At 40.6% G+C, this 576,716-nt stretch overlaps 6 protein-coding genes, 2 long non-coding RNA genes, 1 other non-coding gene and 1 pseudogene across 61 annotated transcripts; 5 read left to right on the forward strand and 5 right to left on the reverse strand.

The window, feature by feature from the left end:
* The first annotated feature begins 526 nt into the window (after positions 1–526).
* On the forward strand, positions 527–75,189 carry PDGFRL (platelet derived growth factor receptor like). Of its 2 annotated transcripts, none has more exons than XM_033226304.1 (6): positions 527–692; positions 20,746–21,043; positions 52,658–52,809; positions 59,602–59,895; positions 66,029–66,168; positions 74,672–75,189. In XM_033226304.1, exons 1-6 carry the CDS (start codon positions 638–640, stop codon positions 74,858–74,860), a joined length of 1,128 nt encoding a protein of 375 aa, XP_033082195.1. In that variant the 5' UTR covers positions 527–637; the 3' UTR covers positions 74,861–75,189. The 2 variants fall into 2 exon arrangements, with proteins under 2 accessions (XP_033082195.1, XP_033082203.1); XM_033226312.1 differs by lacking the exon at positions 527–692 and adding an exon at positions 1,081–1,173 and having other exon boundaries at positions 74,672–75,163.
* Positions 75,190–75,887: 698 nt separating this feature from the next.
* Positions 75,888–235,759, reverse strand: MTUS1 (microtubule associated scaffold protein 1). Of its 8 annotated transcripts, none has more exons than XM_033226238.1 (15): positions 235,641–235,759; positions 188,606–190,850; positions 178,047–178,242; positions 156,909–157,070; positions 148,463–148,597; positions 145,904–145,942; positions 116,534–116,748; positions 106,549–106,615; positions 87,831–88,033; positions 86,549–86,654; positions 85,425–85,498; positions 85,182–85,277; positions 81,834–81,950; positions 79,002–79,099; positions 75,888–78,182 (listed from the first exon to the last, which is right to left on the reverse strand). In XM_033226238.1, exons 2-15 carry the CDS (start codon positions 190,694–190,696, stop codon positions 77,969–77,971), a joined length of 3,813 nt encoding a protein of 1,270 aa, XP_033082129.1. In that variant the 5' UTR covers positions 190,697–190,850; positions 235,641–235,759; the 3' UTR covers positions 75,888–77,968. The 8 variants fall into 8 exon arrangements, with proteins under 8 accessions (XP_033082129.1, XP_033082121.1, XP_033082135.1 ...); XM_033226230.1 differs by lacking the exon at positions 235,641–235,759 and adding an exon at positions 235,240–235,403; XM_033226244.1 differs by lacking the exon at positions 235,641–235,759 and adding an exon at positions 195,337–195,361.
* LOC117095985 lies at positions 112,276–112,382 on the forward strand. The gene has a single exon (XR_004442282.1). It is a non-coding gene; the product is annotated as a U6 spliceosomal RNA (small nuclear RNA).
* A 24-nt stretch (positions 235,760–235,783) lies between the features above and the next one.
* Positions 235,784–244,389, forward strand: LOC117092565. The gene is made up of 3 exons (XR_004440844.1): positions 235,784–235,922; positions 243,115–243,241; positions 243,835–244,389. It is a non-coding gene; the product is annotated as an uncharacterized LOC117092565 (long non-coding RNA).
* Positions 244,390–304,099: 59,710 nt separating this feature from the next.
* FGL1 (fibrinogen like 1) lies at positions 304,100–336,059 on the reverse strand. Its single transcript, XM_033226715.1, has 8 exons — positions 335,953–336,059; positions 325,317–325,396; positions 322,623–322,803; positions 314,194–314,353; positions 313,851–313,948; positions 308,632–308,720; positions 308,263–308,450; positions 304,100–304,461 (listed from the first exon to the last, which is right to left on the reverse strand). Exons 1-8 carry the CDS (start codon positions 336,044–336,046, stop codon positions 304,302–304,304), a joined length of 1,050 nt encoding a protein of 349 aa, XP_033082606.1. The 5' UTR covers positions 336,047–336,059; the 3' UTR covers positions 304,100–304,301.
* On the forward strand, positions 326,649–348,711 carry LOC117092714. The gene is made up of 3 exons (XR_004440885.1): positions 326,649–327,176; positions 347,151–347,223; positions 348,425–348,711. It is a non-coding gene; the product is annotated as an uncharacterized LOC117092714 (long non-coding RNA).
* A 15,509-nt stretch (positions 348,712–364,220) lies between these two features.
* PCM1 (pericentriolar material 1) lies at positions 364,221–472,877 on the forward strand. 45 transcript variants are annotated; one of them, XM_033226375.1, is made up of 45 exons: positions 364,225–364,628; positions 366,139–366,209; positions 375,796–375,944; positions 376,223–376,404; positions 376,664–376,781; positions 378,205–378,450; positions 380,127–380,396; positions 381,076–381,246; positions 381,432–381,548; positions 388,573–388,750; positions 388,913–389,002; positions 391,983–392,089; positions 393,977–394,193; positions 396,450–396,633; positions 397,566–397,739; positions 398,238–398,395; positions 398,516–398,754; positions 401,022–401,173; positions 401,323–401,452; positions 402,576–402,716; positions 403,635–403,825; positions 405,115–405,315; positions 406,537–406,756; positions 406,866–407,011; positions 407,516–407,706; positions 410,173–410,344; positions 412,997–413,355; positions 421,390–421,554; positions 424,020–424,076; positions 426,396–426,568; positions 426,910–427,038; positions 430,764–430,884; positions 432,419–432,577; positions 434,298–434,434; positions 449,953–450,099; positions 453,339–453,536; positions 454,402–454,461; positions 455,012–455,141; positions 455,435–455,595; positions 457,988–458,060; positions 458,602–458,858; positions 462,288–462,392; positions 469,338–469,430; positions 469,521–469,635; positions 470,598–472,877. In XM_033226375.1, the coding sequence occupies exons 5-45, from the start codon at positions 376,686–376,688 to the stop codon at positions 470,621–470,623; spliced, it is 6,456 nt and encodes a 2,151-aa protein (XP_033082266.1). In that variant the 5' UTR covers positions 364,225–364,628; positions 366,139–366,209; positions 375,796–375,944; positions 376,223–376,404; positions 376,664–376,685; the 3' UTR covers positions 470,624–472,877. The 45 variants fall into 45 exon arrangements, 43 of the variants coding, with proteins under 43 accessions (XP_033082528.1, XP_033082593.1, XP_033082586.1 ...); XM_033226365.1 differs by lacking the exon at positions 376,223–376,404; XM_033226381.1 differs by lacking the exons at positions 364,225–364,628; positions 376,223–376,404 and adding an exon at positions 364,635–364,837.
* Positions 472,878–492,891: 20,014 nt separating this feature from the next.
* Positions 492,892–493,299, reverse strand: LOC117092717 (SRA stem-loop-interacting RNA-binding protein, mitochondrial-like). Its single transcript, XM_033226740.1, has one exon. The coding sequence runs from the start codon at positions 493,264–493,266 to the stop codon at positions 492,937–492,939; it is 330 nt and encodes a 109-aa protein (XP_033082631.1). The 5' UTR covers positions 493,267–493,299; the 3' UTR covers positions 492,892–492,936.
* A 7,386-nt stretch (positions 493,300–500,685) lies between these two features.
* ASAH1 (N-acylsphingosine amidohydrolase 1) lies at positions 500,686–529,722 on the reverse strand. The gene is made up of 14 exons (XM_033226750.1): positions 529,332–529,722; positions 520,579–520,625; positions 516,335–516,425; positions 514,823–514,909; positions 512,320–512,398; positions 509,572–509,646; positions 508,297–508,342; positions 507,396–507,540; positions 506,804–506,858; positions 506,258–506,339; positions 504,488–504,619; positions 504,258–504,381; positions 503,119–503,175; positions 500,686–501,917 (listed from the first exon to the last, which is right to left on the reverse strand). Exons 1-14 carry the CDS (start codon positions 529,407–529,409, stop codon positions 501,828–501,830), a joined length of 1,188 nt encoding a protein of 395 aa, XP_033082641.1. The 5' UTR covers positions 529,410–529,722; the 3' UTR covers positions 500,686–501,827.
* A 4,642-nt stretch (positions 529,723–534,364) lies between these two features.
* On the reverse strand, positions 534,365–535,616 carry LOC117092727 (annotated as a pseudogene).
* Positions 535,617–576,716: the final 41,100 nt, after the last annotated feature.

Genomic DNA, 576,716 nt, shown 5'->3' on the forward strand with positions numbered 1-576,716 from the left:
AGCCCAAGTTGTCTGCGCAGTCTCATTTTCCACGTTATTCCTGTAATGATTCCGTCCTCCCACCCCCACCAGCAGTTACGGGGCTGGATGCAGAGCCCAACTCTGGCCACAGAGGAGCAGCAAGAACCCAGGGCAACGGTCCTGTGAGTGGAATGCACGTGGGAGAGAGAAACGGAATGAACAGAAATACTAAGGAAGCACTTTTTACAGAGGACTCAGGCTGTGCCTGAGGAGGTGGGGCGAGGGCCGGTGACATTTGGACACTCGTGGTTAAACGTGATCCTGTCAGCACCCGCTGGTCCTTCTTGAACTTGATAACCTCGGTGAAGACGCCCAGCGTTGGAGAAATTCAAGGGATGGCTGTTGTAATTCACATTTCGCCCTTAGCCTTTCCTCTTCGCGCTGGGAAGAAGCGCTGAGCACCGCGGCTCCGCCAGGGGGCAGGAGAAGTCACATTACACAGGGAATTTTTAAAACAAAATTTCCCAACTTTTCCCCCCAAACTGTGTTCCTCCACAAGAAACCGAATCCTCCCGCTGCAGCGTCCCAGGAGCCCGCCCCTCGCTCGCCGCCTACCCTGCGCCCCGGCCCCGCTCAGCCGCCGCGCTCCTACGCGCAGAGGTCCGAGGTTCGCGAGATGAAGGTCTGGCTGCTGCTTGGTCTACTGCTGGTGCACGAAGCGCTGGAGAATGGTAAGTGACTCTGGGCGCGGGGCCGCCTGGCTTGTGCCCTGAATGTACCCGGGACCCGAAGCCCCCGCCGCCCTGCTGCCAGCTCTTGCTCTAACGTTCGGCCTTCGGTGGCTCAGTCCCCGCGCGACTGCCTGCCCGGTGCACCTGCCGCCTTCTAGTGGGGTCGCCTTTCCTCCCACTCTTTCCCTTCCCGGAGAGCCCTCTAGGGGAGATGGCAGCTACCCCGACCCTTAGGAGCCCACCAGGACCTCTCCAAGCCCCCCCACCTCCGGGCGAATCAAGCATCCCTAGCCAACGCCTTGGTCCAGCCCCCAGTGTCAACGTGTCGGTCTGGGAGGTGGCGCGGGAGCCTCGGATCGCTTCCACTTCCCAGCGGCGTGGCCGAGACCTCTGCTGCTGAGAGCGGGTGCCACCTAAGCACGGCAGTCGCTGATTCCGTTGTAGAGTTCCGGGTGACCTCCCCCACCCCTCGCAGTCCTGGGTGAGTTTCGTCTACCACTTTGGGACTGAATCCTGCAAGATCTGCCTAGATCTTCGAACAAAAATGTCAGTGTTTGAAACTTCAACACGAATCAAAACCCCATGGCTTGTTATATTTATTTAATTGGATGGGAAAGGGTGAAGAAAACGCTTTTTTTTTTTTTTTTTGGTACAGCGTATGAGACCGTGACCGCTGCGCGTTTTTGAATCTGTACCTGCCCTGGGTCCACCCTGTCGTGCACACTCGTGACCACAGGGTCAGGTGTCGTTTTTCTGTGTGTCTGGGTGTGTGTTACTGTGGTGTGGATTATACATTATTGTTAGCATTTAACAATATGTTTTGTTTGTAACAAAATGTTTTGTTTGTTCTATTCACTCCGTGGGTGTTATTTGTACAGTACGTGTTTCATCTGGGTACATCCTGGTATCCTCAAGCCTCTCTTGGAATTGCTGGGCTACAGCACAATTTTTGCTTAGATTTAGTGGAAAAGTAGCTTTTGCTGTTATGCAACTTCATGCTGGAGCCAGCTCAACCTGGGTCGTTTTTCTCCACTCCTTCATCCTGATGAATTCCTTTCTTTTCTAGGAAACTACAACATTTGCCAAGAAAATACTGCATTGTAGTTTCCAAAATCCAAGATAGTTGCGGGACTTGAAGTTGAGAATGAGGATCCTTCAGCCTGGAGCCTTGCTTAATAAAACATAGGCAGAGCTTCTATTGGAGAGTAACACTTAATTCTGCCCAGAGAGAAGTTGGCATGAGTTCAGTTTGTAAAATGCAATATTAAAATGCTCCTGGCAGGCCCTTGTATGCCACTGCTGAAAAAGCAGAAATGTAATTTGTAGTATCATTTTTTGAATAGGACAGGAGATGGCCAGGCAAAATATTTTCAAATCAGCCATTCCTTTGTTTATACCCAACTCGCCGGTCTTAGAGGCTCAGGAAGTGGCTTCCATTCTGCCTCCTGGATCTCGCCCAGCCCATGTGAGTTTATTACAAACATCTGCCTAAATAAATTACCATTTCTTTAAGTGTAATCCATACAAACGATAAGCATTTATGAGACCATTGGAGAAAGGAGAATACAGACTGTAAGAAATCGTTCATAAATTTTAGGTGATAATAGCACTGAGATTTTGTTTATAAAAGTACATACATCTGACCGGCACAGTGCCTCATGCCTGTAATCCCAGCACTTTGGGAGGCTGAGGCAGGTGGATCACAAGGTCAGGAGTTCAAGACCAGGCTGGCCAAGATGGTGAAACCTCGTCTCTACTAAAAAGACAAAAATTAGCTGGGTGTGGTGGTGGGTGTGTGTAGTCCCAGCTGCTTGGGAGGTTGAGGCAGAGAACTGCTTGAACCCGGGAGGCAGAGGTTGCAGTGAGTTGAGATCGTACCACTGCACTCCAGCCAGGCAACAGAGTGAGACTCCATCTCAAAAAAATGAAAATAAAAATGAAAGTACACATATCTATAATGTATGGACCATTTATGGATGCAATAATGAACACATAGTGCCTCATTAAGTTATGTAACCGTTTGGCTAAACGTAATAAGAATGGTTTTTGGTTTTTAGTTGTGTTGTTAGTTGTGGCCAGGAGCTACTAAGGAGAGTGGATTACACAGGAGGCCCTTCCAGTACTGGTTTCTGATTGGCAGGTTGGGAATATCCTGCCTTCAGGGCCATCCCAAAGCACAAACTACAGACACAAGGCCCACGACTCAACTGTGTCACTGCCTTTTAGCTTTTCTGATCACATCTAAAAGATAGTTGTTGTTGTTGTTGTTACTATTATTATTATTATTATTTTTATTATTTGAGATGGAGTCTTGCTCTGTCACCCAGGCCGGGGTGCTGTGGCACAATCTCAGCTCACTGTAACTTCCACTTCCCAGATCATGCAATTCTCATGCCTCAGCCTCCGGAGTAGCTGGGACTACAGACATGCGCCACCATGCCCAGCTAATTTTTCTATGTTTAGTGGACACAGTGTTTCGCCATGTTGGCCAGGCTGGTCTCAAATTCCTGATGTCAAGTGATCCACCCACCTTGGCCTCCCAAAGTGCTGGGATTACAGGTGTGAGCCACCACACCTAGCCAAAGACAGCCTTCTAAGAGAAAAAGGCTTCCCTACAAGTGTGTATGGGGGCGAACATCTGGCCTGACCCAGTGGAGTTTGCTGTTCCCAATTACAAAATTCTTTATATTTTTGGAAGTCATGTTCTTTCTCCTCATGAAGAGGGGTAGCTGGAAGGGCATGTAATATTCCGTGGCATAAAACTGAGGGATGAAAACAGGTAATAATCCTGGCCGGGCGCGGTGGCTCAAGCCTGTAATCCCAGCACTTTGGGAGGCCGAGACGGGTGGATCACGAGGTCAGGAGATCGAGACCATCCTGGCTAACACGGTGAAACCCCGTCTCTACTAAAAAAAAATACAAAAAATTAGCCAGGCAATGTGGCGGGCGTCTGTAGTCCCAGCTACTCGGGAGGCTGAGGCGAGAGAATGGCATAAACCCGGGAGGCGGAGCTTGCAGTGAGCTGAGATCCGGCCACTGCACTCCAGCCTGGGCGACAGCGAGACTCCGTCTCAAAAAAAAAAAAAAAAAAAAAAAGAAAACAGGTAATAATCCAAGATTCCACCTTGAGACGTCAATCATAGCACCTGATTTTCAGCATTTATATGGAATACATGCCACAGAGTTTATTAATAGGCTGCTTCTATTTTCACATTAAAAAGTATAACATCACAAGTATTTCCTGACTTTTGATTACCTACATATTTTTATTGAATGTCAGGAGCAAACACTGAAGTGTTAATATTGATTTGTCACTGCTGTTTTGTTGAACAACATGAGAACCTTGATCCATGCTAATCTGATCGTCAGTAATCTGGGTTTATTTTGTATCTGGTGAAAGGGGTTTCTTTCTGGGAGGACTAAAGACATTCATTATGGTCTGAGGGCAATATAGCCAGATCTCTAAGAAGGTAAGGATAGAGACACAATGAGGATGATTCTCTAACCAGGAGCCTTTGACACTTTCATGTCTTCATTTATTCTTGAGAAAAAAACAGAGTAAAAATTAGTACAGAAATATTTTAATGAAAAAAGAATTCCAAAGTTCCTTATTGTTTATGAATGCAAATAATGAATGCTTTGAAGCATTCAGGATCTTGGCCGGCATGTTTGACATACAAAAAACAATTTCTGATCCTTAAAACTCAGAAAAGTTTGAGGGCATAAGAGAGATGCAGTGGTCAGAGGATTGATGGTTTACAAACCTAGACAAGGTTCTAAAACCCTTTCTTTGTGGTGCTCATAATCCAATGGAGAGGAAAGCTAAAGAAGATACAATTTAAGGAAGTGGTAAGTGGCATCGAGAATCATTAATCAGGGTCTATTAGGTTCCTAGGGCTGCCATAACAAAGTACCATGGAATAGGAGGTTTAAAACCACAGAAGTTTGTTTGCTCATGGTCCAGAGGCTTGAAGTCCAAAGTCAGTGTCAGCAGGGCCACACAGCTTCTAAGAGGCTGGGAAGAATCCTTCCGTGCCTCCACTAGCTTCTGGTTGTGGTCAGCAATCCCTTGGCATTTTTTGGCTTGCAGCTGCATCACTCCAGTCTCTGCCTCTGTTGCCATGTGACCATCTTCTCCCTGTGTCTGTCTGTACATGGCATATTCGTGTGTGTGTGTGTGTGTCTGTCTGTCTCCTAAGAATGTCAGTTCTATTGGAGGAGAGCCTACCCTAATGACCTCATGCTAACTTGATTGCATTTGCAAAGACTCCATTCCCGAATGAGGTTATATTCAGATACCTGGGAGTTAGGACTTTAGCATATCTTTTTAGGGGACACAATTCAACCAGTAAGACAGGGTGAGACATGGAGAGGACTGAGGCTGGGTGTGAGGACGCTGTTTGGATGGATAGCCATAAGCCTGCCTGAAGCAAGGAAGCAAACCCCGGAGGTGGCTGAAAACAAAGCTGTGCGCTCCAGGGGTGCTACAAGTGCAACAGCTTCAAGATGGGCTTGTACCGGTTGCCAGTGTGGCTGTGGCTGTGATATGTGGGACAGGAAACGGCCAAGCCTTGTAGGGCGTGGGAAGATTTAGGGCTTGCTTCTAGATGAGATGAAAATCACTGGCGGCTTCTGAATGGAGAAGTACCTGTAATTCGATTTATGTTTTCAAAGGCAGGTGCTATGGTTTGTATGTGGCTTGTCCCCACCACATCTTATGTTGAATTTTGATCCCCCATGTGGTGGTGGGGGGAGGTAGGGCCTCGTGGGAGGTGTTTGGGCCTTGGGGGTAGTTCTTTCATGAATAGATGAATGCCTTCCCTTGGGGATGTGTGCATTCTCTATTATTACCAGCAAGAACTGCTTGTTAAAGAGATTCTGGTCCCTCCTCCTCCCACCCCACCAGGTTACCTCTGCACTGCTGGTTATCCTTGCCCTCTGCCCTGAGTGGAAGCAGCCTGAGGCCTTCATCTGAAGCAGACGTTGGTTCCATGCTTCTTGTACAGCCTGTAGAACGATGAGCCAAATAAACCTCTTTTCTTTATAAACTACCTAGCCCTAGGTATTCCTCTATAGTAATGCAAAATGAACTAATGCAGAAAATTGGTACCAAGGAGTGGGATGTTGCTTAAAGATACCTGAAAGTGTGGAAGCAGATTTGGAACTTGGTACTGGGCAGAGAACTGGAAGAGTTTGGAAGGCTCAGAAGAAAATAGGAAGAGGAGGGAAAGTTTGGAATTTCTTAGAGATTGGTTATATGGTTGTGATTAAACTGTTGATAGAAATATAGACAGTAAAGTTCATGCTGACGAGGTCTCAAATGGAAACAGATAACTTATTGGGAACTGGAGGAAAGTCACCCATGTTAGGCCTTAGCAAAGAACTTGGCTGCATTGTGTCCATGCCCTAGGGATTTGTGGAAGGCCAGACTTAAGAGCGATGTCCTGGGATATCCAAAAGAAGAAATATCTAAGCAGCAAAGTGCTCTAGTAGTGGTAGGTGTGGCTGGTTTTAAAAGCTTAGTATCGGCCCGGCGTGGTGGCTCACGTCTATAATACCAGCACTTTGGGAGGCTGAGGCAGGTGGATCACGAGGTCAGGAGATCCAGACCAGCCTGGCCAACATGGTGAAACCCTGTCTCTACTAAAATACAAAAAATTAGCCAGGTGTGGTGGTGTGCGCCTTTAGTCCCAGCTACTTGGGAGGCTGAGGCAGGGGAATTGCTTGAACTCGGGAGGCAGAGCTTGCAGTGAGCTGAGATTATGCCATTGCACTCCAGCCTGGTGACAGAGTTAGACTCCGTCTCAAAAAAAAAAAACCAAAAAGGTTAGGCTCAAGATCAATTGCAGCAGCAAAGGAATGACCTAAAGGTAGAATTTATTATTGAAAGGGAAGCAGAGAGTAAAAGTTTGGAAAATCTGAAGGCTGGCCATGTGGCAGAGAATGAAAGAGCATTTTTGGGAGAAGAATCCAGGGGTACAGCTGAGAGACTGTTTGCTAAAGTAATTAGCATGACTAAAAGAGAATCATGTGCTAGTAGTCAAGAAAATAAGAGAAAGGCCTTGAAGCCATTTTGGAAATCTTTAAGGAGCCCCTTGCATCACAGGCCCAGAGACTCGGGAGAATAGAGTGGTTTTGGGGGGCAGCCCCTGCTGCCCTCCTGCCCTGCACCGCCTCAGGATGCTCCTACCCCTATCCAGGTGCACCAGCCCTAGCTTTGACTTAAAAGGCCCCAGGTGTGGCTCCAGATGCTGCTCCAGAGGGCACAAGCCTTGGAGGCTTCCACATGTCAAGTCTGCATGTGCCCAGAATGCAAGAGTGATGGAGGCTTAGCTTCCACCTAGATTTCAGAGGGTGTATCAGAAAGCCTGAGTGTGTGGGCAGAAGCCTGCTACAGGGGCAGAGCTACCATAGAAAGTCCCCCCACGGGGCACTGCCTAGGGGAGCCATGGTGACGGGGCTGATGTGGGGATCCCAGAATTAGAGAGCCACTAGCAGTATGCACCCTCAGCTTGGAAAAGACACAGACATTCGACTCCAACCTATCAGATCAGCCATGTGGGCTTCACACAGCAAAGTTATAGGGGTGGGGACGGCCAAGGCTTGTTTTTGATTTTCCAGGCTCATAGCTGTAAGGAACTTGCGTCAAGTCTCAGATGAAACTTTGGACTTTTGAGTTGATGCTGGAACAAGTTAAGATTTGGGGGACTGTTGGGAAGGGATGCTTGTGGTTTGCAGTCTTTGAAAGACATGGGTTTTGGGGGGCCAGAGGTGCAATGCTATGGTTTGGCTATTTGACCTCCTCAAACCTCATGTTGAAATTTGATCCGCAGTGTTAGGGGTGGGGCCTAATGGGAGGTGTTTGAGTCATGGGGGCGGATCCCTGATGAATAGCTTGTTGCCCTCCCCGAGGTAATAGAACTAATAGCATGAGTTCTTGCTCCATTAATTCACGTAACAGCTGGTTAAAAGGAGGCTGGCACCTCCCCCTCTCTCTCTTGCTTCTTCTCTCTCCATGTGATCTCTGCATACACCCATTCTCCTTCACCTCTGCCACCAGTGGAAGCAGCCTGAGGCCCTCGCCAGATGCCCTGTCTTGAATCTTCTGGCCAGCAGAACTGTGAGCTCCCTAAACCTCTTTCCTGCATAAATGATTCAGCCTCAACTATCCCTTTATAGCAACACAGATGGCTGAAGGAGTGATACAGTGGAGGCCAGGGGCTGCTTAGGAGACAGTATAAATGTCTGAACGGTACATGGCTTGGCCCAGGGTGGTGTCAGTGGATGGAAGGAAAAGAGGCTGGGTTCAGGGTATATTTCAAGATGAAGTCAAAAGAATTTGTTGCTGGATTGGAGAGGAAAATTTTTAAAAAGTGAGACTTGGAGGTTTTTGTCCTGAGCAATTGTCATTTGCTGATAAAGGGAGCGTGAGGGAAGCATTGAGAGGTCAGACATGCTAACTTTGAGATGCTACATTTTGGACATGCTAACTTTGACATGTCTACTCGTCTTTCAAGTGACCGTGCTGAATAAGCAACAGGATATTGAGATCTGGAGTGTAGAGGCGGGGTCAGGATGGGAGCTAGGGCAACTTTCAGCATATAAATGCTGCAAGGGTCACGGAACTGTGTGAGGTCACTTAGAGAGTGAAAGGTAGTTAGAGAGGAGTGACCAGGCAGGTAAGGAAAATGAGGAAGAGCTGCCAGAGACTGGAGAGTTGTCGGTGACACAGGAGGAAAACCAAGGCAGCAGAGGGTCCTGCGAGCCATGTGAATCGAGTTGTTCAAGAAGAGCGTCATCAGCTGTGTTCTAACAGGTGTTCTGGAAAATACTTCAAATTGAGGTCTTTTTCCTGGCATTGAAGGATCTCATTCTCAGAAAGTGCTATTTGTTTTTTAAATGATACTTTAAACAGTGGTAGTGTTACCAGAAAGGGGTCCTGATGCAGACCGCAGGAAAGAGTTCTTAGATCCCGTGCAAGAAAGAATTCGGAGAGTCCCTAAAGTGAAAGCCAATTTATTAAGAAAGTAAAGGAATAAAAGAATAGCTTCTCCCTAGGCAGAGCAGCGGCATGGTCTGCTTAGCTGCTTATACTTACTGTTACTTCTGGATTATATGCTAAACAAGGGGTGGATTATTCATGAGTTTTCAGGAAAGGGATGGGAAATTCCTAGAACTGAGGGTTCCTCTCTTTTTTAGACCATATAGGGTAACTTCATGATGTTGCCATGGCTTTTGTAAACTGTCATGGCGCTGGTGGGAGTGTCTTCTAGCATGCTAATGCATTATAATTAGCATATAAGGATCAGTGAGGATGACTACAGGTCATGTTCGTCGCCATCTTGGTTTTGGTGGGATTTGGCCAGCTTCTTTACCGCAACCTGTTTTACCAGCAATGTGTCTGTGACCTGTGAGCGAACCCTCTATCTCATCCTGTGACAAATGCCTTAACCTCCTGGGAATGTCGCCCAGTGGTTCTCAGCCTTATTTTACCCAGCCCCTATTCAAGATTGGAGTCTCTCTGGTTCAAATCTCTGACAGTAGGAGGGTGTTTTGGAGTGGGGTTCTCGAAAGGAAGGGCTCACTACATCTTGCTACATTTTCCTCTCCGTAGGGTCGCTTTCCCACCTTCTCAGTTTTGTTGCTGGAAAAGTATGTGTGTTCCTGCAGGGTATTTCATGAAAAGTAGAAAAATGAGGGTGGTGTCTCTTGGTTTATGTAACTAATTGGGGAGCAACTGAGCGGCTCAGAAAAATTTATGGTGTGGTTACTGGGGTGCTACTCGTAGGGATGGTGTTTCCCCTTTACTGCCCATCAGGGAGGAGAAAACCAAACAGCTTTACGCTTTGATGTTAATGACTATGCTTAACAAGAAATCTCATCCAAGCTGCAGTTAATGATTCTTCTGATTAATTTATTTTCTCCTCCAACACTGTTCTATTAGAGAGGCTAACAGGTCACTTTTGATGAGTAAGATTTGATTGTGGTTCTCAGTTGATGCTGAATAATCATGGTCCTTTGTCCTGCTTCCTTCTTGCTTTGTAACATTTGTTTATTTATTTTGGATATAAGGGTTTTTGGGGTTTTGTTTGTTTTGTTGTTTTTTTGAGACAGAGTCTCACTCTCTTGCCCAGGCTGGAGTGCAGTGGCAGTGGCGTGATCTCAGCTCACTGCAACCTCCATCTCCCAGGATCAAGCAATTCTCATGCCTCAGCCTCCTGAGTAGCTGTGACTACAGGCATGTACCACCATGCCTGGCTAATTTTTTTGTATTTTTTGGAAGAGATGGGGTTTCACCATGTTGGCCAGCCTGGTCTTGAACTCCTGGCCTCAAGTGATCCACCCTCCTTGGCCTCCCAAAGTGCTGGGATGATAGGCATGAGTCACCTTACCAGGCTGGAGATGAGGTTTTGATCAGCATCTCCTCAATGGGGGGATCCAATGTGTGCCTTGGACAAGTATCTCCAGCTCTTCCCGGAAGAGGAGGCTCTTACCCCAGCATGAAGTTCTGTGTGGCTTGGAGCTGCATGTCACATCAAACAAAGAATCTCATGGTGCACGAGACTTGTGCAAATAAAGTGAAAAAGCAACAATATGCTCATCTCTATGTGGGTGGAGAGGCAATAGCACGAGCCAGAGAAAGTTCTAGACTTGGAGTCAGAGGGTCTGGTTTTTCACTACCTTCTTGATGACCTGGAGTGAACTACTTGGCATCTATACATTAAAAAGAATAATATCTGCTTAGCCTCCACCACAAGTTTGTCATAGAGATCTCATGTGACAACCACAGAAAAACAAATAGCACTTAGCTAGCAATCACTCACTATGGGCCGGATGCTAATTTTGCCATTTTTGACATATTGACTCATTTAACTCCCACAGTAACTGTTATGGTTATTATGAGGTAGTTGTTACCATATCATTCTCAATTTACAGATGAGAAAACGGAAACAGAAGAGGGTAAGTAGCTTCTCAGGGTCACACAGCGAGTAAGTGGCAGGCCTGGACCTGAAGTTAGTAATGCTATTTAATCGTTCTTGAATTTTGCCACCTGTTTCTCTATAAAATATACAATGTAATAGTCTCAAAAATGCAATGGTAATGGACTTTGACTTTTATTTATCTACAGGATGAATTCTTATTTTTTTAGGTCTTTGAAAAATAACCATTTGACACAGTTAGGCTGAAGAGTCATATCTTTTAAAAAGTTAGACATGGGATTTGGGAGTCACTCAATTGCAGGACTGTCTGGGTACCTGTGGGGCCACTAGGCTGGCTCCTTTAAGTTAGCATCATTACTCTCAAACCACAGGCCAATTCTGTGGTCAGGCAGCTGGACCAACTATACAGTTAGATCAGCTGGTGGGCTATTTGGTCAGAAGGTCAAATTATTTTGCATAGATAATAGCAAATATTTGGATACATAATCTCCATAATCAGGTAATCTGATGTTCCTGAGTAACATAGATAACAAGGTATTACAGCTTAGAAGTCAGACAAGTAGCTCTGTTTGTCTAAATTCCATAGGATTTACATATGGTTATTGTCATTTCTGATAGCTTGAATTCCTGTTCCATGATACACAGAACACCAAATTAGACATTAATCCAGAGTTTTCTTATCTCACAGGCATTAAAATATTTACAGGGCACAGATTACTTGGACATTGTAGTGGTAGGCTTTCTTTTCTTTTCTTTTTTTTTTTTTTTTTTTGTATTAAAATTTTTTTTTTTTTTTTTTTATACTTTAAGTTCTAGGTACATGTGCATGACGTTTATATCATGTATAACTCCCCAATGCAATCCCTCCCTCCTCCCCCCTCCCCATGATAGGCCCCAGTGTGTGATGTTCCCCTTCCCGAGTCCAAGTGATCTCATTGTTCATTTCCCACCTATGAGTGAGAACATGCGTGTTTGGTTTTCTCTTCTTGTGATAGTTTGCTAAGAATGATGGTTTCCAGCTGCATCCATGTCCCTACAAAGGCGCAAACTCATCCTTTTTGATGGCTGCATAGTATTCCATGGTGTATATGTGCCACTTTTCTTAATCCAGTCTGTCACAGATGGACATTTGGGTTGATTCCAAGTCTTTGCTATTGTGAATAGTGCCGCAATAAACATACGTGTGCATGTGTCTTTGTAGTAGAGTAATTTATAATCCTTTGGGTATATACCCAGTAGTGGGATGGCTGGGTCATATGGTACATCTAGTTCTAGATCCTTGAGGAATCGCCATACTGTTTTCCATAATGGTTGAACTAGTTTACAATCCACCAACAGTGTAAAAGTGTTCCTATTTCTCCACATCCTCTCCAACACCTGTTGTTTCCTGACTTCTTAATGATTGCCATTCTAACTGGTGTGAGATGGTATCTCATTGTGGTTTTGATTTGCATTTCTCTGATGGCCAGTGATGATGAGCATTTTTTCATGTGTCTGTTGGCTGTATGGATGTCTTCTTTTGAGAAATGTCTGTTCATATCCTTTCCCCACTTTTTGATGGGGTTGTTTGTTTTTTCTTGTAGATTTGTTTGAGTTTTGGTAGATTCTGGATATTAGCCCTTTGTCAGATGAGTAGTTTGCAAAAATTTTCCATTCTGTAGGTTGCCTGTTCACTCTGATGGTAGTTTCTTTAGCTGTGCAAAAGCTCTTTAGTTTAATTAGATCCCATGGTCAATTTTTGCTTTTGCTGCCGTTGCTTTTGGTGTTTTAGACATGAAGTCCTTGCCCATGCCTATGTCCTGAATGGTACTACCTAGATTTTCTTCTAGGGTTTTTATGGTATTAGGTCTACATTTTAGTCTCTAATCCATCTTGAATTAATCTTTGTATAAGGGGTAAGGAAGGATCCAGTTTCAGCTTTCTACTTATGGCTAGCCAATTTTCCCAGCACCATTTATTAAATAAGGAATCCTTTCCCCATTTCTTGTTTCTCAGGTTTGTCAAAGATCAGATGGCTGTAGACGTGTGGTATTATTTCTGAGGACTCTGTTCTGTTCCATTGGTCTATATCTCTGTTGTGGTACCAGTACCATGCTGTTTTGGTTACTGTAGCCTTGTAGTATAGTTTGAAGTCAGGTAGCGTGACGCCTCCAGCTTTGTCCTTTTGACTTAGGATTGTCTTGGCAATGCGGGCTCTTTTTTTGTTCCATATGAACTTTAAAGCCGTTTTTTCCAATTCTGTGAAGAAAGTCATTGGTAGCTTGATGGGGATGGCACTGAATCTATAAATCACCTTGGGCAGTATGGCCATTTTCACGATATTGATTCTTCCTATCCATGAGCATGGTATGTTCTTCCATTTTTTGTCCTCTTTGATTTCACTGAGCAGTGTTTTGTAGTTCTCCTTGAAGAGGTCCTTGACATCCCTTGTAAGCTGGATTCCTAGGTATTGATTCTCTTTGAAGCAATTGTGAATGGAAGTTCATTCCTGATTTGGCTCTCTGCTTGTCTGTTACTGGTGTATAAGATGCTTGTGATTTTTGCACATTAATTTGTATCCTGAGACTTTGCTGAAGTTGCTTATCAGCTTAAGGAGATTTTGGGCTGAGACAATGGGGTTTTCTAAATATACAATCATGTCATCTGCAAACAGGGACAATTTGACTTCTTCTTTTCCTAACTGGATACCCTTGATTCTTTCTCTTGCCTGATTGCCCTAGCCAGAACTTCCAACACTATGTTGAATAGTAGTGGTGAGAGAGGGCATCCCTGTTTTGTGCCAGTTTTCAAAGGGAATTTTTCCAGTTTTTGCCCATTCAGTATGATATTAGCTGTGGTTTGTCATAAATAGCTCTTATTATTTTGAGGTACTTCCATCAATACCAATTTATTGAGCGTTTTTAGCATAAAGGGCTGTTGAATTTTGTCAAAAGCCTTTTCTGCATCTATTGAGATAATCATGTGGTTCTTGTCTTTGGTTCTGTTTATATGCTGGATTACGTTTATTGATTTGCGAATGTTGAACCAGCCTTGCATCCCAGGGATGAAGCCCACTTGATCATGGTGATAAGCTTTTTTGTGCTGCTGAATCCGGTTTGCCAGTATTTTATTGAGGATTTTTGCATCGATGTTCATCAGGATATTGGTCTAAAATTCTCTTCTTTTTGTTGTGTCTCTGCCAGGCTTTGGTATCAGGATGATGTTGGCCTCATAAAAGAGTTAGGGAGGATTCCCTCTTTTTCTATTGATTGAATAGTTTCAGAAGGAATGGTACCAGCTCCTCCTTGTACCTCTGGTAGAATTCAGCTGTGAATCCATCTGGTCCTGGACTTTTTTTGGTGGGTAGGCTATTAATTGTTGCCTCAATTTCAGAGCCTGCTATTGGTCTATTCAGGGATTCAACTTCTTCCTGGTTTAGTCTGGGAGAGTGTAAGTGTCCAGGAAATTATCCATTTCTTCTAGATTTTCGTTGATTTGCGTAGAGGCATTTATAGTATTCTCTGATGGTTGTTTGTATTTCTGTGGGGTCGTGGTGATATCCCCTTTATCATTTTTTATGCGTCTATTTGATTCCTCTCTCTTTTCTTCTTTATTAGTCTAGCTAGCGGTCTGTCAATTTTGTGATCTTTTCAAAAAACCAACTCCTGGATTCATTGATTTTTTGGAGGTTTTTTGTGTCTCTATCTCCTTCAGTTCTGCTCTGATCTTAGTTATTTCTTGCCTTCTGCTAGCTTTTGAATGTGTTTGCTCTTGCCTCTCTAGTTCTTTTAATTGTGATGTTAGAGTGTCAATTTTAGATCTCTCCTGCTTTCTCTTGTGGGCATTTAGTGCTATAAATTTCCCTCTACACACTGCTTTAATGTGTCCCAGAGATTCTGGTATGTTGTATCTTTGTTCTCATTGGTTTCAAAGAACATCTTTATTTCTGCTTTCATTTCGTTATGTACCCAGTAGTCATTCAGGAGCAGGTTGTTCAGTTTCCATGTAGTTGAGCGGTTTGATTGAGTTTCTTAGTCCTGAGTTCTAGTTTGATTGCACTGTGGTCTGAGAGACAGTTTGTTATAATTTCTGTTCTTGTACATTTGCTGAGGAGTGCTTTACTTCCATTATGTGGTCAATTTTGGAATAAGTGCGATGTGGTGCTGAGAAGAATGTAATTCTGTTGATTTGGGGTGGAGAGTTCTATAGATGTCTATTAGGTCCGCTTGGTGCAGAGATGAGTTCATTCCTGGATATCCTTGTTAACTTTCTGTCTCGTTGATCTGTCTAATGTTGACAGTGGAGTGTGAAGTCTCCCATTATTATTGTATGGGAGTCTAAGTCTCTTTGTAGGTCTCTAAGGACTTGCTTTATGAATCTGGGTGCTCCTGTATTGGGTGCATATATATTTAGGAGAGTTAGCTCTTCCTGTTGAATTGATCCCTTTACCATGATGTAATGGCCTTCTTTGTCTCTTTGATCTTTGATGGTTTAAAGTCTGTTTTATCAGAGACTAGGATTGCAACCCCTGCTTTTTTTTGTTCTCCATTTGCTTGGTAGATCTTCCTCCATCCCTTTATTTTGAGCCTATGTATGTCTCTGCATGTGAGATGGGTCTCCTGAATACAGCAGACTGATGGGTCTTGACTCTTGATCCAGTTTGCCAGTCTGTGTCTTTTAATTGGAGCATTTAGTCCATTGACATTTAAGGTTAATATTGTTATGTGTGAACTTGATCCTGTCATTATGATATTAACTGGTTATTTTGCTCGTTAGTTGATGCAGTTTCTTCCTAGCCTCGATGGTCTTTACATTTTGGCATGTTTTTGCAATGGCTGGTACCGGTTGTTCCTTTCCATGTTTAGGGCTTCCTTCAGGGTCTCTTGTAAGGCAGGCCTGGTGGTGACAAAATCTCTAAGCATTTGCTTATCTGTAAAGGATTTTATTTCTCCTTCACTGATGAAGCTTAGTTTGGCTGGATATGAAATTCTGGGTTGAAAATTCTTTTCTTTAAGAACGTTGAATATTGGCCCCCACTCTCTTCTGGCTTGTAGAGTTTCTGCCGAGAGGTCTGCTGTTTCTGATGGGCTTCCCTTTGTGGGTAACCCGACCTTTCTCTCTGGCTGCCCTTAAGATTTTTTCCTTCATTTCAACTTTGGTGAATCTGGCAATTATGTGTCTTGGAGTTGCTCTTCTGGAGGATCTTTGTGGCGTTCTCTGTATTTCCTGAATTTGAATGTTGGCCTGCCCTACTAGGTTGGGGAAGTTCTCCTGGATGATATCCTGAAGAGTGTTTTCCAACTTGGTTCCATTTTCCCCCCTCACTTTCAGGCACCCCAATCAGACGTAGATTTGGTCTTTTTACATAATCCCATACTTCTTGCAGGCTTTGTTCATTTCTTTTTCTTCTTTTTTCTTTTGGTTTCTCTCTCGCTTCATTTCATTCATTTGATCCTCAATCGCTGATACTCTTTCTTCAGTTGATCGAGTCGGTTACTGAAGCTTGTGCATTTGTCACGTATTTCTCGTGTCATGGTTTTCATCTCTGTCATTTCGTTTATGATCTTCTCTGCATTAATTAATCTAGCTGTCAATTCTTCCACTTTTTTTTCAAGATTTTTAGTTTCTTTGCACTGGTACGTAATTCCTCCTTAGCTCTGAAGGTTTGATGGACTGAAGCCTTCTTCTCTCATCTCGTCAAAGTCATTCTCTGACCAGCTTTGATCCGTTGCTGGCGATGGCTGCGCTCCTTTGCAGGGGGAGATGCGCTCTTATTTTTTGAATTTCCAGCTTTTCTGCCCTGCTCTTCCCCCATCTTGTGGTTTTATCTGTCTCTGGACTTTGATGATGGTGACGTACGGATGGGGTTTTGGTATAGGTGTCCTTCCTGTTTGATAGTTTTCCGTCTGACAGTCAGAAGGACTGTCTGTTGGTCTGTTGGAGATTGCTTGAGGTCCACTCCAGACCCTGTTTGCCTGGGTATCAGCAGAGGTTCCGAAGATAGAATATTGCTGAACAGCGAGTGTACCTGTCTGATTCTTTCTTTGGAAGTTTCCTCTCAGGGGTGACTCCACCCTGTGAGGTGTGGGGTGTCAGACTGCCCCTAGTGGGGATGTCTCCCAGCTGGGCTACTCAGGGGTCAGGGACCCACCTGAGCAGCAGTCTGTCCGTTCTCGGATCTCAACCTCCGCGTTAGGAGATCCACGGCTCTCCCCAAAGCTGTCAGACAGAGTCGTTGGCGTCTGCACCGCCCCCGCTCTTTCCCCTAATGGACTGCAGCTGTGCGCTGTCCGCAGAGGTGAGTCTACAGACAGGCAGGCTTCCTTGAGCTGCTGTGAGCTCCACCCAGTTCAGCTTCCCAGCGGTTTGTTTACCTACTTAAGCCTCAGCAATGGCGGGCGCCCTCCCCCAGCCTCGCTGCTGCCTTGCGGATAGATCGCTGCAGACGGCTGTGTTAGCAGTGAGGGAGGCTCCGTGGGCGTGGGACCCTCCCGGCCAGGTGTGGGATATATTCTCCTGGTGTGCCTGTTTCCTTAAAGCGCAGTATTGGGGTGGGAGTTTACCCGATTTTCCAGGTGTTGTGTGTCTCAGTTCCCTGGCTAGGAAAAAGGTTCCTTTCCCCCTTGCGCTTTCAGGTGAGGCGATGCCTCGCCCTGCTTCAGCTCACGCTGGTCAGGCTGCAGCAGCTGACCAGCACCAATTGTCCGGCACTCCCTAGCGAGATGACCCCAGTACCTCAGTTGAAAACGCAGAAATCACCGGTCTTCTGTGTCGCTCGCGCTGGGAGTTGGAGACTGGAGCTGCTCCTATTCGGCCATCTTGCTCCGCCTCCCAGTAGTTCTCTTTTTCTTTTTTGAGACAGAGTCTTGCTCTGTCAACCACACTGGAGTGCAGTGGCGCAATCATAGCTCACTATAAACTCAGACTCATGGGCTCAAGTGATCCTCCTGCCTCAGCCTCCAGGCATGTGTTACCACACTCAGCTTTTTTTTTTTTTTTTTCCCCCCTTAATTTTGTAGCAATGTACCATGTTGCCCAGGCTGGTCTTGAACTCCTGGCCTCAAACAAACCTCCCAACTTGCAACTTGGCCTCCCAAAGTGGTGGGATTACATGTGTGAGCCACCATGCCTGGCCTATTATTTTCTATCTTAAGAAGAAAACTATAATTTCTACCTTATTGCAGAGCTGAGGCTTGTGCTTCACAATTGATGTTGCTGCATCAGTGTACTTTTGTTGATCTGACACATTCCCAACCATTGCAGTGCTTTTCCTTCTAGGAGGCTGGGAGCGTGTGCATGGGAGCCATTGTCTACCCCCACCTATCATTAAAACCAGGAGTGATAAACCACGTGTCCAGGGTGAGCAAAGTAATGGGCAAACAGCAGATTCAGCAGCAGGTGTTGGGGGTTCCGCCTTGGAGACTAGGGTTCAAGGTCACAGCTGTACTCCCTGGAAGGATAGAGGATGCTCAGTAAGGCCTGTAACCAAGAGGAACCTTAGTAGGGGAAGGAAGGGAAATAAGAGAGTCAGGCCTAAGAGAAGAAACAGGTCACAGCTGGACATGAAGTCACAGAAAATAGGGCAGGGCTCAGGGGTTGAGGTATAGAAGCCCAAAGAGTGAGGCTTGGATGTTGACACTGAGCCAAGAGATCCCAAGGGCAGGATAGGTTCTAGAGTCAGGGCCAGACTGAACTAAGAGGGGAGGCCCCATGGCTCCCGCTTCAAAGGGCAACACACAGAGGAAACCAAATTCATCATTACACAGTTAAGTCCAAATCAATTGCGTTTTTTATTATACTTTTCTCCTAATCTACCACATGTTCTACAAATGCCCTGTCATTCTCTCAATTGGCCAAGGGCTGTGTGGTTATTCAAAATATGTAAAGAATGTTTATCTCCATGTAGTGAAATGAGCTCTTTGGAATGGGAATCGGAGGCCTGACTTCTGCTCCACATTCTGCCACTAAGCAGCTGAGTGACTCTACAGTTTATTCAACTTTTCAGGGAGGGCCTCCTTTAGTTTTTAAATCTACAACCTGAGGACTTGACCTAAATGATCTCTAAGGATCTCGTAAGTTTGAAAATTTTGTAATTCTGTGGGTATCTATCGAGGTGGCCTTTGAGCTTGTGCGGACAGGTGGTCAAACTGAAACTCTACAGTACCTTTTTCTTTCCTTTTTTTTTTTTTGAGACAGGATCTCACTGTCATCCAGGCTGGAGTGTGGTGGCATGATCTCGGCTCACTGCAACCTCCGCCTCCCAGGTTCAAGCAGTTCTCGTGCCTCAGCCTCCCTAGCAGCTGTGACTACAGTAATGCACCACCACGCCTGGCTAATTTTGTATTTTTAGTAGAGACAGAGTTTTGCCGTGTTGCCCAGGCTGGTCTCAAACTCCTGACCTCAAGGGATCCACCTGCCTTAGCCTCCCAAAGTGCTGGGATTACAGGAGTGAGCCACCATGCCCAGTCCTGAAAACTTTTAGATAACTCTAGAGAAGATAAATTTGTAATCCTTCCCTCCTCATATGTCAACATTGTTTTCACTGCAGCCTCTGCCACCCCACACCTGGCCTACAGTCCTCTTTTCTTTCTTGTTGCGTGGACACAACTGTGTGACTACAAGAGGCTTAGCTGAGATTTGAGGAGTCTGGTGGCCCACCACAGGCAGAACAGTGAGGGGACTCTTCCCTGGGTGCAGTCAGTAAGGGTGCGTTATTTATAGACAAGGCAGAAACAACCATAAAAGCAACTTAAAGTCAGTTAGCTTCTTATTACCCCTATTTGCCAGCAACTCTCAACGATGTTGGTGATAAAATACTCCTTCCCCAAAGATATTTTGTTGGTGAAATTCTAAATCATTGCTACAGTTACAGTTGAGTTTTGATCATTTATATATAGATGTCAGATTAGTATACATTTAATATTTACTCTTTAATAATAAACATTTTATTCTATCTAGACATTGCCAGCCCCTGACAAATGTAATCTCCACTTTACCGTTTGTTTTGAGAGAAAGTTCATCATGGTTCAAAATCTTGGCACGGCAGAGTGGCTCACACCTATAATTACAGCACTTCGGGAGGTCTAGGTGGGAGGGTTGCTTGAGGCCAGGAGTTCGATACCAGCCTGGGCAATATAGCAAGACCCCAACTCTAAAAAAAAAAAAAAATTGTTCAGCGTGATCTCACATACCTGTAGGCCTAGCTAGTCAGGAGGCTGAGGCAGGAGAATCACTTGAGCCCAGAAGTTCAAGGCTGCAGTGAGCTAGGATCATGCCGTTGCATTCCAGCCTGGGTGATAGAGTGAGATTCTCTTTCTAACAGTAAACACAAAATATTGTGCATGCAATTTCAGTTTATGCCCCCAGTCTCTGTGGAACTACATATTTCTGTGTTTAAACAGTAGAATCAAAATGAACAGTGACAACATAGAGACTGCAAAGTAAAGAAACAGCCTTGAATGGCTTCAGTTCAGCTGTTTTGTGTGACCACTTGGAGACTGTGCAACAGTGTGAACTACAGGCAATACTATTTTTGTTTTCTTAGGGCAAATTTTAGCTCATACATGAACTATTTTGCTGAATTTGAATATCTTTGGAGCTGAAATATTTTCCTTTTTAATGATTGTTTTAAAATTATAGAATCAAAAAATGATTGTTACATTACTTTTACTGAAAACAATATTGAGATATGAGGAGGGGAGGATTAAAAAGTTATCTTCTCTAGAGTTATCTAAAAGTTAACAGGGCTGGGCATGGTGGCTCCCTCCTGTGATCCCAGCACTTTGGGAAGCCAAGGCAGGCGGATCACCTGAGGTCAGGAGTTTGAGACCAGCCTGGCCAACATGGTGAGACCCTGTCTCCATGTCTCTACTAAAAATACAAAAATGAGTTGGGGGCAGCGGCGGGCACCTGCAATCTAAGCTACTCAGGACGCTGAGGCAAGAGAATCACTTGAACCTGGGAGGCGGAGGTTGCCGTGAGCTGAGATCATGCCACTGTACTCCGGCCTAGGCAACAGAGTGAGAATCTGTCTCAAAAAAAAAAAAAAGAAGAAGAAGAAGAAAAAGTTATCAGCCTCAAATATTCTGAGGATGCCGTTACTATAGCGTTTTCTCTCTCATTGGTTTGTGCAGTTACTGGCCAACACCTTCCCAAGAACAAGCGTCCAAAGGAACCAGGGGAGAATAGAATCAAACCTACCAACAAGAAGGTGAAGCCCAAAGTTCCTAAAATAAAGGACAGGGACTCAGCCGATTCAACACCAAAGACGCAGTCTATCATGATGCAGGTGCTGGATAAAGGTCGCTTCCAGAAACCCGCTGCTACCCTGAGTCTGCTGGCGGGGCAAAGTGTAGAGCTTCGATGTAAGGGGAGTAGAATTGGATGGAGCTACCCTGCATATCTTGACACCTTTAAGGACTCTCGCATCAGGTAAGCATTTTTTTTTTAACTGTGTAGGGTTGAGTATTTGTAATTGTAATAGTTCACAAAATTCCTTCTTAACTGTTATTACACATTGTTTCTGACATCTTCCATTTTACCCTAATAGATCATAAAAATAGAAACTCAAAGAGCGAAAGTCACAGATTTTATTTCTTTACCCAGTTAATAAAAACAACTGCAAATCCTACCAACATTTGTTGAAAGAGTGAAATTTTATAGGAAACCGTGTGACAAAACCATATGACAATTCTATTTGAAAATGTATGGTGAGTGAAATTTTGTAGGAAACCAAAATTTTATAGAAAACTATTATGCGTACAGATGGATGTTTAAAAATTCGTATTGTGTGGCCGGGTGCAGTGGCTCATGCCTGTAATCCCAGCCCTTTGGGAGGCCAAAGTAGGCAGATCACTTGAGGCCAGGAGTTGGAGACTAGCCTGGCCAACATGGTGAAACTCCCTCTCTACAAGAAATAGGAATTAGCCAGATGTGGTAGCATGTGCCTATAATCCCAGCTACTCAGGAGGCTGGGGCAGGAGAGTCGCTTGAACCCCAGAGGTGGAGATTATAGCGAACCACGGTCACACTACCGCACTCCGTCTCAAAAAAAATATAAAAAACATACTGTGAAAATTAATGGACTCAATATTTTATGTTGTTTCTTAAATAATCGTAATGAAAACTAAAATGACCTGACAGGAGATTCCTGTGAGCAACTTGACCAGATATCAACTTCAACTACTTTTCAACTGCTTATGATTATTATTATTGTTATTATATATTTGTTTTTTTTTAGACAGTCTCGCTCTGTCACCCAGGTTGGAGTACAGTGGTGCGATCTCGGTTCACTGCAAGCTCCGCCTCCTGGGTTCACGCCATTGTCCTGCCTCAGCCTCCCGAGCAGCTGGGACTACAGGCACCTGCCACCATGCCCAGCTAAGTTTTTGCATTTTTAGTAGAGATGGGGTTTCACCATCTTAGCCAGGATGGTCTTGATCTCCTGACCTCGTGATCTTCCCGCCTCGGCCTCCCAAAGTGCTGGGATTACAGGTGTGAGCCACTGCGCCTGGTTGCTTCTGATTATTTTTACGTTCATAAATCTATGACTGTTACATTCAGAGGCCTCAACTGGTAAGAAGGCCAGTGATTTCTCATGTTTAAATGAGTACCCTCAGAAGGCTGGGCTTTCTAGACCAGGAAGAGTGGTTATGGTGGTGATGGCGGCAAGTGTGAGAAGCAAGAAAGAAACACATACTTTCCACGGTGCTGGGAGGAACCTGAGCATGGGCTGTGAGTCAGGGTGTGTATGGGGTTAGAGTCCTGTGCACCTTGGCGAAGTCTCCTAAACTCTGCCAGGTCTGTTTCCTTATGTGTAGAATGAGGGCAGGGGATGGCATGATTTCTAAGATTCTTTCTGACCCTATTTCTGTATATGATGGAGAAATAGTATCGATTTACAATGGAGAAATACCAGACGTTGTTTGAGATGACAAGAGTGGGAGAAAGAAAGGCTGCGGGCAGGCTGGGCACGGTGGCTCATGCCTGTAATCCCAGCGCTTTGGGAGGCCAGGGCGGGCAGATTGTCATGATGTCAAGAGATCGATACCATCCTGGCCAACATTGTGAAACCCTGTCTCCACTAAAAATATAAAAATAAACTGGGCATGGTGCATGCCTCTAGTCCCAGCTATTTGGGAGGCTGAGGCAGGAGAATCGCTTGAACCCGGGAGGCAGAGGTTGCAGTGAGCTGAGATTGCATGACTGCACTCCAGCCTGGCAACATAGCAATACTCCATCTCAAAAAAAAAGAAAGACTGCAGAGGGCAGGTATCTCAGACTCTGTATGTTCATAACAGATTCGTATTTCCACACAAACTGTGTTTTTGCAGAAATTCATCTCCCTCAAGGACATGATTATCCACTTGGTTACCCAACCAGAAGACTGGGAGGCATCCGTGCCTCCTCCCTCTCTCCCACACTCTCCACATCCAATCAGTCGCCAAGTTAAGCCAGTTCAGCCTTCATTTTAACGTTTCAAAATTCTATGAGTTTGGTGTAAATGTAATAGCAGTTCTTGCCATGAAACATAATGATAGCAAACCACTATTGCTTTTGCAATATTGAGTCATAATATATGACTCAATTCCCTCTTCATAGCAATTGAGCCTTCTTCCAGGAATGGGAATCTGTCCATTTGCTTTCCTGGAGTCACTGTCCCCTGTCTGAGCTGCTGCTCTCTGCCATCTCTGATACTGCAGTGACCACACCCGGGCTAGGGCTTCTCACTGCAGCTGGAGCAACACTTAAAAGTCAGAGCCACACAGTGTGTGGCTCCCCTGCTAACCACTCAGTGTGTGCCCTTAGGGATAAAGTCCAACATCCTCACATGGCAGTGAGGCCGTCCCTGTCCTCTGGCGTCTCTCTGGAGTCACCTCTAATCTCAATGGGTCACTCTGCTCTCGCTGCCCTGGGCTCCTGTAAGATTCTCAAAAGCACCAGGCTCCTGGGGCCTTCAAGTTTGCTGCTTTCATAGCCAGGAACACTCTTGGGCCCCTCAGCACCCGGCTAACCTTAGGCATCCCTTTCTCTGGGAAACCCGTGGCAGGCCTCCCCAGCTCTGTGTTCCCACAGCACTTGCTGTTGCATCTTCCCAGCTCTCTTCACACTTGAAAAACTACTTCCAACACCTTTGTTTTTCACTGAGAGTTAGCTGAGTGGTTGGCGTTTAAGTTTCCCTACTTAATGCTTGACTGACAAGCCTCCCTGATACATTTGTCCTTCTTACATACACACACACTCCCCTACACACACAACTTGTAGAATAAACAAAATACATGTATAAGTTATATTAAAGTGTCTACTTATCTCTCTTATCTTCTTATATTAAGACATCTTTCACATTTTTATTCTGACTCTACCTTCTAGCATCGTGGATAAAACAGGATAGAGTCCTTCTTAAGGCTGAGTGGGCTGCATGGGGAGTGGAGATGGAGAAAGTGAATCCATTCTTCCTGTTTCTCTTTCTACACTTGAAGTGCATGTGTAGAAGAGAGAACATAGGGATATTCTGCTTGGAAGAAATCTGGAAAGGCTTACCACTATATATGTTTATGTGCGGTAAAAAACACATAACACAGATTTACCCTCTTAATGATTTTGAAGGGCAGGCATGATGGCTCACACCTGTAATCCCAGCACTTTGGAAGGCCAAGGTGGGCAGATCGCTTGAGCCCAGGAGTTCAAGACTAGCTTGGGAAATATGGCGAAACCATCTCTACTAAAATTACGGAAAAAAAAAAAAATTAATCTGGCTTTGGAGTGCGTTCCTGTAGTCCCAGCTACTTGAGAGGCTAAGGGGGTGGGATCATCTGAGCCCAGGAAGTCAATGCTGCAGTGAGCCACGATCATACCACTGCAATCCAGCCTGGGCAACATGAGTGAGACTGTTTCAGAAAAAACAAGAAAGAAAAAATAATTTTGAAGTGTACAGTATTGTTAACTGTAGGCACATTGTTGTATAATAGACCTCTAGACCGTTTTCATCTTGCATGGCTGAAACTCTGTGCCCACTGAACTCCTCTTCTCCTAGCAGTCTTTCCTGGGAATCACCTTGCTACTGGCTGTTTCTGAGTTTGACAACTCTAGGTACCCCATATAAATGGAACATGCAGCATATTTTTTTGTTGTTGTTGCTGACTTATTTCCCACAGCATGATGTGCTGAAAGTTCTTTGATGTTGCAGCATATGATATGGTTTCCTTTCTGTTTAAGGCTGAGTAATATTATATTGTATATACATACCACATTTTATGTTTGAGATGGAGTCTTGCTCTGTCACCCAGGCTGGAGTGCAGTGGGACGATCTCGGCTCACTACAGCTTCTGCCTCCCAGGTTCAAGTGATTCTCCTGCCTCAGCCTCCCAACTAGCTGGGATTACAGGCACACAACACCACACTTAGCTAACTTTTGTATCTTTAGTAGAGACAGGGTTTCACTAAGATGGCCAGGCTGGTCTCGAATTCCTGACCTCGGCCTCCCATAAGTGCTGGGATTACAAGCGTGAGCCACCATGCCAGGCCTATACTACATTTGTTTTGTTTCTTTTGTTTTGAGTTGGAGTCTTGCTGTTTCACCCAGGCTGGAGTGCAGTGGTACAATCTCAGCTCACTGCAATCTCTGCCTCCCAGGTTCAAGCGACTCTTCTGCCTCAGCTTCCAGAGTAGCTGGGATTACAGGCACGCACCGCCATGCCTGGCTAATTTTTGTATTTTTAGTAGAGATGAGGTTTCACCATGTTGATCAGGGTGGTCACAAACTCCTGACCTCAGGCAATCTGCGCACCTTGGCCTCCCCTAGCGCTGGGATTACAGGTGTGAGCCACTGTGCGTGGCCTAGACTACATTTTTATAATCCATCATCCAGCGATAGGCATTTAGGCTCCTTCCACCTTCTGGCTATTGTGAATGCCGCAGTGAACATGGATGTGCATATATTTCTTTGAGATTCTGCTTTTAAATCTTTTGGATGTATACCCAGAAGTGGAATTTACTACATACATTTTTTTTTTTTTTCCGATGGACATCCTGATGTTGGTTTTACTGTTTCTGTTTTGAATACACAGGCCGGGTCAGGAGCAGTGAGATTTGCCAGCACTCAGGGCTCTAAGGGTCTTGGGCCGGTTCTGGATGGAGGGAGAGCCCCACATGCCCCGAGCAAGGCCCCCCATTAAGGGACTGCAGCCACCTCCAGGGGCTCCTCCCTCCACCCACCTTCTCCCACATGCCAGAGGGAGCCTTCTCACCCTCCCTCCCTGCCCACCATCCCCTCAGCCATCAGCCTGGCATTGAAAGCCTTTCCAAGTTCCACCTTACTTTTCCCACTCCCAAAGGTGCCCAGGCTCTGGGAAGGCCTAGCTCATATCCCTGATGGTGGCACATTCTCTGGAGGACCCTCCTGTTCTTGGTTACAGGCCGTGCCCCACCTAGGGAGCCGTCCCATTTTGGATCCTGTAGGATCTCTAAAACCCAGCTCTGGCCCCAACTTTCTGTCTGGCCTGGAGGTTTCCCAGCCTCCTGAGAGCTCTCCTGGGCCTTGGTCTGGGCAGAACCTGGGCCTAAACAAACAAGAGCCAGGGCAGCCAGGGTCTCTGCGTGTCTGGGCCCAGGGCTTGCCCTCAGAACTCAACTGTCCAACAGGAGAGGAGGGTGCCTCTACCTTCCCTACTGCCTGCCCCTTTTTCAGGATCTCTAGCCCTGTGGTGGGGTGGGGGTGCTGGGTGCCCCAGGTAGAGCTGAAGTCGTGGGGCTCTTAAGGAGTTGGTGTCCACCTGGAGTCTGTCCAGTGAGGTTAGGTCAACAGGTGTGTTGTCTGTCCTTCAAGGCTGAGCCACCTCCCAACAGCCCGTACAACCCGAGAGGCCTTTTGAGGGAGGGGCAGGCAGGCCCAGTGGGTGGTCAGTCCGAGGTGAACCCACCCACCATGGCCAGTGTTCCTCAGGCTGAGCCTCCAGTGGGTGAAACCTGGGAGTCCTCATCTTTCCTGGCAGATGGGACCATTGACAAGAGGAGGTGGGTGGGGCCTCCACAGACTCTGCCCTGTGGTGTCACACAGCTGGCAGCCAATGGGAAGCACCCAGCCAGGAAACCCCGGAGCTACCCTTGCTGGGCACCCTCGCTGGGTACCCTCGCTGGGGGACCTGGGCCATCCCAGTTTGTGCGAAGTGGCCGGAGGCAGTTAGGAGCCCACGTTCAGTCCAAGGCTGTCCACTGAGCCCTGTGTGACTGTGACCGGGCTGAGGTGTCCATGTCCTCTTTGGACCTCAGTTCCTGTAAAATGGCCCGTTGGCCAGATTGGCCGCCGGGCTACTCACAGGTGCACGGGCTGCATGTAACTCCGTGGGAAGAAGCCAGCGCACCCGTAGGACCGGCCCCGCCTCCAGCACCACATACATTTTAAATGACCTTATTCACTAAAGTTGAATTCATACACTTTTTATAAAAAAACAGAATTGACATAATATAAATTATTCTGAACATTTAGTCTTTGACTTACACAAAGCATCTTAAGCTTAGAGGATTCCATGCTTGAAATTTTAGTATTTTCTAACAGCATTTTCAAATATATCTAAATTATATATTAAAATACATTTGAAAACATTTTAAAGACTTAGAGTAAGCACTAACCTGAAGAGAGATATTTAGCATCTGAAGAAACAAATTTTGACTTTTTAACATTAAATACTGTTCATCCGAAGCACAGCAAGAGCCTTAGAAGAAAGTAATGACTGATGTGGGCTTCAAAAAACTTACGAAACATGAAAAAATGTGAAAAACATCTAGTCATAGTTATATCAACCAACGATAAAAAAAACCACGATTTATTTCACACCAGAGATTCAAGAAACGGACTCTTGACATCGTTCCCAGAACGTGGTGCCTTTGGATGGCGAAGTATTCGTTGTGTGTTTTCTTTTTTCCATAGAATGAGTTCTTTCCAGGGCTGTGACAGTGTTGAGTTTGGAAGCTCCCCAGGTGCTCATCCAACAAAGCCTTGTAGTTTTTTGTTTTTTTGGTTTTTTTTGGCAAAGTCTTACTCCGTCACCTAGGTTGGAGTGTAGTGGCACTATCTCAGCTCACTGCAACTTCCACCTTCCGTATTGAAGCAATTCTAGTGCCCCAACCTCCTGGGTAGCTGATACTATGGGCATCAGCTGCCACACCTGGCTAATTTTTGTATTTTTAGTAGACACGGGCTTTCACTATGTTGGCCAGGCTGGTCTCTGCCTCTTGGCCTCAGGTGATCCGTCCACCTTGGTCTCTCAAAGTCCTGAGATGACAGGCATGAGCCACCTCACCCAGCCAAGTCTTGTAGTTTTAACCAATATTGGTGGCTTTCTGGAAGCGTGACCACATTTATCTGAATATAACCTGCTGACTACTTCATCTTTTGCTACTAAATCGTGAAATGTTCTTCACACTCACCTACAAAAGCAGGTCAACAGAGAGAGCAATTAATGACGAAGAAAAAGGTCTAACAAACTTTGGAGTTCTAGGAAGTAAAATGCCCAAGTAGAGAAAAATGCAATGTACATTTGTTTTTCCCAAAGTGCTGGGAATGTCATAGTTGGTTATTTAAGACTTTAATGAGTTAATGTATCTGGCTTTATTCATCAATGATTTTGGTAAATGATTAAAACACAATATAAAGAAAGGAACATTCATGGCACTCAAATATAATTTGGCATCTCTCTAGGATTGGAGGATGCAGAAATCCATCTCTTCTTACCGATTATTCATGGTGGTGTTTTAGCAAGGATGCTGCGTCAGTTTCTTTGGCCTGTAAAACAAGATGGTCTCTAAGGACCCACTCAACTAAGAATTTGGGATTTGGGAAAATAAGTGTTTAAAGCAATATTGCAGTAAGTTAATGTGTTCTAACCTGCAGTAGTTTCATATGGATTTTTATGTAGATCTGCTTATGATGTTGATGACAATATGGTATTCCATCAATGTAACATTGCATTGTAATCTTAGGGAGTTCCCAGCTTGTGGCTTTTAATTTTTACTATCATAAATAGTGCAGTTATAAACATTATTATATAAATAACTTTCTCTCATGGTTCATATGTGTAACACAGAGAAAGCATTCAATTTACTCAATAAGGATAAATGTGTTATTCTATATGTTTCCTTCAATGAGAATAAAGACAAAGAATGTTATCGAACAGAGAAGCCAGAGGCTGAGGCACAGCTAGATTTGAATTATCCCTTTATCACTAACCAGCAAAGTGGTCTGTGATCAGTAATTTCCCTAGAACCCAGCTTCCTGATCTGGAATATGAATATATTATTGCCGATCTGTTTGTTTCATTGATTACTTCTTTATAATCTGGGGTCTGTGTCCTTCTTCCCTCCTGAAAGAATAAACCCCTTGAGGCAAATAGCACATCTGTGGTTTAGCATCAGATTCCTAGCACCTAGAACAATGTCTGACACATACCAGAGCTCAGGAAGTATGTTTTGGCTTTCCCAGGGGTTTGGGGCACATGTCAGAAGTCAGTTCCTAGTCATTCATTCATTCAACATTTAAAGATAATTACTGAGTACTGATGTGTACACTGCATGTATTGGGCGGTGGGTCTGCTAGGCAAACAACAAAGTATTAATATATTTCATATCTATGGTGCTGTGTCACCTGGATCCATCCCCATTGTCTCAGAGCCTGATATGGTTTGCCTGTTTCCCCTCCAAAATCTCATCTTGAATTGTAGCTCCTGTAATTCCCACATGTTGTGGGAGGGAGCCTGTGGGAGATAATGGAATCATGAGGGCAGTTCCGCCATGCTGTTCTCATGGTAGTGAATAAGTTCCACGAGATCACATGGTTTTCTAAGGGGAAACCCCTTTCTCTTGGTGCTTATTCTCTCTCTTGCCTGCTGCCATGTAATACATCCCTTGTTCTTCCGCCAGGATTGTGAGGCCTCCCCAGCCATGTGGAACTGTGAGTCCATTAAACCTCTTTCCTTTATACATTACCCAGTTTCAGGTATGTGTTTATTAGCAATGTGAGAACAGACTAATACAGAACCTGTTGTTACTTGACCTCACAGAGCCATTAGTCCATTGACTCTCCCTTCTCCCTCTTGATCCACATTGCCACTTTATGTCTTTACTTCTCTCTCTCTTTTTAAAAATGTTATTTTTCCATAAGTTACTGAGGTACAGGTGGTATTTGGTTACATAAGTTCTTTAGTGGTGATTGGTGAGATCCTGGTGTACCCGTCATCACCTGAGCGGTATGCACTGCACCATATTTATTATCTTTTTTTTTTTTTTGGGTCGGAGTCTCGCTCTGTCACCCAGGCTGGAGAGCAGTGGCGCAATCTCAGCTCACTGCAAGCTCCGCCTCCCGGGTTCACGCCATTCTCCTGCCTCAGCCTCCCGAGTAGCTGGGACTACAGGTGCCCGCCGCCACGCCCGGCTAATTTTTTGCATTTTTAGTAAAGACAGGATTTCACTGTGTTAGCCAGGATGGTGTTGATCTCCCGACCTCGTGATCCACCCGCCTCAGCCTCCCAAAGTGCTGGGATTACAGGCGTGAGCCACCGTGCCCGGCCCATATTTGTTACCTTTTATCCCTCGGCACCCCCCAAACTCTTCCCCCCAAGTCCCCAAAGTCCATTGTATCATTCTTAGGACTTTGCATCCTCATAGCTTAATTCCATATATCGGTGAGAACATACGATGTTTGGTTTTCTATTCCTGAGTTACTTCACTTAGAATAATAGTCTCCAATTCTGGGTTCTGTCATTTCTACTGAACTCTTGAACATGTCCTAAGTTCCTTTGCTCTCTGTTCTTCCTTCGTATCCACTTGGAAACTTCTGACCCTAGATGACCCTGTTCATCTCCTTTCTCTTGTCTGCACATGGACCCTGAGCACTGCTGGAAGGAGCCATACAGCTGGCCACATGGCCATGGCTGCCAGTAGATGTGGCCACCTCAATTCTGCCTGGCAAAACTGAATACATTTCTCTAGAAAGGTCACTTTTTCTTTCTTCTTAAACCTCTGATCTCTCTCTCTCTCTCTCTTTCTCTCTCTCTCTCTCTCTCTCTCACTTTCAGCTAATGAAGTCATCCCCTAATTTATTGAGAAATTGGAGCTCCAATCGCCTTAACTTTATCTTATCACATGTCCTCCTTCCCTGCTCTACCAGTGACAGGGGAAGAAGGGTGAGGATTTTCCCTCCTAACGCCAAAGCACTATCTGTGCCCTGGATCTCATCTCTACCTACTTTCTCAGGAACCTCAACACGTCACTTATTGCCTCTTCATTCTGGGTCGTCAACATCTCCTTGAAAAGGATTTATGGGTCCTTTTCATCAATAGTCACCAAATTAAGAAATTCTGCCTTGACCCCCATGCACCCTCCAGCCATCTTCCTGTCTCATAACCTTCACAGCCAGTTCCCTGGGAGGAGTCTCTGTTCCCATTGTATTCACTTTTTTTCTTTTTCCTGTTCACTCTTCAATAACTCTACCTGACTCCTGGCCCCATTACTCCACATCCATTTTATCACCAAGGTCAATAAGGGCACTAAATCCAGAGTTCCCTTTTCCATGCCTTGAGATTTCCTGCACCAACTCCGTTTAGCCGAGTGAAGCATCTGTCTTGGCTTCCACAGTCCTGTGTCCTTCTGGTTTTCTCTCTGTCTCACAGCCCTTCCAGAATCTCTTCACCAGCTCTGCATCCTCCACTCTTCCAGACATTGAATGTTGGTTCTGTACACTCCTCTCTACATGCTGGCAAATGCCCTCAATTTGTCATGTATTACGTTAAATGTTTCTTCTGAGCTTCAGACTGAGCTATCCAGCTGCCGGCTCACAATATCTGTTTGGATCTTTCATGAGCTTTTATTTAAATTGAACCGTCTATCCCAGCAACAGGGGAGGCCAGGATGGGAGAATCGCTTGAGGCCAGGAATTTAAGACCAGCCTGGGCAACATAGCAAGACCCCCATCTCTAAAAAATTTGTTTTAAATTACAGGTGTGGTGATACATGCCTGTAGCTGCAGCTACTCAGGATGCTGAGGTGAGAAGATCACTTGAGCCCAGGGATTTGAGGCGTAGTGAACTATGATCCATGACTGCACTCCAGCCTGGGCAACAGAGCAAGACCCCATCTCTAGAAAAAAAAAAAACCTTTAAAAACGAGCCAGGGATAGTGGTGCACACCTGTCGTCCCAGCTACTTGGGAGGCTGACATGGTAAGATAGTTTGGGCCCAGGAGCTTGAGACTGCTGTGAGCTATGATTGTGCCACTGCTCTCCAGCCTGGGAGACAGAGCGAGGCCCATCTCTAAGGAAATAATAAACAAACTCAGCTCATGATCTTTCTCCACACCTGGTCATCCTTCTGTGTCCTTCAGTTCAGAGAATGGCACTAATTCCATCCAGTTGCTCTTGACCAGAGGCCCGGGAGTCACTCTGAATACCACTTTCCTTATTCACTCCCGTATCCAAACAGTGATGCTACTATCTAAGTAGTTCTTGGATTTTCCCACTTCTTCGTATCACAGCAGCATTGACTCTAGTCTCTAACCATAGAGGGTGTCTGTTTATTCCCTGATGTTTTCCACGCACCCAGCACAGTCTCCAGCAGGCTGTAGGTCCTCCATGTGTGTTTCCATGAATGAGTGGTGCTGGGGGCACTGAGCCTGGAGGGGATCTAAAGTCAGGCCCCTGAGATCATGTGACCTGAGACTCTGGGAACAAGCTCAAAGAACCTTTGACCTGAAAGGGACCTTCTGATTGTTCAGCTTACACCCCTGTTTTTTTCCCTCTTTCCAACTTTTAGGTTGAGCGTGTATATGTGCAGGTTTGTTACGTGGGTAAATTGCATGTCACGAGGGCTTGATACACAGATCATTTCATTACCCAGGTAACACGCTTAGTACCTGATAGGTAGTTTTCTCAGTCCTGACCCTCTTCCCACCCTCCACCTTCAAGTGGGTCCCTGTGTCTCTTGTTTCCATCTTTGTGTCCAGGTGTACTCAGTGTTTAGCTCCCCCTTAAAAGTGAGAGCATGTGGTACTTGGTTTCCGGTTCCTGTGTTGGTTTACTTAGGATAATGGCCTCCAACTGCATCCATGTTGCTGCAAAGGACATGATTTCCTTCTTTTTTATTGTGTGGTATTCCATGGTGTGTATGTACCACATTTTCTTTATCCAGTCTACTATTGATGGGCATCTAGGTTGATTCCATGTCTTTGCTATTATGACTAGTACTGCAATGAACATATGAATTCTTGTGCCTTTGTGGTAGAACAATCTATATTCCTTTGGATATATACTCAGTAATGGGATTGCTGGCCCATGTGGTAGCTCTAAGTTCTTTGAGACATCTCCAAACTGCTTTGCACAGTGGCTGAACGAATCCACATTCCCACCTGCAGTGTGTAAACTTTCCCTTTCCTCCACGACGTTGATGGCATCTGTTATTTTTGGCTTTGGTTAATAGCCATGCTGACTAGTGTGAGAGTATATCTCATTGTGGTTCTGGTTTGGATTTCTTTAATAATTAGTCATGTTGGGATTTTTCATATGCATATTGGCCATGTGTATGTCTTCAAGAAAGCCTCACTTTTTGACAGATAAGGGAACTGAGAGTCATAGAGGAGAGGTGGCTGGTCCAGAGGGACAAGCTGGCAAGTGGCTGCATGGGTCCCAGAACTTGGGTGCCCTAGTTCCCCAGGCAGAATGGCTGCCCTACTCCAGAGCTCTGTGGTATGTCTGTCGGGATAAATTTAGATCACAGTACACTCTCGGTCTGATGGAGGTAGCTTCAGGCAAGACAGATTAATCATCGACTTTTTTTTAAGTTATAGACTAAACTAATCTGATTTCTAAAGATTCAAAACAGAAATGAAAAGCATATACTTACCCAGAAGGAGGCATCGATTTTTCTTGCTGAAATACCTTTGCGTGGAAAGTGGTTGAAATTCCACATTGATTTAGGATAACTCTTTGGATGCCAGAGCGTGAAAATCTGACACTGGGCTATTTGGAAAGGAGAACTATGTCGGAAGAGCGTAACTGAGGGATGCTCTTGGAGGTCTGGTCTCCTACACTGCGATACTTGTTTCCTTTGCCTTGCAAAACCCTGTCATGAGAAGGTCCACTAGATGGCAGGTTTCAGCTGTGCTACAACTGTCTTCCTAGCACCAGTAAATGAAGAAACATTCCAAAAGAGAACTGAGTGCATACAATACCTGCACACTTAAACCTATGGTCCTTTCAGCCTTTTAGGCTACGCAGTGGTCACAGTTTCAAGTTGTGTTTTAAACAGTGTAGAATTCATTTTACCAAGAAATTTTATTTTATCTATTTTTGGAGACAGAGTCTTCTTTCTTGCCCAGCCTGGAGTGCAGAAGCGTGATCTCAGCTCACTGCAACCTCTGCCTCCTGGGTTCGGGCAACTCTCATGCCTCAGCCTCTCAAGTAGCTGGGATTACAAGCGTGTGCCACCACGGCTGGCTAATTTTTTGTATTTTTAGTAGAGATGGGGTTTTGCCATGTTGGCCAGGCTTGTCTTGAACTCCTGACCTCAAGTGATCCACCCACCACCTGGGCCTCCCTGAGTGCTGGGATTACAAGCATAAGCCACCGCACCCGGCCCAACAAACACATTTTTTAAAAAGAGAGTAGACATTGGTAAGTGCATGTACCCACACAGGGACACATTCATTCGTGCCCCTGTGCCCTGCTGTGTCTTTCCGGAACAGTGGCCCCCTTGAACAGTGTAGTTGGTCCCTTCGAGGCTAATGAAAACATGCTGATGACTGTATTTTCCGGTGCTGAAATTGATTCAGCTTTTACTTCGACTCAGTCCATCCCAGATCCCATAAACATCTCCTGTCTTTGAGATCGGAAACAGCAAAGGTACTGTTCCTGACAACAGTAATTATCACTGGTCGGACGCTCTGTTTCTTGACTCCTCTGCCCTGTTCCTTTCTGCCAACAGTTTTTTTATAAGCATCTACTATGTGTATGGTCCCTGCTAGGCAGATGCTGGAGATAAGATGGCGAGCAAATAAATATAATCTCTATATCCCATAGATCTTTTAATCTCATGGAAGATAAATAAGCAATTTTAATAAAATATTAAAATCTGTTAGCAAGTGCCTTGTTAACAGAAGTGTGGTGTGAAGGAGGAGGAAACTCAAGCTCATACCTGAAAGTTGAGAGTTCCCTGGGTAAGGAAAGGTGTGGAAGAATATAAGGAAATTCCAGAAACAGAGAAGTGTTTGAAGGAAGTACCTAGAAGTGGGAAAGAGTGTAGAACTTGGAGCATGAAGGGCAGGTGGGTAAGACGGGGCGGTCAGAGGCAAGGGAATGGGAAGGCGGTTAGGAGAAGAGATGATGATGGGAGGTGAGGCAGACCTTAGAGGGCCTTGTTAACCACATAAAGAAATTTAGAGTAAAATTTAGGGCAATTTTGAGTCGAGGATTTAAAGCCTTTCTAAATATGTATACACAGAAAATGCATGGCTGAGCATGGTGGCTCACGCCTGTAATTCCAGCACTTTGGGAGATTGAGGCGGGTGGATCACTTGAGCTCAGGAGTTTGAGACCAGCCTGGGCAACATGGCAAGACCCCATCTCTACAAAAAAAAAAAAAAAAAAAAAAATAGCAGAGCATGGTGGCGTGTGCCTATAGTCCCAGCTACCTGGGAGGCTGAGGTGGGAGGATTGCTTGAGCCTGGGAAGTGGAGGCTGCAGTGAGCTGAGATCATGCCGCTGCACTCCAGCTTGGGCAACAGAGTGAAACTCTGTCTCAGAAAGAATGAAAGAAGAGAGAGAGAGAGAGAGAGAGAGAAAGGAAAAGGAGGAGGAGGGAGACAGAAAATGCAGAGTAATATAAACCATAGTGTGAGGGTTAGCACTCCTCATTGCCTTCAGAAGAAAGACAGTGTCTTTTTCTGTGTCAATTGTCTTCATTCTTCCTCCCCGTGCCCCATGCCTATTCCGCTCAAACTGGGGTCTGTAGATGTGTTCTTGGACGTCATGTTTCTTTGCAATTTTTTTTAAATATTTGCTTTCATTTTGTTGATAATATGAAAAAATTCATACAGGAATATTCTGGATTATCTGAATAACCCCTGCTGGGAGATCAACATGACCCACTTCCGTCTTCTCTGCACACATTTTGTTTCTTGAATCTCATCATAACACATTTCCAGGTTGTAGAGCCAGAGAATGATTGACACCGCGCTGATTCAGGGAAGAAAATGAGAAGAAACTGAGAATAGGTGGGTCTGGACGAAGGCTTAAATATAATCAGTCGATGCTGGTAGGAACAAGGAGATGTTGGAGATTTCAGCTATGTTGTCAGCCACATCACAGCAGTAAAAACAAGATAGGCTGATACGGTAATAAGCCCTGGTCCTGCTCCCTAGGAAATATGAGTCCAGGCATTGTCTCTCAGGATGTTTCTCTGGTATCTGGTCGGATGTTAGCATTTTTTCAGTCAAGAACTGGGAGTTGGGAGGAGTGCGTGGGGCACAGGAGATCTCTTTGATGGCTGGCTCCTCTGAAAACAATAAATAGCTTTTAGAGAGAAGGGAGGGCATCAGGCTTTTCATTTGGCCACGGCTGGCAACAGCTTACTCCACCCACAGACAACACAAAGGGAGGGTGGGCCGATGGAGCAGAGAGTGGGCTCTCGGCCAGGCTCATCATGTCATCCAGCATCTGGAGGGAGAGTCTGGGAGACATTTTAAAAGAAAAAGAGAAAGATCTGAAGTGGTTATCAACAGAAGAACCCCACCGTTGAGAAGGAATCTGCACAGACTTTGGTAAACGTTACGGACAGTACTCTGGTGTTATACTGAGGAAGGTTTTTTTTTTTTTTTCAAATAATTTATATTTTTGGAAAATACAGAGAACATACAATTTACCTTATTAACTATTTTTAAGTAGACAGTTCAGTACACTTAAGTGCATTCATATCGTTATGCAGGTGTCTTTTATATTCGAACTCACTTTCCTCCAAAGCTCGTTTTATTTTCTGAGCAGAACAAATGAAGGTGAGGAGGCTCTCACTTTGCCTTCGTTCTTATCTGGAGCATGGATCCAATTGGGGTCTAATTTGCAGTGGCCAGTCAAAAGGAAATGCCACCCCCAAGCTCTAATACTTGTCCTCAAATGGTCTTGCACCCCAGAAATGACAAATACATAACTTAACCAATGCTGAAGGTACAGCATTCTCTTTCCAGACTCACTGGCACCAGCTCCAGGCCCTCCCCTATTTCCCCAGAGATTGGTGGGTGGAGGCAGCAGGATACAAGACTTCCCCCAGTGTACTCAGTGTTCTGACAGTGTTCAGGTTGCAGAAAAACACAGCTATGTTCCGTTCAGGACATGGGTGGGGGGCAGGTAATAATAGAACTAGGCTCATTGTGCTGTTCTCAGGATAGAATGAGGTCATGCATGTGGAGCTCTTGGCACACATAGTAAGCCATCTCAATATCGGTGAGTTATTTCTGTTCACCGTACTGTACCCAAAGGAGGTAACTCATAAGAAAACAGCCAGTTTTTCAGATTTTTTCTTTTCTTTTTTTTGAGACGGAGTCTTCCTCTGTCACCCAGGCTGGAGTGCAGTGGCGCAATCTGGGCTCACTGCAACCTCCACCTCCTGGGTTCAAGCAATTCTCCTGCCTCGGGCTCCTGAGTAGCTGGGATTACAGGTACATGCTACCATGCCCTGCTAATTTTTGTATTTTTAGTGGAAACCGGGTTTTGCCATGTTGGCCAGGCTGGTCTCAAACTCCTGACCTCAAGTGATTCACCTGCCTCAGCCTGGGACTTTCGTTTTAAGAAATGTTTTAGATGTGTGTCTCAATCCCCTACAGATTTTTGTGTCCATAGCATTGTGGAGGGCTCACTGATGCTCATACTAATGGTCTCAAGGTTCTCTGGATCACCCATTGCTCATCGACCTCGTCATTTGGGTGGGGGAAATTGCTTGATGCACATTCTATAGTTTTGGGGAAAACGTCTTCTGTTAACTCTTACTTAAAAATAATGTTTCTTCCTACACTGAATATGTATGTAAAACCAAAAAAAAGTTTCATTCAACAACGCCTTTCATTTCTAGAGCATCTCTGTTAAGTCTACGATTGATTATCCCAGATGTATTTCACAGCATTAAAATACAGTAAGAAAATGACAATACAGTCAAGTTAGTGCATCAAACCAAAGACACTGCAGGAATATCACAAACTATGTTAGATGATCATTTTGGAGCATCTTGTAAGATGGAGCATTGCTGATAGTACCAGTGATTGCATGTGTTTTATGAGTGAAACCTTGCTTTAAAAAATACATGTACGTGTGGATGATGTCTGGGATCTAATGCTCAAAAGTGAACATTGGTGTGTTAGTAGCATCATTTACCAAGTACTTGAACATGTAAAATAAATAAAACAGTTTTGAAAGGTATGTCAAAGGATGGAGCAAGAAAAGAGGAATAAAGGATAGATGTAAAATGGGAAATTGTATGTCCGCTAGTCAATAATTGTGTGGAATGGCACATTATAAAAAAGCAAAATGAAGATGTCAGAGGTGTTCCTGCAGTGTCCGGGCTTGGCTCCCTTGGCAGCTCCATCCCACCCACACAGCTGGCTGCAGGTGGGCAGCTGCTAAGTTGCTGCCCTGGGAAGTCAGCCCAGAACCTTCTCGTGTCACTTCCCATCCTGCATTCCCAATTTGTCCACTCTGTCTTGGGGCCTCTCCTGCCTCGCTTGAAGCCTTCCTGCTCAAAGACTTTGCTTGGATTGCGTTTGGGAGTTCATCCTGATTTGCCCCTAGTCTCTGCCTTTCAGGTCACATCCTACTGTCCAAAGCACTACTCTGTTCCCATCCCACTGCCTAGAACCCAGGTGAGATCTGGTGTCTCACATACATTGGAGCAGAGGTCAGAAAGCACCAGCTCACCCTTCCCTGTAACAGCGCTGTTCTTTGTGAACTTGACTTCATAGCTGGGAAAAGGTAGGGGGTTGGGGGCCCTGTGAGTCAACCAACATTGATAGAAGTGAATCAATGTTAAACGTGCCCTCATGTATTTATTTACCCAGGTGGCTCATGCAGTGGCGCAATACATCACATCCCCTGGTAGGCATCCTGGGGAAAGAGGCAGAGGGAGGAACTGTCCCCTACAAGAGGCAGAGGGGTGACCAGAGCGAGTGTGTTACAGCCTTCAGTTGGTGCACTGAGGAGAGAGCACGCTGAATGCATTATCGTTTGCTTAATGTGTATATAAAGACAGTCTACTAAGTCAGAATGGCGTATGAGGGGGAAAAGAAATCAGAAATAGTCCCAATGACAAGCAGCTTAAGAACTAGTGAGATAAAAGACAAACCATATATAAGGACAGAGCAACAGAAGACAGCGCGTGGTCAAGTGTGAGTGTAGAGCGGCTGATGGGAAGGAGAGAAGGCAGCCTTGAGCAGGCATTGGTGAGGCAAATGGAATCACTGAGTGAGTGATGACCTAATTGTAGGAGACCAGGCCTTGAAGATAAGATGGAGACTTGTGCAAAGCAGAGCTAAGGAGGGGCCAGGCACAGCAGCTCACGCCTATCATCCCAGCACCTTGGCAGGCCGAGGCAGGAGGATCACTTGAGCCCAGGAGTTTGAGACCAGCCTGAGCAAAATAGTGAGACCCCATCTCTTAAAACAAAACCAAAAAATTGTAGCTGGATATAGTGGTACACATCTGTGGTTCTGGCTACTTGGGAGGCTGGGGTGGGTGGTTGAGGCTGCAGTGAGCCATGGTCACACCGCTGCACTCCAGCCTAGGTGACAGAGCACGACTCTGTCTCAAATAGTGGTAATAAGAGCTGACGGGGCACAGTGGCTCACGCCTGTAATGCTACCCCTTTGGGTTTGGGTGGCCGAGGCTGGTGGATCATCTGAGATTGGGAGTTCAAGACCAGCCTGGTCCATATGGTGAAACCCCGTCTCTACTAAAAATACAAAAATTAGCCAGGTGTGGTGGCAGGCACCTGTAGTCCCAGCTACTCTGGAGGCGGAGGTTGCAGTGAGCCGAGATCACACCACTGCACTCCAACCTGGGGGACAGAGCGAGACTCCACCTCAAAAAAAAAAAAAAAATTACCTGGGTGTGGTGGCACGCACCTGTAATCCCAGCTACTCAGGAGGCTGAGGCAGGAGAATCGCTTGAACCTGGACAGTGGAGGTTGCAGTGAGCAGAGATCACGCCACTGCACTCCAGCCTGGGTGACAGAGGGAGAGACTGTACAAAAAAAAAAAAAAAAAAAACAGCCAAAGAGAACAACATCAAACCTTCCGAAGACTGTGATTTGCAGCCAGCTTGGAGAACCACTGATGTGGCTTGGACCCTACATTTTACAAGGTGACTAGATTAAAGCCACAGAGGGGTAAGAGACTTCCTCATGTTACACAGCTTTTAGTAAAGTAAACTGAAAGCAAGCCGTATTCCCAACATCTCTAGTCTCTACACCAAGAAAACTGTTTATTTAGGTTTCTGATGTTATTCAGAAGATTTACCATCAGTATGGCGTTATTATGAGCGATCACCTTAAAAATGTTGGCAGGAGGGAGATTTGGTGGATTTTCCTGCAGTGAATTCATTGTGCTGGGTGCAAATGGGTCCAGGCCCCACGGCTGTTGTATTCACTATTCTGACTTGGCCATAATACACTCACTGTGCCTGCATGCCTGTCCATTGGTAATTCACAGCTTGTTCTCCTAGTAAGGGTGGCAGAGGCTTGCTCCATTGTCCTCTGTCCTCACTCATCTTCCAGGGCCTATTCTTCCCGAATACATGGCTGTGAGCATTCAGCTAAGCAGAGCTAGGGCATCTTTTTCTCATGTTACACAGAGAGAAATGCTGATGAGCTTCTGCTACATGGTAAGATTAGAATTGCCAGATTTATAGTAAGGGTTGGGCATCCCTAATCCAAAAATCCAGAATCCGAAATGCTACAAAATCTGAAACTTTTTGAGCACTGTGACATTCAAAGGAAATGCTCATTGGAGCATTTTAGATTTCAGATTTTCAAATTAGGGATGCTTAACTAGTAAGTAGTATGCAGATACTCCAAAATCTGAAAAAACTCTGAAATCCAAACCCCTCTGGTTCCAAGCATTTTGGATAAGGGATTCGCAACCTGTAATGTGAGTCACCATATCAGAATGATCACAAAGTTTCAAAGATGACCTTGTTGTCAGAATTACAAGAGAAGGGCCAGGCACGGTGGCTCACGCCTGTAATCTGAGCACTTTGGGAGGCTGAGGTGGCAGGATCCCTCGAGATCGGGAATTCAAGACCAGCCTGGCCAATATGGTGAAACTCCGTCACTACTAAACACACCAAAATTAGCCGGGCGTGGTGGTGCATGCCTGTAGTCCCAGCTACTTAGGAGGGGCTGAGGCAGGCGAGTCCCTTGAACCCAGGAGGCAGAAGTTTCAGTGAGCCAAGATCACGCCACCACACTCCAGCCTGGGGGACAGTGAGACTCTGTCTCAACAAAAATTACACAGGCAGGATGATTTCATTGTTATTTCTATGCGTTTCTCTACGTGGTGAGTGCCTATCTGGAAAGTTATCATCTGCGAATTTCCTCCAAGTCAGTATTTCATTAGGATTTACTTATGTATTTTAAACAATCAACTCATGTTTCTTTTCCGGTGCTTAGTGGGAAGCATGCCAGAGTCTCTTTTCTCAGGAGTCCCCAGGGATTTCATTCCTAGCTCTGCCTCTAGCTGGCCTTGTAATGTTGGATGAGTCACTTCATCTCTGTAAAGTGAGATATCCAACCAGATGATCTTTAAGGTCCTTCCCAGTTCCGAAATTACTCTTGGCACTTGTACTTAACTCACATTGGATAAAAAGGGGGCAAAAAGTAAGGACTCTTAGATAAGTTATTCACCCTGCTTTCACTCAGTGAATTCTATTGTGTTCTGTGCACTGTCACCTTAAATTGTAGTTCAAGGTCACACAGCCAGTAAGTGGTGGAGGCAGGATTTGAACCAAGGAAAGCCGTCTCCTGAGTGCATGCTGTTAATGGCTGTTTCATAAAGGCCACTGGACATGGTTGGCCTCCTTGGGAATAGCACCCTGAAGAGTAAGCATGTTTTGGTCAGATAGAAGAAGAGAGCCCTTCAGAGGGAAAGAGATGGGTGGTGGGCTCAGAGGTGGAAATGAGCCGATGTGTCTGGGTTTGGTGAGGAGCCAGATGGCTAAAGACACAAGGTTACTCGGCTTAAGGACTGGGAGAGCAAAGGAGCTGGAATACCAGGCAGAGGTGGTTACGTGCAATTCTGTGTGCAGTGGGAGAAGCTGATATTTAGAAGGGGAGGTAATGATACAACGGTTTCCAGGAAACTATATCTCATACTTGATGAAAGGCATCTGAGGGGCATGGAGGAGACATTTCTCCAGAAAGACTGATTTTTCAGCTGACAGAGTAGACATGAGAGCGTCAGTGGTGATAGCAGCCTGGGTCACAGGTGGAGTTGCAGCTCTGTGAAAAGAACTAGAGATGCCGAGAGTGGCAACCAAGAAAGAAGGAAGGCTTGGTAAGATCCGGGAGCCTGGGTTAAACTCCGGGGAGGTGGCACAGCCTTGGCAGGTCCACACAGGCAGGGGAGCAGAATGGTTAAGGAAGAGCCATGCTGCACTCCAAATGATGTGTTATACTCCAATCGACAGTGTTTCCCTTAATCAGAACAAAATAATACACACTAGTTTTAGGCCTCTAAAGGAATTTCCTCTTGGAAATTCACATTTTAAAAAGGCAAAGTGTTGTAAAACTAACCTCCAGGTATTTAAATACACACGAGCCATTGTGCTTATGCATTTATGCAGCCTCTGTTTTGTACTTTATAAGTAGTTTTACTTGTTTTGCTTTTATTATAGTTTTTCTTTTCTTTTCCCTCTTCCCTCTCATCTCCTCTGTCTTCTTTTTCTGAGACAGGGTCTCGCTCTGTCACCCAGGCTGGAGTGCGGTGGCATGATCTCGGCTCACTGCATCCTCTGCCTCCCTCATTCAAGCGATTCTACTGCCTCAGCCTTCTAACTAGCTGGGATTACAAGCACCTGCCACCATACCTGGGTAATTTTTGTATTTTTAGTAGATACATAGTTTCACCATGTTGGCCAGGCTGATCTCGAACTCCTGACCTCAGGTAATCCACCTACCTTGGTCTCTCAAAGTGCTGAGATTACAGATGTGAGCCATTGTGCCCGGCCCAGTTTTTCTTTTCTCGTTATAAAATAATACATACTCATTTGATTTAGAAACTTAAAAGCTACATATAAGCAAAAAGAAGAAAGATCACTGAAAATCCCAAGATACATGGTTAATACAGTAGTGTGGAATCTTCTCGTTTTGTTTTTAGTATAAAAAAGGTACCAAACTATACAAACTCCTTTTTTTTTTTTTTTTTTTTTTTAAGACGGAGTCTCACTCTGCCGCTCAGGCTGGAGTGCAGTGGTGTGATCTCCACTCACTGCAAGCTCTGCCTCCTGGGTTAGTGCCATTCTCCTGCCTCAGCCTCCTGAGTAGCTGGTACAGGCGCCTGCCACCACACCTGGCTAACTTTTTTTTTGTATTTTTTTAGTAGAGATGGGGTTTCACCGTGTTAACCAGGATGGTCTCAATCTCCTGACCTCATGATCCACCTACCTCGGCCTGCCAAAGTGCGGGGATTACAGGTGTGAGCCCCCATGCCCAGCCACAAACTCTTTAATGACTAACTTTCCCCCCAATCTATTGTGAATATTTTTTATGAGTAAAAAAGGTATCAAAATATACAAACTCTTTTATGATTAACTTTTCCCCTAATCTACTGTGACGATGTTTATGTGTAAAATTATCAAAATATTCAAACTCTGTCATGATTAACTTTTTGCGTAATCTACCGTGAATATTTTTTGTGAGTTATGGCTGTAATACTGTAGTAGGTTTAGCTAAATCTCTTGGGTCTCTCCGTCTCTTAGATCATGCCCCATTTTTTACGATCACTGTCATTGCTGCCGCTAACATCTAGGTAGCAATGATTTGTTCCTCTGGGTGGATTTGTTGGGCCTATTTTAAGGCCTTTATTCCAGGTGGTGTGAGGGTATTTTCCGCTGGGTGGTTTGCTGGTGTGTCAGCTATGGTTATGTTTTATGGTGTCAAAGGGATATCCACTTCTCATCTTCTCAGAGTCCAGGGAATATCTGAAGGACGCAGAGGAGCTTTGCCTTTGTAAATGACCTGGATGTGCTAGACAGAGGATCAAAAAGAATGATGACCCCAGCAGGTGGCAGAGGAGAAATGAAAAGGGAAGGGGGATTTTGCAGCGTGGCAGGCAGAATCCAGGCAGTGCCAAGGAAAGGACTTGCAGGGGTGAGAGTGACGCTGGCAGGGCTGGAGGGACGTCGCGTGTGCAATCTCCTGTGAAGTGCTGGAGAAGTGCTTAGGGTGACTTCTTTTTCAATAATCTAGAGGAGGCCAGGCACAGTGGCTCATGCCTGTAATACCAGCACTTTGGGAGGCCGAGGCAGGTGGATTGCTTGAGCCCAGGAGTTCAAGACCAGCCTGGGCAACGTAGGGAGTACAGAAATGTGCAAAATTAGCCAGGCATGGTAGTGTGCACCTGTAGTGCAAGCTACTCAGAAGGCTGAGGTGGGAGGATGGCTTGAACGCCACGGAGGTCGTACCCCTGCACTCCAGCCTGGTACCAGAGTGAGACCGCATCTCAAAAAAGAAAAACTACTTTAAAAATAATAATAAAATAATAATACAGAGGAATCTGGCATAAGTCATTGTAGTAGAGAGACGTGAGCCACATTTCACAGCGTAACCGGTTGTTGAGATGGACATATTGTATCACATTGCAAGGATTTTGAATAGTTCCTCGGACAGTAGGCACACATGGAGATAGATGATGGATAGATGGCAGATGGACAACAGACAGATTGACAGATGATAGATAAATTGGTAGATGATATCAGTAGATGATAGGCTGATACATGATAGATTGATTGATAATAGATAGATTGATAGATGATAGAGGAATAGAGCTATTCCAGCCTAATTTCTGGTACAAGAACATCTGATACAAGATAGATGATAGAGGGATAGATCTATTCCAGCCTAATTTCTGATACAGGGGCTTCATGAGGATCAAATAAGTCAAAATGGGTAAGGGGCTTACAGCATTGCTTAGCACATGTTAAACACTGCTTAAGTTTCAGTTATTATTATTATTTGTTTCATCATTGCCATCTTGTGGAATTGAGAAAAAGTCGTGTCTCTTGGGTATCGCCAGTTATGAAGTCGATGCTTAATAACTGATGGGTGTCCCGTTCTTGTTTCCTTTAATTAATTACCAGATGGTTTAGTGTTGACTGTATTCACGCTGAAGTCCTTTAGATTGAATATTTGTTTCCCTGAGATCGTCATGCATATTTCTTCTTTCTTTTTTAAAGAGACATAAACAGTGACAGTTTCAATATGTTTTACCCAGCTGTCTGTTTCCCAGGATCTGTACTCTGTTCATATGGCACATTTCCTGCATATCACGCAGCCATTCTTCTGTGACACATTCTGAGACAGAGACTTAGAGGAAACACAGGCCCTATATAAACACTTGAAACACAGACAGGCAAATACCGATGAGTCTTTATCGCTCTTGATTCTTGGCACAGTTCCTTGCGTGTGGTAGACGCCTAACAATTTTTCAAATGAATGTAGAATAAGGAGAATATTTATTTTGTATTTTGTAAACTTGTTTAGAGACAAGGTCTCCCTCTGTTGCCCAGGCTGGAGTGCAGTGGCACAATCCTAGCACACTGCAGCCTCCAGTTCCTAGGCTCACGTGATCTTCTCACCTCAGCCTCCCAAGTAGCTGGGACTACAGGCAGGCATCGTGACATCCAGCGAATTTTAAAATTTTTGTAGAGATGGGGGTCTCCCTGTTTCCAACAAAGGCAGCACAGAGCGTCCAAAGCAGAAAATCTTTGTGTAGCTAGCCGAGGCGCTCTGGGAAAGTTGTGTAAACTGAGCTTCAGATTCTTCTCTGGTGGCTCCAACACTTCCTGTGTAGCCTTGGGAAAGTTACTTAACCTCTCCAGCCTGTTTGTTTACCTGCCATGTGGGGTTAATAATAGCACCTATCACTCAGGGCTTCATGAGGATCATATGAGTCAAAATGGGTAAAGGGCTTACAGCATTGCTTAGCACATATTAAACACTGCTTAAGTTTCAGTTATTATTCTTAGTTTCATCATTGCCATCTCATGGGATTGAGAAAAAGTCGTGTCTCTTGGGTATCGCCAGTTATGAAGTAGATGCTTAATAACTGATGGGTGTCTCATTCTTGTTTCTTTAAATTAATTACCAGATGGTTTAGTGTTGACTTAACAGAAAACAGTGTACCATTTCTACTATGGGATTTAAAATTCTGAGCACAATGAACTGGATCTGTCATGTTTTTGTTTGTGATGTGGGAGTGTGTGTGTGTGCATGGCTATATGTAGCAGATTTTATAAGCTGTTTAGAGGCCCCATCACTCTGTCAAAATTGCTTCACTTCATTTCTGTGGGATGAAAATCCATGCCCTCTTCATTTATAAGCGTTTGGAGCCTGAGACTGTGTGACACTAGATTAGATGCTCTGCCACTCAATAGCCGAGTAACTTGGACAAGTTGCTTCTCTGTTTCGGTGCCCTCATCAGTAAAAGGGGAAAAATAGTACCTCCAAGTTACTGTGGCTGTGAGAACCAGGGGGACCACAATGACAGTTTCTAAAATGTATTGAGTCTGGGTGTGGCAGCTCATGCCTGTAATCCCAGCACTTTGGGAGGCTGTGGTGGGAGATTGCTTGAGGCCAGGAATTTAAGACTCGCCTGGGCAACACAGCAAGACCCTGTCTCTACAAAAAAATCTAAAAAATTAGCCGGATGTGGTCACATGCCTGTAGTCCCAGCTACTCAGGAGGCCAAGGTGGAAGGATCCCTTAAGCCCAGGAGTTTGAGGCTGTAGTGAGCTATGGTTGCACCACTGTACTCAAAGCCTGGGCAACAGAGCAAGACCCTGTCTCAAATAAATAAATAAATAAATAAGAAAGAAAGAAAGAGAAAGAGAGAAAGAGAGAGAAAAAGAAAGAAAGAAAAGAAAAGGAAAGGAAAGGAAAGGAAAGAAAGATGTATTGAGCACTTCTCTGTGGCAGGTGCAGTTCTAAGTCCTGAACTTCTTTACAGAGCTCGGCAGCATGCCTGCACTCAATAAGCATTAGATCTCATTGTTGTTACTGCAAGTCTAAAGAGTAGGTGAAGCCAGATTGTGGAAGACGAGCTGTAGCTAAGGACTCTGAAGGTCATGGTGGAGCCAGGATTTGAATCTGGCCTGCAGGGTTCCAAAGTCCATGATTTTATTTTATTATTGTGATTATTTTTTATTTATTTATTTTTGAGACAGAGCCTTGCTCTGTCACCAGGCCGGAGTGCACAGGCACAATCTCAGCTCACGGCAACCTCCACCTCCCGGGTTCAAGTGATTGTCCTGCCTCAGCCTCCCCAGTAGCCATGACTATAGGCGTGCACCACCGCGCCCAGCTAATTTTTGTATTTTCAGTAGAGAAGAGGTTTCACCATGTTGGCCAGGATGGTCTCGATCTCTTGACCTCATGATGCAGCCGCCTTGGCCTCCCAAAGTGCTGGGATTACAGGCGTGAGCTACCGCACCCGGCCCAAGTCCGTGATTGTATGCCTTTGACCATGGTCTTCAGCCAACTTGTCCAGAAAAACATCTCTTTGTTCTCCACAAACCTGCCTTTTTTTCTTCTCTCTGGAGATCTCCTTCCCTTGGAATGTATGCCCTTGATTTGTGCATATTGACATCCTTCCTTTCTACCAAGACCCTTTAGGCCTAGAGGGTCTTGCTGGTTACTCTCCTTGGAGTTCTCATGACATGTTGTATAGGAGAACTCGAGAGCAGGGACCTCTCTAGACATCATTGCATCCCTCCTGTCCTCTCTAGGACCTCCCATTTATTTTGTACTCATTAAGTATGTGTGTGTATAAGACCAATGAATCATTATCTTGTAACACAGGGCTCACCCTCTGCCCTTGGCTTGCAGAGTCTTGGCGGGGGTGGACAGTTAATGAACCCCACTTCTATTACCTGGCCACTGCCCCAGGTAAGATGCACCGGTCCCTATAGGTGAGGGCTGTCAGCTCCCTCCTCTACACCATCTCATGACTTAGACCACCCCCAGGAGAGAGCAGCCTGGGCCAAATGCAGGAAGCTTCAGGCCTCCACTGATGAGAGCAAGACTCTGTGTGTGTCAAGGCTGGGAGAGCGTGTTAGAAGACATGCACACATGTATACATACACAGGGTCTTAAAATTTGAACACATTCACTTTGAAACATGGACTTGGCCGTCACTGAGATCTCTGTGGGTCAGGGCTAGAACTCCTAGTTTGGAAAGAAAAGGCCAGAGGCAAGCTGATGTGTTGGCGTGTTCAGAGCTGCTTCCTGTTCATCTGAATTCTGCTGCTTCTCTTAGAACACTTTTTCCTGGTACTTGGTCGTGACACCTTCTTTTTGCTCCACTTAAACTCCCCATTCTCCACTTCCTCCATCCCTGGGGGTGGTGTTCAGTGGTTACACAGAAAGGAAGGGTCTTTGAAGAAGCGTCTCTATACAGTGGCTCTGAAGGGCTCAAGGAATCCTTGTCTGCCTTTCATGACGTGGACTCAGCCTCCAGAGGCCTTCGGTCACTTCCAAGCCCTTGCATAGCCTGCTGCCTGGACGATGAGATACCATTGGTAGAAATGGACATTCTAAATCCAGGCATTTAAACTGTAATCCTACTAAATAATTTGTTTCCTGTTTTATATTGTTTGCTTAGAAGAGGGGGTGGAAAAATGCAGAACTGTTTTCCAGTGCATTTCCTTCCTTCCACCCCCAAACCTACTAAAGATACAGCATGCTTCTTTGCACGCTGATGGTAAGGTTATTCCCAAGTGTTAATTTTTTACGTGCCTAATTACTTTCCCAGTAGGAATGGCATCTAATACTTTCTAACACTACAATGCTAGCAAATGCTGGGCCCAGAGAAGATGCGCGGTGAATTTATTGATTGCCTGCTGATTTTGTACCCTGATTCTGAGCTCTACAGGAATGTGGCCAGATACTGTCTACATGGGGAGACTACCGCCTCCATTTTCCCTTCCCTTTTCTATTTTTCGAATGTGCTGAAATCCAGCTTCATCCTTAAAACTAAAACTAGCATTGATTTTTTTAACTTATTTATTTACTTATTATTATTATTATTTTTTTTTGTTTTGTTTTGTTTTGTTTTTGAGACGGAGTCTCACTCTATCGCCCAGGCTGGAGTGCAGTGGCCGGATCTCAGCTCACTGCAAGCTCCGCCTTCCGGGTTTACACCATTCTCCTGCCTCAGCCTCCCGAGTAGCTGGGACTACAGGCGCCCGCCACCTCGCCCAGCTAGTTTTTTGTATTTTTTAGTAGAGACGGGGTTTCACCGTGTTAGCCAGGATGGTCTCGATCTCCTGACCTCGTGATCCGCCCGTCTCGGCCTCCCAAAGTGCTGGGATTACAGGCTTGAGCCACCGCGCCCGGCCTACTTATTATTTTTTTAAGACAGGGTTTTGCTCTGTCGTTTAGGCTGGAGTACAGTGGTGGGATCATAGCTCACTGCAGCCTCAACCTCTTGGACTCAAGAGATCCTCCCACATCAGCCTCCTGAGTAGCTAGGACTAAATGCACACTACCATGCCTGGCTAATGTTTAATTTTTTGTAGATATGGGGTTTTGCTATGTTGCCCAGGCTGGTCGTGAACCCCTGAGCTCAAACGATCCTCCTACCTCAGCCTGTCAAAGTATTGGGATTATAGGCATGAACCACTGCACATGACCCTTTTGTTTTTTTTTTGCTGTGCTAACTATCCCCAATGCTGCATGTGTACTATTTGTCATGGCTATAGTAATATTCATGATTACTACTCATCTGTAATTAAGCTATAATTGGGATAATACAATGAACCAGGCATTGCATGAAGGGCTTTGTATGTATTTTCTTATCTAATGAGTGGCATTCAGAACATACTTAATTGACTTAAGGAAGACTTGCTCACAAGTGGTTCACAAGCTGTGGGTTTCAGGGAAGCCATTTCTGCTGTCTCAGACTCAGTTTCCCCCTCTGCAAAATAGGGAGCTGGATGCCTGCCTCTCCAGGTTCTTTCCTTTTTCATCACTGGTTTAACTCAATTCACTTGTGTTTAGGGAGTCCTTACTGTGTACTCGGCACAGATTTGTTGCTTAGAGAATATAAAACAAGTACAGTTCATTCCCTGCGTCAAAGCTTGTACCATCTAGTGTAATGACAGGAAGCCAGGGGTATCCGAGGGGTAGAGAACAAGGAAGTCAATTATGTCAGGCAAAAGTGGGGAGATTCCTGAGAGTTGATTCTAATTAGAAGCTTCCTGAAGGAGGAGAGATTTCCGTTCAGGGTAAAGGAGGCAGTTGATGGCGTGGGAGTACAGAAGCACCTCTTGGCAGAACTGGTGGACAAAACAAGCTATGCAGCAGTGAACCAGAACAGGGCTGCATTCAGGACCAGCTCACCTGACATTTTGCCCTATGCTAAATGTAAACTGGTCACCGTATCGATACCGCTGCAAGATAAACTGGAGAATCTCAACTACATCATAAAAGTATGTGGATCTCAGAAGAGTGAAGCATTTGGATATTTGAGATGAGTCCCCAGATTAAAACTGCTTATTTTCGCGCCTGCATATGCCGGGTCTCTCAGTCTCAGGGGAACCTCCAGTGTAAGGATGATAAATCTGATACATCTGGATTTCTGCCACAATATAATAGAATTAATTACCGTTGAAATTGACTAATGCTTGTGTTTAATAATAAATATATATGCCCTTCTTCATTTCAGGAAGAAACTGAAGGGGGTTGCAAATATATTTGCGATGCAACAAGATACAAAATACAAGAGATAAGGAAGAGAAATAAAAGAAGAAATAATAGAGTAAGGTCAGAGGAAAAGTCCAAATGCCCAAAGGCTTTAAATACTTTATTAGAAGTGGGCTGCATGCATACTTTGGGCTCAGGATCTTATCAGGCAATGCATTTTTTTCCTAAAAGAAAGTTTTTGGTTTTAACATGGTAATGTAGCGTGTCTAAGATTCCAAGAGTTAATGCGGAGACTTACGTTTATTGATGAAAGGGATTTTCGGTATTGGATAACGCTGTGTGCTTTCATTCATGTTGACTGCTTAGAAACGAATTCATGAGACACAGACTGAAAGCAAAACACCAGCCCAAGGCTTTCTGGCTGAGCTTCTGAGGCTGCGTAGCTATGGCACCCAGGATTTTACTTAAGGAAACTGCAGGTCTGAGGACAATTATGTTCTCCAAGAAGAGGAATTCTCTTTGATGTTTATTATTTCCTTTGAGGAGAGGCTTTTCTCTCTGCTTCCCCACACATCCATTTATCAGAAACATACTCTTTATTTTTTAGAGACAGGGTCTTGCTCTGTCACCCAGGCTGGAGTGCAGTGGTATGATCATGACTCGCTGGAATCTGAAATTCTTGTGCTCAAGCCATCTTCCTGCCTTAGCATACCAAGTGGCTAGGACTACAGAAGTCAGCCATCATGCCAGGCTCATTGTTTAATTTTTGTAAAAATGGGGTCTTGCTATGTTGCCCAGGTTGGTTTCAAACTCCTGGCCTCAAGTTATCCTTCCATCTTGGCCGTGAACCACTGCCAAACACATTTTTTTTTTTTTTGTGGTGACACATTGGTTTATTAAAATATGTAGCAATGTATGGTGAAAATAATATTCATATTTTATTTTCTTAAAACAGAATATTGCAGTTTTTAGTGATAGATTTTGGTTTTTAGGGTTGTTTTAGGTTTCAGAGAAATGGAGAAAAAGATACAGGTGCCCATTTACCTCCTCCCCTCCTGCACGCAGTTTTCCCATTATTAATTTCTTACATTAATGTGGTACATTTTTGACAACTGATGTACCAATATTGATACGTCATCATTAGCTAGTCCATAGTTTAAGTTAGGGTTCACATCTTGTATTTGCTCATTCTTTGAGTTTTGGCAAGTGTATAATATTGCATTTTCATGATTCACATTCCTTTTTTTTTCCCTTATACTTTAAGTTCTAGGGTACATGTGCATAACGTGCAGGTTTGTTACATATGTATACTTGTGCCATGTTGGGGTGCTGCACCCATCAACTCGTCAGCACCCATCAATTCATCATTTATATCATGTATAACTCCCAATGCAATCCCTCCCCCCTCCCGCCCCATGATAGGCCCCGGTGTGTGATGTTCCCCTTCCCGAGTCCAAGTGATCTCATTGTTCAGTTCCCACCTATGAGTGAGAACATGCGGTGTTTGGTTTTCTCTTCTTGTGAGAGTTTGCTAAGAATGATGGTTTCCAGCTGCATCCATGTCCCTACAAAGGACGCAAACTCATCCTTTTTTACGGCTGCATAGTATTCCATGGTGTATATGTGCCACATTTTCTTAATCCAGTCTGTCACAGATGGACATTTGGGTTGATTCCAAGTCTTTGCTATTGTGAATCATGATTCACATTTCTATGTATTTTATCACTGCATGAAATCTGAAAAAAAGTAGTAAAATCCAGAAATATGGTTATGAGTAAAATTTTTTGAATTGTTGCAAAAAATATTTACCTCATTGTATTATACTGAAAACAGCCGAACAATCCATCATGTTGCTCAGATTGCTATAGAATGAACTTTAAAATGTAAAAATGTCATTTTTTTCCTGATTTCTTTTTTTTCAGTTTTTTTCATTATTATTTTTTATTATTATACTTTAAATTCTAGGGGTGTTTGACAAGCCAGACACATTCTTTGTGACAATGGAGAAAGATTGGGGCAAGCCTGCCCAGAGAATAGTGGAGCCAAGTGTGACAGCTGGAGGGCCTCAGCCCAGGTCTGACCTCCTTTGAGTTCATGTCTCTTTTATTCCTAGTGTCAAGCAGAATGAGCGCTACGGCCAGTTGACTCTGGTCAACTCCACCTCGGCGGACACGGGTGAATTCAGCTGCTGGGGGCAGCTCTGCAGCGGCTATATCTGCAGGAAGGATGAGGCCAAAACGGGCTCCACCTACATCTTTTTTACAGGTAAAATACTTGGTGCATTCATGGAACTCTTCCAACTTCTGGACTTGGCTGAGAGCTGAAGGTTTCCCTACTGCATGCTGAATAGCAAATAATGACAATCAGAGCACTTCCTGTTTGCCAGGCCCTGGGCTAAATGCTTTACATCAGATATTTCACGTAAGTCTTACTATAACCCTTCAGGGCAAATACTAATATTATTTCTTTCTTTTCTTTTCTTTTTTTTTTTTTCAGATGGGAAAGTTGAGGTTTAGAGTGATTAAATAAGTCCTTAAGGTCACACAGCAAGTAAGTGGTGGTAACAGGATTTCAACACAAACCGTTTGGTTCCAGGGTCTGTCCCTGCACTTGCCAATACAGTGAACACTAGACACGTGTGGCTACTTAAATTTAAATGAAAATTAATCAAAATGAAATAAAATTAACAATTTCTCAGTGCACTTGCCAGGTTTCAAGTGCTCAACTGTGGCACGTAGCTAATGGCTATTGTACTAGACAGCACAGAGAGAGAACATTCCCTTTATCACAGAAAGTTCTATTGGACAGTGCTGCTGTTGACTTTCATCACTGTGTTCTCAGAACCTCTGACCATCTCCTCTCTGGAAACTCCATAGGATGCTTTGCTAAAGACCTCCTCCCATTTGTCATTTTTATTATTTTATTTTTTGATTTTTCTGTAGAAATGAGGTCTCACTGTGTTGCCCAGGCTGGTCTCAAACTCCTGAGCTCAAGCTATCCTCCTGCTTTGGTCTTCCAAAGTGCTGTAGTTACAGGCATGAGCCACAGTGCTCAGCCCCATTTGTTCTTGGGAGTACTATGAGCTGGGATTTCAGAGGCAAGATTCCCAAAGATTGTGGCTCTTGTGTCTCCAGTCCCTGTCCCTAAGCCTCAGTGGACTGCCTGAAAATGTTCAGGTCAGAGTGGAGAACTCTTCTCTGCAGTGCAAAGTATGTTTCTGGAAGGTGGAGCTTGCATTTTGAGAAACAGGTGTGCAGAACAACTGCTCAGCCTCTTTCTTCTGTAATGTTCTCTAAATTCTGAAGTTCAGGGGATGAAGTTCTCCAACAAGGTTCAGAGGTCAGTAACAGCTTTCAGGAATCTTACAAATCCACCCCAGTCCTATTGTTATCCAAGACATTTCAGGTGAAACCAGAATCTTTCTTAGTGCCTGGCCAGGGACTTTCATGAGATTTCTCTATGCCCTGAATCCATCTACCTTTCAGACCTAGACCTAAATAGACCTAGACGTAGACATAGACCTATGACCCAAATGATGTTATGATCTGACCAGTAAAGAATGTTTTAGTACAATCTTATGTGTTTGTCCTTTCCTGCCCAAATAGCTCCCCTCTGGCAAGAAGATGTATTAGTAGGGTGTGCTGCAGTTCTGGAAGCACATGTGTCTCATTTTGAAGGAGACTTTTTACTCCTTAGTTCAGCTAGATCCAAGTTCTTGTCTCATGCCAGGAAAACTTAGGCACACAGACACTTAAAAGAGTGAGTGGAGTAGAATTTAGTATGCGAAAAGGAAAGCTCTCAGCAAAAAGAGGAGTCCTGAAAGCTGGTTGCAGGTTGCCCTCTACACGGTTGAATACAAGGGCTTCTATGTTCCCCTGGTAGGACTGGGTTCCCTGTTTGTAAAAGGCATGAATTCCTGGCGGCTCCACCCCATCCTTTCAGTGCACATGCAGGTCCTTAATCTGAGTCACTCCACGTTGATTTATTTCCCTTACTGCATGTGTGTTAAGGGATGGAATTTTTCACTAGGGGCATGTTTAGGCAAGACTCCTGAGCACAATGACCTTCGTAGGTCAGAGTTTCTCTAAGGACCCTCCCATATCTGCTTAGGAGAGTTCTCTGCCTCCTGCCTCTGTCAATTTCATTTCCACAACATCCCTGGGAAATAAGCAAAAGCTATTTTATTATCTCCAAAATACCAGAAGGACTAAGGCTCATGCTGAGCCTCAATGTTCTAGGACTTGTAGTGGCACAATAAGGAGTGAAACCTGTTTTTCTGACCCAGGATCCAGTGTTTTTGCTGCCTTGAACCTTTTCTAGGACGAGGTGAAGGATGGACTGATAGCCAGATTCTAGCTAGCATAACTGGTGTTGTCAGGAGAATTGCTAATAATTGTTCATAGGCACTCTCTTTAGATCTTCATTTTGGAACTCACTACACAAGACTGTCTGTGTGTCCTTTGTATCATACCATGCTGTGAAGCAACCGTGGAAAAGGCAACTAATTAAGATGAATAAAAGTCTGTTATTCCAGACAACGACTGATTTCTCATTTCAAGTTGCAGAAGGAAGATTCTTTGCCATAATTAGTACTGTTGTGTCTTCCCAAAGTATCAGTCAAGGTTTTGAACTGAAGGCTTAGCTTGGGCATAATGTTCTATTAATGTTATGGGGTCTTGGGCAGCCATGATGGCTCACACCTGTAATCCCAGCACTTTGGGAGGCCGAGGTGGGTGGATCACTTGAGGTCAGGAGTTTGAGACCAGCCTGGTCAACATGGAGAAATCCCATCTCTACAAAAATACAAAAATTAGCTGGGCGTGGTAGCGCACACCTGTAGTCCCAGCTACTCAGGAGGCTGAGGCAGGAGAATCACCTGAATCTGGGAGGCAGTGGTTGCAGTTAGCCAAGATTGTGCCACTGCACTTCTAACATGGACGACAGAGCAAGACTTTGTCTCAAAAAAAAGCAAAATTATGAAAAAAAATTATGGGCTCACCTTGAGTTTTGGAGGCAGATTCTTTTTTTTTTTTTTTTTTTTTTTTTTTAATTTACTGAACTCCTTTTGGGAACCAAAGAAAGGCTAAAATATATTTATTACAACTATCAAGAAACTTTGATCAAAAAGGGAGGTGATCTAATGAGTTTTTTTTTTCTTATTTCTCTTTTTCTTTTTTCTTATTTCTCAATACTAAGGTAGGAGTCCAGTTGGATTTTCACTGTAGGATTTATGAATTTGTCTTTTCAAGCATGGGTAGGTTTGAAAAATCAAGATGGGCGGTTACAGAAGCTGAGGTTCCCACTGCTGGCTCAGGATTCTTTCAGGACATATGTTGCCTGGCTACCCATGTGGAGAAATGTCTGTCATTCATTATGTTTGTATGTTTCCTAGAGTTTGATTGAAAACACTGGAGCTTCTTTTGGGGGACTGACTGTTGTTAGTGTGCAATCTGTGATAAACAATTGCCATATATATTTCCTCTTTCATCTTTATCCAGGAGGCTCTTGGAAGGTTTTTCTCCCTTCTCTCTCACTTTTTCTTGGAGTATAACATATGTAAAGAAAAACATTCAAATTCTCAGTGTACAGCTCAATAAATTATCCTCAACCAAACAGGCACATGTAACTCCCACCCAGGTCAAGGATGAGAACATTACCAGCAGCAAGGCTTTCTCATAGTGAAAGGCTGGGGCTCTCATTTTTATATGTAGGAAAACCACATTAGTAAGCACTTTCCTGGCTGAGCACAGTGGCTCATGTTTGTAATCCCCCAGCACTTTGGGAAGCTGAGGGAGGTGGATCACTTGAGGTCAGGAGTTCAAGACCAGCTTGATCCACATGGCGAAACCCTATATCGACTGAAAATACAAAAATTAGCTGGGTATGGTGGCACTCGCCTGTAGTTTCAGCTACTCAGGAGGCTGAGGCACAAGAATCGCTTATACCCAGGAGGCAGTGAGCCAAAGTTGCAGTGAGCCGAGATTGCACCACTACACTCCAGCCTGGGTGATGGAGTGAGACTGTCTCAAAAAAAAGACTCTTCTAAATATTGAATTTGTTATAATTTGGATTTAGTGTATAGCTTGTTAACTTCACTTTCTTCTTTTTTTTTTTTTTGTGAGACTCTGTCTCGGCTCACTGCAACCTCCGACTCTCCTGGTTCAAGCGATACTCCTGCCTCAGCCTCCCAAGTAACTGGGATTACAGGCACGTGCCACCACGCCCAGCTAATTTTGGTATTTTTAGTAGAGACGGAGTTTCACCATGTTGTCCAGGAGGGTCTTAATCTCCTGACCTCATGATCCGCCCACCTCGTCCTCCCAAAGTGCTGGGATTACAAGTGTGAGCCACCACACCTGGCCAATTTTTTTTTTTTTAATGTAAAATCCCAGGTGCTTAATTTTCTTTAAGTAATACATTTGTCATCTAGATTAGTGAACATAATACATTTGCAGGGGACATGTGATCTATAATTATTAAAATTAACTTCAACATTTGTGGTTGTTGATGGAAGCTACAAATTGCAAATATATTTTTTAAAGCAACTGGTGTGGTCACTTATTTCAAAGTATGTATTATAGTATAATGAGTAAGGCTGGGCACATTGGCTCACCCCTGTAATTTCAGCACTTTGGGAGGCCAAGGCAGGAGGATTGCTTGAGTCCAGCAGTTTGAGACCAGCCTGGGCAACAGAGTGAGACCCTGACCCTACAGAAACCAAACAATAAAAAATTAGGCATGGTGGCACATGCCTGTAGTCCCAGCTACTTAAGAGGCTGAGGTGGGAGGATCACTTGAGCCCTGGATGTTGAAACTGCAGTAAGTCATGATCGTGCCACTGCACTCCAGCCTGGGCAACAGAGTGAGACCCTGTCTCAAAAAAAAAAAAAAAAAAAGGATGATATTTTCATGTTCTTAAATTCACCTGGTTCACTTATTCAACTAACGACTTTGCTTATTGATTCAGATTATTCTACACACTCTTAAAACAAAAGTTGCCTCTAAATCTTGCAATCATGCAATCCTAAAGTGTTACTGCTAAGAAAACATCTTTAATATTATCCACTCCAGATTCTTCTCTTGACAAATGTGGACCCTGAAGCATGAGGAAATTAAGTAATGCCTCCGAGGCCATGTAGATGGGTTATGTGAACACATGAACATTGGGCACAACTTTGACACGGGTGCTCCTTACCTAAACCTGAAAGCCAATTTCTCATAAAGTAGCACAGATCTCCCAGCCTGATGGAAACCCATGTAAAACATGGAGACTCTCTGAGCCATGATATGCTCTTCCCTCGTCTTAGAGCCAAGAGGAAGGATCTCCATGTTAGTGAACTTGGTACTTATAGCCCAAGAACTCTTGGCTCATGAACCATTTGGTGATGTGTCCAGGAATTTTGCCCCCAACCTAAAACGCCATCTAACTGTGACACAAAGAAGGCAAGTTGGGGAGAAAGGCAAGAAGAATTATTTATTTCAGGAACATTGTGGGGAAAACACAAGAAAGGATGTAATACGTATTAGGGTATCACTAGCTCCAAAGATTTCCCTTTGCAATGACTATAATATTCCCTCACAGAATGATCCAGAAACACAAAGGATTTAATGTACCATTCCAAAAAAGAAAAGCTACCAGCACCAACAAAAATACCCCCAAAAGCCCCGTCCAGAGTTTCTTGCCTGTCCTAAGGACAGAGTCGGTCAGTCAGTCCTCATGTCTCCCATATCGGTAAGATAAAAATGCCATCATCTGAGCTTAAAGAACCAGGCAGAGTAACTTCAGAGGAAATGGGGGGATGTAAGAGGCTGACTGAAGATTCCCAGCCAGGTGCTGGCCAAGCCGAGAGCAGACCTGAGACTGATGGGTTCCTCCTTCAAGCCGACAACATTCCCCTCCGCTGACTTTGGCAGGCACCAGGTCCTCTGGGCTGTGTGAGGACAGGCTGAGGACACTGTCACTGTGCTGCGGCTCCCAGGGGAGCTCTGATGTGCTGGGAAATGCTTCCTGGCTGGCAGTTACTGACCATGGCTGTGGGGTTGGTTTTTCCACACACAAGCAGCAGCTGGCTTCAAGGTTTTACAATTGCTAAGGGTTTAAAACTTACAATCATAAAAATCACATTAATAAGTGCTTTCCTAAATACTGAGTTTGCTGTAATTTGGATGTAGTTTACAGCTTATTAACTTGATTTTTTCTGGAAATCTAAAATCCAATGTGCTTCGTCTTCTTTAAGAAATATGTGTGTCATCTACATGAGTGGATATAAATACATTTGCAGGGGACATATGTAATCTGTAATTATGAAAATGAACTTTAACACACTTTTTGGTTGATGGAAGCTACTGATTGCAATTTTTTTTTTTTTTTTGAGATACAGTCTTGCTCTGTTGCCCAGGCTGGAGTCCAGTGGTATGATCTTGGCTCACTGCAACCTCTGCCACCTGCTGGGCTCAAGCAATTCTCATACCTCAGCCTCCCATATAGCTGGGACTACAGGCACACGCCACCACACTCAGCTTATTTTTATTTTTATTTTTTTTGTATTTCTAGTAGAGATGGGGTTTCACCATGTTGCCCAGGCTGGTCTCGAACTCCTGAGCTCAGACGATCCACCCGCCTCAGCCTCCCAAAGTGCTAGGATTACAGGCATGAGCCACCATGCCTGGCCAGATTGCAAATGTATTTTTAAAGCAACTAGTGTCGTCACTTACTTCAAAGTATGTATTAAAGTATAAGAAGTAAGCCTGGGCCTGTTAAACCTTGACTTGTTAAAGGTTAATTTATTAAATCTTAACTTAAATCTTGTTCCTTGCTGCTTGATGGCTGTGATCCGTGGGCCTCATTTGGGCTTGAACTGATACCTTTTCTGTTTTCTTTAAGGAGACGGGAAGGAAAATCATTCTTCCAAAAAATTAAAAGCATTAAAATAAAAAAAGAAACCCCAGCTTTTGCTACTCCTAAGGATTTAGTATTTGGAGTATGTTGCCAGAATCCTTAAAGGTGCTTTTACTTTGCTACTCTGGAGTGAATAAGCCTGTGTCTTCCCTTTGCAGAGAAAGGAGAACTCTTTGTGCCTTCTCCCAGCTACTTCGATGTTGTCTACTTGAACCCGGACAGACAGGCTGTGGTTCCTTGTCGGGTGACCGTGCTGTCGGCCAAAGTCACGCTCCACAGGGAATTCCCAGCCAAGGAGATCCCAGCCAATGGAACGGACATTGTTTATGACATGAAGCGGGGCTTTGTGTATCTGCAACCTCATTCTGAGCACCAGGGTGTGGTTTACTGCAGGGCGGAGGCCGGGGGCAGATCTCAGATCTCCATCAAGTACCAGCTGCTCTACGTAGCAGGTAAGCCTGGCTACCCCTGCCTAGATTCTAGTCACTCCGCTGGTCAGTTTCAGGTACTGCTGTTCCCTGCCTACAGATGGAATAAGGAAGCACCATGGGTGCCTTTTGTTTCATTGTTGTTGGGTTTTGTTTTTGTTTTTGTTTTCTCCTTTTTTCCTGAAACAGTGTCCCTTTTTGCTGCCCAGGTTGGAATGCCGTGGCACAACCATTTTCTCACTGCAGCGTTAAAGCCCTGGGCTCAAACGGTCCTCCCTCGTTAGCCTCCTAAGTAGCTGGAACCACAGGCATGCGCCACCATGCCCTGCTAATTTTTTTTTTGTCTCATACAGAAGAGGTCTCCCTGCCTTGCCTGGGCTGGTCTCGAACTCCTGAGCTTAAACAATCCTTCAATCTCAGCTTCCCAGAGTGCCGAGGTTACAGGTGTGAGCCACCATGCTCGGTCCACTTACGCTGTTCTTAAAGGCTTCCCTTCTGCCCTACTACTTATAGGATGTTCTCCTTCCTTGCTATGACTCTGACCGAAAACCCCTCTTCCCCCTTCCAGCCAAATCCTTCCATCATTCACTCTGGTGCTGCCTCTCTGTTTGATGAGCAGGTCTTCTAAGTCCCCAAACTCCTTTAGAACATCCTCCCAGCCTCTTGGTCTTAACCCGAATCTGCTGTCTCCTAACGACACCATTCACTCCCACCTCAAGGCTGGCATCCTTCTTGTCCCCATTCCCACCTCCCAACCCTCATTCTCTGCCCTTCTGTTGGGAACCTCTGCTCTTCGGGGGCTCCACCAGCATTCTCATTTCCTTTCCTGTCACTCCCCTGCATGCATCGAACATTTTGGCACTTGGTTCATGGCCCTGCTTGTCACTCCATTTTTAGGGTGACTTTGATATCAACTTGGAACCCACTGGTCAGGTTCATGGACCCCTCATCTGCTCCACCTTGGATATTCCCACCATCTTCACAATGTGAACATGTCAACCACAACTGCTGTGACAGCAACCACCGGGGCCGACCCCAGCTCTAGTGACACAGGCTTGTACTTTCCCAGGATTCTGTGTTTAATGACTCCCTCAACCGCAATCCTCACCTGCATCCCCTGTTCCCCAGGGCTTTTTGCCTTCCCCACCCACGAGGCTTAGATCCTGGCTCCAACCACATCTCTACTCGCTACCCATGTCCTGCATGCCCTCATCTCTGTACTCCCCTCTCCTGTCCAGGAAAGAACCATCCTGGATGAACACAGCTAACCTTCTCCTCGTACCTATACCCAGAGTTAAGAGCTGTTGGGACACTCCCATGGGTGGGTACAGGGCATGGCCACGAATCCCCCAGCTCTTGTCCATCCTGCCTGGCATCCTCTGCGTTTTGTTCCATGTTTCTTCTGCTTTCCCCAATGTGCACAGAACACTTGGAGTCCTCAAATTCCCACCTCACTCTCTTCCAACTGGCCTTACTCCCTTTCTCTTGACAGATCTGAAACATGATCAGTCTCCCAATTGAAACTGGAACTACTTCTTTTAATGTGGCCATTTTAGTGAGGAGTTTCATTTCAGGGCGTTTATACATGAAATATGTTTTTCCCTGGTAACTGCCAGCCATTCCACTGTGTTGAATTCCCCTTTTCCTGAGGGTAGGGAGATCTGTTAGTCGTGTCGAGTTTCCCTTTGACATCCAGGAGGCTCGCTGGGTGAGTAAGACAGCCTCATTCTGGTTTCTAAGGCCGTTTGTTTAAAATCTTCAGTCCCAACAATTGATCCAAGCCTGCTTTCTGCTCTTCCTTCCACATGCAGGCTCCATGGTGAGTCCAACAGCTCTGAGTCAGAGGCCACAGTCCCCTCTGCTCCCCTCCCCTCCCTGCTGGGACACCAGGTTAGGGGAAGTAAGAGGCAGAGGTCAAAGCCCAGGAGCTGGCTGCCCCTGGTAATAAATGCTGACCTGGCTTGCTGTCTGTCAGCCTGATGGGAACAGATAGTGACTCAGTGCTTTGTCACAGGTGATAGGGACTCGCCTGTCACAAGCCCCTTTGGTGTCCTAGGCCCTGTCCCATGCAGCCTCGCCTCCTCCTGGACCCTCAGCTGGAGGCTGCCTCTGCTTGTATGAACTTCTTTGCTGTTAGGTGCAGCATGACTGAGAGAGCCTGGAGTCCTGACGTCTCTGTGTCCATCTGATCACCTGACTCCAGAGCAGGTGGCCACCAGAACATACTGTGGAGACACAGTCTGGGCCCTCTTTCCTTCTGGAAGTCCCCTACCCTGCCATCTTGTCCAGGGCTCTTTTGCCCCGGGCTGATGGCATAGGGGCAGGCTAGGAGCAGTTCTGTTGCAGAACACCACAGCACCCCCCACCTTCCTTGACAAGCAGTTCTCTGAGGCCCCTCCCTCACCTTTCTGGAGTGAAGCCCCCCCTTGCCAGCTTTGCAAGGGAGGAGGGGAAACAGTTTCTCTTTAGGCACTGTAGTCTCTCACAGATGACTTTAGTCTCTCGGAGAACTCGCACCTTGACCAGGGGCAAGTGGTGTGTGTGCGCAGGGTCCGTCCCCTGCAGTGGAGCGTCTCAGGCAGCCCTGTCGGGGGATCAGTAGCCCCGAGAGTGAGCTGCTCTCTGAAGTTAAAATTTGGGCTCTGTCATGCCTCGTGTTCTCAGCCATGGTGCTTATTCAGCAGGCCATGCCCCTCACGCCCTGTTATTAAATCCCTCTCACGGCCCTGCTTCACCTCCCCGCGTGCTGCGCTGAGCCCACCGCTCTTCCCCGCTAGAACCAAGTCCCTGAATGAAAGAGCTCTCCATGTCCCATCTCCACTTCCTTTCCTCCCACACACTCCTCTGCCCACTCCCATCTGGCCTTCTCCCTTGACTTCCACCGAAATGGCTGTTGCTAAGGTTCTCGGGGACCCCCCCGCCGTTAAAATCTGTCCCCCTTCCCACTGGATTCCACCTCCCCTGCATGGAATGGCCTCTGCCCTGGCCCCATTTTTCCCAGCTTCCCCCACCTCCCCTACAGCTTTCTCACTCTTCTTGGTCAGCTCTTAGCAGTCTATCAACTTTGAAATGCTGGTGCTCCCCCAGTCACCCTTCTTTCCCACTCCTTGTTCTCTCCCTGGGCCTGCTTCACATGTGTACACTGGTAACTCCCAAGTGGGTGGAAGTGGCCAGATCTGGAAGCACCAGATCCACGTGTCTGCCGTCCACCTTGAGCGTGCACTGAGATGCTTCGGGACCCTCCATCCTCTGTGTGCTATCCCTGGACTCAGCGCCATCCTCCCTGGACTGGTTCTTGCTCCTCCTCTGCTTTGGTGACGGCACTACCGTCGTCCAGGGGACAGGCCTGTGGCTGGAAGTCAAGCTCATCTCCCTTCTCCTCCCAATCCTTTGTACTTTTTTCATTAAATCACTTTCAAATCTTACTGTTTCTCTCCATCCTCACTGCAAAAAAGGGATCAAGCTAGCATTGTCTCTGCCCTGGTCTTACATAAATACCTTCTCATCCATCTCCCCTATGTCCACCTTTTCTTTCTCCACTCTATCTTCCACACTGTAGTTGATTTTTTTTTTTTTTTTTTTAAGACAAAATCTTGCTCTGTTGCCCAGACTGGAGTGCAGTGGTGTGATCTCGGCTCACTGCAACCTCCACCACCTGGGCTCAAGTGATTCTCCTGTCTCACCCTCAGTATCTGGGATTACAGGCATGTGCCAGCATGTCCAGCTAATTTTGTGTTTTTAGTTGAGATGGGGTTTCACCATGTTGGCCAGGCTGGTCTCGAACTCCTGACCTCAGGTGATCTGCCCACCTCGGCCTCCCAAAGTGGTGAGATTATAGGAGTGAGCCACTGCGCCTGGCCCCTGATTTTAATTAAACCATTCAGTAGGTTCCCACTTCTCCCAGAACCAAAGTCCAAATCCTCTGTGTGGCCTGAATGGCCTCGCATGGACTCACCTCTGTCCTCCTCCCCATCCAGGTCTCACTCCTCCCTCCCTTCCTCTCCCCAGCCCTCCTCACTCCGCCACCACCTCTCACCCAGGGCCATACCCATGAGCATTCCCAGCCTGCTGGTGCCTCCCTGCTTCTCCTGTTCATGTCTTTGAAGCTCAGTCTCGAGATTTTAGTTCAAATAGTACTTCCTCAAGGAAGCCCTTCCTGGCTCTCAGACTGTTCTATTCTGGCCTTTTGGAGTACACTGGGCGTCTGCTTCATAGCTTTTAACACAGCATTTTAAATTAACCACACAATGACTCACTCAGTGTCTGGCCCCTCCGCTAGAATACAGGTTCCAGGGGCTCAGAGATCAGGTCCATCTCCCTCCCTGGTCTAGGCCCACCTGCTGGCACACAACCTTGCTCAAGGCTACCATCAAAATTGCTCGTTGACACACCTGTAATCCCAGCACGATGGGAGGCCAGGGCATGAGGATTGCTTGAGGCTATGAGTTGGAGATCAGCCTGGGCAACATAGACCAAAAATATTGAAAAATTAGCCAGGTGTGGTGGCTCATACCTGTAATCCTACCTACTCAGAAGGCTAAGATGGGAGGATGGCTTGAGCTTTCCTCCAGGATGCAGGAGTTCGAGGCTGCAGAGAGCTAAGGTTGCACCACTGTTGGCAGGTTCCTGTACTCCCAGCTACTTGGGAGGTTGAGGCAGGAGAATGGTGTGAACCCGGGAGGCAGAGCTTGCAGTGAGCCCGGGAGGCAGAGCTTGCAGTGAGCCGAGATCACGCCACTGCATTCCAGCCTGGGTGACAGACCCCATTTCTTTCTTTCTTTTTTTTTTTTTTTAATTATTATTATACTTTAAGTTCTAGGGTTCACGTGCACAACGTGCAGGTTTGTTACATATGTATACATGTGATATGTCGGTGTGTTGCACCCATTAACTCGTCATTTACATTAGGTACGTCTCCTAATGCTATCCCTCCCCACCACCCACCCCACAACAGGCCCTGGTGTGTGATGTTCCCCACCCTGTGTCCAAGTGTTCTCATTGTTCACTTCCCACCTATGAGTGAGAACATGCGGTGTTTGGTTTTCTGTCCTTGCGGTAGTTTGCTGAGAATGATGGTTTCCAGCTTCATCCACGTCCCTACAAAGGACATGAACTCATCCTTTTTTATGACTGCATAGTATCCCATGGTGTATATGTGCCACATTTTCTTTAACCAGTCTGTCATTGGTGGACATATGGGTTGGTTCCAAGTCTTTGCTATTGTGAATAGTGCCACAATAAACATATGTGTGCATGTGTCTTTATAGTAGCATGATTTATAATCCTTTCAGTATATACCCAGTAATGGGATGGCTGGGTCAAATAGTATTTCAGTTCTAGATCCTTGAGGAATCGCCACACTGTCTTCTACAGTGGTTGAACTAGTTTACAGTCCCACCAACAGTGTAAAAGTGTTCCTATTTCTCCACATCCTCTCCAGCACCTGTTGTTTCCTGACTTTTGAATGATCGCCATTCTAAATGGTGTCAGATGGTATCTCATTGTGGTTTTGATTTGCATTTCTCTGATGGCCAGTGATGATGAGCATTTTTCCATGGGTCTGTTGGCTGCATAAATGTCTTCTTCTGGGAAGTGCAGAGACACCATTTCTAAATAAAGAGACAGCTTGTTGAGTGAATTCCCCATAAATGAAGAAACTTGTTTCTGAAACGTGATGAGGCAAAGGCACTGCAAACCCAGGTAGCAGTTGTGCTCAAACATCTTACACATCTGTATATTTAGATTTTCTCCTCCTCTTGTGCGGATAGTCACACACTTATCTGCTCCCTGCCACCCCCGTGGACGCCACCACCCAGTACTTCCTACCTGCTTCTTCCCTAAGGACTTGTTCCCCCTCACCTCTTTATTCTCTTCACATGACCCCTGATGGACCTCTGAGCCTCCTCACCTAATCACAGGTTTGGAGGGTGTCCTGGGAGTCATGGTGCCAATCCCATTCCAGAGCACCAAGGTCAACAGGTAAAGGTGGCTTCAAAGGAAGCCCCAAGTGGTGGGCTCACACCGTCTTGGTGCTGGTCGGGAAGCTGTGAGAAAGGCAGAAAAGTCCATCTGTCTCCATAGAAAAGAATGCATGTGTAGGCTTGGTTTTGAGGTTACGCTCAGGGTCTCACTCTCCCTGTCTCCTGCTTGCTTCTAGTTCCCAGTGGCCCTCCCTCAACAACCATCTTGGCCTCTTCAAACAAAGTGAAAAGTGGGGACGACGTCAGTGTGCTCTGCACTGTCCTGGGGGAGCCCGACGTGGAGGTGGAGTTCACGTGGATCTTCCCAGGGCAGAAGGTAAGTGCCATACCTGCATCTCAGCACCTGCATCTCAGCACTGCATCTCAGCCAGCCATTTTAATTCACAGCTTTGTCCCCACCCAGTGCTACATGCCATAGCTTAAGAAGTGCAAGAAACGTGGGACTTGGTTGGGGGCCAAGGCTTGTTTGTTTTCTTTGAAGATGTTTCAGTATGTTTAAAAATGTTTTTTTTAAGGATAGGAAATGAAAGATTTGAGTTTCATTAGTCAATCTGCTCCATGTACCCTCTTCATATGCAGGGTTTTTTTTTTTTTTTTAACCCTTAACTAAGAAGGGACAGTAATGCTCATTGCAGTGCCGTTCACAGTACCGAAGACATGGAATCAACCTAAATGCCCTTCAGTGGTAGACTGGATAAAGAAAACGTAGTACATATTCACCACAGAATACTATGCAGCCATGAAAAAGAATGAGATCATGTCCTTTGCAGGAACACAAATGGAGCTGGAGGCCATTATCCTTAGCAAACTAACACAGAGACAGAAAAACAAATACCGCATGTTCTCTTATAAGTGGGAGCTAAATGATGAGAATACATGGACAAGAAGGGAACAACGCACACTGGGGCTTACCTGGGGGTAAAGGGTGGGAGGAGAGAGAGGATCAGGCAAAATAACTAAGGGGTACTAGGCTGAATATTAATACCTGGGTGAGGAAATGATCTTTCATTTCATGACATGAGTTTACCTCTATAACAGACTTGCACATATACCCTTGAACCTAAATAAAAGTTTTTTAAAAAATAAAAGGACACTGGGAGGAAAGGGAAATGAAGGATCTCAGCCTTTTCTCCTGCCCCCACCTCAATTTTCAGTCCCATCTTCTGGGTCAACTAGAATCTAACCTCCTTCTGGGGTCCTTCAGAGTGTTCTCTTTGTTTTTAATATGTTTTGTCATTTTTTAAATTTCAGTAGGTTTTTGAGAACAGTAGGTGTTGGGTTACATGAATAAGTTCTTTAGATGATTTCTGAGATTTTGGTGTATCCATCACCTGAGCAGTGTACACTATACCCAGTGTATAGGCTTTCATCTCTCAGCCCCCTTCCCACCCTTTCCCCTGAGTCCCCAAAGTTAATTGTGTCATTCTTATGTCTTTGCATCCTCATAGCTTAGCTTACATTTAACAGTGAGGACATACCAAATTTGGTTTTCCATTTGTGAGTTACTTCAATTAGAATGATGATCTCCAATTACATCCAGGTTCCTGCAAATGCCATTATTTCATTCTTTTTTATGGCACAGTAGTATTCCATGGTATATATACTACATTTTCTTTATCCACTCATTGATTGATGGGCATTTGAGCTGATTCCATTTTTTGCACTTGTGAATTGTACTGCTATAAACGTGTGTACAAGTATCTTTTTCATATAATGACTTCTTTTCCTCTGGGTAGGTACCCAGTAATGAGATTGCTGGATCAAATGGTAGTTCTACTTTTAGTTCTTTAAGGAATCTCCACAGTTTTCCATAGTGGTTGTACTAGTTTACATTCCCATCAGCAGTGTAAAAGTGTTCCCTTTTCGCCACATCCATGCCAACATCTGCTGTTTTTTGATTTTTAAATTATGGCCATTCTTGCAGGAGTAAGGTGGTATCACATTGTAGTTTTGATTTGCATTTCCTTAATCATTAGTGATGTTGAGCAGTTTTTCATATGTTTGTTGGACTTTGGTATGTCTTTTGAGAATTGTCTATTTACGTCCTTAGCCCAATTTTTGATGGGATTGTTATTTTCTTGCTGATTTGTTTGAGTTCCTTGTAGATTCTGGGTGTTAGTCCTTTGTCAGATGTATTCGATTGCAAAAATTTTATCCCACTCCATGGGTTGTCTGTTTATTCTGCTGATTGTTTATGTTGCTATGCAGAAGCTTTTTAGTTTAATTAAGCCCCATCTGTCTTTGCTTTTGTTGTGTTTGCTTTTTGGTTCTTGGTCATGAACTCTTTGCCTAAGCTAATGTCTAGAAAGGTTTTCCCAATGTTATCTTTAGAATTTTTATGGTTTCAGGTCTTAGATTTAAGTATTTGATCCATCTTGAGTTGATTTTTGTATAAGGTGAAAGATAAGGATTCAGTTTTATTCATCTACATTTGGCTTGCCAATTATCCCAGCACCATTTGTTGAATAGGGTGTCCTTTCCCCATTTTATGTTTTCGTCTGCTTTGTCAAAGATCATTTGTAAGTATTTGGGTTTATTTCTGGGTTCTCTATTCTGTTCCACTGGTCTATGTGCTATTTTTATACCAGTATCATGCTGTTTGGGTGACTATGGCCTTATAGTATAGTTTGAAGTCAGGTAATGTGATGCCTCTAGATTTGTTCTTTTCGCTTAGTCTTGTTTTGGCTATGCGGGCTCTTTTTTGGTTCTGTATGAATTTTAGGATTGTTTTTTCTAGTTCTGTGAAGAATGGTGGTGGTATTTTGGTGGGAATTGCATTGAATTTGTAGATTGCTTTTGGCAGTATGGTCATTTTCACAATATTGATTCTACCCATCCATGAGCAGGCGATGTGTTTCCACTTGTGTCATCCATGATTTCTTTCAGCAGTGTTTTGTAGTTTTCCTTGTAGAGGTCTTTCACCTCCTTGGTTAGGTGTATTCCTGAGGTTTTTTTTTTTTTTTTTTTGCAGCTATTATAGAAGGGGTTGAGTTATAGATTTGATTCTAAGCTTGGTCGTTGTTGGTGGATAGCAGAGCTACCAATTTGTTTACATTAATTTTGTATCCTGAAACTTTGCTAAATTCATTTATCAGTTCTAGCAGCTTTTTGGAGGAGTCTTTAGGGTTTTCTAGGTATATGATTATATCATCAGCAAACAGTGACAGTTTGACTTCTCTTTATCGATTTGGATGCCTTTATTTCTTTTTCTTGTCTGATTGCTCTGGCTAGGACTTCTAGTACTATGTTAAATAAAAGTGGGCATCCTTGTCTTGCTGCAGTTCTCAGGGGAAATGATTTCAACTTTTCTCCATTCAGTATAGATGGTTTTCATTACCTTAAGGTATGTCCCTTCTATGCCAATTTTGCTGAGGGTTTTAATCATAAAGGGATGCTGGATTTTGTGAAATGCTTTTTCCATGTCTGTTGAGATGATCATGTGATTTTTGTTTTTAATTATCTGTGGTGTATCCCATTAATGAGTTGTGTATGTTAAACTACTCCAGTATGAAACCCATTTGATCATGGTGGACTATCTTTTTGATATGCTGTTGGATTTGGTTAGCTAGTTATTTTGTTATGGATTTTTGCATCTATATTCATCAAACATGTTGGTCTCTAGTTTTCTCTTTTTTGTTATGTCCTTTCCTGGTTTTGGTATTAGGGTGATACTGGTTTCAGAGCATGATTTAGGGAGGATTCCTTCTTTTTCTATCTTGTGAAATAGTGTTGATAGAATTGATACCAGTTCTTTGAATGTCTGATAGAATTCATTTGTGAATCCATCTGGTCCTGGGCTTATTTTTGTTGGCAATTTTTTAAATTGCCATTTCAATCTCACTGCTTGTTATTGATCTGTTCAGAGTTTCTGTTTCTTCCTGGTTTAATCTAGGAGGGTTTTATAATTCCAGGAATTTATCCATTTCCTCTAAGTTTTCTAGCTTGAGTGTGCAAAGGTGTTCATAGTAGGCTTGAATGATCTTTTGTATTTCTGTGGTATTGGTTGTAATATCTCCTGTTTCATTTCTAATTGAGCTTATTTGGATTTTCTTGGTTAATTTCATTAGTTAGTTTTATTTAGCTTTTCAAAGAACCATTTTTTTGTTTCTGTTATCTTCTGTATTTTTTTTGTTTGTTTGAATTTCATTCAGTTCTGCTCTGATTTTATCTCTTTTCTTCTGCTATGTTTGGGTTTGGTTTGTTGTGGTTTTTCCAGTCCTTGAGGTGTGACCTTAGATTGTCTATTTGTGCTCTTTCAGACTTTTTGATGTAGTCATTTAATGCTATTAACTTTCCTCCTAGCACTGCCTTTGCTGTATACCAGAGGTTTTGATGGGTTGTGCTACTGTTTTCATTCAGTTCAGATAATTTTTTAACTTACATTGTGATTTCATTCTTGACCCAGTGATCATTCAGGAGCAGGTTATTTAATTTCCATGTGTTTGTATGTTTTGAGGGTTCCTTTTGGAATAGAATTCCAATTTTATTCCACTGTGGTCTGAGAGAGTACTTGGTATAATTTAAGTTTTCTTAAATTTATCGAGACTTGTTTTGAGGCTTATGATATGGTGTGTCTTGGAGAATGTTCCATGTGCTGATGAATAGATGATATATATTTTGGAGATGTTGGGTCGAATGTTCTGTGAAAAGCCCTTAAGTCCATTTATTCTAGGTTATACTTTAAATCCATTGTTTCTTTGTTGATGTTCCGTCTTGATTACCTATCTATTGCTGACAGTGGAGTATTGAAGTTCCCCACTATTATTGTGTTGCAGTCTATCTCATTTCTTAGGTTTAATAGTAATTGTTTTATAAATTTGGGAGCTCTGGTGTTATGTGCATATATATATGTGTGTGTGTGTGTGTGTGTGTGTGTATACATGTGTGTGTATATATGTATGTGTGTGTATATGTATATACATATATATATGATTGTGGTATTTTCCTGTTGGACAAGTCCTTTTATCATTACATAATGTCCCTTTTTGTGTTTTTTAACTTCTGTTTTTTTAAAGTTTGTTCTGTCTGATATAAGAACAGCTACTCCTCTATAAGACAGGCCTTCACCTGTAATCCCAGCTGCTTGGGAGGCTGAGGCACAAGAATCGCTTGAACCTGGGAGGTGTGGAGGTTGCAGTGAGCTGAGATTGTGCCATTGCACTACAGCCTGGGCAGCGGAGTGAGACTCTGTCTCAAAACGACAAAACAAACAAAAAGAATAGCTATTCCTGCTCACCTTGGTGTCCCTTTTAATGGAATACCTTTTTCCACCCCTTTACCATAGATTTATATGAGTCCTATTTGTTAGGTGAGTCTCTTCAAAACAGCAGATACTTGGTTGGTGACTTCTTATCCATTCTGCCATTCTCTATCTTGTAAGTGGAGCATTTAGGCCATTTACATTCAACATTAGTATTGAGATGTAAGGTACTATTGTATTCGTTGTGCTATTTGTTGCCTGAATATGTTGGTTTTATTTATTTATTTATTTATTGTGCTTTTGTTTTATAGGTCCTGTGAGATTTATGCTTTAAGAAGGTTCTCTTTTGGTGTATTTCAAGGGTTTGTTTCAATATTTAGAGCTCCTTTTGCATTTCCTGTAGTGCCAGGTTTGTAGTGGTGAATTCTCTCAGTATTTGTTTGTCTGAAAAAGACTGTATCTCTCCTTGATTTATGAAGCTTAGTTTCACACTGGACACAAAATTCTTGGCTGATAATTCTTTTTTTTAACGAGGCTGAAGGTAGGGCCTCAACTTCTTCTAGCTTGTAGGGTTTCTGCTGAGGAATCTGCTGTTAATCTGGTAGGTTTTCCTTTATAGGTTACCTGGTGCTTTCGCCTCACAGCTCTGAAGATTCTTTCCTTTGTGTTGACTTTAGATAACCTGATGACTATGTGCCTAGGATGATCTTTTTGTGATGAATTTCCCAGGTGTTCTTTGAGCTTCTTGTATTCAGATGTCTAGCTCTCTAGCAAGACTGGGGAAGTTTCCTTTGTTTATTCCCTCAAATACGTCTTCCAAACTTTTAGATTTCTCTTCTTCAGAAACACCAATTATTCTTAGGTTTGGTTGTTTAATACAATCCCAAGCTTCTTGGAGGCTTTGTTCATTCTTTTAAATTCTTTTTTCTTTGTCTTTGTTTGATTGGGTTAATTCAAAAAATCTGATGTTCGAGTTCTGAAATTCTTTCTTCTGCTTGTTCACTTCTATTGCTAAGACTTTCCGGTGTATTTTGCATTTCTCTAAGTGTGTCTTTCATTTCCAGAAATTTGTTTTTGCTATCTATTTCACTGAAGATTTTTCCCGTCATACCCTGTGTCTTTTTTGATTTAATTAAATTGGAGTTCACTTTTCTCTGATGCCTCCTTGGCTAGCTTAGTAACTGACCTTCTGAATTCTTTTTCTGGCAATTCAGGGATTTCTTTTTGGTTTGGATCAGTTGCTGGTGAGCTAGTGTGATCTTCTGGGGTATTAAAGAAACTTGTTTTGAAATATTACCAGAATTGTTTTACTGGTTCCTTCTCATTTGGTAGACTATGGTAGAGGGAAGATCTGGGGCTCAAGGGCTGCTGCCCATGGGGTGCTCTTGATGTAGTGCTCTCCCTGTTGCCCTGTGTGGCTTCCTGAGAGCCAAACTGCAGTGATTGTTATTTCTCTTCTGTATCTAGTCACCCAGCAGAGTTACTGGGCTCTGGGCTGGTACTGGGTGGTGCCTGCACAGAGTCCTATGATGTCTCAGGTCTCTCAGCCATGGATACCAGCACCTGCTCTGATGGAGGTGGCAGGCAAGTGAAATGGATGAACTCTGTGAGGGTCCTTAGTTGTAGTTTTGTTTATTGCACTAGTTTTGTGTTGGTTGGTCTCCTGCCAGGAGGTGGCACTTTAAAGAGAGCATTAGCTGTGGTAGTATAGGGAGGATCGGTGGTGGGCAGGACCCTAGAGCTTCCAAGAGATTATGTCCTTTGTCTTCGGCTACCAGGGTGGGTAGAAAAAGACCATTAGGTGGCGGCGGGGTAGGCGTGTCTGAGCTCAGACACTCTCCTTGGGCGGGTCTTGCTACATAGCTGCTGTTGGGAACGGGGGTGTGGTTCTCAGGCCAATGGACTTATGTTCCCCAGGGGATTAGGACTGCTCTGCTGTGTGGTGGAGGTCGCCAGCGAAGTGGGACAAAGCCAGCAGTTACAGGCCTCCCCCAGCTCCTATGTAGCCCAAAGGGCTGGTCTCACTCCCTCTGTCTCCGCCAACAGCACAGAGTTTGTTTCTAGGCAGTGGATGAGCAGGGTTGAGAACCTGCCCCAGGCTACCAGCCTCCCGGCTAAGAAAGCAAACAGGGCTTTCAGGTTCCACACCTGCTACCTGCCACAGTTTCTGTGCTATGTCTGCACTACTGCTTCAGTCCCTCACCTGAGTTCTGTCCAGGAAACTTTGTGTTTGGTCAAAATTGTTAGAAAGTTCAGCTAGAAGTTTCCTTCTCCCTGTGGTCTCTTCCCAGTTTCTCTGGTAGCCAGTTTCTCTGGTAGCCGGTTTCTCTGGTAGCCGGTTTCTCTGGTAGCCGGTTTCTCTGGTAGCCGGTTTCTCTGGTAGCCAGTTTCTCCGGTAGTCCTCTTCAAGGACCTCTATGAGACAAAGTCAGAAATGCTGGGGACTGAGACAGCTCACAGGGCTCTTCCTGCTGCTTCTTTCTACTGCTGTGTTTCACTTGGCTAGAGTGTTCTCTATACAAGCTGTGCCCATGGCAAGCTGCTCTAAGCAGACATCCACCAAGTGAGCATAGAAATAGACCATGCCGAAAAGGTGCTGTGAGGCCAGAGGTAATTGTAAAGTAGACTTCTCATAAAAGCAATTGCAGCATATTTAGCCCTTGTGCCTGTTTGGCTTGCTAAAATAACAGCTCTGCCACCAGCACGGAATAATCCCTCCGTTGCCAGAAGAGATTTGGCCTCCACAAGACACATTCAGTAGCTGACATCCTTCTGGCCTATGGGCTGTGATTGGTAGAAAATAACTGTCCCTGGGAATGGTGTTTTACCAGCCTCCTGGTACCAGGTACTTGATTATCAAAAGTGTTGGTCATACTTACAGGACATAGGTGGTTTTCAATAGAGGTGTTTTTTCTGGTTTGTTTTTCTTTTTTTCCCCCGCTCCTACATTGCTATTTGGTATTTTATGAGAAAAGGTATTCACTGAGTAATACTATGTTCTTCTCACCGGAGTTGGCTGAATGTCTCAAAAGTGACCATCTCACTTTCAAGAAATAGGGGTCATGTCATCTAGTACATTATCTTACCCATCCTTGGTACAATTTTTCTCCCACTGGAGTCCTAAGGGCACATTGACCTAATCATAGTTCTCCCTCTCGCAAATCTGAGCAATTGGGAGCTCCTAGTCATTTATACAGCGGGTGCTTTTTCAGGCTACTGACTTTCTCTTCTGTAGATAAGAACCACTTAGGAAAAGAAAATGGGCAATGTGAAGAACGAGGCCTGTGGAAAATTTTGTCCTTGCTTGTGCTTAATGCCAGTTCCACTTTCTTGGAGTTCTAAAAGCATACATTTTAGATTAAGTAAAAACGTATAGAAGAAAAGGGCAGAAAGACAGCGCCAAACAGCGTAATGAAATTCAAGGCTCTGTTTGGAAAAAATGCAGCCTAAAATGATTCCAGCGTAGAAGCGTCCACAGCGTATGAGCTATGCATACTAAAGTCTTTTATAAGCATGTGCTTTGCTCTTTGAAAGGAACACTCAACAGTGTTGGGTGAGTAGGAGCTGTTTACAGCAGCTTGTCCCTCGTGCTTCAGTCTGTGTGGGTGTCGTTAAACAGGATGAAAGGCCTGTGACGATCCAAGACACTTGGAGGCTGATCCACAGAGGACGGGGACACACCACGAGACTCTCCCAGAGCGTCATTACCGTGGAAGACTTTGAGACCATTGATGCAGGATATTACATTTGCACTGCTCAGAATCTTCAAGGACAGACCACAGTAGCTACCACTGTTGAGTTTTCCTGACTTGGAAAAGGAAGTGTAATGAACTTATAGACAGCCCATTTGTGTACACAGTCAGCTTTGGGGTTGTTTTTATTAGTGCTTTGCCAGAGGCTAATGTCAAGCACCAAACGCCAACCCCAGCATCTTGTGTGTCCGATCCAGACATCCAAACTAAAAGGAAGTCATCCAGTCTATTCACAGAAGTGTTAACTTTTCTAACAGAAAGCATGTATTTTGACTGCTTACCTACATACGTGTTCCTAGTTTTTATACATGTGTAAACAATTTTATATAATCATTTCTATTAAATGAGCAAGTTTTTATAAAGAATACAAAGTGGGATAAGTGTTTGTTAAGTTGGCTTAAAGTATATCCAAAAAGACGTGGTGGTGGTGATACGTGGGTCAGTACCAAGTATTCTCTTTTTATCACCACCACAATATATTAGAATTTTAAAATGTTCTAGATACAGTTCAACTACTTATCCACAAGCAACAACTCCAGATTCAAATGCTTAGAAATGTCATTTTGTCTTAGTAGCAACTTTAAAGCAAATGTGAGTTAATTTATGAAGGTATTGGAAAAAATCATGTATGCTTCATCTTTTTAAACTGCTGCACTCAAAGGTACTAATTCTAGATTAGTCTATTCAATAAGTACAGCATGTTTTTAGAAGTTTAGCTTTCAATATGAAATAGATGCATAGATTGAGAACATTCAACTTTTAGACTTTTTTTCACCATATTCAAAAATATTTACCAAGTTTGTCCAATTTTCTTACATAGCAGAAATTGTTAAAATCAGCCAAAATTTATTTCTCAAACAAACACAGATAGCTTTTAATTTAGAAAAGAAGAGCTTAGCCCTAACTAACTCCTCTAGCTCTGTGAGCCAAGTTTCAACCCATGACCAATTATGTGGTTGCAGTGGAAATTCCTGGGAAATAAACTAAGAGGAGATACGATCTTTACTGTGCTGTCAAAGGGCTGTAAGTCTGAAGAATGTAAAACTGAAGAATTTGAAGAATGAAGTAGGTCAGAGAATGCAATTCTTGAGTATTCCAGCATTATTTATTTGATCAAAGTAAAATACACTTTCCATCACTACAAACTGAGCACAACTACAGTTGTCTACACATCCATATTTTTGACGTGCTCACATTTTGCATTCTACATGAAACATTTGGTTTAAACAAAATCTTAGAAGTTCTCTATTTTGTTTCCTATCTTCTCTCCTGTTCTCTGCCATCCTCGGAAGACGTTTTGTATTAACTGCTATGAGATTTATTTCCCCGTCACATAATATGGAGGATGGCAGGGAACAACACAAGATTTACCATGTGTAGGGGATGAATGGCAAACCCAACTTTGGCTAATGTCACTGAGAACTTGGAAGCGTGAGCAGAAATATCCCAGAAAGTGGCAGTGACCCTACATTTCCTTTTATCAGAAGCAAACATGGAAGGTTACATACATGATAAACTATTGGAAGTTAAAGACTTAAGACACACAGTCACTAATTTAAAAGAACATGCAACATGGTATCAACTTGCTATGTAGTGTACAAGTAAATGAACCAAATATCCACCTCTAGTATCCTGGATCTCTTCTTCCTACAGCGGTTATTTGTACAGCCACTGAAGGTTGATTAGTAAATACTGACATCACAATGTTGACACATGCAGGGAGTGGGAGATAAAGCAACAGTTCTTCCTTCCACCTTTTCCAAAGTCTCACGATTAGGGGAGGTAATAAGTGTTGGAAAGAAACTGAAATGCAACTTGGAGGAGAGTTGGACAAGCCACATTTTCCACTCGTCAGCGGGCCACTGTGCTACTAAAGACAGAGGGACTCCTCAAAGGGTACCTGAAAAATGAGCGTGATCCTCCCAGACTGTTTTCTTCTATCAAATACTGCATCATCGGTAAGCACAGAATCCTACCTTTCTTAATTATACTAGCCCAATGACTTCCTTTTTCTCATTCTTTATTCTAAGATTTCCCAAAATCTGTAGTATCACATCCAGGCTTTAGTTTATTTGGAAAGTGGTTTCAGCACCTGGAAGATGAGCTGGCTCTGGGGCTCTGGAAAATCATATTCCTTGATCCTTATCCCAGAGAAATGGACGCAGGAGGTAGAAGGTTTGCTTTTGTGGCTCTGGATGGTGGAGAAAGGTAAAAGGAAAAAGAAAATAATGGGAGAGAAGAAGACAGGTTAAATCTGCAAGGATAGATTAAGGTAAACATAAGGCGGAAAAACCCATTGGTACTGCCCTTTTTCTTTTTACAGTTTTTTTTTTTAATAGAAAAATCAGGATTCTACATTTACACACAGCCTGAGAAAATGAATAACAGGATAGTGCTTGTTAAGCTCACATGGGTAAGTAAAAAATCTACAGAAAAATCTAGTTTCAACTGACATGGCTGAACACTGAAAAACTGCCAAGAAGTTACCCCCAGAAGATACAGAGAATGTACAGACAGGGACAAGTCAAAGCTTTTCCTGTTCACCCTCTCCCTACCCTGTTACAGGGCTGCGCAGAGTTGGTGGCAGATGATCGTAATTCAAGCAACTATTGCTTTTTCTTCTATGGCTTTGGCTGAAATGTATATGCTGATTATTTGATTAGTACATATCCAGATATATTCAGATTTTGACATTTAATACACAGCCAAGGAGGCTGCATCAGACACATGACACTGTGACACCCATTTCATTCACACCCCCCCACCCCCACAGTCAGACTAAAAACTCACAAGAAGGTGTCTGTGGTGAAGAACATTACAAAGGTTATAAATCTTTATCTTAATAGGCCCCTGAGAGTTTTTCCCCCTATGCTTAGGTGAAAAAGGCAATGAACAAGACGCTCTCGTTCTTTAAGTGCTTTGTGCAACAACGTCCGTGTCGATGCCGAAATCTTTTTTTGGAGGAATCTTTTGGATGGAGGCAAAAGTCTTCCTCCAGAGTTCCAGTCTCAGAAGCTGCTGATTCCGGCGGTGGTGACGCTCCAGTTATCCTACGGTGATCACACGTGTGCTGCTATACCTCTGTGCCCACGTTCCTCATTGGGGTCAGTCCTGCAGACCTGTATCAAAACGCTTTCAGAGAGTCTGTGGACTCTGGGGAGGCATCATCTGGGCGAAATGCTGGGGCTGGGGAAAGAGCCCGAATTCCTTGGCGACTGGAAAGGGATGGCAGAGGACGTGGGGGATCTCTTGGGGCTACACAGGTCCCCATTGTGCAGCTTCCACAGAAGCTCCTCATTTTCCATGGAGAGTCGCTTGTTGACTTTTGACTCCTTCTCTAGAGATTCTTGCAGAACAGCCTGCTCTGTGGAAAGTTGCCTTGGAGAAAAAAAAAGCCAGAAACCATGTACATCTATGTAAAAAAATAACTTGAAAAACTTTTCTTAGCATTTGAAATTTTGGAGTCCAAAATTATTCCTTTGGGATAAAACAGAATCCTGCACAAGGTCACAGGTATTTGGCTGGCTAAGAAACACAAATACTGGCTGGACTTTGTGGCTCATGCCTGTAATCCCGGCACCTTGGGAGGCCAAGGTGGGTGGATAACTTGAGGCCAGGAGTTCGAGACCAACTTGGGCAACATGGCAACACTGTGTCTCTATTAAAAATACAAAAATTAGCCAAGCATGGTGACATGTGCCCGTAGTCCCAGCTACTCAGGAGGCTGAAATGGGAGGATTGCTTGAGCCCAGGAGGCGGAGGCTGCAGGAAGCTAAGTTCCCACCACTGTACTGCAGCCTGGGCAACAGAGTGAGACCTCATCTCAACTTTTTGGGCAATTTCATAGTAGGCTGAGTGCCACTTTTGCAAATATTCAATATGTTTTATGACTGTCTTATGCTGGGGGCTGTTTTCTATTTGGTTTTGTATTGCTGCTCTTTGTCTGAAAGCATTCTCAGAGGCAGCCAGAGGCCGTGGGAGCAGGCTTGCTGGCCTGGGTCTCAGTGTATAGTCCAGGTCACTTTGGTAAAAGCATGAACTATTACCATCACATTTTCCAGAAAGAAATCAATGCCCCTTCAACCATCTGCTTCCATCATATTTCCAGGAGGTGCAGGGGTAGAGCGTGTCCAGAAAGCACACTGGATGTGCAAGGGAGGGGGGAGCTCAGGAGAAACGTCATTGTTTACTTTTTACCTTGAAATTTCCATGTGCTTGTCCATCCGAGCTTTTAATTCTTCATTCTCCTGCTGGAATCGCTTCAATTTGTCAACCAGTGCTGTGTTGTTGTCCACCTTGGCATACACAAGAATTCCCACATTTATACAATATTAAAAACACACCTCATTTCTTAAGACACCTCATGACATAAGCACACTTTGGAGATTTAATTAAGGAAAATACAACACGGTATTAAAATATTTACACACTAACATACCGAAAAAGATTTTCAAACAGCAAAACAGAGCAGCTGGGTCTTCTTAAAACGTGTGCCAGGCCACTTCAATACTGATACAAGTGGGGAACAGATTTGTTCCAGGCTACATTGTTTTGGCATTCTCTAAGAATTGGTGCCTCTTTCTGTTTCAATGTGAAATAAACCCTGCAGCCAGACTGCCCACACTTATCAAAGCTTATATATCTTCTTATGAAGTGAATTTTGCAGAAGGAAAAAAAAAAAAAAGATTCCCACGTCTGATGAAAACTCATAGGCCAACAATTCGCAGTCCCTGGCAGTGTTTACTATGGACTTGAACTCAGTTTCATCGTAATTCTTCAGCATTTGCCTCTGAGTGGCCACACAAAGCTGGAATTGGACAGAGCTCTCAGAGCGTCCCATCAAAGAAGTAACACTCTGAGTCTCCTCAGGTCAGCTGAAGAGAGGTCTGTTCTGCTGGCCTGTGCAGGCTGAACTTGCAAGGCAAACAGACTGATCAGCTGAGAGATGATAAGATGCCTGCGGACATTCAGTCACTTAACATGATGAAGACCGGCCTCCATCCCCCACTCACTGTCTAAAGGTAAGGTTTTAGGAAGAGGCGATATTATAGGTCCATCAGAATGAAGTCTAAGCCCCTTGTCCTTGTAGCAGGACTAATGCACTTTGAGTATGGTGCTTAGTTTGGAGCCCGGTTGTTCTTAAGACATCCTATTATCCAGAAGCAGCGCACCACAAGCCGTTCAGGTGAAATAACTTTCCAGAAAATGAGCCTAAACACTGAGTAATTAGGAAGAAATCCCAGATAAAACAATGTGGAAAACCCTGGAATTCGAGACTGGGAGGTACTGTCCTTTATCATCTCATCCTAGGGAAACTAGTCCTGATCATGGCACAGAGCTGATGATGGGCAGTGCTAGTTTCATGGGAAAGTCATCTTAGAAAACTTCCTGTGCTTCTCTCTTAATTTCATCAGAGGCCTGTCATTTACAAATATGAAGGGAACGGTGGGTTTCCCTGTCATTGTGTCAACCCATTCTTCCACACATACACAATGCAAGGCTGACAGATACTATCAGGATACCTCTGGGGCATGGCAAGAAACAAATACTAGATCAACACAAATTAAATGTGTCGTTAAGTTTACAGCATAGTCTGTTCTATTGCGCATGATGTTTTGAAAGTTTTGATGCATGAATGGCGTATGGTGTCACTATTAACAGGATTATCTGAGTCACCTCTGACTACCATTGAGAAGATACCAGACTCGCTGGAACAGACGACCTTTGGCAGGAACTGGTATGTATACTACTAGGTTGGGCCCATTAATAACCATGAGTTCCTTTCCTTCCTTTACAAAAATTTCCTGGTAATTCAGAGTGCTTGTATATCCACACAGAGGCTTGGCTGTTACCTCCCTCAACAGAAATCATAGTATCCAGGAGAAAACCAACCCCTAAACCAACACAAACCAAACAGTAGAGAGGTTCCCCGTGCCCCCTACTGTCCAGGGCTGGTTTGGGTTTGAATGAGGCACTTGAAGCCTGAGTCACTCATCATGTGGGGAGAAGAGGCCAGCAGCACGCAGCAGCTGCACGGTCAACAGCAAAGGCACTGCGAGGGTTGGGATCACTTAACCTGCCTTGCCAAGCTCTGCCAGCTTGGTTCAAGTCCTGGCTGGCAGCAGCTCTGTTTCAGAAGACTGATACTGAACACTGAACATGCCATGCGCACACACGGTTCTGGACAGACTCCTCATAAGCTAACATCATTCTCTGTCCTAGAGACTGCAAACTGAATGTTATTCATAGTTTTGGTAACACTTGCTACTTGTTCAAATGGATTCATCTTATTACAGCACTTTTTTTTTTTTTTTTTAGACTGTCTTGCTATGTCACCCAGGCTGGAATGCACTGGCGCCATCTCACCTCAGTGCAGCCGCCACCTCCCCAGTAGCTGGGATTACAGGCACCCACCACCACACCCTGCTCATTTTTATATTTTTAGTAGAGACAGGGTTTCACCATGTTGGCCAGGCTGGTCTCGAACTCCTCACCTCAAGTGACCCGCCTGCCTCAACTTCCCTAAACTGTGGGATTACGGGAATGAGCCACTGCGCCCAGCCCGTAATTCTTTCATCACATGCTAATTCACAAGAAGCAAGATGAAGAATTTTGATCGTATTGCTTCACTGGGATTGATTTCTATTAAACATATCCAACTGCTTTGGACCTAAGAAACCTGTCCAGGGTGGGTGGTATATTAAAGTACTGATTTTACATAGATATTTAAACACTTTTCTTATGCAGGTGAGGATTCAACATACCACTGAAATGTAAGCCTGATTTGTTTGTTGTAGTTTTTCCAAGGACTGGGTGCTGTTTTACACGTTCCTTGAAAAAGAAAACATTCTAGGAGGCAGCCATGAATAAATATTGAACAAACTTGGCAAAGAAAATGTAAAGTTTATCTTTCGTATAATTTCTAAATATCTTCAGGAGCAGTTACCTCCATAGTTCTAAAACGCAGGGCTCAATTTCACAGATATTACCCTATTTGTAAGATCCTCATTCATTCTGAAGGAAACATACCAGTTTCTCCATTTTCATTAACTTGATGTCCTGTTGATGCAGTTTCTCATTCTTGATCTCTAACACAGCTTTCAGGCTTTCTAACTCCTGTTCCAGGTACATGATCTGAGGATTTTTCTGGAAAGGACACAGCAAGATACTGCTCTTATTCCACACACTCACATAGTTCAAATTCTTAAAGAATCTTTGATTAGATTTAGACATTAGACAAGCAGTAAGAGACAGATGTTCATCATCTTAGAGGAATTTCAAAGAAAGAGGTGAAAAAGAAGAGCACCTTAAGTCAAAGACTGGTCCTAATACTGAAAACAAACATTTCACTCATTTATCAGTAGGTTAATATGCAAAAACGTGAGGTGCATCAAACATGTTATTGTAATCAAGAGAAAAACTATTGCTTACATACAAAACAATCTTGGCTGGCGATGAGGCTATCTATAAGACAGTTACTGGCATTTGCCAGGAGAAAAGGGAACAACAGTTATCTCCTACCAAACAAACTATCAGGAAAGAAAAAGCAGTGCATTATACCACTCTCTGGAAAGCAACAGAGATAACCACATCCTGAGTCTATGGATTTTTGTTATGATGGAGCTACGCTGACCAGGCCATACTTCTAGGGCAGACATAATACTATCATTTTATATTGCGACACCCCAGTACCTACACGGCATGGAGTACGTAGCCTACTAAAATTTCTCTCCAAAAATTACAAAAGTTTGCCAGGCATAGTGGCATGCGCCTACAGTCTCAGCTACTCAGGAGGCTGAGGCAGGAGGATCAACTGAGCCGGGAGGTCAAGGCTGCAGTGAACTGTGAATGCACCACTGCATTCCAGCCTGGTGGCAGAACAAGACCCTGTCTCAAAAACACAAAACTCTCCAAAATAAACGCTACATCATGGGAGGCGTCCTTTGAGAGCACACCATTTATGTGGATTCCTCACCACCGCCCACCCACTCCTTGCTTTATTCGTGGAAATTCAACTAAACAATCCAGAATGTATGCTACAGAAGAACAGCTAAAGTCCACTGATCAGATATGTTTAATGAAGGAACATCTTAGATTAAGAGTCAGTGGTGTGGATCATCAAGCTTATCTGCCGGGGCAGTGGTTTCTGCTCTGGACAAATCCTTAGGGAGAATCCAGGAAGGGGCCTTCGGGGATTACTTAATCCAAATCCCTTACTTCACACAGAAAGAGGAAACATGTTGCATGGGTTAAGCGACCTACTCAGGCAAGATCAGGAAAGCTTCCAGAGCTGGAAAGGGTCAGGGCAGGGACTAATACTCAGATCTTCACGTCTAGGTTCCTTAGATAGTTCCCTGAGGCTGGGAGAGGTATGCGTGTCTAGGTGTGGGGGTGGGATGAGGAGAGGCTGGTTAATGCATACAAACATACAGTGAGACAGAGGAATAGGTTCTGTGTTCAGTAACACAGCACGGTGACTATAGTTAATATACTGTGTATTTCAAAATAGCTACAAGAGAAGACAGGAAATGTTCCAAACAAAGAAATGATACAGATGATGGACCCTCAACACCCTGACTTGGGCATTACACAGTCTATGACTGTCTCAGCACATCACATGTACCCTGTAAATACATACAAATACTAAGTATCAATTTTAAAATTTCATATATTTTATACAGTGTTATCCTTGTACATAGGATTTTTTTTTTTAACCTTGAAAATAGTGAATCCTACCTCATTTTTGTTAGAGGGAAAAGGCATAACTTACCGTCAGTTTTAAAATTAGAGCGTTTACAAGACTTGTACCCTCTGCATTTTCTCCTCCTCGTCTGCCAGCCCGTCCCTTTCTCCTGGACTACAGTCAGACGCACTCTCTTTTGCCGCAGCCTCAGCATGCTTACGTGGCAGAAGCAGTTGGATGCTTCTGTGTTCCTCAGTCTGACTCTGCCTTAGCTTTTCAAAAGCAGCTGCAGTAGAAGAATCCCCTTTGTGTACCGGAGGCTCTTTCAAACCTGTTTCCTGAGCCATCAGTAAGGTTTACACCCGGCATATCCCTGCATATATATAAGCCTAGATTTTGTCTGAAATCACTGACTCTTCCTAAGAATCTTCTAGAATAAATAGCTTTGAAGTTTCTTCGAATATAAGCTCATCTAATATTATCAAATAGCTAGAGGGTCTCCCAATGAGATTATTAGCAGAAGGTCTCCCTGAGAGATCCGCATATGCACTTCCAGAGCTGGCCAGAGATTTAAGTGGAGAAAAGCTTGCTTCAGCAGTCCCAGAGCATAAACATGGAATGAAAATGGTGGTACTAAAGGCAGAAGCAGCCAGGAAAAAAATTTTTTTTCAAAAAGACAAAAAAAGGTTGGAGGAAGGCAGGGGAGAAAGGACAAATGTGCCAACAGAAATTTCAGCTTCCAAGAGATTTGTACTTTTCAGAAGTGACATTTATCCATATGATGAAATATTATTCATCCATAAAAAGAAATGAAATACTGAGATAGGCTAAACCACGGATGAACCTTGGAAACTTTCTACTAAGTAAAAGATGCTAGTCTTAAAGGACCACATGTTGTACAATCAACCTTTTGTATTAATTCCTTAGAATAAGTAAATCCGTAGAGATAGAAAGTAGACTGGGGATAGCCTGGTGCTGGGGAATTTGAGGGAAATGGGGAGTGACTGCTAATAGGTCCAGGGTTCCTTTTGGGGGTGATAAAAATGTTCTAGAATGAAGTACCGGTGACCGATGGACAACTTTATGAATATGCTAAAAGCCACTGAATTTTACATTTTAAAAGAGTGAACTTTTCCTGGCCAATGTGGTGAAACCCCGTTTCTACTGAAAATACAAAAATTAGCTGGGCATGGTGACGTGTGCTTGTAATCCCAGTTACTCGGGAGGGTGAGGCAGGAGAATCGCTTGAACTAGGGAGTCGGAGGTTGCAGTGAGCCAAGATTGTGCCACTGTACTCCAGCTTGGGTGACAGAGTGAGACTCCATCTCAAAAAAAAAAAAAAAGAGTGAACTTTGTAGTTTGTAAATTACATCTCAATACAGTGATTTTTTCTTAAAAAAATAAGGTGTTGACATAAAACCCTAATCCTAATTGGCAGTTTCCTTCCTTTTCTACAGGTATTAGCTTAGACCACCAGAAACATCCTGGACTTCATGTGTATGTCAGATTTTAGGATGGTAAAACAAGACACCAGTAAGCAAAGAAGCTCTTTTACACACCTTAGAAAGCACATTGCCAGACATGAAAAGGATTCCAAACCTGTGTTATTTCTCTGGCTGCTGAGTACTTAAATGACTCTAAAAGGCAATTAAGAAGAAAAATTCCATCCTGATAAAGGAGCACACACAACTTACTAAATTTGCTTTCTCTCTTGCTATTCTTTTTTGTTCTTCTGATTTCAGTTTTTCATTTAAAGCATCATTTTCACTCTTCAGATCACTGATTTGCTTCTAAAACACAAAACAATGAAATGTGGAACATAAGTTAATAAGAAGACCCCAGAAACTCAGCATATATACACAGAAACATTAAAACCAAACAAAATCAAAAATGATCATTTTTTTGTGGGGGATGCTGGGATATTGGCATTCACCCACCTCTAGCGATTCCTGCTTCTCAGAAAGTAAATCTTCAAGTGATTTCTTTTCTATTTCATGGCCTTTCTTAATTTCTGGGAAGATAAGAGGATATTTTTGAGACAGTAACATTCTATAAGATCAATGTACTCTACAACGGTGAAGGCACATAGATGCAGGGGTTGACAAGGAAGCCATATGATGTTACTTTCCATCTATGGTATGCTTTTATGTAAACTGGCCATCTGTTCTCAAAATAGGCTTGAGAGGTGGGTAGACATTCCCATTTTATGACTGAGAGCACTGAGGCCCACCAAGGCCCACAGAGGCCATGCAACCTTAGGAAAACACTGAGTGCCATTTCAGGGCAGGCTCTCATAAATGCCACTCCAGACTCCTGGTCTGGAAACCCTGTGCTCTCCTGAATTTCCTCTTCATGACCTAAACGTTAAGTCTATAATTACACTCATTTCTAGCAGGAAGGAAGAAAAACAATGTTTCCTAAAAGTGTGCCCAGAGCCAGTCACTTTTACACATTATCATCTCTGCCTGACTTTGGGCAACTCTTATTTCTCTGGTGAGAAAGTTCTTGCTGAAGGTCACACAGCCGGTTCCCAGCACACGTCCATGCTGCCCTGTAAGATGTAACTGGTTTAGTAGAAAGACTGAGCGACACTGCCGATTCTGTTCTGAAAGCAGTGGCTTACACCCTTCCACTGAATGAAAGATGAAAAATAGAAAAGACTCGTTTTCTATTCAGTAAGTGACATTGACATTTCACAGCTCTGCTGCTGTGCGGGAGCACTTGGGGTGGATCCTTTACTGTGGATTACAAGATAGAAACTTTTACTTTCAACTTCCCAGGAACCTAAGCCGGCAACCACCATCCCCAAAATGGCCTTTACAATCTTCCGAAGCCCATTCTATTTAACACCAGGCTGGCATTTGTAACTATTATTTGCATCCTTAGTGGGAAAAGGCATCTGTTAACAATGAACAATGCAAAAAGGAACCAAGAACACCCCACCCTGAACACCACAGGGCATTTGCTGAAGCAGAAAGTTAAGAATCATTTCCATCTTAAAACATATCACGTGGTTCCTTCAGATTTTATTCTGTTTAAAGAGGAAAAAAAGCATCCTTGCCTGAAAGGGAGGCTTCATAGGCCTTCTTGAGCAATTCAACTTTCTCCGAGTGGCTAGCTTCAATTTCCAACTTAGAGGTTTCATGAGCAGCATTTAAGCTGTCAAACTATAAGAAACAAACAAAACCGTGGTTTAACAGTAAAACCAAATGTCCTAAGTGGAATAAGCAAAGCGACCACATTAAGAGACTTCACAGCTTCACAGGTAAGCTTGGGCTCTAGTTTAAAGGCTCCCCCAACACATACAAAGGCCGGGGCAGTGGTTCACACTGGTAACCTCAGCACTCAGGAGGCAGGGGGGAGGATCACTTGAGTCCAGCAGTTCAAGTCCAGCCTGGGCAACGTCACAAGACTCTGTCTCTAGACACACGCAAAGAACGCATAAAGAGCAACCCAACTGGGGTTCACCACTCAACTCTCCTCTGTCTCCTTCCCTACCCTCAGGAACGCAGACACAGAGGCTCTCCAGAGTGATGGATGAAAATGGCTGCATCAGCCACAAGGAATGACCAGGAATGAGGATATGTTTGACAGTGACAGGGCCACATGCTCTGCACCTGTCATTTGACCACTCAGGCCCTGGCACGTACCTGGCCTGGAGTAGGCACTCTGCAGATAATTACTAAATGAAAAACTGAGTTAAAAAGGGAGCTATGAAATTAGAAAGGTTTGATATTCTATTCAGCGAAAAAAAATAGGGTATTTAAACAAATGCCACTTAAAAAAATGCAAAACAATAGTTTGGCAGCACAACACCAGGATGTTTATAAGGGATTATTTCTGGGTAGAAAGAAAGGGTTGTTTTCCAATTTTATCTTTTCCTCCTCCTTTTCTTCCCTTCTTTCACTTAACATACATACATTGCTTTGGTCATAGGAAAACTATTCAATTAAAAAGACATTGTTTCTGAGGCGGGTGGATCATCTGAGGTTGGGAGCATGAGCCTGGCCAACATGGTGAAACCCTGTCTCTACTAAAAATACAAAAATTAGCTGGGCATGGTGGTGGGTGCCTACAGTCCCAGCTACTCAGGAGGCTGAGGCAGGAGAATCACTGGAACCCAGGAGGCGCGGTGGGTGCAGTGAGCCAAGATCAAGCCACTGTACTCCAGTCTCTAGCCTAGGCAACAGAGTGAGACTTGGTCTTAAATAAACAACAGCAACATACTTTTTCTACCTATTAGACTAAAAAACAAAGAGAAGCTCATCAAGGATGTGAATAGCAATCAGGATTCAAGTAAGCAGCAGAGGCCTCAGACAAGCTCTGGCTGCAAAAGCACCGACCTGCTCTTGCAGTTGCATTTTGTACTTCTCTGCTTCTTCAATATAAGTGTCCCGAAGCTTTTCATACTCCCTGGTATAAAATTCCTTAAGCCGATTCTCTCGTTCTGTTTTTTCAGCCTGGTGCTGCTGGACAAATGCTTCATACGCTGTTTGTAACTCATTCCTGGCTTTTTCTAATTTCTCACAGGTGGATGAAGCAGTGACTGGAAACAGATGAGAAAGAAGAAGGAAGAGGTCATTTTATTTGTGAAACGTCCTAGATCCATTGCAGTCACACACAGCTGTGATGACACCTGAAGCATAAACCCACGACGTCTCGGGTCTCTGGTGACCGTATGTTCAGACGTAATAGTATGGAACTGAATTGTAAAAAGGAACACGAGGGCAGGGCATGGTAGCTCACACCTGTAATCCCAGCACTTTGGGAGGCCCAGGTGCGGGAATCACCTGAGGTCAGGAGTTCAAGACCAGCCTGGTCAACATGGCAAACCCTGTCCCTCTTAAAAATACAAAAATTAGCCAGCATGGTAGCAGGTGCCTGTAATCCCAGCTATTTGGGAGAGTGATGCAGAACTGCTTGAACGAGGGAGGCGGAGGGTGTAGTGAGCCAAGATCATGCCACTGCACTACAGCCTGGGTGACAGACTGACACTCCATCTGGAAACCGCTCCCCGTACCCAACCAACACACACACACTCAAAAAAGTGACTCCCAAGGAGTAAGAGAAGTACTTCAGAAGAGCCAGGTTTCCAAGGGAAGATCCCCTCTCATGTGGTAACCAGTCAATGCAGTGGTCAAGAAAAGAGCCTCGGCCAGGCCGAGACATTTCTTAGGACAAGCGACTCCTCCGTCTCCCAGCCAGCCAGTGTGGCAGAAGCTCATACAAGAGCAAGACAGACCAGGGATAACAAACTAGTGGACCTTAAGCTTGTGCTTAATTTGAGCTGATTATAATTTGTTATTTCAAAACTAATTAAAATGAAATATTAGTCTCTATTAAACACAAATCACCAGAGCGCAAATATCTTAGGAAATAAAAACACATCTTAAAAGTACCCACATAGGCCAGGCATGGTGGTTTATGCCTATAATTCAAGTATTTTAAGAAGCTGATGCAGGAGAATCATTTGCGCCCAGGATTTCATGACCAGCCCGGACAACACAGGGAAACCCCATCTCTTAAAATTAAAAAAAAAAAAGTATCCAGGCATGATGGTGTGAGCCTGTAGTCCCTGCTACCGAGGAGGCTGAGGTGGGAGGATCACTTGAGCTCAGGAGGTTGAGGCTGCACTGAGCCATGACTGCACAACTGTTGGGCAACAGAGTGAGACCCTATCTCAAAAAAAAAAAAAAAAAATTATAAAATGAAAGGTTAAAAAAACTTTATAAATATATATATATATATATAATATATATATATATATATAAAAATATAAGTGAGAGAGACACACACACACACACACACACACAGAGAGAGAGAGAGAGAGAGAGAGAGAGACAGACAGACAGACAGACAGAGACGGAGTCTTGCTCTAACACCCAGGCTGGAGTGTAATGGCACGATCTTGGCTCACTGCAACCTCCGACTCCCGGGTTCAAGTGATTCTCCTGCCTCAGCCTCCTGAGTACCTGGGATTACAGGTGCATGCCGCCACGCCCGGCTAATTTTTGTATTTTTAGTAGACATGTGGTTTCACCATGCTGGTCAGGCTCGTCTCGAACTCCTGACCTCGTGATCCGCCTGCCTTGGCCTCCCGGTTAATATATTTTAAAAGGGCAAAGTAATCTGATAAACATAATAGAAAATTACAGCATCTTATCTCTTCCCTACAACTACCAAAAATAGAATGACTAACAATATAATACATGGCAGAACACACCAAAAGATATATGTACACACATTACAATAAATCCCAGCAAATCATGAATTCCTTAGGAAGTCTGACTTTGGACATTCCCAGTCTTCCGTCATCGAGACGTAAACACAGGCAGACAGGGTACTACTGTAATTGTCAGGGGTACACATGCTGTCCACACCCCCAGAGTGCCCGTGGATTAATACAACAGGGTTGCTGGCAAATCTGTTAAATTAACCCTCACCTCTCTTTTGGAAAGGAATAACATATCAGGAGTTGTTGAAGGAAGATTATTTTAGGGCAGAGAAAAGGACAATTTAGATCAATAATTATTTGACCTAAGGAATATGAAAATGGCAGGTTCTTAGGAAAATTTCCTACAATGGTGTCGACTTGTTATCTCAGGAACCTGCCATGTGGTGGTAGAAATACCCAAGTCACTTGGCCCAAATCAGTATTCTTTCAGAGGAAAAGGAGGCTACATTGAAATTATGGCAGGGATAGTGTCTGCTAAAGAGAACCCTTAAAAATTAAATAAATCCACAAATGTTTATTGAAGGGCAAAGAAGGAACATTAAAAAAAAAATCCCTAAAACAAAAACTATTTCTCGGTGCCTGGCACAGAATGGGGCTCCTTATCTTGTTTAACCCTCACAGAGGACCTTGGGCAATATATAAATAAGGAATCTGCCACAGAGAGGCTAAATCATCTCCCCAGGCACAGAGCTGGCAAGTGTGAGAGGACGGGTTTTGGTGAGCAGTCTGAATTCTGATTCTGTCTGCACCCAAAGCCTGTGTCCCTTCTTTCCCACCAACCTGTCTCTTGTGCCAGGGCTGGAATGGCGCAAGACGGGGCCTCTGCTGGAAGAGACACAGACAGAGAAGTGGCGGGACCAGGCCAGACCTTAAGGCCCAGGGAGTGGCACTCAGGACAGTTTACATCCAGTCAGGGTGGACCAAAGGTTTGGTCAGATTTTAAAAACAATTAAAATAAAAACAAAAAATAAAAACTGTGATGAGGGCTGGGCACAGTGGCTCACGCCTGTAATCCCAGCACTTTGGAAGGTCAAGGCGGACAGATCATGAGGTCAAAAAATCGAGAAGGAGGCCAACATGGTGAAACCCCGTCTCTACTAAAAGTACAAAAATTAGCTGGGCATGGTGACGCGTGCTTGTAATCCCAGCTACTTGGGAGGGTGAGGCAAGAGAATCGCTTGAACCTGGGAGGCAGAGGTTCCAGTGAGCCAAGATCACGCCACTGCACTCCAGCCTGGCGACAGAGAGAAACGTCATCTCAAAAACAAAAACACACAAACAAAAAACTGTGATGAAGTTGACATCAAATTAACAGTTATTTTTAAGTGTATAATTCAGTGGCATTAAATACCCTTACATTGTTGTGTAAGCTTTGCCATGATCCATTCTCCAGAACGTTACCCCCCCAAGCTGAAACTCCATACCAATTAAACAGTAACAACCCATCCCCTCCCCTTCCCCAAGGCCCTGGCAGCGACCATTTTACTTTCTTTCTCTATGAATCTGGCCACTCAGTACCTCATATACCTGGACTCATATAGTACTTGTCCTGTTGTGACTGTTTATTTCATTTAGCATATGTCCTCAAGGCTCATCCAAGCTGTGGGATGTGTCACAATTTCCTTCCTTTTGAAGGCTCAGTAGTATTCCATTGTTGGTCAGGTGCAGTGGCTCATGCCTGTAATCCCAGCACTTTGGGAGGCCAAGGCAAGCAGATCGCTTGAGTTCAGGAGTTCGAGACCAGCCTGGCCAACATGGCGAAACCCCATCTCTACTAAAATACAAAAATTAGCCCGGCATGATGGTGCATGTCTATAGTCCCAGCTACTTGGGAGGCTGAGGCAGGAGAATTGCTTGAACCCAAGAAGTGGAGGTTGCAGTGAGCCAAGATGACACCACTGCACTCCGGCCTGGGCGACAGAGCAAGACTCTGTGTCAAATAATAATAATAATGATAATATTCCATTGTACGTACTGATGACATCTGTGCATCCACTGACCATTCACGGACACTTGGGTTGCCTCCACCTTTGGCTATTGTGAGTAATGCTGCTATGAACACCAGGGGACAAATACATGCCTGAGTCCCTGCTTTCAATTCTTTGGTGTACATACCCAGAAAGAACTGCTGACTCATATGGCAATTCTATTATTAATTATTTGAAGGACTACAGTACTCTTTTCCATAGTGGTTGAACCATTCTACATTCCCATCAGCAGTACCACACACAAGGGTTCCAATTTCTTCACATCTTCACCAGAACGTATTTTAGTTTTTCAAATATATATAACAGCCATCCTAATGAGTACATCACTGTGGTTATGATTTGGTCAGTAGATTTTCAAATTGAGCCATGTGATAGAAGTAAAATTCTGGCATCAAGGGTGAAAATCCTATCCCAGTATGACCAATGGTGGGAGACGGAATGGTGAGCCTTGGTGACTAAGAAACTCACAAAGCAGAAAAGATAGAACCCATAAAGACAGACGGAGGCCAGATTACAGGAGCCATCACATGGAACTCAAGCCTTTAGGACTGAACATTAAACGTTTTTTTTTCCTTTAAAAGAATTTAGTAAAAGATAGTGACAGTCTTGATTGCTGGAAGTATTTTTTTTTTTCTTTAAAAGAATTTAGTAAAAGATAGTGATGGTCCTGACTGTTGGAAGTTTTTTTCTTTTTTTCATTTAAAAGAATTCAGTCAAAGATAGTGATGGTCTTGACTGCTGGAGAACATTCTCTTTACATTCACTTTTCCTTCTATTACACTAGTAACCACAGAAGAAAAAATGACTCAAGACGTCCAGTGTTAGTCAAACGAGTAAACACAGCATTACCTTCTGCCAAGTAACTTTCTGACTCTGAAGGCTCCTCGTGTGAATCTCATACTAGAACTTTCTATGAAAACCTACAACTCTGCAAGCCACTGGTGAAGGCATCAAGTAGCTTTCTAGTCAGAGAAATTCTAGTTTCATGCAGCCTTTTCACTTGCTTCTCTTAAAATTTCAGATATTTCCAAAGTTAGAAAATGAAAAGTAAGAACATGATCTGAACCCATCTGGAAGCTCATATCTGGGACAGAAACATCGAAGTGAACTCAGGGACTCAGCAATAAACAAGAGACTGCCTTCAAGCCATGGGCTAGAAGAGCTTTGACGCAGACGTTAACAGCAGGCTGCCCTGGCTGATTTTAACGCATCTGTTTATAATAAAAATACTGTTGGTCTGAATACGTAATTATGGCACATCAGCCTTTAAAACCAAATAGGATACACAAAAGTCCTTTCCCATTAGCCATGGGACAGGGCTGTTCCTTTGTTTACCAAAAAAAAGAAAAAAAAAGGGCAGCTCTGAAGTTTTGTTGGCCACCATAAATAAGGTGAAGGGAGGACACATGGGAAGAAACGGTAAGGAGAAAGGGAGAAAATGGGTCACATGGGGGAATGGGAGGTTCACTGCTGTTATTGCAACAGTCCAAAGCGGCAGGCCCAGCCCCAGACGGTGACATCAGCCTGCAGCTGTGCACAGACCTTTGCTCTGTTTACTGGCCCGGTGTGCTGCTAGGGAACAGCTGGGCTGCAGTCATCGCTCACACACTAATGGCTTTAGTTTGAAAAACCTGGCCTGGGCTCCGAAGGAAACATTTATTTGGCATAAAGAACTCATGAATAACTTTTTAAAGGATGCACATGTAAACACTGTATTAAGGGTTCTCAGAGCGCTCCTCGACAGCTGTGACATAATGTGTGTGTGGCGGTGGGGGGCGTGCATAACCCTGATTTGAGGCCATGGACTTTCCTGTGCACTGACTACAGCTTACGGGAGATTTATCGTGCCACCTGTGTGTGCTCTCGCCCCTATCCTCAGTCTAGTCTCTTCTTGCTTATTCTCCAGAATTACACTCACTTTCAATTAATCAGACGTCTGCCCAACAAAGCCAAAACCAAACATTAAATAGTTCTGAATTTGCATCAAGCAAGCATGAAACTTTCCCCCAGTGATACATGCGACTGTTTGAAAGTAGGTATTACACAAACACAAAGGTAAAGTCGTCCTTTTGCCCCCTTTTTTTGTGAGACGGAGTCTTGCACTGTTGCCTGGGCTAGAGTGCAGTGGTGCGATCTCGGCTCACTGCAACCTCCTCCTCCTGGGTTCACGCGATTCTCGTGCCTCAGCCTCCCGAGTAGCTGGGACTACAGGTGCCCGCCACCACACTTGGCTAATTTTTTGATTTTTTAGTAGAGACAGGGTTTCACTATGTTGGGCAGACTGGTCTCAAACTCCTGACCTTGTGATCCGTCCACCTCAGCCTCCCAAAGTGCTGGAATTACAGGCGTGAGATACTGCGCCCAGCCTCTGTTGTTTTAATCATTCCATTAGTTGATTTTTTTTTTTAAAGCAGGTATATGATTAAGAACACCAACAAACCACTGCTTGTAGGAGAACTGTTGGGCAACTTTTGTATACACGTTTGTAAACCATGAAAGCTATCTCCAGCAATCTAGCTTAAAAGAGGAAATACAGTTCTCAGGATTTAAGGAAAAAGAAAAGAAAAAGAGAAAGGAAGAAAGGAGAAGGGGGGAAGTGGGGAAGGGAGGAAAGGGGAAGAAGGAAAGGAAGGCAGACTCATGTACAAAATCATCTCTAAAGTATAAGGCCATATTGAGATTAGAAGTCAGTATTTTCACTCTATAATGAACCACCCGAGAAGAATTCTAGACCAGTGGCCCTCCCTGACAGTTTAAACCATGGATAGCTGAGCAAGAAAAAAAAAAAAATCATAACAAGTGAAATGCTAAGTTTTGCTTTTCAAATAATTATCAGGATGATATGTGGAAAATGCCCAGCGCCACAGTCAAACATCATCTCTGGAAAACAGAGCTGGAGTCCTCCCAGGTCCGTCAGCATTGAGCCCTGCAGAGCAGGAGTGGAGCCATTACTTAATTAGTCCTCATGGCTTTTTCTCAGAGGGGAAGGTCAGACTTGTATTATTTCCATCTCACAGAGACTCATTTCCCTTTGTTAATTGATAAATGTACTGTTCACAGAGAAAAGCATTACACAGCCATGGCCCGACATTGTTAATATTCTTTTGAAATGATACAGCGCTTTCCTAGTTTTTATATCTGAGTAGCACGCTTCACTATGAGACGACCAAAAAGATTTTAATGCTGAAGAACATAAATAAATGTCCTAGTAGAATAGAGCCAAAATTACTTGGGTTCAAATCTCAGTCACACCCCTTAGCTGCTACATCACTCGAGCAAATTACTTAAACTTTCTAAGCCTACTTTTTTTTTTTCTTTTTGAGATGGAGTCTTCCTCTATCACCCAGGCTGGAGGGTAGTGGCGCAATCTCAGCTCACTGCAACCTCCGCCTCCCTGGTTTAAGCGATTCTCTTGCCTCAGCCTCTTGAATAGCTGGGATTACAGGCATGCACCACCATACCTGGCTAATTTGTATATTTTTAGTAGATACAGGGTTTCACTATGTTGGCCAGGCTGCTCTAGAATTGCTGACCTCAAATGATCCGCCTGCTTCGGCCTCCCAAAGTGCTGGGATTACAAGCATGAGCCACCGTACCTGGCCTAAGCCTACATTTCTTCATTTTTAAAATGGAGATAATATTAGTCCCTTCTCTATAGGATGAAATAGCACAGGTGAAGCACTCACCCCACTGCCTGACCAGAGTAACTCTGCAGATAAATTGTATAACTGTTATGGCTTGCAAGAGTCTTCCTGGTAGACAGGCTTGGGGTTCCGTAACAGAAACATAACAGTTAACAAGCAGCATTGCTGGCCTAGTATTCAAATTTGATGCATAAGCACGCACATACATAGGTATTACGGTGGAGTACACACTCACTTCAAGTCTTCACCTTCCACTATTATTGTTCTTGACATTATATGCAATAGAATTTTCCTAATTTGGAGGAGGTTTTATGTAAATCAGACCTAAAATATAAAAAGAAAAGTGCCAGGCAAATCTTCATAGTGCCACGTAAGAGATTATGATAGAAAGAAGAGACGAACAGGAAAAAGAGATGATTCCATTCCCAAATTGCATACATGCACCTTTCCTGGACGCTCTGGCCAGGCTGCTGTGGGCGGCAACTCTCCCCCACCCCACCTCGAAATCCCCACCTCTGCACCAGCTAGGATGAAGAAGAGCAGTCTGCCTCCAGCTCTGCCTGCAGCGGGCCCCTCACTCTCTCTTGGCTGCCTGGGAAACCGGCCTCCTCCTCTCAGTGCTGGGCTCCTTGACTTCTTTCTTTAACAGCACATACCCAATACACTTCTCAGGCTAAACTCTCACTTCTCTTGTGCCCCACCCCCAGAACCAGGAAGGGACACTACCTTCTACTACCTTTAATGTCATAACATTCTACGAGGAGAAATCCGATCACCACACACGTCCATGGCAAGTGACTATGCTGGTGACTCCCTTAAGCCAGGGTCTAATCTGTTTTGAAACTGGAGGTAGTAATATCACTGAACAGGTAACCAAGAAGTTGTTTTTAAACATCACATTGATGCTTTGTGGACAGGCAGTGGCAGAATGAAGAAGAAAAAGGTGGGACCTAGACTATTCCACAAATAGGCATGTCCGGTTTCCTGGGTCTCCGTGTCCTGATATGGAAGGTAGGAACTAATACTACCTGTTCGGCCAACCCTATAGACTGGTGAGAGTGAAGTGAAACAGAGTTACTATTACCCTTCGTAGAAAGTCTTCCCAGCCTGTGGAATACTCCGCTACTCACACAGTGCCCGGGTTTGCCTCTCTCAAGATACTTTGTCAAATGACCATGAAATTTTGCAGACAAGTAGATGACAAGCTTCTTTATCTGAATTTCAAAATTATCTTCAAATGGCTTTCTGATTGCTCTTGGGCATTAAATCAACGAATCAATAAGAGCTCATTTCAAAGTCTTCCATAAATCATAAATTATTAGGAACTTACTTTTTACAGAAAACCTGCACTATCAAATCAATCCTCCCATAAATGCCACTTCACCTTTAAAACTCAGTTCACCCTTTACAAGGTGGTCTCATATTTGTTTCATGTAATGTAACAATGCTCTGAATGAATAAAATAGGTATTACCATACATCCCATTTTACTAAAGAAGAATGGAAATGGCAGAGCTGGATCTACAACTCCAGCCTCTTTTTTGTTGTTGTTGTGGTTGTGTTTTGAATAGATACGGGGTTTCACCATGTTGGCAAGGCTGCTCTCAAACTCCTGGCCTCAAGCGATCTGCTCACCTCAGCCTCCCAAAGTGCTGGGATTACAGGCTTGAGCCACCGTGCCCAGCCTGAGAACTCCAGCCTCTTTGAGAGCCTAAGCACAGAACACCAAACAGGATCTTTTTCCCAGCCTGAGATGGAGTAGAGAGAAGTTAATTCACACGTACCATGGATGCCTCGGGGTAGCAGGGCTTAATTCTCTTGTGGAAGCACTGTAGAAAAGACTCCAAGATAAGGCAGGTAAAAAAAAATGACCTTTTTCTCGCTCTATTGGTTAGTGCTGACAAAGTGTGACTCTCAGGTGGGAAGAGAATTCCACTCAGCCAGCCTGTCTTCCATCTCCATCGTGGCGCCTAGGTACCAACTGGGCCTCCCCTAAGCTTCTAGCCTCTCCCTGCCAATGTTCCTCCTCCCACCCTTGAAGAGAAGCCTGCAAAGGCCTTGCTGTTTTTCAGCTCATTCACTGGCCAACATGCTGCAGAACAGATGCTCTCTTTTTTTTTTTTTTTTTTTTTTAATCACAATGGCAAACACTCCATGTACAAACGAAAACATTTAGGAATAAAAGTGGGCTGGAGGCGAGAGCACAGCTGAATAACGGACCATCTGTTCTAAGATTCAGGCCTGAGAGAAGTGAGGCAGACTTTAAAGGAATCCTATTTCCATCAAGAGTTTCAATGTAAAAAAAAAAAAAAAAAAAAAAGGGCAATTTCAAGTCAGGTACTGTTCTGCCTCTCCTCCTCCCTGACGGATCACTTTTTAGGGCGCAAGGGCCAAAAAGGCTGCTATAAGCCCTTGGCATGTGTAACATTTGAAAGCTTATTTGTAAGAATGTACTCAATTCAGTTGGAGTTACTTCATATTATCCTTACTATGCTTATTTGATATATATATATATATATCAAATATATATGTATCAAATATACATATATATACTTTTTTTTACATAAAAGAAACAATATTCTAGACAGCTAGAGCAGTGTCAAAGGGTAGTCCTGGGGCACCTACATGAGAACCACCTGGATGATCATTAGAAGTGCAGACTCCTCCTCAATTTCCATTAAGGGAGACGTTCTGCTTTATTTTTCTTTGTAGGTAGCCAAGGCTGTACTCAGATATTGCTAATGGGGAAGAAACACTGGTCTCCTGTTAACCTGAGGACACTAGGGCCAGAGGTCAGGAAGAGGGATCACTTTCCCCATCAACACATCTTTCTAAACGTGCTGCCTCTCCTTCTAAAATTGTGAAGCACCTGTTACTATTCCTTAAAGCCCAAAGCGGGGTTAGTAGGATGATGGATATAGGAGATATTGGCATTAAAAAAAAAAAAAAAAAGTGCAGATTCCTGGAGTTCATCCCCAGCCAACGGAGTCAGAAGCAACGGGCATGAGAACTGAGGATCTGCATTTCAACCAGGTCCATTTTCGTACACAGTAAAGTTTGGGAACCACTATTCTACATGATAAGGTATTAAATTAGGAAAATCACAAGTTGAGAGACTGGAGTTAGGACAAGTAATAGGACAAGGAGGAACACTCAGTGGGTTTCAAAGACAGGTACCATCGGTAAAACTGCGTATCTGCAGGTGAGAAAACATGGCCTTTTACTTATGAAGACAGCCAACCAAAGTGCAAATTGAGGGCAGATGTGGATAGGAAGAGAATGAGCTAAGTTTGAGGTGCCTATCAACTCAGTCTTCAAACAAGTCAAGGAGATAAACAGCCCTGTTCTTGTGTACAGTTGGTTTTCAGTATACTAATAGATTTTTCATTAGAGCCTACTTCAAGAAAAATCACTTCTGGAATTTTACAACTCAAAAGTGACTTACCTGTGAAGAGTTTCAAAATTATTTTAAATACATAGCCTTGTTAAACCAAAATTGTAGATAAAAACGGAACAGTGAATGAATCAACACATTCCATATGGTATGAGGCAGTCCGAAGTTCACAGACACGGGATAAGTGCTGATTAGACAATGTGTATACTGCTTTTGGCAATATACTGTTTTTTGCAAGTTATTCTCCTCAGTAAGATATATTTTAACAATATTTCTTAAACTCTTGATTAGAAGAAAATTATTCCAAAAGTAGCTATCAATGCAAACTAGTGTTTATTTCATATAATTTCCCAATCTTTCAAATCATTTCATCAGACGTTCCCTGTGGTGACTACCAGAAGATTGGTGGTCTAGCCATCTTGGGTTCTGAGGCAAGCTCTGTGCTTTCTAGCTTCCCTTGGGAAGTTACTTAACCTCTGGGCCTCTATTTATTTATTTTTTTAAATACAATGCAGATGAACAGAGCTGAACATTGTTTATTAGGGATGAGTAGGCATCAAATACACAACGCTGTAATACCTAGCTCATAATTTTCACGCATAAAAAATCAACTGGTCTTTTTATACTATTATGGGAAGGCCAGGCATTTTTAGAGAATTAAGGATTAAAATCTTGTTGCACAAAATAGAAATAATCAGGACTAATGTATAAAAAGGTGAGAGTTACCTGTTAATTCCGACAGCTCAAAAATAATTTTGAAATATGAAATAACTCTTTCTTCATTAATTTAGATCAAGCTTGTCCAACTCACAGGCTGCATGTGGCCCAAGACAGCTTTGAATGCGGCTCAACACAAATTTGTAAACGTTCTTAAAACATGATGAGATTTGTGATTTTTCTTTTAGTCATCAGCTATTGCCAGTGTTAGTGTATTTTATGTGTGGCACTAGACAATTCTTCCAATGTGCCCCAGGGAAGCAAAAAGATTGGACACCCCTGATTATTAGATGCAAAGTCTGATTCCAAGGAGTAACATTAATAAAAAGCAAAAAGAACCCAAAAGATCATAATCATGGTCATCTATTGCACCAGTTTTGATTCAACATGACTCTAGAAAGAAGCTTATCCTAGAGGCAAAATGTCTGCTGCAGACATAGACCATTTTAAATTTAACTGTAATCTATTTCAAAGGCTGACACTTTCAAAATGCTCTGATTAACTGGGATGGTCGGACATAATCTACAATGCATCCAAGAGAATTATAGCTCTCCTTTATGACCATGCATTCCTACAGGACAATAATTTTTTCTTTGCAAGATGTGGACTGTATTTTTTAATTATTCTGACTGCTTTATTTAAACTTTTACTTGACGTTGAGGGGTACAGGTGCAGGTTTGTGATACAGGTGAACTTGAGTCACAGGAGTTTGTTGTACAGATTATTTCATCACCCAGGTACTAAGCCCAGTACCTGATAGTTATTTTTTCTGCTGCTCTCCCTCCTCCCGCCCTCCACCCTCAAGGAGGCCCCAGTGTCTGCTGTTCCCCTCTGTGTCCATATATGTTTGTCACAGAAATGTTAAACAGTTTATAGAAAAACATTTGTGCATTTAAAAAACACTGAGTACTAGCATATTTTAAGAAGAAAACTACCGTTCCCTAGCTACCATCCTTGGTAATAAAATCATTCATTCGTTGAAGTCTAAGCACCTGGTAAGCGCCAACCAAAAGGTGGGAGAGCTATAAAAATAAGGAGCTACTGGCCCTGCCCTTGAAGAGTTCCTAATTCCAGATGGCAAGAAGAGGTCTATAAACAAATCACTGTAAGAAACAAAATCTTAAATGTGTACAAGGTGCCTTGAAAGGCACATGAGAAGGCACAATTAACTTGCTTGAAAGATGTGGGCGAAATTCAACAGAAGATATTTTAGCTAAGATTTAAAAACTGAGTAAATGAGAAGGAGTTTGAGGGGCCCACGACGGGAGGCGAGTGGAAAGAGGAGAGTGCACTCCAGGGAGAGAGGATACCGTGCAAAATATGTGGACAAGAGGTGCTAATGAACCCACGGCTGGGGCCTAGGAGGCGAAAGGAGGCGTGAATAAAGGGGAAAGAGTGCCTAGACATGAATTTGGACTGGAAGATTTCAATCAGTCAAAACACAATGGTGTGCTTAGTATGTCTGGGTTTTTTTCCCCAAGGCCAAACTGGAGTCTTTTGTGTTTGTTAAAAATGTCCAGTAGAGGCCAGGCGCGGTAGCTCAAGCCTGTAATCCCAACACTTTGGGAGGCCAAGGCAGGTGGACCACCTGAGGTCAGGAGAGTTCGAGACCAGTCTGGCCAACATGGTGAAACCTCGTCTCTACTAAAAACACAAAAATTTGCTGGGAGTGGTGGTGCACACTCGTAATCCCAGCTACTCGGGAGGCTGAGCAGGACAATCACTTGAATCCAGGAGGTGGACGTTGCAGTGACCCAGGATGTAGCCACTGCATTCCATCCTGGGTGACAGGGTAAAAACTCCTTCCAAAAAAAAAAAAAAAACTCAAAACACAAAATGTCCAGTAGAGACACATGTCAGCTTTACTCTAGGTATAATTAATCCTGGCCGCAAGTGGAGTGCAGATCACAGGCCAGGAGGCAAGGTGGCCTGTGGGGTAGCTGTTGCAGTATCTTCCAGGTGAAAAATTGTGGGACTTAAAGCAGCAGCAGCCAGAATACTGAGCAGGGATGGATCCAAGTGGCATTCAGGACACAGACTGACATGCACATGGAGGATGGGGGAACAGGAGTATGATTTCAGTTGTTAGCTTGGGTGGTAAGTGAATCATATCACCATCATCAAAGCTGAGGAACCGGGGTGAATGAGGAGACGCTGCATGGCGGTCAGGAAGGAAGGGGCTGGGTCATCAGGAAGGTCTGATTATACTGGACTGGCTCACCTGGGGGCAGCACCTCAATGAGACACATCTGCAGCTTGGGAAGGAGAGGACCAGAAAAATAAATCTGGGTCATTCTTGTATAGGTAGTAGTGGAAACCATGGGAATGGATGAGAAAACACCTGGCAAAGAAATCCCTGCTATATACTATGACACTATTTAATGAGTAAGTGAACTTATGGGACACTTGATAGACTTTCCCCCAGCCCATTAAAGGTGATCACAATGCAGACCGTGAGGCAATGTGGAAAAGTGCTTGACCTGTCCAGTCAAAAAGATCACAGCAGACATCTGACCAGGTACAACGGCTCACATCTGTAACCCCAGCACTTTGGGAGGCTGAGGCGGGTGGATCACTTGAATCAAGCATTCGAGACCAGCCTGGCCAATATGGTGAAATCCTGTCTCTACTAAAAATACAAAAATTAGCCCAGCATGGTGATGTGCAACTGTAATCCCAGCTATTCGGGAGGATGAGGCAGGAAAATTGCGTGAATCCAGGAGATGGAGGATGCAGTGAGCCGAGACAGTGCCACTGCACTCCAGCCTGGGCAACAGAGCAAGACCCTGTCTTAAAAAAAAAAAAAAAAAAAGATCAGAGTAGGCATTTAACATACACAAATCTCAAAAGTATTATGAAATAAGCCAGAGACAAAAAACAGCATACTGTATCTTTCCATTTAAATGAGAATCTACTTCAGACAAAACCTTTGATGATAAAGGTTAAATCAGTGTTTGCTTCTCGGGGGAGGGGTGTTCCACTGTGAAATGGCATGAGGCAATTTTCTGGATTGACAGAAACAGTCTATGCTTGATAAGGATGTAGGTTTTAGGAGTATATGTCTGTCAAAACTGATGGAATAATTAGCATTCCATTGTATGAAAATTATACCTTAATTTAGAAAATCATAGTATGAAGTTGTATATATTCATATAAACTAAGAAAAGGGAATATGCAAATAAAGTTACGTCAGGGCAGTGGAGCTACGGGCTGTTTTCTTTTCACTTAAAAATTTTAATTTTCATACACTGTTCTAAAAAAAAAAAGAAAAAATTTTAAAACATCAAATGCCTAAAAATATTTATCAATTACCCAGGAAAACAGAAAGCATATTCTATTATTTTTCCATAGGAAACAGAAAAGAATCTCTACAATTATGGACTTTATACCTGGAGGTAAACACAAGAGACAGTAAAGATATCAACGTAGAGTATCAAACCATCACTGGACCAAGGGGACACTTTTAAGAGTTTCTGCAGAAGCAAAGTACCAGTGCTTCCATGAGGGGAGGGTGGCTCACACAGTGGAAACACGTAGGCTGCTTTGGGTGCTGGCATAGTTAGAGCGAGAGGACAATGGCAAAGTCAGCGGATGCCGGGGACAGCGGGAGGCCGCTAGATTCGGAAAGTGGAAAGCACAGACTCTACCTGGGTTTAGTGCTCCTGAGTTTATCAGTTGTCCTCTTTCTTTGCAGTTCTTAATAGTTTGGGTACCTTGTCTCAACTTTCATAGAGAAGGTGAAGAAACATTACCCAATGGGAGAATGACACTAACTCCCATCGCCCCACCCCCATTATTTTGGAGGGGAAAAGTGGGTGCTTTGATGACGGCGATAGTGACTGCTCTCTTTTCTTGAGTTACTGTGATGGCCCAGGCACTACGCCACTGCTTTATATGCATTACTATTTTATTCAAGCCCCACAATAACCCAGCAAAATATACACTGATTTCATCTCACCAGTGAAAAAAACCATACTCAAAGAAGTTAGGTAACATCCAACTAGGAGCGGATGGACAAAAACTTAGGCTTTGACTCCACACACCAAACTCTACTGGATCAGGACAATATTCTGATGAGGTCTCATTTCCACTTGAGTCTGAAGAGCCTGTCGTTTGGGATTTCTGGTAATACTGAGTCTAATGACTATTCCTTTCTGTGGCATAGATGATGCCCTCACAAAACGGCCCCCGTGGTTAATGACTACACAGCTGTCAAGCTGCATACATCCTAATACCTATTATTTACTAGCAGTTAACACTTGGTGCTAGATGCTTCACAATGCATTACCTCATGTAATCCTCACAACCACCCTTGGGGCAGACGATCGGCACCGCCATTTTCACCGAGGATGAAATTGGGACAGAAGAGATACAAAGTGACTTGTCCTAAGTCCCTCAGTTACCACAGATGTGGCCCTGGACACTGTGATAGCATGAGCCTAACCACTTGACTGCCTTCCAATTCAAAACTGGGTTCCCAACTTTGCTATGGAAACCCGTCTCAACTCACACTGAAACTAACAATCCACTGGTAGCTTTGAGAGTGTTCTTTCTGGACCGCTTCATCACAAGTGTTTACAGCTTTCGCTTCCCTCCACTTACAGAACCAAAACCCTTCTCCAAGCAGAGAAGGGTTACCATCAGATGTATACCTGCTGTAACAGCAGCAATGACGCATTCCCTAAGAGGCCAGCACTGGGTGACTGAGGATCTGGACAGGCCACCCACTGTACCAACGCTCTGGAGGCAGCAGAAGCAGCGCACCAGGGCAGCCTCCTTATCACGGATACAAAGGTGACAGTGGGCACAGGCCGTTATGGCTATTTCCTGTCAGGCTACCTGACTCACTGGAGGTGCTGAACCCCTGGGCCCCAACTGCAGTTGATTAATTGTTCTGTCCACTAAAATGTAAAAACAGCATCCTTCATTCAAGCAGAGTGAATGGGCACAGTGTTCCATTCTCATTGCTGCCTTGTCTTGGGAGAGAGGCTGAAACGTGAACCTCTAGGTAGGCTCACCTCCACTTCCACTGGGTTATAATGAACTCTGAAACACACACACAAAAAGGCCTCTTTCCTGATCTTCTAACTCTCTGTTAATTACATTATTTAAGGCATGGACAAAAGCAAATTGGGTTGGTCATTTAGGTAATCATAAGGGTGACTGTCAAGTAACATGGCAGAAAGCCTGCAAAGTCTGAGAGCTGGGCTGTCTCTCAGCTGGGGTTTCCTTGAACTGCTTCACCACAACTCTCAAGTCTTTGGGATTCTGAAGTTTCCATCTGTCTTAAAATTACTTTTCCATAAAGAGGCCTTCATTTGCACAGCCTAAAATAAAGTCAGGACTGATGTCTTGGCTAGGTATTAAGAATCTGGATGGTTAGTCAGGGATTTGGCCTCACCTCCCACTAGAAGGGGAAAAGGGAACAGGAATGCAGAAAAGTCTTTTACAGAGTCTTGCTCTGTTGGCCAGGCTGGAGTGCAGTGGCACAATGACAGCTCACTACAGCCTCGAAGTCCTGGGCTCAAGCAGTCTTCCCACCTCAGACTCCTGAGTAACTGGGACAACAGGCACACACCACCACGCTTGGCTGATTTTTAAATTATTTTTTGTAGAGTCAGGGTCTTGCTATATTGCTCAAGCTAGTCTCAAACTACTGGCCTCAAGTGATCCTCCCACCTCAGCTTCCCAAAGCGCTGGGATTACAAGTGTCAGCTACCACACCCAGCCCAGAGAAAGTCCTGACCCCACACTCGCTGCCCTTTGATTTTTGCTCTGGTGAAGGTGGGAGAATTAAGTGTTCAAATCCAGCAAATCAGGTTGGCAGTGCGGTCTTGTCCAAAAGAAAAATGGGCAGTTTCTCCTAGAATTGGGTGAGCACAATTTGCTTCTCTAGTTGTTACCTTGCATTATTCATACAACATACCTGGGCATATTTTGGTGGAGACTGTAACACACACAGAAAACAGCAAAGGGCAAGGAAATCAGTCCTACAATGATCAGCTCGAGATCTGGCTGAAGCTGAAGCAGGAAGCTGATTCTCTAGGCTGAGGAGCCCAGGGCAGACAGAGGAACCCCAAAGCGGTCAGTTCACTCCAAGATAGGAGTTGACATAGAAAAGGCAGTGTCGGCTGGGCACGGTGGCTCACACCTGTAATCCCAGTACTTTGGGAGGCCGAGGTCAGGAGATCGAGACCATCCTGGCCAACATGGCAAAACCCCATCTCTACTAAAAATACAAAAATGAGCTGGGCATGGTGGTGTGAGCCTGTAGTCCCAGCTACTTGGGAGGCTGAGGCAAAAGAATCGCTTGAATCCGGGAGGCAGAGGTTGCAGTGAGCCGAGATCGCACCACTGCACTCCAGTCTGGCGACGGAGCAAGACTCCGTCTCAAAAAAAAAAAAAAGAAAGAAAAAGAAAAGAGAAAAGCAAAGCAAAGGCAGTGTCGTGTCTGTTCCATGAACCCTAAGGACTTCCAGGAAAGACTGGAACTAAAATAAGAGTGGAACCTGGAAACTGCAGGGCTGGGTGGTGGGTGCTGGGACATGGGGCTTCCTGTGGAGCGGAGAGGTGGTTCACCATCAGCCCCTCCAAATAGTAAGATTAACAGAATGTACCTTTTTCAGCCAGGTTGCCCTAATGGACGGTATCCTTTCAACTTCATACTTACTACTCACAAACTAACCCTTGGAAGCACAGGATTTCCTGTTTATCAAGAGGGGAAACTTTCACTACTGTCATATGAAAAGTGGTTCAGAAAAAAAAATTGACAACATTATTTAACAGGAATTCACACAATGACAAAAATAATTGTCCCTCTCTTCAGCAAGAGAAATGTTTTGCTCATCAGAAGTTCTGCTAGGCTTAGTCAGATCAGGGCCAGGAATTCTGTGAACTGAAGGTCAAGCTGCCAAGATTCAAAAGAAATGTCGATAGTTAAGTGTTCGCCCAGAAACCAGACAGGGAGTGCCAACAGCTCCCAGCATGCAACTCCAGCCACAGTGCAGACAGGACAACCACATTTTCCAGTGTTCCCCTTGTCCCATAAAATTTAACAACAACAACAACAACGAAAAGCTCTTACCTAGCTCTCCCCGGAGGTTAACAAGTTCTTGAGATAGGGTTTTGTGTTGTTTCAGCGCTTCCTCCCGCTGCGGAAAACACACATCAAGTTACTCATGTTTTCAAGAGGGTCCCTTTCAGTAAGGTACACATTTGTTATCACTAGGAAAATGAGACGCACTATGGGGAAGCCAAGATATGAATCATTTAGACTAACAATTTGTGTTGTGAAAAGAAACACAGTCGTCCCTTAGTTGTTAAGGAAATTCGTAATTCAAAAATCTGTATTTTTGCAGGTCCCAGTGAAACTCTGGTTTGAGGCAGTGTATGTCCCATTTAGAAATATTTACTTTGAGCCAGTGCTTCACTGCTGATCCATAGAACCTTTCGGCTAATGCATACTGTACTTAACACGTAATGCGTTCCCCTCCTCCAAGGGCAATAAACATCTAATCAGTTTAAGATAAATATTTAATGTTCTAAACACAGGCACATATATGCACTTTGTCCTATAGTTGCAAATAAAAAAGTTTCGTTACAATGCCAATCCTTCTAAAAGAAAGATAAAAAGTTTGTTAGAAAGCTGCAGCAGAAAGATAATCCTCTAAAGACAAAATTAATTTTTTTCAGCTACATCCTATTTTCTAAGGATTATGATAGTTTGGATCAGTGATAATTCTAAATCGATGTGAGAGAAACAAACCAAAGAAAACCAGATGGCTGTTTTTAGTATTAGAGAAGCTATTATCAACCTTCAGCTAAAGAATCGTTTTCAAGTTACCAGCAACTCACGGCAATCACACATACACACATAGTTATACAAACACAGTAATTACATACAGTTCCTTAAAAGGTAGATTCCCTAGCACCAGGGAGTAACTAAAAACAAAAATGAAGAATTTCAAAGCTCACTGAAAAATGCCCTCACGAGGATCACCCAAGACGGAGCTCCCACCGCATCCTGATCACAGCGTTGCAGAGATCATAAGACCCGGCCTTTGCAGGCAAGAGTTGCTTGTCATTCCAAGCATTTTCCCCGAATTCCAGACAGCCTCTGCAGTACTCCTGACATTCTTCCAGAAAAGCACTATAAACAAATACTAATTACCCTTGGTGCTGCACATGGAGAATAGAGGCACATTTTGCTGCTCGGGCAGCCCATTTTCCAGCTTCTGTCTCCAAGTCCCCCCACCCCTCGCACTGTCCAAGAAGCATACAGGTGGCCGCGCCACCCACCAGTCGGGTCTGTCTACATTCAAAGCTCTGGCAGGAGGCGTGCCATTGGCCCTCGGGCGTCTTACTTCATGTCCTGCAGGTTACCGTGCGCCTCGGATTCCTCACTCACAGAAGCTGATACTGCAGCTTCTGCCTTTGGCACAGGCAGCCTGCGATTACTTAAAGCCACAGCCTTTCATTTATGAAAAACGAGAGGCAGGCATTAGACTGATCGATTGCCATTTAGTTAAATATCAGCTGCAACGGGGGAAAGAAAAACTGACCCCCTCTGCATGGATAATGGAGTTATTTTTAGACTTGTGAGCCTTTTTCCTCCCCCTCTCTAATTGGGGTCATTAGATGATCACACTTACTAATAGAAAAGGGAAACTTGTTCTTTAAAACGCATATACTAAATGAGGTTATGAACTAGGTGAAGAGCAAGGAAAGGGGCGTGCTGTCGTTTAGAATTTTAAATGGCATTATGAAATGAGCGGTGTTTCAAAATAAGTCCGAAGTGCTGACTGCAGAGTTGGAGATCCCATATATTTTTAACTTTTACTTCGTTCTCACCTCTCAGTAATAGCTCAGGACATCAAGTCTAAACGCCAGCACTGAAACGTGGTCAGCAGGGACTGGGATTTAAGAGACACTTTTCACTGAGTACCTTCTGGCCTCAATGGTATTCTAAATATTTGTTTTTTTAAAATATGGTATTAAGTTGTTCTGAAACCACCAATGAGTCTGAGTTTTTTAAATTAACAAGTAATTGGTTTTCTAATGCAGAAATTTAAGTGAGGAAAATCAGCCTGCATAATAATGGAAGAAAAACATAAAAATATGAATCATATATACTTCTCCTCATGTCAGAAATTTAAGACTTAATTTTGTTTAGTAATTTACTTCAAGTAAATACCAGGAAGCTTTGCCACTCAAGTAACAGGAAAAACAAGACAGCTTTACTAAATCCCCACAAGAAATCCTGAAACTCATTTGGTGAACTTGCTTAAAATTCACTTTTCAGTACTAGCCAAGTTGCTAATAAGGAAGAGATGGCAAGAAAATTAAATCATTTTCCAAATTTACGGAAACTATGGGACGATGAAAAAAATTAAAAATTACAGTTAGTGTAATTTCAAAGACTAATTTTGTGAAAACATTATGTTCTGTTGCAAAAATACACCCGGTGATTTTTTACTTATTAAAGGGAGTTTTGGGAAAGTGAGTTTCACCAAGCACGTCGACATTTCCCCAAACTTCAACTCCACTGCACTCCACGGTCCTGTCCTTAATGCCTCAGCAACTACTGACATCTTCCAGCCTCTGTCAGGCACAGTGACAGCAACAGGAAAACCTTGAGGTCATCTTTCACTCTCTAAATGGGTGGTGCAAAAGTCAGTCAGTTCTTCCCTTGTAATGTGTCTTGAATCCATTACACTTTTTCTTTTAGTGCTTTCTCCACACTAGTCCTGATCCTAGCCCATTCCTGGTCTATCGGAAGTATCCCTTCACCTTTCAGAGGGCTGGTAGATTATTAGTCCATATTCTTTGTATATATAAACTCCCTTGCTCACAACAAGCCTCGTTGAGTGCACTCGAAACAAATAAAAAAACTACTTCACCATAGTTCCGTGGACTTGAAGCATCCAGCCTCCCTTTAGCCTCCCAGCCTCTCTCCTATGCAAGTCACACGGACCACACATATCTCGCCTCCACATGCTTGTCAACACCACCTTCTCTAGAATGCAGGACTTTCTTTACTGACTCATTATATAAACCTTCTAGGAATGGTAAATATCATAGACAATATCCCCCTCCCCCAAATCAACAGAAAGACCATTTACCCTTCTAAATCGGTTGGTAACTTATTACTTCAAACTAATCTAGCATTTTTCATAGCAGATGCTGTGAAAATATAAAAGAAATTTAAGACATGGTCCCTGCCTTCAAGAAGCACGGGGCCTACCTAGAACTAGAATATCCAGACTCAGTTCTTTTGGTCATTGATCAAGGCAGATGACCTCATCAGATGGGAAGCAGGAATGAAGAAAACGAAGGGCTTTATATACAATCCATAGATGAAATGCTGACCCCCGTGCCCATACTGTAACAGACACATACTACGTGTTAGTTTCTGCCTGACTCTCCCTGATAGCTTGGCCTTTACATGTACTTACCCTTTACTTGTAGATGATAAAATGCATTATATGTCCCTTAGATACTGATTTACTGTTTCTTTTTACTCAGCTGCTCCTAGATCATTGTTTCTGTCTTAGAGAATAAACTGTTAACCATCCAGGTAACAGGTTGATTCAATTCTCTTTGTATTGTAACATGTAGAATTTCACACAATGTGAAAAAAAGAGAAAAGTGGAAATCTGGGTATAAAGATGCCTTTATGCTCATGCATTAAATATATGAAATGTTCCAAGAAAAAAAAATGGATTCACCGTAATTGAATTAGGAGTCCCTGGGACACAGGCACTTAGTCTCTGGCTGTGGTCCCATCGGTGTGCCTGCATTTTTGCTAGCCACTGGGTAGCATCAACAGCCCCCAGGATCTTGCAGAGAAAAGCCACATCAGACGGTTCAGAGGAGTGCTGCATCTGACCTCCTCCCATCACCCACACCGCGAATTTGCTCAATGCATCTACGTTTTTTTGTTCCGAGACAACTTTACTGCTAGTGTCATTCAAAATTCAACTTCGTTTAGGTGCTACTTTAGGTAAAATTCCACTTGCAAAAAAAGAAGATTTAGAGGCATTTTGAAGAATGAGAGGTTTGGGGAGGGTGACCAGTTCAAGTTTACCTAGAAACCCACCCAACAGACCCTTTCATGAAGAAGCTTAATTATTACCATCACTACTGTTGTTCACTTCGGCTGTCTGTGCAGAATACTGTCTAAGCAAGCATAAATCAAGAATTAGAAAAAAAATTAAAGTAACATTAGTGTGTCTTTTGAGGAACAGAGAGTGTGACATTAGTTCTCCCATTTCATGAGACACCAGAATGTCTGATATGTAATGAAATATGTCTGCTACTACAGTGGGAAACTTAGAGTTATTAGGTAGACTTGCAACAAAAGCGTGATAGTTGCAAGATTCTCTTAATCAACCATTTTTACCCATAATCTAAGGCTCTAATGCCATTTAGAAAAGATTAGCAATAACAAAATATATATATACACACACACACACAATACCTATATATTATACATATATAAAAATACAGACATACAACGTACAGGTATATCACATATGCAAAATGCATACACATTATATATGTATACAATGTGTATCTATATGGATTTTATATATATGTATATGTGTGTGTGTCTGTGTATAAACACAGTATATACACTTCTGTAATGGGAATGGGAACTAAAAGGTTAACGCAGTTTTTAAAATTGTTTAACTTTGCCCAAGATTTTTGTTCTCTATTTTTATTTATATATATATATATATATATGTGTGTATATATATATATATACGTATATATATATATACACGTATATATATATATACACACGTATATATATATATATATATTTTTTTTTTTTTTTTTTGAGACAGGGTCTCACTCTTTCACCCAGGCTGGAGTGCAATGGCGCCATCTTCGCTCACTGCAACCTCCGCCTCTTGGGTTAAGTGATTCTTGTGCCTCAGCCTCTCAAGTAGCTGGGACTACAGGCATGTGACACCGTGCCTGGCTAATTTTTGTATTTCTTTTTTTTTTTTTTTTTTGAGATGGAGTCTCGCTCTGTCGCCCAGGCTGGAGTGCAGTGGCGCAATCTCGGCTCACTGCAAGCTCCGCCTCCCGGGTTTACGCCATTCTCCTGCCTCAGCCTCCCGAGTAGCTGGGACTACAGGTGCCCGCCATCTCGCCCGGCTAGTTTTTTGTATTTTTTAGTAGAGACAGGGTTTCACCGTGTAGGCCAGGACGGTCTCGATCTCCTGACCTCGTGATCCACCCGTCTCGGCCTCCCAAAGTGCTGGGATTACAGGCTTGAGCCACCGCGCCCGGCCTAATTTTTGTATTTCTTGGTTTCACCATGTTGGCCAGGCTGGTCTCAAACTCCGGACCTCAGGTGATATGCCCACCTCAACCTCCCAAAGTGTTGGCATTACGGGTGTGAGCCACCATGCCTAGCCTCCAACTGTTTTATAATAGTACTCAGTACACGTTACACAATCAGTAAATATTTGCTGATTATAAAATAAAGAGAACAAAGAACATTTACATAAGACTTTATGCTCATCCTACATCTGGAATTCTATCCTCTCTGTTCACATGTTCACTCACCTACACACTGTGTTGTTTATTAAAGCTGCTGGGATGCTTTCATAATAAAGAACTAGAGGCAGATCCTGCCCTCAGTAAATTTCCTATCTTAAAAAGCAAAAACAAGCATTAAACCAGTATCTCTAATATAATGCAGAGAATGAAAGAGAAGCATATATGCTCCTGGAATCCAGAGGTAGACAGAACGCAGATCTAGAAGGCCAGGAAATCATTCACTAAAGAGTGGGTTCTGGTGCTTGCTTCGGCAGCACATATACTAAAATTGGAACGATACAGAGAAGACTAGCATGGCCCCTGCGCAAGGATGACACGCAAATTCGTGAAGCGTTCCATTAAAAAAAAAAAAAAAAAGAGTGGGTTCTGGACTGGACATGGTGGCTCATGCCTGTAATCCCAGCAGGCATTTGGGAGGCCGAGGCAGGTGGATCACTTGAGGTGAGGAGTTTAAGACCAGCCTCGCCAACATGGTGAAACCTCATCTCTACTAAAACCACAAAAATTATCCGGGTATGGGTGTGGGCATCTGTAATCCCAACTACTTAGGAGGCTGAGTCAGGAGAACTGCTTGAACCCAGGTGGTGGGGGTTGCAGTGAGCTGAGATTGCACCACGGCACTCCAGCCTGCTGGGTGACAGAGCAAGCCACTGTCTTCAAAAAAAAAAAAAAAAGCAGGTTCTGGAGCTATATTCAGTGCAGTCACCATTCCTTGGGTTTCAGGACCTAAATTTAGGTATAAGGTGAAATTCACACACAGTACGAGTGTCTGGGAAAGTCACTAGGAGCTTGCCATGTTGTGGACAATGCATCTCTCTGTAGATCCAACCCGGTGAATTTTTTTCCCTCTAGTGTTGGATCTACTCTCTCTGTAACTGAGCACCTGATAAAGGCCTCAGCTTGTGTTTAGAGGCCAGGTTGTATGAGGGAAAAGTGTCTTTAAACACTAAGATTGTGGAGAGTACAGAATGCTCACGCCACAAGAGGTGTTCAGGGACTGAGAAGACACCTGAAGGAAGGGTAGACTCCTGACTTGAATCTCAAATTGACTCCTACGCCTTCTTCGTTCACTGGGTGTGGGGGGCATACAAAGTGGACTTGTGTTCTTCATTTAATTTGCTTTTTTTTTTTTTTTTTAAGATGGAATCTCCCTCTGTCGCCCAGGCTGGGGTGCAGTGGTGTGATCTTGGCTCAATGCAACCTCCACCTCTCAAAGTAAAGCGATTCTTCTACCTCAACCTCCTGAATAGCTGGGATTACAGGCACATACCACCATGCACAGCTAATTTTTGTAGTTTTAGTAGAGATGGGGTTTCACCATATTGGTCAGGCTGGTCTTGAACTTCTGACCTCAGGTGATCCACTTGCCTTGGCCTCCCAAAGTGCTGGGATTATAGGCGTGAGCCACTGCGCCTGGCCTGCATTTTTCTTATTTTAGTTGTTTGTATACTGATCTATGTAAATTAAATGCAAGTGGTGATGTGATGCTGCTGTAAAACCGATCTGAACATGTAGGTACTGGGGGCAAGGACAGCAGCCCAGTAACAAAATGTGAACAAAGGATGAAGTACAGGAAATTTATAGGACATTTTTAGTTGATAGCGTCCTAGACCTAGGTTTATGTCCTGGTTCTCCTCTTGCTAGCTATCTGATAGCAGGTAAATTACTTAATTCTATTTCTCAATTTTCTTATTTATAAATTCCAACTCACGTCTTTGGTGAGGATTTAAATAAGGTAAGAAAGAGTATCTGACACTTAGTAAATATTAGGTTGGTGCAAAAGTAATTGCAGCTTTTGGCACAATGGCAAAACCTCAATTACTTTTGCACCAACCTAGTATTCAATAAATCCTTCTTGCTTCTCCTCCATCTCTTTATGTATGGCTACAGCATCTGGGCATGAGAATAACATTAAAAGGGGCAGTTGTTACCAAATGATAAAAAGCCTTATAATCCCAGTTAAAAACCAGAGTCTCCCCAAAACAAAATAACAATGTGAGTTATGTAATTATAAATTTCCTAGTAGCCACATTGAAAAAAGTTGAAAAAGATGAAGCTAATTTTAATATTTTATTTAACTCAAATATATACAAAATAATATTTCAATATATTCAATACAAAAATTGTTAATAAGATAGTCTACATCCTTTGTTTTCATGCTAAGTTTTTGGAATCCAAGTGTATTTTACACTTACCACACATCTCAATTCAATGGATTACATTTCGAATGCTCAGTCTCATATGGCTAGTGGCTACCACACTGGACAGATGAGCTATAGATAAGGGAGAACCACTGGAAGATTTAATCAGCAGCATGGGATGCTTTCGTAAGACGAAGCTGTCAGCAGTGCTTGGGATGGATTATAGGGGAGAAACAGTGCAAGCCTAATGACTGGTTAAAAAGTTGCTATCACAGGTTGGGCGTGGTGACTCACGCCTGTAATCCCAGAACTTTGGGAGGCCGAGGTGAGCGGATCACCTGAGGTCAGGAGTTCAAGACCAGCCTGGCCCACATGGCGAAACCCCGTCTCTACTAAAAAAAATACAAAAACTAGCTAGGCATGGTGGCGGGTGCCTGTAATCCCAGCTATTCAGGAGACTGAGGAAGGAGAATCGCTTGAACCCGGGAAGCAGAGGTTGCAGTGAGCCCAGATCACGCCATTGCATTCCAGCCTGGGCCAAAGAGTGAGACTCCATACCAACAAAAAACAAAAACAAAAAAACAAACTTGTTATCATAATCTAGTGGACAGCTATCCAGGGTCTGGGCAAGGAGGGCATGAGTGGGGATCGCAAAGACACAGAAACGGGAGAAACACTGTGGAATGAGAGTTCACAGGACTTGACTGACATCATGAGGAGGATAAAGGAGAGAAAATAGTTGAGGATGGGAGCTATTAGGCTGGATACAGTAAAATAATTGGTTTACTTCTAAATATAAAAACTAATTGTTCCCCACATTTGATAGTATACAGTTTTTAGTTAGCTTACTTGGTTATATAAACACACTCTTGAGTTCCTTTCTTACAAATGAAAGAGAAACAAAAATACCATATACTATTACCATAACTAAAAAACTAGGTAGTCCCCATCTTCCCCTCAAAAAAAAAAAAAAACACAGCATCTGGAGAAAGCTGTAAAATACTCATCAAGAATTCACCGAGGCCGGTTGTGGCGGCACATGTCTGTAATCCCAGGACTTTGGGAGGCTGAGGCGGGCGTATCATGAGGTCAGGAGATCAAGATCACCCTGGCTAACAGAGCGAAACCCTGTCTCTACCAAAAATACAAAAAATAAGCTGGGCATGGTGGTGGGCGCCTGTAGTCCCAGCTACTCAGGAGGCTGAGGCAGGAGAATGGCGTGAACCCGGGAGGTGGAGCTTGTAAGTGAGCTGAGATCGCGCCACTGCACTCCAGCCTGGGGGACAGAGCAAGACTCCATCTCAAAAAAAAAAAAGAATTCATTGAAACTGTCTACTAGTTAGCTTCTCCAAGGCACAGACCAAGTCTCATCCACTTCTCTCTCTCCCTGCTTCCTTAACAGGCAGCCATGTCACAGGGGCCTCTGTATGAAACCAGGACAGATTTGTTGATCTGAACGAAACTACAGAACAGCCAAACTGAACAGTTTTCTTTTTGCTTTTAATTTTTATTTTTTCCCTATGTTGCTTAGGCTGGTCTTGAACTCCTGGCCCCAAGCGATCCTTCCTCCTCGTCTTCCCAAAATGCTGGGATTCCAGGCATGAGCCACAGTACTTGGCCAGTTTTTGTGTTTGTTTTTTTCTTTTCCTTTGTGTTATCATGTACATCCATCTTTAAAACTGTGATTAAAAACTACGGAGCTCAAGTTATATTCTCTGATCAGTTTCGCCCTGAAATAATTACAGCTTTTATTGCTATGTCAGTAACATGTTGATATAAACTTGGTTTTCTCAATGAATTTTAGCCAGTTCATGAAGTAACATCCCTGAAGAATATTAGGGAAGAGTAACAACACGGCAAATCTGCTTTGCTTTTGCTGCACCACAGGGACTATTTAGGAATAAACGGAACTTTCAGAAAGAATTCCCAGATATGATTCTGGGGATTCTTTCTGAAAAGTGCTCTTTAATCCATAAATATAACAAACCTCATTTTTCAAAGCATTAAACTGAAAAGCTACACATAGACAAACAGAAAAATTAAGTGAAAAAAATGCTAATGCTAGTTTAGGTCTAGAGGCACACAGTGGTGTAACAGGCAATTATGTTCTTGCTGTTGCCATTCTAACCAACAGACTCTAGGGGTAAAAAAAGGAAGCGAGAAAATGTTTCCATGCCATATTTCTAGAGACCGACTCAGGTTATCTGGTGAACTGACAAAAATGTAATGCGATGAATTACACCTGATCTTTCCCATCATTTACCTAGATATTCCCAAGGCGAGCACGTGAGCAAGTCCTCCCCGTGCTCCCACGACCTCAAGGAAAAAGGCTCTTTCTAGGATGCACATCCTTACCTCAGACAGCAGGTGCTGAATCACAACTGTCAATGCCTCAAACTTGGTATTACCACAGGCAAGAAGCTGCTTGAGCTGCAGGATAAATCCACTTTGGTTTTCACATTTTGTTTTATATTGCGCCAATTCACGTTTTTTCTCAGAGGGCAGTGCATCAGGAGCCGTCTGTGTCTGGATACATAAGCTTCGGGGATTCTTCTGCCTGCTCTTTTCAACTGCAAAAGGAATTAACATAGATACAAAGACAGGTGAGGTTAATTTTTAAAATCACCACCACATGGGTTCAAAAACAACCAGATAAGCCATGGAAACACATTTATGTTCCCATAAGGAATGCATACGGATGAGCGCTGGAATGAATTGGAGATCTAGATGGTTGGAATTCACAAACACAGTGGCCGCCAGTTATGACTTTAAAAGATTTATGCGGAACAGAGAATTAGGAACACGACATAAATAGATTTGGCAACCCAGAAACACAAAAACTGTGTGCAAAATGATTCTGTTCTCCTAGTTTCCCATTTTCCAGTGAAACTGGTAGAGAAACCTTGGCTGACGAGAAGCCTGACTTTTCTGATCTCATATGACGAAAGAAACACACAAATCACTGGACATTTAATTAAATGCCTTTCTCTCCTCCCATACTTTTTCTACAAATCTCTCATCTTTTCCCTGATGATGGCCTAGTCATTACACAGATTTATATTGCAGATGAGTCATTTCCTAATCTCTAATAAATCATAACATACATTGAAAACACTCAGATTTTGCCTCTTTAAGTTCACTGCTACGAGTACTATACTCTTGACTATACTATTCCATTTTCTGCCAAACACAAGCTTCGTTGGTCTTTTTGCCCAAGGAGTGATAATAGCTCCCACAGTTTTTTTTTTAAAGCACATGCTAACACTCCAAATCCAACCCAAATGCCACGCTAAGTGATTATTCCCTTCCTGTGCTATAGTGCCCTGGGAATTACCCTGTTTTAAATAAAAAACTGTTCAGTCTTGGAACCATTTCAAATGTGTCAGTCATTTTGAATATCAAACAGAATTGGAAAAACAAGAAATGAATTGCTTAGCTTCTTGAAATAAACAAGCCAAGTAATCCAAACAAATGTAAATGTGGAAAAAAAGACACAAGAAACTAAAAAAAAAAAAGTTTCCTTATTCTAAGTCTTTCATTACGGCATCCACATTCTGTGGTAACAAATCTAAGACAAAGAAATGTAGTAATTATTTTCTCTAATTTTTTGAGAAGAGGCAAACTATTACAGTGATTGCTTAAAGAAAAACAAAGAAACATTAGTACTCATGTTCTAAGAACAAATGGCTAAATATATTGAATAAACTAAGTTAAAAACGGGAAAAAAGGCTCTTATTTTCTATGGCTGCATTACATGGTTAAATAACTCATATTTGTATTAATACTTGATAATTCTCCGTTCTAAAATGACTAAAATATCCATTGTTTCACTGTGTGTCTGTAATACTTGATGAGGAGAAGTATTCATCCATTACTTTTTATTATTAGCAATTAATAGTAGCTTATGAATAACTGTCACTTCCATAGATGCAGAAAATAGCCAAGTTAATATATTACAGTCCTGAAGGGCGAACAAATTACTAGTCACTTATTGATGAAAAAAGAATCTAAATATTTGACCATGAGATCAGTATTCTTTATGTCATTTCCCAAATGTTTTTAGAAATTGTCGGCCGGGCGCGGTGGCTCAAGCCTGTAATCCCAGCACTTTGGGAGGCCGAGACGGGCGGATCACGAGGTCAGGAGATCGAGACCATCCTGGCTAACACGGTGAAACCCCGTCTCTACTAAAAAATACAAAAAATTAGCCGGGCGAGGTGGCGAGCGCCTGTAGTCCCAGCTACTCGGGAGGCTGAGGCAGGAGAATGGCGTGAACCCGGGAGGCGGAGCTTGCAGTAAGCTGAGATCTGGCCACAGTACTCCAGCCTGGGCGGCAGAGCGAGACTCCGTCTCAAAAAAAAAAAAAAAAAAAAAAAAAAAAGAAATTGTCACATAACAGGTAATAGTAATCCCACAGTGTTTCACTGATCACAGAGTGTTCTCACTCTGCCTCTCTTTTCATCCCCCCAATGACCCCAGGGGGGACGATGGGGCTCCCAAGTGTGAATGGTCTTCCCTGGGTGTAAACAACTCCTATGGGAATCCAGATTCAAAGTCAGAACCCAGGCCTCTCATGCCAAGCCTCTGCTGTTCCCACACATTTTGGAAAGGGGATTAGGTGGTGATGTAATACATGACATATACAAAAATAAATATGCAACAAATGTAATAATATCTTGCTGTAATACATATAAGCCCATTATCTATCTGATAACTCATTTTCATAAACCCACATATAAACATCTATGTGTAATATAATTTTATAAACATTTTTAGATCCTTTACTATCTAGAATTTACTGCAACAAATATAGACACAAGTTCATTCTCCTGATATCATTTGTATATGTCCTACTAAAACTTACTTAAAAATTCATTTATTGTTAACTGCTTTATCATTTCCTGAGTCCTGAATAACATTTGGCTCTTTCTAGAATTTCTATGCTAATGAATGTTATTTTAAACACAATTTCAGAGCTTTAAAACTGTCAGTTTAAAATTACTTACAAAATCTGAGAGGTAAAACTTTTATATTAATATTTTGGAGAAACATTCAAGATTCTTTTTTTTTTTTTTTTTTTGAGACAGAGTCTCGCTCTGTCGCCCGGGCTGGAGTGCAGTGGCCGGATCTCAGCTCATTGCAAGCTCCGCCTCCCGGGTTTACCGCCATTCTCCTGCCTCAGCCTCCCGAGTAGCTGGGACTACAGGCGCCCGCCACCTCGCCCGGCTAGTTTTTTGTATTTTTTAGTAGAGACGGGGTTTCAGTGTTAGCCAGGATGGTCTCGATCTCCTGACCTCGTGATCCGCCCGCCTCGGCCTCCCCAAAGGATTCTTACTTTTTAATTATAAATCTGTAACAAAAATATCACAGAATACATGTAATTATACTAACAATGTTTACTTTTGAAGAGAAGGTAATAGGAATCAGACAGCTACAAAGTATCCTGAAGTATTTTTTATACTTTTTAACCATGGGATAAATATACTACCTCTTCAAAAGTTAAATATAAGAAGTAAACAAAATTACTTTTAAAAGACAAAGTGAAATTGAGGACATACATTTTTTATGTAATACTTAGCTATCAAGGAAATAGTCTATGTAGAATTTTTCCTTGGGGAAATTACACAGGAATCTAAACGTTACACAGGGTTTGTTAGTGATTACTCAGAATAGCTTTATGATTAAGGAGGAAAGAACACATTATGTATTCGTCTAAGAGTACGTGTCTTCAAATTTTAAAATGAGAGCCAATGAGCAAATAGACTGTCGTCTCTGTGGAGCTGGAAATGCGTGCTGTGCACTCAATCTTCCGCTCCATATACTGTGCTCCCTAAGGATGAAGTGTGACCACATGGCAGCCGATGACCCAGTTTCCACTTGCTTCCCACTCTCTCCCCACTCCTGGCTCAGCTGCAGATCAGAGATGACGCAAGAATCTCCAACGATGCTCAAAGCCCCAAGGCTCATCAACAGGTACTTCACAGTACTGAAAAGGGAGGGGTTTCCCTTAAATCCTGCAGGATTCATTACTTACGTGAAATTAGCATAATATCAGCCAAACTTTGCCCTTACCCTCGTTTATCAGCATGTTACTCTTTTGATAATGAAGCTTTTATACAAAAGTATAAATTATTTTGTTTATTGTACCTATCAACAGAACATGCTCTGATTTCAAAGGATCCATTTAATCAGAAATCTTAAAATTAAATGTTAACTTCTACATCGATTCAGATTCCTCTCAACAAGATACTTACCACCATCAGCTGTGATCCAGCCTTACTGGGACTCATTCTAATGAAATGGCGACCTCCATCAGGAAAGCAAAGGCCAGAACCAAAGACATTGGCTCATTTGGAAAACAGCTGGATAACACTGTTGGCTATCTTTGTTCTTTCTACTCAGAAACCTCAATTTAATAAAATTTAAAACTAGTGCAATGAAGTCATGTATCATCTTCTTAAAGAAAATGGTTGGCGAAAGAGGAAGATGCCCATTTCTCAGGCTCAAGTCACTTAGGCAAATAGTCCCCTATATCCCAAGACCAAAAGCAATTTTGAGAAAAAAACCTACCCATTCAGACACGGACTAACCATCACCACATACTAGCAGCTCAGGACACATCCGTTCTAGACCAAACAAGCCACACATTTCCACAACCTGCTGGCTTTTCATATTATTAAAATCCAGTTAGAGAGGAGACCTACTGAGGGACATTGCCTTGGGTTCCATGAAACACAAACTAAACACAGAATTTGGAAACGGATGTTGTCTACTTTTGTGTATACTCATTGACCTACTCACTCACTCATGAAATACATTTATTAAATTCTACCATGAGGGCGCTGCTGTGGTGGGTGTGCACCTGCCCTGGTGCTCTGGGGGACGGGAGAAGTATCACGTAAGAGGGTGGTATTGCTCAGAGAGCCACAAAGACAGCAAAGATCTCTGTTGACTCATGTTTCCCTAGTGCTCACCTCTTCAACTCCAAATCTCAACCTATCTGCATAAAGGTGACAGTCACTGACTGGATGGTATGTACTTTCCACAACATATTGCATTAAAAACCGAGGTTTGTTTGTGGGGTTGACAAAACATAGGTTATAAACTCAGAGGTTAGTGAGGGGTCTCTTCATCCCTGCTAGCAGCATGGACAGACAGAAAACTCCCTTCCTTCTGCCTAATCTAATCATACACATCTAAAAGTCCTCAAAGGGACACCTACACACAAGTTCTTTCAGTCAGGGTTTCCCCAGCATCTGGTGGCAGGTGCTTATCCCGCCTACACAATCTTCCATACAGGTTTTTAAAGTTATCATTCATGTCAACTATTAGTTTACGTTTGTATGAAGTTTTCCAGTGTTCCTTTCATTAGCTGTTTACTCTAAAAGAGTTAACAGTAATCATTCGGGAGACATATAATATTTTTCTATTTCTAGGTAGATATGGCATTTACTGAAAATGGAAAATTTTAAGCTCAGCAAAGCACAGTGTTTAGACATTTAAAATTACCCAAGCCAGGCCGGGTGTGGTGGCTCATGCCTGTAATCCCAGCACTTTGGGAGGCCGAGGTGGGCGGTTCACGAGGTCAGGAGATCGAGACCATCCTGGCTAACATGGTGAAACCCTGTCTCTACTAAAAATACAAAAAATTAGCTGGGCGTGGTGGCGGGCGCCTGTAGTCCCAGCTACTGGGGAGGCTGAGGGAGGAGAATGGTGTGAACCCGGGAGGCGGAGCTTGCAGTGAGCTGGGATCGTGCCACTGCACTCTAGCCTGGGTGACAGAGCAAGACTCCATCTCAAAAAAAAAAAAAAACTACCCAAGCCAATTATTTTTGGGGTGTAGGAGGACTTAGGATGCCTCAGCATTTAAACTTTTCATGGCCGGGCGCGGTGGCTCAAACCTGTAATCCCAGCACTTCGGGAGGCCGAGACGGGCGGATCACGAGGTCAGGAGATCGAGACCATCCTGGCTAACATGGTGAAACCCCGTCTCTACTAAAAAATACAGAAAAACTAGCCGGGCGAGGTGGCAGGTGCCTGTAGTCCCAGCTACTCGGGAGGCTGAGGCAGGAGAATGGCGTAAACCTGAGAGGCAGAGCTTGCAGTGAGCTGAGATCCGGCCACTGCACTCCAGCCCCGGCGACAGAGCTAAATTCCGTCTCAAAAAAATAAATAAATAAATAAATAAATAAATAAACTTTTCATTACTATATTAGTAGAATTTGTTGCAACAGCACATATTATATGAAAAAGGGTTCTATTTCTTCACGTTAAAAGCAAATTAGAGAACAGAAAGCATAGTCATATAAAAAATTCCTGTTTGGGTTAATTATGCTTATAAAATGTTTCCTGAAGCAACAGTCCAAACTTGCCCTTAACTATTTTTCACATAGTTGGTAGGAAAAAAGCAAATTTCTCATACTCTTATGGACCTAAAATGGACTACTAACTCAAAGAAGAGTTAATACAAACTCACCACATTCAGAAGTACTTTTAAGAAGGCACTGCCTCCCTCCTAGAGCAACCAAAAAAGCATGACACTGGTCTAAAAATAGACACATAGATCAATGGAAGAGAACAGAGAACCCAGATATAAAGCCACATGCTTACAGCTAATTGATCTTTGACAAAGTCAGCAAAAATACATACAACGGAGAAAGGACATCCTATTCAAAAAATGGTGCTGGGAAAATGAGAAGAGAGAAACTGGAGCCCTGTCTCTTATCACGTGCAAAAATGAACTCAAGGCAGATTGAAGACTTACAATGTAAGACCTGAAACAATAAAAATTCCTGGGCGGGGACAGGGACTAGAAAAAACACTGGCCAAGGCAAAGAATTCATCGCTAAGATCTCCAAAGCAAATGCAACAAAAACAAAAATAGACAAATGGGACTTAAACTAAAAAGCTTCTGCATAGTAAAAGAAACAGTCAACAGAGGAAACAGACAACTTACAGAATGGGAGAAAATATTTGCAAACTATGCATTTGACAAATATCTAACATTCAGAATTTATAAGGGACCCCAACAACTCAACAAGAAAAAATACAACCCCTATAAAAAAATGGGCAAAGGATATGTACAGACATTTCTCAAAAGACAGAGAAGCGGCCAACATATGCAAAAGTAGAACATATGAAAAAATGTTCAACATCACTAATCATCAGAGAAATGCAAATTAAAACCACCATGAGCTACCATCTCATATCAGCCAGAATGGCTATTACTAAAAAGTCAAAAAAACATAGATGTTGGCAAGGACGTGGAGAGAAGGCAATGCTTATACACTGTTGGTGGAAATGTGAATTAGTACAATCTCTATGGAAAACAGGATGGAGATTCCTCAAAGAACTAAAAATAGAACTACCATTCAACCCAGCAATCCCACTACCGGGTATCTTCCCAAAGAAAAAGAAAAAAACAGACTATCTTACAACAGAAACGAAAATTAAAATAGCCACTTAAATACTAGAAATATTTGTAATATAGGCAATAAATAAAAACAGAACATCATTCTCAAAATACTAAGCAGTTAAGGACAAGCAATTTGGAAGAGAGGTGCCTAGGACTCAGGGCACCAGGGAGAAAAAAGGCAAATCTCTCACCCCCCAAAAAAAAGCTCTATTAGTCTTAATTTTCCACAGAGCCACATAATTGCTGATGTTTATAAAAAGGACCCTCGGGTACTAAAATAACCCAAAGTATTGCCTTAAACACAGAAATATGATATTAAATATTAGATATCTTTAACTCACATCTGTTGTGTTTCTACCTAAGAATATGCATACATTATTAATAAAATATTATTCTTAGTGCTGAAAGATGTTTTAAAGCTCATAAAAAGTATATTACTTCATTTATAGGGTAATTCTCTATTAATTAACCAGAATAAATTGTTCTAACGAAACAACTATTTACTATATACAGCTTGCCATGTTCCTCCAATGTCTCTTGATGAAAAATACTGCTGTCCTTCCCATTGTGAATGCAACTCCAAACCATAATTTATTATTTCCTTTCCATTTGTGTGTGAAAGTGGATACTACGTTAAAACATAATTTAGTGTAATAAAACTCTAATTATCTGAAACTCGTCAGATTAGGACATACTGTCTCTCTCAATATTTCACTCTTAAAAACTTACCAAAATCTTACCTATTGTGAACAAAACTTGCCATTTAACACTTTATTGTCTTCTTCAACAGAAAGCTGTAACTAAAAAGGGGAGATTTTCATGTCACGGCAAAGCTACAGCTCTAAAACTGCCACGGCTACAGAAGCTTGGAATCCATCCACAACAGAACGATTTCAGCATCATACTATAAGTAATAACCAGTTTTTAGCTAACGCTTGTCTATGCGGCAAGAGTCCAGCAAAATCCTTCATGACTGCTTTCAAGGAGGCTGAAAGGAAGAATCTGGATTCACAGTAAGATAACTAAGGGGCAGTGAAAGGCTACATCTCGCATTCTTCTTCATCTTGGTCCTTTTGATTTCTTCTGCATTCTACAAAAGCCTAAATTTTATCTTGTCACACGCAAATTCTAACATATGTGGTTTTTTTTAATGGAAGCCTTTTAATATGGCCTCACTGACGTCTACATTTTGTGGTAAGAAAAACACAAGAGAAACTGAAGTTTATTTACTGTCACCTTAACGGTACATGAATAAATGCCCTCCTAATCCATAATACATCCATAAATGCAGCAATAACATATTAAGCATACATAAGCCACACTTAAAGTTGAGCACATTCCTTCCCAATGTATTTTATAACTGAAAATTCATTCAAGAGATCAAAAATCAAATATTAAGACTTACATCCAAACAATAAAACAACTTGAAAGTTTAACTGGAATCACTACAAATAGGTAATCAATGCCCCTCCAAAATGCACAGAATAAACAGCAAGGCCTGCTGCAAGATCCAACTTGTTAAATAATATACTCCCCTCATTTATAATCAGCCAACATCCGCTTGAGAAATACCTGTTCTGCCTTCTCCGTGGCAGATACTGCAACAGGGCTCTTAACATTTTAAAACTATCTGTGGGACAGAGACTAGAGAAGTCACAGGCTCTATTTCCCAGCCTCCCTTTCAGGTAGATACAGTCATGTGACTGAGACTCGGCCAATGAGACGGAAGCTGAAGCGAACTGGCACCACTCCTTCCTCATTTCTTTTTCTTCCTTTCTGGAGCAGGCACTGTGAGATCATGAGGCAACAATCACGAAGACAGGGCTAAGAAGACAGCTGAGATGAGGATCCACTCAGTGGTAGAGCCACTGAAAAACCTCAAAGCTGCTTTTCTTCAGGGGAGCCAAGTTGCTTCTTAGTGAAGCTATTAATTCCATCTAAAAGGAGTCGAAAGTGAATACCAAATGCGAGAACATAATTTGATGAATTTCATTGTCAACAAACGCATTCACATTCTGCCTGCCTCTTACTGAACACCTGTTCAAAACGGTTCTCTTCATGAACACAAAGAAGGGGAACAGACACGGGGTCTACGTGAGGGTGCAGGGTAGCAGGAGGGACAGGAGCAGAAAAAAATAACTCGGGTCCTGGCCTCAATACCTGGGGGATGAAATCATCTGTACAATAAACTATTTATTGTACAATAATCTGTACAACAAACTCTGTGACATGAGTTTACCTGTGTAACAAACCTTTACATGTATCCCTGAACCTAAAAGTCCAAAATATAATAAAATAGCAAAAGTAAATGGAAGTATTTTGTCCTGATACTAACTCTGCCATTCCTCGCTATGTATGTACACGTGTTCCTCCTCCTCTGTGCTGCAGTCATCACGTTTAATGTCACCAGCTCAGCAGAAAGAATTCTGTCCTTAGTGTACTGAATTGCCTTCACTGGAGTCAAGAAGGAAATTAACCTGTGAGGTTCAAATGATGCTCTTCATAGTAATTAACACAAGAATTTCCAGCTCCATAGAAAAACGGAATGCTAAGTGGCAGGGAATAAATTCTTAGCAAAGTCTTTTCCTTCCCCTGCCTCATTATAAAACTAGAACTAGTATGCTGAGGTAAAATTCTGAAAGAGACAGAGTTTAATACTTTGGTAACAAAAACTATTGCTGACCTTTCCCCACGTCAGTGAAGTCATCACTGGACTTCTCAGATTTTCATCTGCGCCTGATGTCCTGCAACATCATGCACTGTTCCTGACAAATTCCCTCCTCTCCCCTATTTACAGAGGAAAGATAATGTCGATCCAACAGCACGCTTTGCCAGTGGTGCACACCACCCAGTAATAATATATCAGAGTGCCCAGGTGCCAGTTCGCTTCAGCTTCCGTCTCGTTGGCCGAGTCTCAGTCACATGACTGTATCTACCTAGAAGGGAGGCTGGGAAATAGAGCCTGTGACTTCTCTAGTCTCTGTCCCACAGATAGGTATAAAATGTTGAGTCCTATTGCAGTGCCCTCTACATAGGATCAGTGAGAACGCTTATTCTGGCTGGATCTCTATAATGGCCAGCCCCCGTCCCACCACATTCTATGCTCAGAAATATTACAACTCTTTTGTTTCCTTGAAGGAGCCCTTCCTCAAAACCCTCCAGGCTTTTACATGCTTTTTTCTCTGTCTGAAACACTTGGTTTCTTGGTTAATTCTCCACTTCCTGAGAACTCAACTTAAAAGGCACTTCTACTGGAGGACCTGGATTAAAGGTACCTCCACCTGCTAAGAGCTGCCTGGGCACCGGTCCACACCCTGTATTATTACCTGGTGCTCTGTCTCCTTCTGTTAAACAGTGGGCTATGTGAAGGCAGGGTCCATCTGACTTACTCCCAGCCATACTTTCAGCACCTATCATCATGCCTGGTACACAGTACACATCTAATGGGTACTTCCTTATGAAATGAATGCATTAATCTGCAATGTGAAAGACAGTTTAGAAGCAAGGGAAAGGCTGGAGGCACAGACCAAACAGAAAGCTTTTCAGAAAGCCCAGTCAACATCTTAGCCTGGATTATACAAAACTGTTCATATTTGGCCACTTTTTACTTATTAGAAGAGTAATTTTGTGTGTGTGGTTTTTTAAATAGAGACAGGGTCTCGCTAACTCTCCAGGGCGGGTCTCAAACTCCTAGCCTTAAGTGATCCTCTTCCCTTGGCTTCCCAAAGTGCTGGGATTACAGGTGTGAGCCACTGGCACCAGCCAAGAAGAGCAATTTCAATGCTTCAACATAATAGTGCCTGAACTAGGGTAATGGCAGGGGGTAAAAACAAATAGAGATTTCAAATGATGGAGTCTTAAGAGTTTGGCAACCAACTGATCGTGGATAAATCAGGACAAGTAATGAATCAAAGGTGGGGTATGGCCAGGCGCGGTGGCTCATGCCTGTAATCCCAGCACTTTGGGAGGCTGAGGCAGGCGAATTACCTGAGGTCAGGAGTTCCAGACCAGTTGGCCAACGTGGTGAAACCCCATCTCTATTAAAAATACAAAAAAGTTAGCCGGGCGTGGTGGTGGGCACCTGTAATCCCAGCTACTCGGGAGGCTGAGGCAGGAGAATTGTTTGAACCTGGGAGGTGGAGGTTGCAGCAAGCTGAGATAGCACCAGTGCACTCCAGCCTAGGCGACAGAGCGAGACTCCATCTAAAACAAACAAACAAAAAACAACAACAGAAAACAAAGGTGGGTTCTGATGAGCAGACACATGGTGTCATGAAAAGAAACAGATAATTCAGGAGTATTAACTGAATTTAGGAGGTAAAAATAAGGAGACAATTCATTTAGATAAGATGAATTTGCAAGCACAGTAATACACCGAGGGTTTTCAAATCTTCAGTCAGAAAATTCACAGATTCTGAGGCTAAGGGGAACCTGGAAGTCATCTCATGTGATTCCCTTATTTTGTAGCCCTGTGAGGTTAGGTGCACCGGGCTATTCACTTGGTCACTAGTAGAATCAAGGCTATAATCCAGGCCTCTTGGAATCCAGGTCAACACCACTGCACAGAGGTTGCAACCAACACCACTTCCTTCACTAAGGATACAAACCCAAGGTACCGCTGACAGTCCGTTCAGATAAGAGTCACTGTGACGGTGTCAATACCCACTTGACGGACGATTCCTCAGACATTAAAATGACATAATACGGGTAAGCCCACAAAAGACTGATATTGGGAGTAAGCAGAATTATATTCCTTACAGGATTTTAAAAAGCCTCCAACACACAAAACACTTTCTCCATCCCTGCTATTCCTTGGATCTAACAAAATTACAGCAAAATTTGCAGCCAGAAAATATGTATGCCAAAAATTCTAAATAGAGGTCCTAGGTTTTAGTCCTACGTCTGCCACTTACTGCGCGCCTTTGGGCAAGCGAATTCAGCTCTCTGGGCCTGAGACTTCCTGGTATAAGATAGATTGATCACCTCTATGTGAACTCTAGCTCCAAAAATTATGATTGCAAATCAACAAAAAATAGTTTACTTAAGTTTAGAAAATAAAATGTGCCCAATACATCACTATTAACCAAACGCTGGTAATAGAAGCCTTGTGTATTTTGCTTAAGCTGTCTTGGAAAGCTACCTGCTTCACAACAACACTACAAACAACTCAGAATGTCTACTACCAGAGCACTGGTTAAGTAAATCATGACTTATCCAACAATGGAATGTTACAGAACTATTTTTTTTTAAATGAGGCAGATAAAAATGTGATCACATGCAAGTCTAAAATACATTAGCTTTAAAAAGGTATAGAATATATAGTATGCTTTTATTTCTGTATAACAAAAAAAGAATATAAAAGACCTATGTAGATTTACACGCAACTGGAAACATGCAAGAACGCTATACAAGCAGCCTGACAGTGGCTGTCTCCACGGAGCGCAGGCAGGGACCCTGGGTAAAAGAGAGGCTTGCCTAGGACTGCACAACCTTCCACACTGTTTGATTTTATTTTTAAGTTGGAGTGTGGATTATAGTATTTAAAAAAAAAAAAAAAAACTTGTTAAAATTAAAAGCGATGTGGAGCTACTTTCGATCAGACAAATTATTGCAAATATAGGGAATATAGGGTACCCTTTGCTTTTTTTTCCCCCCACCTATTAATTTTTTCAGTTGAAAGGGCTGTAGCGGCCCTGGGCTGGGAGAGGAGGGCCACTGTTGACCACCTCCTCGCTGCCTCCCCCATTTACCTTCAGCTGTCAGCTCAGACTGAAAGGGAGAGGCTGGCAAACTCAAATGACAGGTCAAGGGGAGTTATGAAACACGAGAGAGAGGTGCTGGAAAAAATCAGAATTCTCCCACAGAGAAGGGAGATGCCTCTGGGAAAACTAAAAACAGTCAGCTGAAAAAAAATCCCCAGGGGCAGAGATGAGCCAAGTGCCAAACAAGATACACGAGGGGTCACATGCACATGAAGCAGAAAAAAAAAAAATCTATTTACATCCTCATCAAACAATCCTGCAACACCTAACACCAACCAGCCCAAAACAAATGTAACAGCACCCCAGCTAACATATTTTACAGAAGAAAACTGATTTAATTCACTGTCGTTGTAAAAATCATCTAGAACAAAAGTAGCAATGTAGGCCAAGCCAATCCCCTAAAAGTGAGCAGACAGGTCACCATGTGCCTAAAATATATACTAAATTTATTTTCATCTTAGGCACAGAGAATGAAAAGCAGATACAAACATAAACCTCAGGGGAAGTATTTTGAGACTGCACACGTTTTTACTATGAAGACCGAAAAACGAGATTTGCGATTCACTTACTACTTCTCCATAACCATTAGGATGTTTTCTGTCAGAATGGCTTAGAATACGGAAATCTTTTAGCATATTACAATTAACTGTCTCATCTGACTGAGAAACTATCCAATGAAAAACGATGGAAACCTCATTTACACAGGGGAAAAAGAAATATTCTTCTAAATTTACCTATGTCCTATTTCCCAACCGTTGGAAGTAAAATATAATTTAACAGGTGCTGATTTTCACACATTTGGCTGGTGACAGAGAAAAGAGCTAGGGAACACCAAGGCAACAATTCTGTCTTCCATCAACACAAACAACACAATCTGCTGCTAAAAGTAAAAGTATTATGCACTTGTGCTGAAGCAACAGAAAACAATTTTTAAATTAAACCTCATCTCTCATTAGAGAGAGCTTGGTTTCTCCAATTACCTGTCTCCTTGGAAAGACCTCAGATAAACATCTGCAAATTAATGAAGACGCCCCCCACGCAACACTAAGCAGAGATGTACGCAAGACAGACCTGTGTGGAAAACAACAGTGCTTCTCCTAAATCCTGAAGGAAGTCGAAGGTTTCGAAGCAGTCCTTTGGCTGTCAGTCGTACGTGAATGGTGGATAAGGAGAATTTGGGAGACAACAACATGTCTTCGGAGCAGGTGGCGAGATTTACAGAAGAGGCGATTTCCATGGACTGTCACATACTGTCTTTTTAAACTCAATACTCTTCAAGGCCAAGAAATACAGTGAGAGGAAACATGCCTACACAGCAAATGTCATTCCACCAGAGAGGCAAAGAAGAAAAAAAATCCCCCAGGGCTAGCCAAGTGTTTCTGGCTTCCGTTTTCACTTCCAGATGTTGCCAAAACGATGCTCTTCCCCTGAATAAAATCTCCTTCCTGCAGGTCCAGAAGCCGCCTCTGAACCAAATCACACTGTGCATGCTTGCGGAGTTGTTATGGTTTTCATCCGAGATGGTAAAGGGGAGGAGAAAGTGGGTGGTCTCGGGAGCTTTAGAGAACCAATAATGTCACAGATCCTGTAACCACTTGAAAGATCACTAGGGGAAATTAACTACTTCCAATGCCTGGTGTTTATTTCATAATTAGAAAAAAAATAAGATTTCCTGAAAGTACACTGTGTACTGATTTTAACATTTTTCACTCCTTATATTTGCACTAATAACAGGAGCATTTTTTTTTCTCTAGATATTTTTCATGTAAACCTATATTTAAGCCTGGTATTTAGGAAAAGTTTTTTTTTTTTTTTTTTTTAAGACTTCAGGCAATAAATGTTCCCAACTACAATATTTAAGAAAATTTCTATTCTAATATATTAATGACAGATTGTCAAAAGGTTAAAGTTCAACTTTAATTCCCACATGCTGAGGACCTCACAAATAGTCAACAATGAAAGATTAATACAGTTTCTCTACCAGAGATAATATCAGAGTTCCAGAGGAATAGTCCATCAGATTGGCATATTCTAAAGACTACATTTATTGTGTGAGTAATTTAGAACATCAGGTGGTCTCTTACAGCACTCTTTAAAGACTAGGAGTGTGAGGAGGGCACAGTTATCAGTATCTTTTGCCAGTTATCTACTAATTTTTATTTCAGCAGAGTGGCTTGTAAAAGCATGTTGAAACACGATGGCAAAAACCAAAAGAACTTGTAAAACAAAGCTATGGATCTGAGAATTAACAACAATATGCCCACTTAAGCTAATTCCAATAAACCACAAATAGCCTCAGCTCTTAACATTTTTAAAAATGTTATAAAGTACAACAAAACAATGTTTTAAAAATGTCCTATGTCGGTTTCCAAGATTTCCTAGAAAATAAGACTCAGAAATAAATGCAGAATTGTTACCATAAATAACACTAGTAAGTGCTATTAAAACTGGCAGGAAGCAGTTCTTTTAGAAATTCTATAGAGTAGGTTATGAAGCGGGGAGGAGAGAGGGAGGAAGGGAAAATTTAAGTAAGTCCTCTTCCCTCAGATCCCCTCCCTCTTTACTCAAGCCCCCAACTTGCCATTTTAGAGGCTGTCAGCAAGAGAGACAGACCCAATAACTCGTCCAGGGCTCCTGTGAGAAAGATACACCTAGTTCATACACTGATGGAAAACCTGCTAAATACATTGCACCATGGCAACGGAAGCCAAATGATCAAGGAATTAAAAGGCAAGCTGCTTTTAGGGGTTGCCTTTTACTTCATCCCAGTTTATTATTAAAAAACCTAAACACCTTTTCCTTCCAGATTCTACATACTAAAAATATACCAGAACCTTTTCCTCTACCCCCAAAACCTTGTAAAAACTAAGAAATCAATCAGCATTAAAAACAAATAGAAGAATGGAGTCAAATTTTGATATGATTAAAAAAAGATATGCCACCACTCCATATAGTAGGAGGTGGTTTTTCTTTATTTTGGTTGTGTCTGTTGTTTATTCAGTAATAGTAAATTCTAAATTATCTGGAGTTTCACTCTTGTTGCCCAGGCTGGAGTGCAATGGCACGGTCTCTGCTCACTGCAACCTCCACGTGCCGGGTTCAAGCAATTATCCAGCCTCAGTCTCCCAAGTAGCTGGGATTACAGGCGCCCACCACCATGCCTGGCTAATTTTTGTATTTTTAGTAGAGACGGGGTTTCACCATGTTGGCCAGGCTGGTCTTGAACTCCTGACCTCAGGTGATCCACACACCTCGGCCTCCCAAGTGCTGGGATTACAGGCGTGAGCCGCTGCGCCCGGCCTTAAATTATCCTTGTTAAAAGGAAAGTTCTTTAGACTCCCTAAAAGAAGAAATTAGCAATCTAATCACCAATTAATCAGATTCATTAACATTTTTACTTGAATTACATTAAGCTATAACCACACATATTAAAAATAAACGTTGTTAATGATATCTCTGAGCAGAGTAAGAAGCTGCAGGAATAAACTAAAACAGTGCCAGTGAGGAGGAAAAGCCAAAAGTCATTCGTTTGTCCAGTGAAATAGACACACAAACATAGCAAGGTGTATTAGATACATGACAGAACTGCACAAACTAGGTTTCGATTCTTTCCCAAACATCATCTGCCTCCTGGTGGCCATGCAGCACAAGTGCACCAAAGCAAGGGAGCTGCCTTGGCAATCCCTAAACACAAATGGCCATCCCTTACAATCTACTGCTCTAAGCACTCCCTCACACACTTTATGTTTGCTCATTTAAATAACCTGATAAGCAATTACTTTCAGATCACAACTATTTTTATACTATATATGCCTCTGGGGGGAGCCAAGATAAAAAAAAAAAAAAACTGGTTCAAAAAAATTCTTTATTTGATCGTCTGTTACCACTTAGGTACTCTGTATTTTCTGAAATTGAATGAATGTGAGAGAATTACCTAAAAAAAGTGTCTTTGTTATTTTTTAAAGTCTTAATTTAAGAGGAAAAGATAGGCATCACTTGAGGACGACAGAGGAAAAAATAAGGAAATTTTAGTGCCTAAGGTAGAACAGTTTGTAGTTGGTAAAACGTTAGTTATGAGTCTTTATGAACCGGGTGTGGTGCCTGTAATCTCAGCACTTTGCGAGGCCAAGGTGGGTGGGATCACCTGAGGTCAGGAGTTCAAGACCACCCTGGCCACCATGGTGAAACCCCGTCTCTACTAAAAATACAAAAAATTAGCTGGGCATGGTGACAGGTAAGAACCGCTTGAATCCAGGAGACGGAGGTTGCAATGAGCAGAGATTGCACTACTGCAACCCAGGCTGGGCAACAAGAGCGAAACTCCTCCACACACACACACACACACACACACACACACACACACAAAAGATGAGTCTCTATGAAGCAGAGCCTGTGTTAGGATGTCAGTGGAAAACAAAACCATGATTTAAAATTTTATGCAATGTAGAATCTCAACTTCAAACAAAAAGGATAAAGTATATTGGAGCAAACATGCCAAAATGTCAGCAATGCTCTGGGAGGTGGAAGAGGCAGGATTTCTATTTTTCTTTATTATATGTGTATTTTCTTTTTTTTATCAAAAATCCTGGAGCCAGAAAAAAATTAAGAAGTGTTAGGATAATTTTACAGAAAGCCTACAAAATGACCCGAGTTTTCATAATGACACAAAGAAAAACAAATGATGTGTAAAGTCTATACTAAGGCTTAAATAACAAAAGATGATGACACAAAATGTTTGGTAAGTCAGTATGTTGTAATATCACAGTATATTCAAACAAATAGAAATTCCACTGAAATCTGCATAGAAATGTGGTTTTTTAAATCAGGGATTTAGAAAACAATGTCATGATTCTAGACAAGATTCTAGCATAATTTGTATAGTGTGCTTAGATGCTAAAAAATGCACTCAATTTGTCTGTTATTTTTAATTATCATAAAGAATGAGGAAGATTAAAACTTAAACCAAGTGGCTTGTTCAGAGAGTCAAGCATCTCTATCCAACCAATCTCCTTTAGCCTAATATGGAAAATCAATCTTAACATTTATTTCCTTACTTTCCCTAGCACAGCATTAATTACAACATTTTCTTCATTTTACTCTTCATAGTCTTTAATGTATTAAGTTCAATTCTCTATTCCAGTTGTATAAACTTCAACTTAAGGCCCAATTTTTCCACACTATCCTCTTCCTCGGTACGAAGATATATTGTAATTATCAAAAAATTAACACAAAGCAATTAGAAAAACAATCAACTTCCAACCACTTATCAACTTCCATTGATAAGCTCTCAAAGAACAGTGACATTGCCTTTTATTTTGCAATATGCAAAATAAGACTTTAAATTAAAAGCAGTAATGCTTTGAATTCATGTACAATGTTTGTTTTTAAAAAACAAAAACCGTATGTTCATTGTAGTTTTTTTTTTTTTTTTTTGAGACGGAGTCTCGCTCTGTCCCCCAGGCTGGAGTGCAGTGGCGCTATCTCGGCTCACTGCAAGCTCTGCTTCCCGGGTTCACGCTATTCTCCTGCCTCAGCCTCCCGAGTCGCTGGGACTACAGGTACCTGCCACCATGCCCAGTTAATTCTTTTTTTTTTTTTGTATTTTTAGTAGAGACGGGGTTTCACCGTGTTAGCCAGGATGGTCTCAATCTCCTGACCTCGTGATATGCCCACCTTGGCGTCCCACAATGCTGGGATTATAGGCGTGAGCCACTGCACTCGGCAAGAATTTTTTTTTAAATTTAAATTACTTCCACATCAGACTGCTCTGCAATTTGTTTTTAAACTTACTATAAGCCCAATAAACTTATTAAACTTAAAAATTTCACACTTTAAACTTAAAAATTTTAAACTTTAAAAATTTCAAACTTTAAAAAGGGATTAAATAAGCCTTTATATTGTTATTTTAATGGCTTCAAAAATGTCTTTAAAACGTCAAAGAACTTAATTCCTATAAGGTATATAGGTTGTTTCCAATTTTCCCGCATTGTAAATAATTCTGAAAAGCAGTAAATAAGGAAATAAATTATTTTCCTAGACCCAATTCTGAAAAACAGAATTCCTGGGTAGAAGGTGTTTGCTCTCTGCTACAGCCGCTGTAATTCACACTTCAGGAGCTGTACATGTGAGTGCTGTTTCTTACTCTTTGCCAGTACCAGGTACTACCATTAAGAAATAAGCAAGAACTGAGAGCACGTTATTTTAACTCATATTTGGTAAACATGTTTCATATATTCCTTAGTTATTCATACGTTTCTTCTTTTCTGTCCATCCACTTATTTTTCCCTTTCTTTTTGTTCAGGTTTTTAAAATTGTGGCAAGAACACTTAATATGAAATCTACCTTCACAACAAAATTTTAAGGGAACAATACAATATTGTTAACTACAGGCACAATGCTGTAACAAACATCTTGAAAACTTTTTTGCCCTTGCATAATAAACCTTGTACCATTGAACAGCAAGTTCCCATTCCCCAGCAACCACCATTCTACTCTGTTTCTGACTTTGACTATGTTAGATGCCTCCTATAAGTAGAATCATACAGTATTTGCCCCATGACTGGCTTATTTCACTTAGCATAGTGTCCTCCAGCTTTATCTGTATCACTGCATATGGCAGGACTTCCTTCTTTTTAGTGGCTGCATTATACTCCATTGCACATATATGCCATATTTGCTTTACCCTATGGACATTTAGGTTGTTCCCACATCCTGGCTATCATAATGTGGCAATGTCCACTGTTGCGGGAAGTCAGGGACTCTGAATGGAGGGGCCAGCTGGAGCCGCAGCAGAGGAAACATAAACTGTGAAGATTTCATGGACATTTACCACTTCCCTAATAATACTCTTATAATTTCTTATACCTGTCTTAATCTCTGAATCCTGTTATCTTTGTAAGCTGAGGATGTACGTCACCTCAGGACCCTGTGATGATTGTGTTAACTGAACAAATTGATTATAAAACATGTGTATTTGAACAATATGAAATCAGTGCACCTTGAAAACAAACACAGTAACAGCAATTTTAGGGAACAAGGGAAGACAACCATAAGGTCTGTCTGCCTGCGGGGTCGGGCAGAACAGAGCCATATTTGTCTTCTTGCAGGGAGCCTATAAACAGACATGCAAGGAGGAGAGAGATTGCTAAATTCTTTTTCTAGCAAGGAGTATAATATTAAGACCCTAGGAAAAGAATTGCATTCCTGGGGGGAGGTCTACAAACGGCTGCTCCGGGAGGTGTCCTATGCGGTTGAGATAAGGACTGAGTAATGCCCTGGTCTCCTGCAGTACCCTCACGCTTACTAGGGTGGGGAAAAAACTCTGCCCTGGTAAATTTGTGGTCAGACAGGTTCTCTGCTCTGGAACCCCGTTTTCTGTTAAGTTGTTTATCAAGACAATACGTGCACCGCTGAACACAGACCCTTATCAGGAGTTTCTGATTTTGCTCTGGTCCTGTTTTCTCAGAAGCATGTGATCTCTGCTCTGCTTTCTGCCCTTTGAAGCACGTGATCTTTGTGATCTACTCCCTGTTCATTACCCCCTCCCCTTTTGAAATCCCTAATAAAAACTTGCTAGTTTTGCAGTTCAGGTGGGCATCACGGACTTACCGATATGTGATGTTACCCCCAGTGGCCCAGCTGTAAAATTCCTCTCTTTGCACTCTTTCTCTTTATTTCTCAGACCAGCTGCCACTTCGGGAAAATAGAAATATAGGAGGCAAGTTCCCCCAATAGACCATGGGAATGCAAGTATCTCTTCAACATCCTGATTTCAAGTATTTTGGTAAATAACCCCTTATCAGATGTATGGTTTGCAAATGTTTTCCCTTATCTCATAAGCTGCCTTTTCATGCTATTAAATGACTGCTTCGCTCTGCAGATTTTTATTTTGATGTACTCCCGCCTGCCTATTTTTGCTTTTATTACCTGGGCTTTTGATGTCATACCAAGAAAAATGTCACGAAGTTTTGTCCCATGTGTTCTTTGAGGTGTTTTACAGTTTCAGATCTTATATTTAAGTCTTTAATCCATCTCGAGTTAATTTTTGTGTATTGTGTGAGATAACGGTCCGATTTCATTATTTTGCTTGTGGATGACCAGTTTTCGCAGTACCATTTACAAAGAGACTATCCTTTCCCTATTGTGTATTCTTGGCATGTTTGTTGAAGATTAGCTGACCATATATGCATGGATTTATTTCTGGACTATTTTATTTCATCAGTCTATGTTTCTATCTTTGTGCCAGTTCCATACTGTTTTAATTACTGTGTGTTGTAATATACTTTGAAATCAGGAACTATGATGCCTCCAGCTTTGTTCTTTGTCAAGATTGTTTTGGCTATTTGCAGTCCTTTGTCAAGATTGTTTTGGCTATTTGCAGTCCTTTGTCAAGATTGTTTTGGCTATTTGCAGTCCTTTGTCATTCTATATGAATTTTGGAATTGCTTTTCTATTTCTGTAAAAAAAAAAAAAAATGACACTGGGATTTTGATAGGGGTTGCATTGAATCTGTAGATCTCTTTGGGTGGTATGTCCATTAGCTTCTATTATAGAGTTGTCTTTATCTTGCTGATTTGACAGAGCTCTACATAGACTATGTGCTAACATTATCTCAGTTTGTTCTTTGCTTATAAATACTGTTTCTACGGTTTTTATTGTCATTTTTTAATTTTTTTGAGACAGAGTCTCACTCTGTCATCCAGGCTGGAGTGCCATGGTGCAATCTCAGCTCACTGCAACCTCTGCCTCCTGGGTTCAACGATTCTTCTGCCTCAGCCTTCTGAGTGCTGGGACTACAAGTGCGTGCTACCACACGCAGCTAATTTTTTGTATTTTTGGTAGAGATGGGGTGTCACTACGTTGCCCAGGCTGGTCTTGAACTCCTGGCCTCAAACAATTCACTTGTCTTTGCCGCCTAAAGTGTTGGGATTACAAGCATGAGCCACTACATGCAGCCTGTTTCTAAGGTTTTCTAAAGTTTTTGTTGTTCTAGTTATTAATCGTTTCTATTATACCAGTGTTCCTAGAAAGATCTTTTCTACTTAAGTCTATGTTCTTAGTGTTTTAATTACTTTGTGTATATAAAACTAATTTATCTGGAATGCTTTGTATATATACGAAAAAGAGCTAGCTCCTGCTAAAAAGGTAGCCACTGTCTCAAGAAGATTTACTAAAGGATCCACTTCTCCCAACCCCAACTGGAAACAGCAAATGTATCCCATATCAAAAGAGCAACTGCTTTTTAAGTATAAGGGGAGAGTTACGATCATCATAAAACAACAGTGAAAAATAGCCTTCTCTCTGCTCTCACCAGAAGAAACCCTGGCAGCCTTGGCATCACCTCATCAGCAGGCTTGCAGCTTGCAACCACTTCCCAGCACTTGGCCAAAGAAGGCAAGAAAGCCGCCCTGTTCTCCTCTGCTCTCTTTACTAAGTAACTGTGGAAGGAACAGTGCATTTTCTACCTTCCAAGGCAGACACCCTGGCACCTGAGACTGATGATCTTGTGTAAAACAAGCAGGGTCCCGGATAAATACAGCTCTGGTATCCCAATGGCTTTAGTGTGTGGTAGAACCAAAGTAATAATAGTATGCTGTGGTATGTGTGACATCTTCCTTATCAACAGTAAGCCCAGATTTTTTTTAGAGTCAATGTCAACTAGAATCCTGCGGCATCATAACCTTTAAATAAATTGCAACGGTTAGACCCCAAGAGGTTGGTTCTTGACTTTAAGTAGTCTCTCCTGCTTGCTTTACAGATTTAAAATAATTCAACTTCCTGGAAAAGAACTCTAAAAATAAGCCACTAGAATTATAAAAACAATGTAAGATCATCATCGTTACCGTTCCCAGCAGCTGAATTAACTATTATTTGAGAACCTTTTATAAAACAATTCTATGATGTCAAACTATTCCCTTTCTGGGAATCATTCCCCCAATATTCCCATGTTTCCAAATGAGAAATTTGAGACTTGGAGAGGCTTAGCAACTAGCCCAAGGTCAGGACACAAATAGAAAGTGGCAGGACCAAGGTTTAAACCAATATCCTGTGCCTTAAAAGTTCGTTCTCCTCCTGCTCTTCCACGTTGTCTTATGAAATAATGGAATTTCTTTAATTGATAAAGGTCAAGCTAAAACAATGACATAACATTTTAAACTATTGTTAGTCAAAAAAATTTAAAAATAATATCCAATGCTGACCAAGGTATGATGAAGCCAGCTGTCTTTTATGTCAACCATGGTATAAACTGACATGAAGCTTTTGGAAAACAATTCGGCTATTTGAGTGAAGTGACTGTAAACAGGTACATATTTTGATTTCCTGATACTACTTTTAAGAATCTATCACAAGAAATTTCCCCCAAAGTTGAAAGTGCTAATTGTACAGATGTTCATCATAGAATCATGTATGAATGTGATACAGAAGCACCAAAAATATTCAAAAGTAGTTAAATGTTACTGTATCTGCTAAATGTAAAAGTGATTACTGTATGTTACATGACAAAGCAGGATATAAACTTATCTAAATTTCATTTAAAATCACAAATTTAAAAAAGCTAAAGGGTGATTTCTAAACTACATGCTAAACTTTTTGAAATGTGGCAAACTGCTATAATTAAAAGTGACTGTGTTACTAGAACTAAGGAATATGAAGTTGGACAACTCAACTGTAATCTCAACCACTACCTACTGCTTTAAAATAAAAATATCTCAAAGCCATAGTACAACAATTAAAAATTTAACACTCAGAGGAACATGTCTATGTGTGGAGGCAATGTCTTCTGTATCAGCTAAAATATGACTAATTTCCAGCAGAATATGAAAAAAGTCAAGGTGATTTGCAGTCACAGAATATCACAGTGGGGAGAAATCTAGAAATCTGCCCTTTCAGTTACACAGAAAACTATTATCAAAGAGGTTCAATGATCCACCCAAAGTCATTGACTGTCTGGACAACATTTTTCAGCATCAGAGTTGTCTTCCAAAGTGAACACATTTTGCTGTGGTCCTCTATCCACAAAGTAACTTCTCCTCACTAGGCTCCTCATAATACCAGGTTAGTCTTAAGTGATGATAATAACTAACCATCAAGAAGAAGAACCTGGGAAAGTCACGCTTACGATTTTGGGAAAATACACAGGCCTACCACACAAACTAGATTAAGTGCAATGTTGACCCCTTAGAATATATTCTATATACTCTACAGAGTCATATATAGATTAAATGTAACAGGAATAATTAGAATTAGTATTATTCGATTTATTACATTCCTAAAATCTCATGTGACTTCATTACAGAGATTGACAAAAGCTGATCCTAAAATTCATACAGAAAATCAAGGGACCCAGAATAGCCATAACGATCTTGAAATAAAAGAAAAACGTTGAATGACTCACATCCTGATTTCAAAACTTACTAATCAAGACAGTGTAGTACTGGCAAAGGTAGACGTATACACGCAAAGAACACAATTTAGAAACCAGAAGTAAACTCTCACATTCTTAACCAATTATTTTTAACAAAGGTGCCAAGGCATTTCGATGGGGGAAAGAATCATGTTTTCAACACCTGGATGTCCATGTGTGAAAAACAGTTAGACTTTCTACCTCATACCATATAAAAATATAACTCAAAATGAATCAGAAACCTAAATGTAACAGCTAGAACAGCAAAAAAAAATCTTAAAATTTACAGGCATAAATCTTCACAACCTTGGATGAGGCAACTGTTTCTGAGATACAATACCAAAAGCAGAAGCAACAAAAGAAAAAAACTGATAAAACTGGACCTTGTCAAAATTTAAAACATTTGTGTTTCCAAGGACACTATCAAGAAAGTGAAAATACAGCCCAAGAACTGGGAGAAAATATTTGCAAATGATAACTCTGACAAGGGTCTAATATCAGACTATATAAGAACTCCTACAATTCAATTAAAAAATCCAGTTTAAAATTGGCAAATGATTTGAATAGACACTTCTCCAAAGAAGATATACAAATGGCCAACCAGCATGCAAAACGACACTCAATGTCACTGGTTGTCAGAATGCAAATTGAAACAAGGTATCACTTCATACCCAGTAGGAGAGCTATAACAAAAAAGACAGACAAAGCCAAGTGTTGACAAGGATGTGGAAAAATGGGATTCTTCCTACACTCCTGGTGAGGATATAAAATTGTCCAGCCACTTTGGAAAACAGCCTGCAGGTTTCTTAAACTGTTAAACACAGAGCTACCATTTGAGCCAGTTTTCTGATTATGGTTAACTAAATTTTAAACAAAACCATTCCACAGAATATTAGCTATCTTTTTCCCCCAGATATTAGGATGTACCAGAAACTTAAAAGGAAATAAAAGCCTAAATGTGCACAATATAGAGTTTCTTCTGCATTTTTAGATAAAGGCTTTAGTAGCCATATATATTCACACTGAGCATCCTGGGGATCTTTAGAACTTAGATCATTCTGCATGGCTGTCTTCCTGGCTTTAAGAGCCTACAAAAGGTTAAGAATTCTGTGATAATTCCCCCACACTTCCCTGCTTATTACGCTGAGGAAACTGACACCTGATGGGGCATCAAGGCTATCTGTTATTCATGATGTAATGTTATCCATCCTATTTTCTTTACACAAGAGGCTCAGAAATTTATACCTCCTGCCCAGGTTTCCTTCACATCACAGCCTTCAATCCCGGACCTCTCTTCTAGGACAAGACAGCCCTCCTTCCTAGAACTTAGTGCATTTGTGATTCATGTTTATTTGAGCAGGTTGTTTGTTTGTTTGTTTGTTTCTACTATCCTGTTAGCTCCCCAGAAACAAAGCCCCTGCTCATTTTTCGCTCAGGACTGCATCCTTAACACCTGACACTCACAATGTATAAAGAAACTAGAGTCAACATTCTGTAACAGTACAGGCATACCTGGGAGATACAGATGACCCCATAAGACACATGTCATAATAAGGCAAATCACAAAAATTGTCTGGTTTCTCACTGCATGTAAAACTTATATTTACACTACACTATAGTCTGCTAAGTGTGCAACAGCATTATGTCTAAAAAACAATATACCTTAATTTAAAAATATTTCATTGCTAAAAAAAATGCTGATGATCATCTGAGCCTTCAGTGAGCAGGAATTCTTCTGCTGGTGGAAGGTCTTGCCTCAGCGCTGACGGCTGCTGACTGACTGACTAGGGTGGTGGTTGCTGAAGGTTTGGATGGCTGTGACAATTTAAAGTAAGACAGCAAAGAAGTCTGCAACATCAGCTGACTCTTTCATGAAAGATTTCTCTGTAGCATGTGATGCTGTTTCATAGCATTTTACCTACAGCAGAACGTCTTTCAAAATTGGAGTCAATCCTCTCAAACCCATCACTGCTTTAAGTTGATGGAATATTCTGACTCCTTTGTCATTTCAACACTGTTCACAGCATCTTCACCAGGAGCAGATTCCATCTCAACAAGACACTTTATTTGCTCATTTATAAGAAGCAACTCCTCATTCTGCTCAAATTTTACCAGAGATCAACAGCAATGCAGTCACAGCTGTAGGCTTCACTTCTCATTCTAGTTCTCATCCTATTTCTACCACATCTGCAGTGACTTCCTCCACTAAAGCACTGAACCCCTCAAAGTCATCCATGAGGGTCAGGTCAACTTCTTTCAAACTCCTATTCAGCTGGTGCTTCGAGCTCCTTCCATGAATCACGAATGTTCTTAATGGCATCTAGAAGAGCAAACCCTTTTCAGAAGGTTTTCAACTGACTTTGCCCAGTCCCATCAGAAGAATCAGTATCTACGGCAGTTACCGTCTTACACAATGTACTTCCGAAATAGTAAGACCATCAACATTACTCCTTGATCTGCGGGCTGCAAAATGGCTGCTATGTTAGCAAGTGTGAAAACATTCATCTTCCTGTACATCTCCATCAGAGTTCTTGGGTGAACAGGTGCATTGTCAGTCACAAGTAATATTTTGAAAAAAATATCTTTCTGAGTTGTAGATCTTAACAATGGGCTTAATATTCAGCAAACCAGGCTGTAAACAAATACGCTGCCATCCAGGCTTTGCTGTTTCATTGGCAGAGCACAGGCAGAGTAGATTTAGTGTAATTCTTAAGTGCCCTAGAATTTCCAGAATGGTCAGTCAGCATAAGCTTCAACTTAAAATTACCAGATGCATTAGCTTCTAATAAGACAGCTTGTCCTCTGAAGCCAGGCACTGACTTCTCCTGTCTACCTGTGCAAGTCTTAAACAGCATCTTCTTTCAATATGAAGCTGTTTCACCCACACTGAAAGTCTGTTGTTTTGTGTAGCCACCTTCATCAATGATCCCAGCTAGATCTTCTGGATCACTTGCTACTTCACCTTGTACTTTCTTTTTTTTTTTTTTTTTTGAGGCGGAGTCTCGCTCTGTCGCCCAGGCTCGAGTGCAGTGGCGCAATCTCGGCTCACTGCAAGCTCCGCCTCCCGGGTTCACGCCATTCTCCTGCCTCAGCCTCCCGAGTAGCTGGGACTACAGGCGCCCGCCACCTCGCCCGGCTAGTTTTTTGTGTTTTTAGTAGAGACAGGGTTTCACCATGCTAGCCAGGATGCTCTTGATCTCCTGACCTCGTGATCCGCCCGTCTCGGCCTCCCAAAGTGCTGGGATTACAGGCTTGAGCCACCGCGCCCGGCCCACCTTGTACTTTCATGTTATGAAGAGTTACTTTAAACCTCATGAACCAACCTCTGCTAGCTTCCAACTTTTTTTCTGCAGCTTCCTCACCTCTCTCAGCCTTCAATTGAGGAGAGATAGGGTCTCATCCTGGATTAGGCTTTGACTAAAGCGAAAATTGCAGCTGGCTTAATCTTCTGGTCAGATCTCTCAAACTTTCTCTATGCCGGGAGTCTGTTTTGCTTTCTTATTTGTGTGTTCACTAGAGAAGCCCTTTTAATTTTCTTCAAGAACTTTTCATTTACAACTTGGCTAACTGCTTGGCACAAAAGACCTGGCTTCTGGCCTATCCTGGCTTTCAATGTGCTCTCCTCATTAAACTTAATCATTTCTATCTTCTGATTTAAAGTGAGAGACATGCGACTTTTCTTTCACTTGAATATTTACAGGTCATTATAGGGTTATTAATTGGTTATTTTCAATATTATTGTGTCTCAGGGAAAAAGGAGGATCAAGGAAAGGGAGAGGGATGGAAGAGGAACCAGTCAGTGGAGCACTCGAAATGCACACGCATCAGCTGGGTTCACTGTCTTACACGGGTATGGTCTGTGGTGTCCCGAAACAATCACAATAGTAATATCAAAGATCACCGATCGCACATCACCATAACAGATATAATAATAACGAAAAAGCTTGAAATAGTGTGAGAATTACCACTATGTGAGAATTACCAAAATGTGACACACAGACATGAAGTGAGCAACTACTGTTGGGAAAAATGATGCTGGTAGACTCGTGAAAAATACAGTATTTGCAAAGCTCAAGAAAATGAGCGATGCTAGTACCTTCGTTTCTTCTGATTTGCTCTTCTCATCTGCCAGGGATTCAGAAGCCACATAACTGTTTTATCACTGTATACAAAATAAGACAATGTAGGCAGTGTATGGGAGACCTTATCTATCTATCTAGAGAGATCAATCCATCTTTTTTTTTTTTTTTTTGAGACAGGGTCTTGCAGTGTCACCCAGGTTGGAGTGCACTGGCATAATCTAGGCTCGCTGCAACCTCTGCCTCCCAGGTTCAAGCAATTATCCTGCCTCAGCCTCCTGAGTAGCTGGGACTCCAGGAGCGTACCACCACGTCCGGCTAATTCTTTTGTATTTTTAGTAGAGATGGGGTTTCACCACATTGGCCAGGCTGGTCTCGAACTCCTGACCTCAAGTGATCCACCTGCCTTGGCCTCCCAAAGTGCTGGGATTACAGGTGGGAGTCACCGCACCCAGTCTGTCTGTCTGTCCGTCCGTCCATCCATCCATCCATCCATCCATCCATCCATCTATCCATCCATCCATCCATCCATCCAAAGTATAGGAATCGCAGTGAAGATATTTTGTGAAACCTTTTATGGCTTCTTGAGAGACACAAAGTTTTAGATTCTCAGCTGTGGTTCAAATAGTGGAGGCTGCAGGCTATCTTGGGAATTTAAGTCCAGTGAAAGTGTAAAAAAGAACATGAACATATAGGCTGCTGAACTGGGAAAAGGTGCTACAACCAAATCTTGAGACCACTTAGCAATTAAGGAATATCCAATTTCAAACTAGCATTTATCTTGGGAGAAGTACATTTTCCATCTCATTTAGACCACATTAACAAAATCAGTTTTTAACAGACTATAATTATCTGTTAGCAATAAAACGTCCTTTTACGATTCAGAACGCAAATCATGCTTACCATATTTTAATGCTATGTGACCCGTCATAAAAAGTTATGTTTATACCTCAAATTGGAAATTCTATTTATAAGCACCCCAGTAAAAAATCACTGTAAATAGTTGTAGTAACATAACTTTACAAAAAGATTCTTTTTATCCCCATCCATAAAGTGGTCACTCACCTGCATTAAGAGCTGTAAATAAATTTTTTCTCGAAGGACCTAAGATATAAAAGAAACATGTAAAATAGACATGTTTTATTTGACATATCACACAAAAACCATGTTGATAAGAATTACTTTCAAAAACACTCAATCTCTAAATTCCAGGTTCTAGGTGGGAAATATTGGTGAGATTCAACCAACTTTTGTCAAGCGCATTTTAAATATAAGATGATATTCCACATAACATCCAAAGGTTTCAGAATGATATGAAGTCATCACCACAAATTAAATAGCATCAGTTTTAATATGAAAAGCCAGTGTTTTTTCAGTCAAGAACAGCTGAAGTTCAAGTTTTAACAGGACTGAATTCACACATTGACTGTGCACATATGCTATTCTGCTGCCAGGAGAGCAGAGGCCAGACTTCATGAAAGACAGTCACTCCTGTGTGCTTTCCGAAACTACCCATTTCTATTCAGCTATGAAGAAAAACAGAAATATGACTGTATCAGTTTTCCTCCAAACTGATACAATATAAAATCAGGAGTGGTAATAGGTACAGAGCTGTAAGTCACTAAAATCTATGCACACTTCTACTTAACATGAAATACTTGTTTCTAGCACATTATCATCTGCAGATTAGTTACAACAGCTACCATGTTCTATCTGAAATTTTACAGAGATGATAATCTCTTAAAATATGTGGCTGTTTTCAATGGAAAGCACTGATTCCCACTCAAGTAAAACCGTTGCAACACAAGAACCTATCAATTCCATAGTGAGGCATTTTAGAATTCTGAGTCTCCTGTTCTACAAAGCTGTCTATGAAATCTCATTCTCTGAAAGTCATTTTAGTATCAAAGTTCCATGGCGTTAACTTCGTTACTACTGTGTGGATCATGGGGCTTTATCATCATCAACAAAAAACCACAGTTTTCCATCCTGATGTCAACCCAGCAAGAGGTCATTTGGTGCCTCTGAAATTTGATTAAATCCCTAGACAAATGACAACCTGCTGCACACTGAAGAATTCAACCCACTCCTAAAATTCATGCCTATTTTCTCTTCAACTCAGTACAAAGAAAAGGTATTGACGTACATTTACCAGCCACAAGTTAACATATGATCCTTTAAACGCACACAGAGACACATGTTAATGAGGATACTGTGACAGAGCAACACCTTTTAGAAAGTTACTAATAGATGTTAACAATCCAAAGAGTTTCAGGCAGGTTAACCCAGTAAGTCCTCCTTCTGGGACATTCAGAAGTAACCAGAACCTGAAACAATGAACTATGACTCATATTTGAAGAGTTTCATCTAAGTATTAATACACCCCAGTAAAAGTCAGAAGTTGTCCAGTATAAACTAAACTGGACAACCATAGAATTTGGCAACAGTGAACGTTGCACAGCCATTTAAAGTGAAGAAGCTCTCATGATATACTAACTTAATAAAAAGCAAGATACAGAAGAGTGTATTCATTATTGCCCCAGTTTTGCTGGAATAAAAACAAAACAACATATACATTCCGAGGGAAAAAGTCAGAAGGATATGTGACAGCAGTTGGTGGTTGACAGAATTAAGGAAGACTCCTTGTTTCTGTGTTTTCCAAATTCTCTAACATAAATGTGGGTCTCATTTTATAGGTCAGGTTTCTCATTCACAATTATCCTCTCAGGCTTCGGTTTAGCTTCAGTTCACTAAGCACATACAAGGCTTTTTTTTTTTTGAGACGGAGTCTCACTCTGTCACCCAGGCTGGAGCACAGTGGCACGATTTGGGCTCACTGCAACTTCTGCCTCCTGGGTTCAAGCAATTCTCGTGCCTTGGCCTCCCAAGTAGCTGGGACTACAGGTACATACCACCATGCCCAGCTAATTTTGTATTTTTAGTAGAGATGGCGTTTTGCCATGTTGGCTAGGCTGGTCTCAAACTCCTGACCTCAAGCAGTCCACCCATCTTGGCCTCCCCAAGTGCCGGGATTACAGGCGTGAGTCACTGCATGTGGCACAAAGAAGGCTCCTGATGCGCTTTGGGTCCACTGAGACAAAGCTGCATGAAAACATTGCACATTAAGTATATACCACTATTTTGTAAACCTGAAAATTACTTTTAATAGTCACAGCAAATACAGAGTGAGTGATATGAGAAGGAAGAGAGATAAAGAACATTTAGAGGAAGAACAATGTGTTGGACCAAAGACATGAAGACACAAGCACAGTAATAAACACAAAACCTCTACCCTGATGAAAAGTCATCATGCATTTCTACTCCCTTCTATCTCACTCTTCTACAGCATTAGTTTAGAATAATTTAACTCTACAAGTTTTGTTATTTTGACCTTATACCGTTGTTCTGCCTGCTGATTTACATGTAATGATTTTTAACTATAGAACCTACCAACTCTCAGAACAACGATTTCCTCAGTGTGAAAATGTAGTATGTCTCCTTTCTCAACACATTTTTAATCATTGTTAAATATACCATAAACCTAACTGTCAAAATTTAACTTTCTACAAGCCAAGGACTTTAAGCGTCTTGCCCTCCCTCTTCTAACCACAAAGAGAACCATACCTTTTGGAGGAGTTTTCAGCAAGTGAACATGAGCCCTGGATACCAAAGGCTTCAAATAAAAGGATCCTGAGGAACCATTTTGAAATGCTGGTTTTGGAGGTTTCTCCTCATATTTGATGACAGCGGCATTACCAGCTGTAACAAAACAGAAAAGTACACTTTATCCTACAAATACAGTTTCAAACTTCCACATTTATTCCTTTGTTCTTGAATCAACAAATGCTCAATAAGCACCTACGACATGCCAGTCATTACTGAACACTGGGAATAGAGCGTGGATAACAGGTAGCTTGTGTCCTCAGGGATGTGAAATAAAGGCTGTCATCAGAGTGACCACACATCCTGGTTAGCTGGGCACAGTCCAAGTTTATGCATCTTGTTTAGTTCAGCTTTCATTCCAGACAAAAGTTGGAGAAGAAATAACACAGCCATTCATGCCACGTAACAAGAATGCCCCAGGTGCAGCTAGAAAGAGCACCCATCTCCACAGGGACAAGAAAGAATTCATGCAGCCAGCTAGTTAATGACACAAGAGCAGTAACATACAGACTCTTCGGTAGCTCTAAGGATGAGATCTGGTTCAAATCCTCGCTGCTACAGCAAGGAGTTAAAACGTCAACTTCTGCCCTGAACAAAGGAAGTTAGTTCCAAAGCAAACTTTATGTTTTACTCCAAAGCAAAAGCATAAAAGGGAATCTCACCTAAATAACAAAAACCGTCTTGTGTATTATGTGTAAAAATTTCCCCTCCACCAACCCAGACTGGATTTTTTATTGTTTCTCTTTTTTTTTGAAATGGAGTCTCACTCTGCTGTCCAGGCTGGAGTGCAGTGGCATGATGTCGGCTCACTGCAAGCTCCACCTCCTGGTTCACGCCATTCTCCTGCCTCAGCCTCCCGAGTAGCTGAGACTACAGGTGCCCGCCTCCACACCCGGCTTATTTTTTCTATTTTTAGTAGAGATGGGGTTTCACTGTGTTAGCCAGGATGGTCTCAATCTCCTGACCTCGTGATCCACCCGCCTCAGCCTCCCAAAGTGCTGGGATTACAGGCGTGAGCCACCACACCCAGCCTGTTTCTTAATAATCATCAATATCCAATTCTAGGCACCCAATTCTATTCTACTATTCAACACTTATAAATTTATTTATTACCAACTTTGATCCCTTTTCTCACTTCACTCATTTAGCATAGGGTTAAGATAGCGACCTTGTTTACAAACACATTCTAAATGTGAAGACAACTAGAAATTTTTCACTCAGCTGAACTATTCCAACTGCTACAACAGTGCTTATACTCATCACATTCAAACTTTGTACAGGCATGCTATTATTTTCCCCTAATCCACACTCGCTCCCTGTACAATGAGCCATCTGTTAATTGTTCTTGTGCCCAAATAACATTCCTAGTATTAGGTCAAATCGACATAGAGCTTTCCCTCCTGCTGAGAAAATTCTGTCAATTTCCTGTTCTTTTTTTTCCAATTCTCACCTCCTCAAGAACCTAGAGATTTGGCTTTTCCAAAGTTGACAGGAAGCTAATACGAGTGACAGTATTAAAGATACTGCTATTATAACATTCAACAGAACTCTTTTTAGATGTTCATATAAAATGGATATTGGTTTCAATGAGCATTTTAGCTTTTTTTTTTTTTTTTTTTTTTGAGACGAGTCTTGCTCTGCCACCCAGGCTGGAGTGCAGTGGCCGGCTCTCAGCTCACTGCAAGCTCCGCCTCCCGGGTTCACGCCATTCTCCTGTCTCAGCCTCCCGAGTAGCTGGGACTACAGGCGCCTACCTCGTCGCCCGGCTAGTTTTTTGTATTTTTAGTAGAGACGGGTTTCACCGTATTAGCCAGGATGGTCTCGATCTCTGACCTCGTGATCCGCCCGTCTCGGCCTCCCAAAGTGCGGGATTACAGGCTTGAGCCACCGCTATTTTAGCTTTTGTGAATCAAATTCAACAAAGAAAATGAGAGTCTTAACCATGGAATTATAACCATCTGGATTTTAGTCTTACTTTTCTTGAAGCTATATTTGATTACATTCAGCAACAAATAAGTCACTTATTCATATGTTAAAAAATTAAACTGAGTTCAATTTACAAACCTAATACGAAATTGTGTGATTCTAAATTCATGCTTTTCCTTTCTAAACTTTAGACACAAAGGCCCATGGTTCACAAAGAGATCAGTAAAAAGATTTTCACTAAAGTAAAGGACACGTTCCTCGTGAGGAACGATACTCCTGTCCCTTGGCTGCCACACGCAGAATAGGAGATGGTATGCTAGAAATCAGCTGTCTCACTGCCACTTTTCAGACTCAATACAACACTAGATCCTTCTGGCACCACATCTATCCTCAACTTCGTAATACACAACATGAAGTCAGAATCCATACTGCAAGGATACAATGTCTGCATTTGACTCGGGTACAAACACACATGCATTTATGTTTTACACATATTTACATGAAAGCTATATATATAAGATATATATTCATATACTCTATGATCAACGATCGTACATGCTTTCTGCCTAATGGCAGGCACAAACTGTACTGAGCTGAACATAATTTTAGGACTGACACTTAATATCTTTCTTTCAATCTCTACTCACTGTACTCTAGGCTGGCCCACTGCTTTCTAGTAAACCCCAACTTGAAGGATGTATATCACCATGAGGAATAATGCTCTTCAAATATTTCCCCTGCCGTCTATTTCTGATCCTAACACGGCAACTGACTGGGTATCCTGATGCTATCTGAATTTTCCCTCAGCCAGAGTCGTTACATCCAAACAATAAAGTCCTCAGCGGCAACAGTTCCAATACAAGAGATGCATAATAGTTTTGAACAATGGAACAGGATGTAAAATACCCAAGTTCTGGTGCTGACGTGGCCACTGCCTAGCTGTGCTGACTCACCTATCTATGAATAAGAAGGGTCTGAACACCAGGTATGGGAATAGACAGCACATTCGCCTTCACAGGGACCCTACTGACTGACTGTGGTATTCAGTCCCACTGAGGCTGGAAGCATCCTCAGAATCATCCCAAAGACAGTGTTCTAGAGAGCCATGGACACTAAACACTGCTGGCTTGAAGAGCTGATACGTAAAATTTTCCATGTGGCCACCTACTTCTCAACCTGATCTAGTATGTAGTGTAAAACTGCCCCTTTGTCATCTTTGGTCCCAACTGTCTCAATTATGCCAGAATCATAGATTCTCTGGAATCCTTATCTTCATTTCCCCCATGGCCAAAGTGTGGTTCAAGTGAAATAAAGGAGCTGGTGAGTCCACAAGAAAAAATTAAGGGATATTCTCAGAAAAGCCCAAGCAGAAGAAATGATTTTCCTATGAGAAAAGGGCTTCTCGGCCAGGCACGGTTGCTCACGCCTGTAATCCCAGCACTTTGGGAGGCCGAGGTGGGTGGATCACAAGGTCAGGAGATCGAGACTATCCCGGTTAACACGGTGAAACCCAGTCTTACTAAAAATACAAAAAAATTAGCCGGGCGAGGTGGCGGGCGCCTATAGTCCCAGCTACTTGGGAGGCTGAGGCAGGAGAATGGCATAAACCCGGGAGGTGGAGCTTGCAGTGAGCTGAGATCCTGCCACTGTACTCCAGCCTGGGCAACAGAGCGAGACTCCGTCTCAAAAAAAGAAAAAAAAAAAGAAAAGGGCTTCTCAGGCTTAGCACAGTGGCTCACAACTGTAATCCTAGCACTTTAGGAGGCCAAAGTGGGTAGCTCACTTGAGGCCAGGAGTTTGAGAGACCAGCCTGGCCAATATGGCGAAACCCTGTCTCTACTGAAGACACAAATATTAGCTGGACATGGTGGCAGGCGCCTGTAATCCCAGCTAGTCAGGAGGCTGAGCTGGGAGAACTGCTTGAACACAGGGAGGCAGAGGTTGCAGTGAGCCAAGATTGCGCCACTACACTCCAGCCTGGGTGATAGAGTGACACTCCGTCTCAAAAAAAAAAAAAGAAAACGGCTTCTCATTGTTCCAGACTTTTATCTGCAAACTACCATTCATACTACATTCTAACATCTAGTGAAAATTCGGTTTTATTACATTATGTATATACACACAGAGCCAACATTCTGTTCATTTCTTGAATTTTATGTGAATCAGTTTAACACTCCCCACTGTGCCAGATCATCTGCCCACCTGGCTTAAAATCCAAGTACTACTGAAATCTAAGCTCTTGAATTTCAAAAGCAAAATCACTCAACTATATCATAACAAGAACTTCTCACATATACCCTAGAAAAACATGAACAGAGAAAGAATGACAACAAAGTTAACAGTGGTTTGGATAGTATTTCCTTCTTAAATAGTCCATTCAGAAGTGTACAAGTACTAACATGTTTTGTGATGTAGAGCCTAATGAAGCTACTGCCTGTTCCTCATCTTAGCCTCACCTATGACAGACATCACTAGTTGAACACAAAACTTTCCCTCTGAACCTGGAGGCACCCTGAGAAACTACGGACACTATCCTACAGGCGAATTCTTATCCACTAACCAGAGTTGGCCACTAACCAGTGTTGGCAGGTGAGACAATATTCACTTGCCATTCCTGTTGTGAGAGAAGAAAAAAAAACAACTAAGGGTAAATAAGCCCCACCCTATTCTTTATCAGCTTAATCACTTGAACAACTCAAAACACCATCCTGCCAAACAATGAGGCCCTGTTTTATTGCAGTGAAAAGGGTCAGAGACATTTGTTGCTGCAAGGACTTTGAAGATGACCCAGTCCTCCCTTGTCATTGATCAGAGGAGAGCATGGAGGCCGGGGGCTAAGAGAAGAGAAAGATTGTCCAACTTAACATGAGTTAGTAGAAAAACTAAGGTGGGATCGGGTGCGGTGGGTGGCACATGCCTGTAATCCCAGCACTTTGGGAGGCAGATGCAGGCATATCACTTGTGGTTAGTAGTTCGAGATCATCCTGGCCAACATGGTGAAACCCCATCTCTACTAAAAATACAAAAATTAGCCGGGCATGGTAGTGCATGCCTATAATCCTAGCTCGTTGGGAGGTTCAGGCAGGAGAATTGCTTGAACCTGGGAGGCAGAGGTTGCAGTGAGCTGAGATCAAGCCACTGCACTCCAGCCTGGGCTACAAGAGCGAAACTCCATATAAAACAAACAAACAAACTAAGGTGGGCCCAAGGTTAGTGCCCTTTTCTACATGTCACACCCCTCTCAGCCAGGGCTGGCAGTGAAGGTGAAGGGAAACTACACTCCATTTCTTTTATTCAGTCTCCTTCTGTTCCTTGCATTTCCAGGAGAATGCAAATAGCTTTGGTCTGCACCTCTTACATTTCCCCTACCATCTGGCTCTCAAATATAAACATGGTTTTGTGGCCAAAGTGGAAGAGGAAGTAATGTCTCTGAAACTTATTTTCCTGCTAACATGGCAAAATTATACACTCTCCCAAGAGCCCCTTCTAAATTGCACAACAGTCCCCAAACCTTCAACGCTGTTCATGACAAACAATATATCATTTATTTTTATCCAGTTACTTTAACGATCTCAAAAACTGGATGTTAGGTATCTGAATGCGAAAGAGCTTATAATCTTTAACTTCTATAAATGAGTACATTTGGTATAAAAACCATTGTGAAATGTTTTTACACTAATATCCAAAAGGATCAAGATCATAACTTTGAAATTTTCTACACTTAAAAGAACACACACAAAGAACCTGCTAAAATTCCCAAATAAGAAAAATTTACTGTCTTACATATTTTGATTCGGTCATTTAAAAAGCTTAGTAACGTTATTTCTATAGGATCCCAAAGTTCTGAGAACCCAGTGCTAATTTTACAACAGCACTATGTTGTATCAGAAGTTCTTAAATGATGCCACTAACGATATCACATCACAAAGAAACAAGCAGAGAAAGCAAGAAACCACTATTCGTTAAAGGGATTCAAATACTTAAGCCAGTATAAATCAGAACACCGATCAAAAGAGAAAGTTAATTCTTAACATGACCATCCATTATCAGAAGCAGGAAATTTTCAGCGCAAAATGATTTTTTCATGTTTTGAGGTAGTCTTTAAATGTATACATGTTTAATACTTTCAATTACAACTTAGGAAAACAATCAAAGATGTGACGTTTCCATTTTAATTTCAGGAAAGTATTTTTCTACACTTGCACAACTATCAGCTACATACACACAAAAACTAGTTATTTAATAAGAAACTAAACCATCAAAAAGTCTTTGATAATAGGATAATTTCACGTACCAGAGCATTAACGATGCTGCTGAATTATATCAAGAGTGCCAAAACCCATAAAAGAGACAATAAAATTGGTCCTACACAGAAGCATTCACATCTTAAATATACATACAAAATGCCCCCAAATACTACAATTACCATAAGTTACAAGTTACAAAAATACAGTCAACAGATCCTAAATCAATTTATTGAATAAAAATTTAAGCATGCTTACAAAGAAAAGAAAACAGAAATCGTCGACCTACTTTTTTTCCCAGTAAACGTGGCTAACAAAGGAATGATACAAAGGCTGTACGATCCCACGAGCAGCAGTGTCAATAAGGTAGCATCATAGTGCCTCTCTGAACCAAGCGGTGGGGTGAGTGTAGAATTGATAAAGATTTTTGAAGAAATATCAGTTTCTGTACAACTGCGAAATCCTCCTGGTACAGTCATTTAAAAGGATCAAAGCAAGCTTAAGCAGGAAAAACTGCAGCCATGTTCACTCTCATATCCCTCATGCTTGCTCTTAGTGAATTCGAATGGAGGAAAAAAAAAATGTGTAAGCTCCAAGGCACTACACAAAACAGATTAAACCAGCTAGCAAATCAAACTAAGAAAGAGACTCATTGATCTGAATGCTTAATCCGCCAACAGGAACACATCGCCACTAGACAGGCTCTGTGGGTGTATGGTAAACCCCTTTGTTAAAAGACAAAAAGGAATGGACAAAAGCATTTTACAGCCTCCTTAGGAGCATCAGACATGGTACTGAAACGGTGGCCAAGTCAACATGGATGTCGACAGAAAACGCGGGGCGGTGGCACTACAGATTGTGTCTGCTTCAAGTGCCACAAATTCTGTTGCCACAACAGTTTTTCTAGAGCATGCTGGTGATTCTGTTTTGGCAGTTGGTTTTTCAAATTGCTTTGCAAGACAAAGAGAGTTTAAAATAATACATGTGTGAACTACCTTTTCAAATTCAGAGTTCTCTCTTACATGCAAGCCTGATTTTGTGCCACAACTTCAAAATTCAAACAATGAAGCGGGTAATAATCCTGTTTAATTTCAAGTCACATATCCCAGTATTTCTGAAGGGCCAGGGTATGCAGCTACTTACTCTCATATATGAGTCCAGCTACTGCTGCTAGGTGACCCATCGGAAATGTGCTCATTAATTCAATGCCTTCTCTACAAAAAATGCTTTTGCAATTCCCTCACATACCTGCTGTGTGATTTTGCACCAGTGACAGTATCTCTAAGCCTCAATCCCCTCATATATAAAAAACAGGATAACAGTAGAAGTCACTTGAGAGAAAAAGATAAAAGCAAATATGGACATCCTAAAATACTGCTCCACACCCAGAGGAACCTTGTGAGCATTATGACACTTTGTCCCCATCTCCTCACCCAAAAGAAGAAACTGATCTGTCAAACTGGAGAGATCAATTTGCTGCTCCTCTCCATACCCTTGTGTCTGGTTTTATTAGTATTCTCATCGTCCATGAAAATACCTTCTTTTTCTCCTCCACTATTTTTTTAGAATAAGGGCCATTTCTTTTACATCCTATGTCCCTCACTGCACCTATCATGGTGTCTGTGCACAGCGGGCACTTCAACATTAAATTTATGAATTATTTCGTGGGGGAGTATAAAAAAGGGAATGAAAAAATAAGAACCAAGTCCAAATACATCTTTGGAATGAAAGAGATATCTCAGTAAGTTCACTCATTTATACACAGAAAATAGAACTCAGGTTAACTGAAAACGTTAACAAAATTCTCCTGAGTTTAAATTGTTTAGAATGAGGATTCAAGTTATACTAGTCATATTACACAAAATCTAGCATCCAAAGATACCACCAAGAGATAATCTTTTGCAAAGTACATGAAACTATGGTAATCTTTTTCCTGATTCCAGTTAGAGTCCAAATCCCCTGAGTCGCTACTCTTAACCCTCCAAAACACCATTACTTCAGATGACGCACTTTAGAATCCTTCATGCAAAAATATACTTTAACACACAATTATTTCAAGAGAGTTTTTCAAAGAATTTTGTTTTTTTCTGCCAAACTTTCAGAGCAACTCCAAGGAAGCAGTATGCATATTTTTCCTGAAACCCTAGAAACAAAAATTCTAATTATACGCAGAGCATTCGTTTTTCTTGCAATGACTGTTTCCACAACCCCCGAAGCGTGATATAAAGTTGACTTACAATTGTTGCTGTAAGTGCTCAGCTCACTGTGGGTGCTGGCTATTGAGGAGGTGCTTCCTGTCCTCCGCAGCGCAGAACTTTTCAAAGATGCTTTGGATTTAGGAAGTGGTCTAGACAAATTCACCCATGACGACTGTGCAGTTTTCAAGGATGCAGGCTTTCCTTGGGGTTTAAAAAAAAAAAAAAAGTTTCCACTGCTATTCATCCTGAAAGCCAGCACTTTTTAAGCCTGTAAACTCAAACTTCTGCACTAACAACAAAGTCAAAACACAAAATGAATATTCATGATCATGTAACTTCAGACGAAAGATGAAAGCTTCACGCAGACGTGTTTATTTTTGATCATTTAGAGGTAAGAGAGCAGAAATGATGAGGCAATTAGGATATGAGAAGTGTGGCAGTAACCCTGTCTCCTAAAGTAATTAACTCACACATGTTCCCTGAAGGAGAAGATCAATCAGAAGAATCGTGAGAAAGCAGCTTTTGGCAAAACTGAAATCAAAGAATAAACAAACTGATATGACCTCCCATACTGTTGACTAAAAAAAAAAAAAAAAAAAAAAAAATTCCATTAGCAGAATAGGCTATCATATAAGAAATAAGTAAGTGGAAAATTTCAAAATCACCCAAACAGAAAGAAAAATGCAACTTGGTAAGAAAAAACTTCATTTGAAAAAATGCCTAATGTTCTAACACCAGGTGGTGCTATACTATTCTTTTTTTTTTTTACTCTCACCTTTTCTTCTTTATTCTCCACAGTTTATTCTCACCCGCAGTCCTACCTTCCTTCTAAATCTCAAGGCTACTCGTGTTTCAAAGTACTTATTGAGTACTTTAAGTTTTTATCTTGGACTGACATGCTCCTGTTTATGCTGATTATAGCTCCATTGTTTTATTATTATTTTTTTAATCTCACTTTGTTGCCCAAGCTGGTCTCAAACTTCTGGCCTTAAGCAGTCCTCTTGCCTCAGCCTCCCAAACTGCTGGAATTACATGTGCAATCCACCCCACCCAGCCATATAGCCCTATTTTTAATTTTTTTTTCCAGCTTCACACCATTGAAATCATCTTTTCTTTCCCAGATCCCCATATATTCTAGCACTGTCTCCCATTGCAGCCAGTACCACCTAACAGAAGTTGAAAAGGACCTTTGATGAAAATGACATTGTTGTGTATCACTAAGGATCTCATAAGCGAGTCAGCTAATGCTGCCAGAAAGTCATGCCCATTGCTTTGTTCCAGCGATTTCGCTCATAAAATTCTCATCCTAATGAAGAAAAAGATGCTGAAGCTCCTCAGGCCTGGCATGTGAAGTGACCACATTAAGCTCCCATTTCGGCTCCAGCCTCACTCTTGTATTGCTCTTCAACATCCACGTGTGCTCTGCTCCAATCAACCTAGCTTTCTCTCTGACACCAGGGCACACCGTGTGCTATTCTATTAATATTCCAACAGGCACATCTTTTCTTTTCAAAGAGCTCTTCTTCCTCCTCTTTTTGAATCCTTATTTAACCCTTTATATCATTGTCTAAACTGTACTGGACTCCTAAAATCCTGTCCTTCCATCCCTTCCAACTCCATCGTGTTAATCTCCTGAATGTGAAAATGAAGGTTGTGACCCAATCTAAAATTTGGGATTCTCCACTATGCACAGCATGTGGCCCAGGACAGCTTTGAATGCTGACCCAATACAAGTTCATCAATTTTCTTAGAACATTATGAGATTTTTTTGCTATTTTTTTTGTTAGCTCATCAGCTATCATTAGCGTATTTTACGTGTGGCCCAAGACAATTCTTCCAGTGTGGCCCGGAAGTCAAAAGATTGGACACCCCGATCTATAGGATGGTGATCTTAGTTTCAATCCTTTTATTTAACATTAATTTCACAGGCTTAAAAGGCAATGTAGGGTTGATCCCTACCTACTTCTTCCCCCTTAGGCCATCTCTCCACCCTTTCATACACACACACCCCTTAATGGTTTCTCTCCAGTCATTTCACTCTATTCTTCTGCTTATGTACATCCTTCCGACTGAATGGCCTCCTTTCTATCCCCTCCCCTATTTCTGTCCAGTGAATGCAAAGTCAGCTCAAGCTTCTCTTTTAAACTTTGCTACTCATTTGCAGCTCCACCCTAGGCCTACTGAATCACCACCTGCAGTTTCACAAGATCCACAGGTGATTAAAATGCACGTCGAGTTTCTGAAGCACTGCTGAGAATCAGGACCTCTTTGTGAGCTTATCCTGCCAGGACACCCTCCTCTGTGTGCCATGGACTACACCCTGCTTTCTGCTCACACCACGTACTTGCTTCTATCATAGCATTTGCCCCCACATTCCTCTTGGACCATCTCCAAGGTTCTTGAGATCAGGAAGAGCACCTGATTCAATTCGGGTCCTCAGGAACTGGCAAAGGTCTAGCATGGAGTGAGCCTTAATAAATGTTTCCTCAACAAATTCATTTTTTTAATGCCCAGAGTAAATGATATATTTTGAAAATGTGTTCGCCCAACACCTGCATTGAAGCATTCAGTGCTTAACTCATTTTCATAAGTTTATGTGTCTCTTCAGTCTATTAGAGACTTTTTTTCTTTACACCCTTTACAATAATTAGCAACTGTGAGATGGCAAATACCCATTTTAAAAATTTATGTTTAGCCACCAGTTTTACTTGCTTTAGGAGGAACAGAAAAACCGGTTTTTAGAATATAAATTTACCAAATTGCTGCCCTTTCAGCAGAAACAATGATGAGTCATCATCATCACAACTGATAAGCAAGGGTAGGCAAGTAACAGATCAAAATGACTGGGCCAAGCCACAGTGCAGCCAAGGCTTCCTACATTTTGGAAATCCGCTTCTTCTTCAGAAATACATGCCTCGTAGCTTTGTTTCTAAACACACCTTAGGTTTGCAGACATTTCTGTGTGCGCCTTGGAACTACTACAGAAGACCTGTACCTTCACACAGCTGCACTAGAGGAAAGCTCACCCCTGCACCCAAATATCATTTCCCTGACCTCCCCTATCTCACTGGCACCCCCATCCAGGCCCACCCCCTACACCTAATGGCAGCCAGTCCTCGCCAAAGTCTTCCCAATTCCACCATGACTCTTGACTAACGAGCACTGAGGAGAACAAAATAAATGCCGATTTCACCAAAAGATTAGTTCCTTTGATAGTGAGAATAATCCTAACAGTGTGTGACTATTACTATCCCAGTTTATAGATGAGAAAATTACTTAGGTGGTTAAATGGCATACCTGGGTCACATAGCCAGCTGGTGACAGTAAGGCTTAGAATCCAAGTATCTAGCCACCCGCCCAGTGTTCCCTGGGCCATGCCACAGAATACAAGCATCTCAGTTAAAGAAGTATGAGGCCTGGAGGCAGACAGAGTTCTGACTGGAGCTCTTACTAGACAGGAGCTCCTACAGCGGAATGGGGAAACCAGTGCGCGTGCAACAAAGACATTTAACTATTTCACCAACAGCTCCGACGTTTAGCTTCACAGTAAAGATGATCTCAAGTCGTTTTAATTGGATTTCATACCAAGCAATAAAATATGCACATCATAAGCAATATTAAAAGTCAAACATAGCAATATTAGGTTAACTGAGAGACTGCAAGTAACCCAGGCACTAAATTCTTAAACAGTGAAATCAATACAGGACTTCTCTGAATTACAGTCCTGAAAAGATGACATTTACCAGCTCATATCGTATTGTGTAACTTATCCCAGATGTGAAAGATAAAGATTTAAGATCTACTTGCCAGAATACTATTGACCTCAGCAGTTTATTTTAAGCTCACGCACTTAGCATAGACTTACGTATAGACAACAGATTTGTTTTTATTCTGTAATTATAACCATCTTTTATGTAGGGAAAATCTGGAAGGTATATAACACTTCCACTTTGCCTCAGATGGTAACACAGACAGTCTACCGGATTTGAAGCAAACTTTCATTAATCAACCAATTTACTGAAACACCTCAGAAAACCTGAGTAAGTGTACTATATTTAACAACAATAAAAATCAGTAAAAGACGCCTAGCAAAACTAAAATTTCAATGGAAAGATAAAGTGAACAACAGGATAGTGTTAATATTAATATTATCCTGTTCTGTAAAACAAGATGGTAGAATGGTGCTTGCCAGGGGCTGGTGGGGAAGGGAAATGGGGAGTTGTTCAATGGGTATAAAGTTCCAGTAATGCAAGATGAATATGTCCTGCAGATGTGCTGTACAACACACTGCCTATGTTTAACAATACTGCACTGTGCACTGAAAAATGTGTTAAAGGGTAGATCTCGTTAGGTCTTCTAAGAAAGAAGGAAAAGAAAGAAGAGGCTGGGTGCAGGGGCTCATGCCTTTAATCCCAGCACTTAGGGAGGCCGAGGTGGGTAGGTTGCGAGGTCAGGAGATCGAGACCATCCTGGCCAACATGGTGAAACCTCGTCTCTACTAAAATACAAAAAACTGGCTGGCTGTGGTGGCCCGTACCTGTAGTCCCAGCTACTCAGGAGGCTAAGGCAGGGGAATTGCTTGAACCCAGGAGGCACAGGTTGCAGTGAGCCGAGATCACACCACCGCACTCCAGCCTGGGTGACAGAGCAAGACTCCATCTCAAAAAAAAAAAAGAAAAAAGTAAAGAAGAGAAGAAACGAAAAGGAAGAAAAGAAACCAAAAAACAGGACTTGGAGGGGGCAGTGATAGCTATGAGATGTGGGAAATGAAGGAAGGAGAACAAATTATACAGGAACACTGAGAAATTATCACATTGGCTAGAGAAAAACTCAGAATTAACCTGGTTGAGGGGGTCCCAAGGCAAAAATAAAATTATAAAGTTCCATTTTGCAAATCCCCTGCAAAAAGAAAAACTTACATATTTTAAGTTTGTATTTACCTATATGTTGAAAAAGTCCAAAAGGCCATACCACAATTTTGTGAGACTAGTAAGAGGTACAGCAGAGTCAGACAAGGAAGAACAGGGAAGGTGCAGAAATGGTAACTTTTCCTTCATACTTTATATACAAATACATTACTCCATATGAATTTTAATTTTACAATGAGCCTATTTTATAATGAAACTATTAAATATTATTAAAGTCAATGGGGTCAAATTTAATCAGATAAGACACCTAAGACAAAACAAAGAAATAAAGAAAGGATAAAATTGGATCAATTAAGTTGATTTTAATAATCATTTTTATTTCTGGTCATCTGTAATCATTACTTATTCTTCAATCTTTTTTTTATTTTACAGTACTAAAAGAAAAAACAGAATCAGTATTCTAATTGACGCTTTGTATGGCTATCATAAAAACAGTCGCTTTACTACTGGAAAGTTCATCATGTTACCCTCATGGGATGTTTCCTAGGACTGGACATTAAAGCCCAAGAATGAACTCCTGAAGGGTGTCCTTTGTCTCGACCCTTATGTTAAATGATTCACTCTCCAGGAGAGAGTTCTCAGGGCCCTCACAGGTATGTAGTGTAATCTCTCAGCAACAATTTGGCCTTCTCCATTCTTGAAGGAAGGCCTAGGGAAGAAGGTGGGTCCCACACCACTCACAGATCACCTTTAATATCATGACAGCCATTTCCAGAGCCACATAAACATCTACCAAAGCAACTTCTCGTCTCTCAACTATCGCCTAGATGCAAAGGAATTCAGCATTAACATACATATATTTTTAAATTTTTGTAGAGGTGGCGTCTCACCATGTTGCCCAGGCTGGTCTCAAACTCCTGGGCTCAAGTGATTCTCCTGCCTCGGCCTCCCAGCGTGCTGGGATTACAGGTGTGAGCCACCATGCCCAGGCTTCATATCTTTTTCACAAGACTGTTCAGCATTGAAAAGGTGACTTCTTGTTTATACATTTGGTAACAATTTATGGATTTTGAAGATGAGTTTTAATCAGTTAACAAAGAAACACTGACTACTATATGATCTATATCAAAAGACACATATCTGTTTTTATTTTTTTTGAGACAGAGTCTCACTCCATCACCCAGGCTGGAGTGCAGTGGTGTCATTACGGCTCACTGCAACCTCCGCCTCCCAGGTTCAAGCGATTCTCCTGCCTCAGCCTCCTGAGTAAGCTGGGATTACATGCACACACCACCACACCTGGCTCATGTTTTTCTATGTTCAGTAGAAACAGGGTTTCAGGAGGCTTGTCTCAAACTCCTGACCTTAAGTGAGCCACCTGCCTTGGCCTCCCAAAGTGCTGGGATTACAGGTATGAGCCACTGCGCCTGGCCAAAACAGATCATCTTAATAAAAATCTGGACAACAGATTCACATGAAGATGTGTGTTACCCAAGTATTTATGTGCTTACCTAGTAAGGCAACTGCAAGTAATCACAAAGTTCAAACATATACAGAGCCGTAAACACCTGACATCCTGCCACAGGATGAACTACCAGATGTTCTCAGTAAAAACTGTAAACTAGAGAAAACATCATGTCTCATCATAAGATATGTTGTTCTGTAGTTTATACGGCTTAGTAGGAACACAGGTATCATGGGGAAGAAGAAGAAAATGAGGCTGGAGAAGTAGGTAGTTTACAGTCGGGTGAGACATGGCACTGAATGCCAGACTCACAATTTTAGACCTTAATTGTGAGGGATGGATATGGTGGGAAGATGTGTGTTGCAGGGGTGGGGGAGACTGAGGCTTTCTTAGCATTTACATCAGAACTTGATCGTGTGGTAGCAGTGTGCAGAACTGATTGAAGACTGAGATCAGGGAAAAAGGAAGCTAGTATACCAGCACCTGCCAGCTTTAGAGAAGTGAGAATTTTAACTAGAAAATGAAAAGATTATTGAGGTCCATTTGAAATATATCAGTAAGGCATGCAGGTTGCAAGGCCACTAACTACTAAGGTCAGACACAGAAAATGCCAAATTGACAGACACAGTTAAAATACAAGACATGAGAATATGTATTTTTTTTCCAATTAATTCAGAGAATGTTCTAGCTATCATTATAACTTGGGTTTCTTAAACACAACTCAACGACACAGGGACAGTCACCTGTAGAGTAATTATCCACAGTAACTAGGAATTATTACAAAATCACGGGAAACCTAAAAGTGACAAACAAGTTAACGGTAAGTTATGAGAGAAACAAATTATACATACTCAAAACCCTGTTTGCAGGTCCACTTCCAATTAAGCTTAAGGGACCAAATTCTCTCAACACTAAATATACATGTTTAAGAATTTAGCTTCAGGCCGGGCGCGGTGGCTCAAGCCTGTAACCCCGGCACTTTGGAGGGTCGAGGCAGGGGATCACCTGAGGCCAGGCCAGGAGTTTGAGATCGGTCTGGCAAACATGGTAAAACTCCATCTCTACTAAAAATACATAAAACATTATCTGAGCGTGGTGGTGGGCACCTATAATTCCAGCAACTTGGGAGGCTGAGGCAGGAGAATCACTTGAGGCTGGAAGGTGGAGGTTACAGTGAGCTGAGATCCTGCCACTGTACTCTGGTCTGGGCGAGAGAGCAAGACTCTGTCTTAAAAAAAAAAAAAAAGTGAAAGACTTGAGCAGATATCTGTACAACCATCTTCATAGCAGCATCATTCACAATAGCCAAAATGTAGAAGCAATACAACTTTCACAGGCAGATGAATGAACAGAAGGTGGTACAGCTATGCCATGGAATATTCTCCTGCCTTAAAAAAGAAGTTGACACATGATACAACATGGATGAACCTTGAAGACACGGTGCTAACTGAAATTAGCCAGTTACAAATATGTAACGATTCTCCTTCATGATTACTAGAATAGTCAAACGCATATAGACAGAACATAGAATGGTGAGTGCCAGGCGCTGAAAGAAATGGAGAACTGGGGGTTAGTAAAATGGATACAGGATTTCAAAGGGAAAACAAAGTTCTGGAGATGGATACGGAGAATGGCTGCACAAAAATGTGAATGTACTTAATGCCACAGAATTGTACATTTAAAAAAATTGCTCAAGTGGCACATTCTGTGCAATGTATGTTTTGCCACAATTTTTAAGGTTAAAAAAAAAAAGGAACTTGTGCAACTAGTTAGAGTACGATATTAAAAAAATATAAGTCTTACTGGAACAAAACCATACTGACACCATTAATAAGGTGGTATATAAATCTCAGAAATATAAAAATTCAGGATAGGGGCCGGGCGTGTTGGCTCACACCTGTAATCCCAGCACTCTGGGAGGCCGAGGCGGGCGGATCACGGGAGGTCAGGAGATGAGATCATTTTGGCTAACACGGTGAAACCCCGTCTCTACTAAAAATACAAAAAATTAGCTGGGCATGGTGGCGGGCGCCTGTAGTACCAGCTACTTGGGAGGCTGAGGCAGGAGAATGGTGTGGACCCGGAAGGCGGAGCTTGCAGTGAGCCAAGATCGCACCACTGCACTTCAGCCTGGGCCACAGAGCGAGACTGCATCTCAAAAAAAAAAAAAAGGATAAAGGAGGTATCTTAAATCAGCAAAAACACTTATTTGTGGTATTAAGATATTTGAATTATTAAATGAAAATTTGAGAAGCAGAACGGTATAGTGGTTAAAAGCTGACAATCTCAAGGCAGATCATCTAGGTTCAAACCCGCGCCACCTCACACTGCCTAGTGAGCATGTTCCTTACCACTTTGCACTTCTGTTTTCCCATATATAAGAATGGGGTTGATAGGAGTAGTCCCTACCTCATAGGTTCTTGTGAGAATTAAATAAATTTATAATTTTAAAATGCTTAGGCCGGGTGCAGTGGCTCACGCCTGTAATCCCAACACTTTGGGAGGCCGAGACGGGCGGATCACGAGGTCAGGAGATCGAGACCATCCTGGCTAACACGGTGAAACCCCGTCTCTACTAAAAATACAAAAAAAAATTAGCCGGGCGCGGTGGCGGGCACCTGTAGTCCCAGCTACTCGGGAGGCTGAGGCAGGAGAATGGCGTGAACCCGGGAGGCAGAGCTTGCAGTGACTGGAGATTGCGCCACTGCACTCCAGCCTGGGCAAAGCGAGACGCCATCTCCAAAAAAAAAATGCTTAGAACAGCATCTGGCACAAAGTACAATACAAATATTAGCTATTAGCGCTCACCATCCACCAAAATAAATTAAATTGGATTACAAAGCAAAGGGCTTAAGATGAAACCATAAAACACAATAATTAAATATAGGTCAGTCTTCTTTGTGAGTAGAGAGCATCTTATGCATAAAAACACAGGAAAAGATAAAGGAAACAAGATATTTGACAACACAAAAGTGAAAAAAGATTAAGAAATCACCATATGCAAAATAAAAAGACATAAAAACAACAGGCAAGGAAATGAACAGCAGCAGATCAACAAAAAATCCTATGCCCCTAAATGTAAGTGAGCAAAAGCTCTCAAAAGAATGAATTCTAAAAAGAGTTGATAACTTTTTTTTTTTCCAAGCTCACTGTGTCTAACACCTTTCCTGGTGAGCCAACTGTCATTCCTAATCCCCATCTCCATTGCTTAACCCCACAGAAAAGTTTAAAAGTCAAATACTTGCTTCCTGATCTTTCATGCCAGTAGGGGCAAGAGCCACATCTGGTCTGTGCCAAACAGACACAAGGACGAGAGGGCAACGGGGGAGCTGCTGAACGTGTGTCCCCAATTAAACGAAGAGAGGAGGAGGTCCCTGCCCCGAGATGCCGTCCTTTGCTTCCAGCCTTTGAACACAGTCACAGGAAGTGGTGGCATGCACATGGAACTCTTAGCAGCCATATTTTAACTGAAAAGCCAATGACAAAGCCACATGCTGATGTGAGACGAGCAGAGAGGCAGAGAGAGGACATTTCTGAATCGTCAAACCTGGAACAGCCTGCCTCTAGCCCTCCCAAAGCATAAACACACACAGCCTCTGGTTTACATCCACCAGTTAGGTTTTCTGTCGCCTGCTGCAAATTGTGTTCTTAACTGCGCCATTCTCCTGCCAGCAGTATTGGATGCAGTTGGTTTCTCTTTTCTCGTTGAAAGGTTTTCCTTACTTGGCTTCTGGGATGCCCCTACCTTCCTGCTGTTCCTTCTTGACTTTGGAGAGTCTAGGGAGCATCCCAGAGCTATCCTTGACCTGTGCTCTCTACACTTACTGCTTTGGGGATCTCATCCAGTCTGGTGACTTTAAATATCCTCTATATGGTGCTGAATCCTAAATTTATATCCATAGACCAGATTTCTTCCATGCACTTCAAACTTGCATATCCAGCTTTCTACTCCACACGGCCTCTTATCAATCATTTCAATGTAACTGAGTTTCAGATCTCCCCTTCCCAACATCTGTGCTTCCACCATCCAGTTTCATCTCGGGTAAAGGCTGCGCCATTCTTCCATTGCTCACACCAACATGGTCATGGTCATCCGTGACTCCTCCCTTTGCTCTCACCCCCAATCCAATCTAAGCAAACCTCACTGGCTTTCCCTTCAAGCACATACCTAGAATCTGACCAGACCCTACTGCCACAACCTGGGTCCCAGAAACCATAACCTCCTGCTGTCATCACAGCAACTCCTCCTAACTGATCTCCCTGTTCCTACCCCACCTACATCCAATCTACTCCCAACACAACTATCAGAGTGATCCCATTAACATTTAAGTCACTCCACTTCAAAGTCAAAATCCTAATTATGATTTTCAAGACTATACATGATCCATGCTGGGCACGGTGCCTCACGCCTGTAATCCCAGCACTTTGGGAGGCCGAGGTGGGTGGATCACCTGAGGTCTGGAGAACGAGACCGGCCTGAACAACATGGTGAAACCCTATCTCTACTAAAAATACAAAAACTAGCTGGCCATGGTGGAAGGCGCCTATAATCTCAGCTACTTGGGAGGCTGAGACAGAAGAATCGCTTAAACCCGGGAGGCGGAGGTTGCAGTAAGCCGAGATTGTGCCATTGCACTCTAGCCTGGGCGAAAGAGCAAGACTCCGTCTCAAAAAAATAAAACAGCAGACACTGTCTCCATTATATACATAAACATACGTGCATGAGAATATGCAGAAAAAAAAAAGGTACCACATAGTCATAAATTTTTAAGTTAAAAGCTATTTGGTGGTGGTAAGATGACAGGTGTTTATTTTCTCACTTTTAATTTAAAATGCTATACCTTTAAAATAGCCTACTGAGAAGAGAGTAAACTTGACAAACTATCCAATTTGCCTGGTTAAATTCAAGACACAAGAAGTAAAGAATAAAACAGGGCCCCGCATCCCTTTTTTGATATTGACATTGACAAGAGGCTCTGGGTCAGCCTCTTCTTTGTTGACTGCCAGAAAGCCAATCTGTTGTGTTCTAATCACCTGCTGGCCCTCCTCTGTATTTTCACTCCATTTGTACTTACTTTGACCGCAATCTCTACATTCTATACTTTGAGCCGTAACTCAGAGTATTGAGAGAAAAATATCTCAATCCATGTACATCCTCCTTATTTCTCGGATCTCAGGGGGCAGAAGTTAAACAGCACAAAGCATCAACATTAAACCAAGTCTGGCCCCTATCTATTTAACAGTGTAACTCTATTACACTATATAATCTCCTATATTACAGAAAGAAAAAAATTAAGCAAACTTTGGTATTTATAATTACACCCTCATCCAAAATCCCACAGTTCTTTTTATTAAATTTTACTGTTATAAGAACAAATGTGATGAGAGAAGAATTTGTCACCTCTTCTGTTTGGCAGTTAATACCAAGAAGGCAAAAACCTTATCTTACGCATCCTACAATCCCTCAGTGTCTGGGACATGACTTATCTAGCATACAAAATCTATTAAGTAAATATGTTGCAGAACACAGTGTATTTCAGTAACACTCTACATTTATATCTTGCAAATGTGATTTTAGTATTCTACCTTCTAGAGTTCCTCAAGGCCATAGGACTCTGTATAATTATCCTCGTTTGCTTAAATTCAAGGGTAAGTTCCCCAGACAAAGGCACAGCAACACAGGTGAGTCACAACAAAAACACAGCAAGTCTGAAGAGTGCAGTAATTTGACAAAGAAGCAGAAAGTCCCACAAAGCAAGGTTCTCACGATGACTCCAGCTGCAGAGAAGCGCAGCATTCTCGGTGATGCCGTCAGTACCTGCCTCTGCAAGTATGTTCACAAGATGTCTGTGGCTTCAGGTGGGGATTAAACAAAAATAACTGCCTTAGTCACAGGCCTGGAACATGTGTCCCACAACTACAGGAACATTTAAATTCAGAGGGGAGTAAACCAAAGGCTTAGCGCTGTTGCTTCCTTTTCCCGGCTACCATACAAAGGAGATGAACAAGGGTCTTCACATGTACACTAGCCAATTTATTTACCATCTGACACTCATGCTAATAATGCCTGATAAGAACAAAAGAAGGTGCACAGTGAGCCTCCTGGCTCATTTGGAGTCAAGGTTTATGAGCAGAGCTCCACTGGGCAATGAGATGGTGAGATCACTGAGACCTCAGAACTTAACACCATCTTTTTTTTCTTTTCTTTTCTTTTCAGAGGGTCTCGCTCTGTCACCCAGGTGGCAGTACAGTGGTACAATCATAGCTCACTGTAGACTCAAACTTGGGCTCAAGAGATCCTCCTGTCTCAGCCTCCCGAGTAGCTAGTAGCTGAGACTACAGGCAGGAGCCACTGGGCCTAGCCTGTCCTTATATTTTTATGTCAGCTCTTTTCTGAGGGTTTCCTTGGTCTCTACATATTTTTACTCTTAAACTTCAAGCATGCACATACCCCTTTGAGGTGCTTCCCAGTTTGTAGCCTCCTCCAATTTCACACGCCCCGAACGAAACTCACTATTCTCCTCCAGAAAACTTGCTACTCTATTCCACATTTCACTTCATGACCTACCATGAAGTGGTGGGTAGACACTTGGGACTGTTCACCACCAAAAGAAGTGACCAGACACTTTCTGCAAATTATTTTAAATATGTACTCTACCATCTGTTCCCAAAAAACGTGTAGCACTCGTGCTAGTTTGTGTCTAGAGTATTAGAACTAATCAGCCTCAATCTCCCTGAAGGCAGAGGCTCATCTCATTGACCCCGGGACACATCTGCTGTGTCCAGCAGGACATGCTCACCCTGGCCTTGACGTTCCCCAAGCACATGGTATCTTTTGAGAACGCCACATCTGCACCTTCGGGAACCCCAGCAGCCTCCTCTACTGGCAAGGCACATGCCAAACTCCTGCAGGCACATTCCAAACAGTTCAAATGTCACCGCCTCTCCTCCAGTTCTCTCTCACAATGAGTTAGTGTTGCTCCTTTACTGTGGATACATAGTGCTTCGCACAGGTCTCCATTCAAATCAAGCCAAGCAATGTTTCGAAACACCTTTTGTGTAACCAGTACACTGTGCACTGGAAAATATGAAAATGACTAAGAGCTGAACTCCATCCTTATGGATTTCACCGTCTAGAAGGAGACAGACATGTAAGGAAATAATCAGCATACAGCACTATGAATGCAAAGTAGCAGAGAGGCCAGGACAGCTGAGCTGGAATCTGAAGAGCCAAGAGTTTTCATTAGAACGATTTGCTTAGACACCCCCTTATCCCCTCACCCTCCAACCAGTAAGCTCCTTAAGAGGGCATATTTGCTTAATCCTGTTTGTAGTCTCAGAATCTAGTACACTGCCCAACACAGAGCAGGGACCCTAAGCACTTCTTGAATGAATGGGCAGGCCTGCACTGTGACATATTAAGCCTACTCATGAGTCATTCCACAAAGCAATCTTCTCCATAATTACTGCCAAGTGAGAATTGTGTGAAACGCCTGGAAAAGATCAAGCATTTACAAGTGATGATGTCTGTGAGGACGAAAAGAGGACACGTGCCTCATAGGCACCCACATGGCCCTGCTGGGTTGGTCCGGACCTCCTCCGCCCACCCACTTCCTCCAGCCCACACCACACACAGTGGGTGGTTCACTGTTCCTTGCGCACCCCACACCCTGCCTCACCTCGGGGTCTCTGCACGGCTGGTCCCTGTGCCTGGAAAGTCCTCCCACCTGACATCCAAAAGCCTCCCTCCTCCCCTCCTTGCAAGTGTTTGCCCAAATGTCACCCTCTCAGTGAAGCCTTTCTTGATCTACCCGTTTAAAAATCTAATTTCCTTCACTGCTTTTTCTTTTTTTTTTTTTTTTTGAGATAGGGTCTTGCTCTGTCACCCAGGCTGGAGTGCAGTGATGCAACCTCAGCTCACTGCAACCTCCACCTCCCAGGTTCAAGAGATTCTCCTGCCTCAGCCTCTCAAGTAGCTGCGACTACATGCACCTGCCACCACACCCAGCCAATTTTTGTATTTTTAGTAGAGATGCGGTTTCACCATGTTGGCCAGGCTGGTCTAGAACTTCTGACCTCAAGTGATCCACCTGCCTCGGCCTCCCAAAGTGCTGGGATTACAGGCATGAGCCACCGTGCTCAGCCCTTTATCTGTGGATTCATCATCATGAATCACCACTTGTAAATGCTTGATCTTTTCCATCATCATGAATCCAAATATGTATTTATTTCTTAATCCCCTTATTAGAATTTAAGGTTCCTAATGGAAGGAATGGGTCTCTTCTGTGCACTTCATTCCAGTACTTAGAAGAGTTCTTAGCACAAGCCAGCCTTCCTCACATTCTCCTTCACACACATGTGGTTTAATGAAGAATTCACTCATGTCCATGAAAGAAGACAAGAGTGTGTCAAGATTCCTGCATGTACATAAAGGACCAGGGTTAAGAGCACAGACTGTGGGGCCAGAATACCCGGCCCATTTCCCATCTCCACCAATTACCCCACTGGGTAACTTTGGACAAGTTACTGAAGCTTTCAGACCCTCAAATTCCTCATCTGTAGAATGGGGATAATCACAGCATCCCTACTCGGAGTTGTGAGAATTAAATGAGATTATGCATTTAAAACAAGGCTTAGCATTGTGCTTGGCGCACACAGGCATTCAAAACACGTTAGTGACTAATGCTATTTTTATGAAAAGAGATCCTGAGATATACTCTAAAGAAAGTGATTTAATCACATACAAATATAGAAACACCTATTAGTAACACATTAATGTTAAATTTTATTCACATTTTAGAGACAGGGTCTTGCTGTGTCACCCCGCCGGGAGTGCAGTGGTGCAATTATAGCTCACTGAACCCTCAACCTCCTGGGCTCAGTGATCCTCCCACCTCAGCCTCCTGAGGAGCGAGGACCACAGGTGTGTGGCACTTGCCCAGCTAACTTCATTTTTTAAGACAGGGTCTTACTCTGTTGCCCAGGCTGGCCTCACCTCCTGGGCTCAAGTAATCCTCCCCAATTGCTGGGATTACAGATGGGAGCCACCATGTCCGTCCTCAAGGTGGTTTTTAGAATAACTCATTGAGTAACAACCTCTGATTTTTAGTAATTACTTTATTCAAGTATGCGAAAAATCTCTCGTAATTTTGCTTACTATCTCTCTCAAACTCTTACCTAGAAAAGTTTAAAAGGACATAAAAGTAATTTGAAGTAGACTTTAAATTCTCTTTAACACGAAATGAATGAAAAAAAAATCAGTTTACATAAACCACGAAGGAAATACCTTAGCAAGAAAGAAGAGAAACCTGCAATGACAGGCAAGTCACTGCAAGTTTCGGACCGACTGCTGTCTTGAAAGGAATTTACTTTATTAACTCACAATAAACTCAATTGAAACAAAGAGTTGCCCGTTTGAAATGTGGTTTCTCTTTCTCTAGAAGAAAACTAAAACCCATCTCTTTCGGGAGGCCTTTCTTCACCGACCCGCCCCTGGACATTCTTCTTTTGGGGCCTTTTCCCCACCCATCACCATTCTTTGTGCAGCTTTGTGTTTGCTGCGTAAACACGCACTCTCCCTCCTCAGTTAGCTCTCCCGAGTCACAGGGCAGGGAGGGAATCCTGTGCTACTTCTGTAATCCTGCCTGGCTCAGGCTGGCCACTGAAACAGCAACTGCATGTGTGTAGAGAAGAACACAGATATTTATCATCTAAAACCTGGGAAGAGCTGGTATTGCCTCCAAAACAGAGTGACAGCGGGTCTCTCTGAAGATGTCTGGATTGATCATGAAGGATTTACTGAGCAGTTATTTATTCAGTGCATTAATTTATTATTACTGTATTTTTTATTGTTTTAAGTTCCAGGGTACACATGCAGGCTGTGCAGGTTTGTACCACAGGTAAACGTGGGCCATGGTGGTTGGCTTCACCTAGCAACCTAGGTATTAAGCCCGGCATGCATTAGCGATTTTTCCTGAAGCAGCATTAATTTTCCATAACCACATAAAATCATTTACATCACAGTAAATTGACATCAAGCTTTAAACCAAGGCCTGAAAAGAAAAGTGCCACATTTTCTAAACCACTCAGCTGGGCAACAAGAATTTTAATTTTTAAAAAATTAAACGTTAGCCTGGTGTGGTGCTTCATGCCTGTAATCTTGGTGCTTTGGGAGGCCTAGGTGAGAGGATCACTTAAGCTTAAGCTCAGGAGTTCGAGACCAGCCTGGCAACAAAGTGAGACCCCCACCCCCATCTCTATAAGAAGAAATAAAAATCAGCTGGGTATGCTGAGGCACACCTGTGGTCCCAGCCACACGGGAGGCTGAGACAGAAGGATTGCCCGAGCCCAGGAATTCAAGGCTGCCGTGATCTATAGTGCAGCCACTGCACTCTGGCCTGGACGACAGAGTGAGACTGTCTCAAAAAACAAACAAAACAAAACACAAATTAGACTTTATTTTATTATTAAAAATAAAACTCAGGCCAGGCACGGTGGCTCATGACTGTAATCCCCACACTTTAGGAAGCCAAGGCGGGTGGATCACCTGAGGTCGGGAGTTCGAGACCAGCCTGACCAACATGGAGAAATCCCATCTCTACTAAAAATACAAAATTAGCCAGGTGTGGTGATTCGTGTCTGTAATCTCAGCTACTCAGGAGGCTGAGGCAGCAGAACTGCTTGAACCAGGGAAGGGGAGGTTATGGTAAATCACGATTGCACCATTTGCATTCCAGCCTAGGCACCAAGACTGAAACTCCATCTCAAAAATAAACAAATAAATAAATAAAACAAAACTCATGGTCATACTAATAGTATTGAGATTAATAATGTGACAGTTAATAGCATCACTGGCTGGTCTGAATCCCACCTCTGCCACTTTCCAGCTGTTTAACATTAGACAAATTATGTAACTTTTCTGTGGAAGATTCCTTGTCTATAGAACAGGGATATAAGCCTCACAAAGTTATTGTCAGGATTAAATGAATTTATAGATGAAATTACTAAAACTGAGCCTGGAACTTGACATATACTTAACAGTGTGAGCTGCTATCATTCACATTATAATAATTACTATTAGAAATAATTTTCATCACTATCTCATCTTATTTCAGTACATTTCCAAAGAAGCAAAGGTACTTTAGATTTGGTTTGTTATAATCTCTTATAATCTGATCTCATATAAATTTCTGCATTTTGACAGGTAAAATGGAACAGCTCTTTGGGAGGCCAAGGTGGGTGGATCACCTGACGTCAGAAGTTCAAGACCAGCCTGGCCAACATGGTGAAACCCCATCTCCACTAAAAATACAAAAACTTAGCCTGGGCATGGTAGTGGGTGCCTGTAAATCGCAGCTACTCGGGAGGCTGAGGCAGGAGAATCGCTTGAAGCTGGGAGGCGGAGGTTGCAGTGAGCCGAGATTGCACCATTGCATTCCAACCTGATCAACAGAGCAAGACTCCGTCTCGGCGGGGGGAGAAAAAAAAAGGAAAAAGGAACAGCTCCATTGGGTTTAATTACAATTCCTTCTCACATTCATTTTAAAGCTTCAAGAAAATGGCTGTTTCAACACTGGGTCTGGTTTTCTACTTAAGTGTTCTGAAAGGATTTATTGAAAACCCCAAATTGGCTGGAACACTCCTGCTGCTTACCTTTCAGCAGAGTAACTGTGAGTCAGTATGGTGGATATCCATTTGGTTTCAATTTGCTAATATACACAAACACTTCATTGTACAATCAATGGCAACAGGATCACAGTGATCTAAAAGTACATTGTTTCTGCTCCTTGATTTTTCTGTTCTACTTCTAACTGTGTGGTGATTAAGTTTTTTGTCCCCCTCAAGAAACATCTCTCAATTTATCGAGAGCATCCCAAAAAATTAGCTGCTAGTAAGTTTTCTGTAAAACATAATACAGTAGAATCAAATTAGTCTTCTTAGCTCGGGCTGCCATAAGAGTAATAATACCAGATGGGGTGTCTTGAACAACAGAAATTTGTTTTCTCACTGTTCTGCAGGCTGGAATGCCCAAGATAGAGGTGCCAGCTGATCTGCTTCCCAGCAAGGGCCCTCTTCCTGGCATCCAGATGGCCACATTCTCATTGTACCTTACATAGTGAGGACAGTTCCAGTGTCTCTTCCTCTTTTTTTTTTTGAAAGAGCTTCACTCTCGTTGCCCAGGATGGAGTGCAATGGTGTGATCTCGGCTCACTACAACTCCCCCTTCCTAGGTTCAAGTGATTCTCCTGCCTCAGCCTCCTGAATAGCTGGGATTACAGGCACCTGCCACCACCCTCGGCTAATTGTTTTTTGTATTTTTAGTATAGATGGGGTTTTGCCATGTTGGCCAGCCTGGTCTCAAACTCTTGACCTCAGGTGATCCACCCGCCTTGGCCTCCCAAAGTGCTGGGATTACAGGTGTGAGCCGACATGCCTAGTGCGTCTCTTCCTCTTTTTCTAAGGGCACCACCTCTTCTGAATTAGGATCCCACTCTTAGGACCCCGTTTAACCTTTATCACCTCCTCACCAGCCCTGTCTCCAAACACAATCACATTATGGGTTGGGGTTTCAACCTATTAATGTAGAGTGACCCAAGTATTCAGACCATAAAAGTCTTCTAACCAGTCAAATATAAAAGTCAAATTCAAATCCAGAATGTTTCTGGTTACATTACTTTTTTCCATTCAGATACAGAAAACCACTCAGTATAAAAGGTAATTTAGTTTTTAACTGAGACTGAAAAATCTGGATGCATACCTCAGTTATCAAGTTCATTGACACAGGATGATAAAAGCTCAACAACATGCCCTGTCTTTTCGCTAAGACTAAACAGATCCACTTTTCTCTAAGACACATTATGCAACACAGGGTGAAAGGACTTAACAACCGCTTCCCCGCTGGGTGGGACTGATTGCCTACATAAAAGGATTCTATCTTTTTCAATGTATCCTGGGTATTGGCCTCGTTTCTTAAAAGTATGTGCACGTAGGTTTTCTGGAATTCAAGCACCACGAAATTCAGAGAATCATACCAGTAACAGCAGTTACTCAGAAAAGGAGGCGAGCTCCAAATTGTCCCTAGAAAGGCAAGGACTGGAAAAGCTGACAGGGTCTTAGATTCTCAGACACTTACACTTTCCAGATGTGAAGCTGAAGCCTAGGGAGAGTAAAAGACTTGCTCAGGTAGTGTATCCGGGCCAGAGTGGAACTAAAACACAGGACTCCTAACGGCAGGCCAGAGGCCAGGGACCACACTCCAATGCCACCAAGCTACAGGTGTTCCTCACAGAGGAGGAAGGGAGCTCCACAGTCTCTGCAAACACCATGAGCCTTACTGGACAACTACAGTAAGGACCAGAGCTTTTTCTTCCCCACCAAGGGACAGGGTTTTGCTCTGCTGCCCACGCTGGAGTACAGTGACATGATCATAGCTCACTGCAGCTTTCAACTTCTGGGCTCAAGTGATCTTCCTGCCTCAGCCTCTGGAATAGCTGGAACTACAGGTGCACACCATCATACCCAGCTAAAATATATTTGTTTATTTTTCATAGAGACAGGGTCTTGCTTTCTTGCCCAGGCTGGTCTTCAACTCCTGGCCTCAAGTGGTCCTCCCACCTCGGCCTCCCAAAGCACTAGGATTTCAGGCATAAACCACCGCACCCAGCCAGGACCAGAGCTTTCATCTCACACATGCCTTGACTCCCTAAGTGTGGCAATATCCCAAATAAGAATCACTGTTTCTCCCAGTGGCTTCTGGCTTTTCTCCCAAATGACGAACACTCCAAACGAATGAATTCCTCTTTCCAGCTAGTTCCTCTGGGGATGGAGATGGACATGTGCTGCCAATCCCTCTTCTTCCACTCACACCTCTCTGGTCATGTCTCCTTGACACCAGGCCTGAATCTAAATAAACAGCCCGTAAAACATTTCTGTGCATTATAGGCTTTGACGTTGGAGGCGTCACGATAGGGTTGAAAAATGAAACCCACAAACACTAAATGGGAGAGAGATACAGAGATCTTCTGGGATTTGCTAGCTTTCAATGGTTTCCGTAAAACATTCTCACATGGGTGGGCACATAACTATTTTTATAAGGGAACCTACTTCTAAATTGGTGTGACATGACTTTCATTTGTTCGGGGTTGTACCTGCAGAAATAAGGTGTGTTCTTTGCAAAATGTTCTCAGTCATCTGGAATGGCTAGCAGGCTTTTCATCCCGGTGACACAGGGCTGACTTTTCCATTTCTTTTTAACACAAATCTGTACATCTACCAAATGTAGTTATGATACTTAATAGCTACTCTTGAGGCGCTCAAATTTCATTGGCCTTACATGACTTTAAAATTACAAATTATAAGATACAAGCCAACATAAATAAAATTTCAGATTAGAAAAATTTTAACTTTTTAGTCGCCCTCATATCCCCCTAAATCTATAATACATCTTTCAGTAAAATATTTTAAAAATTAATCTCTTCACATGTATTGAGGGCATACTATGGACCTACAGTACAACATTTTGGTATTGTTAAGCACTTAACCATTTGAAAAAAATGAATGAAATGATTCAAATTGACAACAGCCACCCAATTGTATATTTATGTACACATCCTTCTGAATAGCTTGTAAGATGGTTTATACCCCTATACCTCTCTCCTCAACTAGCCTTTGCCTTGCTCAAAGATAAGGGATGTGCTATCATCTTGTTTTTCTACCTTCTCTGCTCAGGATGCTGGTCCACAAAAGGCTAAACGCTTTAGTGACAGAATGCGTTAAACCTATAATCATGACCGTCAAATTTTACATTCAAATAACTCATAAACTATTGAACTATTTTATTCTTACCAGAACTGGACACACGTCTGATCCTCTGAGGAGAGACGGCTCGATCAGCACTGAGATTTCTACTGTCACTGTTCCGCCTCAAACAGGAAACAGGGGGCCCCACTTTGGCTTTTGGAGCAGCTATTTGCCTCAAACCACAGGAGTCAGGCTTGGATATATTCCTGCCTGAGGTGGTTGTCGTTTTTGAAGCAGAGCCCTGTGAAAATAACAGTTAAGACTGTAAACCGAAAATAAAATTCTAAGCCCCCAGTTGATTGAATGGACCCCTCCTCTAGGCCAAGGGGATTCCAAAGAAACCTAAAACACAAGTTCAGGCCATGGTGGGAAAGAGGTCAGACACGCCTCATTACACTCTCCTCCCTTTAGAATTCAGGCACAACTGACCAGCATTACCATTAAAACAGAGACCTTAAGTTAGACAAAACAGACTCTTTATAGCAAAAAGACACCAAATTCCAGCCTGACTCTAGTATAGCATCACATGACAGATAGCAACAAGCCCTGAAGGAAACTGAAATATTTTACCCCAAAATATTTTTAACACATTCTGAAAAGGCCCTGCAAAGCTGTCTCTTGTGGGGGCAAATTTACATTCCGTAGATAATCATCTTCCTTTCCCCGATCTTTGTCTGGTCCCAAAGAAATTAACTGAGAGTCTAGCATCTTTTAAAAGTGTAAATAGGTAATATGCGCCATCTATGGCCTCTAAAGGCAGCCACCTGAGGTTTCATCTACATAATAAGAACCTTGGTCTCCACACACCCTTATCTTTTTTTTTTTTTTTGAGACGGAGTCTCACTCTGTCACCCAGGCTGGAGTGCTGTGGCCAGATCTCAGCTCACTGCAAGCTCTGCCTCCCGGGTTCACGCCATTCTCCTGTCTCAGCCTCCCGGGTAGCTGGGACTACAGGCGCCGCCACGTCGCCCGGCTAGTTTTTTGTAGTTTTTAGTAGAGACGGGGTTTCACCGTGTTAGCCAGGATGGTCTCGATCTCCTGACCTCGTGATCCACCCGTCTCGGCCTCCCAAAGTGCTGGGATTACAGGCTTGAGCCACCGCGCCCGGCCACACACACGCTTATCTTAACCGAGACCCTGCTTTCTATTGATTCCAGGTCTTTAGATAATAACTTTTTCTGTTTTTTTTTGGAGGCGGAGTCTCACTCTATGGCCCAGGCTGGAGTGCCGTGGCATGATCCCGGCTCACTGCAACCTCCGTCTCCCGGGTTCAAGTGATTCTACTGCCTCAGCCTCCTGAGTAGCTGGGATTACAGGCACATACCACCATCAATCTTTTTACTTTTAGTAGAGACGGCTAATTTTTGTATTTTTGTAGCTATTTTTTTTTTTTGATATTTTCTTTTTAGTAGACATGGGGTTTCACCATGTTTTCTTTGTGTGTGTATGTGTGTTTTTTGTATTTTTAGTAGAGACGGGGTTTCACCGTGTTGGTCAGGCTGGTCTCAAACCCCAGAGTTCGTGATCTGCCTGCCTCGGCCTCCCAAAGTGCTGGGATTACAGGTGTGAGCCAACAACTTAACTCTTTCTACCAATTGCCAGTCAGTAAATCTCTGAATCCATGTATGATCTGTAAGTCCCTACAAGATGTCTCATCTTTCCAGACCAAACTAATCTATATCTCAAATGTATGGACTGATGTCTTTTGTCTCCCTAAAATGGATAAAATCAAGCTGTAACCCAACCACCTAAGCATATGTTCTCATGACCTCTTGAGGATGTGTCATCAGCCATGGTCCTCACATTTGACTCAGAATAAATCTCTTCACATATTTTAGAGTTTGGCTTTTTTCATTAATAAAATTTTAATCCAGATCATACCTTCCCCATATCACTTCCCTGTGGTATTAGCTATGTGAAGGGAACAATTTCTAAGTGGACGTGTACAGTTCTCCATTGGTATCAAAAATGATTGGTTCCAGGACCCTGGCAGATATGAAAATCCATGGACACTCAAATAAATCTCTTATATGAAATAGTGTAGGGTTTGCATATAACCTACGCACATCCTCCCATATACTGTAAATCATCTCTACATTACTTACAACATCTACATATTACTTGTTTCAGGTGGATTCAATATAGTATTCAGCATGTAGGAAGTTCAAGTTTTGCTTTTTGAAACATTGCAAATTTTTTTTCTGAGTATTTTCAATCCAAGGTTGGCTCAATCCACAGATGTGGAACCCACAAATACAGAGGGATGACTGTATTCAATTTTCATTTTTACTATGAAGTCATTAAAACTCTTCATGGCTTACTCTTTAATTCACCATATTCTGCCTTTCTACCCATTAGTGAGAGTGTACTCAAGATCTCCAGTATCACAAGTAAATTCAAGCTAGTTTTCAATCCTTTCCCTGGGGGCTCTCTCTACAGCATCCAACGCTAACAACTCCATTCTCTGGTTTCCTGACAAAGCTCTTTCCTGGTTTTCCTTCTACCTGTCTGGGCATTCCTTTTCTGGGTCCTATTCTTCTTTACTTTTGGAGGCTAGTGATAGAATTTGGATCTGTGTCCCCACCCAAATCTTGTATGGAACTGCAATCCTCAGTGTTGGAGGAGGGGCCTGGTGGGAGGTGACTGGATCATGGAAGCAGACTTCCCCCTTGCTGTTCTCCTAATAGTGAGTTCTTACAAGATCTGGTTGTTTAAAACCTTCCCCCTCATTCTCTTCCTCCTTCTCCAGTCATGCAAGACATGTCTGCTTCCCCTTTGCCTTTGGGCCTGGACTGCAAGTTTCCTGAGGCTTCTGTAGCCTTGCTTCCTGTACAGCCTGTGGAACTGTCAGTCAATTAAACCTCTTTTCTTTATAAATTACCCAGTCTCAGGTAGTTCTTTATATACCAATGTGAGAACAGACTATTACAGCTAGTCTTCATGAAGACTTAGCCTTGGCCCTGTTCTCTTTCCTTGCCATGCACTCTTCCTACATGATCCTGGCTGCTGTTTCAATTGCCACGCGTACACTGGTGCATCCAAATCCACATGTCCAATCAGTACTCTCTCCTGAGTTTCCCATATACCTAACTTCCTTCTACACCTCCCAACTCAGCATCCTTCAAGTACCTCTATGAATTAGTCTATTTTCACATTGCTGAAAAAGTCACATCTGAGACTGTGTAATTTATAAAGAAAAAGAGGTTTAATGGACTCATAGTTCCACGTGGCTGGGAAGGCTTCACAATCATGGTGGAAGGTGAAAGGTTCATCTTACAGGGCAGCAGACAAGAGAGAATGACAGCCAAGCAAAAGGGGTTTCCCTTATAACTAGTGAACTAGTGTTTCACTAGTTCCAGCTAGTGACAACATGTGATGTCCCCTGTAAGCCTTATAAAACCATTAGATCTCATGAGACTTATTCACTACCACAAGAATAGTATGGGGGGAACTGCCCCCATGATTCAATTATCTCCCACCAGGTCCCTCCCACAATATGTGGGAATTATGGGAGCTACAATTCAAGATGAGATTTGGGTGGGGACAAAGCCAAACCGTATCACTTTACTTAACTTACTAACCTATAGCCCTTATAAAATACTATTCTAAATTCTAAGTATATGTATCAACTCAACCCTCATAAGAATCCTGTGAAGTTGGTAGGTCTATTGTACCCCATTTTACAGAACAAGAACGTGAAGCATTTTCTAAAATTAAACTTACTTTCCTATCTATCTCTAAACTTACCTCTTCCCGTGTTCACCACAACATACCCAGGCACCCAGCTTCAACAATTGAAAGCTATTTCTCTTTTCCATCTGCTGTCATTTCTCACCAAGATTACTGAAACCATGTCATCAGGATCTTTCTGGTCTCTCCAGTTTTCAATTCATCTTCTATCTGCCTGCTAGGGCAATCTCTCTCAGACTGAAATAGGGTTAGACATCTTCCGACTGTCTCTCAGATAACATCTCTTCTGCACAAGGCCCAGCAATCCTTTTGCATATGGAAGTCCCTGCCATCCTCTTCACCTTATTCTCTACTGCTCAGCGTTCTATACTCCCAGCTCCCTTCACACCTACTACCTAGAGTCCCCTAAATGAGAAAATCTTCTCACATTTCTTCATCTTTGTACGTGGTATTCCTCTACCCAGAATACTTGCCCTTCAAGTTCCAGCTAGTGACAACATGTGATGTCCCCTGTAAGCCTTCTTTGACAACTATGCCCATCTCCACACTTTGTTCCCCCTCCTGCAGCACAGCAGTCTACTCACACTCCCAACTTAGCAATCAACACACCCTTGCTGGTTTACTTTCTCATATTGATAGAGGCAGGAGGCTGAGAAATTCTAGGCAGACAGGGGCAGCTCCCCAGCAAAACCCCACCTTCAAGACAAAACCCCTGAAACCTGCGGCTCAAAGTGATAACTTCTATCCCTGTTTGCCTACTCTCTCCTAATTAGTTCTTTCCAAATAATGTCTTTTTACTAATCGAATGTTGCCTTTTCCAAAACTACCTATGGCCTGCCCTGCCCCCACATCCCATTCCCGTAAAGACCCCAGACTCACTCGGTAGGCGACACAAGCAGCTTCACTGATGTATTAGTCCATTTTCATGCTGCTGATCAAGACATACATGAGACCAGGCAACTAACAAAAGAAAGAGGTTTAATTGGACTTAGAGTTCCACGTAGCTGGGGAAGCCTCACAACCATGGCGGAAGGCAAGGAGGAGCAAGACACGTCTTACACGGACGGCAGCAAAGAGAGCTCGTGCAAGACAACTCCCCCTTATAATAACCATCAGATCTCCTGAGACTTAATCACTATTATGAAAACAGCATGGCAAAGACCCGCCCCCCATGATTCAGCTCCCTTCCACTGGGTCCTTCCCACAACATGTGAGAATTCAAGATGAGATTTGGGTGGGGTCACAACCAAACCATATCAACTGGAGACTTCAGAGGACAGCTGAGTCTACCGTCATATCATCCTGAACATACCCAATCTCGTCTGATCTTGGAAGCTAAGCAGGGTCAGGCCTGGTTAGTACTTAAGATGGCAGACCGACAGCTGAACTTTAGAGGAGAGATGGCTTAACTTTGGAGAAAAGCTGACTGGAGATGGCCAGACTTCAGAGAAGATTATCTGCCCGTCCTGTCCCCTCTTCAGCTTCCCTCTCTGCTGAGAGGCACTTCCATCGCTAAATAAAATTATCCACCTCCACCATCCTTCAAGGGTCCATGTGACCCAATTCTTTTAGGACAGTGGACGAGAGCTTGGGACCCACCAAGTTTGGGTACCCAAAAAAGGTTGTCACAATGACCCTTTGCCCTCACTGCTGGAGGGCAGCTGTCCCACACAATGAGGCCAAGGGCCCACTGAGCTGATGACACACCGCTGTCCATGGATGGTGCAGCCAACAGAGCACTGTAACATGCCCTCTGGGGGTCACAGACACCACCACCTGGGCACCACCGTGGGGCCTACACAGAGCCTGCTCCTGCCGGTGCTCAAAATGGCTGGCTGGATCCTGTACTCACTTGCCCAAACACTCCTGCCCTCAAGAGGTTGAGCATGGCGGGCTGAATAAATGGGGCGCCCCCATTGCAAGTTTTACAAAGGGGTTGAGAAAAACTCCTGCATCAGTATTACCCACTGCACTAGGCACTACATTTAGACAGGGTCTCTTTTTTCCCTATACCCTAACAATCATCACCATATACATAATACACAGTAGGCACCCAATAAATGTTTCTATTCTACATAGAGGAAATGGGAGCCTGAGCCTTACAGTGTGAATTCCAACACCAAACTATAACTTGCATTCTCCCTTTCCATTAATGTAAAGCAACAATAAAATTCTAAGCCCCCCAACCATCTGAAAAGACCACTTCTTTTGGCCAAGGGCATTCCAAGGTTAACCTGAAAAACTAGGTCAGGATATGAAAGGAAGGGGGAGTCAGACATAATTATAACTCTCCTCCCAGTTTGGAATTCAGGCACAGCTGACCAGCATTAACATCAACACAGACCTTAAGACTGACAGAACAGACTCTTTTAAGTCTGATAAGAAACATTTACTATCAACTCCCCCTGAAGCAGGCTACCTGAAGGTTTCATCTGCATGATAAAACCTTATCTCCACAGCTCCTCACCTTAACCCAGACATTCCTTTTTGTTGATTCCATGTCTTTAACTATTTGAACCAACTGCCAATTAGAAAATCTTTAGGCTGGGGGCAGTGGCTCAAACCTGTAATCCCAGCACTTTGAGAGGCCAAGGTGGGCAGATCACATGAGGCCACAAGTTCAAGACCAGCCTGGCCAACATGACAAAATCCCGTCTCTACTAAAAATACAAAAAAATTAGCTGGGTGTGGTGGTCCTCACCTGTAAACCCAGCTACTCAAAAGGCTGAGGCAAGAGAATCACTTGAACCCGGGAGGCAGAGACTGCAGTGAGCGGAGACATCACACCACTGCACTCCAGCCTGGGCAACAGAGAATCTGTCTCAAAAAAAAAAAAAAAGAAAAAGAAAGAAAATATTTAAATCTGCCTGTGACCTGGAAGCTGCCTCCACTTCCAGTTGTCTCTCCTTTCTAGACAGAACCACTGTATACCTTACATGTACTGATTGATGTCTCATGTCTCCCTAAAACATGTAAAACCCAGCTGTACCTGGATCACCTTAGGCACATCTCAGGATCTCCTAAGGGCTTCTGTCATGGGCCATTGGCCACTCATATTTGGCTCAGAATAAATCTCTTCAAATATATTACAGAGTTTGACACTTTTTTTGACACAAAGAACAAATGAGCCCAACAGAGACTTAGTAACCTGCCTGAGGTCACTTTGCTCAGTAAATGGTGGAGCTACAATTTGAAACTACTTCAAAATTTGTGCTTGTAAAGCAGCATATTCCCCACCATCACGTTTCTTTCTTTAATAAAGCACAAGCGTTAATTTCCAATAGAGATACATAAAGCCCAACGCTGATGGCAGAATTCATACATTAGGTGAATTCAACAATAACTTAGCAGGCCAGTCACCCATGAGAACAGCTGGAGGTCATGTTTTGGCACTGGAGAACAATACAGAATTGGCCAAGAAAAGCAAGCGACTGTACACAAACTAACAAAGATCTTCTGTCTCTGGCTAGGTTCAGTTAAAGCTGGCTAAATTCATCTCCCAGAGAAAAATCTTCTTTTAAAAAGTAACCCAAACGTTAATCTCCCAGAGAAAACCTTCTTTTAAAAAGTAATGCAAACGTCTCATCAATTTACAAAAGCGAATCTTCAGCAAATCACTTATTTTGCCTTTCAGAGCCAACATTCCAAAAATTTTGAAACCCTACAGTGTATGGAGTAGAAAAGGCCAGGATTCAAGTGAGGGCTCTGCATGTGAAGCCCAATTTTACTACTCACCAGCTGTGTGAGTTTTAAGTTGCCTGGCTGAAGTATTAAAATGTCGATAACAATTGCCCTGTTGTTACTGGGAAGAGTAAATAACAATGCATGTAAAGCACCTGAGCATTATAGGCCTATTAAACGACCTAATACACCTAAGGCACCTGAGCAAAGTGCCCGACCCAGAGCAAGGACTGAATAAACATCAATTCCTTTCCTTTTAGGTAAGTCTCCACTCCCTTTATCTCACACACTATCATGAATACACAACCTCTGTTGTGAGAAGCTACATCTAGCCCCCTGTTTCAAATAAAAATCAAGCTCCTTCTTCCAAATAAAAACTTTTCTAACGATTCAGATAAACCCTGACCACCAAAGAGCTGTGAAGCTGCAGGCAGCCTAGGGATTCAGTAAATTGAAGGCCGAAGGTAGGCCAACAGAACAACAGTAAAAATTAACATCCGGCTGGGTGTGGTGGCTCACGCCTGTAATCCCAGCACTTTGGGAGGCCGATGCGGGCGGATCACTTGAGGTCAGGAGTTTGAGACCAGCCTGGCCAACATGGTGAAACCCCATCTCTAATAAAAATACAAAAAATTAGCCAGGCGTATGCGCCTGTAGTCCCAGCTACTCGGGAGGCTGAGGTGAGAGAATTCCTTGAACCCAGGAGGCACAGGTTGCAGTGAGCCGAGATTGCATCACCGCACTCCAGCCTGGGTGACAGAGCAAGACTCCATCTCAAAGAAAAAGAAAATTAACATCCCTCCAAGATGGTCTCCTCATCAATCCAGGGCAACAAGAGCCTCTGAGTGCTGCCGAAGTGACCAACAGACGTTCACTTTTCAGGAAAACACTCAGCGAATTCATTCAGCTCTCTACAGTAAGTGCAAAGCCCAGTGGCCTATGAGGGTCTCCCAGACACTTTCCCATCCTCCTTCCCAGACTCATGGAAATGTGAAAGAGATAAACTAGCAAAATCAGAGAGCACCGTGCTTCAGACATGATCATGAAATAAGAGTAGGCCGGGCGCGGTGACTCACGACTGTGGTCCCAGCACTTTGGGAGGCTGAGGCAGGCAGATCATGAGGTCAAGGGATCGAGACCAACCTGGACAACATGGTGAAACCTCGTCTCTATTAAAAATACAAAAATTAGCTGAATATGGTGGTGCACGCCTCTAGTCCCAGCTACTTCGGAGGCCGAGGCAGGAGAATTGCTTGAACCCGGGAGGCGGAGGTTGCAGTGAGCCAAGATTGTGCCACTGCACTCCAGCCTGGGGACAGAGCAAGAACAAGACTCCGTCTTTAAGAAGAAAAAAAAAGAAAAAAGAGTAAGTCCTTTATGCCAGTTGTCAAGCAAAAGTGACAGCACTGCGAATATGGGACAATCTTTCAGGACTTAGAAAGTATTTCATATCTAGTTATGAATCCTAACTGCCAGATTCCTAAGGCAAAAAGTGCTGCTTCTCCAAGATATACTAGGATCCATTTCAACCTGATGATTCTACCACCTTACTTCAATACCACATCGGGAGCCTGAAGAACAGGCTTTCAAGCTGCAGAGGGGCAATATAACCCTAAGACTAAATACACAAATCAGGAAAACTTTTAGTTTCAATATTACACAATTACACAACCAATTTAAACTCAATATGTCATTTAAAAAATGTCATTTAAATGTCATTTTAAAATGTCATTAAAAAAACAAAAAAATCTTTATGAGTTTTTGGTAGCTGGGGACTGACACACCAAAAAAAGTCTCCCATAAATCAAGAGAATGAATAAACATTGTGTTTCTATGTATATCTATAAACGCCAAACTAAGAAAGTTGATTAGAATTAAGAGCATGTTGTAATTTAATTTTGCAAAAAAATTAAAATTATAAATGAGTTTTCTAAGTTTGACTTCAAGATAACTTAAAAACTAAATCTGAGTTTTGAAACTATGGATGAACTTGTTAGTTTAGAAATCACTGTGGTGCATCCTTCTTCCAAACAGAGAAGACTGATTGTTAAAGCCCAAACATGTCTAAACTGATGTTTGAGAGAATCAAGAATATCGTCAGTCTTTCCTAACCTTGTCTTCTAAAGGAACCTGACAATTCCCTCCTGTGTGGCCCCTGCGCACCCTGAAGACACACACTTAAGTCAGCCCATCCCCACTTGCTATTCCATGTGCTTCATTCCTCTTGCCACGAGCCCTCCAAGGGACAGGCTGTCTGCGTCACACCTGCCTTTCTCCCCTGGCACCCACCTCCCTTCCTGACCCAGAGGACAGGCAGCCAAGGACAGCCTGTCTGGGGCTGAAAATACACCTAAGTCCTCACTGCCAAAAATAGGGCCGAGGACACATAACCAATGGCCAACAGTGGCCTGTCAAATGTTTTTAAAACTCAGAAAACCAATTTCTTCACACTACTCTCAAAAATAGATGCATGTTTAAAGGAAAATCACCTTTACACTGCATGTGAATTCTTTAAATAGAAGTCTCTAGGTGCTCCCCAAATATTTCAGACAGGTGCTATGGAAAACATACTGGTTTTTCACTATACATGAGTAAAAGACATTTTATTTTATGTACCAGGAATTAATACATTAAGACTACAAGAGGCTTCACACATCCACTAGGTCCAATCCCTTCATCTTTGGGTCTCAAAAAATTACTTGCCCAAAATCATTATTAGCTGGTCAGAGGAAAAATCAAGAACACTCTTGCTCATACAAGAGGGCTCTACTTCCCGGAGCTGCCTCCTCCACAGCAGTCCAGGAGTTATTTTTATGTTGACATGTTTACCAGCACTCCCAAGCCCTTTCTTAAATATTGTCCCATACATTTTGAAGTTGACAACCCAACTTTTTCAGAAAAATAAAATATAACCTGATTGTATCAGGCATTTAAACTACTAATTATACTAAAATATTAAAGTAGCTTCATTTTTTCAGCATATTATTAAAAAGAACAGTGATACCTGATACAAAATACCGACATTGAGGATTTTTTTTCCCATATGCAGGTTTGTTATATTGAAACCTATTATCACCCTAATACATACTGACGAGATATTGAATTAACAACTCAATGTACATCTGCCCACCTAGTTCTGCAATATTATTGACTAACAGATAACTAATTGCTAACACATCTCGGTTTTCTCCACAGTTCTCTGAAGCTTGCAAAAAAATGTATATATTACTTACCAAAAACAGAGAACCATATTCAAAAGTCTCATTCATAATCTCTTGTTTCAGCTCTTGTTTTTCCATACATGTCCCATTTTCTTTTTCACCCTTCTTTTCAGGGCTATTCCTATCAATGTTGGGAACGTATGTCATTTCCAAACATTCTGCACTTTCCATTTTAACAGGGAGTATGCCTTTGATCTTCTGAAACAACGCAGGAACGGACCCGGTCTCGCATGCTGAGTTAGAAGAACTGGCTTTGTCAACATCTTCCTGATTCGATTTCATAGCAGATGTTGTTCTTGGAACCCTGTGAGAAGCATTTTTAGCATGAGTTGTAACATGCACAGCCTGGCTAGTAATGAGTTTATTAAACTGCTGCTTATGCGTCTTGTTAATTAGAATTTCTGCTTTTTTGCCTGCATTCAAGTCAGCTCTTGGTGTTCTGCTCAACACTGTTGGCTGTCTTGAGGAAACCACTGATGAGGGGGATGAGGCACTGGTCAGCTGAGGTCTGGGTGTGACCTTAGATAGAGCAGCATCTTTGGACTGCAACACTGGTCTAGACATAACTTTTGCTTTGACATTCTTGAAGTTTGGTCTCGGGTAACTTATAATTTCAGTTTTTCTAACTTTGCAACCTATTGGGGTATTCGTTTTGGTTGCTGATTTTCCTAAACTAGGTTTACACAGGTTCACAGGTGCCTCCTTCGAGTTTGGTATGTTTTTAAGCCCTCGATTACTCTTGTCCACTTTCTTAGATTTCTCTGTTGCTTCAATCGGTGAAACAGAAAAGGTTACTTTTGTGGGTTCTAGGACTGGTGTTGACATGCATATCGTGTTGTCTGTGCTAATGACCACATCATTTGCATCCCAAGTCAGTCCAAATGACAAGCCCACCTTTTCTCCTGGCGGGCTACTTAGAATCAATTCTGAGGTACGATTTTGGGTTCCCAAATCCTTTCCTTTGGAGGCCATTTGTGTGTCTTCAGTCTCAGTGACTTTATGCTCTGGGTTCAGCACTTGGGCTTCGCTTTTATCAAAAGCTGGCACCATTAAAGGGCATTCATCATCAATAAGACAATGGGACACTGTCTCTCTCAGATTTTGGCCCATTTCCTTTTGCCTGTATGAGCTCTGTGAATGTGGTTCGCTATTGGATTCATCTTGGGATAAACAAAAGAACTCTTGTGATGCAGAACCATTGGGGACTTCCATGCCATCAGAAACTGGTGTTAGAGCTTGTGTCTCTTTTTCTCCAACTCGCCTTTGCTGTGATCCATCTGTGTACCCACTGGTGACCTTTCCTAAAGAACATGGACACCGATTTCCAATATCTGAAACAGAAACCTCACTTTGCATCACCACATCAGAAAATGCTGTGAAAGTCATGTCTTGGGCTTCTGATGGTATGGCTTGAGGGTTTTCAAAGCTTTCTCTGTCGTAAGTAGTTTCTCTTGCATGCATCTTATCAGAATGGGAAGATGTCCAAGTGGAATAGGATAAAGATTTATTTCCACTTCTCCCACTAGTTGGTGGCAGGCTTCCAGTGGTATGGAAGGACTGACTCTTTCCGATGGCATGACGTGATATAAAGGTGCAGTTAACTTTATCCACTGTCATATCAAATGTCTGGTTTAGCTCCAACGAAGCAGAGTAGCCTATACAGTTCAAATCGTCATTAGGCTTCCACACAAAAGGCAAAGATGGCTCAACACTCTGGCCCTGAACTGCTTCTAGGGAATGACAACTGTGTTGCAGATATTCGGGCTTCTTCGTACCTACAAGTGCAGGACACTGACAAATGGAATCTTTATGCATATCTAACACCTGCTTACTAATGAAATCACTAGAAGACTTTTCATGATCAAATACTTCAACACCCTGAAGGCTTAAAGAAATATTTTCACCAGTAACCACAGCAGGGTCAGTTTCATAATCAACCACCATGTCATCTGGGTTGGCAGAATTCCAATCCACACTGCTGGCTGAGGAGTTTTGTGTAGGTGGTGATTTCGGGTTGTATACATGTGTATTTCCATCTTCATCACTGGTAAAGAAGGTTTGCAATTCATCTTCTATTTTACCATCTGAATTATCATCAGTCATCCTGAATAGTAACCTTAAACCTCTGCCATTTTATGTCTTCTTCAATTCCTTTTAAATAAGAGGGTGGGAAAAATGGTCTGTCTTCTAGGTTTTTCAGCACAGTTGAAAGTTTTTTAGTCTAAGATGCTCTGAAGATTAAATGGTTTGTTGTTCCCTGGAAGAAATAAAATGTTTAACTCAAGTAACTATTAGAAAAATTAACAGGCCACCCCTTAGTTTCAATCACTAAGTGATTAGTGTCAACCACTTTATGTTCACATTTAGAACCCACAACTATTGACGTGGGTAACTGAGATATAATTATGCAATCTATCACCCCTTTTCAAGACACTTTTTACATGTGAGGGAATGGGGCAGAATGGAAGATGGGTCATTTCTCGTTAACCCTGTCCCTGACTTTATAACTGATGTGCCTCTTCCCCACTCCTAGGGACTTGTCATAGAGAGGAGGAGCTAAATCTGGCAGTAGTTTTTCCTTCTTCTTGGCTGACAGAGTGACAATTCACCCATATTTGCTTATGATGTCACTTCCCCTTCTTCTAAGGGCACCAGCTCTATTGGATCAACACTCCACCCTTATGACTGCATTTAACCTTAATCACCTCCTTAAAAGCTCTGTCCCAAAATATGTCTGTTGTCCCAGGATGATTAGTAATCATGTCCCTTTCATTTTCAGAAGGGCCCCCTATTATTTCCACGCAGAGTGATTTTTAGACCATGAAAGCCCAGCAAATGAGCTGAAGATCAATCAAGAACTCATGTTTCTCCTTTGTTTTTATTCCTATCTTAAACATATGTCATTTCCAAATTGAGGGGAAAAAAAAGCTGTCGATTCTTAAAGGTTAAAGTGGTACCCTGGTGGAAGTCCCTCGAAATGTGAGAGAGTTACCATATGTTATGAACGAAACTGTTCCCGCCCCCTCTCCAATTCATATGTGAAGCCCAACCCCCTCCTTATGTTAACCATGTTGGAGACAGAGCCTTTAAGGACGTGATTAAGGTTAAATGCAGTCATAAGGGTGGAGTGCTGATCCAATAGAGCTGGTGCCCTTAGAAGCAGGGGAAGTGACACCAGAATGCTCTCCCACCTTTGATTCATCCCCTCTCTCTACAAAATTAGGGTACACTGAGAAGAGGAGGAGAGCTCTCACCAGAAACCAAACCCTGAAAAGAACCTTAATCTTGAACTTTCCAGCCTCCAGAACCGTGAGAAAACAAGTTTTTGTTGCTTAAGCCATCCAGTGTATGATAATTTGTTATGGTGGCCAAAGAAGACTTAAGTACCACATGACTCAGCAATTCTACTCCTAAGAATCTACTAAAGAAAATGAAAACACATCAACACGGGAACTTGCACACAAATATACATGATTCTTAATAGAAGCACTATTCAGGCCAGGCGCGGTGGCTCAAGCCTGTCATCCCAGCACTTTGGGAGGCCAAGGCAGGCGGATCACCTGGGGTCAGGAGTTCGAAACCAGCCTCAATATGGAGAAACCCCGTCTCTACTAAAAACACAAAATTAGCAAGGCATGGTGGTGCATGCCTGTAATCCCAGCTACTCAGGAGGGTGAGGCAGGAGAATTGCTTGAACCTGGGAGGCGGAGCACAGCTGTGGTGAGCCAAGATTGTACGATTGCACTCCAGCCTGGAGGACAAGAGCGAAACTCCATCTCAAAAAAAAAAAAAAAAAAAAAAGCAGCACTATTGATAATACTCACAAAGTAGAAACCCACATGTCCATCAACTGAAGAGCAGAAAGCAAAACGTGTTGTTACACATTCAACAAAATATTCTTCAGCAATAGAAAGGAATGCAATACTGACACATGGTACAATGTGGATATAATATTACACTTGAAAATGTTATATCATGAAAGAAGTCAGTCATAAAGGTCTACATACTATACAACACTATTTACATGAAACGTCCAGAACAGGCAAACCTAAAGTGGCTGCTAATTGGGATGATGTTTCTTTTGCCAGTATGTTCTAAAACTATATAATGATGATGGTTACACAACGTTATATACTGAAAACTACTGAATTGTACACTTAAAAATGAAACCTTTAAAAACACCGACGAAAGCATTCCAATCTAAAACTTTTTGCTTTTTTGAGATGGAGTCTCGCTCTGCCACCCAGGCTGGAGTGCAGTGGTGCAATCTCGGCTCACTGAAACCTCTATCTCTTGGTTTCAGGCAATTCTCCTGCCTCAGCCTCCTGAGTAGCAGGGACTACAGGTGTACATCATCATGTGTGGCTGATTTTTGTATTTTTAGTAGAGACGGGGTTTCACCACGCTGGCCAGGGTGGTCTCGAACTCCTGACCTCAGGTGATGTGCCCACCTCGGCCTCCCAAAGCACTGGGATTACAGGCGTGAGCCATCATGCCCGGCCACTTTTGGGAAACAACTTAAATTTTATTAGGCTTTTGGTCAAACTGCAGTGCCTAAGAAAGGTCCAAATGTTCAAGCTAGGACTACAAACAGGTCGTTCTGAATCCTACAATGAGGGCTGCGTGATTCATATACTGATGGAAAGTGTAAATTTGTTAACTCTTTTTACTACCGCGAACAGATACACACACACTTGAACTGATTTTCCAATCCTAGTATTCAACGTCAATCTGATGTCACAGTACTGTTGTAAAGAAAAAAAAATCCATGAGGGAGTGAAAAAATGCCACTCCATGTGTTAATTCGAATTGCTGAATGAAGAGTAGGTCTCATTTTTCTACCTTGCAACGTTTTCTCTGTATTCAAACTTCAGTGGCCTGAATAAAACCAGAAAAGGAACTATGTTAAAACTGAAACGATCAGTTTTCTTCGCTAACAGGGCTCTGTGTGTTTCTGGCCAAGCATCCTGATACCAGCCTTTAATGGAATAAAGAAAGGCTGCAATGTTGATTTCAACAGCAAGTGCACACACACACACATCCAAAAGGCGATTTTGAATCCAAAAATGAGGGCTGCATGATTTATATGCTAACAGAAAGTGTAAATCTGTGAACTCTTTTTACCATATAACTCCGTGGTGAAATCACTGGTTTATTGGCAAGAGCCTCAATAAAAGCTTTTATGAAACATAAATTAACATTTTTAATCCTCCAGTATAAAATAGTTTCAAGCTAAATGTTTAAATCAAGAAATATATTTATTCATTTTTAGGCTTACATGCATGGGATATATTTTCCAAAAGCACTTAAATATGCTACACCTTTCTGCTTCCCTAACAGCTAATACTCAGTTTTAACAGATTGTGGCATAAGCAAATATATGCAAAGCGCACTGCAAACAGGCACTTAGCACAGATCGTGGGAACTGTCTTTGTAAATAATTATTAGCTGCAATTAATGCAATTTTTATTACCCAAGTTCCCTCTTCTGAAGTACATAAAAGATGATTTTTAAACTTCATATAAATTGAATAAAGGGCTCATATGTCAAACTTATTTTTTATTTATTTATTTTGAGACGGAGTCTGGCACTGTCGCCTGGGCTGGAGTGCAATGGCGCGATCCTGACTCACTGCAATGTCCACCTCCCGGGTTCAAGTGATTCTCCTGCCTCAGCCTCCCGAGTAGCTGGGATTACAGGCACCTGCCACGATGCCCAGCTAATTTTTTGTATTTTTAGTAGAGACAGGGTTTCACCGTGTTAGCCAGGATGGTCTCGAACTCCTGACCTCGTGATCCACCCGCCTCAGCCTCCCAAAGTGCTGGGATCACAGGCGTGAGCCACCATGCCCGGACCCAAAGTTATTTTATAAATACATATATAAGAGGATAAATAACTGTATCACTAGTCCTATGTTTGTTTTTACCAGTTGTCTTTTATTTTTCTTTCTTTTGAGACAAGGTCTCACTTTGTCACCCAAGCTGCAGTGCAGTGATATGACTACAGCTTACTGCAGCCTCAATCTCCTAAGCTCAAGTGATCTTCCCACCTCAGCCTTCCGAGTAGCTGTGACTACAGGTATGTGCCAGCATGCCCAGCTACTTTTTTAAAAAAACCTTTTGTAGAAAAGAGGTCCAGCTTTTCTCATTTATAAATAACACTAAACCGAAATCTTCACAATCTTTGACATCTGATCATTTGCCAAATTGCTATATTTAAAAAGGGGGCAGGATTCTCTATAATGTGCATGTTACTATATATGTATATTTTATATACGTGTAAGTTATCTTTATATATTTATATATAAAAATATATAATATCAAATATATTATATATATTATACACTGAGTTTTACTTTTAAGACTCATGTATTGTGGTCAGCGTTGCCTCCGAGGCATTTTCCCATGTCATTATAGTATAAAAACATTAATGGTTGTGAAACGCCACTAAAGGTTAAATGTTTTAGATTTACAAGCTAGTGGTTTACAAGAGTAATAGAAAAATAAAGAAGCCATTAACCCTTCAACTTTCATATAACTTTTTAGTACACTTGGGTTTATGATTTTTTTTAACTCACAGAAAGAGGTTGGGTGTGGTGGCTCACGCCTGTAATCTCAGCACTTTGGGAGGCCAAGGCAGGAGCAACATTTGAGCCCAGGAGTTCAAGACTAGCCTGGGCAACACAGTAGGACCTTACCTCTACAAATTTTTTTTTTTAATTAGTAGGGTGTGGTGGTGCACACCTGTAGTCCCAGCTGCTCAGAAGGCTGGGGAGAAAGGATCACCTGGGCCCAGTAGTACCACCACACTTCAGGCTGGGTGACAGAGACCCTATCACTATTAAAACAAAACAAAACAAAATAAAACAAATTTCAAATTGGTGAGCAAAGACACAAAAAAACCCAAAAACATGTGTTCATAAATACTTAAGGAGTGTTTTGATATAAAATAAATTTACTGACATCTCTTCTACTTTGTAGACAAGAGTAAAAAACTAGTGGTACAGAGATTTGGATATCAAAAAGGTTCTGTACTTAAGCTCATCAGTTCCAGGAAGATGGAAGATCAACCTCACCATTCACGAAAAGAAAACAGTGGCTTTTAGTCACCACCACCACCATGAAGACAAAGCCACGGACAGAAAAGGGGTGACTAGCCTTAGCTCAGGAGTTTGTCAAAAGAGTTAAAAGTTGGCCACTTTGTTTTACTGCCTATTTTACTTCTCCCCAACTTTAAGAATGGGTCCTAACCTTCCACCACTTGCTAGACATGTACATTCTTCGACTTAATCTCACCTGACTCATAAGCAAAGTCTTCATATTCCTATAGCTGCTATTTGTAAAGCCTTCAAAGTTACCATCTTAGAAATATTTTTATTAAACCAGATGCAGAAAGTTAAAAAATAAAAAGAGAGTGTGCGCTGGAGGAGAAAAAAAAAAAACAAACTTGAAACATACCATCCTCACCCAAAGGGATAATTTCTCAAGTTCTCTTTTGGTAGCACTACCTACCAGAACAAAGGTACAACACCAGAACAAAGGTACAACACCAGAACAAAGGTACAACACCAGAACAAAGGTACAACACCAGAACAAAGGTGCAACACCAGAACAAAGGTGCAACACCAGAACAAAGGTGCAACACCAGAACAAAGGTGCAACACCAGAACAAAGGTGCAACACCAGAACAAAGGTGCAACACCAGAACAAAGGTGCAACACCAGAACAAAGGTACAACACCAGAACAAAGGTATAACACTTGTATAACACTCCAGAACAAAGCAGAACGATCAGGTTTCCTCTCTAAGAGAATCATGTGGGAAAATAAGGAGATCTTTTTCAGAGAACATTTTGGACCACAGAGAACAAATTCCCCACTTACTAAGATTTGGGAATGTAACAGAGCAGCTCCTCTTAAACGGTTACCAAAATATGTATTTCCCGAAGGATTTATAAGGTTAAAAATTGGTAAACATGTGCTGAAAGAAATGGTCAAAGAACTACTAGTACAAGCCTTGAGGAAAAATTCCAATGCCTTTGGGAAAAAAAGTTTCTAAATCTACTTTCTAAATCTAATTTAAAAGTGATTGTTTATTCCCCAAAGATAAAAAATCCCATTATTTCCTCATGTGAAGAGACACACCTGAAGAAGTGAATCATTATATTACAATTATTATCATATAATAGAATTCATTATTATTACCATATTAATGCTAGAAGAAATTTGAGAGATCCAATTCAAACTTCATTTTACAAATGAGGAGACCTCTGAGAAGTAAACTGCATGATGTGGCCAAATCAGCTGTCAACAGCAGATGATACAACAGTGGTGTGCCCTATTTCACCACCTGAACTAGAAACTCACTAGAGGCTTACAGAAGAGTAGACGTCTTCTATACCTTCCTGTTACCCACAGTGTCTAGCTGAATAATTTGGACTTACTATAGTTAACCTTGTAACACCATATTATAATTATAAAATCAAGAATGTTTCCAAAAGTAAAACATAAAAGCTGGCTTCATTACTTTATAACCACATAGAACTTAATTTTACTCCTTATTTATGTCAATATACGGCATGCCAGTCCTTTAAGACGTCAACACAAATACAGTTACAACTTATACCTTCCAAATCATAAAATAATTATCAATCTTCTTTTTAAGAACTCACAAATCACAATAGTAGTTTACTTCTGTAGGCTTTAAAACTCAAAAGATTACCTGATCTTCAATCTCCCTTGAATGAAGAAAGATGACATTGGCACAACATCTAAGCTATCATTTTATCTCATTAAAAATTAAGCAGTTGAGGCTGGGTGTAGTGGCTCAGGCCTGTAATACCAACACTTTGGGAGGCCGACATGGGCAGATCACTTGAGGCCAGGAATTTGAGACCAGCCTGGCAAACATGGTGAAAATCCCGTATCTACCAAAAACACAAAACTCAGCCAGGTGTGGTGGCGGGTGCCTGTAATGCCAGCTACTCAGGAGGCTTAGCCAGGTGTGGTGGCGGGTGCCTGTAGTCCCAGCTACTCAGGAGGCTTAGCCAGGTGTGCTGGCAGGTGCCTGTAAGCCCAGCTACTCAGGAGGCTTAGCCAGGTGTGGTGGCAGGTGCCTGTAGTCCCAGCTACTCAGGAGGCCGAGGCACAAGAATCGCTGGAACCCAGGAGTTGGAGGTTGCAGTGAGCCGAGATCACGCCATCGCACTCCAGCCTGGGTGACAGAGCGAGACTTCGTCTCAAAAACAAAACATAACAAAAACAAAAATTAAGCAGCTGAACAAAATGCCATCAGCAGCATGTATTATAAAAAATATATTCATAAGTCTCCACCTCCTGTTAAAACCATTCAAGGTAGCTAATAGTTCTACTCTAAGCCTCAACTTACTACTGTTTTTCATAATTCAAGCTTACATTCTTAAATTTGCTCTTGCAACCTACCTTTCATCAAACTCAATAACCACCTCAAGCACTAGGTTTAACGGAGCATGTCTACCACCTAGGAACCAAGTAGCGGAGTACCTGATGGTCACTTCCCTAAAAGCGTAATGATTTCCCATGAAGTTGTTTAAATAAACAGCAGGAAACTAGAGTTGATTTAATGCATTTTAAAACAGAAGACTATGAAGTAACACAAGTTATACCTTAAATAATTTAGAAAACAAGTATTTATTTGAAATTACATCCTTTTATTCTGAAACAGTAGTTCTCTGACTTTAATGTGCCTACATTAATGGCTGGTCAACTGACTGATTCAGAAGGCAAGGATGGGGCCTGAGATTCTGCATTTCTATCCTTCTCCCTGGTGATACCGATCCTTTTGGTCCATGGGCCACCTTGGATTAACAAAGATGTGGTAAAAAGCTTTGAGAAATACCTGTCCAGCTGACCAGATCAATAACAACAGTGGCTGTCAGGGCTGGCTGCTTTCACATCCAATGGTACCTTTTTTTTTTTTTTTTTTTTTTGAGATGAAGTCTTGCTCTGTTGCCCAGGCTGGAGTGCAATGGCGCAATCTCGGCTCACTGCAACTTCCACCTCCCATGTTCAATTCTCTGCCTCAGCCTCCTGAGTAGCTGGGATTACAGGCACCCACCACCACACCCAGCTAATTTTTTGTGTTTTTAGTAGAGGCAAGGTTTCACCATCTTGGCCAGGCTGGTCTTGAACTCCTGACCTTGCGATACACATACTTCGGCCTTGCAAAGTGCTGGGATTACAGGCGTGAGCCACCACGCCCGGCCGGTTACATTTCTTAAAGTAGATACAGACTTTCCCTACATTAGGACTCTTAATTTATACTTTTGAATCCTCCTCTCAAGACAGCTCATATTTTGCATCTAGAAGATAACCGGGAATGTTACTTCCAAACCACTTCAGCTTATTCCTTCCATGTGGAAGAAACTTAATTTGTTTAACACTCCTGACTTTTGACTCACTTCACCCAGAAGTGAAGTGACTTAGTGGATTTTTGTAAATTTATTAAGAATTAGCTGCACAAACTCAGAATGGCCCAACCTCTTTTTTTGCCTCTTAGGAATGAGCTGCCCACCAGGGCCAGGATGAGGGTGCAGTGAGAGAGATACTCGCTGGAGGCACTGAATTTAAGACCACACGATTAACAGTACCCTACCCAGCCATCCTGGAGCCTGAGGCAAAGGGAAACACTAGTAACTGCAGCTGGCTGGTTACCTAACTCATCTCCTCTTCTTTCTAGCACACAGATAATATGTTTCGATCTGTTCTGCAGGTAATGCTGTGTATTCCAGCCAGCAGAATGTGAGTGGACATCATATGTACCACCTCTGAGCCTGGACCTTCGAACTCACACATAATCCTTCACGCTCTTTCTTATGTGACTACACAGATGAACAAAGGAAGCCAAGTGTGGAAACATGTTGAAGATGGAACCACAAGATGGAACAAGCCTGGATCCCTGAACCCCTCCTCGGAGGATTAGTGACCACAAATCACAAATACCCAACTAGATCTCAGCGAGCAAGAAATAAATTATTGTATGTGAAGCTGACTGCTTTAAAGGGTTTTTTGAGGGGGAAAGAAGCGTGATGATAGATACATTCTTAAATACTATAACTACTTTGAAAGAAGCGAACAATAGTTAACAACTATGTCATTTTAGTCATCTTTTCATCAAAACAAAGATGTTGCAGGCCTGCGCTTACTTAATATGAAAACACCATATGATCTACAAATCCTAGGGGATACGGAGAATCAGGGTAGCTGATGACACCTGACCTATCCTCTTACTCACTGATACTGTTCAGAAATCCAAGCTAATAGGTTCTAAAACAGCCAGGGAAAATGGTAATTTCTATGCACTTGCATTTTTATGATAGAAAACTGCAAAAAAAAAAAAAAAAAAAAGCAGTAATTTATCTGTACCTGCAGTTTTATGAAAGAAAACCCATTAAACAACAGTTTATAATAACGCATCCCCTACACACTGAATAATTTCCCTGTTCCTGTTTCATCTTTAAATATTCCCCAGGTCTGCTTCTTTTAAGATGTCTTCACATGTTACTCTAGTCCAAGGGCTGGCAAGCCATTTCTGAAAAAGGCCAATATAAAATATCTTGGGCTTTATGGGACGTGCAGTCTGTGCTGCATTTATTCAAGTGTGCTGCTGTAGAATCAAAGACGCCACAGATGATACAGAAATGAACAAGTGCAACTGCATCCCAGGAAAACGATTTACAAAAAACAGGCAGAGGATCAGATTTGGTCATGGACCGTAGCTGGCTGATCCCTGAACTAGTCTATGCCCTAATCCAGAGGTCTCCAATCTTTTTGGCACCAGGGACTGGTTTCATGGGAGACAATTTTTCTGTGGATCAGGGGGAAGGGGATGATTCAAGCATATTACATTTACTGAACACTTTATTTCTATCATTATTATATTGTAATATATAATCAAATAATTATACAATTCATCATAATGTAAAATCAGTGGGAGGCCTGAGTTTGTTTTCCTGTAGACAGTCCCATCTGGGGGTGATGGGAGACAGTGACAGATCATTAAGCATTAGATTCTCATACGTAGCTCACAACCTAGACACCTTGCATGCACAGTTCACAATAGGGTTTGTACTCCCAGAAGAATCTGATGCTGCCGCTAATGTGACAGGAGGTGGAGCTCAGGCGGTAACGCCAGCAATGGGGAGTGGCTGTGAACACAAATGAAGCTTTGCCCTCTCGCCTGCTGCCTACCTCCTGCTGTGCGGCCCCGTTCCTAACAGGCTGTGGCCCAGGAACTGGGGAAGCCAGCCATAAAGAAGGAAAACCAGCTGTCACTGGCCGGAGTGGCTCACGGCTGTAATCCCAGCACTTCGGGAAACCGAGGCAGGCAGATCGCCTGAGGTCAGGAGTTTGAGACCAGCCTAGTGAAATCCTATCTCTACAAAATATACAAAAATTAGCCGGGCGTGGTGGCGTGCACCTGTAATCCCAGCTACTAGGGCAGCTGAGGCAGAAGAATCGTTTGAACCTGGGAGGCACAAGTTGCAGTGAGCTGAGATTATGCGACTGCACTCTAGCCTGGGCCACAGAGCAAAACTGTCTCAAAAAAAAAAAAGACTAGCTGTCATGTATACTTCACCATCACTAAAAGACACACACACAAACACGCGCACAGATACATATACATATATACATATATACACACACACACACACACACACACACACACAATTCTTTTGGTTTTATTTCTTGGCTCTTTCAGAGACAGGTCAACTCAATTCAAGGACAGTATACTCTCAATTTTCTGGTAAAGTCCCTTACTACATCTCTTCATAAAAATACCCACTCACAAAATCAGGTATCACAGGGCTTCTAAATTACCGAACGACAAACAGAAATAGCACCAAAAATTGGTTCTTAGTTTTCACAAATCCTCTCATCATTTAAGTTATCATTTACTATATGAAATTATATACTTTATATACTATAAAATTATTATATACTACAAATTACGAGATCTTTATGTTAGCATTAGTTTACCTTTGTTTAAAAAAAAAAGAAGACTAATTGTGACTTTAGAGGCATTTTAAGACTAGTTGACACTGGGTGCTGATTTGGTGAATTTTTGTCACCAAGTTCAAGTTCGTTACAGCTGTCAAAGATCATAAAACTGAAAGCATACAGTATCAGCAGAAACAAGTCTTATCGGTATCCATGCAATTTTAAAGAGAAGAACAGAAACTTGGCAACCAATGGGTAATTAAATGTCTGCAGAGCATCACATATGAGTACACCCAGTACACAAGTAATCATCATCCTTGATTAGAATGAGAAAATGTTTAATTCCCACTCATCCCAAAGGTCACACACAAGTCTCATTCCTCCATGAGATCTCCTCCTACTCAACATGGCTATCTTTTTACAAGTCTAATATGCATACCTCTCTCAGCACTTGAATGGAATAACTGTTGCAGCATTTGGGAGTTATTTTTCTTTTAGACATTTGCAGATCTTATCTCAAGGTAACTAACAGCCCAGAGTTAAGTATTTGTGAGGCAATCTATATGAACTCTGAACGTACCTTGGTGGCTTATATAAAATATGTAGAATGCATGGCGAGAGCCTTTGTAAGACAGTATTATACTGGTTTTCTGGGGGTTTGTTGTCATTTGGTCTGAGAATGTACTGCTAACCTCTCTTTTGTAAGAGAGAACTGATTTTGATACATATTTTAAAATATGATAGTGCAGAGTTACTGGATGTTAAAATTTTATTTTGTTTTGGTAGGTAGATTGAATTGAGAATCATATTATCAGTGTATCTGAGAATTATATGACCAGCATATTTTAAAATATGGTATCTATTGTAATCATATTTTAAAGTATGATAGTGTAGAGCTAATGGATGCTAAAATTTTATTTTCTTGTTTTAGTAGGTAGACTGAATTGAGAATCATATGATCAGTATATCTGAGCATTAGATGACCAGTATATAGTAAGACTGGACACAACCATTTGCCATCTTTTCCTGTTATCATCACATAGTGTGGGTGGCGAGAGTGAACGGAAATCACTCAGAATAATGATAAATGGTTTTTAAGACACACACACACAAAATTAGTTACCATCGGTAGTTGCTAAGGTGCCAGTTTACCATTCTGAAAATTTATAAAACAAATAATAAAAAATTACATTTGCGAAATTGTATATTTAGTCTAAGCAATATTTACTGGAAATAGTATTTCAGTGAGCTGTAACTTGAAAATATTTTATACCAGGCCTAAAATATTTAAGAAGTTGTAAGTTATAAATTTGACAGTGTTCTTCGCAGTACATACAGTTAAAAAACAAGTCAATAAAATTTGTTTTATTTATGATATGGATTCTAATATTGCAAATAATATTTATTTTGTTTTCTTCATAAGTTTCTTTCCTTCTCTGAACTTTCCTCTTTGGTAATTAGAATATTTTTTACAGAAATAGTCAAACATTACCAAGTGTCTTACAAGCAGATAGAATTCCCCTACCTCCAAAATAAAAGACAAAAACAAAAAACAAACAAACAAGAAAAAACCATTACAAGACCACCAGCAGAGAAGAGAGAGTCCCGGTGGGCAGATGGCATTCCACAATTACTGAATACATTCCAGCTGATAATGACTTTTCTGTTTTCACTTTGGTGGTATCAGCCTCAGGGTAAAAGAAAAATGTGTTTATAAAAAACAGTTTCATAAATCTTTTAGTTATAAACAACAAAGTTTTATATGAATATGTCATTTCATTTCTAGACTGTTGATAGGGAATTTGGGGCCAATTTTGATATATGAATGTATTGTTTTTACAAGCGGTGATTAAAGCTCTCCATCAGCAGTTAAAAAAAAAAAAAGTGAAAGGTGGCGAAAGGGGCTGGGTACAGTGGCTCATGGCTGTAATCCCAAAACATCAGGAGTCCAAGGCAGCAGCAATGCTTGAGGCCTGGAGTTCGAGACCAGCCTGGGCAACACAGCAAGACCCCCATCTCTAAAAAAAAAAAAATCAGCCAGGCATGGTGGTGCACACCTATGGTCCCAGCTACTCTGAAGGCTGAGGGCAGAAGGACTGCCTGAACTCAGGAGTTCAAGGTTGCAGTGAGCCATGACCAAGCCACTGCACTCCAGCCTGGTTGACAGAGCAAGACCCTGTCTCTTAAAAGAAAAAAAAAAAAGGTGTGAAAGACACTGAAGTGCAGTAAGATGCTCCAGGTTTGGGGGTTGGGGAACATGGAGATAAAAAGGCAACAGTTTGGTCAGCTCAAGAGTTCGGCTTCTACTCTGAGGCAATGTGAGTCTGCCAAAGAAGTTATGATGGCGATGGATGTCTCAAACTGGCTGAAGGTGGAAGATGTCCTCGTGAGGAGAGACTGGACGCACAAAACTGCTAGAGCAGATGTGAACTCCTGGCAGTGGCAGCAAGAGGCAAGGGAAAGGACAAGCCACGCATGCCTAAAAGGCCACTACTGTGTCCTCTGCACTGAGCAGCAGAGATGCTGGCACACAATATGTGCCCAATACAGGTCTGTTGAATTAAACATTATTTTAAAAGACTACTTTACTTTCATTAATATTTAAAGAAGGAAGCCACAGCAGATAGTATCGGAGAGCTGTATAAATAATCTATCACATTCTAGAGAGATACACAAAGGATTTACGCTTTGAGTATAAACTAGGAGAGTTTTAGAATGTTCTCTCTTCTCTTTCTTCAAATAAACTAATTTGTGAACTCAGGATATTAATTCTGGATGTTCTAGGGCCTCAAAGGTCTTTTATTCAATCCAAAACAAATAAAAGAGAGGTTCAAAGAATGAATAAGAGATCTGGGTTAAAATGAATAATTTATTAAGCATAGAGACAGATACTAGTTTAATTATCTAAGGAAAAGTAATTTACTTCTTTCTAAAACACAGACATTTAAGACTTTTTAAAAGAAAATCATATACAACAAAGAAAGCTATGAGAGAAACTCTGTTTATGCCATGGTAAAAAAAAAAAAATCAAAATGACCTCAACAAACATATATCACCCCCTTTCCCCACCCACCCTCAAAGCCACATGAGGTTTGTATTTAAAACATCTTTAAGAGCCTTTTTGCGGTAATTAGAATATTTTTTACAGAAATAGTCAAACATTACCAAGTGTCTTACAAGCAGATAGAATTCCCCTACCTCCAAAATAAAAGACAAAAACAAAAAACAAACAAACAAGAAAAAACCATTACAAGACCACCAGCAGAGAAGAGAGAGTCCCGGTGGGCAGATGGCATTCCACAGTCCTCTAAAACTGCTATCAAACACACCAGAAAAGTAAAAGAACCATCCAAAAAGATCATTTTTACACCAATAAATAAAGATTAAACAATTAATGGTATTTTATTTACACTTCTGGAGTAGAGTTTTCAGGGGGTTTTTTGTTCTTGTTTTTTTTAATATGTTTACAATTTACATGGGCATTGGAGTGGAAAACTGACTTACTCTGTCAACAGCACAGTATAGTCAGTTTGTCTTAGATAATTCACACTATGCAATTAAAAAGCCTTTGCATGAGGAAGCCCCTAGTTGATGGGGACAAGCACAGCACCCCTGAAGGAGAAGCGCCCAGCAAAGCCTGCAGGAAGTATAAAGATTCAAGACAAAGCCAATTAACTGACCTACTGAGGTTCAAGAATTCTGATTCCTCAAGTTCATTCCAAAAAGTGCTTTCATTCCCATTTTTTTTTCCCTCAACAACTTCCTAAAACCTCCAAGCCAGCATGTGGAAGACCCCACACATTCACAAACTCTTAAAACTGCATTTCTGAAGGCTTAGTCAGTAATCTTAATAAGGAAAATGGTTTAACATTTTCAGGGCATCCTATATTCTTTAAACATACCATAAAAGCAGCCGAAATAACCAAGTTGTGTTTCCCTCAATCCTCATTTCCTGTTGCGAAGACGGCACGAAAGCCAAATTGCCAAGTTTAAAATGCTCAGATCATTTTCAATCATAAGCATTCAAGTAGTTTTTTTCTTCTCTCTCTCAGCAGACCCACTGCCACACTCTTTGCTTACATCCACACAGACACACACACAGACACATACACACACATACACAGACACATACACACACACACAGACACATACACACAGACACACACACCGGGGGAAGCACTACAATCAGAATCACAATGTAAAGGTGACAAATAAGCAAGGTTCTAGACACTTCAGATGGCATATAAGTATATAATACATAATAATGTCCTGCCGCACTCCATACAATTGTTGGCATAACCATAAAATAACCATAGTCAGGTGTAATAATATACAACATTTTTACACATTGCTTAATAAGAGTTTTTGTACTGGATACTTTAACCCAAAGTAGAGCACTACATTTGACTATTATCCTTTCCAAAAAGTGCATAAGGGTGTACTCACTTTTCTGCATAATAATCTTTGCATTTTCAAACATTCTAGAATTTAGCCTGAAGTAGGGGTAACCCAGTAAAGTATGATAAATACCACAAACAAAATATAAGCAAGCGGAAAGCATCTAAGATTTAAAGAGCAGCTTTAAAAAAAAAATCACTTTTGAAACTTGAGTGGTTTTAATCGAAATGCCCCAAATCAACCATACCAAGCTAACTTACCTACAGTCCTCAGAATATCAGAACCAACTGCTATAAACGTTAAGTGACGTCTTATTCAAGTTAGCTGTCCAAATAAAAATTGTTAATGCCTTTGGTTGCACCTAAGAGACTGTCTTTTTCATGGAGCAATGCAGAAACTACAACCAGACTAAAGGAAATCCAAACACCAGACCATACAACGAATCCTCTCTGGGGAGTATGATTATTCAAAGACCAGCTCAGCCTGGCAGCAGTAGTAGGGCTGAGTGTAATGACTTTTTTTTTTTTCTTCCAAACTGAAGAATTTTCCTTGGACTCTCTGCCAAAGAAACATCACAGACTTTTCTGAGGCTTTATAGGCAGATAACGTGTACGCAGATGTTTCTTGGTTATACTATCCCCATCACTTACAGTAAAACTAAAAACAAAAACACGACAAGCTCTTCAAGCAATTTTCAGACCATGTCTGAAAACAGAAGGGACTTTTGCCTGTCAGATTAAATCAGCATTCACTGTGGCTGGGTGACTGCTTCTGGATTAAAGAAACTGGAATATTCCGGTGATTTGGATAATGCAAAAGAAAAAAATTTTAAAGGTAAGTTGTTAAGTATGCATCTATAACATTACTGGAATATAGATTAAAGGAAAAACCTTCATTAATCTGGCTACAATTTTACTTCTCATTTCCTTGACTAATTACCTATACCAATAAATTCTTAGGAGTGTCATATCCTTTAAACGTAGGAAGTTCAGACTGCTCAAAAATTCTCAAGTCAATAATAAATAAAATAATCTGCATAAGGAAAAGTTCCTGAAAGATACATACCATCTCATCAGCCATCTCAGGTCAGTGATGAGGAATCGGAGGCAGGGGCATCTTCTGCATTGTAAGTTTGCTTTATACATTTATATCATGATTTAAATATTTATAATTAGTTTTGGAATTTTATTCAAATATCAAAACATTAAAATATATTTATGCTCCAATGGAATCAAATACATGCTTTATGGATTGAACTTTTCAAATCAACATTCTTTTCACAGACACTGCAATTAAAAGATCTAGAAATCTTTTATTCAGAATCTTGGGCCAGCATATCTGCTCTCAGCAATGTGAATAACTAGTGTCATCAAAGCTGTTACTTTACAAAATAGTCAGCGTAGTCCCTAAATAAATGTCTTTCAAATTCCAACAACAGATTGTCTAAATCAGACACCTGAAATGCATGCCAAGAAGTCTTGCAAGCAGGCAGTCTACACATGAAAACAAACCCTACAATAGATTCGCGCGAAATTAAATACAACTCTTACAACAAAGACAATTTTACTATTTTCCTATAAACAGGGTCCACTTGTGGAAAAGAGATTCACTCACATGGATAATTCATCTTCCAGTGTTTAGAGTGACTGAGTTCATGTAACCCAATCTACTAGATCTATATGTGAGAAAACTGAGGTCTAGAGAAAAGAAGTTACGATTTCTAGTGGCGTCTACTGCGTAACTCTAGGAGTCACCATTCACACCACAGTCTATGGACAGAAACTTCACCGGTCCATTTAAAGATGATTGCCCTGGTTCCCCTAGAACTGTGCAGGGTAGCGGCCTGGATGACTTTTAAGATCACACAATTATTGAGAGGCAGAATCAGGATCACAATTATCTCCCATCTCTCCTTGAGTTTACCATCATCTTGCCTCATAAATGTATGAAAGAAAGCAAAATACAAGTGCATTTAGGATAAAACTGTAATTTTTATCCTTTTTTAAACCTGTGCATTTAGCCACCTTAGGTGAAATGGCATCAATACCGCAGACTAATCCTGCCTTCAGAACATCATATTAAAAGGAATGTCTATAGAAACGAGACACACACGTACAAAACAAAATAACTGAAACATTTAAAGATGTCCTACACCAATACACGATACTTTGTGTCCCAAAGCTACAGGTGAAAATAAGAATAAATATTTCACTTGTATTATCCAAACTTGAATCCCTATTGTTTTCAATATCCCTACTGACTGTACCACAGAGGATTTAAATAAAGAGATTCATAATTACGACTGTCATACTACATCTGCTGAAACATAATTACCTGGCCCTGCTTCCCAGTAGAAGAGGCCAGTGTACTCTGTACTGATGTCATACCAAGGAAACACTTTTGGCTCCAATCACTGATGCCAATTCAGATAAGAAACCAGTACATTCAGTACTCTAGTGGGTTACTGCAAAGCAGATTAACTTTTCCTACAAAGAGAAACTAGGCCCAAAACCAGACACAGTATGTTCAACTTCTTTTTATAACCCGCTATCATTCAATGTGAAAGAAAACCTAGGCACTAAGGTAAAAGCACTTCAGATCATTACTTTGTAAACAGCCAGAGCAGTTCTTCTAATTTCTGAAATCACCACCTGTGATTCAGCACCAAAAAAACACAAAGGAATAAAAGATAACGAGGAACCACATGAACATAATGTGCCCTTGAAAAGCACTGGCATGGAAATGACTTGAAGATTATACAACCAGACTAATCCATATTAGAGAATCAAAAGGAGATTAAACTCCCAAAGATACATTCAGAACAAAAGCTACTATGAACTAAATTATCCTGCTAGTTTCCTCAGTTCTTGTAATATACACACACGTACAACCTCCCCCTTTCACCTAGTTGGGATGAGAAGTTAACTTAGGCTGAACAACGATTATTTCTCTTTACTCCTAGTATGACAGAGAGGATCCAAGAGAAAAAAAGATGTACAGTAAAATATAAAGATTAGGAATCAGAGCCCCAAGGAAAATAAAAGATTGTACTAAACATCACTGCAAATCAATGTCCCTGAACTTTTCAAATATTTTGCAGTGTCTCAGATCGCCATACGTAGTGCAGCAATGGGGGAAGAGTCTTCAAGAGTCATGCTAGCCACGCTGTCATTAGAGGTGGCCTAGAGATGCTCTGGAGTTAACTGAAACAAGCCAAAAAGCCCAGTGTCTATATCAATGGCCTTCCTATACAAAGGCAAATCTAGGGTAAGATACCTCGCTTTGATGTTTATGTATGTTTTCTGTTGCTACACCACAGACTGGGTAACTTATAAGCCATCAAAGTTCATTTAGGTCAGGGTTCTGCAGATTGAGAGTCCAAGAGCACAAAACTGGTGTCTGGTGAGGGCCCTCTTGCTGTGTCATAACATGGCGAAGGGCATCACACAGTGAGCGAGTAAAAGCCTGCCAACTCAGGTCTCTCTTCTTACAAAGCCACCAGTCCCATCATGGGAGCCACACCCGATGAACTCATCTAAATCTAATTACCTCCCAAAGACTCCACCTCCAAACATATAAAATTTGGGAGTCACATTCAAATCACAGCAATGGAGCACCAAAATCCCACAGGGTCTTTCCAGGAAGAATTCTGACACGTCCCTCATCACTCCTGTCTATGTCAACCAGCTTGGACACACATCTACACACGCATGTATCAATGACTAGCATTCCTGAGGTGGAAGCTAGGGCCCAAAGCACACTATATGTAAATAAGACTAGGAGGCAAACCTAACCATTCCAATGTCCATGTTCTTCCCCGTTGTGCAGCCCTCACACCTACATTCCCTCCTTCAGCTCCCTCACCTCATTATGTGACTTTAACAATCCTGCTGGTAAAGGCAGTCCCCAACCCACAAGCATATAATCTTCCAAAGTTTGCTTGGAGATTTATTTAACTCAAAGCTCATTTTCCTAGATAAATGCTACTAACACCATTTCGCTCTTAATAGCATTCTGTTAAGAAGCTCCCAGGCTGCCCTCCAATCTGAAACTCATTTAAACCACAAAGCAGCTACTACTAGTTTGGGGGAAAAAAATAGCCCTTAACATCTGCATAAAGGCCTAAAAGCTGAACACCAGTTAAGACTTGGTTTCGATGAGGATAAAAGAATCAAAGGTGTTGCTTTTCCTACTTGATTCTGGCTCCTACCACCTCAGTCTCAAATCAGAAGAGGGTAAGGACTGGGGAAGAAAATGAAAGTTAGTTTAGCACTTTCTAAAACGTAAAAAGAAAGGGGAGGTGACGCCACCAGGCATTGGGGTGAATCTCATGAGAAAAGGCTCAACATCATCAGTCTTTAGCGAGATGCAAATCAAAACCACAATAAGATACCACTTCACACTCGTTAGAACGCCTGTGATCAAAATGCTGGTGAGGATGTGGAGAAACTGGAACGCCCTCGCACTGCTACTGGAAATGAAACATGGCGCAGCAGCTGTGGAAAATAATTCTGTGGTTCCTCAAAGAGATAAACATAGAACTGCCATCTGATCAAGCATTCCACTCTTACACCCCCAAAACCAGAAAATAGAAACTCCAAGAGATATTTGTACATCCACGTTCACAGCAGCAGTGTTTACAATAATCAAAAAGTGGACACCACTGACAGACGAGTGGATAAACAAAATGTGATCTATACATAAAGTGGAATATTATTCAGCCATAAAAAGGAAGGAAATTCTGTTACATGCTGCAACGTGGCTGAACCCTGAAAATATTATAAGTCAAAAACAAAAAAAACAGAAAAGGACAAACACTGGATGATTCCACTTAAAGTACCTGGAGTAGTCAAATGAATAAAGACAGAAAGTCAATTCGAGGTTACCAGGGGCTGGGAGAGGGGAACACAGGGAGCTATTGTTAAATGGGTACAATTTCTGTGTGGGATGATGAAAAAGTTCTGAAAATATTGGTGACAGTTGCACAACCTTGTGATTGTACCTAATGCCACTGAACTGTACATTCAAAAATGGTTTAAAATGTAAATTTTACGTCATATCTCTTTTACCTTAAAAAAAAAAAAAGCAACACCAGCATCAGAGCTAACGGCTTCACCTTACAATACTTCAACTTTCGCAAACTACAGAATAGGAGAAAAATGTCGTACCACCTCTGGGATCTTGAAACTTCAAGCTGCATCAGGAGTATCTGTAGACCTCAAATGCTAAATCCATAAATGCAAAGGGACCACAGGACAGCATGCATCACCCCCTACACAACTGCCAGGTGGAAGCTTTTCTAAGCTAGACGGTCACACAGAAAGCAGCCATGTGTACATATGAGCAAGTTTCCTAAGTTTACAAGTTCTTTTGTTCAAATCTTCAATAAAATTCTCAGTCTATTAAGTATCATAAAAGAGACATTATTTCATAGAAGAGTAAAATTATCATAGTAACCACAGCAGTATGCTGACAAAGCTGTTTTTGATGTAGAAGATGTTTTAGAATACATTACTAGAACAAACATCTGGACCCATGGTCACCAGACACTGGGCAAACAGAGCTCAGGTACAGACTCCTGGTGAGGCAGCCTGGCCAACCCGAGTGACTCCAGAAGGGGCCTAAAAATAAAAGTGACCGCAAGACACATAGCCCAACACTCAGTTGCATGACTACGCAGGCATTTCAGGGTTAAGTCCAGGTGCTTAGCTTCCTACTGGGCCACCAAGCCATTCAGGACCAGTGCTGGTCTCATTTGCAGGCAAAGAATGACACAACTACCTCTTCATGGAACATTCCCAGGCAAGGCCCACTTAACAAGGAGGTCCTTCTGCGGGGTCAAACAAACCTCAGAATGCATCGTGGTGCTGAGTGATCTTTAAAACTTGATTGTATTTACAGGCAGTCAACCGCAGATTGAACATAGTCGGCAGAAAAAAAAAAGTAACAATAAAAAGTACAGTATAACAAAACTAATATAAATGTATTTACATAGCACCTACATTAGGTATTAAAAGTAACCTAGAGATGATTTACAGTCTGGAAGGATGTGTCCTTTATAGGTAAAGACTACGATATTTTATGCAAGAAACTTCAGCATTCTCAGACTTTGGTATTGACGGTGGGGTCAAGGGTGGTCCTGGTAACAATCCCTACAGAGACCTACAGACAATACGCAGAAGTCTCAGATACGAGGCCCGGTGCAGTCACGCCTGTAATCCCAGCATTTTGGGAGGCCATGGTGGGTGGATCACCTGATCTCAGGAGTTCACCAGCCTGTCCAACATGGTGAAACCCCATCTCTACTAAAAATACAAAAATTAGCTGGGCATTGTGGCACTTATCTGTAGTCCCAGCTACTTGGGAGGCTGAGGCAGCAGAATCAGTTGAACTCGGGAGGCAGAGGTTGTAGTGAGCTGAGACTGTACCATGGCACTCTTGCCTGGGTGACTGAGACTCTGTCTCAAAAAAAAAAAAAAAAAAAAGAAAAGAAATCTCAGATACAAGGCTTACATAAAGTAAGCATTCAATAAATGTTGACTGTAAATTAGACTTTCTTTGCTATTAAACATCACTCATAGATGACGATGAGTGATATTTAATCACTAGTAACAACTATTTTCATATCCAAATACAAAATTTAAGGAAATAGATATGTAATACTCCCTGGACTCTTCTAAGACCTAACTGTAACTGTGCTTTTGGGAGCAACTTCAACAGCTGTAAGACTTGATTTCATGGTATCTTACTTAAAATGGAAAACCTGGGTGTGGGCTTAGCTCACAATAACCCCCTTTCTCTGAACACAGCCCCTTCTACTCACTGAGGTGGGTTCCACTAAATGAACTAGTGAGTTAGCCCTCGTGCAGACACTTAACTCTAACAGTATGTGATTTTCCCACCCCCCACCCCCGCATTTGGATTTGAAACAGGTGGTCAGGGCCGGGCACAGCAGCTCATGCTTGTAATCCCAGCACTTTGGGAGGCCAAGGTGGTTGGATAACCTGAGCTCAAGAGTTCGAGACCAGTCTGGCCAACATGAGAAAACCCTGTCTCTACCAAAAGCACAAAAAAAATTAGCCAGGCGTGGTAGCACACACCTGTAATCCCAGCTACTTGGAGGCTGAGGCAGGAGAATCGCTTGAACCCAGGAGGCTGAGGCTGCAGTGAGCCAAGTACTCCAGCTTGGGTGACAGAGTGAGACACTGTCTCAAAAAAAAAAAAAAAGGTAGTCAGACACAGTGTGTCCCTGGAACTAAAGAACATAAATCCAGGGGCTGTGCATCAGCCACCTTCTCCACACACCCAGAAACAGAGAAAGCAAATCTCTACAGAGACACGGATGGGACCAACGTACCAAGAGGAGAGAAATGAAAAACAATTATACTCACTCATTCTCTTTCTCACCCAAAAACTGGACAAAATGGTCCCAGTTTGACAAAACAAAAACCTCTTCACACTACCGCAATCCAGCTTGAGGAAGGTCCCCTTCACTTGGCTTCAGAGGCCCTAATCTCTCTTGGTTTTCCTCCTGAACTCGCAGACTTCTCTTCGGCAAATGCTTCTGAGAGATTCTTCTTTGATCAACCTCCAGTGTTGGAGGTGGGCGGGGGCAGGGCCCAGCCCCTCATTCCTTCTCTTCCTTCACTCACTCTTGTTTCAAATATGCTCTGATAACAATTCCCACAAGTCCATCTCTAGCACTGATCTTTCCCCAAAGCTCCAGGGTGGACTTCTCAACTGTCAACGCCAGGTCGCCATTTACATGTTTACCAGGAATCTCTGACACGGGTTGGATGTGGGTCCCCTCCATATCTCATGTTGAAATGTGATCCCCAGTGGTGGAAGTGGGGCCTGGTGGGAGGTGACTGGGTTATGGGGGTGGATCCCTCATGAGAGGCCTGGGGCTGTCCACAAGAGGGAGTGAGTTCTTGCAACATGTGGTTGTTGAAAAATGTGTGGCAGCTGACTCTGGGCACACTTCCTATAGCTTAGCCCTGCTCCGCAAGGGACAGCCGTAAAAAAAAAAAGTGTGGTACCTCTCCTGTCCCCTCACTCCTGCTCTCACCATGTGACATGCCAGGCCCCTGCTGCCTTCTGCCATGATTGGAAGTTGCCTGAGGCCTCATCAGAAGCACATGCCAGCAACATGCTTCCTGTACAGCCTGCACAACCGTGAGCCAATTAATCCTCTTTCCTTTATACATTACCCAGCCTTGGGTATTTCATTCTAGCAATGCAAGAACAGTCTGATACAATCTCAAGCTTCAAGTCTAAAAGGGAACTCTGGGCTTCCAGACCCCTGCCCATTTCCTTCTCTTACCAGTGTTCCAGGTTTTCAATAAAAGACAGCATGAATGAACCTCAAGCCAAAAACCCAGGAGTCAGCAATAAGCTGCTCTTTCCCTCTGTCCCCAGTAGTAACTCCAATAGGCACTGCCTTCAATATACATTTCAAACACAACCATTCCTCACCTTCACTATTATTCCTGGCCCAAGTCACCACTCTCTCTCTCTCTCTCTGGGACTACCACTAGGCAAATCATGAGCCCCTGCCAACTTACAATATATTCTCAAAACAGCAACCAGAGTCATCCTTCGGAACTGTCCTCAGTTCCTGTCACCCCTCAGTCCAAGCCTTCTTATATCACACCTAATACAAAAAAGGGACCCAGTGGCCTAAAACAATAATTAGCAACAGACTAATCTTGCTGCAAAAGGTGACGTGAGGCAGCATCAAGGGCAAGGGAGTGCTCACTGCCACCACAAATCAGATGACAGCTTACACTTCATAGTCAATCCTGAGGGGCTGTGGAAGAATCTCTGAAAATCAATGACATTTCATCCCTAAATCAATAGGTGTTGAAACAGAATTATCTCCTCTTATCTAATCAGATCTCCACAATTACCCCAAAGACTTCAAGGGATAAGAGCGCTCCTGGTTTTTGACCACTGATTATTTATTTGCACAACTTCTCAAGTGATAGGATTCCACCTAAAATGGAACAAAGGAGTCTCGAAAAGAAATACTATGTTTCAAATATCTTATAGCCAATCAGCAAACAGCTACCATTCTGAAAAGAATGTCTTAATTTCCAGTGGAAGTTTCTTCTAGCCCATATGACTTCAACATACAATTTGTACCATATTGTATCCAAAGAGTTATTATTAAGAATGTGAAATAATCCTCCCCTAAATTACAACTTAAAATGTGTAGTCTTTGTTTAAACGGCCTGTTGTCTGCAAGTTTTGCAACAAGGCTTCACTTTGTGCTCAAAGGCAGTGTAAGGAAACAAGACAAGTTACTGTTTCAACTCCTCTGACAGTGATTCACATTAAACACAAGAGTTTCTTACAAATTAGAATTATCCAGAAATATATCCGAGTAAGCCTAGCCTCATAAAAAGACTAACTTCAATATTTGCTTTCATTTCTAAAATTTTTTAAATCAACCACTAAGACTTCTACCTCCCCCTATACAAGCCAAGAAGAAATGCTGGCTCTTCCCTGCACGGGCCACACCTGTCTTTAGCCAGCACCCCTTTCCCATTCGACGGCCTCCTGCCCCTGTCATGTGATCAACTTCTGGCATCAGGAAGGCAGCGGTGGCTCTGTGCCATGAGGTCCCTCTTTGTAGGCTGTGGCTATTATTAGACTGGCAGCCCCTGTGATTCCTAACTTGGCCCTAGATAATATGAGGCAGCCTTTAGAGAGCAACCCTTCAGAAGCCAGGCAGGTCCCCGTGGGATTAGCAACACTCCACTGCTAACACAGCAAGTCTCAGGTCCTCAGTCCTACAAAGGCCCTCCAAGGACAGCCCCCTCTAACCTGATGGCCCTTGGTCGGCCAGACCCAAGGCTGGGCTCCCATGTCAAATGGGCATGTCTGTGGTTTTATCGGGCCAACAAATCAAAACTGACACAGATACACTAGTCATACATGGATTTGAGCCAGGAAATTTAAAACAACTCACTGATGGGATTTTTTTATTCCCTTAAATGTCGTGTCCATTCATAACACTGAGATTTCAGATGTGTGTAACAGCTTTGGGAAAAGGTATTGATAAAAACATTCAAAGAAAATGTTAGTCACCTTTCAAAAAAAGCACAGCATACCAAGACGATGTAGTAGGTTAAACATTCCCTTGTGCTATTTATAAACATAACCATATACTGTATCATTTCTAATTGGAAAAGGTCTACCAGAAACACTACATACACCGGATGCTAAAACTATACATTATCTTCTGCTACGCCTCTACAAAAGACGACTATAATAACTTGAATTTTAAGAACTACACATTCAAGATAAATATTGGATTGGTTTTTCCATCTCACTATTAAAATGAAGCATAAGACCCTCAAATTAGGTTTAAATGTTTTAACAGTGAAGTTTTATGGCAGAGGATATCAAAAATTCAGAGAAAATACACTTATGTATTTCATATCACACCTTTCCTCCAAGGCCATCATGACATCAACATTGATCCCTTTTCTTTATCCCTAACTTGGATTTTGTAAAGAATTGTAACATCTTTTCTGAACCCGCAAGTCTATGGTGTAAAAAATGTTTGATCCCCAGGTTTCCACCGGTAACATTAAATGAAGACCTTATGAAACCTGGCCAGGTGTGGTGGCTCACACCTATAATCCTAGCACTTTGGGAGACAGAGGTGGGTGGATCACCTGAGGTCAGGAGGTTGAGACCAGCCTGGCCAACATAGTGAAACCCGTCTCTATTAAAAATACAAAAATTAGCTGGGCGTGGTGGTGGGCACCTGTAATCCCAGCTATTCAGGAGGCTGAGGCAGGAGAATTACTTAAACCTGGGAGGCGGAGTTTGCAGTGAGCCAAGATTGTGCCATTGCACTCCAACCTGGGCAAAAAGAGTGAAACTGTCTCAAAAAGAAAACAAAACACACAAACAAACAAACACAACACCCTTAAGAACACAATAAGGATAACATGCTGGCCGCTGTACTTCAGAAGGCAACCTGGCTTGACTCTGAGCTGCAGCTCCAAGAAATCAAGAGGATTCACTCACTGGTCCTGGCTCTGACAATCACCACCTGCCTAGCGGAGACTCTGGCTGTGAAGGTGAGTGAGGTGTTCTCTCCATTCTATCCATTCTGGAGTTGGAATTTTCCAGAGACTGCTAAAGGTGGCGGTGTGCCAGGAAAACAAAGGAATACAACATGGACCAGCCAAGTTCCCTCTCTAATCCTCACAAGCAGAACAAAGTCTCCGTGCTCCAGGACTGGCCACTTTTTGACTTTCTTAGATGGGAGTGTAGGAAGAGGGAGCATACCAGGCCTCAGACTCTGTCCTCACTAGACATGGAGGAGGAGATGATGTAATTTTTTTTTAAATTAAAAGATATGCAATGTGCATGCTGTTGTGCTATGAGAAGAATGTGGAAATTCACAAGTTGGACATTGTTTAGCTTTGTATTCCTGGGGCTAATGTGTTTAGCTCAGCCTGAGGCTCTATGCAGACAGTCCTTGAGTCTGACTTCCAAGGGTCTGACAGCCTGTTGGTGACGTCCTTTACAATCACTGGTATCTGAAGCTCAAGCAAGACAGACACCAACTAAGTGCCCCCAGCAGTAATTTCTCAACAAACAATTCAGTAACAGTCAGACTCCATCCTTAACGGCAATCTGAGGCTCTGCTGTGGTCAACAAACGCCAGTGACCGAGGCCCAGACCACCACTCCGATTCCCACAGACCTGTGGGCCCCGATGACATGAAGGTCACTCAGAGCTTAAAGGCCGAGATGAACGCAATGAAGATTCCCACCGAAAGATGGGAGAGAAATATTCTACCCATGCTCACCCAATTGAGATGTGTGGAATTCAACAGCCCCCAAATGTTTTAAAAGCAAATAGTTCAGTATCCACTCATGCCTTTCTCCAAGTGATTTCAACTCTGTATAGTATTTAATCATAAGTTAAATAAAATAACATCTCTCCTTTTGATACGAACTTCCTATAGCTTAGCTGTTTTAGGCAAAATGGCAGTGTGGTTTCACTGAATCCACAGTTAGAGCTGAGAATACTCCTATTCCCTGCTGTGACATCGATGTAAGATGTTTTAGTTGGCAATCTAAGCCCTGCTAATTTTCTTACAACTGTTTTGTTTTTGTTTTTGAGATGGAGTTTCACTCTTGTTGCCCAGGCTAGAGTGCAATGTCGCCATCTCGGCTCACTGCAACCTCCGCCTCCCAGACTGAAGCGGTTCTCCTGCCTCAGCCTCCCGGGTAGCTGGGATTACAGGCGCACGCTACCACGTCCGGCTAATTTTGTATTTTTAGTAGAGATGAAGTTTCACCATGTTGACCAAGCTGGTTTCCAACTCCTGATCTCAGGTGATTTGCCCGCCTCAGCCTCCCAAAGTGCTGAGATTACAGGCATGAGCCACCATATTAGAGACTTTCAAGAATGAAATGATCCCTGTGTGATTTTTACTATATTCACAGTTCCAACTGGCTACAAAAAGAGGAATGTATACAATAGTGCACAGAACAGTCTCAGAGACGCTCCATGGCTACACAGTGGGGGCACTTCTCACACCACTCTGTCAGCTTCCTCATCCCTGCGACCGAGTGACCTTTTTCTAACAAGAAGAACTTTTTCTTTTGACGTAGAGTCTTACTCTATCACCCAGGCTGGAGTACAGTGGCGCAATCTTGGCTCACGGCAACCTCCGCCTCCCAGCTTCAAGAGATTCTCGGGCCTTGGCTGCCTGAGTAGCTGGGAATGTAAGTGTGCGCCACCATGCCCGGCTAATTTTTGTATTTTTTGTAGAAATGGGGTTTCACCATGTTGGCCAGGCTGGTCTTGAACTCCTGGCCTCAAGTGATCCACCTGCCTTGGCCTCCCAAAGTGCTGGGATTACAGGTGTGATCCCCTGCGCCCCACCTATAATAAGAACTTTTATTCATGCAACAAACATTCCTATGTTCTCTATCACACGCCAGCTACTTTGCTAGGTGATGCGGACACAATGCTCAATAAGATGGTCCCAGCCTTTAAAGAGCCTCCAAAGAGCCTACAGTTCAGCCAGGAAGACAAAAATGGACAAGGAAATAATTACAGAAACTGCAAAGATAGAAGCGACTGGAGGCTAAAGGGACCCAGAGAACAGGCTCCATTGTTACAGATACGGAGAAAACAGTGAAGTGTCCCTTCCAGAAGAAGATAAAGCTTCAGCTGAGACTAAGGCATAGACAGGGAAATGCTTCTCTGCCTTTCAGATTTTATGGACACAGGACATCCCCACTCCAAAACTCTGCAGAGATAGCACGGGGATGTCAGCTTTAATTTCGCCACGAAGGGCACTTCAGACAAAATTTGTACTACTGCCAACCCATTATAAAAGGACATTTTTTAACACAAAAAGTGAAGGGGGTACAAAACTGCGGCATAAAGAACATTCCTTTAGTTTAAGTAATATACATATAGCCTTATGAAAATCCTGGTACATTGTATTTTCATTCCATCTCACCATGTCCAAGTCAACATTCTGTCACCAGGCACCCCAGGGTCACAGATGCACACTTGGAACCTCTGATGTAGATGAGAAAGGCAGTGGTGAGATCTGGAGGGCAGCTTCTCACCTCTGCAAAGATCAAACCAACACAGCAGAAGAGAAAGAAATACACCAAGGGAAGTACTGAGAGGGCCGATGGATCAGCAAAGGTCTAAGGCCAGGTACGGTGGGTCATGCCTGTAATCCCAGCACTTTGGGAGGCCAAGGCAAAATAATCTATTGAACCCAGTTTAACACCAGCCTGGGCAACACAGTGCGACCCTGTCCCTAAAAAATTTAAAAATTAGTCAGCCGTGGGGGCACATGCCCATAGTCCCAGCTACTCAGGATGCTGACGCCAGAGGATCACTGGAGCCCAGGAGTTACAGGCTGCGGTGAGCCACCATCATGCCAATGCACTCCAGCCTGGGTGACAGAGCGAGACCCCATCTCTGGAAAAAACTAAACAAGAAAGAGGCGGTCTAGAACACATCCAGGAAGGGTCAGTCTATTCTGACCCTTCTTGCAATGGAAGCCACATCAGAGTCCACATTCAACAACACACACACGAGCCTGGGACAAAGGGACCCAAAGACCAACCCGGATGAGCTGCTTCCGTCGAGGCCAGAGAGGTCTGGAAGGCAGTGTCTGGCACCAGACAGCCCTCACACCCTGCCATATGCTAAAAGCTCCTCCAGGACCCAGGCACCATCTCAGATAAAAACTCTTCAAGGACCCAGGCACCATCTCCAGAAGTGGGTGTGCCGCTGAGGAAGGAGAAAATCCATCCTTCAGAGGAGAGAAGAGTCTCAGATAGGAAGTGTGAACTGACCACACTTAACATCCTCAAGTGGATATTTATCTGCAAGCCACTGTTTGAAACCAAAAAACAATGAGTTATCTTGAGGTTGCTACATTTTATGTTCTCTACAAGTGAGGGGAAATGAGGATGTGTGGGGCAGTTGGGTTATAAAGAAATAAAGTTCCATTTGGGGTCACAATGTGTAAGTGTCCCACCTGCTTCTGTAGTTGAGAGACTGGCTGGGGCTGGAAGAAATGGATCCACCCGAGTGGTATGAAGGAGCTGGGTTCCACGTTTACTATTAAGAGTTAAGGAGCTATGTTAACAACCAACATTTAACACACTGCGGGGGCAGAGCTTTATCACAAAAGAATTTTGCTCAGGCCACAGCACATCAGTTCTTCGGATCCCTTACGAACTCATCCACCTCAAAACAGCACATACCGTTTTGTATCATGGCTATACATTTCAGAAAGAAAATAAAAGTAGAATTTTTTTAAAAAGACTCTTTCCTAGTACACTTGACAAGCATTATAGAGTGAGGCTGACCTCATTGCTGAAAAGCAATCGGAAGCTTCTGGACATCAGAAGGGCTGGTTAGAGAAAGCGCTGTGTAAACACAGTGTTTCGCACATCCAAGGACTGACAAAGAAGGGCCACCACTCCCTGACACCCTGTCAATTCCACTGCTCCACTCCAGGCCAGCACAGTGTGTGAGGCCAGGATGAGGAACAGGCCACAGCCTCCACCATGGGTAAAGATGACGGCATCAGTGCACAGCTCTTCAAAGTCCACAATGTTCCCACAGTCGTCCTCCCAGTAGACAGTCCCATGGGACAGACAGGTCACATGACAGTCACATTCCCCCATCCCTCCTCCTTTGAGATGCTAAACCTGATCTTTCCAGAAGGTGAGTACCTTGCTCAAAACAGAGTTAGTAAATAGCAGCAATGGACCTTAAACTCTACTCCAATGTGTACTCTTGATCTATTTCCACCCTCCTTCTCACAATAATCAAATCACCAAAACACCTGCTAGGTCTGCACAGCTATGGACCTATATATGGACCCTATAGCCAGCTGACATGGGGAGCATACTTTTATCAAGGAGCTCCCAAACTGAACCAGGAACTGGGTTACCTGTTACAAGCCAAAAACATTCTTGCCTCATTTTCCTCATGGATAAAAACTGATTCCACAATCCATCTCATCGGGCTGTTTTACAGTTACATAAAATTTTTGAAAATTTCTAACACACAATTGTACGTTGCTACTGTTACGTCAAGAACCTTGTAAAACAAGCCTTATTATCACCCTCACTTTTCCGACAACCAAAGCTCAATGGCTTATTCATCCAGTCAAGAAGACTTTCTGGCTGGGCACGGTAGCTCACGCCTGTAATCCCAGCACTTTGGGAGGCCGAGGCGGGCGGATCACCTGAGGTCAGGAGTTCAAGACCAGCCTGGTCAACATGGTGAAAGCCCATCACTACAAAAACACAAAAAATTACCTGGGCATGGTGGCGGGTGCCTGTAATCCCAGCTACTCATGAGGCTGAGCCAGGAGAATGGCTTGAACCCAGGAGGTGGAGTTTGCAGTGAGCCGAGACTGTACCATAGCACTCCAGCCCAGGCAAAAAGAGCAAAACTCCATCTCAAAAAAAAAAAAAAAAAAAAAGGCATTCTGTGTGGGTGATGGACACATTCTGTATCTTGATTGGTGTGATGGTTACACCGATGTGTATTTGTCAAAACTCATATAATTGCACACTTAAGTCAGGTGAACTGCATTTCATGATACTTAATTTTACTTCAAACACTGTTTCAAAGATCACATGGTAGTGAACAGCAGTGTGTATTCTGAAACATATTTATGAATTCTTATTGGAATCTACAAATTTTTTTCCGCATTTTTTTTTTTTTTTTTTTTGAGACAGAGTCTGGCTCTGTCGCCCAGGCTGGAGTGCAGTGGCCGGATCTCAGCTCACTGCAAGCTCCACCTCCCGGGTTTACGCCATTCTCCTGCCTCAGCCTTCCAGGTAGCTGGGACTACAGGCGCCCGCCACCTCGCCCGGCTAGTTTTTTTTTTTTTTGTATTTTTTAGTAGAGACGGGGTTTCACCATGTTAGCCAGGATGGTCTCGATCTCCTGACCTCGTGATCCCCCCGTCTCAGCCTCCCAAAGTGCTGGGATTACAGGCTTGAGCCACCGCGCCCGGCCGCATTCTTTTTTTTTTCCGCATTCTTTTTCTGTAATCTGCTTGCCAACTAATCCTTCCTACCCAACTGAATTCCTTAAATGTTAACGACAGCTACTAGTTACCATTTTTGTCTCTTTACTCAGAATTTCATCTTTTACTGTTACATGCTGAACATACTCATCTCGACCCTTCTACAGAAGTAGGTCTCTGGTCACAACCCAGTAGGGTACAACAGCCACACACTAAACAACTACCTTGAAAAGCAGGTCAGGAAGGATCATGTGCCAGTTGCCTGCAGTCCTAACCCAACGGACTTCTGAGACTCTCAACTATATTTCTCAATCTAAGTCAACATTCCTTCAACAATGCATTGAACAAAAATAAAAAGCACATGGCCGGGTGCGGTGGCTCAAGCCTGTAATCTCAGCACTTTGGGAGGCCGAGACGGGCGGATCACGAGGTCAGGAGATCGAGACCATCCTGGCTAATACGGTGAAACCCCGCCTCTACTAAAAAATACAAAAAACTAGCTGGGCGAGGTGGCCGGGCACCTGTAGTCCCAGCTACACGGGAGGCTGAGCCAGGAGAATGGCGTAAACCTGGGAGGCGGAGCTTGCAGTGAGCTGATATCTGGCCACTGCACTCCAGCCCGGGCGACAGAGCAAGACTCTGTCTCAAAAAAAATTAAAAAATTAAAAAAAATAAAAATAAAAAGCACAATTCTAAATACTCCCAGAGGAAGGAACAAAATAAAGTCCTTGCTCTCTTAGATATCACATCATACTGTAGATGATTTTCAAAATTCCATCAGAAAGTAACCTTTTTCATGAAAATCAGTAAACAAGAGACAAAACAGTAAGTTTCAGGATAGTACTGGGCCCAAAGTATTTACTGTTATACAATGAGCTGTTTGTACAGAAGTAAATAATTAAAACCATCATCTATACCCAGAGCTTATCAAAGGCATTCTCAAAGACTGTACAGTTACACTAAAGAAATTATACGATGTACAGACCGTGCATGCTTTTAGTTGTCTGTTTTGTTTGTTTGTTTGTCGAGACAGAGTTTCACTCTTGTTGCCCAGGCTGGAGTGCAATGGCACGATCTTGGCTCACTGCAACCTCTGCCTTCCAGGTTCAAGCAATTCTCCTGCTTCGGCCTCCGGAGTAGCTGGGATTACAGGAATGAGCCAACACGCCCGGCTAATTCTGTATTGTTAGTAGAGACAGGGTTTCTCCATGTTCGTCAGGCTGGTCTCCAACTCCCAATCTCAGGTGATCCACCCGCCTAGGCCTCCCAGAGTGCTGGGATTACAGGTGTCAGCTACTGCACTCGGCTGCTTTTGGATTTTAAATTATATAAAGTCAGTTTTTTTAAATAACTAAAAGGGAGCACAGGTTGTTTGAGGTACGTAGGGGGTAGATCGCATGGGCAGGGCAGAGTTTACAGCTGAAATATAAAATCTCTACCCCAAAGTGTTAAATGACCCTGAACATTTCCTTGTTTAGAAACTTCAGAGTTGTCATCCCCCTTCAAAGTCCACTTGGTGAAAAGGAAATAATTTTCCATTTGAATCATGCCAACACCAAATGGAAAATGTCTTTATGTGTGCATAGTTACGCAATTTGGCACCTCACCTTATACCTCCCAACCTTTATTAAACATCAACTTCCTGCACTCTTTTCTTGAAAATGATTACCTATGGTAGGCTTTCTGCTGGCCAGTAAGACTTCTTTAACAGAAGGTGACTGTATATACACATTTCACTCACAGCAGCAGCCCAAGGAGAGCCAACCTCCAAACAGGGCCTACTTGTACAGTCCCAACTCTATATATTCCGTAGAAGACAATCTGGAAATAGAGAACTGATGACTTTTAGGGCTAAAAATCATGACTGATATTCAGCTGAAACTGTGGTTTTGTGAGGGCATTTATCCCTTCCCAGTTCTGACACTGGCCTCACCTCCTACTTCCATTTCCATCTGGGATTACCTCCATTTCCTCCACTAATTACCTGCCTCTCTGTAGCTTACAATAAGGAAACAGAATTCAAGATTTCTACTTTTAAAAAAGGTTTCGACTGGACATGGTGACTCACACCTGTAATCCCAGCACTTCGGGAGGTCGAGGCAGGTGGATCACAAGATCAGGAAATCAAGGCCACCCTGGCTAACATGGTGAAACCCTGCCTCTACTAAAAATACAAAAAATTAGCCGGACATGATGGCACACGTCTGTAGTCCCAGCTACTTGGGAGGCTGATGTAGGAGAACTGCTTGAACCCGGGAGGCGGAGGTTTCCGTGAGCCGAGATCACATCGTTGCACTCCAGCCTGGGTGACAGAGGACGACTCCGTCTCAAAAAAAATTTAAAAAACCACTTTCAGGAAAAAAAATATTAGTTTTTATCCAGCATATAAGACTTCAGACTGCTAATCTATAAAATGAGATACAAAAAAATCTAATTATTCAAATGATTGTTTCTATAGAGTTCTATTAGGACTTATTGAAAAAAGCAGTCTGAAAGCTATAAAGTCCTATGTAAGTAGAATACATGATTGTAATGATCTCTAACTGTCAATCTGTCACTTGTGCTACTAATCTTAATGGTTTACAATATTTAACATTCAGTTTTATGTTCTGTGATTAGAAAATGGGAAAATAAACCATAATTCTCAGCTATGCCATTTGAAATTTTACATATCAAAACTACTGCATGGCTTGGCCCGGCACGGTGGCTCACTCCTGTAATCCCAGCACTTTGGGAGGCCAAGGCAGGTGGATCACTTGAAGTCAGGAGTTCGAGACCAGCGTGGCCAACATGGTGAAACACCATCTCTACTAAAAATACAAAAATTAGCCAGGCATGGTGGCAGGCACCTATAATCCCAGCTACCTAGGAGGCTGAGGCAAGAGAATCACTTGAATCCAGGAGGTGGAGGTTGCAGTGATCCAGATCGCACCACTGCACTCCAACCCGGGTGACAGAGCAAACTATCAGGGGGCCGGGGGAACTGCTGCACGACTTTTATCCCATTTCAGCACCAATGTATAGAAAAACCTGGCAACAGAAACTTATTACTTCCACTCGCATTAAAACTAGTCAAATAACAGTATCATATTGGGCGTGGAAAACGGACTGGTACGAGTCCAGTCCCAGTTCCATAACTTACTCTCCATAAGATAAAACATTTATCCAAATAGTTCTGGTCCCCAGTCTCCTTCAGTATAAAAGACAGCACTCATGATTTGCTCTGCCCAACCACAGGGCCATTGTGATCAGTTCTTAATATCATATTTAGAATGTGCTTGCCACAAACACAGGGAATTCATATTTCACTATGCTTAAAAGAATTGCTTTTATATTTATGTACTATATATTAATAGTAACATTTTACAACTGAAACTCTAAAATACAAATACCCTGGACTATGTTACAGGTGAAAAATTGGAACAGGGAACGTTAGTACTGTAATATCCACAAGTGCAAGGTAAGTTCAAAGTGATGACTCACTTGTTTTTTGACTGTGCTGATTGATAGCAAATGGGCAACACAATTTACAGACTTTACCGAAGATAAAAGTATCTGCTTTAATTTTTTGAAAATACAGTTCAAATGGAGTATCAGCAGCTCACTAGACTTAAACTTTCGAGAAAAACAAGAGGTGACAAAGCTGGAGTCTGAGAATAAACAATCTCCAATGTTTGGTACAAATCTATTCTTCCTAAGGAAGAGGGAAAGTTATCGGCCTCCTGAGCCTAGAATTGAACTCCCAACAGACAGCACCAGCAGATCCAAGCAACACCTCCACCAAGGCTAAGCTGCAGAAACTAAATGAAACACCTATCTATGAATCAGAAGATTTAGAACTAGAGACAAAGGATGGTTATTAGCACCAACTGATCATCTTCTATATACCTGGCACCTGTATCAGAATAACCCCAGGAGACAAGGTACTACCCACCCCCACCACCCCCCCACCCCACCACCCCCCACCCCACCACCCCCCCACCCCCCCCCCCCCCACCTCCCAGCGTCTTGATGAGCCAACTAAGGAGCAATGGTAATGAAACTTCACCCAAGGTCACATGGCTAATAGGAAAATCTCAGACATGAACCCAATTTTGCCTGTTAAGTCTGTGCACTCTCTATGACATTATTGCACCAAACGTTCTTGATACCCATAACACTTTTCCAATGCTATAATAAAGTATGTCCCCAGGGTATCATAATGGATGTCATGGGGGGCAAAATCCAGCTAAATGGTAAAATACCTCTATTTGTTTTAATATTCCAAATCCAATAAAAACAGGAGGAAGGAGAGAAGAAAAGCAGTCCCTAGCACTGAAGGATGGAGGGCTACTCAATGAAGATCAAAACAACGGACACTATATAAGGAGAAAATCCTTTTGATTTGATTATATATCTACAAGGTTATACATTTTTAAATGTTCAGTTTAATAAGCTATAACCAGTACTTTCCAACAAAATAGTATTATCTGCAATATAAAATGGTTTAGGTTCCTCACAGAAACAGAAATGCAGGATTTTTCTTATCTCCTTTTTCATTGACTGACCCTACTCTTTCAAATTCAAACTAAGAGTAAGTAAACCCCTTTGCACAGGTGCCATTAAAAACACTATAAAGCAACATCACAAGGCTGGGCACAGAGGCTTATGCCTGTAATCCCAGCACTTTCGGAGGCTGAGGTGGGCAGATCGCTTGACGCCAGGAGATTGCCACCAGCCAGGCCAACATGGGGAAACCCTGTGTCTACCAGAAACACAAAAATCATCCGGGCATAGTGGCACACACCTGTAGTCCCAGGTATTCAAAAGGCTGTGGCATGAGAATCGCTTAAACCCGGGAGGCGGAGGTTGCAGTGAGCCGACATTGCACCACTGCCCTCCAGCCTGTGACAGAGCAAGACACTGTCTCCGAAAAAAAAAAAAAAAATCAGAAAGCAAAACAATTTTTTAACATTAAACAGAAAATATTCTCCTTCTCAATCCTTTTGGAGAAAAGGAAAAGGGTAAGCATGATTAAGGATAAGGATGTTTTATATAACCAAGAATGTTAACACAGCCTATGTGAGCAAACTTTGGTCAAGACAGCAGGTGGAATTTTCAAGGCAGGGCCCAATGTTAACAACCTGGGAGAATATTTCAAGCAACACAAATAATTCTTTTTTTTGTCTTCTCCCTCACAGTGTTTGGCCCATAGAAAGCGTTCAAAAATGGCTGAGGCTGATGAAAACCAAACACAGACCGGACACAGAGGCTCACGTCTGTAGTCCCAGCACTTCGGGAGGCCAAGGAGGGTGGATTACCTGAGGTCAGGAGTTCGAGACCAGCCTGACCAACATGGTGAAACCTTGTCTCTACTAAAAATACAAAATTAGACAGGCATGGTGGCGCATCCCTGTATCCCCAGCTACTCAGGAGTCTGAGGCAGGAGAATCGCTTGACCCGGAAAGCAGAGACTGCAGTGAGCCAAGATCGTGCCACTGCACTCCAGCCTGGGCAAGAAGACCAAAGGTCCATCTCAAAAAAAAAAGATAAAAGAAAAAAGAAAATCAAATATAATATTCTAACAGCAAGGATTTTTGCTCATGCTTTTTATTTATCATTTGACATGAAAATATAAGCCTAACCACACACTATGTATAAATGACTTGGTTCTGTATGTGGGGCCTAGACTGGGGATCTAATAAAACAAGTGAATTTTTCTTGCTAGATAGGTCCTGGCATGGCTCAGCCCTTTTAAATCCATTTCTCGTTCTCCAATATCGCTCCACCCTCTCCTGACCACCGGCAAGAAGGACTTCTGCAATCCTCACTTCAGTTAAAGCCTATTGGGTTAGGGTCACAGTAATAAACAAATATGGTTCAATTCTGTAATTTGACTATCAATGAAATAATTACAGTGTAGCAGTTTACTGTATAACAAGAAGTAAGATTTTAATAGTGCAAGGCGATTTAATCAGAATTCTGGGAAATATGACTCAGCAACCTTGACACAGGGGTCAGGGGAAGGGGGGTAGCTCTATGTTTCAATGTCATCTCAGAAACTGCTCATATCTGTGCTGGGTTCTAGTTTTGTTCCATAAAGCTAGCCAAGTAAACTATGTTTTAAGAGGACATGCAGTTTCAACTTCTTATCATTCACTGCTAACAATCACTCAAAAATCTACAAAATGAACATAAAGGAAAATAAATCTCTAATTTGTCACTGAACACTGCTGAACACTTCATATGAACTGCTTATCTGAAATAAGGTGAAGAAATATTGATTCTTTTCATCCAGATTGGTAGAATGTAAATAATGCTTCAGTTAAATATTACCACGTTTCCCATGTACAAAAAGCACAGAAGATAAGCTAACTATCCAACAGGCAAGACTTAATGAACACTGTCACAAACATTATTTACACAAGAATGCATGTTATGCCTCTTCCTCCTACTCTTCTGGTAAGTATGAGTCTTTCTCAAGAGTCCCTTCTCAATGTCATTTTAGGACACAAAATCTCCTTCAATGTTTTAGTTAACAGAAGATCAGAATAATTATATTTGATTAGTCCTCAAATGTAAATACTAATTTTCTTCTGCATGAAGCTTAAGACACAATTTACTTATAAGGCACACATTTCTGCATTTAAAAGAATAAGGTCATTTGATGGTTTAAAAACCTCTTCCAATACATCTTACCTGAAAGACTGATCTGTTCCTAGTCTGTTCTTCCCTTTAGCTGTGTTCACACTGTGTCCTACCAATAAAGCTTCTAGGTTAGAATCAGGCTAAAATGTGTGGTTTTTCTTACTTTTATTCACGTAACTAATATGTATACAAGAATATTCTTTTTTCTTTTTAGACAGAGTCTCACTCTGTCACCCAGGCTGGAGGGCAATGGTGTGATCTCGGCTCACTGCAACCTCCACCTCCCTGGCTCAAGTGATTCTCCTGCCTCAGTCTCCCATGTAGCTGGGATATAGGCATGCCCGCCACTACACCAGCTACTTTTGTATTTTTAATAGAGATGGGGTTTCACCATGTTAGCCAAGCTGGTCTCAAACTCCTGACCTCAGGGGATCCACCTGTCTTGGCCTCCCAAATTGCTGGGATTAGAAGTGTAAGCCACTGAGCCAGGCCCAAGAACTTTTTTTTTTTTTTTTTGAGAGGGTCTCACTCTGTTGGCCAGGCTGGAGGGCAGTGGTATGATCTCGGCTCGCTGCAACCTCCAGGAGAATTGGGTTCAAGCAATTCTCCTGCCTTGGCCTCTCCAGTGGCTGGGATTACAGGCACCTGTGACCACACCCAGCTAATTTTTTGTATTTGTAGTAGAGATGGGGTTTCACCATGTTGGCTAGGGTAGTCTAGAACTCCTGACCTCAAGTGATCCACTCAGCTTGGCCTCCCAAAGTGCTGGGATTACAGGCATGAGCCACCATGCCCAGCCCCGAGAACATACTTAATTTAGATATGGGTCTGCTAGCAAGGCTTAAATGTAGCTCATTTTAAAATAAATACATATTTATTACTCTTCAGTATGGAGCTTAAAGTCTAAGGAAAACCTACGAGCTTGTCAAGCCTCCCTTTCCACTCCACACAACCTCACTGAAATCTGAAATCAGTGCAATTTCAGGGCAAACTCCACTCCCAGGAGGTGCGGCCTCCTTGCAACCCTTTGCCCTTCCCAGCTAGTCTGAGAAACTCAGGACCTGCACTTCATCATCTTTCACTGCTCAAAAAGATTCTAATCAATGCCACTCCAAAAGTAAACATGTTTCCTCATGAGAAACCTGAAGTGACCTTAAGATTATCTTTACTTAATTTTACAATTTCAAAATTAAAGTTTCTAGGTTAGAATGAAAATATGTAACTAGTGTGCAGGCAAGAACATTCTTAATTTAGACAGGGGCCTGCTAGCAAGATTTAAATGCAGTTTACCTTTGAATAAATACATTTTTATTACTTTACAATACACAGCTTAAAGTCTAAGCTTTAATGAACAAAGTTATTTTGTAATCAAGATTTATATGCAAATACGTACTTCTGAAGTAGCTGAAAGCTATTTACTTAAGTGAAGCACTTCCAAGTTCGACCTTGTTTACACTCAAAATTTGTTCAGAAAACCCACCCTTTCTTCCTTGATTGTGCAACATTTATGTATCAGGGCAATCACAAGTTGCCAATCTGCTTATAGGGTATGAAAATGAAGTTTTATCCTGTGTATCCACATGGCAAAGAGCCCCCAAATTTGTCATCTCCAAAATGGCAGTCTTTTTTACCATCTAAGGCCAAGTGAACATGAAAAAGTCATGCATTAATGTCATCATGGAAAACTGCCCCATATCCAAGAGTAATTTCAAAGATTACTGAGGGATTTTTCTCTAAGAAAATAAATAACCATCATCAGGGCAATCATCTACAGAAATTGGTTTAGAAATAAATTTTGAGGCCGGACTTTTAGGCCAGACACAGTGGCTCACACTTGTAATTCCAGCACTTTGGGACGCTGAGGTAGGCAATCACCTGAGGTCAGGAGTTCGAGACCAGCTTGGCCAACATGGTGAAACCCTGTCTCTACTAAAAATACAAAAATTAGCCAGGCAAGGTGGTGCACACATGTAATCCCAGCTACTCAGGAGGCTGAGGCAGGAGAATCACTTGAACCTGGGAGGTGGGGGTTGCAGTGAGCCGAGATCGCACCACTGCACTCCAACCTGGGTGACAGAGTGAGACTCCATCTCAATAAAAAAAAAAAAAAAGAAAGAAAGAAAGAAATGTTTAGGCTGGGGGCGGTGGCTCATGCCTATAATCCTAGCACTATGGGAGGCTGAAGTGGCAGGATTTGCTCGAGCCCAGCAATTCAAATCCAGCCTGGGCAACACGACGAAACTTTGTCTCTACAAAAAAATACAAAAATTAGCCAGGCATGACGGCACATACCTGTAGTCCCAGATGCTCAGGAGGCAGAGGTGGGAGGATCACTTGAGCCTGGGACGTGAAGGCTGCAGTAAGCTATGATCATATTGTATTCCAGTCTGGGTGACAGAGCAATATTCTGTCTCAAAAAATAAAATAAAATAAAATAAGAAGATATTACAAGTCAAACTCAACTTCTGGTTATACTGGACCATCCTAAACCAGGTACAGAGACTTCCTGGTCAGAGGAGGCTTTTTGGGGCCAGATTTCAAGCTAGCTAAGTTCATACCATCCCATCTAGGCCTTCATTTCCTGCAGGGTGGGATCACTCATCCTCCTTCTCAAGAGGCCACAGTCACCACTGTACCCGCTGCTAAGTGGTCGCCTTCCTCCGGGGCCTGCCTTCCTCCAGAGAAAGACTGAGGCCATTTTTAAGTGCCCCTAAGCACAAAGATCCTGAACTCCAATTTCATCCTTATGGCTCACATACGGTCCTATTGCTTACTCTTATGCTGTAAGCTTGGGAAATAAAAGGGACTCAGGCTCTGATAGAGAACACACTTGTTTCAGTGAGGCCTTTCAGGGTGTATTTAAGCTTTCACAACACAGAGAAAGAACTCAACTTTGAGAAATTAGGAAGATGTATTTCCCCCCCTCAAATAAATAGTTTGCTGAGTAGCAGTGTTGGAAATTAATCCAGGAAATTTTTAAACTACATATGCAGTACATTTGTCTGGACATCAAGACAAGACTCATTATCAACAAGTCCGTATGAAACCACAACAATGACTATAAAAAGAAGAATCTAGCAAAATGATACTACAAATAGATTACTGAAAATAAATGGAGTGTGAGCCTACTTTGTATAATCACAGAATAACAGATCTGAAAACATTCAATCTTTGGGATTTAAAACTTTCTGCTCTGATTTCAAAGGATGCTATTCCTAATAGTATATACCAAGTCCAGTGGTTTCTCATCAACAAATGCAATTACTTTTGCAACAGTCTCTACTCCAGGATATGGAAGTTCTTGTAATGAATTTGAAAAGATTCTAATTCAGAATTTGGGGAATTTGTTTTCCATTTTCTTTTATTCTTTTTTTTTTTTTTGAGACAGAGTTTTGACCTGTCACCCAGGCTGGAGTGCACTAGAGTGATCTTGGCTCACTGCAGCCTCCGCCTCCCAGGTTCAAGCGATTCTCCTGCCTCAGCCTCCCAAGTAGCTGAGATTACAGGTGCACACCACCACACCCAGCTAAGTTTTTGTATCTTTAGTAGAGACGGGGTTTCACCATGTTGCCCAGGCTGGTCTCGAACCCCTGACCTTGTGATCCACCCGCCTCGGCCTCCCAAAGTGCTGGGATTAGAGGTGTGAGCCACTGCACCCGGCTGGAAAATTTTTTTTAAATCTTCTACCAGTCACATATAGTTCTGAAGCTAAGATTTAGAAGTGTTAAAAATTCTGTTTTGAGATAGTCAACACATTTATCAACATTAAAGAAACTTGTGTTTGTCAAAAACACTGTAAATATATAAAGCAAAGATAAAAAGGGAAAAAGTATCTGCAATATGAATGGCAAAGATTTACTATCAATCCGTAAAAGGTTCCTATGAATTAATGGAAAAAACTAATATCCCAGGAGAAAAATCTGGCATTATGTTAAATTTCAAAATGGAAAACAACTAGATTTCTTTGGTGTTCAAATCATCTGTAATCAAAGTTCAAATATAGAGAAAGCACTGTTCACCTATAAAATTGTGAAGAATTTTTTTTTTTTCCTTTTAAGGATGATTCTCCATGATGACAAGAATATGGTAACACCAGTATTGTCAGAGTGCTGGTGGGAACATAATGGGGTTAAACATTTTTTGGAAAGCAAATGATCAATGTGTATGAGGAGATCTTCCAACTAACAACTGTACTTCAAGGGCTCTAAGGATATTAACCTTGCACATATAAAATTTTGAAAAGGTATTTGTTGCAAAAGTATATTTAGTAATAGTAAGTGGAAATAAATGAAAAACAGTTTGATACATCTATGTAATGTAATATTAAGTAACCACGAAGATTTTTGAAGATTTAATGACATGGAAAATTTTTCATGACATATTAAGCAGCAAAAAACCTAGCATGCAATAGTATATTTAGGTAAACTATATAACTGTAAAAAAATATTTTCTATAGATTAACAAGTATTTTCTGAAATATTAACTGTGATTCTCTTTGATGAAATTGCTTAACTCACTTTTCTCAATCTACCTATTTTTATACAGCAAGCATGGATTACTTTTGAAATCAAAACAAACAAGGTTAACAGACCAGCGCTATTAAGTAACAGGCTTTTTAAATGCTTGAGTCTAATAACTGCAGGTTAGTTTCCAAAAATTATAAGATATTTATCTAGAATTTTATTACCCTATTATACTCCAAAATGTAACCTTGACTTATTGACATATAATTAAAAGGTTTTGTTCCAAGCATGATTTTCTACCAAGCAGATCTACCAAAAACTATTTTCTCTTCATAAACCTGATAAAGAATAGGTGAAAAAAGTTGGTGCAAGCTACATAAATAACTACATATTATTTTAAACTAAATTCCACTTCTAAGGATTTTAGTTTTGGTTTTAAGGACAAGCATGTAGTTCTAATCTTTTCTTTGTATAGCTTTCCTAATGAAATATACTGCCTAAGAAAAAAAAAAATCTGTAACAGCACTTTCTACACTGAAAAGCACTGTACTAACAGGATATCATCATTTTAATTTAAATTGTCCATTTCCTGCCCTAATCATCTCTGAAAAAGAAACTTGTCTACAGAATTGCAATTCTGTTTATGCAATTCCTTTTAAAGTTATCCATGCACTGTTATCTTCTATACAGCCTCCTTAAAGAGGTCACTGGTTCCCAGGAAGTAATGACTCTCTTTTTTAATCCCCTCCCTCCTGCATTGCCTCCCTTCCTCCTGAAATCCAATCCTAACACCCCCACTCCCACCCTCCAGCCCCAGCGCTGTGATTTAGTGATGATTGACTTCTAATCACCTGCACCTGGTAAAACTTGACAGCTTTCACCCACCGTTTTGCCTAAGACTTTGGTTTCATTGAAACAAACAAAACACACTGGATTTCCTTTCTTAGAATACTATTTCCAATAAACAGTCTTTAACAGAGTATGTGTAACTACGCAGGCTAAATGAAGAATGAACCTCTTCCTTCCTAGGCCCAAATTACTCCAAGTCAAAATCAACAAACAACTTGGTAGAAAGGAGTACGTCTTCCAAAAAGAAAAAGGTTCGTCAGTAAACACCTAAGTCTACTAAGTGCTATAGAGTAGTCAGTCAATAAGGTCACCTTAATTAAGAGTGGATTTTTCTAGAGCGTGAAAAGTGCAAACGAGCTGCAAAAGTAGCGAGGCGCGGCGAGGGGTCTCGGGACCTGCAGCAACCCCATTCCACCCGCTTTCTCGGCCCCGCTTGCTTCCGCTGAGAAGGGACCCAGTGAGAAGGCTGGGACCGCCGGGCCCGGGTGGGCGGCGTAAGGAGTGCACCGTCAAGCTCCTCGGTCACTTTCAAGGTGACAGCAACGAGAGCCGCATCCGTCCCTTCCGCAGGCTCCGCGCTGGCCCACGTGAGACCCGCCTCCGCTCCGCCGGCACTGCCACCCCCTTCCCTCCCCGCCCCAGCTTCAGCCCCTAAGCTCCCGGAACGCCCCCTCCCCTCCCCGGGGACCGGCCCCGTCACCCTGAGCGGCGCGCTCGCCTGTCCCCTCTCCACCCCGGCCGCGGGGCAGCGGGAACAGTCCCCAGCCCGCACTTACCCGCAGCTCCTTCAAGCGCTCCGGGAGCAGAGACGCAGCGGCGGGGAGCGCGGGCGCCCTTTGGACCGCTGGCGGGGTCGCCGCGGACCCGCCCCGGAGGTCTCGGGGGCGGCGTCTGCACCTGGGGGCGCGCGGCGCGGCACCGCTCCAGCCCTGCGACGGCTACCAGGAGGGACCCGGAGCCCCGGCCTCCCCGCCTCCCCGCCTCCGGGGCCGCCAAGGGGTGGAGCAGGGCGGGGAGTTCGGGAAACTTGTAAATAGCCGAACTCCGGCCTCCCGCCCCAACCCGCGGCGGCTCCCTCCTAAGGCTCCCCTCCAGCGGCTCGCGGCGGGAGACCAAGGCCAGCCGCCGCCCCAGGGAGCGGCCGTCCCGGGAACCTGAATGACGTGCGAGGCCGTACCTTGGGGCGCTGGACTCCGCCTGGCCGCTCCCGCCCTCAGCGCGCGCTCCCGGGTCCCAATCCCGACGCTCTGCGCGCTCCCGGGCTAAGTGCGGACGCGCCCCACGCCCCGCGGCGCCAGGCCGGGACAGCGCTGCACCTGTTGCCACGTGCGACGCGGGGCGCCGCGGCTGCCACTGCCGCCTGCGCACCTGGCTACACCGCGCGTCCCGGGACCACACTCGTTCCCGCAGGAGCCCGGGGCTCCGCCGCACCCAGCGCTGGGGCCCAGGCCGGGCCGGGGTAGGTGGGGCATCTGCCTCCTGCTTTCCTCTGGCCACCTGTAGGCCGAGGGGCCTCGCACCGCGGGGCGGATAGAAGGTGGGACGGTTGCAGAATTATTAGGGCGGAGACTTGCAAGGAAGGAGTCGTGATTGTCTCTTAGAAGGGCTGATTCGCAGTCCGTATTATCTTTATGCTTCTAGCAAGTTTACTAGCAAGTGTGTAATAAAGGTTAAAGAAAGGAGCTTCCCAGCTGTTAGAGCTTCACATACAACGTGGAAAGGAGTCTAGAACCCCAGGGAGAGAAACTAGACCCGACCCACTTTTCTCTAAACGCAAACATAGTCCTCGCTCTTTGCTAAACTGAGCGAATTTCATCCACAGCTCTCTTTCAGGCCCGTGAAATATTTTCTTCTATAAAACATATTTTTAATAGAAAACTTGTCCGAAGATGCTATTCTGCCTGTGAGAGATGTAACATTACTGAACCATGAAATGTCAAGACAACCTGAGAACACATTTTTAATATTTCTTCTTAATTACCTGGATTGTAGTTTGCTAAAAGCTTTTAAAGAGAAGTGAACGTTTTTGGAGAATAAACCTGAAGACGCTGTATTTCACAGTTTTCTATACCATGAATATTAGAATAACTGACAGATGTCTTGCCGTTGCTAGTTGTAAAGCCTTTTCACATGTACAATGATCCATTATTTCCTAACTACAAAACCCAGGGGTATAAAGGTCAGATTATCTCCATTATTCAAATGACGAATTGAAGCTCAGAAAGGTCAAGTGACTAGGGTAAGGTCACACAGCCAGTGAGGGCAAGTGCTAACCCAGCAAGCCTAACTCCTAATCTCCTTTCTTAATTCCATTACATAACGACACTTCTCACTTGCTTTTGAAATCCCTGTTATAAAGATAGATGCAACTAACATGATCCCTGTTGTTAGGAAAGGCATGTGATTAATTTTAAATAGATATAGTATTAAACACCGCCAGATGATTCTCTCTATGAAAAAGCACACAGAAACAAAACAAAACGCTGACATAGTTTCTGCAAATCACGAGGCAATTATGCTAATTAGCAGCAAGCCTCCATCCCTAAGCAAAATACTTCTTGTGTTAAACATATCATTTAATCTTTGTAACCCTGATGTGACCTGGATGATTTGGTCTAACCCCCACAATCCTATTGTGTGGCTTAGTTATATCTATAAATAGAGAACCAGTTTTACTTCATTTTTGTATCAGATGGTTTGAAGAGGGAAAAAGACTATGCTCTGCTAAGTAATTAGAGCTACTTTTGCAGGCACTGAGGAATCTGAAACTTAACTTCTAATTGTCTCCACGTAAAAACAGAAGTTAACTTCTAGGGACATCTTCAGGGACTCCTCAAGGCAAATATTCATGGAATGGGGTCTATTGGCTTTTCTTTTCATCTTGGTTCTGGGCATGTTGCCATGTTCCTGATCTCTGAACTCTGATGCTGACCTGCTACAGACTCCAGGAACAATATTAAGGATAAAATAATAACTCACATAACTTTGTGGCCCTTTATCCTAAAAAAACAAAACAAAACAAAAAAAAACACAATTTTTTCTCCTCCATGAGAAAATGCAAATTAAAACTATATTGAGAAACCATTTTTTCACTTATCAGATTGTCAAAGATTAGAAAGTTTGATAACCACAGTGTTAGTAAACATATAGACAAGCAGTCACCATGAAAATATTAATGTAAATTATAATGACCTCCATACGGGTTAGGTCAGGATACCTACAATATTGCAAATAAACATGTAAGAGTTTATCTTGGCCCTGCGTGGTGGCACGGTGACTCACGCCTGCAATCCCAGCCCTTTGGGAGGCCGAGTCGGGCAGATCACCTGACGTCAGGAGTTCGAGACCAGCCTGGCCAACATGGTGAAACCCCATCTCAACTAAAAATAAAAAAATTAGCCCAGCACGACAGCAGGCGCCTGTAATCCCAGCTACTTGGGAGGCCAAGGCAGGAGAATCGCTTGAACCTAGGAAGCAGAGTTTGCAGTGAGCCGAGATTGTGACACTGCACGCCAGCCTGGGCAACACAGGGCGACTGTCTCAAAAAAAAAAAAAAAAGTTTATCTTACAACACACATGAGAAATGGTATGTTTCTACAACCTTGTTTATTTCAGCGTTGTTTATAATAAAATATTTTTTAAAATACAAATATTCTTTAGTAAAGGACTGGTAAATCATGATACAGGCATAAAATGAAATCTTATGAAAGCTTTTAAAAAGAATGAGAAAGCTCTTTGTACTATTATGAGATGATCTTCAACATATATCATGTGCATTTTTTAACACAAAACAATCACCTAATAGTATGCTACAATTTCTACTAAAAAGGAGGAAATGATACACGCTTGTATGGATACTTATATAGATATGTTTGTATAAGCATGAAATAAGCATAAGCCTCCAGGCATGGTAGCTTGCATCTTTAATCCCAGCTTTTTGGGAAGTCTAAGGGGGAGGATCACTTGAGCCCAAGAGTTTGAGACCAGCCTGGACAACTTAGACCCTGTCTCTATAAAAAATACAAAAATTAGCTGGGCATGGTGGCATGTGCCTGTAGTCCCAGCTACTCTGGAGGCTGAGGTGGGAGGATGGCTTGAGTCCAAGCGGTTGAGGCTACCATGAGCCATGATTGTGCCACTGCATTGCAATCTGGTGACAGAGCAAGACCCTGTGTCAAAAGAAAACAAAACAAAAACCCATAAAATATCTGAAGAGATATACCAGAAGCAGATAATATTGGTTGTGTCTTGAGATGGGAGTTGGATAAAGGGCACCATTTGAAGAGAAACTTGTTAGTAAATACAGTTTTGTACTTTTTTTGAATTTCGAGCCATATAAGTAACAGAACCCATTCTAATATTTTAAAATGTTTTCCCACATGAAGTTTTGCCATCAGGAATGACTAAAGTTTCTCTGTGAACAAATTTCACTTATACATAAAATAAATGATTGGCCAGGCATGGTGGCTCACATCTGTAATTCCAGCACTTCGGGAGGCCGAGGCAGGCAGATCACCTGAGGTTGAAAGTTCGAGAGCAGCCTGACCAACGTGGAAAAACCCCGTGTCTACTGAAAATACAAAAATTAGCTGGGCGTGGTGGCGCATGCCTGTAATCCCAGCTACTGGGGAGGCTGAGGTGGGAGAATCACTTGAACCTAGGAGGCGGAGGTTGCAGTGAGCCAAGATCTCGCCATTGCACTCCAGCCTGGGCAACAAGAGCGAAACTCTGTCTCAAAAAAAAAAAAAAATGTTCAATAGATGCTTTTGACCCTATTTCTTCTGTAGTCCGTCTAAAAAAGACAACTTTGGTACATAAAGCTCTAACACAAGTGTGGTGAAAACGATGAATTAGCAAATTCCTTACAATTTTATTAGCAGTGACATCTCCCTAGGGTAGAGCTCCCAGCTAACTTTCCCAAAGTTGCATTCAATCAGAAATGAAAAAAGTATTCCAGGCCTTAATTCTCATGGGGAACTCCACTGGAGTCCATGGAGCCTTTGTTCCCAATCCAGGTCCCTTTTCTTGTTATTTATGTTTCCTTATACCACCACCTCATTGAGAAGGGAGTTGAACGTCTTTAAAAGACAGAACAGTATATTTTGAAAATAAATACTTCAAAGTGTAGGTATTTTTAGTGTAAAATGGGATTCCCGGAAAAGCATACAGGTAACAGTAAACATACTATTGGGCAACAAATTAAAACACTGAGCTTGCTGAGAGCCAGGTGTCCTAACCACTTACTAACTGTCATTTTCAAAAGAGGCTGATAGTTTCTCAAAGGAAGAAAAACTTTTCCTAGCACTGAATTTTAAGAAAAATTTTTGTCACTCATTTTCAATTCAAGACTACAAAATGGAAAATGACAATATACTATTAAAATACCATAAGGAACTTCATGTGGCTATTTTTCATGGTGACTGTGAATAAAACGAAGTTTTTTCTTTTTTTGTTTCTTTCTTTTTTTTTTAATAGAGACGGGGTCTCACTACGTTGCCTGTCCTGGTCTTGAACTCCTGGACTCAAGCAGTTCTCCAGACTTGGCCTCTCAAAGTGCTGGGATTACAGGCGTGAGCCACACTGTGCCTGGCCAAAAAAACAAAAGTATTGTAATAAAACCCAACTTGAGGAAGTTACTCACCCAGACAGGGACCGCTCTTATAACAGCATAATGAGATCAAGGATTGGCTGTAAATAGAAGTGTGGAAAGACAGCACCTTCTTCAGATAAACTTCTGAAAGTCAAATATGCTCATGCTAAAACGTGAACATCTCCACAAATCCCGTGCTGCAGAGGTAAACACAGTTGCTTTATACAACATTCCAGAAATTTTCTTGTAAGCACTCATTAGATAGGTGCTGAAGCATTGTAAGAAGTTGCGGTAATCTCTGGCAAAGTCCCTGAATGCTGGAATTTTGTGATACTGTCAATGACCTTTTCTTTGTTTTTGTGAAGAGAATATGTATATTACACATAGTCATATGATTTTTGTTGTTGTTTTGAGACGGAGTTTCGCTCTTGTTGCCCAGACTGAAGGGCAATGGCACGATCTCGGCTCACCACAACCTCCACCTCACAGGTTCAAGCAGTTCTCCTGCCTCAGCCTCCCAAGTAACTGGGACTACAGGCATGCGCCACCAAGTCCAGCTATTTTGTATTTTTAGTAGAGAGGGGGTTTCTCCATGTTGGTCAGGCTGGTCTCGAACTTCCAACCTCAGGTGATCCACCCACTTCAGCCTCCCAAAGTGCTGGGATTACAGGCGTGAGCCGCCATGCCTGGCCTATGACTTTTAATTCTTCTATCCAAAGATGATGAGACATGCGTGGTAAGATCCCAAACTGACCAGTTATAGCAGTGGCTGCATAACAAGAAAGTGAGAACGGGATAGCAGCGAATGGTCCTGATTTGTTTACCAGTAACTCCCAGGTTCTTGATTATCTATTTTTTTTCTCAGTGGACTTGAAGACCCAGCTGGACTCTCCTCTTTTTTTCTTTTCTTTCTTTCTTTCTTTCTTTCTTTCTTTTTTTTTTTTGAGATGGTGTCTAGCTCTGTTGCCCACGCTGGAGTGCAGTGGCATGATCTCGGCTCACTGCAACCTCTCCCTCCCAGGTTCAAGGAATTCTCCTGCCTCAGCCTGTCAAGTAGCTGGGATTACAGGCGCCTGCCACTATGCCCAGCTAATTTTTGTATTTTTAGTAGAGATGGGGTTTCACTGTGTTGGCCAGGCTGGTCTCGAACTCCTGACCTCATGATGCACCTGCCTCGGCCTCCCAAAGTGCTGGGATTACAAGCGTGAGCCACTGTGCCTGGCCTCCTTTTTTATTTTCTTATTTTTGAGAGGATCTCCCTCTGTCATCCAAGCTGGAGTACAGAGGTGCCATGATGGCTCAACCGCAGCCACGACCTCCTGGACTCAATTGATCCTCCCAAGTAGCAGGGAATGCAGTCATGTGCCACCATGCCCAGCTACTTTTTGTATTTTTTTATAGAGATGGGATTTCACCACGTTGCCCAGGCTGGTGTCAAACTTCTTAGCTCGAGTTATCTGCCCACCTCAGCCTTCCAAGGTGCTGGGATTACAGGCATGAGCCCCTCTGCCTGGCCCTGGACTCTCTTCTTAATGTTCCAGAAGGTGACTCGCAGAATAGAAATGTTCTTAGGCGGCTGGACGCAGTGGCTCACATCTGTCATCCGATCACTTTGGGAGGCCGAGGTGGGTGGATCAGGAAGTCAGGAGATCGGGACTAACCATCCTGACTAACACGGTGAAACCCCGTCTCTACTAAATACACAAAAAATTAGCCGAACATGGTGGAGGGCGCCTGTAGTCCCAGCTACTCGGGAGGCTGACGCAGGAGAATGACGTGAACCCGGGAGGCGGAGCTTGCAGTGAGCCGAGATCCAGCCACTGTACTCCAGCCTGGGCGACAGAGCGAGACTCCATCTCAAAAAACAAACAAACAAACAAAAACAAACGTTCTTACGGCAAAGTCTTAAGATTTTTAAGTATCTCAGGAAAGGAGTTTTTTGTTGCAAGTTCAAAGCAGTAGAAAAAATGAAGAAATATAGCTTCCTCTTATCAAAATGACCTGCAGAAGTTTGAAAAACTCTTCCATCTCCCCATACCATGGAAGGCATCTTCAACAGTCCTCTTCCATTTATAGACTCTGTAGAAGGAACAGTTCTTACAACATGATGCCAAAATTATTTTAGTTCACACACAAACAAGTTGCCCTGTAATTCTGCTGTGGGCCTCCACATATTAGGAAGAAATTAAGAAAAATATAGTACCACCAGTTTGTTATGCAACCACTTCAAAAATGTTTACTTTGCTTAAAATGTCATAGCTAAAGAAACTACTCGTCTGCATAATCCACTCTTGACAGTGATTCATAACAGTGTGACATTTGGGCTTGGTCAGACTTTACTCCAATCAGATTGAGTCTTTCCTTAAAAAGGGGATATAGTTTCAATTTCAAAGTATTTACTGCTTCATGACAAATATTAATAACAAGTCTGTGGCTTTGAGGCCTCATACCTTTGAGACTATCACAGTCTACTTCGCATTTTTTTTTAATTTAGACCTTTTGAATTTGCTTTTAATTTATGCCCCTGGCCTTGTTCTCTTGACCAAATAAAAGCCCTAAGAGAGCCTCCACTCCCAGCAGCCTTCCAGTTGACTCTGTTTCCCCGTGGGCCCTGTTGATTGTTCAGCGATCACCTAAAAAGAGTGCAGAGTTAGGAAGCCTAGTGGGTTCAGTCTTTCTGTGCTGACACCAGGCCACATCCAGGCCTGATGTACTAACTGATCTCCAGTTCATTCCTTTTGCGATTTTTGGCCTTGATTCATAGTTCCTGATTCACGATTGACTCTGAAATCCTCTCCATTTGCAAGTGGGATGCAGTGAAGCAGGCCAAAGCCCTCCATGTTCTAACAAATGTTTGCAAATCATAATAATGTAGGAAGAGAACCATAAACTAAATGAACAACAGGCATTAGCCCTCATGCTGTCACATAAGCATTCCTCAAAATATAATCATGCTTCTAAACATGGGCTGGCAATTCAGGAAAGGGCCACTGAAAATATTAGCCTCGTTATTTTCTCTGTATCGTAAACATAGACTAACTATGCCTAAACCACATTGCAGCGTGCCAACATTGTAAATTAATGCCTGATTGGTTACCTAAAAGTAAGACAATCTTGCTTTTAGGCATCTAGAACACTGAGAAATCCAGGATGGAAACTTAACACTACCAAAGATTGATCTATTTTGGGTAAGTATACTTCTGATCTCTTTTTAAGTACTGTATTAGTCCATTTTCACACTGCTATAAAGAACTGCCTGAGACTGGGTAATTTATAAAGGAAAGAGGTTTAATTGACTCAGAGTTCTGCATGGCTGGGGAGGTCTCAGGAAACTTGCAGTTATGGCAGAAGGCAAAGGAGAAGCAAGTACCTTCTTTACAAGGCAGCAGAAAAGACAGAGAGCACAGGGGAAACTGCCACTTTTAAGCTATCAGATCTTGTGAGAGCTCTCTCACTGTCACAAAAGCAGCATGGGGGGAAACCACTGCCATGACCCAATCACCTCCCAGTGTCCCCCCCCCAAACAAGTGGGAATGACAATTCAAGATGGAATTTGGGTGGGGTCACAGAGCCAAACCATATCAAGTACCTACAAAATTATGGTGAATCTTCACTAATTTGCAAACTGATTATCTGCAAATCTTAAATAGAGAATAAAACACAAAAATATAATTATCTCTCCAGAACTGAGGACGTACATTGGAGTTAGAAGAGTTAGCTTTGACACTTAGATATGTTTTCATTGATTTGACCTTACTTGATCTCAGTTTCTCTTTTATAGAATTAGTTCTTTAGATGAGAGGTCCCCAACCCCAGGACTGCAGACTGCCACTGGTCTTTGGCCTGTCAGGCACCTGGCCACACAGCAGGAGGTCAGCGGCATCAAGCAAGCATTAGCACCTGAGTTCCACCTCTAGTCAGATCAACGGTGGCATTAGATTCTCATAGGAGTGTGAACCCTTTTGTGGACTGCACGTACAAGGAATCTAGGTTACATGCTCCTTACGAAAATCTAACTAATGCATGATGATCTGAGCTGAAACAGTTTAGGCCAAAACCATCTCTCCCGCACCCCATTTTGTCTTCCAAGACAAAAGATTATTCAAGGTTACTGTGAACACCTTTATGTGGACAAAGTAGAAAATCTGGAGGAGATGGATAAATTCCTGGAAATACACAACCCTCCTATATCAAACCAGAAATAAAAAGAAATCAGAAACTGAATAGAACAATAACAAGTAGTGAGGCTGAAACAGTAATAAGAAAAATTGCCAAGAAAAAAGAATCTAGGACCAGATGGATTCACAGCTGCATTCTATCAGACATTCGGAGAAGAAATGGTACCAATACTATTGAAGCTATTCCAAAAGAGAGAAAGAGAAAATCCTCCCTAAATCATTCTATAATGCCCGTATTACCCTAATACCAAACCCAGGAAGGGACGTAACAAAAAAAACTATAGACCAATATCCCTGATGAACATAGATGCAAAAATCCTCAACAAAAGGATTCTCAATAAAATACTAGCTAACCAAATCCAATACCATATCAAAAAGATAATATACCATGATCAAGTTGGTTTCATACCAGGAACACAGGGATGGTTTACCATACACAGGTCAATAAATGTGATACACCACATATGGTTGTCTTATGAAAGTTTTTGTCAAGTAGATGCCTCAGGAGGTGCTCATGGAAACAATATTCCCCGAATTTGTACACAGTGATTGCATTTTGTATGCAGCCTTTATCTTGGAAAGCTACTGACTCACATTTTGTTTCATTGAATATCTTAAATATGTTACTCCATTTTTCTTCTATCTAAAGCATTGCTGTTAAAAAATTTGGTGGCAAATCTGATTTTATTTTTCCTTTATAAGTGGATTTTTTTTGTCTGGAAGCCCAAAATAATTTTTTCCCTTTAAAATGAGTAATTTTAGTGGGAGGATCACTTGAGCTCAGGAGATCAAGGCTGCAGTGAGCTGTGATCACACCACTGCACTTCAGCCTGGGGGTCAGAGAGAGACACTGTCTTGAAAAATATTTGTTTTAACTAGTAATTTCATTTTATTATGTTTTGGTGTTACCGGTCCTGGGTCAGTTTTTCCAGGTATGTAGTATAACCTTTCACTATGTAGCTGCAAATACATATAGTGTTAATTTGAAGAAAATATTCTTGATGATAGTTTCTTAGTAGCCCTTCTGTCCCTTGCTTTGGTTTTTCTTCTTGAGAAACTCTTGTTAAACATATTTTTGTGTATCTTTTTTGCCTGTCTCTAAGTTTCTTTCTCTCAAGCCCTTTTTATTACTTTCCTTCAATTAAAAAAATTTTTTTTCTCTTTCATCTTCTTTTAAGGTATTCTCTGTGTTTATTTATTCTTCCATTACTTTCAGTTTAGTGTTTTTTTTGTTTTTTTTGTTTTTTTTTTTTTAGAGATGGGGTCTCGGTTGTTACTCAGGTTGGCCTTAAACTATTGGCTTTTGAACTACTGGGTTCAAAGGATCCTCCTGCCTCAGCCTCTCAAAGTGCCTGGGATTACAGGCATGAGCTGCTGTGCCTGGCCTAGTCTCGGTTTTTGACTATTGTTTCTACATCTTTTTGCTCAGCCTAGTCTCGGTTTTTGACTATTGTTTCTATGTCTTTTTCCTAAGTATATCTATCATGTCATTTCTGCTATTTCCCAATTCTCATTTTTCTTGTTTTTTCATATCTTGATTTCTTTAATGTCTTTTAGCATATGTTGAAATAATAAGTAATGGTTTGCATCTGTTCTGTAGGTATGTCTTTTTAGCATCTTTGGCATTGTCTATAGGGATGTTTTTCCATTTCTTCTCTTTTTTCCTGACAGTAATTTTGTATGAGATTTAATTTGGGTTTTTTTGTTTGTTTGTTTGTTTGTTTGTTTTTGCTCATTTAAAAATATGAAATAATTTTCTTAAACTTTCAGGAGGAGTTAGCATTTGGGAAAGCATTTCCGATTTCACAAGCTGATCGCTGTCTTTTTTGTTGTATTTGTGTAGTGTTTAAAACTATCGGGGCTTACTTACTTTTTTTATTTTTTTATTTTTTTTTGAGACGGAGTCTTGCTCTGTCGCCCAGGCTGGAATGCAGTGGCATGATCTCGGCTCACTGCAAGCTCCACCCCTCGGATTCACGCCATTCTCCTGCCTCAGCCTCCTGAGTAGCTGGGATTACAGGCGCCCACCACTGCGCCCAGCTAATTTTTTGTATTTTTAGTAGAGACAGGGTTTCACCGTGTTAGCCAGGATGGTCTCGATCTCCTGACCTCCTGATCCACCCGCCTCGGCCTCCCAAAGTGCTGGGATTACAGGCGTGAGCCACTGCGCCCGGCGGTCGCGGCTTATTTTCTGAGATGGTCAGGCTCTGTTTTCCTTCCTTGCTTTCATCTGGACCCCGTCTTTCCTTGGTCTCTATTGTCCCAGTTCCGTGCAATGAGCATCCTTTCCCAAGAAGTTTCTTCTCTATGCAGTGCTTGTCCAGGAGTGGAAATTTGGGTGGTTAGTTTTGAGCACTCACAGTGCCCCTCAGATACTTTGCATTGCCCTGACTTTGGAGTGTGCAAAACTTTTTCCAGTTTCAGCTGCTGTTCCCAAGTGGAACCTCCAAGCTTTCCAGCAATTGCCTGCTGGCTGCTTAGAGATTATCAGATTTATCAGTGTGTCATGACTTCCCTCCACTTTCTACGATACAGGTGCTGATACCACCCAGCCCTCGTATCTGTCTGTGGCTTTCCTCAATTCCTTCTGTTCTAGGGTTTGTGGGGACACTTCATCGCCTAATTTTGTTACAGATGTTGTCCATGGGTTTTTTATTTTCTCTTTTGTCCTTTGTCTATTTTTGCAGGAGAATTTTAAAGTTAAAAAACGATGACACCTGTCCCCCCCGATACAAGTGACCGTTGTAGGGGTACAAGGAAAATTTCCCCTGTGTCCTCTGAAGGTTTCCCCTTTGTCCTCTGAAGATCTTAAAAATCAACTCATAAAAAGACAGATTAATTGGAGTAAAGGTGTATAAATGTTATTAACGTGTACATGAGAGCCTTTACAATAAAGACCCAAAGATAGAGAGAAAATTATCTTTTTTTGTTTGTTTTTGTTTGACACAGGGTCTCTCTGTCACTCAGGCTGGAGTGCAGTGGTGCAATCACAGCTCACTGCAGCCTCAACCTCCTGGACTCAAAGGATTTTCCTACCTCAGCCTCCCAAGTAGCTGGGACCACAGGAATGAACAACCACACCCTGCTAATTATTTTATTTTTAGTAGAGACAGGGTCGAGCTATGTTGCCCAGACTAGTCTCGAATTCCTGGGCTCAAAGGATTCGCCCACCTCAGCCTCCCGAAGTGCTGGGATTATAGGCATGAGTCCTCGAACCCAGCCTGGAAATTATTTTTATATTAGGTTTAATAAAGTATGGACAGCCATGTAGAAATATAACTGGGCATGATCTAATGTTAATAGACAAAGTAGGGAAACCAAGGAAGGCCTGGGTTAGACAGTAAGCTCAGATAGTAAGGCCTATCATATTAGTCTGTTCTCATGCTGCTAATAAAAACGTACCTGAGACTGGGAAATTTGTAAAGAAAGAGGTTTAATGGACTCACAGTTTCACATGTCTGGGGAGGCCTCACAATCATGGCAGAAGGCAAAAGAGAAGCAAAGGCATGTCTTACGTGGCAGCAGGCAAGAGAAGTTGTGCAGGGCAACTCCCATTTATAAAACCATCAGATCTCGTGAGTTTTATTCACTGCTGCAAAAATAGTATGGGGGAACTGCCCCCATGATTCAGTTATCTCAACCTGGCCCCACCCTTGACACGTGGGGATTATTACAAATCAAGGTGAGATAGGGGTGAGGACACAGTCAGACCATATCAGCTCATGTGTCTCTCTATGTATTGTTTTCTTTTGCACATAGGGCAGGACCCTCTCTGGAATGGGGATCGTATGGCCTACAGTTAAATAAGGTAGCTCAGTTAATTTTTTTATGACCAGGTTTTACACAGAAAGGTGCAGGGAAAATTAGAGTAATATTTTTAGGTTTTTATGGCCGGCTTTGGGGCAAAGAGGTTCTCATTTGTATAACCTGCCTTGGGGAAGAGGGATTCTAGTTTCTATGGCAAGCCTGAAGGAGAATGGTACCTTAGTCTTAGACAAGTCTTAGTCTTAGACAAGAAGACAGGAGAAAATTAGAAAAAGAAGTTTTGCTTCTAAGACTGTTTCTCAGGCCTTTATTTTGGGGGTGTGTTTTGAGTCCCAACACCATCAAACAGATCTTGGAAGCTACCAGCTATGTATGGTGAGTACTCCTCGACAGCACCAATAATGAAATGCTCAAACAGGTTAGCAGAAGTCCCTGTGGATGCTAAGAGGGTGCCATAGAGAGGAAAAAAGAGCGGAAGGCAACCAGCTTTTATTTGAGAGCTATGTGCCAGATATTTTGCTAGTAGCTTTCACATGTATTATTTGAATTGATTTAATCTAATAATCACCCCAATCTTCTGAAGTAGAATTTTTGGGTCTTCCTAAGTCCTATGCTCATTCAATATGGAATTGTGAGAAACTTAATCACCCTGATGGAATAGGAATCCGTTAAAGTGCAACAGAGTAGAGGCACCTGAGTCAGCACTAATGAACCTCCTGAAGTCCTGTAGTGTTTGACAAAACTACTGTAAAGATACTACCTGGGATTAGAATTTATAAAGGAAAGAGGTTTAATTGACTCACAGTTCTGCATGGCTGCGGAGGCCTCAGGAAACCTACAATCATGGTGGAAGGGGAAGCAGGCATGTCTTACATGGTGGCAGGCAAGAGAGAAGTAAGTGCAACCAGGGGAAATGTCATCATATCTCATGAGAACTCACTCTCATGAAAACAGCATGGGGGGGGGCGGAGCAAGATGGCCGAATAGGAACAGCTCCAGTCTCCAACTCCCAGCGCGAGTGACACAGAAGACCGGTGATTTCTGCATTTTCAACTGAGGTACTGGGGTCATCTCTCTAGGGAGTGCCGGACAATAGGTGCTGGTCAGCTGCTGCAGCCTGACCAGTGAGAGCTGAAGCAGGGCGAGGCATCGCCTCACCTGGAAGCGCAAGGGGGAAGGAAATCCGTTTTCCTAGCCAGGGGAACTGAGACACACAACACCTGGAAAATCGGGTAACTCCCACCCCAATACTGCGCTTTAAGGAAACAGGCACACCAGGAGAATATATCCCACACCTGGCCGGGACGGTCCCACGCCCACGGAGCCTCCCTCACTGCTAACACAGCAGTCTGCGGCGATCTATCCGCAAGGCAGCAGCGAGGCTGGGGGAGGGGCGCCCGCCATTGCTGAGGCTTAAATAGGTAAACAAAGTCGCTGGGAAGCTCGAACTGGGTGGAGCTCACAGCAGCTCAAGGAAACCTGCTTGTCTCTGTAGACTCTACCTCTGCAGACAGCGCACAGCTGCAGTCCAATAGGGGAAAGAGCGGGGGCCGGTGCAGACGCGAACGACTCTGTCTGACAGCTTTGGGGAGAGCCGTGGATCTCCTAACGCGGAGGTTGAGATCTGAGAACGGACAGACTGCCTGCTCAGGTGGGTCCCTTACCCCTGAGTAGCCTAGCTGGGAGACATCCCCCACTAGGGGCAGTCTGACACCCCACACCTCACAGGGTGGAGTCACCCCTGAGAGGAAACTTCCAAAGAAAGAATCAGACAGGTACACTCGCTGTTCAGCAATATTCTATCTTCGGCAACCTCTGCTGCTGATACCCAGGCAAACAGGGTCTGGAGTAGACCTCAAGCAATCTCCAACAGACCAACAGACAGTCCTTCTGACTGTCAGATGGAAAACTATCAAACAGGAAGGACACCTATACCAAAACCCCATCAGTACGTCACCATCATCAAAGACCAGAGACAGATAAAACCACAAAGATGGGGAAGAAGCAGGGCAGAAAAGCTGGAAATTCAAAAAATAAGAGCGCATCTCCCCCTGCAAAGGAGCGCAGCCCATCGCCAGCAACGGATCAAAGCTGGTCAGAGAATGACTTTGACGAGATGAGAGAAGAAGGCTTCAGTCCGCCAAACCTCTCAGAGCTAAAGGAGGAATTACGTACCCAGCGCAAAGAAACTAAAAATCTTGAAGAAAAAGTGGAAGAATTGACAGCTAGACTAATTAATGCAGAGAAGATCATAAACGAAATGTCAGAGATGAAAACCATGACACGAGAAATATGTGACAAATGCACAAGCTTCAGTAACCGACTCGATCAACTGGAAGAAAGAGTATCAGCGATTGAGGATCAAATGAATGAAATGAAGTGAGAAGAGAAACCAAAAGAAAAAAGAAGAAAAAGAAATGAACAAAGCCTGCAAGAAGTATGGGATTATGTAAAAAGACCAAACCTACGTCCGATTGGGGTGCCTGAAAGTGAGGGGGAAAATGGAACCAAGTTGGAAAACACTCTTCAGGATATCATCCAGGAGAACTTCCCCAACCTAGTAGGGCAGGCCAACATTCAAATTCAGGAAATACAGAGAACGCCACAAAGATACTCCTCGAGAAGAGCAACTCCAAGACACATAATTGCCAGATTCACCAAAGTTGAAACGAAGGAAAAAATCTTAAGGGCAGCCAGAGAGAAAGGTCGGGTTACCCACAAAGGGAAGCCCATCAGAATAACAGCAGACCTCTTGGCAGAAACTCTACAAGCCAGAAGAGAGTGGGGGCAATATTCAACGTTCTTAAATAAAAGAATTTTAAACCAGAATTTCATATCCAGCCAAACTAAGCTCATCGTGAAGTGAAGAAATAAAATCCTTTACAGATAAGCAAATGCTTAGAGATTTTGTCACCACCAGGCCTGCCTTACAAGAGACCCTGAAGGAAGCCCTAAACATGGAAAGGAACAACCGGTACCAGCCATTGCAAAAACATGCCAAAATGTAAAGACCATCGAGGCTAGGAAGAAACTGCATCAACTAATGAGCAAAATAACCAGTTAATATCATAATGACAGGATCAAGTTCACACATAACAATATTAACCTTAAATGTAAATGGACTAAATGCTCCAATTAAAAAACACAGACTGGCAAACTGGATAAAGAGTCAAGACCCATCAGTCTGCTGTATTCAGGAGACCCATCTCACATGCAGAGACATACATAGGCTCAAAATAAAGGGATGGAGGAAGATCTACCAAGCAAATGGAGAACAAAAAAAAGCAGGGGTTGCAATCCTAGTCTCTGATAAACAGACTTAAACCATCAAAGATCAAAGGAGACAAAGAAGGCCATTACATAATGGTAAAGGGATCAATTCAACAGGAAGAGCTAACTCTCCTAAATATATATGCACCCAATACAGGAGCACCCAGATTCATAAAGCAAGTCCTTAGAGACCTACAAAGAGACTTAGACTCCCATACAATAATGATGGGAGACTTCAACACTCCACTGTCAACATTAGACAGATCAACGAGACAGAAAGTTAACAAGGATATCCAGGAATTGAACTCATCTCTGCAACAAGCGGACCTAATAGACATCTATAGAACTCTCCACCCCAAATCAACAGACTATACATTCTTCTCAGCACCACGTCGCACTTATTCCAAAATTGACCACATAATTGGAAGTAAAGCACTCCTCAGCAAATGTACAAGAACAGAAATTATAACAAACTGTCTCTCAGACCACAGTGCAATCAAACTAGAACTCAGGACTAAGAAACTCAATCAAAACCGCTCAACTACATGGAAACTGAACAACCTGCTCCTGAATGACTACTGGGTACATAACGAAATGAAAGCAGAAATAAAGATGTTCTTTGAAACCAATGAGAACAAAGATACAACATACCAGAATCTCTGGGACACATTTAAAGCAGTGTGTAGAGGGAAATTTATAGCACTAAATGCCCACAAGAGAAAGCAGGAAAGATCTAAAATGGACCTCTAACATCACAATTAAAAGAACTAGAGAGAGTCAAGAGCAAACACATTCAAAAGCTAGCAGAAGGCAAGAAATAACTAAGATCAGAGCAGAACTGAAGGAGATAGAGACACAAAACCCTCCAAAAAATCAATGAATCCAGGAGTTGGTTTTTTGAAAAGATCAACAAATTGACAGACCGCTAGCTAGACTAATAAGGAAGAAAAGAGAGAGGAATCAAATAGACGCAATAAAAAATGATAAAGGGGATATCACCACCGACCCCACAGAAATACAAACAACCATCAGAGAATACTATAAATGCCTCTACGCAAATCAACTAGAAAATCTAGAAGAAATGGATAATTTCCTGGACACTTACACTCTCCCAAGTCTAACCAGGAAGAAGTGAATCCCTGAATAGACCAATAGCAGGCTCTGAAATTGAGGCAACAATTAATAGCCTACCCACCAAAAAAAGTCCAGGACCAGATGGATTCACAGCTGAATTCTACCAGAGGTACAAGGAGGAGCTGGTACCATTCCTTCTGAAACTATTCCAATCAATAGAAAAAGAGGGAATCCTCCCCAACTCATTTTATGAGGCCAACATCATCCTGATACCAAAGCCTGGCAGAGACACAACAAAAAAAGAGAATTTTAGACCAATATCCCTGATGAACATCGATGCAAAAATTCTCAATAAAATACTGGCAAACCGGATTCAGCAGCACATCAAAAAGCTTATCCACCATGATCAAGTGGGCTTCATCCCTGGGATGCAAGGCTGGTTCAACATTCGCAAATCAATAAACGTAATCCAGCATATAAACAGAACCAATGACAAGAAACCACATGATTATCTCAATAGATGCAGAAAAGGCTTTTGACAAAATTCAACAGCCCTTTATGCTAAAAACGCTCAATAAATTCGGTATTGATGGAACGTACCTCAAAATAATAAGAGCTATTTATGACAAACCCACAGCTAATATCATACTGAATAGGCAAAAACTGGAAAAATTCCCTTTGAAAACTGGCACAAGACAGGGATGCCCTCTCTCACCACTCCTATTCAACATAGTGTTGGAAGTTCTGGCTAGGGCAATCAGGCAAGAGAAAGAAATCAAGGGTATCCAGTTAGGAAAAGAAGAAGTCAAATTGTCCCTGTTTGCAGATGACATGATGGTATATTAGAAAACCCCATTGTCTCAGCCCAAAATCTCCTTAAGCTGATAAGCAACTTCAGCAAAGTCTCAGGATACAAAATTAATGTGCAAAAATCACAAGCATTCTTATACACCAGTAACAGACAAGCAGAGAGCCAAATCAGGAATGAACTTCCATTCACAATTGCTTCAAAGAGAATAAAATACCTAGGAATCCAGCTTACAAGGGATGAAAGGACCTCTTCAAGGAGAACTACAAACCACTGCTCAGTGAAATCAAAGAGGACACAAACAAATGGAAGAACATACCATGCTCATGGATAGGAAGAATCAATATCGTGAAAATGGCCATACTGCCCAAGGTTATTTATAGATTCAATGCCATCCCCATCAAGCTACCAATGACTTTCTTCACAGAATTGGAAAAAACTGCTTTAAAGTTCATATGGAACCAAAAAAGAGCCCGCATTGCCAAGACAATCCTAAGTCAAAAGGACAAAGCTGGAGGCGTCACGCTACCTGACTTCAAACTATACTACAAGGCTACAGTAACCAAAACAGCATGGTACTGGTACCACAACAGAGATATAGACCAATGGAACAGAACAGAGTCCTCAGAAATAATACCACACATCTACAGCCATCTGATCTTTGACAAACCTGAGAGAAACAAGAAATGGGGAAAGGATTCCCTATTTAATAAATGGTGCTGGGAAAATTGGCTAGCCATAAGTAGAAAGCTGAAACTGGATCCTTTCCTTACCCTTATACGAAAATTAATTCAAGATGGATTAGAGACTTAAATGTTAGACCTAATACCATAAAAACCCTAGAAGAAAATCTAGGTAGTACCATTCAGGACATAGGCATGGGCAAGGACTTCATGTCTAAAACACCAAAAGCAACGGCAGCAAAAGCAAAAATTGACACATGGGATCTAATTAAACTAAAGAGCTTGTGCACAGCTAAAGAAACTACCATCAGAGTGAACAGGCAACCTACAGAATGGGAGAAAATTTTTGCAACCTACTCATCTGACAAAGGGCTAATATCCAGAATCTACAAAGAACTCAAACAAATATACAAGAAAAAAACAAACAACCCCATCAAAAAGTGGGCAAAGGATATGAACAGACATTTCTCAAAAGAAGACATCCATACAGCCAACAGACACATGAAAAAATGCTCATCATCACTCGCCATCAGAGAAATGCAAATCAAAACCACAATGAGATACCATCTCACACCAGTTAGAATGGCAATCATTAAGAAGTCAGGAAACAACAGGTGCTGGAGAGGATGTGGAGAAATAGGAACACTTTTACACTGTTGGTGGGATTGTAAACTAGTTCAACCATTATGGAAAACAGTATGGCAATTCCTCAAGGATCTAGAACTAGATGTACCATAGGACCCAGCCATCCCACTACTGGTTATATACCCAAAGGATTATAAATTACTCTACTACAAAGACACATGCACACGTATGTTTATTGCGGCACTATTCACAATAGCAAAGACTTGGAATCAACCCAAATGTCCATCTGTGACAGACTGGATTAAGAAAATGTGGCACATATACACCATGGAATACTATGCAGCCATCAAAAAGGATGAGTTTGCGTCCTTTGTAGGGACATGGATGCAGCTGGAAACCATCATTCTTAGCAAACCATCACAAGAACAGAAAACAAACACCGCATGTTCTCACTCATAGGTGGGAACTGAACAATGAGATCACTTGGACTCGGGAAGGGGAACATCACACACTGGGGCCTATCATGGGGAGGGGGGAGGAGGGAGGGATTGCATTGGGGAGTTATACATGATATAAACATCATGCACATGCCTAGAACTTAAAGTATAATAAAATAATAATATAAAAAATAAAGGAAAGAGTCAAGCTCAGGAAAAAAAAAAAAAAAAAAAAAAAAACCAGCATGGAGGAAACCACCTCCATGATCTAATCACCACCCACCAGGTTCTTCCCTCAACACCTGGGGATGACAATTCAAGATGAGATTTAGGTGGAACACAAAGCCTAACCACATCAATATGTATCATGGATTCAAAGATTTCTTGAGTAAAACTGTGAGATATTAAGATTAATTATGATAAAAATAATACCAAACCTTGATTATGTCCCATGCATGATTTTAGGCATTTTACACTTTACGTGTATTAATTAAATATTCGTAACAACTCTATTAGGTAGGTATTATTATTTCATTCTTCTTCTTTTTCTTTTTTAAGAGACAGGTCTTGCTGTGTTGCCCAAGCTGCTGCTGGCCTCAAACCCCTGGACTCATGTGATCCTCCCACCTTGACCTACTGAGTAGCTGGGACTAAGAGTCCTGTGCCATGGTGTCCAGCAGGTAGATATTATAATATTCATTTTATAAGTGACGAAGTTGAAACCCAGTCTAGTTATAAATATACCCAGTGTCATGAAGCTAATAAACAACAGGATTAGGATTGTAATCCAGGTCAGTCTGACCTCTGAACCACCACATACACTGCCTTCTTATAATTCTGCTCTTTGGAGTTCTACATTTGATTTACTTTTGTGTTTCAACCCCAGAGGTATAGTTCAAAAAGAATATATAACCTTAAAAATAAAGATAATTTTTAATGAAAAGAACCAGAATTAATTGCATGATCTGTTGTTAAAAAAAATCTCTTGGCCAGTTGCGGTGGCTCACGCCTGTAATCACAACACTTTGGGAGGCCAAGGCGGGCAGATCAAGAGGTCAGGAAATCGAGACTTTCCTGGCCAACATGGTGAAACACCATCTCTGCTAAAATACAAAAAATTAGCCGGGCGTGGTGGTGCACACCTGTAGTCCCAGCTACTCGGGAGTCTGAAGCAGGGGAATCGCTTGAACCCGGGAGGCAGAGGTTGCAGTAAGCCAAGATTGCACCACTGCACTCCAGCCTGGCAACAGAGCGAGACTGTGTCAAAAAAACAAAGAAAAAATCTCTTAATGAAAAAATACAAGCCAGAAACACTTGAGCCAATTTACTTAGAAAATAGAAACATACAGAGGGTACCCCTGCCACCACTATCACTAAACAGAGAATGTAGAAAGATTTAAGTGTGTTTTACATATTATATGGTTGCATACTTAAAATGTCAGCAGAATCAAACAAGAAACAGTTATACACAACTAGAAGACAGAATTTACCATATCAATAATACATTAAATACCTAGCAATAAAATTAACATGAAATAGATGTGTTTCTTAAAAAAATTGATTGAAGGCACAGACAAAGATTTCCTGACAAAGATGCCAAAAGCAATGGCAACAAAAGCAAAAATTGACAAATGGTATCTAATTAAACTAAAGTGCTTCTACACAGCAAAAGAAACTGTCATCAGAGTGAACCAATAACCTACAGAATGGGAGAAAAATTTTGCAATCCATTCATCTGACAAAGGTCTAATATCCAGAGTCTACAAGGAATTTAAACAATTTACAAGAAAAAAATGAACAACCACATTAAAAAGTGGGCAAAGGATACGAACAGACACTTCTCAGAAGACATACATGTGGCCAACAAATGTAAGAAGAGAAATCTCCACACACTGATTATTAGAGAAATGCAAATCAAAGCCACAATGACATACCATCTCACACCAGTCACAATGGCTATTATTAAAAAGTCAAAAAACAACAGATGCTGGAGAGGATGTGGAGGAGTAGGAAAGCTTTTACACTGTTGGTGGGAGTGTAAATTAGTTCAACCATTGTGGAAGACAGTGTGGTGATTCCTCAAAGACTTAAAGGCAGAAATACTATTTGACTCAGCAATCCCATTATTGGGTATATACCCAAAGGAACAGAAATTATTCTGTTGTAAAGATACATGCGCGTGTAAAAATAGATAAAAAGATACACGGACATGTATGTTCATTGTGGCACTATTCACAACAGCAAAGACATAGAATCAACCTGAACGCCCATCAACAATAGACTGGATAAAGAAAATGTGGTACATGTACACCATGGAGTACTATGCAGCCATAAAAAGGAAGGAGAACATGTCCTTTGCAGGGACATGAATGGAGGTGGAAGCCATTATCCTCAGCAAACTAACACAGGAACAGAAAGCCAGTCACCACTTGTTCTCACTTATAAGAGGGAGCTGAATCATGAGAACACATAGACACATGGATGGGAGCAACACACACTGGGGCCTCTTGAAGAAGGTGGGATGGTGGGAAGGAGAACATCAGGAAGAACAGCTAATGGATGCTGGGCTTAATACCTAGGGGATGGGTTGATCTGTACAGATCTGTGTAGCAAACCACCATGGCACAAGTTTACTTATATAACAAACCTGCACATTCTGCACAGATATTCAGAACTTAAAAGTCAAAGAAAAATAAGTTGATTAAATTCTAATGAAAAAAAAAAAGGTTAAATATACCTAAAGAACTATGCTACGTTCTTTTTTAGAGAGATTAAATAAAACATCAATTAAAAATGTTTAATATGGACTGGATGCGGTGGCTCATGCCTGTAATCCCAGCACTTTGGGAGGCCGAGGCAGGCGGATCACAAGGTCTGGAGTTTGGGACCAGTCAGGCCAACATAGTGAAACCCCGTCTCTACTAAAAATACAAAAGTTAGCCGGGCGTGGTGGTGCATGTCTGTAGTCTCAGCTACTCGGGAGGCTGAGGCAGGAGAATCTCTTGAACCTGGGAGGCAGAGGTTGTGGTAAGCCGAGATCACGCCACTGCACTCCAGCTTGGGCAACAGAGTGAGACTCTGTCTCAAAAAAAAGAAAAAAAAATGTTTAATACATAAATTTATTGCAGTTACAAATTCCTATGAGAACCAATAGTGAAAAATAAAGGGACGACATTATCAAAACATTTTCATTGTTAATAAGGGTAAACTCAGCAAACTTGGAAAACTGAACACACTGCAACAATGATCAAAATCATATGGTCTTGAGTTATCACAGTCTGAAAAAAGAATCCAACCTGTACGGCAAGGGAAAACCACACAATAAATTGTCTTCCAAATAGTTGGCTAACAGGCTGGAACAAAAATCATGTTAGATACATAAATGCATGGAAACAAACAGTATAATAAATTCCAGCTGTATCAAAAAGTAAAAGCACTTTTTTAAAAAATGGAAGAGTGGGCCGGGCGTGGTGGCTCAAGCCTGTGATCCCAGCACTTTGGGAGGCCGAGACGGGCGGATCACGAGGTCAGGAGATCGAGACCATCCTGGCTAACATGGTGAAATCCCGTCTCTACTAAAAATACAAAAAACTAGTGGGGCGAGGTGGCGGGCGCCTGTAATCCCAGCTACTCGGGAGGCTGAGGCGGGAGACTGGCGTGAACCAGGGAGGCGGAGCTTGCAGTGAGCTGAGATCCAGCCACTGCACTCCAGCCTGGGCGACAGAGCGAGACTCCGTCTCAAAAAAACAAAAACAAACAAACAAAAAAAAACGGAAGAGTGGTTTATCTATCTCATATGAGAAAAAGAACATGCATTTTTATTTTCTTTTTTAAGACAGTGTCTCGCTCTGTTGCCCAGGTTGGATTGCAGTGGTGCGATCATGGCTTACTGCAACCTCAATCTTCCAGGGTCAAGCAGTCCTCCCATCTCAGACTCCCAAGTAGCTGTGACTACGGGCATGCGTCACCATGCCTGGCTAATTTTTTAATTGTTTGTGGAGACACAGTCTCACTATGCTGCCCAACCTGGAGAACATACACTTCTAATCACTGCAGAAAACAAAGGTTGTTATCAGAAGCAGGGGTATTAATTGAACATATTTAAATGTTTTAACATTCATGCAACAAAATAAAAAGGCTAGAAAGAGAACTTTCTAGTATAGGATAGATATGTTACAAATATAACCTGATAATAGCTTTCTTCCAAAATATATGAAAAATACATGATGATGTAAGTCAATAAACACTTTCCACTTGATGAATGGACAGTTTGCAGTTAAGAAAATTTAGACTACATCTTTGTGTTTTTGAAAATCACAGTTTTATTAATTAAACTCAACTCACATGAAGAGCCCCTTACAGATGCATTAAACTGGAAGACATTTTTTATTTTTTATTTTATTTTATTTTTTTTGAGACGGAGTCTCACTCTGTCGCCCAGGCTGGTGTGCAATGATGTGATCTTGGCTCACCGTGACCTCCGCCTCCCAGGTTCAAGTGATTCTCCCTCCTCAGCCTCACAAGTAGTTGGGATTACAGGCAACTACCACCACACCCGGCCTGTTTTTGTATTTTTAGTAGAGACAGGGTTTCACCATATTGTCCAGACTGGTCTCAAACTCCTAACCTCATGTGATCCACCCGTCTCGGCCTCTGAAAGTGCTGGGATGACATGCTTGAGCCACCACGCCCGGCCTGGAAGACATTTTTTAACTCGTAAAACCCAACCTGGACAAGTCTTTGGGAGGAAGGCAGATGTATATTTTATATGTTAATGGTAGAAATGTAAAATGGTTACATATTTCTGGGGGGTAATCTACAACATGCTCTTCGACCTATTACCCATTCCTCCCCCTGAGAAAAGAAAACTAACTTATAAAGCAATTTTCATGGCAGCCTTACCTATAATGGGAAAAATTAGCTTCAGTTCAAATGCCCAATAGTATTAAAATGTTTAAGTAAACCATGGTGTATTACCATATACAAATTAAAATGGCAAGTAAATGGAGGATGTAACACATAGATATGTTTATGTGAAACAAGGTGAAGTAAACAACTTGAACCCACGATCACTTTATACAATTATATAGATACATATAAATGTAGGCCAGGTGCAGTGGCTCCCACCTGTAATCCCAGCACTTTGGGAGGCCAAGGCAGATGAATTGCTTGAGTTCAGTAGTTCCAGACCAGCCTGAGCAACATGGTGAAACTCTGTCTCTACAAAAAATAAAAAACAAATTAGCCAGGTGTGGTGGCACAAGCCTGTAGTCCCAGCTACTTGGGAGGCTGAGGCAGAAGGATCAATTGAGGTTGAAGCCGCAGTGAGCGATGATCACACCACTGCAGTCCAGTCTGGGCTACTGAGTAAGACGCAGACATTTATATTTCTTTTTCCTGGTATGTCATATATATATAATATATATGTATATATTTCCTGGTTTGTCATATATATATATGACAGCACCTGTCTTAATAGCTTAGGCGATTTCTATTTACTAATTGCTTTAATTGGCTTCCAAATTCTGGTCCTTACATCTCATGTCTACATCTCCATTCATTTCTGTAGTGTGAAAAAAAAGGAAAAAACTGAAAATCTCAAGAGGATTCCAGGAAATCAAAACAATGAATTACTGAATAAAGAATTTGAAAGAGAAAATAGATGCATACTAAAAAAAGAATTTTGTTTAGTGAGATAAAAGTAATAATAATGTTATTCATTATTCATGCCTTATATAATGCCTTCATATATGCCTTCATAATAATGAAGGCATGTTGATAACGGGGGAGGCCATATATATATGAGGGGAGGGATATATTGGAAATCTCTGTATCTTCCTCTCAATCTTGCTGTGAACCTAAAACTGCTCTAAAAAATATTTTGAAAAGGAATAATGATGTAGTAAACATGTTCTGTGATTTAAAAAGAGAGACTTTTCATAACCACCTCCCTCCCCCTCTACACACAGAGTCATGTCTGTCTTCATTCCCTTACTCAATAATTTGTACAGACACAACCACTGGGCTCCAGTAATCCTAAAGTTTCTAGAAAATCAAGCACAGAAAAAAGTTAAAACCCTGAGGGAATAAAAGAATTCCTTTGTATCCATTGCCTTTCTCAGGAAGTGAACTAACAAATTCGCTGCTTTTAAAGAAGGAAATTTTCTCAATGAAATTGATTCCAAATGTTCATTAGGTCGGCTGTCCCCAAGTAAAGCTGACCCGTCAGACTTCTTAGCTGATGCCTGTTCTGACTATTCCTTATCTTTAGTACAGAAACCAAGGTGAGTGACCTTTAAAAAACATGTTAGACTGTTGTCATGTCTCCTATTTGGTACTCCAGGTAAAAACGATAAACCAGGAAAAAGAAAGTAAAATTCAACCTCAGGTTTGTGGATCCAGAATGCATAATTATGAGTCTGTAGTATCTACATACATGTGATGAGCTTCAAGGACAATAACCATAAAGCAAAGACTTAAAAGATATTATCATTAGAATAATTGTAATTCACTTGATCTCTCAATGTAACAAAATACTTCAATCTACTGTCCCGAGCCATTATTATGTCTTACACTCAGCATATTGGTTTGCGTACCATTAAATATTTATTTTCTACAGTGCTTTCTGGAAGGCAAACAAAGCAGCCACTCTGCTACTTTATATTGATTCCTGACTTGTCCTTAGGAAAAGCTTTCAGGAAGTTTAATAGGTTTGAAAGATACTTAGATTTACCCTGTGATTGGCAAACATACTTCCTTCTTTTTATTTCAATAAGAGAGTACTACAACTTAGATCTTTATTGTTTAATCTAGTCAGTGCTGCCATTATTAATCAAGATCTCAGATGACACTTGTTCTGAACTGTAACTGATCTATTCAGAAGAATATGAAAACAGTAAAGAGGGCAACTGTGCATGCTTTTACCGGACACGATTTTAATTGCTTTAAAAGGAAGTTATGCAACCAATGAGAAATGGAGCCTTTGGAGTGGCCTGAAGCTAAAGGTTTCAGGTGTAGTTTTGCTTTCTTTAAAGAAAGAACGGAATCATTTTATTTAATAAAAAGGCCGTTTATCAAGAATTACTTAAAGCTGCTTTAAACCTGAGTTTGCAATTTATAGAATATATTCAAGCAGCCTCAGTGCCCTTTTAATTGGATGGTTTTCACAGATTTATCCAATGAGAATTCCCTTTGGTTCAAGTATATATGTCTTTTCTTCCATAAAGCAGATTCAAATGAAAGAGTGCAATCTGTTATATCAGACTTATCAGTTTTACATTTGATGTGATAAATTTATAAGAAAGGCCAATTGTTATGAAAAATACATTGAAATACATGATAGTCATTTACTGTTTTATAAAGCTAATCTAAAACTATTTACTAAAAAGAAACTATTTCTTTTTATATGTACTTTACTTTGTACGTTAACCCTTCATATGTCCTTTAAATAAGAGAAGAAAAAACGTCATTTATATTTATCCACTTATTTCCTATTTCAGGTGGTCCTCATTCATTCTTGTAGATCCAAGTTACCATCTGTTATTATTTCCTTTGTCACCTGGAGAATCTTCAGAACTATTTTTTCCTATATGTAGCATGTACAGATACTCTAAAAAGTCCATTATATGATGTATAAAACAAAGCATACAATGTAGTCTTTGCCCTAATCATCTGTAATTTATATAAAACCTTTTGTTTTTTTTAATTTTTGTTTGGTTATTTTATTTTATGTTTTTGAGATAGAATCTTGCTCTACCCCAGACTGGAGTGCAATAGCGTGGTCTTGGCTCACTGCAACCTCTGCCGCCCAGGTTCAAGTGATTCTCCTGCTTCAGCCTCTCCATTAGCTGGGATTACAGACAGCACCACCATGCCTGGCTAATTTTTGTAGTTTTAGTAGAAATGGGGTTTCACCCTGTTGGTGGCCAGGCTGATCTTGAACTCCTGACCTCGGGTGATCTGCCCGCCTTGGCCTCCCAAACTGTTGGGATTACAGATGTGAGCCACTGCACCCTGCCTAATTGGTTTTTTATTGTTTAGACTCCACGTATCATTTTTCTTACTATGGTGATATGAAATAGCAATTAACCTTGAAATGTCATTTATTTTTCTTTATTACTACATTTCCCTTAAGAACTACAATAAATTATTTTACTGAAAAACATTGTCCTTAATGTACCATGAGCTAATCATTCAAGAATTGTGACTAAATTATCTAAATTATTTCAGTGTAATCACCTGACGTTCTAGGTAAGCCCCTCCGTCGCATTCTCTGCTTCACACATGCCAGTGATTAGAAGATCAGATTATTGCCCAAGCACGGTGGCTCATGCCTGTAATCCCAGCACTTTGGGAGCCGAGGTGGGTGGATCACGAGGTCAGGAGTTCAAGACCAGCCTGGCCAAAACAGTGAAACCCCATCTCTACTAAACATACAAAACATTAGCTGAGCGTGGTGGCGGGCACCTATACTCCCAGCTACTCAGGAGGCTGAGGCAGGAGAATAACCTGAACTTGCAGTGAGCTGAGATTGCACCATTGCACTCCAGTCTGGGCGACACTGCGAGACTCTTGTCTCAAAAAAAAAAAAAAAAAGATCAGATTATCTTTAAAAAAAGTAGTCAACTGGAGTTCCACTTTTGGTAGTGGTAGGGTAGCTGGCATCAAACTAGATCTCCTGCAGATCAAAATTATATACTGTGAAAAAAATGTAAATAATGTCTATCTGAAGGCACTGGAGAGTGTCTAGAAGCAGGCAGGAACAAGAAGGGAATCCTTTAAAGAGGGGAACTATATATAGTTTTTCAGTTGAGGAGACTCCCCCGACCTTGTGGTAGAAAGAAGCTAGAACTGAAGCTAAAACCACAATTTTAATTGCTTGAAGAATTAAAGGACAGAATTTGGGACTGCCAATATGACTGGATTATGAGGGGAGAAATTTCTGAAAGATGGTAACCACAGATATGGGAGCCTCTAAATCCATTTGTAAACTCTACACACATTCCTGCAGACCGCCAAACTGTGTATGTGTGTAGGAAACTCCAAGGAACCCAACCAGGAGGCTGAAAAACTGAGTAGAGATTTCAGCTAATGCCCTGACAAGGGAGATAAAATTTTGGGTTTGAGTCCAGGTAGGTAACTGCCTGCTAAAACAAAACTTAACACTCAGCCAAAAAAATAAGAAAAGCAAGACTATTTAAAACGTATCATCAAATGCAACAGATGCAATCAAAACTTACTAGACAGGCATGCAAAGAAACAGCATATCTCTTGACCCAGGGTCAAGAAAAATTCAATCAATAGAAATCTATCCCAATATGTCTCAAATGTTGGAATTAACAGAAAATATCTTTTTAAAACTGTTTTAAATATATTTAAGATCTTAAAAGATAGTATCAGTGGAAAAATAGAAACAGAAAGAACCAAAGTAAATTCTAGAATGAAAAAATAACTAAGTCTTTAAAATGAACTTAACAGCAGATTGGAAACAGTAAAAGAACAGATTAGTGAATTTAAAAATAAAAGATCAACAGAAATTATCGAATCTGAAAAACAGAGAAGAAAAAGTAATTGAGAAAAGCGAGTAAAGGAATTATGAAGAAACATCAAACATATGAACACAGATATACTTAGAGTCCCAGAAAGAGAGGAGGTAGAAAACAGGGTAGAAAAATATTTGAAAAATGAGCCAGGTGCAGTGGCTCATGACTGTAATTCCAGCACTTTGGGAGGCCAAGGTGGGTGGATCACTTGAGGTCAGGATTTCAAGACCAGCCTGGCCAAGATGGTGAAACCCCATCTCTACTAAAAATACAAAAATTAGCCAGACATGGTGGCACACACCTGTAATCGCAGCTACTCGGGAGGCTGAGACAGGAGAATCACTTGAACCCGGGAGACAGAGGTTGCAGTGAACCAAGATCATGCCACTGCATTCCGGCCACGGTGACACAGCAAAACTGTGTCTCAAAAAAAAAAAAAAAAAAAAAAAAATATTTGAAACATTGTGGCTAAAAATTTCCAAAATTTGGTGAAAATATAATTGTGCAGATCTAAGAAGTTCAACAAACATAAGCAGAAAGAAAAGTACAGAAAACTATGCCTAGATACATCATAGTAAAATAATTTTTTAAAAAGATAAAATCTTGAAAATATCCATAGATAAACTACACATGAGTAAAAGGGGATTGATTAATCAAATTTTGACAAGTCAAGAGAAATAATACGTTCTAGGAGACCATGGAATTACATCTCTCAGGTGCTGAAAGAAAAGCCTTTCCACCCAATTCCACATCCAATGAAAATGCCCTTCAAAAATGAAAGTGAAGGGCCAGGAACAGTGTCTCTCTCACGCCTGTAATCCCAGCACCCTGGGAGGCTGAGGCGGGCGGACCACGAGGTCAGGAGATGGAGACCATGGTGAAACCCCGTCTCTACTACAAATACAAAAAAAAAAAAATTAGCCGGGCGCAGTGGCGGGCACCTATAGTCCCAGTTACTCGGGAAACTGAGGCAGGAGAATGGCGTGAACCGGAAGGTGGAGCTTGCAGTGATCAGAGATCACGCCACTGCATTCCAGCCTGGGGGACAGCCAGACTCTGTCTCAAAAAAAAAAAGAGAAGTAAACACATTCTCAAATAATGAAAGTGAGAGAATGAGTCACCAGCCAATATGCACTACAAGAAATGCTAAAGAAGATTCTTCAGATGACAAAGGAAATAATAGCAGATGGTAACTTGGATCTACAAGAATGAATAAAGACCACCAGAAATGGTAAATATGTGGATATATATCAATGGGTACATTTTTTCTTCTCTTATTTAAAGGACATATGAAGAGTTAAAGTAAAAATTATTACACTCTATTGTAGAATTTACGAAATAAGATGTAATATATATGATAAAATAGCACAAAAATTGGGCAGATAAAATTATGCAGTTGCAAGACATATTTTACATGTAATGATGTAATATTAACTTTAAGCAGATTGTACTACAATTAAGGATGCATACTGCAATCTCTAGAATCACCACTAAAATTGATGTAAAGAAGTAGAACTAAAAATTCAGGGGCCAGGTATGGTGGTTTATACCTATTATCTCAGCACTTTGGGAGGCCAAGGTGGAAGGATCAAGAGTTCAACAGCAGCCTAGGCAACAAAGCAAGACTCCATCTCTACAAAAATTAAAAAAAAAAAAAAAAAAAGAGTTGGGTGCAGTGGCATGTACCTGCAGTCTTAGTTGCTTGGAAGGCTGAGACAGGAGGATCACTTGAGCCCAGGATTTCGAGGCTACAGTGAACTGTCATTACACCACCACACTCCACCCTGGGCTGGGTAACAGAATGAGACTCTAGAGAAAAAAAAAAATCAATAGAGAATTGAAATGAAATACTAAAATATTGTATTACACAAAAGAAGGCACAAAAAGAGGAGCAGAGAAACGAATATCAGACTGGACAAATAAGAAACAAATAACAAAATGACAGCCCTAAATCCAAAAGTATTTATCATTATATGTAAGTTAAAATGTAGAGATTGTCAGAATGAATTTTAAAAAGCAAGAATCAAAGATATGTTGTCTACAAGAGATGCACTTTAATTATAAAACACGAATAGTTTGAAAGTAGATGAATAGAAAGGATATACCGTGTAAACAGAAACCATAAAAAAGCTGGAAAGGCTTTTTAACAATTAAAAAAATACAGTTTAAGAGAAAGAGTTTCACCAGAAATAAATACGTTGTATAATAATATAAAAGGGTCATTAATCAAGGAGTCACTATCATGAAAGTATTTGTACCTGATAATAGACCATCAAAATATAATAAGCCCAAATTGACAGAACTAAGGGGAGAAACAGACAAGTTCACAGTTTTGAGTGAGACTTTAACACAGCCCTCTCAGTAAACAGTCAGATAGCAAAAAATCAGTAAGAATTGAGAATGTCTGAAAAACATTATCAAACAACTTGGCCTAACTGACGTTTATAGAGCGCTATACCTAACAACTTCAGGATATTATATTTGCACATAGAACATTTGTCAAGACAGAACATAAGTTAGGACCCGAAATAAGTCTTAGTAAATTTCAAAAGGTTGAAGTCTTACAGAATATATTCTCGGATTATAATTAGACTATAAGTAAATATCTAAAAGAACTTCCAAATAGTTAGAAATTAAACGGTGTGCTAAATGTATTGAAGAAGAAATCATAGGAAAAATTAGGAAAAAAATGGAACTGAATGATCACAAAAGTACATTCCTTCCAAAAATCTAAATTCCCAAATAGAAGTTTGTGAGACTGAGGTAAAGCATGGTTTAGAAGAAAATTTAGAGCTTTCAATGGCTATATTAAATAAAACTTTCTTTTTTTTTGTTTTCTTTTTATTTTTTTATTTATTTTTTTAATACAACTTTCAAATCAATGATCTTTCTACTTAGAAAGCTAGAAAAAAGAGGAGAAATGAAATCTACAGTAAGTAAGAGAATAAAATAAATAAGAGTAAAAACCAACAATATAGAAAGCAGACACAATAGAGAAACTTAACAAAGTCAAAGTTGATTCTTTACAAAAATTAATGAAATGAGTATATCCTGGTGAGACTGATAAAATGGAGGAGTGGGACGAGAGACCATAAGAGAAAGAACACACATGACCTATGTGAGGAATAAGAGGTAATAGGAGACTATTATAATTGACTTTATGTCAATAAATGTGACAACTTAGATGAAATGAAAAGTTACTCAGAAAACCGCTTATCACACTTGAGACAAGATGAAATAGAAAATTTGAATAACTGTACATCTATCACATAAGCTCTTTCAGAAAACAGGAAAAATAAATACTTCTCAATTCATTTTACAAGGCCATCAAAATACTGTTATCTGACTTTGTCAGCGTAACTCTAACAATGACATGAACAAAGGAAATTAGAGACCACTGTTCTTAATACAAGCACAATAATCATTAACAAAATATTAACCAACTTATCCAATAATATGTTAAAAAGGTAACATATCATGACCAAGTGGGGCTTCTTCCAGGAATGCAAAGGTGGTCAATGTTTGAAAATTAGTGTAATTCGCTGTATTAACAGAATAAAGAAAAAAACCACATGATCATTTCAATAGATGCACTTGTGATAAAAACTCTCAACAAACTGGGAATAAAAAGAAACTTCCAGGCCTCATGCCTATAATCCCAGCACTCTGGAAGGCCAAGGTGGTCGGATCACCTGAGGTCGGGAGTTCGAGACCAGCCTGACCAACATGGAGAAACCCTGTCTCTACTAAAAATAAAAAATTAGCCAGGCGTGGTGGCACATGCCTGTAATTCCAGCTACATGGGAGACTGAGGCAGGTGAATTGCTTGAACCCAGGAGGCGGTGGTTGCAGTGAGCAGAGATCACGCCATTGCACTCCAGCCTGGGCAACAAGAGGGAAACTCTGTCTCAAAAAAAAAAAAAAAGAAAGAAAGAAAGAAACTTCCTCAACTTGATAGAGAGCATCAGTCAATATCACAGTTGATGGTTAAAGAGGCAACTCCTCTTACATGGTTGGAAACCAGGCAAGGATGCCTCTTCTCCTTTAACTTCTATTCTATTGGTAGTCTGAACCAGTTTGATAAGCCAAAACATGGAAATAAAAAACAGAACAATTGGATAGAAGAAGGAACTGATTCCTATTTGCAGATAGAAAATCTTAAGGAATCTACAAAAAGTTACTGGAACTAATATGTGAATTTAGCAAGATTTCAAGATAGAAGTTCAATATAAAATACATCAATTGCATTTCTACATACTAACAGTAAACACATTTTTTAATAAAATTGAAAGGTTATTACTTTAACAATAGCTTTAAGACATAAAATACTTAGGAACAAATTCAGCAAAAGATCTGTAAAACCTCAATGTTCAAAGCTACAAATACTAATAAGTGCAATTAAATAACACAGATGTACACCATGTTCAAATGTTGCTAGACGTAATATTATTAACATGTCAGTTTTCCCCACAATGGTCTTTTTTTTTTTTTTTTTTTTTGAGGCGGAGTCTCGCTCTGTCGCCCTGACTGGAGTGCAGTGGCCAGATCTCAGCTCACTGCAAGCTCCGCCTCCCGGGTTTACGCCATTCTCCTGCCTCAGCCTCCCGAGTAGCTGGGACTACAGGCGCCCGCCACCTCGCCCGGCTAGTTTTTTTGTATTTTTGGTAGAGACGGGGTTTCACCGTGTTAGCCAGGATGGTATCGATCTCCTGACCTCGTGATCCGCCCGTCTCGGCCTCCCAAAGTGCTGGGATTACAGGCTTGAGCCACCGCGCCCGGCCTAATGGTCTTAACTATAATCCTAGCAGAGATTTTAGTAAAGGTGACAATCTGAGTCTAAGACTTATTGTAAATGTAAAGGGCCTTGAATAGCCCAAACAACCTTGAAATAAAAGGACAAAGTTGGAGTATTTATATTATTGAACTTCAAAACTTAACATAAATTATGATAAGATGTATAATATTGGCAACAGGATAGACATATAGATCAATGAAGCAAAATATGAGGCAGAAACAGACCAACGTCTATCTGGTTATTTCACTTTGAACAAAGGTGGCAAGTCAATTCAGTGAGGAAAGGAAAGTGTTCAATACATTATATGGGAAAACTAGATATCTATATGGAAACAAACGAACCATAACTTCGACCTCATTCATCCATATACCTAAATATAAAAGCTAAAACTATACATAGTCTTAAAAACAAAAACTTACATCTATGGTGAAAACCTCAGGTAAGTGAAGATTTCTTAAAACAGAAAAACAACCCCAGAATTTTTTTAAAGGATAAATTAAACTTCATAAAAAATTAAACCTTCTCGTTAAAAGACACTTTAAAAATGAACAGAAAGCCACAGACCAGGAGAAAATGTTTGTAAAGTATGTATCTGACAAAAGACTTGGATCCAGAATATATAAATAACTGCAGCAATTCATTAGTCATGAATGACACCAATGCAAGAAATAAAGTAAATAAAATCTGTAATAGACACACAACAAAGGAAATATTATGCATGTCCAATAAGCACATGATCAAGTTCTTTATTAGTCATTGGAAAAATGCAAATTAAAACTTCAATGAGATACTAGCTTATACCCAACTAAAACGGCTAAAATTAAAACTACTGATGACACCAAATATTGGCCAAGATGTGAAGCAAGTGGAACTATCATACATTGCTCATGGGAATCAAAACACAAAAGATTGGTAATTTCTTATAAAGTTGAACATATACCTGCTCTAAGACCCAGAAATTCTATCCTACATGTTTACCAAAGAGGGATTAAAACATAGGTTAAAAAAGTCACGAATGAGGACATTCATGGTCACTGAAAACTGAAAACAACCGAATTGCCCATTAATAGGTGAATTAATAAACAAGTTGTGGTACTGTACACTCAAACAATGAAAAACTACCCACAGGAAAGAACTCTTGATATATCCAAAATGTGGATGAATCTCTCAGATGTGCTGAGTAAAGGAAGCTGGACACAAAGAGTATGTTCCATGATTCCACTTATATAAATTTCTCAAAGAGGTTAAAAAATATGTGCTGAAAATCGATGGTGGAAAAATAATCTGGAATGGAAAAAAAAGAACAGAGTTTGCCTCTGCCAGCGGTGTTAATTAGGAAGAGGCATTAGGGAACTTTTAGGGTGAGAAAACAGCTCTAAATTTTGATAGAGGGTTATACAGAATATGCATGTGTCAAAATTCATCAACTTGCACATTTAAGATTTGTGAATTTCATGGTTTTTAAATTTTACCTCAAAGATAAAGAACCAAAAACAAATACTAGCTCTAGTAGATTTGCTTTTCTCAGTGGATTAGCAATTCCAAAACAAGTTTTTGTGTATTCTGGGTTGCAAGAAATATATGAATGTATTGAGGATAATGAAAGCCAGGTTTTCCATTGTTAGTGGGGAAAGTTAGAAACATTGAAAAGGGAAACCAAGCTGTGGTGTTAGATTGGAATTAGAGGTACAAATATGAAGTAATGGTTTTTAGTATCTAGATATAGATTTGTAGACAGAGGTAGCAATAGTTACGGAAATACATAGATAGGTATATATATGTATGTATATGTCTATGTAAGTGTATGTGATTCCTGTATCTGTCCACTCGTTGGACCTAGAACGGCCTTCAGCAAACAACACAGCTGCTACCCAGATCATTGTCTTAAATATCTTTAATACATGGAACCTGGGTTCATTGAAAAAATGCTGATTCCAAAACTAGAGCAGGAAAAGTGGAAGATGAATCAGGAACATCTTATTGTATCCGGAAGGATATGCTCAAAATATGATGGCCACATAGGAAAAGGACAAGGGTTGGCTTGAAGTGGTTCCCACTAACCCAAATTGGCAAAATTGCACATTAATATAAATAATAGTAACACTGGGTTATAATCTGTTAAGCAAAGTTAGAATATATGAGTCAATACTGATATAAATAAAAGGAAAGAAAGGAGGGAGGGAAAATTGTTAGACCATTTTTGCATTTCTATAAAGGAATACCTGAAACTGGATAATTTATAAAGAAAAGAGGTTTTATTGGCTCATGGTTCTGCAGACAGTACAAGAAGTGTGGTGCTGGGCCAGGTGCGGTGGCTCAAGCCTGTAATCCCAGCACTTTGGGAGGCCGAGGTGGGCACATCACCTTAGGTCAGGAGTTCGAGACTAGCCTGACCAACATAGTGAAATCCTATCTCTACTGAAAATACAAAAATTAACCAGGCCTGGTGGCACATGCCTGTAGTCCTAGCTACTTGGAAGGCTGAGGCAGGATAATTGCTTGAACCTAGGAGGAGGAGGTTGCAGTGACCCAAGATGGTGCCACTGCACTCCAGTCTGGGCAAAAGAGTGAGACTCTGTCTCAAAAAAAAAGACAAAAAAAAAAGAAGAGTAGTGCTTCAGTCTGCTCATGGTGAGGGCCTCAGGAAGCTTCCAGTCATAACAGAAGGCAAAGGGGGAACAGGCGTCTCACGTGGCGAGAGGGGAAGAGAGAGATGGGGGAGGTGCCACATATTCTCATTTTAATTTTTTAAAATTTATTTTTAAATGTTTAAATGTTTGATGTTTGTGGGTTCATAGTTGGTGTATATATTTATGGGGTACATGAGATGTTTTGATGCAAGCATGCAATATGTAATAATCTACATCATGGAGAGTGGGGTATCCATCCCCTCAAGCATTTATTCTTCGTTACACAAAATCTAAATACTCTCTTTTAGTTATTTTCAAATGTACAATTATTATTGACTATAGTCACCCTGTTCTGCTATCAAATGGTAGGTCTTACTTACTTTTTCCATTTTTTTTGTACCCATTAACCATCCCCACCTCCCCTCCACCGCCCCCGCAGCCCCACCCTTCCCAGCCTCTGGTAGCCATCCTTCCACTCTCTCTGTCCATAAGTTCAATTGTTTTGATTTTTAGATCCCACACATAAGTGAGAACATGTGATGTTTGTCTTTCTGTGCCTGACTTGTTTCACTTAACATAATGATCTCCAGCTCCACACACTTTTAAACAACCAAATCTCGAGTGAACTCAGAGCAAGAACTCGTTCCTCACCAAGGGGATGGCGCTGAGCCATTCGTGAAGGATCCACCCCTGTAACCCAGTTGCCTCTCACCGGGTTTCACCTCCAATGCTGGAGATTACATTTCAACATGAGCGTCGGAAGGAAGTAACATCCGCAATGTATCAGGAAGGATGACAGGAGGAAGGGAGGAGGGAGGGAGGGAAGGACAGAAGGAAAGGAGGCAGGAATGAGGGAGGGAGGTGGTTTACTACACTACCAGCCTCAAAAGGAAAAATGTTAGCTTAGATTGCTTAGGGTTTTGCAATCATATATGCTCATTTTAATACCTGTAATCTTTATTCAGCATTTTAAATTCACTGTATCTAGGCCGGGCGCGGTGGCTCAAGCCTGTAATCCCAGCACTTTGGGAGGCCGAGACGAGCGGATCACGAGGTCAGGAGATCGAGACCATCCTGGCTAACATGGTGAAACCCCGTCTCTACTAAAAATACAAAAAACTAGCCGGGCCAGGTGGCGGGCGCCTGTAGTCCCAGCTACTTGGGAGGCTGAGGCAGGAGAATGGCGTGAACCGGGGAGGCGGAGCTTGCAGTGAGCCGAGATTGCGCCACTGCACTCCAGTCTGGGCGACAGAGCGAGACTCCGCCTCAAAAAAAAAAAAAAAAAAAAAAAAAAAATTCACTGTATCTATTTCCTATTTATGCCAGCTGAAGAACATGTGGCTTTGAATTATTTGAAATGCAACCTTTTTCCCCCATTTTATCATTTTGTTGGTTGTATTGGTTTTCTATGGCTGTTGTAACAAAATACCACAGATTTAGTGCCTTAAAACAACACGTATTTATCCTGTTACCATTCTGGAGGTCAGAGGCTAATGTAAGTCTTAAAGGGCTAGAATCAAGCTATTAGCAGGGCTGGTTCCATCGAGAGGCTCCTGGAGAGAATCCTTTCTTTGCCTTTCCCATTCCCTCTCTCCAATATGTCTTTGGCTTTGCCTTCTGCTCTAACAGAGTACAATTCATCCCTCTGTTTCTTTCTTTGAAGAACACCTGTGATTGTATTTAGGACCCATGGGGCTAATTTAGTATAACCTGCTCATCCCCAAATCTTTAACTTCATCATATCTGTGAAGTTCCTTTGCCATATAAGAGCACACTCATGGGTTCTGGGCATTAGAACGTGGACGTTTTAAGAGGCCATTATTAAGCCCACCACATTGATTATTCTATTTAGTCTCTCTCCACCAGAACACTAAAATAAAATATTTGTCATTATACTAATTTATATTTTTATTATTTTACTCTTAAGGTGAATTTATAACATTTTATTTCATATGAATTAGAGTATTTAAAAATATGAAGGCTAAAGTTATATTTAATAAGTAATTATATATACTTTTTTTTTTTGAGACAGAGTCTCGCTCTGTCCCCCAGGCTAGAGTGCAGTGGTATAGTCACTACTCACTGCAGCCTCTACCTTTTGGGCTTGAACAATTTTCCTACCTCAGCCTCCTCAGAAACTGGAACTACAGGTGCATGCCGCCATGACTGGCTAATTTTTTAAATTTTTCCTACAGATGCGGTCTTGCTATATTGCCCAGGTTGGTCTTGAACTCCTGGGCTCAAGCGATCCTCCCGCATCAGCCTCCCAAATTGCTGGGATTACAGGCGTGAGCCACTGAATATACTGTTTATATATCATTTATAAATAAATATATAATATAATAATAAATCTAAACTTCATAAGACTATTCAATTTGAAGTTTTTTCCATTAGTTTAGTTCTCTTTATATTTAAGATTCTAGATAAAGAGTAACTATGAAAAGTAATAAACAATAATCAGATTTGAAAGCTAGTCTATCCTATTCTAGTTGCCTAGTCATTCATTGAACAAATGCTTACTCAGTCCCAAGTGCTATTATAGATACTGTCCGCAAAGAAGAGTCTATTTCCACTTGCTCTTCTCTGTTATGGCAGATTGTTTTTGCCAAGATGGTCATAACAACACCTCCCATTCTACCTGCTCATCTTATCATGCACGTTGTCACTCTTCACTTTGAGAGATGGGGACCATATTCCCTTTCTTCAAATCCAGGGAGGCCTGTGATACAGCAGTTCAGTCATGTGACTTCTAAGGTTAGGTCCTACAAGTTAACACAGCTTCTCCCTGGCTCTCAGGACGATCACTCTTGGAACCCAACTCCCATACTATGAGGAAACTTAGGCCACATGGAGAGGCAAATGTGTTCCATTATGTGGGTGTTCCAGGCAAAAGTTCAATAGCATCAACGTCACCAGCCAGATATGTGACTATGGAAGCTTTAGAGAATAACTCCCATTCTTTCAGCTGAACCCCAAAATCATGAGAAATAGTAATATATTAATATACTCGTTCTAAGCCACTAAATTTTGGAGTGATTTGTTATACAATGACAGATACCCTGAATATCTCTTACCTACTCATTTTAGGAACATACATGATACTTCAATTGCATAATATAGTATATAAAATTTAGAATGATCTCACTTCCTACTTATTTTACTAAATGATACCATGTATATGTCATTCTTTGAATGTCAATGAAAAAAATAACAAATTAAAATCAAAGTGCTTTCTTTGTGCCTTTTAGAACGTTATTGAGGAGATAAATGGATTTAAAAAATCATTCAAGCTGGGTGCGGTGGCTCACGCCTGTACTCCCAGCACTTTGGGAGGCTGAGGCGGGTGGATCACAAGGTCAGGAGATCGAGATCATCCTGGCTAACACGGTGAAACCCTGTCTCTACTGAAAACACAAAAAATTAGCCGGGCGTGGTGGTGGGCGCCTGTAGTTCCAGCTACTCAGGAGGCTGAGGCAGGAGAATGGAGTGAACCTGGGAGGCAGAACTTGCAGTGAGCCAAGATCGCACCACTGCACTCCAGCCTAGGTGACAGAGTGAGACTCCATCTCAAAAAAAAAAAAAAAAAAATCATTCAAGCAAGAATTTCAAAAAAAAAAAAAAAATGGAAGCTTCACAACTTGCTGGGGCAAAATCACTATTGCCTTTGTTTTTGTTTTTGTTTTGTTCCTTTCTGTCTCATTTTTAAGCTATCTGACTTTCAAAATTACCCTGCAAACTCTGGTGCTCTTCCAACTTCCCTCTCTCAATGTCTGTCACTATCATCCATGCAGTTACTCAAGCCAGAGGTTTTAGGAGTTGTCCTTGACCTTTCTGTCTTTGGCATCCATATCCAATCTGTCACTAAGTCCTGACCATTTCTTCCCAAAGAACTTGGGAAGTTTTCTGCTTTCCATCTCCCCTGACATGATCTCAATTCAACAGAAACCTGTCAGTTGTTCTTCCCAAATTTCTAATCCTCACCAGTCCTTTGCATCAGAATGCAAATCTGGTCATGTCACTGCCCAGCTTTCCTTTTTATAAGACAGAGTCTCCCTCTGTCATTCAGGCTGGAGTGCAGTGCCATGATCTCGGCTCACCACAATCTCGGTCTCCCAGGTTCAAGCGATTCTTGGGCCTCTGCCTCCCGAGTAGCTGGGACTACAGGCGTGTGCCACCATGCCCAGCTACTTTTTGCATATATAGTAGTGATGGGGTTTTGCCATGTGTGGCCAGGCTGGTCTCGAACTCCTGATCTCAAGCAATCTGCCCGCCTTGGCCTCCCAAAATGCTGGGATTACAGTCATGAGCCACTGCGCCCGGCCCTGCTTCATTTTGATGGCTTCTCAACACTCTCAGAGAAGGAGATAAAATCCTAAATGTGGTCCACAAGGCTTTGGATCATTGGTCTCCTTTCTCCCTCTCCAGTTTCTTCCTGGCATTTTCTTGCCTTGTATTCTAGCCACAATGGCCTTTTGTTATTTCCCTGTGTCTTCCTACCTCAGAGTCTCCTTGACTAAGACCCCTATGCCTGAAATCGTCTTACGTCATTTTCTTTGTTAATACGGTTCTTATTTAACTGTCCAAGCCTCCCCTAAAAGGTTCTTTCATCAGAGGATTCTTCCCCAATCCCCAGCCCAAGTCAAGTTCTCTGCATTTTTACATCTACTGTACTGTGTCACTAAAAAATATAACAGGAACAGAAAACCAATTCATAAGATTTCATGTTTTTTTTCCTCCACCACAATCACTAAAGAAAACTCTCTCGCCAGGAGGTAGCTTCATTTGCATTGAGGATAGAACAGATGGAAGAAGAGGAAAAGACAGGAGTAACAGGTCAAAGAGCCAGGAACTTCTCAGGCCAAGGGTCAGGAAGAACTTGGGGAAAATTCGTTTTTATCACTAAGTAACTAGAAAGGGAAACATTGAGAATGTAACACAAGGGAAAAGATATTAAAGTTCTTCTGTTTTGCAATAAGATGGACTCTCTTGGGTATTTTCTGAAGCGTTGCAATAAAGTTTTTTTCTGCTGGACTGACCAAGAGAGGGGCTAGTTTGTACAGTTTACGCATATTGAATATTAATTTAACAACCCTGTCCTCCTCTCACCTCCACTTGCATACAAACTTTATGTGGTCAATGTCTTGTTTTGCTTGTCATTGCAACTTTGGTGTTTACACAATTAGTAGCAGGGGCTGAATCAAAATTGACTGAATTAATGTGTGATTTGGGGCAATTTGCTCAAGCTCTCCAGACTTCAATATTTATCCCCTCCTCCCACCTCCAGAAGTCTGGAACAGCCTGAAACTGCTAATTACGGTTCTGATATTTCTCTGGTGTTTCTTTGAAGTTTCATGTTTTGTCTAAAAAACTCATTTTATGATTCATTTTACAACTTTAATGTTAATATTCCATACCATTGTATGTCAGTATTTATTTAAAATTAAAATAATTTTGGCCAAGTGCGGTGGCTCAAGCCTGTAATCCCAGCACTTTGGGAGGCCGAGGTGGGCAGATCACGAGGTCAGGAGATCGAGACCATCCTGGTTAACATGGTGAAACCCCGTCTCTACTAAAAAATACAGAAAAACTAGCCGGGCGAGGTGGTGGGCACCTGTAGTCCCAGCTACTCAGGAGGCTGAGGCAGGAGAATGGCATAAACCCGGGAGGCGGAGCTTGCAGTGAGCTGAGATTCGGCCACTGCACTCCAGCCTGGGCGACAGAGGGAGACTCCGTCTCAAAAAAATAAATAAATAAAAATAAAAATTTGAAATAATTTTATCTCAAGTCTTCTAACAAAATGAATGGCATTGTACCTACTACCTCCAGGGCTACACAAACTTCAAAGCAGTTTGACAAACTCAAGTATGCGTTAAATGATCACAAAGGCTCTCTTTGAGCCAAAAGTTTTATGATTCTTGGATTCTAATGAGTCGAACAGCTCATATTTACTGAATTCCTTTCAAGTCACAGGGGAGAATACAAGGAACAATGAGATGAACTGCCTTGGAGATGCAGTTATGATGACAAGTCATGCATATATACAAAGGTAATATTATGAGGCAGTACAGACTGCCAAGTGAGTAGAGCAGCTTGTTAATGCAGAAGAATCCAGGATGATTAAGCCCTCTAGGCCTCAGTTTCCTCAGCTATAACCATGCTCATGCTTTTATATCACAGGACAGCTGTAGAGCTCAATAAGATGAAATGTACCTACATACAAATGAGAAAGCATCTTATTCTCGGAGGGATTTCGATCACATGGTAAAACCTTGAGATGGGGTAGGAAATAAGTTGGTAGACTAGCATAGCAGAATGGCCATCATGAAGACACAGAAAAAGAAATACACCACAAAGATACAGGAAACTAAAAATGACAATCTTTTTTTTTTATGATTGGGAATAGTAATATGTGAAGGTTATTTTTAAAAATGACAATCTTTATGGGGTGGAAAGCTCAATCAGGGGGAATAGGTCTGAAAAAGCAGGATATTGCGGGCCTTGCATTCTGTGTTAGGAAATGTAGAATCACTACTGTGGATGTTATTTTCAAAAGATAAATCCCTTGGTACATAATTTGGTTCACATTTTGAGACAGCTGAGAACATTTTGGCACAGACGAAAGGGATATTTTAAATGCTTCAACTCCTTTAAAGAATATTAAAGGGTGACTTGAAGAAATCAGGTAATTGCTTGCAGAGATCAAGTGTCAGGATGGTAATATTGCTAAAAGAGTAAAGAAGAGAACATGGTTGTTGTTTTAAGTGAAAAATGAATTGGCATTATGCCAGATGTGGGCACACAAAACAGAAGTAAATTTGAAAGGAGTTTCAATATAACTCTTGATGCTTGGAGGCAAGAAGCAAATGGCCCTCAGGGTAACTTGGAATAAATTCCAGCATTATTGGATGAATAACACGTGGCTTAAATTTTAATCCAAAAGCTCAACCATCTCTCTAAGATGAAAGTGTGGCACTGGTAGAAGAATGAGTTTTTTTTTTTTTTTTTTAACATAATATAGAGGAAATACTACCTGGTGATGGTGATAATTCTATATATTCAATCATTTAAATGAGATTTTTGAAAGTCAACTAAAAAGAAAATACATTGTTAGTACACAATATTAGCATTTGTTTAATGGAAGAATGTAAGTGCAAAACAAATCTTTATTTTAAGAAGTTTCCAGAAAGCACATCCCTTTTGCAAAATGTGGAAAAGCCCACCAGTGTTGAAACCATATACCTTTCTGTGCTATTATAGATGGCTGCATTTGAACAGTGCATATCATGCTGTAATTTGTGTAGAAAAGAAAGAATACATCTACTTGTCAGTATGTAAATAAAATAACCCGGGAAATATACAAAACAAACCTGTAATCTTGGTTTGCCACTAGGACATAGGAGTGAAAGGAAGAAATTTCTTAGGTTTTTTTTTTTTCTTTTTTGAGACTGAATCTTACTCTGTCGCCCAGGCTGGAGGGCAGTGGTGAGATGTTGGCTCACTGCAACTTCTTCCTCCTGGGTTCAAGCAATTCTCATGCCTCAACCTCCCGAGTAGCTGGGATTATAGGCGCCCACCACCACACCCAGCTAATTTCTGTATTTTTGTAGAGACAGGGTTTCACCGTGTTGGCCAGGCTGATCTTGAACTCCTGACCACAAGTGATCCACTCGCCTCAGCCTCTCAAAGTGCTGGGATTGCAGGAGTGAGCCACCCCGCCTGGCCGAGAAATTTCTTTGTATATCATTTTGAATGTTTAAAGTTTGAATTGTGTAAGTAAATTTTGTAGTCCAATAAACAGATAAACAAATCAAATGACCTCAAATAAAATGATTATCTTTGATGTGGTTTCTAGAGTTTGAATTCACTTTATTAATAAATAAGTCAACTTACCCTACATACTCAGATGGGTAAGATAATAATCCTCTTTTTCCAGCACATTCATCCGAAGCATTTTTAGTGTACATCAGAATCACCTGGGGACTGTTAAAAACAGATTGCTTGGCCTCATCCCCCAGATTTTCTGACTCAGACTGGCTGGGGCAAGTCCCAGGAATTCTCGTTTCAACAAGTTCCCAGGTGCTACTGCTGTTGGTTGTCTGGGGATCAAAATTTGAGAACCACGTTTTGTTGTTGTTGTTATTTGTTTTTTTGAAGCAGAGTCTTCTTGCTCTGTTGCCCAGGCTGGAGTGCAGTGGCATGATCTCGGCTCACTGCAACCTCTGATTCCCAGGTTCAAGCAATCCTCCTGCCTCAGCCCTTGTCGTAGCTGAGACTACAGGCACGTGCCACCACGCCAAGCTAATTTTTGTATTTTTGGTAGAGAAGGGGTTTCGCCATGTTGCCCAGGCTGGTCTTGAACTCCAGACCACAGGTGATCCACCTGCCTCAGCCTCCCAAAGTGCTGGGATTACATGCATGAGCCATCGTGCCTGGCCAAGAACCACTGTTCTAGCAGTAACATCAGCAATGAGTCACTGTGTTTAAAGTCACAGAACTTTAAACACTTCACATTCCATAGCAGAAATAAAAATGTATATGAATTAGAAGTCTGCTGGGCACAGTGGCTCATGCCTGTAATCCCAGCACTTTGGGAGGCCGAGGTGGGTGGATCACCTGAGGTCAGGAATTTGAGACCAGCCTGGCCAACATGGCGAGACCCTGTCTCTACTAAAAATACAAAAATTAGCCGGGCATGGTGGTGGGCGACTGTAATCCTAGCTACTCCGGAGGCTGAAGCACAAGAATCACTTGAACCAGGGAAGCGGAGGTTGCAGTGAGCCAAGATCACGCCACTGCACTCCAGCCTGGACAACAAGAGCAAAACTCCACCTCAAAGAAAAAAAAAGAAAAAAAAAGTCAGTAGGCTCTAGAGAATTTAAGCAAAACTTTACAAACCTAAAATGTAACAGGTTTTGAAGGCAGCATCTCTAGATAAATTGCTTTATAAAGTCTTCTCTGTGATCAGTAAATCAACGCCACAGCCAGCACACTGCTATTATGATTACTCTAATGACATAGAAGATTCTCTTCTGCCATCAAGGAGCTTTGAATCTAGTTTAAACCAATGACTCCCTTTTTGAGAGATGATAAATTTTAATGTTTGTTTTAATACTGAGTTACAGAGAAGGTGTAGCTCAAGAAGTTTTGTGAGAAGTTTTAGTATCTCTTGTATTTATTTCTCATTAACTTTTACCCAAATTCAGACCTGTCAATGCTTGGTGAAGAGTAAACAATTTGCAATTTGCACATGGTGAATTGAAAGCTCATGAAAATACAGATGTGCGCCCGGCGCAGTGGCTCACACCTGCAATCCCAGCACTTTGGGAGACTGAGGCGGGTGGATTGCTTGAGCCCAGGAGTTTGAGACCAGCCTGGGCAACATGGCGAAACTCTGTCTCTACCAAAAATACAAAAATTAGCCAGGTGGGTGCACCTGAAGTTCCAGCCACTTGGGAGGCTGAGGTGGCAGGATCACTTGAGCCCAGGAGGTCAAGGCTGCAGTCAGCTATGATTGTGCCACCCCACTCCAGCCTGGGTGACAGAGTGAGACCTTGTCTCAGAAATAACAAAACAAAACAAAAAACAGATGTGGGTTGAAGGACAAGCTTTACTGCTAACGTTATGTAAGCTTAACTTTTCTCATACCGTTTCTTTATCTAAAACTGAGTATAATTGTAACTATACTAAATGTGATACTCTACGACAATAATAATAAAATGTAACATTTATTGAACACTCACTAATAATTTACATGCATTAATTCATTCACTCTTCTCAACAACCCTATGAGATACGTACTATTGTTATCATTTTCCAGATGAGAAAACAGAAGCTCAGAAAGGTTTAAGAAACATGTCCAAGGTTAATTGGCCAGTAAATGACAGAGCCAGGATTTGAATACCTGTCCCTTCCATAATCACCATGCTTGCTGCTTTTCTTAAAAGCTGGAGATGAAGGTAAACCTTTTTTCACCTCAGACACCTTAGCTGTCTTTAGTGGGTCGTATAAATGGGCCTTTGTACTTTTAAAAACATATTGCCCTGATATAAGTTTCTATAAATGTGGAGAAAGCACATGTACTTATCTGATTGTATGATATGGTTTTTTGTGTGCGCACAATGTAGTGCTCTGTTAGACCATTGCATATAAGGCTGTTAAGTTCAGGTAATACCTTGGCTGGGTGCAGTGGCTCACGCCTATAATCCCAGCACTTTGGGAGGCTGAAGGGGATGGATCATCTGAGGTCAGGAGTTCGAGACCAGCCTGGCCAACGTGGTAAAACCCCGTCTCTACTAAAAATACAAAAAGTATCCGGGCATGGTGGTGAGCACCTGTAATCCCAGCTACTTGGGAGGCTGAGGCAGAAGAATTGGTTGAACCCAGGAGGCAGAGGTTGCCGTGAGCCGAGATCATGCCATTGCACTCCAGCCTGGGCAACAAGAATGAAATTCCATCTCAAAAAAAAAAAAATTCTGGTAATAGCTTAATTGCAAATGATATATAGCAAATGTTTGTTGAATATTATACTCTTTTTACTTCTTGGTCAATACCCCACTCTCAGCATTAGACAAATTATCTAGACAGAAAAATCAACAAAGAAACATTGCATTTAAATTGGACTTCAGATCAAGTGGACCCAACAGACATTGACAGAGCATTCTACCCAACAACTGCAAAATATACATTCTCTTCATCAGCCCATGGAACATTCTCCAGGATAGAATGTATGTTAGGCCACAAAACAAGTCTCAACACTTTAAAAAAATATGCTTGGGCCACATGGAATAAAACTAAAAATGGCCGGGCATGGGGGCTCACGCCTGTAATCCCAGCACTTTGGGAGGCCGAGGCGGGTGCATCACCTGAGATCAGAAGTTCAAGACCAGCCTGGTCAACATGGTGAAATCCCGTCTCTACTAAATATACAAAAAAGTAGCTGGGCATGGTGGCGGACGCCTGTAGTCCCAGCTACTCGGGAGGCTGAGGCAGGAGAATGGCATGAACCCGGGAGGTGGAGCTTGCAGTGAGCTGAGATCTCGCCACTGCACTCCAGCCTGGGCGATAGAGTGAGACTCCATCTCAAAAAAATAAAAAATAAATAAATAAATAAATAAATAAATAAAACAAAAAATCAATACCAACATGCCTATCAGTCCCAACACTTTGGGAGTCTGAGGCAGGAGCATCACTTGAACCCAGGAGTTCATGACCAGCCTGGGCAATATAGTGAGAGTCCATCTCTACAAAAAATTAAAAAGTTAGCTGGGTGTGATGGCACACACCTAGTCCCAGCTACGAGGAAGATTGAGGTGGGAGGATTGCTTGAGCCCAAGAATTCAAGGCTGCAATGACCCATGATCACATCACTGCAGTCCAGTCTGGGCGACAGAGTGAGACTACAATTCAAAAACACAAAAAATCAAGGGGAACTCTGGAAAATATGTAAATATATGGAAATTAAACAACATGCTCCTGAATGACCACTGGGTCAACAAAGAAATTAAAGTGGAAATAAAAAAAATTATAGAAACAAATAATGGAAAGAACATATCAAAACCTGTAAGATTCAGCAAAAAAAGTGATGAGGGAAGTTTATGTCAATAAATGTCTGTATCAAAAAAATGGAAATGTTACAAATTAGCAATCCAGCAATGTACCTAAAAGAGCTAAAAAAGCAAGAACAAACTAAACCCAAAATTAGTAGAAGAAAATAAATAATAAATATCAGAGCAGAACTAAATGAGGTAGAGAAAAAAATCAATAAAAAGGATTGGTGAAAGGAAAAATTGTTTTTTTGAAATGATAAACTAAATAGATAGAAGTAGACTTTATTTTTTAGGGCAGATTTAAGTTTACAACAAAATTAAGCAGAAGGTACAGAGAGTCCTTATATATCTCCTGCCTTCATGCATGCATAATCTCTCCCATAATCAACATTCCACCCTCAAGTGGTACATTTGTTAACAATCAATGAATCTACATTGACACATCATTATCACCCAAAGGCCATAATTTTGGGTTCACTCTTGATATGGTATATTCTATGAGTTTTGACAAATGCATAGTGACATATATCCTCTATTGTAGTATACAGAATAATTTCACTGCCCTAAAAATCCTCTGGGCTCTGCCTATTCACCCCCTCTCCCCACATAACCCAGTAATATTTTTTCTTTTTCTTTTCTTTTTTTTTTTGAGACAAGGTCTCACTCTGTCATTCAGGGTGGCGTGCAGTGGCATGATCTCAGTTCACTGCAACCTCCACCTTCAGAGCAAGAGATTCTCCTGCCTCAGCCTCCCGAGCAGCTGGGATTACAGGTGCTCGCCATGACACCTGGGTAATTTTAGTATTTTAAGTAGAGACAGGGTTTCACCATGTTGGTCAAGTTGGTCTTGAACTCCTGACCTCAGGTGATCTGCCCACCTCGGCCTCCCAAAGTGGTGGGATTATAGGCATGAGCCATTGCACCCAGCTATAACCCAGTAATTTTTAATATGTTTTTCTTATACAAATAATATATAAGGAGGAAGAAATATTTTCATCCAAATCATATAGGATGGTTAAGAATGTTTGCTTAGTATAGACATGAAACTAATTATCAAGAATGTCAGACAAGTCTACCCAGCGCTATAACTTCAGAATGATAGGATGAGCCTTCATGTATCTTGTACTTAATTCGTCCCCTTCTGTGGTTAGGTGAAGATTTCTTAAACTGGTGATTAAAAACACTAACCACAAAAACAAAACTAATAAATCCTCAAGAACTATGCATCGAAGGATAATGAGAAGGCAGGCCACAGACTGGGAGAAAATACTTGCAGAGCTTACATGCATATATAAAGGAAAACCTACAAACCGTTAGAAAAAGACAAACAACTGAATTTTAAAATGGGCAAAAGACTTGAATAGATTCTTCCCAAAAGAAGTTACCCAATGGGCGTAATGGAATAAGTATATGCAAAAGTGCTCAGTCTCTTAGTTATCAGGGAAATGCCTATGAAAAAACCACATAGAGATGCCATGACGTGCCTATCAAGATGATGAGTTAAAAACAAAACAAAACAAAAAGCCTGACAATACAAACGTTGGAGACAATGTGGAGCAACTAGAACTCTCCTACGTTGCTGATGGGGGTATAAACTGGAAAGGTAACTTTGAAAAATAGTTTCGCAGGACTAAACTAAAGCTAAACATCTGTATATCGCATACAAGGTACATACAGAAGAGAAGCTAATGCTTTTGTCCACCACAAGTAATGTGTAAGAATGTTCCAGGAATGTTCATGGCAACTATATTCATAATAAACCAAACCCAAAAACAACCCAAATGCTCAACAATAGTAGAATTGGTAAATGAGTTGGGGTATATTCATACAATGGATTATACTACAAGCAATAGGAAGAAACAAACAATTGTTGCCTGTAACAAAATGACTGAATCTCACTGAAAAAATGTTTAGCAAAGGAGGCCAGGCACAAAAGTACCTACTCTCGTGTGTGTGTGTGTGTGTGTGTGTGTGTGTGTGTATAAAGTTCAAATACAGGCAAAACGATGGTGATGAAATTTAGAATAGTATAATATTAATTACTTCCATGTTCAAGGGCAGTGAACAGTAATTGAGAAGAGATGTAACAGAGCCTTTGGGATGCTGGAATGTTCTATATCTTGATTTAAGTAGTTCTGCACAAATGAATACACATGAAAATTCATCAGGTAAAGATTCACACACTTTACACCTGAATAAAAAAGAAAACAAAATCATTCTGATTAATATAATAAAATACATATTTCCATGATAAATATTATGTTTATAGCTGTGAAAGATTAAAAGACTGAAAAAGTACTGAGTATTAATCTAGTCAAAAGGGTCTGACTGCCTTTGCTAAATATGGAATTCGTATGGAAAAATTCCACTTTACTCCTGCAGTGGTGTGCAGTGATTCCATCAGTGGGACACTTGGGGGAGAATATTGAATAACTTTCACCCAGTGAATATGCTTTTTGTTAGGAGATGCTTGCTTCTAATTGCTTTAAATTTGTGAGTCAGAAATTGGAGGAAGAGGGAGTGGAACCATTCCCCACCCGTCTCCCCTTGGCGCCCCTACTGACCACAGATCCTTGGCTTTGAGTCTTATTAGAGGTTTTCTGTCCAATTTTATGGTTTTCCACGTTCTAAAACACACGTTGTATAAATAAATGACACATGCTTAGGGCTTGCAGATGCCTTTAGATGTTTCTTAAAATTCCCTGTGGGCCAGTTCTCCACCTTCCTGGCATTTAGACTTGAATTCACAGGTAATAGTTGGAATTTTACTTTGGACTTTCATTTCTCTATTGTCCCAGTGGCTGTAGGTAGGATTTGATTAGGGTTAGCCCATAGGATTTCAGTAAACAAATTTTAGAAATTGTTGGAAAGGTCACATCCACCAAAATAAGATTTTAATGATGTCCCTAATGCATGTTAATAATCTGTTGGTATATCATAGGCTGCATTCTGTAAAACTTAACTGGAACATATCAAATATAATTGGTAAAGGTAGAATTCAGTCGGCTCCTACCTTCAAGTTCAAGGATACATCCTGCTGGCTAGGCAGAAAGGAGAGGCTGAAATTTCTGCATAGCAGCTTGACTTAAGGTTTCTGCAAGGACAGCATACTAGAAATGATAAAGAATGTCTGCAAGCCCTTTCTTCACTTACCACTAACTATACCAGATTAGGAGGAGTAAAATATCCAGGATCTGGAGAAGATGGAGCCTTACGTTATCTTTTTTTTTTTTTTTTTTTTGAGACGGAGTCTCGCTCTGTCGCCCAGGCTGGAGTGCAGTGGCCGGATCTCAGCTCACTGCAAGCTCCGCCTCCCAGGTTTACGCCATTCTCCTGCCTCAGCCTCCCCAGTAGCTGGGACTACAGGCGCCCGCCACCTCGCCCGACTAGTTTTTTTTTTTTTTTTTTTTTTTGTATTTTTTAGTAGAGACGGGGTTTCACCATGTTAGCCAGGATGGTCTCGATCTCCTGACCTCGTGATCCGCCCGTCTCGGCCTCCCAAAGTGCTGGGATTACAGGCTTGAGCCACCGCTCCCAGCCGCCTTACGTTATCTTGACGTCTGGTATCAGGTGCAGATTAGGGCTAAGGGCTTGCGTGGTGAAACATCATTCTGAGATTGTAAATACTCTCCCATTGCTCATCCAGCCATGTGCAGGACATAATAGTTTCTAATTGCTCTGAGTCTGTGGATTCCTGAGTCCTCATTCATCCATGGCCAAGCTGGGGTTTTGGTACACAGACAATGGTGATAAGAAGTACTTTCTGGGGGGAGGGGGGAGGCATTGCATTGGGAGTTATACCTGATGTAAATGACGAGTTGATGGGTGCTGACGAGTTGATGGGTGCTGACGAGTTGATGGGTGCAGCACACCAACATGGCACAAATATACATATGTAACAAACCTGCACGTTATGCACATGTACCCTAGAACTTAAAGTATAATAATAATAAAAAAAATAAATAAAAATAAAAGAAGTACTTTCTTCCCTTTGTCCCTGCAGATGGCTGCAAAATGAATCTTTTCAGGATTTTATCATTGGAGTGTCAGGTCAGATCCATGAGACAGGAATGTCAAGTTGGCTAAAGGACATTTTAAAGTGAATTTATTAAAATGATTCTAAGAGATAATTAAAATTGTGCTAAGGAATTTTTTTTTACTGGGTTTACACAAAACCTTCATGTTAGTAGTTATTTACATGTCTTTGAAAAGTAGAATTTTGAGAATTGAAATTGCTAGTGTATAATTCCTTAGTCAATTTTCTTTATGCTTGCTGTGATTTCTTTCCTCCATGACTCATTTCTTTTCCCTCAGCTTAGAGACACTTTGTAAAGTGTGATTAGGTGTTAAGTGTGTAGATTCTAGAGCCAAGGTAACTGAATTCAAACCCTAGCCTCCTAGCTGCATGATCTTAGGCATTATTACTTAACCTCTATCTGACCGTTTCTTCATTTGTCACAAGGTGGGGGTGATTATTAGAAAACCTAGCTCACAGGGTCATTGGTAAGATGGATGAGTAAGTAGAGACAAAGCTCCTAGCACAGTATCTGGCACACAGTAAACACTGCGTTAAGGATCAACTTTGTCTCCGTTCTTGCTGAGGGACTCCCCTGTATGTTTCACCCCATGGCTTGGCTCTTGCTGATGCTTTTTGTTTCCCAGTCTTAACTCCAGGCTTTGCTCTACATCAGCATGCCAACTTTGTTTATTTCTTGGTATAGTTTATTCAAAAGTTTTTGAATCCTAAGATCTGGGTGGTGGAGAATGAGGAGATTCTTTTTTTTTTTTTTTTTTTTTTTTGAGACGGAGTCTCGCTCAGTCGCCCAGGCTGGAGTGCAGTGGCGCGATCTCGGCTCACTGCAAGCTCAAGAATGAGGAGATTCTTATTGACCTTCATTACATGCCTACAAAGACCTTGGTGTAGTACGTGAAGACTGTCACTTGCTAAGTGACTCATTCATTACCCAATACTATCATGCACGAGTCATAAGACAATTGGAAGGCACAGATGAAAAGAACAGCCATCTACTTTAATTGCTCTGTTTTGGAAATAATGCATAATATTAAAACCACAACTCCAAATCATAAAGCCTAAGGTTTGGAAGAGACGGAAGATCACTCAGCCTAACCACCCAGGTGATGCTTGTGTGTATTTGCAATATTCTCTACAGAAGGTTCAGCCTCAATTAAGTCTACCCTGCCATGATACTCTTATCAACTCAAGAAGCAGTTTATTTTATCTTTTAGATAGCTCGGATTCTTTGGAAGTTCTTTCTAACTTTAGTCAAAATTTATATACTCGCAGTTTCCATCCATTATGTATTTTCATTTATTAATTTACTCTTGAAGTCTTATGGAATAAATGTTTTTTTTTTTTTTTTTTTTTTTTTTGAGACGGAGTCTCGCTCTGTCGCCCGGGCTGGAGTGCAGTGGCCGGATCTCAGCTCACTGCAAGCTCCGCCTCCCGGGTTTACGCCATTCTCCTGCCTCAGCCTCCCGAGTAGCTGGGACTACAGGCGCCCGCCACCTCGCCCGGCTAGTTTTTTGTATTTTTTAGTAGAGACGGGGTTTCACCGTGTTAGCCAGGATGGTCTCGATCTCCTGACCTCGTGATCCGCCCGCCTCGGCCTCCCAAAGTGCTGGGATTACAGGCTTGAGCCACCGCGCCCGGCGGAATAAATGTTATACATCGTTCCGTTAAAAGCCCTCCAGATATTTGCTGACTGCTAGTATGTTTCTTCTGCAGTCCTCTCTGGATATTCCAGTCCAGCTAAATATTACTCATCTTCTCCAATGTGGATGGTCTGTTCTGAATGAGCTACGATTTCTTAATATCCTTTAAATATTGGTCCCAAAGTGAACCCAATACTCCATTTATAGTTGGGTAAGTCCAAAGTAGTTACTACCTGTGTCTACTATTCTAGCTTCGAGATGGTTATACTTCTATTAGTGAACTGCAAGATCTTCTTAGCTTGTTTTTGGTAGCTACATCATCTTTGTGAATAATATTGTATTAATTCTGTTCAAATGACTTTTTCCATGCCCTAAGACAGACCTAACTAGCAGCTTATTCTTTGGAGTTTCCACAGCACTTTGTATGGATTGCTACTGTAAAACAAAACCCAAAAGTTTACCTACAGTTATACACCGCATCAGAACATCTTGGTCAGTGGTGTACCGCATGTACAATGTAGTCCCATAAGATTATAATACCATATTTTTACTGTACTCTTTCTATATTGGATATGTTTAGCTTCACATATGCTTATCGTTGTGTTATAATTTCCTACAGTATTCCATACAGTAAATGTTGTACAGGTTTGTAACCATCTAGATTTGTGTAAGTACACTCTATGACATTCACACACGGCAAAATCACCTAATGATGCATTTCATAGAATGTATCCCTGTTGTTAAGTGATACATGAGTGTATGTTATTTTATTGTGTTCTTATTCTAATTATTTTATTGTTTTCTTGCATTTGACTATGAACCCTGCGTAGCTAAATTTTTTGTTATTTTGTTGCAGTGACGAATAACCCATCTGTTATTCAAAACATGTTTGTCAAATAATTGTTGAACTAATCCCTTGATAGAGCTTTTTAAGGTAACTCTAGTTAACAAAGACCACTGCACCATAATGTCATATGGAAATTTAGTTATCAGAGGCCCACAGAGATTGATAGCCCCATCTCCTTTTCTAGAATCCTGCTTATACCTAAATCGTCAAGCTAAAGGTTTGTGTAGCAGAAGTCTAATGGACATCAGGAAAGAGAATTATTAAACCCAGTAGCTTAGTCAAGTGCATGCCCTATGTATGCCTGTAACTGTACAACCATTGGAAATATTATGCAAGAGTGTGGATAGATCACTTTGCAGAGTCAGCACCCACCATGGCAAAGCAATCAGTTTTAGAAGACAGAGGCCATGTGCGAGCCTGTTCCAAGGAAACCTGATCCTGGAAACTTGCAGTGAATTCGGCTGCCTTGGCAGTTACATCTCATCTGGCAGCCTGGAACGAGAAAACTTATTTAGAGAACAAGCCTGCCTTTTAGGAGATCGTGATGAGTCTGATCTTAAACTGAAAACTAGGGGCCTAGGAGATGATGGTTCTGTTTATGTTATTTGTGTTCTACATATACTGCCTATCCTTCCTTAAGTGGTCTTTGGTTAATACATATGCCTCACTAACGGTTGCTGTATTGAACACAGAGGAACAAACACACCTCTAGACCTTCATTCTACTGGATTTTGCAAACCCGATATTCAATTTCCGGCTCAGCTTTGATAGTAATATTTCCAAATGATAAGGAACAGGAAATGCTGCAACAAGTTCTCCTGACAATGAGGTCCCGTGTGCCTAGGTTTTGTAGAACGTACTGAAAAAGTAGGTGGCCATGTCTTTGATATGCTTTATAAGGTGCATCCAACTACAGTTTCCTTCGTTTCTACCCAATAATTCCCATCAGTGAAGTTAGGCCCAAAATAAATAAAGTTGTTTTTTATAAACTATTATTAAAGGGCATTTCCACTACCTGAGAAGGAAGGGAAGACATTCTAGCTCACTGTTATTAGCACCATAGGAGGCACTGGTGAATCAACACCTGAAACTGTACAAATCCCAAACAATCAGTGCTGAGAGGGAGAGCGGGCAGTGACTGAACGTGGCCCCAGACCCACCTGTGAAGCCTCCTGAAGACACTGACCAGCCGGATGCAGAGAATGCCAAGTGCTGCGGGGGCACAAAGGTTCCAGGCCAAGGTCAAGGGTGTCCTAGTGCACTGGGCCAGCATCTTAGGGAGGAAGGGGTAAAGCAAGGGAAAGAAGAAGCCTAGATTCACCCACAATTTGATCTGTGAGGAGTGTTGCTTGTGAGTGGCATCCTTTGCAACTGTAGCTTTGGAGGGAAAACAAATGAAATCTATGCTGTAAATTCTCAGTAACATCCTGCCTGAGGCAGAGGCAGTCACTCTGTAAGACCCCACTGTGCAGACAGGGAAAAGAGACATAACTGCAGCTGATTCTGCAAACAGTGGCCACAGTGTCCTACCAAGATGACAGAACAGAGGTCACAGCCGCCCTCTAAAGGGCCTTGGGTCTGGCACCCCCCCCCCCCCACCACTGCCTTCTTGCCAAACTCGTAAGCACTCAAGCTGGAAAAAGCTGACAATCGTGTCTTCATCTCCCACCCCTGTTGGAACTTTCTTGGATGAATCACGTCATAAAGTTTCCCCCTCATGCACAGGAAGGCTTCTTACAATTTTTTTTCTCTTACTTTAGGAAATTTGAACAAATAATATTTTTTTCAAGTAAAATATGCGAATATTTGTTTTTAAATATTTGCATGTCAAAATACACTCAGGCCCAGAAAGTATTCTTAATGGGAGAGTCATCAGATCTCGCTATTGAAGACACTGTGTTTTGGCAGGTTTTATTTATGGTTATAGACAAATAAAAAAAAAAAAGCATCTGAAAACAAAAATGGTTAAATAGACTGGCCCACACCTTACCAATTTCTTTCTTTTATTTTCTTTTTGCTCTGGGCCTGAGACCAGCATGGAAAAGTTTTAGCTTCTAAATAGACTCTTTCAGGAAGTTTTGGATGCTGATGAAGACAGCGTAAAGAAAAGTGGTGTGCCACCCTAACTTGAGCTTTTTTTTTTCTTTTTTTTTTGAGACAGAGTCATGCTCTGTTGCCCAGGCTGGAGTGCAGTGGTGCTATCTCGGCTCACTGTAACCTCCACCTGCTGGATTCAAGCGATTCTCTTGCCTCAGACTCCTGAGTAGCTGGGATTACAGGCACCCACCACTGTGCCTGGCTAATTTTTGTAGTTTAGTAGAGACGGGGTTTCATCATGTTGGCCAGGCTGGTCTCGAACTCCTGACCTCAAGTGATCCACCCACCTTGGCCTCTCAAAGTGTAGGGATTACAGGCGTGAGCCACAGCACCCAGCCACTTGTGCTTTGACGCACATTATTTTCCTGTGAAAAAATTAAAGTGATCAATGAGCTCCAGGGATTCATTTTTAATTAAATGATGAAGCAGCTGGCATTCATGGCCTCTTGGCAGGTAGTCCAGCCCGGGCTTGCTGACTGGAGGAATGAGAGTGGGGAACTTACCAGCTGTCTAAGCGTCTTGGTTCCAGGTAAATGATACTTATCTGGCTGTTGAAGAATTTAGGGAGCACGTCCGATAGCCATCTGCACACAGTCAGCATCATTGAATTACTCTTTTCTTGCTCTGTTTCAGAAAACTATATGAGAATATAAATCCAAACTTTTCACATAAACTTTTATCGCTTTTAGGTTTGATCTGAAAGACTGTCCTTGAACTGAGATGAATACATCAAAACTGCTCAGCTTCTCTGAATGGGAAGTATTGAGAAATGATCTTTAAACTCTGGGGTGAATCAGATTTATTTATGGAACTTGTTAAAAATGCAGCAGCCCAGGCTTAAAACTTGGTATGAAACCAGCCTTGAAAGTAAAATACCCAGTTCCTCCAAACTCCTAGTTCCTCTGAGTTACTCATTCTACCACGTGGTGACTCACATACGAACAATATACAGATGTTCTTTGAACCTGGATTTCAAAAATCCGTATTTAGAAAGCATTCTCAATCACATTCACCATATTCCTAATAGACTCCAAAAGTTCTCAGTGTTTTCTTTTTTCCCGATCCTGCTGATCTCTGAGTCAACATGGAGCCCTGGTTACAATACTATTTTAATTTGGCATTGCTTTATTTTGCATAATCGTTGTCTATGTAAAAGTCTATCTGCTTCTGACTTTTTAGAAAGAGATTATTTTATAGAAAATGTTATTTATTTCCTATCTGTTCAACATGAGTAAATGCTTGAGGACATTAAGATTCTTTCAAACGCAGTTATTAGCATAGGACACAAGTTGAAAGGGATTGGTGATTTTCCACCCCAAAGCTACTTACGGTAGTTTCAAATGTAATTTTTCTGTAACTAGGGAAGCATGGGCTATTTTTAAGCTTTTTAAAAAAAAAAAAAAAAAGCCTAGTGATTAAAAAGCTAGTATTCGCTATAAAGGACGCTCTTTGAAGAACATATGATTCCTAAGAATCTCAATTAGTTGGTCACCAGAAAAGGACAGAGAAAGCTTTATAGCTGGCAGACTTTTCTAAGGTTTCCTTTTACAATTCAGGAGCTCTGTGTTCCAATATCACTCAACTGTCAAGAGATACTGTAGGTGGAATAAAGGAGGGAAGTAAAAGAGATGAAACAGCTGACACGTGTTAGCCAGCTTTAAGAGCTCCAAAATTACCCAGTATTCTAGAAAATCATGACGTGCGTGATCATCCTTTCTGGGAGAGAAGCTGCAGCAGAAACCGGTGATGTCGTATCCAACAAAGGGGCATCTGTTTGGCACCCTGAAGAAAAATAGCAAATTGTCCCCGCATCTGGACAGTCTGGGTAAGGTTATCATCTTCTAATAAACTTAAAATTCTAGTTCTTCTAAGATATGCTCCTGGCCCCGTTCCAATGACTGTATGACCTTGGAGAAATGTCTTTTGAAGTGTTTCTGTGTCTATAAAACCTAGATAATAATACTGTCTGTCCCAGATGGTTGGAATTGTATGAATTAATTAGTTCAAGCTAGAAAGGTCTTCGATAATGCTAAGCGCTGAATATTGTTATTAGTATGGGTACAGGTGGAGGCAATGCTACACAGCACATCTATAATTAGAAAGGCCTAGAAACTGAAAGTAGGGCCAACACCGCCGGAGATAAGGAGACAATACCCTGTGTCATTTTCTCCCGAGGCTCAGTCAGTTTGCTATGATGGAATATTTCATTCGCTCTTATCCTCTTCGAAAGGCTGAAGCTTGTCTTGGACTTGCCGACAAAGCAGCATAGTTTTTACCGGGTGTATGTGCTTTTTAAGGCAGTGTTTCGAATGACGCGCTGACATTTATTAGAACACAGGATATAGTCTTGGGTTTACAATGCTTGTTAATTGTTCTGAGTCAAGAGACGAAGAAATTCCATTACGAGAAAAACCTGTCATCTCAAAAATGCAGTTTTTTTTTTTTTTTTTTTTTTTTTGAGACAGAGTCTCACTCTCTTGCCTAGGCTGGCATGCAGTGGCACAATCAGAGCTCGCTGCAGCCTCAAACTCCTGGGCTCCAGTGATCCTCCATCTTCAGCCTCTCAAGTACTCTCAGGACTATCAATGCACACCACTGTATCCAGCTAATTTTTTATTGTTTTTGTAGAGATGGGGTTCTTGCTTTGTTGGCCAGGCTGGCATCAAACTCCTTGCCTCAAGCTGTCCTCCCGCCTTGGCCTCCCAAAGCACTGGGATTACGGGTGTGAGCCACCATTCCTGGACCGAAATTTTCTTGAGCTATAAAATGAAGAAGAAGTCTAACCTTCTTTTAGGGATTGAAAGGTTTTCTTTTTTCATAAACTGTAAAGTGTTATGTGGAATCAAAATACATAAAATAGGCTGGCGCGGTGGCTCATGCCTGTAATTGCAGCACTTCAGGTGGATCACCTGAGGTCAGGCGTATGAGACCAGCCTGACCAATATGGTGAAACCCTGTCTTTCCTAAAATTACAAAAATTACCCAGGCGTGGTGGTGGGAGCCTGTAGCCCCAACTGCTTGGGAGGCTGAGAGAGGAGAATTGCTTGAACCCGGGAGGTGGAGGTTGTACTGAGCCAAGATCGTGCCACTGCACTCCACCTTGGGGAACAGAGCAAGACTCCATCTCAAACAAACAAACAAACAACAACAACAACAACAACAAACAACATAAAATTGGTTAAAAACTCAGCTGTGCTGAATAAAAGGAAAAAGGGAAAGATTTTCCTTGACTTTGTAATAACCCTGAGGAATGCTGTCAGAATCTAAGGCTCCCCTGAGCCCACTGGACCGTATCATGTCTAAACCAATTTTTAATACCTCATTTTTGAGTATTCTAAATACCAGTAATGTTAAGAACCCACACTGCTGGGCTCTTCTAGAAGACATAGTTTACCCAGACTGATAATTTATTTCATATGCTATCTCCTCTGGAAAACCTCTTCTGACCATCTCCTCTCGTCTTACAAGTTCAACTATTAATGAAAGTCACGCCGGGCGCGGTGGCTCAAGCCTGTAATCCCAGCACTTTGGGAGGCCGAGACGGGCGGATCACGAGGTCAGGAGATCGAGACCATCCTGGCTAACACGGTGAAACCCCGTCTCTACTAAAAAATACAAAAAACTAGCCGGGCGAGATGGCGGGCGCCTGTAGTCCCAGCTACTCGGGAGGCTGAGGCAGGAGAATGGCGTGAACCCGGGAGGCGGAGCTTGCAGTGAGCTGAGATCCGGCCACTGCACTCCAGCCCCGGCGACAGAGCAAGACTCCATCTCAAAAATAAATAAATAAATAATAAATAAAGTTGGAATAGTCTCTAGGGCTTAGTAACTGGAAAAACAATAATTGAATCTCCATCTAAAATTATTTTCTCATAGCCAGATGTGGTGCCACACACCTGTAGTCTCAGCTACTCAGGAGGCTGAGGTGGGAGGATCACTGAAGCCCAGGACTTTGAGGCTGCAGTGAGCTATGAGTGTGCCACAGCACTCCAACCTGGGCAACAAAGCAAGACACTGTCTCTAAATAAATAAATAAAATTATTGTTTCCTATTTGTTTTTTATTTCTATCATATCAGTTCCTTCTATAGTGTTTGATGATCAGCACATACTGTAATGTGTGAACAAATAGCGTAGTCTTATGGCAAAATGTGTGCCCAACATAGAATTCTTCTAGTTTGTGTTCAAACTCACATAAAAAGAAATGAATACAGATAAGCCATGCATGCACAGCCAGAAACTTATAATATCACTAACCCATAGCCATTAGGACTTCTCAAAACCAAGTTGGTATATGTGTGAATGTGTGTGTGTGTCTGTACATTTTAAGGAACATGTGTGTGATGAGGTTAGAAGCCACCATTCAAAAATCTCTTCTGAAAGACATGCATGCAGCCAACAAATATATGAACAAATCCTCAATATCACTAATCATCAGAGAAATGCAAATCAAAACCACAATCAGATATCACCTGACATCAGTCAGGATGGCTATTGTTAAAAAGATTTGAAAAAACAGATGTTCATTATATCAAAAACATAACTGCATACATATGGTTATCACAGCACAATGCGTAGTTGCAAAGATATGGAATCAAGCTAAGTGTCCATCAGTTGATGAGTAGATAAAGAAAATGTGGCATATATACACTGTGGAATACTGCTTATACTACTCAGCCATAAAAAAGAAAGAAATAATGTCTTTTATGGCAACTTGGATGGAGCTGGAGGCTATTATTCTAAGTGAAGTAACTCAGGAATGGAAAACCAAATACCACATGCTCTTGGTTATAAGTAGGAGCTAGGCTATAGGTAGGCAAAAGGACGTAGAGTGATGTAATGGCCTTTGGAGGCTCAGAAGTGGGGAGAGTGGAAGGGGATTGAGGGGTATTGGGTACAATGTACACTACTCGGGTGATAGGTGCACTAAAACTCAGAATTCACCACTACACAATTCATCCATGCTACCAAAAAGCACTTGTACCCGAAAAGCTATTGCATTACACATTGTGTGTGTGTGTGTGGTGTGTGTGTGTGTGTATAAAACACAACAGATGTTGATGAGGCTTTGGAGAAAAGGGAGCACTTACACAATTTTGGTAGGAATGTCAATTAGTTCATCTACTGTGGATAACAGTAAGCAGTTTGGAGATTTACCTCTTTTCTTTTTTTTCTGGAGGCAGAGTCTTACTCTTGCCCAGGCTGGAGTGCAGTGGCATGATCTCAGTTTACTGCAACCTCTGCCTCCTGGGTTCAAGCAACTATCCTGCCACAGCCTCCTGAGTAGCTGAGACGACAGGTGTGCACTACCACACCCGGCTAACTTTTGTATTTTAGTAGTAACAGGGTTTCACCATGTTGGCCAGTCTGGTCTTGAACTCCTGACCTCAGGTGATCCACTCACCTCGGCCTCCCAAAGTGCTGAGATTACAGGTGTGAGTCACCGTGCCTGGCTTACAGTTTGAAGATTTCTTAAAGAACTTGAAATATAACTACCATTCAACCCAGCAATCCCACTACTGGGTATATATCCGAAGGAAAATAAATCATTCTACGAAAAAGACACATGTACTCATATATTCATCATAGCACTGTTCACAGTGGCAAAGATATGGAACCCACCTGGATGACCATCAATGATAAACGGGATAAAGAAAATTGGTGCATGTACACCGTGGAATACTACACAGCCATAAAAAGGAATGAAATTATGTCATTTGCAGCAATGTGGATGCAGCTGAAGGCCATTGTCCTAAGCAAATTTAAGCAGGAACAGAAAACCAAACACCACGTATCGTCACTTATAAGTGGGAGCTACACACATTGAATACATATGAACATAAAGATGGCAACGATAGACGGTGCATACTACTAGAGGAGGGAAGGTTGGAAAACTACCTATTAGGTACTCTTCTCACTAGTTGGGCAGGTGGGATCATTGATACACCACCCTCAGTGACATGCAATTTACTCATGTAACAAACCTGCACATGTACCTCCAGAAGCTAAAATAAAAGTTGAAAAAAAATCTCTTTGGAACCCCTTACAAGAGAATGAATTAAAGACGAAAGAATATTTAGCCTTTTTCTGATAAGCCAGGTAAATCTATTTTGACATGATTTTACAATAGCAGTCCCTGTTTGCAGTGACATGTGAGGCTTACAATAGCTCAGTATTGCTCTATAAATGGCATTTTAAAAAGGAAACATCTCCCCTATGGGGTGTAAGTTCTTCAAAGGCAAACCATGTTTATGTATGCTGTATGTGCAACACTTAGCATTGTATTTCATAAATGGTTTATTTTTTAACTGTTGGACCGGATTCTTTTCTTTTTTTTTTTTTTGAAATGGAGTTTCACTCCTGTCGCCCAGGCTGGAGTGCAATGGCGGCTCACCTCACGGCAACCTCCACCTTCCAGATGCAAGTGATTCTCCTGCCTCAGCCTCCCAAGCAGCTGGGATTATAGGCACCCGCCACCACGCCCAGCTAATTTATGTATTTTTAATAGAGACAGGATTTTACCATGTTGACCAGGCTGGTTTCGAACTTCTGACCTCAGGTGATCTGCCTGCGTCGGCCTCCCAAAATGCTGGGATTACGAGTGTGAGCCGCTGTGTCCAGCCTAGATGTATTTTTTAAAAAAGAAAAGTATCTCTATTTTTTAAAAAATATTAATTCACTCAATAGTCACATGTAAACAAACATATACTATCTATGCACATTGTAGGCACACCATATAAAGGTTGGATGAAAATTCTTTAGCATTACTGTTCAAATAAAAATATAAGATAAGCTGGCAATGAGAGCAATATATGTAATTTTAAAATTTCTTTCTTTCTTTTTTTTTTTGAGGCCGTCTTGCTCTGTCATTCAGGCTGGTGTGCAGCGGTGCAATCTCAGCTCACTGCAGCCTCCACCTCCCAGGTTCAAGCAATTCTCGTGCCTCAGGCTCCAGAGTTACAGGTGTGCGCCACCACACCTGGCTAATTTTTGCGTTTTTGGTGCAGACGGGGTTTCACCATGTTGGCCAGGCTGGTCTCAAGCTCCTGACCTCAAGTGATCCGGCCGCCTCGGCCTGCCAAAGTGTTGAGATTACAGGTGTGAGCCACTGTGTCTGGCCAATATATATAATTTTAAAATGTCTAATAATGACTTTTAAAAAGTACAAATACAGAGGCCTAATTAGTTTTAGTAATATATTTTATTTAGCCTCATCCATCCAAAGTATTATTTGACAATGTAATCAACCTAAAAATTATTCTTATTTTTGGAGGTATTTTCTCTTTTTCTGGGATACTATGTCTTCAAAATCCATTGTGTATTTTATACTTACAGCTCATCTGAATAAGGACCAGCCTTATTTCAAGTAAGCAGGAGCCACATGTGACTGGTGGCTGCCATATTCACAGCGCAGCTTGACAGCAGTTTAGCTTCAGGATTTTTGTTTTTGTTTTTGAAATGAACTAAATTGTCAAACCTACGTGTAATATACCTGATAGACTCATATCCTTAATGTCATTTGATTTGTTTCTTCAGGACCAACAACCTATTTTATTCACTTTGCTTATATAAAAAGTATTATTATTAAATATGTACTATACACAAATGACAAAACATTTCACAGCATTAAATGGTAGGAAATATAAAAAGGAGTGTCCTTTCATTACATCTCCAAGCCCTGAGGTAACCACTATCACATATACATGCAGATTTTTTCCACGTATATATGAGATATGTATATCTTTTTAAAGTATCAATGAGGACATAACTTACTTTTCACAGTCCTGATAAAACACCTGATAAAACTTTGCTATATGCATAAGATTATATAGGATATTTTCATGTGTCAATTCTTCTTCTTCTTCTTTTTTTTTTTTTTTTTGAGATAGAGTCCTGCTCTCTCACCCAGGCTGGAGTGCAATGACACAATCTCGGCTCACTGCAACCTCCACCTCCCATGTTCAAGCGAGTCTCCTGCCTCAGCCCCCTGAACAGCTGGGATTACAAGCGTGTGCCATCACGCCCGGCTAATTTTTGTACTTTTAGTAGAGACGGGGTTTCACCATGTTGTCCAGGCTGGTTTCGAACTCTTGACCTCAGGTGATCAGGCCACCTCGGCCTCCCAAAGTGCTGTGATTACAGGCGTGAGCCACCGCGCCCGACCCTTGTAAATTCTTTACTAGCAATGAGGAAAGAAAAAGAAAAAGTAAGTACATGGGATCTTGAATTTGATGCTATTTTTAGACATTGATTTTGTAGGTTCCAATATTTTGATATTCATAGAAATAACCAGTGGCCATAAATTCTGTAATATCAAATGAAGTAGCAGTCTTCTATGGACTATACACTTTACATTCATTTTACGGTTTGTTTCTTTTTTTTTTTTTGAGACTGCTCTGTCGCCCAGGCTGGAGTGCAGTGGCGCCATCTCAGCTCACTGCAAGCTCCGCCTCCCGGGTTCACGCCATTCTCCTGCCTCAGCCTCCCAAGTAGCTGGGACCACAGGCGACCACCACCATGCCCGGCTAATTTTTTGTATTTTTAGTAGAAACGGGGTTTCACCATGTTGGCCAGGATGGTCTTGATCTCGTGACCTCGTGATCTGCCTGCCTCGGCCTCCCAAAGTACTGGGATTACAGGCATGAGCTACCGCGCCTAGCCATGTGGTTTCTTTTTTTACTTATTTCCTCAATCAGGCAGTCAAAGAATATTCGAGATCCTGTCATGTGTCAGACACTGTGCGGAGAGTTGGAGATAAAACTGTCAACAAGATGAATGCAGCCTCTGAAATAAAGAGTTTGTAATCCAGTGGATTCTCTGCTCATGCAAGGCTTCTTGCATTTCCTCTACACTTTGCTCTATCAAAAAAAAGCATTTAAAACACTCATAAGTTTGTTGACCTTAAAGTGGAATCAGCTGATACAAATTAAAAACATTTTGCATTTCAAAAAGTGATAAAGCCTAATAAATAACTCACTAATGGTGAAATTTTGGAGACATTTCGTTTAGGCTGGAGTCTTCCTAATTCAGAAAAAATCAGTCCAGATTCTCTATTTTACATCCAAACTCCTCAAATGACCTATCTACATTCTGTCTCTCTTTTTTTTTTTTTTTGGAGGAGGAGTCTCACTCTGTCGCCCAGGCTGGAGTGTAGTTGCGCGGTCTGGGCTCCCTGCAACCTCCACCTCCCCAATTCAATCAATTCTTCTGCCTCAGCCTCCCGAGTAGCTGGGACTACAGGTATGCGTCATGATGCCCAGCTAGTTTTTGTATTTTTAGTGGAGATGGGGTTTCACCACATTGGCCAGGCTGGTCTCCAACTCCTGACCTCAGGTGATCCGCCCACCTTCGTTTCCGAAAGTGTCGGGATTACAAGCGTGAGCCACTGCGCCAGGCCCCAATCTATTCTCTCTAACAGTTTTTATTTCCTGGCCTAGAGCTCCCTCCCATTCCACTGAAATGGATTTAAAGAACACAAATAACGTTATCACTAACTCCAATGATCTTTCATTAGAACTTGTCTTCCATTATTTTATGGCATTTAAAATTTTTAAAATCACTCCTTCTGCATTGAAAAACTATTATACTGAGGTTCGACAACGTAATTTGTTTAGCTCCCCTCCCACTTCTCTGTGGAATCTTTTTCTTTTTTCCGCCTTTAAAAGCTTTTCTTCTTTTGATCTCATAATTGTGTGAGTTCCTCAGGCTACTACTTGAGCAATTAAGCCCATATTTAAAATTGTCACTGATGATCCATTATTTATAGCTTACCAACATGTGTTCTATGGAACACTGTTCCCACAAGACAGCACTGAAAAACAATCGAGAACACTGGCAAACATTTCTCCTTTGCCTGCACATTCTATAGAGATCATAAAAGTAAATCTTCTTTTTCCTGATCATACTTCCAGACGGAGTGAACATATGATACAATTCTGACCAACACAGCAGAAACTGAAGTCTGTTGACCCTTTGCTTTTCTTACTGCTTTTAACGTGAACTCAAAGCAGGAACTGCAGTAGATAATTTGCAATTTTGAAGGATGGGCTAAATGAATTGCAGCATCAGCCTCCATGCTGCCCTGAACATAGGATAGCAACTGCTTACCTCCTGAGTTCTCACTACGTTAAGATGAATAAATCCTTATTTGTTTGGACTTCCATAAACAGGCCATGTACACCTTGCAGCAGAGCACACTCTTAATTAGATGTAAAAGTGGTACAACTGTATGTCCTTCTTGGAAGTTCAGAATGCACGTTAGAAAATTAGAGAACTGCGAAATTCCCAAGAGAAGAAACGTGTGGAATTCTGCTGAGTATGTCATCTTCTAAATTTATTTGATCAAGTAACCCTTTTCTTTTTTCTGTACTAAACTCCCAATGTCTCACAGAACTATGGCTCTCTAGCTTTTTGCTTTTCAAAGTGTAATTTCTAGACCAGTAGTATCTGCATCATCTGGAACCTTGTTAGAAAACCCAAATATTAGGCTCCATCCTGGAATTAGAGTTACATTTTAACAAGATCTTCGGTTGATTTGTACGATACTAAAATCTGAGAAGTGCCGCGTGGGAAACACTGATTTAGAGAATGAACTACAACTAATCTTAATATCCTTATGTGGCCTATGATTTCAAAGGCATCTGTATCGTTACTGTCCCTTAATGCCTGCTTCACAAATCATCACACCTAGTTCTTATTGAACGCTTACTCTGTGTGAGGCATTATGCTAAGTGTTACACTTTTCTAATTCTCAAAGCAACCCTAGGAGGCAGGTACTATTGTAATCGCTATCTTGTAGATGAGACAGCTAAGGCTCAAAGAAGTCAAGTTGCTTACCCAAGGTCACATAGCTGTTAAGTGGCAGAATCCTTGGCTTAAGGATTTAAGGATAACTTAACTATATTGGCTGTCTAACCTTTTGTTCCCAAGCACTTTCCTGCTCTGTGTACTTTACACACGTGATTCCCTCCATCTGCAATATCTTCCCACGTACACCTTGTTAAAAGGTCTCAGCTCAAAAAGTCAGTTGTTCTGGGAAGCTTTTCTAATCTCCTACCCCAAAGCCAGGTCAGATCCTCCTGGTATACATTTCCCAGGCACATATCTTTACTTCATACGTATCAACTTTTAAAATTATGTATATTTTGTGATTCTATGATTAGTGTATTTACCAAAAAACTAAGTTCCATATGGACTTGAACTCTCTGTGCTTGACACGTAGTTGGCACACAAATATTTTTTAGAGTATCTTTTTTTTTTTTTTCCTGAGATGACGTCTCACTTTATTGGCCAGGTTGGAGTGTAGTGGCACGATCTCAGCTCACTACAACCTCTGCTTCCAAGGTTCAAGCATTCTCCTGCCTCAGCCTCCTGAGTAGCTGGTATTACAGGCTCACACCAGTACACTCAGCAAATTTTTGTATTTTTAGTAGAAACGGGATTTCATCACGTTGGCCAGGCTTGTCTCAAACTCCCGGCCTCAAGTGATCCGCCTGCCTCAGCCTCCCCGAGTGCTGGGATTACAGGCGTGAGCCACCGTGCCCGGCCTTTTGGAGTATCTTTTACTTTCATTTGAAATGTTCTCTCCCTACTCTGCACCAATCCAAGTTCTATCCAGAAGAAGCTATAGGATGGTGGCAAAACATTTGATTTCGCATCAGAGGACTTGAATTTGAGGCCTTGTTCCCCTACTTTGTAACTTTGAGCAGTCACAAAAACTCAGACCCACTAATTCTCAGCTCTGTTAAATGGAGATAATAACCTCACAGGATTGGAGTAAGAATTAAAATGAGCCCTGTGAGAGAAGTGTATAACCTATATAAACTTCCTAAAAATACAAGTAGCGTTTTGTAGTGATTAAGATCCCGGGTTGCGCTTAAAAGTTTCCATTCTGTAATCCAAAACCCGAGTTCAAATCCCAACTCATAATATTTACGGTCTCTGCAGCTGATTCGGCAATCCATTATTTGCTGCATTTTGTCATGTGTTTTGCCAATTGCATTCATAATTTATTATGCATTTATGCTTATATATCCTAAGTCATGGTATATAATCTACGCTTTTTGTGTTTTGTCTGACATAAGCCCGTATCAGAGCCTTTTGCACACACGGATTCAATAAATATTAACACAATCTACATTTATTTGGTGAATATAGCATATCTGCTGTACTGAAAGTACATTAAGTAACAAAGGCAAGCGAGAAGAATGAAAAGCAGTACTCACAACAGTAATCATGATTGCGCATGGTATGTTCAGAATGAGTATTTTTCAAATCACTTTAAACAAAGCTGAATTGCAGAAATGAAAGCCCAACAGCAACAATTAAATGACATTTGGAATAAAATCATTTGGCCTAATTTTCATAACCACAGATTTCAGAGAATACCACCACCCATGCCAGGTGTACCAGACAATCCCATTGTCTGTTTTAGCCGTGTAGGGGCCGCTGTAGTATAAACCATTCAGGTTTGCAGAGTGACACCTAGTGGAAGGAGGGGAGAGGGAAAAAAAGAAAACAACAATCAGACTGGAAAAATATTGTTCAGAAACTCTTTTATTTTGCTAGCAAATACCCAAAACTTTTGAACTACGAATTCTGCCATTTTTCAGACAAGTAAATATTTACTAGTTTCCAAAAGCTAAGAAATTTCTACAATAGATAGATATGGTGTTTTATTTTTTTTTTTTTAATTTTTTTTAAATAATAGAGACAAAGTCTCTCTATGTTGTCCCGACTGGTCTCGAACTCCTGAGCTCAAGCAATCCTCCTGCCTCAGCCTTCCAAAATGCTGGGATAACAGGTGTGAGCCACCGTGCCTGGCCTCAGAGATGGGTATTTTAAACTGTTGAGTTTTACTGCCATAACAAATCTGAAAATACAATCCAGGCCACTCACAGTGCATTGAAAAATAAGCATTTCAATTTTTGATTGCCTTTAAACGAAAAATTAAAACAAGCCAACAAAAACCAATCCTTGTAACCTCCAGCCTTACAACCTCCTGACTCAGGACAACAGTTAATCTCATACTTAGCAAGAGCAAAGGTGAGTGTCAGCAAAGTAAGGCACAGGCAAGGTGCTCTACTGCTGGCTTTCCTGGATAATTTGCACTCACATGTTCGTTCATCTGCTGCTAAGACTTAGCTTTCGTAATTCCAACTCCCTCCCTCCTCTTCTTTAAATTGCTAGCGTATCAATTATTTTAATCTCAAGGGTAAGCAAACAAAACCTAAACCACCATTTAAAGTTTTCCCACCCATCAACCAATAATCATTTTTTCCTAGTTGCTGAGTTAATTTTTTACATATATTGCACCAATCTAGACAAGCTGGTTAGGTTATTGACAATATAAAAATGTTTCTTTCCTCCTTTGGAGTCTGTAAATTTTGTCCTTGATATGTATAATTTACATATAAGAGTATGCAATAAGTTTATGTGTTATTATGAAATTAATTACCATATACTTCTTTATTGATACAATTAATGAAAAGATGTCAGAATTAGGATAGAAGGAGAACATTCACATGAGATAGTTCTGAACATCTATGGAAAAACCCAAATTATTGAATCAAAAAAGCACATAATCTACCCATAAAGGCTGAGTGGCTGGCTTGAATCACTTATCAGCCTAACGATCCACCCCTACTGAGCATTCTCAGAGTCCTCCTAATTTAAATGGATGTAATTAATTGAAAATATGTATGTTAAGTCTGCACATGTCAAAGCCTACTGTGTTTTTAAAACAGCATGGAAAATAATGTTACAAAAGAAAATACTGTAAATTGAGTCTCCAGACTATACATTTTGGCATATATTTGTCTATCTAGAGATATCTGCTAACTGTATTTTTATATTTGGTCTATGATTTGAATCCCATTGGGAAACTAACTCTGTGATCAACATAAGAAACCTTCACTATTCTGAGACCAGTTTTCCAGCATCCTTTAATTTTTAGAACAGCCTGGATTTGAAACTAGATTGGGGGATGATTGGGGTTCCCTCGGTGAAGAAGTGGCTGTGAACGCTCATGTGAAATGCTACGCTAACAAAGTCAAGACATCAACACACAGTGATTAGTTTGCTATATGGAAAAAGAACGTCTTATAGGTGGGTCGTATTTATGAAGTGCCAACATTTCATGTAAATTAGAAGAACTATGGGACAGAAAAAAAGCAAGAGTAAAAAGGAAGAAAAGATGATAGTCAAACTCACTAATAGTAGGCATGATAAAAGTAGCACCAAGTTTCTAGAACAATCTACTTTCTCTCCCTTAATGCCTACTGATTTTCCAATTGCGCAGCCTTATCAACTCTTTTGATTCCAAGGATAACGCAGGCTCCTTGGGTGGCTCCAGCCAATGAATTGCCTTTCTTTGTTCTCCCTGAACCCATATCTTTAAAGTTAGGGAAATCATTCCTTTGCCCACCTTAATATGTATGGTAGTTTTCATTCAGATGCCTTAGAAGCCAGTCAGCTGGATAAAGTACATGGGTCTGATCTCATGATACTATTCATAATTATTTCTGTATATGGAATTCTTTTCAAAATCAAACATTGTTGACGCTGCAGATGACTTCATGAATTACACGTAAGTTTTATGTCATGGTAACTTAGAAGGACAAGGGGGAAAGAAAGGAAGAGTAGGAACAGGTGAAGAAGATGGTTTTTAAAATAACAAGAAAACCACTAAGGAAAAGACTATCATCACCTCCAATTTGAAAAGCAAGAGAGAGAAATTGGTTTCTCTCCTTCACACTGCTGGAACTACTCCAGTGCCTTTACAAATGATCAAATATTAAGTGGACTCAAATTTTTTTAAAACAAGCAAAATACAGAAAAAAAATGACTGTTTTTACAACCGCAGTAGTACTCCCTTATCTGTAGGGCATACATTCCAAGACCCCTAGCGGATGCCTGAAACTACGGATAATACCAAATTCTATATATCGATACCATGCTTTTTCAGTCTGATAACTGAAACAGCTACAAAGTGACCAACGAGCAGCTAAAGAAAATAAAATGTACTAAATTGAAGGACATGATATAGATTGAAAAGAACCACTGAGTACCCACTGTAGTAAATGAAAAGAAGACCGCAACAGTGTACGTCACTGTAAAATTTCAGAACGCTAGGGGGAAAAATCTTGTGGGTGTAGTAAGGAAAAAAAAATCTATAGCAGTTCTCTGTTTTTTCTGTAATATACATACCTATGATAAAGTTAATTTATAAATTAGGCACAGTAAGAGATTAACAATAACTAATAATAAAATATTATGATTATATAACAATATGTCAGCATTACAGCTCTTGGGCTTTGGGACTATTATTAAATCAAATAAACATGATTCGAACACAAGCACTCTGAAACCGCAACACTGGATCTGATAACTGAGACTGCTACTAAGTGTCTTGGGCAGAGAAGCCTTTCAGTGTGGAGATGCCAGACAAAGGGGTGACCCACCTCCTGGGCAGAATGAATCCAGTGGTGTGAATCTCTGCTCAGAATGACGTGCAATTTAAAACTTATGAATTGGGCCGGTTGCAGTGGCTCACGCCTGTAATCCCAACACTTTGGGAGGCCGAGGTGGGAGGATCACATGAGGCCAGGAGTTCGAGACCTGCCTGAGCAACATGGCAAAACCCCATCTCTAGCAAAAATGGAAAAATTAGCCCATGTACCCCAGAAATATATAAAATATTTTGTATTAGTAAAAAAAGAAGCAAATATGTACAATCAAAAATGGAATGAATTTGCTGCTAAAGTAACATGAATGTATTCAGTCAGAGGGTAGAATTAGGTTTCAGGATTATTGTTAAGGAAATTTCTGTGTTGGGAGAGGCTTGGATTCAATGAATTAATGAAAGCCATAGTGATTGAAAAGTAGTAGTCTACAGAAACATTATAGCAATAACAGTGGCTCTTTTGTGTGATATCATCAGGTGAAGAACTAGTTGGTTATTAGGATGCCAAATATTCTCCTTATGTATAGATGCTCTCTCTTTATTTGTGTGAATTTGTGGCCTTCTATTTATAACTCATCCATAATTCAGTTTGCAAATGATCTTTGTAAAAGTAATAATTTATTTCTATGACATTTAAACTTTACTAATGTTCACAATGAACAAATCCTCAAAACTACTTCATTGCTGAAGAAGTCTAATGATTACTTAGTAATACTAACATTATAAATAAAGACCATTACCATACATATTATATTGATAATTAATGCCCATCAGTGAGATCTCATCAACTCCATTACGACTATGCTCATAAGACATCAAACCTGTTAAACCACCAGCCAGATTGATCTTCTTCTGCGCAGTTCCCATCATAGTTGTCATGATCTCTGTCCCACGTGCTGAATTTCATTCTTTGGTGACTAGCCCACCACTGCACCTCAGGATGAAAACTCCCCGCAAGGGAATCTCCAGCTGTTCCAGAATATTCCCCAATATTCAACTCATAGAAATTCTAAAGAAAAAGAGCAATTTCTAAAGTCAGTGGAGTTCCTCTCTGACCATTTTAAAATGAAGTTTATTTCATAAACAAAAGAACAGACTCTGTTGTATATTTTTATTTCCACTGACTCCAGGGTTTTGTTGCACATTTAAAGCATTTATTTATGGTTTTACTTATTAGAAAATTGTAGTACCTTTTCATCTCCAACTTTGAAATTCTTATATTGTGCATAACGGCTATTTTTTTCAAAATCTGCAAGGTCGATTTTTAAAGTGTAGTCTTCTAAAAACGAAACAAGAAATTATAATTTTTAAAAATGCGTGACATGACACGGACTACAGCGGATTAAAAATAATTCACAGCTCTATTTTACTTTTACCATTTCCTTTGGCCAAGAACCGGTTTTCAAAGATTAAACAGTGACTCCATTGTGTTTATAACATAAACATTTTATCGTGTAATGTATTGTAAAAAAATGATGGATACGATATTAAATTTTTAAAATGTCTACTAGATCTCTCAGAGGTAAAAGCTAGTGCAATTCTCTTAATAATGAACAACAGAAAAAATAAGTCATTACTTAAAGCAATCTAACAATGAAAGGACTGACGTTTTTACATTTAATCGTTTGGCCTCTTTTTCTTGACTTCAGTAAGAATGTTGATCTTGAACGTAAATGGCAACTATTAATGACATCGTGTAATTTTTTTTGTAGCTGAGTCACTAGGTTTGTAAAATGTAGTTGCCATTACCTGCATATGCCCGAACTTGGTTATTTTCCTGATAGCATGAAAGATCAGCCAGCAAACCCTTTAAGAATAATTTGAGGAAGAAATACGAATCCTAATTGTTATCTGAAAACCTTCCTTTGATAATGGCTCATAAGATTAAGAGACTATCATCAACGTTTATAGAGTGGATGTCATTGGAGAATTTCAGAGACAACAAGAAAACATTCTTGAGAAATGCTGTACCACCAATATTCTCAATGACGGAGATGATGATAATTACTGGAAAATACACTAACATCAATGACTCTGATTAAAAAGGTATTTCTGAAGAGGTGATATCTACGTGTAAAAGCATTCTAAGAACACAATGGGGTGGGCGCTGTGGCTCAAGCCTGTAATCCCAGCACTTTGGGAGGCCAAGGCAGGCGGATCATGAGGTCAGGAGATCAAGACCATCATGGGTAACATGGTGAAACCCCGTCTCTATCAAAAATACAAAAAGAAATTAGCCGGGCATGGTGGTGGGCACCTGTAGTCCCAGCTACTCAGGAGGCTGAGGCAGGAGAATGGCATGAACCCGGGAGGTAGAGCTTGCAGTGAGCCAAGATCGCTCCACTGCACTCCAAGCCTGGGTGACAGAGCAAGACCCCGTCTCAGAAAAAAAAAAAAGAATACAACGTATTGCGTATATATTCTCTTTTATATATGCTAAAGAATGATATATGATGACAACAAATCTCTAAACATTAAAGATATACTTTAATGACTGTAAAAATTCTAGGTGATAAAAGAGCATTACGTTTTTAAAATGCTTAAAATAGTTGCTACCTTCAAGTAATCTTTTTGTTGTTGTTGTTGTTCCATTGTTTAGAAATAACAAAGACTTCCTTTTTCAGAAACAGATCTCTTGTCAGGGGCACTGAAGTTTATAAATCAAATTATTAGATCATATGGGTTCTATCTTCCTACTTTGATAAATAAGATGTAACAATGACCTGTAAGGTCAGATTAGAATTTAGAGCCTCACATTCCTTGAAGTTTCAAGCCAGACCATGGAGGCACTGGGAAAGAGAGTCCCTGAATAGTCCTACCACCTAGGTCGCATCTGTGGTTGGCCTCTTCTATCTTCCCATCCCCATCTCCATCACTTAGAGCAAGGGGCTTTGGATACCCTTGTGGACATCCGAGGCTGCATATCCAAGCTCTATTCACACCCAAGGTGGGTGGATTACAGGGTCAGGGGATCGAGACCATCCTGGCCAACATGGTGAAACCCCGTCTCTACTAAAAATACAAAAATTAGCTGGGCATGGTGGTGCATGCCTGTAATCCCAGCTACTCAGGAGGCTGAGGCAGGAGAATTGCTTGAACCCGGGAGGCAGAGGTTGCAGTAAACTAAGATTGTGCCACTGCGCTCCAGCCTGGCGACAGAGCGGGACTTCATCAAAAAAAAAAAAAAAAGCCTTTCTTTAGCCTCCCCTCAAGCTTAAGGGTGCACACACCAGCAGCAGAAGAGGACAGACAAGAGAACAGCCTGAAGGAGTCCTATAAACAAACGCAAGGCTGTGGGGCAGGGAATGCTGGATTCCTCATGACTGGAGTCCCTTTAAGAGGGAATGTGGGCCTCTCTTGGGCTTGTTAATTTATTACCACAATTTTCTTGCCCCAGGGAGCTCTCTCAAGGTAGTAAAGGTCACGTGAGACAAGACTGTAGAGTGGATAAGAGCAGCAAGGCAGGCTAAGTCAACTGTCTTTAAAAATACTCTGTTACAGGCCAGATGCGGTGGTTCATACCTGTAATTCCAGCACTTTGGGAAGCTGAGGCAGGCAGATCACTTGCAGCCAGGAGTTTGAAACCAGCCTGGCCAACATGGTGAGACCACCATCTCTACTAAAAATACAAAAATTAGCTGGGTGTGGTGGTGTGCGCCCATAATCCCAGCTACTCAGGAGGCTGAGGCATGAGAATTACTTGAATCAACAGGCAGGGGTTGCAGTGAGCCAAGGCACTCCAGCCTGGGCGACAGAGCAAGAATCTGTCTCAAAAAAAACAAAAAACAAAAAACAAAACAAAAAACAAAACAAAACAAAACAAAAACCTCTATTATAGAAGAGACGTAAAGTCTCAGTTTTTTGGCTAACCATTTAAATGTCTCTGTGTTCAGTAAGTAAACAAATTACATTTACCATTTCTAAATCAATTTTATGGCTACTACTTCTAGTCAAGATTTATGTAGTGGGGATAAAGCCATTCCCAGAGGTAATTCATTAGCCGTAATGCTCTCATAATTAAAGAATGCGGAGACAAAAGCACTGCCTATTGTCTGGGTTATTGGGATACATGATTGTGGGCCTAGGTACTGAAAAATACATTTTTACTGCCATGAGATTAGCCAGCCTGAGTACCAAGTTGAAATATGAACGGGAACAGGTTTGTTGGCAAAGTTCCTCTGGGCAAATATGTACATCATAATAACTCGAAAAACAATAAGTTTGAATTTCATCTATTTAGAAAGAGCCAAGGGTTACTGCTCTGGGGTTTTCATAGTTTCAATAAGAAACCAGACAAATATCAACGTGCAAATTAAACAGAAGTTGGTATGGCAAATTTTATATATCTGGCATAAAACACTTAAAACTAGAATAATAGATATGCTGAAGGAAAGGAAGGCTGATATAAATTTGGAGAGCACTGATCATAAGAAGGACGTATAAAGAAAGTATAAGGTTTCTAGGATTACTCATCCTGTCTAATGTTTATTATTCTAGTGTCTCAAAGAACTTTATAACCATAATCCTACTACTATAAATATAGAAACACCAATAGCTTTCCAGAACTTGGGTGGAAAAAATGAACTCTTGTTTTATTTTAATCAATTTATTATTATTATTATTATTATTATTATTTGAGATGGAGTCTCGCTCTGTCATGCAGGCTGGAGTGTGTTGGCACAATCTCGGCTCACTGCAACCTCTGCCTCTTGGGTTCAAGCAATTCACCTGCCTCAGCCTCCCAAGTGGCTGGGATTACAGGGGTGAGCCGAAAATTTTTGTATTTTTAGTAGAGACAGGGTTTCACTATATTGGCCAGGCTGGTCTCAAACTCCTGGCCTCGTGGGATCCACCTGCCTCGGCCTCCCAAAGTGCTGGGATTACAGGTATGAGCCACCATGCCCGGCTATTTTATTTTTAATGCAATTGCAGTGTAACTTGGCATGCTTTCTTGGGCATTACAGTTGCCTTTTATGAAGGATTCAGGATAAGATTTGAGTGGAACTGATGGTAATCTCCGACTACAACGAGGTAGGGAAGACAATGGATTGGAGCAAAAGAACATGGAAGACTGAAGCTTGGAAAATTTGTTATCAAAGCAATATTTTAGACAAATATTAAACTCTAAAGATAAGAATTTAAAAGTATATAGGGAGAATTGTGCAGATGTCTGCTATTTACTTTGAAATATATATACAGAAAAGATGGATTGATGGATGGATTGAGTAATGGGCAAATGGATAGACACGTAATAAAAACAAGCAAAGTAAAATGTTAATGTAGGATACAGGAGGTAGGTTGAAACTTCTTTCAAATTGGTTGCATCTTTGAAAAAATTTCAACATAAAAGATGAGAGGTATGTGGAAACATGGACATTTCATATATTATGGTATTTTATTGGAAAAATAGCGCCAATTCCCCAATTTTTCACCTCCCTCTCATAATATGTCTTCATAACTCCTCCTATTGTTTATTTTCTTTTTAAAATAAGTCTGAGCTGCTCCTGTGATTTGCTTTCACCCATGGAAGAAAAATGATTCCGTGCCGGTTCTGAGCCTAGATCTCAAGAGACTTATATACATCCATTCTTTTTTCTGGAACCCTGCCTGTGCTACAAGAACAAGTCCAGGCTAGCCAGCTGGAAGATGAGAGACCCTATGGAGCCCGGTGGAATCCTTCCATCCTAGAGCCACAACTTCAATCAGGAAGTTGATTTCACATTCATAAGCAAGCCCAGCCATGATCAGCAGAGCCCAGCCCTGATCAGCAGAATCACCCAGCCAACCTGCAGATGTGTGAGAAGTAATAAATGGCTGTTGATTTTAAGCCACTAGCTTTGAAAGGGGATTGTTACACAGTATTATTGTGACATTAGATAACTGATACAGTATATATAATCTTCAGGAACTCAAGGCATCAAAAAAGAATAATTATGACATTTTATATCCTTTTCAGATATAGAATATCTATATATTCTATATAGATACATAGTGATATATATCTACATATCTAATATATATAGTGATATATATCTATATATCTGATATATTTAAGCTAGTGGCTGAAAATCAACAGCCATGTATTACTTCTCACAAAGTATAGATATATATATATCTAAATAGAATATATCACTATCTATCTATAAATATATATCTATATATACAGATATTTCTCATACACATATATGAGAAAACAATTCCCCCAACCTAATTCTAGTTTTTTTTGTGTGTTTCTAATCTTAGGCAGCCACATTTTACATTTGGGATTATTGCCCAAAAGTTATCACTACCATCTGTAAATCATAGCAATTATTGAATTAGTTCCATTGCCTATAATTTGGTAAAAAAAAAAAATTGTAGTGTTGTTTTTATTGTATTCCAAATAAATTTGACATCATTCAAACCTTACCTTGAGTGGTCAAGAAGTGAATATTTTTATTGCCCAGCCAATATTCACCATGTTTTTGGACAAAATTTCCAAAGCCATTTTCATAGTCATTCCATCCTCTAAAAAATGTAAAGTGGAAGCTGATTTTAGCAAACTCCACTTGTGGTACCAAAGTGAGCACCACCCACCCCATGCTACTACCACCTCCAATATTTTCTTGATTTGTTAATTCATTTTCAGCATTCTTATTTAGAGAGAATGAAATTCTGTCTCATTAATATACTTCAGGATATGATCAAAATATTTGACTTATAAATCTCACATTTGCCGCTACAAATAAATTCTTATGTCGTAATGAGCACACCTGTTAAAGTTCTCGCTGCCATCAGATCGTCTCTGAATTACAGTCCATCCTCCTCCGTCGGACATGTCGCAATAAACAGAAAATTCTGCTGGGCTCTGGAGAGGTTTGATTTTGTAAAATCCACTGAGCTTATACCCATCATTGAAAATCTCTGAACAATCTGTTTTTAAAACAAGGTAATGTAACATTCATTATGTGTCTTTTCTTCCCCTTGCAAAGCCTCTGAATGAGACTACTCAATATCACTGGAGACGGATAACACATGGTATAGAAATCAGCGTTTTAAAATTGCATCTTGTACATCTTCCAGTGGATGTTAGGAAAGTTTTATTTTCTTAGCTATTAGTTGCCACCCGAATCTGTGATATAATCATGGAGGGAAAAAAAGGGAGTTCAATAAGAATCTAGTTTTTTGTTTCTTTCTTCTTTTTTCTTTTACTTTTTTTTTTTTTTTTTGTAGAGATGGGGAGTGTCTCTATATTGCCCAGGCTTGTCTTGAATTCCTGGCTTCAAGCAATCCTCTTCTTCCACCACAGACTCCACAAGTGCTGGGATTACAGGTGTGAGATACCACGCCTGACCTAGTCTCTAATTTCTGAGTTTTGTAGAAAACAACGTTAAAAAGCAAGTTATGTGTAATCTGTTAATAACAGTGTATTTAGGTGGAACTTACAGTTTTATCAGACAGAATAGTAAAATGTATCTCACCCATGAAGCTAAAAATGAAAGCAGAAATATTAACACCAAACAACTAAGTTATTTGTTATCTTGACTTAGAGCATGAGAACTCATGCTGGACATCTGAAAATGAACCCGAAATAGTAATCTTCTCAAAATCTTATAACCTCTTAGCCTCATTAGATTTTTTATTAGCTCACTGAAGTTTCGAAAAGTCCGTACATTCTTAGATGTTTTTGCTGAAAACGGCAAGCTTCTGCTATTTGTTTCATCCCTTAATTCTTTTTTGCTGTGGTATTTCTTTGAACGCTGAAGCAAACATGCTACTCCTTTGTCACCAAAAAATAATATCTGTTTCTTTCTTTTTTTTTTTTTTTCTTCTTTGAGACAGAGTCTTGCTCTTTCACCCAGGCTGGAGTGCAGTGGTGCAATTTCGGCTCACTACAACCTCTGCTTCCCAGGTTCGAGCAATTCTCCTGCCTCAGCCTCCCGAGTAGCTGGCATTATAGGCATGTGCCTCCACACCTGGGTAATTTTTTTGTACTTTTAGTAGGAATGGGATTTTGCCATGTTGGCCAGGCTGGTCTCAAACTCCTGAGGTCAGGCAATCTGCCCACCTCGGCCTCCCAAAGCGATAGGATTACAGGTGTGAGCCACCACACCCTGCAAAAGGTGATACCTGTTTCTTAAGCCACCTGAGGGTGATGTAAATTAATACCCATTGGGTCTCACCTAGGTTGATCTGTACAGACTTAGAGAATGTGGCAAATAGAGACCTCTCTATTGTTTAGATGCATAGCAAACTATGTTTTAGGATGACGGAAGTAGTGGCCACTATAAACAGATAGTCTTAAGAAGAGCCATCTACAAACATTTGAATAAAAATGTTATGACATCATCAACTTTACACTTTTACCCCTGTCGCTTTGTTAAGTTCCTTTAAAAATTTTTTTTTTCTGATTGGATAATTCCATTCTTGTAGCATATTTTAAAGTTCTTTTTCATGTTCATTGTTTTGATACTAAGTTGCCAAATTTATAACTCTCTCATTTTGTTACAGATAAAATATATTGCACATTAAGTAGGTTGAATAGGCCATAGAAATCAGAAGAGAAAAGAAAAGAAAGAACCTTAGTCATTTTATAAAGCCTTCACATGGCTGGGACTGATCATATACTACTGCTTTGGTGAGATGTTTACCTTTGTAATGATTTAGACTTTATTCATAGATTTATTTTCAAGATTCGGAAGCACAAGTGTTCAAATACATGCTAAATTACAAAAAGGATCCTGTTTTGGTGATTAAACAAGAAGCAAAACAATGAGAAAATGATTACCTAAAATTAGTTCAATGTTGTTATAAGGTTTACATCGTGTAGTCAAGTGTATAGCACAACACTTTTATTAAAGTAAGCAGATTTTAGCCCTGTTTGGAAAGAAGCTTTTTGCTTATATTTAATTTCCTACCGAAGAGCTGAATACTAAAGACTCACTCAAACTCTTTTCCAGGCAAATATGGAAGTGATTAGCTATAACATTTGCCTCTGGAAAACTTAGTGAATATAGAGGTTTCAGCCAACATTTTCTGCTTGTTATTATTTTATGCTAACTGCGAGTTTGTTATTTTTTTGCTCTTGTTTTTAAAATTTTCCTTCTCCCCAGAAGAAAATGCCAAACACAATTTAAGAACAGCTTTCAACTGACAAAAACAGTAGCACAACAACAAAACCCCCAACAAGTAAATCAACATTAAAAAAGCAAAAAAGCACCAGTAGTTCAACTTGCTTATAGCTAACAAGTTAAGAAGCCTGCTTCGGGAAATGTGACTTAAACTGTAACAGCAGAAAGTTTGAGAAATGTAGAATTTAAGATATTAACTTGATATTTAAAATGGTGGTTTTCAAAGTGTTCGGACCCATTCAACTCCCTGTAGAACAGGTAGAAGAAAAACAAGGTTAAAGAGCTTTGTGTTCATGGGAGTTTTTTTTTTTTTTTTAAGAAAAAGAATTTTGAATATTTACATAATACTAGAGTGAGGCCAAGGCGTCCTGCCTTCTGTTTTGACGAACACTGTATTAAACTGGGTGATGTGCCTCCTTTCTCTGATCATGCAGAAAGCAAGCTATGTTGGAAGGCTGAATGTTTAAGCTCATAAAGTGACATGACAGCCTACCAAATGGGCTTTTTCCTGTTGTCTCAGGATGGTGACTGAGGCTCAACGCTGAGAACCAAAGGCACAAAGTACCCCACATTCTAAACACAAAAAGAGGTCAGCAAAAGAGGTCAGCTGCCACTCCCCAGAGCATGCCGGGATATGCCAGAACTGGCCCTGCTACCGCCATCCTCACCTCTAGGCAACATAAGGAAAAAAATAAAAGGATAAAGGAAGGTGGGTACATAGTAGGTGTATGTATTTATTGGGGTACATGTGATATTTTGATACAGGCATGCAATGCACCATCCTCACATCATGGAAAATGAGGTATCCATCCCCTCAAGCATTTATCCTTTGTGTTACAAACAATTCAGTTTTGCTCTCTTTGTTATTTTTAAATGTGCAATTAAGTTAATACTGACAGAATGCAATACTCTTGTAAGGTCGAGTGAGTGGGGTCTCTCCCTTGAAAACAAGGATATAATAATGTCCATAGATAGCTGGCATTCATTGAGTACTTCTTTTGCTCTACTATGTTAAATATATTAATTCATTTAATTTAATTAATTAACTTATTTGAGAGACAGGGTCTCACTGTTACCCAGGCTGTAACGGAGTGATTGTGAGTGGCTCAATCATAGCTCACTGCAGCCCCAAACTCCTCCTGCAATCCTCCTGCCTCAGCCTACTGAGTAGCTGGGCCTGCATGCATGCACCACCGAGCCTGGCAATTTGTTGTTGTTGTTTGTAGTATTAGGGTCTCACTCTGTTGCCCAGGCTGTTCTTGAAATCTTGGCCTCAAGTGTTCCTCCCACCTTGGCCTCCCAAAGTGCGGGGATTACAGGCATGATTCATGACACCTGGGCAAAATATATTTACTAATTTTAATATATTTTAATCCTCACAACAAACACACAGCATTCGTATCATTCCCATTCTCCAGATGGGGATTACAGGAAACACAGAGGTTATGTAATTTGCCCAAAGGCTGCAGCTAGCAAGATGGGCAGGTGGACTTTGAAATCGAGCTTCAGAGTCAACACCTTAGGCCACTTTGTATCCCGCCTCAAGACACTCATGTAGACTGGGGGCTCCTGCAGAAGGGGAGATGGTGGAGCAGTGGTCTTGTCAACTGAACAGTGGTGGTGATGCCAGATTTTTGTGATTGCCACCAGTTAATATGAAATTGATACAGTAATCTTTTAATTCATAATTCACTAGCATCCACATGCTTAAAAAAAGATAGCTTAGGCCGGGCGCAGTGGCTCAAGCCTGTAATCCCAGCACTTTGGGAGGCCGAGGTGGGCGGATCACGAGGTCAGGAGATCGAGACCATTCTGGCTAACATGGTGAAATCCCGTCTCTACTAAAAAATACAAAAAAATTAGCCGGGCGTGGTGGCGGGCACCTGTAGTCCCAGCTACTCGGGAGGCTGAGGCAGGAGAATGGCGTGAACCCGGGTGGTGGAGCTTGCAGTGAGCTGAGATCCGGCCACTGCACTCCAGCCTGGGTGACAGAGCGAGACTCTGTCTCAAAAAAAAAAAAGATACAGTTTAATGATATGCTATATAAAACCATGTGGTATGGGCATTGTTTGCACAAATTGCTAGGTTGTGTGTAATTGGGTGTTTTCAACCATCAGATAAATTGGAATTCAGAAAATAACTAATTTAGTAATAATAAAGCAACTTGTAACTCAGAACAAAAAATTTATATTTCTACAGATTATATATATGAATATTTAATTGTTTTAAATTTAAGGATACCAAAAACATAAACTTTGGTGTGAGCAAGTTCTTATATATTTTATGTAATATAATATGTATTACATTATATTTTATTGCAATTTTTATGTTATATATTTTGTTTATTATCTGTTCTTAATAGGCTCTCTAGTACTATTTGCCTATATGTTAAAAATAAGGAACAATTGGCCGGGGGCGGTGGCTCAAGCCTGTAATCCCAGCACTTTGGGAGGCCGAGACGGGCGGATCACGAGGTCAGGAGATCAAGACCACCCTGGCTAACACGGTGAAACCCCGTCTCTACTAAAAAATACAAAAAACTAGCCGGGCGAGGTGGCGGGAGCCTGTAGGCCCAGCTACTCGGGAGGCTGAGGCAGGAGAATGGCATAAACCCGGGAGGCGGAGCTTGCAGTGAGCTGAGAACCGGCCACTGCACTCCAGCCTGGGCGACAGAGCAAGACTCCGTCTCAAAAAAAAAAAAAAAAAAAAAGGAACAATTGAACTATATTTATATTTCATATTTTATTCACCCTTTTTCTCCTTCATGCTTAATATATGAAGAATATTGTTAATCTACTGAAATTCTGATTTTTTTGGCTTTTATATCAAAAAACAGTCATCTAGAATTCCTATCATCTGTCTTATTATAACAGTCTTATATTTATAATAATTATAATGCTTTTTCTGACCATCTCTGTATGACTCTTCTAACTCCTGCTTGTACAGTTAATCCTTCTGACCTTGGCATTGTAATTTCCAAGTACCTGATTTCTTGTGTTATTCCTTGGTGACCCCTTGCTTCCCAAATCTGCTCCCCAGCAGTGTCAACACAAGGACTGGATTTTCAGCTCTTGGTATGATTTGGATGTGTGTCCCCACCAAATCTCATGTGGAGTTGTAATTCCCAGTGTTGAAGGTAAGGCCTGGTGGGAGGCGATTGGCTCATGGTGGTGGAGTTCTCATGAATAGTTTAGCACCATCCCCCTTGGTACTGTACAGTGAGTGAGTTCTCATGAGATCTGATTGTTTGAAAAAGTGTGGCACCTCCTCCCTGTCTCTCTTTCTCGCGCTCCTACCACGTGAGATGTACCTGCTCCTGCTTTGCCTTCTGCCGTGTCTGTAAGTTTCCTGAGGCCTCTCCAGAAGCAGATGCTGCTATGTTTCTTTTACAGCCTGCAGAACCAGGCGTCAATTAAACCTCTTGTCTTTGTAAATGACCCAGCCTCAGTTATTTCGTTATAGCAGTATGAGAACGGACTAACACAGCACTTAAGCCTCAGTCTTCCTATGACTGGTTGTAGAGGCCTGGGAAGAAATATCTGATTAGCTGCCTCCTGATTAGCTGCCTCCTGCTATGATTGGCCCTTGAGTCCGTGTCAATAACCTGCTCAGAATGTGTTCGAATAGACACCCTGAGTCTTGGACTTGGTTTGACATTTGGAATAACGGTGCTCCGCTTGCATCTACCCGTTCCTTGCCCTTGAGATCAGCTTTGTAGGTACTTTTGGGATCCCTTAATCTGTATGCTCATCCGTTGAATGATAGTCCGTTTGCTTCCCAAGCCCATTTTTACCCGAACTATCCCTGGTTCCTCTTGGCTCCAGAGGCACAGGCCATCTTCATGCTATAGCCATCCCCACTACTGCAGACCAGTGACTCTGGCCTCTTTCTGATCTCTAAGGGCCAGAGGTAGGGCAGTTGGATCAAGATGCTGGTCAACAGAGAAGCAGGAGCCCAGGGCGAAGAGTCTGAGCAGAGGGAGATAAGGATGTTGGTAGAGAAAAAGGGAGTATTTTTTTTGTTGTTTGTTTGTTTGTTTTTTGAGACGGAGTCTCGCTCTGTCGCCCAGGCTGGAGTGCAGTGGCGCGATCTCAGCTCACTGCAAGCTCCGCCTCCCGGGTTCACAGCATTCTCCTGCCTCAGCCTCCTAAGTAGCTGGGACTACAGGCGCCCGCCACCACGCTTGGCTAATTTTTTTGTATTTTCAGTAGAGACAGGGTTTCACCGTGTTAGCCAGGATAGTCTCGATCTCCTGACCTCGTGATCCGCCCGCCTCAGCCTCCCAAAGTGCTGGGATTACAGGCGTGAGCCACTGTGCCCAGAGAAAAAGGGAGCATTTTAAGACCCTCATGCACTGCGGTCTGAGCTAGCCAGGTGCCCTGAAGTATTTTATTGAAGCATAGGCTCTACGTTTCTCACAACTCCTATATCCGACAATTGTATGTTTAGAAGCAGAAAATAAAGATGTTTCTATTTCCCATAAGATTGGCATCTCTTTGACCTCTACAGTCTTTCAATTCCGGTCAAATAGATTTCCCAATTTATATTTGCTTATCTTGCTATTCCTCTCCCTGTATATTATCTTCCCTTCATTCATGAATATGAGGATCTACTATGTTCTACGCACTCTAATAGTCAACACGGAGATAAAAGTACATTAAACATCATCTTAGACCTTACAAAGTGCCCAGTTAATTGACCACAATAGACTCATAACCAGAAATTACAATGTAGCATGGTAGTGCTTGAGTAGACATATGGACAAAGTGCTTTGGTAGCATTGTTTTTGTTTCTGGCAATCATTGTTTGTTTACTCTGAAAGATGCCTTTTACTTCTGGAGGAATTCAAATGAACAGATTTCCATAGAGAATAATGATATGGGCAGCAATGTGTGTAATGTGTTGCCAGTTTAAAATCACTTAGTTTCAGGCCGGGCGCGGTGGCTCAAGCCTGTAATCCCAGCACTTTGGGAGGCCGAGACGGGCGGATCACGAGGTCAGGAGATCGAGACCATCCTGGCTAACACGGTGAAACCCCGTCTCTACTAAAATATACAAAAAATTAGCCGGGCGAGATGGCGGGCGCCTGTAGTCCCAGCTACTCGGGAGGCTGAGGCGAGAGAATGGCGTAAACCCGGGAGGCGGAGCTTGCAGTGAGCTGAGATCCGGCCACTGCACTCCAGCCTGGGCGACAGAGCGAGACTCCGTCTCAAAAAAAAAAAAAAAATCACTTAGTTTCTCGGGAGAAATACTGACCTCATCAAAAGGAACATTATGAAAACATTAAATATACCTATAAAAAAACTGCTGTTTCATTTTCCTTAGTAATTCTGGTTCTTTTTCCTTTCTCTGCTCCTTTATTTTTTACCTTATTTGCCACCCTAATGCGCATTAGGATTTCAGAAGGAAAAACTGCATACATGTAACAAGGAAAGATACACAAACACAAAGCTCAAATGCAAAAATTCCCAATTGTAATCTGCCATGTGTACACTACATTTTTTTTTTTTTTTTTTTTGAGATGGAGTCTCACTGTGTCACCCAGGCTGTAGTGCAGTGGCTCGATCTTGGCTTACTGCAAACTCCACCTCCGGGGTTCAAGTGATTCTCCTGCCTCAGCCTCCCAGGCAGCTGGGACTACTGGCATCCACCACCATGCCCAGCTAATTTTTGTATTTTTAGTAGAGACAGGGTTTCACCATATTGGCCAGGCTGGTCTGGATTTGCTGACCTTGTAATCCGCCCACCTAGGCCTCCCAAAGTGCTGGGATTACAGGTATGAGCCACCGTGCCTGGCCATGTACATCAGTATTCAATCTATTGTCCTGATTTCTTATTAAATAATATAAATTCTCAGATATTTAGCGTTCACATGAAATGCCCCTGCAGAGACAGAAAAAAGTAGTGTGTGAAAGAAGACCTTTAAAATTGATATAATGCTTCATATTGCTTGTTATTGAAATAGGAAAAGCTTTTTAGCAAAACCCGAAGCAAACAAATAACTAGCACCATCATTGCATATGGGTGTGTAATGTAAGTTATTGAAACACTTAAGAAAAGTCCATTCTGACCTGCATACTGCCTCTTGCTTCCAAGATCAATGACACTATTCTCCTCCCCTTTATCAAGAAACTGGACTTCATTCTCCTGCAAAAGCTGCTTCATCTTGACCTGTTGCTGTTTGACCCGGGTCTCAAGCAGGCGCACCTGGGCTCTGAGCCGCACCTGCTCCTGGGCACAGTCCTCGAGCGCCTGCAAAACAGGTGAGATGAGATGAGTATGCATCTCATATTCATGGAAAACAAGTGCTTTTTAAACATTTGGGTAAATCAGCGATTCCATTTTGTCTCCAATTCCCATGTCAGAATATTATTCCATACAAAAAGTGGTTTGAAAAGTTCTAATACTACCTGCTATTTGAAGAATTGGAAATTATGGCTTATGCCAAAACTCCTGGACTCAAAAGATCAAATAATATAAAATAATCAGAATCACTATGCTGGGAGCTTTAGAGTTGTCTCATCTGATCCTCATAACAATTCCATGAGGTAGGAAAGGGCTCAGTGGGTAAGTGGAGGTGGGATTCTAATTCAGTTCAAGAACCATGCTCTCAATCTCTACATGACATTGCTTATGTGTTTTCTAAACAGCAATGTGCTTTACAGAAGTTAATTGTACTGTTGGCATGTAAATCCCTATAATAAATGAGATTTTTGAATGGCCCTCTGGTATAAATGCATTTAAAATATATATTTTATATATAATATATACATATAATATATAAAATACATAATTTAAATATATATTTTATATATAATATATACATATAGTATATAAAATATATTTATATTTATAATATAACATATAGATTATATATAAATTTAGATATATTTATCATATTATATCAAATATATGTATATATAATATATTTATATTTATATATGGTATACATATACATATGGTGTATATATGTAGTATATATACGTATATATGTAGTGTGTGTGTGTGTGTGTATATATTATATCTGCCCTACCTCCCATCTCTAGGTCGAAGTCATGGAACCTCTCCCAGCCATTTTTCTAGGATGATTTCTCCCTTCCCCTACCCCTTCCTCTTTCCTTTCCTTTCTCAGAAGCTCTCCCAGACATTTTTTCTAGGATGATTTCTTTATCTTCTTTTCTTTCTTTCCTTTTGTTCTTTTCCTTTCTTTCCCCTTCCCTCTCTCCCTCCCTCCCTTCCTTCTTTCTTTCCTTCTTTCCTTCCTCCCTCCCTTTCCTTGCTGCCCCTTCCTTCCTTCCCTCCTTCCTTCCTTCTTTCCTTCATTCCTTTCCTTCTTTCTTCCTTTCCTTCTTTCTTTCCCTTTACTTTTCTTTCTTCTTTTCTTTCTTTCCCTTCTTCCCATCCCTAGGTCCAAGACACGGAACCTCTCCCAGCCATTTTTCTAGGATGATTCCTTCTCTCTCTTTCTCTCTTTCTTTGGACAGAGTCTCGCTCTGTTGCCCTGGCTGGAGTGCAGTGGTGCAATCTCAGCTCACTGCAACCTCTGCCACTCTGGTTCAAGCGATTCTTGTGCTTCAGCCTCACAAGTAGCTGGGATTATGCAGGTTGTGTGCCATGACACCCGGCTCATTTTTGTATTTTTAGTAGAGATGGAGTTTCGTTTTGTTGCCCAGGCTGGTCTCCAACTCCTGGTCTCAAGAGATCCACTCACCTTGGCCTCAAAGTGCTGGGATTACAGGCGTGAGCCACGGCGCCGCCCGGCCTCTCTAGGATTCTTTCTTACTTGCTCTTGTTGTTCTCTCCCTATCACTCACATTTATCCTCTCTGAGAGAGTTATTTGCTTAGCACCTTGAGTCACATAGGCTAAAAATTGAACAGCAAGAACATTTTATGGTGTCTGGGTCCCGTGTTGTTTCACAATAGTGGGGGATCAGTTGTGATATTGTTAAACATAGTGCACTATGCAATTTTAAAATAACTGAACAGATCACAGCTCAAGTATGTCCAATTTTTATAAGACTGTATATACATATTTAGTAAGCTTATTTAAAACCTAGACGTTTTCTTTCTCTAAGAACTTTGAATGAATGTTTTGTCTTTTTTATTCACAAATGAAGGACAACACGAGTTCGATGTAATTACTTTCAAATAATCTGGTTAGTTTTATACTTTTCGATATTGAAAAGCCCACAGTTAATTTTAATTACTATTGACAGTTTCAAATTTCTAATATTCTAACCAAATAACTCCAGTGAATTTTTAAAAATTACTTATTTATTGTGAATACTTTTTATTTAAAAAAATGTAAAGCACTTTTTTTTTTTTTTTTTTTGGAGATGGAGTCTCACTCTGTCACCCAGGCTAGAGTGAAGTGGCATGATCTCAGCTCACTGCAATCTCTGCTTCCTGGGTTCAAGACAGTCTCCTGCCTCAGCCTCCTGAGTAGCTACGACTACGGGTGCGTGCCATCATGCCAGGCAATTTTTTTTTTTTTTTTAGTAGAGACGGTGTTTCACCGTATTGGCCAGGCTGGTCTCCAACTCCTGACCTTGTGATCCACCCGCTTCAGACTCCCAAAAAAAAAAAAAAAGTAAAGCTCTTTGAAGTGCTGCTTTACTATGTGTCCAGTGTTTCCACCAGCCTCTTTGCTTTTCCCCCTTAGTTTTTTCAATGACAAGTCACTGTAGGTTTAATGCAAAATGAAAGAAAATTCAGATAAAAGCAGGCATTATAAATATAACAATAGTTTTCACAATAAGCTTACCGAACTTTCCCTGCCCATTATCAGAGCGGAGACAACAAGGATGAAACTGAACATCTTTGCCATGTCCCCCTTTGAAAAAACTGCAAGAACAAAAAGAATTTTATAAATGTATCAACCTTGAATTTTTCATGAGACCAGAGTTCAGACGTAAGTAGCTCCAGGAAGTCAGATGCAGCCGCAGGCCATCCCTAATCCTAGAGTCGCCGAGGAAATTCTCCCAGACTTTCCCAGTCTCTCACCACACAGAATGACACTCAGTGTTAACTAGAATTGAACCTGTTCGATCACAGTAACAGAGGAGGGAGTCTGGTTCTTTTCGCGGTCCTATTGTGCTGTTTGTGTTATGCTGTGGAAAGGCACAGGAGCATTTTAATCAGTTACCTAATGTTACACAACAAGGAAGGAGCTCAGTCAAAGTTTGCATGCAGGTCTCTTTGCTTAAGGAGTTTGCGTCTTTTTCTCCCTATGTTGCCCAGGCTGGTCTCAAACTCCTGGACTCAAAGGATCCTCCTGCCTTGGCCTCCCAAAATGCTGGGATTATAGGCATGAGCCACTGCCTAGAATAAGATTTTTGAAAGCAAAGATCACACCTTGCTAATTTTGGTATCCCTAGCATTTAACTCATGTGGTGACCCCAATAACTGTTGTTGCCTCTACAGAATTATTCCTCGGGACGCAAAATCCTTCTCAGAGGGAAAAATGTAATGTCTTTGCTTTAAACTGCAGTGTGTTTATACTGACGTACTTTCCTCTTTTACGGGAAAACAATGGGCGAAGTGTATTTCTGAACGTAAGAGTTAAGAAGGACTTGGGGAGTTTTGGTTGCATTGAACACATGAATTTAATTCTTTCCTTCTCACAAAGCCCACTAGAAAATGAGTAAAGAAAAACTGTAAAAGACGCGAATTGACAAAGTCAAAGAGAAAGGGAAAGAACAGCTAGTGTGCAATGTCAGCAAGCTGGTAGATGATAAAAAGCATGTGGAGGGCCTGGTGCGGGGACTCACACCTGTAATCCCAACACTTTGGGAAGTCGAGGTGGGCAGATCAGTTGAGGTCAGGAGCTCGAGACCAGCCTGGCCAACATGGAGAAACCCTGTCTGTACTAAAAATACAAAAATTAGCCGGACGCGGTGGCGGGCGCCTGTAGTCCCAGCTACTCGGGAGGCTGAAGCAGGACCATCACTTGAACCCAGGAGGTTGCAGTGAGCTGAGATCGCGCCAATGCACTTCAGCCTGACTGACAGTGAGTCCCTGTCTAGACAGAAAAGAAATGAGAGAAAAGAAGAGGAGATGAGAGGAGAGGAGAGAAAAGAAGAGAAGTAGGGGAACTGGCAAAGCAGCAGCAGACAGGAGCACCATGAGAAGCGAGAGAAGTCACATTGTAGCACTCTGGGGCATTGTGGATTGGAGGCACTGCTAGCTTGGAAGTGAAGGTAGAGGCAAATGGGCTGACAGTCAGATCCTCACCTAAACCCGGAGCAGCCAGGTGAATGCTGCTTCTCGTACTCTTTCGGAATATGGAAGATTTACTTTCTATTAAGACTGCCTAGAGATGCTCCAGGTGGCATGACAGTAGAAGCACTGAAGGGGAGGGGAGAGGCACTGTTGAAAAAGGGTGAGGCTTTCCCAGGCTACTTCTCTTGCAGTCAGGCAACCGGCTCTACACTCTTACTACCACTTTCCAGGTCAGTGAGCATGGGATTCCTCACTGGAGGAACTGCAGAGCTTCACAGAAAAGATCTTCAGAGACTGATATTGGGGGATTTCCATCAAAGGAGACGTTTCCTTGACTGATCACTCTCCAAAGAAGCCCACCAGTTGGCAAGCCTCCTTCATGCACCTGGGAGAGGTATAAAAGGTATAGGCACACTATTTTGCTTGTTTCTTTCAATGTAAGTTTTCTTTATGAAGAGAGGCATATTTTACATTTCATTCTCTGTCTACATCCAACAGTCTGAAGAGAACCACCCAATTTCTGTATTACAACACTGGTCAGAAATTCATATGATAGCAATTAGTCACGACTTAACCCTCTCACCCAACATTGTGAACAAAATAACTAAGATGGGCGGGTGTGGTGGCTCACGCCTGTCATCCCTGCACTTCAAGAGGCCAAGTGGGTGGATCACGAGGTCAGGAGTTTGATACCAGCCTGGCCAACATGGTGAAATCCCGTTTCTACTAAAATACAAAAAAATAGCTAGGTGTGTAATCCCAGCTACTTGGGAGGCTGAGGCAGGAGACTTGCTTGAACCCAAGAGGTGGAGGTTGCAGTGAGCCGAGATCCCGCCACTGCACTCCAGCCTAGGTGACAGTGAAAGATTCCGTCTCAAAAAAAAAAAAAAGTATCTCTAGACCCATTTTTCTAGTAAAGCTATCATTTTAACTATATGATATAATTTGTAGCAACAATTTAAAAGAACTCTGACATTTCACTCTTTATTTTATTTTAGTAAATATTTTTTCTTTGAAATTCAATCATATATTGACTATGTACCTACCTTAGGCCCAGTGATAGAAATAGTAGATATTTTTATATGTAACTTAGTAAATATACTTGATACATTAAAATATTTGCTTATATTAAAAATAGAGAAAATTAACTTTGTGACATTTAAAACGTTTACCAATGTGAAAAAGAGACACCCTCTGTGTATTTTTATGAAAGATAAAATGGGGTGAGAATAGGATTGCAAAGGAACAGAAGTAGTGAAGACATTAAAAGAAAAGATGATTAGGTTTGCTATCAATTAATATTTGCTAATTAATATAATAAGCTTGGAATTATTTAAGGAACACTTTTCTAGGTCACCTTTATTATTGTCATGAAAGATAAAATCATTTTCTTTAAGATAAAAACATTGACTGCACTAAAGACTCATCATTTGCAATGCAATAGTGTCCTAAATCTCGTGTTTGCTGATGTCAAGATTATGTCTACAAATCAAGAAAATTTCAAGTTGAAATAAATATTCTAAACCAAAGGCATCTGATGTTAGGAGCAAATACATTTTCATTCTGATCCTGGGGGTAGTTTCATGTTTTCTTTTGTATTTCCTTTTTTGTCTGGGAGTTCTTGGGAACGCTCCTTATTCATTGTGGCTGAATTTTTTCAACGTCAGCGTTGAATACGACAAAGGATTGTATCAGTTATAAATCAACAGTCAATAATTTTACTAAGAAGTAAAAACCATCCATTTAAACTGAATTACAGTAGGAAAATATATTTGTAAAGAAGGCTTAGAAAAAAATAACAATAAACTAGAATGAGATTATTTCAAGCATATATTTTCTATCTATTTTTTTTTTTTTTTTTTTTTTTTGAGACGGAGTCTCGCTCTGTCGCCCAGGCTGGAGCGCAGTGGCCGGATCTCAGCTCACTGCAAGCTCCGCCTCCCGGGTTTACGCCATTCTCCTGCCTCAGCCTCCCGAGTAGCTGGGACTACAGGCGCCCGCCACCTCGCCCGGCTAATTTTTGTATTTTTAGTAGAGACGGGGTTTCACCGTGTTAGCCAGGATGGTCTCGATCTCCTGACCTCGTGATCCGCCCGTCTCGGCCTCCCAAAGTGCTGGGATTACAGGCTTGAGCCACCGCGCCCGGCCATTTTCTATCTATTCTTAGGTAAAGTTTTAAAAATTGCATGGATTCTAGTCCTCTAATCCCTGTCACCAGAAAATGACTGACCTACAGCATGCTTTAGTGTCTTTTCTTCACAATAAGAGAATAATATTTTAATAACGACACAGAGTAATTGCTAAACGGGCTTGTTGGGACAATTACACTATTTCCACAAAGAGGCCAAGCAGCATGCATGGCCTGGGGCATTATATAAAGATGAGCTAGCCATTCAAGTAGAATGTAGCTCGGCACGGCTGCAATGTTACTTACTAGCCCTTCAAGTAGAATGTAGCTCTGCAAGGCTGCAGTAGTACTTACATTGAAGGATCCATCAAGGGGCCAAGGGCTATTTCCCTAAGTCTAACATGTGGATTGGAAAAATAAGGAATATTCATCTGCAACCATATTGTGTTTGTGTTTGGACGTCACTAAACACTCTGCCAAACTTTGGCTGGGTGTGGTGGCTCATGCCTCTACTGTCAGCACTTCGGGGGGACGAAGTGGGAGGATCACCAGAGGTCAGGAGTTCAAGACCAGCCTGGCCAATATGACAAAACTCCATCGCTACCAAAAATACGAAAATTAGCCCGGTGTAGTGGTGCATGCCTGTAATACCAGCTACTTGGGAGGTTGAAGCATGAGAATCACTTGAACCTGGGAGGCAGAGGTTGCAGTGAGCTAAGATTGTGTCACTGCTTTCCAGCCTGGGTGACAGAGCGAGATTCCATCTCAAACAACAGCAACAACACCCCAAAACACTGCCAAATTTTAACTGGCCATTTTATTTTATTTTGTTAGCCTCATAGTGAAAATAAGAAAATAAGCACAGGGATGCTTACGATTTCCCCAGGACCATTCAACCTCTGGGCATATCCTCTGGGAGTATCTCCCAGATCTCCTGAACGCCTTTCCTTATTGCCTGGTTAATCCTTTCTTACTGTATTAGGTTGAACTATAAGAAATGGCAGATGTTTGAACATTTCTGACTTAGAAAAATGGCAATTCCATTGTTTCAAATGAATGCATATTGGTTAGGTAGGAAGAACACACCTGAAATCATTAGAACTGTTTATACTACAATGAATGCCAAAAAAAATAGGTTCAAAATATACTGTTTGTGGCTTACTTGATAAGAGAGAGAACAAATTGGCAACAACCTGTTTTTATATCAGTGCTGCCTCCCATGTTAATACATTAATGTGTGCCATTTAAAATATATTTACAAAATTTCTTTTTTTTTTTTTTTTTTTTTTTTGAGACGGAGTCTTGCTCTGTCGCCGGGGCTGGAGTGCAGTGGCCGGATCTCAGCTCACTGCAAGCTCCGCCTCCCGGGTTCACGCCATTCTCCTGCCTCAGCCTCCCGAGTAGCTCGGACTACAGACGCCCGCCACCTCGCCCGGCTAGTTTTTTTTTTTGTATTTTTTAGTAGAGACGGGGTTTCACAGTGTTCGCCAGGATGGTCTCGATCTCCTGACCTCGTGATCCGCCCGTCTCGGCCTCCCAAAGTGCTGGGATTACAGGCTTGAGCCACCGCGCCCGGCCAAAATTTCTAACACATCATCAACACATGGAATCTCATGGTTTTGCCATCAGCTGATCTTCATGATGCCTGTAGAAGAGAAATTATGTCTACTTTTTACTAAAGGAAGCTAAAATACTGAAGCAAAGTAACTTTCCTAAGAAAAGACTCTACGTTCAAAATTTATACAACAGCCAATCACTTCTTACCACCCCCATTGCTACTGTCTGGCCCAAGGTACCATTGAAAGATTCCATTTTTGCAAACCAGAATTTTTTTTTTTTTTAAAGACGGAGTCTCGTTCGATCACCCAGGCTGGAGTGCAGTGGCACGATCTCGGCTCACTGCAAGCTCTGCCTCCTGCATTCACACCATTCTCTTGCCTCAGCCTCCCAAGTAGCTGGGACTACAGGTCCAGCCACCATGCCTGGCTAATTTTTTTTGTATTTTTAGAAGAGACAGGGTTTCACCATGTTAGCCACAATGGTCTCGATCTCCTGACCTCGTGATCCGCCTGCCTTGGACTCCCAGAACATTTTTTTAAAATTACGATGAGACAACATTCTATACTGAGCCTTTTCTGGGCAAACCGGGATATTTGGTCATCCAACAGCAAAGCTTTACATAATCTGTGAGCATTCATCTCCCCAACACACCTCCTTTCCCATCATTTTTGCCTGCTCTCGCCACATACGCCTCTTTGGCATTTTTGAAACACCCTGAAATACACAGACTTCTCAGGGCGATTGCGCTTGCTGTTCTCTCTACCTGGAAGGCGCTTCTGAAAATCTCTGTGGTTTGCTCCATGACATCCTTCAGGTCTTTGCTCAGGTATTCCCTTCCCAGAGATACCTTCCCTGACTACTACATATAAAATAAAAACTGTCCCCCATTGTCTTAGTCCATTCTCATGTTATCAATTTACCCAGTAAAGAACTACCTGAGACTGGGTAATTTATAAAGGAAAGAGGTTTAATTGACTCAGTTTGCCATGACTGGGGAGGCCCCAGGAAACTTAGAATCATGGTGGAAGGGGAAGCAAACATGTCCTTCTTCACATGATGGCAGGAAGGAGAAGTGCCAAGCAAAAGGGTGAAAAGCCCCTTATAAAACCATCAGATCTCGGGAGAACTCACTATCACGAAAACAGCAGCATGAGGGTAGCTTCCCCCATGATTCAGTTACCTTCCATCGGGTCCATCCCACAACATGTGGGATTATGAGAACTACAATTCAAGATGAGATTTGGGTGGAGACACAGGCAAACAACATCACCCATACACTCCATATCTTTATTACAGTGGGTTAAGTTTCTCCTTAGCACTTATCACCAAATATAATGAAATATTATATGTGTTTATTGTCTACCCACTCCAACCACCATCTACAATGTAAGTGCCAAGTGGCGAGGGGCTACATCTATTATATACGCTGCCCTAATGCTGGGTGGATAGCTAGGTACTGTACTAGTTTCTTGAGGCTGCCATAACAAACTACCATAAACTGAGTGGCCTAAAGCAAGAGGAGGTTATTATCTCACAGCTCTGGAGGATACAAGTCCAAAATCAAGAAGAGCAGGGCCACCCTTCCTTCAAAGTCTATAGGAGAAAATCCTTTCTGGCCTCTTGTAGCATTTGGCAGTTGCCAGCAATTCTTGACATCCTTTGACTTGTGGCAGTATCACTCCATTCTCTGATAACATCTTCACATGACTGTCTTTCCTCTGTGTGTCTCTGTGTCTAAATTTCCCTCTTCATATAAGGACATCAGTCATTGGATTAGGGTCTGCCCTAATCCAGTGTGACCTCGTCTTAACTTAGTTACATCTACAAAGACCCTACTTGCAAGTGAGATCACATTCACAGGTAATAAAAGTTGGGAATGAACATATGTTTGGGGAGCACAACTGAACCTAGCACAGGTACTCAACAAAATATCTATTGAATAGATGAGAAGAAAACTTGTAAACCTAAATCAGGATTGCAGAACTTCCCAGGATCTGTTATTGTAATTTCACAGTTGCTTATTGGAGATCAAATTATTTTGTGTCTGTTGAATTTATAAGATGTCTTTATCAGATTCCCTCCATCTTCACTCTTCCAACAACAACAAAAATAACTAAGAACTCTTAATGAACTATGCTTTTCATAAGGTTTTTGGTGATTTCCAAATATGTCATGTTGATATGTGATAGCTTATTTTGGTTTGAAAAAAGATATTTGGATTTATAAAATCCCAAAAGAAAATATATAACTGAAAATATAATACCTAAGATATTTAAAGTTGGCTGTCTCAGTGGGCCAAGGTCATTACCATAGCTATCTCATAATAAGGTTTTAGTTTGACTCATGTTTTCAGTTGGCAATAAATATATTTTTTGAGCAAAATTATAATAGCTATGTTGCTTTTTAAATTTGTACCCTAGTGTCTTTAACTATGTAATTTTAAAATTTATCACAAAACTCAAGTAACAAAAAGGAAAACAATAAATGCCCTTACGCAATGGAGATTTCTTAAACATAATCAATCAACTGCATAGTCACAGACATAAAATCAGAAAGTATTTTTCATGTTACAGAAAATAAGAAACAAAAACATTTTATTATAAGGAAGCAAAAAAAAATAAAGATGGGAAACAAAATATTTTTTAAAAACATATAAAGAGATTTTAGAAATAGCCTTATTCCCCGAGGCTAGAACATGCAGACAAAACGTAATTAAAGGAAGTGACATCATTCAGTCAAATATCATCAACACTAGAGGAAACGAGGCTCAGAGAGGGAAAATTGTTTGCCTAAAGAAATAAAAGCGACTTTCACTAACTATATTTACACTAGTCTGGGAAATCAGTGTAACAATATGACATAAATGCTATTTATTTGTGACTCCAACTCAAATTGTTCTTCTGACTGAAAACTGCCAATGTATTTAATGAATTACTGATTAGGGTATTTCCTTGATAAATGAAAGTGCTAAGGATCAGTAGTAAAAATGATGTCCTCTTTTTTCCTTATGTGATAGGAAATAAATCTTCATTATTTTAATCCACTCCCAGTTCATATTCAGGAGTCAAAAGTGAAAAGTCATGAAATGTCTGTATCTTTTAGACTTTGCTTTAATGCTATTTGTTGAATTTTTTTTTTTATTTGGTTCGAGTTTTCTTATGCATTTGTGGGATCAAGTACTTTATTTCAGAAGTGAATAAATTAGCTTAAAAAATTAGAGCTTAGTCAGGTGTGATGGCTCATGTCTGTAATCCCAGCATTTTGGGAGGCCAAGGCGGGCAGATCACTTGGGTCAGGAGTTCGAGACCGGCATGGCCAACATAGCGAAACCCAGTCTCTACTAAAAATACAAAGAAATTAGCCGAGTGTGGTGGCACACACCTTTAATCCCAGCTATTCTGTTGGCTGAGGCATGAGAATCGCTTGAACCTGGGAGGCAGAGGTTGCAGTGAGCCAAGATCACACCACTGCACTCCAGCCTAGGTGACAGAGTGAGACTCCATCTCAAAAAACAAACAAACGACAACAACAAAAAACACTTACAGCTTAAAAAAAATTTTTTTTATTCCAGTGTTTGATTCTGGCTGTTGCATAAATGAAAGTATGTTTTGAAAATGCTCTGGGTGGCCAGGCACGGTAGTAGCTCACGCCTGTAATCCCAACACTTTGGGAGGCCGAGGTGGGCAGATCACGAGGTCAGGAGATCCAGACCATCCTGGTGAACACGGTGAAACCCTGTCTCTACTAAAAATACAAAAAAATTAGCTGGGCATGGTGGCAGACACCTGTAGTCCCAGCTACTCAGGAGGCTGAGGCAGGAGAATAGCGTGAACGCGGGAGGCGAAGCTTGCAGTGAGCCAAGATTGTGCCACTGCACTCCAGCCTGGGCAACAAAGCAAGACTCCGTCTCAAAAAATAAACAAACAAATAAATAAATAAAAGAAAATGCTCTGGGTGACGCACCTATATATCATATAATTTTACCTATGTACACTGTATATATGTGTATATACGTACATAAAATTATTACAATAATTATGTATATATTATAGATATTATATATAATTATATAAGGTATATAAATGTTGCTTAGCATTCGATTTAGTACAAAATAAAGGGCTAATGAAATTTTTTTGACAGGCCTCTGTTTCTTGATATCCAGAAATGTTCATCTCATTGCCATTAAGATAATCCAATAATCAAACAAAAAGGCACCCCCTAGTCTGGCAGCATATAAACAATAAAGCATTTCAAAATGTAATTGTATATATTTAGAAAGTCATTATATTACTTTGATTAGCTTTAGAATAATTCCTGAGAATATCTTAAGTTCTCTAAAATTTCCCATTTTCCTCATTTGTAATTCTAGCCAACATTCTCTGTAATACTGAAGAAATGCTAGGTATTAAGGAACTTGCTTCAAAACTCTGGTCTCCATCATTCATGATAGTAAACCACTATTTATTCTGCACATCTGGCTTATGATAAAGTTGTATCAAATTATTCTGTTCATTTATTGCACAATTAGTTGTATTTCTTTTATAATATTTTTGCATTAGGCAGTTTTGAAACTTTTAATTATTATAAAATTAAAATTGTTCTCAAATGGCTGTTCTTTCGTGGACTATATTATTTGACATAAATTATTTTAATGCTATAAATTCTAATTCCTTCCCCAGTACATTTAAAAAAATATTTAATTAATTACACTGCATTAAATTTAAAGATGAAGATATTTAATTAATTACACTGCATTAAATTTAAAGATGAAGACATTAAATTTGTAAATGAAAAGTTCTACAGATAATATGTAATTTTTAAAAACAATTACACAACAGAAGTACATTAGTAGAATGTAGACATTTCAAAATTGGTATGTTTTAAAAGAGCCATTATAAAAGGACACATAAAAGAAACAATAAGGAAGGAAAAAGTTATTGAAGGAAGTATGTTTAATAAGTCAGCATTCACAAATGGACTATAACCTAAGTCAGTGAGTTAAAAATTTACCCATAAACACAAGCTTAGAGACTCCTTTTAAGCTATTTCCTTCCAAACTTTTCCTCTTTCTGAAAATGGAATATAACTGCTTTTGCATTTTTCTTAAGAATCCATACTCACTGAAAGCCTTACGAAGCTGAATATATTTGATCCCCCAAGAAATGCAATAAAGAAAAATGTTTCCGAAGCTTTTACTTCTGAAGTGAAAATTGTCATATGGTCCATTTTATTTTTAATTTTTTATACTGAAACTGCAAACCTATCATTTACATCAAAGTCCCATCCAATTCATTCAAAATGTAAAGGAAATAGAAAAGATACATAATTCTAAATCTCTTCTCCAAGTTGTAGAAGCAAGCTTCTTGATAGTCAACCTGACTTCTTGCAAAAGCTAGTGGTTGTTACTTGAGTTTTGGTTACTATCATACCTGTGAAATAAATTAGCATTATTACAAGCATGTCAAAAATGCAGAGACATTAAATAACTTGCCTAAAGTCAGAAATGAGTCAGAGACCCAGCTCAGCCTCCGTCCAGACACTCTGCTTCCCAGGATCCTCTGACTGCATTCAGAATTTGTAATCATTTCTCCATTATTTGATTAGAAATAGGGACAATGTTGATTCTGGCTTCAATCCAGAAACAAACATGTGGACAGTGGTTTAACTGAAAGAAAACTAAAAGACGAGATTCAAGGACAAATTCCAATACTCTGATATTTTTCTTTTTTCCCCATTTGTATGACTTTTTGTGAAAGATCCAATAATATATCTTTATAAAGATATATATATATTTTAAAACTTACTATTATGTTCCGAGAATTTTTGTACTTTAACATCAATAATGTTCCGTTGAAGATTAAGTAAAACCAAAGTCCAGCTGAAACTTTGCTTTGTGTTAAGGATAACAACATTTTACCCATAAATATATGAATTAATATGTCATCTCAACTAAAATACGGAGATAAGCCAAATTTTTCCTAGTTATGAAAAACGAGGCAGGTTAATAATTGCCAAGGTGACATGGTCAGTTTATTTGCTCTCTAAGAAAAACAAAAGTATTCCCTGAGGTGCAAAATTGTGAAATTTAACTGGAAGCATCAATTACACTCTGGACAAGTTGTTCCTTTTGTTTTAAAATCCTCTAGAAGATTTTCTAATGTGTAATAGGCAACTGTTAGCTCCATTAATCATATTGTATAACAGTTTCATATTGGAAATCTGGGTTTCTCATTTCTTCTTTCCCTCTGATGTAACTCAAGCAATTGTTTGCCGTTTGTCCTGTGGTCCCTATTTATTCACTCAGATTCCAGTAAAATACCAAAGTTTTGTTTTCTTTCTGTTCTTTGTTATCTACTGGACTTGAGCACTGATGATGTTTGGTCTTCCCGTTAAACATCTTCCTGTCCTTCACGTGGACGTTTTGAAGATTATTAAGGGAAAGGTAATCCTGTTGATTTACTGGAAAGAAGAAGAAGAAGAAGAAGCCAGTTAGGCTGAAGTGATTTGCACACACACAGAAGTGGAAATTCTACATTCATAATTGTAGAGAATTCAAGCTGCTAATGTTAAATTTCAAAAGCAAAAATATGGGATTATTTGGCTAATTCGATAATTACCTCTGTGGTAAAATGACATATTTTGAAATACAAACTTACCTTTCCTTCTTGTATGCCTTTAGCTTTCTCCCCATTCAAGCAATGATTTAGCCTTGTGTTTATTTCCTCGCTGGAGGGACATAATACTAACAGCAGCTAACATGTGGTATACTCATAATGTGATAAAAATGGTAATTATATCAATTCACTCAGCCACACAGCCCTATGAGTAGGTACTGTTAATGATCTCCATTTCACAAATGAGGAAACTGAGGCACAGAGGTTTAAGTGAATTGCATGAGGTCACACAGGTATCAAGAGGTGTAGCTGGGCTCAAAGGCAACCCCGCTCAGAATCTGTGCTCTTCTCTACTAAAGGTAGACTATGCTGTCTTTCGGAAACTGGGCTGGCATCATTGCCTCAGGAGAAACTCGCAAAAGCTAATCAGGCAGTAAGGACTACTCTAGGGCCAATATTTTGTGGAGGAATTCCAAAAGCCAAATTTTCTTGGAGTAACATTACTCCATGGATGTACTGCTATAACATGGTGGAAGAACTATCACCAAGAAAGGTCAAAATTATGGCCCGGTGCGGTGGCTCACGCCTGTAATCCCAACACTTTGGGAGGCTGCAGCAGTTAGATCACCTGAGGTCAGGAGTTCGAGACCAGCTTGGCCAACATGGCAAAACCCCATGTATTTTTAGTTTCTACTAAAAATACAAAAATTATCCAGGTGTGGTGCTGGGCATCTGTGGTACCAGCTACACGGGAGACTGAGGCAGGAGAATTACTTGAACTCAAGAGGCGGAGGTTGCAGTGAGCCGAGGTCATGCCACTGCACTCCAACCTGGGTGACAGAGCAAGATCCTGTCTAAAAAAAAAAAAAGAAAGAAGGAAAAGAAAAAGTTGTGACCTTGCACAATTGCACCACAGCTATGAAATGAGAATGAGACCTGAGATCACTGGCTGAAAGAAGTACAAGAAAAGAATGATATAATAGGACGACAGGTACAGTCCCATCAAGATCAGGCTGATGAGGCTCCCAAACAGATTAAATGGACACTGTCATTTTTTTTTTCTTCTCCTTTTGGAAGACCTTATTCAGAGAACTCTTCAATTAATACATCAGTTACAGTACAATTTTCATCCAGACCCTCTGGACCCTGTATTGTGCCTGCCAGATTGAATACCTGTCCACTATTTGATACTTGACCCAGTCCCCGTGGGAAGGTTTAATTCCAGATCTCCCCGCCTCCAGTCCACTCAAGCTTGCAGCGAGGAACATGTTTGCTTAAGGCTGAATGAGGAACTAGACTCATACAACTAATCTTGTATCCTTGACTGTATTCTACCAGCATAAATTTCTGGTGGTTATTTTTTCCAAACTTGACTCCCAGTTAAGGAGGCACCCTTTTATGGGAGTTATAAAACTCCATGCTCTGATTACAATAACATTTTAAACTTTAAATGTGCCTTTTATTAAACTATTTAGAATGGAGTGTGTTGTAGGTATTAAGGAAAGGGGTTGTTAAGAACAGCCTTCGTTCCACACAACTAGCAGAGCCTCCTCAGGTGGAGGTAATCAAATTCTTCCTAAAATGCTGGTTTCAATGTGATCTCAGGCAGAGTCCTGAAAAACTAGAAAATTTATTTGCACATAACATAGGTCTCAGAAATTTCTATGGAGAAGCATTTTAAAATTAATAAAACTAAACCAATTTTACCAGTGAGTTAACTTAAATATTCCCATTGTTGATGTAACTAGCAGAAAGTTTAAATTAACAGATGCTCAAGAAATAGTTCCACCTTCACATACACTTTCTGGGAAAGAGTCTGACAATATGAATTAGAAAATAAGGGTAAAGGTGGATAAAGAGAAAGACGAAGAAAAGGAACCAAGAAAAAGTGAGGTGCTTTGTAATGCGTCAAGTTGGGTAGGCCGAACTACACTTCCCAGAATTCCTTTTGCCTGATGTTTTCCGTTAGGAGCAGTAGGCGGGCCGAAAGTAAGTGGGCAGCCATCTTTGTAGCTCCTTCATGCTGTCAGGTATCTCTTTGGCTTTAAGATAGTGGCTAAGCCTCCAGCTGTTTCACTTCCCTATCGATATAATTTGGAGCCTCCTTTAGCACATAAATGGTCTGGCTTCTGCAGGACACCCACATCAACCAGGGTCAGAGGCAACAAGAACTGACACAGGTTTCAGTCCGTCCTCATAGATTCCAGCTCCTGCTTCTGTTTCGTTCATCTGTGCTCTCACTTAACTGCGGTTCGTACTTCAAGCTCCAACATCATCTGTGGAGACAGCTTCCTTTCAAAGAGTACTTAACCAGCTCCCACAGTTGTATTAAGTCAAATCCATTATTATCCTACAAACTCTGCTTCTTCGATTGAACTCTGCCTGTAACTCTGGGACTCCTGGACAGGAAAGCTGAATGCCACAGAAGGAGTTTTCTCACTGTACGATTGTTTCTTCCTTCCCAGAGCCCTCTGTTCTTTTGCTCACATCTGGACTGCTCTCCCTCTAGGCCTGCTACGTTAGGCATGTAAAAAGTACTACTGATAGACATTTGGCAGATCCCCCCCAAATGTGTAGCTTCAGGTTCCACACAACCTGTGTCCTCCCCTGCATACTAGTTAAGATAAAATGAAATGCTTATTCACTACTCATCTTTTCAGAGCTTTCTCATCTATGTGTTTGGATTTTTTCCCCTCTGACTATCAAACAAATTTTAAATAGGTTCCCTAGCAGGAAAAGAGCAAAAGATGTTTTCTTATTTTTTTCTGCCACAAAAAATAAAAAGTGTTCTTGCTAAGGAATATATTTGTTTTTCTTTCTGTGTGTATGCAAGGACTGTGGACTGGCATTTATTTTATGCTTCTGAATAATCGCATCGTTTTTATTAAAGAAGAATCTCCCCAGAAGGTCACACGTCATTAAAAAAACGATTTCAACCAAATACACGTTGAATTGTAATAGAAAACAGATCTTTTACCCGTAACACATGAAGAAGAAATTTAGCTATACTGTATAAAAATATGTGGGGAAAAAAGAAAACAAGAGCTCGTGTTAAGTAAAACCACATTTTAAAATATGCCTTTAGGAACACGGAAGATGGAAGGTATCACAAGATACCTGCTTTCATTCTACTTCTCAGTGATGATGTATCTGCCTTTTTTTTTTTTTATGATTTTGCAATGTATCTTTTCATCCTGATACCTAAATCCTGTCTCTGTATGTGCCTCTTCGGTTTTTAGACTCTTAAAATATTATCTCTTCATGAAGTATTCAACTAATTGGAAAATGCGTGATTCCTACCACTATGACAATGTCTGAAAGTAGAATCCTCAGGGTTGCAAGCTATTCTGACAAAACTTCTGAACTCTAGCAGAAAATGTAAAAATATACATTTGACAAAATACATTTGCCCATTTGAATTTAAATTTTGTCTTTTTTTAACTCAGTTTTTATTTCTTAGAAAAAGGAAGACAATCTAAATATAATTCCCTGAGATACAGTTTCCTCCTTTCACTTTGAAATAACTGTACATTAGGTTGAGAGACAAAAAAATTCATTGTCTACAATTACACACACTTCTGATTAATTTGTTGGCCCACATTTAGTTCATCATGCACACCTTATTTTTTGCATGTGCATTTGGGACAATAATCTGGTACATGAAACCTTTAAAATGTATATTTAAAAATTTATATTGGCACTTGGATGACTTTGCCAATAACTAGAACTCCCTCAAAAACAAAGGCTAGGTACCTGACTCCCATAGGCATGACCAAGAGTACACCACAAAATGATTCCTCTAAGACTGAAATGTGTTTTCCTGCTTCCCCCTCAGAGAGACATTGTGGAAAAATTCTAGAACTTTTAGAATAGACATTGTGTGTCTGACTCCAGCAATCAAAGATTCTGAAATATTGAGGCCCCATTTGAGAGTCATACACTCATGCTAGTTTTATTTGTTGTTGTTGTTGTTGTTCATAATCTAAAGAAATGAACTTCAGCCATCTAGAGCAAAAATAATTGGATTTGTCGGAGGGATACTGACTGAAGTAAGTAATAGAATCAATGACAGACTGATACAAGCCAAGGGAAGGCAGTATAATAAGGACAGCTCCAAAAATCTCTCAAAGATGTGTCCTTGGATTTATTCTGTAGTATGCAGCCCTTAAAATGTTTTAGTTTCAGTGGAATTTTGGCCTCTGTGTCTTTCCATACAAATCTCACATCCCTAAGAGGGAGAATCCAATTAACCCAGTCATCTGTATTTCTTTTTTCTTCTCCTTCTTTTTTTTTTTCTTTCTTTCTTTCTTTTTTTTTTTTTTTTGAGACAGAGTCTCGCTTTGTTGCCACGGTGGAGTGCAGTGGTGCAAACCTCCACCTCCTGGGTTTCAGCAATTTTCTTTCCTCAGCCTCCCGAGTAGCTGGGACTCGGGCACGCATCACCATACTCAGCTAATTTTTGTATTTTTAGTAGAGACGGGGTTTCACCATGTTGGCCAGGATGGTCATGATCTGCCCACCTCGGCCTACCAAAGTGCTGGGATTACAGGCGTGAGCCACTACGCCCAGCCATCTGTATTTCAGTGTACACCTAGATATATGGCACCCATACACTGAGGCCACAGCTTTACTCTCTGGCCCACAAATTCTTGTCAGTGTGGCTGCTGGGGGATCTGTTGTGAGCAAGAAAAGTTCCATAGTATGTGCCATTCTCGTACTACAAAATTAGGAAATTCCAAGAGAAATGAAAGGAGGGGATCTGTCCAGTTTAATGGAAGATGGCCTGGTTCAATAAAGATGCTCGGCAAGCCTAAGATTTCATCTCCAATGACTCTTTCACCAATGAATTAACCATATTACGTGTACTCTTTTCCATTGCTGTGATGTATGTAGTTGTTACCTTTTTATTTGCCCATTCTCATTTCTATGTACCCTCTCTGAATGAAATAAGTCTTAGCCACCAGCCCTTCTCCTAGCCCATCCACCAAGGCTAGATGTTCTCCTATGTATTTACTTCTCTTATATCACACATCACTGTATTGTGTACTGGAGCTTCTCTTTTCATTCCAGGGAGATCAGGGCTTGTTTTTTCTTATTTCAATATCCACAGCACCCAGCATATGCACACCACACAATAGAAGCTCAGAAATATTTATTATGCATGGAATAATAATATCACCTATTTGTAGTAGCATATAATGTAAATATTCAAAATTGGTAACTTGATTAAACTTGATAACTTACATGAAGTGCTTATGACAATGCCTGATAGAAAATATGCAACAAATGTTCATTTCCTTCTGTCTTGACACTACATCATGACTGTTTAATTCATTCTGTAAAGAAGGAGGCAGCAAGCTGGATGTGGTGGCATACACCTGTAATCCCAGCACTTTGGGAGGCCAAGGCGAGCAGATCAATGGAGGTCAGGAGTTCAAGACCAGCCTGGCCAACATGGTGAAATCTCATCTCCACTAAAAATACAAAAACAGCCAGCCGTGGTGGTGGGTGCCTGTAATCCCAACTACTTGGGAGGCTGAGGCAGGAGGGTCACTTGAACTTGGGAGGTGGAGGTTGCAGTGAGCCAAGATCACACCATTGTACTCCAGCCTGAGCAACAGAGTGAGACCCTGTTTCAAAAAAAAGAGTGAGGCAGCAATGTACACACAAAGACAATAACTCATCTTATAAAGATAATTCTGATGTTAGATGAGGAAGCCACCATGCCCAGCCTGCTGCCTCATTCTTCACAGAACGAAGGAAACACTCATGACATTACTCTTAATAATGTAGAACTATTTGTGAAACGTGGATGCAGTGAATGTTGATGCAGACAATAAAATGCCCCTAAAATCATTTTACTAACATTCCCAAATTTATTCATGCTTTAGCACAAGAGTTCTACATTTCAGTAAAGAAAGGTGAAAGAAACTTCTTTAATCTGTAATGGAAGACCTTGTAGCGGAACAAAATTGCTACCAAGAAAGTTGGAAAGTAGATAAAATATAAGAAAAATATTTTTGTGACCTGGATTCACAAAGTCTGGGATAATGTTCTTACTCAACAACTATTTAAATTGGGATTCCCTGAAAGCAGAGCCTGAGACAAAGATTTGGATGCAAGTAGTTTACTTGGGAGGTGATTCCAGGGAGCATAAACAAATGAGATGGAACAGGGAGAAAAGCCAAAAAGTATCTAATGAGTGGGGTATACTCATAGACAACTAAGGTTCCAACCTACTGAAATCTCTGAGAGCCCCACATCAGAATTCTCCTCTCAGGTGTCAGGAGACCAAGAGTTGGTTGACATCCACCAACCCCAGGCCCTTGGTGCTTGACGGTTGCTTCTGTGGTATTGATTCCACCTATTGCAGTGTAATCCTTCCACCTCTGCTTTAACCCCCAGCTCCTCATTTCTTCTCTAGAGCTGGGTTGATTACCTTCCTCTTTTTCACTTTTGACCTTACCCTTTCCTTCCCCAGTCGTTTCCCCTTTTCACTCTATGAACAAGTCCAAGTTTATTAAACCCTAGAAAACTAAAACCTCTCTTATCCCTGCCTCTAGCAACTTTCCTATTTCTCGCCATTTCTACTAAGCTTATTTTTTTAAAGAAGGGAATCTACACTGACTGATTCCACGGTCTGTCTTTCCATGAACTCCTCAATTAAAGCCAGTGACTTCTGACCCCTTTACTGCAATTGCAGCTGCTTACAATGACGCCACAAGACTCCTCATGGGAGTTTCTCACTGAATTCTCAGGCTGCTCCTTCTTCCTCAAAACTTCCTCCACAGGCTTTTATAAAACCCATCTCTCTTAGTTCTCTGGGTATCTTCCGAGTTTTCCATCTTTCCTTTTTGGTTTATTGAATGTTAGTGTTTAACAACTCCCAAATATTTCATTCCAGCTATTACTTCTCTCTGTAACTCCGGAAGTGTTTGTCCAATAGCCTGTTAGCTCAGACTTAATTTATTATAGTCTCTTCTCTTCCTCTTCCCCTTCCCTCCCCTTGGGAAGAAAGGCTTGCCTTTGAAAGAACATAGTGAGTTAGCAAAACCGCCACTTACTCCTACCCACTTCAAAATCTTGGGATTATCAGAGAACATTCCTCCTCCTCATCCTACATTTCCAGTTAGTCAGTAAGTTCTGCTGATTCTACCTTCTGAATACTAAACTCTCTCCATCAGCCTGATTGCCACTGCCACCTTAATTTATGTCTTCATCACCTTGGCATAATCTACTGGTTTCTCTTGGTTGATCAATCTACTTCCAGTTTCTGCTCAATACAGACCATATCCTACAGAGTATGAAACATTATCTTGATGCAAAAAAAGACCACATTACTTCTCTACTTAAAAGGCCTGAAAGTTCTCCTTCAAGTCAACAATCAACAAGCTATACTCTGACTTCTTTTATGTGGTGATCTAGCTAGTCCCAGTGTCCGTATCCAGAAGCAGCTCAGGCGGTCCCTATGCCTAAAGTCATCGTGAGCCAGCCAACCTAGCATGGTGTGGGTGCTTTGAAATCAATGGTTAAAATCTGAGTGTGGGAATGGATCCTGAAACCTTGTAGTCCCAAGGTTTAGCACAGAGCCTTCTCTGTAAACTTAAGTAAGTGTCAACATTTAGAAATCACTTACCACGAGCCAGGTACTCTCTGAACACTTCCTACGTACTAACTCATGTAATCTCCAGAGTAGCCCTTTGAGACGTATGTTATTATTTTTAATTCCCATTTTCCCAGTGAGGTGACTGAGACGTAAAGAGAGCAAGTGACTTTCTTAACATCATATATGCCACGATTTGGCTTGAAGTAGACTGTTCTAGAAGCAGGGTCTTATCCATTTGCTATGGGCTTTGTTAGCTTTACACAGAGGCTGTGGGGTTCTCAGCCTTAGAACATAATTCCAGCCTGTGCAGGGATCTAAATAAACCAGAGGTGAAGAGTGGAAGAAAGAAGCAGAGTGGAAGCCCAAGCTACAGAGGGCAACCTGAACTTGGAGCGTAACATCACCAGAATCTTTATCTCTGCATCTTCCCAATCCTCTACAGTTGTCTCATCCAGCACACACACAGACACACACACAATCCATGAGAAGCTTTCACCAGACCAGAAGTGGAATTATTGCTGCCTAAGATAACGATGGATGGCCCCAGACCACATGAGAACGCTTTTAAAAATGACAAAATGTTGGGAATGTAACAAACAACAAATGGGACCCTCCTAGAGAACTGGATGTGGTCTCTCATTCCTCCCTGCACTATGGGTTTGGACTGAAAACTGGCCCCTAAGAACTGAGTTAGCCATGCCCTGTTCTTCTCTTGAATATAACAGGAGGGGATGTCAGGGAAATGGAGATGTCTCTTCTCACAATATCTGCTAATCAGGATTGTTCAGGGCCTTGTGCAATTAATTTTAGCATTCAAAGAAGAAATAATTTCTTAGAACTCCACGGTGAGGAAATAGGTCGTACTCATTAGTGTAGTCATAGAGGAAGAACAGCGTTTAATAATAGGCCTGGCTGAAACAGGCCAGCAGTGAAACCAGGAGGGCAAAATTATTCTGTTAATGAAGAATTAATGAAGAATTTGGAGTTTCCATAGATAACCCAAGAAGAAAGGGGTGAAAAAGGAAGGAGTGAATGAGGTAAGAGTGGGGAGGAGGATGTGGGGAAGGAATGCACCAACATGCCAGGGAGCTGAGCAAGAGGCAGCCAGGGAGAAGTTCTGGGCTATGGCCAAGGATCTTTAAAGAGCAAGGATCTTTAAATAGTCAGTTTTTGTTGTTGTTGTTATTATACTTTATGTTCTAGGGTACACGGACACAACATGCAGGCTTGTTACATATGCATACATGTGCCATGTTGGTGTGCTGCACCCATTAACTCGTCATTTACATTAGGTATGTCTCCTAATGCTATCCCTCCCCGCTCCCCCCACCCCGCAACAGGCCCTGGTGTGTGATGTTCCCCTTCCTGTGTCCAAGTGATCTCATTGTTCAATTCCCACCTATGAGTGAGAATATGTGGTGTTTGGTTTTCCGTTCTTGCGATAGTTTGCTGAGAATGATGGTTTACAGCTGCATCTATGTCCCTACAAAGGATATGAACTCATTCTTTTTTATGGCTGCATAGTATCCCATGGTGTATATGTGCCACATCAAGGATCTAGAACTAGAAATACCATTTGACCCAGCAATCTCATTACTGGCTTTATACCCAAAGGATTATAAATCATGCTGCTATAAACACACATGCACATGTATGTTTATTGTGGCACTATTCACAATAGTAAATAGTCAGTTTTAAGGTGTTTGCTGCAGGCTAAATTCCTCTTCCTCTTCCCCTGCCTTCCATGGTTAACACTGAATCTTCAGTGAGAATCTACTATGCAAAGATGCCTTGTATCCGTGGCATTTTGAGAAAAGGGAAAGTTGCTGTTGCTTTGGAAATGATGCGGAGTGGAGAAAAAGAGCAGCCAAAAGAGGCTAGTCTTGAGAGAAATCACAGTAAGTCAGTACAAGCAGGAAACAATAGAAAAACATTAACTCCAGAGATCCTGGAAGGTGCCAGCAAGGGAGGTTAGGTTTCCCACTGTAGATGTGATGGAAACATGGTTTCCCCACCAACTTCAAGGCTTTAGAGCATTCAGGTAACTGACACTTGTACTGTGTAAGTAAAGTGGGTATGTGTATTCTGACAATTTATATGTGAAATAACTGTCACTCTGTTTTCTAATTGAATTTCAAGGTTCCATTTCATGGGCTCAGGGAAATCTAATTCTCCACTCATTTCAGCATATCAAACAATTTAGAGTCTCTCTCCAGTCTGGGGGTTGCATGGGTGGTGTGAAGTTGGTATAATGTCACTACAACTGTCTATTCTTGCTCTAGTCACTGGGACCTCAGCCTCAGGGACTACACAGATTGCTGCTGCACCTTCCCCCTCTTCCTTTTCAGCAGTGCGAGGGAAAACATCACATTCTTTTGATTTCCCACCAATTCATCCTCTTTCCACCCAGGCAAATTGTGAGGAGTGGGAGCTGCTCTGATTTTAATCTTTTTCATCTGTTGTTTCTAGTATTGCTGGCTGTGACAATCCTCGGAGGAAATGCATGCCTACCTCTAGTGTGAATGGCGAAAAACAAAATCCAGTATGTAAGAAAATATATGGTACAGTGGCTGGGCATGGTGGCTTGCGCCTGTAATCCCAAGGCTTTGGGAGGCCGAGATGGATGGATCACAAAATCAAGATATTGAGATCATCCTGGCCAACATTGTGAAATCCTGTCTCTAATAAAAATACAAAAATTAGCTGGGCATGGTGGTGCACGCCTGTAGTCCCAGCTACTTGGGAGGCTGAGGGAGGCGAATCGCTTGAACCTGGGAGGCACAGGTTGCAGTGAGCCGTGATTATGCCATTGCACTCCAGCCTAGTGATAGAGTGAGAGTCTGTCAAGAAAAAAAAGAAAGAGAGAGAGAGAGAGAGAGAGAAAGAAAGAAAGAATGAATGAATACATGGTACAAACTAATACCTACAAATATCATTCAGTTTCACTGGCTTTATACCCTCCCTTTCTATTAGTTCAAAATAGTACTCATAAAATAACTATCCTGTAAAGTAAAAAACTGCATTGTCTTCCATTGCTAATTTCTCTTCCGACCTAACATTGATTATCTACGAACTTAAGTGTTTAGTGCTCTACATCAGAGGTCAGCAAACTATTGTATCGCCCACTGTCTAAATTGGACCCATGGTCCATTTTTATAAAGTAGTTGAAAAAATTCACAAAAAGATCAATATCTTGTGACCTGTGAAAATTATATAAAATCTAAATTTCAGTGTCTACAAATAGTTTTATTGGAATATAGGCATGCCCATTTGTTTATATACTGTCCGTAGCTGCTTTCATTCTATAACTGCTGAGTTGAGAAGTTGCAACAGACTGTATAGCATACAATGCTGAAAATATTTAATATCTGGTCTTTTACAGAAGACATTTGGTCAACCTTGCAGGGGAACCAGCCCGCTATACCACACGCGGGTTCTCCCCTTCCCGGTGGAGACGACGGAATGAGAAGAAATAAAGACAAAGACACAAAGTTCAAGGGTTAACAAAAGTGGGTCGAGGGGTCCATCGCAACCCGGAAACTGCAAAGGCCCTGAGCTCTGGATTCCACTGATATTTATTGAGTACAATTCCTTTGATCCTGTAGGCTGAGGGTGGGCAGATGGTGGGCTGATCATAAGGTGATCATGGGGAGAGGTGGCAGAGGGCGTAGCGTGCGTCATCGGCAAGTTAATATTATTTACTATTCCACTATGTAAGCTAATACTCTATGTTTAACTTACAGATAATCATCAGAGTCCAACTAAGTGGTTAACAGAACAGAACAGGACGTGAAAGCAGACAGCCCGTCAGACCACAGGCCTGTGCATCAAAGAAACGGTCCACTCCCAAGCACCATCAGCAGAGCAGCAGAGCTCTCCGCCTCTGGGAAGGAGCGGGAGATATAGAAGACTTCCTCCTTATCTCTACCGCTGAGGACTTCTCCTCTTTTACAAGCAGCCTCCTGCAGTTCCCTTCTGGGGAACGGATCAGGGGTCGCTTCCCTTCCCACGAGACCTTTGTTCAGGGACTCAAGCGGGAGGCTGAGCAATAAGCAAGCTTTCTCGCTTAGAGGCTCCACACACTTCCCGCGGTTGGTTGTTCCACCCTGTGGTCAGTCGAGCAAGCTCACCGCCTGATTCTTATATTGTTGGACTAAGCACAACCTATTCTTATGGTTCATGACTATATCAATAAAGCACTATTCTAAAGCATATATTGTTCATCCTTAAACAGGCACACTGTAGGCCGGCCCTTGACCGCCTTGGCCCACATCCAAGTCCCTGTTTTGACCCGCATTCTTCCACTTTTTAAAAATTTAAAATAGCCATCGCAATCATAACTTGCTCGTGGTTTTGATTTTCCTTCAGGAGCCGCTTTACGCATCTGCAGACAAAACAGACAACATAAGCAGACACAAATTAAAACAAAATTAGCAATGGCAGAGCTTCCCAGAGTTTTAATCCATTTGATAGAACTGAACTCCAAGAGCCCATCTGTGGCTCCAGCAAACATTTCCACTCCAGGCAACACATTTAAGTGAGCCTGCGATGCTGCAAAAATCTGTTCTTTTAATTTAGTTATATCCAGGGTTAGATTATCTTCTCTTCCTTGTAAGTGGCGTCGGACCTTTTCCCACTGATGTTTAGTAACATTATAAAAATAAGGAGTAATACAAAAATCAGATGTATTCCAATCACATTGCATTTGCATACGATGCTCTAAATTCATAACACGATCTTCTATCCAGGTGACCGTTTGCCTCAAATCATTAATTTGGTTGGCCAATCCCTGATCAATTTTTTCCTGAGAATTCCATAATCTAGTGGATTTTTTCTGTCAAGCGTTAACATAATGAGCAGTTTGAATGGAAGAATGCAAGGCAACACCTGCCGCAGCTGTGGTGGCGGTGACAGCAATCAAGCCCATAATCACAGCAATTAAAGTAAAAATAAATCTTATTGTACGATTAAGAATCCCTTTTAAAACTCCATTTATTATACGAATAGAGGGAGAAGCCTCTCAAGGCCTGTTAAGAGTAACTGGAATCGAAACGCCCCCTTGGGCTTGGACCAGCAAAATGCTATTCCTCATATCAAAAGAAGAATGAATACAAGTAAACAGACGGCAGTTGTCACAAGTAATGTTTTGAGAGTCAGGTAAAATATGAGTTTTCCAACAACTAACATGTAAGGAGGTTTAAGACAACTTTGAAGAGAAATAGACTGATGAGACTGAAGAAGCATGGTAAACAGTGGCTTATTACCTCTTGTTCCCCATGATGCTTCCCCTTTCTACACTCTCATTTGTCATAAGCAACTTTCACAAATCTGGATGTTCTGGACCCATGACTGGACTAATTATCTTTGCCCAGGGAGGAGCAGTACCTTTACCTTCCCATTTCAATGGATATACTGATTCCAATCTTCTAACTAAAGTGGGGGGATTATTGGGAGTTTCTCTATGATCTATAATGAAGGAATCCTCAGCACGCCCAGCATTTTGTCCGGTGCAATTTCTAGCAAAGGATCCTTTGGGGGGCCCAATCTATAATTGTTCCATAAGAATCATTTTGCAAAGCTACTGCACCATCTGCTACACAACGCTCCCAAGTAAGAATCTCTAGTTTTTCTGACCATTTTGGAATTCTTTTAGGACAAGCCTGTCCGTTAGGTTTGTAATTTTTGACTTTTAAATTTGACCGAAAATAACCACGCCCATAAGTTTTTACAGTCATGATAGGTCGGAAAGATATTCCACTCACTACGTGATAACTAGGTTGGAAATGATTATGAGGAGGTACATAAATCATCCACCTTTGTATTTGTGATGGTAAACATCCAGGAGCAATTCCTAAACAAATTGGAGCGTATTCATACCTCACTGTTACATTCATCAACATGCCCTCCTCCTCAGGCTCTACAGGACAGCGATCATCAGTCGGCCCAGGCATCCAAATACTATCATTTGTATAAACTTCAATAGGGGAATGCATCCAAGTAACTGGCCTAATTAAAGGAGGAAGTGGAACATAAGCCAGTATGTAAAATTTTGTTCAGCCCAGACAGCAGGGAGACTTATCGCCACGGTAATTACCATTAAAGCAGCCAAGATCATATTACCCTGGGTAATTACCAGTTGTTTCTCCTTTAGGCTGTCCTCTGCCATTTGAGTCAGCTTCTTTATCTGTCCTCATGTCGGTGGTGTAGCCTGGCCAGTCTTCTCCATCTTCTGTTGTTTCTCTGAGACACTCAGCTTGGCCATCCTTCTCAGCTTCGGAAAGGACAGGTTGGAGGGAGCAGTCTTCCTCCTCTTTCGATTCTTCCCTTTCTTCTGTCCGGTCAGTGTAGGGTTCACTGTTGAATTTCAAATGTCTCTTGGGTATCTAAGTGGGTGTTTGATTGTCTCCTGGTGAAACACAAGTAAAACCCCTCCCCCAGGTGATAATTTATTCTAATTCCCAAGTTTTAGTTCTGATATCCTTCCACTACATCGTTTTTCCTTCATGTAAATTAACTTTCTGTCCAGAAAAGTGTTGTTCAGCTGCTGTGGAGACCTGATCTCTGGAAATGTTCAAAAAATTTAGAGTCAAAAGGGCTAATTGTAACTGCCTATGGAGTGTGGTATACTCCTTACTACTTCCCCCTTCCTTTTGTTTTTCTAATTGTGTCTTAAGAGTCCGATTAGCCCTTTCTACTATGGCCTGACCTTGGCAGTTATAGGGTATTCCTGTAGTGTGTACAATTTTCCATTGCTGAACAAAACTTTCAAAAGTTTTACTGCAATATCCTTGTCCATTGTCTGTTTTCATTTTCTGTGGCACACTCATGACTGCAAAACAAGATAATAAATGTCATCTTACATGAGCTGTACTTTCTCCAGTTTGGCATGTAGCCCAGATAAACGGAGAGAAAGTATCAACAGTAACATGCACAAGAGAAAGTTTTCGGAATGATGGGACATGAGTCACATCCATTTGCCAAAGAGCATTTGGTTTAAGTCCCCAAGGATTAACTCCAGGTTCTTGAGTAGGTAGCTGTAGCACCTGGCATAGTGGACAATGTTGCACTATGTTTTTAGCTTGTTTCCAGGTCAATAATGTTTATTTTTTAACCCAGCAGCATTTACCTGAGTTAAGGAATGGAATTCTTGAGCCTCTGTTAAAACAGGTGTCACTAATAAATCTGCTTGATTATTTAATTGGGTTAAAGATCCTGGTAAATTTGTGTGAGCTCGAATATGTGTAATATAAAAAGGAAAATTTCGAACTCTAACTGCTTGTTGAAATGAACTAAACAAAACATTTAGCTGATCACCAGAAATATATTTTATTAAAGCTGTTTTTACCATTTTTGTCGTCTGAACTACATAGGCACAGTCAGAGACAATATGAACAGGTTGATCAAAATCTTCCAATACAGATATAACTGCTGGTAGCTCAGCTCTTTGCGCAAAATGAAACTGGGTTTAAATAACCTTTTCTTCTGGTCCTGTATAAGCTGCTTTTCCATTCTGAGAGCCATCAGTAAAGACAGTTGCAGCTCACTCCAAGGAGACAGAGCTAGTTATTTTAGGTAAAATCCAGGAAGTCAATTTTAGGACCTGAAAAATTTTTGTTTTAGGGTAATGATTATCTATGTGGCCAACAAAATCAGCTAAATTTGACTGCCATTGTGATGAATTTATAAAGGCTTGTCGAACCTGTGCTTTGTTTAAAGGAACTACAATTTTATCTGGATCAGTGCCAGTGAGTCTATTCTTAAACGGGCTTGGCCTATAAGAATAGCTGTTTGCAGGTGCTGGAGAGGATGTGGAGAAATAGGAACACTTTTACACTGTTGGTGGGATTGTAAACTAGTTCAACCATTATGGAAAACAGTATGGCGATTCTTCAAGGATCTAGAACTAGATGTACCATATGACCCAGCCATCCCACTACTGGGTATATACCCAAAGGATTATAAATCATGCTGCTATAAAGACACATGCACACGTATGTTTATTACGGCACTATTCACAATAGCAAAGACTTGGAATCAACCCAAATGTCCATCTGTGACAGACCGGATTAAGAAAATGTGGCACATATACACCATGGAATACTATGCAGCCATAAAAAAGGATGGGTTTGCGTCCTTTGTAGGGACATGGATGCAGCTGGAAACCATCATTCTTAGCAAACTATCACAAGAACAGAAAACCAAACACCGCATGTTCTCACTCATAGGAGGGAACTGAACAATGAGATCACTTGGACTCGGGAAGGGGAACATCACACATCGGGGCCTATCATGGGGGGGAGGGGGGAGGGATTGCATTGGGAGTTATACCTGATATAAATGACGAATTGATGGGTGCTGACGAGTTGATGGGTGCAGCACACCAACATGGCACAAGTATACATATGTAACAAACCTGCACGTTATGCACATGTACCCTAGAACTTAAAGTATAATAAAAAAAAAAGAAAAAAGGAAATAAAAATATTTCTAATGCTAAAAAAAAAAAAAAAAAAAAGAATAGCTGTTTGATCTAAGTAAATTGAAAAAGTCCTAGTCATACTGTGGGGTAAAAACGACCCTTCAACCAAGTCAGCATCTTGAATAATCACTCCTGGAGAGTAGGAGAGTAGGAACACCAAGAGCTGTAATGGAACACTGGGATCTATTCTACTTGACTTGAGCACTTTAAATTGTTTCCTGAATTATTCTTAACTCTTCAGTTGTCGCAGGACCTCAGAGTTCTTTTGCTGTGTAAATTTGGATCCCCTCTCAGCAAAGCAAACAAGTTAGACATCGCATAAGTGGGGATTCCTAAGGTCAGCCTTATCCAGTTAAGGTCTTCTCATAATTTTTGAAAATCATTTAAAGTTTTTAAGGACTCCTTACATATTTCTACCTTTTGAGGCATAAGTGTTCTCTCCTCCACCTTCATTCCTAGGTAATGATAGGGTGTGGTAGTTTGGATTTTACGTGGCACTATAGCAAGACCTGTAAGCCCCACCATTTCTTGTAACATAGAAAAACATTTGATAAGTCTGTCCCTGTTTGTAGCAGCACATAAAATGTCATCAACATAATGAATAATGTAACAACGAGGAAACTGATCCCGGACAGGCTGAATGATCTTCTCAACGAAAGTTTGACAAATTGTAGGACTCTTTAACATTCCTTGGGGTAAAACTTTCCACTGATACCCAGTAGCTGGTTCCTTATTGTTTATAGCAGGTATTGTAAATGCAAATTTTTCAAAGTCCTGGGGATCCAAAGGAATAGTGAAAAGACCATGTTTCAAATCAATTATTACCATCGGCCATTCTCTTGGAATCATGGCTGGGGATGACAACCCTGCTTGGAGAGCCCCCATCAGTTGAATGACTGCATTAACTGCTGGTCAACATGCACCATCTATCGGATTTTTTCTGAATTACAAAAACTGGGGAATTCCACGGTGAGAAAGAAGGTTCAATATGTCTTTGTCTAATTGCTCTTTTTGCTAGTCAATGTAATGCCTCCAGTTTTTGCTGAGGAAGCAGCCACTGATCAACCAACCCAGGTTTTTGAGTTTTCCATTTCAATGGGATGGGCTTTGGAGGCTCAACAGTGGCCACACCTAAAAAGGATACCCAACTCCTTTTCGGTCAAATTTAACTGAAGCTTCAATTGGCTGAGTTATTTCATCCTCACTCTTTCCTAATCTTTTTCCAGGAGTATACCCCATCTTAGTCATCATGCTTTGACTCTCTGAACTGTAAATTATAGAGGGAATGGTGATTTCTGTACCCCACTGTTGTAACAAATCTTTTCCTCACAAATTAATGGGAATGGCAGTAATCATAGGTTGAATGGTGCCCTCCTGTCCATCTGGTCCTAAACAGTGTAAAATTGTAACACTCTGATAAACCTCAGATGCCGTGCCTATTCCAATTAAAGCCATAGAAGCTCTCTGTTTGGGCCATGTTTTAGGTCACTGATCCAGGGCTATAATAGAAATATCAGCGCCTGTATCGACAAGTCCTTCAAAATGTTTTCCCTGAATCGTTACTGTGCACAAAGGTCTATTTTCAGAAACTTGATTTACCCAGTAAGTTGCTTTTCCTTTGCTATCAGTGCTGCCGAAACCACTTTCTCTTTTTACTGTATTTTCTCCTACTTAGGTAATAACAACAATTAGATAATAAGGTAATAACAAGTAAGCAATTCTATTTCCCGGGTTTGCAATCCAAGGAATACTAGAACTAATAACCAACTGAATTTCTCCCACAAAATCTGAATCTATCACTCCAGTATGAATTTGAATTTCTTTTAAATTTAGACTAGATCTCCCTAAAACAAGTCCAACTGTTACCTCAGGTAAAGGTCCAAATACTCCAGTGAGCATCTTTTGAGGTGGTTCCCCTGGAAGTACAGACACAGCTCCGGTGCAACATAAATCTAAACCGGCGTTCCCTGTTGTAGCTGACATCAGTTGTGTTACTGTGGTGGTTAGGCTAAAGGTATTTGTGTCACTGGAGGGATTAAAGGCACTGGTGCCGACTGAGGGACAAACTGCTGGAGAGGGAATGCCCCCATTTGGAGCGGGGCCTGAGGCTGGCCCCTCTTCCCATTTCCCGATTGGGGCTGCAACGGTTGGCCATTTTTATCAAATTTGGAGTGACACTGTTTAGCCCAGTGTTTACCCTTCTGGCACCTGGGACATAAGCCAGGTGGCTCCTTTGTTTGATTAGATCTAGATTGTTTGATTTGCTCTTACATTCCTTTTTTGTATGTCCAAACTGACCACAGTTATAACATTGCCTGAAAAGTTTTTCATTGGGCCTCCCACCTTTAATCCTGCCATGGCTTGAGCCATTATCATAGAGTTACGCATGATTCCACTAATTCCATCACATGCCCTGATATACTCATTGGTTACATCAGCTTCCACCGGAAACTTTCCTTTCACAAGGCAAATAGCTGATTGCCATTCAAGGTTGGGATTTTCATAAGCCAGTAATTCTACAATCACCTTCCTGGCACTTTCATCTGTAACAGCCTTCTGAGCTGCATCTTGAAGACGAGCAATAAAATCGGGATATGGTTCTTTTGAGCCTTGTCTGATAGAATTAAAAGAGGAATTAAGTAGTTCCCGGGTCCTGAATTTTTTTGCATGCCCTCAAGCAACAACTGTGAATTTGTTCACAGGCAGTAGTTGCTGTTGTACAGTTTCCCATTGGCCCCCAACTCCCAACAGTTGTTCAAGTGAAATGGCAACAACAGGATTAGCAGCACGGTTTTTTTGATCTTGATTTTGAGCCTCATCGGTTCACCAAGTTCTAAATTGAAGAAATTGGGAGGGCGAAAGAGTGGCTTTTGCTACAATCTCCCAATTGTCCGGGGCCAATTGCTTCTCCTAAGTCACTGAGTGTAATAGTGACCAGACAAAAGGCGAATTGGGACCACACTGACCAACAGCTGCTTTGAGATCTGTAAGCAGTTTGAAAGAATATGGTTCCCATACCGCCTGATGGGCACCACCCTGCTGCTGTGGGGGTTGCAAAACTACTGGAAACTGCCGGGCATTGGAATCTCCAGCTGCCCTAGCCTGCCGATAACCATTTGTAATGGTAATTCATTGACATTAGGTGGCAGCGCAGCCTTTTGCTGTTCTGGTGCTGCAAAATGTGTTCTTGATTCCTGAGCCCCTAATTTATCCATTTGTGAAACAGGGTAAATTTGAGATTCAAACCTCAAGGTTCCAGGTTACATTGCCTTATTGGAGGCGGCTATTCCAGACGATCTCAATGAGGAGCTGACGATTCCTCAAGGCCCTTCTTTGTTTTAAACATATTGGCATAAATAGCTTCTCCATTTTAGGAGCAGCTGGAGGTCCCACATGCTCCTCAAAAGAAATTAAGTCATCTCTAGGTTTGTCTGTACTTTCCACAAAATCTTCATTATCCTCTCCTCCTTCGTTTTCCTTTTTATTTATATTGGCAGCAGCACCGTCTTCCTCCGCTGGAATTCTTTCTGCTGGAGGATAAACCTCGTTTTCCGTTTGAAACGGTTCCAAGGCTGCTTTAACGACAGCACAGTCTGACCAGACCGTTAGAGGAACAAGTTTTCCTTCCTTATGAACTTGTTTTAAGGCAATTCCAACCTGTTCCCAATCTTTTAAATCCACGGGACCTTGTTCAGGAAACCAAGATACTGCTCTACTGTTTGAAACAGAGTAATCAAGTTTTCTATGGTAGCCTTTATTTTCCCCGTCTTTTAGAGGAGTTTGACAAAGTGTAAGTAAGCAGAGTGCTTACTTTCCGATTGTCACATGGTGTCCCTGGAATACTCCGAGTGCACAGGCTTACCGCAAGGCCGACCACACGTTCTCGGGAGTCCCTCCACAGACTGGTCTCCGCAATGACTACGCTCAGGCGTAACTTCACCTGGGTACAAGAAGCCCACATTGGGCACCAAAGATGTAGGAGAACCAGCTCACTACACCACATGCGGGTTCTCCCCTTCCCGATGGAGACGACGGAATGAGAAGAAATAAAGATAAAGACACAAAGTTCAAGGGTTAACAAAAGTGGGTCGAGGGGTCCATCGCAACCCGGAAACTGCGAAGGCCCTGAGCCCTGGATTCCACTGATATTTATTGAGTACAATTCCTTTGATCCTATCAGCTGAGGGTGGGCAGATGGTGGGCTGATCATAAGGTGATCATGGGGAGAGGTGGCAGAGGGGGTAGCATGTGTCATCAGCAAGTTAATATTATTTACTATTCCACTATGTAAGCTAATACTCTATGTTTAACTTACAGATAATCATCAGAGTCCAACTAAGTGGTTAACAGAACAGAACAGGACGTGAAAGCAGACAGCCCGTCAGACCACAGGCCTGTGCATCAAAGGGGCGGTCCACTCCCAAGCACCATCAGCAGAGCAGCAGAGCTCTCCGCCTCTGGGAAGGAGCGGGAGATATAGAAGACTTCCTCCTTATCTCTACCGCTGAGGACTTCTCCTCTTTTACAAGCAGCCTCCTGCAGTTCCCTTCTGGGGAACGGATCAGGGGTCGCTTCCCTTCCCACGAGACCTTTGTTCAGGGACTCAAGCGGGAGGCTGAGCAATAAGCAAGCTTTCTCGCTTAGAGGCTCCACACACTTCCCGCGGTTGGTTGTTGCACTCTGTGGTCAGTCGAGCAAGCTCACCGCCTGATTCTTACATTGTTGGACTAAGCACAACCTATTCTTATGGTTCATGACTATATTAATAAAGCACTATTCTAAAGCATATATTGTTAATCCTTAAACAGGCACACTGTAGGCCAGTCCTTGACCACCTGGGCCCACATCCAGGCCCTTGTTTTAACCCACAAACCTCTCCTCAATACCAGTGTGTTTCACCCACTGTCAGGGTTTTACTTGTTTCCTTATCTAGACTGGGGAGAGTCTTGGATAGACCGGCCTGCCATCCGGCTTCCTTGGTTTTTAGCCCTGGGGATTATTTAGTTCTTCTGGTGAAGAGAGGGCATTCTCTCTTACCTGGTTAATCTGAATTCACACGTTTTGCTAGTTCTTCCCTGACTTTGGGATCTTTCTCATGGAAGGAGAAACACAATATGGAAGCCTTTTTATGGTAAAATAAAAATTGTAAGGCCGAGGTGGGTGGATCACAAGGTCAGGAGATCGAGACTATCCTGGCTAACACGGTGAGACTCTGTCTCTGCTAAAAATACAAAAAATTAGCCAGGTGTCATGGCACGTGCCTGTAATCTCAGCTACTTGGGAGGCTAAGGCAGGAGAATCACTTGAACCCGGAAGGTGGAGGTTGTAGTGAGCTGAGATTGTGCCACTGCACTCCAGCCTGGGCAACAGAGTGAGACTATATCTAAAAAAAAAAAAAATAATAATAATAATAATATATACAGCTGTAGCTTTCCTACATAATGCCATGAATTTAATGTGGATCATTGCAACCCCAATCATGCCGCATACTCCTCTGCTAGTCCGTATGGATGCATATTGCAAATCTAGTTGTCACCTGCAGCTCTCCTTATTTCTGTGAATAAAAACTTATTTGACCCAGAAACCATCTTTTATAAAGTCACTCCAGATTATACCCTATAACCACGACAACTGTGAGTCCTTATTTCATATCATTTTGTTTTGACTAACAGCGTTTTTAAAGTAAAAGGTGAGGTTTAATTTTCATGCCTTTCTAACATTTTTCCTATGAATTGGGAAACAAAATCTGTATCAGCCCGTATTTCCATATTTTTGGAACTCCCTCACCTAATTATCCAATTTTTCTACTTAATTACCAACATATATCTAGTTATCTAGTTCTGGTTTAACTGTTTTGGTATAGGGTTGGTTGGAAACAGGGAAAAAGATATAGATTATTTTCCTTGTAGTTTTTAAGAATTGTTACTCATATCTCTTGTTTAAACCTCTCCAACTTGGTGTGTCTTGGGAAGGAAGCAGTTTACTCAAGATTTTACTACCTGATTGCAGCTTTGACCACATTTTCAGTGAATAGAGAAGATGGTATAAAAACATACATACAAGAAAAAGACAGGAAGAATCATGTAGTAATCACAACTCTGTAGAAGTAAAGCCATGTGAAAACTGATGAAATGCAACTATAGATGAAACTGTCAGAATCGCAAGGGTTATATTTATTAAATGAGTGATTTTTGAAAGAAAAGAACATAAGTTGGTTATGAAGGAAGGGGCAGTTTAGGCTGTTATAAACGTTAATATTGTATGTCGACAGCAGTAATTATGTATTTTTAAATCTAATAATAAAGAATCCAAACTAGGCAGTAATGAGAGATGTTCTGGTAATTAGATACAGGGGAAACAGAGCAAGGCAAAAAGAGCCTTGAAACATAACTGATGCATGTGGATTTGATAGAATTAGTTGATACAATTATATAATGGCTGGTTGATTAGATTATATACATCAACTTTTAAGTTTTTGAGCAAAAGAGTTACGGAAGAAAAATCTCCCTCCGCAAACTCCAGAGGATGCTTGGCAATCAATGCCAGGAGACATTTTTGGTTTTTACAATGGGCAGGGGTTTGCTCTAGGTATACAGTGTGTAGAGGCCAGGGATGTTGCTAAACCTCCTGGAATGCACAGGACCGACCCCATAACAAGAATCCCCCAGCCCAAACCGTCAATAGTACCAAGGTTAAGAAACTCTGGGCTAAATTAAAAGGTAGAGAAATTAACAGAGCTAAAATGTAACCAAAAGGTGTAAGAACTAGGTCAGAGGCCTCCAATGACTCCTTTGTTTGGCATGACCAATCTCTTCTTCCATTAAGTTACCCAGAAAGCCAAGTCATATTTTTAAGGAATATTCAAAAATTAATTTTACATATTGCTTTTAATAAAATTAGGGTTTATACCCATTAAAATGGATGAATCGCAGAAACACAATGATGAATGAAAAAAGCAAGTCAAGCAAAAATATATTCAGTATGACATCATCTATATAAAGCTTGAAAACAAGCAAAATCAAACGTATTATTTAGGGATATCCATAGTCATATGAATAAAATGAAGGAATTACATTGAATTCCGGATAGTATTTATGCCTGCAAAGAAGAAGAAACAGTTTGAAGAAAATGTGGCAGGGAGTACTCCTTAAACATTTTGATTAAGTTCTTTTTGTTTTTTTTTGACATGGAGTCTTGCTCTGTCACCAGGCTGGAGGGCAGTGGCACAATCTCCGTTCACTGCAACCTCTGCCTCCCGGGCTCAAGTGACATTGCCCTGCCTCAGCCTCCCTGGGATTACAGGCTCGCACCACCATGTCAGGCTAATTTTTGTAGTTGTGGTAGAGGCGGGGTTTCGCCATGTTGCCTTGTCTCAAACTCCTGACCTCAAATGATCCCACTGTCTCGGGCTCCCAAAGTGCTGGGATTACAGGCATGAACCACTTTGCCCGGACACATTTTGATTAAATTCTATTCAAGGTTAGCTTGTGGGTTCTTGAGTATTTTGCTCATTATTATACTTTATGTATGTATGTATGTAGAAACAGTCTCCTTAAGTTCCTCAGGCTGGTCTGGAGCGACTGGCCTCAAGTTATCTTCCAGCTTCAGCTTCCCAAGTAGCTGAGATTACAGGCGTATAACGCGCCCGGTTGTCAATATTGTACTATAGAGTTTACATGTATGTTATATATTCTTTTGGGTGTATCAAAAAATCACATAATAAAAACAAATAACATCCAGTTATAAAGTAGTGTATTGTCCCTGAAGATTTTTCCTTTAAGTTCTATCACCATCTGCAGGTTAAAATTAGGTATTGCAGAAAACTTGTTTTTCAAAGGATAAAAAGTACAAAAGGTTCCGTTTCTGTCACACACATGCTTACAATCCATTTGCGGATAAGGAGCGTACAGATTAAAGAGATAAACGTTATAGTGCCAAGTTTTTTGTTTTTTTTTTTTTTGAGACAGACTCTCGCTCAGGTTGGAGTGCAATGGCATGACCTGGGTTCACTGCTACCTTCGCCTCCTGGGTTCAAGCAATTCTCCTGCCTCAGCCTCCTGAGTAGCTGGGATTACAGTCACATGCCACCATGCCTGGCTAATTTTTATATTTTTAGTAGAGGCGGGGTTTCACTATGTTGGTCAGGCTGGTCTCGAACTCCTGACCTCAAGATCTGCCCACCTCAGCCTCCCAAAGTGCTGGGATTACAGGCGTGAGCCACCGTACCCGGCTGTGTTATCTTGTAAGTACCACCTGGTTAGTGTCCTACCACATATCAAGAAACAGAAATAGTATTTTCACATCTTAACAACTGATTTAGTTTACGTTAATAAAAATTTAAATCCCTTACTTTATTCATCCTGCTACTACCTTAGGCCAAGCCTTCATTACTTCATGACAGGTTGGCACCTGTTCTCCTTGTCTTCCCTTCCTAGTCTTTACAAAACATTGCCACTAGATTGAAGTCTTCAAATAACCATTTCATTACAGCATTGCCCTCTTTCAAAGTATCAAATGCTTTCACACTACTTGAAGAACAAAGCCCAGACTCTTTAGATAAGTAGTTGACTTTCTATACTTTGGCCCCAACCTGCTAATAAACCTTGCCTTCTCCCACCTCCCCATCACTTACCATATGTAAATCCTCTACTTCAGCCAGTCTGCTTGTTGTCCATTGCTTATTCTGGATGTGTGGTCTGTATTCTTGGTATATCTCACTTCCTTGAACATCATTCTGCGATTTGGAACTTCCATCCCCTGCATATTTAATATATGTGTTAGGTTGTTCTCTTGAATGTGGAAAACTGAAATGCAGTTTCAGTGTTTATCTTAGAGGCCATTATTCTGTTTCCTATCTACATTTCCGCGGACTGCTGCCCCTGATTTCATCTTACCTATAAATCCTAGAGCTATCATTATCTCTGAGACAGAACAACCCTATTTTAAAAATCTAAATTACTAAAGCAGTCAGTGTCTACATCGTATGTTTGGCATAGTGACACTCTATTAATACTAAATCGACTCATTTTGATAAAGTTTGTTTCTAAAAATAGATGTTAAATTTCTGAAAGCCAGGGATAATTTTATCGTTTTCTGGTTTTTTTCTTTCCTTCTTCGCCTACAAAGATCAGGAATGCTCATATTTGAGTTTGAGAACCTTTTTCAATGTAAATATTTCTCAAATTTCTCCTGCCTCCTAACAAACAATAGTATTGACATTCTGGGGCTTCATACATTCAGAAAACATAATGACTAGTAGATATTATAGTTTCACGCTTTCAAATTTATTGGAATTGTTTTAATGATAACAGCTTCTACATTTCAACGTAAATATTTCTCAGATTCCTCCTACCTCCTAGCAAACAATAGTATTGACATTCTGGGGCTTCATAAATTCAGAAAACATAATGACGACTAGGTAATATAATTTCATGCTTTTGAATTAGAATTGCTTTAATGATAACAGCTTCTACATACGTTTAATAATAATACATATGTATAAAACAAAATAACGATGAGGGCTAATATTTTGGGCCTCAACATACACTAGTGTTTTCACATGCATTTTATTTAATTAAAAAAATCTTTAAGGAATCAGGCAGACCTCCTTTTAAATCTAGGCTCTACCACTTGTAGCTGCTAAAAGTGTGATTTATATAAACTTTCATTGCTAAAACGGGTCAGATGCAGAACCAGCCTCTTCAGGGTAGCTGTCAGGATTAAGAAAATCACAACAACTGAAGTGCTTTACATTGTGCCTGGCATAAAATAAACTCTAAGAACTTTTTAAAAAAAATCCCTTCAGGGTAGGCAGCATTATTCCTTCTGCCTCATTTCATAGATGGGGCAATTAAGGCTCAGAAAGGCATGTCGCTTGTCCAGGATCCTGGAGTGTTGGAATTAGGATACGGCATTCCGGACTACAATAAACACCTGAGCGTTTAGCTGCTCTGTGTTCTCAGCTGCCACAGCACTTTTTTTTACAACACAAAATTTATTTACATCACACTCCACTTGCCCATCCTCAACTAAAATGAGCTCTTCAACGGCAGGGACTATATTTTTGCTACCTCAGTACTTAACGATACACACACAGAATATGAGGAAAAAGTGTCTGACAAACGAGTATTAGTGCAAACGATCAATGCACTCACGACGGAACCTACGGTAGCAAATTGCAGTGGGTTATAAGAGTTTTATCTGAATTGTGTACCGAGATGCAGATCTCCTGTTTTAGGAACAATTTGTTTTTACTGTTGAAACCCAGAAAGCAATTCTTCTTTTTACCTTTATTTTGCTTAAAAAGTTATCCTATAATTACAAACTGCGTAAAACTAGAGGAATGCCCTTGCGCTCAACTAAAACTGACACGTGTTTTAACTTTCCAGTCAGGCACATTGAAGGCCTTGTCACTTTATTGATTTTTGTCTGTTTTTTAAAGACAGGATCTGCCGATTTACTAATCTTAATAGAGCTGTAACAGGAGAGTATAAATAAAAAGATAATTCAGAGAAAATTTACTGAAATTAAGTTTGGATTAAAATCATCTGGCTCTTTTAAGGAAAAAGGACATTAACCAAAACTGGCATTAAGTATCAACAATATTTATGATTCTCCCACTCAGTAGTACATGTGACGTTTGGCAAATTGTTTAACTTCCGTGGATCAATGCCCTCATATGTAAAATCAGGAGGCTGGACTACATTGTAAGAGTTCTTCTGTTTCCACCTCTTTGGGACAGGGTTGTTGGTGAGGAAGGAGCAGAAGAGCGATTCCGGTCTCCGCTCCTTCTTTCCGCAAGGCCGGAGCTGACACCCCCACGAAAAAACGCCACGGCGCCTCGGCTCTTTCTCCACGGGTTGAGGGACCAATCCACTTCCGCATAGGCCTAGGGCCCCACGTTACGCGGTCAGCGCCGGAAGCGCACAGCATGCTGGGATCTGTAGTCCTGCACCTGTGGTTGGCAGACGTTTAGAACACGGGGGGTGGGGTGGGAGTGGGGGGGGGGGCGTCTAGGTGGCATTCTGGGATACGTAGTTCCTGGGCGTGGGGGGGCGGATTCGTTCGTTTAATCTGTTTTCGACTTAAAGAGCCAGAAGCTACACCACAGACTCCGGCGGGTCACATGACTCCAGTCTAGCATGTAGATCAAGCTGCGGCTCCCGCCCGGGCGACTTCTCGCCCCCGCGCGGCCGTTGCCGAGGAGACAGCGCATGTTCCGCCGCGCGTTGCCCCCTCTGCAGTCCCCCCGCCCCTCTTCTCCCACCACAATGAGATCCTAAGATGGCGGTGACTGCGGCGGTTGGCGCTGCGTAGCTGAGGTCGAAAAGGCGGCCATTGGGGCCAAGGCAGCCAGTAAACGTGTGGGCCTCTCTGCTGCGGTTTCCAAGGGCTGACCGCTGCCGGTGGCGGGTCGTGGGGGCTGACCGCTGCTCCGCCCTTGACAGGAGAGGCTGCTGCATGTAGAGGTAATGCCTGCGCGTCCCCAGCCCTTGGCAACCGAGGGCGGCGCGCCCCAGGGGCGGGAGAGTAACGGCTCCTGGACACTTGGCCCTGTTGGGTCTGGCCACCGGCCCACGCCTCCTCGCTAGGCTCCCGGGTCTTCCTGCCCCGGGCTTCCTGTGCCGGAGACGGACAGTCCGCCCCCTCCCTCAGGACCGACCGCCGGAATCCCCTGGTGAGCACCTCGGGACGCGTTGGTGACTGCAGGACCCCCTTTGCTCCTCGCCCCTCTTGCTGGCCCTGCCGGGTAGGCCGCCCTGCGTCCCGGTGGCTCCGGGAATGCCCCTTGCGGGCGGAGGAAGCGGAGCGGGGCTCTGGTTTGGGTGCCAGGGGAACTGGGTCGAGTTCTCAGAGAAACAGGCCTTGGTGGCCATAGTTCATCCCCGCGTTCCCTCCTGTTTTATTCTGTGGAGCTCTCGGTGTCCAGAGTTGGGGTGCAGAAGGGCGGATGAGGAGCGACGCGACTCGGAAGAGTTGCAGTTGGGCTTTGAGCTGCAGGATTTCCGCCGTCTGGGTGTTGTGGGAGCCGAGGGGACGGGGGAGGCGTTCCTGGGAATGTTAATGTAGTTACTATTGCCCCTTTTTTCTCCTTTCCTGCAGATCTAGTTAGAATTGGGCCTAGAACCGGGGAAGACTAAATGCCAAGTGGGACTGGGGGAAACGTTGCTTGATTTGCAGAAACTGGCGTTTGGGGATTAGGCCACGCCAGGGAGGCTGGGCGCGCCAACTTTGCATCCCTCAGCCCACTCCCCAGGAACTCGCCTGGTTTATTTTATTTTATTTTTTTGGCCGGGTTGAGGTCTGTATCGTGTGTCTTACGGGTGAATGTTCGTGTTTGGGCGCTGGAAGAAGCGGGCTTTCTGGGCGCCCCTACCACCCCCACCCCATGACCGCTTTCCAGACTCCACCTGCTGGTGTTCTCTGGTTACGGGAGTGGGTGTTGCAGAGCCTCGGGTGCACCTGCTCCTTTCTTTCCCTAGCACCTTCCTGGTAAGGGCCACTAAACACCAATATAATACAGAGTTTTTGAAATGAAGGGAAACCTAGTATTTGTGTAGTGACAAGATTATTTTATTGTGAAGTACAATAGCTTTTAAATGAGCAAATATTTTAAAATCATCGGATATACGAGGTTCTTAAATAGTTTGAGTAACAGGAAGCTCGATCTATCAGAGGAGTAAACTTTAGTATAGACTATTAAAGGATAATTAGGGCTAACCATCTTTGTTATGCTGTTCCGAAGTAGATACCACTTTGCTGTTTGGTAGGATTTTAGAAGTTTGGAGGATTTAAGCATTTATGCATATCACACTGTTCTCCAAAAGAATTCAGGTAACTTTAAAATATGGATAAATTATATTTTTTCCCTCCTTTTGATCTTTCTAAACATATTTTAGACCAAAACTGTACTATTTGTTATTCTGTATTTCGTAGTGTAAGTAATTTACTTAAGTGATATATATTTTTAATCCTAAGCGGGAAACAGCTTTGAAGTGTGGAGCGGGAAAGGAGCAGTTTCTGAGCTGCAAAAACTAGTTTCTAAACAGGTAATTTGACATTATGATCTGTATTATCCTTTGTATTAGAGTTGAAGAAGACTTTATGGTGGACACTGCTATCAAAATAACAGTGCATGACTGAGGACCCTCTCTGCTTAGTAAACAAACATTCTGGGTTCACCGCCCTGTTTGCTCTGCTTTTCGGCATGCTGCTTTGGCCTGCCCGTGTATCTTTATTGGGAAAGGCCATGCCATTCCTAACTATTAAATAGTAGAATGGTTTATGCAGTACCGTTTGGAATTTGTCTTCCCAGAATTTTTTAACCTGTTTGAATTTGTCCTGTAACTGAATAGCCTCTCTTACCAAATCCATTTAATCTCAGGCTCTATTCTACAACATTCCTATTAATTGGCTGTTCATGAACTCTACTTTTTGAACTTGTTATACTTTGGCCGAAGTTTAGTTGTCTAAAATTACTTTATTATTCTTTTTTGTACTTCAATTTCTCTTTCCTGGTATAAAATTACTTTAAACATTACTTTTAGTGCCTAGTCACATGCAAGTGACATAAAGGTATTCTCTGTCCAGTAGAATAAAGTCACTGCTGTAGAATGTAAGTTTACTAGGAGAAGTTAAATAATTGTTTGCAAAGGACAGTTTGGAAAAATGACTAAAAGATAATTAGAAGTTTGTTAAAAGCTTTTTAGAAATAATATCTCTTCATAAAAAACCTCAGAAAGAAATAATCTAAATTTAATTCTACTGTTAAAATTTTAAGAAAGTTCGTTTTGAAAATTTTGTAGAAATCGGCTGGACGTGGTGGCTCACGCCTATAATCCCAGCACTTTGGGAGGCTGAGGTGGGCGGATGACGAGGTCAGGAGATTGAGACTATCCTGACTAACATGGTGAAACCCCATCTCTACTAAAAATACAAAAAAGATTAGCTGGGCGTGTTAGCGGGAACCTGTAGTCCCAGCTACTCCTAAGGCAGAGGCAGGAAAATGGCGTGAACCTGGGAGGGGGAGGTTGCAGTGAGCTCACATTGTGCCACTGCACTCCAGCCTGGACGACAGAGCGAGACTCCATCTCAAAAAAAAAGAAAAAAGAAAAGAAAGTTTTGTAGAAATTAATACATATTCTTTCTACAAAAGCAGACAGATTTTTATTTTATAGCTCTCCTGTGAGGATGTCAAATGAGACTTATGAGAAAGTACAAATAGGTAGTTGACGTGTATCTTAATTATAATTCTCAGTGGGTTTTTTTTTTTTAAATTGGAAGACTAACAAAACAGGGCAAGAAAAATGAAACTCAAGGGAAAGGTCACATGTGAGTGTGTATTAGAGTTAATACTAGAGTGATTGCTGTATGGTAGGCTTTAGTAAAATAAACAATAATTATAAAATTAGTTATAAAATTTTCCTTTTAGCACATTGGGGAAGATGATGGATAAGAGGAATAAAAATAAAGGGTAATTGAGTTAACTTAAATTGAAAGACCTGGGTTTTTTCAGTGGGAGATTTGGTCATTTTTTTCTGAAGGAGGAAAGTGGATTTGAGACTTGGAGAAAGTAGTAAGGTTGTGAGATTCACAGTACAGAACTAAGAATGCAACCAGAGATACATAGCAGTACTTTCATTTTTACAGATTTGATTGAGTGCCCTACAGCGTGCTGTGTAATGGCTACAGTACTAGAGATACAGCAGTGTGCAAAACAGGGTGCCTTACCTCATGGAGTAAACTTACATTTTAAAAGTATATGTGTATGTGGAGTGTAGCATACCTTTATAGTGATCACAGTTAATGCCATTTTATGACTATTTCCCCACTTTTTGACAGCTTAAGAATAGTAGCAGGGAAAACAGATAGTGGGGTTTAACCAGAATTGAGATGACACAATAGGCAAGTAGGTGAGGAAGTGAAGGTTGCTAGCTAGCAAGGCTTTTTTGGAATGACTTACTTGGGGATGGGTTTGAGTAAGGAATCAAGGGATTGGTGGATTGAGGGAGAGAGAAATGATTAAGGGGCTGGTAGTATTCAGGAAGGCTAAGAGCAGTTTCAGCAGGAATAAAGTGAGAGAAGTAGAATGCAAAAACTTATGATCAGAAAGAGGAACTTCAGAAGTTCAGGATCCCGAAGAAATGATCAGTTCAGTATTGGAATAGAGAAGATGAGATGGATATTGGAATTGAGGCCAGAGTCCTAGAAAAGTCATTGCAAGTGTTTAGGTCATGAAAGCAGTGAATGAAGTAGAGAGTGAAACCATGAGCCAGTTACTGTCGGGAAAATTACAAGAATGTGTTGGATAGATATTTTCAGAGGGGACTATGAGTAATTTAATGCCATTTGAGAAAAAAATAATTTTTTTCTTTACTGATTACTTTGGGTTTTTTTTTTTTTTTTGGAGACAGAGTCTTGCTCTGTTGTCCAGGCTGGAATGCGGTGGTGCCATCTTGGCTCACTGCAACCCCCTCCTCCTGAGTTCAAGCAATTGATTCTCCTTACTCAGTCTTCTAAAGAGCTGGGATTACAGGCGTGCCCCACCACACATGGCTAATATTTGCATTTTTAGTAGAGACAGGGTTTCGCCATGTTGACCAGGCGAATCAAGTGATCCGCCCGCCTTGGCTTTCCAAAGTTCTGGGATCACAGGCATGAGCCACTGCATCTGGCCTGATTATTCGATTACTTTGAATTTGTTCTTTACCTTATATTCTTATTTCAAAGGTAAACTGTAGTCATAGGTATTTTCATGGTAATTAATACTGTGATATTTTATCGTAATACGTCTGTAGTAGGAATCCTGCAACAGGATATTCTTTTTTTTTGTGATGGAGTCTGCTCTGTCACCCAGGCTGGAGTGCAGTGGCGCGGTCTCGGCTCACTGCAACCTCTGCCTCCCAGGTTCAAGGGATTCTTCTGCCTCAGCCTCCCAAATAGCTGGAATGACAGGCACGTGCCACCATGTCTGACTAATTTTTGTATTTTTGGTAGAGACAGGGTTTCACCATGTTGGTCAGGCTAGTCTTCAACTCCTGACCTCGTGATCCGCCCACCTTGGCTTCCCAAAGTGCTCGGATTACAGGCGTGAGCTACTGCGCCCAGCCTAACAGGATTTTCTTAAAAAAAAAAAAAAAAAAAAAATTATTGAAAGTAGCTTAATACTGCCATAGTATATTTTCATTTTTGTGTCTTTGTAAAAAAGATAAGCCCACTAAGGCTGTCAAAAATAGCTAAATGAAACTTGGAAATTATAGTTTCAACTTTGTTTAGTAAAGCGTAGCATGAGTAGAAGTGCATGTTTAAAGTAGAACGATTTTATTTTTATCCCCGTTCAGCTGCCCATAGTACTGTCATCAATCACTTCTACCAATTGTTTTCTTATAGCTTCAGTTTTCTTATCTTACTGTCTTTCTGTTAAACTTGCCTGGCAAAATTTCAACCTTGGATGGATTTAGTGGAGTGTTTATATTGAGGCTTATGAGCACTGTTGGGAAAAAAATAATTGTGGTACTTGTTATATCAGTGAATAGTCTCTCATTTCCCTGAGTCCGTACTGCTGTTCAGAGTCATTCTCCTTTTCCTACTTTTCTACGATCTCTCAGACACTGCTGTCTCACCCTCACACTTAATGTACAGTCCTTCCTCCTTCACGACACTTAGGAGCACCCTTGGTTTCCTACCACCACAGCTGCTAGCCAGCCTACAACCGATTCCATCCTTTCTTGTTTTTTCAGTTAAAGAGGTGTTCCTGTTCCTGTCTAAAGCTAATCATTTGTCTTTTGCTCTGGATCCCAGTGGCCCCTGGTTTCTCACAGCCCACATCCTAGTTGCTTATCTCCTTTCTCTTCTGCATTTTTAGTATCTCCCTTTTTTTTTTTGTGAGACGGAGTTTCTCTCTTTTTGCCCAGGCTGGAGTGCCATGGCACAATCTCAGCTCACTGTAACCTCCGCCTCCTGGGTTCAAGCTATTCTCCTGCCTCAGCCTCCTGAGTAGCTGGGATTACAGGCATATGCCACCACACCTGGCTAATTTTTGTATTTTTAGTGGAGGCAGGGTTTCGCCATTTTGGACAGGCTGGTCCCAAACTCCTGGCTCAGGTGACCCACCCGCCTCGGCCTCCCAAAGTGCTGGGATTACAAGCATGAGCCACCACACCTGATCAGTATCTCCCTGCTTACCAACAAATTGTAAACATACTCGAGATACTTCCATTTTAATAAAACTTTCTTTATGACCGTCTTTGCTTGCTTCTCATCATAGGCTGATTCCTTAAAAATGTTAGCTAATTACTTCCTTTATTATTCCCCTTCCTCCCAATAGTATGTTTCAGTTATGAAATTAACCCTCACCACCCCTGCTGAAATTTCTCACCGAGGTCAACAGTAACCGTGTTGCTAAATCCAGGACGATACTTCTCAGTCCTTCTCTTATCTGGCAAGGTAACTGTTTGGTTTCTTATCACATTCTCCTTGATATACTTTTCCCCTTTTGACAGGCTCTCCTGGTTTCTCTCCTATTTTTCTGTACCTCATTAGTATATTAGTGTGTCCTTTTCCTCTGCCTCTCTATTTAATACCAGTGTATTTAAGATCTGGTCTTCTCTTACTCTTTATCGTCTCCCTGAGTCCTCTGTCCCACTTTTTGAGTGGATGACTCTCCAGCCCCGATTTCTCTCTTGAGAGATAGGTCACTATTTGTCAACTAGACAGTTTAATTGGGTGCGCTGTAGGCACCTCAAACTCAGCATTTCTATAACTTGAACTTATCATCATCATCTCTCAACAAAGAAAACTTGTTGCTTTTCTGATCAGTTTAACTGTGTGTCACATACCCAGTTTCTAGCAACCTAGGGTTTATCCTTTAACTCCTCCACTTCCTTATCGCCTACGTCATAATACAGTAGTTTGCCCTTTTCTGTGTGGGATACCTTCCAGAGACCCCCAGTGCATGCCTGAAACTGGGTAGTACCAAACTCTATGTGTATGTTATTTCCTGTATGTACGTACTGTGGTAAAGTTTAGTTTATAAATTAGGCACAGTAAAAGGTTAACAACTAGTAAGAGAGAATAGTCACAACGATATACTGCAATAAAAGTTACAAGAATATGGTCTTTGTCGCTCAGAATAATGTATTATACTGTACTCACCTGTTTTCTGACCATGGTTGAGTATGGGTAACTATAATCCTGCAATACAAAGCTGCAGTAAGGGGGAACTATAGTCACCAAGTTCTATTGATGCTGCCCAGAAATTTTGCTTGAATTGGTATTCTGTACATCCTTAGTCTTTTTGTTATTGGAATACTTTCTGTACTTCTGAATACTAGTTTACATTAATGTGTTTGCAGAATAAAATTTAGAAGGCAGAGATCCTGTATTTTTAATGGATCATTGAGGTGGTTAAAGAGGTTGTCATAAAGAAGAAATAACATGCCATTACCTCTTATGAGGGAGATACTTAATATTTTTGGGAAATGTTGGGAATGTTAATATTTTAAGAATTGATCCATATGCAATAATTTCTTTAGCTTCATATACAGTTTTACTTTTTAAAGGCATACTAATACTGTGCCTTTTAAACACATTTGGTATCATCATTATTAAGTTATAAAGTGTTCTACTCCCATGGCAGTCACAGTGTAACAGTGGATGAAATTGTTTATTTTACCAACTTACTAGATAAGATTTTACTAATTTTTCTTTTAAAAAATATTTAAAAAATCTATTTTTCTCAAACGAATTACAGTATACAGTTTTAAAATTGTTTTAAAAACTTACTTTAGTAGTGTTCAAAGTCGTTAACCGGAAATAGGTCTTTGAAACAAGCTCTGCATTTTAGGGGGAATTTATTGTAATAGGAAAATAGAAGGTAAAACATTCTTTCTAGTCTTTTTTTAAGATGGAGTCTTGCTTTTGCCCAGGCTGGAGTGCAGTGGCCTAATCTCAGCACACTGCAACCTCTGCCTCCTGGGTTCAATTGATTCTTCTGCCTCAGCCTCTGTAGTAGCTAGGACTGCAGGCGTGTGCCACCAAGCCTGGCTAATTTTTGTATTTTTAGAAGAAGTGGGATTTCATTATGTTGGCCAGGCTGGTCTTCAACTCCTGACCTCGTGATACACGCACCTCGACCCAGATACAGTCTTAATACATTTATCTTACTTTACTGTTGTTTCATTATTCTATTGATAGAAAGTGTAGCTAACATACTCTTTTAAGATAAAAAGATATGTAATAATTTTGACTTAAATGTCTTTATTTTCCCTTCCAATTTACGTTTCAAAACAATTGCTTTTAGTACTTTTAAATATGGCATCACTTCTATTGCATGCTTGTTTTATTGTTCAGTGTTACAAATTATGTGATATGTAGAAAACAGTAGTTGCAAAATATTTTATTTAAATTAGTCATTTGGTTCACTGTATATACTTCTCTGGATATTAATTATTTTTTAAAGTTTTAAAGTATATTTCTAGTATAAATAATTATGTAAACTGTTTCCTGAAAATACATGAGACTGAAAAAAGAAGAAAGATCACCAGTGCCTACTCTGTAACCAATAATTGCTTTTGTAAAAGCATTTTAATATTTCTTAACTTTGTTTAAAAAAATTTATATATAATTTTTCATACAGCTTTTTTACTTTTTTATATTACTTTTTCCATGATATAACGACAGGTGATCCTGTCCTGTCTTCAGAATTACATATTTTGAAGGGTACTTAGCGTTCTAGCCCGCAGGTGTAGTACAGTTTGCCTGAAAGCATTGATTTTTGTCTTTTGACGTTTAGTGTTCTATTTTAATTTATCACAATTATAGCATAATAACTTCATTATAGTTCTTTCCACCACATTTAAGGTTGTTTTCTCAGATTACTTATGAAGAGGTAGAATTACTGCCTCAAAAACTCAGTTTTAGTTCTTGATACAGTATTGCCTAAATGCTTTCCAGAAATGTTAATACTGGTTTATATTCTCAATATAGTGTCTGAGAATTTCATTTTCCCTTTACTACCATCAGAATTAGATAATATGTAATTTATATGAAAGTTAGCAAATTTAATAGTTTATTTTAATTTGCAACTGGACTTTATATATTCGTGTTTTGTTTTTTTTTTGCAAACTACTTGTTTTGGTTATATTTCTCCAGTTTTATTTTTTTAAATATATTCTCTGTATAACAAAGGTATTAACTATACTTCATATCTCTTTCAGATTTTTTTTTCTCCCAAGCTCAGATTTACTATTCTCAGCACAGTTAGAATTTACTTTTTTTTTTTTTTTTTTTTTTGAGACGGAGTCTCGCTCTGTCACCCAGGCTGGAGTGCAGTGGCAGGATCTCAGCTCACTGCAAGCTCCGCCTCCCGGGTTTACGCCATTCTCCTGCCTCAGCCTCCCGAGTAGCTGGGACTACAGGCGCCCGCCACCTCGCCCGGCTAGTTTTTTGTATTTTTTAGTAGAGATGGGGTTTCACCGTGTTAGCCAGGATGGTCTCGATCTCCTGACCTCGTGATCCGCCCGTCTCGGCCTCCCAAAGTGCTGGGATTACAGGCTTGAGCCACCACGCCCGGCCAGAATTTACTTTTATGTGAATAAAATCTGTTGAACTTTTTATTTTTTATTTCTTTGTGTTCTAAATTTAGTAAGTTCTCTGTTTTAAAAACCATTCTATTTTCTTGTCTTTTACAAATCTTGTGTTTGAAATTCTGTTTTAATCTTTGACTATTTTGATGGTGTGATATAAGGCAGCCTTTCTCAGTTGGGAGAGAATTAAGCTCCAATACCCTAAGGCATCTGTTGTTTACTGTGAATTAACTTTTTTTCTGTGTGTCTGGGATGGATGGTTGTGGATATGTACCATCCTTGGGAGAATTGAGAAAGTAGTGACTCAAACCATTTTTTCTCTCTTTTTTGACTGAGGTGAAGAATACTAAGAAAAACTGTTAAAGCTCTAAATGTATGTTTTTCAAATTTGTTAGCAAATAGTTCTATCAGTTGCTCACTCCTACATCATAGAATTGTTGTGAGGGTTAAATGACATAATGGACATAAAATATTTTAGCATGGTGTTTGGCATATATTAAGCAAAATAAAATGTGTTAGCTGTTACTAATTTTTCTTAACCACGTTTTTCTGGTTGCATGTAGTTGAGTGTTTTTGTTCCTCAGCTAGTACTAATTTAACCATATAGACAGCATTGTTGAAACCATATAGACAGCTAACTTGGATTAGCTTTCTAACCTCCTGACCTCTGTTGCTATTCTTGCTTTTATTTTACAGATGGTAGCTTTTTTTCTGACTTACTCATTCTTCCAGATAAATTTTAGAATTATTTTCTCAAGTTCTAAGGAGAATTCCAGTGGAATCTTAATTGGAATTACATTAAGCCAATGTACATTTAGAAAAAGTGGTTGATTGTAATATTTACTTTCCCATCATGGAAGATACTTTTTCTACTTATTCACATGTTTTCTCCCATATTGTTTTATAGTGTTTAATAGTGCTTCTTGACATGAAGCCAAATTATTATTCCTAGACATTTTATATATTTGTTACCATTATAAGTGGCATCGTTTTTCCCCATTATGTTTTCTAAGTGGTATTGGTGATATTTTGATGTTCTCTAGATTTTTAAAAACACAGACTCTTTAAGAATACCACCTTTTCTCTTTTCAATGTTAATATTTCTGTTTCATATTTTTCTGCTTGATAGACTTCTGAAAGAATGCTAAGTAACTGATATGTAGCATTCTTATTTGGTCTTTATTAGGGATGTCCTTCGTGTCTTATTTTAAGCATAATGTTGACTATTGGTTTAAAATATACTTCTTTTCAACTCTTTAGAGAATTATTAAAGTAATATATAATATATGCTCATTAAAAAAACGAACAGTAAAATATAATGGGACTGGTCAATGTATTTGTGATTTTTAAGGTTTTTTACATTAATATTTTGTTGAATTTTATCATTTTTATTTTGAGATAAAATTTAATTTGCTATATAATTCGTTGATGTAATGTGTTATTCTAATACATATTCTAGCATGAAAACATCTGTGGGACAAATTCTACTTTTTCAGAGTTGATAATCCTTTTGATATTTTTTCTGTAGTGAATGGGATGAGTTAAGATCTCCGAATTAAAGCAACTTGGGTTTTTATAATTATTACTATTTATTTAATTTTTATTTTTTTTTTTTTTTTTTGAGATGGAGTTTTGCTCGTCGCCCAGGCTGGAGTGCAATGGCGCAATCTTGGCTCACTACAACCTTGGCTTCCTCCGTTGAAGCGGTTCTCCTGCCTCAGGCTCCCAAGTAGCTGGGATTACAGGCACCTGCCACCATGCCCGGCTAATTTTGTATTTTTAGTAGAGATGGGATTTCACCATGTTGGCCAGGCTGGTCTTGAACTCCTGATCTCAAGTGATCTGCTCATCTCAGCTTCTCAAAGTGCTGGGATTACAGGCATGAGCCGCTGCAACCAGCCTATTAATATTTTTTTATTGCCATTTTTAGCTGAATGACCTTGACCAAACTGTCTCTTTCGAGTGTCAATGCTTTTGTTTGTAGTTTAATGGCTTTTCCTGTCCCTTGAATTTTAGATAAAATTATCTCAACCTCTCCTCTTTCAACTAGCACCCCTTCAACCTGTACAATTCCACAGCTAGTGGAAATCTAAAGTCTTCCGCAAGATTATGCAGAAATATTATTTTCTGATGATCATCTCTGCCTTTGAACCTCTACTTCCACCATTGCTACTGCTTTTTCTCATCTCTTTGACCAAGGTGTGAAATTCAGTCCCTTTCTTGATTTTCACATATACAAGCAAAAACCCCATTTTTATGGGGAGGATTTGAGTGTGGTAGTCTTTACCAAGATTTAGAGAAAGCACTAATACAAATTAAAGTAGGGTAGTAAGCATCACTATTCTTAAAATGTCTTCTAGCCACTGCACTTTTGAATTTTTTGGCCCTAGTCCTGCTTCTCTTTCCCCACCTTCTTATCATCTTAGTATCGTACCTTCCTTCCTGTTAAAACCAAACTTTCTTCTTGTTTCTTACAGAGCAGTTCTCCCCTCTTTGAATCTTTGGCACACAACTAATGCCTGTTTTCAGAGTATCATCTTCATCCCAAGTCCATTGTCAGAACAGAGATACTTTCTTTCCTGAGAGAAGTTCTGGTTCTAGCTGTTTATGAAATTTTTCTTACCTTATTGTTCTACCTTTTGGGACTGTGTTGAATTAAGTAAGTAATCTTCAACCATGCAGACTAGTGCGCGTAAGGTATATTCAGGGGGTTTCCTTTCTCTATCATTCCAGCTACCCAACTCATTTTAATCATAATATGCCTATCACAGCTAAATCAGTTTGTTTGTGATGTGGTTGACAGTGCCTCATTTTAGTTCATAAAATCAGTGCTTCAATGATTATATTGCTACCCTTCTTGGAATCATTTAAAAATCGAGTTTGTTTTTATTTGGTAAAGCTGAGTTCTTGTTTTGCAGAGAGTTAATTGTTAAAGCAAGTATGGCCACAGGAGGAGGTCCTTTTGAAGATGGCATGAATGATGAGGATTTACCAAATTGGAGCAATGAGAATGTTGATGACAGGCTCAACAATATGGTATGATACCTTACTCTTCATGGTGTGTTGTTGGCTATTGACATTAAAATGCAATTTGCCCCCTGACCAAATTTAACTCACCGATGCTCTTTGTAAACACTTTCTGGCCAAGATATTAAGGGTCCCTGGGCCGTTTATTGTATTAATTGAAGACACGGAAATCAAATTGTGTTAGCTTTTAAGCCAGAAAGAAGATTTACTATTTATATAAAAATGTAAAAGTGTTTTTTTATGGAAATCATGTTTAAGGCATGCAGCTGGGTTTTAGGAAGGGACTGGGAGAAGGAATTGGAAAGTTGTCAAGAATTACATTTTCACCACCCTAACTCTGCTTCTCAGTGCATCTGCCTAACCCAGCTTTCTCTTTACAGACCAGTTTTCTCTCCTCTGGTCCATGTGATATACTGTGGCCGTCCCGTCGTCCTAAAGTTTTTAGTTATGGTTGCAGTTATGTACTGACTAGTTATCTCTTAGTTCCAATTTGAAATTTTAAAGTATGGTTATGCTAATTTGGATTAGATAAGTTTCTTTTCTCAGTCTTCTGTGGCGAGGGTGGGGTGAGGTAAGTAGTGTAACAGGTTGGCAGAAATATTCACTCATAGATTGGGTGGAAGGACAATTCGTAAAGAAGGGGGTTTTGTTAAAATAAGGAAAATATCCCAAGTGGTTTACTATACTAGTAACTGAAAGAATCTTCCAATTGGATAAAGTGGGAATTTACAGACCTTTTTGTTGAATGAATTAGGTTATATGGGTATAATGAAGTAAATAAAAATGTTTTCCAGTTAAAACTGTAAGCACTTTTGTAATTCCATATTAGCTATTATGTACATTTTTACCTATAAAAAGTTATATTTATTCCTTGCTAAATGCTAGGTACTAATTCTTTTTAATCCTATTTTGAAGGTGACAGTATTTTAGAGATTAGGAAACTGAGACTATAGGAAGTAAAATAAATAGCCTAGGGTCACACAGGGGAGTGTTTTTTCAGAGAACAGTAATTACTTTTAGAACCTAGGTTGATTTGATTTCAGATCTTTTTATGATACATACCGAGTTTATAGGAGGTCAGTAAAGGTATTTGTAATTTATTTATCTATTTATAATAGAAAATAACAGTGTAAAAAATCCTCTTGGAAATACTCAGATTGATTTTAGGGTTGGCATTTGAGGATTTGTATTTGTTAGTGATCTTGATAAGAAAATAATCTATTTTCAGAAGGATGGGCTATAAAATTAGGGTAGATGTAATGAGGGAAAAATGGGTTAATAGAAGTAAATAATTGTCTTTAGGAGTGTAAGTCTGTCAAAAATGTTTTGTCATTTTTAATTTTAAAACTGACCAAAACTTTTTAATTATACCAAACTATTTTCCTGGTTTGATAAGAGACCAGGTTAACTTTTGCTTTTACTTTTTTTAAAGGATTGGGGTGGCCAACAGAAGAAAGCAAATAGATCATCAGAAAAGAATAAGAAAAAGTTTGGTGTAGAAAGTGATAAAAGAGTAACTAATGATATTTCTCCGGAGTCATCACCAGGAGTTGGAAGGCGAAGGACGAAGACTCCACATACATTTCCACACAGTAGATACATGAGTCAGATGTCTGTCCCAGAGCAGGCAGAATTGGAGAAACTGAAACAGCGGATAAACTTCAGTGATTTAGATCAGGTTTGTGAATTATTTTTAAAAATCAAGTTATTACTGTGAGAAATACTTGAAATGGATTAAATGATTTGTCTTAGGAATGGAAAATTGAGTTTTTATGTTATTTTTTAAAAAGTGTCTGTGCCTACGAAAAGAATTTTAATCACTGGGGATGGTCCTGTGTTGTTTAGAGGGAAATAAAGTCTCATTTCTAAGCTTGCTAAAGACATGTATTTCTGGACTTTATACTATGTTGTACGACTAACTCAAGTGATTTTACTGTGAAACTAAATTTTGCTTTTAGTAACTGAATAAAATTGATATTAAGTAATGGGAAGTTCCAGTTTAGTATATATATCATTGGCTAAGTGTGGGATGTGCTGGGTTACCTCAAGTTTAGAAGATGAGGTAAGTAGTGTAACAGGTTGGCAGAAATATTCACTCATAGATTGGGTGGAAGGACAATTCGTAAAGAAGGGGGTTTTGTTAAAATAAGGAAAATATCCCAAGTGGTTTACTATACTAGTAACTGAAAGAATCTTCCAATTGGATAATGTGGGAATTTACAGACCTTTTTGTTGAATGAATTAGGTTATATGGGTATAATGAAGTAAATAAAAATGTTTTCCAGTTAAAACTGTAAGCACTTTTGTAATTCCATATTAGCTATTATGTACATTTTTACCTATAAAAAGTTACATGTATTCCTTGCTAAATGCTAGGAATAGAAACTATTTTCTATTTATAATCACCAAAATAAAGTTTAGATCTTAAAAGCAAGTAGAAATGATAATAAATTCTTCACAAATATTTTACTGTCAGATCTTTATGTCATAGGGACACACACATTTCCAAAAATGTGGAAAGGTAGATTCAAGTAGGATAATGATGTTGGTGATGATCATGTATCATTTATTTGTATCTATCAATTATTGAACACTTAACTGTCAGGCACTGAGCTGAATACTTTTTCAGATAGTTCTTCATATAGACACAGCTTTAATTACATTGATTCATTGGGTCCAAAGCCCATAAAAATACTATAAGCAAGTAATAAAAAGCAGTATGAGTTAAAATATGATCCGTGGTCCTAGGACATGTTGAGCATCCCTAACACGAAAATCTGAAACGCTCCAAAATCCAAAGTTTTTTAAGTGCCAACATAAGTGGAAAGTTTCACACCTGACCTTGTGTGACGGGCTACAGTGAAAAGACAATCAAAACTTTGTTTTGTGCACAAAATTGTTAAAAATGTTGTATAAAATTACCTTCAGATTATGTGTATAAGGTGCATATGAAACATAAATGGATTTTATGTTTAGACTCAGGTCTCTTTCCCAGGATATATCTCATGTTTATGCATATATTCCAAAATTTGAAAAAAAGTGAAATTCGTAACACTTCTTGTCTGAAGTATTTTGGATAAGGAGTACTCAGTCTGTACTTCATTTAGACTAATCTTGTTCATATTTATCGGTTGAATTGTCTCAACAAAATGAAGTCTAGAAAATGCTAATCAAATTTTCATATTTTAGTGAAAGACTGTTACAGAGCCAAAGCTCTTTCAGGTCTTACTGCAAAGCTGTTTGTGCGCACCTTCTGAATCATTATCTGATGGTGAAACTAAGAACGTTGGGGTTAAAACAAAATTTTCTCATAAGATTAATGTTTGTGTGATTTGATTTCTTTTTCATATGTAGAGAAGCATTGGAAGTGATTCTCAAGGTAGAGCAACAGCTGCTAACAACAAACGTCAGCTTAGTGAAAACCGAAAGCCCTTCAACTTTTTGCCTATGCAGATTAATACTAACAAGAGCAAAGATGCATCTACAAGTCCCCCAAACAGAGAAGCGGTTGGATCAGCACAATGTAAAGAGTTGTTTGCTTCTGCTCTAAGTAATGACCTCTTGCAAAACTGTCAGGTGTCTGAAGAAGATGGGAGGGGAGAACCTGCAGTGGAGAGCAGTCAGGTGATAACATGTGTTTCTTTTGCTCGTTCTTTTCACAAACCTCAAAATACGAACATTAAGATGTAAAAAATTAGGTTATGCACACAGGAATTTTAATTAGGTGGAATTAAAGTGCTTCACTGATCCCCTTCCTTAATCTGCCAGATTTGCTTAAAATGGAGTAAATTTCTGTTTATCCAAAATAATTTTAGAAATGGCATATTCAGGTTAATTCAGGCTTCTTTCTGTTTATTTGCAATATAGCATATTGCCAATTTTTAGTAAAGGGGGATTGGAAGCAAAGTGCTAAGTAGATTTTTGTAGGAATTTTTAAAAATGAAAATATAATTCTTTTGGAAAGTAGTTGCAAAACTATAATACATTTAATTTATAACTATTATGTAAACATTAGGAAAATTTATATAAATAGTTTAGTGTGCAGTTGTAGAAGTAAAATTTTTCACATACTGTAGATTAAAATTTTTAAATTTATTTTTAAATTGACAGCAATTGGAGATTTTAGTGTTACTAATTATGTTTTGATTAAAATCTAAGCTGGATTCCGATTTTTTGCGTGTATTAATTCACACAATAATCCAAGTATCTTTTGTTATCTTCTAAATAAAAATTAAACTGTTGCTATTGAACTAATTATCCTCTGAGTACCTTCATCCTTTTTTTTTAAATATTTCCCCTGCAGATTGTAAGCAGGCTTGTTCAAATTCGTGATTATATTACTAAAGCTAGTTCCATGCGGGAAGATCTTGTAGAGAAAAATGAGAGATCTGCTAATGTTGAGCGCCTTACTCATCTAATAGATCACCTTAAAGAACAAGAGAAGTCATATATGAAATTTCTTAAAAAAATCCTTGTAAGTATTAGACTTTTAAAATAATATATTGAGTTATTTTTGTAGTATCTCAGTATATATTTACTGATGACATTCTGTTGCCACGCCAGAGGAGTTAACATGTTTTCAAAAAATCGTGCCATCCATTATAACATTTTATTGCCCATTTTAATAGCTGTATGATTTATACCACTAAAATATTTCAGGCTAGAGAAAATGAGGAGGAGGATGTTCGGACTGTAGATTCAGCTGTGGGATCTGGTTCTGTAGCTGAGAGCACATCACTAAACATAGATGTGCAGTCTGAGGCTTCAGATACCACGGTAAGCAGCTTTTTGGTAATTAAAGTGCTGGAAATGAAGGTTTAAACTTTTCTCCCAGTTTTCAAGATGTTATTTTCTAGGCGTTCCTTAATGAAAAGTATATTCCAGGGAAGAAACCCTCATTGTGAATGCTGTATGTATTCTGTATTTAAACATGGAAGTTAAGTTTTATTTATTAACGCTAAAAATAGTTTTAATGGTTGATTTGAAAATGTAATGTTTGATCTTCAATTTATAGAAACATTGTTTTTGTAGTTTTGTTAAGCAAAGCTTCACTAATTTTAAGAAGCATCAAGCAAGTTAAAATTGATGGTGGAATTAAGGGCAATAGGCAACGTTAATGATTACTTAGCATATAGTCTTTTGGAAATAAACAAGTTCATTTGTCACTGAGAACTCCTTAAGGATATCAGAATTTTTCATTTCTTGGACTCCATCCTAGTACTGGAGCAAAACCAGATGACTGAAAAATCGAGATTAAAAACTAGTAAATGGGACAGGATAGCATTTACCTTGTGATTTATTCGCAATGAGAAAAAAATGCTATAATTGCTGACTTGGCAAAATCAAATTTGTTGAAGTTAAGTACTACTTTTCTGAAAAATAGTAATTTACAAAACTTTGAGGAAAGATTTATAAAACTTGGTGTGGTTCAATGCTAGGATGTTTCGAGGCATTTTAAACAGGTGTGCCTATAACTGTGCATTATTAAACTTATAACGCCTATTACAGATTAGTAAAGCTTTTGTTTTGAGAGGATAAGCATGTATCTCTTCGGGTTTTGAGGTGTTGAAAATGCCATCCAGCATTAGGAATTTGAAGGTTTGTTTCCTGTTAGTGTTGACCTGCATAGTTCTTACCTGTCTCCTTTCTCTTCCCGGACCTTCCTAATTTGAAGAGGCAATTTGAATTTCTTTTCTTTACATTATTTTCAACAGGAGATACTTGGAGAGCCAAAGTTGTTGAAGAATGGATTTTACTGTGGGGAAATTGTTTTTCTATTGACAGTGGTGCTAGGCATAATTTCTTCCTTCGATTCCAGCAGAAATGGAAGGGTTAGGACAATGTGGGTAAAGGAATTCTGTTGGGAAGGGGTGGAACGTGTGTAGATTTATTGTAATTTATGTAAAGTATTCATTGTGATGACAGTTTCTTTCATAATATAAAATGATGATATGAAAATTGGATAATAACATATAGCAGAATAAATGTTAAAAATGTGCTTTAACAGTTGTGTAGTGTGGAAATTACCCAGGGTGTGGTACTTGCTTAATTACAGTAAGCAACAGTCTAGTCTACAGAAAACTTAAAAGACTAAGTTTACTGCCACTTGGAGGGGGATGTGGATTGAATTTTTTTTTTTTTTGTTAAAGGTGGATTAGTACTTTTTAAATTGTTTTGTAAGGCTGGCTTATGTGTTAAACAGGAGTTTGTGTTAAGAAATTAATATGCTTCACTATTTAATAAAGGAGGAGGCATCTTTTAGTCTGAAGTTCAGCCGTGCATTGAGGACAAACTAGGGAATTCAGCTTCACAAGAACAGGTTTCAGACATTGACCTTACTACAAGTCCGAAAGGGAAAGGTGACAGACCTCAGAATGACAGGGAACTGAGGCCTAATAGGAAATATAGCCGAAAACATGGATTTCCCTCAAAGATATACTTTCCAATATTAACTTGGAAAGTCTCTAAATGAGCATTTCTTTTGTTCATGTTTCCTCTTCTTTATTTGCTTTTCTGTTATTGCTATTACTCTTACATATTGTTAGTGTAGTTGTCATAGTGTAATTTGCTTTAGTAAACTTCTGTCCCTTAATGTTTTTCTTTTCTACTTTTTTATATACCTCTCCGTGGATTATATCTGACAGCTGTTTTTAATTTACATTAACGGAGGTTTTGAAATGTAATTTATTCCCTTTTTTATAACACGTTCTTAAACCTCAACCATCAGTCAGTTGCCCTTTGTTTCTGATATTTGCGTTCATAAATTTAGATGGGGCCAGGCGTGGTGATCCTCGCACTTTGGGAGGCCGTGGTGGGCTGATCACCTGAGGTCAGGGGTTCGGGACCAGCCTGGCCAACATGGCAAAACCCTGTCTCTACTAAAAATACAAAAATTAGCCAGGCATGGTGGTGCATGCCCGTAATCTCAGCTGCTCAGGAGGATGAGGCAGGAGAATCGCTTAAACCTAGGAGGTGTAAGTTGCAGTGAGCCACTGCACTCCAGCATGGGTGACTGAGTGAGACTGTGTCTCAAAAAAAATAAATAAATAAAATAAAAATAAATAAATTTAGATGGTACTTTAATATCGGATTTTTTGGTTTATATTTTTGTTTTTGGAAACCCCTTTCCTTTGCTTTTATAGAAAGATTATCCAGTTGACTTGGTTGCCTCTGTTTTGCTTGTTTTCTCTGCAGTGTTTCTTTTAAAAGGTTTTTTAATTTTCCATTATTTGCATAATGGCATTCCAGATAGAGTTAAAGACAACTGTTTGTAGTTCCACATAAAAGAGTTTGAATAGGCCAGGCAAGGTGGCTCATGCCTGTAAATCCCAGCAGTTTGGGAGGCCGAGGCGGGCGGATCATGAGGTCAGGAGATCGAGACCAGTTTGGCCAACATAGTGAAACCCTGTCTCTACTAAAAATACACAAAAAATTAGCCAGGCATGGTGTTTTGAGCCTGTAATCCCAGCTACTCAGGAGGCTGAGGCAGGAGAATCGCGGGAACCCTGGAGACGGAGGTTACAGTGAGCTGCGATCACGCCACTGCACTCCAGCTTGGGCGACAGAACGAGACTTCGTCTCCAAAAAAAAAAAGTTTGAATAAAAATATCATTTATAAAAGTGCATGTATCTGTTGGCAGGAGCAAGGTACTATTTTAATAATTGAGTATAGGTAAGACTAATTTCATATGTTTTATTACTGGTTTATTACTTAGGACTACACTCTCCCACTTTCCCATATTGGCTTACCAAGATCCAGGTAGGCTATTTGTTTCCCATGCTCATTTTATGGTCTTTTGTTTTGTTTTGTTTTTTCTTTTGGTGTGTGTGGCTGTTTACAAATGATAAAACTTAACCTCTAGATATTTTGGCATTTTGTGTTTGTTTATTTTTTCTGGTTCCTACAAGAATTTGGGAGCACAGTTTGAAATTAGTTACGGGAATCTTACTACATCAAATATCAAGTAAAAGCTACCCCAGTTCAACAGTAAAGAAAGTAGCTGATTATTTTAAAAACCAGTAGCATTGGAGAAGAGCAAATAAACATGAAGCATAATCGATAACCTTTGGAATTTTCATCTCTTTAATCCTTCTGAATAGTGACAAGCAAAGTTTAAGAGTTAACAATTAATACAGTATCTGCCAGTTCTTTGTTTCTTAAGGCATTACATATAATTTAAAAACCACTTTTCTGTTTTTAGGTTTCTTTGAATAATATCCTTATAGGTGAATACTATTCTTTCTTGAATTCGCTTATTGGCGTTTATTCCAGATTGACTCTGTTGATTCTTAAGGCTGTTGTTCTGTTAGTATTCTGTTTGCAAAATTATTTTAATTTCTTCAGGGAAAAAAATCTTAATTCCCACCACCTGTGTTTATTTTTTCTCTACTATGCAGGAACTGTCATTCTCACCACCCCACCCCCTTTTCCTCCTTAGAATCTTTTCAAAATGTAGTATTCTGTTAGAATAGCGGAAAACAAAGTTGAGGGTCTTACATGAGATTCAGGGTTGAAAGCAACCTTGAGACTTACACATGTTATGAAATGATTGATATTCTAGAGCTGCCTACCAAGGGCACGTTCCACTTTATGAAATATTTTAAGACATGATGACATCTTGCATAATTTTACAAAAGAAAGCCTTCTATGAGTAGGCATGCCTTCATTATTTTCCTATACTCATGGCCCCCAACTTAATCTTACCTCTTAAAATTTATAAGCTTTCTTTGTACCTTGTACCTGTGTTTTGCCATTATTTTCATCATTGCTCATTATTTCATGTGAGCTTGCCCTGTCTTGTAAACCAGCTGTGGTTCTTCAGACATGATGTCTTATACTTTTGTATTTAAAAACCAGCACGTAATTTGGAGGAGACAATATGACGTAAAGAAGGCTAGAGCGTAAGAACCCGATTTCCCTTAACTGTGACATTGAATAAGTCACAGCTTTATCTTCTCTAGGCTTACAGTTCCTCACCCTTCACGTTAAGAAATTGAAGTACATAATTATCTGAAGCTGGAAAAATACATTTGGGTCCATTGATAATTACTAGGGGAACCTCAGTTGAGTAGAGGAAAGGAAGATTGAGGCTTCTCTGAAATTGCACTGTTACATATTTACAAGTCAGGATTTGATGCCTAAGTTATTTTTTTATTCTGTAAACGAAAAACATAGTTGGTGAAGGTGACTTTCTCAAAAAAAGTTTAAAGAAAAATATGTATTTGAAGAATTAAAATACACCTAGCATCCTTTTTGGATTTCTATTCCAGGTGCTGTCTTCCTGGTATGTTCTTACTCCCACCTAGATATTTTTATTTTCTCCTCTTCTGTATATTTCATCATAGGCTCCCATCTATTGGCTCAGTTTTTCTGAGCATCAGTCTGAAGTGTTTATATGAATGTGAAAGTTATTTAGTAGTAATACCTCACTAATTTTGAAAATTGTTGGGAATTCATTTTTGCATTAGTGAAAAATCTGAAGATAATTGTGTTTAATAGCTTTGAATTCTTTATAATTAGATTATCACAGTTTTGTGACTAATAAGGATTAAAGAACTTTTTAAAAAGTATGCTTTTTTCTCATTTGCATAATTTTTTTCTCCTAATTATAATTTATACTTTGCTAGAGGATATTTGATCAACCTGGAGATTTTTTTTTTTTACTCATTCTGTTGATATCTGTACCTATTTGGTTTGGTTTTACGTTTTACTGCTGACTTTGATGAAATCATTATAAAATTATTTTTGCTGCATTCTGAGAGGGCTAGCTGTTGATAATTATCTTTACCCGTCAAAGTTTTTTTTTTCCTAAAGATGTAAACTGTCTGGAAATAAGCCATACTAGGATGAATTTCCACAGAAATGGATGTAAATATTTATAAGGTAACTCCCCTTATATAGGATAGGAGAGAACTGAGTAAACAATACTTAATTTGTTAAAAGTTTCAGTTTATTAGAGGTTCAAGACAATAGAAAAACTTCTAATAAATATTGGGTTACCGAGATCCAGGTAGCCTGTTTGTTTCCCATGCTCATGAAGTCTAGAGATGGTCTAGAATATATAGGCACTGACTAGGCACCTCTGATGTTTACATGAAATAATCTAATTATAGCCAACTTCCTATTTGATCATAACTTTCTTGAATATTTAACTCTTTGCCTTGTACTTATTTGTTTACTTATTAATTTTATTGATTTCCAAGTGAAAGTGTAAAATACTACCACAGTTACTCATGCTTATTCACAATACTGATGAGTTCTACGTGGGGAGGTAAAGAAATTTTTATATGGTATTGGTAAAGGATGTCACCCAGAAGGGAGTTTCTCTTGAGCCCATCTGTGTGCTCCATAATTTCTCCAGGAATCAGATGTGCATAGCAAGTGTAGATCAGTGCATTTTTACTTTCAAAATAAATCTTTGAACTTCTTTGCTCTCTTTAGTCATTTGTTTATTTAAAATTTACATAACCCCAACCAATATTTGTTAGCAGTGCAGATTTAAAATTGACTAAGTGAAACAGAAGTGATATATTTTATGTAAATATTAGGTGAAATCATTGAACTTTTAAAATAAAAGACTTTTAAAAAGGTAAATCGGTGATGAAAAAGACAATTATGGTATACATTTCAGTGTATAATTTAGCTTGTAATATATTGTTTCCAGTTGTATTTAAATTTGTCTCTGCTTAGCTTTTCTGTTTTCTTGTTGGGTTACATTTTGAGCAGTTTTAAGATTAACACTTAAAATTTCATCATTTTTTGTAAGTGCCACTTATTTAATCCATCCCTTTACTTTTAGATTAGATGATAACCTCCTAGCATTTTTGGGGAATTTGGAAGTATTTACTTCCATTTTATGTCATCAGACTCAGATGAATCAACATAATTTAAGAGTAAAATAATGATGTCTTTGATACATAATATAAAATTTGTTATTTTCTTATATGTCTGATAATGTGATGCAATTAAATTAAAATCTTTTTACATAAGATTATCAAATAAAAAATGTATTTTTGAAATTTCAGTCCTTTGTTAGAAATAGTATGTGTGCCTGTTTCGTAGGTTCTTTGTTGTTGTTTTTAAATTTTACTTCTAATCTTTGTTCTTTTTTTTTTTTCTTTTTTCTTTGAGACAGAGTCTCGCTCTGTCTCCCAGGCTGGTGGTCAGTGGCGCAGTCAGTCTCAGCTCACTGCAGTCTCCACCTCCCGGGTTCAAGCGATTCTCCCGCCTCAGCCTCCTGAGTAGCTGGGATTACAGGCGCACACCAGCACACCCAGCTAATTGTTGTATTTTTAGTAGAGATGGGGTTTCATATGTTGGTCAGGCTGGTCTCAAACTCCTGACCTTGTCATCTGCCCTCCTCGGCCTCCCAAAGTGCTGGGATTACAAGACTTTCAGGTCATTAACCCAGCATAATGTGCTCCTACTTTTCTGTAGGGGCCTAGATTTTTCTGTGTGTGTGTGTGTGTGTGTGTGTGTGTGTGTGTGTGTGTATCCCCATCCCTCTTGGCCTTTTTTATGTTTTCTGTGTCTTTTTCTTTTCCTTTTGTTCGTTCCTATTCCTGCTAAGCCATTGATTATATAGCTTTTTACTGTGAAATTACCTAAGTCTTAAGTGGCAGGCTGTATCTCTGTGTCATCATTCTATTGTTACTCTTTTTTCTTGATGTCTGCTAAAACTGTATTTAGGGTTGTATATTTAATAATTTGTTATCAATGTGTATACTTTGCCATTGATAGTTGAAACAGCAACGTGGATTTTAATAGTCAGATACGAGTATTGTTGGTCTTATTTTCCAGGCCAGAGATCCTCAGCAGGAGCCTGTGGAAGAGATAGAAAATTTGAAGAAACAACATGATTTATTAAAAAGAATGTTACAACAGCAAGAGCAACTAAGAGCTCTACAGGGACGGCAGGCTGCGCTTCTAGCTCTGCAACATAAAGCAGAGCAAGCTATTGCAGTGATGGATGATTCTGGTATGTCACAGTCTGAGAATATTCTTTTTGCAAGGAAGACTCATACATAATTGTATTGCAGGGTGGATGCTAATTATTACATAATCAGATCTTGATTGTTGTCTAGTTTAGAAACCGTCATATGAGGCTTATACTTTCCTGTGCTTTTCTCTGGTTATGCAGAAAAGGTTGCAGGGACAACTCCTGGCCATCATACTATACCATGCAGACAGCCAGATCGCTCTTCTTTTCATCAGAGAGTACCCTTAAGAGGTAAAAGAGACAGGCTGTAGTTCTGTTTTTGTACCTCAGACTGATAAGGCTCGTGATGCATTTATTTCCTTTTTTTCTATTTTATTCAGCTAGGATTGTCATTCTTTGCTTGCCTCCCAAGAAAGGGTTAAAACCTTAAGTGAGGCAGTGAATAATTTATAAAGTATCTTTACTCTTCAAAGTTAGTAATAGCTGTTATTTTAATTAGGTATCCTTTTGTATATACTAGCTCTTTAGAACTATATTTATATTTATAGTCTATACTTCTTGAGAGTCAGGAATTTTCTTCCTCCTTTCCTCATAGCCATGTGTGATTTAGATGAAAGTTGTATTGAATTTATTAGTATTGAATCTGATTTTGTAAGTTTATCATCACCTTCAAACTTAAGTATTTTAGTGTCTCATTAAATTGAAAGAAAAGATGATTAGTTATTGAAACTCAACAAAACTAAGTTATGTTTTCTAGTAGTCTACACCATCCCCTTCTAATAATAATTTCTCTTCTTTGAGCACTCTGTTTTTGCGAGGCGGTTTAGGTTCTCAATGAGGCTGCCCTGTTGTGAATCACTTTATTCTGCTGTCCAAACCTAGCCCACTGACTCAGCTGTCTAATCCCTGTTATACCTAATTTAAGTTTACATTTTCATAAGGAACATTATGACTTTCAAATAACTTAACTCTTTTTGTTTTTTTTTGAAACGGGGTCTTGCTCTGTTTCCCAGGCTGGAGTGCAATGGCATGATCTCGGCTCACTGCAACCTCCGCCTCCCAGGTTCAAGCGATTCTCCTGCCTCAGCCTCCCGAGTAGCTGGGATTACAGGCACCTGCCACCATGCCTGGCTAATTTTTGTATTTTTAGTAGAGTCAGCGTTTCATCATGTTGGTCAGGGTGGTCTCGAACTCCTGACTTCGTGATCTGCCCGCCTCAGCCTCCCAAAGTGCTGGGATTACAGGCGTGAGCCACCCTGCCTGGCCAATAACTTACTGTTTTGTAATAATTACATAGCTGTATATAGTAATAATTACAAAGATTTTTGTCCCCATTTCTCCGTTGTAAAATGTAAAGTACCGTTAGCTTTTATATTTAGGAAATCGATAATTTAGGAAATGGTAATTAAAATACTTTAACATAATGACTAATACTAGTTTAGTTAATGGCTAACCTTTTAAATATTTTTCGAGTTTGAAATATCAAATTTAAAAGCTTTCCCTTGATAGTTCTATTAATCTCTAAACTTGCATAATCTCCTTTGATCATCAGAGATTTCTAGGTTACTCAGAGCTTTAATTCTTTTTTCTGTTTTATAGCGAAGGAACTCTACAGAGTTTGTGACTTGCCTAGATTTATATAGAATTTTAGCAGAATTACGTTTGTTGAATTCTAGGTCAGGGGTCTTGTTTCTGTTTCTGAATATGAACTTTTGAAAGTAAGCAGATAATTTCTTTAAAAAAATACACTATTATGAGTCACAGAATAGGAGTAGAATGCACATGAGTTTGAATTTATTTCATACTGTTTCAAAAAGAATTTTAGCTTAGTAATTTTAAAACATTTAGTCTTGGATTTGTGATATTTTGCAGGGGCGTACTAATGAACAGCCATGAAAAGCTACAATTACAGTATTTAATCTGGTATATGAGATATTATCTTGAGATAATTATGTTACCTCAAAGCGTGTCCCTTTCACCACTTAACTAGCAAGTTACATGTGTTATCAGTACTGTAATTTCTTCTCAGCAGAGATTTGACTAGATGTATAGGATTCCACATAGCCTTGATATTCTCAGTTCTCAGTGGAAAAAAGATAGTGTTTTCCTTTAAAACAGTAGCAATTTATAACCAACTGTCTTTTTTCTTTCTTTTCTTTTTTTTTTTTTGTGAGACACGGTCTTGCTGCATCAACCCAGGCTAGAATACAGTGGCGTGATCTTGACTCACTCCAGCCTCTGCCTCCCAGGCTCAAGTGAATATCTCACCCAAGCCTCCTGAATAGCTAGGACTACAGGCGTGGTGTACCACGCCGGGCTTATTTTTGTAGTTTTGTAGAGATGGGGTCTCACTGTGGTGCCCAGGCTGGTCTTGAACTCCTGTACTCAAGTGATCTGCCCACCTCGGCCTCCCAAAGTTTCAGGATTACAGGTGTGAGACACTGTACCTGGCCACCGATGTCTGTTTTAGAGTTGGAGAGTTAGAAGTGAGGATAAGGATGGAGTTATTCATTAGTAGAACAGTAACTGTTATGAAAATTGTTGTCACAAAACTGCTTTATGAATATGGGGACATTATTTTTAAATTAAGAAGATAAAAACCACAGTCTTTTAGTATGACTTGTATCATAAACAGCCACGTCAATAAATTATCCGTTTTACTGCAGGGGTCAGCAAACTATGGTCAGCTGAGTTTGGCTCATTGCCTGAAATAAGGTTTTAGGGAACACAGCCATACCCATTTGTTTACATTGTCTGTGGTTGCTTTTACCCTGTAAAAGCAGATCTGGGTGGTTGAGACAAAAACTGTATTTCCCACAAAACCTAACATATTTAGTATTTGAACCTTTAAGAAAAGTTTGCCAGCCACTCTACCAGAGAATTGATTCTATTCAAGAACATGGAGATTGAAACTTGTCAGAATCAGCTGTGCTTTTTTACACTATCACTTTCCCTTCCACTCCCCACTGACCTTAGACAGACCTGCTCCACTGAGTCACTACTATTAATTGGGATGTAATAGTAACCCTACTTGTATGTTGGGACAGAAAAAGATGAATCACTTACTAGAGTTTTGTGACCATCCCTTCATTTTTAAGTTAGATGGAAAGTTCTAATAAAATGATTGTTGGCAGATAGATAGGATTGTTAACTAGTTTCAAGGTACGTAGGTGAGCTTTTTAAATTATTTTTTAAAAGTTATTTTTAGCTTCTCAGAGATTAAAAAAGGTGTTTTATTTATATTAATCAATAGTTATTAATTTCTTTCCAGTTGCAGAAACCGCAGGTAGCTTATCTGGCGTCAGTATCACATCTGAACTAAATGAAGAACTGAATGACTTAATTCAGCGTTTTCATAATCAGCTTCGTGATTCTCAGGTAACCTAGGTGTTTCAGTATAGTTGAGTTTAAAAAATCATGTTAATTACAACAGTGATTCTGAAACTTCAGTGAGCATATATATCACCTGGCATGATTGTTTGGCAGTGTAGGTTTCTGATTGGTGGGGTCCCCCCACCTCCAAAATTATGATTCATGGATTTGGGGTGGGTTTCTCCACGTCTCAGTCCAATGCCGGTGGTCTGGGGACTATACTTTAAGAATCACTAAATTAGAGGAGAATTTTCTTTGAATGACGTGATTAGTGAAGTTTTTCTTTGTATGCTACTGGATGACATCTTTTTTCCTCTACAAGACTTAATAGTCTACAACCATTAAGACTGCTTTAAATCTCTGTCCTTCGACTAGGTACATGGGACTCCATACAACCTTGGAATTCTCATTTGAAGGAATAATTTACTAACAATTTTAAGAAAGTTCTTGAGAGTTAGTGTTTTAATTTGATGCACTTTGTAAGTGATATAAATGCAGATTTTCATTATGTGGGCCTTGGGTAAAAAAGGATGATGAATTAATGCCCCTCCATTGGAAGTGAGTATGATTGAAGATGCAGTGTCTCTTGTCTTCTTGCTGAGCAAGTGAAAATGAGAGAATATGGCCCAACCACTTTGGAGAGTTATATAGCAGTACCTAGTGAATTTTTTTGGTAGACCTGGGGCCTACTTTAGAGAAACTCTCACGTGTTCACAAGAAGATAGATAAAAGAATGTTCATGGCAACTCTGTGTTAATAGCAAAAAAACAGAAACAGCCCAAATGTCCATGAACAGAAATGGGCTAATGAATTCTTATATAGAGTGAAATTCCTTACAGCAGTTACAGTAAATAAGCCATTGCTAATGAATACAAAATTCAAGTTTAAGAAGGATACCACTTACCTTATTTTTAAAAAAGTCTGTATTTTTAGCGTATGTATACATAGGCATTAGAAAATAAAAACATATGAGAATGGTAGATACCTGATTCCAGGTTGGAGTTATCTCTGGAGTGGGTAGTGACATTGGAAAGGGTACAAGCAGAGCTTTACTTAAATCTGTAATGTTATATTTTTCTTAAAATAATTAATGCAAATATGGGATAATCTTAAAATTTGACTAAGCATAATGGGAGGTTTTCTTATTATTTCCTAAGCCCTGATGGATTCTTGAAATGTTTCATAAAAAAAAAAAAAAAAAAAGAGAAAAATTGATAGGTTAAGAAGTTAAAGTTTACGGTGGTAGTTCTAGAAAGAAGGCAAGAGAGAGAATGAGATTTTTGAAGGTTTATTTTATATAACGTGGCATTGTTACTACTTTTGATTCAAGTAATGATGGCTAGTGAATCCAAGACCTCTGTGTGGTTATGTGTCTGTAAAACCATGTAGAGTCAGCTCTCAGTATCTGTAGGTTCCACATCTGTGGATTCAACCAACCATGGATCGGCAATATTTTTTGGGGAAAAATAACACAACAATGTTTTAAATGCAAATTTAAAAATTTAACAACTATTTACATAGTGTTTATATTGTATTAGGTATTATAAGTAATCTAGAGCTGATTTAAAGTATATAGGAGGATGTGTGTAGATTATATGCAAATACTATACCATTTTATATAAGGGATTTGGGTATTTGCTGTTTTTGGTGTCCTCAGGGGTCCTTGAACCAATCCCTCACCGATACTGAGGGATGATTTCATATGTTAATAGTGGCATATCAGGAAACCGTATTGAATTTGGGAATAGTAAGAGTACATACTTACCTACCAGCACAACCTAGCAAATATTTCTTTCTCTTTATAAAGGATATTTGTGCATTTAAAAAATGAGAATGCATTTAATTGCCTTAGTCTTAATTCTTCTTCTTTTATTGTTTTTGTTTTTTAATAAGCCTCCAGCTGTTCCAGACAATAGAAGACAGGCAGAAAGTCTTTCATTAACCAAGGAGGTTTCCCAGAGCAGGAATCCATCAGCTTCAGAACGTTTACCTGATGAGAAAGTCCAATTGTTTAGCAAAATGAGAGTGCTGCAGGAAAAGAAACAAAAAATGGACAAATTGCTTGGAGAACTTCATACACTTCGAGATCAGCATCTTAACAATTCATCATGTGAGTAAATCTGGTTCAGCAGTATTGGGTATAAGACACAGAAATATACATATTGTCACATAATAAATTTAGTGTTTGGTGAATGAACACATAGCTCCTCAAAAATATTTGTAGGGACTTAAGACCTATATTTGAAAAGTTTTTAAGTTACAAGCCAATATATATAAAAGCCAAATACGTGGTAAATCAGTTTTATAATTCAGAAAAGGGAAAGAGTACAGTTGGACCTTGAAAAATTAGTAGGATTTTAATAAGGGAAAGGTAGAAGAGAAGGTAATATTTGATACGTGCACATAATAATACTGTGTTTTTTTAACATATTCAAAATTTTGCCTTAAAAGTTAATCCAGTTAGTACTTTGGTTTAAAAACCCAAAACTATGAAACACAGAGTGTTGATTTAAAAAAAAAAAAAACTATGAAAAACTTGTATATATGGTTTAGTATGGAGAGTCCAAAACTTCTAACTGCTGAACTTGTATTCATTTTTAAAAAATATATAGATAATCATCTCAGACAGCTGTAACTTCAGGAGCTATCTTTTTTGTTCCACACATACTTAACCTTCTTCATCTAAATCAGATCTAGTCTTCAATTCCTAATACCTTTTCAAACATGGCTCCTGTCTCTTATCCACATAGTAATAGAGGCTCGAGCATTAGAAATTGAAGGGGCAACTTCCAACTAGTCTTTAAACATTCTAGCTGATGTCTAATGAAAGAAAACAGGGATTTAAAAACAACCAAACCATTTTCTCTGGAGCCTCTGGTCCTTATTATCCACATATCTCCTTTTTCTTTTCCACCCACAGAAGAACCTTACTATTCCTGCCCTAAAACGTATCCTTTCTTTGCCCTGACTTCTGCTAGTCTTTTCCTCCTCTCGAGTATAATTCCAGTTTTTATCCTTCACAAACACATGAACACAACTAAGAAAAACTTAACATGTGGGCCGGATGCGGTGGCTCATGCTTGTAATCCCAGCACTTTGGAAGGCCAAGGCGGGTGGATCACCTGAGGTCGGGAGTTCGAGACCAGCCTGACCAACATTGAGATACCCCCGTCTCTACTAAAAATACAAAATTAGCTGGGCGTGGTGGTGCATGCCTGTAATCCCAGCTACTCTGGAGGCTGAGGCAGGAGAATCACTTGAATCTGGAAGGCGGAGGTTGTGGTGAGCCGAGATCGTGCCATTGCACTCCAGCCTGGGCAACAAGAGCAAAACTCTGCCTCGAAAAAAAAAAAAAAATGTGAAAGTTGCACTTAAGTCCTCGTGGTCAGTTTTGTATTCATAAAGTAGCATTCTGTGTGCTGATGACTCTTAAAGGCCATTTTTTTCCTCACTGGGAAGCAGTGTGAGAACAGCAGCAAAAGGTAGGATGGTCAAGGAACAGAATGAGGAGACTACTGGAAACCACCTACAGGAATTGTGGTACTAAAGTGAACAACAAATAATGATGGTTCTTGTGAGAAAGATACTGGCAAATAACAGCATCTTTGAAATGGTAGGAGGTAGAGAAGTGCAGAAATTCTTAATCTTTAATTCCTCTTAAGCATGATTTATATTTGATAGTAAAAGAAGTTAAATAGAAAGTAATTAAATTTAGTTCAAGGACCATGGAGGATTAGCCATTATCTAATTAGCAGATTTTTATTGCTGTTTATTTAGTATTTCATGGTTTGAGGTACCATGGTCTCTTTCACACTTTTCTTTCTCTCCGGGAGCAGGACAAGTTCCTTCTTGGTGTCCAGATGTAACTTCTGTGGTCTGTGGGTATGAAAAACCGATGAAGACCTAATTGGCTACAGATACCTGATAAAGATTACAGATTGAGTACTGCACATCATTCATAGTGGCCCTGTTTAACTTAACCTAGAACCAAGTTTATCAAGTTAGTTACCAAATTTAGTTGTTAGTTAAAACTAACTAGAGTTCTACTCTAGTTAGTTTTCCAAGGTAGAATATCATTATTCTTGTCAATTTCTATCTTTTCTTCTTTCCTTTCTGTTTTAACCCGGTGGTTATAATGTAAAGGTGATAGAGTCTCCGGAAGAAAGAGGTAAACGTGTCTTCTGTGTGCATTTTGATGTGTTTAATTGTGGAGTAAGTTAATAAACAAGTTTCTAAAATTTAAATCCGCAGAAACTAAGTTGTTAGTCATTTTTGCTTTTTATTTTTCGGTATTTAAGCCAACTGTAAGTGTTTGTGTATGGTAACTGGTGATTTAAAGAAAAGTTTTTTTGTGTGCTTTCTTCAGCCTCTCCACAAAGGAGTATGGATCAGAGAAGTACTTCAGCTCCCTCTGCTCCTGTAGGCTTGGCACCGGTTGTCAATGGAGAGTCCAGTAGCCTTACATCATCTGGTCCTTATCCTGCTGCTTCTTTAGTCTCTCAGAATGAGAGTGAAAATGAAGTCCATCTCAATCCATCTGAAAAACTCCAGTAAAACATTTATAATCATTGTTTACATAGATTAAAGTTAAATAATAGGGATAAATTTTTTTTTCCTTTGTGTTGAAAATTCTGGCAAAACGAGATTTATTTAATTTTGTAAACATTCTTAAGTGATAGGTAGAGGAGTGTGTGTGTTGTATGTGTATAATTTGAGTTGTCTAAGAGATGTGTGTGAACTGATAACTACTTTCTTGTTTTTCAAGTAAAGGATAAAAAATAAGACTACAGTTAGAATATTTCTGTATTCAGATGGTTTAGAGACCAGGCTGTAGAATCAGACAGCCCTGAAATTGTATCACACAAGGCTGTGTTACCATGTACAAATAACTTAGCCTTACTAAGCCTGTATTTCCTCATCTGCAAAATAGGGATAATAATACACCTGTTCATAAATATGTTTTCATTAAAAAATGTTGGCACAGTTCCTGGCACTTACATTCAGAACTCAGCAAACTTAATTCTTATTTTTGGTAAACATAGTATGTAGTGTATAAATCTCATGTGCAGACAAATCAAGAACCTTCTATACATGCTCAGTAATGTCTGTATACCTGATTTGCCTGAGAGGTAGTATTTGAGTAGTACTTCACACTTTTTATACTTGAGAAACCTAGAAATATTTTTGACATCAAGTTTTGTGCTATTAACATTTACACTGCTTAAAATGAACAATTAAGTTGAAATTGATTTTCTTACGCTTTTGTTCCTAACACAGCATAAAAAAAAAAAAATGTGAGATTTTGAGTAAGCTGTACTTGGCATTAAACTCATTATTTTAAAGTCATACCCCCTGGATAGTACACCAGGTGGATATTTCATTAGGTCTAAATTTTGTTTGTGTTAGCTGCTATTATATGAAAATAATGTCTGCATTAATTTGCTAAAATGGCTGTAAATCTTATAAATTTTTTGTTTATCAGAAAGTTAAATGAAGTTCGAAAGAGATTGAATGAGCTAAGAGAATTAGTTCATTATTATGAACAAACATCAGACATGATGACAGATGCTGTGAATGAAAACAGGAAAGATGAAGAAACTGAAGAGTCAGAATATGATTCTGAGCAAGAAAATTCTGAGCCTGTTACTAACATTCGGTAAGAATTATTTTTGGGATGTTTTTCCAGCATATTCATTCTATCTTGATAGTTTTAATGTGGGAACAAAAATACTTCATTAGAGTATTTACTATTTGCCTTTTATTTAAGCTTTTCTCTTTTAAGTCTACTATTTTGGTCAGTGTAATCATCTTTGCCCTGTGAAGAAAATGAATAGAGAAATACGGAGTACAATTGTTCAGTAAATTTACTGTTTGTTAGATTGAATTTGAGTAAATCATGAGATGTCTCTAACTTAGCATTTTGCTGTCTCTATATTTTTAGGTGTAATTTTCATTTTTTTCAGATGTTTTTCTACTTAAATAGCACATATGCACAAGTTAATGAAAAGCAGGAGTCAATTATTCAATTTGAATTTTAATGGAATAGCCAACCATGTTCTTGGTTTGGAGTTATTTTATTAGCAGTTCTAAACTTTGATTTCTTTCTCTCTTTTTTTGTGCCTTAAATAACTTCAGGCTGTTTTCTTTCTTCTAGAAATCCACAAGTAGCTTCCACTTGGAATGAAGTAAATAGTAATAGTAATGTACAATGTGTTTCTAATAATAGAGATGGGAGAACAGTTAATTCTAATTGTGAAATTAACAACAGATCTGCTGCCAACATAAGGGCTCTAAATGTGCCTCCTTCTTTAGGTATGACTGACTATATTTACAGATAATTTAGCCGTGTTATTCTTACAAAGTGGGTTTTTGTTCATGTGTACTCTTAAGTTTATTTTTTAAATTACCAATTTTAATTATACATGTTTTCAGCAGATTGTCGATATAATAGAGAAGGAGAACCGGAGATTCATGTTGCACAAGGTGAAGATGATGAGGAAGAGGAGGAAGAAGCAGAAGAGGAGGGAGTCAGTGGAGCTTCGTTATCTAGTCACAGGAGCAGTCTGGTTGATGAGCATCCCGAAGATGCTGAATTTGAACAGAAGATCAACAGACTTATGGCTGCAAAACAGAAACTTAGACAGTTACAAGATCTTGTTGCTATGGTACAGGTAAATACTGCTTGGTCTTCTAAAAACCTGTTTGTCAGATAGTATAGTCTTAAGTAAAATGTGTGTATGATAATTACTTTGGTTTAATTATACTAATACACATATGTGAGGTTTAAATTTTTAGCACTTTACACTCTGCACGTCAGAGGTCAGCAACCTTTTTAAATTAAGAGTGAGTTGGTTAGATACTTGAGGCTTTGTGGCAATACAGTCTGTGTCACAACTTCACAGTGCAAAAGCAGCCATACATAATACATAAATGAGAATGATTATTTACCAACATAGCTTTATTATAAACAATATAGCTGCTTTGATTTACAGAAACAGAGGAGGTTTTGTTGTTTTTGTTTTGCTGACGACTCTGGCCTTATATCATGTAGAACTTGCAGCATCTCAATGAGGTAGATATTAAATAGGTTAAAGAGATCTTCATTGCCAAAGTTTATATGACTGTCCAAGCCAGAATTCAGACTTCCTGATACCAGAGCCTGAGATCTTAACCTACTGTATGTAAAAGAAAAACCATATGTTATTCAGTAAGGTTAAAGTTAGAACTATTAATCATAAATTTTAAAAAGCAGTTTATACATATTTTGTGTTAATCGTTATGCAATTAACTATAATTCTATAAATATGCTATTGTATATACAAATGTAAAAATACACAATTACAGTTAATTACATAACGATTAACACAAAATATGCACACTTATAACTGTATATACAGTAATATAATTATAGTTAATTACATAACTATTAGCATATTATAAAGGTGTTGTGTATATAAATCATATAAAATAGTTTTTGTGTATGAAAAACTCAAGTTTTATTAACAGTTTCTTTTGAAATGCTATGTACTTTGAATTACTCAAGTGAAAGGTGAGTGTGCTCTCTCAGTTCAAAAAAAGTACGTATTTTTATTTTTATTTATTTATTTGTTGGGGACAAGGTCTTGCTCTGTCACCCAGGTTGGAGTGCAGTGGCATGATTTTGGCTCACTGCAACCTCCATCTCCCGGGGTTCAAGCGATTCTTCTGCTTCAGCCTCCCAAGTAGCTGGAATTACAGACATGTACCACCACACCTGGCTAATTTTGTGTTTTTAGTACAGATGGGGTTTCACCATATTGGCCAGGCTGGTCTTGAACTACTGGCCTCAAGCAGTTCTCCCACCTTGGCTTCCCAAATTGCTCAGATTACAGGCAAAAAAAAGTACATAATACTAGTAAACTCCCTCTTCACCTCCATTAATACTCCCATTCTTCTTCACTGAAGTTGCTAGGTCTTATCTGTGCAGTTAGGTACATCACTATGCACCTATTTTTTAAAAAATACATGAAGTTTTGTGCTATGTTTTTTTGTTTTTACAAATTGTATGTATAATACACTAAGTAGTGTAGCTTTTTTCCCCACTCCACATCCTGTCAGAGAACTTTCATGTCAGTATATATAGTTCTATATAATTATAAGTAATTAAGAAACACAGATATGATAATTATAAAATGTTAATACTGCATATATATACACAATACATGTAGTTATTTTTAGTTGCAGTATAGTTTCTGTATATTGAAGAACCTTAATTTAGTTAATGTGTAATAGCGTCTAGTTAATATATACTTGTTTTCTGTCACTATTTAAAAACAATGCACCAAAGAACATACTTGCACAAGCTTCTGTGCATTTGTGTTTTTTAAGAAAGATTTGGGGAAGTGGAACTACTCTGTCAAGAGTTTGTGTACATTTTAAAGGACACAACTTAATTGGTCTCCAGAACAATTATTTTTCTAGAGAGCAATTTTCTGTATGTATTTCCATGTGTATTTATATTTCTATATGTACGGAATTTTTGATATGTATTTATATTTTTCTATATGTATTTTTTATATTTTAAAATTTTAAATATTTTTAAAAAATATTTTACATTTTTTATATTTTTTATATTTTATATGAGAGTTCATTTCTCCACACATTGATTACATTTTATTTTATTGATATACTGTAGCTTGTTTAACCATTACTGGAATTGGCTTTTTCCAAATTTCTCAATTATAAGAAGAGTTGTTGAGGTGAGATAAACATGTATGCAAATACAAACGTGTGTAAACAAATGTATATTGAACACGTGTAAACATGTATTACAAACATGCTTTCTTTACTGCTTTAATCTTTTAATGTAAATTTTACAGACCAGTGGTATTTACTAAGGTGTGAATTGGATAATGTCTTTAGGTATCAAGATTGTTTTAATGTAAAGATGCTCTTTCAGGATGATGATGCAGCTCAAGGAGTTATCTCTGCCAATACATCAAATTTGGATGACTTCTACCCAGCAGAAGAAGATACCAAGCAAAATTCAAATAACCCTAGAGGAAATGCCAATAAAACACAGAAAGATACTGGAGTAAATGAAAAGACGAGGTATGTTAAGCTTTTGGCCTTCATTTAATATAATAAAAATTTAGTGCCTGTTTTGGAGAAGGTACTCAGCTAGATACTGTGTTACGTTGTGCCTAATGCTTCATCAGATTTTATTGGAGTCCATAAATATAATGTCAATTTAATTGTAGAGAGAAATTTTATGAGGCTAAACTACAGCAGCAACAGAGAGAGCTAAAACAGTTGCAGGAAGAAAGAAAGAAACTGATTGACATTCAGGAGAAAATTCAAGCATTGCAAATGGCATGCCCTGACTTACAGGTAATTATGAAATTTATTTCTACTTGTCTAAAAAAAGATGTTTAAAACCTGATGTCAACTGAAAGTACTCTTTTTTCTTTCTTTCTTTTTTTTTTTTTTTGATACAGAGTCTCGCTCTGTTGCCCAGGTGGAGTGCAGTGGTGCGATCTCAGTTCTCTGCAAGCTCTGCCTCCCAGGTTTGCGTCATTCTCCTGCCTCAGCCTCCTGAGTAGCTGGGACTACAGGCACCCACCACCACACCTGGCTAATTATTTGTATTTTTTGTTGAGTCGGGGTTTCACCGTGTTAGCCAGGAAGGTCTCGATCTCCAGACCGCATGATCTGCCCACTTCAGCCTCCCAAAGTGCTGGGATTACAGGTGTGAGCCACTGTGCCTGGCCTCTTATTTTCTGTGTAAGAGAATATTTCTGTATTTCTGTAAGATACAAAAAAAATTAGCCAGACGTCATGGCGGGTGCCTGTAGTCCCAGCTACTTGGGAGGCTGAGGCAGGAGAATGGCCTGAACCCAGGAAGCAGACCTTGCAGTGAGCCAAGATCTCGCCACTGTACTCCAGCCTGGGCGACAGAGCAAGACTCAGTCTCAAAAAGAAACAAACAAAAAAAAAACAAAACAAAAAAGAAAATAAGATATCTTTGATGATATCAAATAATCAGTTAATAATATGGGAAGGAGATAATAATTCCTTCTGATATTTTCCCAGAGTTTATTGGGTAGCTTTATCTTCAGTTAGGTTGTGTTTTCAAAGAAAGGCAAACACATCAAATGTGTTTATTTTCTAAACCCTTGCCTTTCCTACTTTAATCCTTTTTCTCTCCTTGTCTCCAATCTAAATAATGTCTAGAGAAATAAGTTGCAAAGTTGGGTTGAGTATACAAAATTTTCCATTATGTTTTATCCCTATTGTTTCTGTTGTTCCTGAGGGCTTGTGTTTGTCAGCCTCAGTTTGTGTTTTCATCTTTGTTTTCTTATTTCAAGTTATCTGGATGATGATGGTAATTGGGGTCTGATAGCAGATTAAATATGGCGCTAGAGCCCTAGTGCCATATTTAAAGTACCTGCTTTTATTAAATTAATATAATTGCTTTAATTCCTTGTAACTTTTTTTGTGAATTCCTTTTTAGCTGTCAGCTGCTAGTGCGGGTAATTGTCCCACCAAAAAATATATGCCAGCTGTTACTTCCACCCCAACTGTTAATCAACACGAGACCAGTACAAGCAAATCTGTTTTTGAGCCTGAAGATTCTTCAATAGTAGATAATGAGGTATTATAAATTGTACTCTGTTGTTCCTGAGTTAGTCTTTTTTTTTTCCTCTTTTTTTTTGTTCTTCAGTAAGGCACATCTTAAGAAAGGAAACTGAATATCCCTGAAACATGTTTGTAAATGGTAGTCTGTTTTGTGCCTTTTTTAGTAGACACAAAAATGTGATTGTAGATTATAAGAATATAAAAAAGACAAAACATTTTGATTTTTAAACTTTAATTGAAAAATAAGTTTTTAATAACTTCTAAAAAATAATTATCTTTTAAAAATATTTGTGTTCTTTATTAATAAATATTTGGCAGAAATATATACAGGGGTAGTTGCAACAAATCATACTCATTTCAGTTAGACCTGTCCTTTGATATTTTATTTATATGTAATTTGTAGAAAATATAATTTTTCCTAAATAATTTCTAAAGTATATTTGCATTCTACTTGTTTCTATTAAGAATCAATAGGCCAGGTGTGGTGGCTCACACCTATAATCCTAGCACTATGGGAGGCCGAAGTGGGCAGATCCTGAGGTCAGGAATTCAAGACCAGCCTGGCCAACATGGTGATACCCTGTCTCTACTAAAAAATACAAAAAAATGAGCTGGGCATAGTGGTGGGCACCTGTTGAGGCAGGAGAATCACTTGAATCTGAGAAGCAGAGGTTGCAGTGAGCCGAGATCACGCCACTGCACTCTAGCCCAGGTGACAGAGTAAGACTCTGTCTCAAAAAAAAAAAAAAGATTGCCTAATTTTTTCGTATTCATAACTAAATTATTATTTTAACTTTTATGGACATCTTACTGTAGAAAGGAGAGAATGAGAAGAGAAAGCTTTGTTGATACTGACAATATTATTAGTCTTTTACTCTTTTAAGTTATAGCAAATCCAAATATTTACTTAACTCTGGTTTCTTAAAAAAAATAGTTGTGGTCAGAAATGAGAAGACATGAAATGTTGAGGGAAGAGCTGCGACAGAGAAGAAAGCAGCTTGAAGCTCTGATGGCTGAACATCAGAGGAGGCAAGGTCTAGCTGAAACTGCATCTCCAGTGGCTGTGTCATTGAGAAGTGATGGATCTGAGAATCTATGTACTCCTCAGCAAAGTAGAACAGAAAAGTAAGAGAGCTGCATAAATCACTTTTCTAAAAACGTCACCTGCCAAAGATTGACCTGTAGGCTAGGCAGCCACATTTCTCCTCTACACCACAGCACAAATCTATTTCAGTGAGGCTACTATTTAACTACCACCTTTGTGACCCAAGTTAACTGAATCCATCCACTTTCTGTTATGACTTCTGGTAGCATCAGCTTTCTCTTCTGACTTAAAATTACTATGGCACTTGATCAAATGGTGATATAGATTTTCTTGTGTGTATAAGCCTTATTTTCTTAAGTTTATAAAAAGAGAACACTTGATATTTTGTGGTGCTTTTCTGTCGAGCCAGAAATAAACAGTTTTTTGCTTAAATTGAGTATCTGCTGTTTGTAAGGTTCTTAAGGATCATTTTATTATAATAATAATTTAGTTTTTATAGTATAATAATAATTTAGTTTTTAGGATTTCAGTTTAAAATGTCCATATTTAGAATATTTCTAAGAGTTGGTCGTCTGTAAGATCAGTGAATTATTTAGCTATATGGTAATAGCCATATCTAAAATACTGAAATTTAGATGTGTTCATGACCTTCCCTGTTGATAGACGGCATTTCTGGAATTTCTGGAATTTTGCACCAAGCCCTACTCTCTTCTCAGATGAACTGCTTCTATTTTTGGAGTCCCAATATGCATTTTACTGATCAGACTGTATCTTCAATATTTTATTCTGTTCTGGGTACTACACCTCTGTTCCTCTGCAGAGTTCTTCAGATAGTTTTGATGAGCATCTGGTTTCAGAATCATTGGTCTGGAGTTTTGCTGTCCAGTATGGCAGCCACTAGATATATGTAGTTATTTAAATTTAAATCAAATGAAATTAAAAATTTATTTTCTCAGTCATATTAGCTACATTTTAAGTGCTCAGTAGCCATGTGTACCTAGCATCTGCTGTATTGGATGGTACAGATACAGATTATTGCCATAATTATTGAAAGATCTGCTGAATGGCACTGATCTTGAAAACTCCCTCAGGGAAAAGTTAAGGGCAGTTTAACTTTGAGAAATAGTCCCAGGGGATATGATGATTATTTAAATTTGTTTGAAGAATTGTTTTCAGAAAGGCAAACTAAACATATTCTATTTAACAGCAATAGGGAGAGTGCCACCCATAGCATAGTTCCTGTGATTAAATGAAATTTTATATGCAGACATGTATATTTATGTTTCAAACAATGTTTAGCACACAGTAGGTGGCAGAGTATTTAGCTTATCTCCAGAATGACATCGGTTTTATGTCTCTTAATCACTAGAACAATGGCAACTTGGGGAGGGTCTACCCAGTGTGCACTGGATGAAGAAGGAGATGAAGACGGTTACCTTTCTGAAGGAATTGTTCGGACAGATGAAGAGGAGGAAGAAGAGCAAGATGCCAGTTCCAACGATAACTTTTCTGTGTATCCTTCTAACAGTGTGAATTATAACTCCTACAGTGGAAAGGAAACTAAAAATAGGTTAGTTTCAGTATTTTAATTTTGTGCTTAATTCCCGAGGTCCAGGTCTTTTTGACTGACAGCAAGCACTTCTGCAATTCTCCAAGCCAACTGAATGTCTTACAATTCAGTTCAGTTTTTACACTAACTGTTCAGTTAGTGCAGACTCCACAAGTTAAGGGGCTCAGTTCGGTAAGACTGCCCTCACTTCAGACTTCAACTTCAAGTACTTGGTCCCCACGTTACCCACACTTCTGTCCAACGTGGCTAGAAATTTGGGAGTTCCTGCAACCCCCTTCAGGTTTATTTGCTAGAACAACTCATGAAATACAGGAAAACACTTATGTTTTCTCATTTCTTATAAAGGATTCTGAACAGCCAAATGGAAGAGGTGCATTAGGACAATGTATGTTTTGGGCAGGTGTGCAGAGCTTCCATGCTTTCCTCTGTGTCCCACCCTCCCCAGCACTTCGATGTGTTCATTGACCCAGAAGCTGGCTGAACTCTGTTTAGGGTTTTTTAGGAGATTTCATTGCTTAGGCACAATTGATAAAATTGTTGACTGTTGGTGATTGGTCTCATTAGCAAAAATTCAGATCTGGTTGAAGGGGCTTGTTATGGATAACAGAAGACACTGTCACTTGGGAGATTCCAAGGGTTTTACGAACTCTGTGCTAGGAACCAGGCACAAAGAACAGATAGATACTTTATTATACTAGAAGAATGTTGTTCCAACAGATGCAGGTAAACTGGATCAGTCTTCACTTGTGTTGTTGAGAATTAACCAAAAATAACAAATTGTAGATAGTGAAAAGGGTCTGTCAACAAAGATATTATTACATTGTTACTAATAATTATAACTGAAAATTTTTTCGTGAATTAAAGATGGTGAAGTTGATATAGTAGTCCACTTGATGAAGTGCTATATGGTCGAACTGAAAGCATGAAGAATGGAAAAGTACTTGTGACATAATGAATATTTTTATTTTGCAGAATACTTAATTATATGGACACTTCTGTGTAAAAACATTAATGAAAAAGACTGGAAACTATTGAAAACTGATAATTGTACAAAGCTAATGATCTGGACTTTCTCCCCTCTCTATATTTTTTAATACTTTATATATTCTTTGAATTTAAAAGAGAATATTGGCCCGTAGGCCAGAGTATCAGAGTTTATTGCTGTATTTTTAAAACCAAATTATTATGTGTGATGACTTAATGCTTTCAATCTTTTGTTAGGTGGAAGAACAATTGCCCTTTTTCAGCAGATGAAAATTACCGTCCTTTAGCCAAGACAAGGCAACAGAATATCAGCATGCAACGGCAAGAAAACCTTCGTTGGGTGTCAGAGCTGTCTTATGTAGAAGAGAAAGAACAATGGCAAGAACAAATCAATCAGCTGAAGAAACAGCTTGATTTTAGTGTCAATATTTGTCAGACTTTGATGCAAGACCAGCAGGTAAAATTTGCTGTGAAAGTATATTTTTCTTCTATTTTTATAACTTTTGAAGCAATACAAATTTTTCTCAAGTCATCAGTAACTATTAACAAACATTTTCTTTCAATAGACTCTATCTTGTCTGCTACAAACTCTTCTCACGGGTCCTTACAGTGTTATGCCCAGCAATGTTGCATCTCCTCAAGTACACTTCATAATGCACCAGTTGAACCAGTGCTATACTCAGCTAACATGGCAACAGAATAATGTTCAGAGGTAATCTGTTTCTTAGAAGTATTGCGACTATATAAGAGCTAACATTGAGCAAAGGTTTTACAATTAGCTTCTGGGAGAGAAGAGCAAGACCAAATTGCGTATTTGGACGTTCTCCGTCCCTTGAGAATTTTATGAGTGGTGATTTGCCTTATATTTCCTTTTAATAACATGGATTTCTGTTTTTATAAATTTATGTTACTAAATTTTACACTTACATTTTGGCAAATTTTATGGTGTGTAAATTGTACCACAGTGAAGCTATAAACAAACAAAAAAGTGAGTTTCTTAAGAGTTTTACTGACTGTCGGACAGAAGTACTAAGTTCATTTCTTGTTTCAGAGGGAAGGTTACTGAATTAAGCCTCTAGACCAAGCACATATTATTATAGTATCAGAGCAGTTTGTCTGCATGCTTTTGAATCATTTTTTACATGTATTCTTCCTGAATGTACTTTATATATGGTAATATAACTTATTTTTAGATTACTGACTTAAATTTTTGTAGGTTGAAACAAATGTTAAATGAGCTTATGCGCCAACAAAATCAGCATCCAGAAAAACCTGGAAGCAAGGAAAGAGGCAGTAGTGCATCGCACCCTCCTTCTCCCAGTCTATTTTGTCCTTTCAGCTTTCCAACACAGCCTGTAAATCTCTTCAGTATACCTGGATTTACTAACTTTTCATCATTTGCACCAGGTAGGTGACTTAACCTGAAGAGAAAATAAATAAAAGCAGTATTTGAGAACATAATTTGTCTCTTGCATAGATGTTTTAACATTTTCTTTTGGAATGGGGTAGGGAATGTTTGCAAAGAAAGTTGCAAACTCTTTTCTATATATGTACACATGTACATATATATGTGTGTGTGTGTGTGTGTGTGTATATATATATATTTTTTTTTTTTTTGAGGCGGAGTTTCATTCTTCTTGCCCAGGCTGGAGTACAATGACGCGATCTTGGCTCACGGCAACCTCTGCCTCCCAGGTTCAAGGGATTCTCCTGCCTCAGTCTCCCAAGTAGCTGGGATTACAGGCATTTGCCACCACGCCTGGCTAATTTTGTATTTTTAGTTGAGACGGGGTTTCTCTGTGTTGGTCAGGCGGTCTCAAACTCCCGACCTCAGGTGATCTGCCTGCCTTGGCCTCCTGCGGTGCTGGGATTACAGGCATGAGCCACTGCACCCAGCCTACTTTGTTTCTTTTAAACCAAACTTTAATAATATGGTTTCTAATGAAATTAAGTAAACTACTTAGCAATGATTGCTTCAACTATTTATTAAGAGGAAAGAGAATTAACCTGTTCATTGGCTGCTGTATACTAGGCACTATGTAAAACGCTGGGAGAGTAAAGATGAGTAAGACAGTGCTCTTCTAGAGGAGTACCATATCTTGTTAGGTAGATAGTAATAGACTAAAGGAGAGCACATTTAGCTTAAGCTTTTCTTTGGATGTTTTTTTTTGTGTACTCATTACATACCAGGCATGATGTGAGTTACTGGGATCTAAAGATGAGTAACTGATCCTTCAAGGAATTCAGGGTCTAGTGAGGATGCTATTAATGAATGCTTACAGTACAGTGCCACGGGTGCCGTAACAGTGGTGCAAATGCTGGGGAGTGTTAGCAAATCAGTCCCCCCCACCCAGAAAAAAGTGATACTTAAACTAAAGAATGAATAGAATTTATTTCCAGAGAGATTAGAAATGAAAGGGCTTTCTAATAAATAGAACCACTTAGAGTTATAAAGCAATGAAATAATACATCACTCAGGGAATTTAGAGGTATTTAAGCGTGGCTAGTATTTAGGGGAAGAGTAATTGATGTGGTTGAAGAGTGGCAGAGACATTTTATGATGTGTAAAGAAGCTTAGGTTTTATATTGCAGATGAGGGTGCCATTGAAGGACTCTGAGCAAAGGATAACATGAAATTTATATTTTAGAAAGATTATACTGGTGAAAGTGTTCAGAAGTTGGAGGAAAGGAGTGGAAGATACAGCTGGTGAACAGAAGACTGTCATAATAATATAGAAAGAATGATAGCCTGGCCTTAGGCCTTGTCAGTAGGGATCAAGAAAAAGGAGTAACTGAAAGACATTTTAGTGATAGAGTGAATAAGTTAAGTGACTGATTGATTATATGAGGTGAATCATGAGGAGGAGTTAAAGGTGTTGACAGGGAATACAGGAGGAGAAAAAAGGTTGAGAGGGCTTTGTGAATATATATATATGTGTGTGTGTGTGTGTGTATGTGTGTATATATCACAATATATATGTACTCAATACTTCTTATATATGTATATTATAGTCTTTTGCCTAGCAATGTGTATATATATAGATGTATATATGTGTGTGTGTGTGTGTATATGTATGTATACCACAGTGTTTTTTTCTTAATGAGATTTTCAAGACAGTGTGGCATAAAAAACTTAACAGGCTTTTTAGTTCTTGAGTGTCAGTTAGTATTGGCAGCAAACATCACATGAGTAGACTTTTAAGTAATAAGAAATTGCAAATGCTCTTCCTTTTTACTAAAATATACTTCATACTCACACCATCTGTATATAAAGGCTCTTCATTGTTTGTAAATAGTACAATTTTTGTGAAACCTTCCCAGTCTCTTTCCCCCCACATTGTTAGTAGCCTTTTGCAAATACTTCTGATTCATAACAGTATTTGGTAAGTATTTAATTATATTCTACTTTCCCAATAAAAATAGAGTAGAAACAACATAAGCGTAGGAGTAATGCAGACCCGAGATCTAACCATCTTTTTCATTTATTAGACATTTGATCTCTAACCGTAGTTTCTCAATGGTAAAATGAGTGCAGTATCTATTTTGTAACGTTTTAAGTATTAAAGCAAATAACATGTAAAGTGCCTACAGTAGTGTGTGTCACCCAGTAATTGATAAATGTCAGGTACTATTATTTCTAACTTTTAGCTCTTAAGGGAGTGGGGATTATTTGTTGTCTTTGACCAATGCCTAAAACGTAGTGGCCTGAGCTGTAAACAGTGATTAGATAGGTATTAGCTTTTTTTTTTTAATTAACAATTTTTTGTTTTGGTGTATTTGAATGGCATATTTAATTAAAACTGTCTTTTAATTTCATTTTAAAGCTAAAGACATTTCTTTATTTTTCTCTTACCCATTGATTTTACCGATTAGGTATGAATTTCAGCCCTTTATTTCCTTCTAATTTCGGAGATTTTTCTCAGAATATCTCTACACCCAGTGAACAGCAGCAACCCTTAGTCCAAAATTCTTCAGGAAAAACAGAACATATGGCTTTTCCAAAACCTTTTGAAAGCAGTTCCTCTATTGGAGCAGAGAAACCAAGGTACCTGATTGTAAACATAGTCTTTCATTGCTTAAACATTGACTTTTGTGATTACATCTAATTATATGTAATTTGAAAACGCAACTAGGGAGGACATTTGTGATGATTTGGCTTGATGATGTTGGAAACATGAAACTTTGACGTATCAGTAGATAAGATGCCAGATACTTCCTGGTAACCCTGGTACACGAAAAGTTCAGTTTGGAAGGATGTGGCATAACTCATAGGATTTCTTTAGTCTCTGATTTGATACCTGTCTAAGGTTAAACCAGTTTGCTGTTCACTGACTTAGGGTTGGAAACTAATATTAACTGCTAGAAGATAGTTGTTAAGTGATGATCCCTTTTTTTGATTCCTAGCTCTTGATTAGAATCACTTCCTAAAGCCTATTCAAATAAAATGTTGAGTACTATTGGATTATAAAAGCAACTTTTGCCTCATAAGTTTTGAGGATGCATGGTATTAATCATAGTTAGGATTTCTTTTTCCTCTTTGTTTCTTACATTTATTATTTTTTAATGCTATAATCTTCTGAAACACAATTTTTGACTCAATGTGAAAGATTGGCTCAGTTGAAAATCTCTCAGATGTATCTCTCTGATTGTCTTTCCTACTCTAAAAATATATATAATTCACATTATAGTTGTCTTTAGCTGTGTGATTAGGAATGTCTCAGGCTCTTCTATTAGCATTTTGACACTGTTTAATTACCTAATCATTAACTGGGATTTTTTTTTTTTTTTTTTTACTTGATTAACCAATAACTCTGAGAATTCCAACTTTATATTTACCACTAGGAATCCTGTGATTAACATCCCTTACTTTGTTGACTCCTTTTTTTAGTTTTTCTATATTTTCCTGTTAAATCTCATGTTGCTCTATAAAGGTATTCTATTGTCAGAAGCCTAACACAGTGTTCGCTCACAGTTGCTATTCAGAAATGATTGTTGAATGAATATCCATCACAAGCAGTAAACAATTATTCAAAGCTTCAGTGAATAGACCTTCCTACCAAAATGTCCCTACTTCATTATTTTCCATGTTTTTTATATAATTGATAGTAAAAAATTACTCTGGTTTTAAATTAGTTACTTATGTCTTTTTTAGAATGGATCTGAATGTCTAATATTTTAGATATTTGGCCTACTTCAGATTAGGCCTCCTTTCCCAAAATCTCAACTATTGTAATTTCATGGAATTAAATGATTAGAGATAAGAAGTCAGATAAAATCCTGTAGTCTTACTCAGGGGTCAGAAAACTTTTCCTATAAAAGACTAGTTAGTATTTTAGGCCTTGCTGGCCATATGCTGTTTATCATAGCCATTCATCTGTGACAGTTTTGCACAATAGCAACCATAGACAATATGTAAACATGAGTATGGCTGTGTTCTCCAATAACACTTTATTTATGGGCACTGAAATTTTAATTTCATATAATTTTCATTTGTCACAAACTATTTTAATTTTTTTCTTCCAACTATTTAAGAATATAAAAGACATTTTTAGCTCTTAGAGGCCATGTGGAAACAGGCAGCAGGCTGAATTTGGCCTGTCAGTTATAGGTTTCTAACCCTTGTCTTGAGTTAAATCCTGTAGGTCACTGTCTCAGACTATTCTTAGGAGCAGTGGTGGTGTTCACACTAGGTTCTGTGATAAAGTTTGGGACTTCTTGCTCACTAGCACTCTTAAGAGATTTATAAAGCATGTTGGCATATTAAAAGTTCTGAGATATTTTACAGACCTGTTTAACTTTGTTTTATGTGTTTTCTCCCCAGCCTAGATGACCGATGAGTACCTATTAAATATTAAGGGATGTTAGTGTTCAGCAGATAAAATTTGCGAAATGACAGTAGACTAATAGAACTATGGACTTAAGGAGTGGAGAAATAAATTACTAGTTGAATGACCAATTGTTTTCACCAAATTCTTGTTCTACTTGAACTGCTTTAGGTGAACACAAATCCATGTATGTTCCCAAGCCCTCTGCTATAGCTCTTTCTGAGCCATTCTTCCAACTTTTTGTTCTTTTATGTCCCATCTTCCTTTGATTTTTCTTTTTGTTGTTTTTTTCTAGAGACAGGGTCTAACTTTGTTACCCAGGCAGAAATGCAATTGGCATGATCATAGTTCGCTGCCTCTTTGAATTCCTGGGCTCAGGGGATCCTCCCGCCTCAGCCTCCTGAATGTCTAGGACTGGAGGCACGTGCCTCTGTGCCTGGCTCATTTTTAAAATTTTTTGTAGAAACCGTGTCTCACCGTCTTGCCCAGGCTGGTCTTGAACTCCTGGGCTCAAGCAGTCCTCCTGCCTCGGCCTTCCAAAGTTCTGGGATTACAGGTGTGAGCCATCGCAGCTAGCCTGATTTTTCTTTCCAACTGTTTTCCATTGCAAATGCTAGATCTTTGATAAGGAACTTTGGCAGTAAAAGTGGTTTAGTGGGATGGGTCCAGAATTAAAACTAATTTAGTACCTTAGCTTATGTGATATTTGCATATTTAAACTGTATGTTTGTGAAAACATTTCTATAGCCTCTTGACAGTTTCATTCACCTAAATCTGCTCAAGAGTAGACTATAAATTCAGTATATTTGGAGTTTTTGTAAATAAAGAAATCTGTAATTGTTAACTTATAAAAACTTGTTTTCGTTGGTAAGGAATAAAAAACTGCCTGAAGAGGAGGTGGAAAGCAGTAGGACACCATGGTTATATGACCAAGAAGGTGAAGTAGAGAAACCGTTTATCAAGACTGGATTTGCAGTGTCTGTAGAAAAATCTACAAATAGTAACCGCAAAAATCAAGTAGATAGAAACGGAAGAAGACGCCAATTTGATGAAGAATCATTGGAAAGCTTTAGCAGTATGCCTGATCCAGTAGATCCAACAACAGTGACTAAAACATTCAAGACAAGAAAAGCATCTGCACAGGCCAGCCTGGCATCTAAAGATAAAACTCCCAAGTCAAAAAGTAAGAAGAGGAATTCTACTCAGCTGAAGAGCAGAGTTAAAAACATCAGTAAGTGTTGAAATTTGTTGAATGTTGATCAGTGTAAATGTTGGTAATCTCACTTTGACATGTTGAGATATAGTTTTAGAAAGGCTAGATGTGCACGTGCTGTGCTAGACTTAGTTGAACAGTCATTTTTAGTTACCTTTATATGTAATTTTTTTTTTTTTACAAAATAATATTTGAAATAGGGTTTAATTTTCTGGATTAATGTTGTAAAACATGGCATTTATTTTTGGTGCTTCTTAAAGCTTCTATTTTGTAAGTTCTTGAAAAATTGCCCAAATGCCCACATTTTACTCTTTTTTCTCTTTTGCTGTTGTAGTGGATCCTGCATCCAACTCTTTGGTCATGACTTTTAGATGGATTCTTGATTGATGCATTTAAGGAAAAGTGGGCTTCTAAATATATTGCAGTTTTTGAATATCATATAGACAAAACAGTTTCAAAACAGGCTGGCTTTAGTCCTCCTGGAGCTAACCTCATATTTTACTCAATCTTGCCATTGAGTATCAGAGTTCTTTTAAAAAAATTTTTGAAGTTTTCTTTATGGTGTTAGCTTCATACCTCTTAACAAAAATATGTTTTCTGTGATTTTTGAATTATTTACCGAAGTATACTAGGTTAAAAATAGTTTTATTAGCTAAAATCTGCAGTATTACAGCTGAAGGATATTCTTTTTATGTTTGCAAAGGATGGGCTGTGGCCTTGAAAGGTTGTTCTGAGTTTAAGGAGATATTTGATGCTTAAGGCCGGGTGCAGTGGCTCATGCCTGTAATCCCAGCACTTTGGGAAGCTGAGGCAAGTGAATCACCTTAGACGAGGAGTTCGAGACCAGCCTGGCCAACGTGGTGAAACCCCATCTCTACTAAAAATACAAAAATTAGCCGGGTGTGGTGGGCGTGCCTGTAATCCAGCTACTCAGGAGGCTGAGACACAAGAATCACTTGAACCTGGGAGACAGAGGTTGCAGTGAGCCAACATCATGCCACTGTACTCCCAGCCTGGGTGACAGAGCAAGACTCTGTCTGGAAAAAAAGAAATTGATGTTTAAGAACAAAGTATTCTAGGCTTATAATCAGAAAGTTTGAAATGCATTGCACACTGCTAACTCCCTTTCTTGGGAGTTCACAACACATACAAGTATAGTAAAGGCCCTGAGAAATCCTATAGTAAAAAAATACACCTGTAAACTTTGGCAACCTTCATATTAATCACTTTTGGATAATGAAACCTTTGAAAAATCTAATGAAAACCACAGATATAAAAGAGAATGTTGGCACATTTTAAAAAATGTCAGTAATTCATCTGTCCTTGAACTCCTTGGCTCCTACCTTGAAGCCCATGTGAAGAATCTGACTGATGGTTTAAAAAGCAGATTTGAACAGTAGTGAAAGGGGTGACATTTTTCTTAGCATGCGTATTATCAGCCTTGAAGTAATTTTCTGGTTATAAAGGTTTAGGAGAAGTTGGTTTATTTAGTAAATTAATTGGTAATCTGAAGCTATTCAGAAAGTTACTGTGCTTTTCCAAAATTACTCTTGGTGCTACCAGAGAAGATTTAAGTAGATAATGGCCATTTTGAGACAGGGCCGTTAGGCAACTCAGAGCTTTCTATTTCCTAGTGCTTTACCCCCACAAAGATGCTCTTTGTCATATAAATAAATGAAGAAAAACTGACATTTTAAATTTCAGCATCGTCTCATTCAAATAGTTAATTTGAATCTGATAGGGCAACACTTCTTAAACTTGAGTGTTTCACACACATCTCCTTAGGAATACAGTTTAAGTGCAGATTCTTGATTCATTTGGCTTGGAAGGGACGTGAGAGTCTGCCTTCCTAACAGACTCTTTTGTGTTGCCAATATTGGTCTGTGGACTATACTTCAAGTAGCAGATTTTAGAGGAACCTTAGCTAATTTATGGTTATGACCACCTAACCCTAGAAATGCTATGTTTTTAGTTTTCTGAAACTCCTTTATTCTGAGGAATTACTTTTCCAAATACGTAGTTCAGCCTTTTAACTTCAAGATAAAGATTGACGTTCTGATCTTTGTACTCTTTTCCTTCAAGTATGAAAATACCTGCTGGAAACATACAGTCAGTTTGCTCAGCAAGCATTCAAGACCACCTGTTAGTGAATGCCCTGCTTTAAGGCACACACACACAATAAAAGGCTTGATAGCAGAATCAAACTATACATAGCAGAGCCAAAGTAATGTGGGGTAAAATCAAGTTAGCTAAATCCTTGCTATTCAAAATCTGAACCGTGGACAAGCAGCATTACATCATCTGGGAGATTATTAGAAATGCATGCTTTTGGGCCTCACCTTATGCCAGCTAAATCAGTATGTATTTTTCTTTCATATGCATTTTAGCAAGATTTTTGATATGAAGATACGTACTTGAAAGTCTGAAAAGTACTGAACTGGACCACTGGTTTATGTGGTTTTTATTCCTTTTGTGCTATAGGAATGGTCAAGATTTGTTAGAAAAAAGGATTTTTACGTATCTTTAACCTCTGCCTCTCGTGTTCAAGCAATTATCCTGCCTCAGCATCCCGCGTAGCTGGGATTACGGGCATGCGCCACCATGCCTGGCTAATTTTGTATTTTCAGTAGAGACGGGGTTTCTCCACGTTGGTCAGGCTGGTCTTGAACTCCCAACCTCAGGTGATCTGACCCCTACGACCTCCCAAAGTGCTGGGATTACAACTGTGAGCCACTGCGCCTGGCCAGTTTTTATTGTATCTTAAAGGAAGTGGTAAATAGAGGTGGGTGGGGAAAAGTGTAGAAAGCCTTTCAAATTGTTACTACAGTAAGAAAAATATAGAGTGGGAAAGAAGCAGGATGAGAGGAATTGGGAACAGATAAGACAAATATTTCAGCATAGTGGGAATTACATTGCTGTCTTGAGAGATATAGTACAGCCAGTTATACTGTCCCATACTTACTTACTAGAGTGATCCAAATATATATGTGTTTTTTGTGCATGTTCACATTCTTTCAGAAGTAGCTTCATAAATCTCATTTAACTTTGTTTCCCATGATGGAAACGTGTTTTAATCCTTAGAAGGTCTTTATATGTGAAAATACGTACTGCATGTGAGGTAAGAATTTATAAATTATGTAATAATCATCTTTTAAACTTGACTTTAGACTTAGACCTTATGAGTAGAAGGTGATTTCCTGCCTTACTGAGTTTTTCTGTTACCAGACGTACTATTCGGTTACACTGTACTCTTCTGATATTATTAGAGAGTAGGGGCCTAGATTTTCTTCACCCTTTTCTTGGAAAATTGGATAGAACTGTTAAGGTACTGACTTCTGGATTCTTATTGTCCTTGAATCTTTTCATTTCTTCCTTCCTCCCTTTCCTTTTGCTCACTAATGAAGATGGACATGAAACGGATGTGAAACATTAGGCAAGGCAAGACCTGACAGATTTGGCTGGTAAACAACCAGTAGACTTTTTGAATTTAGTCATTTATTAATTACTTAGGTAGAGAAAAGAGTAGTCCAAGGTGCCATTTCTCTGTGTCCCTTGTTTCACTCTTGAAAAGAGTGACACCAAAATAAAAGGGGCTGGCTAATGATTGTCCCTTGGATGGTGGGACACCGTGTTGCTGAGGAATCATTGCTATACTGCAGCTAAGCCTGTTCTTAGTCTGCAAATGTACTCTACAAGGGTGAGGAAGAAAGGTCTAATGTTTCATTAGAACCTGAGAGGAGATGGGAAACTCTCCTGACAGAAACATCCCGGGGCAAGAGGGAGGTGAGTGGAAAATGTCCATCCACATAGCAACTTCTCACAAGCCTCTCTTGTCCATGTTCCAGGATGATTCTGTGGCCTTCTGCCAAGACAGCTTGTACTGTGATTCAGACCTTAACCTCTCTGCACATGTGCAAGGTCTCTAGGGTGCCATGGCTGATCTGTTTACCTTCAGTGGAGGCCCAAGTAGAAGTACTGTTTCTTCTAGTAATGTCAGCTCCCCATGCTGAGAAAAACAATGAGAAAGGGAAAGAGTAGTGAAGTGGCATAGGAGATAACATCCTTATCTCTCATCACAGTTACCCTCAGTAATGAACATCATGTGTTACTCTTGCTATTATTATACTTTCTGGCCTAGCCAATGTTTCTCAGAAGTATTGTTAACCTTCATTAATTCTACTCTTCCAGATGATTACTATCAAGATACCCAAGAGAGAAAGAATTCAGTCACACATTAGTACCTTAACTTTGGAAATGTAGCCTTTGATGTTTTTAATTTGGGACTCATATATAAAACCATAGTTTTTTTTCTTTTTTCCTCTTTTCATGGCATCTTAATAATTATAGCCTGCTTCTCCTCACAGTTTCAGCTATTTTGGAGGATGACTGTATGTATTTTTTTTAAAGTAGCTATTGTGACTCCCCAATGAGAATTCTGTATATACCACATTACCTGTATTTTAATTTTGGTTAAAATTTATTCAGCATTTTTCATCTGATATGGTAACACCATTTAAATGTATAATTTCACTTATATAAATGTTCATGTTAGAATAACATACTTAAAATTTTTTTCTTTAGAATCATTGTATGTTATTAAGTGAGCAATTGTACTACCAGTCATGTCATTTTACATATTACTTTTGGCACTCATACCCTTTATTGCTGGTTTTATATTAAGATCAATAATAATCAAGAGGCCTTTCAGTAAATTTCATGCAGACTGGGTGGCAGAGGCTAAACTTTAGTCTGAGAGACCAGTGAAAAAACTTGGAACCTAAATTTGAGATGATGAAGTCTTATATGATGGCCTTGGAAACAGAGAGGGAGGGTTGAATCTAGATGGGATATCACAGATAATAAATTGACAGTGTTTTGGGAAATTATTTGTTATTCGTAGACCTGCAGTGATCTGGAAGATGCAAGCAAGGCTTTAGGGTCTGCTGGCTCTTTCCTAGAGTGTCAGGAGCATGGTCAGATCTCCATGATTCTTGGAGAAAGCTATGATGGAGGAGATCCGTGCAATTCCTCCTATTATTGACCCTTCCCCTTACCCCCAAGAGTAGCAGTGTTTTGCTACTTCAAGCTACTAGTTGGTAGAAGGGTTATTGAGTGAGTAGGTGGCAGCCTTCCTTAACCCTGTACATGGGAGAGCATTAGTCTTCGCAGCTGAAGAGACTAAGCAGTAGAGAAGATTCCTCTCATAGTCTTGATGAGGGACTGACAACTTGCTAGCGAAAATGTTGCTTGACCACAGCAATGAGACTTCCATGCACCCTCATCTTGCCATCATTAAAGCTATCCAGCATTTGGGTCTAGCCTTAAGAGAAGGTAAGAGTCATAACTAGGCCAATGAAGATAGCAGTGCATATAAAAGGGACCTAGTTACCAGAGAGAAAACAGAAGTAGACTACTGGAACAGGCAAAACCTAGTGAAAATAGAATTATTGAACAAAATATTGAACAAATACGCCTGAACAAAATAATAAGGGCACATAAACAGATTGAATTATAACAAATTCTTTAGAACTAGAGAAAAAATGATTTTAAGTTTTAATGTTTAGATTATTTGAAAAAGAGGACACGTGCTATTAAGTTCCAAATTACTGGCCTAGAAAATCAAGGGGAAGAATTATGTCATTAAATGGAAAGAAACTACTAATAGATAAAATCAAAAGAAAACAATTAGAGGCTTGCAAGAAGTTCTAAAGGAGAAAAAAAAAACAGGTGGACAAGCAATAACTAAATAATAGATGGGATGAAGAAAGACTTGAGACTGCAGATCAGAACAGCTGACAGTTGTCTAGCCAGGAGAGAAGTGAGGGAAACACACAAACACCTATGCAGAGTCTGGTAAAATCCCTGAATTCCAAGGAAAGAGTAAAAATCCTCTTAAGCTTCCACATGAAAGACCAAGTTGCATACAAAGAAAAAGAACCAGGGCAACACCAGGGAATCTTCCTTACCACACAAGTAGAAGTAGAAAAAAGTGGAATGACGCTACACAGTTGAGAAAGAACTGCAACTCAAGAACCTTGTACTCAGCCAAAGGACCCTCCACATGTCAGAATGAAAAGGAGATACTAGTTTATCGTATCTGAGGAAACCTGAAGAAACAACCTATGAATCATAAGAGATTTTTATACAAGGGGAGATAAAGACAAGAGAGAACAGTTTAATAAAGGAAACAGTAGATCAGTCTCACTAATATAAATTCAAAAGTAAAAATAAAATATTAGCAAATTGAATCTGCCATTGTATCAAAAGAATTCTAGACTATCTACACTAGAGTTTATTTCAGACATGTAATGATGATTTGTTACCAGTAAATCTGTCAACATAATTTATTCTATCAAAGGGACAGAAGTCATAATCATAGCAGATTAGATAAAATTTGAAGCTAATCTCAAGGGAATTTGAAGTAAAATGAGTATAAGAAGACAGTTATGTCTGTAATCCCAGCACTTTGGGAGGGTGAGGCAGGTGGACTGCTTGAGCCTGGTAGGTGGAGGTTACAATGAGCCAAGATTGTGCCACTGTACTTGAGCCTGGTTAACAGAATGAGACTTAGTCTCAAAAGAAAATAAAAAAAAAAGAAAACAAAGGCAGTTATTTAAGTGTAGTAAAGACTGTTAGCCAGTGTGCACCATTGTAAATGAAAATACTCCAGAGATATTTCTGTCTCAATTAGGAACTAAACAGGGATTCCTTCTGTACCACCATCATTATTTATCATTATTTGGGAAGCATTATGTCAAATAATTGGAATTATAATTGTAATAAATATTGGAAAAGGAAGGAAACAAATTTTATGTGTTTTTTCTGGTGGCATTTTTATATACTAAGCCCAAGAGATACTGGAAAGTAACTCCTAGAGTTACAAGGTAAACTGTTAAAGTGACTGGTTATGGAATAAGTGTGTGAATATTTTTCTCTATTGTAATATCCAGTAGGATGAAAGTAGAGAGTAATGCTCTTCTCACAGTAGTATTCAAAAGTGTTTTGAGTGGGGGGCAGTAAAATATAAGGAACAGATTTAACAAGGAAAGTACTAGGTCTATAAAAAGCTGTAAAGTATTTTTGAAGAACATCAGAAAGATTGAACAAATACAAAAACATAACCATGTTCTTAAGATGGAAAAGATGGAAATGCGTAAGATTATTAAATTCCAGTTCTCCTCAGATGAATACATACTTTTAATTTGATTCCATTTTGAGTCCCCAGAGATTGTTTTTAAAGTTGAAAAAAAAAAAAAAAAACTTCAAAGTTTATATGGAAAGACAGGTGCCCCAGAGTAGTCAAGAAAAAAGTGAAGCTAGTAGGACATGTCTTAGCAGATATTTGATCGTACTGTATAACTTGTGTTTCTAAATGAATGAAAATGGCATTGGAATAGCTAAGTTGAACAGATAAAATGTCCAAAAATAAAACCCCAAATATTGGAATTTAGTGTGTTGACCGATGTATATTTTAATTCAGTGGAAAGAGGGTAGGTATAGCCACCTATCCATGTGGAGCAAAAAAAAAAAAAAAAAAGGAATTTCTACCTTGTGTATATACCAAAATATTTTAAAAACTTGTAAATTTTGTAGAATATATGTATAACCTATTGGTGGGTAAGACCTCTTAAGTCATGTCACATAAAAGATACAGTAAGAAAGGCAAACGTATTTGACTGCTCTCCCTCTATAATAGATATTTGTATATATCGGATGTAATTCTTATGTTTCCTAATATTAAAAATTGCTAACTTGGAATTCTAGTAGAGATTTGGGGTCATTTAAGGTCTGCCATATACTTCGAATTGGAATATACTCATTAGGATGAGTATCAAAGAACAGTGAAGGTTAGATTTATTACTGTTACCCCATGCTTCCAAAGGGTATTGCAAAGATACCTCCAAAACATACTTACTGTTTTGTGTCCTGTTTATACCAGGCCTTCCTAGCATTCTAAATTGAGTTACCTGTACTGTTTGACTGTGGAAACCAATTTCCCTTTTAGTGTGAGTTAGTTGCAACTGATAACAGTTGTCACTTTTTTTACTCAAGGGTATGAAAGTGCCAGTATGTCTAGCACATGTGAACCTTGCAAAAGTAGGAACAGACATTCAGCCCAGACTGAAGAGCCTGTTCAAGCAAAAGTATTCAGCAGAAAGAATCATGAGCAACTGGAAAAAATAATAAAATGTAATAGGTCTACAGAAATATCTTCAGGTATGTTCTTTTTTGGTTTGCATTAATACAAGGAGGTTTTCAGCTTAGATTTGAAAAGCTGTAATAAAGCAGGTTTTAAAATTGGTGTATCACACATATCTATCATGTGGAAGGTTTTATAGTGGAAATTATACTGCACATTCCTTGATACTGAGAAATAGAAACTGAAAATATTTTTTGTTATACTGTTTAATAGTTTTGAACAGATTTTAATAAAATTCTAAACAAAGGATAGTTACAGTTGTGGAACTCCTCATTTCAAATTCTGAATATCTTATCTGATTCAGAATTAGATATGAAATCATGTCATCCCCTGCTTCAATCTTTTGGCTCACTGTGCCTGCAGGATGAAGTCTGAATGCCTTCACAGAACAGACATGGCCATCAGGGATTTGATTCCTTCCTGCCTTTCCAGACTCATTTCTCAGCACCCTCTGCCTTGCACTTTTTTCTTTGTGTGGCACTGAACTGAAGTTTTTGTATAGCTATCACATTCTTTCTCGCCTCGGTAGCTATTTTTCTATCTCAAGTCCTTTCTACCTTTGTTGTAAGTTCATTTCTCTGGTGGACTCTTAATACAATTTTAATTCTGGAACTCCATTCTAATCCAAGCTGGGATAGTTTCCCCTTTCTCCTGTTTTCCTTGTAGCTTGTATAAACCTATTTTGTTACCTTAATCACATTATTATAGTATTTCCTGTTTGTCACTTTTTGAGTCCCTTGGCAGCAGAAAATACTTAAGTAAGCACCAGTAGTTTCCTAATTTGTAAAGAATATCCCAAAGAAATATGGAGAGAGAGAGGCAATAACATGACATTAGACTATACTGGGTAGACCTTAATCTAGTAGCTTTCATTGGCATTAGTATAAAATGCATGCGTTTTTTGCTTAAAAATGATAATGGCAGCTATCTTTTGTGCCATGCTCCATTATTTTCAAATTACCAACAAATCTCATTTGAGCCTCATAATGCTGAGTTGGTTTTATTTCCATTTTTCAGAGGAAACATGGTCAAAGAGAGGGCACTTTTTGTTTTGTTTTTCAGTACTCATAAAGGCTCAGTAATATAAACTGGTACAACTTTTCTGGAAAGTTTCAAAAGTCATGCCTTTAATCCAGTAATTGTACTTGTAGTAATCCAACCTGAGAAAACCAAAGGGGGAAAAAAAAAGAAATTAAGATATAGCATTGTCTCAACAGTATGATCTCAACTATGTATATACGAAAATTTGAATGCAAAAAGGCTGGAAGAAAATGCATCAAAATGTTAATAGTGGTTTTATCATCTTTAAACTCATGAGCATTTACCATTTTGTAATCAGAAAAGAAACATCACAATTGTTTGCATTTTGAAACGAATTTCTTAAGCTCCCATTGCTAGGAAGTGGTAAAGCTGAACTTAGAAGCTGGGCTTCTGTTAAGTCTGTGTTCCTTTCTGCAAAAATATCAATCCTATTCTCCTGAACCCAGAATTTTACTAAAATTTTATAATTTTCATTTCCTTTTACCCTCTCTACCAAGTAGTGATATCTTCAAAAAATAAACAGTCAAGTAGAGGTCGAAGGAGGACACTAAACTGAAAGTCTTAATTGGACATATACTTCAGGCCCTATTACTGTTACTTAGAGAAATATAATGATTGAATTTTGGTGAATTAAAAAATATTTGAATAGTATAAATATGTACAAGTTTACATATTTACATTCTGAAAAGATTAAAAAAAGAAAAAATTTTTGAGATGGAGTCTCGCTCTGTCACCCAGGCTGGAGTGCAGTGGTGCGACCTCAGCTCACTACAGTCTCTGCCTCCCGGGTTCAAGCAATTCTCTTGCCTCAGCCTCCCGAATAGCTGGGACTACAGGCACGTGCCACCACGCCTGGCTAATTTTTTGTATTTTTAGTAGAGACAGGGTTTCACTGTGTTAGCCAGGATGGTCTCAATCTCCTGATCTCGTGATCTCGTGATCTGTCCGCCTTGGCCTCCCAAAGTGCTGGGATTACAGGCGTGAGCCACTGCACCCAGCCCTGAAAAGATTTATTTTTAGTTTTAATCATTAACCTAAAATTCTTTATAGCATGTAAGGCATGTTACTTTTTGTAACTCTACTCATAGCATATGATTATTAGAGTATTGCATAATATGACTGCTAGTATTAAATTATGCAGTCCTCTTCTCCCGTGGGTGTTGTGGGGAGGTTCACCTTGATGTGTATGCTTCTGAAAATGAATGATAGAAGTTTATTATGATAGTCATCATAAGTTGCCTTAATATAGGTTTATAGCAAACCTTTTGAGATTTTTTTTCCTTGAGATTATTTTTAAGTAGAGCATAAACCTTAGTTCAGGCAAACAATTTTAAAGAAATTTGCTTATTTCTTTTTTTCATTCACTTATTCATGTTATAGACCCTGTCTTTACTACTCATACACATTTTATGTTCATCCTTATGTCTGCCCTTTCCTACAGCACATGCTAGGAGAATACTACAGCAGTCTAACAGAAATGCATGCAATGAACCGCCAGGTAACAATCTGCGTAGTTTTGGTGTCCACTTTTGTTAATTTTTTCCCATTGGTCCTAAAAGTTTTATTGTTCTGATTTTTTTCTTTTTAGATTTAGCTTAGTGTATATATGTTATGTGACTATTGTAAAAGATAATTTATATTCATAAAATTCTGAAGCCTTTCATTTATAATTCTTGGTAAAATTGGCTGCTTTTGTTTTCATATTCTGTTAGTGTATGTAACCTAACACATTCATAAGGGTAATAGAAACCTTTTTTATGGTTTAGTACTTGATTTGAGGTTATTTTGTACTTCTTCAAAGCATTAATATTTCTTAGAACTAGAAATAGTTTTATAGTTTATTTTTCCTTTTCAGTCAACATCTTAGAAAAATAAGTCATCAAACAAAACAACTATTTATTACATGCAAAGACTGTGATAAATAAAGATCATGGAAATTACAAAGTTTCCCAAATACTATTTTAGTCTTTAATATTTCTCATTAAATATGGTTCTTTATGATTTAGAGATGTAAATTTTTTTTTAACTCCTCCTGCAGCTTTACATGAATGAAATGTAAAAGCCAGTTTGAATGGAACCTTTAGGGGAATCTAAAGATATAAAACAAGGACTCATAACTGACAAAGCTGAATATATCAGTAGCACTTTGAAAAGAAAGAACTCTGAAAATAGGATATAAAAACAGGATGGAATTAGAGAAACCTGATTAAGATTAGGGATTTTTCCAGCCAAAGCTAATCAATTTCAGTTCAGGAGGAGAAACTGGCATAAACTTTCCACCTCTTGACTGCAGAAGTGGTGGGGGAATGAAGCTTGTGTTTGGCATATTCATTATTTGAGAATAATTTAATTTTTAATATGCAACTTAGATTGATAATTTTATCACAGAGGTATTAAATATGTCATTAAACAGTTCTTGTGGCTTTGAAATGAATTTTTTAAATTAAGTATGATTAAACTGCAATATAGTATACAAGTTGAAAGTTTGCATATCAAATTCTTTTTACCTGGATTTTTCCCGTTAGTAGAGATTTCTTACGGAGATAGTTTTGGTTCCTGCTTATTATAATAAGTGTCATTTTTGTAACAATTCATACTTTATTAGGAGAACTTAGTGTATCACTTCATTTTATACCTGTAACTGAGGCAAAATAGGGAAATTGCATATTTGTTATATATAATTATTTTCTATTAATACCTTATATTAGTTATGTTATTATTTTATGCTTGTGGAAATTGAGACCTGAAGATATTATTAGCCGAATAGTGGAAAATTTTTCTGTTAGAGCACATTCTTTTTGCATTTTTTTATCCCTCTCACAAAAATGAGTTTTTGTAATCTTGTATATATACTTATTTGAAAGCACAATATATTAAAATACTCAATATTTTAAATTCTCTTTCTTAGAAACTTATCATTGATTTTTGCAGAACTTGAATATTTTACTAGCTATTTGTGGTTCTTTTGTTGAACTAGAGTTTACAGAATTTGATAGCTAGAACTACTTTGAGATGTTTTATCCATAGACAACTCAAAATGGGAACAGTTCCTAATTTGCCCTCTTAAAATTAAGGGTATAACTGGATACCTTTGAGTGTGATAATTTTGTGTTATCAACAAGTAAATATAGCCAAATTGTAGCTAAATAATAAGAGTGATGCCTGGATTCTGTGAAACTGAAAACTTCAGTTGGGTTACTTGCGTGCTCCAATATACACTGAGTATGTAAATAAGACACAGTGGTGAAATTGACCTATTATGTTAGGTTACAAATTTGGTTACTCATCAGCATAGCACTTTTCTTTGTGATGTGTGAGATTTGATAATTAGACTATATTTGATAGACCTTAATCTAGTAGCTTTCATTGGCAACATTCAGTTTATTCTTTGTAACATTAACAAAATATACAAACTTCCTTTTCTGTAATGAAGTTCATATTAGCAAAAGCAAAAAAGAAATGAGCACTTAGCTTATTTCTAAGTGTTGAAAGATTTTCACTGATGTTTCCCATAAAATGTATAATATTTTCTGTATATTTTATATGACCAGAAATAAATATGATTCTTAGTAATGCTAGGTAATGTTATTCATGCATTAACATTTTATTTTTAGTATAAAATACATATCTTGATATCTTAAGATTTTATTTATCTTGGTAATATTAAGCTTCTTTTCTACTTTAAAAGCTCTGAAATAGAATTGTCTAAAATACAATTTTTAGGTAATTTAAAGCTGAGAGTAATGATGTTAGCTAATAAAAGTTGTCATGAAGGTATTTCATCAATATTAACTTTCTGGTCTTTTATGTATTCCAGAAACTGGGAGTGATTTTTCCATGTTTGAAGCTTTGCGAGATACTATTTATTCTGAAGTAGCTACATTAATTTCTCAAAATGAATCTCGTCCACATTTTCTTATTGAACTCTTCCATGAGCTTCAGCTACTTAATACAGACTACTTGAGACAGAGGGCTTTATATGCATTGCAGGTATCTGGTACCTAACATAATTTTTCCTACCCTATTATCACCTTCTTCATGATTACATCTGGTTGCTTTCTTAGACTGAAGCATGTACCGTATGAATTTTGGTCTGTTCTCTATGTGCTTTCTTGACATTTTGTTTAAAAATTTTGTATAGCTTAAGTAGCATTAAAGTATTTTTTTGAATACCTTTTCAGTGTTTTGTCTACTTCTTCTTCACACTTAACCTGTGAGGGTAGAAACAGTACATTTTCCCTTCCATCTGCTTTTACCTTTGAATCTGTAATATAAATGAATGATTAAGCATGTATGTTTTATGTAAATAATGATCTTATTTTCTTATTTAGGACATAGTATCCAGACATATTTCTGAGAGCCATGAAAAAGGAGAAAATGTAAAGTCAGTAAACTCTGGTACTTGGATAGCGTCAAACTCAGAACTTACTCCTAGTGAGAGCCTTGCTACTACTGATGATGTAAGCTGATAATGATTAGTGAACTGTAGACATAATTTTAGTATGCAGCAAATAAAAGTTAAATAGGTTATTGTCAAATTGTAGGTAGACCTAATACACTCGTTTTTCAGCTTTTTTAAAAACCTGGGTATAATGTGTTATTTTATTTTGAGGGCAAGTTATAATATGCAATCAAAATATGGTAGCAGACACCAAAAATTATGTATGTGTGATAGATTATGAGGTTTAAGATAGCCATATTTATGTCATTATTACCCAATATAGAGGCTGACTCTTAAAAGACATTTACAAATGTATGTTGTATTTATTTAAGATATTCAGTAAAACAGACAGCAATCAGATTATAGTAAAAACCCTTGAATGAATAAATACAGGATAAATCAGGTCTTTGGGTTAAAAAAAAAAAAGCCTAGACAAAAAGTCTTCCAGGAAAGAACTTGTGATTTAATGTATTCTAATTGATGGAGAAAATTTTGAATAGAATAAAAAGGACCTGGAAATGGAGAAGAGTGCTGGGGGAGAATGGTATAAATTTAGTAAGCTGTGTCCTCCAAATAGCATTTAGCACATCATTGAATGACAGTGAGAAAACTGCTAGTATACTGAGGAGATAATATGCTAGGTGTTTGGGAATCACCTATTTCAAGGTTCAGGCCTTGCTTTTATTGTAAAATATTATATGTGGTCGTGGGATAGCAAATACGTTCCTTTTTTTATGACAACTCTAGCAACTGGAGTTATGTGGGTAAGAGTTCCATAGTTGATGAGCAAATATCGGCTATAGGTAGAGAGTTGGAAGTTACTGTTTCTGCCTTTTGTTGAAGTGTTAATACTAAATTTTTTCTGAAGACAGTGTTTCCTCAAAGGATTGTCTTGCCTCTTCAGATATAGTAATTTTCTGAGTTTTTCTGAATTTTTGCTCTTTAACTTCTCATGTTTAAAATAATAGTTCCCTAGCTCATCTTTTGTGTTTAAAATGTTTTCCCACTGGACTCTAACTTCTTTAGTACTATAACATAAACCTGTGTCTAAAAACTACATGGTTTTAATTAAGTTTGCAATGTGAAATGTGAAGTAGTGTTTAAGTGTTTGCTCCTTTGGATTGTTATTACAACTAATTGAAAATTGTGTATTTCTTTTTGTTGGAAATGAAATGCGATCTGCTTGAATACATAAAAAACAGATGTTAAATTATATTAAGGTTTATTGGGCATTGAAATAACTTGAGAGAGAATGAACAGTCTCCATTCCTAGACGTATTTTTCAATAATTTTATATCCTTAATTCCAGTGCTTTCACTTTTATCCAAGTTTCATACAGGCAGCATTACTTTGATTTATTTTAAGCGATTGGAGCACATTGATTTGCACCATTGATAGCACATTTTGAAAGTTGAGCTACCATTTAGGATAAAGTTAACCTAAGAAGGTTTTAAAGTCAAATGAAATTTAAAGATACTGTACTACTTGACATGTAAGGACTTGGGATAGTAATTGTGTTTAGTATTACTTTTAATTAAGTAAATCAGTTATCTGATATTTCTTCCGAAAAAAAAAACTCAGCATTAAGGTCAACATCTTCCCTTTACTAATGCTGTTTAATCAGCAGCACCACAACATCCAGTGTTGATACTCACAGATCTGAAGCAGCAGTGTCCAGTAGAACTTTCTATAGTGATGGAATTATTTTATGTCTGTATTTTCTAATACTGCAGTCATTAGCCACATGCTAGCAAGTACTTGAAGCATAGCTATTATGACTGAGGAACTAAATTTTAAATTTTATTTAAATAGCCATGTGGTGTTTTTTGTATTGGGCAGATTTAGAGCCTCATTCTCTAGATGCTTCTATGCTTCTTGAGCTCCATTTCTGAAGCTTTTACAAAGATATCTTAAGATGTGTAAGAGATACCTGTCTTGCCCAGGGAAGAGAGAAATGAAAGTGAAACTAGGTATCTGGGAGTTGTAAGTCAAGGAGGATGGAGTGGAGACATTGAGGTTTAGGAAGAACACACTTCGTGTCTCCTGCTCCTGATGATAATAAAATGGTAAAAGCACATCTGTCTTCAAGTCTTACTTGAAGAAGTAAAAAAATGGTTTCCCTATTTCTAAAATATGTTCCTTAATGTCCAAATTTCCTTTAATCAGGGATGAATCTTTGATTTCATAATTGAAGATAGGAAACTTTAAAAAGATCAGTAGTTAAGGGAAAGAACACAACTGTAAAATGTCATAATCAAAATATAAGTGAGACACCCTGCCACTATCACACTATAAACAAAATTAATTTGACATGACCTAAAGTCCTGTAAAAGCCAACACTATTAAAACTTTTAAAAGAAAATGGGAGAAAATTATGACCTTGACATAGGCCAAGTTTTCTTAGGGCACAGAAAGCTCTAACTATAAAAGAAGAAATTAATAAATTAGACTTGACAAAAGTAGGAATTTTGTGCTTTTCAAAAGATACTGTTATGGGAAAATAATTCCAGTATGTACATCTGACAACTGTCTGGTATCTAGACTATATAAAGCTTACCACTCAGTAAAAACTGGGCAAGAGATTTGAACAGGCACTTAATGAAAGAAGATATGTGAATGGCTAGTATGCAAATTAAAGCCACAGAAAATACCACTTCACATCGAGAATGGCTAAAATGAAAAGATTGACAATAAGAAGTGTTGGTGAGAATGTGGAACAGTTGGAACCCTCACAGTCCTTATGAGAATGTAAATTGCACAACCACTTGGAAAGCAGTTTGGCAGTTTCTTATAATAACATAAACGTGGCATGTGACCCAGCAATTTCTCTTCTAGGTATTCATCCAAGAGAAATGAAAATATGTGTCACAAAAACACTGTACGTTAATGTTCATAGCATCTTTAGTCATGATAGCCTCAAACTGAAGCATCAAGAGATAAATGGATAAACAAACTGTGGTATTTCTATACAGTGGAATATATGCAGCCATTAAAAAATAATGAACTTCTGAAACACACAGCATGGAATCATTTCAGAAACATACTAAGTGAAAGAAGTCAGACAATGAAGAGTGTATACTGGCTGGTTCCATTTGTATGAAGTTCTACAATCAGCAGAACTGATCTACAGTGATAGAAATCATGAGTAGGGTGTGGTGGAGATTGACTGTAGAGGGGTGTGAAGAAACATCCTGGGCCAATGGAAATGGTCTTTATCTTTAGGGAATCTGGTTACATGAGTGTATACATTTGTCAAAACTCATCAAACTGTACTTTTAAAGTGAGTGCATTATATATAAATTATATTTCAATAAAGTTTATTTTAAACAATGCAAATGATGTTGTGATATTTTTTTCTAGAGATGTGAGACAGTCAGGTAGAGTAAGCTACCAGACATTGTTAGCGTTTGGAGATAGGAGAATGTCCCTGAGAGTATAGAAATAATTAAAAATGTTAACTTTGCCAAATTAGAATTTAATCAGTAGCTGTCTTTGTGTATGTTTATCTATATAATAACAAATATTCTGCAAGGCTACTTATATTACTGTTCTCTGTGACTCTGTATTCAACATTTAATAACTTTGGTTATATTATCATCTTGTTTGGACAGAATACTGAGGAAACTTATGAATATCTTTTAGGTGTACAATTTTATGTAAATAGTTATCTCTGTTAAATCCCTAATATGAAATTCTTAAAAGAAGTACTAGTGATTTTTGTTTGTTTGTTTTACTGTAACTTAGGAAACGTTTGAGAAGAACTTTGAAAGAGAAACACATAAAATAAGTGAGCAGAATGATGCTGATAATGCTAGTGTCCTGTCTGTATCATCAAATTTTGAGCCTTTTGCAACAGATGATCTAGGTAAGCAGGGTTTTTTATAATCTTAAAAACAACTTTAAGTTTATCTGGTCCAGTCTTTGAATTGCATTGATAGGGAAACAAAAGTCTAGAAAGGTGAAGTGTGTGTGGTTGAAAGAATATGGACTTAATTATCTGTCAGTCTAAAATCTAAAATCTTCTGACTCTTAACCCTGTGGACAAATCATCCAACATTTTTGACTCTCTGCATATACTAAGGAAATGGGAATCTTACCTACCTTGCTATGTTTTTGTCAAAATATAATGGAACTTGCTTGAGTTCAGAAAATGTTAATTTCCTTTTCCTTAAAGGAAAGGTCATCATTTAAGGTCATCTAGTTAATTCATGGGAACAATGCAGTCCTCATCTAATCATATTTTTAATAAAAATGTTAAGTTTGTAATTTGAGGTAAGCAGTCAAATTTCTTAAATAATCTGTAGTAAAAACCTCAAGTAACTCTCAGGCATAACACATAGTTGGTTTTGTTTTTTTTTTTCCTCTTCCATCAGCTGTAAAACAAAAGAGGTTTAGATGGTTGCCAGACCCCAAAGGAGACAAAACTCGAGTCCTAGACTTGGAAAGGAAATTTAAGGAAAAGAAAAATATATAGATACTTGATACATTTCTAGACTGTGGCCAATCAAAAGATACCTGAGAATTCAGTCATTCTGCCATCCGGGGCACTTAGTTCATAAAATAATGTAAATGTCCTGTTACCCTAGTGTTTGTTCACGTGATGAGAAGATTTAGATTATTTCAAACGTATTTTTCCGCTATAAAGAAAACGGCTTAGCCTTGCCCTATCATTACATTTCTGCTGTTTGCCCAAACAAAAGTGTTCCTTTTGCTTATTGTAATTATTGAGGACTGAGCTTTAGCTGACTTCTAAGTAAATGTTTTTTTGGGTCTGCATTGAGTTCATCCCATTACAGAGAAAAATTACTGTATGCCTGGCCAGCCCTCTTCCCTTAGGTTGTCCCTCCCTTTCTGAGTTGCCAGAATACTTTGACTCCTATGTATTTTCTTTCATTTATTGATTTTTTTTTTCTTACAATCCTGCACCACTAGCTGTGTCTGAAGTAGACGTAGAATTGGGAAATGTCATTGATAGGCCTTTTTCTTACCTAATTTGCTTGCTTTAGGTTGCATTGTTTTCATCAGAATTTGCATGACATTTTGGAATTTCCTTGTATTGTTTAAATGAAACAGCAAAATGTAGTGAAATAAATATGGGCTTCAGAATTTGATAACTAAGTTTAAAGCCCTGTTCCTACATTGAACTGTTTGTGAAACCTTGAGCAAGTCACTTAAGTTTTCTGCAAATAAAAGTAATGTCATCTACTTTATAGGATTATTCTAAGGATTAAATAAGTTTGATAATGTATATGAAGTACTCAAGTAGTGTAGTGTGTAGAACTTGTTGAAGCTAATTTTCCTTCCTTTTATTTGGACATTTTTTTTATTAATGCATTTTGAGGAGTATATGAAAAAGTTCACTTTTACATACTCAGAAAATATTTTTGTTCCAAATGTAGGTAACACCGTGATTCACTTAGATCAAGCATTAGCCAGAATGAGGGAGTATGAGCGCATGAAGACTGAGGCTGAAAGTAACTCAAATATGAGATGCACCTGCAGGATTATTGAGGATGAAGATGGTGCTGGTGCAAGTACTACAGTTAATAATTTAGAAGGTATATATTTTTGTTTTCAGTAGGTTTTGGGGGGAACAGGTGGTGGTTGGTTACATGAATAAGTTCTTTAGTGGTGATTTCTGAGATTTTGGTGCACCCATCACCTGAGCAGTATACACTGTAACCAGTGTTTAGTCTTTTATCCCTCATCTGCTTCCCACCCTTTCCCCTGAAACCCCAAAGTCCATTGTATCCTGCTTATGCCTTTGCATCCTCATAGCTTAGCTACTACTTATGAGTAAGAATGTGCAATGTTTGGTTTTCCATTCCTGAGTTACATCACTTAGATTAATGGTCTCCAACTCTATCCAGATAGCTGCGAATGCCATTACTTTGTTCCTTTTTGTGGTTAAGTAGTATGCTGTGGTGTATAAATAAATATATGTATATATCTGCACATACATACATATACCACATTTTCTTTATCCACTCGTTGATTGATGGGCATTTGAACTGATTCCATATTTTGCAACTGCAGATTGTGCTGCTATAAACATGCACATGCAAGTATCTTTTTCATATAATGACTTCTTTTCTTCTCAGCAGATACCTAGCAGTGGGATTGCTGGATCAAATGGTAGATTTTCATACTGTTTTCCGTAGTGGTTGTACTAGTTTACATGCCCACCAGCAGTGTCGAAGTGTTCCCTTTTTACCACATCCACACTAAACATCTATTATTTTTTTATTTTTAAATTGTGGCCATTCTTGCAGGAGTAGTATGATATCACATTGTAGTTTGTGCTTTGATTTTCATTTCCCTGATAATTAGTGATGTTGAGCATTTTTTCATATGTTTGATGGCCATTTTTATATCTTCTTTTGAGAATTGTTTATATCCTTAGCCTACTATTACTACTACTACTATTTTTTTTTTTTTTTTTTTAATTTGAGCACAGTCTTGCTCTGTTGCCTAGGCTGGAGTGCAGTGGCACAACCTCAACTCACTGTATCTTCTGCCTGCCAGGCTCAACCATGCCTCAGCCTCCCAAGTAGCAGGGATTATAGGCATGTGCCACCAAGCCCAGCTAAGTTTTGTATTTTTTAGTAGAGATGAGATTTCAGCATATTGTCCAGGCTGGTCTTGAACTCCTGGTCTCAAGTGATCCGCCCACCTCGGCCTCCCAGTGTGCTGGGATTACAGTTGTGAGCCACCACACCTGGCCTTAGCCCACTTTTTGATGGGGTTGTCTTTTTTTTTTTTTTTTTTGCTGATTTGAGTTCTTTGTAGATTGTGGGTATTAGTCCTTTGTCAGATGCATAGTTTACAAAGACTTTCTCATAGTCTGTGGGTTGTCTGTTTACTCAGATGATTATTTCTTTTGCTGTGCAGAAACTTTAAGTTCCATCTGTTTATCTTTGTTTTTATTGCATTTGCTTTTGGGTTCTTGGTCATGACGTCTTTGCCTAAGTCACTGTCTAGAAGGATTTTTCCAGTGTTATCTTCCAGAATTTTTGTGATTTCAGTTACTCGATTTAGAAGGTATATGTTTTATTGATTAGAAGTACTAATTCTATATAAAAATTTTAAATATGTGATATCTAATAGTGGTTTTCTTACTACTTTCTTTTAATTGATGGGGTGCTAAAAGTACAAACATGTTTCTTTGTATTAGCATAAAATCAAAATTTAATAATCTTTAAATTTCAACATTAAGGCATATATGTATACATAATAGGCTTTGTTATGCTAATGTATCATTTTCTTTTTAAAAATTAGAAACTCCCATTATTGAAAATCATAGTTCACAACAACCTGTAAGTGAAGTTTCTACCGTCCCATGTCCTAGAATTGATACTCAGCAGCTGGACCGGCAAATTAAAGCAATTATGAAAGAAGTCATTCCCTTTTTGAAGGTAAGCAATTATTTTAAAAAATAAACAAAACTTTGTATTTTGTTTTTTAATTTGTACAAAAGACCTTATTGTGATAAAGTTCAATGGTATAGGTAAACAAAAGAAAAAAAAAACTACCACCCATAATTTTTTTACCCTACCAACTTTTTGCTTGCCATACCAACATTCTGTAAACCTTTCAGTAATATTTTGTACACATGTGCATATTCTGCTTTTTTCATTTACTGTACCATAAACTTTTTTCTAGATCATTATTTTTCTACTGCATTTTTTCAGGATTTATTACCTTTATTTTTATTTTATTTTATTTTTTATTTTTGTGAGTAGTAGATGTATATATTTATGGGGTATGTGAAATAGTTTGATATAGGCATGCAATATGTAATAATCACATCATGGTAAATGGGGTATCCATCCCCTCAAGCATTTAACCTTTGTGTTGCAAACAATCCAGTTATACTCTTTTGGTTATTTTAAAATGTATAAATTATTGACTATAGTCACCCTGTTGTGCTATTAAATAATGCATGTTATTCATTCATTCTACTTTTTGTACCCATTAACCATCTCCCCTATTCTCTACTGCCCTTTATGGCCTCTGGTAACCATCCTTGTACACTTCATCTCCATGAGTTAAATTGTTTTAATTTTTAGCTCCCACAAGTGAGAACAAAGACAAACAGAAAGAAGTTTGTCTTTCTGTGCCTGGCTAACTTCACTTAACATAATGACCTCCAGTTCCATCCACGTTGTTGCAGATGACAAGGTCTCATTATTTTTTATGACTGAATAGTACTCCATTGTGTGTATGTACCACATTTTCTTTATCCGTTCATCTGTTGATGGACACTTAGGTTGCTTCCAAATCTTGGTTGTTGTGAACAGTACTGCAACTAACATGGGTGTGCAGATACCCCTTTAATACACTGATGTCCTTTCTTTTCTGTATATACCCAGCAGTGGGATTGCTGGATCATATGGTAGCTGTAGCTCTGTTTTTAGTTTCTTGAGCAACTTCCAAACTGTTCTTCAGAGGAGTTGTACTAATTTACATTCCCACCAGCAGTATATGAGAGTTTTCTTTTCTCCACATTCTCACCAGCATTTGTTATTACCTGTCTTTGGGATAAGTGCCATTTTAACAGAGGTGAGATGATTTCTTGTTGTAGTTTTGATTTTTCATTTCTGTGATCAATGTTGAGCACCTTTTATATGCCTGTTTGCCATTTGTATGTCGACTTTTGAGAAATGTGTATTCAGATCTTTTGCACATTTTTAAATTAGATTATTAGATTTTTTCCTATAGAGTTGTTTGAACTCTTTATATAATGCTGGTTATTAATCCCTCGTCAGATGGATGGTTTGCACATATTTTCTCTCATTCTGTGGGTTGTCTTTTCACTTTGTTGTTTCTTTTGTTGTGCAGAAGCTTTTTAACTTGATGTGATCCTGTTTGTCTACTTTTGCTTTGGTTGCCAGTGCTTGTGGGATATTACTCAAGAAATTTTTGCCTAGACCAATGTCCTGCAGAGTTTCCCCACTGTTTTCATATAGTAGTTTCATAGTATGAGGTCTTAGATTTATGTCTTTAATCCATTTTGATTGGACTTTTGTATATGGTGAGAGATAGAGGTCTAGTTTCATTCTTTTGCTTATGGATATCCAGTTATCCCAACACCATTTACTGTGAAGAGACTGTCTTTTCCCCAGTGTATGTTCTTGGCACCTTTGTTGAAAATGAGTTTATTGTAGGTATGTGGATTTGTTTCTGAGTTCTCTGTTGTATAGGTCTATGTTTCTGTTGTTTTTATGCCAGTATCATGCTATTTTGGTTACTATAACTCTGTAGTATAATTTGAAGGCAGGTAACGTGATTCTTCCAGTTTTGTTCTTTTTGCTCAGGATTGCTTTGGATATTCTGAGTTTTTTTTGTGGTTCTATATATATTTTAGGATTCTTTTTTCTAATTCTGTGAAGAATGTCATTGGTATTTTGATCACAATTGCATTGAATCTGTAGATTGCTTTGGGGAGTACAGACTTTTTTTTTTTTTTTTACTTTAAGTTCTAGGGTACATGTGCACAGCATGCAGGTTTGTTACATATGTATACATGTGCCATGTTGGGGTGCTGCACCTATTAACTCGTCATTTACATTAGGTATATCTCCTAATGCTATCCCTTTCCCCACCCCCTCCCCACAATAGGACCTGGTGTGTAATGATCCCCTTCCTGTATCCAAGTGATCTCATTGTTCAATTCCCACCTGTGAGTGAGAACATGCAGTATTTGGTTTTCTGTTCTTGTGATAGTTTGCCGAGAATGATGGTTTCCAGCTGCATCCATGTCCCTACAAAGGATATGAACTCATCCTTTTTTATGGCTGCAGAGTATTCCATGGTATATATGTGCCACATTTTCTTAATCCAGTCTGTCATTTATGGACATTTTGGTTGATTCCAAGTCTTTGCTATTGTGAATAGTGCCGCAGTAAACATACGTGTGCATGTGTCTTTATAGCAGCATGACTTACAATCCTTTGGGTATATCCCCAGTAATGGGATGGCTGGGTCAAATGGTATTTCTAGTTCTAGATCCTTGAGGAATAAATTTCCCTCTACACACTGCTTTAAATGTGTCCCAGAGATTCTGGTATGTTGTATCTTTGTTCTTATTGGTTTCAGAGAACATCTTTATTTCTGCCTTCATTTCGTTATGTACCCAGTAGTCATTCAGGAGCAGGTTGTTCAGTTTCCATGTAGTTGACCGGTTTTGATTGAGTTTCTTAGTCCTGAGTTCTAGTTTGATTGCACTGTGGTCTGAGAGACAGCTGGTTATAATTTCTGTCCTTTTACATTTGCTAAGGAGTGCTTTGCTTCCAACTATGTGGTCAATTTTGGAATAAGTGTGATGTGGTGCTGAGAAGAATGTATATTCTATTGATTTGGGTTGGAGAGTTCTGTAGATGTCTATGACGTGTGCTTGGTGCAGAGTTGGGTTCAATTCCTGGATATCCTTATTAACTTTCTGTCTCGTTGATCTGTCTAATGTTGACAGTGGGGTGTTAAAATCTCCCATAATTATTGTGTGGGAGTCCAGGTCTCTTTGTAAGTCTCTAAGGACTTGCTTTATGAAACTGGGTGCTCCTGTATTGGGTGCATATATATTTAGTATAGTTAGCTCTTCTTGTTGAATTGATCCCTTTACCATTATGTAATGGCCGCCTTTGTCTCTTGATCTTTGTTGGTTTAAAGTCTGTTTTATCAGGTACTAGAATTGCAACCCCTGCCTTTTTTTGTTTTCTTTTTTTTTTTTTTTTTTTTTTTTTGAGGCGGAGTCTCGCTCTGTCGCCCGGACTGGAGTGCAGTGGCCGGATCTCAGCTCACGGCAAGCTCCGCCTCCCGGGTTTACGCCATTCTCCTGCCTCAGCCTCCCAAGTAGCTGGGACTACAGGCGCCAGCCACCTCGCCCGGCTAGTTTTTGTATTTTTAGTAGAGACGGGGTTTCACCGTATTAGCCAGGATGGTCTCGATCTCCTGACCTCGTGATCCGCCCGTCTCGGCCTCCCAAAGTGCTGGGATTACAGGCTTGAGCCACCGCGCCCGGCCTTTTTTTGTTTTCCATTTGCTTGGTAGATCTTCCTCCATACCTTTATTCTGAGCCTATGTGTGTCTCTGCATGTGAGATGGGTCTCTTGAATACAGCAAACTGATGGCTCTTGACTCTTTATCCAATTTGCCAGTCTGTGTCTTTTAATTGGACCATTTAGTCCATTCACATTTAAGGTTAATACTGTTATGTGTGAACTTGATCCTGCCATTATGATATTAGCTGGTTATTTTGCTCACTAGTTGATGCAGTTTCTTCCTAGCATCGATGGTCTTTACATGTTGACATGTTTTTGCAATGGCTGGTACCTGTTGTTCCTTTCCATGTTTAGTGCTTCCTTCAGGATCTCTTGTAGGGCAGGCCTGGTGGTGACAAAATCTCTAAGCATTTGCTTGTCTGTAAAGGATTTTATTTCTCCTTCACTTATGTTACTTAGTTTGGCTGGATATGAAATTCTGGGTTTAAAATTCTTTTCTTTAAGAATGTTGAATATTGGCCCCCACTCTCTTCTGGCTTGGAGAGTTTCTACTGAGAGATCTGCTGTTAGTCTGATGGGCTTCCCTTTGTGTGTAACCTGACGTTTCTCTCTGGCTGCCCTTAACATTTTTTCCTTCATTTCAACTTTGGTGAATCTGACAATTATGTGTCTTGGAGTAGCTCTTCTCGGGGAGTATCTTTGTGGCGTTCTCTGTATTTCCTGAATTTGAATGTTGGCCTGCCTTTCTAGGTTGGGAAAGTTCTCCTGGATGATATCCTGAAGAGTGTTTTCCAACTTGGTTCCATTTTCCCCGTCACTTTCAGGCACCCCAATCAGACGTAGATTTGGTCTTTTCACATAGTCCTATATTTCTTGGAGGCTTTGTTCATTTCTTTTTACTCTTTTTTCTCTATACTTCTCGCTTCATTTCATTCATTTGATCTTCAGTCACTGATACTCTTTCTTCCAGTTGATCGAGTCAGTTACTGAAGCTTGTGCATTTGTCACGTATTTCTCGTGTTATGGTTTTCATCTCTATCAGTTCTTTTAAGATCTTCTCTGCATTAATTATTCTAGTTATCCATTCATCTATTCTTTTTTCAAGGTGTTTAGTTTCTTTGCGCTGGTTACGTAGTTCCTCCTTTAGCTCTGAGAAGTTTGATCGATAGAAGCCTTCTTCTCTCGACTTGTCAAAGTCATTCTCCATCCAGCATTGTTCCATTGCTGACAATGAGCTGCATTCCTTTGGAGGGGGAGATGCGCTCTGATTTTTTGAATTTCCAGCTTTTCTGCCCTGCTTTTTCCCCATCTTTGTGGTTTTACCTGCCTTTGGTCTTTGATGATGGTGATGTACTGATGGCTTTTTGGTGTGGGTGTCCTTTCTGTTTGTTAGCTTTCCTTCTAACAGGACCCTCAGCTGTAGGTCTGTTGGAGTTCGCTTGAGGTCTACTCCAGACCCTGTTTGCCTGAGTGTCAGCAGCAGAGGCTGCAGAAGATAGAATATGGCTGAACAGTGAGTGTTGCTGTCTGATTGTTGCCCTGGAAGCTTCATCTCAGGGGTGTACCCTGCCGTGTGAGGTGTGAGGTGTCGGTCTGCACCTAGTTGGGGATGTCTCCCAGTTAGGCTACTCAGGGGTCAGGGACCCACTTGAGCAGGCAGTCTGTGCGTTCTCAGATCTCAACCTCCGTGCTGGGAGATCCACTGCTGTCTTCAAAGCTGTCAGACAGGGGCATTTACCTCTGCCAAGGTTTCTGCTGCTTTTTCTTTAGCTATGCCCTGTCCCCAGAGGAGGAGTCTACAGAGGCAGGCTGGCCTCCGTGAGTTGCTGTGGGCTCCACCCAATTTGAGCTTCCCGGTGGCTTTGTTTACCTACGTAAGCCTCAGCAATGGCAGGCGCCCCTCCCCCAGCCTCACTGCTGCCTTGCAGTTAGATCTCAGACTGCTGTGCTAGCAATGAGGGAGGCTCCGTGGGCGTGGGATCCTCTGGGCCAGGTGTGGTATATAATCTCCTGGTGTGCCGTTTGTTAAGACCCTTGGTAAAGCGCAGTACTCTGGTGGGAGTTACCCGATTTTCCAGGTGTTGTGTGTCTCAATTTCCTTTGGCTAGGAAAAAGAATTCACTTATCCCTTGCGCTTCCCAGGTGAGGCGATGCCTCGCCCTGCTTCAGCTGTCGCTGGTTGGGCTGCACTCATAGACCAGGGCCAACTGTCCGACATGCCCTAGTGAGATGAACCTGGTACCTCAATTGAAAATGTAGAAATCACCCGTCTTCTGTGTTGCTCACGCTGGGAGCTGGAGGCTGGAGCTGTTCCTATTCCGAGACATTTTAAGAATATTGATTTTTCCAATCCATGAACATGGAATATCTTTCCATTTTTGTGTCTTTTTAAATTTCTTTCATCAGTGTTTTATAGTTTTCATTGTAGAGATCTTTCACTTATTTGGTTAATTCTTAGATATTTAATTTTATTTGTGTCTGTTGTAAATGAGATTACTGTTGGCATATGGAAATGCTACTGATTTTTGTGTGTTGACTTTATGTGCTGCAACTTTACTGAATTTGTTGATCGGTTCTAATAGTATTGTTGTGGAGTCTTTAGGCTTTTCCAAGTATAAGATTATATATATCATAAACAAGGATAATTTGACTCTTCCTTTCCAATTTGGATTCCCTTTATTTCTTTCTCTTGTCTGATTACTCTAGCTAGGACTTGCAGGACTGTGTTGAATAACAGTGGTGAAAGTGGGCATCCCTATTGTGTTCCAGATCATAAAGGAATGGGTTTTAGTTTTTACTCATTTTGTATGATACTAGCTGTGGGTCTGTTGTATATGGCTTCTAGTATGTTGAGGTATGTTTCTTCTATATCCAGTTTTTTGAGGGCTTTTATCAGGAAAGGATGTTGAATTTTATCAAATGATTATTCAGCATCAGTTAAAATGATCATATGGGTTTTGTCCTTCATTCTGTTGACAAGATATATTACATTGATTGATTTAACTACGTTGAACCATCCTTGCATCCCTGGGATAAATCCCACTTGGTCATGATGGATCGTCTTTTTAATGTGTTGTTGAATTCCGAGGTATTGGTTGTAATGTCTCCTTTTTCATCTCTGATATTATTTGGGTTTTTTTACTTTTATTTCTTAGTCTGGTTAATGGTTTGCCAATTTTATGTATCTTTTAAAATACCAACTGTTTGTTTCGTTGTTCTTTTGTGTTTTCTTTATTTCAATTTCATTTATTTCTGCTTTGATCTTTTATTATTTCTTCTATTTTGGGTTTGGTTTGCTCAGGCTTTTCTTGTTTTTTAACATGCATTATTGTTTTCATGTCTGTTACATATATTCTTTTGGATTTGAGGTTACCATGAGGATAGCAAATACTGTCTTATAACCCAGTATTTTAAACTGATAACACTGACTGCATAACAAACAAGCTAACAAAATGAAAACTCATGTAAATGTTAACTTTGTTCCTCTGCTTTTTAACTTTTTGTTGTTTCTCTTTATATCTTACTGTACTATGTCTTGAAAAGTTGTTGTACTATTTTTGATTGGTTTTATATTGATAATATATATTTTATATTGATATATGTGTATTTGATTTTATATTGATCATCATTTTGTCTTTCCACTTAAGAGTAGTTTACACACCACAATTACAGTGTTATAATATTCTGTGTACTTTCTGTTACTGGTGAGTTTTGTACCTTCACATGATATCTTATTGCTCATTAATGTCTTCTTTTAGATGGAAAGAAGGTATTTAATATTTAGTATTTCTTGTCAGACAAGTCTGGTGTTGATGAAATCCCTCAGCTTTTGTCTGGGAAGGTATTTCTCCTTCATGTTTGAAGGATATTTTTTCTGGATATACTATTCTAGGGTAAAAGTTTTCTTCCTTCAGCAATTGAAATATGTCGTGACACTGTCTCCTGACCTGTAAGGATTTTAGTGGCAAGTCTACTGTCAGATACAGTGGAACCCTGTTATATGTCGTTTCTTTCTTTTCTCTTGCGGCTTTTAAGGACCTTTATCCTTGATGTTTGGGAGTTTGATTATTAAATGCCATGAGATAGTCTTATTTGAATTAAACTATCTTGGTTTTCTGTAACCTTCTTGTACTTGAACGTTAAGCTTTCTACCTCTGTCTCTCTCTACCCCTCTTTAAGGCCAATAACTTAGATTTGTCCTATTGAGGTTATTTTCCAGATCCTGTAGGTGTGCTTTATTTTTTATTTTTTTTCTTTTGTCTCCTCAAATTGTGTTTTCAAAGAGCCTTTCTTCAAGCTAATTATTTAGCTTGATCAATTCTATTAAGAGATTGATGCATTCTTTAGTATGTCAGTTGCGTTTTTCAGCTCTAGAATTTCTGCTTGATTCTTTTAAATTATTTCAATCTGTTTATTAAATTGATCTATGAATACAGAATTCTGAATTCCCAGTCAGGTGCTATGGCTCACACCTGTGATCCCAGCACTTTGGGAGGCCGAGGCGGGTGATTACTTGAGGTAAGGAATTTGAGAGCAGCCTGTTCAACACAGTGAAACCCTGCCTCTACCACAACATACAAAAAAAAAAAAGCTGGACATGGTGGTGCGCACCTAATAATGACAGCCATCCGGAGGCTGAGGCAGGAGAATCGCTTGAACCCGGGAGGTGGAGGTTGCAGTGAGCCAAGCTCGTGCCGCTGCACTCTAGCATGAAAAAAAAATTTTTTTGAATTCCCTTCCTGTGTTATCTTGCATTTCCTCAAAACAGCTATTTTGAATTCTCTGTCTGAAAGGTCACATCTCTCTGTTTCTCCAGGGTTGGGCACTAGTGCCTTATTTGGTCCCTTTGTTGAGGTCATGATTTTCTGTATGACCTTGATGCTTGTGGATGTTTGTCGGTGTCTGGGCATTGAGAGTTAGATATTTTTTGTAGGCCTCACTGTCTGGGCTTGTTTGTGCCATTCTTCTTGGGAAAGCTTTCCAGGTATTCAAAGGGACTTGGGTCCCAAGCCCAAAAACACTGTGGTTTTTGCCGACTCGTAGAGGTGTACCACTTTGGTGATTTTGGATAAGATCCAGAATAATTCTCTGAATTACCAGGCGGAAACTTTTGTTCTCTTCCTTTATTTTTTCTCAAATAAATGGCATCTCTATTATGAAATGCCTGGAGCTGGAGATGGGGTGATGGAGGTACCTCTTTGGTGACTACCCCTGGGACTATGCTGGGTCATACCTAAAGCCAGCACAGCACAGCACTGGGGCTTGCCCAAGACCCTCTGTAACCACTACCTGACTACCACCTAAATTCGCTCAAGGCCCTAGGGCTCCTACCATTAGCAGGTGGGGAAGCCAGCCGGGTTTGTGTCTTTCCCTTCAGGGCAGTGAGTTCCCCCAGGTCCCCATAGGGTCCACAGATACCATCCTTGAGCTTAGACATCTACCTGGTATTCTGTCCTGCTGTGGCTAAGCTGGCCTTAAAGCCACAAGACAAAGTCCTTCCCACTCTTACCTCTGCTTTCCATAGGCAGAGGAGCCTCTCCTGGTGGCTACCGCCACCGCTACCAGCCCATGAGTTCTGCTAACATTCTTTTAAAGCCCAAGGGCTTTTTAGTCAGCTTGTGGTGAATGCTGCCAGGCCTGGGACTCACCCTTCAGGGCAGTGGGCTCTCCTCTGGCCCAGGGCAGGTGCCAAGTTCTTGAATTGTGGATCCCAAGATCCTGCTTGGTGCTCTACCCCACTGTGATTGCACTGGTACGTAAGGTGCCAAAGTCCCCTTTTTCCTCTCTTTTTCTCAAGCAGAAGGAATCTTTCACCATAGCCACCACAGCTCAGTATACATTGGGCCTCACCTCAAGCCAGAACATCTCTGAGTCTCACCCAAGGCCCATGGCATACTACATGGGTATCACTGTCAGTTATTCAAGGTCCAAAGCCTCTTTAGTCAGCAGGTTAAGATTAAGCCAAGATTAAGCCTTCCAGGACTGGGTCCTTCCGTTTAAGGCAGTGGATTTCCTTTTGGGCCAGAGTGTGTCTAAAAATGTCATCTTGGAGCTAGGGCCTGGAATGGGGACCTCACGACTCTGCCTCTGTCCTGCTGTAGCTGGAGCTGACCTGGTATGCAAGATGCAACACAAAGTCCTTTTTATTCCTTGCTCTCGTCTCCTCAAGCAGAAGGAGTCACTTGCACTGCTGCAGTTAGTGCTGCCTGGGGTTGGGGGAGGGGTGGCGTCAGCAATTCAAGACAGTCTTTCCTACCCTCTTCAGTGCCCCTTTCAGCAATATGAAGTTAAAAGCAGGTACCATCATTGCTCACCTGGTTTTTATTCTTATAATGGTGCTTTTTTGGGTGTGTAGTTGTTAAAATTTGGTGTTTTCAAAAGGGGAAGATGATTGGTAGAGGCTTCTGTTCTGCCATCTTGCTCCGCCCCTGTCTTTTTTTTTTTTTTTTAATGGTTCCACAACATTCATTCCAAAATATTTATAAAATGCCTACTTAATGCCAGGTTTGGCAGACCTAGCAGTGAACAAGGCCTTTGCTCTCATGGAGCTTGCATGCTAGAGTGGGAATACAGACTGAGGTAACATAAGTAAATATAAGACATTTAAGTAACTGTATATCAGGTAATGATACGGGCCACGCACATAATTAAAATTTGGCAATATGATGGTATCTGTTTTATATTGGATGATCAGGGGATGCTTCTAATGAGGGAACATTTAAGCAGAGACATGACTAAGGAGCCAGTGTAAACCAGGATCATTCCAGACAGAGTGCAATGGCCTTAAGGTAGGAATTAGCTTCACATGTTGAAGGAAGTAAAGGGAAAGCCTATATGGTTGGAGGATATTTGTATGAGACTAAGTTGAAAGGGAGGCAAGGGCTAATTGTGTAAAATATTACAGGCCATGATTAGAAGTTTGGACTTTGTTCAAAGTTTGAAGGGAAACTCCTAGAAGGTTTAAAGCAGGAGAGAAACTAAGTCTGCTTTGTTTTTAGAAAATTGATTATAAGGGGGTCAGGAGTGCAGTGAGACCAGAAGAGAAATGATACCAGCTTAGATATGGGTGGTGTAAAGAAATACATAATTGGGATATAGTTAGGAAATCAGTAGGTCCTACTAATGGTTAGAATGTCGAGAGATAGAGAAAACTGGGAGGAAATACGATTTACTGAAATGAAGAAGGCTTGGGAGAAGGGGGAGATGAAGAGTTCTTTTTTGGTGGAGGGGCAGTGGTTTGAAACAGAGGCTCACTCTATCACCCAGGCTGGAATGCAGTGGCGCAATCTCGGCTCATTGCAACCTCTGCCTCCTTGGTTTAAGTTATTCTCCTGCCTCAGCCTCCCAAGTAGCTGGGACTACAGGTGCGCGCCACCATGCCTGGCTTATTTTTGTATTTTTAGTAGAGATGGTGTTTCCCTATGTTGACCACGCTGGCCTTGAACTTCTGACCTCAAGTGATGCACCCGCCTGGGCCTCCCAAAGTGCTGGGATTATAGGCTCGAGCCACCGTGCCAGCCCAGAGTTTTATTTTGGACTTTAAAATTGAACTGTCTTTTAGACAACCATAGAGCAGTCAAGTAGTCATTTGGTTACTCAGCGAATTCCAGGCACAGCTGGAGATAGACATAAGGTAGTTTATAGTATGTAGGTGCTGCCTAAAGCCAGGTCATTTGATGTGAGAATAGACAGGGGCCTTCAACGGGGATGTGGGACCAGGTGATTCAGCATTTGTAAGTTGTACAAAAGCAGAGCCAGAGTTGACGAAGAAGGACTGCAAGGAGTTAGTTATGTTGATGGCTACTATGAGGTCAAGTAGTCATAGAATACAATTTTCTATTAATTAATTTTTCAGTCCCTATTGTTAAATATTTGTGTTTATTCTGGTTTCTTTTCCACTATTATAAACACTTCTTCAATGACTGAGGATAATCTGTTTACTTTTGTTTCTTTAGAAACAATTTTTAGACATAAAATATTTAGTTCAAAGGTCATAAACATTTTTAAAGCTTTTGAGACATATTAAATTGTCCTTCAGAGAAACTAACCAGTTTATATTTCCATCAACATTGAAAGTATCAGACTGGTAAGCAGCACTATTAATTTTATTTAATAACATTGATCAGGGCAGATGGAGACATGTGCAACAAATGGAATAGGAAGACAGGACTTCTTTCTGAGATGGCACTCATTACATTCTAATTTAAAATGGAAATTTTAACAGTTAGAAGTGAAAAGTAATTGTTTTCTTTTCATCCAGATATGGTAAGCTACAAGATACATTGTCACTGGGCTAGTTTCTTATAACGTACTCCTGCTTCTCTTGGTAAGACATGTACCACAGAGAATTGCTTTCAGTGTGCTTATATTTCTTCCCTCAGCAGAAGTAATTGCTTTTTTTGAAATGTTTTGAGAGAAGAGAGATCTTTGAGAAAGCACCTGTAGAAGCTGCTTTCTCTGAAGATACAGCAGAGTATCTGACTTTACAACTGAGAGGAAAAAGTCAGCTGAGAGTGTCCAGATTATTCCATCTAAAAACAGAAACACTTAGCCTTTTTCTGGGCAATTGCAACAGTTCCTAAATGGCCTTACTGTCCTTTTGCTGCTGCTTCTAAGCTTTCAACCCTCCTAGTAGAGTTGTTAGCACTTCTAAGGCCTTGGCACTTGCTAATACCTCTACCTGGATTGCTCTTCCTTCAGACACCTACCTACATGGCTTGTTCTCTTGAACTCCTGAAGTGTTTGGTCAAATGTCAACTGTTGCTGAGTAAACCTCTCCCTTATCCTTTACCTGCTCTTCTTTACCTCCATAGTGCTTGCACGCCACCTTTCACCTATGTAATATTTGTCTGCCTCTCCATACAAAAATATAAGATCCATGACGTCTGAGATGTTGATCTCTTTTGGTCACTGTCCGAAAATAATAACTGCATATCGTAGACACTCAGTAAACATTAATGAATTAATAAATGACTGGACTCTTCAACCCTCAGCTGTACTTGAGCTCTTTAGACTCTGTAAGTGTGAAAACAGCTGACCCATAGGATAAAGACCAGGTTCATTATCACTCACAAAACCTTTTACAGCATGGTCTGGTCTCTTAAACCTTGTGTCCTACTTGACATTATTGAAAAAGGCACATCGCCCACATTGTGTCCCTTACCAAGAATGACCTTCTCCTCTTCCTCTGTCAGTTTCTCCTGTTTTTCAGGAGCCAGCGCAAATGTTGTTGCATGTGTTAACAGGCAGAATTCCTTCCTCTCTTCACTGTTCCTGAGATACTGGGTTCATGCTTTCATTATAGCACTTATGACAAAGGATCATAATTACTTGTATCTCCTCCCTAGAATAGTATCTCATAGTACCTACAGCCAAGAAGTACTTAAGATACTGGATAAAAAGAATTTGAGGGATAAGGCATAAATATATCAGTTTTACGAACTGTTCTGTGAATTTATTTCCTGTTACTTATAAATCTATGAATATATTTACCTTCCATAAAAGAATATACTTATAAATTTTAAGAATGTATATTTTTTAAATAGATTTTTATCTCAGAGTTTGAAACCATTGCCTCAAGTGAATTGATTTAAATTTTCTCAGTTGTTCCTTGCTTTCATCTTAGACCTAAATTTTAGCATTAATAGTATAATAAATACTTATAAACATGTCTTTTAAAAACTAAATTAGGTATAATTGTTGTAATATGTATTTGATATATACAGTTATTTTATAAGGGTAAAAAAACTGATTTATCTTTATGCTTAGGGAGTATAGCCTTCAGTTAGGAAATTGTTTTTACTATTTTGTGTCTGATTTGATGGAAAAATTATGTAAGTTACATATTATCTGCTCAGAAACTGTTATACAATAAAATATTTAATACTTGAGCAAAATAGAAATCACCTTGATTTTCTGAAATGTTTAAAAAGTCTTGAATTTAAAAGCATTACATTTTTTTAAAAGTGATTTTTCTTAAATGTCTAAGATGTTAGGAAATTAATGATATTTTAGCTGGCTAAATTGGCTAGCGACACTCATTTAATAGGTTTTCCACTTGACCTTTTAAGCGCTACTGGCATTTCTAGAGTTACCTAAATTACAAGACTTATCTTGTTACCTTGTTTAAAATCTAAATTGTTCCTCCTCACTTTACCTGTATAGCCCTGATTTAAGTGATTTCGTTTCATGAGGAAATGAAATAATAAATAATTTAGCATTTCAAAAAGTTTCTGAGGCCAGTAAACAGAGTAGAACTAATAATCTGATTTTAACTACTTATGATGTCTCATTTCACTTCAAATCTTGACTTTTTTTGTAGGACTGTAGAACTTCTTTGTTAATTATGCCCAAGCAGCATTATACCCAGTCACCTGGGTTAGACTTCTTGACTCTCTTTATGCCATTACTAGTGAGTCAGAAATGTATTCTTCTCTTTAGGGTCATCAGTTTCACTTCACTTTCTTCTTTCCAGTAGCATAACCTAAATTCATGTTCTTACCTTTTGCTTAGACTGCTTGTCGTAATAGGCATGAAGTAGGCATGAAGTGCATTTTTACTAAGCCATATCCTACCCAAACTCCTTAGTCTTCAAGCGGCTTCACCGCTGGATCTGGTGTGCTTTCCCGCTCTAGCTACTCTCCATCTAGGTACATTCACTTCACATTATTCGGCATTTCCCGTATCTACTTTTAGTTTTTCACATATTAGCCGTTTGTACAAGTTGTCTTATCTATCCAAGATGTAAAATACTTTCACTCTTTTCTGCCTGGCTGAAATATTTCTTCAAAAGTATTTGTTGTTGTCTCCAATATGCTCCTACAGCTCCTTAGAGCACCTGGTGGGTGCTTTTAAAAAATACTTATTTATTCAGTAAGTAATATCTCCTGTGAGCCACTGTATTTTGTGATAAATGAGAATCCCTGCAGTTAAAAAAGTGTTATCTACCAGACAGCACAGAGCTTATAGTGATTATTTATGTACATATCTGACTCCTGCACTAGTATTTGACTCTCTGAAGAGAGGCACAGTTTTTTTTTTTTTTTTTTTTTAGTCACCTGTCTTGACACACACCTTATTTTAAATGAGCTTAAGTCTGAGAAGGGACCTTGAACATCATCTAGTTTGGCTCCCTTATTTTGTCAGTTTTATGGGGTGGGGAGAAAACTGAACTGTGAAAGGTTATAGGATTTGCTTAAATGGATTTAGAAGAAGAAGAAGGATTAGAACCTTGAGATTACTTGATATGGATGATTTATGGGGTTGACCTCAGAAACTTAACCGTGATTCGTATTATTTTGTAGCTCACACCTGCTTCTTAAAGAAGTTTAAGAAGAGACACTTGACTGAAGTGATTTGTTAAGAAAGTACCAAGGGGGTGATGTTAACCTTCAAGACATTTCAGAATGGCGAAAGATACTTTTAGTTGTCGAAGTGGTGTAGGGAGGAGGTGTTACTGGCATCTAGTGGGTAGAGGCCAGGACGATGCTAAATATCCTGCAATGCACAGGATGTCAATAATGCGAAGGTTGAGAAACCCTGAGTTAGAAAATAATAGGGAATTGGGTAGAAGGTGAGTATGCTTGTAAGAGTATTTGAAATTAACTGAGAACAGAAAGATTGGCAAAATGGAAGCTGTAGCATGAATAGTTCTCCTTAAGGTGTAGAAAGGTACGGAAAGGAAGTAGTGAAAAGTACTGGATCAGCCAGTTCTTTTACTGGCTATCATCTGCTTTCATGGGTCAAAATTGCCAAACCTCTCAATGTGTATGAATAAAGTAGGAGTTTGGCTTTTCTTATGAATGAATATTTCTAAACGGGTATCTGAAAATTGAGGAGCATCTGTGCAAGAAAATTAAAAATTAACATTTTATATTATATGGATTGATTTTCTTTTTTTAAACAATAGGTAAGTTTATATTCTAACCAACTAGGATTTTTCTCAGGAGCACATGGATGAAGTATGCTCCTCGCAGCTTTTAACTTCAGTAAGGCGCATGGTTTTGACCCTTACCCAGCAAAATGATGAGAGCAAAGAATTTGTAAAGTTCTTTCATAAACAACTTGGAAGTATATTACAGGTAAGAGTTTATACTTGTATGATTTAGCAGTATATGTGGTAAGGTTTTTTTTGGGGCGGGGGCGCAGTGAGGCATTTTCTTGCATTGTACAATTTATGCAGGTGGACATCCATTCTAGCATCCATTTGGGATGATGTTTTAATATTTTTTAGGTTGTCACTTGGTTAAAATAATATTGTATTATTAGGCCCTGTTTGTATCTTCATTTAATTTGGTCATGTCTAAGGCATATCTCTTACAAGCTTTTATTGGTTTGGTTTATCTTCTCAATGAAAACGTTTTTAGTTTGAAATGTTTAGAAAGTATTCTGTGACTGTTTCTAAAATAATTGGCTAAAGTAATTTGACTAATCTGGGAAATTTCGGAAGCCAGAGACCAGCTGGTTGTAGAGACTTTTTAGGCTGTATCAGTATGCTCAAATTATAGTAAGTCAGTAACTGGGGGAGAATTTGCCTACTAGGAGACCTTTAGCAGTGTCTGCAGACATTTTGTTTATGACAGCAAGTAGTGTGAAGAAGGTAGGGAGGGCTGAGAGGACAGGTACTGGCAACTAATGGGTAGAGACCAGGAAGAATCTTGATAAACATTTGACAGTACACGGGACAGTCCCCCACAACAAAGTATTATCTGGTCCTAAATGTCAGTAGGGCCAAGGTTGAGAAATCCCATGTTAGTGTTAATAAAATTACCTTGTTTATTCCTTATGACAAACATCTTTATGTTTACCTGAGTATTTTCCCATTGAGACAGTTCAGTGATATGTATTTTTACTCTACATTAGGTGACACATTTTTCTTTTCGTCTTTATTACAAAATTTTCTAATGAAACTTTGCCGTGTTTATTTCTGTGTTTAAACTGGTTTTAGATAATCGGTATTAACTTTTTCCTTGGGCTTGATGCAAATTTATATCGCTGTAATTTTCCATTTTGTTAGTATTAAGACTAAAGTATAAATTGTCCTGGCCCCATTGGTACTAATTAGTAATTAGTACTAATAGATAATTTTTAAGGACTATAAGACATCAGTGGTGGTGTGCATTGTAGGCAACTATTTTAGAATAACACTAAAAGATAAATAATCGTTCAAATATTTTTTATCAAGATCCATGTAGCCCTTCCTCAGTTTTGCCTTATGATAATTGTGGGTAGATCCCAAAGCATTAATTTGGAAATAAGATTTTTTTCTCAGTCTGAGGTTTGACTGCTTTTCTTTCATCCCATTCTTGATTTTTCCACAAGAGGACATACATGAAGAATAAAAGTTAATTTATATTTAATATTGCCCAGAGTCTTGAAAAATTTTTATGAGCTAGAGCTTAAATTACCATCTTCTACATTTTTCCTTCTGAAACCTGTTCAGGATTTTTTTTCCCACAAAGCACCCAGCATATGTACGTTTTTACCATAATTGTACTAGATAAGATAGTCTTTTGTTGGGAGAGAGAGTTAGGCATTGAACATCATAGTTGTTTGCCTGTTTGCTAAATAGTGTAGTCCATATTTTTAGAAAGAAAAAGAGGAGTGGTTTTACTAAAAATGTCTAGAGTATACTTATTTGAAGATTCTCAACCTAAAATAATCAAAAGGGTCAGAATCTACTTTAAAGAGACTTGATTTGGCCGGGCGCGGTGGCTCAAGCCTGTAATCCCAGCACTTTGGGAGGCCGAGACGAGCGGATCACGAGGTCAGGAGATCGAGACCATCCTGGCTAACACGGTGAAACCCCCGTCTCTACTAAAAAATACAAAAAACTAGCCGGGCGAGATGGCGGGAGCCTGTAGTCCCAGCTACTCGGGAGGCTGAGGCAGGAGAATGGCGTGAACCTGGAAGGCAGAGCTTGCAGTGAGCTGAGATCCGGCCACTGCACTCCAGCCCGGGCAACAGAGCGAGACTCCGTCTCAAAAAAAAAAAAAAGAGACTTGATTCAAGCTCAGCGTGTGAGGGATATCTGCCTGGGAAGCACAGATTCCAAAGAATAGACATCAGAAGTTTGGGATCATTTATATCAGGGGTCCCCAACCCCCAGGCTGGTGAGCAGCAGGCGAGTGAGCAAAGCTTCGTCTGTATTTACAGTTGCCCCTTATGGCTCTCATTACCGCCTGAGCTCCACCTCCTGTCAGATCAGCAGCAGCATTAGATTCTCATAGGAGAGTGAACCCTTCTGTGAACTGCACATGTGAGGGATCTAGGTTACATGCTCCTTATGGGAATCTAATTCCTGACCTGTCACTGTCTCCCATCATCCCCAGATGAGACCACCTAGTTGCAGGAAAATAAGCTCAGGCCTCCCACTGATTCTACATTATTTGGAGTTGTATCGTTATTTCACTATATGTTACAATGTAATAAAGGGCATAATCAATGTAATGTGCTTGAATCATTCCAAAACCTTCCCCCAACCTATCTATGTTTGAGGGAAACATTGTCTTCTGTGAAACCAGGTCCTGGTGCCAGAAAGGTTGGGGACTGCTAATTTATCTGGAGAGAGTTTAGGGAAGCTTAACAGAATTTCAGCCTTTCTATATAAGGCTAAATGCATAGTAAAGGAGGCAGTTAATCTGTGACAAACATCAGTGGTTAGAAGGCAGGAGGTCTGGTCTCTGATGTCTTCTAGTCATTTACAGAACAAGAACAATGAGGAAGAGAGTTAGTGTATTGTCTAAGAAGGAGAAATCACTAACGTTCAAGTTGCCAGGGCTTAACTTCCTCCTTGACATAATATAAATGTAGAGGGTCTTGAAATCCTGTTTTCTTTTTACATGATCCTGTATATCAACTTGAATAGAACTTAAGTTTACTTTTGAAGAAAAATTTAAATTAGAATGGTTGGCTTAAGTAAAGAAGGAAGCTTTAAAAGTATACTAATGGTACATTTAGAGGTGGAAGATTTTGTCTTTTCCTTTTATAGCACTTACACATATACTACAGCAATAAATAGTATCTCCTGTACTGTCAGGGAGCTTTCTGGTATCAGAAATCCCTGTCTGAATACATTTGTGCCCAGCAGTTACATCAAATAGTGACTAAATATAGGTGACCATATATGTCCTTCCCTTGTATATACTCTTTAAGCAGGACTAACAACATTCCTACTTAGTAATATAGCAGTATTCTTTACTAATACTAACCTATCTTTCCATAGTAATCATAAACATTAAACTTTTTCAGTATTTAAAAGTAATACTATTCTATAATTGAAGTTCACTATCTTTAAATTATTTGATTTATGTTTAAATAGGATTCACTGGCAAAATTTGCTGGCAGAAAACTTAAAGACTGTGGAGAAGATCTTCTTGTAGAGATATCTGAAGTGTTGTTCAATGAATTGGCTTTCTTTAAGCTTATGCAAGATTTGGATAATAATAGTGTAACTGTTAAACAGAGATGCAAAAGGAAAATAGAAGCAGCTGGAGTGATACAGTCTTACGCCAAAGAGGTAAATAACATTCATTTTGATTTTAGGATAATTGGCACATAAATACAGTTCTTAATCATTATTATTAACTAAAATCACATTTTACCTCAGCAAAAGTAGTTGTTTTTTGTAATACCAATTAATCACATTATAAGTCATTACATATGCTAGTCACTTGTGGAATTTGAGGAGTAACAGCAGTTGCTCAAGGTCAGGAATGCAGACAGAAATTGATGTTAAATGTACATTGTCAGATAACCAGTTCACATTACTGTCCTGTATTCGGGTCTCAAAAGAGGAGAGAAGGACTGGGATCTGGTCCTGGGCCAGAGCCAGCTGCCTGCCATGGCTGTTATCAATCCCTGTAGTTTCTTGGAGAATATGCATTACCCAGAGGTCACTCCCAGTTAACACAAATGCTTATTAGTTAGGGCTTTGGTTTTACATCCCTGTAGTTTGTTCTACCTTGTCAAATTAATTTTGATCATGTGAGATTGGATGACTGTTCTGCCTCAACTTGAGGCATACCAGGAAGCCTTTTCCCTAGTTTTCCTGACCCTCTTTTATGAGAAGGAAACAAGCCAAGACCCAAATAGAAAGAGACGGCTCTTCTTCCTTACAATCTAAAGTAGACGAAATCAAGCTATCCATTTCACACTTTACATGATATTTATTTTCTGGATATAAATAAATTTTAGACATTACTAAGAGCTTGAAGAAAATAAAAGCATGATACTGTAATAAATGATTAGAAAGTAATACAGGACAGGCTCAGGTCTATAATCCCAGTATTCTATAATCCCAGTACTAGACATGAGAACTGCTAAATATTTAAGTATGTATCTAAGTATATTGCTAAATTCTGTGTAATTGATTTGTTTTAAAGGCCAAAAGGATTCTTGAAGATCATGGCTCACCTGCTGGAGAGATTGATGATGAAGACAAAGTATGTGCTAATTAATTTTTGCCTAAAAATATGACCGGGTACGGTGCCTCATGCCTGTAATCCCAGCACTTTGGGAGGCCAAGGCGGGTAGGAGTTCCAGACCAGGCTGGCCAACATGGTTAAACCCCGTCCCTACTAAAAATACAAAAATTAGCCAGATGTAGTGGTGCGCACCGGTAGTCACAGCTACTCAGGAGGCTGAGGCAGGAGAATTGCTTGAACCCAGGAGGTAGACGTGGTATTGAGCCGAGATCATGCCACTGCATTCCAGCCTGGGCAACGGAGTAAGACTCTGCCTCAAAAAAAAAAAAAAAAAAAAGCCTAAAAATAATGCTTTTGAAACTTTACCTTCATGTTTGAAAGCAGACTGTATCATCAAATGACCTTTTTTCTGACAGATTTTTTTGTTTTAAAAATAAAAACTAGACTATTAAAAATGGTTCTTTGTGTTTTTTATTAGATAATGATCATTATTAATATGATAGACTTACTACATAGCTTTTACACATGTACTTTAAGGAATTAATTACTCAAATGTATTTGTGTCTAGGACAAGGATGAAACTGAAACAGTTAAGCAAACTCAAACATCTGAGGTGTATGATGGTCCCAAAAATGTAAGATCTGATATTTCTGATCAAGAGGAAGATGAAGAAAGTGAAGGATGTCCAGTGTCTATTAGTAAGTTTAAAGGCTCTGTACTATCTTTATATTTTAGTTTTTTGTAGGTCATTTATTGGAACAGTTTGGTGGAGTGTAACAAGTATAGAATTGTCAAAGAACTCTGATATTGAATTTCACTGTGAACCTGAATTATCCGGCCTTTCTGCACTGTATGTTTTCTAATACATACTGTTTGAAGATTTCAGATATTGTATATAAAGCATCTGTGCCATGCAGGAATGCAATAAATGGTAGCTGTTATTAAGATTATGTGCTGAAATCTACTAAAAATTGTGTATTAATCAACTTAGATTTGTCTAAAGCTGAAACTCAGGCTTTAACTAATTATGGAAGTGGAGAAGATGAAAATGAGGAAGAAGAAATGGAAGAATTTGAGGAAGGCCCCGTGGATGTCCAGACTTCCCTTCAGGCTAACACTGAAGCTACCGAAGAAAATGAACATGATGAACAGGTATTCCCATCAGCCTTATTTTAACTACTCAAAGTAGATCCTTCTAAATTTTCAGCTTTCATGAATGGAAGCCTGATTAATATGCTTATTAAAATCTGAAATACCAGGTTTTTTTTTATAATTGTTTTTTAGAGACAGGGTCTTGCTCAGTCTTCTGGGCTAGAGTGCAGTGGTGTAATTGTAGCTCACTGCTCATATCCTCAAACTCCTGAGCTCAAGCGATCCTCCCACCTCAGCCTTCCCCCAAAATTCTGGGATTACAGACGTGAGCCACCACACCCATCCAATAGTTTATACATTTTAAATTATACACTGTTTTTAGTGGTGTGATTAAATCTCACACTGGCCCACTCCTTCCTATTTGGGTTGTGAGTCATTCCATTGTCCAACGTGTCTACACTGTGTGTACTACCTGCTTGTTAATCACTTAATAGCCATCTAGGGTAAGCAGATAGATTTGTAGTATCACAGTGTTCAAACAACCCTTATTAATGGCCCCAAAGCACAAGAGAATTGTTCTATTATTAGTTATTGTTAATCTCTCACTGTGCTCAATTTATAAATTAAACTTTATCATAGATAAGTATGTATGGGGAAAAACAGTATAAATGGGGTTTGGTACTATCCACAGTTTTGGAACATACATTCTATGGATGAAGCGGTACTTTTTTATATGTTATTTTCCTCCCTAGTCTAGATCTTTTCCTCTGGAGTTTGACATTTTACTGTGATGTGCCTTATTGGGGTCTTTTTTCATTATTTGCAGTGGATACTCAGTGATTGTTTTCAACTTGGTAAATTTTAAAATTCTCTTTATTACTGCCACACCATTTTCTCTTTTCTCCCCCTCTGTAATTAATATTATCAGATATTATTAGTAGTCATGGATTAATCTTTTAATTTTCTCCTCTTTTTGTTATCTTTTGGTTTTACCTTGAGAGATTTTCTTTAACACTTGCATGAAATTATTTTGATCTCAGCTGTCATCTTTTTAACTCTTAAACAGTTTTTTTTTTCTGATTATCACTTTTTTGTAGTGCCCTGTTATTTCACAGAAGCATTATCTTCTGTTTTCAATGTCTGCTGAACCTTGGTTGTTTATATTAAATAATGATATACCAAAAAGCAAGTTAAGGCTCTTTTGGGCTTCACTGTAGGTTGGGCATTTGGGGAGACAGCCAGCATATTCCTAGAAACTTCTAAATGTCAGTATCTATTGGTCTTTTCTTTGAGATGGTTTAGATTCTCCAAATTAGGATCCTTCACTGTCCTCCTGCCTGGAGTATATAAGCTTGGCTGCTGGTATTCTGAAGCTAGATTGGGAATGGGGCTGAGGTCCCACTGTTATATAGGCATGCACTAGGTTATTCTGTTTTCAGTATTCTATTTAGGTTGGTGCAGAAGTAATTGTGGTTTTGGTCGTTTTTTTCAATAGCAAAACCCACAATTACTTTTACACCAATCCGATACTTTATAGTGTCCTCATTTGTCTCTCCACCTCTACTCCCAGTAGCCCCAGGTCTGGGGCTCACTAGTTTAATTTGTCTAAAATATAATCTGCCATTTTCTGTTGAGGTTGAAGGAGAGAACCTACGTAGTCACATGTTCCTTAAACAGTTTTAAACGACTACTACCACCACCACTGTTTCATCACCAGCTCCTGCCCGAACATCATATGCCTTCCTTTCTAGATCTGTTACTTACAGTTAAGAGGTCAATCTCAATTTTTGTTTCCTCTCCCTGCTGAAGGCATTTAACTTTGTTCATCTTCCTCTCCTCACTTCCTCCTTCATTCCCTTTTTGGCTGCATTAAGTGTCTTTTAGAGTCTGAAAAAAAATGAACAATGCAGTCTGTTTATTTCAGCTGTATTATTTTGTGTGTGTGTTTTTTTAAGAAGGAAACCCTTTAACTTAGCCATCTTGAAATCACAACCAAAGCCTCCTTCTTGAGATAGTTTTTTTTTTTTTTTTGAGACGGAGTCTTGCTCTGTCGCCCGGGCTGGAGGGCAGTGGCCGGTTCTCAGTTCACTGCAAGCCCCGCCTCCCGGGTTTACGCCATTCTCCTGCCTCAGCCTCCCAAGTAGCTGGGACTACAGGCACCCGCCACCTCGCCCGGCTAGTTTTTTGTATTTTTTAGTAGAGACGGGGTTTCACCGTGTTAGCCAGGATGGTCTCGATCTCCTGACCTCGTGATCCGCCCATCTCGGCCTCCCAAAGTGCTGGGATTACAGGCTTGAGCCACTGCGCCCGGCCCTTGAGATAGTTTTAGAAGATACTTTTAAATTTGTTTGTATGAAGTTCTTGGTTGGACAAAAACTACACACTGGTAATCATCTCTTTTATAGTGACCATATATTTCAGGCCCTGCTATTAAAACATTTTTCCCTTTTAGATCCTACAACATGACTTTAAGAAGACAGCAGAAAGCAAAAATGTCCCACTGGAACAAGAAGCCAGTAGTAAAGGTAACAAATCTAAATAAGTCTTTGATTTTAAGATAATTTCCTTTATTTGCTTAAAAGCTAAAAAAAAAAAAACAAAAAAAAACACAAAACACCAAATTCTTAGTTTGAAAGTACTTTGGACCTGATGTATATTTTTCTTCTCCCTATAAATCCGTTGTAGAAAACACAAGAATTTGTTTCTGTAAAAACAATAAAGAAAAGGTGACAGATATTTACCTGCACAGACAAAAATTCTGTAAAGAGCATTTTTAGATACAAATATGGGAGATTGTAAAGAAATAGCCATTTGTAGGCCTTATTCCTGAAAGTCCTGATTTGTTAGAAATCCGGTGGATTTCAGGAATTTGAGTCTTAAAATGCTCTCAGGTGATTTTGATCAACTAAATTTGGGAACCATTGATAAGGAAAATTTGTAGTTGCCTTTTCTCTTTGGTCTTAAGTGTCTTGATTGCTCTTGTGCATATTGTCTTTATTACTATAATAGTAAAAGTTAACATTTTTTGCATTACATTAATATTAAGACTTTCTTTTGATGACATAGATGACCAAGATAACTCTCCTGTGAAACCCTGTTACCTCAATATCTCGGAAGATGAGCAACCTTTAAATAGTGCTTCCCATAGGGACTCACCTGCTACTGTTGATTCAACTCCAGAGCCTAACCCTTTGCCGTTACCTTTACCTGAAATGGAACCTTTAGTGCCTAGAGTCAAAGAAGTTAAATCTGCTCAGGAAACTCCTGAAAGCTCTCTGGCTGGAAGTCCTGATACTGAATCTCCAGTGTTAGTGAATGACTATGTACGTATCATTTCCATTTCCAAATATTTTTACTTTTCATTTCTGTGCGTATTTCTTCATTTTTCAGATTAGCATTCTCAGCATGTAAACCATTTTGTGTTTAGGTTTAGAACATGTTGGAACATTTTTCTAATTCACACTTAAACTTTAGCAGAAGGGTAAGAGCGAATTAAGATGACCATCTCAAAACCCACAAGCTGTTTTATGTTTTATAATGTTGAGAACCAAAGAGATAAAAAGAGTTCATCATAAGTTCGGATCTGAAGTGGTAATGGTACATGAATCATCGTTTATCCTTTACACTACCTATTCTTCTCAACTGTTTAGAATATATTGCAAATTTTCAGTAAACCTAAAGGTTTGCACTTGAGATAGGAAATAAAACAGTTTGACAACACAATCTTTATAAAGTGAATGATTAAAAAAGGAAAAAAAGACTAGGAAATCTGTACTCATGATAGTATTAAATGAAAATTCAAGTGGAGCCCAGGTCTGAAAAATACTTGAGCAGAGAAAAGCAAAAGCCTTAAAAATAATTAATCTTGCTGAAGTTGAAATCAGAAGTGAAACTTCACTTGGGTCATTTCTGATAGATACTTACGTTAGAACCAAAGCTTAACCCCAGCCTCTCATAAGTAGCCAGCTAACATATGGATATGTGACTAGGGAGTTTCTGAGAAGGTACCTGATAAAAGACAGTTTTCTAATTGCAAACCAAGCAAATAATTTATTTTATTTCCACATTTTCCAAATAAATACTTGTCTCTGATATTTTTGTCAATGGAACACAATCTCTTTTGGTCTGGTGTTCCCAGTTCCTGAATTGCTTCTTACTCAAATGAGCTCTAAAATTTTATTGTGCCTCAGATTTGTCTTTTACAGTTTGGTGTCAGAGTGGGATTTGAAAGAGACCCCCTGTGGCCTCTGGAAGCATCAAGGAACCAGGCAAAAAGTGCCCATTGTGCTCACTGCTTTCTCGCTGCATCTGGAGGTCCTGAGTAAGTCCCTCTCGGATTTCAGGCTCCACAGTTTGTGTCCTGAGCTCTCTGAGTTTATTTGAGTAATTTTATTTTATTTTATTTTATTTGAGACGGAGTCTTGCTCTGTTGCCCAGGCTGGAGTGCAGTGGCATGATCTTGGTTCACTGCAACCTCTGCCTCCCGGGTTCAAGTGATTCTCCTGACTTAGCCTCCCGAGTTGCTGGGATTACAGCTCCGTGCCACCACGCCTGGCTGATTTTTTCTATTTTTAATAGAGACAGGGTTTCACGGTGTTAGCCAGGATGGTCTGGATCTCCTGACCTTATGATCCGCCTGCCTCAGCCTCCCAAAGTCCTGGGATTACAGGCATGAGCCACCACACCCAGCCGAGTAATTTTTTTACTGGATCCAGAGGTCGAACTAGATGTTTGACAGTAACTAAACTGGGTCCAGTTGGCAGCCTCAGGTAGGTGAAGTTTAGAAAAATAGGGTATTATGGGTTAATTAACACCTGGGGAGTCTGGGACCCCTCTTTCTAGAACTCTAGCAAATTTTATGTTTAGAAATTATGAACATGAAACTGCCTTTCTAGAGAAATGGTTACACTTTACCAGAGAAGAGTTAAAGTTACAGTGGAGAAGTTTTAATCTAGGTAAAATTGTTTATGGGAACATTAGAAAAGAAGGGGATCCCAAACACCTCAGAAACAGTGGGAAGCAATTTTTGATTGGTGTATAGAGGCTTCTAAAAGACATAATTCCAAAATTGCCTCTGTAAAAGATTCCTTACTAAAGGCAAATAAGACAGATGGAAAGCTTAAGCCATGAATTGACAACAAAAAGAAAATGAATTATATGTAGGGAGTGACTTCACTCTGACCTGTTACTCTGCTTATCCTCCTCTGATTATTCTGAATCCAATAACCCATTTGTTCAGTCATCTTAATTCTTTTGCACAATTACCCTTTCACTCTGGATGATGTGACAGAAAGGAAGTTGGGCTAATGCTTTGCTTAGTTAAACCCTCAGCCAGCACACCGAGGTCTGGCTCCTGTAACTACTTTTACTTCTGGGTCAAAAGCTGAACTCAGAGCCATAGCAAAAGATTTTCCAAATCCCAAGGAAAATCCAAAACAGTTTGCGAGGAATTTAGAATTAGAATGACCCTGGGCTTCCTGATTTCTATCAGTTGATACGCATGATATTAGCCGCTGCGGAAGCAGGTTAATGGATGACTATGGCAGGATGGCATAAGCCTCAGAAGAGTATTGCCAACCCTTTAAGAGCTACTTCTGTGGATAGCCCAAAAGATGCTACTGCAACAACTGGAAAACATCTAGAAGCTATCCCATGGTCTTTCCACAAAAGATTGACTAGTCCAGAAAGTTCAGTCTGTTTCTGATTACACGGCTAGATTGGAAATCTCATTTGTTAAACATTCTGGTCTTGAAATACAGCAGGGAGTATATCCTGTGGGAATTGAAATGGTTTTTATGGTTTTATTCATTAATAGTCTCTGACTAGACTCTGGTGACTTGATTAAAAAACACAAGTTTGGATGGCAAGTCACTGATACGGCTAAATTAGTCACCACAGCTGAACATTTTGAGAGAATGTTAGAACTAGAAAAAAATCAGTGTCTGTAAACAGGTCATTGAAGAAAAGATTGTCCACTCTTGACCAGTCCTCTAATGGACCTACCCGTTTTGAGCCAGACTGTTTCCTCATTAGATGAAGTTCCCAGGCTGGTCCAGGAACAGTGGTTCACACCTGTGATCCCAGCCCTTTGGAAGGTCAAGGCAGGCGGATCACCTGAGGTCAGGAGTTCAAGACCGGCCTAACCAACATGAAGAAACCCCGTCTCTGCTAAAAATACAAAATTAGCTGGGTATGGTGGTGCATGCCTATAATCCCAGCTACTTGGATGGCTGAGGCAGGAGAATCACTTGAACCTGGTGGGCGGAGGTTGTCATGAGCTGAGATCGTGCCATTGCACTCCAGCCTGGGGGAGGGGAGAGCAAAAGTCCATCTCAAAAAAAAAAAAAAAAAAGTTCCCAAGGGTTTGACTCTGAAGACAGTAACACCAGTGGGACATCAAGGGATTCTCTGGTATGTTACTCTCCATAAGACCTTAAATAAACATGGGGAAACTAAGATCACCATCAGTGGGAGTCGTGTACAGTGTTGGTGGATACCTTATCCACTTTCAACCCCATCCTAATAAATCAGCCAATCCCTTGGAGGAAAGAAAGTATGTCACATTTCCAGTCAAGTTCAGAGAATCCCCTGTGAACCAGTCCAAATGACACTTGGACCAATATCAGAAAAGCATGCCTTCCTACAGTATGACAATAAATTGAGAGGGCACATAAAGTTCTCTCTGGAAGGAAAGTTAATTTTAGAGCTTCGTGACCCTTCTAAACCTGAACTGCTCTGTTTCCTGCAAGCAGGAATTGATCATATTGAAACTCACTCTTATACCAACCCAGACCTTTCTGAAGTACCCAGATGTTTGTGGACCTGTTACTCAACTGACAAAGGGAAGATTAAAAGTGGTAAGCCTATAAAAATCCAAATATATTACTCCAAGCCATTGCCTAAATTGCCGTAATGCCCCCTAGAGTCAGAGGCAATCCAAAGGCTTTACCCAATTATAGAGGATTTAATAAAACAATTCCTTGTACTTGTCTCTATAATACTCTAATCCTACAGATAAAAAATCTATCATGCCTGTAATCCCAGTACTTTGGGAGGCTGAGGCAGGCTGATCATGAGGTCAAGAGATTGAGACCTTCCTGAACAACATAGTGAAACCCCGTCTCTACTAAAAATATAAAAATTAGCTGGGTGTGGTGATGCACGCCTGTAGTCCCAGCTACTCAGGAGGCTGAGGCAGGAGAAACGCTTGAACCCAGGAGGTGGAGGTTGCAGTGATCTGAGATTGCGCCACTGCACTCCAGCCTGGCCAGAGAGCGAGATTCCGTCTCAAAACAAAACATATACACACACACACACACACACACACGTATATACATATGTTATATATACACATATATACATATATATGACAAAGTTGGAGATTTGTTCAAGACTTAACGTGCATTAAATAAAATTGTCAATCCAAGATTTCCTGCTGTTCCAAATCCTAATGCTTTGTTTCCTAATGTGCCTACAGATTCTAAATGGTTCACAGTGTGATAGATCTTTGTTCTGCCTTTTTTAGTATTCCAGTAAGCCAGTAGTTCTCTGCTTGTACCTGGAAAAACCAGCAATATACTTGGACTGCAATGCCACAGGGGTTCGCCGAAGCTCTATCTTGTTTTTCTCAGACATTATACCAAGACCTGTCAACCTTACAATTCTCTAGAAGTTGTATTTTGTCTATATGTAGATCATCTTTTACACTTTTAGCTTACGAGGGACATAAGGCCTTAATGGCAAAACTTTAGAGATGCTGTCCCCAGCCTTTTTGGTACCAGGGACTGGTTTCATGGAAGACAATTTTTCCATAGACTGGGTAAGGGGGATGGTTTACAGGATGATTGAAATGCATTACCTTTATTGTGTACTTTATTTCTATTATTATGTTATGTAATGAAATTGGTATACAACTCACCACAATGTAGAATCAGTGGGAGCCCTGAGCTTGTCTTCCTGAAACTAGATGGTCACATCTGGGGATGATGGGAGATAATGACACAGCATCAGGCATTAAGAGTCTCATAAGGAGCACACAACCTAGATCTCTAGCATGCGCAGTTCACAATAGGGTTCGAGCTCCTACGAGAATCTGTTGCCACCAGTGATCTGACAGGAGGCGGAGCTCAGGTGAGAGTGTGAGTGATGGGAGTAGGTTTAAATAAAGGTGAAGCTAGGCTTGCTGGCTCTCCCCCATCACTCACCTCCTGCTGTTTGGCCTGGTTACTAACAGGCCCTGGACCAGTACTGGGGGTTGGGGATCCCTGCTCTAGAGTAAAGGTCTATTACATAGGACATGATCTGACTGCAGAGGGAATTTTCCTCTTAACTGAAATAATAATAACAATCCAAGGGTTCCCTTGGCCCACAACTAAGGCAAATTAAGGGAGTTCATTGGTCTTATGGGATACTGTAGCTCTTGAATCCCAAATTTCTCTGCTGGCTTCCCCCTTGTCTGAACTTAGAAAAATCTCTGTCCCAGCTTTGCCATGGGAAGATAATGATGAACAAGCTTTCAATAAAATACAACTGGCCTTATAACCTCCAAGTTCAAGACACCCTAATTATTTAAAACCTTTCACTTTGTGAGTATCAAATGTGATAATCCGTCCTTAGGAGTCTTTACTCAGAAATGTGGAGGAAGCTGTTGACCCATTGCTTATTACAGGTTACAGTTAAATCGAGTTGTCAGAGCATATCCAAACCATCTAAAAGCAGTGACAGCAGCAGCTAAATTGGTAGAAACTTTATGTGACCTAGTATTATGGAATAAATGTTACCTACAGGTTTCACATGCAGTTGAAAGCTTATTATAGTCCAGTCAGATCCAACATGTCTTAATAAGTAGACTAACATTTTATGATATCCTTCTCCTGTCACCTTCTAATCTCTCTCAGACGTGAATCTGCTTAACCCTACCACTTGCTGTCTCTGTCCAAACATTAGGAAGACCGTAACTGTGTGTGTGTGTGTGTGTGTGGTGTCCTAACTACTGACTCCTCACACTGACTTATGGAAAACATCATTAGATGATTCTGAATAAATACATTTTATTGTTGGATCCTATGATGAAACTGTAGAGGAGAAATACTGAGCAGGACATGCTGTAACAACTCAATATGAACTAATAGAAAAGGGAACTCTTTCTCAACTTAAGTCAGGAGAACCCGAAGAATTACGTGATCTAAGCCTTACCATATAGCAGAACGCAAATCAGTCTTCATTTATACAGATAACTGGTATGCCTTTGGAGTGAGTGATGATTTCGGAATGTTGTGGAAACAAAGAGGGTTTCTACCTTGTACTGGAACCCCCATCAGTACTGGACCTCTGCCAGATGAGCTGCTTTCAGCTATTCTGCTGCCCTCACAGGTAGCTAATAAAAATGAGTATCTTGATACTCAGATACTCTCAGGACTGAATCTGAGTATCAAGGAAATGCATGTGTGGACTTTTATGGCCAAGTCTGACATTGACAAAATGTGCATTTTGAATGAACTCCACAGAATTGACCAAGATCAGATCACTCAGGATAATTTGTTCAGTAAACAATGCTGTGCACCTGAGTTGAAACAACAAAAATGGAATCTTAAAGGAAGCAAAGTTAATGCTCAATAAGAACTTACTGAAGGCCCAGACAGGCAGCTGGTCCTTCCTGAGTCCTTCAAACTGCCATTATTATTAAAGGCCCTGTACTCTACCAACTATCATGGTGAAGAAAAATGGTTCAGATTATGAAAAAGATGATGAAAGCAGAAATGGCTTATAACAGTGTGACTTATCAAACTCATAAAGCCGGAAAGACCCTTAAGATTTCTACCACCTGCTAGACCATTTGTAGGTCTACAGATGGATTTCATTCAGTTGTCACCCACAATGAGATATCAGTATATTCTTGTGGTAGTATACCTGTTTACAGGATAGACTGGGACTTAAAAGGCTGGTGCCACAACAGTAGCAAAAAGTTTTTAGGAAATGTATTTCCTTTATGGAGTATTTCTGGAGAGATCTCCAGTAATAAGGGAACTGATTTTCCTGAACAGGTTATCGAATAAACAAGATTTTCAAAGTCGGTGGCACTACCATTGCCCTTATCCTCTTTGTTCTGGAAAGCTTGAATGGACAGATGGTATCTTGAAACTAAAATGAGCAAAATTGTCAACTGGATTACCTTGGTCAAAAATTTTACCACTGGCCCTAATGGCAATTAGATCAACCCCTACAGAAAAACTCAAATTTGACCCCTTATGAAATAACTGGAAGACCTATGCCTTTAATAGTAGAACCCCATGTATCACCTGTATTTGTTAGCTCTGAAATGACTCAATACTCCAAGACCTTAATGGATTATGCAAAAGTCAATTTCCACCAGCTGAAGGAGGCTTTTTGTGAACTGCGTACCAATGATGATCCATGACTGGCTTCCATAACTTAGAATGTGGAGATTGGATCTTTTGGAAACAACAGCCCTTGAGCCTCATTGGAAAGGACTGTACCAGACGGTTCTTACTACTCAAAATGCTGCAAAACTTCAGGGATTTGAGCCTTGGGTCCATCTCTCTCAAGTAGAGAGAGCTTCCTTAGACTCTTGGACTTGGCAACCTATAGGTAACTTAAAGATTATCTAAGGGAAAGCCTTCCCTAGGAGCAGGTGGCATCACAAAGTAAACAACTTCCCACCACAGTGGAACAAGACTACATTTAACTTTTCTCATTAAGATTTGTTTTCGTTTTGCATTAACACATAATGTTCAAACTTTTGTTAGGAACTTTTCCTACTCAAACCGAATATCCTCTAAGGTCTGATGTTCAAAGCATAGCCACTCTCAACCAAAGCAATTGCTGGCCATGTAGTCATGTAGATGAATGGAATCACAACTAATACTGAAATCTGCTGCCATACACACTTGGGTGGGCAGTTCAGGAAGCTGGTTTTATGAAGAAGTTTGGTATCCTTCCCCTAGCAGGTTGGTTGATATTTATGATTGACTGACTTGGCACTAGGAAGAAGTTATTAGAAGCAAAGGTATGTTCTGTAACTACTATTGATTTTATTGCTGGTAATTTTATCACTATGGACAGAAAACCTTAATAGAACTGGGCCTAATCTAGCCAGAGTTCCAGTCTCCCTATGTGCAGTCAGACTTTTTGGTTTAACACAAATTACGGAGACTGCACTCCTATATAATGACACATATTTAAAATCAGAACTTCACCATAATACCCTTGACTGTATTAGTAGAGAACTGACTGAAACTGACATTGGTTCAAAGGAAACTCTAGAGGCAAATGGAATACCCCTATAATTTCACTATGTACAATACGGTTTTTTAGATCAATATTGAGGGCGTATTTGAAAAGGAAATAAGTCATCCTTATTTGGTGATGGTACCCATATGTAACACATAGAAGTGTTTTTTATTCCTCTTCCATTAATAGAATCATAACCATTGTACCTGGCAATGTGCAGATGCAGATATCACAGAGAATAACCATGACAATCACGTCATTCCCAGTTGGTGGGTAATAGGATCTCCTTTGCCCCTTTCAGTAATACTGAATTATTCATTTTGTATGGCAACAAAATATATAAATGTTTTCACCTATATGATCTGGACACTGTGGTTTGGGCTATATCCTACCTAAACTGACCAGATACGACTCCTTAAATGGTAGTGAAATTCTTAACCTGGGGTTGTGTGTACATAAAGTGACCCCTTACAAAAGAACTCCGTGAGATCTCCCAAACTCAAATATATGAAGGGGTTCTATATTTTGTTATTTCCTAAGATCCTTTTTTCTTTAGCTGGCAGCCTATGAATTGGAAAAATCGCTTATGGATATTTCAGCAACTCTTGAAAAAAAGTTTTAATGATACTTTCGATACTCTTCAAGCAGTACAATCTGAGATGAGTGATTTGGCCTCACTGGAACTCTGGTAGAAGTTTAGCTGCTCACAGGGATGAGCTTTGGTGAAAAGTATTGTTTTTATGTTAATCAGATATTGTTGCCCCAAATTTAAAAGATCTTAATAAATCATATATATATATATATTTTTTTTAATCAGATAAGCAAGGCCTCCTCCATTGATTTATTCAGTTGGTTAAATTTTGGCCCCTGGGAATCTTTGCTTAGAGGGATTTTTCAGTTCTTGCTACAGTTACTGTGTTTTCTTCCCTTGTGCGTTGTATCCCCACAAGGGGTTTAAATGCTTTCCAGCAACCACTGACACGTCACATGACTGCCATCAGGGAAACTAACACTGACTGTGTAAATCTTGATGGAGGCTTCATGACTGAATCTCAACATACCTTTTGATTACTTTACCTGAGTTTTCATCCCAGCATCTGCGTCAGTAGTGGTAACAGGATAATGCTACCCCATTTGGCCACCCTCAAGCTGAGAGGGTACCCAAAAGGGGGGAATTGTTAAAGCAAAATTAAAATGGAGATCAGTCCTGAAAAATCCCTGACCAAAACCCCCATAATACAAAGGCCTTTAAAACAGCCTTAATCTTCCTTAAATTGCAAACATAAGTGAAACTTAACTTGGGTCATTTCCAATCAATGCTTTTGTTGGATAGAACTAAAAGGAGTTTGAGACCAGCCTGGGCAACATACTAAGACTCTGTCTCTACAAAAAATTAAAAATTAGCCAGGCATGATAGTGCTTGTCTGTGGTCCTAGCTACTCAGGAGGCTGAGGCGAGAGGATCACTTGAGCCCAGGAGTTCTAGTCTGTGGTGAACTGTGATTGCCCCCACTGCATTCCAGTCTGGGCAACAGAGTGAGGCCCTGTGTCTTAAAAAAAAAATTCTTAAAGGTGCATTTACAGTTTTGACTTCATAATTTCTTAGGGGCCTTATAATCATTAAAAAACATTAGTACAAAGAATAACTCTTTTAACTCTTTTGTTTGCCTCACTACCAGTACAATTATACATTTAAAACTCTGAAATTTCAATTACCGGTTAGATTTATTCTTTTCATCTGATCATTGTGTAGAGTTGCCATAGAAGATATTTAATTGAAATTAAGTCAGAGGTAGATTATAAAAGCTCTTGACTTTGAATTTTAGGGATCCTACTGAATGTTTTTGTGCAAAGAAGTGAAATGGTCAAATTTATGGGCTGTCAAGATTGATGACTATAGGTTATATTGTCAAGCTAGATTGGGGGATCTACTATTGTATAAGTATGAAATATGAGCTGAACAGGAGCATGATGAGTGAAAAATACTGCAAGAAGAAGAAAAACCGATTTCTACTTGGATAATTGGCAGAATTATGATACTATTAAAAATAAGAAGGGAGAACTAGGAGGAAAAAAATTCAAGTTTAGGAAAAACAGTTGGAGGTGATCACAAAAGACAGTTACTGAATTCATACGTCAGCTTTCTAATTGAGCACCATCAGAGTTGATACATTGAAAAGTTTGTAAGTGGTTACTTATATTCTGCCAGATGTGGCTCTTATGTGTTCAGTAAACATAGGAAGAAAAAAGAGTTGTCTTTCTAGTGTTTTTAGTCTTGCTTTAACTACTGTTTCTTCAGCATGTATAAATTGCCCTCCCCTCCCCGCCACCGCTTTTTTTTTTTTTGACAAAATGGTAACAGCTTGACAGTATGTTTCACAGCTGTGATGTGTAGCTTTTCCTATGAACTCCTTATTTCTAAATTATTCGTAGAGCTGATTGTAGAAGAAAACGAAATATGATAGAATTACTGATAAAATAATTCACTATTGCTTCACATGGATTTTGGTTTGGATCTAGAGTACGTATTTTTTTTTTTCCATTAAATTACAGGAAGCAGAATCTGGTAATATAAGTCAAAAGTCTGATGAAGAAGATTTTGTAAAAGTTGAAGATTTACCGCTGAAACTGACAATATATTCAGAGGTATTTGTCTGTCTTTAATTAAACTTGTCTTTATATAACAAATATTGTTAAAATGAAAAATGATTTGTATTTTTAATTTTCATTCCGAAGGCAGATATAAGGAAGAAAATGGTAGAAGAAGAACAGAAAAACCATTTATCTGGTGAAATATGTGAACTGCAGACTGAAGAATTAGCTGGAAATTCTCAAACACTAAAAGAACCCGGTAAGAGTTATGTATTTAAATTTTGCCATATTATTTTTGGTTGTTCTATTTTTTACTTTTTAGTTTGGTTAAGTATATGTGCATTTTGTTCCATCAGCTTTGGTCATTATCCCTTGCTGCTCCTCCTCTGCTTTCTTCCCGGTTCTCTGTTCAATTTTACCCATATTCTTAACATTACTAAGGCTGTTAAATATACTTATATTTTGTTTTTGTAATATAATTAAATGGTTCTATACTTTCTCTGAGGATGCTTCTGTATAAATATCATTCATTGTAGAGCCAAGCAATAGTCTCAGTAGTCTCAGATTTCCTTCTGTATGAGTCTAATAACACAGCTCTTGAGCCATTCAGTGTTTCTTGCATCAGGGTCAAAGGGTTTTTACTTTTTGTTGTTCTCCATCAGTTCATCAGTTGATGAAAATCACATGATATCTCATTGTTTTTGTTTTTCCTGGAAATGGAGTGAGGAGAAGGAAAGACCCTTCAGGTATCAGACCTTCAGTTAATTTCTGAGTTTTCAGCCCACTTATACCTGTTAGAATATGGTACCCTTCTCAGCTACAGCCTATTGCAAGTGTTTGAGCTGCAGCTTCCTCCACTCTATTTGGGTATGCTTCCGTCTGCATTCAGCATTCTGGTAATTTGTTGATATCCCCTGTTCTGTTTTCTCCCAACCAGTCTTCTTTTGTTAGTCTAGATTTATTCTATTCTATAGTTCTTTTCTATTCCTAGTGGAGTGTTTTCAGAGAGACAGGAAGTATGTACTCAGTCTGCCATATTGAATCAGAAACCTCACCTTTTTTTTTTACCATGTGCTATTAGGGAATTATATTAGCAAGCTAAATTAGGATTTCTTTTATAATAACCTTATATTAAGAGTAAAAGCTTTAATGGCAGAGAACAATGTTAAATTCTAGTAATTTGATAAGTAATTTATAAAGCATTATTATTCTGTTTTTCAGAAACGGTGGGAGCCCAGAGTATATGAGATGTCTTCAGAGGCTCATCTAACTCTGTCTTTACATAGTCAGTGCATATATGAAAACAATACTAAATAAACATCTGATCTGTATAAAAATGTAAATTAGTTTGACACTGCTTTTTTTGATAGGTATGGTCATTTCTCCCCATAGTAGTTTTAAAACATCAGAAACTGAATTCTGGACAGATTTAAGCCTTGACACACTGTGGTGGTTTTTTTGTTTTTTTTGTTTTTTCCTTCTTTGGTCTTGATTTTTTTCCCCATTGTGATGTTTGGTAACGAATTTAAAATGTAGTTTTAAATAAAGTTTGGACTTACCTATAAAGTATCTTTTTTGGAAATTATGTTGAATTCTATATATACAGCAAGTCAATGTTTTATATAATTTTAGGCTGCTCAGAAAAGAGCAGTGGTTAAGAGAGAAATATATTATTTGTTATAAAGCCCATCTATTAGGCCAGTCTTCCAAATAATGCCAGTGTTGCTGCTGTTGGGTCTGATGTTGTTTTAGATACCTGCAGCTCCTATTCTGTACAAGAATAGGGCAGATTATCAAGGTATCCAGGATACCTGAGAAGTTACAGAATATTTATTTATCCATTGAAATTGGACAGTAAGTTTGAACATAGGTTTTCAGTATCTGGAACTTAACTTACATCATTATCTGTTAGGATTTGAAATTCTGGAAAATATTTATCTACATCACCTCAGTTTAAAAGTGAAAAAAAAGAGCTTTATATACTTAGGGAGATTTCTGCACAGAGAAGTAACATTGTGATTAATTTTAAATGAAAAACTTTTTCAAGTGGGGATAAGTAGAACTAAATTTCTATAATAAAATAGTAAGATTCTATATGTCTTGTGATAAACTTGGCTATTGAGATGGTAATTTAAAGCCAAAGCATAGCAGTTTCTTTTGTGTGTAGTGAGGTTGAAGGAGATTTGCAGATGACGTATTGAAAGTTTATGTGACTTGAAGTAAATCAGCTTTGAAATTCAAGGTGATTTACTTTTTATCCCAGATTGTTCATATACCCAGCAAAGCTTCAAAAAACCAGACAACAATGAGTTAGTCAACCTTATAGATTCTTCCTCGAATAAGATACGAACAATTAGTTCTAATAAGTATTTTAACTTCATTAACAACTGAAATACCCCATAAAAAAAGAACTTGTTGAGTATTCCTTTAAAATTGTTACTTGCTGCCCAGGCACCATGGCTCACTCCTGTAATCCCAGCACTTTGGGAGGCTGAGGCGGGCAGATCATGAGGTCAAGAGATCAAGACCATCTTGGCCAACATGGTGAAACCCCATCTCTACTAAAAATACAAAAATTAGCTGGGAGAGGTGGCGCACACCTGTAGTCCCAGCTACTTGGGAGCCTGAGGCAGAAGAATAGGTTGAACCTGGGAGGTGAAGGTTGCAGGTTGCAGTGAGCCGAGATCATGCCACTGCACTCCAGCCTGGTGACAGAGCGAGACTCCGTCTTAAAAAAAAAAAAAAAAAAAAAGTTGCTGTATACCTCAGTGTAATGTCCATTCAAGGAGTATTAAATGAGGATTTCTCTACGAGGACATTTACTGTATTGCTACTTAAATTATGGAAGACAGTGTATCTTCAACTTTAATCAAACCTATTCAGAAAATTACCAATTCAGAATTAGAAGTTCTTATCCAGGTGCTCTAACTTCAGGGAAATTGGAACAATAAGTTATGTTACATGCATACTCAAATTCTTTATTTTCTAGACTTTAAGCAGGAAAGGGTAAATACTTTGTTTTGGTACTCAAGCCAGGCCTTACATATTGTCTCTCTCTCTCTCTCTGCATGCATATTGAAGTGAAAAAATTGTATTTATATCTTAGTTATTACCATAGTACTTACAAACCTTATCAAAATTGCTTATTTGACTTCTGTTACAGCTGCTATTAATCTAAGTCTACCGTTTTTCTATTTTAGTAGATAATTTAGTTTTAAAATACCTAGGGTTTGAGAGCAGATATATTTATTTAATCTGTTTAGTAAACTGTTGCTGAAGGGTTAGCCATTTAATATTCCTATTTGTCCTAACTTTGAAGTTAAAAATTTTGGTTACAGATAGAGGGAGAAAAGGTCAAACTGAGTGAGAGAGAATTTTATGCAGGTTGAGATAATGCCTAAAATAATGAGCTGGCTGGACTGTTGCGGTACTCTTTGTATCTTGTAACACTTACTTTGGGTAAATGCTTTTTCACTGGTAATAAATATATATCCTGTATACAACTCTGAATTGTATTTTCATTTAAATTCACATACTCAATTATGTTTCAGAATTTATTCCACAATGGTGGCTTGACAGTTTTAAATGTAAAACAAACAACAACAAAAAGACAGAACATGAGAAATGATGTGTCAGTCAGCCAGAAAGCTGACTGAACTTGAGATTTTTTTGTTTTTACAATGAACAGACACTTTATTATTTCTTAGTTATATTTGTTTTATATACTGTTTGAAGAATGTACATGCTGGCCGGGCACGGTGGCTCACGCCTGTAATCCCAGCACTTTGGGAGGCTGAGGCAGGCGGCTCACAAGGTCAGGAGATTGAGAGCATCCTGGCTAACACGGTGAAACCCTGGCATCTACTAAAAATACAAAAAATTAGCCGGGTGTGGTGGCAGGCGCCTATACTCCCAGCTACTCGGGAGGCTGAGGCAGGAGAATGGCGTGAACCCGGGAGGCAGAACTTGCAGTGAGCCGAGATCACGCTACTGCACTCCAGCCTAGGCAACAGAGCGACACTCCATCTAAAATAATAATAATAATAATAATAATGTATATGTTGAATAATGGTATGGTAGAAGTCAATGGCCACAGGAAGAATAAACTTGAAAGAAGAAAGCTTATTATACTTAAAGGCCTGAGAGTGGGTTACTGCCAGCGCAGTGGCTCACGCCTGTAATCCCAGCACTTGGGGACGCCGAGGCGGGCAGATCACCCAAGGTCAGGAGTTCAAGACCAGCCTGGCCAACATAGCAAAACCCTTGTCTCTACGAAAAAATACAAAAATTAGCCGGACTTACGTGGCACATGCCTGTAATCCCATCTACTCAGGAAGGTGAGGCAGGAGAATCGCCTGAACCCAGGAGGTGGAGGTTGCAGTGAACCAAGATCACGCCACTGCACTCCATCCTCAGTGATACAGTGAGACTCTGTCTCAAAGGAAAAAAGAACTTGGGTTACCACATGCTATATAGGGTCATGGGGAAAGCACCAAATTTTGGTCAGATAGCATAAGGAGCAAGGGGCAAGACTAGCTAGATCCTTTATTGAGGTTTCCTTAGGAAAGGCCAGGCAGGGTAGAGTAAATGGTTTAAGATTGGCTGGTTTGAATACTTGTTTGAATAATACTGGGCCATAGGGATGGTGTCTGATTTTCTGGGACCTTGTCCTAGGATGATTTAGGATGGAGAAATAGTGGCTTGGTGTGCAAGAAATAGATAAGGAGTGTGATTGGGGCTATAGACTTGGGATTGATAGGTATGTATATGAAAGACCTGCTCCTGGCTGAGCCCTTTGCTATCTCTAAGAAAGACCTTCGTTATCTCAAGGAAGCTTTGCTGTGGCTGAGAGACCCTGAATGGGGTGGTTCCTCTGACCAGCAAGCGTCTAAAGATGTCAAAGCATCATAAAATACAGCAAATAAAAAGCATGAATAACGTATACTCTGGAGAGAACATTCTTACATTTACTCAAAAATAGACTCGTTTCTTGTCCAACTTTTTTTTTTTTTTTTAAAGACAGAGTCTTGCTCCGTTGCCTAGGTTGGAGTGCTGTGGCGTGATCTCGGCTCACTGTAACCTCCGCCTCCCAGGTTCAAGCATTTCTCCTGCCTCAGCCTCCCGAGTAGCTGGGACTACAGGCGCCTGCCACCATGCCTGGCTTTTTTTTTTTGTATTTTTAGTAGAGATGGGGGTTTCACCATGTTGGCCAGGCTGGTCTCGAACTCCTGACCTCATGATCCACCCGCCTTGGCCTCCGAAAGTGCTGGGATTACAGGTGTGAGCCACCGTGCCTGGCCTGTCCAATTTTCTTTAATCAGCTTATCTGTCAAAAAGAGATTGACTCTAGACTTCTCTTATTTCACTATACAAATAAAGTTTCTAAGTCATCTTGACTGGAAGAGCCAGCATTTCCTGTTGTTCTTGTACAACTCTAATTATTACTCTTACAGTCCCTGTCTTTACATGTCTGGTTTCTTCCTCAGATTCACTGGTATCATTTTCTGAAAATTAAGGAACAGAAGGGAGCTCTGTTCCTCCAAATGACTTTGATGCACACATGCACGCACATACGTACACAAAGAGAGATTCAGTATCCATAGTTGGAAATGCTCCAAAATCCAAAACCCTCAAAGGAAATGTTTATTGGGGCATTTGGGATTTTGGATTTTTTTTATCTGGGATGCTCAACCAGTAAATATAAATATTCAAAAATTAAAAAAATCCAAAAGACATTTCCAAGCACTTCAGATGAACAATATTCAACCTGTGTATGTGTATGTGCGTGTATATACATATATATGTGTACACTTCTAAAAATTTTACCAGTTCATTTCCTCTTTACAGGCTTAGAAAAATCTGTCACAAAATAAATTTGGGGCCAGCAATTTAGAGGGATCTTGATTTGCTTGTTTTAAAAATAATCACAGTATAAAATTTCTATGCAACAGAGTTCTATTATATCTCTTTTACATGCTAAATGTATTTCTTGCCTTAAGACTTTTCCAAAGTGTATTTAGTTGTCTATCCCCCATATGTAGGTGTGACAAATCATATGATTAATTTTAAAACAAATCATATAGTTGCAAATATTATTTTGGTAGGAATCCTCACCTTTAATAAATAGCTTCCTGCCTAGAGCTTTTCTGTGGATCAGATCACAAAAAAGCTTTGAAAGATGCAAAGAGCTATGTCATTTCACACTAGCAGTTTTCAACATTTGTGTGAAACCTCACTTTTAGTGAGACCGGATACAAATTTAGAGTTATCCCATCTCCATTGCTAGTTATAAAAATTTCACTCACTAGTGTGACGATCAGCTATTGTGTCACAGTTATATTCGGAATTTCCCAAGACTGGGAATAGGTATAGGTTATTCTGTTCAATGAAACAATGTTCATAAGAATGTTTTGCGTATAAGTGCTATACAAATTACCTATGTTGGAGGAAAAAGGACAACTCAGTATGGCTTAAGTTCTGGATTTGGGATTTTTTTTTCTTTCAGGTTTTGGAGTATTTATACCAGTTGAGCATCTCAAATCTAGAGTTCACAATGCTTCAGTCAGCATTTCTTTTGAGCATCATGTCGGCACTGAAAAGGTTTTGCATTTTGGACCATTTCAGATCTTTGGGTTTGGGACGCTCAACCTGGAGTGGTTTTGCTTTCTTTTCAATGTTGTAACCAGCGTATCATTAAATCAATTTCCAGGGCAGAGTTTTAAACACCGATTCTCCACCAGAACCCACAGTTGCTTCTATGTGTCCTTTGTGAACATGTTCTGGCTATACACTTTTTTTTTTTGTAGATTTTCCTGTTCTTAGGAGACAGAGACTAAAGGGCCTTCATTATAATAGATCTTAGATACACAGTTTACCCCCAGTGTCAGCTTTGCCATTTCCCATCTTTCTGTTCCCTCACTCTTCCCCCAAAATATTTAAGACAGATAATGAATTTTAAGTTATAAAATCAGTAATTCAAATAGCTTTTTGGATTATGATTTTCAAATTTACCTTGGATTATATGTAATTATGCCTGTTTTTTTCTGCCCTTCCCTACCTTTCTCTATCTTCAACCACCACCAGTTGTCAAATTTATATTACACAAGTATTCAATAGATAAATCACTAATAACCTATTTTTGTGGTCCATTGAATTCCATTGAATTTGAGTATACAATAGCTTTAAAAAAAAAAAAAAAAAAAGACGTATTTCAGGTAGTAAGTGTTTTCTAGCCAAATGAATATATGTGTCTTGTATTTCATATAATTCCAAAGCTTATTATCTGGTACTTTTAGTGGTCAGTCTCAATTTTTATGTAGAAAAGTTCTGTACTCTTCCAGGGCTTATCAGGATTCAAAAGTTCAATTTATGTAACTTTACATAGTTTTTTTCTTCTATCAATATTAGCAGTCATATATACATTAGATATGTGTTAGAATGCTTTTGGTTTTAACCTAAAATTCCTTAGCAGGCAGTATTTGGACAGTATTATAATAAAGCAACAAAGAGATAGCGTTTCTATTACATTTGGAAATGTACAATGCAAAAAAAAACCCAAAAACAAAAAACCCTGCTAATGTTGTTTTACCCTCTCGGTTCTTCATTTTCCATCTGTGAAATGAAGAATTATCCTAGATCCAAGGATGCTTTTAGTATTTTCAAAGGAAGACTTATAAAAAGAATTAAAAATGGAAATTAGTGAATGAGCAATTATACAAATAATTATCAGTGTTTATTGAAGTCCCAGCAAATAAAGTGAAAAACCATAGTGACTTTATTTTGTAACAAAACTGGGATTAAATTAAAAGGATTCAGGTGACCCCAAGTTTGTGCATTTTCTGTGACTTGAGGCTTCTGGACTTCCCTTGGCATAGTGGCACTGCCTGAAAAGAAACAGGGACTTCTTGTTCTTCCTCAAGTCTTCTTGGGGCATGCTACTTAGTTGACAGCACAGAAGAAGCATACTACTCTAAACTTTTTCTTCCCACTCCTAGGCTGTGAAAAACTAAAGTCGGTTATTGTAGTCCATTCTCCAACCTTAAATGTAAACAACTAAATGATATAAGTTAGTCTTCCACCCTTGGCATTACAGTATTTCTGTATGGTACGATTCAAAAAATTCATATGGAAGTATGTTAAGGTTTATGTTAAGGTTCACACAGATACCCGATATTGACATGTGTTAAAAGGGAGCTGTTGGTTGCCGCACATCTGATTGTTCTAGTCTTCTCATCTTAATAAGTGGCAATTCCATCCTTCTACTTTCTTAGGACAAACCCCTTGACATTGTCTGTGGCTCCACTCTTTCTCCCAAACCCTTCCTCCAACCCTTCGGTAGATATGGTCATCTACACCTTTAAAAAATAAGTCGAATCTAGCCGGTTTTCACTACCTCTTCCACTGCCATCTTTACTCAAGTCACTCTTATCTCTTGCCTCGATTCCTGTAGCAGCCTCCTAATGGCCAGACCCCTCACTTCCTAGACTTTCTATAATCTAGTCTCAGCACAGCAACCAAAGTGATACTGTTCAGATGATACCAGTAGCTTCCTATTTTATTCCAAGTAAAAGCAACAATCACTTCAGAAGGCTCTACAGGACAATTCTCTACCTCTTCCTTTCTTATTTTCCCTGAGCTTCAGTCACGCTGACCTCTTTGCTGTTCAGACGTGCCAGGCATCATCACATGCAGGGCCTTTTGCATTTACTGTGACCGCTACTTAGAATGTTCTTTCCTCAGATATTTTTATGGCAGATGTTGAGTGAATGTTCTTTATGTATCCAACCTAAAATTGTATCTCCCCATAATTTATTTTTATCTTCTTGCCCTCAGCTTATTTTTCTCCATATTAATTATCCACAGTTAACAATATTTTACTTATTTTATGTCTTTCTCCACCCCATCATTAAAGAATGTAAGTTCTTTAAGGGTAGGAATTTTTGTCTGCTTTGTTCACTGCAATATTTCTTGTCTTCAAGGAGAACCTGGAATGTAGAATGTTTTCAATATCTGTTACATAAACAAGTAAATTTGAGTATTTCGAAGAGAGAGTCAAGGTTGTCAGTATGTTTTACTAAGAAGGACTGGACATCTTATTTAAAACTGTGGCAAATGGATTCTTCTCCACTTCAACAGTTTTAAGAAAAACAGTGGAATATTCCTATAATAGTACTTTTCAAAAAGAAAAGTTTCAGCTGAGGAAAATGCAAATGTATGCTTATCCCAAGTCTGCTAATAGCTAAGTCATATTAGTTGATATAATTTGAAATTAACATGAAATTTAAGTTTAAAATGCCGTGAATCCAATGATAAGACACAACAATAGATTTTAAACTAATCATTGGAAAACCTTCAAAAAAACTAGGCTTTTAGTCAAATTTAAGAATATCTCCTAAGGGTTGCTAGAAAGAGACCTCTTCCCTAATTTCCCACTGAAAGGTCCAGAAAAATTCATGCCACCTGTAGTTTGGCAGTGTGCACTAAAAAGTTCAAAATACAGTCTTTGGCATAGCAATTTAATTGCTAGAAATCCTAATAATACTTAAGATTTAAGAATTATTCATATATATAAAATATATGGATAATAATTCTTTGTCCTACATATTTAAGGTCTATCATATATTTTAAGTAATTTTTTTGGTATGGTGTGAGATAAGGATCAGGTTTTATTTTTCTGCTATATAGAAATCCAGTGCCTTCATTTGTTGAAAGGACTTTTCCTATTGTCACGTTTGTGGACATCAATTGACCATGTATGTGTGGCTCTATGTCTGGAGTTTCTGTTAGGTTCTGCTGATTTATATGTCTGTTCTTACATCAGTATTACACTGTCTTGACTACTATAGCTTTATAGTAAGTCTTGAAATTAAGAAACCTAAGTCCTTGCTTGATGACTTGGGATATAGAAGAAAAAAAAATCTCCTCTGAGCTGTTCGAACAACAAAGTTTCTCTTCATCTTGCTCACACACACACACAAAGAAACATAAATCCTCTAGCTTTGTTCTTTCACAGACACTTTTGGCTATGTTCTTTTCATTTTCATGTTTTGTATTTTCAATTTCAGTTTTCACAATCCAAACACCTGCTGGGAGTTGTGTTGCTATTGCATTAAACTTATCGATGAATTGGAGGAATGGAAATGTGAACAATACTGAGTTTTCCAATCCATGGACATTGTATCGTTTTCCCTTCATCTAGGTCTTTGATTCAATATAGAAATATGGTTGAACCTTTTTTTTTCTTTTAACACATTAGCAATGCCATTTTATTTTCTGGCTTAGTTTTTTAGAAAGCAGGCTGCTGTCATTTTTCTTCTGTGTAATGTGCACTTTTCAGCAATTTGAATATGATATGCCTTTGTATATATGGATTTGTGTATCATGCTTGGGGTTCATTGAGCCTATGTGAGTTTGTAGTTTCCATCAAGTTTGCCTCACACCCTTCAGTTATTCTCTATCCTATCATTTTTTTTCTTTCTATACTTGTCACCATCTGAAACTATCATGATTAGTATATTGATATCTGTCTCTCCTTATTAAGGAGTCAGACTTGTTCAACACTGTATCCCTAGCAACCAAACAGGGCCTGGCACAGCAACTGGTGGTATTTGTTAGCTTTGTGTATTATTGCCTACAACATTTACCACTAGGATAACTCAGTCATCCTAATATTTGCTGTACAGTAGCTATCCACAGTATTCTAGCATTGCTTATTTCAGTGTCAGATACTGATATGTTAAAAGGGAAAGGATTAGGTAGATTTTTCCAAATATGCTGTTGTTCTAGAAAAGGGGTAATTGTTATTAAATCACAACAGTTATTACTACCTGGTGGTTCAATGAACCTCTAGCCTAAGGGAAACAAAAACAACTTGATGTCAGCTCTTCAAAGCAAATGGTTTCTACTCTGTGTACCTCTCCAAATAGCCACATATCCCAAGTGTTCACAAAATATTTATTGTTATTGAGGATCCTAGATTTGAGAGTAGTACAGGGCAGGGCCAACCTTATCAACACTTTGGCCTCAAAGGTAAATGGAACCTTGCCCTCGGTATTTCTCTGTAACTGCAGAGTTTGGCTGAGTAGGGCAGAGGAGAAAGAACAGTATTAGTGTCTGTCATTTTTGACTGTATAGAATATGCTGATCAAATGGGAGCTCAGGGAATAGCCTACAATATTATAAAAATGTTAAGCCACCATAGTCTGCCTACATTTTCCACCTCAAATAGTGCTGTTTCCTATTTGTTATTTTTTAGAGGGTTAGTTTCTTCATATCTATCTATCTGTATGTGTGTGTGTGTGTGTGTGTGTGTATATATATATATATTTTTTTTTTTTTTTGGCTGGGGTGGGGGGGGGGGGGCATATAAATTTGTGTCAACTTTCCAATGACACTATTTCCAACAAGGTTTAAGTAGGACATCAGTGATTGGTCAAGCCCTTTGAAGGTTGTCTCTCTATGTCGAGTTAAGAAGATTCTTTCTGTGTTGAATGCAGTATCAAATCAGCAAAGCAGCAGACTTATCAAGGAAAAATTATACAAAGAAGTTCAGGTAGAGGAAAAGGTTAATTTGAAATCTTTTGGAACTTACATTATAATTACTGAAGGTCTTTAATATTATAATAGCTGGCAATAACTCTGATTGTGGCTTTTCAATGGAATTTTTAAAATTCTACATTCTGCTTCCACTGGAAAATGTCAAGTTTAATTGTAAAATAAGGGTAAGCTCAAAAGGGTGATAACAGAGAAAAAAATAATCAGGCCACCATTGAGAAGAAATGCAATGAAGGTGGTCAATAGTATATCAACTCACAGGCTATTCTACTTCCCCACCCTTACCATCATTCTTCCCTGGCACTTTAATTAGAAGAGAAAGGATGAAGGAAAGAGCATATATGTGGAACTCTATTCTGTTGCTAGACACTATATCCCTCATTGATTTGAGAACTTAACTCTAGTTTAAAAAATGAGACAATCTCTTTTAAAACCATGAAAAAGAAATGAATGTCCCTAAGTATAACTTATATTCCACTGTATTATAGGTTTTACCCAACATTGTAAGGCAAGAAAATAAAATGTTTAAGAATTTGGAAAGAAAAAACTGCCATTATTCACAGATGATTTGTTGTCAACAAAGAAAATCCAAATCTACAGACAAATCATTTGAAAAAGTGTGGTTAGCAGAACTGTGTTATGTAAGGTGATAATTTAACAATCATTTTTACACATCAGCAGTTAATAAGCAATGTTTTGAAAGTTATTTAAAATTAAAACTTACAAATACAAGACAAAAATAAATGTACAAAAGATGGACAAATTATTAAGTTTTTTGAGTCATTAAGAAAGATCTCAATAAATGGAGAGATGTATAATATTTTTTGAGAATACAACTCAATAATGTATAGATTTCAGTTTTCCCCAAATTGACCTGAAGACTGATGCAATCAGAATCAAAAGTCCTTGTAAATTAGTCCAGCTACGGTAGAAAACATTTTGGAGATTTCTCAAAGAACTAAGTAACAGGTGAACTGCCATTCAACCCAGCAATCCCATTACGGGATACATACCCAAAGAAAAATAAATTATTCTACCAGAAAGACCCATGTGCCTGTATGTTCCATACAGCACTATTCACAGCAGCAAAGACATGAAATCAACCCAAATGCCCATTAACAGTAGATTGGACAAAGAAAATATGGTGTATATATATACTGTGGAATACTATGCAGCCATAAAAAGAACAAAAATGATGTCCTTTGCAGCAACATGTATGCAGCTGGAGGCTATTTACCCTAAGTGAATGCAGAAACAAAAATCAAATACTTTATAATGAGGTTATAAGTGGGAGCCAAACACTGGGTACACATGGACATAAAGATGGGAACAAAAGACACTGGGGACCATTAGAGGGGATAGAGCAGGAGCAATCAAGGGCTAAATATCAGCCTACTGGGTTCTCGGCTCACCCAATGTGGGTGATAGGTTCCTTCATACCCCAGACATCAGCACCACACAGTGTACCTTTTTAACAAATCTGCACATGTACCCTCCGATTCTAAAATAAAGCTTGGGAAAAAAATCAAAATTCCAACATAGTTTTTCAAGGAATTGATAAACTAATTGTAAAAGTAATAGGGAATATCAAATGCCCCCAAATAGCCAAGATACTTTGGAAGCAAAAGAACTCAACGAAGGGGCAGTGGTTGCCCTACCAAATATAAAATCTTACCATAAACCTATAGTGCTTAGAGATAGTATACCTAGGTCCAGGGATGGACAAACTGAATAATGGAAGGAATTCAAGCATATATAAGGTCTTCTACTTGACAGAGAATGTTATAAAGCAGTAGTGAAAGGAGGAACTAATCACTACATGCTGTTCAGTGATTATCCATGTAGAAAAGAATAAAATTCTCTCCCTTGTCTCTCATCATACATAAAACCCAGCTCCATGTGAATTAAAGACAAATGTGCAAGAGAAAACCTGATTAAGAAAATACAGAAGATTTTTTACTTTGAGGTAAGGAAAGATTTGTTAGACACAAAAACAATCCATAAAAGAAAAGATTGATAAATTTTGCTATACTAAGAACATGGACAGATCTTAAAAACAATGTTGAATAAAGGAGCAGTCACAGAAGATTATGTATGTATGATTCTATCTTCATATTGCTCAAAAAAAATAACAACATGGGTAAGGAAAATACACATTTGCACTGATTTTTTTTTTTAAGCATGGAAGGGCTAAAGATGGAAATTTAAGAGAGTGATTCTGGCCGGGCGCAGTGGCTCACGCCTGTAATCCCAGCACTTTGGGAGGCCGAGGCGGGCGGATCACAAGGTCAGGAGATCGAGACCACGGTGAAACCCCGTCTCTACTAAAAATACAAAAAATTAGCCGGGCGCCCTCGCGGGCGCCTGTAGTCCCAGCTACTCGGGAGGCTGAGGCAGGAGAATGGCGGGAACCGGGGAGGCGGAGCTTGCAGTGAGCTCAGATAGCGCCACTGCACTCCAGCCTGGTGGACAGAGCGAGACTCCGTCTCAAAAAAAAAAAAAAAAAAAAAAAAAGAGAGAGTGATTCTGTCTGAGAATAATGAGAAAGTCATGAGAAGAAACATGGTAATTTCAGTGTGAATGAGTTGATAGTGGGTTTGATACTGTTGTTTCATTATTGTGCTTCATGCTTTAGCTATACCTTACTTATATGCTTTTGTATGTGTCAAATACACAAACATTTTAAGAAAAGGAATAAATATTGGCACAGTTCCCCAACTCTTCCAACCCAGTCAGTGGGTTGCCTACCTGCTCACAGTGCTCGTGGTGATGCTACCAACCAGTCAAGAGTAGCTGTTGCCAGGACTTAAAGCCTGTGGGCCGGGCATGGTGGCGCACACCTGTAAACCCAGCACTTTGTGAGGCTGAGGCGGGCGGATCACCTGAAGTCCAGGAGTTCAGGACCAGCCTGGCCAGCATGGTGAAACCCCGTCTCTACTAAAAATACAAAAATTAGCTGGGCGTGGTGGTGGGCTCCTGTAATCCCAGCTACTTGGGAGGCTGAGGCAGGAGAATCGCTTGAACTTGGGAGGCGGAGGTTGTAGTGAGCCGAGATCACGCCACTGCACTACAGCCTGGGTAACAGGGAGACGCTGTCTCAAAACAAGAAAAGAAAAACAAAAAGCCTATGAATGCCTCACTTACCCTGTAATCAGCCACTTTTTGATGGATTGTGTGTGATCCATGCTGACACAAACCATTCTGCACCCCAGTATGTTTAAAGAATTTGCCTTAGCATGTGAGTTAATCCTTACTCTTGAGGTATTCATTACTCTTGTATTCTTGTATTCATTGTATTCATTACTCTTGTATTATTCTTGTAAGAGGTATTCATTACTCTTGCCCCAGACCTGCCATTAGTTACCACTCACATCCCCTCACACCCAACCCCAGGGTTCACAGGGAAAAATGGAAGCCACAACTAGAAATAGAATATCCAGCCTCTTCACCTGTAGCCAAATACATTTATACTCTTCTTGATGTCTTCTTAGGTGTCTTTGAATTGAGCCTCTGTTATGAACCCAGTGCTGGCTCTTCGGAGGAAAATGAATGGGCTTTTTCTAAGCACAAAAATGATTACAACTTTCTCTGTAAACAGAAATAAGAGAATTACATCCTATTCCAAATAGCTGCACACTCTAGTTTCAAACACTTAGATCAACTCTAGCAGCCCTTGCCTGAGACGATGATTTAAGAAATCCTGTTGGTGATAACGCTTTGCTCCTGTCACACAATAATCACCAGAGAGAAGTATGTGGGCAGAAGTGGAAACTGATGGAAGAAATGGAAGGAAGGATTCTTTGCTCCGTATCTTAAAATCCATGAAGACAGAGACCTTGCCTTCTCTTTTTTGTTCAACATGGTACCTCCAATACCTAGCCAACCACCTGTACTGTGGAATGTATTCTCAATACATTTTTCACACCTTTATTGAGGGATAATTGACATATAATCAAGTACACTTTAAAATGTACAATTTGCTGTTTGACACATGTAACACCGTCACTACAATCCGGATAATCAACATACCTATCTTCCCCAAAAGTTTCCCGATGCCCTTTTGTAATCCCTCCCTCTCACCTTTCCCCTTCCTAACCCTGTCTCCAGACAACCCCTGACTTACTGTCACCGCAGATGAGTTTGCGTTTGCTAGAAATCTATCTAAATGTAACCATACGGTATACATGTTTTGGGGTCTGGCTTTCTTCACTCAGCATTATATTTTGACATTCACTCATGTTGTAGCAAGTACTGATACTTCATTGCCTTGTATTGCTGAATAGTATTCTATAGTATGGATATACGAATTTGTTTATTCATTAATGTCTTGATGCATATTTGGGTTATTTCTGGTTTGGGGCTAGTACAAGTAAACCTGTTACTGAAAAATTTTGTACACGTTTTTGTATAGACATGCTTTCATTTCCTGCGAGTAAATACCTAGGAGTGGAATGGCTTTATCGTATGCTAAGTGTGTGTATTTAACTTTAAAAGAAACTGCCTAATCTGTTTCCAAAGTACCATTTTACATGATTCCACCTTTACACTTGGAAAATCCCAGTGCTCCACATCCCTGCCAGTACTTTGTAGTATCAGTCTTTGCAATTTTTAGACTTTCTAGTACATGTGTAGTGGTATCCCATCATGGTTTTGACCTGTGTTTCCCTAATAACTAGTGATATTGAACATCTTTTCATGTGCTTATTTACCAACTATATATTGTCTTTGAAGTATTCAAATATTTTACACATTAAAAAAAAAAGGTGGTTTTTTTTTTTTCTTCCTTTTTTTTGATTGAGGCAGAGTCTTACTCAGTCGCCCAGGCTGGAGTGCAGCGGTGCAATCTGGGCTCACTGCAACTTCTGCCTCCAGGGTTCAAGCAATTCTCCTGCCTCAGCCTCCCGAGTAGCTGGGACTACAGGGGCGTGCCACCATACCCAGCTAATTTTGTATTTTTAGTAGAAATGGGACTTTACCATGTTACTTGGGATGGTCTCGACCTCATGATCCACCCACCTCGGACTCCCAAAGTCATGGAATTACAATCGTGAGCCACCACGCCCCTCCAGTTGTTTTCTTATTATTTGGTACCCATATATCTTTTTGGTGAAGTGTCCAAATATTTTCAAAACAGGTTATCGGGTTTCTTATTTTTGAGTTGTGAGTTTTATAACTATAGATACAAGTTCTTTATCTGATAAAGTGTTTCGCAGACATTTTCTCTCTGAGGCTTGTTTTTTCATTTTCTTTTTGGTGCCTATTGAAGAGCTTAAGTTCTTGATTTTGATGAAGTCCAATGTATTCATTTTTTCCTCTTAAGCATCATGCTTTTAGCATTATATCTAAGAAAATTTTCCCTAACCCAGGGTCACAAAGATGTTCCCCTGTGTTCTTCTAAAGGCTTTATAGTTCACTGATCAATTAAAAAAAGTTTTCAATTTTTTGTGGCAGGGTCTTGCTCTGTCACCCAGGCTGGAGTACAGCGGCACGATCATGGCTCACTGCAGTCTTGACCTCTGTATTACTCCATTTTTACACTGCTGATAAAGACATATCCGAGACTGGGAAGAAAAAGAGGTTTAATTGGACTTACAGTTCCACATGGCCGGGGAGGCCTCAGAATCATGGCAGAAGGCAAAAGGCACTTCTTCCATAGTGGCAGCAAGAGAAAATGAGGAAGATGCAAAAGCGGAAACCCCCGATAAAATGATCAGATCTCATGAGACTTATTCACTACCATGAGAACTGTTGGGGGAAACCTTGATTCCAATTATCTCCTACTGGGTCCCTCCCACAACATGTGGGGATTATGAGAGTACAATTCAAGATGAGATTTGGGTGGGGACACAGCAAAACCCTATCAACTTCCCTGGACTCAAGTGATCCTCCCACCTCAGCTTCCCAAGTAGTTGGGACCATAGGCATTCACCACCATGCCTGGCTAATTTTTTGTAGAGACAGGGTCTTGCCATATTGCCCAGGCTGGTCTTGAACTCCTGGGCTCAAGCAATCTTCCTGCCTCAGCTTCCCAAAGTGCTGGGATTACTAGTGTGGGGCACAGTGCCCTGCCTGATCAATTATGAATTAGTTTTTGTGTATGTGTGAGGTTTTCATTAATGTTCATTTATTTGCATTTGAATATCCAGTTGTCCCAGCATCACTGTTGAAAATGCTTATCCTTTCTCTACTGAATTCCATTTGCACCTTTGTTGAAAATCAATTGACTATGTGTGTGGATCTACTTTTGGACTCTTCAATTCTACTGATATATTTGTCTGTTTTTATACCATTAGCACACTGTTTTCTTCACTATAACTTTATTATAATAAATCAGGTAGTGTAAGTCCTCCAACTTTTCAATTTTCAAGGTTTCTTCAACTATTCTAGGTACTTTGCATTTCTATATGAACCTTAGAATCAGCAGTTTCTACTAGAAAATCTTCTGGAATTTTCTTTGGGATTTGTTTGAATCTATAAATCAGCTTGAGAATTTTCACCTTAACATCAAGTCTTCCATGAACATGGTATCTCTAAGTTTTGTCTAATTCCTGTCAGCTATGTTTTATAGTGTTCAGTGTGTAGGATTTACATACAATGTGCAGATTTATCCTATTTGGATTGCTATTGCTACCATAAAAAATTACCACAGGCTTAGTGGTTTAAAACAACAAATGTATTATATTACAGTTCTCTGTAGATTAGAATTATAGCATGGATCACATGGGCTAACATCAAGGTGTCAGCAGGTCTGCCTTCCTTTCTAGGGACCCAAGGAGATAACCCATTTCCTTGTACATTCCAGCTTCTGGAAGCCACACACATTCCTGGGCTCATGGCTTCCTTTTTCCATCTTCAAAGTCAGCAGAATTGCATCTCACTCCAACCTTCTTCAGTAGTCACACCTCTGACAGAGCAGAAAAAAGTATCTGCTCTCCATGTGATTAGATTAGGTCCACTTGGATAAACCGCCTCATTGCAGGTCCTTAATCACATCTGCAAAGTTCCATTTGCCATGTACGGAAACATATGCTTAGGTTCTGGGGTCAGGACATGGGCATTTTGGGGGGCCATTATTCTGTCTATTGCAAACTCTCAGAGTTCCCTGTATCACTGATGGTATTGTTTTGAATTTCAATTTCTGGTTATTCATTGCTAGAAGATAGAAATATAACTGATTTTATACAGAGATCTTGCATCCGGCAACCTTGTTAAACTCACTTATTGATCCTAGTAATTTTGAAAATGTTGTGTAGATTCCAAAGGTTGCCTACATAGATGATCACGTTATCTTCAAATAAAAATATTTTTATATCTTCCTTTTAAATCTGGATGCCTTTTACTTCTTTTTTCTTGCCTGGTTGCACTGGCTGAAACAACCAGTACAATGTTGACAGAAGTAGTAAGAGTGGGCAACAGTCCCTTGTTCTCAATCTTAGCAGAAATGTATTTCACCATTAAGTATGATATTAACTATATGGCTTTCATATTTGCTCCGTATCAGGTTTGAGTATTTTCCATATCTGCCATGTTTCTATAACTTAATCTTTCCTCTAGCTTCTTGAGCACCGGGGTACAATTATAGTAACATCCTTGTCTGCTAATTCTATCATCTGTGTTATTTCTGGCTGATTTTCATTGATTTTTTTTCCCCTCATTAGGAACCATCTTTTTCTGCTTGTTTGTATGCCTGGTAACTTTTGACTGGATGCCAGATATTGTATATTTTACATTACTGGGTGTGGATAGTTTTGTATTTCTATAGCTATTCTCTGCACCCAGCCCTTGCCCGGTCATCTTTAGCTGCCTTTGCTACTCACACCCAGTTCCATCACACTTCGAGATACCCCAGGCTGTGCCATTGCTCCCTTTCTGCTCCATGGCATGCAAACTCTCCAGGCGGTAGGCTGGGGCAAGCAGGGCTCTCCTTGTTTCTTGCCTTTCAGATATCTCATATCCAATGTCTTAAAAATCATTTCATATATTTTGTCTGGTTTTTCTGTGGTATCAGGTAGAAGGTGAATCTGACTCCTGCTACTTCATCCTGCCTGGAAGCGTAAGTTGTGATGACATTTGTCTGCCTATATGTTTTGTTGAATGAATAAATGGGAGTTGCAGAGTGTTTCTTCACCGAGTTGCAGGTGGTTAGAAAGGATATGGAGAAGGGTGCTGGCCCATTTGTACTTATAAGATTGCAATCATGTTAAAAGCAGTCCCCTGGATACACAGTTAGGAGAGCATTCAAAGAGCACTACATCAAAGAAGAGCATCACAGAACCTCATCTTGCCCTTATGAATAAGACCACTGGGTCGCTTCAGCCTGGTTTTGTCTCTAACCAGTAACTTCGAGGACAGAGTAGCATCTTTTTCCTTTTCCTCTGACAGAATGAGTGGTTGTCCCCAGAGGCTTCTGGAATTCAATGACTCAGCAACCATGAGGGTGGTGAGTGTTAAGTAAATTTATTTTTCCAACATGATTTATGAAATTGCAATTATAGATCCCCGGACCCATTTGTTGACCTCTCTATCCTTGTGTTGCTGCAAGCACTTGAAAACTTGTAGTTCTCCAAACTGGTCGTACTGTTTCATGCTTCCATACTTCATACACACTCTTTTTCTCTGTCAGTCAAACGACTTATTTCCTTCTTTTTCCATCGAACTCCTGCTCATTCTTTAAAGCTTTGTTCTTCTCCAGCCCTCCCTTTTGGGGTGTAGTTTCTCATTTCTGTGTTTACCCTGTGCAAACTCCCATCGTGGCCAATCCCAATGAGTGATTTACTCTCCTAACTCCCATCTTGGGCTGTAGGATCCTTCAGGGAAGGGGCTGTTTGTTAGCCAGCCCAGTACAGTGCCTTCCATGGTTTTCACTCAGTGTTGAGCTGGTTGAATTCAACATGAAGTGTAAGGGTTACAGGCTATTGATTTGATCTTGGTCAAAAATAGTGGCTTGGAACATAGGGCAACTGCCAAGAGTCTTTTGTGTTTAACGTGGGAGTCACAATCACATTCTTTTTTGCTACGGTTTCAGATCAGATGTCCCAGGTTAGAGGGTTCTCTGTTCTGATGTCCCTTCTTCTTTCACTAGCCCTGACACAGGCACCTGTGCATCAGTAGTCACAATGGACCCTTTGCCAGATTAGGGTTGTAGTCCTGTCGGCCCCATCTCCCCAGGAATGTCTTTGCAGGGTGCCCTAGGAATCTGTGCAAATGAACGTGGTGCTGGGAATAGAGGAATTCTGTAACTCTTCCAAGTGTGTTCACTGACATCACAGATTAATTAGCTATGGTAATTACTGTTTCTGAGTGTCTGGGGAAAAAGGCATTCTCCCCACTGCTGGGAGTGTGCAGTGGTTCAGACATTTTGGAAGGTGCTTCAGTAGTAGCTTACAAAATAAATTCCCACCTAACCACATCTATTCTTTATTGTGTATCTGTTATCTGTTCTATAAACTGTTAGATATGTATACATAAGATGTTCACTGCAGCATTACTTATAACTTCAGAGCTCTGAAAACAAACTAAATGTCCATCAATACATTTTGGAATCCTTCAAAGCAGTTAAAAAAGATGATACAAATCTATAAACAGTCACATGGAAAGAGGTCCATACTGTGAAGGAAAAACAAAAGCCATGTGTAGTGGCACATGCCTGTAATCCCAACACTTTGGGACGCTGAGGTGGGAGGATCGCTTGAGCCTAGGAGTTTGAGACCAGCCTGGGCAAAATAATGAGACCTCGTCTCTACAAAAAATAAAAAGAAGCAGGGCATGGTGGTTCATTCCTGTAGCCCTAGCAACACGGAAGGCTGAGGTGAGAGGACTGCTTGCACCCAGTATGTTGAGGCTGCAGTGAGCCATGATTGTGCCACTGCATTCCAGCCTGGGTGACAGAGTGAGACCCTTTCTCAAAATAAACAAACAGCCCAGGTGCACTGGCTCACGCTTATAATCTTAGCACTTTGAGAGGCTGAGGTAGGTGGATCACCTGAGGTCAGGAATTCAAGACCAGCCTGGCCAACATGGTGAAACCCCATCTCTACTAAAATACAAAAATTAGTTGGGTGTGGTGGCAGGTGCCTGTAATCTCAGTTACTTGGGAGGCCCCCTGTACTCAGGAGGCGGAGGTTGCAATGAGCTGAGATCGTGCCATTGCACTCCAGCCTAGGTGACAGAGTGAGATTCCATCTCAAAAAAAAACAAACAAACAGGAACACAGAGCCAAACAGAGAATATGGGTAAGAGGTTTCCTCTGGGGAGGGGAGTGGAATTTGGAAGAGTTAAGTAAGGGGGAGATTTCTATTCTGTTAAATGTTTTATCAAAAAAGATAAATATATTATTTGCATATTTTAAAGAAAATTTTAAGACAACCCAGCTCAATGGTTTTTAAATGATTGTACCCGATGAGACAGAGAACGTGTCAAGTAGCTCAGAGATAAGATAACCTGTTAAAAACAGATCTAATGGAAGCTTAAGGTGCTATGTCTGCAAACAAGTCTAACAAATGACATCCTTTATTTTGCTGTACATGGTTCACATAACTTTACTTGTCAAAATTTAAAATTACTATTAAATAAAGTTTGTACCAATATCTAAAGCAAAGCATGAAAGATAAGAAAATATTTCTTCTAAATAAATTTGTCATAGGCACATAGACCAATGGAATAGAATAGAGAATGCAGAAATAAACCCAAATACTTACAGCCAACTGATCTTCAACAAAGCAAACAAAAACATAGTGGGGAAAGGACACCCTTTTCAACAAATGGTGCTGGGATAATTGGCTGGCCACATGTCCAAGAATGAAACTGGATCCTCATCTCTCACCTTATACAAAAATCAACTCAAGTTTGATTAAGGACTTAAACCTAAAACCATAAAAATTCTAGAAGATAACATTGGAAAAACCCTTCTTGACAGTGGCTTAGGCAAGGATTTCATGGTCAAAAACCCAAAAGCAATTGCAATTAAAACAAAGATAAATAGCTGGGACCTAATTAAACTAAAGAGCTTTTGCATGGCAAAAGCAACAGTCAGCAGAGTAAACAGACAACCCACAGAGTGGGAGAAAATCTTCACAATCTATATATCTGACAATGGACTAATAACCAGAGTCTATAACCAACTCAAACAAATTAGTAAGAAAAAAAAAAACAATCCCATCAAAAAGTGGGCTAAGAACACGAATAGACAATTCTCAAAAGAAGACATACACATGGCTAAACATATGAAAAAATGCTCAGCATCACTAATGATCAGGGAAATGCAAATCAAAACCACAGGGCAATACCACCTTACTCCTGCAAGAATGGCCATAATCAAAGAATCAGAAACAGTAGATATTGGCACAGATGCGGTGATCAGCAAACACTTCTGCACTACTGCTGGGAATGTAAACTAGTACGGCCACTATGGAAAACAGTGTGGAGATTCCTTAAAGAGCTAAAAGTAGAACTACCATTTGATCCAGCAATCCCACTACTGGGTATCTACTCAGAGGAAAAGAAGTCATATTCGAAATAGATACTTGGCACACGCATGTTTATAGCCACATAATTCACAATTGCAAAATCGTGGAACCAATCCAAATGCCCATCAATCAACCAGCGGATAAACTGTGGTGTGTGTGTGTGTGTGTTTGTATGTATATGTATGTGTGTATATATATATGATGGAATACTACTCAGCCATAAAAATGAATGAATTAACAGCATTTGCAGTGACCTGGATGAGACTGGAGACTATTATTCTAAGTGAAGTAACTCAGGAATGTGGGAACTTGTGGGGAAGAGTGGGAGGTGGTGACAGAGAAAAGACAACCAATAGGGTGCAGTGTACACTGCTCAGGTGATGGGTGCACCAGAATCTCACAATTCACCACTAAAAACGTACTCATGTAACCAAATACTACGTGTACCCCAATAATTTATGGAAAAATAAAATAAAAATTTTTTTTTAATCTTACACTTTTTTTTTTCTCAGTTATGTTAACTTTATTAATAGGCTGCGGTCTCAAAAATCTTTCTCTTCATCATCAGATGTTTGCATAACTTTTGGCCTTTTAGCTTGAACCTGGACCTTTACTACATCTATAATATGATATTCCTGTTGTAGTACATTCTGAAGCTCTTCTTCTGACGAAAACTGAACCCAGCCCAAACCTCTGTGAAAGCCAGTCTCCTTGTCAAAAGGTACAATACACCTTTTTACATGGCCAAACTGTGCAAAGTATTCTTTCAGCTGACTCGACGCCACAGTCCAAGGAATTTTTCTCACAAAAGCAACCGACCGATCGATATTTCTACGCAGCGCCACAGCACCCCTCGCTGCTGAGGCCGCCATCTTTAGACTAAAAAAAATCTTACACTTGTATTATCACTATGTTGGCACGTCTACAAATGGTTATTTTTAACTTTTATTTTAAAGTATTTTGTACAGAACGATACAGCAAATAACAATTGCTTTGGTCCTGATTCTAATAAACCACTGGAATTTCTTTTAATGGCTCTTGTGTACTTTATTTTTTTGAGACAGAGTCTCGCTCTGTCACCCAGGCTGGAGTTCTGTGGCACAATCTCGGCTCACTGCAACCTCTGCCTCCCAGGTTGAAGCAATACTCTTGGCTTAGCCTCCCCAGTAACTGGGACTACAGGCACCCTCCAGCATGCCAAGCGAATATTTGTATTTTAGTAGAGATGGAGTTTCATCGTGTTGCCCGGGCTGGTCTTGAACTCCTGAGCTCAGGCGATCCACCTGCCTTGGCCTCCCAAAGTTAGAATTACAGGCGTAAGCCACAATGCTTGGTCACTCTTATTTTTAATGCTAGATTTGTCACTGTTCTTACGTAACTAAGTTGAAAAAAGAAATGCAAGTTAACTAAGCACCTGTACTCAGCCCTTGAAATCTTGGGTCCAGAAGAATAGTCTATCAATTATATGATTTAAAAAAATAAGAACTATAATATCTTTTCCTAAACAACCACTTAAGATTTTTAAAAAATCCATCATATTAGCTTTTAGCATATTGAGAACTTAAGGAGATGATAGGGAAATATTTTTAATATTATTAGATTATTTTGGCCATGGCAGATTCTCCACATGGAGAATCATTTGAAAAATATTAATTTATCTGCTCTATAAAACAGTAGTATTGTTCAATACCTATTAATATGATTGTTATAGATTTCTATATTCTTTTGGTTAAAAAACCCAGCCAAACAACAAACGGCTGTCAACTTTTCACAGTCCCTTGTCTTTGACAGCCCTAAAAATTTTTCAAGTATCAAAGATCTTTCATAGTGCCTTAGTTTCTTCACATTTTAAATACAGGAAAACTGAGTGGCAGAGACAACACCAGAACAAGTCTCGAGTTCATCTTCCCTTATATACACCATTGCTCATTGGCAATGAATGTAGTCACTTAAAAACTACTGCGTACGTGTCTGAGAGACATATACACACACATACATGAGAGAGTGTGTGTGTGTGTATATATAAAATGAAGTCAGTACCCTTGAAGGCAAACAAGTGAAAACTTTACACATTATTCCCACCGAGCAACTATAACAATCAGAAACAAAAATGTAATGAAACTCAACTACTGAAACTTGATTTTCTATACTAAGACAGTAAACTTAATTCTCTAATAACACAGCCAATCACAGGCTGTTTGCTTTACCAAGGAATACTTTTTCTCAGTAACTAAGATGAAAAGTCTTATTCCATTTGGTAACATGTATGGCCCATTGTACCGAGCAGGTGAAAAGCAAGAACTGGTGTATGCATCAAGTAATCTCCCCTTGGTTATAGCTCCTTGGCATAAGATTTCACTCACCCACACACAGCATTGGACATGCATGGCCTTGCAGTTGACTTCTTAAAACTCCTCTTATCATAATATTGTGAAATAATGCTGTCAACCCCGCCTCATTATTTCGTATCCACAACATGGGAAGAGCTGAATTTGTGTAGGCCACTCAACTATCATAGAGCATAATGTAATTTTTTTTTTTTTTAATTGAGACAGAGTCTTGCTGTGTCACCCAGGCTGGAGTGCAGTGGTACAATCATAGCTCACTGCAGCCTCCATCTCCCAGGCTCAAGTGCTCCTCCCGCCTCAGCCCCCCCGAGTAGCTGGGATACAGGTGCACGCTGCAATGCCCAGCTAATTATTTTTTGATTTTGAGTAGACATGAAGTCTCACAATGTTGTCCAGGCTGGTCTCAAACTTCTGGCCTCATGTAATGTTCCTGCCTTGGCCTCCCAAAGTGCTGGGATTACAGGTGTGAGCCACCATGCCCAGCCTTACTGTTTTTCTGACATTCAATGAGGGTTGGCATTGAACTAGGTACTATGGTTTCCCATTATAACATATTTACTGTAAATCTGTGTGTGTACAAATTATACGTTTATGTGTAGATATAAATTGTATATATGTATATAAAATATACATATTTTGTATATGTTATACATGTATAAAATGTCATTTGCAGCTCACAGGCCAGTTTGGAGGCATCTTGGCTACTTGCCCATGACTGCCCAAACTCTGTGCTTTTCTGCCAAGTAGAGCATCGTTTTGAAATACTTGATATGAAAGTTTTGATTGGATTTCACCCATGCATGTGTATGACTAACAAAGACTACAACGGTTCTGACAAGTCCAACCACATCTGGGTGTTGGCTGCTACTGGATTCCCTGCCAAACTGAAACACAATTTGAATCGAGATTTATCAAGCTAGTGGAATCCTTAGAGAAAACTGGATTTAAACCCTCATTTTACAAAGGCAGATATGGGGATGCAAGGAGTTAAGTCATGTGTCGCTGGTCACCCAGCTGATGATGAAGCAATGGAAACAATGAGAGATTTGTTATCTTTTGGCCTGTTTGCGTGTTGCAGTACATACCGAAAAGGATAGTGTTTGTAAACGACAGGGGATAAGGGACTTGGCGAAAAATTCATTACATAAGTCATGAACAGAAGGTATTAGGGGAGATATTACACGTCAAAAATGCAAAACTATATCTTTTTTTTTTTTTTTTTTTTTTTTTGAGACAGAGTTTCACTTTGTTGCCCAGGCTGGAGTGGAGTGGCATGATCTTGGCTCACTGCAACCTCTGCCTCCTGGGTTCAAGCAGTTCTCATGCCTCAGCCTCCTGAGTAGCTGGGATTACAGACGCCCGGCACCTTGCCCAGCTGATCTTTTGTATTTTATGTAGAGACAGGGTTTCCCCATGTTACCCAAGCTTGTCTTGAACTCTTGAACTCAGGCAATCCACCCACCTCTGCCTCCCAAAGTGCTAGGATTACAGGCGTGAGTAACAGAGCCCGGCTATTTTCTTAACATGTTTTTGTAACCTGTTTTCCGTTTGAAATTGCTATACACAATTCTTGGCCAAGACTTTATGATCTCCTCAAATTTTAGAAAAATCATTAAGGATCAATCTTTATTCCTAATTAATAAATTTAAAACAGTGTTGTACAAGCATTCAAGGATTTACAGAAATTGGAATTACATTTAAAAACTAATTGTTTTTTTTTAACTTTCACTGATACATGTACTAAATTACCTTGTGAAGAGTTCTGAATTCAATCAAAATTTCCATATCAGCCAGGTGTGGTGGCTCATGCCTGTAACCTCAGTACTTTGGGAGGCTGAGGCGAACACCTCACTTGAGGTCAGGAGTTCAAGATCAGCCTGGCCAACACAGTGAAACTCCGTCTCTACTAAAAGTACAAAATTTAGCTGGCCGTGGTGGTGGGTGCCTGTAATCGCAGCTACTCTGGAGGATGAAGCAGAACTGCTTGAACCTGGGAGGTGGCGGCTGCAGTTAGCCAAGATGGCACCACTGTGCTCCAGCGTGGGCAACAGAGCATGACTCTGTCTCAAAACAAAAAAAAAGAAAAATAAAAAAAAGGAGAAAAGAAAAATTCCAATCAAGTATTTTAAAATAACAATGTCCTATTGTGCAGAAAGCATTTGAAATGTTACAACAGTCATAGGCAGCCAGCTGAGATGCCTCCAGATTGGCCTGTCGGCTACAAACGGACACATGAATCAGATACATGTGAAGTAAATGTTTGGGCTACTGCCTGGAGCTGAATCCCCTAGGAGCCCACGCTGCCTCTGCACCTCCCTCCAACCTCTACAGCGAGGCTGTGTGCTGGGCTCCGCGCACCTGGAACATAAAACTCCAGCTGCGCCACAGGCTGCTTGTCTGTGAGATCTGCAGGTCAGGTGCTATTGCTCAACCTTGCAATGGGAGCAACAAGTTCCAGGTGTTATTGCTACCACTGAGGACTGGGACGACCACGCCAAGTTTGTGTCTTGGTGAAAAGTAATCGGGAGGGCCCCCAATGAGGGCTGAATGGTTAGGTATCTTTATGTGGATTTTATATTTGACAGAGGCAAAACCCAGTTGGCCCAGGTCTCTTCTGGTCCACAGGCCCAGTGATTTTTACTAACTTTCTCCATACTGTGCATGCCCCACACCTCCTTTCCCAGCCTGTGAGACCACAGAGGGGTGCAGTCTATCCCACTCTGTCTGGAGTAGTCCGTTTTTACACTGCTAAGTTATAAAGGAAAGAGTTATTGACTCACAGTTCCGCATGGCTGGGGAGGCCTCAGGAAACTGACAATCGTGGCAGAAGGCACGGGGGAAATTCGGAGACAACACCTTCACAAGGCAGCAGGAGAGAAGCAAGTCGGAGAACGAGGAAGTGCCACAGTTTAAAACCATCAGCTCTCGGGAGAGCTCGCTCACTCGCTATCACGAGAACAGCATGGGGGAAACCACCCCCATGCTCCAATCAACTCCACCTGGTCCCTCCCCTGACAACTCGAGATGAGATTTGGGTGAGACACAGGGCCAAACCATATCACTGTCCAAGCCTGCCCTTCCAGGAGCCCCAGAGGAAGCCGGCGCTGTTGGAGGCAGCCCGGGGGCTGGCATGCCTAGATCCTGCCCAGCTGCCCCGACGGCTGAGACACTGAAACGCCTGAGATCTTACCCTGCTTGCAAGTTAATGACCTAGCCTGCCACAGCTTCCTGGATGCTGGCAGACTCCTGGGTCAAAGGCAAAGGACTGTATTACTCTGGGAATTCCATTTGCTCCCCAACCCCAAGTCCCCCAAGGAGGTGATGTGTGACAACCCAATTTATGATACATCATCTGTATCCTAGCTTAGGAACCCCAAGCTCAGGAGACCCCTCAAGTTACAAGACGGGCTTCTTGTCCAAGCAACTCATCCAACCTTTGCCCTACAGGTAGACGATGATCTTTATTACCGTAGTCAGGAAACTGATCTGTCCTCTGCCTAGACAAGCATCCTTGAAGATGTCAAGAACCGCCAGAGAATTGCCCAACACATACCAGTCTAGTATCCCCCGTGCCACCCGGCTGGGAAACCCACTTTATCAACATAAGAGGGAGGGAGTACCAGGGAAAGAGGACTGATTTTCATGTGAGCTGACCAACCTCCACAAGTTGTGAAGGCTGAGGAGCCCAGCCACACTTCCCCAGGCTTGTAGATGGGGCCAGCATGCAGCTCGGTGTGGTCTGGAGCCTGCTGGCCACATCTGTCATTTGTGATGCTGAGCTGGCAACTATTTTGTAAATTGTCACCAATAAACAAAAACTATCCTTCACTTTGTTAGACTAACTTCAATAATGACTGTGTGAGCTTTTACGGTGACTTTTTAAAAAATTTCAGAACGTTTCATATTTTTCATGTACTCCTGGGTCACAGCCACAGAAAGACTGAGGTGCTCTGAACGCATTCCCCACAAGCTGAGCATGATTCAGACTCAGGGTAGTCAGAGAAACAAGTGACCCGTCAGCTCCTGACACCAAAGGGTTTCTGATCCCTACCGGAACATTAATAATTGACACAGAACAAGTAGAAGGCAGTGACACAGTGGTGTCCAGGCTCAGCACGGTGGCCTCGTCCACGGCAGGAGAAGTGTGGGTCTCACAGGACAGAGCTGTTTCTCAATCCTACTTGCAAAGTTAAGAATTCGGGGCCGGGGGCGCTCACGCCTGTAACCCCAGCACTTTGGGAGGCCGAGGCAGGCGGATGAAGAGGTCAGGAGGTTGAGACCGTCCTGGTGAACATGGTGAAACCCTGTCTCTACTAAAAATACAAAAAAAAATTAGCCGGGCGTGGTGGCGGGCGCCTGTAGTCCCTCCCGGGCGTGGTGGCGGGAGGCTGAGGCAGGAGAATTGCGTGAACCCGGGAGGTGGAGCTTGCAGTGAGCCAAGATTACGCCACTGCACTCCAGCCTGGGCAACAGAGAGAGACTCTGTCTCAAAAAAAAAAAAAAAAAAGAATTCGGGGCCGGGTGTGGTGGCTCAAGCCTGTAATCCCAGCACTTTGGGAGGCCGAGACGGGCGGATCACGAGGTCAGGAGATCGAGACCATCCTGGCTAACATGGTGAAACCTCGTCTCTACTAAAAAATACAAAAATCTAGTCGGGCGAGGTGGCAGGCGCCTGTAGTCCCAGCTACTCGGGAAGCTGAGGCAGGAGAATGGCGTGAACCCGGGAGGTAGAGCTTGCAGTGAGCTGAGATCCGGCCACTGCACCCCAGCCTGGGCGACAGAGTGAAACTCCATCTCAAAAAAAAAAAAAAAAAAAGAATTCAGGTGTCATGATAAGAGCACAGGAGTTGGACAGACCTGGCTGAAAGCCTGGCTCTAAGCCCTTCTATTAATGCAACTTTCATCAAGTTACCCTTTCTTCCATGGTTGGCAAGTGTGATTACAAGTGATACCAGGGTTTGCTGAGGAGGTAATCTAGGTCAAGCATGTTATCAATCACAAGGCCAGGTAAATAAATGGGTAAGTAGGAGCTCTAATTAAGATGAGTGACTGAGGAGCTCCATGTGTGAAGGAATACAGGTAGGATTTAGCTTTCCATTCAAAATCAAAACTCCCAAAAACCAGGCAGGGAAATGAGATATAGCACATGGTTTGGATTCAACCTGGACCTTTTTTTAAAAATAGTATTTCTAAAAATAGTCTCATTAATGTCCAATGGCTACTAAGTTTTGTCCTCTCCAAATTAAAATTAAAATAGCACTTACCATTATCCAATGGGAACTACGGTCGGCATTTTGGATAATATCCTCCCAGTCATCTTTTGATATTCTAGATCTGTATCCAGTTATGCATAAGTACATGTATAAAGTGTTATATAACTAGGTTTATCCTGTACATCCTATTTTAAAACTGCTTTACCACTAAACAATTACTTCTTAAAATCTCAACACCTGTTATTTCTTGTAAACTGTAATTTACTCCTGAGAAATTGGTCTGAAATTAGCATCTCACCTCTTTATTATCAGGCATATCAAAGATGACTACATTAATAAAAAAACACAACAAGTTTACCTGACTTCATTTGTATAAGAGGTAGAAAATCTGAGTAAACTTTTTTTTCATTAATCGAATCCTATTTTAATGTAAATCCTCTTATAATTCCTCTCGCTTTACTAAAGTAATCTTGGAATCACTAAAGTTTTGTGGAAGCACGTCCTATCTGGGGGAAAACTGCCTTTAAAGGCCTGCAAATTGGGTTGAGAGTATCTGGTTAAGAGGTGGTATTAGTCATGTAAGAGTAAGATTGTGACCGTTTAGTCATATTTAATAACCCACTTACATAACCCTTGTTATTTAATTCAGATACGATGTTCAGCTTGTATTTCTCGATAATAACCCCCCACCTTCAAACCAACACAGATGTACACACCCAATCAGCGTGCATGACTGCTGACTGGCACCCTTTCCAATGACTGTTTATTGAGTGTCAGGAACACAACTGTGATTATACAAAATGAAATGGACATATGGTCTTGCACAAATGGCATACATTTCACAGTTAATCGTGAAGGTTAGAAAGGTTAACAAGTTCTATTAGTACTTTTCATAAATAGTTTGATTTCTGAAAAACAGAGTAACATAATTTTAGTAACTACTAACATTTCTTTCAAACGACATGTCAATCTGAAGAACAAACTAAAAACCTGTTTATTACATGAATGCTACTTATGAGAATTTAAAATAATGGGTTCACTTCCTATTTTCCACGTCTTTGTTTATTTACTAAATTCACAGAAACTGGGATGCGGTTTTTTAAGTTAGCAACTTCCTTAGGGTTACTGGGAGGTAGAGGAATTATGAAAAAGGGAACACTTCAATTATTGTATAAAAGACTGCCTTGCACACTGATTACTTCTTGAACCCCTAAAAGTGCTATTTAGAGTCAAAGGCCCATTTTTTGCCCATTAAAAGTAACATACAGGTGAATGTCTGTCTCATCCCTCTAATCATATGTAATAAAATTATACTGCTGTCACTAACAGCAAAGGTAATGGTATATTAATTTTAACAGTAGTTAGAACCGGAAGGAAAAGGCTGTTATACAGAAAAACATACAAATATGTAGGTGAAAGTGAAAAACTGAAGAATGTGGAGTGTTTACTGTTCTGTTACTCACACAGATGTGCTGGATTCAATACCCACGCTGAATCTCCATTTATTCCACGGAGGTGGAGCTCACCATGGTTCGACTGCCCGCCAGATCCCCAAATGTCAAAGTGAAACAAAACTCAATGAATTCTAGATGATTGTTTTACTTCCCCTAAATAAGTTATCTGTAAATAAGATAAAAATCTTACTGTAAATAAGATAAAAATCTTACTGTAAATAAGATAAAAAATCAACTGATAGGGCAAAAAAAAAAAAAGTCTGTCAATTGTCAACAGCTGCAGGAAGACAAGCTTGTGACTCAAAGAGAACCTGCCCCGAGTCTTAGTCTTCGGAGGGTCAGACAGCTGCAGTATTCGGTCACATGGAGGTGGTGTCTTCATGTTTCAGAGGCCGCGTTCTGCAGACCAGACGTGTGCTCACCAACCTATGCAAGGGTCAGGGCAGTCCCGTATGTAAGTTTCAAATTGATCTTTGGTAACATCTATCAAGGTTGTGAACACGGTCAGCTGAAAGAAAAGTTATTTTTACTTTAAGGACGTTTTTAATTCAGAGATGTTCTGATACATATTAGCATTTCTATACTTGCAGAATTTGCTTTAGGAAGTTATTTAATATTAAATAATATAATGTTAATATATGCAACGCATGTTATACAATGTATATATTTATATTCATATAGTATAATGTAAAATTAGCTAATCATTATAGAGTCTTATCAAATAATTAAAGCAACCAACTTCAACAGGATCACTGTTTCAGTTAATGAATATAAAAAGGCTCAGGAAATGATCTCCAGCTCCTTACAGGAGCTTACTCCTGACAGCACATTGCTTCACCCCCAATGCCTCAACCCTCCTCGACGCACAGCTGGCAGTCCTGGGAGGCCTCCGGTGTCCTATGGAGTAAAAACCGTGGAGCTCTGGCTATCCCTATCCTTGGTTCCAATACAGTGGGGGAAACCGCAGGCACCCAGATTACAAGGCACACACCCAAACTCATGGTTCACACAAACTACGGTCACGAGATGGTGACTTGCTCAAAGATGCTGTAGGCAAAACGCCAAGTATGGCAGGGCCCATGAACTGAAGGCAGGCTTCTTGCGAGAGCCAGGATGACCTGGACGCTAAAGGCCAGGAGAGATTTCTCCCGGCAAGGGTAAAGGTGGCATGTTTACGTTAGGGAGAGCTGTGGAAAAGGGCTAAAAAAAAGAAGGAACAAATGGCATAATTAAGGGGGCATATTCAGAACGTTCAGGGAACGACTGTGAGCAAGTGGTGGGATGATTAGGAAACTTTTTGCTTTTTTAGAAAATCTATAGTGTAGGGAAAGGATAAACAGATGTAGTAAAGTTTAAGGGAAACCCTAACCCACCAAGACACAGAGCTCTGTCTGAAAATGGACTTCAGACTTTGCTTAGTTATATAGTGTGAGATTTTTAATAGATACCGATAAGAGTAAAATGCTAGACTTAATTAAGTTGCCATGTAAATAAAGCTATAAACAATACTCTGACCTATCTAGCCTCAGTGATCATTTTCTTTGTTGTATTCCAAAATACAGTTTTAGCCACACAAAAACATTTTAAAAAATCAGCTCTAAGGTGAACATAACTTCTGTGTTCAAACTGATCAAAGATAACAGAGAAAGATAAAACACAGGGCCAAATTCTTTCCCTTAAGGCAAATATACATACAATATTTAAAATACCTTGTTGAGGACAGGTTTTGTTGACAGGACATCATACATGGTTTCAAATGAGATATTCTAAAACACATACAAAAAGTTTTGTTCAGTAAGTTAAATACGAAGTCAACAGCCTTATCTCCACACATGGGTCACTAGAAACCAAGACATTCTTTGTGTTTTTTTTTTGAGACGGAGTCTCACTCTGTCGCCCAGGCTGGAGTGCAGTGGTGCGATCTCGACTCACTGCAAACTCTGCCTCCCGGGTTCACGCCATTCTCCTGCCTCAGCCTCCCGAGTAGATGGGACTACAGGCGCCTGCCGCCACGCCCGGCTAATTTTTTTTGTATTTTTAGTAGACACGGGGTTTTACTGTGTTAGCCAGGATGGTCTCAATCTCCTGACCTCATGATCCACCCACCTCGGCCTCCCAAAGTGATGGGATTACAGGCGTGAGCCATTGCACCCGGTCAAGACATTCTTTAATCAACCTCCCCTCCATCCCCGCAGTAGATTTTCCGTGGGAGTCACTGTTAGAAACACAGGTAACAGTTTTAATGGATTACTTTCCTCTCTCTCATTCCCCTTTCTAAATTCTTGCCTGTTTGTTATTCAACTTCAGAGTGGTATCCCGCATTAGAACCAGAAAGGGAAAGTACAGCACAATTTTGCTCTTTAAGTTAAAAAAAACAACAAAAGGCTGGGTGCGGTGGCTCAAGCCTGTAATCCCAGCACTTTGGGAGGCCGAGACGGGCGGATCACAAGGTCAGGAGATCAAGACCATCCTGGCTAACACGGTGAAACCCCGTCTCTACTAAAAAAATACAAAAAACTAGCCGGGCGAGGTGGCGAGCGCCTACAGTCCCAGCTACTCGGGAGGCTGAGGCAGGAGAATGGCGTGAACCTGAAAGGCGGAGCTCGCAGTGAGCTGAGATCCGGCCACTGCACTCCAGTTTGGGCGACAGAGCGAGACTCCGTCTCAAAAAAACAAAACAAACAAACAAAAAAAAAAACAAAAAAAAACCCCAAAAAATCAGTGGAGAGTGACCAGAGATACTATGAATAATAGGTTTATAAATTACTTGAAGGCCAAAGAAAAATGGCAGAACCAAGAGAATCTTTCATGGCAACAGTTTCTTTCTAAAGATGACCCGCAAAGGTACCTCTTGGGTGGTGTGGTTCAGACACATCTTTGCAGGCGTTCTGCGATCATCAAGGAAGAAGGGATTTTTCCAACGGTCATAATTTGTTTGTACCACATACCATCTACCCTGCTTAGCATCGAGTCTAGATACAAAAAGAGAGATTCCCTCTTAGGCTACAGCCTTAAAACTCAAAGTATGTCAGTGTATGCTTTTGTTTCTACTTCTTTTGCTTTAACAAATCTACTTACTCATATACATCCAATGATTCCTTTCTGTCTCGTGTAATCACACAACCCTCCCCAGACTGGTTGCCTCCCAGGATAAAGTAGGCTGGGGCCAGTATCTTGGTCTTGGTCAATGTATTCTTGGCTTCTTCATAACTATATAGAAACAATGAAAAAGAAAAATGAAACTTTTTTTTATTTCAGTAAATAACTTCATTTATTTTTAAATTTTACTTTTAAGTTCTGGGATACACGTGCTGAACATGCAGGTCTGTTACATAGGTATACATGTGCCATGGTGGTTTGCTGCACCCATCAACCCATCATCTAGGTTTCAAGCCCTACATGCATTAGGTATTTGTCCTAATGCTCTCCCTCCCCTTTTACCCCACCCCCCGAAAGGCCCAGTGTATGATGTTCCCCTCCCTGTGTTCACATGTTCTCTTTGTTCAGCTCCCACTTATGAGTGAGAACATGCGGTGTTTGGTTTTCAGTTCCTGTGTTAGTTTGCTGAGGATGATGGTAGGAAACATTTTTAGATGACTTAGAATGGAAATGTTTAGCTCTGTAGAAACTAAAGGAAAACAAGTATCTAAGGAACGTATTCTTTATTTATTTTTATTTTTAGAGATGGGGGTCTCACTATGTTGCCAAGGCTAGTCTCGAACTCCCAGGTGCAAGTGATACTCTTGCCTTTGCCTCCCGAAGTGCTGGGATTACAGGCATGAGCCACCACGCCCAGCCGCAAAGTGATTTGTAAAAAAGGATGGTGAGCAATGACTCTGGGAAAAGCAATCCTCAGATGGTGAACACTGAGATGGGAAGTGGGAATCTTAGGAAGTCCCTCTAATCTGAAGGAGAAACAAAGTGGCCTCGAGAGATCATCTTCCACCCTTACTGTCCATGCCCTTCACTGAACAATAGAACAAAGGGAAATAATATTACAGTATATAGGACTTAGAGAATAGAAAGTAAACCTTCTTGAAAATTAGGACTATTGAAAATTGAATTGGGTTATCAAAGAACACGACTAACATTAAATCTTATTCCCTGGGAATTATTAGAAACAGGATTGATGCCCATTTATTTGGACGCAGTGCAGGCTGAATGAAGGAAAGGTAGTTTTGCTATTGTAAGATTTCTATACCAAAGCAGGATATAACTTACAGGCTAATATTTACTACATTTTGTACTTATTTATTTTGTTTTTTTGAGATAGAGTCTTACTCTGTCACCCAGGGTGAAGTGCAGTGGACTGATGCCAGTTCACTGCAGTCTCGACCTCCTTGGGCTCAGGTGATCCTCCCACCTCAGCCTCCTGAGTAGCTGGGACTACAGGCATGTGCCACCATGCCTGGCTAATTTCTGTATTTTTTGTAGAGACAGGATTTCGCCATGTTGCTCAGACTGGTCTCAAACCCCTGGGGTCAAGTGGTCTGCCAGTCTCAGCCTCCCAAAAGTGTTAGGATTACAGGCATAAGCCACTGTGTCTGGTCTGTACTACCATTTAAGTGAAGATTTTACTGTACAATTGTTCTTTTGTGTGTGGGTGATTTTTTTTTCTGTACACCAAAAATATTCATAGGTGCCTTTCAGAATGTCAGTATCCCTAGTGCTAATTTTAAGTAATTCATTTCTTTGCTGTAAAACACACAATATGCACAAAGAAAACATGAATAATTCCACGAGTGTCAGAGGTTCACCTAAGAAATTCTGCAATAGCTCCTCAAAGGATTGTTAAGCTGGAGCTTAACAAATATTTTTATTTGATAGTAAAGCAAAGAAACACTTTACCTTGTGCTATTTTCCAGAACTGTTCTAGTGAGAAACCCTATCCACATGGCATCTTTCTTTCCCAAAATCCATTCTAGAATACCTGGAAGAGATCGAACACACTGTCAGGAACTAGAAGAGGTTAGACTATATAACCAGTCAGGAACCGGAAGAGGCTGGACTGTGTAACCAGTCAGCAACCGGAAGAGGCTGGACTATGTAACCAGTCAGGAACCGGAAGAGGCTGGACTATGTAACCGTCAGGAACCAGAAGAGGCTGGACTATGTAACCGTCAGGAACTGGAAGAGGGTGGACTATGTAACCAGTCAGGAACCGGAAGAGGCTGGACTACGTAACCAGTCAGGAAATGGAAGAGGCTGGACTTTGTAACCAGTCAAGAACTGGAAGAGGGTGGACAATGTAACCAGCTGGGAACCAGAAGAGGTTAGACTTTGTAACCAGTTAGGAACGGGAAGAGGTTGGACTATGTAACCAGAAGGCAGAGTCCAGTCATCCTCATAAAAAAGCTCTGAGATTCCCATTTCACTTGAGAATGCTCTACTTACCCAGATAACCACCATTTACACTGAAACGTTCATTCAGTGTAAGACTGAACAGTCCCTGAGAAAAAGACAAAGCAACGAAGTCAGAAACATCAACCATGCGCTTTAAGGCCCTGTCGCCACTGTACTTCAGAGTGGGATATAAAGGCCTAGCTTGGGTAATGGGGAAGGCAAAAATAAATCAAAACCATGCAAGGCTTTTTAAAAAGTTCAAAGCATTTCTGATTCTAGTATGTGACATAAGTAGGTGGGGTATCACTGGCTACATTTTTTGGACAGGAAACTGAAGGGCAGAGAATGAACGCCTGACTTGCCTAAGTGAGTGGCAGACCCAGGACCAGATCCCATACTGTGACTCCCAGCCCTTGACACCCGGCCACATGCTCTTTATCCTAGAACAGGCTCAGAAACCTCCATTTCCTTTCTACTCGTCTCTACCACGGGATCTCATACCTATGAAGTGACAAGAAGTACAAGGGGATGAAATGGGGCTTCATATTCCCTTTAGGTCCTCATATTCTTAGATTTCACCTTTTACATAACAGTAATAGGACAAAAAGCTATCTGTATAATTATGTAACAACAGAGTCCTTACTGGTTTGAATCCTGTTAACATGCCCACATAGCCAGCAAAGCTTGAAGCCTTGAAGACAGTTTTGTTGTTTCTTTGAAAGTCCAAATTCACCGTTAAAGGTTTTAGTTCCTCAGTTATGACCCAGGTATCATTGTTTATGTTCCACCTACAAAAGACAAGTTTCAGTGACACTGAAGAAACACAGTGATGATAATGATGAACATGATGATGAGGGCCAGACACTACACTGAGAGCTTTATCTACCGAGTCACCATGATCAATCCTAACAAGACCTTTACAATATGGTACCTTTATTCTGTTTTCCAAATGATAAAACTGAGGTTCAGAGAAGTCGGGTAACTGTCCCAGTATCACACAGCTTATAAATAGTGAGCCTCAGATTCAAACACAGAATGCTAATTACAGCACTCTTATTTTGTCAGAAAGGTCAAGATGGACACATATAATAGAAGAGTGTACCCCTCTTTTCTCAACACTCAGTAATCCATTTATCTTCACTTATGATCACATTTTGGGTGTGACTTGAAACTTACTTTTCATCAATGTAATACAACCTACTCTTCTTATAGAATTAAACAGTTCCTGTGCTTTTTTATCTTTTTTTTTAGGTGAAGTCTGGCTCTGTAACCCAAGCTGGAGCTCAGTGGCACGATCTTGGCTCACTGGAACCTCTGCCTCGCAGGTTCAAGCAATTCTCTGCCTCGGCCTCCCAAGTAGCTGGGATTACAGGTGGCCCCCACCATGTCTGGCTAACTTTTGTATTTTGAGTAGAGATGGGATTTCACCATCTTGGCCAGGCTGGTCTTAAACTCCTGATCTCGTGATCCACTGGCCTCAGTCTCCCAAAGTGCTGGGATTACAGGTGTGAGCCACCATGTCCGACCCTGTGTTCTTTACTTACCCAAGAAATACTCCAAAATCCATGTTTCTCCCATGTATTAGATGACCTATTTGAAGGTAGACAGAAGAGACGTGTAATAGCAGTTAAGATGCTAAATCAAAGCTGGACAATTAATTTTGATTAATTAATTTATTTCTGAGACAGAGTCTCGTTCTGTTGCCCAGACTGGAGAGCAGTGGTGCGATCTCAGCTCACTGCAACCTTTGCCTCCCAGGTTCAAGCAATTCTTGTGCCTCAGCCTTCCACGTAGTTGGGATTACAGACACATGCCACCACACCTGGCTAGTTTTTTTTTGTTTTTGTTTTTGTTTTTTAGTAGAGATGGGGTTTCACCATGTTGGCCACGCTGGTCTCAAACTCCTGACCTCAGATGATCCACCTGCCTTGGCATCCCAAAGTGCTAGGATCACAGGTGTAAGCCACCGTGTCTGGCCTCTAATTTTGATTAACTTATATTCACAACTGTTTCTTCAAACAATGAGAAGTAAGACACATCCTAATATCCTAAGCCTTCACTAGATGGGACTGTTGTCACTGTCAATCTGCCAGACAACCCCACAAAATCTGAGAGCACAGGTTTCAGGTAAGGTAAGAATATGGGAAAAGGAATCAATGATCATATTTTGTTTCACTATCACATGGTTCTACCAGGACACCGAAATCTGAGCCTCAATTACTGGGATTCATCCAATGTTTCCCTTCAGGCATCATCCCCTAGAGCAGGACACCTCAAGGGTAAGGTACAGGCAGATGTATACCCAGAGTATAGGTCGAAGATCAGGGGGAGTTAGCGAAGTTGTCCTGTGCTTTGTACTCTGGGGACCCGTTAGGAAAAATACGAGAAAGGGAGGCTGGTACACACTGGGTCGCCTGGCTGGGAAAGGATGACAGAATGTGTGTTCTGGGCCTCAAGACAAGGACAGATGTCCTGACATACATGAAGATAAGGAAGTACCTCCTGCGAGCACTTCTATGAAATCATGTAGATGGGTATAAGTAGACGATGAGGAAAAGAACAATGTTTCTAGCCTTGAAACATTTCTTCCAGGTTTTTGGCATGTTTGAATTCAACTTTAATAGGCAGTATAGTAGTCTTAAAATAAGGAGAATTTTCAGTACACTCATAAAAATTTACCAAGAAATAAAAAGCTCTATGCAACACACACAGAATTTATGTAGCAAGCCCAAAGTTTAGAAGTTCTAATTCCATTTATTTAGAAGATTCTTCTTTACATAGTGCTTCATACTGCCCACCCTCCCTCAGTGCACAATTACCTTTTTTGTCTTCTGCTACTATTGAAGTACAAATGGTAAAAAATTCGTAAAAAATATTGTATGAAATAATCTCTCCTATGAAAAAAAAAGGGAAATTTTGTGTTAATATACAGAACCATGATGATGGGAGAAAAATTTGTTTTAAGAAAAAGTTTAAGTATTTTCAATGTGTGAGTGTGTGTTTTGGCCAGTGGGGCTGTGCCGGAGCGGCCGGCTGGACGGTACTTTTCTTCCCCAGCCTGGACTTTCTAGACTCAAGATGAAAGAAGTCACCAAGGAGGCAGCCTTTGGACCAGTTGAACATCTGGGCAAGTTGCAACTGTTCTCCAACATCATGTCAAAAATGCTTCTCAACATGCTTCATTTCCATTTTTCTTTTGGGAGCGTAAATATGATCATTTAATACAACTGGCTCTTGGCTGTTTGCTTGAAATGTATTTTGCCCAGATTTTTCAACTGTGACTAAAATTTTTAAGGTGAAAAAGGAGATTCAAGAACTATTAATCAATAACTATTAATAAAATTAGTACAAAATGCCATTCGAGGGCATTTTATTTTTTGAATACTTTCCCAAAATGTGTAACACTGCTGTTTAGCATTTAATTCAAAGATAGGTGATACATTTCATTTCTGTCCTATTTAACATTAACATGTTAAGCTCAATATTTTTTTTCACCCAAATCCAATGCTTATTTTATTTCAATTAAATTTCTAATTTGGTGAAATTCTACTTCTTTTATTATAAATTTATAGTAATTTATAATAATTATATAAATTTATAATAATTTATAATAATTATATAAATTTACACCACTTATACATGTTATTCTTCTTAATCCATGAGGTATTTCTAATATTTGGTATTGATTTGCTAGAGTTCTTTACATAATAAAGGAATTAGACTTGCTTTTCATAAAAGGCAGCTAGCAGCTATTTCCAGTATGTTGACTATCTTTTAAATCATTTTTTTAAAGAAGCAGGACACAAAACTGGCCACTGATTTTCACAAATTCTCAGTCATCTCTCTTATAAAATGAAGGTACTATTGGCTATTTAAAATAACGACACTACTGCTTTGGTAGCTTAAAGATAAAACTTTTGGGGTCGTGGGGAAAATCTTTTTCGTTCCATGCCATAAAGCTTAAATTGAAATTTTAAAAATAGCTTCCCAAACCATCCATATCTAAGAATAATTTTAATGAATGACATGCAAGGCCTTCTCCCTGAAAATAAGATACTGCTCAGAGAAATCAATAACCTAAATAAATGTTGAGAAAAACAAAGTTGGAAGAATTATACTACCTAATTTTAAGACTTACTATAAAGCTTTAGTAACTGAGGTAGAATAGCATTGATACAAGGGAAGACAAATAGGTAAATGAAACTTAACAGTAATTCTCCAAACAAAACAACATATATATAATCACCTGTTTGTATATACATATACACATGTGTGTGTCTGTGTGTGTATATACATATGTATTGTACATTTATATCAAAGACACCAATGCAATTTGCTGAGGAAAGGATAGCCTTCTGAATTAACAGTGTTTAACTAACTGGATATACCATATGAGAAAATCCTGAACCTTGACCCTTAAGTCATATAGCATATACAAAAATAATTCAAAATACATCATAGGCCTAAATGTCAAAAGTAAACATTAAACATCTAGAAGAAAATACATAAGCATATATATGACTTTGGACTAGGCCAAGATTTCTTAAATGGATACAAAAGGCACTACTCATAAAAGAGAAGACTGAGGTATTAGACTTCACTAAAATTAAAAATGTCTGTTAATCAAAAGACACCAGTAAGAGAATAAAAATGAAAGTCACAGACTAGGAGCAGATATTCAGAATCCATACATCTGACAAAGGGCTTATATTCAAAGTATGTAAAGAATTCCTTCAATCTAATTTTTAAAAGGGCAAAAGACCTTAACAAGCCCTTCTCCAAAAGAAACAAAGAAACCAAAAAAAAAAAAAAAGTCAATAAAGTGTTAAATCTCATTAGACATCGAGGAAATGCAAATTAAAACTAAAATGGGATACTGTGACACTCAACAAAAAGGCTCAAGTAAAGATTGACACTATCAAAAGAAAAAAAGGAAAAAGAAAAGACTGATACTCTTGAGAAGAGAATTATCAAGTGGAGAAAACTGAATCAATCACACTCTGCTGATTGTCAACTGCTGGAATCACTGTGGAAAACTGTTTGGCAGAATCTACAAGGCTAAACATCCAATTACTCTATAACCCAACAGTTCACTTCCTAGGTATATATCCAGAAAAATGGGCACATAGACCCCCAAAAATGTACTAGAATATTTATAACTCATCTATTCTTAATATCGCAAATCTGAAAACAACTCAAATACCCTGTTCATGGAGTAGCAAACTACCCATAATGAAAGTACAAGAGTCACACACCAGAGTTCCTATCATTCAGTTCTACTTATATAAAGTTCACGAAGAGGCAAAACTAATCTACAGTGGCATCCGAATAGTGGTTACTGGAGGAGGCAGTATTTTCTGCAGAGGGGCATGATGGAGTACTATGGAGTGCTGGGCTCTTCCGTATCTTGATCTGAGTCATGGCTACGTGCATGTATGCATTACTGAAGCTTCACTGAGCTGTATACCTAAGACCTGTGCACTTGGCTGTATGTATATCACACCTCAATGGAAATTTGTAGAAGACTTTAATTACTTTTTTTTTAAAAGCTTCTAAGTGAACTTTACCTAAAGGTATATCAGTAACAGCGGCGATACCCTTCATTTCCTCTTCAAAAGGGCCAGGAAAGTTGCCAAGGAGGCCAGGCTGGAAAACAAATATATTAATAAAAGCATTTAACCTAAAAAACATACTTTGAAACCTAGTTCTTTGACATATAATTTGTTCTAGATACTGCTATCACAATAAGTGATAGGAGTTATTTTTTAAAGCATTTTTACATCATGTAGTTATAAAAAGATTCTATATAATACTCAATATTGGGCCCCTATACATAGACCAGATTCTCAGATTGTTTTTCCTGCCTTATTTATCCATCATTCTCCAGAGAAGGCAGAAACGAGAGTAACTCCACCTGGATGACCTAATTTGACCCACACCACAAAAACATCATAACAAGCACTCCTTGTCTTTCTGCATGAATTCACCCTCTAGCCATTGGCATATACTCTTCTTACCATTTCCTTCCCACACGCACGGAGATAAACCTGAACTAGTCTATCCATAACCTTGTGTCATGGTTAATGGCTGATCTTTGGCTAACATGAAGTAACTGCATTCTCTTAGCAAACTATAGACTTTAAGCAAATTCAGTGGTAGACATCATACATTTATTCTCAACGGCAACTACTAACATCTAGATCACAACTTAAGTTCACAGCCTCTTGCTGAGATAGTGTTTAAAATTCACGAATCTCATTTTTTTAACCAACTTGGTAATTATATGCAGTGTCGCCTAAACGTAGTACTTTTTTTCCCTAGGAACTCAAAGCACTGCCCAAGTGGAATGTTCCAGCCATTTAACAAACCAGTGTGACTTAATGGGTATTTATTAAACACTTATTACATCCAAGCACTATGCTTTATACACAGTATGTCATTTAATCCTTACAACCACCATATGAAATACGTATTAGTAAGTATTATTCTCCCTGATGAGAAAACTGAGGTTTCATAGGTTAAGGAACTTTCCCTAGGACACACAGCTATTATGTGACTGATCCAGCCTTAAAACCCAGTATTGCCCGATTCCAAGGCGTGGCACAAAAACACTCTGCAATGCTGCCCTCCCTGATAACATTCAGAGTAGAGGGGAGATTAAGGCATATGGGGTACGTGGGGAACTCATCCTCTTTCGCTCCCGCCAGCATTTTTTGTTTTGAGGAAGTCTGGTAAGTACGAACATAAAGGATAGCCTGAAACAAAAGTTCTAACAGCATGAACATGAGGGATAATGGGTTTGGTGCTTGGCAGGTACAAGTGTCAGAGGGAGGATGTGCCCAGAGCACTCGGCCGCTAGGGCAATGATTCTCGACCATGGGAGATTCGGAAATATCTAAGGACATTTTTTGGTTGTCACAACTGAGGGGGTGTTACCAGCATCCCTGGGTAAGGGCCAGGGATGCTGCTAAACATCCTGCAATGCACAGGACAGCCCCATGACAAAGAGATACCCACCCCAGGCTGGGCATCCTGAAATGTATAGGACAGCCCCATGACAAAGAAATATCCAACCCAGGCCAGGCATGGCAGTTCACACCTATGATCCCAACACTTTGGGAGAACACTTTGGAAGGTTGAGGCGAGAGGACTGCTTGAGCCCAGGAGTTGGGAGACCAGCCTGGGTGACAGAGCAAGCCTCCATCTCTACTAAAAATTCAGAAAATTAGCTGGGTGTTGTGGCACGTGACTGTAGTCCCAGCTACTCAGGAGGCTGAGGCAGGAGGATCCCGTGAGTCTGGGAGATCAAGGCAGCTGTGAGCTATGATCACGCCACTGCACTCCAGCTTGGGCTACAGAGTGAGATGAGTGAGGTCTCAAAACAAACAAACAAACAAAAAAGCTGCCCAACCCCGAATGTCATGAGTGCCCAAAATCTGCCATCAAGTGCAATGAGGGTCCCTTGAACAGTTCTAGGGGCCAGGCCCTAGGTGTTTCATTGGTTCTGCGTAAGCAAAAACGGGGCTGAGAAATGGAGTGAGAAATGGGAGTCTTCCTGCATGAAAGGATGAAAATGAAATAGTTTGGTGACTGCACAGAAACACTCAACCCAAATGAGTTTCGGGGTCAGAGCTACTGAGGAACTCTACAGAATACGGGGCCAGGCTGAGTACGTCATTTGGTCATAATTTGGTCGTATCTAGAAAAAAAAATCTCTGAATGTCCCTGAGATACCTAAGAAAAAAAACCAAGTCTTCACTAGTGAACTCACTCATAAAGGGAAGGAAACAGCACACTCCCAGATGAAGTATGTTTGTCTGCCCGGAGTCGTAATGTAGTCCCATCCTTTTACGAAACCATAATTTGCTATGCTGTTACCCTAATATGACCAGTCCCCCGAATTTAAGTCCCTCTGGAGTTCTGACAGTGAGCTAGATTCACGCAGATCTGTCCAAGTCCCTGCGAAGAGGTTGCTGAATTATGCCCTTAAATAAATACCAGAGCATTTTCTGATTTTTGTGTGTAATGCGTATGTGCTTAACATTTATTGTGAGAAATAATATTTCTTACCAATTTTTCATCCACTATCTGCATAACTTTTCCACTTGGGACGAATGTATTTACCATATTCTTCAGAGAATTCACTATAACTTTTAGCTGAAAAATAAATAAAATGCTTACTAAAAGATATAATGAAATGCTGTCAAGATTACCTTTTGGCTTACCCATATGTAGCTAAAAGAGAGTGCTATTTGACAATTTATATATATATATATAAATATATAAAATATGTATATAAATATAGATAGCGTCTCGCTCTGTCACCCAGGCTGGAGTGCAGTAGCACCATCTCAGCTCACTGCAATCTCTGCCTCCCGGGTTCAAGGGATTCTCCTGCTTCACCCTCCCAAGTAGCTGGGATTACAAGCGTGCATCACCATGCCCAGCTAATTTTTGTATTTTTTTTGTTTTAAGACAGAGTTTCACTCTTGCCACCCATGCTGGAGTGCAATGGCATGATCTCGGCTCACCGCAACCTCCGCCTCCCGGGTTCAAGTGATTCTCTTGCCTCAGCCTCCCAAGTAGCTGGGACTACAGGCGTATGCCACCACACCTGGCTAATTTTTGTAATTTTAGTAGAGACGGGCTTTTACCATCTTGGCTAGGCTGGTCTCGAACTCCTGACCTTGTGATCCACCCGCCTCAGCCTCCCAAAGTGCTGGGATTACAGGTGGGAGCCACCACACCCGGCCTAATTTTTGTATTTTTAATAGAGATGGGATTTCACCATGTTGGACAGGCTGGTCTTGAACTTCTGACCTCAGGTGATCTGCCTTCCTCAGCCTCCCAAAGTACTGGGATTGATTACAGGCATGAGCCACTGTGCCTGGCCTCAATTAATATATTAATACAGTAAGTCTAATTTTATCTTTAAAGTGAATTTGAATCTTAATGATTTACATGAAAGGAGGTAACATAAAGGGAAAGAAACAAAGGTAAAGTTTACAAAAAAGAACAAAGCCTACAGAGGAATGACCTCTTTTCCTCTACTGTCATTTATTGTATATGGCAGAAAGGTATCAAAAGCACAATTTCAAATCATTCTGTGGGTAATTTCATGAAGTGTTCTTTTAAAAATACAATAATATTTAATAAAGTTAGAAATAAAAGATTTAATACTGAATCTTCACAGTCCTTGGGGGAAAATAAATAAATAAAATAAAAAATATGGCCAGGCATGGTGGCTCATACCTATAATCCCAGCACTTTGGCAGGCCAAGGTGGGAGGATCACTTGAGGTCAGGAGTTCGAGATCAGCTTGGACAACATGGCAAAATCTTGTCTCTACTAAAAATACAAAAATTAGTCGGCATGGTGGCAGGTGCCTGTAATTCGAGCTACTCGGGAAACTGAGGCAGGGGACTTGCTTGAACCCAAGAGGCGGAGGTTGCGGTGAGCTGAGATCGTGCCACTGCACTCCAGTCTGGGTGTCAGAGTGAGACTCTGTCTCAAATAAATAAATAAATAAAAATAAAGAAGTAAAATAAAAAATAAATAAAAGATTTAAGCATCAGAGCATACCATTGGTGCCTTGTCAACCATCAATTCATGCCATCTTTTGTAGGGTGGTAAATCAAGATTTATGGTATACCATGGAGCTGGACCTCTGTACCTGTAATGAGAGGTGTATCATTTTGAAATGATGAAAGCGTTTTTTGTGAGGGTTAGATAACATCTATAAGGATATATGAGAGGCACAGCCTTAACGACAGTGTCTAATTTGGTTACCCAAACCAAAATTTGGAAAGAAAGTTCATTCTCTACCTAGTGCTTCTAGGTTGAGAACACAATCATAAGTGGTCACAGAAATCTCGGAATAGAATGATCTAGTAGGGAAGGTTCATGTGAATTGGTTTTCTATGAAAAAATCAACTATGGCTTAAGAGCTCTAACCTGATTATCACTGATGGGAAATACCTACCATTTTTTTTTCTCCTAAATATCTGCAAAGATTTAGTCTAGGCTCCAGACAATTCTCCAATTGGTCTCCAGTTTCAGAATTCTCTCAGTGAGTATAACACTATTACCAAACCATTGTCTCCAGTGTTGACTTCAGGAAGATCATCACCTTCTAAGCCCCAGAGTAGCAACATGTATTATCTTCCCATGACCAGCTTCGAGAACCTTCATGATTCTGTCAGCCATCCTCATCTTCCCTACTATATACCTCTTCTCTTCTCATTTTTCGGTACGAAGTCCAAGCCCGAGCTGTATTCTGTCATATCCTTTCTCCAGCTTCCTACTCTTTAACTTACATGCAGCAATTTCTGAGGATATAGCAACATCCACTCACTGATCAAGGGAGCTGGGCCATATCGCTGGTGGATGAATTCTGTAACTATTTTTGTTGCTATAGGAATATTATTTTCTGGCCCTTGTTACTAAACTGAAATAGCTTTTAAGGGTGTGCCATTTCGTGGTTTATCAGTATAAACCTATGCCTAAAAATAACCATCATCTGTTCCACTGATCTGCTCCTGAGACTGGTAGGGTGACTCTGGTATGTGCCACAATGACACCAGTCACCTTAATAGAAAGGTTATCTAGATTTATGTCCATAGCTGCAGATGGGCTGTTACCTAAGTCATGAACTGTGGTTCTATTTATATTTCCACTGTCATAAATAACTACTTCGTTCTCTAAATAATGCTGTGTAACTGGGGGCCCTGGTATATGTATGAGGTTTTATGAAACTGTTAACTAGCAGACATTCAGGTTGTGATTTAGACAAAAGAAAAGCATACTCAATTTTGGAAACATACATTTAAACAAAATCACAGTGAATGAATTTTCTTCTTCTCAAAGCATTTTCAAGTTCCTCATTGTCTAGGAGCTGATACCTACATGAAATACTACAATACTTATATTCCAGAAAAAAGCTTTTCATCACAACAAGTTAATTCCATTTCTGATGGACCATAATTTCGCATGTAAAATTTTGTCCCACAATTCAATAAGTAATTATTGTTCTCCATATTACGGGCAGGTGTTACCAGCCTTCCCTCTCCTTTCAAGTGTGCACTTAGATTTCTATGTTTAGTAGCACAGATAACTCAGCGGCCTGTTGGAGCAGTGCATGTCATCCCTATGAACTCCAATCAGCTGCTCCTCACCGCATAACACACAATCAATCCCAAATCATGCCTCTATATCTGCCATAAAGTCCCGATCCTTTTTCAGCCTAGAGTCTTGGGTAGGCTCATGGATCTCAGAGAGGCGATGAAGAGGGGATGAACGCAACACAACGGACAGACAATGAAGGGATTACAATGAAGCGGGGATAAGACCACACAGACCTCTCTACCATCAAAGCAGCGCTAAGTAGAATTTGAAAGAACTGGTTAATCTAATAAACAAAATTATCTTAATAGCTAAAGCTTAGTCATAATCGCACATTTCACCTCTCGTCAAACAGTTTTCTAAAACATTTCATGTGCGCCTCAATTTCCCCATAAGAATAAAAGAGTATCCACCTTATAACAGCAGCGAAGACACTACATGAAAAATGCAAAAAAAACCCAAACCAAAACAAAAAACACTTAGCAGCACTGGCATTCAATCAACGGTAGTTATCACAGTGTATTATCCTACTTCACTGCAAACAAGAAATATCATTTCATCATTTTCGAGACTTAGTGTTTGCAATGTCCATGCGATTCATAACATCAGTAACATCGCCTGAACCCACATGGCTAGCCGGGTCGCATGGAAACTAGTCCAAGTGACACAACACACACATTTACAAATAAGAAAGCAGGTGCTAGCCACCCAGTGAGCAGTGGGAAAGAAATGCTGAATGCGACTCAGATGGATTCAGGGGTGATCTGCTTATCAGTTCCTTTATCTCCAGCATTGGTTTGACTAGCCATGCTGGCCAAACAGGTTATCTTTTTCTTTCCTCATATTTGCCCATGGATGCTGCTCAAATCTATGCACTTAATTGAAAAGGATGATCTCACATGACAGGACGACTGTTTGTCATTCAGAGGTATATAAATACCACACTTATCTCCTAGATCTCAAGATCCATTGATAACAGTTCAGAGGGGAGAAGGATGAGAGCAAAGCTGAGGCTTTTTGTGTAGGAAAGCAGGCTGGTGTGGTAAAAAGTAATTTAGTACAGAAATGAAGGCAAGGAAAGAAACACACGTTATGTCTACGTATACATGTGTATGTGTTCGGGGTATATATGTATGTACATGTATAGGTATGTATGTGCATATGTAGACACACACTCACACGCACATGGCAATAAGGAATCAGTAAAACGCCCAATCAACAAAGGTTTATGGTTTCCAGGGCATTCAATTTAGAGACACATGTAAAGTGCACCTAAAAGAGAGTAGAAACAGCCTTAAACGTGGAAGGCACCTCATTAAATGTTCAATGAATCGGGCCAGTGAGACCAGCTGAGAGACATAATCAATCGGTAAGGCAGACAAGTCACTGAAGGCCAGAAGGATGCCAGTGACGACAGAAAGGAAGACTTTCAGAGAGCAGGCCATTGAAGAAAGAGCTGGAATGAACACGGGCCCCGAACACCATCCAAACCGGTTACCTCTAAATCACTTCCTGCCAAATACTGGCCTCTTTCTACATAAAGGCGAGAAAGTCAAAATAATTTAGTTTATTACAGTTTCACGCCATCCGGGACAGAGGCTATTTAGAATACATCCTTTAGACAACAGCAGTACAACATATATAATTTGGAATGTCGCAGAAACTGAGAATGTCATCTTGATATCACCTGACAGAGTTCTGCTGTTTTCCCCTACAACCAGCAGGCTACTTTCAGCGAGAGGGCAGTGTAGGAGAGTAAGATCACCATCCTCTATACCAGTTCCTTCTTTTCTCTGTTCTGTACCCTCTGGGTCTGCGAGCTATTATTATTGCTTTCTCACAGGCCCATTTAAACACTGAGGATTTGGAAAGACCAAAATCTAGACTAAAAATATTAATGTTAAACACAGTGAATCATGACACTGGTCCTCCTCAGAGGTGTTCCAATCCTGTTCTGTCCTCGATAGCTCTGTGGTGCCAAGCTTTATTTGAGAACGTATCACATATGGCGTCCTATGCTTTTTTGTTCCAAAATAATTTGGTGGTTTATAATCCAGGCACCACAGAGAATCACAGGTTATTTCAAATACAGCCCTTATATTTGTCAAAGATGAGAAAAACACTTCGTGGTAGACAGAAGAATTTAGTGGAGAATGAAAATCCTTTTTTTCTTTTTTTGGAGATGGTGTCTCGCTCTGTCACCCAGGCAGGAGTGCAGTGGTGCGATCTCCGCTCACTGAAAGCTCCACCTCCCGGGTTCACGCCTTTCTTCTGCCTCAGCCTCCCGAGTAGCTGGGACTATAGGCGCCCGTCACCATGCCCGGATAATTTTTTTATTTTTAGTAGACACGGGGTTTCACCGTTAGCCAGGATGGTCTCGATCTCCTGACCTCGTGATCCACCTGCCTTGGTCTCCCAAAGTACAGGGATTACAGGCCTGAGCCACCACGCCTGGTTGAAAATCTTTTTCTTACCGATGATTTTGATAGGCTGGCAATGGCCATTTGAATTGGAAGATATTTTCATATTTGTCCAAGATATCAGCCAAATGCATAATACACAAACCTGAGAAACAAACCTCTATCTCAGAATGGAAAACATGACTTAAGATTTTATTCACTACCATTAGTTTATGAGCAATGATTACACAGAGGAAAAACTTCGCAAAGGTCAAAGGGAGTTTTCATCATCTAATGTTTACTCACGTTGGTCCTGAAGGAGGATAGGTTGATTTTCTGCAGTCTTCTGTCCACTAAAAAGCAAAGAAAATCAAGTTTCAGAAAATAACAAATGCTTGCTAATGGAATAAGCAATTTCAAAAGTAGTTTATCTGTGAAGACAAAATCAAGTCTGATTTTGCTCTTTCATACCATTTCAATGCCTCTTAAAATTAGTCTTTTCCTTCCAAGAAAACTTGTAAAATCCTACACCATTAAGTAGATTTTCAGTTTCAATTCAATTTGCGAAAGTGCTAGGTGTTATAATTTGGCTCTAATATTGCAAATATATTGAGTAACAGACAAATGTAACAAAGCAGATGGAAAATGTTTATGTTAGAGAGGCCGACTTAGCACTAAAAGTAAATGACCTGATAGGATGTATTATCTGAACTTACCAGCCATGTGTATTGCAACCTGTCCTGGGATTTGCCTCCCAAACCAGATTTTCAGGGCACACAGCACAGGGCCCTTCATCATCCTTCTGCAACTTACCATCCCAGCCTCATCTCCTGACACTCCCCTTAGTATTGATGCAAGCACTTCCCATGATCTCTTACCCTTCCAAGGCTGTGCCTGTGCTATTCCCTCTTGCTAGAATGCCTTTTCCTTACTGCTGGTTCTAACTTCCAAGATTCAGCTCAAGTATTTTCTTTCTTGTGAAGTCTTCATCTATCTTCCATATAAAAACAGTCATACCCTCATTTGTACTCTCACAGCATTTGTACACATGCACATCACCACGTTTATGACACTGCATCATAATCATTTGTTCACGTTCCTCATCAATACCAGACTCTGTGCTCCTTGAGGCGAGGATGGCCTCCAACACTGAGGTCACTGCCTGAGACAATGAATGAATGAGACTGTTTTAGGGAGAGTTGTCCAAGCTTAGTGGCAAAATAGAATCTTCTCCTAAACTTATCCAAAAAAGTCCACACAGATTTATGGTTCTTTTGTTACTCATTCAATGTATCAAGTGTATTTATCTCCTTTCCTCTGGAGAACCAGTACTGTGAAAGCAAAATAATTGTTTTAAAAAAGTACAAATCCAAAATAAGATAAAGTAGAGTAGGTAAGAAAACTCTTGGAACTGTAGCTTGAGCTCAGAAAATGTATCTGCTGCAAAGCCGTGTAAGAATGGGGGTCTAGCATCTTGTTTTAACTTTGGTAACATGGGAAATATACAAAGTAGGTTGACATTACCTGTGATTCAAACATTAGCTGTCAAATTTGCCTTACCACAGTGTAAGTTTCTCATATATGTGTGGCTTTGTCTTATAATTTTGGGTTGAATTCATTAAGAAACAGTATCAAGTCTGTAGCAAAAGCTAATTTCCAAAGCCATTCATGTTCAATAATAGTGGCTGGGGGCAGTTCTTGTTTAGAAAAACTTCAGTCTCAACTGTGAACTCGAAGACTGCAAAACTTCATAGCTACCAAGACATCTAATGGCTCTGTCACAAGAGACATCAGGATATCCGGCCTCTATTTCTGACAAAAATTCACAGAAATGATGATGGTTATATCCACCAGAGCAAATGAAGCTCATGGTTTACACTGTTGGTTCAATAACACATGTGAGATTCTAATACTTTCCATAAAGTACCTGAAAAGGAATACTGGAATAAATAACCATAAGCTTTAAACAACTTGCATGTTCACAAGTTTTGTGAATTTGCTCAACTCAGCATTTTCTACTCACAAACATTACCACTGTCAATTTGTATATATCTTGGCAGATTCCATCTCAGGTTATACTGAATCGCTATTTTCTCAACTTCTTTGAAAACATCCTCGCCTATAGTTGTTTTACACAGATGATTCAGAGGCTAACTCTTCAGTCACTTCAAACTTGGCACTGATCAGCTAATAAATATCAACAACTGATCAGTTATCGGTACGTTGAGAGTCAAGAAAAATCATTCAAAATCACATGCTTTGTTCTTCAATTGATATTGATGTTGCTCCCGAAGTCCAGGACAAGGGTTCTCATTTAAGGACATGTAAAATAATTTCATTTTCCCTGGACACAATACTTCTGCTGCTACAATCGAATACAATTTAGTTAACCCACCATTGGTAAATGGCTTTCCTTATTTTGCTAATAAATGAGCTACTTAGAGACTTATTTGGGTTGCAGCTTAATTTTACTTTGTAAAATTTGTAAATAAATTCTGCTGTGATGAGATACACCGCTCTATATTTTCTTGTGTATCTGACCATTGTTTTCCTATGAGTTGGGAATACTGTGATGCGTACTTAACCCAAGTGCTTAATTTTATGATCACGTTGTGGACATAAGAACCTGCTCCATTAGTGACTTGCAGAAAGTTACACAGCTGGTGACAGAATCAGAGTCAATGGCTTCCCCTGCTCTATCGAACAGCTTCCCACAGAGATAATAAAACCAATGCCTCAATTTAATTCCTAACAATAATCTGCACTTAGTTCAGGGCTTCTGATGACCACTAGAATCAACTCGGTAAATTAATGACTCCTATCCCTTCCTAATAATTAAATTTGCACACCCTGGGTTCCAAAGCCAAAATAAACATCAAATTACAGGCACATTCCTTACTGTGAGCGAAGTTGAAAATGCTCCATCAAGGATTAGGAGAAAATGTGACCTGCACCAGAAGTAAGAGCTAAAGAGCAAGCTAGCCACAACACATGTGGGAGTCTGAGGTTGATAACGACTCTTGGTTGCAATGAACAAACATGAAATCGGCATAGAATCTGATTGCAAGAAAACAGGATAAATGTGAGAGAAAATAAGAAAGTCAGCAGCTATGAGACTACAGTATTTCAGGGACTCACATGACATGAACACCCAAGTCATTTATGCAAAAAGGTTAGTTTTAGGGGTAGGGTGGAAAAAAGAGCTACTTCCTCACCCTCAGAAAAGAATTCTATAGGGAGACACAGCTGCAAAACCCATGAGTAGCCCTAAAACAGAATTATAATGAACTTATTTAATGTTATTTAAAGTTTCTTACTATCCCCAACTTTATACACACTTTTGATAACAGACAACTCTATTAAGGTAAGTAGAAACTTAAATAGATGATATATAAATATTAGAAACAGATGACATGAACAGAGATTATGTGGTCGGGATGGTATACTACGTTACACCCTATCACAGGAAACAAAATCCAACTTAGAATCAATTCTCTCTAACCCTCTCCCCCCCGTCCCTCTCTTTCTCTTTCCCTCTCTCTCTCCCCTTCCCTACCTTTCTCCCTGCCCCCTAGTAGTCTCCTCAGAGTAGAGAGAAGTGGTAAAAATCTGATGTTTCAATGCATGTGAAGCTCTCTGGGCCAGGCGCGGTGGCTCATGCCTGTGATTCCAGCACTGTGGGAGGCTGAGGTGGGTGGATCACCTGAGGTCAGGAGTTCAAGGCCAGCCTGGCCAACATGGCGAAACCTCGTCACCATTAAAAATGCAAAAATTAGCTGGGTGTGGTGCATGTGCCTGTAATCCTAGGTACTCGGGAGGCTGAGGAAGGAGAATCGCTTGAACCCAGGAGGTGGAGGTTGCAGTGAGACGAGACAGCACCACTGCACTCCAGCCTGGGCGACACAGCGAGACTCCGTCTCAAAAAAAAAAAAAAAAAAAAAAAGAAACTCTCTGGAAAGTGTTTTTAAAAGACTGCTTGGGTCAGCAAATTCTCTAATTTTTCTGGTTATTTGATAGAAACTTAAGCCTCTTTGTCCTCCCCACTCATTAAGAGAAACTAATTACAGAGCTACTTAACGTAATGTTCTAAAAAACACAAAAATATAAAGACAATAGTATTTCATTAAGGCCTCAATGAATGCTCCAGACCCTTAAAAAAATGACATAATTTGTACAGCTCCTTAAAATATTTGAGCCCTACAGAATTAGGAGACCCTCAATGAAATGTATGCGTCTAACAAGGAACTTTAAAAGTCCAGAAAGCCCTTGTGTGCTTGTCTTATTCAAATACTCAGAAAGAGACAATGAAAGATAATCTAAAATGATATACCTCATGTCAGCTTTCATACCCATCAGAAGCCAAACAACTCTAGCAAGACAATTTTTCATTCAGTTCTTGAATTCATCAACAACTATTTTCCAGACAAGTTTTTCCTAGAATGTCCTCTTATGTACAACTCAGCAGAAACACTGAATACGAAGGGGCAGGTTTCTTATGTGTATAACAAGTCACATGAGCTTGTAAATGTTTTTTCACTTGTCTTCTGGGCTTTGATGCGATGGCATCCTATTACGCTACTGATATTTAAGTCAAAGGAACGTGAATAAACCCTCCATGAGAGGAAGGACCTCATCCATCTCATTGGCTGATGCATTCCCAGCATGTAGGAGTCAGGCACATCGCAGGCAAGCAGTATTTGTTGAATAAGTGAACGGATTACACCTGTGTGTTCCTTCTTTGGGAGAAGTAGGGAAAAGCAGATGAAGCACAATAAATTCCTGGGCCAGATGTGGTCTATGAGATTTCTGGCAACTGTGTGAAAATCATTGCTAAAGCTGATTCAATAGCTAATGTCAACAATGTTGACATATGCCATTAACTCATATGAGAAACTGATGTATAAAAATAAGTTTACAAGTTTACTTTGGCAATTAATTACTAAGCCATTATGTTTCATCTTCACACATCTTATGAAGTGGCTCAGACTTATTACTGAGAGCAGCCATCTCTCTAGTTCCTTTCCTGCTGATCACCCTCAGCCTACTGCAAGCGATTTTCTGCCCCCAACACTGCTCTGGCTGAGGTGACCAATGACCTCCAGTTGCCCAGTATCATAATACTATTGACATCTCAATAATATTCAACATAGTTAACCCGTCCTAGTCTCTTCCCTGAGCTTCCTGTCCCACTTAGTCTTCTGTTTTGTGTGTGTGTGCGTGTGCGTGTGTGTGTTTGTGTGTATGTGTGTCTGTGTGTGTGTGAGGAAGTTTCGCTCATTGCCCAGGCTTGGCTCACTGCAACCTCTGCCTTCCAGGTTCAAGCAATTTTTCCGCCTCAGCCTCCTGAGTAGCTGGGACTACAGGCCTGAGCCACTATGCCCAGCTAATTTTTGTATTTTTAGTAGAGATGGGGTTTCCCCATGTTGGGCAGGCTAGTTTCAAACTCCTGACCTCAGGTGATCCACTCGCCTTGGCCTCCCAAAGTGCTGGGATTACAGGCGTGAGCCACGGTGCCCAGCCTGTCCTGTTTTAACTTTGGCAATTTCTCCTCTTCCTGACACATACATGTGCAAGTTACTTAGCCTTTGCCTAGTTCTCTTTTCTTCTCTTTCTCTAATCCTCTTTCTAGGTGAGTTCATCTGCTCCAAGGGCTTCAAATAATATCATTATGCCAATGACTCTCAGTGTTTCTCTTCTGAGTGCCAGTACGAGTGGCCGGCTGAACGTCTCATTGCCACCTGAAATTTAACACATACCCCAAATGAAAACGATCCCCATTCTTTAGCCCCCAAGCTTTCCCCTCCCCATGTTCCCTGGCATTGAGGCCACCATTCGCCCAGTGAAGCACTTTGGTAATGTGCAAGTCACGCTGACACCTCACTCCCTCATCCTTACCCAATACTTCCTTCTGCTCATTCGCCCTCCTGATTTTTTTCTAGAACATCTACTTCTCTCCCTCACCCCTGGTGCCACCATCCTTCAATGCACCCTGTTTTCTTTTCTGGACCAGTCTCCTCACATCTACCCTTGCTGCCCTCCAATCCAGACTCATCTTTTTAAAGTGAAAATGTTATCCTGTCTAAAACCATTTAATGGCCTCCCATTGGCTGGTTCCAGATTCTCCCATTTTTTAGGATAAATTTATGAATCCTTAGTAAGAGTCTACAGAACCCTGGATCATGTCATCTGGTGCTGTCTCTCCAGACATTTCTTGTGCCACTGTCTTCACCATCATCTCTTAATAGGCTCCTAAAAAATCCAATAATGAAGAAAAACTCAGGAGGACCTTAACATATAAATATTGTGAAAAGCCTCAAAAACAAAAAAGCCCTACAGATGTTCCAAATCAAATGACTCGTTTCCAATTTAAAGCCAGTTCTCATCATTCATATTTATCAAAAGTAGTTTTGAAATATCTTTTCTTACCATGAGGCGATAGTTTATAACGACTTCAACCGAAAAACTGCTTATTCTTCTCAGAGAATGAATAAACGGAACTTCTCTAACGTTCTAAAGGTCCTTCGGCCCATGGATCCCAGGATTTTCCAGGCCAGTAAAAAAAATTAATGATGCCGGGCGTGGTGGCTCAAGCCTGTAATCCCAGCTACTTTGGGAGGCCGAGACAGGCGGATCACGAGGTCAGGAGATCAAGACCATCCTGGCTAACCCGGTGAAACCCCGTCTCTACTAAAAAATACAAAAAAAAAAAAACCAGCCGGGCGAGGTAGCGGGCGCCTGTAGTCCCAGCTACTGGGGAGGCTGAGGCAGGAGAATGGTGTAAACCCGGGAGGCGGAGCTTGCAGCGAGCCAAGATCTGGCCACTGCACTCCAGCCTGGGAGACAGAGCGAGACTCCGTCTCAAAAAAAAAAAAAAAAAATTAATGAGGCCTTGGCACAGGAGGGTCCAAATTTTTATTCTGTCAAATGGAGATGTTAAAACAAAACAAATTCCATGCCCATAACATCTACCTCTGCCATTAGCCGATTTTTAAGAACATGTTAGTAACAATGAAAACTGGAAATCCATACAATCAGAATAAAGATTAACATTCTAAATTAATAATTTTAGTTTTGCATTCTTACTTTTCTAATTTCATTGAAAACAGCTTCCCCAACGGACACCAGTGGCCAGACTAGACTTTGATAATCGCTGTTTTAGGTAAGAACTATTATATCCATTGAGAGGTTGTTGATTCTTCTTCTGAAAATAGTTATCAAAATACTTTTGCTAGAATAAATAAAGCTATTGAGAAAGAAGAAAAAACAGCCTCCAACACCTAAAACTGCTCTGAGTCCCACAGCTATACCTCAATATTATTACAAGCCCATCTGACACTCACAGCCAGGTAAGCTCTGTTTTCCTCCTGGACATAAACTATCTCACAGATAGCTACCTCGGATAAGATTATTCTGAGACGTGACAAAGAAAGACAAAGCAATGCCACTTGAGGATTTTGTCTAAGCACAGATAAAAACAAGGTCACCTGCAACGCACAAAACACCAAGCATCCCCTTCTCTTGCTAAGCAGAATGGCTGTTGCTTCCTTAGTGATAGAAATGCTCCACTTCCTTTTTTTTCCTTTTTTTTTTTTATTATACTTTAAGTTCTAGGGTACATGTGCACAACGTGCAGGTTTGTTACATATGTATACATGGGCCATGTTGGTGTGCTGCACCCATCAACTCGTCTAACAGCATTCTATCTACAGCAAAGCCCGGTTCCTTAATCTTACCCCAAATCATGCAACCAAAGTTCAAATTCTGTCATGGGTTTTTTCTATAACCCACCGTCGCTCATGGTGTGTGTTCTCATTTGCCTCAAAGAACACTAAACCCAATTTGGTCAACTCATAGAGTGTTCCTGGTGGTCTTTGAATGAAGGGCCCTGACAGTAGCAAAGTATCAAACTCTTTCAAAATTCCCGTAATACCAACTACCCTCAAGCAAATTAATTCCCTACCCACGGTAGAGCAATTTTATTTTACGGCCTTTCAATCGAGTCCGCATATATGTTCTGTGCATTTTCCTATTACAAGAAAAACTGTATATACTATTCTGGATTCTACTTTTATCTGCTAAACATTATATCAATTTTAATGGCTAAGTCATATTCCAACATGATTTTAAAGAATTTCTTCTTACTGGTATAAAAGAAGAGAAAGTACATCTTACTTCCACTTTCAATAACCTACCTAAGCTATTCAAGACCATCTCATATCCAGCCTCAGGCTAGATGCGCCAGGTTCCTACTTATCCGGTCTGTTGGCAAAGACAAACGCAGTCTGACTGCTTTATAAAGAAATGAATTATGAAAGAGTACCAGCGTCAAGAGTACTCGGGCGTCAGGCATGTTCAGTAAACAATAGTGTAACCTCTGGCTAAAGATTTTCTCACTCTAGGTCTATTTCCTCTTCTGTGAAATAAAAGAGTCATGCTAGTCCCTCACTGTCTCTTGCAGTTAGGAAGTTCGTGGCCCTGTGACTTGATCGTGGGAAAGAGCCACGGGACAGGCGATCCCATGACTTGGGTGCAAAAGGCCACAGGGGGCCCTCTGGGACATGCCCTGGGCTGCTAGCACCGCCCAGGCTTGGGACCACTCAGCGATTCCCAGGGCCCTGCAGTATCCTGAGCTGAGCTCCTGAATGTCTTCGGAAGAAAGCACCTGACTGACCATCAGGCAGTCTGTCCTTGATTGAGTAATGCACACAGGTCTACCGGAACATTTTATTTAAACAGTTCAAAATGCAAGAGCCTGGAACTGGTTATTCAAGTACACTCACTCAAATTTGCGAATATGCGAATCACTTCCAGGTATCCTGCAGACATTAGGATTTCCTTTAAAGGTGTTCTAGTTCCATTCAGGTAGCACCGAATCAACCGAGGACGGGGTTCACCAGCCCTCTTTGCACCCACATCCCTGTGCGCGAAACCACAGACCCCCGAAAAGACGCTGCCCAGCACCAGGTGTTCGTCGTCCCCGCCCGCCCCGCCACACCTGCGCCTCCATCCGCGCCCGCACCTGCACGCCCCTCTCCGCGCCTCGGCTCAAGCTCACTCACCGGCGGCGCGTGCTGCGCGACAGCACAGCTGACGGCGGCAGCCAGGAGGACTAAGGCGAGGCGACTCCGGCCCAGCATCGCTCCGGGAGCCAACGCCACTCCTCGGACTCCAGCAGAGGCAAAGAGAAGAGCCGCCTGAGCCGGGGGCAGGCCACGCCCCCCTCCGCCGCGTGACCCGCGACCTGGGACCGCACCATCCCAGGCAGTAGGGGAGCACTCGGAGGAGGCGGGACTGGGAGGAGAGGACGGGGCTTTTGAGTGCCGTGAAAAGGGTGGCGTAGAGAGAGAGCGCCTTCCAGGCTGGGGAGGGACCAGCAGAAGGAGCGTCGCGCTCGCCCCTGGCGTGTGGCCTGATCCATCGCCCTCCCCCACTGCGGGCACTGGTCGGACCGAGCCGGAGCCCCGCCCCGTGGGTGGGGCCGGGAGCTTCCCCCGCGCAGCTTCGGCTGGGCGCCTCCGGTAGGCGGGGGCAGCCTGGCTCGGGTATTCAAGTGTCCTCGGTACCCACGAAACGGATCCAAAGAGTCTCAACACTAATGTAACATCCCACCCTGACCCATCTTTGCCCACTGAGGAAAGCGGGCCCGAAATGAGTTGAGTTATTCATCCCCACCACGGGGTCAGGGACAAGGAGCAGTTGAGTGGCCGAGGAGGAAGAGAGAAACGAATCCACTCGGGTCCTCCAGGCTGTTGGTTACCCACTTGGGCTTTCACAGCAGAGCTGCCAAATCCCAGAATTGAGGCCTCGGTGAAAAGCGCGCTTAGACTTCGGGAGGAGGCCAGGTGGGACCCGCGAGCCTTATCTCCCAGCCAAACTCTGCCGTTCATTAAGCGGCTGCTTTTCCTCCTAACTGGCGAAGGACTCAGGTGGGCGGGGCAACGCTCAGCCTGGGAGGAGGCGCAAGCGAGTAGCTCGGCAGGGAGACTCTCTTGGCTTTCGTGCCGTCCGTGGACGCAGTCGCGCGGGTAGGTGACCGGGTTGGATTTCGAAGTCCAGCAGGAAATCCTGCCCTCTGGGTTGCACTTCCTGATTGAACCTCTGAAGTCTCAAGCAGCATTGTTCTAGTGCTTTGATGAACCTCAGCACGCTACCGAAATCTCCATATATAGTTTTTTTTTTTTTTTGAGAGAGAGAAAGGACAACAAATTGCAGTTTCATCCATTTGTATTATTTCTTTAGAAAACTCAACAATCTTTTTGTTGGAGGTGGGGAAATGAGAAGGTGTTTTGTTTTGCTTTTTTTCCTATTTTTTTTAAAGGGGGAGTAGATGACAGTGTTCTCCTTAAGGAGGAAGTTTGACTTTTGAAACATACCACATGCTTAAAACACACTTGAGTTCCTGCATGAACAGTAAGCTAGCAGATGGTAGAAATATTCATTATTAATTCAAAAAATATTTACTGCGCACCTACAATGTGCCAAGCATGTCTCCTGACTCTGGGGATAAGCAGTGAACAACAAAAAGACAAAGTTCTTCCACCCTGAGGCTTATATTCTAGGTGAGAAATGGGCAATAAACATAATAGGTAAGAAAATTACATGGAATGTTAGTGATAAATGCTGTGGAGAAAAAGGGGGGGGGGCCAGGAGCATCAAATGTGGAGATCAGAAGTGGTAGTCACAGTTTTAAATAAGAGGGACAGATAGACCTGATGAAGGAGGTGAAGTTTGAGCAGACGTTTGAGGAAGGCCAGGAAGCTAGTTTTGTGTGTGCCCAAGATAAGAGTATTCTAGGCAGAGACAGCAGCTGTTAAAAGGCTTAAAAGGGAGAATGTGCCTGGCATGTTCAGTTACAGCAGACGTGTGTGGGTCTGCCACAGAAGGAACAAGGGGAAAAGAAGAAAGAAGTATTAATAGATAAAGTAAGAGAGTTAAGGAGAGCAGGGCAAATTCTGTAAGGCATTCAGAGCCATTTCACTCCAGAAAAAAATGTGTAATGTTGAATACACGTGTTAAATGTTGAATCTATTGAATTACCTTGGGGCTTAAAATAAGGGTGCCAAGAAGAAGAGGATTCCCATCTTTTAGTTGTTATTACTAAATCAAATAGCTATTTGATTTGAAGATCATTCCTCTTCAGTACTCTTGAGCGCGATTTAAACATGTCACCGAGCATATTTTTTCCCTACAAGAGGATGTTAATTGGTGATTAGGTAGTCTAGCAAAATCAGTTTCTGTATGGAAAAAATTTGTCGATTGACATACTATTCTTAGGCACCACTTTCGTAGAACTATGCATCTAACTTTCAAAGGCCTATTCTATACTGATATTCTTTTCAGATAAAATGTAAATCTACTTCCCTAAAATTAAACCATTTTATGCATGTCTTTTTTTTTTTTTGAGACGGAGTCTCGCTTTGTCGCCCAGGCTGGAGAGCGGTGGCGTGATCTCGGCTCACTGCAAGCTCTGCCCCCCAAGGTTCACGCCATTCTCCTGCTTCCCGGGTAGCTGGGACTACAGGCGCCCGCCACCACGCCTGACTAATTGTTTTGTATTTTTAGTAGAGATGGGTTTCACTGTGTTAGCTAGGATGGTCTCAATCCTCTGACCTCGTGATCCGCCCGCCTCGGCCTCCCAAAATGTGGGGATTACAGGCGTGAGCCACCGCGCCCGGCATGTCTTTTTTTTCTTACACATATATCTATTTTTTTGCCTACAGCATTCTTTAATACTAGAAATATACAGAAAGTAAAGGCAAGGTGTGTGTAGGAGACTTTGCAGTGGTTTTTGGCATACTGATCTGTTCATAGAAAATGGTATTTAAGGCCGGGCGCGGTGGCTCAAGCCTGTAATCCCAGCACTTTGGGAGGCCGAGACGGGCGGATCACGAGGTCAGGAGATCAAGACCATCCTGGCTAACACGGTGAAACCCCATCTCTACTAAAAAAATACAAAAACTAGCCGGGCGAAGTGGCGGGCGCCTGTAGTCCCAGCTACTCGGGAGGCTGAGGCAGGAGAATGGTGTAAACCTGGGAGGCGGAGCTTGCAGTGAGCTGAGATCCGGCCACTGCACTCCAGTCCGGGCGACAGAGCGAGACTCCGCCTCAAAAAAAAAAAAAAAAAAGAAAATGGTATTTAAATGTACAAATGCATGATGATGTCCATGGAAAGGGTGGTTCAATACTGCAAAGAAGCGTCAAGTTTAACACTTGGATAACCTGTTTAGCGTGCAAGAGTCAGCATATGTAATCAGATTGTTTATGGAATAGCTGAAGTTCTTGGCAAGCCGTAGACTTCCTAATCTCCTACCTAACATTCCTAGGTTCCTGAGGTGGAGCCTTGATTTAAAAGCATTGCAACCTAGCCACCCCACCCTAAATGAAACCTGTCACCTATAACACCACATTACTTGGAACAGGTTTGACTTGATTTAGTAAAATATACAAAATCTGTGTACTAAATATACAAAAATGTCTACTAAAAGGTCAAGAGATATGGAAATAATGTTTCAGTTTGAGAAATAAACATTTTTTAAACTTTATTGATATTTTTTATGAATAAGGAAGCTTTTTATTTTACAGGACTTTGTGGGAAGAAACAAATCACAAAAGCAATTAAGAGAGCTCAAATACTGGGTAAGAAAGAGCACCTCAACAACTGAATTGAGCGAGCTGAAACTGCTCATTATGCTTTGTCAAGAACTTTAATGATCTCTTTACAGGGTGTATGCCAGTTACATACAAGGATCCTGCATATGTCAGGGACCCTAACGTTTATAACATCAGATATCGGGAATAAATTCTATCACACTGCCACCAATAAACTTTTTTTATGATAAGTGCTTGTATGATGCCAGTACTGACTCAAACCAACCTTTGGATAGAAAAGTGTTTCAGGAGTGACGTGAAGAATGACACTTCCCCTTTATATCAATCAAGGTTCATTAAGCAGATCGCTTATTTAAAATGTTAACTCATCACATTTTACATATGTTGAATAAAAGTGGTTCTGTATGACTGTCATTATATCTGGTCCCCAAATAGCTCATACAATATAATACACCATTCAGTTGAATGGAGTTAAAACTGCTCAGAATGATTTTCTAACTAGCAAATGTAAGTATGCCTGGTTAAGAGATCTTCCCTTTGTAGAAATGTTACATTGGGATGTATAGTGGTGCTGTGAACAGGAGGACAAAATATTCCTAGACAAGTCTATCCTCAAACCAGTAGTGCCTTTTACATAAAAAGATGATTTATATCTAATAGACACTGAAGGTGATAAACATGTATGTATACATGTATCAGATCTGAGTTCCACTGACCTGTCCCAAACACACTGGATTACCAGGCTTGTACTGTACTCAACATTATGGATTTGCTAAATTTCGGGCAAAGGACTCCAAACTAGGGGAGAGATTACTGTTTGTGTTGGGTTATAGTTGCGTAATAATTAAGGCTGCCAGATTTAGCAAGTACAAATGTAGGACAAATTTAAATTTTAGATCATGTTTTGCAAATTTATTGCGTGATATCCAGCATTCTATCTGGCAACTCTAGCCATAGTGTACTTCTAAAAATTTATCACTTAAGGAGAATTTTAATGACTCAGATAAATTTTCATATAAATTCCTTCCCACGTTGTGAAAATAAGGCTATTCTTGCTTTTCTGATACTTTTGTTTTTTAATTGAGATAGGTCTCACTGTGTTGCCCAGGCTGGTCTCTAAATCCTGGTCTCAATCAGTCCTCCTGCCTTGTCTTCTTCCCAAAGTGCTGGGATTATAGCTGTGAGCCACTGTGCCTGGCCTCACTTTTCCAGTTCTAAAGAATGTGTCTGCGTAAGACTTTCCCTCAGCAACTTATTGAAAGGTGAAAAAAGGTTTGGAAATAAAAACATCTGATGTTCGAAAAAGTACTTTGTAAAATAAATGCACTAAGTCTTATCGGTGGATTACTGCAAACAGGTGAACATAGTAAAAACAAATGAACTTACCTGTATTACTGCAATAGCTCAACCTAGTAAAAACAATAAAAATGTTTGGCTTTACCCATCAGCCAAATTAAAAAATCTCCTTTTAAGGTTAAAAGGATCAAAACATGGGAGACGGTGAATGTTGACCAAAACCTTCATCTTCTTCAGTCTCTTCAGCTGTTTCTGGGCTGCTCATTTTGGATGCTTTTTTGTTGTTGTTGTTACTACTATCAGTATCTGTTTTAGATGGTTTGTCTTGTGTGTCTAGCAGCCATGATCTCTCTTTTTTTTTTTTTGAGACAGAGTCTTGCTCTGTCGCCCAGGCTGGAGTGCAGTGGCGTGATCTCGGCTCACTGCAAACTCCGCCTTCTGGGTTCACACCATTCTCTGGCCTCAGCCTCCCGAGTAGCTGGGAGTACAGGCGCCAGCCACCACACCCAGCTAAATTTTTTATTTTTAGTAGAGACGGGGTTTCACCGTGTTAGCCAGGATGGTCTCGATCTCCTGACCTCGTGATCCGCCCTCTGTGATCTCTTGAATTGCCAGCTAAGTCTAAGGCTTTATGCTTAATCATTTGTGGTGTACTAACTGGACTAGCTTCAGGAATGCCAGTGTGTTCTACCATTAAGTTCAGATTGTCTACTACAGCGAGATAGTGGTTGTTGTTACAGCTACCTTTAGAAACATGTCTAGTTTTTAGACATAACACATGAATGAAGAAATTTAGATTCTGGAAAAAAGGTCCGTAATGCTTGACAAAGAAAAATGTTCTGAGGGTTTTTGGATTCTCTTCTCTTGTGCTGCTTGACTCTGGGCTCATCTCCTTTTTTCAATTTCTCTTTTTAATCTGTTTACATCCTTTACTAGTTTATCTACTGCTTGTTCACTGTGTTCCACTTTTTTGCATATACTCTTAATTCCTCTTGTAATGAAGCATACATTTCATTTATCTTATGTACCTCCTTTAAGGATCCATCTTCAAAAAATTTAGAGCTGTGTGTTTGTACTGCTCGGCTAAAACCAGCGGACACACAAGAACCTGATACAGTTTTATAACCTGGTTGTTCACACATGCTCAGATTGGCAACCACTGAAGGTACCCTGTGAAAAAGTCATTTTTGAGGTTTATATAAGGCATGTTCCAGTTGATGAGTAGAGCAGCTTTCTGTTATGATACTTGGTGTTCATAGCAGAAAAACAAGGTCTTGGTTTGAAAAATGCTCCTGCAAGTTTCTGTGAAGCAGTCTGTCTCTAAATGTCATGATCTGATCTGAATGACGATGGAATTTGTACCAACCTACTACGTTCTTTGTGACATTTGATAATATTTTCTTCAGCGCTTGCTCATTTACTTCACCTGAAGAATTATCAAAGCTAACTCAGACCACCGGCACCGGTCTCTGAGTTCCCTCGGTATTTATTGATCATTATCTCAGTATTTATTGATCGTTATCTTTACCATCTTAGAAAAAGGGAAGTGACAGGATAATAGGATCATAGTAGGGCGAAGGTCAGCAGTAAGACGTACGAATAAAGATCTCTGTGACATAAGTTTAAGGAAAAGTGCTGTGCCTTGATATGCATATGCAAACATCTCCATAAACCTTTTTAGTGCATAAAGAGCAGCATTGCCGCTAGCATGTCCCACCTTCAGCGCTAAGGCGGTTGTCTCCCATCTAGGTAAACAGAACATACAATTGGGTTTTACACCGAGATGTTCCATTGCCCAGGGATGGACAGGAGACAGATGCTTTTCTGTATCTCAACTGCCAAGAGGCCTTCTTTCCTCTTATACTAGTCCTCCTCAGCACAGACCCTTCACGGTGTCAGGCTGGGGGACGATTAGGTCTTTCCCTTCCCACGAGGCCATATTTCAGACTATCACACGGGGAGAAACCTTGGACAACACCTAGCTTTCCTAGGCAGAGGTCCCTGTGACCTTCCGCAGTGTATGTGTCCCTGGGTACTTGAGATTAAGAGAATGGTGATGACTTTTAACCAGCAAGCTGCCTTCAGGCACTTGTTTAACAAAGCACACCCTGCACAGCCCAAATCCATTAAACCTTGAGTCACCACAGCATGTGTCTCTTGCAAGGACAGGGTTGGGGGTAGGGTCACAGATTAACAGCATCTCAAATACAGAACAAAATGGAGTCTCTTATGTCTACTTCTTTCTATATAGACACAGTAACAGTCTGATCTCTCTTTTCCCCACACCAATGGGTTACTTAATTTTTTTCAAGGCTTAACATATTTAAAATGTATTCTGAGTTTCAAACAGGTTTTTGTTCAACTCTTCAGGAAGGGATCTAGATAATAAAAGATGTTTAAAAATGGAAAATCAGAAACCATACAAAATTATTTTCTTTTTCTGTAGCAGCTTTATCACACCAAAAAAGATAATGTTTTATTTTTAGTTCTCTTTTATTTTCTTGAGACAGGGTCTCTCTCTCTCTGTCACCCAGACTGGAGTACAGTGGTACAGGAGAATAGCTTGAGCTTCAACCTCCTGGGCTCAAGCTATCCTCCCGCCTCAGCCTCCTGAGTAGTTCAGACTACAGGCACAAGCCACCATGCCCAGCTGATTTTTTTTATTTGCAGACAGGGTCTCCCTGTAGTGCCCAGGCTGGTGTCGAACTCCTGGGCTCAAGTGATCCTCCCACCTTGGCCTCCCAAAGTGCTGGGATTACAGGCATGAGCCACTGCGCCCAGCTTGTTTTATTTTTAGATGATAAAAAATGTTAAATCATCACCTTCAGCTTGAGGTATATTGATACTGTATTTTATTCCACTACAAAACTATAAATTTAGTGCTCACATTTAATGTAATTGTTCCTCCATATAATATCAAAATAAAATAGTTATATTATTCTTTTTTTAAAAAATTTACTATAAATACTGCGATACATGTGCAGAACATGCAGGTTTGTTACATAGGTATACATGTGCCATGGGGTTTGCTGCACCTATCAACTCATCATCTAGGTTTTAAGCCCTGCATACATTAGGTATTTGTCCTAATACTCTCCCTCCCTTCCCCCCCATATTAATTATTCTTTACTTTGCACTTACCTTTCTGTTTCTATTGAAACATTTTTGATGTCTCTTTGAACCCCTGACACCCGAAACATGTTGGAATTTGAAGAGCTACTTAAAAAAATACTTTGTTCTATTTCCACTTTTCTTGATGAGACCTAGGGTTCTGACCCCAAAATTATTTTCAGTTTAACTCAAATGTGATCATCTCTCAGTGTTTTTGCCATTTTGACTTCATATTTCCAGTTTCATTTTTCATAGTTCCATTTTACAAAAATAATTATAGTAATAAGTTCATGCTAAATTCATTTATTCTGTCACACATATTGATCTCTTAATGTAGGTGCTGGGTAATAGTGATCAAATGATTCCTGCCCTCCTGGACTTTCAGTCTAGTGGTAGAGAAAAATAAAGATGGAGGAGAACGTGTAAATCAAACAAGTAGCTTGAAACTTCAATACATTGCACCCATTCTTCCAGGCTCTACCATCTGGTTGCATATTGTACATTGGGAATGTTTCACCAGCCTCAATTCCACTGTTCATTATGTGGCCCGTATGTGACTTAGATGAGACACATTCTTACCCTTATCTCTAGGGCGAGCCCCAATTGGCTTACGACATTTAAAGTCTCCTTATAACTCTTGCCACAGTGCTTGGCTTAGGCCTTAGTCACTCAGGCGCTTAAACTAAACAGGCCATGGTTTGAAGCTCAGGACGTTTGCTCAATAATTGAGGCAATTGTCCTCTCTCTCTTTTTTTTCTTTTTGAGACGGAGTTTTGTTCTTGTTGCCCAGGCTGGAGTGCAGTGGCACAATCTTGGCTCACTGCAACCTCTGCCTCCCAGGTTCAAGCAATTCTCCTGCCTCAGCCTCCTGAGTAGCTGGGATTACAGGCACCTGCCACCATGCCTGGCTAATTTTTTGTATTTTTAGTAGAGATGGGGCTTCACCATGTTGGCCAGGCTGGTCTCAAATTCCTGACTTTAGGTGATCCACCTGCCTCGGCCTCCCAAAGTACTGGGGTTACAGGCATGAGCCACCGTGCTTGGCCTTGTTTTCTCTCTTTTAATATGAAAGAGGAAGCTAGGAATCCCCATTGCTGCTGGCATGCATGCTATAAACCTGAAAGGAGCCGCCTAAGATGAAATTGATACTGTGGACTGCACAGTGTAAAGATGGAAAGAAACTGGGTCATTGATGACATTGTCAAGATGCTAGATCAGCCAACCCCAGATCCTGTCCAACAACTGGACTCTTCATTTACATCAGCCACTACTCTGTTATTGAAGCTTGGACAAGTTGGTTTGCTTGCAAGTTAAATTATTGTATCTGAGAGCATCCTAACTGATACATAAAAATAGACATTTCTCCCTTGTTGAGAAGCGGATGTACAGTACATCTATGAAGCTTAAGTTTTAGTACCTTCACTTGCTCATGCCCCTTCCCAGCCTTTCACCAAATTTTATACTTGTAATTTTGTATTCTTTTCCTTAAGGAGGACCACTCAAATTGTGTAAGATTCAGGTGTCATAAAACCTGGATCTAGCATCAGATGTTTTTGGAAGAAAACGTCCATCTTTCTCTGCAATCTCCTCCATTCATGTCTCCCTAGGGAAGGAGAGATGTATCTAATTGGTAATTAGTTGAACAAGATCACCGAACATGCATGGCCTGGCCTCTCTTCTGGCGCTCTCATTCAGATCTGCCTACCCACAGTAGTAGATCTGCCTACCCACAGTAGTAGATCTGCCTGCCCACAGTGGTAATCCCACTGCAGCAAGCCTTGGATGACAAGAGTGGACGTGAAAGTAGTTGCTGCCTTTGACCACATCTTCCCAAAGTGACACATCACCAACACACACTTGAAAATCATGACGTTATAACATAATGGCTGTGAAGATTTGGAAGAAAGCACTCTAAAATGAGAGCTCTGGGAGACGTAGAGAGAAGGCAGTCAAGGAATGGAGCCTATAAGCACCTCCTGCCAGCAGGGTGCACATCTGGTCCCTACGCCTCCATCCTCACCCTGCCCTCAGCTCACTCCCCTCTTGTTAGAAATTGGTTGTGCCCCTGAAAAGTCATTTGCTTTTGTCTAATTACTGAGTACACAAGTTCATTCCAAAGTAGGTGTTGGAATTCCATTTTGACCTGAGGTCAAAATTGTTTTCTTTGTTTCAGTTTAATGAACAAGAAAGCAGAATCTAATCTGTGTATATTTCTAATGCTTGCGTATATTTCTCAATTGTTTCCCAGCTCAGAAAGGTGAGGAGTATGACAGTCACCCTGAAATGACAAGAGAAGCCAACAATAACAATTATAGTGATAATGAGTGTACAGAAAGTACTAAATGCCCATTAAATGAAGAGCAGATTACTAGGTGTTATGGAAGATACATATGCAGTGAAATACAAGTTCCAGATCTCAGGGAGTTTGCAAGTGAAAAAGAATACAACACTAATATACATACAAGGGGACTTCAAAAAGTTCATGGACAATGAAGTTAAAGAATAAAAATTATAAACTTTATTTCTTAACATAAGCACCATCAAGGTCAAGACACTATTGTCAGCGATACCAGCCATTTAGTCCATCCTTAAAAAAAATGAGGGTCCCGGGAATTTAACCATGTCAATGCAGTCTTTATTAACTGAAGAAAAATGGGTGCCCTTTACAGATTTTTTAAGATTAGGAAACAGAAGTCAGAAAGATTTCCTGTGGAAGTTCTTGCAAAATTGCCCTTGTTTGATGAGAAGAATGGTCAGGAGCATTGTCATGGTGAAGAAGGACTCTCTGGTGAATCTCCTGGGCATTTTTCTGCTAGAGCTTTGCTTTCTCAAAATTAATAATAAGGAGATGTTGTCATTTTTTGGCCCTCCAGAAAATCAACAAGCGAAATGCCTAGAGCATCACAAAGAACTGTTGGCATGATCTTTGCTCTTGACTGCTTTGTTTGTTTTTGGAGAGAGAGTCTTGTTCTGTCACCCAGGCTGGAGTGCAGTGGCGCAATCTTGGCTCACTGCACCTGCACTCTCCACCTCCCAGGTTCAAACAATTCACCTGCCTCAACCTCCCAAGTAGCTGGGATTACAGACATGCACCAGCGCTCCTGACTAATTTTGTATTTTTATATTTATATTTTATTGTTATTATTTTTTGGAGATGGAGTGTTGCCCTGTCACCTAGGCTGGAGTGCAGTGGCGCCATCTCGGCTCACAGCAACCTCTGCCTCCCAGGCTCAAGCAATTCTCATGCCTCAGCCTCCGGAGCAGCTGGGATTACAGGTGCGTGCCGCTACACCTGGCTAATTTTTGTATTTTTAGTAGAGACAGGCTCTCACCGTGTTGACGAGCAGGGTCTCAAACTCCTGACGTCAAATGATCCACCAGCTTCGGCCTCCCAGAGTGCTGAGATTACAGGTGTGAGCCACTGCACCTGGCGTAAGTTTTGTATTTTTAGTAGAGATGAGGCTTCACCGTGTTCGCCAGGCTGGTCTCAAACTCCTGGCCTGAAGTGATCCACCTGTCTCGGCCTCCCAAAGTGCTGGAATTACAGGTGTAAGCCACCACACCTGGCCTGGTCTGCCTTTGCTTTGACTGCACCATTTGCAATTCTTGGAAGCCACTGCTTTGATCGTGCCTTGTATTCAGGATCCTACTGGTAAAGCCATCCTATTACAGTTCTTCAAATAAATGCTTCAGCATCTTGATCTCACTTGTTTAAAATGTTCATTTAAGGCCGGGCGCGGTGTCTCACACCTGTAATCTCAGCACTTTGGGAGGCCGAGGCAGGTGAATCACCTGAGGTTGGGAGTTGGAGACCAGCCTGACCAACATGGAGAAACCCCATCTCTACTAAAAATACAAAATTAGCCAGGTGTGGTGGCGCATGCCTATAATCCCAGCTACTAGGGGGGATTGCTTGAACCTGGGAGGCAGAGGTTGTGGTGAGCCGAGATCTTGCCATTGCACTCTAGCCAGGACAACAAGAGTGAAACTCCTAAAAAAAAAAAAAGAAAAAAAAAAAAAAGTTCATTTAAAAGGTGTGCTGTTGGCTGCAGCTGATCTGGGTGTAATGGTTTTGGCATCCACTGAGTGGAAGGTTTGCTCAACTTTAATTTTTCATTTGTAATTGTGTAAGCTGAACCAGTGAGATGTCTATGCTGTTGGCTGTTATTTGTACTGTTGTTAGTCCTCTTCAATTAGGGCATGAAGGTGATGAATTTTTGTCTCACGAATGGATGTAATGATCTGGCACTGTGGGTTTCATCTTCAACACTGTCCCATCCCTTTTTAAATTGAGTTATTTGTTTGTAAACTGCTGATTTCTTTGGGGGCATTGTCACCATAAACTTTTTGTAAAGCATTTGTGATTTCACTCTTCTTCCACCAAAGCTTTACTGTAAATTTGATATTCTTGCTTCAATTTTACAGAATTTGTGTTGCTCAGATAGGGACTGTTTTCTAACTGACGACTTATTCTTCTTAGTACCTCCAGCTAGATCCTTTGAGACATATTACAGTAAGATAGTATGAGTTTATTTTGGTGCAAACAAATTTTGAAATCATGCATAGTATTTTTTGTAGCATGCATTTTCCATGGACTTTTTGAAGTCTCCTTATATATATAGACTTATAAAGGCAGCTTCAACTGAAACATATTTTACACATGTTCTGTTATATGTGGTTGAAGATATAAAATTACCATTTTTGTAGGTAAAATGTATTTGAATATTAACACTTTCATATAGCCAACCTAATTGTTACCATCACCCAAAATATTCAGTTACTTGACTTGGAAACTTCAGCATTCCAGAACATTCACAGTTACTTGACTTGGAAACTTCAACATTGTAGAATATTCACAATTACTCGACTTGGAAACTTCAACATTCCAGAACATTAACAATTACTCGACTTGGAAACTTCAAATTCCAGAACATTCACAATTACTTGACTTGGAAACTTCAACATTCCAGAACATTCACAATTACTTGACTTGCCATCACGCTGTAGTTACCTGTAGACCTCTGGGATCCCCTGCTTCTCCTCACTCCTTGAAGGTTTTGACTCCTGACTCACTGTCGCTCTTTTAAATGTGACTCTTGGCAACATTCTTAGTGATTTCAACATCCACAAAGACACTTTTCCAGTATTCTCGTTTCTTGACTTCTGAAAATGTTCTTGGATGCCATTTTACCTCAAATACCCAGTTCCATGGTTATATCTTAGACACTGGAATATTTACAACATTTTGCTTCTGGGGTACCACTCTTTTGATTCTTCCCTTACTCATTGGCCACATTTTGAATAGTGTCTGTTGGTTTCTCCTCATCAACTGACCTCTATATGCAGGAATACCCTAGGGCCTGGTCATCAGACATCATTTCTTCTTTGTCTGTGCTCACCACTTAATGTGACCTCATTTACTCTCATGACTTTAGTCCCATCTGAATATTGATGACAACTATGGTTTAAATGAGTCCCCTCCAAAATTCAGGTGTTGCCAGTGTGCTGATAATAAGAGGTGGCTTCTTTAAGAGGTGATTAAGTCATGAAGGTTTCTCCCTTATGAATGGAATTAAGGCCTTTATTAAAAAGGCTTCTCAGCCATCATCCTCAGCAAACTAACACAGGAACAGAAAACCAAACACTGCATGTTCTCACTCATAAATGGGAGCTGAACACATGGACATAGGGAGGGGAACATCACACACTGGGGACTGTCAGGGTAGGGTGAGGGGACGGAGAGCATCAGGATAGATAATGCATGTGGGGCTTAATACCTAGGTGATGGGCTGATAGGTGCAGCAACCCACTGTGGCATATGTTTACCTATGTAACAAACCTGCTCATTCTGCACATGTATCCTGGAACTTAAAGTAAAATTTACAAAAAAAGAAAATATAAATGGTTAATTAACAAATAAAAATGTGTTTCACCTCAAAAATAAAAAATAAAAAGGCTTCACCAAGCATTTGGCATCTTTTGCTCTTCTTCCTTCTACCAGATGAGAACACGGTAAGAAGGCCGCACCAGAGGCTGTGGTCTTGATCTTGGACTTAACCTCCAAAACTGAGAAAATAATTATCTGTTCTTTATAAATTGCCCAATGTCACATACCCTGTTACAGCAGCACAAATGGACGAAGACAGTGATTTCCAAATTTATATCACTAGCTCAGACCTGTCCTCTGAATTCAGATCCTTTTTTTTTTTTTTTTTTTTTTTGAGACAGAGTCTCGCTCTGTCGCCCAGGCTGGAGTGCAGTGGCCGGATCTCAGCTCACTGCAAGCTCCGCCTCCCGGGTTTATGCCATTCTCTCGCCTCAGCCTCCCGAGTAGCTGGGACTACAGGCGCCCGCCATCTCGCCCGGCTAATTTTTTTTTTTGTATTTTTTTTAGTAGAGACGGGGTTTCACCGTGTTAGCCAGGATGGTCTCGAACTCCTGACCTCGTGATCCGCCCGTCTCGGCCTCCCAAAGTGCTGGGATTACAGGCTTGAGCCACCGCGCCCGGCCCTGAATTCAGATTCTTATATGTAGCTGCTTCTCAGCCTCATCTACTTTGGATATCTAATAGGCATCTTAAATGTGTCATGTCTAAAAAAGAACTTATGGGCCAGGCACAGTGGCTCATGCCTGTAATCCTACCACATTGGGAGGCTGAGGCAGGTGGATCACCTGAGGTTAGGAGTTCTAGACCAGCCTGGCCAATGTGGCAAAACCCCGTCTCTACTAAAAATACAAAAATTAGCTGGAAGTATTGGCATGTGCCTGTAATCCCAGCTACTCGGGAGGTTGAGGGAAGGGAATCACTTGAACCCAGTAGGTGGAGGCTGCGGTGAGCTGAGACTGCGCTATTGCACTCCAGCCAAGGCAACAAGACTGAAACTCGGTCTCAAAATAAATAAATAAATAAATAAAAATAAAAAAGAACCTGTTTTCTCTCTGTCCCAATATACACTGTCTCTTTCCCAAATCTTCCCTATCTCAATAAATGGCACGTTCATCTTTCTAGTTTGTTTAGGCCAAAAAATCTTACAGTCACTTTCATTTTTCCCTTTCTTACCACATACTCAATGCACCAGCAAATCCTACTAGCTTTACCTTCAAAATATATGATACCCAGAATCTGACCGCTTCTCACCACTTTCTACTTCTGCTTTACTCTCATCTGGATTATTGTAGCCACCTTGTAACTGGTATCCCCGCTTTCTCCCATCCCCCATCTAATCTCCACAAAAATCAGAGCATGTCACTCCTGGCCCCAAGGTCCCCTCAATGACTCCACCCCACCCAGATCTTTTTTTTTTTTTTTTTTTTCTGAGATAGGGTCGGGCTCTGTCTCTTAGGCTGGAGTGCAGTGGTGCTATCTCAGCTCACTGCAACCTCCACCTCCTGGATTCAAGCGATTCTCCTGCCTCAGCCTCCTGAGTAGCTGGGATTACAGGCGCGCATCACGCCTGGCTAATTTTAATGTTTTTAGTTGAGATAGGGTTTTACCATGTTGGCCAGGCTGGTCTTGAACTCCTAACCTCAGGTGATCCACCCACCTTGGCCTGACAAAGTACTGGGATTACAGGCATGAGCCGTTATGCCCAGCCTAAAGTCAATTATCTTACCATGGCCCACAAGGCCACTTTGATCCAACCAGCCTATCTTATATTCTACCACTTTCCCGTTTTCTCACAGTACTCCAATCACATTGGCCTTCTTTGTGGACTTCAAATGTGCCAAATATACTCTCCCTGAGGCACCTACTGCTGCCTTTGTTTGGAACGTACTTTCCCAGATACCCATGTGGCACATCCAAATGCTCGAGCGGCCCCTTATTAGTGAGGCCTTCCTATAGTGTTGTATATAAGGTAGGATTGACAACGTACTCCCTATCCTCCTTACTCTACTTTACCTGACTCCAAACACTATCACCCCCTGATGTAGTACATACTTTTTATTTGTTTAGCATCTGTCTCTCTCTGACTAGAATGCAAGCTCCATGAGGACAGAGATTTTTGTTTTGTTTACTGCCATATTGTCAGCAGCTAGAGCAATGTTTGGTATTAGTAGCACTCAGTGAATATTCACTGAATAAATGAGCTACCTAAAATAACTGCATTGACATCCTAACCCAACTAGTGTCTAAAATAATGGAATAAATTACTAGAATGCAAATGAATTATTTTCCAGATGTCTTTAAGTTGGGTGTTGGAAAGTCAGTATGCATTTTTCATACAAATATAAAGTAAGTACTGTTATTAGCCCCATCTTGTGGATGAGAAATCTGAGACTCAGCTTATGCAACTGTGCCTGTTTTCTGATTTTGAGGTATGTACCTCACCACTTATACTAAATTTCCAGGTCAGATCATAAAACCTTACGTAAGCCACAAAATTCAGATATAAAGTAGTCTATAAAAAGGAAGGACTAGAATGGAAGATATCTATCTTACACACAAACAGCTCTATCTAGACTATAGGCTTCTTAGCGTTCTAGATGTTTCACCCAATTATATCTGTTCTTTGATAGTGATACAATGATAGAGGCAGGAGGCAGAGAAATTCTAGGCAGACAGGTAGATCCCTGGTGAAGCATCACCCTCAAGCTGAAAAGCTTGAAACCACTGCCTAAAGTGAGAACTTATATCCCTGTTTTCCTGCTTGAATGTTGTCTTTTCCTAAACTACCATGGCCTGCCCCACCCCATCCTATGCCTATAAAGACCCCAGATTCAGCCAGCAAGGAGGAGAAACAGCTGGACGTCAGAGAGAAGCAGCTGGACTTCAGAGGGACAGCTTGGTGACATAACTTTGGAGAAGAATCCAGCCAGAGATGGGTGGACTCCGGGGAAAGATTACCTACCGACCCATCCTCTTTTCAGCTCCCCTTCCTGCTGAGAGCCACTTTCATCGGCAATAAAATTCACTGCATTTACCATCCTTCGATTTGTTTGTATGACCTCATTTCTCCTGGATGCCAGACAAGAGCTCAGGAACCATCAGTGCTGATATAAAAGGCTGTCACACTGGCCCTTTGCCCTCACCAGAGGAGGGCAGCCACCTCATGCAAAAGGGCAGAGGGCCCACTGAGCTTTTAACACTCAAGCTGTCCACAGGTGGCAGAGCTGAAAAAGCACCGTAACATACCCTCTGGGGCTTTGGGAGTTGCAGGCACCCCTGCTGGTTCATTGCCGCATGGGGTCTGCATGGAGTTTGCTCCTGGGGTGCCCAAAAGTGCTCACTGTAGCTCCTGGACCTACTCACCTGTGTCTTCCCTTCTGTGGGGTGGAACACAGTGGTCTGAGTGAGTGGAGTTTGATCCCCCTGGTGCCAAAGTGGCTGGCCAGTTGCAATGCTTGTGCACCCCAGTTCCTGCCTTGTTTGCTCGTGCGCTCCCTCCCATGAGGAGTTGAGAATGGCAGGCAGAGTAAATGAGGCACCCCTGTCGCCAGTCCTGCAAAGGGGTCAGTGAAATATTCTCCTCCAATAGGTTTTTCTGTTTTCATCAACCTATCTGCCTTCTTCCTCTCCTCTGCAGCTTAGGTTCCATGGGCCACCGTTTTAACCACTTACTTGCCAGTATATTACACTTTCTCCCTTTTTGTCCTTTCATTGCCTATTCTGTAAAACCTAACCCTAGATGAATACAACTATCTATATCTTCTATATACCTACACCTGGACTATTGACTTCTATTCAGCAGATTAGGTGTCATTATAAATTTATGGCAGACACTCTACCGAGCCCTCAATACTATGCAGCAAATCTGTGATTCTCAGGCATGTTATCTCTCTTACCTCTTTGAAACCTTCTCAAAACTTTGTCTATTATTTCTTCTATTGCTCTTAGATTACAATGTCTTCTTCTTTATGGAGAAAATATAAATTTCAGAAGGGAACTGCCTCAATTTTCTGCCATCAAGTCTACATACGGTCTACATCTGTCTCTATCCTTTTCTACTTCTCTCCTGCTACAATGGAGAGGTTGCCCCTTCTGTTTAAGGTCAATCTCTTCTTCCTTTTATGGAATACCATGCCATAAATTATGACTTATCTTTCTTGCATCTTCAGCCTCTTCTTTTCTACTGGCTTCTTGATATTAACATTTACATATACTCAAGTCTCTCCTATGCTAAGAAAAAGTCTTCCTTGGATCCTGTTACTAACCTCACTCTCCCTCATTTGTAGCCAAAGTCCTCAAAAGAAAACTACACTGGAAATTCCCAAATACTGATTCATGGACTATAAGACCATCAGGAGATATTTTTAGGTGTCTGTAGCAAAATAGAAAGGAAATAAGCTAATGTTGTCCATATTTACTCATATAGCAAGTTATAGATATGAATCAGATTAAGGTTACTGTTTTCTCCTGAAGACTGTTCATTATTCTTTTATATCCTTCCCAGTTTTCTGAAATTTAATGCTTTTTAATAAAATAATGACAGTAGTAGGTAGAACTAAAAAAATTTCTGCTTGGCAAAATACAAACTTACCCTGTCTACATAATACAAAAATATTTTGCATTTATTTACTGTTGCTTTAAGTTTAAAAGTGTTGAACTGACTTTATTATATTTATTTCCTCACCTCTAAGTCACCCACCAATACTTCTCCATCTGGATATTGCGCCAACAACTCTGCCAAAAATGCTCTTACTGAGATACCTGGGGAGCTCTGTAAGGCAAAAGATAATCTTCATTTTATTAGATCCTTCGGTACATTGGATAAAATTGACCACTTCCTCTTCCATAAAAAGTTTACCTTTTATGGCTTCCATTATACTCCATCTACTGGTTTTCTGCACCCTTCCTTGACTTCATTTCCATAGTCTTTCACTGCCTCCTCCTCTACTAAATCACGTTAGCGCTGGAAATCCTTGGCCTCTGTCCTATCTAACTTGTATTAGTCTACATTGTCTCCCAGGGTGATTTCATTCCCTCCCAAGGCTTCTGTGTCTAGATTCTCTGTCTGATTTCTTTATGTGACATTTGATAGGTGACCTGAGATGAGTCAGAAACTGAGTTCATCAGTTTTCCCTCCTTTCAAATCTGTTCATCCTCCATCTCAGTAGATAGCATTACCATCTACTTTCATGCTCAAGCCTGAAATTTAGAAGCTGCCTTGACTTCCATCTTTCCTTTATCACCTACATTTAATTCCAATCATTAAGACAGTTAATTGTTTTAAACAATTCTCAAATCTGTCATCTTCTTTCCACCCTCCCTGCCGACATCCTAGTCTAGGCTACCATTGTTTCTTTCCCCTACCACTGCAGTGAATTCCTACATGGACTCTCTCACTCTTCAAAACATCCTCTAAACTGCAACCAGAATGATCTTCTAGAAATGCAAATCTGACAATATCACTTCCCTGCTTAATGCCTTTTAGTGATATCCCCTTACTCTGATGACCACACTCAGAATTCTCAACATGGCTCCAAAGGCTCTGCTCAGAAGCGAGATTGGGTCCGACTTCCTCTCTGGCTTTTTTATCACTCTTGTTCATTCATTCCCTTCCAGCCAAAAAGCAGTTCCTCCAAGACACCCTGCTGTCTCCTATCTCAGTGTTCCTGCTCACGGGATTCCAATGCACAGAATATTTTCTCCTATGTGAGTCTTCGTACTTACAACTCCTACTCATCCCTCAGAGTTGAGCTTAACTCCTAACCTCCTTAGTGAAGCCTTCCCTGACCTACATTTCTCCAAACCAAGTTTGTTCACCCTATTTATCAATTCTCAAATATCCTGTAATTTTCCTTGTCAGTACTTTGTGCACTTATAATTATTTTATTGGTCATTTATAAATTGTTTAATGTCTGACTTCCTTAAGAATCTGTAAACTCTATCAGGACAGAAATCATGTCTATGTCATTTATCACCATATTTGCAATATCTAGCACAATGCCTGACATAGCTTAGGTGCATAATAAATATGTTGATGATTGATTTATTGACTATTTTTAGAGCTGAGGAACTAGCCTCTCTAAATAACAGTACTTTGTGGAAAAATGCATTGACATTCTAACATGACTTTTCTTTCCTCAACCACACTTCTTTAATTTCTTTCTTTTCCTCTCTTGCTCTCTTTATATACATAGAAATGGTGCTCTCATTCTCTGGCCTATATGTAAAAAGTCTCTAATGTGATGGGCATTGGAAAAAGCGTGGAAAGAAGGGTTAGGTCAAAGACCTAAGGGTGAAATACCCTGGGGAATAGGTTTTTATCTCAGACTATGTCTGAGATAGGTTTTTTCTCTATTCTCCAGGCTCTAATGTTTCTGAATTTTTGTTTTTTCTCTAGTAAAGAATCAGAAGCACAACTAAGCCAACCACAACCCTTTATTTTCTTTTATCAGAATTGTGTAGGAAAGATAAGATCTATTCTTGGATACCAACGTTGAGTCCATAACTTAAATGCAAAGGTCCAAAAAAGTGGAATCTATGAGTTGTGGAATACGCAGATAATCAACCGAAGTGATGAATCCCGCTTACTACGACAAACAATGGATGAGAGTTCCCATTGTTTCCTATTCTTGCCAACTCCAGTTTTAACTGACTTTTAAATTTTTACCAGTTTGGTGACTGCAAATGCTATCTCACTGAAGCTTTATTTTGCAGTTCCCTAGTTATTATAGCATTGGGTGTTGAAGTTGGCTCTTAACACTGGTAACTTGAATAGTCTATGATATTTACCACACAGAAATAAGCAAATATTACAAGTCAGGACTTCCTCACACTGGGGGACCAGTTGTTAAATATTACCAGTCCACAGCTGTTGATAAGGCTGAATATTTACTCATACCTTTATGGGCTTTCATGTTTTCTCTTGTTAAAATACCTGTTGGTTTTGGCCTATTTTTTTAAATTAAGCTATTTTTTCTTTGTAACTCATGCACAGTTGCTCTTTATGTATCATAAACACTAATCCTTTACCAGTTAAATGTATTGCCAATATCTTCTCCCTGAATGCATCTTGTATTTTCATTGCTTCCTCATGTCATTTAAAAAATAATCCTTAAAAAAATATTTTGGGGCCGGGCACGGTGGCTCACACCTATAATCCCAGCACTTTGGGAGGCTAAGAAGGGCGGATCACAAGGTCAGGAGATTGAGACCATCCTGGCTAACACGGTGAAACCCCGTCTCTACTAAAAAATACAAAAAAACTAGCCGGGCGAGGTGGCGGGCACCTGTAGTCCCAGCTACTCGGGAGGCTGAGGCAGGAGAATGGCGGGAACCCGGGAGGCAGAGCTTTCAGTGAGCTGAGATCTGGCCACTGCACCCCAGCCTGGGAGACAGGGTGAGACTCCGTCTCAAAAAAAAAAAAAATTATTTTGGACATGTGAAAATCTTTACATTATTAATGTATACAACTTGATGAGTTCAGAGATTAACATATATCCATGGCACAATCACTATAATCTATGTCATAAGCCTATCTGTCACCTCAGAAAGTTTCCTTCTGACTTCTTAATTAGTATTATTATTTTTGTGATAAGACTTCATATAAGATCTACCATTTTAGCAAAATTTTAAGCATACAACATAGTATTGTTTCTATAGGCACTATGCTGTACAGTAGATCTCTAGGACTTATTTATCTTGTATGGACAATACTCTGTACCTGTATTAGTCCATTTTCATGCTGCTAATAAAGAAATACCCTTTTACTTCCAAATAAAGGAAACAGGTTTGACTCACAGTTCCACATGGCTGGGGGGGTCTCACAATAATGGCAGAAGGCAAAGAGGAGCAAGTCACATCCTACATGGTGGCAAGCAAGAGAGTATGTGCAGGGGAACTCCTCTTTATAAAACCATCAGATCTCATGAGACTTATTCACTATCATGAGAATAGCATGGAAAAGACCTGTCCCCATGATTCAGTTACCTCCCACTAGGGCCCTCCCGTGACATGTGGGTATTATGGGAGCTACCATTCAAGATGAGATTGGTGTGGGGACACAGCCAAACCATATCAGTACCCTTTGACTAACACCTTTCCATTTCCCCTTCTCTCAGCCTTTGGCAACCACCATTCTACTCACCTTCTATAAATGTGATTGTTTTAGATTCATCACAGAAATGTGATATGGTTTGGATGTGCTGCCCAAATCTCATGCTGAATCGTAATCCCCAGTGCTGGAGGTGGGACCTGTGGGAAATGTTCAGATCATGGGGACAGACCCCTCATGCATGGTGCTTTTTGTGATAGTAAGTTATCATGATATCTGGTCATGTAAAACTGTGTTGCACACCCTCCCCCCTTTCTTCCCTCTTGCTGTTGCTTTTGCTATATGAGTTCCCTACTCCCCCTTTGCCTTCTGCCATGACTGTGAACCTCCTAAGGCCTCCCCAGAAGCTGCTGAAGGTGCTATACTTCCTCTGCAGCCTGCAGAACCATGAGCCAACTAAACCTCTTTTCTTATAAATACCTAGTCTCAGGCATTTCCTTACAGCGATGCAAAAATAGCCTAACACATAAAATTGGTATCAAGGAGTGAGGCATTGATATAAAGATACCTGAAATTATGGAAGTGACTTTGGAATTGGGTAACAAGCAGAGGTTGGAAGAGTTTGGAGGATTCAGAAAAAGACAGGAAGATGAGAGAAAATCGAGAACTTCTTATAGAGTGGTTAAATGGTTGTGACCAAAATGCTGGATAGTGATAAGGACAGTGAAGTCCATGCTGATGAGGTCTCAGATGGAAATAAAGAATTTATTGGGAACTGGAGCAAAGGTCATGTATGTTGTGCCTTAGCAAAGAACTTGGCTGTATTCTGTTCATGCCCTAGGGATCTGTGGAAGTTTGAACTACAGCCTGATGATTTAGGGTATCTGGAGGAAGAAACTTCTAAGCAACAAAGTATTCAAAATGTGGTCTGGCTGTTTCTTTCAACCTATGTTCAGATGTGGGAGCATAGAAATGATTTAAAGTTGGAATTTAAATTTTAAAAGGGAAGCACAGTGTAAAAGTTTGGAAAATTGGCAGCCTGGACATGTGGCAACAAGCAGAGGTTGGAAGACAGAAAAAGCTTTTTCTCAGGAGAGAAATTCGAGGAGGCTGTACAGTAACCACTTGCTAGAAAAATTGCCAAGAGAAAGGGAGCCAAGTGCTAATAGCCAAGATAACGGAGAAAAGGCCTTGAAGGCATTTCAGAAAGTTTCATGGCAGTCCCTCCCTTCACAGACCTAGAAGCCAAGGAGCGAAGAATGGTTTCATAGGCCAGGCCCAAGGCCCCACTTCCCTGCTCAGTCTCAAGACACTGTTCCCCACATTCCCACTGTTCTGGCTCTAGCCCTTGTTCAAAGGATCCCAAATATAGCTCAGGCCATCGCTCCAGGTGGGCAAGCTCTAAGCCTTGGCAGCTTCCACATTGCGTTAAGCTTGTAGGTGCACAGAATGCAACAGTAAAAGAGATATGGCAGCTTCTGCCTAGATTTCAGAGGATGTATGGAAAAGCCTGGGTGCCCAGGCAGAAGTCTGCTGCAGGGCAGAGCTGTCACAGAAAGTTTTCTACTAGGCCAGTGCCAAGGGGAAACATGAGGCTGAAGCCTCCACAGAGTCCCCAGTGGGGCACTACCTAGTGAAGCTCTTAGAAAGGGGTTACTGTCCTCCAGACCCCAGAGTGGTACAGCCACTGGAAGCTTTTGTCCTGCACCTGGAAAAGCTGCAGATACTCAACAAACCATGAGAGCAGCTGTGGAGGCTGAACCCTGCAAACCACAGGGGCAGAGCTTCCCAAGGCCTTAGGAGTCCACCCCTTTCATCAGTGTGCCCTGGATGTGGGATATGGAGTCAAAATAGATTATTGTGGAGCTTTAAGATTTAATGACTATCCTGCTGGGTTTAGAACTTGCATGGGGCCTGTACTCACTTTCTTTTGACTAGTTTCTCCTTTTTGAAATGGGAATGTTGACCCAGTATTGATATTCCCATTGTACCTTGGAAGTAAATAATTTTGATTTTACAGGCTCATAGGTGAAATGGACTTGCTTTGTCACAGATGAGACTTTGGACTTTTGGGTTAATGCTGAAATGAGTTAAGACTTTGGGGGACAATTGGGATAGCATGATTCTATTTTGCAATGAGTGTGAGAAGGACATTTGGGAGGGGCCAGGTAAGAAATGATATAGTTTGGATGTCCTGCCCACATCTCATGTTGAACCATAATCTCCAGTGCTGGAGGTGGGACCTGGTGGGAGGTGTTTAGATCACAGGGTTGGACCCTTCATGGCTTGGTGCTGTCTTCATGACAGTGTGTTCTTGTGAGATACGGTCATTTAACAGTGTGTGGTACTTCCCCCAACTTCTTTCTCTCCTTTTTGCTCCTGCTCTCCCTTTGCTTCTGCCATGATTGTAAGCTTCCTGAGGCCTCCCTAAGCCAAGCAGATGCCAGCACCATGCTTCCTGTATATCCCGCAGAACTGTGAGTCAATTAAACTTCTTTTCTTATGAATTACCCAGTCTTGGGTATTTCTTTATAGCCATGCAAAAACAGCCTAATACAAATAGCATTATGTAGCATTTGTCCCCCTGCATCTGGTTTATTTCACTTAGCATGTCTTCCAGGTTTGTCCACAGTGTAGAAAATACACAGGATTTCATCATTTTTTAAGGCCGAATAATATTCCATTGTGTCAAATTCATTCATTCGTCATTCATTTGAACATTTAGGTCATTGTCATCTCTTGGCTATTGTGAAAAATGCTGCAATGAACATGGGCGTGAAGATATCTCTTTGAGATTTTGATTTCAATTCCTTTGAATTCAAAGGGAACTGGAGCAAAGGTGACTCTTGTTATGTTTTAGCAAAGAGGCTGGTGGCATTTTTCCTCTGCCCTAGAGATATGTGAAACTTTGAACAAGAGAGAGATGATTTAGGGTATCTGGCCAAAGAAACTTCCAAGCAGCAAAACATACAAGAGGTGACTTGGGTGCTGTTAAAGGCATTCAGTTTCAAAAGGAAAATAGAGCATAAAAGTTTGGAAAATTTGCAGCCGGACAATGTGATGGAAAAGAAAATGCCATTGATATTAGTTATTCTTTAACTGCTTGGTAGAATTCAGCAGTGTAGCCATCAGGTCCCGGGATTTCATTGGATGATAGATTTTCTATTATGGCTTTAATCTTGTTACTCATTATTGGAATCCCCAGATTTTCTACTTCTTTTTTTTTTTTTTTGAGACGGAGTCTCGCACTGCCACCCAGGCTGGAGTGCTGTGGCCGGATCTCAGCTCACTGCAAGCTCCGCCTCCTGGGTTCACGCCATTCTCCTGCCTCAGCCTCCCGAGTAGCTGGGACTACAGGCGACCGCCACCTTGGCCGGCTAATTTTTTTGTACTTTTTAGTAGAGACGGGGTTTCACCGTGTTAGCCAGGATGGTCTCAATCTCCTGACCTCATGATCCGCCCGTCTCGGCCTCCCAAAGTGCTGGGATTACAGGCTTGAGCCGCCGGTAGAAAATCGCCGCGCCCGGCCGATTTTTACTAGAGACAAGGTTTCTCCACGTTGGCCACGCTGGTCTCGAATTCTTGACCTCAAATGAGCCACCCACCTTGGCCTTCCAAAGTTCTGGGATTACAGGCGTGAGCCACCACATTCGACCTTTCTTCTTTTTTGATGTGTGTGTTTATTGTTATAAACTTCTCTCTTGGCACTACTTTTGCTGTATTCCACACATTATGGTATTTTGCATTCTTATACTCATTTGTAATAATTTTTCTTTTAATTTCTTCATTGACTCATTGATTATTTAGGAGCATGTTGTCTAATTTCCATGTGCCTGTGTAGTTTCCAAGGTTCCTCCTGTTATTGATCTCTAGTTTTATTCCATTGTTGTCAGAAAAGATAATTTATATGATTTTGACTTCTGAATCTGCTGAGACTTGTTTTGTGCCCTCACAATGGTCTATTCTAGAGAATGTTTCATGTTCTGATGAGAAGAATGTGTATTCTGAAGTGTTTGGCTGAAATGTTCTGTAAATGTCAGTCAGGCCTATTTGGTCTCATATGGAATTTAATACTGATTATTTCTTTCTTTTTTTTATTATTATACTTTAAGTTCTAGGGTACATGTGCATAACGTTTATATCATGTATAACTCCCCAATGCAATCCCTCCCTCCGCCCCCCTCCCCCGATAGGCCCCAGTGTGTGATGTTCCCCTTCCCGAGTCCAAGTGATCTCATTGTTCAGTTCCCACCTATGAGTGAGAACATGCGGTGTTTGGTTTCTCTTCTTGTGATAGTTTGCTAAGAATGATGGTTTCCAGCTGCATCCATGTCCCTACAAAGGACGCAAACTCATCCTTTTTGATGGCTGCATAGTATTCCATGGTGTATATGTGCCACATTTTCTTAATCCAGTCTGTCACAGATGGACATTTGGGTTGATTCCAAGTCTTTGCTATTGTGAATAGTGCCGCAATAAACATACGTGTGCATGTGTCTTTGTAGTAGAGTAATTTATAATCCTTTGGGTATATACCCAGTAGTGGGATAGCTGGGTCATATGGTACATCTAGTTCTAGATCCTTGAGGAATCGCCATACTGTTTTCCATAATGGTTGAACTAGTTTACAATCCCACCAACAGTGTAAAAGTGTTCCTATTTCTCCACATCCTCTCCAACATCTGTTGTTTCCTGACTTCTTAATGATTGCCATTCTAACTGGTGTGAGATGGTATCTCATTGTGGTTTCGATTTGCATTTCTCTGATGGCGAGTGATGATGAGCATTTTTTCATGTGTCTGTTGGCTGTATGGATGTCTTCTTTTGAGAAATGTCTGTTCATATCCTTTCCCCACTTTTTGATGGGGTTGTTTGTTTTTTTCTTGTATATTTGTTTGAGTTCTTTGTAGATTCTGGAATATTAGCCCTTTGTCAGATGAGTAGATTGCAAAAATTTTCTCCCATTCTGTAGGTTGCCTGTTCACTCTGATGGTAGTTTCTTTTGCTGTGCAAAAGCTCTTTAGTTTAATTAGATCCCATTTGTCAATTTTGGCTTTTGCTGCCGTTGCTTTTGGTGTTTTAGACATGAAGTCCTTGCCCATGCCTATGTCCTGAATGGTACTACCTAGATTTTCTTCTAGGGTTTTTATGGTATTAGGTCTAACATTTAAGTCTCTAATCCATCTTGAATTAATTTTCGTATAAGGGGTAAGGAAAGGATCCAGTTTCAGCTTTCTACTTATGGCTAGCCAATTTTCCCAGCACCATTTATTAAATAGGGAATCCTTTCCCCATTTCTTGTTTCTCTCAGGTTTGTCAAAGATGAGATGGCTGTAGATGTGTGGTATTATTTCTGAGGACTCTGTTCTGTTCCATTGGTCTATTTCTCTGTTGTGGTACCAGTACCATGCTGTTTTGGTTACTGTAGCCTTGTAGTATAGTTTGAAGTCAGGTAGCGTGACGCCTCCAGCTTTGTCCTTTTGACCTAGGATTGTCTTGGCAATGCGGGCTCTTTTTTGGTTCCATATGAACTTTAAAGCCATTTTTTCCAATTCTGTGAAGAAAGTCATTGGTAGCTTGATGGGGATGGCATTGAATCTATAAATAACCTTGGGCAGTATGGCCATTTTCACGATATTGATTCTTCCTATCCATGAGCATGGTATGTTCTTCCATTTGTTTGTGTCCTCTTTGATTTCACTGAGCAGTGGTTTGTAGTTCTCCTTGAAGAGGTCCTTTACATCCCTTGTAAGCTGGATTCCTAGGTATTTGATTCTCTTTGAAGCAATTGTGAATGGAAGTTGATTCCTGATTTGGCTCTCTGCTTGTCTGTTACTGGTGTATAAGAATGCTTGTGATTTTTGCACATTAATTTTGTATCCTGAGACTTTGCTGAAGTTGCTTATCAGCTTAAGGAGATTTTGGGCTGAAACGATGGGGTTTTCCAAATATACAATCATGTCATCTGCAAAAAGGGACAATTTGACTTCTTCTTTTCCTAACTGGATACCCTTGATTTCTTTCTCTTGCCTGATTGCCCTAGCCAGAACTTCCAACACTATGTTGAATAGGAGTGGTGAGAGAGGGCATCCCTGTCTTGTGCCAGTTTTCAAAGGGAATTTTTCCAGTTTTTGCCCATTCAGTATGATATTAGCTGTGGGTTTGTCGTAAATAGCTCTTATTATTTTGAGGTACGTTCCATCAATACCGAATTTATTGAGTGTTTTTAGCATGAAGGGCTGTTGAATTTTGTCAAAAGCCTTTTCTGCATCTATTGAGATAATCATGTGGTTCTTGTCTTTGGTTCTGTTTATATGCTGGATTACGTTTATTGATTTGCGAATGTTGAACCAGCCTTGCATCTCAGGGATGAAGCCCACTTGATCCTGGTGGATAAGCTTTTTGATGTGCTGCTGAATCCGGTTTGCCAGTATTTTATTGAGAATTTTTGCATCGATGTTCATCAGGGATATTGGTCTAAAATTCTCTTTTTTTGTTGTGTCTCTGCCAGGCTTTGGTATCAGGATGATGTTGGCCTCATAAAATGAGTTAGGGAGGATTCCCTCTTTTTCTATTGATTGGAATAGTTTCAGAAGGAATGGTACCAGCTCCTCCTTGTACCTCTGGTAGAATTCAGCTGTGAATCCATCTGGTCCTGGACTTTTTTTGGTGGGTAGGCTATTAATTATTGCCTCAATTTCAGAGCCTGCTATTGGTCTAGTCAGGGATTCAACTTCTTCCTGGTTCAGTCTTGGGAGAGTGTAAGTGTCCAGGAAATTATCCATTTCTTCTAGATTTTCTAGTTGATTTGCGTAGAGGCATTTATAGTATTCTCTGATGGTTGTTTGTATTTCTGTGGGGTCGGTGGTGATATCCCCTTTATCATTTTTTATTGCATCTATTTGATTCCTCCCTCTTTTCTTCTTTATTAGTCTTGCTAGCGGTCTGTCAATTTTGTTGATCTTTTCAAAAAACCAACTCCTGGATTCATTGATTTTTTGGAGGGTTTTTTGTGTCTCTATCTCCTTCAGTTCTGCTCTGATCTTAGTTATTTCTTGCCTTCTGCTAGCTTTTGAATGTATTTGCTCTTGCCTCTCTAGTTCTTTTAATTGTGATGTTAGAGTGTCAATTTTAGATCTTTCCTGCTTTCTCTTGTGGGCATTTAGTGCTATAAATTTCCCTCTACACACTGCTTTAAATGTGTCCCAGAGATTCTGGTATGTTGTATCTTTGTTCTCATTGGTTTTAAAGAACATCTTTATTTCTGCTTTCATTTCATTATGTACCCAGTAGTCATTCAGGAGCAGGTTGTTCAGTTTCCATGTAGTTGAGCGGTTTTGATTGAGTTTCTTAGTCCTGAGTTCTAGTTTGATTGCACTGTGGTCTGACAGACAGTTTGTTATAATTTCTGTTCTTTGACATTTGCTGAGGAGTGCTTTACTTCCAATTATGTGGTCAATTTTGGAATAAGTGCGACGTGGTGCTGAGAAGAATGTATAGTCTGTTGATTTGGGGTGGAGAGTTCTATAGATGTCTATTAGGTCCGCTTGGTGCAGAGATGAGTTCAATTCCTGGATATCCTTGTTAACTTTCTGTCTCGTTGATCTGTCTAATGTTGACAGTGGAGTGTTGAAGTCTCCCATCATTATTGTATGGGAGTCTAAGTCTCTTTGTAGGTCTCTAAGGACTTGCTTTATGAATCTGGGTGCTCCTGTATTGGGTGCATATATATTTAGGAGAGTTAGCTCTTCCTGTTGAATTGATCCCTTTACCATTATGTAATGGCCTTCTTTGTCTCCTTTGATCTTTGATGGTTTGAAGTCTGTTTTATCAGAGACTAGGATTGCAACCCCTGCTTTTTTTTGTTCTCCATTTGCTTGGTAGATCTTCCTCCATCCCTTTATTTTGAGCCTATGTATGTCTCTGCATGTGAGATGGGTCTCCTGAATACAGCAGACTGATGGGTCTTGACTCTTTATCCAGTTTGCCAGTCTGTGTCTTTTAATTGGAGCATTTAGTCCATTTACATTTAAGGTTAATATTGTTATGTGTGAACTTGATCCTGTCATTATGATATTAACTGGTTATTTTGCTCATTAGTTGATGCAGTTTCTTCCTAGCCTCGATGGTCTTTACATTTTGGCATGTTTTTGCAATGGCTGGTACCGGTTGTTCCTTTCCATGTTTAGGGCTTCCTTCAGGGTCTCTTGTAAGGCAGGCCTGGTGGTGACAAAATCTCTAAGCATTTGCTTATCTGTAAAGGATTTTATTTCTCCTTCACTGATGAAACTTAGTTTGGCTGGATATGAAATTCTGGGTTGAAAATTCTTTTCTTTAAGAACGTTGAATATTGGCCCCCACTCTCTTCTGGCTTGTAGAGTTTCTGCCGAGAGATCTGCTGTTAGTCTGATGGGCTTCCCTTTGTGGGTAACCCGAGCTTTCTCTCTGGCTGCCCTTAAGATTTTTTCCTTCATTTCAACTTTGGTGAATCTGGCAATTATGTGTCTTGGAGTTGCTCTTCTGGAGGAGTATCTTTGTGGCGTTCTCTGTATTTCCTGAATTTGAATGTTGGCCTGCCCTACTAGGTTGGGGAAGTTCTCCTGGATGATATCCTGAAGAGTGTTTTCCAACTTGGTTCCATTTTCCCCCTCACTTTCAGGCACCCCAATCAGACGTAGATTTGGTCTTTTTACATAATCCCACACTTCTTGCAGGCTTTGTTCATTTCTTTTTCTTCTTTTTTCTTTTGGTTTCTCTTCTCGCTTCATTTCATTCATTTGATCCTCAATCGCTGATACTCTTTCTTCCAGTTGATCGAGTCGGTTACTGAAGCTTGTGCATTTGTCACGTATTTCTCGTGTCATGGTTTTCATCTCTGTCATTTCGTTTATGATCTTCTCTGCATTAATTAGTCTAGCTGTCAATTCTTCCACTCTTTTTTCAAGATTTTTAGTTTCTTTGCGCTGGGTACGTAATTCCTCCTTTAGCTCTGAGAGGTTTGATGGACTGAAGCCTTCTTCTCTCATCTCATCAAAGTCATTCTCTGACCAGCTTTGATCCGTTGCTGGCGATGGGCTGCGCTCCTTTGCAGGGGGAGATGCGCTCTTATTTTTTGAATTTCCAGCTTTTCTGCCCTGCTTCTTCCCCATCTTTGTGGTTTTATCTGTCTCTGGTCTTTGATGACGGTGACGTACTGATGGGGTTTTGGTATAGGTGTCCTTGCTGTTTGATAGTTTTCCGTCTGACAGTCAGAAGGACTGTCTGTTGGTCTGTTGGAGATTGCTTGAGGTCCACTCCAGACCCTGTTTGCCTGGGTATCAGCAGCAGAGGTTGCCGAAGATAGAATATTGCTGAACAGCGAGTGTACCTGTCTGATTCTTCCTTTGGAAGTTTCCTCTCAGGGATGACTCCACCCTCTGAGGTGTGGGGTGTCAGACTGCCCCTAGTGGGGGATGTCTCCCAGCTAGGCTACTCAGGGGTCAGGGACCCACCTGAGCAGACAGTCTGTCCGTTCTCAGATCTCAACCTCCCCGTTGGGAGATCCACGGCTCTCCCCAAAGCTGTCAGACAGAGTCGTTCGCGTCTGCACCGCCCCCGCTGCTTCCCCTATTGGACCTCAGCTGTGGGCTGTCCCCAGAGGTGGAGTGTACAGAGACAGGCAGGCTTCCTTGAGCTGCTGTGAGCTCCACCCAGTTCGAGCTTCCCAGCGGCTTTGTTTACCTACTTAAGCCTCAGCAATGGCGGGCGCCCCTCCCCCAGCCTCGCTGCTGCCTTGTGGATAGATCGCCGCAGACTGCTGTGTTAGCAGTAAGGGAGGCTCCATGGGCGTGGGACCCTCCCGGCCAGGTGTGGGATATATTCTCCTGGTGTGCCTGTTTCCTTAAAGCGCAGTATTGGGGTGGGAGTTACCCGATTTTCCAGGTGTTGTGTGTCTCAGTTCCCCTGGCTAGGAAAATGGATTTCCTTCCCCCTTGCGCTTCCAGGTGAGGCGATGCCTCGCCCTGCTTCAGCTCATGCTGGTCAGGCTGCAGCAGCTGACCAGCACTGATTGTCCGGCACTCCCTAGAGAGATGACCCCAGTACCTCAGTTGAAAATGCAGAAATCACCGGTCTTCTGTGTCACTTGCGCTGGGAGTTGGAGACTGGAGCTGTTCCTATTCCAAAACTGATTATTTCTTTGTTAATTTTCTATCTGGAAGATCTGTCCATTACTGAGAGTATGGTATTGAAATTCTCTACCATTATTAGAGTTTTCTCCCTCTTCTTTTAGATCTATTAATGTTTGCTTTATATACCGGGGTGTACCTCTGTTGGGTGCATATTTATAATTGTTCTAACCTCTTGATGAATCAATTCCTTTATTATTACATAGTAACCCTTCTTTGCCTGTTCTTATAGTCTTGGACTTGTAGTCTATGTTATCTGATGAAACGATAGCTACTCCTACTCTTTCTTGGTTTGGATTTACATAGAATATCTTTCCCTATTCTCTCCCTTCCAGTCTATGTGTGTCTTTATGGGTGAAGAGGGATTTTTTTTTTTTTTAAGACAGCATATAGTTGCGTTTGTTTCTGTATCCATTCAGTAACTCTATACCTTTTAATTGGAGAATTTAGTCTATTTACATTTAGTGTTATTACTGACAGGTAAGAACTCATTACTGCCATTTTGTTACCTCTTTTCTCGTTGTTTTGTAACTCTTCTCTTCCTTTGTCACCATATTCCTTTGTGGTTAAGTGATTTTCTCTAGTAGTATGGTTTAATTTGTCATTTTTAATTTTTAGTGTATTTCTTGAAGGCTTTTGATTTGTGGTTACCATGAGGCTTACAAAAACATCTAAGATATAACAAATTATTTTGAACAGCTGATTATTGATCACAGAGAAAAGAATAAAAACAATCAAACAGATAAAAAACTTCAAAACTCTAGGCTTTAACTCCATCCTCCAACATTTTTACTTTCTGGCATCTCAATTTACAGATGTTTATATTGCCTGTCTCTTAACAGGTTGCTGTAGCTATTGTAATTTTTGATAGAGTTGTCTTTTAGTCTTCATTCTAGAGTTATAAGTGGATTGCATACCACAATTACAGTGTTATAGTATTCTGAGTTTGTCTGTGTACTTACCATTTTTTAAAAAATATTTAAAACTTTTTAAAGTTTTAAAATATTGACACATAATTGTTCATTATGGGGTACAAAGTAATGTTGTAATACATGTAATGTATAATGATCAGATTAAGGTAATTAGCATATTCATCATCTCATATATTTATCACTTCTTTGTGTTTGGAAATTCAATATCCTCTTTCTAGCTATTTGAAACTGTATATTATTGTTAACTAACTATAGTCACCCTACAGTGCCATAGAACATGAGAACTATTCCTCCTATCTAGTTGTAATTTTTGTCCTTTAATAAATCTCTCCATGTCACCCCCTTCCCTCTACCCTTTTCTGCCTCCAATATCCTCTGTTCTAGTTTTCACATCTATGAGATCTTTTTTTTTTTTTTCAGTTTCTACAAATGAGTAAGAACATGAGGTGTCCCTAGTTTATCTCACTTTCTGTCCCTAGTTTATCTCACTTCACATAATATCCTCCAGTTTCATCCATGTTGCCATGAATGTCAGAATTTTATTCTTTTTTTATGGCTGAATGGTATTCCATTATGTATATATGACACATTTTCTCTATCCATTCATCCACTGGGCACCTAGGATGATTCCATATCTGGCTATTGTGAATTTAGTGTGGAAAAAAACATGGGGGTGCAGATATGTTTTTCATATACTGATTTCCTTCTTCTTGGAATGCCCAGTAGAGATCTGGATCATATGGAATTCTTTTTTTTTTTTTTTTTGAGACGATATCTCACTCTGTCACCCAGGCTGGAGTGCAGTGGCATGATCTCAGCTCACTGCAACTTTTGCCTCCCAGGTTCAAGTGATTCTCCTGCCTCAGCCTCCTGAGTAGATGGGATTACAGGTGCTCACCACCACGCCTGGCTAATTTTTTGTATTTTTAATAGAGACAGAGTTTCTCCATGTTGGCCAGGCTGGTCTTGAACTCTTGACCTCAAGTGATAACCCACCTCGGCCTCCCAAAGTGCTGGGATTACAAGAGTGAGGCACCACGCCTGGCCTCTATTTGTAGCTTTGAAAGGAACCTCTCTATACTGTTTTCCATAGTGGCTGTATTAATTCACATTCCTACCAACAGCGTATAAGAATTCGCTTTTCTCTACACCCATGCTAGCATTTATTTTTTGCATTTTTGGTAATAGCCATCCTAACCAGGGCGAGATTATATCTGATTGTGGTTTTGATTTGCATTTCCCTGATGATTAGTGATGTTGCTGAGCATTTTAAAAACATATTTCTTGGCCATATATAGGTTTTATTTTGAGAAATGTCTGTTTATATCATTTGCTGTTTTTTAAACCGATTATTTATTTGCTGTTTAAATGCTTGAGTTCCTTGTATATTCTGGATATTAATCCCCTATCAGATGAGTAGTTTGCAAATATTTTCTCCCACCCTGCACGTTGTATTTTCACTTTGTTGACTATTTCCTTTGCTGCGCAGAGAAGCTTTTTAGTTTGCTATAATCTATTTGTTTATTTTTGCTTTTCTGCCTGTGCTTTTTTTTTTTTTTTTTGAGACGGAGTTTCGCTCTTTTTGCCCAGGCCGGAGTGCAATGGCATGATCTTGGCTCACTGCGACCTCTGTCTCCTGGGTTCTCCTGCCTCAACCTCCCGAGTAGCTGGGACTGCAGGCATGCGCCACCATGCCTGGCTAATTTTGTTTTTTTTTTTTTTTTTTTTTTTTTTGAGACGGAGTCTTGCTCTGTCGCCCAGGCTGGAGTGCAGTGGCCGGATCTCAGCTCACTGCAAGCTCCGCCTCCCGGGTTTACGCCATTCTCCTGCCTCAGCCTCCCGAGTAGCTGGGACTACAGGTGCCCGCCACCTCGCCCGGCTAGTTTTTTGTATTTTTAGTAGAGACGGGGTTTCACTGTGTTAGCCAGGATGGTCTCGATCTCCTGACCTCATGATCCGCCCGTCTCGGCCTCCCAAAGTGCTGGGATTACAGGCTTGAGCCACCGCGCCCGGCCGCTAATTTTGTATTTTTAGTAGAGACGTGGTTTCTCCATGTTGGTCAGGCTGGTCTCAAACTCCCAACCTCTCGTGATCCACACGCCTTGGCCTCCCAAAGTGCTGGGATTACAGGCATGAACCACCACACCCAGCCTTGAGTGTGCTTTTGAGGTTTTATAAAATCTTTTTACCAGACCAATGTCCTAAAGCATCTCTCCTGTGTTTTCTTCTGATAGTTTTATCATTTTGAGTCTTCCATTTGTATATAGGTATGTATATACATCAATCAGACAAGAGAAAGAAAGGGCATGCCAATCGGTAAAGAGGAAGTCAAACTGTCGCTGTTTGCTGTGGCATGACTGTATATCTAGAAAACCCTAAATATATACACATACAATAGAATATTATTATGTCTTCTTGGCTCCTTTGTTGAAAATCACTGGGCTGTAAATGCATGGGCATATTTCTGAGCTCTCTAATCTGTTGCATTGGTGTATGTGTCTGTTTTTAAGCCAGGACCATGATTTTTGGTTACTATGGCTTCGTAGCATATTATTCTGAAGTCAGGCAGAAGAATGATGGTGGTATTTTGGTGGGAATTGCACTGAATTTGTAGATTGCTTTTGGCAGTATGGTCATTTTCACAATATTGATTATACCTATCCATGAGCATTGGAATGTATTTCCATTTGTTTGTGTCATCTGATTTCCTGCAGCAGTGTTTTGTAGTTTTCCTTGTAGAGGTCTTTCACCTTCTTGGTTAAGTATATTCCTAAGTTGTTTTTTTGTTTTGTTTTGCAGCTATTGTAAAAGCGACTGAGTTCTTGATTTGATTCTCAGCTTGGTTGCTGCTAGGGTATAGCAGAGCTACTGATTTGTGTACATTAATTTCATATCCTGAAATTTCACTGAATTCATTTACCATTTCTAGGAGCTTTCTGGGTGAGTCTTTAGGGTTTACCTGTTAACCATCCCTACCCCTCTCCTGCCCCTCACTACCTTTCCCAGCCTCTGGTAACCATCCTTCTATCCTCTATCTCTGTAAGTTAAATTATTTTGATTTTTAGGTTCTACAAATTGGTGAGAACATGAAATGTTTTTCTGTTTAACATAATTTTAAAAACCTATACAAATCATATTTTATCTTTTGTTTCTTGAGACAGGTCAGTCTTGCTCTGTTGCCCAGGCTGGAGTGCAATGGCATGATTATAGCCCACTGCAGCCTCCACTTCCTGGGCTCAAGCAATCCTCCCTCCTCAGCCTCCCACGTGGCTGAGACTATAGGAGTGTGCCATTACACCTGGCTAATTTTTGTAGAGATGAGGTTTTGCTATGTTGCCCAGGCTGGATATTTCATCTTTAACTTGTGAGGCTTTTGTTGTTTTAAAAGCAGATCAAACTTTTTTTTTTCTTTTTTTTTTTTTTTTGAGATGGAGTCTCGCTCTGTGCCCAGGCTGGAGTGCAGTGGCCAGATCTCAGCTCACTGCAAGCTCCGCCTCCCGGGTTCACGCCATTCTCCTGCCTCAGCCTCCTGAGTAGCTGGGACCACAGGTGCCCGCCACCACACCTGGCTAGTTTTTGTATTTTTTAGTAGAGACAGGGTTTCACCATGTCAGCCAGGATGGTTTCGATCTCCTGACCTCGCTATCCGCCTGTCTCAGCCTCCCAAAGTGCTGAGATTACAGGCTTGAGCCACTGCGCCCGGTCTCGCAGATCAAATATTTATTTGATTATTACCCCTATAGGCACACTGAGTTGCTCAAAGATTGGACTGGGTCGCCCATGAGAATGTCTCAGTCATATTCTTTATTAATAATTGTTTTTTTGGCCTCTAACAGAGAAATGTGGGAGGAATGAGTTCCTAAATTGAATGTCAAAGTTCTTACGTAACCCCTATACTCCCACCTCCCAAAAATGGTCTCTTGACAGCTGATGCATTAGAAGAGTTACAGTGTTTATTTTGTTTTCTTTCTTCCTTGTTTCCCCTTGAATATAGATGCCTAATGGTTCAGATGACACTTGGTCCCCCAAATCGTACAACACACACGAATCTAGTTCATGTTGTTTCACTGAAACACATGCTCAAAACTCTGTGCTGTACATTATCCAGTCAACAAAGACAGACAGGTAAAAGATATTTCTTAGAGTGGCTGTTGCAAATAGTAATCATGGTTGTGTCATTTCAGTGGAATGCCATGTTCACCTTTCTGTTAGGTAGGTCAAAACTCTCCAAAGACAAATGTATACAATATGTTTCTAAGCATGTTACTTGTGGGTATGAATCAAAATAGCGTTTTTTCAATAAAATACTGTGTTCACTCTGCTGCCTGTTATACACTGTCAAAATACACATGTATAAAAGAGATTTCTAAGAATGCTAATTGGAGGAATACATTTTTAGACATTAATATTTTATTAATAGTAATATATTAATATTTATACAGCCCTTCCCATTGATTTTTGCATCCCCCCAAGCCATCCATCCCAACTAGAACATTGCCCCTGACAGTTGCAGAAGAAGACAGCATCTGATGGGGGGCTTTGTTGATGGGGGGCTTTGTTGATGGGGGGCTTTGTTGATGGGGGCTTTGTTGATGGGGGGCTTTGTTGATGGGGGGCTGTGCTAGACAAGACATCTACTCTACCAAAGGGTGCTCATGGTAGGTTTGGCAGGAGAGGAAGGCACTGCCATGGTTTGACAGTCACCTGAAGAAGGGGTCCTAAGAACTGCAAAAGTATCTTCTTGAGGCATTATCTGCCACTATCCCTGCTGGCCCATCAGGAGGACCCATTGGCCCCTGGCATGTGTGTGTTATGTGCATATGCATTTTTATTTTTTTGAGATGAAGTCTCTGTTGCCCAGGCTGGAGTGCAGTGGTGCTATCTCAGCTCACTGCAGCCTCGATCTCCCAGGTTCAAGCGATTCTCCTTCCTCAGTCTCCCAAGTTGCTGGGATTACAGGTGCATGCCACTACGCCCAACTAATGTTTGTAGTTTTTAGTAGAGATGGGGTTTTGCCATGTTGGCCAGGCTGGTCTTGAACTCCTGACTTCCTGTGATCTGCCTGCCTCTGCCTCTCAAAGTGCTGAGATTACATGCATGAGCCACTGCACCCAGCCTGCATTTTTGTTTATCTTCTTTGTAAGTGGTGAAACTGTACTTTCGGCAAGCGCTGTAGATCTTCACCTGAGCCTGGCAATGCAAAGGCCTGCACTGATCACCAGGACCAATGCTGGCCATGGACCTGGATCCTAGGCCCTAGGTTTTCTGAGCATCACTGCCAGTCTTCAGGAGACTCATGCATGTGCAGCTCACTTCTGCCAGACCCATCTGCACCTGCAACTAAAGTGCTGAGTCAGCATAGCCAGATCCCCAGATCCCCAGCTCATCAAACCATCCACCCCTTCCCTAAAGATACTTGTATCAGGATATTTCTAAAAGTGCACTTGTGTGAAAAGATCAGGTTTTGGTTGATGCTTTGTAACACTGTTTTCATGGATCTGTGCTTCATGTTATCTACTCTGTCAATATAGATGTACAGAAGAAGAGTCTGGCCGGGCCTGGTGGCTCAAGCCTGTAATCCCAGCACTTTGGGAGGCCGAGACGGGCGGATCACGAGGTCAGGAGATAGAGACCATCCTGGCTAACACGGTGAAACCCCGTCTCTACTAAAAAATACAAAAAACTAGCCGGGCGAGGTGGCGGTCGCCTGTAGTCCCAGCTACTCAGGAGGCTGAGGCAGGAGAATGGTGTGAACCCGGGAGGCAGAGCTTGCAGTGAGCTGAGATCACGCCACTGCACTCCAGCCTGGGCGATACAGAGAGACTCCGTCCCCCCCCCAAAAAAAAGAAGAGTCTTAGAATGTGATTTGCAAGAATGAATCAAGATCAGCTTATTTCTGGGAAAACTGTATTGGGCTCCCTGTGCTGCCTGCTCTACCTGCTAATAAGCTATGTGTGAAAGTTGTTAACATGAATACTTGATGTGAATATGAATCAGGATATGCAGTTGCTCTGAAACACTGTGCCTCAGGTTACAGACACTCTAATGACATAATGACATGTATAAACACATGCTCTAAGTGAGGTTTCTAAATGTAATTATGTGACTGAATGAAGACAGTGTTTTGTTTTGTTTATTTAATTTTATTTTTTTTTTTTGAGATGGAGTCTTACTCTGTCCCCCAAGCTGGAGTGCAGTGGCACGATCTTGGCTCACGGCAACCTCCGCCTCGTAAGTTCAAGAGATTCTCCTGCCTCAGCCTCCTGAGTAACTGGGATTACAGGCGTGCACCACCATGCCTGGCTAATTTTTTTGTATTTTTAGTAGAGACAGGGTTTCACTATGTTGGCCAGGCTGGTTTTGAACTCCTGACCTCAAGTGATCCGCCCATCTCGGCCTCCCAAAATGCAGGGATTACAGGCGTGAGCCACCGTGCCTGGCCCATTAGCATTATTTTGTGAAATACTATGTTTATCACACTGTGCTGCATGTTATATGTTTTCTTAAAGAGACATCTGTTAAGGATGTGTCTAATACACTAGTGCGTTTAGCATATTAGACACATCTATTTTTGTGAAACCTACATTCACCAATATAAAGATGTGTCTAATATGCTAATTAATCAGCATATTATTTTTTGTCTGAAAGATTTGTACTCACCAATCTCTACTGCATGTATGCACTATAGATGTGTGAGAGGGCCGGGCGCGGTGGCTCAAGCCTGTAATCCCAGCACTTTGGGAGGCCGAGACGGGTGGATCACAAGGTCAGGAGATCGAGACCATCCTGGCTAACATGGTGAAACCCCGTCTCTACTAAAAAATACAAAAAACTAGCCGGGCGATGTGGCGGGCGCCTGTAGTCCCAGCTACTCGGGAGGCTGAGGCGAGAGAATGGCATAAACCTGGGAGGCGGAGCTTGCAGTGAGCTGAGATCCGGCCACTGCACTCCAGCCTAGGCGACAGAGCGAGACTCCGTCTCAAAAAAAAAAAAAAAAAGATGTGTGAGAGACGATTCTAAGGTTTTCTTTTTTGAGATGGAGTCTCGCTCTGTCACCCAGGCTGGAGTGCAGTGGCGCAATCTCGGCTCACTGCAACCTCTGCCTCCCAGGTTCAAGCAATTCTCCCTGCCTCAGCCTCCCGAGAAGCTGGGATTACAGGCGTCCACCAAAATCTCCACCACCACACCCAGCTAATTTTTTGTATTTTTAGTAGAGACAGGGTTTCGCCATGTTGGCCAGACTTGTCTCGAACTCCTGACCTCAGGTGATCGATCTGCCTCGGCCTCCCAAAGTGCTGGGATTACAGGTGTGAGCCACTGTGCCCAGCCATAAGGTTTCCTTTTACACAAACGAATCAAGACACCATTCTGTGTAACACTGGGTTCACCACTCTGCTGTATAATATACACTCCCTAAAGAGACATGAGCAAAGATGTTTATAAGAATGTTCGCTCCAGAATGAGTCAAGATAGTGTCACTTGTGTGAGTCACTCTCTTTAACACTCTGAGGTGCATGTTATATGTTCTGTAAACAGACGTGTTTAAAAGATGTTTCCAACAGCGTTTAGTAACACTGCTCTACAAATCAGGGTAGTTTTATTTGTTACTTGTGTAAATGAATCAGATAAATCAAGATGGTGTTATTTGTGTGAAATACAATGTTTACCACTGGTGATGCATGTTATACATGCACATATTAAAAATACATGTTTTTCTGTAAAGAAACATGTATAACATATATTTCTAAGAAATCTTTTTCCTTAATGAATCAGGATACTGTTCTGTATAAAACTGAAAACATTCTGTGCATATATATATATATATATATAAAGTTATTTCTAAGATTGCTAGTTATGTGAACAAATCAGGATAATGGTATTTTTGTGAAACCCTACATTCACCAATTTGTACTTCACATGCAAAAGATGATTGTAAGAAGGCTACTGGCCTGAATGAATCAGATTAGTCTCATTTCCTAGAATTGCTATGTCCAGCACCCTGAGTTGCATGTTATTCATTCTCTAAAAAGAGATGATAAAAGATGTTTATAAGAATGCTTGCTCTGTGGATGAATGAGGACAGGGTTATTTCTGTGAAACACTGTGTTCAACAAATGAGTGCTGCAGACGCTGCCGCCAACACTGGGGATTATAATTCGACACGAGATTTGGTGGAGACACTGATACGGTTTGGCTCTGTATCCCAACCCAAATCTCATCTCTATTTGTAATCCCCATATGTCAAGGGAGGATCCTGGTGGGAGGTGATTCAATCATGGGGGTTGTTTCTGCCATGCTGTTCTTGTGACAGAGTTCTCACGAGATTGGGTTGTTTGATAAGCGGCACCTCTCCCTTCTGACTCTCTCCTGCCACCATGTAAGACGTGCCTTGCTTCCCCTTCACCTTCCGCCACAACTGTAAGTTTCCTGAGACCTCTCGAGCCATACAGAACTGTATGTCCATTAAACTTCCTTTCTTTTCTTTTTTTAAACAAATGAAACCCTTTTATTACTGTTAATCAGTTACTTAGAAATCACTTTTACTAGAGTTTAGACTACTAACACCTTAGGGAGACTATTCTCTCTTTTTTTCATTATTATTTTTCAAAAGAGAGAATGTTTCTGGTATTCCTGAAATTAGTATATTGAGGAAATCTTTCCATTATCAGTATCATTTAAATGACGTTGAAGTCTGGGGAAAAATAAATTTTTTCCAAGGCTACACACGTATCTATTCTTTGAATACAGGAAACTGAATATGCAAATCCAGACAGTTGCAGAATTTTCACCGAGAGTCTAAGAATGGGTAAGTGTGTTACTGTGAATGGACTCTATAGGCAGTATTAATTGCTTTGCTTTCAGACACCATCTCTCAGTGTGAGATCTCAAAGTCCCAAAAATCAAGTGCTGTTTCTTCAGTCTTTGTTCCTTGCTTCTTTCTTTCTTTTTTATTTAAATTATACTTTAAGTTCTGAGATACATGCTCAGACCGTGCAGGTTTGTAACACAGGTATACAGAGGCCATGGTGTGAACCTCCTTTCTTTATAAATTACTCAGTCTCAGGTAGTATCTTTTTAGCAGTGTGAGAATGGACTAATACAGACATAGATCCAAAGCATATCAAGCACTCTGTGCTATATGTGCTCTAAAAGTCATGTATAAAAGCTATTTCTAAGAGTGCTAGTGGCATGAATGAATCAAGACAGGGTGACTGCGGTATTTCTGTGAAACACATTGTTCATACTCTGCCCTACTAGTCTCTCTATATACATAGCGTGAATATGATTTTAAAAGCTCTTCTTACCTGAATAAATTAGGATAATGTTTTTTTCTGTCTATCCTTGGGTTCACCAGTCTATGCAGCATGTTACATGCTCTCCAAAGAGACATGTACATACAAAATAAAAGAACACTTGTGTGAATGAATCACAATCGTGTTTGCAGTGAAATGCTTTGTTCACCAGTCTGTGCCATAGGTTATCCAATATCTATCGAGACATTTAAATGATTTTTTCAAAGTGTTCTATTTGCATTCATGAATCAGGATAATCTGTGAAGCACTTCGTTCAACACGCTGTTCTGCACATTATATTCTCTCCACAGACAGAAGTGTGAATGATGATTCTAAGAGCTCTTCTTCCCTGAGTGAGTCAGAATACTGTTTTGTCTGCCTAACACTGGGTTTCCTAGTCTGTGCTGCATTTATACCTTCTTGCTAAAGAAAAAGTTTCTAAAGGTGCTGATTGCATGAAAGAACACTGTGTTCAGCACCTGCCATGTGTCACACGTGCTTTAAAGACACATATATAAATGTGTTTCTAACAATGCTATTTGCTTAAATTAACGAGGATAATATCATTTCTGCAAAACACCGTGTATTAGTATTCTAGGGCTGACATAACAAAATATCATTTACTGGGAAACTTACGGAAGAGAAATTAATATTCTCACAGTTCAGGAGGGTGGAGGCTCAAGTGTTGGCAGGTCTGATTTCTCCTCAGTCTTCTCTTAGAGGCTTGCAGATGGCTGTGTTATCACTGTGTCCTCACATGGCCTTTCCTCTGTGCAGGTGCACCCATGGTATCTCTTCTTCTATAAGAACACCAATTAGGTTAGGCTTCCACTCTATGGCATTATTTTAACGTATTCACCCCTTTAAAGACCTTATCTTCAAATTCAGTTACACCCTGATGTACTGGGGTTTGGGATCTCAACATAGACACTGTATGGGGACACAATTCATTCCATAACATTCCACCTACTGGGCACCCAAATTTATGGCCTTTTCATATGCAAAATAAATCTACCTCACTTCAAAACCCCAACATATCAGCCCCTTTCAGCATCAACTCTATGCCCAAAATCTTATCAGCATATCTAAATCTAGCCTGGGTGAGACTCACTCAGAACATCTAAATTTAGTGTGGATGATGTCTCCTGAGGAGAAAATTCCCTTTCAGGTATAAACCTGTGAAATCAGGCAAGTCATCTGCTTTCAAACTACAGTGCTGAGACAGGCAAAAGATAGACATTCCCTTTCCAAAAGACAGAAATTGGAAGGAAGAGAGAGGTCATGAGTCTCAAGCAACTCCAAAACCTATCAGAAAAATGTCATTAGCTTTTAAGACTCAACAATAAGTATCTTTGGTTTGATCTTGTGTCCTCTGAGCACACTGTGGTTGCAGTCCCACCTTTCTGGCCCAGTGGGGAGGAAGCTTTTCCTCTGTGACAATGGGCAGCAACCCTGCTCCAGTCACCCTGGTTGGCAACCCTCCCAGGACAGCCCAGGGCAACACCCCCAACCCCAAAGCCTGAATGACAGCCCTGCTTTGGGGACCTAGATGGTGGTGACCTGGGCTGCCGTACCCAAGGAGGTGACAAGCTCAACCCCTGGTTCTGTGCTTCCTTTGCTTGTGGTGGTAGCTGAAGCCCTGCCAATCTCGGAATCACTTTCAGAGTCATTCCTTTCTTTTCTTGAAGGATAACACCTGTTCACAAATCTATTGTTCCCTCCTGTACAATCCCAGAAATATGACACTCTTCTTTCATCATGTGCCATCTCTGTCCTCTTTGGTCCAAGCTGTCAGTGTATCTGCTGGTACAGCCCCATCCCTTTTCCTGGCTTCTGCCGAGATAGCTAAGTGGATCTATGAGTCACACCCATAATCTTGTTATTGGGTGATTTTCCAGCCACATTCTTGGTGTTCTTTCCAGAAATCACTATTTTTTTTGGAAATATGAGTAGTCTCATAATATTCCAAGTCTTCAAGTTCTAGTTCCTTTTTGCTTAATAATACTTTCAATTTATCTATTTTCTCCCACATTTTATTATAAGCAGTAAGGAGAAATCAAGCCACACTTTTAATACTTTGCTCAGAAATCTTCAGTCGGCTCAATATCCAAGTTTATCACAAATTCTGCTTTCCGCAAAATGCTAGGGCACAATTCAACCCCTTCACCACTTTATGTAACAAAGATGACCTTTATTCTCCAACAACATACTCATCTTTTCCACTTGAGTTCTCATCAGAATGGTTTTTACCACCCACATTTCTACCAACAATCTCTTCAGGGTAATCTATGCTCTCTAACAGGTACCTCAAAAACTCTTCTAATCCCTACCCATTACCCAGTTCCAAAGCTACTTCCACTTTTTTAGAACTTTGTTACAGCCACATTCTGCCTCCCAGTACCAAAATGAGCCCCAGTTTGCTAGGGTCACTCTAACAAAACACCACACCCTGGGAGAGTTAAACAGCAGAAGTTCATTGCTCACAGTTCTGGAGCCTGGAAGTCTAAGATCAAGGTGCTGACATGTTTGGTTTCTCCCGAGTCCTCTTTTCCTTGCTTGCAGATGGCTGCTTTACCATTCTGTCCCCACATGGCTCCTTTTTTGTACATGTTCACTTCTGGTATCTCTTTCTGTTCTTATAAGGACATCTGTCCTATTGGATTAGGGCTTCACCCTAATTGCTTTTTTATTTTTTGAGACAGGGTCCTGCTCTGTCGCCCAGGATAGAGTGCAGTGGTGAGATCATGGCTCCCAGCAATCTCGACTTCATGGGCTCCAGCAATCTTCCTACCTCAATGGCCAAAGTAGCTGGGACCATAAGCATGTGCCACCAGGCCTGGCTGCATTGTTTTAACTTAATCATCTCTTTACAAACTTATTTCTAAATATGGTTACACTGTTTTGTTTTTTTTTTTGTTTTTTTTTTTGTTTTTGAGATAGAGTCTTACTCTGTAGCCCACGTTGGAGTACAGTGGCACCATCTCAGCTCACTGCAACCTCCGCCTCCCAGGTTCAAGCAATTCTTCTACCTCAGTCTCTCAAGTAGCTGGGATTACAGGCACCCACCACCACGCCCAGCTAATTTTTGCATTTTAGTAGAGACGGGGTTTCACCATGTTGGCCAGGCTGTTCCCGAATTCCTGACCTCAGGTGATCTCTCTGCATCAGCCTCCCAAAGTGCTGGGATGAGCCACCATATCCCGCCAATATGGTTATATCTAAGTATGGTTACATCCTGACCTTTTGGGGCTTGGGACTTCCTTTGAATTTTGTGGGGGTGCACAATTGAGCCCATAACACACTGTATTTCCATCTGTTGTGCCTGTTATATACTCTAAAGAGACATGCATAAATCATGTTTATGAGAATGCTTGCTGTGTGGACAAAACGTGAATCCAGTGTTTCGATGTGACACACTCTGTTCAGCAGTGTGGGCTGAATAGTGTGTACATGCTTGCACCTGCAATCCCAGCACTCTGGGAGGCTGAGGTGGGTGGACTGCCTGAGTCCAGGAGTTTGAGACCAGCCTGGGCAACATGGTGAAACCCCATCTCTACAAAAAACACAAAATTTAGCCAGGTGTGGTGGTGCACGCCTATAGTCCCAGCAACCTAGGAGGCTAAGGTGTGAAAGGATCATGTGAGCCTGGGAGGTGGAGGCTGTAGTGAGCTGAGTTCATACCACTGTACTCCAGCCTGGGTGACAGAGTGAGACCTGTTTTTAAAAAAACAAAATACACGTGTATGATGGTAATTTTTTTTTTTTTTTGGAGACAGAATCTCGCTGTTGCCAGACTGGAGTGCAGTGGCACTATCTTGGCTCACTGCAACCTCCACCTCCCAGGTTCAAGCAGTTCTCCTGCCTCGGCCTCCCAAGTAGCTGGGACTACAGGTGCCCATCACCATGTTCAGCCGATTTTTTTTTTTTTGTATTTTTAGTAGAGATAGGGTTTCACTGTGTTAACCAGGATGGTCTCAATCTCTTGACCTTGTGATCTGCCCACCTCAACCACCCAAAGTGCTGGGATTACAGGCATGAGCCACCGCACCTGGCCGTATGATGCTATTTCTAAGAGCGCTAGTTGTGTGAATGAATCAGTACTGTGAAATGTCTGGGAAACCCTTTGCTACATGTTATACATTTTCCAAATATGTTTAAAAGATGTTTCTAAGATTTCTACTTACCTGATTGAATCAGATACTATAATTTGTTTGAACCACTGTGTTCACCACTCCGTGCTGCCTGCTATACATTCTTTAAAGCGCCATGTGTTCAGTATTTTCTAAAGTACTTGTTTTAAGTGAATCAGGACCATTTTATATCTAAAATACTGTATTTGATAATCTGTGCTTTATGTTATACATGCTAGGGCACATGTACGAAAGACACTTAAGAGTGCCAGTGGTAGGAATGATGTAGTACAGTGGTGTTACCGTGAAGCATGGCATTTAGTACTCCATGCTGCAGGCTGTACATTTGCAACAGATACATGCATAAAAATATTTTGAAGACTACTGTGCTAGGCCATTTTGGCACTACTATAAAGAAATACCTGAGGCTGGATAATTTATAAAGCAAAGAGGACTTTTTTTCTTTTCTTTTTTTTGACGGAGTCTTGTTCTGTTGCCCAAGCTGGAGTTCAGTGGCTCAATCTCTGCTAATTGCAAACTCTGCCTCCTAAGTTCCAGTGATTCTTCTGCCTCAGCCTCCCAAGTAGTTAGGATTACAGGTGTGCGCCACCATGCTCAGGTAATTTTTGTATTTTTAATAGAGATGGGGTTTCACCGTGTTGTCCAGGCAAAGAGGTTTAGCAGGCTCACGGTTCTGCAGGCTGTACAAGCATGGAGCTAACATCTATTCAGTTTCTGGTGAGGGGCCTCAGGAAGCTTAGAGTCATGGCCAGAGGTGAAGGGGGAATAGCACATCCCAGGGTGAGGGTGGGAGCAGGAGAGAGAGAGAGAAGGGGCCAGGCTCTTTTAAACAACCAGATCTCATGTGAACGCAGCACAAGAACTCGCTCATTTATCACAAGGATAGCACCAAGCCACTCATGAGGGATCTGCCCTCATGACCTAGACACTCCCCATCAGGCCCTACCTC

Source organism: Trachypithecus francoisi, unplaced genomic scaffold, assembly GCF_009764315.1.
Source record: "Trachypithecus francoisi isolate TF-2019V2 unplaced genomic scaffold, Tfra_2.0 Contig01440, whole genome shotgun sequence".
NCBI classification, from domain to species: domain Eukaryota; kingdom Metazoa; phylum Chordata; class Mammalia; order Primates; family Cercopithecidae; genus Trachypithecus; species Trachypithecus francoisi.

Excerpts from the sequence above, each read along its gene's own strand:
- MTUS1 (XM_033226238.1), bottom strand. The coding sequence starts at position 190,696 with ATGACTGATGATAATTCAGATGGTAAAATAGAAGATGAATTGCAAACC. Across the intron at positions 148,598-156,908 it reads GAGCACTTACAGCAACAATT|CTGGTAATGCCGCTGTCATC; the intron begins GTAAGTCAACTT and ends GTTTTGTTACAG. Across the intron at positions 145,943-148,462 it reads GCTGAAAACTCCTCCAAAAG|GTCCTTCGAGAAAAAATTTA; the intron begins GTATGGTTCTCT and ends TTTATATCTTAG.
- FGL1 (XM_033226715.1), bottom strand. The coding sequence starts at position 336,046 with ATGATTACAAATTCTGAATGCAGTCAGAGGATCCTGGGAAGCAGAGTG. Across the intron at positions 314,354-322,622 it reads AAGCAAGAGGCAGTATGCAG|ATTGTTCAGAGATTTTCAAT; the intron begins GTCAGAATGGAC and ends TTTTAAAAACAG. Across the intron at positions 304,462-308,262 it reads TCTGGCTGGTGGTTTAACAG|GTGTCACTCTGCAAACCTGA; the intron begins GTTTGATGTCTT and ends TCCTTCCACTAG.
- PDGFRL (XM_033226304.1), top strand. The coding sequence starts at position 638 with ATGAAGGTCTGGCTGCTGCTTGGTCTACTGCTGGTGCACGAAGCGCTG. Across the intron at positions 52,810-59,601 it reads CACCTACATCTTTTTTACAG|AGAAAGGAGAACTCTTTGTG; the intron begins GTAAAATACTTG and ends TTCCCTTTGCAG. Across the intron at positions 59,896-66,028 it reads CCAGCTGCTCTACGTAGCAG|TTCCCAGTGGCCCTCCCTCA; the intron begins GTAAGCCTGGCT and ends GCTTGCTTCTAG.
- LOC117092717 (XM_033226740.1), bottom strand. The coding sequence starts at position 493,266 with ATGGCGGCCTCAGCAGCGAGGGGTGCTGTGGCGCTGCGTAGAAATATC.
- PCM1 (XM_033226375.1), top strand. The coding sequence starts at position 376,686 with ATGGCCACAGGAGGAGGTCCTTTTGAAGATGGCATGAATGATGAGGAT. Across the intron at positions 378,451-380,126 it reads ACTTCAGTGATTTAGATCAG|AGAAGCATTGGAAGTGATTC; the intron begins GTTTGTGAATTA and ends TTTCATATGTAG. Across the intron at positions 455,596-457,987 it reads AAAATGAACATGATGAACAG|ATCCTACAACATGACTTTAA; the intron begins GTATTCCCATCA and ends TTTCCCTTTTAG.
- ASAH1 (XM_033226750.1), bottom strand. The coding sequence starts at position 529,409 with ATGCTGGGCCGGAGTCGCCTCGCCTTAGTCCTCCTGGCTGCCGCCGTC. Across the intron at positions 520,626-529,331 it reads TCGCGCAGCACGCGCCGCCG|TGGACAGAAGACTGCAGAAA; the intron begins GTGAGTGAGCTT and ends TTTGCTTTTTAG. Across the intron at positions 508,343-509,571 it reads AGTAGCAGAAGACAAAAAAG|GTCATCTAATACATGGGAGA; the intron begins GTAATTGTGCAC and ends ACCTTCAAATAG.